The sequence below is a fragment of the Homo sapiens genome, chromosome 1 (genome assembly GCF_000001405.40).
Source record: "Homo sapiens chromosome 1, GRCh38.p14 Primary Assembly".
Lineage (NCBI taxonomy): Eukaryota > Metazoa > Chordata > Mammalia > Primates > Hominidae > Homo > Homo sapiens.
Window position 1 is genome coordinate 146464678 of NC_000001.11, and position 553359 is coordinate 147018036.

At 41.7% G+C, this 553359-nt stretch overlaps 1 protein-coding gene and 4 pseudogenes across 3 annotated transcripts; 2 read left to right on the plus strand and 3 right to left on the minus strand.

Annotated features, from left to right (window-relative positions):
* The first annotated feature begins 21654 nt into the window (after nucleotides 1-21654).
* On the plus strand, nucleotides 21655-357357 carry HYDIN2 (HYDIN axonemal central pair apparatus protein 2 (pseudogene); annotated as a pseudogene). Its single transcript, NR_103556.2, has 56 exons — nucleotides 21655-22097; nucleotides 40654-40735; nucleotides 42085-42212; nucleotides 51576-51769; nucleotides 60051-60172; nucleotides 60742-60771; nucleotides 62072-62103; nucleotides 63013-63081; nucleotides 68608-68707; nucleotides 72421-72743; nucleotides 82692-82891; nucleotides 92667-92791; nucleotides 109156-109357; nucleotides 116372-116555; nucleotides 130395-130494; nucleotides 152352-152470; nucleotides 157766-157989; nucleotides 166332-166399; nucleotides 176784-177019; nucleotides 178897-178997; nucleotides 181448-181583; nucleotides 183955-184119; nucleotides 185622-185774; nucleotides 214332-214570; nucleotides 218389-218662; nucleotides 226282-226425; nucleotides 228153-228466; nucleotides 260454-260594; nucleotides 264161-264280; nucleotides 264540-264749; nucleotides 267356-267493; nucleotides 271118-271295; nucleotides 273658-273785; nucleotides 277428-277561; nucleotides 278027-278163; nucleotides 278397-278524; nucleotides 278677-278868; nucleotides 279205-279354; nucleotides 281933-282172; nucleotides 287857-288025; nucleotides 290613-290792; nucleotides 292931-293104; nucleotides 297205-297378; nucleotides 308854-309037; nucleotides 311918-312059; nucleotides 314565-314727; nucleotides 316954-317105; nucleotides 329406-330017; nucleotides 341754-341962; nucleotides 342181-342363; nucleotides 343124-343243; nucleotides 346526-346685; nucleotides 346793-346965; nucleotides 349681-349879; nucleotides 354813-354912; nucleotides 356345-357357. The product of NR_103556.2 is annotated as an HYDIN axonemal central pair apparatus protein 2 (pseudogene) (transcript).
* On the minus strand, nucleotides 74864-74986 carry RNA5SP536 (RNA, 5S ribosomal pseudogene 536; annotated as a pseudogene).
* A 40694-nt stretch (nucleotides 357358-398051) lies between the features above and the next one.
* On the minus strand, nucleotides 398052-398168 carry LOC124900456 (uncharacterized; annotated as a pseudogene).
* Nucleotides 398169-473646: 75478 nt separating this feature from the next.
* On the plus strand, nucleotides 473647-531521 carry NBPF12 (NBPF member 12). Of its 2 annotated transcripts, NM_001278141.3 has the most exons (37): nucleotides 473647-474335; nucleotides 478614-478885; nucleotides 481878-481930; nucleotides 484647-484745; nucleotides 486671-486812; nucleotides 495182-495329; nucleotides 495432-495641; nucleotides 497484-497586; nucleotides 498418-498632; nucleotides 499680-499752; nucleotides 500216-500427; nucleotides 501787-501996; nucleotides 503771-503873; nucleotides 504705-504919; nucleotides 505970-506042; nucleotides 506506-506717; nucleotides 508074-508283; nucleotides 510062-510164; nucleotides 511000-511214; nucleotides 512252-512324; nucleotides 512789-512994; nucleotides 514282-514333; nucleotides 518251-518414; nucleotides 519457-519508; nucleotides 520136-520308; nucleotides 521028-521079; nucleotides 521675-521847; nucleotides 522557-522608; nucleotides 523277-523449; nucleotides 524164-524272; nucleotides 524897-525069; nucleotides 525789-525840; nucleotides 526436-526608; nucleotides 527318-527369; nucleotides 528035-528207; nucleotides 528922-529030; nucleotides 529655-531521. In NM_001278141.3, exons 7-37 carry the CDS (start codon nucleotides 495467-495469, stop codon nucleotides 529896-529898), a joined length of 4374 nt encoding a protein of 1457 aa, NP_001265070.1. In that variant the 5' UTR covers nucleotides 473647-474335; nucleotides 478614-478885; nucleotides 481878-481930; nucleotides 484647-484745; nucleotides 486671-486812; nucleotides 495182-495329; nucleotides 495432-495466; the 3' UTR covers nucleotides 529899-531521. The 2 variants fall into 2 exon arrangements, with proteins under 2 accessions (NP_001265070.1, XP_047303044.1); XM_047447088.1 differs by lacking the exons at nucleotides 473647-474335; nucleotides 478614-478885; nucleotides 481878-481930; nucleotides 484647-484745; nucleotides 486671-486812 and having other exon boundaries at nucleotides 494826-495329.
* PFN1P8 (profilin 1 pseudogene 8) lies at nucleotides 492584-492991 on the minus strand (annotated as a pseudogene).
* Nucleotides 531522-553359: the final 21838 nt, after the last annotated feature.

Here is a 553359-nt window from a genome sequence, read left to right on the forward strand (position 1 = left end):
CCAACAAAACAAGCAGCAGTGACATCATATTTCTTTGTAAAAGCTCATTCCTATCCTAGCCAAGGTGACCCAGCAACCTCTAGTGACTGTCGAGAACTCCAGATTGGAGAATTGACTCTCCCTTCTCTCTAACTTATTGAAAGAGACTTCGTGCGTGGGTTCTAGTTTCAGGGTTGTCCACTGCAAGTCATGTGGCTTTAGTTAAGTCAGCCCTGTGGCATCACTGCTCCTCTGTTGTAAAAGGCAGAACTGGATGTGGATGCGGTCTGAGGTCCTTCCTGTATCTCACCTCAAGGGTTCTTCCCATGGCCCTGCGTACCCTTCCCTAAGAGACGGGGACATGGAGTTGTAAGGGAGTGGGTTTCTCTGCAAAAGGTCCTTTCCTTCTGCAGCCTTCTGTTTCTGAGCTTTCATGGTTGATGCTGAGAACATCCTCACTGAGGGGTGTGAAAAGCCATTACTCTGCTCCAGACACTGGGGATCAGGAGGAAAGGGGCTGCTGGTTGGGCAGAGCTAGGGTCCCTATATCCTTCACCTCAAGCTGACTGGAAGTTCAGGGGTGTTTATTTTTCACTTGCGGATGGCACTTGCCTCTTCACTCAGCCTGAGGCTCACCCTTCAGCTCATCCTCCTAGCAGGAGCTCAGTTTGCCCCTGGGCTATCACCACTTAACAGTCCCTCTAGACTCAGCCATCAGCAGGACCTGACAAAGATGCCCATTTGATCTTTCCTTCTCTCTCTCCTACAGATACTAAATGCTGCTGGAACAATGAAAAGAAAGAACGGATGTCACAAAAAGCATTTTCATTTGATGAATAGAACTAAAAGAGCAAAGCAATTGAAAGCTCAACACAACACAGGAGGGATCCATGGCTGAGGATTGTATTTCAGAACCACTGACTGCTCTTGACAATTGTTAACCCACTAGGCTCCTTTGGTTAGAGAAGCCACAGTCCTTCAGCCTCCACTTGATACCAATACTTAGGAAGACCAAAGCCAGATGGACAAACAGCATTGAGAGGCTTTAGCCCTACTCCTCTCAGCTTCCATCCTGTAGAGAACAGGAGTCAGGAGCTGCTGGCAGGAGACAGCATGTCACTTGGGATTCTGCCAGTGCAGAATATGAACAATGCCATGTTCTTGCTAAAAATGCTTAGCTTGAGTTTCATAGGAGGTAATCACCAGATAGACAACTGCAGAATGTAGAATACTGAGCAGGACAATAACCTGTCTCCTTCAGACAGTCCATGTCACCACGAATCACACAATAAAAAGGAGAAAAGACATTTTGGGTTCAAAAAAACTAAAAAGATAATGTAGCTATATTTCTTTAGTTATTTTGAACCCAAAGTATCTCCTCATCTTTTTGTTGTTGTCATTGATGGTAGGGACATGGACTTGTTTGTAGAGGACAGGTCAGCTGTCTGGCTCAATGTCCTACAAGAGACAGGGGGGACATGGAAGCGTACAGCTATATTTGTGGATTAGTCTAGCTATCTGTTCAGTATTTAAGGTTGTTGTTGCATAGATATTTATGACTTTTGTCAGGGGAGGGGTTGGTGGATTGGTCCTTTCATCATTTTATAACTTCCCTTTCTCTCTCTGATTAGTTTCTTTGTTCTGAAATATACTATATCTGGCATTAATATAGCCAGTCTTCCTTTCCTTTAGCTAATGTTTGCATGATATATCTTTTTCCATCCTTTTGATTTCAACTTGCCTGTATTGTCATATTTGAAGGTAGTCTCTTTGTAGCCAGGATGTAGTTGGGTCATGTCCATTAACCTACTCTGCCAATCTCTGTCTTGTAATTGGTGTACTTAGCCCATTGATATTTAATGTGATGATTGATATGGTAGGGCTTAAGTCTGCCATTTTATTTTTCCTTTTCTGTTTGTTCTCTCTGGTTTCATTTTCTGGATATGCTTTATTTTTCTTACCTGCTGTGGTGACTTGAACATCTTTGAGAATGGTGTTTTGCCTTATCCATAGTATTTTTTAGTATATGTGTTTGTATAGCCCTCTTGGTTTTTCCAGGTATATATATATATATATATTTATATGTCTGTGCATCTATATCTGACCACACGGTATACTGGTGTCATTGTTTCACCAGTTGAGTGAACGATAGACGAGCAACCTTCTATATAGGTCTCTTTACCCTTCCAGTTTATAATTGTTTCCAACATTTTCTGTATGTAGAGTTAGAACCACATCGAATGGTTCTATGATTTTTTTTCTGAAACCATCAAGCATAGTTTAGAAAACACAAGAGGAGAAAGAAGGCCTATTTTGCTCACTGTTTTTTAAAATTTTCTTTCTGACATCCCAAGTTTCCTTCTTTAATCATTTCCTTTCTGTCTAGAGAACTCCCTTTAGCCTTTCTTTTAAGGCAGAACTGCTGGTCAGAGATTCCCTTAGCTTTTCTTAATCTGAAACTGTTTTGATCTTCCCCTTAATTCCTGAAAGATGTTTCTGTTGGACAGAGGAGTCTGGGCTGACAATTATTTTCTTTCATGGCTTGAAAAGCACTGCACAACTTCTTTCTGCCTCCATGGTTTCTGATGAGAAATCCATCATCACCGGAATTGTTTTTCCTTTCTAGGTAAGGTGTCACCTTTCTCTGTTGTTTTCCGGATATTTTCCTTGTCTTTCTTTTCCAACATTTTATTTTGTCACGTGTCTTGCCATAGACCTCTTTGGGTTTTATCCTATTTAGGGTTCTCACAGCTTATTGAGCCTGTAGGTTTATGTCTTTTGCCAACTCTGGGAAGCTTTCGGCCATTTACTTCTTTGAGTATGTTTTCAGCCTTGTCTTCTTCCTCTTCCCCTTCCAGACACTGATAACAACATGAAAGTGAGAACTTTTGAGGTAGTTTCACAGGTCCCTGAGGTTCTGTTCACTTTCCCCCCCAGTCTGTTTTCTCCCTGTTAGGATTCTGTAATTTCTGTTTTTCTCATCTGCAGTATATGGATTTGTTTGCTTCACACCATCCATTCTGCTGCTGAGCCTATCTGCTGGACTTTTTATTTTAGTTGCATTTTTCACTTCTAATACTTCCATTTGGTTCTTATTTATGTCTTGTATTTATTTGCTGAGTCTTTCTACTTGTCCATTTGTTTCAAGTGTTCTTATAAGTACTCATTAAATCATTTCATCAGGCTTGCCTGCTTTAAACTCTTTGACAATCCCAACACCTCTCTCATCTCATTGCCAGCGTGTATTTGCTGTCTATTTTCATTCAGTATGAGATTTTCCTAGTTCTTGGTATGATGAATGATTTTCAATTGAAACTTGGACTTTTGGGTGTTATGTTATCAGAGTTTCGATTTTATTGAAACCTTCTGTTTTAACTACCTTTTTTTGAGTCTGTTTCTGCAGGGGAAGAAGAGTGGTGCCATCTCATTGTAGCCAGGTGTGTGTAAAAATCCAGGTTTCTCATCTGACTGACCTCTGTTGACACCCTGAGTGGAGGAGCTGCTAAGGTAGGAGAGGGAGTTCCAGCAGCCCACTCCTCCTCCACTGCTACGTCCCTGGCTGGGTGGGTAGGAGTGCTTCATTACTGCTTTCCACGTGGCCTCCAGTGACACCACAGGACAAGGGCAGCCTTATTACTGCTGGGTGGATGAAAGTCCTGACTCTCCACCAGGACTCCTCTGATACCAGCCTAGCAGACAGAGGGAGAGGTGCCTCATGACCATCTAATGAAGTCTAGGCTCCAAATGTAGTTTCTATTGACAGGGAGGTAAACATATTATCACCTGGCAGGGATGATGATGACAGCCCCAGCTTCCTCCTCTAACATCTGTCATTGAAATTGTTTTTCCCCTCTAGGTAAGATGTCGTCTTTCTCTGTTGCTTTTGAGGTATTTTCTCTGTCTTTAGTTTCCAGCATTTTAGTCATTGTGTGTCTCATGATAAATAAAATGCTGGAACCTAAAGAACCCCCGGGGCAAGGTGGGGGTTTAGCATATGTCATTATACCTGCGCAAGCGTGAAACCCGAAGCCCCTCACTGGGATTTTGCTAGCTTTTATGTTGATGCAGCCACAGCTTTTCTTCCACGGTGCTTGACCTGAGGAAACTGATGATCGTATATGTGTCTTGTCTTGCTAGACTGCCCCTTTGCTGATCCTTTGCCTAGAGAGAGCAAGATTGTATTGGGGTTTGCTGGATCTGTAGCCATTGGTATTTCTGGGCTGCCATCTCCTTTGGCTCTACATCTAGGATGTATGCGGGGGCATGGAGGAATCCTGGGAACTCATCTCCTGGCTTTCTGTGGGTCTTGAGGAAGCCAGATGGCCTCCTACCTTCTCTTTGCCCTTCAGTCTTCCTATGTTTGTTGTATGTACAATGCCCAAGGTTTTTAGATGTAATGAGCAGGAAGAATAGGGCAAAGTTCATCTATTCCACCTTCCCAGTGTATGCCTGTGATTTCCTTGTCTTGCCTTATTGATTTGGGTAGGATTGTCATGTGAAATATCAGTGGTGAGCGTGGTCTTCCTTGCTTAGTTCCCAGTCCTAGAGGGAAAGCATGTGGTCTTTCACCATGAGGTAAGAAGTTAACTGTGAATTTTTTTGTAAGTTGTCTTTATCGAGCTGACAAAGTCCTGTGTTCCTATGTTTCTGATAGTTGTAAAACATTCTCTTTCTTCCCTTCTTTCTATTTTTTCTTATTTCTGTTTTTGTTTGTTTTGTTTTTTTGAGATGGAGCCTCGCTTTGTCACCCAGGTTGGAGTGCAGTGGCGTGATTTCGGTTCACTGCAAATTCCACCTCCCAGGTCCAAGCAATTCTCTGCTTCAGCCTCCTCGTAGCTGGGATTAACAGGCACCTGCCACCATGCTCAGCTAATTTTTGTATTTTTAGTAGAGATGGGGTTTTGCCATATTGACTAGGCTGGTCTCGAACTGTTGACCTCAGGTGATCCACCCACCTTGGCCTCCCAAAGTTCTGGGATTACAGGCATGAGCCAAAGAGCCTGGCCTCCCTTCTTTATTTCTATCATGAATAGATGTTGAATTTGTCAAATGATTTTTCTTCATTGACTGATAAAACATTTTTGTGGTCTGGTTTTGGAGTTGGGGTAATCATAGCTTTACAGAAATAGTCGAGAGGTGTTCCTTCATCTTCTATTTTCTGGAATAGATTGTACAGAATTGATGTTCATTTGGCTGGGCGCGGTGGCTCACGCCTGTAATCCCAGCACTTTGGGAGGCCAAGGTGGGCGGATCACGAAGTCAGGGGATCGAGACCATCCTGACTAACACGGTGAAAACCCGTCTCTACCAAAAATACAAAAAATCAGCTGGGCGTGGTGGTGGGCACCTGTAGTCCCAGTTACTCGGGAGGCTGAGGCAGGGGAATGGCGTGAACCCGGAGGGCGGAGCTTGCAGTGAGCCAAGGTTGCACCACTGCACTCCAGCCTGGGAGACAGAGCAAGACTCCGCCTCAAAAAAAAAAAAAAAAAAAGAATTGATGTTAATTTTTCTTCAACCGTTTGGTAGAATTCTCCAGTGAAACCATCTGGACCTGGAGCTTTTCTTTCTGGAAATTTTAAAATTAGGAATCCAATTATTTTCATAGTTACAGAGCTACTCAGATGACCTGTTTTGCTTTAGGTAAGTTGTGGTAGTTGATACTTACGACACATTTGTCCAATTCATCTGGGTTGTCAAATATATGTGTGTACAGAATTTTAAATAGTTTTTCCCTTATTATTATCCCTTTGATACCTGCAGTCTGTAATGAGTGTAGTCCCTGTTTCATCCTGATGTTCATAAGCTGACTTCTTTTTTTCTTTGTCAAGTTTATTGATCTTTTCAAAGAGACAGCTTTATTTTCACTAGTTTCCCCTTTTGTTTTTTTCTGTTTTCAATGCCATTGATTTCTGCTATTATCTGTATTATTTCCTTCCATTTGCTTTAGGTTTTTTTTTTTTTTTTTTTTTGTAGATTCAGTCTCATTCCCATGGTGCAGGCCGGAGTGCAGTGGTGCGATCTCAGCTCACTGCAACCTCCACCTCCCGGGTTCAAGCGATTCTCCTTCCTCAGCCTCCAGAATAGCTGGGATTACAGGCGGGTGCTACCATGCCCAGCTAATTTTTTTGTATTTTTAGTAGAGACGGGGTTTTGCCTTGTTGGCCAGGCTCGTTTCAAACTCCTCACCTCAGGTGATCCACCCACCTTGGCCTCCCAAAGTGCTCGTATTACCGGCGTGAGCCACCGTGCCTGGCCTGCTTTAGGTTTCTTTTACTTGCTTTTTTCTTGTTTCTTGACGGGGGAGCTTAAGTGTATTCATTTGAGACATCCCCTCTTTTCTTTTATCCCTTTTAAAAACTTTTGTATATAATTATTATTGTAGGAAGTTAGGCTTGGGCCCGCAAACTATGGAAGAACAGAATATACTAGGCCGCTGCTTTAATAGCTGGTGCCTGCTTGTCGCCCACCCCCACTCCCCCACCTTAGCTGCCTTGTCCAAACCAAAGAGTTTAGTCTAGAATGGACATTTACTAGCCTGCAAAATAGTTCACTACATCTATTCTTATCAGCTTGCCTGACTGCCCAGGTCATAAGTCAAATACTTGAAAAGCCCCCGAGCTGACCATGATTGCAATGCATTATGGGCTGCAACAAAATACAGGGAGACAACCCTAAAAAAAAAAAACAACAACCTAAAAGTCCCAACCCAAGATCCAATAGGCGACATCCGGGAATACTGTGACCCCATAGTACTCAGCCTATGAGGAACCTGGGGAGGCACTTCCACACTAGGGGATAAATTGCTTGTTGTAAGCCTACTGGGTGTGCCTGCCTACCAGACACCCGATCTTGCAAGACTGTCATTAATAATAAGTCGCACTTCTGCTGTTTTCCGGGTCTTGGAGTCCATTCTTTGGGTTTGGACGGGTGAGTTTATTTCTCACGATTATTTCCAGGCAGGCCTTGCCCAGTGGGTGGCTCATGCTTGTAATCCCAGCACTTTGAGAGGGTAAGCCTGGTGGCTCACCTGAGGTCACGAGTTCGAGACCAGCCTGGCTAACATGGTGAAGCCCCGTCTCTACTAAAAATACAAAAATTAGCCGAGCGTGGTGGCGAGGGCCTGTGGTCCCAGCTACTCGGGAGGCTGAGACAGGAGAATCACTTGAACCCAAGAGGCGGAGGTTGCAGTGAGCCGAGATTGCATCACTGCATGCGACAGTGCAAGACTCCGTTTCAAATAATAATAATAATAATAATAATAATAATAACAATAATAATAATGGCACGACCTAAAGTTATGCAAGCATTTGCCTTAGATAAAATTTCAAGTTTTCAAAGTTGTTAGCTGGGTGGACGGCATGGCTTTACTTCCTATTTCTTGGTATTTCCTAATCTTGTTGAAAAAGTTTTTCTTTTTCTCAAAGGCTTATTTCAGTGGAAGCCCATCTGCAAAATCTGTTATTAATTTAAATTAGAAAATCACTACAAGTCCCACTGACATGTGGGTTATTGTTTTTGCGAGTGACCTAAGGCCACCTCTCGGGGGAGCTGGGGGTTGCCTTCCCACGTCTGTGCGTCTGCACCCCATGCCCGGGCCTGGAAGTCAGACTCGGGGGCGGTGCTGCAGCACCAGGCCTGCAGTCCTAAGCGCGGGGTCGCTCCGGGCCCCCGAGGGGGTGTGTCTTCTGCCCCTTTAACCTGTCAGGGGCGGTTCAAGTGGCCCGGGAAATCAGCGATTTGTAGGGTCAAGGGCTGGTGCTTTAAAAGAGAGGCGGAGGGGAGAGAGGGATTTCCCGGTCTCTGCTGCACTCTGTCTATCCGCTCGGTTACTCCTTTTCCTGGCCCGCGCGAACCCGCTGTGCGGCAGAGGCGGCCATGTACCTTTAGGGCCCCGCTGCGCCTGCGCCTTGGGCTCTCCTGACGCGCCGAGCGGGACCCTGAGGAGCCAGCTGGCGCAGGCTATGGGCTGGGCGGCGGTTGAGACAGCGGCGGTATTGGGAGGGGTAGGTGAGGGTCGCGAGGCTGCGTGAGCATCTGAGTGAACGCGGTGCTAAATCTTTTTATCCAGTTTTTATTGATATGCTTGTTTTTCTGTTGATTTGTAATACTTTATTCTGGATATGCGTCCTTTCTAAGATATATGTGTATTGCATTTCCCTTTTTTCAATCTGTAGCTTGCCTTTTCACTCTTTTAATGGTGCTTATTCATGAGTGGAGATTCTCTAACTTTTTTTTTCTTTTTGAGACAAGATCTCACTCTGTTGCCCAGGCTGGAGTGCAGTGGCACAATCACAGCTGACCGCAACCTTGACCTCCCAAGGCTCAGGTGTTGCTCCTGCCTCAGCCCCCAAGTAGCTGGGACCTACAGCGGAGCACCACCACACTCAGCTCTTTTCTGTATTTTTAGTAGAGATAGGGTTTTGCCACATTGCATAGGCTGGTCTGGAATTCCTAGGATCAGGTGATACACCTGCCTCGGCCTCCCAAAGTGTTGGGATTACAGGCATGAGCCACTGCACCCAGCCTGAGATTCTTAATTTTAATGAAATTATACTTTATCAATCTTTTCCTTTATGGTTACTGCTTTTTGTGTCCTGTTTAAAAATCAATGCCTAACCTAGGAGTATGAACACATTTTTCTGTGTTAACCTTATAGCAATTTTATTTTAGTTTTTGCATTTCTTTTTTTTTTTTTTTTCAGACAGGGCCTCACTCTGTTGTCCAGGCTAGATTGCCGTGGCAGGATCTCAGCTCACTGCAACCTCCACCTCCTGGCTCAAGCGATCCTCCCACCTCAGCCTCCTGAGTAGCTGTGACTATAGGAGTGTGCCACCATGCCTGGCTAATTTTCATATTTTTTGTAGAGATGGGGATTCAACATGTTTCCCAGGTTTGTCTCAAACTCTTGGGCTCAAGTAATCTTCCCACTTAAGCCTCCCAGAGTGCTGGGATTACAGGCATGAGCCACCCCACCCGGCTATGATTCACTTTTTACTACATGGATGTGTCTGCTTGATCCAGCACCATTTGTTGAAAAGACTATCCTTTTCCTTCTGCACCGTTTGGCACTTTTTTTCATAAATCGGATGACTGTATGGTCATCCGATTTATGAAATTAGTGTGGGTCTGTTTCTGTTTCTGGACCAACCTGGGCAACATAGTGAGATCCCTTCTCTACAAAAAATAAAAATAATAAATAAATGAGTAAAATTTAAAAAATAAGTGCGTAGAGCAGATGGAGTCATAGGTGATAATTTATAAATGATTGTCAGTTTCTTGGCTACATACGGTGTTGGTAATTCAGATGTGTTGGGCGTTCAGGCAAAATGTATTAAGTGAATTATGTGGTGTTCACAGTGATTGCTAGATGTTCATTGTGACTTGAATTAGATGTTATTTGAGCCTCACAGAGCTACAGTTTTGACTCTTATTTATTTATTTATCTTTTTACAATTTTTACAATCTTCCTGTCAAGGCAGTAACTCTTTTATACTTAATTGTTCTTCGGTATACTTAATTACCAGGAAAACTTTACGGATTGTACCTAAATAAGCGTTAAGCCATTTAAAGGGCTGACGTGATGTGATGTAAACAATAGTATTCTACATAATAGTTTTAGGACTACATCGAATAATTTTTTTTTTTTCTTGGGACAGTGTCTCGCTCTGTTGCCCAGGCTGGAGTGGAGTGGTATGATCATGGGTCTCTGCAGCCTTGACCTCTCAGGCTCAAGCAGTCCGCCCACCTCAGCTTCCTTAGTAGCTATATATATATAGCGGTGACCAAATATCCTAAAAGACATTGCATTTCATCATTCCATGCCTTCAGACATTTAAGGGCCATGGATGGTGATCTCCTCCAGAGACAAAATAAATGCTGGTGCACAACAGGTAAGTGTAGTATAATTTGGGTACATCAGCTTTCGGCATTTAAACTATGGGTCACACATGTTAGAGCAAGAGGGCAGGTTGGATCCTGATTGCAGGAGGGAGTGTTTTTCTCTTAACTTTCCAATAGCATCATGGTGTTTACTACTGCTATTTCAGAGTGAGGCAACATTTTTTGTTTGGTTGGTTTTGTTTCGGATTTTTGTTCCTTTTCAGCCAGGGTCTCACTGTTGCCCACGCTGGAGTGCTGTGGCAAGATCACAGGCCAGTACAGTCTTGACCTCTTGACCTTCAGGGCTCAATGAATCATCCTACCTCAGCTTCCCGAGTGCTGGAGTTACAGGGACACACCACCACCATGCCCAGCTTATTTATTTACTTTCTGAGACAGGGTCTCACTCTTTTGCCCAGTCCGGAGTGCAGTGGTGTCATCAGAATTCACTGCAGGCTCGAACTCCTGGGCTCCAGTCATCCTCTCACCTCATACTCCTGAGTAGCTGGGACTAAAAGTGGGCACCACCATGCCCAGCTAATTTTTGTATATTTTATAGAGACAGGGTTTCACCACTTTGCCCAGGCTAGTCTCAAACTCCTGGGCTCAAGTGATCCTTCTGCCTTGGCCTCCTAAAGTGCTGGGATTACAGGCAGTTATTTTGACGTACAATTATGATGGGTTAAACTGAAACATGGGGGGCAGGAAGGTAAGGATGAGTCAGACAGATTCGATAAACAGGTTTTGCTTGATGTGACCCTGGTTTGCATTGTCAGTGCAATCAGGAGGAATTTACAACTTAAAGGAGCCCTAACAGTGTACGTATTCCAGTCAATAGAAAAAGAGACCAACTCTTTCAGTTGCAGTAAGCACTGGAATTGTGAATAGCTGCTTATACAGGCCGGTATGTTGGGTGAAATTGTACCATAACAGATGTCAGCTACTTGCCATCTTGGTTAGGAAGATTGCAGGTCACCTTTAAGTGAAAACCTCCACTGACAGATGTCCACTGTGGTAGGGTTGCCTTTTAGATATGAGAAACATGAATCTGTGTGTCAATGCCCTTATGTTTACTGCCACAGAGATTGGGAAATAATACCTGATGTGAGCCAGGTGCAGTGGCCCGCACCTCTGGTCCCAGCTAGTTGGGAGACTGAGGGAGGAAGATGGCTTGATCCCAGGAGGTAAAGGCTACAGTGAGTTATAATCACACCACTGCATTCTGGCCTGGGCAACAGAGTGAGACCCCATCTCAAAAAATAATAATAATAATATTAATAATACCTACGTGGTGCTCTCCAGTGGACTTGGAGGGAATATTTTATTTGATATTGTTTCCAGTATTTGATGTTTTCTCCAGTTTATAGGCATAATTTTTTATATTTTCATCCCTCAGCAGCTCATTATGAAAGGAATATTTTATTAATTTTGGAGCTCTTGGTAAGAAGTTTTGTGAGAACTTAGCAATAATGGAGAATGTTACCTTTAAGAAGTGCAGGTTCATAAGCCCCTTCATCTAACCACTGCATGGGTCTTCCTGTTATTATTTCAAAGGGAGGGAGTGGAAGTTTTCCAGAAACAGTGGGGGATCTTTGGCCAGGGAAGGTTAAAAACTTCTGTTATCTTTGTCAATTGAGTTTTTATTGTATCATTATTGAGTTGCACTAGTCCAGAGGATTAGGGGTGACAGGCACAATGGAAATGTTGGGACATAGGCTAAACATTACAAATGGATCCAGCTACCTGCCTGATAAAGTGTGTTCCTCGGTTGCTATGTAGATCAGATGGCATTCCCCATGAGGAATGATTTTTTTCTAATCACAGTCTACCTGCTACTTGGGCTGTGGCTCATCAGTATGGAAATGCTTCACCCCAGTGAGAGCACATATAAATTAGCACCAGAAAGTATCTGTGACCCTGAGATGGAGACAGCTGGATAAAGTCTAACTGCCATGTCTCAAAGGGTCCTAAAGTTAAAATGTCCCTGTGACCCATGAAGGGGTTTTCCAGGATTATGTTTGGGACAGAACAGATAGTACTACAAGAATAAACCTCTTGTGCAATCATAGGCGATGGTTTTCAATAGCACTGCTTTCCCCATGCTATCATTTAGTCTGAATTCCAATGAGTCAGCTTATGAACTACTTTAAAAAGGGTAATTGAAGCCTAAGGGGTAGATCAGTGTATCATTGGGCCCATACCATACGCCTGTTTCTGAAGAAAAACTTGTTCCCTTTATCTTGCCAGAGATCTATCTTCTGCTTGGGAGATCCCATGTGTGCTTCTTCTAATAACGTTTTCAATGGGTCATAAGTCAGCAAGGTCATTTAGAGAAGTTCTGTGTCTCTTGTCACCTTCAGAGCTGCATTCTTAGCTGCAGCATCAGCAAAATGGTTGTCCTTGCTCTCCAGAGTACCTAATTTTGAATGACAAGGAATTTTGATGATGGCCAAAGATTTGGGTTTTCAAATTGCTCCTAAGAGTTCAGAGACTTATTGGTCATTTTTGGTGGGTTGACCTGGTGAAATAAGAAACCTAGGTTGCTTCTAAAGCATTCCAAAATCACCACCTTCTCCAAATGCATCTCCGTGGTCAGTGTAAATATTAGGCTGACGCGGGAGGATTGACTGAGCCCAGGAGTTCAAGACCAGCCTGGAAACCAAAGTGAGACCTCCTCTCTATAAAAAGTTGAAGAATTAGCCAGGCGTGGTGGCATGCACCTGTGGCCTCATCTACTCGGAGGCTGAGGTGGGAGGATTGCTAGAGCCCAGAAGTTTGAGGCTGTGGTGGGCCATGATGGAGCCACTGCACTCCAGCGTGGGTGACAGAGTGAGAACCTGTTTCAATAAATAAATAAATAAATAATTTTCAACCATTTAAAATATCAATGACAGATTTATTTGGCCTTTTAAGTGCATTGCTAAATTCTCCTCCAATCTACTTCTAAATCTAAAGCAGAGCCTGCTTTAGAAAGAGAAGAGGAAAATGTATTTCAATTTAGAAAAGGGAAGTCTTTTACAATATTCTTAATTCACATTATGGTGAAGCAGTATACACAATAGTAGGCTCCCCTCTTCCTGTGGGTTTTACCTTGAAAGGGGCTGCCAGAACAGAAGTTTCAGGGAAGGGGCCAGAGCCCTGGGGACTTTCCTCAGGTGATGGTGATGGAAGAAGAGGCAAGGCAGGACAGGAGGGCTCAGGTAAGGGAGACTATGCAGGTGCAGGGGCAGGAGGAAAAGGAGCAGTTGGAGGCGAAAGAGACAAAGCCTCCTCAATATTTCTCAATTCAGAAAAAGCATCAGATATCCCCAGTTTAAATCCTCAATGGAGGCAATTTTCTCAGTAGTTCTTTTAGAAATTTCTAGGTATCATTGGAAGTAAGTCTCCCATTTAATTTGCCTGATTCTAAAACCAAATTTTTCCAATTGTGTGCCCTAATAAATTATTTTAGTCATTTCAAAAGATCCCCATTTCCTCCATTCTACTTATGAGTTTTTCTGGTTAGGTGGGTCAGGTTTCTTGGATATTTACAAGAGGATGCTTCATAACTGTTATACAGAAACCCAGCTGGTGGTTCTAAACGCGGTTGTTTCTTCAGAGTATCCTCAGATTTTGAAGCTTGATTTCCCATAATTCAGGAGCTTTGCAAAGATGACCAAAATCTGGGATGTGTTTTGGGTCACAGTGTCCTGCTTATGTAGTCACTCTTACAGATATCACCGGAGTTGTGTATCACTGTCTCAGTGGCTCCCACTGTTTCTAACCACCAGGTGGCCACAGAGTGCATCTGCTCTGGGGGACTCATCGCTCATATACCCTCCCAGAAGAGCAGGAAAGGGGATTCGTAAATATATTCTTCTGATGGGGAATGCTCTATGAGGCCGCCTTCACATGGTGAGTAGTGACCGTGACACCTCTGCAGCGTCCCTGGTCACTTGTAGCCCCTGAAAGGGTCAGCGGGAGCAGATCACTTCTTTTCTTCAGGGCTGGAGAAAGTACCTCTGTGCATTTTCCAGGTAAGAACTAACAGGGGCCGGGCACATTGGCTTACGCCTGTAATCTCAACCCTTTGAGAGGCCGAGGTGGGCAGATCACCTGAGGTCAGGAGTTTGAGACCAGCCTGAACAACATGGAGAAACCCTGTATCTACTAAAAACACAAAATTAGTTGGGCGTGGTGGCACGTTTGTAAAACCAGCTACTTGGGAGGCTGAGGCAGGAGAATCACTTGAACCTCGGAGGCGGAGGTTGTGGTGAGCCGAGATCCCGCCATTGCACTCCACCCTGGGCAACAAGAGCAAAACTCGTCTCAAGGGAAAAAAAAAAAAGAACTAACAAGAATTAGTCACAAGTGAAAACCTAAGTTCAAACTTTCATAAAAGCATGCTACAGAAAACAAAACCACCGGTGCCTACCTGCCAATATCTTGACCCAGACCTTCCTGATGAGGGACAGAGGCAGAAAAGGCAGAAGCTTTCCACACAGTCCTTTGCCTGACTGTGACCCAAACTTTCTGTCCTGAGGCAGAGGTGGAAAGGGCAGTTTTTTCCCCCTGAAACTCAAGTCTCTTAACCGGAGGGTAAAGACAGAAAACCTCCATCGTAGAAAGGGAAGGCTGGAAAGGACAACTCAAGCAAACTCCAGGCCTTCAACCAAAGAGTGGGAAGGTCCAGATTTCAGGAGGATTCACCACTTACTGCCCATCTGTTTCTCTGAGTCAGAACGTGAGGATTTCAAAGCTGGCCAGGCACCTAGTCCAGGAGGAATGTGGTCTGAGAGACAAAAATAGATGTCACCTTGTAGACTAAGACAGACTCTAAGGTTAAGAAAACAAAAGTTACCTACGGGTCAAGGATTCAGGGCTGGACTGCCATAGCAACTTCCTAAATTTCTGTGGCTAGAAGAAAAACCACACTCTTGCTAAACTCCTTAACAATAGGAGCTAGCAGGCAAATTGTCAAAATCTTCCCAGCAATTCTCAACTGGATTTACAACCCAGATCACCAGACCTCTGATGGGACAGAGGAGTGCCCTTCCATTCTTTCCTGATAAGCAACTGCAGACCTCAAGCCAGTTTCAGCCATGTTACAGGGACTGCACACAAACCGACTTCATGTCCTATAGTTCACCTTTTGACATAAAGAGCCAATTTCCATCTAATTTTAATGCTAAAATCTCTTCCCAATATGAAGATGGGGTGCACGTTACATATATGTTTACCCGTTGCACATGAGCTCAACACCCCTCAGAAATGGCGTTTCTCCAAACCTGCTGAATATGTATAACTCCATTGTGTGATACACACCGTGTGAGGCACAAAAACCAACCTGCCCTCTCTCTCTCTCTCTCTGAAGAGAAAGCACCTCTTCAAAGACACACACCGGAGACTGTCTCTTCCTGGACTGCAAACTGATCTCACCAATCAAATTCTTACTACTATGTAGCCACCCTGGAGGCCTTTGAGAGGACAGTCAGATGGTCAGAGATGAGTCGCTCTGCATTCTGCTCCCTGGGCCAAAAACGTCGACCTAGAAGGAAGGGGCTTAAGCACAAACATGATTTAAAAAGTTTGTTTGAGCCAATGTGAGGACACTTGCCTGGAAGACTCAGATCCAAGCAATCTTGGATGTGGGCTCCATTTGCCCTTTGTTACAAGCAGGTTTCTAAAGACCAAAAAGGGAGACGGGGAGTTGGCTGGTACAAAATTGCCTGTCAGGAACTCCCTGAAGTTTACAGAAATAACATTGATTAATGATTAGCTATACATTGTTCAGCTACAGGGAGTGAGAGATGGTGTCCAGTGCAGCATGTTTAGGTTGCTTTATAGCCACTTGTGATGATAGCAAGCTGTTTTAATAGATGAATACACGGCTTCAAAACAGGGACATAAGACATTGTTGCTGTCTCATTTTAATGCCTAACTCTGGGCTTGTTAATTTGAAAGCACTCACTTTCCTCACATAAAATTTCTTTTCTTTCCTCAGACATTTGAATTCTTTATAGTTTAGGAATATTTTGAATAAATATGTATTTGTTTTACATGTCTTTGGTAAACCATATTCACGTTTCTCTAGAAATAGAAATTCCAATAGAAATATAATGCCAGGCATATACGTACTTTTAAATGTATTAGTAGACATGTTTTAAAAAGTAAAAAGAAAGAGGTGAAATTATTTTTTATAATATATATTCAACTAAATATATTTAAGGTATTATCATTACCCCATGTGACACTAGCAAGATTTCAAGTGTTCAATAGCTACCCGTGGTTTGTGGCTATCATATTGGAAAGCACAAGTCTATGGGGTAGAAAAGTTGAATTTCTGGGTCATAGCATATATGTATGTGTGTTTTACCACTAGAATATACAGGCAAACAATTTTCCAAAGTTTTTGAACTTATTTATACTCTTGCCAGAAATGAATAGAAGATTATAATGCTTCCGTTGTGCCAAAATCTGGGAATGTCTTTTTTTTTAAGTCAAGTTTACTGAGGTATAATTAAAACTCACCAGCGTTACATGTTGTACATGGTTCTCAGTGATATACTCTCTTTGCAAAGCTGGCTTTTGGTGGTAGCTTTGATTTAAAAGCTAATGCCACGTAAAAAAATTCAATACGTAGGGCCAGGCGAGGTGGCTCATGCCTGTAATTCTAGCACTTTGGAAGGATGAGGTGGACGGATCACTTGAGGTCAGGGGTTTGAGATCAGCCTGGCCAAAATGGTGAAACCCCATTTCTACTAAAAATACAAAAATTAGCCAGGTGTGGTGGGGGGAACCTATAGTCTCAGCTACTTGGGAGACTGAGGCAGGAGGATCATCTGAGCTCTGGAGGCTGAAGTTTCAGTGAGCTATCATTGCACCACTGCAGTCCAGCCTTGGTGACAGAGTGAGACTCTGTCTCAAAAACAGAAAAAAAATGTATGTATATATATATATATATATATGTGTGTGTGTGTGTGTGTGTGTGTGTATATATATATGTGTATATATATACACACACATATATATACACACACACATATATATATACACACATATATATGTTGTGAACTCAACAAGCAACACTATTCTCCAAGTAAAGTAATATAGAGAGAGAATCTTAAGGCAATCAAAATTATTTATTATTATTTATTAACTAATTTTAAGGCAATCGAAATTAATTATTATTATTTATTAACTCTATTATTATTATCAAAATTATTTATTAACTCCATTATTAACTCCATATAATCATTAATATTGGTCATGGATTTTAAAATTAACTATATATCTTGAAATTATACATTGAGCTGACATTTAATAGAGGATGATGGCATCATGTATTAGATGACATCTAAATATATTTACGAAGAAATTGTAAGTGGAATAATTCAGTCTCCTAGTTTCTAGAATTATCTCCTTTTAAAGATATTACCTACTGAATTAGTAAGTAACTGAGTCCAAATCTCACCCTACTTGCTGCATGACAGCCAAGAAGTCAGGAGACACAAGGTGTTGGGGCAGGGAAGGTGACTTTATTTCAGAGGGCTAGTAAACCAAGAAGATGGTGAACTAATGTCCTAAAGAAACATCTCAAGTTAATAAAAATTTCTGGCTTCTTGTATGTTAGGGAAAGGGGTAAGAAGCAGGGGATTGAGGTCAAGAGGTGGCTGACACTCCCAGACATCTGGGCAGCAGTGAGGGCCCAAGGGGGCTTTGAAACTTCTTTCTCTTTGGTAAGGTCACCTGAATAGAACACAGTTACTTGTGTGCATACATCCCTTAGCTCCTCAGGGGTTAGTTTTGGGAAGGGACTATTACATCCTTGCATTATTGTTATTATTATTATTATTACTATTGAGCCTGAGTTTCGTTTTTGTTGCCCAGTCTAGAGTGCAATGATGCGATTTCGGCTCACTACAACCTCTGCCTCCCAGGTTCAAGCGACTCTCCTGCCTCAGCCTCCCAAGTAGCTGGGATTACAGGCATGTGCCACCAGACCCAGCTAATTTTGTATTTTTAGTAGAGATGGGGTTTCGCTATGTTGGCCAGGCTGGTTTGGAATCCCTGACCTCAGGTGATCCACCCACCTTGGCATCGCAGAGTGCTGGGATTACAGGCATGAGCCACTGCGCCTGGCCTAATTAGCTAATTTTTTAAAATTTGTAGAGACAGGAGTCTCACTATGTTGCTCAGGCTGGTATGGAACCCCTGGCCTCAATCGATCTTCCCTCCTCAGCTGCCTAAAGTGCTAGATTACAGCTGTGAGCTGCCACACCCTGCTTAATTTTCTTATTTTAATTTTATATATGTGATTATTACTGTACTTCAGATAATCAGGCAGTAATTTCTTTAAAGTTTTAGAGACTTAATTTATCTATTCACTCCACTGAAAGAGTATGCCAATTGGTTTCATAAGAAAATATATTTATACATTAGAAAAATTCCTTCCACCAAACCAGGGGGCATTCGAAAGCAAATAATTGGGTTATGTAACATCATTTAAGGTGAAAACAGAGGCAATTGTGTCTATTAACAATGCTTATGAGTGAGGGAAACAAACTGAAAAATTAACATCATTAGATCCTTGGAAAACCCTCACTGCTGAAAATCTGAGTAATTCTTTGATCCCCTTTTGAGTCTGGCAGGACATTCTCCTTCCAGGCATATAAAAGTGAATGAATAATTTCTTTTCATCCATTTTCATTAAGGGCTGAACTTCCTTACTGTTCTAGAGATTGTTAAATTTGATTTGTGTAGTTGTGAGAAGTGCTCAAATTGCTGATTCCATTGCTTACTTGTGATCATATCACTCTTTTTTTCTCCTTTCTGTAGTGTGATTTAAACTTCATCCTTAAAGGGCATATATTTGAATTTTTCAGCTAGTTAGAAACCTGAATATATGAATCAAAGAAAACTGTTCCTTACATGCTGCAGATTCAGTTTTCTTCCTGTGCTAAGATCTCCTTTAGGTCTATTAATTTGTTATGGCCAAGAGCTCCTACGGAATGAAATTTGGTTGGGGGTGAGGGGCATTGAGTAGTAAGATCATCTTTATAATAGAGATGCCACTCTTGCAGATATTGACAGCTACTGGGCCCATAAAATTTTTACCAAACATTGGAAAGATGAGATATGAGCAACTTCCCATTTGCTGCAGTCTCAAATATCAGGAAATACAATTATCCTCAGGACAATGAATAAACAATCAAAAAAGACTCACAGACTAGATTAGCTGTCAGGTATCACCAAACGGATGGATTCTTGCCAAACACCACCCAACAGAGAGTGTCCTGAGAAATTCACTCCATAATATTTACCAGAAATCTACACTGATGCCACTGATGGCAGAAAACAATGATGCAAACATGAGAGAGAGAGAGAGAGAGAGAAGGAAAGGACTTGTCCAATGACCATACTTAGTATTTTAAAGCAAAATTGCTCAGTTTCTGCTCATGAAAACAGAAGAACTGCGGGAACAAGAGCCAATAGCTCTAAGGATCCAGGTCTGCACCAGGGGCCTGTTAGGTGCCGGATTCTGTTGGCTCCAATGATGGGTCTCAGATGGACTAATTTTTATAGACATAGCCTCTGAAAGAAATCTATCAAGGAATCATATAGAGACACTTATTTGCATGCTCATTCTCCATTAATATAGAAGGGAGAACTGGCATTAGATTGTTTTCAGCAAATAAAAGTAAAATCAAGATTTACAAAGAAAAGAGGAAAGGGGAGGAGAAAAAAAATATCTGGGACCATTGTGATTTTGCTTTCTTTGGATAAGCGACTTGGCAGAAAGCTATCAAAGAAGTCACTGTGATCTGTCTTCTCTGGACCCATGTGACTTGGTCACCACAGGAAACAATGACAAGCCAGGCACAGTGACTCACGACTGTAATACCAGCACTTTAGGAGGCTAAGGCAGGTGCATTGCTTGAGCTCAGCTGGAGAGCAGCCTGGTCAATGTGATGAAACTCCATCTCTACAAAAAAATACAAAAATTAGCCAGGCATGATAGTGTATGCTGCTAGTCCCAGCTACTCAGGAGGCTGAGGTGGGAGGATCACCTGAGCCCAGGGAGGTTGAGGCTACAGTGAGCCGTCATCATGCCACTACACTCCAGCCTGGGTGACAGAGTGAGGCCCTGTCCCAAAATAAATAAATTTTAAAAAGAAACAGGGCTGACCATGGTGGCTCATGCCGGTAATCTCAGCACAAAACTTTGGGAGGCTGAGGTAGGAGGATCACTTGAGCTCAGGAGTTGGAGACCAGCCTGGGCAAGATAGTGAAATCACATCTCTACAGAATTATTATCATTTTTTAATAGCCACCTATGATGGTGCATACCCATAGTTGCAGCTACTTGGAAGGCTGAGGCAGGAGGATCACTTGAGCCCAGGATTTTGAGGCTACAGTGAACTATGATCATGCCACTGCACTGCAGCCTGGACAACAGAGGAAGACCTTGTCGCGAAAAATAAAATAAAATAAAATAAAATAAACATAAAATGCCTTAGAAGTTTAGCTGTCCATCCTATGCAACAGAATATCTGTGTGTAATGTCCACCATGTCCTTCTGTTGTATTGTCCCCTTAGTTAAGCCGGGAGGGAACCTGTCCCCTTATTAGAATATCATGGGCACATGGCAAACACGGTGGCTCATGCCTGAAATCCCAGCACTTTGGGAGGCCGAGGCAGATGGATCTCCTGAGCCCAGGGGTTGGAGACCAACCTCGGCGACATAGCAAGACCCTATCTCTTAAAAAAAAAAATGGTGAATGCGGTGGTGCATGCCTATAGATCCAGCTACTTTGGAGGCTGAGGTGGGAGGATCACTAGAGCCCAGGGGGTGGAGGTTGTAGTGAGCTGAGATCAAGCCACTGCACTCCATCCTGGATGACAGAGTGAGACCTAGTCTAAAATAAAGTGGGGGTGGGGGGGTGGGTAGGGTGGCAGACAGTTTGTTGTGCCAGCAAGTAAATGAAGAAAGGGGCAGTATGAGAGTTGAGAAATAAATTGGAATATGATTTGGTATCGCTCGTGCAGAGGATAAATGTGCTAAATGTGCTGAAGTTAGAGGCATTATGTAAGGTCCATTGCAGTGGCTCATGCCTGTAAATCTTGGCACTTTGGGAGGCCTCGGAGCTGCTTGAGCCCAGGAGTTTGGAGACCAGCCTGCGCAACATGTTGAAACCCCTTCTCTACAGAACATACAAAATTTAGCAGGGCACCATGGCCCGCGCCTCTAATCCCAGCTACTGGGAAGGCTGAGAGATGGGAGGATCACTTGAGCCTGGGAAGACGAGGCTGCCATGAGACATGGTTGGGCCACTGTGCTCCAGCCTGAGAGACAGAATGAGACCCTGTCATAAAAACTAAAAATAAAAATTAAAAAGCCTGTAATGTAGCAGTGGCACCTCTAGTTCTCTACACTATAGAAATATCAGTGGTCAAAGATATATGTACAAGAATGATGGTTTCAAGATTCTTTGTAGTACTAAAATCATGAAGCCAATCTCTTCAAACACATTTTGAAAAGGGTTAAGTAAATCATGTACAAACTGAAGGGGGAAATGCTGTTTTCAAAAATGATGGAGAGGATTATTATGATGATCAATGATTCCACTGGTCACATTATTGATTGAGCAATCACTAAATCCAGGCCCATCCTGGGGATAGGACACCTCTCTAGGCCTCCTATTAAAAATGAAAAAAATGGAAGCTGGTCTATAATCCATCCAAGCCTATAAGGGGCAGGCATGAGGATTTTATCGCACCAGAAGTGACTTGTTTGGTCTCTGATTCTTGCACTCAGGCACAAGACAACCTGACATTTCAGGAGATGCTCTGTCAGAATTGGATCTCTGAGTGGGGTGGCTCTTGATAGGGATCCCTGTTAACTGTGACTAGAATCCTGAGAAGAGAAAAACCTTCCTGAAATGGGCATATCCCTGGCTGGCCTGGAACCAACCTTTCGGACTTAGGACTATGGGAAGAATAGGGGGAGATTCTCTAGTGATGATAATACATGAATGCTTTAAAAGCTAGAACAGGCGTCCCTGGGTGGTCTTGAACTACTCACCGTTCGGTTAATAGCCGAACGCTCTGACCGATTGCGCCACAGAGACAGGTACTAGCGATTCCACTGGGCGCTGTAGGCAGGGCGCACTCACCGAACTCCCCCATCCCTTCCAGCCTCAGGGCCCGCCTGGCAGGACTACTGAGCAAGGCCTTGGAAAATCGGAGCGATTAGAGCGGTGAGTCGCGCTGGTCACACTGCACACCTGCGGGTTGGGAGATTCTGGAGCCAGAAGGAGAGCCGAATGGCCTTCGCCCGCCCTGCCCCTCCTCCGCTTCAGAAATCCCCGGAAACGCCCCGGTCCGCGATCCGGGCCCGAGCAGCCAGGGGGCCCAAGGGAAGCTGAACGCCGGGTGAGCTACCCGGATGGCTCTTCCGGTTCTTTGTGCGGCCTTCACCCAGTGAGGGAGCCTGTGCCCCCTGCCCAGTCGCTTTCGGGGCGCTGAGGAGCTTCCGCTGCCATCTTCGGATGCTGTGTCCCGCACGGAGGGTCCACCAGGGCAGGGATAGTGGTGAGGGTCGCTCGTGGATCCCCTCGCGGGGAGCAGGGTCTGGCACACACCAGGGCGCAGGATTAGGACTTGTTGAATGAATCCATCATGGCCTTTATCTTTTAGTCCTCTGAAGAGCGTTGAGAATGGAAATCATAAGATATTTTTTCCATTAGGAAGTTCTTTTTACAAGGCGTTTATTCAGGTTGACTTCTCGGCACCCCGCGGGGCGGGCAACGGGCAGGGCCTCCAGTGCACCTTCTGCGCAGTGGAGCCGCGGGGGCTCAGCTGGGCGGTGGTCGGGTCGTGAGGCGGGAGGGCGGGAGCGGGGGAAGGGAAAAGCAAAAGCGGGGAAAGAAGCCGGGGAGCGGTGGACCAGACATTCAGACCTCCTGAAAGGCTCGTGCGGAGGCAGAGGCGGGATCTTCCGGAGGTGAGAATTGTTTTGTTATTGTAGCAGAATGGGGAGGAATTGAGGGGAAAATGGAGATAGAACCTGAAAGAGCCCCAAACGCGAGAACGTGTAGCTCCCCAAGTGTAAGATCTCACAGAAGAACTAGACTGAAAACTAGGCGTCTGGGAAGCCTGAAATCCTTGGAGGAGTGGCATCATCATGACCCTCTGTGTTCTCACTTATAAGTGGGAGCTGAATGATGAGAATACATGGACAGATAGAGTGGGGGTGGGGACAACACACACTCGAGCCTGCCAGAGGGTAGGGCTGGGAAGAGGGAGAGCATCAGAAAGAGGAGCTAATGGATGCTGGGATTAGTACCTGGGTGGTGGGATGATCTGTGCAGCAAACCACCATGGCACAGGTTTATCTATGGAACAAACCTGCACATCCTGCACGTGTACCCCTGAAATTAAAGTAAAAATTGGAAATAAAACATTTAAAAAGAAAAGAAAACAAACAACAACAACAAAAAAGAGTGGTGCAAATCTGTACCAGGCTTATTGTAAACAAAAGAATGAGAATGAAAACATGGATATCAGACAAAGGGAAATGGCAAAAGAACGCTTTACATTAGCTAGAGGAGTAATATCCTAGCATCTAACTAGAATAGAATGGAATCGAATGGAATTGTTTTTCCCTGAACTGGCCTCCTTGGGTGGCCGACGAGGGCGAGGTGAAGGGAAGACATCTTGGAGTGAAATGTCCGTTTCTTCGCTCTTGTTTTGGTCTCTGTAAGGCATAAGAAGTTAAAAGCAAGATCTGATCCGTGGCATTTTCCAGGAATTTGAAATAGGTACATGAGGAGAGAAGCTCAATTATTACCCAGGTCTCCGGGACTATCCCAGGCACAATCCCAAGAGTCCAGCTTTCCAAACCAGGGTCCCTGGGTTCTGAAGGCCCTTTTGGGGAAAGTACTGATGTTTGTGTCAAGGTTGGGAGGAAAGGGTTTGGAAGGCCCCAGGCGATGGGAAGGCAAAGAGAAGGTATCAAGAAGCAAGGCAAGAACTTTCCACAGGTTCACGTTGGATACAGCACCGGAGACAAGAAACTGAGTGAATTTCTGGTGTTTTCTTACAGAGGTTTGTTATCCAGTTGTACAGAGTCTATTTCAGAATAAGTCTTTTTCAAATCAGCTCTTTTAATGTGAAGCCATAACTTTCTGGTGTTGCCTGATGCAAATCTCTAATGTGAGCCTTTGCCCTGGGTGTCCTTTTTGTTAATTACATGTTCCAAAGAGAACACGGTAAAAATCTTGACTCCTCTTCCCATGTCCCGATCTTACCTTTTTCCATGTAAAGGCCGCAGTTTTTGCTAGCAGGAGGCGTCAGTGGTTTAGTGGTGGAATTCCTGCCTCCCATGCACGAGATCCGTGTTCAACTCCTGGTTGGTGCAGCGTGCAGTTTCCGCACAATGCGGTTTTTACATTTATTTACCATAACTGTGTATACTCAGGCAGGTCACAGCCGCAATAATAAACAGAAGGAAAAGGGAACTACTGTATAGCTTTCCAGTTCCTTCTGGAGTGGAATTTCTCTAAGTAAGGACTTCGCAGAGACTGTCTTTGAAGCAGCTAGTGTGTCTGGTTGGTCTCTGCGTTTGCATATTTGGCCCTAAAACCGACGGGACGTTTATTGTCTCTTCTGGCGGATCCCTGAAATACACAGTCACCTGGACACTGATTTCACTGACTGGACCTTGGACAGACCACGTATCGCGGTGGAGTGAGGCTCAAGAAAGGAGAGAAGCTGTGGGGTCGGACAGACACACGCAGTGGGGAAGGGGCAGTGGGTACGGGGGCCCAGGGACAGGGGAGGCGTGTGGGAAGGAACCCGCACGCAGATGAGGGGAGCTGCAGAGAGGGACCTCGGATCTTCCTGTCGAGGAAGGCCCAGTCTTTGGTGGTATCGGCAAAATGAAGGATGGGCCCCAAGTGGAGAGCAGCACGTCCCCAAAACTCATTTCGATTACCCCTGTTTTATACTCCACCAAGCAAATCTTCTATCTAGGGGATTCTTTGTAATACGTCTCTTTAAGCATCGTGCTGGAGAGGCCATGACAATCATTACCTCTGGAGATTTGCGGAGGAAAGCTGGAAAAGGAAAGCCCCGGGATCATCTGGTTTGTCCTCCCCTGTTTTCATCTACTCTTTTCCTCAGGGAAGCTTATATGTGTCCAGGAGTCGCATCGCAGCTGCCTCACTGGTGGATTAAGATCCGCTGATGGCGGGGCGTGGTGGATCACCCCTGTAATCCCAGCACTTTGGGAGGCCGAGGCGGGCGGATCACAAGGTCAGGAGATCCAGACCATCCTGGTCAACATGGTGAAACCCCATCCCTACCAAAAATACAAAAAATTAGCTGGGCGTGGTGGTGCGCGCCTGTAGTCCCAGCTACTCGGGAGGCTGAGGAAGGAGAATCGCTGGAACCCGGGAGGCGGAGGTTGCAGTGAGCCGAGATCGCACCACTGCACTCCAGCCTGGCCACAGAGCGACACTCCGTCTCAAAAAATAAACAGCCGCTGACAAATCTCTTTCGTGAAGGGGTAAGAGCCGCAGTTGGCCCATAGCAAGGGAGTCAGAAGCAAGAGCAGAACCGAAAATACTTTTCTCTATGTCGTTCTCTCTCTCCTACCTGTGAACATCAACCTTCCACACACACCGGTTCAAAACCGCCTTGGTCTCTAAGGGAGATTTACCATTTTTCACAGGTCCCGTAAGCCATGTTTCCTTCTTGCTTCTACAGTTTTTCGAGGGCTGAGTTTCAGGAGCTGGTCAGCAGTGCAGGCTACTTCAATATCCTGGTTCAAAACCATTTGTCTGGTTTTGCTAGTAAAGTGCCTCCTAGACCAGAGATAAGACGTGTTCCTTCGGCTTCCATTTTCTAGAGATAATTGGTATCATTTCTTCATTAAATGTTTCGTAGTAAAACCATCTAGACCTGGTGCTTTGTTCTGGAAGGTTGTTAATCATTGATTCAATTTCATTAATAAATAGAGATCTGTTTAGGTTATATATTTCTCCTTGTGTGAGTTTTGGTAGACTGTGTCTTTCAAGAACTTGGTCCAATTCATCAAGTTATCAAATATGTGAGCGGAGAATTGTTGATAATCTTCATCTGTTATCCTTTTAATATCCATGAGATCAGTAGTGAGGACCTTCTTTTCTTTTTGTTATTTGTAATTTGTATCTTCTCTCATTGTTTCTTGGTTCACCAGCTGGATGTTTATCAATTTTATTGATTATTTTAAAGAACTACATTTTCTTTTTGTTGATTTTTCTCTATTGATTTCTGGTTTTCAATTTCCTTGATTTCTCCTCTAATTTTTATTGTCTCTTGCTTTCCACTTACTTTGGATTTAATTTTTTCTTGTTTTTTGAGTTTCCTAAAGTGTAAGTTCAGATTATTGATTGTAGATCCTTTTTCTTTGCTACCATATGCATTGAATACTATGAATTTCTTTCTAAGCACCAATTTTCCTGCACCCAGAAATTTTTTATAAGTTGTATGTTTATTTTCATTTAGCTCAAAATATGTAATTTGCCCTGAGACTTTTTCTTGACCCATGTGTTACTGGAAGTGTATTGTCTGATCTCCAGTTTTGGGATTTTGCAGCTATCTGTTGTTGATTTCTACTTCAGTTCCATAATTTGAATGGAGGGCATATTTGGTATGATTTCTATCCCATTAAATATGTTGAAGTGTGTTTTATGGGCCAGAATGTGGTGGATCTTGGTGAACACTCCATGTGACCCTAAAAAGAATATGTATTCTGCTCTTGTTGGATGAAGTAATCTAAAAAGTCGGTTGGATCCAGGTGACTGATGGTGGTGTCCAGTTTCACTACATCTTTATTGATTTCCTGCCTTCTGATCTGTCAGTTACTGATGCTGAAGCCTCCCACTGTAATAGTGAATCTGTCTATTTGTCCTTGAAGTTCTATCAGCTTTTGCCCCTGATATTTAGATGCTTTAGGTGCATATCATTTAAGGATTGTCATATCTTCTTGGAGAAGTGACCTCTTTATATTATATAAAGACTCTCTTTATCCCCATGATTTTCCTCCCTCTGAAGTCAGCTCTGTCTCAAATTAATGTGGCTACTGTAGTTTTTTTGTTTTTTTGTTGGTTTGTTTGCTTTTGTTTTTGTTTTGTTTTTTGTTTTGACTGAGTTTCGCTCTTGTTGCCCAGGCTGGAGTACAATGGCGCAATCTCAGCTCACTGCAACATCCGTCTCCCAGGTTCAAGCGATTCTCCTGCCTCAGCCTCCCAAGTAGCTGGCATTAAAGGCATGCGCCACCATGACCGGCTAATTTTGTATTTTTAGAAGAGATGGAGTTTCACCATGTTGGTCAGGCTGGTCTTGAACTTCTGACCTCAAGTGATCCACCTGCCTTGGCTTCCCAAAGTGCTGGGATTACAAGTGTGAGCCACAGTGCCCAGCTGCTACTCCAATTTTCTTTTGATTACGATGGGTATGATATATCTTTCTCCATCTCTTCACTTCTAATATCTCTGTGTCTTCTTATTTAAAGTAGGTTCGTTGTAGATGACATATAGTTGGACCTCATTTTCCATTCTGCCAGTCTCTGTCTTTTAGTTGGTGTACTTGGACCATTCACATTTAAAGTGACTATTGATATCATTGGATTAATATGTACCATATGTGTAACTGTTTCTATTTTTTGACTTTCTTCATTGTTTCCTTTTGTGTCTTTTACTCTTTTTCTACCTTCTCTGGCTATAATTGAACATGTTATATGATCCCATTTTTTTCTTCTCTCTTACAATACAAATTCCATTTCTTAAAAGAAAAATTGTGTTTTTGTTTTCACCCTATTGCTTGCCATATATACTTACAAATAATCTAAGTCAACTTAAAGTAATGTTATGATGCTTCATGGGTCATGCAGGTACCTTAAAAACAAAATTCCTAATTCCTTTCTTACCACCTTTTAAAACATTACTCTCATTCATTTGATGTATTAATAACATATAATCATCCAATCAATTATTGCTGTTTTTCTTATTTTGACAGACGGTTATATGAATTAAGAATAAACATAATAAAATATTTTATTTTTAACTTCATTTATTCCTCCTCTAACTTGCTTCCTTCATGTAGATATGTCTTTAAACTTTGTGGTTTTTTTCTTCTTTCTGAAGAACTTCTTTTAACCTTTCATGGAAGACAAAATTACTGGTGACAAATTCCCTCAATTTTTGTTTGTCAAGAAAGTCTTTTATTTCTCCTTCACGTTTGAAGGGTAATTCTAAAGAATTCTAGGTTAACAGAGTTCTTTTTCCTCCAATACTAAATATGTCAGCTGCATGCTGTTCTTGCTTGCATGGTTTATGAAGAGAAGTCTAATGTAGTACTCATCCTTGTTCTTCTAAGGTAAGGTGTTTTCTTTCTCCAGCTTCTCTCAAGATGTTCTTTTGTCTTTGATTTTCTACACTTTCAATATTATATGTTGGATGCTTAATTGCATGTGTAAATTTGGCTGGGCCATGGTGCCCAGATATTTGGTCAAATATTATTCTGACGTTTCTGTGAAAGTGTTTTTTGATGAAATGAGACATTGAAATCAGCCGACTTTGAGTAAAGCAGATGACACTCCATAGTGTGAGTTGGCCTCATCTAGTCAGGTGAAGGCCTTAATAGTATAAAACCTGACCTCCCCCTAACAAGGAGGAATTCTGCCAGCAGATTCCCCTTAGACTTGAACTGCAACTCTCTCCCCTGAGTCTCCAGCCTACTCGCCTATCTCATCAGATTTGGTCTCACCAAGCTTCCACAATTATATGAGCCAATTCCTTAAAATCAGTCTCAATCTCTCTCTCTCTCTCTGTCTCTCTTCTCTCTCTCTCTCTCCTCTCCATCTTCATCTCTATCTTCTATTATGAGAAGTGGCAGGTAAAGAAGATAGGAAAAAGAAAACAAATCATGTAATTGTCATATGGAAATATTTGATGTTGAAAATTATAATTTAGGCCAGGGGCGATGGCTCACGCCTGTAATCCAGCACTTTGGGAGGCCGTGGCAGGCAGATCACGAGGTCAGGAGATCCAGACCATGGTGAAACCCCGTCTCTACTAAAAATACAAAAAATTAGCCGTGTGCGGTGGCTGGCACCTGTAGTCACAGCTACTCTGGAGGCTTAGGCAGAATGGCGTGAACCTGGGAGGCGGAGCTTGCAGTGAGCCGAGATCACACCACTGCACTCCAGCCTGGGCCACAGAGCGAGACTCCATCTCAAAAAAAAAGAAAAAGAAAAAAGAAAATTATAATTTAAAACGTATAAACCAAATATTAGAAGTGTGTCTAGTTCAAAGGGGAAAAAACTATCAAGAACATTTTAGTGCAATATTAAACTTGACCTATACAACCCTTCCTAAATGCCAAAGGCATACACAGACAAACACACACACTATCAGAGAATACAAATAACTAGAACAAAGAAATGTAGTAAATACAATCTACAACATATGGTAAACATAGCCTACAATGTGGAAGTGTTTAGAAAATAAACTCGGAAATAAAAATGTTTTTATTAATTCGTATCATTACCTGCCAAAACCAATCAACATAATAAAAGATTATAACACTGAATGTAAAAAAACAATTCACCAGTCCAAAGTGATAGACAAAAAATTTTAGTTGTATGGATTAAAGTTAACTGTGGACAAAAATTAAAACCCAGGCAGGAAATTTTTTTTTCAACAACAGAAACTAGCAAAAACAAGGATATAGTAAAAACTGAAATAGAAAATTTCCAGTGTAGAGATATGAATATAATAATAGACACAGGCAGGGATGATTAATAAATGATAAAATGTTTAGAGGATGATCATTAGAATACAGGACATTTATACTCTTGAAAACCACTTTCCCAAATACTTCATTATAAGTAAGGTGTCTCTAAAAGGGACAGGTCTTCTAGATTCCTCCTTAACCAAGTGACAGTCCTAGTATCACGATAATGGTGATGGACAAACTGGACCTTCTCTGCCTGCAGATGGGCTGAGGTAGGAAACTCTCAGTAGTGACTCTGCAGTGTTCCTGGCAAAACGTTTAGGCTGAATTTAATCATGAGGACATTTTCAGACAACTTCAGAATGTAGAACATTGAGCCAGACAGCTGACCTGTCCTCTACAAACAAGTCCATGTCACCACCATCCATGACAACAACAAAAAGATGAGGAGATACTTTCGGTTCAAAATAACTAAAGAAATGTAGCTACATTATGTTTTTACTTTTTTTGAACCCAAAATGTCTCTTCTCCTTTTTGTTGTGTGATTCGTGGTGACATGGACCGTGTGAAGGAGACAGGTCAGTTGTCCTGCTCAGTGTTCTACATTCTGCAGTTGTCTGGTGATTACCTCCTATGAAACTCAGGCTAAGCATTTTTAGCAAGAACATGGCATTGTTCATATTCTGCACCGGCAAATTCCCTGTTGTCTACAGGATGGAAGTGAGAGGAGCAGGGCTAAAGCCTCTCAATGCTGTTTGTCCATCTGGCTTTGGTCTTCCTAAGTGTTGATATCAAGTGGAGGCTGAAGGACTGTGGCTTCTCTAACCAAAATTGTGGGTTAACAATTGTCAAGAGCAGTCAGTGGTTCTGAAATACAATCCTCAGCCATGGATCCCTCCTGTGTTGTGTTGAGCTTTCAATTGCTTTGCTCTTTTAGTTTTTTTCATCAAACGAAAATGCTTTTTGTGATATCCTTTCTTTCTTTTCATTGTTCCAGCAGCATTTAGTATCTGTAGGAGAGAGAGAAGGAAAGATCAAATGGGCATCTTTGTCAGGTCCTGCTGATGGCTGAGTCTAGAGGGACTGCTAAGTGGTGATAGCCCAGGGGCAAACTGAGCTCCTGCTAGGAGGATGAGCTGAAGGCTGAGCCGAAGGCTGAGTGAAGAGGCAAGTGCCATCCACAAGTGAAAAGTAAATGCCCCTGAACTTCCAGTCAGCTGAGGTGAAGGATATAGGGACCCTAGCTCTGCCCAACCAGCAGCCGGTGACATCAGCCCCTTTCCTCCTGATTCCTTCTGTCTGGAGCAGAGTGATGGCTTTTCACACCCCTCAGTGAGGATTTTCTCAGCATCAACCATGAAAGCTCAGAAACAGAGGGCTGCAGAAGGAAAGGACCTTTTACAGAGAAACCCACTCCCTTACAGCTCCATGTCCCCGTCTCTTAGGGAAGGGTGTGCAGGGCCATGGGAAGAACCCTGGAGGTGAGATACAGGAAGGACCTCAGACCACATCCACATCCAGTTCTGCCTTTTACAACAGAGGAGCAGTGATGCCACAGGGCTGACTTAACTAAAGCCACATGACTTGCTATTGACAACCCTGAAACTAGAACCCACGCACGAAGTCCCTTTCAATAAGTTGGAGAGAAGGGAGAGTCAATTCTCCAATCTGGAGTTCTTGACAGTCACTAGAGGTTGCTGGGTCACCTTGGCTAGGATAGGAATGAGCTTTTACAAAGAAATATGATGTCACTGCTACTTGTTTTGTCGGTAAAATTAAAAATGAGAAAAGACAAAAGAAATATTATGTGTTCTTCCAAAAAGGATCAGAAAAAAAGGAAAAGGAAAGAGTCAAATGGAATTACAAAGGAAGGGTGGTGATTGTAACCATGGCCCAACTTATTATCCCTAATTCCCTGAAGTTGATTCCATACCTGGTTACACCTTAAGGCATTTCTAGAAATATTCTCAATATCTGATCGACAAAACTCTGAAGTAGAAAGTGAAAAGGATTAGTTTGTGTTTTATTACATTCTCCTCTCCCTGTTATATTTTTCCCAAAGTGGTTTGTTGGGAAAGATTTCTTTTTAGTATTTTATGCCAGCGTCAAGGGTAGCATAAAAAAGTATTCATATATCATCTCTTCCTGAGTTTCAGTTTTATTATTATTATTATTATTATTATTATTTCTTTTTTTTTTTTAGATAGAGTCTTGCTCTGTCACCCAGGCTGGAGTGTAGTGGTGCGATCTCAGCTCACTGTAACCTCTGTCTTCCAGGCTCAAGCGATTCTCCTGCCTCAGCTTCCCAAGTAGCTGGGATTACAGGCACGTGCCATCACGCCCGGCTAATTTTTGTATTTTTAGTGGAGACAGGGTTTCGCCATGTTGGTCAGACTGGTCTCGAACTCCTGACCTCAGATGATCCACCCTCCTTGGCCTCCCAAAGTGTTGGAATTAAGAGGCATGAGCCACCATGCCCGGCCGAGTTTCAGTTTTTACTTATTATTATATTCTCTCTAGTTGAGTGAGAACTACGAGTTCTCTTTGAGGATTTGGCTGAATGAAAAGAATTGAGCAAAGCAGAATTTTTACACTGCAGTGCTGAACCCATTCATGGGCTCTGGAATCAGTGTGTGGAAATGTAAACTGCAGGATTTATTTTAAAATTGAAAAGAAAGGTGGGCATGACGGCTCATGCCTAAATCCCAGATCTTTGGGAAGCCAAGGTGGATGGATCACTTGAGGCCAGGAGTTCGAAATCAGCCTTCCCAACATGGTGAAACCATGCCTCTACTAAAAAAATACAAAAATTAACCAAGTGTGGTGGCATGCACCTGTAATCCCAGCTACTCAGGAGGCTGAGGCATGAGAATTGTTGAAGCTGCGAGACGGAGGTTGCAGTGAGCCGAGACTGCGCCACTGCACTCCAGCCTGGGTGACAGAGAGAGACTCTGTCTTAAAAATAAAATAAAATAAAACAAAACATAAAATACAATAAAATAAAATTGAACAGAAAATACTAAATTTGAATATGTGTAATATACGAGGTATTGTTTTCTGTATACTGGGTTTCAATATAATGACTATTTCTTATTTTACTTGTATTTAAAATTAAGCAAGTGTGCTTTAAGTAGAGAGACTATAGGTCTAATCCACCTATTTTCTTGTTTTTCTTTTTTATTTTTTTCTACATTCTACAAATACTACTGTTGAGAGGTGAATACAGATCCCATCAATGTCTGATGGATGCTCAGCCTTTTGTGTGGAGTAGCCACACAAGTGGTCATCTCCATGTTGAAAACCTGAGGTCAGAGTAGACCAGTGGTCCTTGTCATCTTCGGTTGTATATTAGAATATCATGGAAGTTTTTTAAAGGTACTGATGCTCACATCACACCCCAGACCATTTAAGTGAGAATCTCAAGATGTCAGTTCAAGGCATTCATGTTTATTGAAATCTCACCAGGTGCTTATTACATGGTAGCAGGATTTAGAGACAATGAATGAACCAACCTGATTTCCCATCATTTTCTTTCCTATCCTCATTTCTCTCGTGATTGCCTTCATTCTCTGTGGCTGTATGGATTTTAGTCTTTCTTCTGACAATTTCGGTTAAATCTCTCACTTGGGCTTGTCTGAGGCAAAGTCTGTCCTGTAGATAGGTTCTTGTCTATCATCTTATGTAGACATAAAGCTGACCCCTGGACTCACTTTTCTCAAAGTTAATTCATTAAATGCTCTCGTATTTCTCTGTCCTCAAGATTCACCTGAGTTGTGTTTTAGATTCTAACTGAGCTTGTAGAAGTAGATATGTGAATAAAAAGGAGAGAGGTGAGAATGTACCTCGTGGTCTATGCAGGTTCAAAGTCCTGCCCTGCCCTCTGCATCTACCTTCGGCTGAGGTTCCTTTGGAATGTCATAAATGTTCTCCAGTTAATGTCAGCTAAGTGACTCCATGAGGAGCAGGCACAGTCCCTGGAAACTTCATCCACGTTGGCATAAGTTTGCCCATCTGGAGCTGAAGACACACCTGACTCCAGGCTAGTAGGGAACTCTCTTCTGTGACCCAGGTTCTAATTTAGTTTTTGATTTGGGGTTCTTAGTGCTCATTTTTAACACTTCTCATTCCCATGTACAAGGTGAGGGTTAAAGTTTGACTTAGTTGTGTTGCTCAAAAGCTGTCCCAAGAGAAAAATCTGTGTATAAATGACGTATTAAAGCAATGCTCCCAGCAGAAAGGGGCAATGGAGTTTGGGATGCAGGAAGGAAAGGCAAATTACTCAAGCCGTGCAATTCCAGGCAAAGAACCCTGTGTTTAGCAGCTCACACCATGCACTTGGAGGGAGACAAGGAGGCTGGGCTCTCCTGCAGCTGTGAGAAGGACTCTCAGGACAGCAGCAGTGGGAACAGAGCAGAGTTCAGAGAGCAAACAGGTGATGAGGACCAGAAGGGCCTGGCAGGGTGGCAGCCCATGGGACACAGAGGTTAGACCAGGCAGACGTGACAGCAGCTGCTGGAGAGAACAAATACAGAAGAAAAAAGCAGTGGGAGAAGGAGCTGTCATCACAGACAGAGAGAAATAAGGAGTGAGTGCAGCTAAGAGCCATAGATGTGATTACCTTCGTACTCTAAGCTTGCAGGCCAGGGAATCTGCAGGCCAGTCTCCACTTGCTGAATGGGAGCTTTCTTTTGGTCATCTTCGGTTTTAGGACACTTGAGGCATGAATGTGGCCAGTGACTTGATGCCCATGTGTGTTGTCAGCTGAGCCTTCAATAGCATCACCTTCCAGCTGGGGAGGGTTCTTCATTCCAAGGGAAGTCTCTAAACCCAGCTCTGAAAATGAAACCACACCCAACAGCGTTCACTGTCATCCATGATCTTACTGTGACTTTCTCTTCCACCCAAGAGGATCATCAGAGAAGGAAAGCGGCCTTGAACAAGAAAATCCAAGGGGTAAAGGGAAGCCAAGAAAGACATTTGGGTACTTTCTGTATTGTTGATTTTTCATGCATCACCCAGTAATGACAAGATTGCCAGGAGGAAAAGGTGATCCCAACTGACAAACATATTCAAAAAATTTAGGATTAATAAACCCAAATAGCTTCCAAGTAGATAAGACAAAGGCAAGGAAATCACACTGGATACAGGCTGTGTTTTGGGAGGGAGGAGATTCTAAAAATCAAGCAAAATCAACGTTAAATGAACATATGAGAGAAAAGAATTGGGAAGACTAAACATGGGATATTGATGAAATGATCATACAGATAGGTACATTGCATATATCTACATTTTATTAAAAATACATGCAAATATGCATAATGTATATAACAGTGACATAAATGCATATATTTATATATAAAAATCTATTGGAAGAAATTATTACATAGGGATGTGGAAGGTGTTGAATTAACATTATAATCACTAACATTACAATCTAGCCCATTGAAATTGGAAAAAATTTTGGAAAAATAAGACTATTGAGAGAGAGAAGACATGGTGAGAAACAAATGCCCTAGTAGACAGCAGGGAGAAGTCACTAGAGAATGAAACAAAAGGCATTCATTCTTTCCTCCTGCCTGGAGCCTGGTTAGTGCTCTGGACTCCTGGGAAAGCCAGCAGGTGAGAGTGTTGGAGCCAGGTGGGTGAGTCCTGACTGGGGATGTGGGAATCCATGGAGAAGCAAAAGAGACATCAGTGGGAAGAAATCAGTTTAAATACTCGAAGTTATCAGGGCATGTGTCAGGGACTACGCATCCCCCGACACTCACTGAGCGTCTTCCATGTGTCCTCTCCACGGACCCAGAAAGTGCTCGTTACCTCAAGTGACCCTCCTTCCTCCTGAGGACATGGGTCCCTTATTCCTCAGCTGGGGGCATCGCCTGACAGATAAGCACCTGGCAGCCCCAGGGGCTCCAGGAGGAGATATTGAGTGGGACAGAGAGTAAGAATGAACACGACCCAGTAGAGATGGGGTTTCACCATGTTGGCCAGGTTGGTCTTGAACACCTGACCTCAAGTGATCTGCCTGCCTTGGCCTCCCACTGTGCCCAGCCGCAGCTAATTTTTTGTATTTTTAGTAGAGACAGGGTTTCCCTGTGTTGGCCATGATGGTCTTGATTCCTGGCCTCAAGTGATCTGCTCACCTGGGCCTCCCAGAGTGCTGGGATTACAGGCGTGAGCCACCACACCTGGCCAAGAAACAACCATCTTATTTTGTGCTTTTGTTTGGTCCACCAGATCTATGTTTCTTTTTCTCACCTTTCTTGCCTTTCTTTTGAAATGATTATTTTTTCTTACCATCTATTTTTTTCCTTTTCTGTTGATATGAAAATAATGTACTCTTTTTCTATTCTTTGAGCAGTGGCTCTCTGGCTCTAGAAATCACACAATAGTCACCCTTTCCTTAGCAAAGTCTTTTTTTTCTTTTTAATTTAAAGACAGGGTCTCACTTTGTGGCCCAGACTGGGGTGCAGTGATGCAATCACAGCTCACTACATCCTCAACTTCCCCAGCTTAAACGATCCTCCCACCTCAGCCTCCCCAGTAGCTGCGACTACAGGCACATACCACCACACCTGGCTAGTTTTGTTTGTTTATTTTTTGTAGCAACGAGGTCTCGCTATATTGCCCAGGCTGGTCTCAGACTTCTAGGCTCAAGCAATCCTCCCACCCTGGCCTCCCAAAGTGCTGGGTTTACAGGTGTGAGCTACCATGCCTGGCCTAAAGTCTAATGTTAATCAGTACATTTACTGTCCTTCTGGAATGAGTATAAGGACCTTAGAATAATTTTTTTTTTTTTTTTTTTGTGATGGAGATTTGCTCTTATCCCCCAGGCTGGAGTGCAATGGTGCTATCTCGGCTCATGGCAACCTCCACCTACTAGGTTCAAGCGACTCTCCTGCCTCAGCTTCCCGAGTAGCTGGGATTACAGGTGTGCACCACCACACCCAGCTAATTTTTGTATTTTTAGTAGAGATGGGGGTGAGGTGGGTGGATTACCTGAAGTCAAGAGGTCAGGACCTTAGAATAATTTAACAAAACTTCCCTTTCTCCCTAGTTTCTAGCTGGCAACATGGAGTTGCTATACATTTTAATTCTGTATATTTTAACACTCTGTAAGACATGCATATTACAGCTTTTAAGGTCAATATTTATGTTTACCCATATATTTACCATTTTTAAAATTCTTAATCCTTTCTGTGTCTCTGACCCTTTAGCCTAAGTCAGTTGGTTGTGAATTCTCTCAATTCTTGTTTGTCTGAAAATGCCTATATTTTACTTTCATGGTTGAAGAATATTCTGCTGGCTATAAAGTTCTATAATAGTTTTTATTTTCTATAAGAACATGGAGAATATATTCCCATTTTTCCTTTGGTTTTTATTTTTGTGCTTTAGAAACTTAAAATTTTTTTTTCTGGATGCTATAAAGATTTTTTCACTTTTTCTTTTGTTTTCTGCAATATCTCAGGGTGAATCTTGGTGTAGATTTCTTTTTTCTTTATCCTGCATGGAATTCTTAAGTTCTATGAGTCAGTCCTCCAAAATTCTCAGTCATTTAACCATAAAAATTTAAATATTGTCTTTGCTCCATTTCTCTCTCTTGTAAAACTGCAATTAAATATATGTTAGACTTTTTCAAGATGTCCTCCCTCTCATCCTCTCTGCTATATTTTCTATGTTTTTGTCTCTTTGTGCTGTAATATGGAAAGTTTATTCTGACTTATTTTTCTGTTCAATAATTCTTTCTTCAGCTATGTCTAATATGCCCTTAAACTCACTCAATTAATTCATAATTTGTCATTATATTTCCCCTTTTCAAAATTATGTCACTTTTCCCCCTCAGTGTCTTTCTGAAATTTTGAAGCTTTTCTTTTCTTTCTTTCTTTTCCTTTTTTTTTTCTTTTTTAAGGCTTGGTAGGCATAGTTGTTTTATAGTTGGTATCTAATAATCCCAATATATGACAAACAGTCTTTGTTGGTCTGTTTCTACTATCTTCTTGTTTTAACTGGTTCTTGCTCATGGTACCTTGTTTCCTATGCATTTTGTTTTCTTTGTGTGCTATTCAATGTATTTTAGGAATACTTTGAGACATAAGATGATAGTGCCTCTTACAAGAGAGTATTTTAATTTGTTTCTGCCACGATTCTAGAGGTGCTACTGATGCAGGACTATCTTAATCTAAGTTTGAGGCTTCAGGTTCCCTAAAAGAGCCAAATGATGAGAAGCTAGGCTGCAAGTCTTTTGAAGGACTGGTTTAATTCTGGTTTACCCTTACCCTGAAGTGATAACCTTGCTAGGTTCTACCTTACAGTGGCAGGTGGTTTATCTGAGTCTTAAGCTAAGGTGGACCCTGAGCTTTAAGTCTTGTTTCCTCTGCCCTGAAAGACCCCCACCTGCCCTAAGCAAATGCAGTTTCACAGTTATTTCTTCGAGATAAGCAAATCTCATTAGGGCCAAACAGATTTTAATATAGGGGCTTCATTTTTTCTAGATTTTGACTGGGCAGTTTCTTATTTGATTAACTATTTGGTGCTTTTGGAAGGTGTGGGTTTTCAAAAAATATATTTCCCAATTTCATTTTACTTTTTCTCAGCAGAGGGGTTACTCTGAGATAACTAGTCTACCACTATAGGAAATAATATATATCTATTTTTGTATTTCAGTCTTTAGCACAGTTTTGGTCATTCAATCTTTGTTAAAGAATGATGATATGTGTGGCCATGGGCATTGGAATCAAGTTGTAGAAGCTATGGTTTCTTTCTTCAAGGAACTTATCATTTAATAAGTGAAGAAAAAAATCACAAATAAAACTTAAATAATGACTATATTTTCTTTGTAGAAGTGTAAATTAATATACCTTTTTGGAGAAAAATTTGGCATTGCTTATCAAAATTAAATATACTCTTTGGCTAAATTCCACATCTAATAATTTATCTGATGTATACTCCACACATACTTGGACAGGTGCTTAAAGATGTGTATATGAGTACTTTTTATTGATAACAGCATGTTTGTAATACAAAAGACAAAAAGGTCTAAATATCTATTGAGATGGGACTGATGAAATAAATTGTAATATATTATAATGTAATGAAATAATGTGCAGCCATTAAAAAGAATGAGAGAAGATTAACATGTATTGATAAGGAATAATTTGCATGATATATTCAAGTGAAAACAAAGAAATAAACAAGAAGCTTGATAGGACAGTTGACCCTTGAACAATTGGTCGTTAGGGGCACCTACCCCCTCAACACAGTTGCAAATTTGCATATGACTTTTGACTCCCTCAGAACTTAAAAATCAATAGCCTACTGTGGATTGGAAGCCTTACTGATAACATACACGGTCAATTAACACATACATATTTTGTGTGTTATATGTGTTATATACAATATTCTTAAAGTAAGTTAACATGTTATTAAGAAACCATAAGGAAGAGAAAATACATTTACTATTCATTAAGTGGAAGTGGATCATCATAAAGGTTTTCATCCTCATCATCTTTACATTGAATAGGCTGAGGAGGAGGAGGAAGAGGAGGGGTTGGTCTTGTTGTCTTGTGGGTGGCAGAGGTGGAAAAGAATCCATGTATAGGTGGACCCACATAGTTCAAACCCATGTTGTTCAAGGGTCAACTGTATATATAATATGCTGCACACATGCATGCACACATATATACACTTGCTTAGAAGTTCATAGAGCATCTCTGAAAGACTATCAGAGGAACTGCTGACAGTAGTTATAGGCTGGGCACAGTGGCTCACAGGTATAATCCCAGCACTTCGGGAGGCCGAAGTGGGTAGATCACTTGAGCCCAGGAGTTCAAGACCAGCCTGGGCAACATGGTGAAATCCTGTCTCTACAAAAATATACAAAAAATTAGCTGGGCGTAGTGGTGCACACCTGTACTCCCAACTATGCAGGAGGCTGACCTGGGAGGATCGCTTGAGTCCAGGAAGTTGAGGCTGCAGTGAGCCACGATCACACCACTGCACTCCAGCCTAGGCAACAGAGTGAAACTCGTCTCAAAAACCAAAACCAAAACAAAACAAAAAGCACAGTGGTCATATCTGAGGAGCATAGTGGTCATATCTGAGGAGAGGAACTGGGACTTGGAGTACAAGAATAGGAAGTAAACTCTTCTCTGGGAGCTTTTGTGTTCTATATTATAGTTTATATTTATTTTTCCCATGTGCATTTTAAAACCATTACATTAAAATACAAAAAGTGCGAGGACAGTAGTGTATTAGAAGGCATACTATACTGATGGTCAGTTGACCTGAGCTGTAGTTTGTTTTTGTTACGAAGTCCCGTGATCTTTCCAGAACTCAGTGTCCTCTTCTGTGAAATGTGGACACTGACCTAGCTGGTCTCAAAGGCCTCTTTCAATTTTAACATTCCCCCATTCCATTGACTAACACAGAGATACTTTTATTGCAGAAGTGCTTCGGTCAGGCAGTATCTTTGAAAATAATTTGGCCAATGAAAGCCCTGGCATTGGATGAAAGTGCTAGCTGCTGGGAATGCTACCCCTCCTTTTGGTTCTCTTTCAAGTCCTTCAGGTATTACACTGTGCTTTCCCTGAGACAATAAACTGAAACAACTGATTTCTTTAGCTTCACAGTTTGAAACTGTGGCTTTTAATATAACCTCACATTTGAAATATTTTAGGCCTATTTTTCTTTAGGATCGGGTAGGTTTAAATCTCTGACAGATTGACCAAATCTCATTACCCCCTATTATACTATACAATGAAAGCTTATTTCCTAAGTGTTTCCACATTTTATGCTCACATTCACATAGATCTAAGTGGCCGAAACATTTAACTAAATGGACTATTCATACAATCTTATTTCCGGGCTGGTCATCTATGTCAATGATAACAGTAGCATTCATCGCATGGCTATGAATCTGAATCTTTAAAAAAAAAAAGAGAGAGAGAAAGAATAATTATTTAAATCTAAACTATGCTCAGACTAGTGATTTAAAAGCTTTTTTAATTAAAAAGTAATTTATGTTCATTTTCAAAGGTTCAAACAATACAGAAGTGTATAAAGTAAGAATTGGAAGTCTCTTCGCTGCTCTAATCTCACTCCTCAGAGGTGATCACTGGTAAGTATGGTATATATCTTTTCAGGTACACATACACACACACACACACACAAACTTCACTTTTATAATAATGAGATTCTACTGAACATGCTGTTTTACAATTTGTTTTTGTACTCAGCAATACGTTGTTCTTGGGGTACACAGAGCTGTACCTCACTCTTTTTTTTTTTTTTTTTTTTTTTTGAGACGGAGTCTCACTTTGTCACCCAGGCTGGAGTGCAGTGGCACAATCTTGGCTCACTGCAAGCTCTGCCTCCCAGGTTCACGCCATTCTCCTGCCTCACCTCAGCCTCACAAGTAGCTGGGACTACAGACGCCCTCCACCACACCCGGCTAATTTTTTCTATTTTTTAGTAGAGACAGGGTTTCACCGTGTTAGCCAGGATGGTCTCAATCTCCTGACCTCATGATCCACCCGCCTCGGCCTCACAGTGTTGGGATTACAGGCGTGAGCCACCGCGCCCAGCCTACCTTATTCTTTAAAGGGCTATAAACTATTCAATCACGCTGATGAACTAGCATTTATTTGCATATTTTCTCAGTGTTGGACCTCTAGAGTTAGTTTCCATTTATATGTTGTGAGAAACCATGTTGTATTGAACTTAGACATTTGGCTAGAAGTTTTATAGAATGTTTTCCTTGAATTAGGGTTCTAGGCACTTCCTATATGCCAGGCACCAGTGTAAACACTTTACAAATATCAACTTTTAAAATTCCCATGACAACCCCATGAGTTATAGATACTATTATTATCTCAGTTTTGCAGATGATAAACTTAGGCTCAGAGAGGTTAAGCAACTTGTTTGAGATCTCATGGTTCTAATTGGTAGAGCCAGGATTGGAATCCAGGATCTCTGAATCCAGTCTGTCCTTAACTCATATGCATTCTGCTTCCTCATAGGATAGGTATATTTGGAATCTTGATAGATACTGCCAAGTTGTCCCTGAAAAAGGTTCTATCAATTTATATTTCCACAAACTGTATTTGAGTGTTCACCCATTTTCCTATTTCATTACCACTTTTAAATTTTTTTGCCAATTTGTGGTTGGAAAAATAGTATCAAATTATTGTTTTAACTTACAATTAATGCACCATTAACATTTATAATACTTAGCTTTTATTAGACCTGTACTACAATAAAATACATAAAAGAATTCTTCATCATTTCCAGATTATCATCCCAGAGCCCTCCCTGAAGCCCACACACAGCTTCTTCAGGAAATGCTGACAGCATGGTATACACATGGCTTCCATGTTTGTCATGGTTCCAAAGTTTGCTTTTGAAAGAGTTTAATTTCTTTCTTTCTTTCTTTCTTTCTTTCCTTTATTGGCTAAACTCCCCCCACAGGACCTGAGTGAGCAGAAGGCTTTTCAGAATTACAGCCTGAACTATTTCTTGAGCAATTTGGGAACTCATTTCTAAAGCAGTCCTCAGATTCACACAACGTAGTTTGTGACGGAGTATGCCCAGAGCAGGTAGGAAAGGCAAAACAGCATTTTGACACTGAGGGATTTAGCAGAAAGATCTGACCCAACAAGTAAAAACTCTTTTAAAGGTTCAGTCAAATTTATTCTCATCACACTCCTCTGGAATGCCCAACAGGCACATGTTTTGTCAATGAAAATTGTTTTCAATCTCATTGATGTTTTGTTTGGCAAGAACCATTTCTTTCAACGATTTCTTATTAATCATCTATAATTTTTCACTTCTGACAGTGTTATCACCAGTGCTTTCAGTAACTGCATACTTATAAAACAGCCAAACTTCAACCTGTGTTCAGTTTTTATCTGTTTCTTGGGAATGTAATTTGGACAAAAAAGTTACCAATGTATTTACAACCAAATTTCAGATCTTCAACATTACAGAGGGTAAGAAATGTGAACACAATGGAATTCTTCTATCATCCTTATTTTGTGAGATCTAATTACTGTATGCTCACCTTCCCAGTAATGTCATGTTAGCTTTCTCCCTGTCTTTGTGGCTTGTAGATTTCTGTCTCCAGGGGCATGGTTTGCATTGTGGTGATCCAGATATGGATAAGGCAACATCCAGTGTCTTAATAGGGTCCTGCCTTCCAAACAAATAATTCACTGTGGCTCTAAGATTGTGTCTTTCTGCATATGCCAACTGAAGCTGTTTTAGCCAAACTACCTTCTACATAGGCCTAGTGAAAATACCTTCAGGGCTAGATGAAGGTGTTTGGCATGCTTTTTCTTCCATGGTGGGGGCAACATTGGGCAGTGCTGCCTTCCTGGCTGTGAGCAGCTTGTGGGTCCCCAGGGACCATTTCACTGGACTTCAGCTTAAACATTGTTTATACATGGCCATCGATTTCCTTTACCAAGAGCTGCCAATCCAATGGCATTAGCCACACCTGCCATGCACTTCCACCCCTCCTCAACCAGGTGGTAAGCACAGGAGACGAACTGGTGTTAGGAGAAAAAGCCATACCGATGGTCCAGTGCAGTGGGATAGCCAGGAAACTTGTTAGAAATTCAATTCCCTGGCCCCACCCTACATCTCTGGGTGATTTGGATATAGGCCATAACATTTGAGAACTGCTGCTCTGGCTTAATACATCAGAATCTTCCACTTTATTATTTTATTTCCATATTTGTATATTCCTCTCTTCCCCTTTGACATTTTCTGTCATGGTTTTGCTTTCTAAATGTCTTTAAGCTGTCTTGTTGATGGGGGTGCACCCTGACGAATGGTGTGCTGGCAAAGATTTAACAAAAGGCTCCAGAGGAGGGCAGACTTGAAGTGGAGCCTTCAGTGGGCAGTGTGAAGGGTGCTGATTTCAAACAACTCATCTGGTATGACTGAACATGAAGTTGGGAAGAGATGTGCATAATTGAAGTGGGTGAGAGCCAGTCCAGCACCCTGCAGAGAGGTAACAATAATTTTGTAGGTACTTCCTCAAATTTAACTCAATGGAGGTTTAGATTGGGTTTAGATTGAGTCATTAGTTGCAGGTCATTTGTTGAATCATTGAATACTTTTGGTTGTTAAGGTGACTGAAATACTCAGTTGATGTCCTTTAAGATCACTGAAAATATTTAAAATCAGCTTACATATGGTATTTTGGAAATGCCACATACGTAATGGATTAAAACCCACAACTATATTTGCTGCCTTTCCTATGCATGTCCTGTCAAAATTATTTTTTGGTGGACTATAAGCCCTAAAACAACATGGACCTTGTTTTCCTCTCCATTATATTCTCATTACTTATACTCAGCATTGTTTAAAAAAAAGTTTGTTGATGTAATAAATGTGCAGTTGATATAATAATGTAATAAATGTATACTGCCATAACAAACTACGACAGACTAGGTGGCTTAAACAACATTTATTTCCTCACAACTTTGGAGGCTAGAAGTCCAAGATCAAGGTGTCTGCAGGTTTGGTTTCCTCTGGGGCATTTCCCCTTGGCTTGTGGATGGCCATCTTCCACCTGGGTCTTCACAGTCTTCCCTTTGTACATGTTTGTGTCCAAATTTCCTCTTCTTATAAGGACATCAGTTGTATTAGTCTGTTCTCACACTGCTAATAACGACATACCTGAGACTGGGTAATTTATAAAGGAAAGAGGTTCAATGGACTCACAGTTCCACATGGCTGGGGAGGCCTCAAATCATGTCAGAGCGCAAGGAAGAGCAAAGTCATGTCTTACATGGATGGCAGCAGGCAAGAGAAGATAATGAGAGCCAAGCAAAAGGGGTTTCCCCTTATAAAACTATCAAATCCTGTGAGACTTATTCACTACCACAAGAACAGTATGAGGGCCAGGCATGGTGGTTCATGCCTATAATCCCAACATTTTGGGAGGTAGAGACGTGTGGATCACTTGAGGTCAGGAGTTCAAGACCAGCCTGGCCAACATAGTGGAACTCCATCTCTACAAAAACACAAAAATTACCTGGGTGTGGTGGCACGTGCATGTAATCCCTGCTACTTGGGAGGCTGAGGCAGGAGAATTGCTTGAACCCGGGAGGTGGAGGTTGCAGCCAGCTAAGATTGCACCACTGCAGTCCAGCCTGGGAGGCAGAGTGAGACTCCATCTCAAAAAAACAAAACAAAACAAAAAAGAATGGTATGAGGTAAACCACCTCCATAATTCAATTATCTCTCACCAGGTCCCTCCCACAACATGTGGGAATTATGGGAGCTACAATTCAAGATGAGATTTGGGTGGATATACAGCCAAACCATATCACCAGTCATATTGGATTAGGGCCCACCTGAATAACCTCCTCTTAATTTATTACTTCTTTAAAGACTTTATCTCCTCATACAGTTATATTCTCAGGCACTGGGCGTTAGGACTTCAACATATGAATCTAGGGGAGAGGGGAGATATAATTCAGCCCATTACAGTAATGATCAAAACTTCTATATTTTAAGGTTCTAATTGCATAAGGAAAAAACAAAACATCAATTGTGAATTACAAGTATATTACACATATACATTTATGTTTACCTCGATATTATAACTTGTATTGATACAGCCTTATCTAAGAAGTGACAAACTAATATTTTATAAATTGCAAAAGTATCTCTCCCACCTCTCCCCTCATCTCATACTGCCTTATTTTTGTTGCATGAGGTTTTTTTCCTGCCAAATGAGTTAGAAGAGTGGAAGAGATGGAAATGTAGTTTGCATATACAGAAAAATTAGGTATTGAAACGTATGTACACATACTATATATATAACATATACGTATCTTGTGCTGTAAGAATAAAGTGTGGGCAATTTATCCTAGCACATACTTTCACTGTAAGGAAAATATCATTGGGGAGATTCAACTGCAAAAGTCTGATCTCACATTTCTGAGATTATTTTTTGATCTGATGACTATGAGAACAACACAAAAGTTCAAAGTGTGGAAAGTTTATAGAGCCTTTGGGGTGTCATTTTCTTGGGAAGGAGTAGGCTCCAAAGAAGCTAGAACTTTCTGGGTTGAGACATAACTCCTCTGTAGTCTTCACGCTGACCAACTATGAAGAGGGCATCACGACACCTGACTTCTGGCCAGCTTCTTGTTTTTTCCTTATTAACACTCTGTCATCTTAAATCCTGTGGTGACGTAAGTGAATCATTACACAACACTTTGATTTTGATTTTACACTACAGGTTTTTTGTTTGTTTGTTTTTAGGGTAGGTGTAATTTTTTTGTTTCTTGTTGGGATTACTATCAGATTTTTAAAAATTATTTATTTTATAGCTTTTTAAGTTGGGGTTCTCTTTTGATCAGTCAGCTTTCCTTTAGAGATCCCCAGAATAATTTCAACATGCCTTGAGGGCATATGTTCTTATAATATAATAGCATGACTAAGTGGTTATTGGCCACCAACCTAGCACAGTGAGGCATGCTGTTATTACACAATTACACACATCCTGGTGTGTGTCTTATTATGTAATTGTAATTCAAAGATGCTGCTGAAAGCAATTACATAAGTCCTGTTCATTTCACAGAGAATCGAAAGGGCAGAAGTAAAGCAGAGTCAAGCTCCTAGGCATTGAGGGCAGTCATTCTTTCTTTACTTATTTTTGAGACAGGGTCTCACTCTGTCACCCAGGCTAAAGTGCAATGGTGCAATCTCAGGTCACTGCAACCTCCACCCTTGGGGCTCAGGTGATCCTCCCACCTCAGCCTCCCAAGTAGCTGGGGCCACAGGCACGCACCACCATGCCCAGCTTTTTTTTTTTTTTTGTATTGTTGGTAAAGATGGGGTTTTACCATGTTGCCCAGTCTGGTCTTGAACTCCTGAGTTCAAGGAATCTGCCTGCCTCAGCCTTCCAAAGTCCTGGGATTACAGATGTGACCAACTGCGCCTGGCTGGGCAGCCGTTCTTTAGATGGTATGTCACATCTCTTGATAGAAGATTAGGTGACCATTCTCAGGGCATTGAATTGGCACATTTTGACCTTCTTATCCAACATTTCTTTTTTTCCCAGACAGCAAGCAACAATAGCAGCACCGTAATTTGTCGTTTTATATTTACTTTTAAGGTTTTCAATAAAGTAAAATGGAGTGATACAGTGATGATATTCTCTGCCTCTCTAGTCGGACTTTGAATTTTTATTCTGTGTGTCCAGGGGTATGACACATCTTGAATTCCAGGAGGACTTTGAATTTTTATTCTGTGTGTCCAGGGGTGTGACATATCTTGAGCAAATAAAATAAAGCTTACCTACTCCAAGTATAATAGAAACCTAGAAGACAGGGCAAGGAGAGTTGCTTCTATTACTCAGTGTAGCTCTCGGAGTCAGATAGCAAGGACCACTGGTTATACACATTGGGATTCCCTACTGTCAGACTATCCCTTAAGGTTCTCTTCTGATGAAGGTTTTTGCATAGGTGTGCACTTCTGCAGAGGGGCTGGAAACTCCGCCAGGTAGAGTAGGAATTTTTCAACCTGCTCTATGGTTGTCCAGTTGAGGATGTGTTTGTGTGGTTTCTAAAACACATCGAGGAGCCATATAACAGGAGCCAATACTCATTTTTTTTTTGAATGAATGACTTGAGAAAGCAAGCTGCTTCCTCTTTTCTCTTTTTCCAATTTCTCCTCAAATCCCAAAGGATCTTTGAATATCACTGAGTTACTTGACAGGTTAGTGTCCAGTGAATTTACAAGAATTTGGTTTGGAAAGAGCAGGCTGTCTTCCTATGTGATAAGGAGTCCCTAGATAGCAGTGCCTTCTCTTGAGAATGCAGCTAAGCACACTCACAATTGTGCCTCTGTGCAGGGGATATCCCAAGTGGCCAAAAAGAGAAAGCAAAGCATGGAACCAGCTATTGAGTCTGTAATTTTATTGTGAAAACTTGGTACCAGTGTGATGGTAGATCATAAGTTTCTTGAGGACAAGGAGTGTGTCATTAATTTTGTGTCTCCAAGGCCAAGCCCAGGATTTGATGTATAGGAGATCTTTAAAACATGGTCCCTGCAATGGTTAATTTTATGTGCGACTTGGCTAGGCCCTGGTACCCAGATATTTGGTCAAAGATGTCTGGATATTGCTGCAAAGGTATTTTTTAGAAGAGATTAACATTTAAATCATAGACTGAGTAAAGCAGCTTAGCCTCTGTGATGGTTAATTTTATGTGCCATAATGTGAATGGACCTCATCCAATCAGTTGAAGGTCATAAGGAAAAGGCTGATCTCCACTGAGGAAGAGGAAATTCTGCCAGCAGACTGCCTTTGGACTCAAACTGCAACATCAGCTCTTCCCTGAGTCTCCAGCCTGCCCACCTAACCTGCAGATTTTGGACTTACCAGCCTCCATGATTGCATGAGCCAATTCTTTATGAATGAATGAATGAATGAATGTCTTCAACATCTTTGCTTTACTCTGATGCTCTCCCCTACCCCCACAATTCCAGTGAAGTGAGGAAAACTATTTTGCCAAGCCAAAACTTTGGATCTTTGCCCTAAAATCCCAGAGTCTTCCCTTTAAATAGAGAGTGAAAGCCCTGATACTGACAAGGATAAGACAGGGGAAAGATAATTTGGTGGGGGGGTGTTGAGGGAGGAGAAGAATTCACCAACTCCCCTCAAAATCTCTGATTTCATATTTACTGTTAATATCCAATGTAAAAACAGTTGGCTTGATTTAAATGTCTTTGTTGGTTTCCCAAGCCCCATCACCACCACCACCACCGGCTCACCCTGCCAAGGCCTGAGATGCTGAAGACCACTTTTCAGCCTGATGTAATTTCTAACAGCTGAGATACTAAACACTGAAAAATGGGGTTTATAATGGAAATGCTGACAGACTATTAACTATAGCAGCACTGCTCTAATAAGTGGAATGGCCTATCTTAATCTCTAGTTCATAAATATGCAAATACAAGACTGGAGATTTGCTCCAAAAAATGTCTCTATAATTTTAACTGACCTTTACTGATACCAAATGAGCCTGTTGCTTCAGTTTTTGTACGCTGGATATAAAGTACAGGAGATCCAGACGCCTGTCGGCCTAAAGTATATAAAGTTTAAACTGCCAGCTACTAAACTCTGGGCTCAGATTCCATTTCTCTTCACATTCACAGTCTTTATTGACATTTTCATTTTTTTTTCCCCAGGGGGTGTAAGCCGAGTCGGGGCGGGGCGGGGGGAACAAACCTTGTTCATCCCCCTTCCCCCACGACATTACTTCCACATTCACAGCGCCTGCCCAGCCAAAATTCATGGATCGCCTCAAGGACAAACAGGCCATCTACACTGAATTATAAATTTGAGTTTTATCCAGTTTTCTGCCTTTGGACCAAATGGGCAGCAAATCCAGTGACTTCATATTTAATAACCTAGATGTCATTTGTACTGTGTCTTTCAGCACAGAGTAAAGAATTGGATGGCTAGCAGTTTTGCAGATTTTTCCCCCTAATTATTTGAAGCTGTTCAGCCTGGTATTCGAACTATTGATGCAGAGCCAAATTGCCAGCAGGGGAGAGATCTGTCCAACCCAGGAGCTAAATGAGTCACTGAGAGTCAATCTGTTTTTCCCTTGCTGCTGGGGTTTCCTCTGGCCCTGGCCTCTCTGTCTCTCTGCTCCAGTCAGACACAGAGCTGCGGGCTCAGCCCTCATTGGCTCCTATCGCCTCCCATTCCCCTCCTCAGCCCTGCTTGCTGCAGCTGTTGATGGGGTCTGACTGGCTGGCTGCGGAGATTCAGGGCCTCAATGACACCATAGTTGAGGCCTTGCTTTGACAGAAAATGAAGACATCTTTGCCTTGTTGCATTTGCTTCTCCAGTAATACATCAGGTATCTGGAGAGTAAGGCCCACAAGCAGAGTGTGTTGTTGGGGTGCGATGCCAGTTCATCAATTCCCGACGTCCAGTTTTCAGAGTGCTCTTCTACTTTTCCTAAGTCCAAATGGAGTCCTTGGTGCCAGAATCCTGCATGTGGTCATAAAATAACAAAAATAAAGGTCTGTGGATGTGCTGGAGGTAGTGGCAGGGCAGAATGCCACCAACATAAGCCAGGCTTGCTGGAGTGGTCACTCTTCAAGCATTGGAGAAAAATTCACAGTGCTTCTAATAACATATTTTTTTTTCCAGTAGAAACATTTTATTTCTAACAACATTTACTTAAAAACAAAATTCTTGTATTCTTCATGTAGGGTCAGTATTCAATTGCACAAAAATATGCAGCCAACTTAAGAACTATATATAAGATTAAGACACCTGGTATTTCATGGTAAATGATTAAATTAACTAACACAGTTATATCCTGAACTTTGCCATTAGGAATGACAATTTTGTTCGATATGCATTGAGGATTGTGGGTAATCTAAACTGGTATGAGCTTTTTCTCTTTGAAACTCAAACAGAATTAAGGAACAGCATTCTCTGCAAACAGAATATGGAGTTTGAGAACAGCCACAAAAAATTCTCTTGTAGTAAGCTGAACTGCCCTAGGAGTACTCAGGAATTAGACAACTCAGGAATTAGAGAATTAGAGAACTGGAGAAATGAGGGGGCGTGGATAGTAGGGAGAGAAAAATTGATTAATTGATTTACTATATTTTTCAAATAGAAGTATCTGGGAAAATAAGACAAAACAAGCAGAGTTGTTTCTTTTTCACAGTGAAGCCCCAGAGGGGTGAAAGCTTTGTTCTCCCTGGGTAGCAAGCTCTTTTTCCACATTTCCGACTGCATATTCCATATTTATGATGATTTTTGGTCTCTCTGTTCCTGGCTTGCTAGGTGGCAAGGGCAGTTAGAGAAAAAAGGCAGATTTATGAAACACAGAAAAATTTCTGACTGAAATCAGGCTTGGATTTGTGAATCACTGTTTTTTCCCCCTGTGGTCACTCCTGTGATGAGGTCAACTGCTTCAATCCTTTAGGTTTTGTAGACAGGTTTCCGGATTCCAGGAGTCCCAGAAGGTCCAGGGAGCGCTCCCCACATTTTAGCCAGAAGTAATTAACTAAAACATAAAGGCCCCACTTTCTCTTTTCACACTTTGAGCCACAGATCATCTAATTCCTAGCTTGAGACATCAGATTTCAGATCATTAGTGCAAAGCATCTTCCACAGGAGGCAATAAAATGTCACTTTATGTAACTCAGCTACAGTTACACTGCCTTCAGAAAGCAGGAATCTCCCTGAAAACAAATTTACATGAAAACAGTCCCATTGTTTGAGAATTTATGCAAATGTTGCACAAAGGGGTTTGATAGTGATTTTAAAAACTTAAATCTTTATCACTGCCTCAAAGATATCCTGAGAAACTTGGTTACCTCTAAAGAATTCCATTGCACTTATTTTTTAAAATGCCTATAATATAGAGTTGTTTTAAAAATTTTCCCTAAACTCTAAACTTCTTTCTCAGCTTCAAAGCCTTCCGTAATGAATATCCTAAAGAGAGCCTAGTGCATATTGGTTTAACACTTACTAGGATCACTCATTACTAGTTAAGAAAATTGAAGATAACAACCATAGCACCAAGTATTTTGAACAACATAAAATGTTTCTCCCGTGGGTGTAGCTCTTAGGGACCGCATGGGGATACACACCCCTCAGTGCTCAATCAGCAAAAGATGAAGCTGTAAGTGTCTCAATCCATGTTGATTGACTCTGAACTCCCCAGTGTTAGGAATCTGGATGTGTCCATTACTGCATGTTCAAACAATGAACTGCCTGCACCAGAAATCTGATTTCTGTAGAAAGACATTAAGGGGCTGGGTGAGGAATAGGGTGTCAACCAAACGTTGTGATATTTTCCTTTGATTTTCACTTTCTTTAAATTCTTTTCCATTTACTACCTAGTGACTGTCTGGCATTGGTACCCTCAGTTTCTTTTCTTCTGCTTTTCCTCCTAATTCAGTGTGGAAGATGATCAAAGTATGACATTTCTTCTACCCCAGAGGCTGGCATTTCTGCAGGCACAAATGAGCTTGGTTTTCAAGCACTGCTCTTTGAACACAAGGAATTCCTTTAATGATCACGCCGGACTATATAGACTTTGGAATCAGACTCTTTGAATTCCAGCTCTGCCATTTACCAACTTTGACACTTTGGGTAAGTCCTTTTAACCTCTTTAAGCCTCAGTTTCCTTTTCTGCAAACAGGAATAATGATAACTAACAATAATAATAATAATCCTTTCTCATTGATTAAAAATAAACTGAGCTGCAACTGCTATTCGTATGCTCTCAACATATGTGTGTGTGAGTATATATTTATTTTATATAGGTACCAATATACTATATACAGTATGATGTAAATAATAAAATGCAAAAAAGTAAACTAAATAATAAGGTTACAAAATAAACAAAAACAAATAATTTAATATTTTCTTTTTATCCTGCACAAATACTGGGAGCATTACTTCCACTTTCAATAACCTTAATGCATGTAGTGTGTTTAGCAGGCTGCATAGCACAAAGTAGTACTCAGGATATGTTAGGTTATTACTTATGTTCATGCCTAAGGAAAAGTTTAATTGGCGAAACTTCAGTCATTCCTGCAATGGAGAACATTCTGTTTCCTTTGGCTTCTTTTTTGACGTGACTTTGCTCTTATATAAGCAGCAGAGAATGGCTGAGTTGTAAGTCAAACTCTTCCAACATGGAAGAAACTTATTGCACAGTTCTGGTCAGCATTTTTTTTCTGCTCAGGTGTGCTCTACATTCACAATTATTTTCCACAAGGTTTCCTGTTTGAAGGAGGATTGGTGACTTCCCTTCCTTCAGACAAGCAATGATAACACAGTTGTGTTCCCTTGTGTGAGTCTGGGGTGACGTTGGCTCCTTGAGAAATGAAAACTTTATCATAAGAATCTGTGAAAATGGGGAAAATGGGAAAAGGAGGACAGATTCAAAATTGGAGGAAAACAGGAAAATCTCTCTTCATCTTTTCTAATTGTTCTTTTAATGAAATCAGTACTGCCCTTTGGCATTAATGATCGTATGCGAAAGGTAAGACACATTGATTTTGGATTTTATTGTTGTAGCATGGAGTATAAGTCTAGATATTTGTATAAATATTCTTGGTAGTGATGCTTCTAATTTCACACTCATTTATTTGTTATTCCTAAGCATTGGTATATATGCTTAGCATTTACATCTATGTCAGGCCCTGTGCTACTTTGAGTGTGAATTTATCTTCTGAACAAAGAGAAGCAAACCAAGGGAAATCCGGAAGCAAATCTAGCAAATCAGAAGCAAATCTTGCAAATGAGGAACACAAGATTTGCTAGAAAATTTAATGTGAACCAAGTAGTGATTGACCTTACATTTAAAAATTAGTATCAACCTTTCTTCTTGGAAGATCATTTCTTTTTTCTTTTCTTTTCTTTTCTTTTTTTTTTTTTTTTTGGACAGGGTCTTGCCCTATTGCCCAAGCTGGAGTGCAGTGGTGCCATCATAGCTCACAGCAGCCTCAACCACCTGGGCTCAAGTGACCTTCCCACCTCAGCCTCCTGAGTAGCTGGTACTACAGGCACATGCCACTATGCCCTCCTAATTTTTAAATTTTATTATCTTCTGTAGAGATGGGATCTCACTATGTTGCCCAAGCTGGTCTTGAACTCTTGGGCTCAAGTGATCCTCTCATCTTGGCCTCTCAAAGTGTTGGGATTACAGGCATGAGCCACCATACCAGGCCTTGGAAATTCTTTTATAACCTAAAATGTAAAAGCTTGGCAAAAATCTTAAAATATTTTTAAAAATCAAGGAATTAAAGGCAGAATAGAAATTTGCATTAATCTTGAGAAAAGTACTCAGTAAGTGCTCAGTAAGTATTTTAATTATGTTTTGGTTATTCTGGATCCACCGGGTGTCCAGGCTTAGAGATTTCCTTTATGTTCAGCCTTTTCTGTTGGCTTCACTCTTCTTGAAGCATAAAATCTTAATGTAGGCAATGGTGATGTGAGTGTGTTTGCATACTTTTTTTGTTCTTCTCTTGTTTCTGCACACAGAAAAGACCACATTTCCTGGTACTTAGGGGACTTGTGACTTGCACTAGCTAATGGGCTATAAACTGAAGTGGGACAATGTACATTCTGGGCCTAGGCATAGAAGAATGCTATGAGGTCCTCTTTGTCTTCTACAGTAGGGACATGACCAGATGGTGTAATCACCTTCAGCCTGGGTCCCTGAGGAACTACCTGGAGTTGCTCCTGGTGCCTGAGTAGCCCTAGGAGCAGAGCATCTCACTAACTTGTGATGAGCATGTAGTGAAACAAAATAGAAACCTTTGTTTTGATGATCCACTGGGATTTTAGGGTTAATTTGTTACCTCAGCATAATCCGGTCTATCCTGAGAGTTGCGGGGTTTTTAGTTTTTATGTTTTTATTTTTCCTAGAAAAAGCAGAGATGTCTAGATCTTTCTCTAAAAATGTTCTACTCTGAGAAATTGTGAGCAAAGTACCACGATTTAAAGCCATCAGGGGACTGAAGTGAGACCAACTTATGAAAAGATCAAGCAAAAGGACTCAAATATTTGAAATAAACATACACGTCCTGCTGGTCAAGTGTGCACATTGGAGAGTCAGCACTGTGTAGTGATTCTTTAAGGGATTCATCTAGGGAATTTGAATTGTGACAAGACTTTAACTTCATGAAAGATGAGGAAGAGTGCCCATTCAGGCTTTTAAAAGTGAGAAATAAAGGGTGACTTTTTAGAATGAGGTTTTCAGAACTTGAAAATAAAGAATTTGTACCACAAATATCTCTAGGAATGATGATCACTTAGGTCTCTGAGAAAAAGATCCACAAGAGTGAACCACAATTGGAAGCAAACAGAACTTATCAACACAGGAAAGTCCAGAGGGAAAATAACATTTTGGGTAAGAGCTCTCAAGTGTGTATCGAAGAGCTCCTAGTGTAACATTTTTCGTCATTGAGCTAATCTGGCATTATATAGGATGAAATCATTTTCTTAAATTGCTAACTAAGAGATGTCATGGAATAAAGCCCCTATGAGTAGAGTGGATATAATCAATATTCTAAGTTTGAAAGATAGTGACATTTCTGATTCCCCTAGCAGCCTGGAAGTGGTGGTTGCATGGCAGGCTCTAAGGCTGACTTGTTGACCTGTGAGGCTCTTTAAAATGTACTTTTAAGGCTGCTTTCTCCCTAATCTTAAACACTTGACCTTTGAGTCTGATATTCTTCAGTATTATTAGATTAGATGATTAGTTATTAAATATACTGTCTCCAGCAAATAGGTAATTGTGTAATGCAATGGCCCTCAGCCTTTCCAGGCCATGTTCCCAAGACATTTAGAGTTAGAACACTGAGTCCTTTTGTAGTAGGAATCTTTAACCCTTTCTGTGGGTCGAAGAACGTACAGGGGTTTCCCTAGGTCTCAAAATCAGCTGACTGACGAAGGGCAGTAAAAAATGTAGAGTGTCACATGTTTTTGAGAGCCATAAAATTCAAAGATCACAGAACTTTTATCACATTTATGCCCACATAAGACTGAGTAATACATACACCAAGATTTTCCCTGTGACAAGCTGGGTGTGATGAACAAATCTAGGTCCTTCCCAGGCTTTATGTTGGGAGTTTGAGAAAAGCTTAAGCACTGTTTTGCAACCAAAAGCATGCAGGTGTTAAAGTTTTAAATGTCTCTATTGCTTCTTGCCAAATTTTGCCTGGCATGAAGGGTTGGGGATGGAGAGGGGACGAAGAATAGAGGGAGGGACAGGATCTAGCATATTTTGATTCCTTAATATATGCAAAGCACAGTGCTAGGCATTTTACATATACAGATTCATTTAATCGTCCCCTAAATAGAAATAAAGTTTGTGTTATTAGTCCTCATTTTGCATTTAAGGAGCCTGAGGCTCAGAAAAGATAAAGTTGCCTAAGTCCAAACAGCCAGTAATTGAATTAGAATTTGAACTTGAGTTTGAAGTTCTTATTCTTTCCAATGTCTCACAATGTCTTTATTTTATTAAGTGCCTACTACATATAGATAAGGTGTTACTCATGTTGGCAGAAAAGGTAAGATGGTCAGGAAAATCTAGGAATGAATTATCCATGTCCTGTTTTTTAATTCAGTGTTTTTGGTAGCACAGTGTAAGGAACACAAAAGTACTGAGACACAATGATCTCTCCTTAAATTCGAAGCCGTAACCTATTTGAGAAGGCAAAGCATCATGTATCAAAGAATTCCTAAATTGGATGCTATGAATAAGTCCAAAAGTTCCCAGAGGTAGAGTAGAATACTCTGATCTTGTAAAATAGCCAAGATTTGGATAGAAAGGGCATTTCAGGTACACGGCATGGGAAGCCATGAACTGAGGAGTGATGGTTTTGCAGAAAGACCAGCCTGGCTGGGGAGGAGGAGCTGACTGCTCTGATTACCTTCCCCTGCCCTGGTCTAGACTGGTCCTCTGTGCTCCTCTCTCATTGCCTTTATCACACCCAGATAATTAACCACATGTGATGTATGTGCATCCATCTTCCCCTGTGAACTCCTTGGGAATAGGGGCTGCCACCTATTCACCTTCTTATTCTCAGTGCTTAAAGCAGTCCATAAAGCCCATTAGGTGCTCCATAAATAATTGTGAAGTAGATGGATGGAAAGATGGATTTAGATGAAAGGATGAATAGTGGATGATACATTTAGAACAAAAAAGGGAACCAAATTGACACAGAGGCAGGAAAAATGTTGAGCCAGATATGACAGTAAAAAGTTCTTGACTGAGTGTGTAAACAAATACAAATAGTATTTATGAGTGGGTTAGAATGATGAAAGACTAGGAGAACTGAGGTGATTAGAGCATGCATCAGTGAAAGTGAGAATGAGGAAGAATGAGGAATTGAAGTCAGAGAGTAGGGAGCAACCATGGGCTTTGGTTAGAGCTCTGATGGAAGGGAGAGGAGAGAATGGGCATCCTCTAGGAAGAAATGTGGGGTGCAGGGAAAAGGATATTGTTTTAGGAAATAATGAGGACACTTCTAGACACATTGAAAAATTGTAAAATGAGCTTAAATGATGATACTGAGCATTAAGTGCTAAGAGGGGCATTCAGGGTGACTTTAAGTATTTTGGAAAATATATGGAAAGAGGCTGGGAGTAGAGATGTGGATGGCTGGACAGAGTCAAGATTCTACCTGTTGCAGTCAGAGTCCAGATGTGTCTAGGGGTGAAAGATTGCCTCACCAACTCCTGGAGATTATGGATTCTCCCTGGAAGCCACAGGAAGTTTGAGGTATGAAATGATCCATGTGACTTAATTCACCATGAGATTTCCTAAGGCCTTGGTGTGGGATTTCAATCTCCCATTAATCAAATTAAATTAATTTTTGAAGCCTCTTGACTGATGGTGAGTGAATCCCAGACAAAGGCATCCCAGTGGGCTACCAGTGCCTCAGATTTCTACCCTGCTTGACTTGACCGCGTGTGCGTGCACACACACACACACACAATTAAGGTTAGGGTTGGAACAAAGAGAAAGGCACACACAACACATACATTTCTAGCCATTCTGAATTTCTAGCAGTTCTAGATGGTCTTAGGTCAGCAAAGGATTCTTGCACTCAACATTCAGCCAAAACAAGGCTAGTGTTCTTATCATAGCACACCCCACCCGCATAGAGACAAGAAACATTAGCTAAAGGATGTTCAACTCTCCTAAAACCACGAGCCAAGCCCAAATCATGACTCAGAAATCCAGACCTCAGTCATTTCTCCTGCTCATGAAGGCATTCCTTTTTTGAACTGGAAACAAACTCATAAATAAACATCTCCTTCCTCAGTGCCCCCAAACAACTTGATGGACAGAGAACTCTGCATTTTATAGGAAATGTTTGCAGATTTTTATGGTAAGTTTCCAAAAATAAAAGCACAAACATTTCTCCTCACATATATTTGTTAAGATAGTTACTGGTCCAAGTAGGAATACATATCATCCTGAAGGTAGAGAATGCACCAGGATCAGATCTTACCCATTTTCATAAACACCATGGAGCATAGTTAGCTCAGAATCCTACAGAGTCCACTTGGCTCAGACCCACACTGGTGCTTCAGGATAGTTTAACGTTTGGGGAACAGGTTCCCTTACTGACACATAGCATAATTAGGCATAATGTCTTAAGCGAACATATTAGCTCGGGCTTTTAACAGTGTGCAAGCCTCAGCTTCCGCAATAACAACCTAATCTTGTGTGGGAGCCATCTCAGGCTTCACTTGAACACAGGCACTGTTGTCCACCCACAGATAAAGCTTGGAATGGTTTTATTTATATCGTCCTTGTTAGTCATGCAATCTGTGCGCAAACAAAACAACATTATTCTTATCTCTTTGGAAAGTTTAATTCATTAGCAATTAAAAACTGGTGCAGAAGAATGGCCAGGCACCTGGAAAAGGCTCTTCCTAGCACAGCACACCCCGAAAGAGCAGTTTGTGGGAGCAACTTTCACCAATAACAACACAGTGACATTTGCTGAATTGTTGCACAGCCTTGTTTTTGATAAATAGTTTAGCCATGTAAGGATTATGCCACGGTAATTAAATAAGATAATGTAGCCAACAATCTCTTCAAAAGTACCTCGTTGAAACTTGCTGTTCTCAGGCCCTCGCCAGAGCCTGTTCCTGCTGTCTGCTCCCTGCCCACTCTCTTGTCTGGCTTGTTTTTAGGGGAGGTTGCGTCTGGGTCAGGTTCCTGTTGTTGTGACAAAGGCTTCTTAGTAGGAGGAATGCCTTGGCCCTAGAAGCTGGTTAAGGTCTACAGATTGAGTGAGTCCTATTTGGAACAGGGATGGGCCTTACAGTATTCTTTGCCATCTTAAGGTCAGGGAACTTAAGAATAGCAAACCTGGACTACTCTGTCAAAAGGTCATGCTCAGTCGGGCCTGACGGGGTGCTCCTGTAGTCCCAGCTACTCCGTAGGCTGTGGTGGGTGGATCAGTCGAGCCCAGGAGTTCAAGTCCAGGTTGTGCAACATAGCAAGACCTTGTCTCAAAAAAAAAAAAAAAAAAAAAAAAGAGTCATGTTCAATGCAAGATGTTAATAATAGAGGAAACTGTGGGAGTAGGGGTAGGGTAGGAAGAGGGTATATGGGAACTCTTCATACTTTCTGCCTAACTTTCCTGTAAACCTAAAACAACTCTAAAAGGTAGTCTATTATTAAAAACAAAAGCAAGTCAGGCTCGCCCATGGCTCTGAGATGTGAGGGTCCAAGATTTATTTTTAAAAGACTTTTCTTCTTCTCCATAAGAAGTTCAACAAGCAAGCACTGATATTTGGAGGGCTACACCCAGGACAGGGAATTTGAAACAAAACAGTCCCCTGGCTGCCTTCATTGGTGGCAATCCATTCATGTGGAAAGTGAGACTTGACCCAAATGAGGGGACCTCTAGGTTTAGCACCACTTGACCTTCGTCTGACCCTGGAATAAACAATACATCTACTCTTTAGTTTGGCATTGCATGGGTCAACTTGTTACTTAAATATTTTACTTTCAGCTGCTTAACTTTATATAGGTCAGCCTCAGTGTTGTTAAAAAAATGTTGCTAAAAATAATAAACAGTTTTGGAAATAGAGTACATCTAAAACAAATAAAGTTAACGTAGAATAATACATCTTAGGGCTAGTAGGGACTTCAGTTATCATTTGCTGCAAATTTTGCCTGCTCTTAAATAGGCATGAAAGAGTTAAATAATGCAGCCCCAGCAGGGCAGGTAGTAGAAGTTTTTTAATCCCAAATGCTGCCCCCGGGGGTAAGAGGAAGAGATATTTGATAATCCAAAGCAGAAAGTAAATATGGAATAAATTACTTCCACGTAACTGGGGAGATTATTTCAAGTAGATTGCAACTTGGAAATGGATCGCTTCTTTTCAAAACCTAGGGTGACCTGCAAATTTCCCATCCTGGTTTCAAGGTGGCACCAAGGGAAGGAGCAAGTCCTGGCTTTCAAGGGCACCTATAGCTGATATATTTTGTAAAGTCAAAGCTAACATCTTTAATATTTGCATTATTCAGATCCGTGCAGTAGTTAATAGGAACAGAAATAGAAAGAGACAGAGAAATGTGGCCAACAGAAAGACACTACCTTAAATGTTTGAGCTGTAACCTTTGGTAGATGGCAAACAGAAAACTCTTTGCAATTAATATAATTGCCCTTGTTCAAGGAAATAGTCAATTTGATTTGAAATGGGGTTGAAAAGCCTGGGAAGGGATCTGTGTGAGACACCTAAAAGAATTACTGTACATTTTTCCACGTAACGGGCCAATTTTCCCATTCTTTGGTTTTAGTGCTCCCTTTTATAGTCGGTATGACTATGCACCAATCCTATTTCCAAGTGGTAGTCTTTCTAATATTTGTCTTCTCCTCTTTTTTTTCAGACAACGTCTCATTCTGTCACCCAGGCTGGAGTGCAATGGCACAATTATAGCTCACTGCAGCCTCAAACACCTGGGCTCAAGCAATCCTTCCACCTCTGCCTCCTGAGTAATTGGGACTACAGGCATGTGCCACCACACCCAGCTAATTTTTAATTTTTAATTTTTTTGTAGAGATGGCGGTCTTGCTATGTCACCCAGGCTGGTCTTGAACACCTGGCCTCAAGTGATCCTCCGGCCTTGGTCTCTCAAAGCTCTGGGATTACAGACATGAGCCACTGCACCCGGCTCTATCTCCCCTTCCTATGTGTGTTAGCTCTAGAACAAGAGAAGCCTTGTTGAGATTCCTGGCTGCCCACCCCCCATCACCTCTCTGACTTTGGGCAAGTTGCCTGGCCTCTCTCAGCCTTTATTTTCTTTTTGTGAAATGGGGATAATAATAGTACTTGCCTCATAGGCAAAATGTTGTGAGAACTAAACGAGAAAATGCATGTAAAGCACTTGGCACTTAGTTCTTTTTATGATTATAATGATAATCAGACACAATAAATTATGTCTCACATCACATGCTGTTTAGCCTATTCACTGTTCTATTTTTCCTGAAGTCAGTTCAGTGTGTAGCATCCAGAATTGAACAAAACACCCCCGATGTGACCTGATAGTGCAAAGTAAACTATCATCTCCTTCATTCTAGGTATTATGTTTCTATTAATGCAGTCTAAAGGTAGGATATGAGTTGTTTTGTTTATGTATCTTTTTTTTTTTTTTTTCAGGGATGGGGAATGACTATCTCCAATTAAACTTCTCAGTAAAATCTCTCCTCTTGTGTGTTGTGCTTTAGTATTTAGTTTTGGATACTAGTGCAGGATCTTAAATTTATCCCATTACATGTGATTTCTTTAGTGTTAGTTCCTTTTCAAATCTGTATAAGCCATTCATTCATTCATTCATTCATTCATTTTAGAAAGTCAAACATATATTTATCATGAGCCAGCACAGTGCCAGTTATTTGCCATATTCTAAGATTTTAAACATTCATTGGCATTTTAATTGTGCATGATTTCTATACCTTCATCTGAATTGTTGTGTAACATATTTGGATAATACAGAGCTAAGGGCACAGGCAAAGAAATATCTTTAGAAACTTTCCTCTAGGCTCACCAGCACCCTTAGGGCACTGTCATTTAAATATTATGAATTAATCTTGTGTGGTATCATTTGGTACAAATTATTTTCCAGCTTGACCAGCAAGAAATCTTGAGACTTTCTCAGAATTCTTGTTCAAGTCAAGATTCCCTATATCTTTCTAGTCACCTAACTCAATATTCCTATCAAAATAAGATGAATCTGATGAGATTTTTTTTAAAAAGTGAAGTTAGGCTGGCTTGTTTCCTAATGGGCTGAGAGGACATATTCCCATTCCAGAATTTTGAAGAATCTAAGTGCACACAACACAGTGCCTAAAGCATGTCAGCTGTCTGTTTCGGATGCTCGTCCTACCACGTGTAGCATGGCGAAGACAGGAGTCAGAGGTTGGGAAGTTTAGCTAGGTGAAAAAGTCTGCCCTAGGGCATGCCCTTCCCACTACTGGAGAGCAGTTGCTTTACATTTTATTTTACCTAGCTTTTTGTAAATATTTCTCCCTTTCTGGGTTACTTGTGATCAAGGGGCATGGACTTACTCATCTCTTATAATTCCAATCAGTGCATGACACATCATAGCTGATCCTCAATTATGTTTTAAGTTAATGTACTCAAGGTTTATTTGTCAATTGAATGCCTAACCTATTACAATTAAGGAGAGAGAATACTATCCCCTTTCAGTCCAGGTGTATGGCAAATGGAGATGTCTGTAGGTATTAGGACATCCCTAGAAACTTTCAGAAAGGCATTGGAGGAATGCCTCCTTAAACAGTATGAAACTCCAGTGATTAGCAATGGAGTCTAATGAATGAGAAGCAGTATAATGGCTTTCTCAAAATATTGGGAAATTCATGATCTTTTTCTCTCCTTTATCATTCCTAGGGTTTTGGAAATCTGGATTGTAGCAGGGCATTGTAAGTTAAAAAATCATCTTCCCATTCTGTTCTTTGCAAAGATATTTCTGTTCCTTAAATTTGTTGAGGGTAAGAGATTGCAGATTGCTTCTGTGGACTTCTTGAAGGTAAGTATTATTTCTTGATATTTGTATCTCCAGTGTCTGGCACAATGCTTGGGGGTGAGGAAGAACTCAATAAATGTTTGTTGGATGAATAAGTAATATTTGTGAAAGTGTTTTGTAGACTATGAAACTGCACAAACGAAAGATCACAAGGATGATTGCTTATGAAGCCCAGAAATTGAAGTGGAACTCCTTTCTTAATGTAACACACACATACATATTACACACATTTTTTTCCTTGAATAGTGGCTGCATTTTTTTTAATGGAACACTGGGCTACTTTTAAATATTGAAATCAAAATGTACATGCCCACTTTTTATTAGCAGTTGCTCCATTTGCTCCTCCAGCTTTGGCTGGAAAACATCTATTTGTATACTTAGTATCTCTGTCCTTGGTTACCCCCATCCCTGCCTTCTCACCCATCTTTAGTCTGCCTTATGGTCTTGCATAGATTTTCAACTGTTAGACTGTCAGGCTTGCAAGGATGCATTTTAAGAAATCAGTTTCTTTGAAAGCACTTGAACCAAAAGTCAAATGGCATGATGTAAACCAATAGTCTTTCAATGAAGATATGAAAACCCTCAATAATTACAAATAAGGAATCTAACCTATTGACACCAATTTGATTACACTGTATTGATTTCTACAAAAATATTATGAGAGAGCAGGCTACTTATACTCTACTGATCAGATTACAAGTATACTTAGTAAAGACAGAAATAGTATAGCCATAAAAGAGTTTACCTTAAAATGTCACCTGATGTTAGTTGTCCCTCACTGATTCAAGTAATTTCCTTTATTGAGGTGGATCTGCCTGTTGGTGGAGAACCCTAGACTGCATGCAGCCATGCACATGATCTGGAGACACAGCAGGTGAGTCCAGCATGTCAAGAGCAGATGACAATGAATGGAAAAAGCTGGTCTTGCTACTTTCTCAGTAACAGTGACTAGCAGTGTGTATGAAGAGATCAAAATTCTAAAGGTTCCCACAAATTTCTCAGTTTCCTATTTAGGGCTTTAGGTCTTTGGAGATATCTTCCAGATACGGTATTTGTCTGTTTTCCTTATTCTTCTGTGAACTGGTATAAATGAAGGTGGGTAGGGTGGGGTGAGTGGGGCTTTGAGGCCTTCCATTTCATCTGAGCTCGATGTGCCAGGAGGAGGCCCCTGAGAAGCTCAGGCAGTTCCACATAAGCCAGCTCCCACACAGCTCAGCAGGACTTGACAATGATTGCACTGTGAGGCTTTCATCCTTCTGGGCAATTGGCAAATCCAAAATTTCTAGGTAGAGGGGTTTAGGGTGGCACCCTGGAGAGGAGGAAGGATCAAGGGCATTGTCTTGAAGCGGCTTTGTCTAACAAGCACCAATTTTTTACTTAGCTTGAATGCTTATTTTGACATATCTCGGAGTTAAGTAAATGGAAATTTTTGAGAGGAAACTTAAGGAAACTCCAAGTCACCCCTGGATATTGCCAATAGAACCCAAGTATGGTAAACACTTCAAAGCCTCCATAGTGTTGTATGAAGCATGGAATCCCTCTTCTGAGGGTTTGAATTCACTCACCAGGGAAATGTTTTTCAAAGTATTGTCCTACTGAACCATGCAATCAAGAGTAGTGATGGGGAGGGCTTCTAGTGAAGGAGAGCCTTCATCTGTAATAAGCATCTTGGACAGAACTAATGCACAGTGAAGTCTAAAACCACTGTCCACTGAAAGAACCTCAAGAGCTCTTGTCCTTCTGATGTATGGAATTTCTTAATTTTTTATTCCTTTGTATCTCCCAGTGGTATTTTGGAATACGAATACCTCCACTGGATTACTTTCCCCATTGTGACTAGGAAGTCTGTATCTTTTTGAGCGAATCAAATTATCAAAGGGCATCCCTCAGAATCTTTCATGCTGCATCTAATGAGGAGCTCACTTACATTTATAGCACACGGTATTGACCATCACATTGGGCAAAATGAAAACATGACAATAATATTAATACCACATGTTTAAATAATAGTCTACAATTCACAGTTACATAAATTAAATTGCATGGTTAAATTCATAGCACATTTATAGTTAAATCATATCTCATCAATTTTTACAATATGCTGTCAGGGTAAGGCCATATTCTTTCTATTTTACAGATGAGGAGCTTGAGACTCAGAGAAGGCAATGACACACCTTAGGTCAGCTGACTAGTGTACACAGAGAAATTGGCTCTCAAGTCAGATCTCCCAACCCTAGTCCACCAATGCTAACTCATGTCATCAGATGACATCCCAAGGGGCTTTCAGGAAGATTCATTGATGTCAGATCACCTGGGTTCTGACATTTGTAGTCCCTTTGGGAAAATCTCCACTTAGATTGCCATGGACATCCTCTTGATGAGTGACAGTTTTCTCCAGGGAAAGATGCTTCTTAGTTGGTCTTGCTCCACCTGTACCGGTCAGCTTTACCGTAGGCCTCACATTCTTGATACAGAGCACATCCTCTCCTGCCTTGCTGGCCACTGTATTGCTCACGTCAGGGAGGGTGTGACTCTAACATTTCACAAAACTCCTTTTTCTCATATCTGATTATGCCGTGTTTGTAGACACACTGTAGACGTGTGACCATATTTTCTACTTCTTTGTTTTAATCATCTTGATTTAATCCCTGTGAGCTCATATTCCTTCATTAATGTCATCAAATTAAAAGAGGAAAAGGGATTTTGGAGGCTTATGCTGGATTTCCCCAAAGACAGGCACGATAGTGGTCCACTCAGCCTCTGCTGTGCCCTTCCTGTGGCAGGGACACACTATCAGGGAATGCAGCCTGTAATAACTAGACCCCCCTCATTATCACATAGGCCTTCCTTTTGTTCAGCTGAAAATTTCAGCTTTTACCTTCCACACATTGGTCCTTGTCTTGTCCCTTTTTCATGTGAAAGTTTTTCAAATATATGAGCCAGTCATCACGTAGCATTGAAGTTATATAACTGGAAGTTGTTATGTTCTGAACCATGTCTCTCCAGATTCATATGTTGAATTCCCAGCCCCCAGTGCCTCAGAATGTGACTGTATTTGGGAACAGGGTCTGCATTAGTTTGTTTTCACACTGCTATAAAGATATACCTGAGGCTGGATAATTTATGAAGAAAAGAGGTTTAATTGATTCACAGTTCTGCAGGCTGTACAGGAAACATGGCTGGGGAGGCTTTAGAAAACTTACAATCATGGTGGAAGGTGAAGAAGCAGACACATCTTCACATGGCTGGCAGGAAAGAGAGAGAGCAAAGGGGGAGGCGCTACACACTTTCTAACAACCAGACCTTGCGAGAACTCTATCAGGAGAACAGCAAGGGGAAAGTCAACCCCCAGGATTCAGTCACCTCCCACCAGGCCCCTCCCCCAACTCTAGGAATTACAGTTAGACATGAGATTTGGGTGGGAACACACAGCCAAACCATTTTATTCTGCCCCAGCCCCTCCCAAATCTCATGTCCTTCTTACATTTCAAAACACAATTATGCCTTCCCAACAGTTCCCCAAAGTCTTAATTCATTCCAGCATTAACTCAAAAGTCCATGTCCAAATTTTCTTCTGAGACAAGGTTAAGTCCCTTCCAAATATGAGCCTGTAAAATCAAAAACAAGTTAGTTACTTCCCAGATACAATGGGGGGTACAGGCATTGGGTAAATGCTCCCATTCCAAAATATAGAGGATACAGGCCTTATGCAAGTCGGAAACCCAGCAAGGCAGTCATTAAGTCTTAAAGCTCCAAAATAATGGAGCTTAAAGTTGTTGGTGGATTTACCATTCTGAGTCTGGAGGATGGTGGCCCTCTCTTCAAAGCTCCATTAGGCAATTCCCTAGTGGGAACTTTGTGTGGAGGTTCCAAGACCATATTTCCCCTCCATACTGCACCAGTAGAGGTTCTCCCTGAAGGCTCTGCCCCTACAGCAGTCTTCTGCCTGGACATTCAGGCATTTCCATACATCTTCTGAAATCTAGGTGGAGGCTCCCAAGCCTCAACTCTTGCCCTCTGTGTACCCACAGGCTTAACACTACATGGAAGCCATGAGGCTTGCAACTTTCACCCTCTGGAGCAGCAGCCTAAGACATATCTGGGGCCCTTTGAACCATGGCTAGAGCTGGAGCAGCCGGGATGCAGGGAACCATGTCCTGAGGCTGCGCAGAGTAGCAGGGCCCTGGGCCTGACCCATGAAACCATATAACCCTCCTATGCTTCCAGACCTGTGATGGGAGGGGCGGCTGCAAAGGTCTCGGAAATGCCTCCGAGGCATCTCTGAAATGCCTCGGAGGCATTTCCCCATGGTCTTGGCTATTGCTATTAGCATGTGGCTCCTCTTTACTTATGCAAATTTCTGCAGCTGGCTTAAATTTCTCCCCAGAAAATGGGTTTTTCTTTTCTACCACATGGCCAGGGTATAAATTTTCCAAACTTTTATGCTCTGCTTCCCTTTTAAATGTAATTTCCAGTATCAAATTATCTCCTTGTGCATGCATATTAGTTTATGCTGTTAGATGCAGCCAGGCCACATCATGAATGCTTTGCTGCTTAGAAATTTCTTTTGCCAGATACCCTAAATAATCTCTTTCAAGTTCAAAGTTCCACAGATCTCTAGCACAGGGCCACAATGCCACTAGTCTCTTTACTAAAGTATAGCAAGAGTGACCTTTACTTCAGTTCCCAGTAAGTCCCTCATCTCCATCTGAGACCAGCTTGGCTATCTCTGTCCATATTACTGTCAGCATTTTTGTCAAAATCATTCAACAAGTCTCTAGGAAGTTCCAAACCTTCCCTCATCTTCCTATCTTCTTCTGAACCCTCCAAACTGCTCCAACCTTTGTACATTACTCAGTTCCAAAGCTGCTTCCACATTTTCAGGTTTCATTATAGCAATGCCTCACTATTTGGTACAAATTTTCTGTATTAGTCCCTTCTCACACTGCTATAAAGACATACCTGAGACTGGGTAATTTATGAAGAAAAGATGTTTAATTGACTCACCATTCTGCAGGTTGTACCAGAAGCAGGGCTGAGGAGGCCTTAGGAAACTTAAAATCATGGCGGAAGGCAAAGGGGAAACAGGTACATTTTCTCATGGCCAGCAGAACAGAGCGAGGCAAAGTGGGAGGTGCTACACACTTTCAAACAACCAGATCTGGTGAGAACTCTATCACAAGAACGGGAAGGTGGAAGTCCGCCCCCCCGTGATTCAATCACCTCCTACCAGGCCCCTCCTTCAACACTGGGAATTACAATTCAACATGAGATTTGGATGGGGAAACAGAGCCAAACCATATTAGGGTCTTTAAGAGGTAATAAGTTAAAATGGAGTTATTAGGGTGGCCCATAATTCTACAGAACTGATGTCCTTGTAAGAAGGGGAAGAGACACCAGAAGTGCCAGCACAGAGGAAAGGTCCTGTAAGGACACAGGCTAAAGACAGCCATCTACAAGCCAGGGAGAGAGGCCCCAGAAGAAACCAAAGCCACAAATACCTTCTCTTGGACTTTCAGCCTCCAAAGCTGTGAGAAAATACATTTCTGTTGTTTAAGCCACCCAAGTCAGTCTGTGGTACTTTGTTATGGCTGCCCTAGCAGATGAATTCAGAAGTCAAATGTATATGGCTTTGAAGCCACAGAGGAAGGTGAGATTATCTGACCAGAGATCCAAGGTGAAAGGGGTGGAGAGCTATGGGGTAAATCACTTTACAGAGTGGGTATAGGAAGAAGAGCCTGTGAAAAACACAGAGAAGAATCAAGATAGAGCAGAGTTAAAGATGACAAGGGAAGACAGAGTTCTTTGCTTTCTTTTATTTTGGGTTCACATCTCTTAATTTCGTGTTCACTTTTGTTAAGGTCATCCTCAGCATTTATACTCTCTCTCCTTTTGTGCCCCCATGGACCAAGTTAAGAAGGTGTAGGCTTCAAATCTTAAGATCGGTCACCACAAAATTCAAAAGTAAGTGAAAGTGTTTATATTAGTGTCACTGAATCAAGAGCCAATCTCAAAATTTACTTGGGGAATTTTTCAAAGTGCACATTTATTTGACATACACTGCGAAATTTTATTTTAGTATAGATTTGTGGTGGGATACTACCATATATTTTGAAAACAAACAAACAAGCAAACAAAAAAATGTTCCCCAAACCCACAGAATCCCCAGGTACTTTTGATGTACACACTGATGGAGACAAACTAATCCAGATGAAAAGACAAATGAATTTTTTTCTACATGCCTGGAAATAATGCCAGATGATTATAGATTTCAAACTTCATAGAAAATTGAAATTTCCCCCTTTTGTAGGGGGAATGTTTTGTTAATCTAGCATACACAGCCTATGTTTTCTATTCTTATTACTTTTAATAATAATTTTTTTCTTTTCTTTTTTTTCAGAGACAAGGTCTTTGTCTGTTGCTCAGGACGGAGTGTAGTGGTGCCATAGCACACTGTAATCTTGAATTTCTGGACTACTGGCATACACCACCATGCTTAGGTAATTGTTTCTTATTTTTTGTAGTGACAGGGTCTTACTATGTTGCCCAGGCTGGTCTCAAACTCCTGACCTCAGGTGATCCTCCCACCTTAGCCTCCCAAAATGCTAGGATTATAGGCATGAGCCACCATGCCCAGCCTACTTTTTTTTTTTTTTTTTTTTTTTGAGATAGAGTCTTGCTCTGCAGCCCAGGCTGGAGCGCAGTGGCTTCATCTCGGTTTACTGCAGCCTCCCGGGTTCAAGCGATTCTCCTGCGTCAACCCCCAGTTAACTGGGTCTACAGGCACCTACCACCACACTCAGCTAATTATTGTGGGTTTTTTTTTGGTTTTTTTTTGTTGTTGTTTGTTTGTTTTTTGTTTTGAGACGGAGTCTCACTCTGTTGCCCAGGCTGGAGTGCAATGGCACAATCTCGGCTCACTGCTACCTCTGTTTCCTGGGCTCAAACAATTCTCCTGCCTCAGCCTCCTGAGTAGCTGGGACCACAGGCACCAGCCACCACATCTGGCTAACTTTTGTATTTCGAGTAGAGATGGGGTTTCACCATGTTGGCCAGGCTGGTCTCGAACTCCTGACCTTGTAATACGACCGCCTCGGCTTCCCAAAGTGCTGGAATTACTGGCATGAGCCACCGTGCCCGGCCCACCAGCCTACTTTTAATGGTAATTTTGAAAATGACAGTTGACCTGGTAGCCTTTGGGGATGTTTGTGTTCCTCCTCCCAGCAAATCGCCTTCCATGGGCAACAGGCACTGCTCCTCTCTCATGTGTCAGAAAATCAGTCTGAAACTAGCTATCAAAGCATACAATAGTCTATCACGTTGACCATCACATTATTTGTTGTGACTTGGGAGAACTCCCCTGTTTTCTCAAATCCCTGTCTGCTAAGAATTAGGAACCATTTCTATATAATAAAAAACTATTGCTCACCAGAAAATATATTCTACTTTCCTGTGGAAGAAAACTTATGACATTGAACTTGATAAAAAGCCATTTTCACAAGCTCAAATAAAACCAGTCTTCTCCATCTCCCCTCCCACCTCTATTGGCTCAAGTATGAGCAACTGAAGGATACCACGCTGCAAAAGAGATGTTGGGCTTTAGGCTGAAGCAAATCTGGGCCAACCAGAGTTAATCAAATTCTTTATAAAAAAAATGAAGTGTGCCACTCTAACTTAGAAGTTTTGGAGAAACACTAACACATTTTTTTTTTTTTTTTGCTGATTTCTTGAATTAAAAAAAAAAAAAAAAAAACTACTGCTCCTTTCCTTTTGGGTAAGTGAGGAGGCAATAGGGTCTTGAGAATCACCAGGACAGCCAGACTCTGTTAGTTTACTTTCATGTGAATACATTAGGTTCTGAGTAGATAGGCAGAGCTACAATACACTGTGCCTAAAACATCACAGTGGAAAGGTGTGTGTGTGTTTGTTGGGGGTGGAGGTGCCTGGTCCTGAGATTTATCAAGCCTACCTTATGGGTACTGACTTGACTGGTTCATCTACTTTAGGTAAGATGAGAATATACTCCCCTGCCCCAAATTATATTTTATCCAGGTGCCCTGGTGTCTGACATTCCATCTGTAATCTTTCTTTCCTGCTTTTAAAATGAACATTCTCTTGGTTTGTGCAAAACACTAAACTACTTTATGAAGGCAGATACACTAATGTAGGAAACTGCTTTGTTTCCCATTGGTTGAAAAGGACTAGTGGAGCTGTAGGAAGCTTGGAAGTTCATCAGTGGGAATGGAGGGAGGCGGCCAAGAAGGTGAGGGGAAGGGGAAGGGCCACAGACAGATTTTGTCTACTTGGGAATTTTGAATGGGATTGACCCTGTCCACTCAGTAATAGTTAAAAATGAAACAAAACAAAAAACAAGGTTTTTGAGTGTTGTTTGAATCCAAGTGCACTATTTCAGTAGTGGAACTGGGCAAGACTTATAAAGCTGCCGTAGGGAAGGGTGATTAGGATTGCAACCATAAGCATGAGTTGTAAATCATGACATTTATTTGGGCACAGAAACCAGATCATTAATATTTGAGGAGCACCTTTCAAAACTCAAATTTAGAGGGCAGAAAACAGTGTTGGCTTTTTACACTATTTCTCTCTTTTTGAGGTAAGTCAGAGAGTTGAGTTATGAAGCATTAAAAGATCATTTTATTCCCATATTCAATTTTCTTCTTTTCACTTGGAGAAAACCTCTTAGGCTAAAGACCATTGGAAGTGGCCTCCATGTTTAACTCACTGGCCCCTAATTTCTGCTGGACCTTCATTTCAATCGACTGTGTTTCAGGAGGGAAGCGATTCTGGTGACCTCACTGTAGGGAGACAGGAGCCTCTGGCAAGTTACCAAACTGCCAGCCTATTCTACATGAGCAGAGCTCTTTGCTTTGGCAGAGGAAAGCAATGCTGTTGTAGGTCAACAGTCAAATGTGTCCCGGAAGTTGTTAAGTGTGTGGGGCATTCTAGCCACTGCTGCTGGTGGAGAGACCTGGCCATTGCCTGCATCTCACCTTCAGAATATGGCCCTGATTAAGCTCTGCAGGTAGAGTCCTGGTTTCTGAGAAGGGTACAGGGCCTGAGGACATGCTGGTATTTCTTCCTCACACTGCTGCTGAGGACACAGAGAAGGGTATTCTGGCCAAATTAGCCAGTTATTGGTTCCCCAGATAACTTTGGTTTTAGACACCTGACTTGACTCTGAGTGAGTGGGAGGCTGTTTTCTCTGACTGTTTTTGCATCTTGGCTTTCATGTCACTACATGAACATTCAGCCCACAAATTTCTGTTATCTAATCAGGTGCATCAGTCCGTGGTGGAGATGAGAGGGGAGGAACACCCCTCTGACTCAGATTTTGCACAAACAAAATTCAGTCTTGTTAGCAATGGCAGGAAGAGCACCCAGAGCTGCTCAGATCAGATCTTTCCCTGACAATCTGCAGGGCAGTGAAAGTGAGTGAGGAGTTTTTATGGCAAGATAAGCAATGCAAGGGCCCCAATTTGGTTACTAAATAAAATAAAATGTCAATATTTACACATGACCTTCAAGGCTCTTACACTCTTGCTTCCTTAATATTCAGTACAGACTACATTTTCTTTAGTCCGTTACCAACAGCTTGGAAATTCAGTTAGAGGACATAACCCAAGTGTTCTCCAAATGTTGCTTCCAAATGGTCATCTTGAAAAGTGCCATTTTAAGGCATGCAGTGTTTCTACACTGAGAGAGGGCTGTCACTCTGCCTACCCAACTGCAGGGGAATTATCCAAAGATTAAAACCACTGATGATAAAGATAGTGCCATGCAGCATATTTTAATTTGTTGATAATGAAAGCACAAGAGGCCTTTTTACAGGCTTCTTGAAGCCTTACTATTGTGTATTGCACATACAACCCCGGCTTGTGCGCTGACACAAACAAACGTGATCGTAACGGTTGAAATATAGTTAGAAACACAACTAAGAACATCTGTATTGTAAGCAGAAATAAATTAGAAATGCTGAAGTGTTTTGTAGCTGTGAAAATGAAGGAATTAAAAAAACCCACAGTACCTGGATTAAGCGGTTATAAATAACGCATAAAGCAAAAATCTCATTACCCCCAGTGTAAACTCCCCCAAATGAAATACATTTTATGAATGTAGTAACACTGTAATAACCAAAGCATTTGTTTTTCCCCACAAATTTTCCATTTCATAACTGTGAGATTGTTTGGATTTACAGGTTCGGGCCACAACATCCGTGACTTTACCGGTTTTGGTCTCTTCCTTGTAACTTTCGGCTCCAGGATGCTGCGCAGCTCCTCTCTGCACTATCTATCAGAACGTTGCTCTGCGTGCTTGAAAGTTTCGCCAAACAGAAGTACACAAAAACAAACAGAGGCGAAACACAAATCCCCTCAGCCCTGGAGGAAAAGGCCTTGAAGCTCTTCCAGTGCAGAGGCCACGCAGAGGACATGCTCCTACCTGTGCACATCGGCCACGCCTGGGGTGCCTCCTGGAGTCCAGGCTGCTGGCGATGGAATCCATCATGTTGCTGATGTCACTGTAAGTCGCAGCCCGCAGGCTGAGCTATGGGGCAGTTTGAGGGGCCAGAAGTTTTCTCCTGGATGTCATCTTCAGCATACCCAGGAACCAGAGAAAATGTAATTCTTCCCATGCCCATCTCACTCCTGCAGACTGGGGTCCCTCTTCAGTTTCTTTTTTTTTTTTTAATCATAAGCACATAGGCTCTGGGACATCATGGAACCCAGAAGCATGCTGAAAGGTGAAGCACAAGTCTAAAGTCTTGTTAGTTATGAAATCCAGCTTTCCTGGATTAGGCAAGGGGAAAACCACATATTTAAGATATACTAGGGCAAGAAGTAAAGCGGAGAGAGCTGACTCAATGAAATTTTGTGTATAATAGGAGCCATCCTATGTCTAATTGTCTCCTGTCTCAGAGACCTCATGATTATTTCTGAGCTTTAACCAATGAATTAATGTAGGTTCTGTCTGGCTCTTCTAACATCTTTGGAATGGTTCCTCAGTGAACCACAGCTATCCATAGAGATAACAACCTGAATCCAAGCCCAGTGCCCAATCAGGTGCTACTCTTACTTGCATGACTTGGTTCTATTCTTGCCCAGTCCCATTGGGATAACAGCGGTAGCTAAGCAGCTAAGCAGAGTGACCTCATTAGATTATCTTCTAGCATAAAATCACATGTTAACTCATTTTTGGACTCATAGTCAGAAACTTGTAATTTTTCTTCATTTTGCTATGCAGCTATTGCACAGTGGGGGAAATATGACTGGATAATGAGTCAAAAAGACTTGCTCTTACATTCCATCTTCCCCTTCATTGCCTGGGTGTCTTTGGACCAGTCAATCTTTGAGCCTCAGTTATCTAGAAAATGGGGACTCTACTACTTTATATTTTTTCTTTTAGTGGGACCTAGATAAGGTAATGTTAATAAAGGGGCTTTATTTATATATTGAATGGCATGATGTTACGATTACTAAAAGGAAATAGCTATTCTACTTACATTACAATGTGGTTTGAGAATCAAATTCAATGAAATATGTGAAGAGGACTTTGAAAAGTAGAAAGAGCTGAGCAATGCAAAATACATCACTGCACTTGAATGTAATGGCTGGTGTCATGTCAGCTGGATTAACTGTGGTCACCAGTTCTCATATACCCATTTGCTAGAGTAGCTCAGTCCTCTGGACTATGAAAGAGGGCACAGAAGCTACAGACACGAGATCTGGTACTATCTTTACCACTACATTTTTATTGTGAGCACCTCAATCATTTTGAGATATTTGTCTCATTTCTTTTACTTTGAATATGGAAAAACAACAGTCACCTCCTAATATGGCTGTTGGGAAAACATAACTGAAATGGATTCAGAAAATAGCCTTTAAGGACAAAGTTATGTGAAGGACATAAATTGTGCATGAACTCTTTCAGTAATGAATAGGCACATCTCCACATATCCCAGGATCTTAAGCTGATAATGTAACAACAAGAACCTATTGAATCAGGACAAGGTGATGATTCTGCTCCTGTGGCAATCTAGGTCTCAGAATCTGGTATGCAGGCAGGGTGTAAAGAGCAGATTGCATTTTCAAGAGAAAGGTTAAGCTTGAATGTTTTGGACAGGAGGTGATTAGATGCATTTTTAAAAAGTCCTTGAATTTACCTGATGATTTTTATGTCCTTGTGATGGTTGTAGCCCATTCCAGGATACGAATAAATTTAGCAACACAAAGAAGTTCATTTAAAAATCTTTCCCTCAGATGCTCCACTTCCTCTTCCTTCTAGCTTTCTCTTCTTCACTAATTTGCAACCCGCGAGGCTGCCCTTTTGATCACTGGCAGTCTAAGAATAGTGATAAGTGGCTTTTGAAAATGTTTTAAAACTTTTATAGGAGAGTGGTGGAAAGATGGAGGTTTCTAGAAAACCCTTAATAGAAGAGACCCATTTTATTTATTTATTTTTGGTTTTAAAGCATTATTTTATTTTGAATGAATTTTAGACTTTAAGAAATTGCAAAAACACTAGAAAGTGTTCCTTTAATCCCTTACCCTGCTTCCACTTATGTTGAATCTCTCTCATCATTTTAATTATCAAGAATAGGAAATTGACATCGGTACAATATTATTAACTAAGCTACAGACTTCATCTGATCTTTACCAGTTTTCCTGCAAATATCATTTTTCTCCCATCCAAGTACTAACGGGCCTAACCTTGCTTAGCTTCTAAGATCAGACAAGATTGGGTGCATTCAGGGTGGTATGGCCATAGACCCAAATATCATTTTTCTGCCTCAGGAGCCTATCCGGGACCCCGCATTGTATTGAGTTGTATTTCTCCCTAGTTGACTCCAATCTGTGACAGTTCCCTAGTCTTTCCTTATCCTTCATAACTTTGGCACTCTTTGAAGGATACTGATTGTTACCAGTGGAAGGTATCCGAGTTACTGGTGGCAAATCCATACAGGTCTGCAGCAACCTCAGTTCTTGCCCCCTCAGAAGAAAGAATTTGACTGAGGGGCATAAGGCAGAAAAAGAGATCAAGGCAACTTTCAGAGTAGGAGTGGGAGTTTATTTAAAAAGGCTTTAGAACAGGAAAGAAAGGAAAGTATGCTTGGAAGAGACCCAAGTGGGCATGTGAAGGTCAAGAGTAGTGTTTAACCTTGATCCTAAGACTTTATAGGCTGGCCTCTTTCCCATGATTCTTCCCTTAAAGTAGGCTGCCCTCATGCACAGAGCCCTCCTTACCCTTGGGAGATGAGCATGTGCACTGTGTTTAGGAAGTTGTATGCATGCCCATTAGAGGCTTTCTTCCCTTTTCTCATGGCGTGCCCTTGGAAGGTCATACCCTGCCATTTTATCTCCTAATGCGCATGTCTAGGAAGTTGTGTTTCCCTGGCACCTATACTCAGTTCACTCTTTAGTGCAACAGGTGTGGACCATCAGGAAAAGGCCTCTCCCTGGTGCTGGCTGCCAATTTATCACTTTTAGAGAGGCAATGTGATAACTGCCAAACCATCACCTGACATTTTTAGTGGGTGGGGGAAAAGCCCACTCCTGCCCTGCTTATGCCTGTCTACCTATAAATACACTGATTAGTAATTTGGTAGAATGTCCTTCACTTTAGGTTTGTCTAATGTTTTGTCATGATTAGAGTGAAGTCATGCCATTTTGGCAAGAATACCGCAGAAATGATACTGTATCCCTTTTCAGCACATCATGCCAAGGGATTCATGATGCTGATATATGACTTATTAATGGTGTTATTTATTTTGAGCACTCCATTAGGTTAGTGTCTGCTGTTTTCTCCATTATGAAACCACCTTTGCAAAAACTATAACAGTGAGAAAATTATGACAGTGAAAGGGATCTGATCTAACCAACCCCCATCTTGCTTTTAACCTCCAAAATGCCTTACTCATTTCTGGGCTTACGCCAAGTTAACTTTGGGAGAAATTTAGTTTATAGTTTAAAAGATTGTATCTGTTCCTCAAAACTAAACCACCTTTGTGTAAAGCTGATGAAAGATCACCAGGTTAGGAGGATGAGAGGAACCTGAATTCTGTTAACATGTAGATATAAATAATTACCAACCATTATTCCAGAGGTCACAAGATTTGCAACTTCCCAGTTGTTCCTGCAGATAACATGACTGTTGTAGAACTTAAGATTGGCCTTTTGAGATGCCTTTTCAGATTTTTGCGTTTCTGAAAATGGATGGCTCCACCCAGACCCACAAACTGGTCCTGCGGCTCCACCCAGAAGTGGACTTAGCAGCTCATGAAGACCATTTTCCACACCCCTATGATTGCACCCCCAATCAATCAGCAGCACCCATTCCCTAGCCACCCCCCTCTCCTAAACTATCTTTAAAAAACCATAGTCTCCAAATTTTCAGGGCGGTTGATTTGCGTAATAATAAAACTCTAGTCTCCTGTTTAGCCAGTTCTATATGTGTAAAACTTTCTCTATTGCAATTGCCCTGTCTTGATAAATTGGCTCTCTCTGGGGAGCAGGCTGGAAGAACCCATTGGGTGGTTACAACTCTGCCCCACAGGGTGACATCGAGGATGGGAACTGCATGCTAGAATGGTAGAGCAGGAATTTAGGAATTTGAGTCTCTGATGACACTGTTGAGCCACCCTACCGACCTGGCCTACCTACCTCTGGACTTCTTTGTATAAGATAAATAAACTTCTGCCTAGTGTAAACTGCTCTGATTTTGCTCTTTTTCCTTTTATAACGTAGCTGACTGATCCCTGATGCATACAGGGGGCAGAGGCTACTATAGTAGTTCAGGTAAAAGATAAGGAAGTTTGGATGAGGGTGGTGACAGTGAAGGTGATGAGAAGTAGGAGGAGTAAGGATGTATACTTTTTTTTTTTTTTTTTTTTGAAGCAGGGTTTTGCTCTTGTTGCCTAGGCTGGAGTGCAATGGTGTGATCTCTGCTCACTGCAACCTCCGCCTCCTGGGTTCAAGCTATTCTCCTGTCTCAGCCTCCCAAGTAGCTGGCATTATAGGCACCTGCCACCACGCCCAACTAATTTTTTGTATTTTTAGTAGAGATGGGGTTTCACTATGTTGGCCAGGCTGGTCCCGAACTCCTGACCTCAGGCGATCCGCCCACCTCAGCCTCCCAAAGCGCTGAGATTACAGGCATGAGCCACTGTGCCCAGCCGGATGTATACTTTTATTGTACAGCTGCCAGGATTTACTGATGGATCGATGATACGAGAAAGAAATGCACCTAGTTTGAACTGTAGGATTTTGGCTAACAACTGGTCAAATGGTGGTGTCATTTACAGAGATAGGGAACAGAGGAGGAAAAGCAGGTTTGTGAGGCTGGGTGTTCAGTTCATCAACTGAAGTGATTGCTTAAGCCTGCAGGCCATCAGAGCCTCCCTAGTCATAACATCTGAATTAATTGTAAGCCAGCAGAGCAATATATAATGATGTATGATCTAATATAGTCATATTAAGTGCATAACTTCAGAGATTGGAATACATTTTAAGGGACTTGTTTAAAGAACCTTATATTCTTTTATGGGTGTGTGAATTGATTATGAAAAAATTTATAAGGCAAATCAAACTTCAAACCTTCCTTATTTGGGAACTTGAAAAGGTCTGAAAACATCTCTCTCAGTATTTCAATTAGCCTCCTAAACTATTTACAGCTGCCTTTAATTCCTTCTAGAACAAGGCAGCGGATATGTGAGTACAGAATAAAATGAGACAAACACTTCAGGATCTCCTCTTATCCTGGATTCAGCAGCATCTTTTGTTCTAGCTCTCAACGCCTCAGTTAATGCTCAGTCTCCACATGTGCCAGGGGCTTTTCAGTTTATAATTCCCAAAAAAACATATGCTGGCTGGATTTGATCGCCTAAGAAAAAGCGAAAATAGTACTTATCTCTTTAGGATTCTGTAGTAATCAGACTAGGCTGTTGCATTGTTGAATTATGTGGGGTTTTCTAAGATCAAGTGTGCTTAGTGTAATTTGTGCTTCCTCATGTCTAGATAGCATAAGTTTTGAGTCTGGCATTACCATCTGGAAACCAGAATCAATTGCAGAGCTAAGAGTCTAACAACTCAATTTTTAAAATTTTATTTTTATTTTTGTTTTTATTTTATTTATTTATTAATTTTTTTGAGACAGAGTCTCACTCTGTCGCCCAGGCTGGGGTGCAGTGGTGCGATCTCGGCTCACTGCAGCCTCCATCTCCCGGGTTCAAGCAGTTCTCTGCCTCAGCTTACTGAGTAGCTGAGACTACAGGTGTGAGCCACCATGCCCCGCTAATTTTTATAGAGGCTGGGTTTTGCCATGTTGGCCAGGCTGGTCTTGAACTCCTGGCCTGAAGTGATCCACCTGCCTCAGCCTCTCAAAATGCTGGGATTATAGACTTGAGCCACCACGCCCAGCCATTTTAAAAGATATATTTTAAATAAAAAGTATTTTTGTGGGTACACAGTAGATATATATATTTATGGGGTACATGAGATGTTTTGATGTAAGCATGCAATGTGAAATAAGCACCTCATGGAGAATGGGGTTTCATCCCCTCAAGCATTTATCCTTTGAGTTACACACAATCCAGTTACATTCTTTATTTAAAAATATACTAGCAACCCAGTTTTAATCAATTTCTTGAATCCTATTTATTCCTTTTTATGACTCACTCCTGCCTTAGGACTTGTATGTTTGCAGTTCCCCTTGGCAGGAGCACTCTGTTCCTAGATCTCACCCAACTGGCTCCTTTTGCTGTTCAGGTCCCCATCCGAAGGTCACCTCCTCAGGAAGACCTCTTTAGTTATTCTAACCTAAATCAACCCCATCCGATATTATCACTTTCCTGTGCTTTATTTTCTTCAAAGCCCTCATCACTTTCTGAAATTATCTTGTTCTATTATTATTATCCTTATCAGTATATAGATGGCTAGATGGCTCCCTACCAACGAGAGTAAACATATGTTGAATTTTTCCTATATGCCTTACACAAATTGTACTTAATACAAAAGTCTGATAAGGACAGTTAACATTTATTGAGTACTTACTACTTGCTAAATGCTAGGCTAAGTACTTGCCCACACAAGTCCACATCTGTGTCATCTCATGCCTGGACTACAGCAGTGGCTTCCTAACTGGCCTCCCTCTTCCCGCTGCAGTCCGTGGCCCACATAGCAGCCAGCGCTTTTTCTAAAACGTTACTCAGGTTACATCAAGATCAGCTTTCAGCCTTGGGAATGCCTTCAGCCCTCTCACGTCCTAACAATGGCTTACAAGATCTCTGGGATCTGGCCGCCACAACCTGTTGGCCATGTGTCTAACCACACTCCTTCCCTTGCTCCCCTCTGGCCACAGGTTCCAAATCACACTTCCCCCAGACAGCCATCCATCCACATGGCTTCATTTGTCACTCATGTCTCTGCTGAAGTGTCACCTCCTCATAGAGGCCTTTCCTGACCGCCCCCCCCCCCTCACGCCATGTAAAAGAGCTCTCCAGTCTCTCTGTCCCCATATCATGATTTATTTCCCGTCACTCATCACTACCAAATGTTCTGTTACCGACTTTCCTTCCTTCGGGAAGTATTTGTTGAGTAGTTGCTAGATACTAGGCTCTGTTCTAGGTACTGGGTATACAGAAGGCAAGAAGATGGGCAAATCCCTCTTGACATGGAAATACGGGGGAGACATGCACTACACTCACTGGGGAGGTAGAATATACGATATACTAGATGGCTCTGGGCAAGACTAAAGCTGGACAGAAGGTAAGGGAGTGATGGGGCAGGAGAGGGAGAGTTCTATTGAAAATAGGGCAGTCGGGAGGCCTCGGGGAGACAGTGGATCGCCGTGCCAAGTGCTGAAGAGGTGAGGGGGTGAGCACCACGAATAAGTAGAGGGAAGGAGAGAACATCATGTGCAAAGGCTCTGAAGGGGAAACCTGTGGCTGCAGGGGGAACCAGGGGAGAGGAGGAGATGTGGCCAGAGAAGCGATGGGGGCACCAGACCACGGGACCTTCGCAAGTGCGCCAGCCTCAGCCTAGGTACTTTTCAGCGGAGAAGCAGCCTGAGCTGACTTACATTTTTACTGGGTCCCTCTGACCCTTGGGTGGAAAATAGACTTTAGGAGAGCAACGGTTGAAATAGAAAGTCCTGTTAGCCTGGGAAAGATCGGAGTGGCTAGGACCAGGGTGGCGGGGGTGGAGGTGGTGAAGAGTGATTGCAGTTTGGATATATTTTGAAGGTAGATCCTATGGATTGTATCAAGAAATTGAGAAATCGAGCATGAAAGGATGCCTCATTTCAGGGTTCTAAAGCCAGACCGCTGGAGAGATGCTGCAGTTGGAGAGAGGGTCAGACCTTAGCTGTCTTTGTGGAGCCTTTGTGGGTACTAGAAAAAGGTTCCCCCTTTGGGCTGAAGCTGTTTTGCCTCCATTCCTGGCCCTCAGCAGAAATCTTTATGCACAGTAGCAGGCAGTGACATTCATCAGGAGCTTTGGTTTGGGACATAAGTTTATATCCAATGAGATGCTGACTGGGCAGCTGGTTATGAGTTTGGAGCCCAAGGGGACAGATAGAACTACAGGCGTAAAGGCTATTTGTGAGCATTCCTGGCAGTTTTAGCTTTATATTTATTTATATGTGAGTTGCACTGTACATTACATATCCTTTATTCATCTGTTCATTGTCTCCTCCATCCTGATGTGAGCTGGAGGAGGACCGTGACCATGTCTGCATTTCCTAATTGGTTGTATTCCTAGACCTAGCACAGTGCTGTGCTGGCACCTGGGCACTTAATGAACATAGTTGAATGAATAAACTGGGGATGCCACTGCTTTATGCTTGTCCTGTGGCTTCATGAGGTTGAGTATGTGGCCAGCCCTGTATGCCAATTTGTATGCCAGATGGTCCCATTCTTATTCTATGTCCAAAGCCCAAAAAGAGCTTTTTTTAAAACCTCCACCACTTACTACCGTTTATCACATGGTTACCAAAAGGAAATTTCTGTTCAAAATGACTTTTCATTAATCAAGACTCCTTGCAGCTAAAACACACAATAAAAGGATGAGAAAATGAAGGAAAACAAAGCTTTTTTTAGATATCAGATACCTTTTATGGTGACTTCTTTTAACTTTTTCTTTGCTACACTGCAGGCAAATATTCTATTTCTATCTTATGAGATGGCATAAAGAGTGACTTTATTCAGCATTTCTGTTGCATTTAAACTCATGACTGGAGAAGAGAGATGCCTAGGGCCTCAGCATTTTTATTTGGAATGGTCAGAAATGGCTTTGTGCAAGAAGTGAGGTTTCAACTGACTTACGCATCAGTTAGCTAGTTCTGTATGATTGCAAACAATCCCACATTTAGTGGCTTAAAATAATAAGCACTTATTATTGCTCACAAGACTGTGGTTCAGCTGGGTGGTTTTTCTGGTGTTGCCTGGGCCCTCTCATCAGGTAGGGAACTCTGCTTATTGTGGCTGGGCTCACATATCTGGGGATCAGCTGGCTCTAGGCTGGTCTAGCATGGTCTTGGTTGGAGCATCCAGGTGCACATCCTGCAGTAGGCTGGACCAGGCTTGTTCACATGCCATTGGCAGGGTTCCAAGAACAAGACTGGGTAGACCCAAAGCTTCTTGAGGTCTCAGCTTGAAACTGGCATAGCATAACTTTGGCCACCTTGTATTGCTGAAAGCAAGTGGAGTGGAGACTCATTACTTGATGGAGGAGCTGCAAAGTCACATTGCAAAGAGTATAGGCAGAAAGAGGCCATTAGTTAGAAACATCGGCCGGGCGCGGTGGCTCACGCCTGTAATCCCAGCACTTTGGGAGGCCGAGGCAGGTGGATCACGAGGTCAGGATATCGAGACCCATCCTGGCTAACACGGTGAAACCCCGTCTCTACTAAAAATACAAAAAATTAGCCGGGCGTGGTGGCGGGTGCCTCTAGTCCCAGCTACTCGGGAGGCCGAGGCAGGAGAATGGCGGGAACCCGGGAGGCGGAGCTTGTAGTGAGCAGAGATTGCGCCACTGCACTCCAGCCTGGGCGACAGAGCGAGACTCTGTCTCAAAAAAAAAAAAAAAGAAACATCATTCTAATACATGGGCTTGAAGGAGAAGTGGGGTTTGGAAGGAGGACCTGAGGGAACTGTTGTGAATCTTCTTGGATCTACGGGAGAAATGGGCCTGGCCTTCCACTGACCTTCATCCTACCTCCCTATTGCCTGACAGACACATGAAGCATAGCTTCTCTACCAGCTGTAGGTTTTAACACTAGATCTGTTCTCTCTCTCTCTCTCTCTCTCTCAGAAAAGACAATCTCATTTGAAAGTACTTCTGTAATTGTTTTAAGATGTTTTCATAGAACTATACTAAAAGTTGTTTTGCAAAATGCCTCTCATCGACCCTTTTCTTGAACAGTTATCGTGATCATGTTGCTTTTTCCACAAATAATGATCATACCCTTCCCTTGTAGGATTACGCCCATACGTTGACCTGTGTTACTGAAAGAGAAAAGTTTATTGTACCCATCAAAGCTAGAGGGGCACGAGCCATTCTCGATTTTCCTGACAAGCTGAATTTTTCCACTTGTCCTGTCAAATACAGCACCCAGAAGATTCTGCTGGTACGAAACATTGGCAACAAAAATGCTGTATTTCACATCAAAACTTGTAGGTATGCATGCCTTTAGCTCTTGTTTTTGATTGATTATAGCTAAATCTAGTCAGCTCAAGTAATTTGCTACCATAACATTGGGGGGTGGAATTGCTTGTTACAGTCTTCAGTTGCAAAGCTGGGAGACCTCACTGATGTAGGGTAGACTTCCTCTTCATCCTCAGAGGAAACAAAAATTCAAGGTTTAATATCTTATATCCATATTATACTAAATCCTCTTTTTGGTTCTTCAAAATGCTGGATAAAAGTCCTTCTTTTAGTACAGAGAATGGCCCATGAGAATATAGAAATAAATTTGTCTTGACTGAGAATTTTTATAACTGGCTTGATTAGTTTTCTGTTGCCATTGTAACAAATTATCACAAACTCAGTAGCTTAAAACAACACAAATTTATTATCTTACTTTTCAGTGGGTCAGAAGTTGCACTGGGCTAAAATCAAAGTGAGAGCAGGGCTGCATTCCCTTCTGGAGGCTTGAGGGGAGAGTACATTTCTTTGCCTTTTCCAGTTTCTAGGGGCCGCCCACATTCCTTGGCTCATGGCCCTCAGTTTTCTTCTCTGAAAAATGGGGAAAAGTATACCAGCCACTTCATAAGGTTGTTGGGATAATCAACAGAAACTGCTGGTATATATCAAGTGCTATATAATCGGTGTTTGCTCTTTTCTTTTTCCTTCAAATGAGCTATGGCCAGTGTGGTAGACAGAATGATGGCTCTCCAGACATGTCCATATCCTAATCCCCAGAACCTGTGACTGTATCATGTTGTATGGCAAAGGGGAATTAATATTGCAGATATAATTAAATTTGCTGATCAGCTAATGTTAAAATTGGGAGATAATCCTGGATTCACTGGATGAGCCCAGTGTAACCAACAAGGGCTTTTAAAAATAGAAGAAGGAAGCAGAAGAGTTCAGCGTGGTGCGCTGTGAGAGGGACTCAATCTGCTGTTGCTGGCTTTGGAGGATGAGAAAACTGAGGGATAGAGAGGTCACATCATTTCCTGAAGAGCACAGAGCTAGTAAGTGATAGAGCTGGATTTTAATCTGAGTATTTGTGGACTAACCACAGTGTAGACACCATGGGACAGTATAAAGCAGGTGTCCCCAACCCCCAGGCCATGAACTGGTACCGGTCCAGTCCGTGGCCTTTTAGGAATCAGGCTGCACAGCAGGAGGTGAGTGGTGGACAAGAGAGCAAAGCTTTATCTGTATTTACAGCTGCTCCCCATCACTTGCGTTACCGCCTGAGCTCCGCCTCCTGTCAGATCAGCCGCGGCATTAGATTCTCATAGGAGCACACACCCTATTGTGAACTGTGCGTGTAAGAGATCTAGGTTGCATGCTCCTAATGCCCAGTGATCTGTCACTGTCTCCCATCACCCCCAGATGGGAACGTCTAGTTGCAGGAAAACAAGCTCAGGGCTTCCACTGATCTACATTATGGTGAGTTGTGTAATCATTTCATTATATATTACAATGTAATAAGATAGAAATAATGTGTGCAATAAATGTAATGTGCTTGAATCATCCTGAAAATATCCACCCCACCCCCAATCTGTGGAAAAATTGCCTTCCATGAAACTAGTCTCTGGTGCCAAAAAGGTTGGGGACTGCTGGTATAAGAATGATGAAACAACCCCATCTCTCAAGGACCTCTCTTATAAGATGGGAAAGAAGGATTTGTTTTGGGGCATGAGAGCAAGTGGCTGACCAGTGGGGTCTTAAAAAGAACAACCAGCTTGGGAAGACAGGAAGCAGGGGTTCAAGTTCTTTTCTATAAAAAGTGGTATGTATATACTGGATTTAAGTTCTGTTTTTAAAAAGTAGTGTGTATATACTGGATTTAAGTTCTCTTTCAGAAGGGCATTATCTGTGGCATCCTTTGCTGACTTAATGACTCATTTGTCCAAAAGGGATTAGAATTTGCTTCTACTTGATTCCCAAAAGTTAGGCTACCATGGAGTACTCTTTTGGTAATTTCCTGCCTTAGGAGTTCCTGGACTGATAGCTCATATGCAAATCCCACACCTTCATAAGACACAAGTTCAAGTTATGAATGTCCTAGAGAAACTTTGTTCCTTTAATTAAAAACTCAGATACACACTTTTTCTTTTGCTGATGGGAGTGTGTTTGGGGAGTCCTTCACATTTCTCAGGTTTATACGGGGATCTGGTACCAGTCCCCTAACTTGACCATTGTGAGGCCTTGTCTCCGGCTCCAGCAGGGCTATTAAAAACCCAGGCTTCTGGGCTACTGGGAACCCAGGGCAGTCCTATCATTAGCTCAGTGGCTTACTGCTGTGGTTCTTAGGTTCCTCTTTGTTTTGGAATGGTATGAGTTTTTCTTATTTTTGTGCATGCTCAGTTATGCATTTATTTACATTATCTTTTATCCAGTCTTTCTAGGTATTTTCTGGTGGGAGGGTTTTCAAGTGACCCACTTTGCCATACTGTGGGTAGCAGCACTGCCATATTGCCAGTTGAGGGCACATCCTTTGGGAGGGAATTTGTGTTTATTTCTCCAAGTACTCTAGGTGAATCACTCTCTCTGAACTATTTCGTGTAGATCCACATTTCTGTCTGATATCCTATTTCTCCTGGCTTAAAACTACCTTTAATATTTCTTGTAGCACAAGTCTACTGTAAATTCCCTGTTTTTGTTTATCTGGAAAAAAGTGTTTATTTTTCCTTCATTTTTGGAAGATTTTTTTTTTCACCATATAGAATTCTGGGCTAACAATTATATATAGATTTTTTTCCTCAGTACTTTAAATATGTCACTCAATTGTCCTTTGACTTACATTTTTCTAATGAGAAGTCTGCTGTGATTCTTATCTTTGTTCCTCTGTATGTAATTGTCTCTTTTTCTTGGGCTACTTGCTGATTTATTTGGTTTTTGCAGTTTGGAAATGATGTGTCTAGGTGTAAGTTTTGTTTATGTTTTGCTTTTTGTTTTAAAGATTTTGTTTTGCTTTTGCTTGGTTTGGGTTTTAATTTTGCTTGAGGTTCTCTGAGCTTCCTGAATCTTTCATTAATTTTGGAAAATCTCAGCTATTATCTCTCCAAATTTTTTTTTTGTTCTATCCTCTTTCACTTTTTCTTCTGCTTGCAGGAAAGTTCTGCCTGCCACAGGCGAAAGCCACAGTCTAAACCGTATGTGCATATCCCATCCCCCTCGGGGGAAATGGGTTGGTCTGTCTTTAGATTTCAGGCTATTTGATGTGCTACCTCTGCTCTCTGACAGGCACAAGAAAGGTTGTGATTTTGTTATTTATTTCACTTTTTCTTATGGTTAGGGTAAAAGAAACATTCTTTCCAGCTTTCTGCATTCTAGGTAGAAGCAAGATTCTAAACCACCTTAAATAAATCAACCACTAAAGGCAAAGGAAAAGTTCTTTTGGAACTCAGTGTCTCCAGACATTGGTCATAAATTCTCTACAGGCCTTGTTTGTCGTCTCATGGCAAACCTCACATATTTTGATGGAGGAGAAGGAAACAGGTTGTTCAGCTGGCTTCCCATGAATTAGAAATAACCCATCTTGGCCTGGCATGGTGGCTTATGCCTGTAATTTCAGCACTTTGGGAGGCCAAGGCGAGTGGAGCACTTGAGCCCAGGAGTTTGAGACCAGCTTGGGCAACATGGTAAAACCCCGTCTCTACAAAAAATACAAAAAACAAAAAAATAAGCTGGGTGTAGTGGTCCATACCTGCAGTTCCAGCTACTTGGGAGGCCAAGGTAAGAGGACTGGTTGAGCCCAGGAGCTCGAGGTTGCAGTGAGCCATGATCATGCCACTGCACTCCAGCCTGGGTGACAGAGAAAAACCATGTCTCAAAAAAAAAAAAAAAACCATCTTTTTCAATTGAAAAAATGGTCTCCCACAACCACCATTCACAATACCCATTAAAAACTGTTACAATGGTATTTCTTTTTTCTATGAAAAAAAGAATCTACCTAAGGTGGATATGCAAGTGCGGGAACATATCTTCCTGCGCTGTTTGGCTGAATTTGAAAAAAACCACGCCAAAATGGCAATTTCGTATATTTTAGATTCATGTAAATGTGAAGCAAAAATCACTTCACAGATTTAATAGTGTGAAGTTGCAAAAAAAATATAAAATCTTTCTATCCATCTACCTATGAATATGAATTATGTTTTCCTAATATAGAAACAATTCTAAGGTAAAATGGGAGGCAACTCAGGGACTGGCCAGGATTTGTCGGAGGCAACTCAGGGACTGGTCAGGATTTGTCAACAGTAGACATGCTGGCCCAGCATTGCCATTTTACTGTGAAGGGAGTAAAGCCTGAGGAGTTAAATGACTTACCCAAACTCCCCCAGGAAGTTAACATCAAAACCTGGATTCGTGCAAACATGGGCTAGCTCTGGGCTTGTTTGCCCTCAGGTACATGTCTCACCATTCCCCTGCGCTGCTGCTCAGTGTCCCTGTGGGGCTTCCTGAGCCTTCCTAGCCTCCTGGCTCAGCCAGATTCCAGCTAGGTTTGACCAGTCAGGGACACTAGCAGGAGACTGGAGAGTAGGAAGAAGGAAGAAGCCTCTTCCCTCTTTGTCTTCAGCAGAGTCCCCAGCCACCACTGCACCTCCTCCATGGTTCTAGCCACTGTCAGGCTGGCCTGCCACGGTTCTAACTTCTGCCAGGTGACCCTGGTCCCCAGGATCTGATAACACTTCCTCCTCTCCTTTTGCTTCCAGTCCAGGGGTGGAAAAAGCTTACCGCTGTTATGAATCTCGGAGCTGTCTCACCTTCTTCAGTTGGAGTTCTCACCTCTCCCATCTTCTGTGTAACCAAGTCTCTCAAATTCCCTGTTTGCAAATATTTTTGTTTTCCTGTTTAGACTCTTCATGAAATAATGGCTTTATGTTTTCTCCACAAAATGCATGTTTTTCAACTATCATTGATTCTGTGAATTGCCTCAAGTCCTTCCAGTCAGTCCCTTTTCTGTTTAAATTAGCCACAGCTGGCTTCTGTTGTTTGCAACTGAGAACGCTGATGGCTTCAATGAGAAAGAATGTGGTTGAATTTGTGGTCACATCATATTGAGTTAGAATCTCTAAGGAGATCCCCTGACAAGGATCCGTTCTAAAAACCACACAGATGTTTCTGTTCCTAGACAGTGTTCTTCAGTTAATATGGTTGTTAATAGACATGGTAGAGCAGCGGATATAGTTTGAGAATTTGGAGTCAAAAGCCCATGGTCCTCCCACTTTTAGTGTCAATATACAGCTAGAAATAATGTCCCACAGGAAATTGTTTAAAAAAACAGATCATCCTTTTCTCGTTGAAATAATGATTTTATTAGTGGTTAAGTTTATAAAATGCTTAGGTTCTTATAAATCACAAAAACTAAAACTTTCTTTGCATGTCTGTTACCCTTATTCGAATGTGAGCTTCTCAGATGGAAGGATTGTATCTAACTCTTTTCATTTGTATGTCCCCAGCATCTGTCTAGAATAAATAAACACCCAATAAATGTTTATAAGATGCCTAACCAACAATATATCACAAAGGCAAAACTACAACTATAAACCTCTACAATAAAATAAAATAAAACACATTCTCCAACTGCTATAAAATAAGCATAATAATTTTACACTAACAAAAGAGGCTGCAATGGGCTATAAAATGTACAGAGAACATAAGCAATTATTGTTAAATTTGACCTAAAACTCTAGTAGGTATCAGAATAACTTTGATGATTAAAGTAGGATTAACATTGGAAGGTGAAATAGAGAGGATTAAGAAGCAATTTCAAAATCTAAAAACTCAAGTAAGGAATTAAACAAGAAAGATCATCTGAAGAATAAATACTAATATTATATTCAATATTTAATATTGTAGGATCCATATTTAGTCTTCTGCTAAAATATTGAATCATTTGGATGGTTTTAGTTCTTAAGAAGAGCTCATAATTGATGGAACAAAAACTCAAATCTTTCTCATGGCTCATGATTTTTCACAAAACCAAACTCCCTCCATAATTGTTTGATATTAATCAAGATATGATATCAAAACCAAATATTTTGATAGACTGAACCATCCTTATACCCTTGAAGAACAACACCTTTTACTTCTTTGTAAGAGCATTTTCTGATACTTGATATTTTCTAGCCCGTTCAGCCTGTCTGCATTTTAGTAAAATGAAGTACAAAATCAAATTATAGACAATGTGTAACCACCAGAACTTAACACACTCTACCCAATTAACATCTGTTAGGCAGCTGTAAGTAGCAATGGCAATCCCAGGTGATTATAACTACTGAAGAAGTTTGTGTAACCTAAACCCAACGATTAGCACAAAGGCAAAGTAACCCTTACCACTCCGTGGAACTTGGATTCCTGGAGGTCTTACAGATGGGATACTAGTATCACTTTTTCTGTAAAAATTATTAATAGTTTAGGTACTGCAATATAATAATATCCAATTCATTTTAAAACTATTCTTTTGCTACCAAGAAATATTTGAAAATAAAATGAAAGTACAATGCAGGAAGAAAAATATTAGGAAGTAGGGAGGCAAAGGATAGAAGTAAATATGGTGGTGTTGTTCCTAAAGCCGGGAAACTGGGCCCAGTTCTCACTTCTTCCGATTCTCACTGAGGCCGTAAGGAAGGAAGAAACTTTGAGACTGGGAGACTCACCGTCACTTCCCACAAGGCACAGATTCTACTGAAGGTTTGCTCCTTCTCATTCCACCACGATGTCATAAACACTGATAGTTGATTACAAATATTTTTATTTACCTTTAAGAGTTTATTGTAATTCAATTAAGAACCTCTTCTGAGAGGCTCCTGAGTAAAGAACCATGTATGGGGTGATGAGTGACACAAAGATGACTCGTGATTGTGTTTTCCCTTCCCTCTCTTCTCAAGAGTTTCTAGCTATTGAGAGAGGCAGGCATGAAAACCAACTCAAGTACAAAGTAAACCACTGTATAAACTAAAAGGGAAGTTATAGTCTCTGAGAGGAAAGAGATACTATTCACAAAAGGGAGAATCAGGAAAGATTCTATTTAAGAGGTGACTTTGAGTCTGGGCTGTGAGAGGTGGCTTCAGAAGGAGTATGGCATGTGGGAAATGGCAAGTCACCTGATGTGATCCTAGCAGTTCCGATTGTCTATGTGGGGGCCACATTCTGGTGGGAAGAGAAAGCAGGTGCAGTGCTGGGGGAGGTTGTGGGTGAAGAGACTAAAGCCTGCCTCCCATCCCACCCCAGCACTGCCTTGGAACATGACAGGTGTATAGGATATTTGGACAGATGTATGTGTGTAATGAAAATGCAAAAACCTACTGGGAGCAGATTGTGTGGGACCTGAAATGCCTAGGAGTTTGAACTTGATTGCACAGGTGATGAGGACCGCTGAAGGTGTTTGAACAAGAGATTGATGTGTTATGACCTGTGTGTGTTTTTTACACTCTCTCTAGAGCAGTGTGAAGGAGTGAGGGGGGAATGATAAAAGCTTGAACTCATCGAAACACCCAAACACATCCACAGATTCATCACACAGCATCTAGAGGCTGCCAGTGAGGGAGATAAAAATAGCCATAACAAAAAGAATAATAAACACTTGTACAGCATTTCCTTTGTGCCAGGCATTATTCTAAGCACTTGACCTATATCAACCCCTTTAATCCTCACTATAACCATATGAAGTAGGTGCTATCATTACCCTCCTTTTACAGATAAGGAAACTGAAGGTTAGGTGACTTGCCCAAGGTTGTGGCAGAGCTGGGTTTTGAACTCATTCGGTTGGCTCCAGAGGTCAGGCTAGTAACCACTGCCCCAGAGTGCCTCTGCAGCAATGCCTGGGGTTCACTGGTGAATCAGTGCTACAGGTATGGGGACAGGAAAAAGGAAAGGAAGCAGGAAAATCAGGAAGTGAAAGGAGAGGAGATCCACTTATTCATGGGATCTAAAAATCAAAACAATTGAACTCACGGACATAGAGAGTAGAATGGTTACTGGAGGTGGGAAGGGTAGTGGGGGTTGGGTGGGGAGTTGGGGAAGGTTAATGGGTATTAAAAAATAGTTAGAAAAAATGAATAAGACTATTTGATAGCACAACAAGGTTACTATAGTCAATAACTTAATTGTACATTTTAAAATAGCTAAAAGAGTGTAATTGGATTGTTTGTAACACAAAGGACAAATGCTTGAGGGGATGGATATGCATTCTCCATGATGGGATTACTTCACAGTGCATGCCTGTATCAAAACATCTCACGTACCCCATAAATATATATACCTACTGTGTACCCACAAAAAGTAAATTTTTTTTTAAACTTAAAAAAAGAAAAGAGAGGAGATCAAGTAGAAAGTACCAGAGAAAATAACCAATTGCTCACAGTAGGGAGCACCTGAGGTCCTGTAGTAATACTCTCAGATGCCACCCAGTGCTACCCCTGACATAAACTCTGTATCCTTATAGCAGAAAGCTTAGATTTTCTGAAACTGAGTTCATCATCTAAGGGAAGATTTAAGGAATGACAGCTCTAAGAACTGTTGTGATCGAAGTAAATAATCAGAAACAGCTCGGTCTGCCAGATGCATTACACAACACATTACTTTGAAAAACTAGCAATTTAAAGAAGTGAAATGGACCATGAAAATAATTAAATGGGCTGGGTTTCCTATTTAGGAAGAACTCTCTAAGTTATTTAAGGTATTTCACCATCAGATCCAGCTTCCCTCTTACTATTCTCTTCCAAAACAATTAAACTATTTCCTGTTTCCAAATCAACCCTCACTCCCCACAATGTCTGCATCCCAAATTATATTTTCAAGACACAGAATTTGTCCTCAGTTTGCCTTTTCAAATGCACTCTCCACCCTTCTTCAGTTTGCTCTAGCCCCGGAGGCTGGCTTCTACAGCCTGGGTCAACAGCCCTCGACTCGCATTTCTGGCTCTGGTTGTGTTCACCCAGTGAGGGTCTGGTAGACAATGAGATGGGAGGGGATGTGAGGTCAGGATATTTTTTCCCCATTGTCTTCCCCGGGAGACCACCTGGGCTGCTGTCTCCCTTGGCTACGTCTCCTTGCTCCCCATAAGGCAGCCTTCTCTTAGGCCTCTCCTTGCGGTTTTAAAAACCATGCCTTCTCTCCATGGCTCTTTTGTGGCAGCGCTACTGTTACCACCTGGGCTATTGCATCATCTCCTGTAGTTCCTCTACACCCCTCCCACCCTTTTAATATAGACCCTCTGTTCATCTGTCCTGAATTATCCTAAGGCAAGTGAGGGTGCTATCCCTTTCCTTTTGGGGCTCAGATATATTTTTCCACTATGATGCCCTCTCTCCTGTGAACTCTCGCAAAACTCGATTTTTATCCCTTTGAAGGCACTGTTCTTTTGAAAATGACAATATTTGCATACATATTTTAAGTCTGTTCCTTACAGCAATCTCAGTGTTTGAGGACAAAGGCTGGATTTTATTCATTTGCAGTCACCCTAACTTGAGTGCCTGAGCCCAGCGGGGATACTCAATGAATGTTAAAAGCAGGGCTGAATGGCAAGGACACAAACAAGAATATTGTTGCATTGTTTAAGTTGCCCTTACGATTGCTAATCTAATGCTGTCATTTTAACGTTAAAACTAAAGTTCTTTCACATTACGTAGCAAAAGTCTACTTCACTTCTAGATCATGAAATTGCAGTGCTGGGTCTGAGCTGTCTGCAGAACTAGAACTCCTGTCTCCTTTCCTCCCCATCTCACACTAGTCAGAAATATGCTCTGATGATGTGCCTCTCTGTGTGTTGCAGGCCTTTCTCTATAGAACCAGCTATTGGAACTCTTAATGTGGGAGAGTCCATGCAACTGGAAGTGGAGTTTGAGCCACAGAGTGTGGGCGATCACAGTGGAAGACTTATCGTGTGTTATGACACAGGTATGCAGTATTCTTTGTTAAAAGTTCTACATATTAAGAAAGGTCAGATGAGAATGTTCTCACTCATAAGTGGGAACCAAGCTACGAGGATGCAAAGGCATAAGAATGATACAATGCATTTTGTGGACTTGGGGGAGAGGGCAGGAGGAGGGTGAGGGATAAAAGACTACACACTGAGTACAGTGTACACTGCTTAGGAGATGGGTGCACCAAAATCTCAGAAATCACTACGAAAGAACTTATTCATGTAACTAAACACCACCTGTTCCTCCAAAAAACCACTGAAATTAAAAATAAATAAATAATAACAAAATCAATTTTAAAAAATTTAAAAAGGTCAGATGGGAAATATGATAAAGCTGAATAGGAAATGGTTATTTTGGCTGCATTCGAGTAAGCTAAGATCCACAAGATAAAAAAAAAAAAAAATGAATGCCTCCAGTAGAAATGATGTGGAGTCAGAAATCCCCCTAACTGGTGTCCCCAGTGCTTGAAAGCCTGAGGAATACAGGACTCAGGAAGGAGCCCATCCCCAGGAGCCACACTGGTGGATTGAGGTTGTCTGTATATTAAAATTTGCAGGTAATTTAATGCCCCATGGGTTTTCCATTTGACTTATTGTGATATTTGTCTAACATTTTAAAAATGTAAACCCCAATTCAGAATGTTCTTATATGTGCCCACTAGTCTATTAAGATCCGGTTACTTTAATCCTTAGAACATGCAAATATCCTACGTAACATCTTACAGGAATATAGGACTGTATCTGTTGCCACTAGTATTTTCTTGAAGGCCACACCCTCCATAATCACGAAAATTACACATTGTTGCAAATATTTAATTTATGGTCATGTAGATGGCATGTACATTATGCAGTCTCCAAAGTTGGCTTCCAAATTAATATTTTACATTGCCATTTATTATTTTATGCTTTTTCTCATTTCCTTCTCACTTCTGCTTCACCCATTCATGTTGATTGACCCAGATTATCTGCAGAAGGGCGTTGTAGGGAGAAAACAGAGGCGCACAGCCGGGGAAAGAGTAAGCTAAGATCCACAAGATGAAGAACCCACAGAAATGATGTGGAGTCAGATAGAAATCCAACCTAACTGGTGTCATTGATGCTTGAAAACTTGAGGAATGCAGGGCTCAGGAAAGAACCCATCCCTGGAAGTCACACTGGTAGATTGGGGTGATCTGTGTGTAGATAGAAACTTGAAGGTACACCCAGAGAAGGAGCAGCACAAGGCATCTAGAGTGTAGTTCAGAGTTGCTGGCTTTGTGGACGTGTATTTGAGCAGGACGACTCAAGCCCTTGCCTTAGGTCCCATGGTTAAGTGGCCCTAGCTCCACATTGCTCAGCAGAACAATGCCACAGACCAGCCAGTGATGTGGTCTATCTGTTTTGTCTATTAGTTTTAGCCACACTCGTTGGCTGCTAGCAAGAGAAACTAGCTTAAGAAAAGGGGGAACGTTTGACCCATAAAACCAAAGGGTAGAAGGCTGAAAGCACAGCTCATAACACATTGGGGCATCAGTTTTCCAAGATAGTTGTGTCATTTTACATTCCCACCAGCAAGGCATGAGAGTTCTAGTTGCTTCACATCCTCACCAACATGTAGTGCTGTTTTGTCAATTTTAGACATACTAGTGGTATAAAGCGATGTCTATCAGTGGTTTTAATTTTCATGTCCCTAATGATTAATGATGTTGCGTGCCTTCTCAGGTGCTTACTGGCCATTCATTTATCTTTTTAAGTGTCTGTTCAAGACCTTTCTTTGCTTATTCTTTTGTTATTAATTTGTAAGTACCTTTTATTACTCAGTATTCTAAATACTAGTCATTTGTCAGATATATGTATTATTAATATTTTCTCCAAGTCTGTAGCTTGCCTTTTCATTTCCTTGATAATATTTCTTTATAAGCAGCGAGTTTGAATTTTGACAAAATCCATGTTATCAGTTTTCTTTTCTTACAAGATTAACACTTTTTGCCTCCGTGCTAGGAAATCTTTGCCTTCTGCAAGATCATGAATATAATCTCCCATGTTTACTTCTGGAAGGGTTATAGTTTTAGCTCCTGTCTTTAGGTTAATGCCTCATCTTTTATTTAATTTTTGTGTATGTGTGATGTAGAGGCCGTGTGTCATTGTTTCCCCATATGCATTATTTGCTGTTTTCCTTCTTGTTCTGGAATATGGAATACTCTATTATTCCAATACTTAATCTATTATTGCACTGTTATTCATTCATTTTTACCTCTATATTTTCCATTTCTTTTCCTCTGTAGACTGATCTGGATACTTTCTTTTTATTCATTATTCCATTCAATAATCCCCTCTTCAGTGAAGTCTCACCTGCTGAGTTTTAACTTTTTAATTATTATTATTGTTTTTATTTCTGGAAGTTTTATTTAGTTCTTATCAAATCTGACTGCTCTCCCCTCTTTTATTTTTCAAGTTTCCCTTTGATTTCTTAAATATATTAAGTGTGGTTTTTTTATATTTTGTATCTGATAATTCAAATTAAGTCTACTTATTTAGTTTGCTGTTTATTGTTTCTGCTGGTTTTCAACCAGGGTATCTTATGTCTTTTTGTGTTTTGTGATTTTTGGATTTGAAATTCCAACTCTGGGCAGGCCCTGAACTTTATCTGCTGTCCTCGGCACATAATGCAATCTTTAAAGCAGAAATCCGAAGGTTCACAAAAGCCATTAGGGCAAAGGCTAGCCTTGGCACTAGACTATTTCTTGGTATGCTTGTCTTCACATTGATGTCCTTATTGTCCTATCAGGTTAGTGATCAATTTAAAAGTATTTGTAAAAATATTTTCTCAGCCGACTGCGGTGGCTCACACCTGTAATTCCAACATTTTAAGAGGCTACAGCAGGAGCATTGCTTGAGCCCAGGAGTTTGAGACCAGCCTGGGCAACACAGCCAGACTTCGTCTTTACAAAAATAAACACAAATTAGCTGGGTGTGGTGGTGCATGCCTGTGGTCCCAGCTACTTGGGAAGATGAGGTGGGAGGATTGCTTGAGCCTGGGAGTCAAGGCTGTGGTGATCCTGCCACTATACTCCAGCCTGGGCAACAGAGCGAGAGTCTGTCTCTAAAAATAAATTAATAAATAAATAAAACAAATAAAAATATTTTCTCAAGTATTTTGATGAAGTCCCTAGTTTCATTGGCTGCCTGAAAGTGACTCCAGTGTATGCCTTTTTCACATTGTTCATTATTATTTATAGACTAGTTCCTTCTTTCCTACTACTTTATAGTCCTGTCTCTCCATCGTGTTATAAACATAGTTTATCCTTCCATGTATTTGGTTTTCTTTACTTTTTCTCAGCAGTAGTTTTCTATGTAGAAGCCTTGAATATTTTCATTAGATCTATTCCTATTCAAGTCCTTTCTTCACTTGTTCTTTAATCATTAATTTGTAAGCATTCAGTGGTTTTTGATGTTAGTATAAGTGGTTTTTTATTGTATTTTTATTGAGGTATAATTTAAATATAAAATGCACAGAGCATATACAGTTTGATAAGTTTTGACAAGTGTATCTACCTATGTACCCACTGCCCAATTCAAGAGACAGAACAGCCACTGCCTCATGCTGATTCCCAGGCAACCCCTCCATCCTCCACCTAGAAGCTCTGATTTCTATCACCCTATATTAATTTTCCTTCTTCTTGGACTTCAAATAAATGCACTCATACAGTATCTACTCTTCTGTGTCTTGTTTCTTTCCCTCAACATAATGTTTTTGAGATTTATCCATGTCCTTGTGTATGGCAGTAACTCCCTTTTTATTGCTAAGAAGTATTCTACTGTATGGTTACATATAATTTATTCATTCCCCTATTAATGTAAATATGGATTTTTGAAGTTTTGGGCTATTATGAGTAAAGCTTTAGTAACCATTCTTTGGGAGGCCAAGGCAGGCGAATTGCCTGAGCTCAGGAGTTTGAGACCAGCCTGGGCAACATGGTGAAACCATGTCTGTACTAAAATACAAAAAAATTAGGCAGGCATGGCGGCATGTGCCTGTGGTCCCAGCCACTCAGGAGGCTGAGGCAGGAGAATTGCTTGAACCCGGGAGGCGGAGGTTATAGTGAGCAGAGATCGCACTACTGCACTCCAGCCTGGGCAACAGAGCAAGACTCCATCTCCAAAAATAAAAAATAAAAAATAAAATAACCATTCTTGTACACATCGTGTGTGTGTGCGTGTATGTGTGTGTGTGCAGATATACATATGTTTTTATTTCTCTTGGGTAAATATTTAAAAGTAGAATTGCTGAGTGATATAGTCATCATATGCTTAACTTTGTAAGAAACTTCCAAATGGTTTTCTAAAGTGGTTGAACCATTTTATTTATATTCCCACCAGCAATGAAGGTATGAAATTCCACATTCTCATCAACTCTTGGTCATGTCAGTCTTTTAATTTTAGCCATTCTACTCGGTATAAAGTGGTACCTCATTTTGGTTTTAATTTGCATTTTTCTAATAATGAATGATGTTGAGTGTCTTTTCATGTGCTTTTGCCCATTTTGATGTCTTTTTTTCTGAAGTACATGTTTAAGTCTTTTGCCCATTCTTTATGGGGTAGTTTATCATTTTGTTGTTGACTTGTAGTTTTAAAAAATATATTCTTGGCCGGGCATGGTGGCCTGTAATCCCAGCACTTTGGGAGGCCAAGGTGAATGGATCACGAGGTCAGGAGTTCAAGACCAGCCTGGCCAACATAGTGAAATCCCATCTCTACTAAAACTACAAAAATTAGCCGGGTGTGGTGGCATGCACCTGTAGTCCCAGCTAATCAGGAAGCTGAGGCGGGAGAATAGCTTGAACCCGGGAGGCAGAGGTTGCAGTGAGCTGAGACCAAGCCATTGCACTCCAGCCTGGGTGACAGAGTGAGACTCCATCTTAAAAAAGAAAAAGAAATATATATATATATTCTTTATATAAGTCTTCCAGAAATAATTATTGTGAATATTTTCTCACAGTGAGAAATTAATTTTCTTAATGTCTTTTTATTAGCAGAACAATTTAATTTTGATGAAGTACAGTTTATCTATTTTAATTTTATAGCTAGTGTGGTATTTTTTCCCAAGCTTATTTTCTAAATTAATGTGGCTTTATTAAACTACAGTTAAGTTTTGTATATTGAGCTTTTATCTGCAGACTTTGCTAAATTTACTTCTGACTTATCCGTAGATGATTTTGGATTTTGTATATACACAAACAGGTCATCTGCAGATAATAATAGTTTTTATTTTGTTCAATCCTTATGCTCTTCATTTCTTATTCTTTCTTCCACAGGCTAGACATTAGCATGCTGTGCATTGGAAGTAATGACAGCAAATATCTTTCTCTTGTTCTCAGTCTCAGAAGAGAAGTGCTCAGTATTTCATCATTTAGTATGATGTTTGCTATAGGTTTTTATTGGAGACTCTATCAGGTTAAAAAAATTTCCTTCTATCTCTAGGTTTCTAAGACTTTTAATCTTGAATAGATGTTTAATTTTGTCAAATACTCTGCATTTGTTGACATGATTGTACATTATTTCACCTTTATTCTTCTAATGCGATGGTTGATTTTGAAATGCTAGATTCCTGCTGTGTTCTGGGATAAACTCAAGTTTGTATATTATCATTTTAATACATCATTGGATTATATTTGCTAATATTTTGTTCAAGAATTTGGCATCCAAATTAATGAGAAAGATTGGCCTGTAATTTTCTGTTCATGTAATGCCCTTGTCAGAACAAAACAAATTGGTCTCATAAAACAAGTTGGGAATTGTTCTCTCTTCTTAATTCTCTAGAGAAATTGTTTTAGAGAGTCATGTTATTTCTTCCTTAAATAATTGAAAATTTTATTCTTTAAGCCATTTGTTTAACCTCACTTTTTAAAAGGGGGGCAGCTTTTTAATGATTGATTCTGTTAAACTTTTTCAATAAACTTTTCCATTTAATCTAAAATCTTAAAATTTTGGCATAAAGTTGTTCAGAACCCTTCTTAATCATTGTTTGCTATAGGATCCTTGGTGATATCTCCTCTTTTCTTATTGGTAATTTGTATCCTCCTCTTTTTTTTTTCTTGAACTATATTGTTAGGGGTTTATCAGTTTTTTTTAGTTTATTCAAAGAACCAACTCTTAGTTGATTATTTTTATTGTTCACTTCTCAATTTCATTGATTTCACCTCTTCATTTTTTCAGGCCTTCTACTTTCTTTAGGTTTGATTTGTTATGATTTTTCTAGATCTTAACAGGGATGCTCAGAATATTGATGTTCAGCCTTTCTTCTTTTATAATACATGCATTTAAGACAATACATTTTCCTCTAAAATTGACTCAATCTTCAGCCCATATGTTTTTACATATTTTGTTTTTAACACTTGATTGAAAATATTTTAGAATTTACATTTTTATTTCTTTTTTGACACATGGGCTATTTAGCAATGCGTTGATTAATATTCAAACATTAGGGAATTTTCTAGGTCTCTTTTTGTTATTGATTTCTTGTTTAATCCTACCAGTGACAGAAAGCAAGTTCTATACGATTTCAGGCCTTGAAATTAGTTGAGACTTACATTATGACCCAAAATATGTTCCATTTTGGTAAATGTTCCCTGTACGCTTCAAAAGGGTACACCTTCCATAAATGTCAATTAGGTCAAATTTGTTAATAATGATGCCATTCAATCTATATCTTTACTAACGTTTTGTCTCCTTGTTTTATCAGTTATTGGAAGATGTCATTAAAATCCACAACTACAACTTAGGTGTTCCTCTTTTTTGGTGCTAATAATTTTCATTTTATATATTTCGAGGCCATGATACTTGACGTATACACATGTAGGATTATTATAACTTCCTGTTGAATTAACCATTTTATTATAAAATGTCTCAATCTTTAGTAAGATTTATGACACTAAAGTCTACTCGATCTGATATTTATACAACATAGAAGCTTTCTTTTGATTAGTGTGGACATAGTACAATCTGTTTATCCTTTCACTTTCAACCTTCCTCACATTTAAAGTATGACATTTGGAAGCATCACCAATGAGGCTGATTATTAAATCCGGTCTGAAAATCTTTGTCTTTTAATTGTACTATTCAGTCATTTTATGTTAAATGCAATTATAGATATATTTGAACCTCCTGTTTGACTATTAAGTAATTGTTCCCATTATGGTAAAATTATTAGCTGAATTTCAGCCAAAACCATTGTGTTACTGGTACTGATAGTGGATGAAACTGAAGAAACATATGCCTGCTAATAAATATGGTCAGTGATACATTTTTTTTCTGTCTGGATCTCCATATTTTTGTTGATTTTGCATACATCTTATGTCTTATATCCTTGTTGATTTTGCTTATGTTAGTTGCTGAAACGAAGTGTCAGAATAAATGTGGCCTTAGAATTAGATTTGGGTCACTGTATCACGAGATTTTAAATCAGGAGTTTGAAAAAGAATGAAGCATAGTCAACCCTTTTACTCTTATTAAAATAATTGTTGGTAAAAATAGTAAATACATTATCTTTAAAATAATTGTTTATTTCATCTTTATCTCATTCTTTTAAACATTTGGGGGTATTTTTAATACATTTGACACATGAGCAATGTAGCATATGGGTATAATTTATAAATAAACAACTCTACATATGTTGGGGTATAATTTCAAAAAACGCTATTTGTTGAGTTTTGAGTTCAGCTGATTTAGAGTGCTTATAGCTCAATAGAATCAAAACTTGAGTGACGACTTCAGTGATAACCTCATCTAACCCTTAGATTTTACAGACAGAGAAACTAAAGCCCTAAGAAATTAAGTGGCTCACCCAAGGTCACAGAACTAATCAGAAGCCCAAATAGAAGCCCAGTTAGAAGCCAGACTCAGCCTCTTACCTCCTGGGCAGTGTTCTTTCACTATAGCAGATCGTCTCATCTCCCATATAACTCTGTGTGCATTTGTGCTCTCTTGATGTGCTGCCTTTGAAATGCGGCTGCATTTTGCCAGCCTCCCTGGATATCAATTTTACTTTTATGTAAGCATTTGGAATGACACCCATACTTACATATATACTGCTGTGCTAAAGGAAAGATAGGTTGAACCACAATAAATATTTGTGTATTAAAATTTAATCATTCAGCCAGGGGTGGTGACTCACGCCTGTAATCGGGAGGCCAAGGCAGGCAGATCACAAGGTCAGAAGATCGAGACCATCCTGGCCAACATGGTGAAACCCCATCTCTACTAAAAATACAAAAATTAGCTGGGTGTGATGGCGTGTGCCTGTAATCCCAGCTACTTGGGAGGCTGAGGCAAGAGAATTTCTTAAACCAGGGAGTCGGAGGTTACAGTGAGGCAAGATCGTGCCACTACACTCCAGCCTGGCGACAGAGCTAGACTCCATCTCAAAAAAAAAAAAATTAATCATTCATAGAAAAGTTGGTTTCTACCTCCTGAGGTTCTGATGTTACCTTTGGTGAATGAATAAAGTCATATTCTGAAGATTGCAGAGGTAAACTGTCTTATAGCATTTTTCCTTACATGAAATGAACTGCTGCTAAGAATATGCTTTCAATCTTTATTGTGGGTTGTTAATGACCAGAATCCATAACCTTTCATTAGTGAAAAATGCTAATAACTGCCTAAACACAATTAATCATGAAGCTTTTCCAAGCAGCCATGATCATTGGCTTTTCATTTCATTAAATAAGCATCCGATTGAACTTTCTGCCGCTGTTTGAAATATGAATTTATTTGGGGAAGGAAATTTAACATGGGCTGTTGATGAGTCTTTTCTTTATAATTCCTAAAACAATGTTCCAGAAGGAGCAGCATTGACACTCCTCAGCAGGAAGTACTCAATCACGTTCCTAACAGTGGCATTTGTTCCTTCCGTTTCTGGCCCTCCGCTGAATATATTCTTGATTAAATGAAGTTAGGAGATTTCTTTGCTTTTTCTGACAACCAGAGTTTGAACCAGTGCTCTAGCAATTAAGGAGGTTGAGCATAAAAATGTTTCAGCAATATCTAATATTTTACCCATTAATGTTTTTCTGAACCAGAATTCTCCCCTCCTTTCTCTTTTCCTCTTTCTCCCTGTGGGTGCCTGCGTATAGTAAAATCAAGTTTGTTTAAGCAGTTGATTTTACCTGAGAAATGATTTAATTATCTTTTTTATTATAGTCTAAAATTGAGAAAGAACTGATGCAAGGTGATACCTTTTATAAACTCATCCCTCCAGAAGAGATTAAAAATACAATTACTCAAGGCTACATTGATAACAACAAAACCAAACCAAAACCAAATCCAAAACCAAACAAATAACTGGAAGTATCATTTGCCTCTGAAGAGACAAACAAATGGTTAATTGCTGAAGTTTTGCACTTTTCAACTGAGTCTTGAGAAATTAATATAATCACAGGATTCAAGGAGATATTACTATTCAGAACAGCATTTCAAAAAAGACATTTGAACAAAATAAAAAAAGGAAAAAGAAAAAAGATATTTGTATTGAAACTTTGGTTACTAGAATGAGTACCAGAAATAGTAGTGTAGGGGGTTTCTTCTTCAATGCCTGATGAGGTTACTCTTCTCACCTTAGAAGTGACATTAACCATTGGCATACTCAGGAAATAGAGTTGATGCACGTATTCAGCGTTTTTTAAAGTATTATGTCTCTTACTGAAGAGGAGATACTTTAGGAGTCAGCAGTTGGCAAGTAACCTTTTTCCCCAAAGGTGTGATGGTGTGTTATTATTAAATATACACACAGTCATAATATTAGTGCTTCACACGGCAGCTTTATAGTAATTTACATATTTTACTCTAGTAAGCTTTCTAAAACCGTAAAGAATTTTTCTTTTTTTCCTCATAAAGGCCAATAGAGGCATACCAAAATATAATATAGTCAGTAATTGACTGTAATGTTGCTGCTTTGCAGTTGAAAATGCTAAATAATATCTATCTGAATCTATTAATATCTATGCAGACTTACCCACATCAACTTTGTTTCAATGGTGGGATTATTATTAATTATAAATGTGTGCTGTTATAACTAGAAAATCTAGCCAAACAGAGGTATTGTAAAAGAAGCAAATGTTTTAACATGGCTTTAGAAGCAATGGAAACATTACTTGACCTTGTTTTCTTTTCTTTGTTTCTTATTCCATAGCTTAGAATAGGAAGTAGCAGAAGTTAAGACACTCTGATTGTCAGGGCTTTAAATGTTTAGGGAAGTGAGATAAGGTTTCCATAAGTTCATAGCAAGTGAAGACTTGCAAATTAGCAGGTGTTAGTATTTAAAGGGACGTTTCTTTAACTCCCTTCATTTTAGTGATAAGTAAACTGAAGCCCAGAGACGTTAAATGACTTTACAGCTCAGTAAAGCTGGAATTTGAACCCAGGTCTTTGGGACCCCCTGAGGCCAGTACACTTTCTGCATTTCACACTGCCTTCTGTGCAGACTGAGAATACCGGTTTTGGCATTGCCACTGACATGCCAGGTGAGCCATCAAGTTGCTTAAGTTTCCTGAACAAAGAGCACTTCCAAAGAAGTTCGGTTCAGTAATGCACTACCGTAGTGAATTTGACCCTGTTGTCACCAAGTGATGAAAAACTTTCCATCAACTTGTTAGTTCCCTGGAAAATCTATGGCTCCACCCATAAATTTAACTTAGTGTCCTCTGTTGTCTGAGAGTACTGAAACCATAGTATGAAGTGTATTATATATATAGTTACCTTCACATTCATTTTTGTAAAATTAGTTTTGTTCATATTTGTTTTTACTTGATTGATGGTAGCAAACCTGGCAAGAGATAGTGAGACCTTCCACAAAATATGTCTGTATTGGGATGTAGTAAAAGATTGTTCCTAAGCCTATCTACAATGATTGCAGCATGCAACTCCGGAAACCAAAAAGGCACCAGTGCGGGAACAGGTCCTCCAAGGACACAAAGAATGCTAATGTTGAGGAACAGCTTCCCCATCCATTCCTGGAGACATGACACCACTTCCAACCACTTCAAAGTAGCTAAGGGTTGGGGAACCTTTTTCAGGTTGTCTCTATAAAAGTAGGTATTATAAAAACCAAATACTTCAACAGCTTTGGGGATAAGAGAAGAGTTATTGCTTCCTTCACTTTGTGGAGCTGATGAGTTTTGGAAGATAGTGGTGAAAAAAATCAATATTGGATGGTTCTTGAAAAAAAAATAGCTTTTGCTATATTTCTGGGAAGGAAGACTTTTGCAGTGAGCAGCTCAAATTAATGACATTAGTCTCTCTGACCCCTAGGTTGCGTGAAATAAGCCCTTGGATCTCTTATTCCCTTTGATTATTTTTTTAAACAATGACATATTTCAGATAACCACAAAAACACAGAGAATAATATAATCAACACCTGTTATATGTAACACATCTCAACCTTTTGCCGTACACATTTCTTTCTAGAGGTTTTATTTTTTTTGGATAATCAAACTGATTACAGACCTGAAGCCACTTTGTTACCCTTTTCTGATCTAATTCCCATATCTTGCTCCTCAGAGGAGCTTTACTGGGTGCATTTTAATGCTATTCCTACATATTTACTTATCCATAAACAATATATAGTATTGTCTTGAGCAGTTTTAAAGTTCACATAAATGGTATCATACTGTACATAAAATTCTCCAACTTGCTTTTTTCATTCAATGTTGTTTTAAATATTTAAACACGTAGATACACATTACTCTGATTCATTTTAATGAATGTGCCACATTCCAGTATGTGAAAATTGAATATTTACTTCTTTGCTTCTAAAAACAGTGTTGCATTGAGCAGCTTCGTACAGTGTCTTCTTGGGCAGCTGTGTGAGATTTTCCTTCAGGATAAATACCTACAAGTGCAATTGCTGGGGTGTAGGGCAAAATTATCCTGAGCTTTACTGGATACTAAATTGGCTTGTCAAGTTGTGGCAATTTATACTTTCATCAGAAGTATACAAAAATTCTTTTTCCATATTCTTGCCAATATATTGCTAAAACGATATTATAAAACTGTTTGATTTTTGTTTGTTAATTTGATGGTCATGAAATGATATTTTATATTTCTTTTATTACTAGTGCTATCTTGCAGCTGTACATGTTTCTTAGAGGTCCTGTATCCCTTTTACAGTCAAGTTTTTGGATGGGTCATGTATTTATTTCTTTTGAATGAGTTTCTTTTTCATTTTTAGGTAATCAAATTTCTTAGTGTTTTAGAGGGATCTGGATTTTGAGTCATAGTTAGAAAACTTTTCCCTCTCTAAAGTTATGAAGAAATTCTCATTTATATTGTTTTATATATATGGCTTCATATTGAACATTTAAATATTTGACTCACTTGACATTTATTCTGATATAAGATATGAGATATGTTTTTTCATATGGCTATGAAGTTGTCCTAACAATACTTTTTTTTTTTTTTTTACAAATATGTCTTTATACCAATGATTTGAGATACTGCCTTTATAATATACTAAATTCCAGTGTGCATTTGGGTCTGTTTTGACTTCATTCTATTCCACTGATCTGTCTCTTCATGCACTGCTACCATGCTATTAATATTTTAATTACCGAGACTTTACTATATTTTAATTCTATCAATTTCTATTTTATAGATGTTTTTAAAATGCGTTTTGAGTTTTGTCGAATTCTTTTTCAGCATCAGTGAGGATCATACCATTTTTTTTCCTTAGATCTATTGCTACATAAACAGATTTCTAGTAGTGGGACATTATTGCATTTCTGGAATAAATTCCACTTGGTTATGAAGTATCATTCCTTTAATGTGCTGATATATAATGATTAGCTATTTTTATTCAGAAATTTTACATTGTTATTCAGAAGTGCAATTGGCCTATAGATTGGCCTATATCATTGTTATATCTTTATCAGATTTTAATAACAATGTTATACTGAAAAATACAGTGTTGGAAATTAAGAACTAATGGTATGACTTTAGCAGCAAAATGGATACTGCAAAAGATAGGATTAGTGAACCTGAAGACAGGTCAATAGAAAATACCCAAACGGAAGCACAGAGAGAAATAGAAAAGAATGGGGAAAAAATAGAACAGCCAAGTGGGACACAGTCAGAAGGTCAACATACATGTAACTGGAGTCTCAAAAGTGGAGGAGGAAGAATGGAGTAGAAAATATTTTAAGCAATAATGGCTGAGAATTTTCCAGAAATGATACATGACCTTAATCCAGAGGTTTATAAACACTGAGCAAGCCTGTGGTGGTACAAGTACAAAGAAAACCAAACTTAGGCATATTATGGTTAAATGGCTGAAATCTAAAGCAAAGAGCACATTATAAAAGTACCCAGAGAAAAAAGATACATTACCTTAACAGGAACACTAAGAATACTGATGGCAAAATTTTCTGCTGAAATTATGGAAGCTGGAAGACAGTCAAATGGCACTGTTGAAGCACTGAAAGAAAACAATGCAAATTTATACCACTTTTAAAGTATTCTTTAAAAGTGAAGACAAAAGAAAGATATTTGCAGACAAAAAAAAGCTGGAAAATTTGTGTAGAACTCTTGAATGGCATTGTTTTCACCTTTGTCATATTGAAGATATCATTCCATTATTTTTTAGTTTCCATTGTTTCAGTTCAAAAGTTAGGTGTAATTCCAAGTGTGGAAACTTTAAAAATAATGTTTTTTTCCTCAGGCTGCTTTCAGGATTTTTTCTTTGTCTTCGGTTTTCTTCAGTTTCACTGCAATATATTCAGGTCTGATTTTTAAAAAATTTATCCAATTTGACTTTCACTGGCCTTTTGAACTGTGAACTGATGTCTTTAATTCCAAACAAAATTCTTAGCCATCATCTTTTGAAATACTGTCTTTGCTTCATTATCTCTTTCCTCTCCTTCTGAGAGTTTCCAATTCAATCCTTTTAGACCTTCTAACTTTATCTTCCTTGTATCTTATCCACTGTATTTTTCGTATATTTTTATTTCTTCATATTGCCTTTTGTGTTTTCTGAACTACCTCCCATTTCACTAATTTGTCATGAAAAATAATAAAATTATTTTATTAAATATTTATTTTGAGTTTTTTCTAATTTAGACTATTTTATTTCTGTAAGTCCTAGAGTGTGGCTTTTTTCAAAATTTTTAAAGATCTTATTGATTTTCTATTTCCTACATATGGCTTCAGCAATCCATTTGTTTCTTTAAACATAGTATGTATAATTAGTTCATAGTTTCTATCTGATGATTCCTAGTGTCTGATATTTTTGTGGGCCTATTTCCATTTTTCTTGTACCTGCTGGTTCCAACACATGGAGTTTTATTTCCTTGCATTGCATCATTATGTTTTGGTTATGTGCTTTTTAAACAACGTTGAAAATTTTGAAACTTTGGATGCAAGTACCTTTACCCCCCCAAAAAATTGAGTTTCTTTCACCAAGTGTCTAACCAGTCAATAATTATCAAATTCAAGGTTTGAAGTTATTTGCAAGACATAGGCAATTCCAGCATGATATTCAACTCTGCACTAAGGCTAATCTACTTCCAGTTCACCCTCATCTTGAAGGCATAGTTCTTTTTTTTTTTTTTTTTTTTTTCTTTTTTTGAGACAGAGTTTTGCTCTTGTTGCCCAGGGTAGAGTGCAACGGGACGATCTTGGCTCACCACAACCTCCGCCTCCTGGGTTCAAGTGATTCTCCTGCCTCAGCTGCCTGAGTAGCTGGGACTACAGGCATGCGCCACCATGCCCAGCTAATTTTGTATTTTTTAGTAGAGATGGGGTTTCTCCATGTGGATGAGGCTGGTCTTGAACTCCCGACCTCCGGTGATCTGCCTGCCTCGGCCTCCCGAAGTGCTAGGATTACATGCATGAGCCACCACAACCAGCAGAAGGCATAGTTCTTTGAGTATTAACTTATTTGGAGGAGGGGTTTTCTCTTTGGTTTAAGCCAATTAATTTATGAAAAGGTGTTCAACACCATCCATAATTAAGGATATTCCAATTAAAGTAACAATGAGTTTTCACGTATCAGATTGTTACATTTCACTCAAAGAAAGTTTAAAAGTTGACAAGAGTGCATACCTTTTTTTTGGAAAGGATGTGCATGAAAATATTGACAGTTCTTACCTCTAAAAATCAGACTTGGAGTTAGGTGAAGGGGAGAAATATATTTTTTAGTTTCATTGTATTTGCTTTTATAGTACTTGAAATTTTGACTCTCTATATAAGTTTTTGAAATAAAAATTTTAAAGTCAAATGCCTAGATGCTTACTTTTTCTTTCTTTGGGGAAAGTTTTTTCTGCATCCAAAGTTATTGAGCCTAAAGAACATTTAAAATGTATAAAGGGTTGTTGATTTCCTGAATGACTGGTTCATACAACAGTGAATGGAGCAGAAATGTTTGCTAAAAAATAAGATGCAAGTAATGATGCTTTAAAACTTTAGCAACATAAATCAACAAAACATTCATGGTATTTCGATATTTATTTTTTCTATATGATGTCAGAGTAATGCACCTGCTGTGACATTGCAGAGATCAAATCAAATATAGTTTATAGGTTTGTGTCTTCTTGAAAACTCACTTATATACTAAGAATCAAGGTAATTGGTGCATCCTGAATAAAGTCAGGGGCTTAAATTGCTATACTGAATAAAGATATTCCTAATATTTAAAATTTTTAAATTTTTAGTACAATTTTTGTCTTCTTTTTATGTGGCCACTATCCAGACATGTCAGGGGTGTGTGTGTGTGTGTATGTGTGTGTGTGTGTTTCTTTTGTTTTGTTTTGTTTTGTTTTGTTTTGTTTTGTTTTGTTTTAATTGCTGTTTAGGGATGTGGTTTCTTTTAAGTAGTCAGTTTTCTATTTTTGAAGTTACTGAATTTTCCCTCCTGATCACTGTTCTCAAATGGACTTAGATTCTCTCATATTGAGCAGCTCTTCTTAAGTATAGTTGGTACAAGCATTTTTAAGAATGACAAATCAAGCTCATGCATGAGCTAAAGATGAGGCATAGAGTAAAATTCTATAACTCGATTGCCCTCCTGGTCAGGCTGTAGGATTGAAAGCTATTTACAAAAAAGAAAAAGTTTTGGAGTGCCCACAACAACAATACATATTTTATATATTTCTTACAATGACCAGGCAAGATAGCTTGATTTTTCTATAACTGCACCAAGCATAATATTTGTTTTCTGATCATATCTCATCTCTGAACTGATGGGGGTACAGTGGAAAGAATGAAATCCTGATGCTTATGCTATTTTGCCTAACTTCAGCTTGAAAAAAAGATAGCCTAGGTGTGTAATTTTAGAATAAATCTTGAAGTGTGTTTGTACTTTGTTAATTCCTAGGTGAAAAGGTGTTTGTATCTCTCTATGGAGCTGCCATAGACATGAATATAAGGCTGGATAAGAATTCCTTGACCATCGAGAAAACCTACATATCTCTGGCCAATCAGCGAACTATAACCATTCACAATCGCAGTAATATCATTGCCCATTTCCTGTGGAAGGTATTTGCTACCCAGCAAGAAGAGGACAGAGAAAAATATAGGTCTGTAACAAAAATCACCTATATGCAGTAATTTGGAGGGGGGGAATGTAAAACTCAGTTATTATGAAAAATCAGTGAATTTTGTACTACATTTTTAGCCAACTCAACCAATGTCACATTTTTCTAACTTGGTTCTGGTGTAAGATCCTCTTTTGAAGCTGCTCATTTGAACGATCTGAGCTGAGCTATGTGGAACAGAATGTCCATCCTGAGTTGATGTAACCTGGTTATAGTTTAGCAGTAATGGAATGCCTAGATTTTGAAGACAAAACCTATCATTCTTCACTATTCTTTCAAAACAAGTCTACCTGTCTCTATTACTTTTCATAACCCTAACTAGGTTGATCAGGTTTTTTTTTTGTTTTTTTTTTGTTTTTTTTGTTTTTGAGATGGAGTCTCATACTGTCGCCAGGGCTGGTGTGCAGTGGCGCGATCTCAGCTCACTACAACCTCTGCCTCCTGGGTTCAAGCAATTCTCCTGCCTCAGCCTCCTGAGTAGCTAGGATTACAGGCACCCACCACCACGCCCGGCTAATTTTTTGTACTTTTAGTAGAGACATGGGGTTTCAATATGTTGGCCAGGCTGGTCTCAAGCTCCTTGACCTCATGATCTGCCTGCCTCACCCTCCCAAAGTGTTGGGATTACAAGCGTGAGCCACCATGCCCGGCCAGGTTGATCAGCTTTTATAAAGAGTTCCTAAAAATAATCTATTTTGGATTGGCATCAATGTGGAATTTTTTTCAGTGAAAAGATACTTGTAGAAAATATGAAGATTGAGGAAAAAGAAGGGCTTAGATATAATGGCTTTTATATTCTTGGTTTTAGTAGCATTGCTCCAGTCCCTGCAAGCTATATAAGTTAATAATGATTTCTTATTGGTATCTTTAATATTATGGTTTTAAAAATGGCACTTCAGGCAGTGGAGAAAATTAATAAAATGTAAAACCAAACTGTTGTAGCTAATCTCATCACTGTTAAATTTTGAAGATTTCTTTTTACTGAATCCATGCTTGCCTCTTTTAAGCTCCATTTTCATTTTTATCTCCTTCCAACCTCCCTGAATTAACACTTTTGCTGCTTTCATTGGAATTTATTTCAGCCTTTTTTATTTGCCTTTCCATTTTCATTAAAGATTAGCCCTGAGAAGCTTCAAAGCTTTGTTTAAAACCAAGTTCGTATGTGATAAAAATAAAAGTCTTAGGTCCGTGGAAACCAGGAAGAACCCCCCCAGTGTGCAGTCCCTAATTGAATCAGAAGCCACGACAATGACAGGACACAGTGGGCCAGAAGCTTTGTCATTCAGACAATGAGCTTTAATCACTGAATTGCCACTGTGCCATCTTTTAAAAAATGAGGAAAGAAAAACCACTTATGCCTAAAATCTTCCTCTGGCTTTATGGCATAGAAATATCTGTGGTTTTAAAAGGCACAAGGAAAAGGATCCAGTACTGCTTCCTTTGCCCTGGTTCCCCCAATCACATGTGCTCACCAGCGATCAAAATGGCCCAACATGCTTGAAGGGAAAGTTGGAAAGGAGATCCAAGTAAAGAAAGTAAAATAGCAAAGTAGTGTTTCAGTATCATTCTTGTCCTGTGGGCATAACCCTTTGTGGAGAGTGAGTACCCATTGTAAGAGGGAAAGCCAGCTTTAATTTCAGCCATGTCTGTGTGTTTGGCTATATGGATAATATGTGATTGATGCCATGCCAATACCAAAAACTATGTAAGGACGTTAATTTCAGCAGTTAAACTCTAAAAAAATTTAAACCAATGGTTATCAGAGATGCTAAACTATAGAGAATATAATTCAGCCACAGTGGATGGGCATTGATTTTAGTTTTTTCCCCACTTCACCTCCCCTGACACTCACACCCCTATCTCTTTAATATTGTCTTTTATTCTTCCTTTTCTCTTGCATCATTTTCTTTTACTATCTCCCTTGCTCTTTCTATTATTTCTTCTGGCAACTTCTTTGTAACAAGGGGAAAAATATAGGATAGCATTTTTATAACCATGATTGGAAACCTGATTTTATCATCTAGAATCATGACCCTCTTTTAACTAATAGACTTGAAAAGTGGCTTCAGATAAATAAGAATACTACCACTTTCACTCTGTGTGACATACAGGCCCAGAACCCCTGTTTCTCCAAACTATATTGTTTTATCTCGGTAAAGAGTCTACGACGTGCTGTCCCTTCTCTTCCTCCCACCTCTCTCCTGAGTGCCAGGAGCTTGGCCAAGAGGGAAAAAGGATACCAGTCATGCTGATCTCTTGTTGCACCAGGGTGGCACTTCTTGCTCTTCTCTCCATTGTTCCTCGATACAGCCCAAGCATAATAATAAGAAAGCAAACAACTTTCCTATTATAAGCTGTGAATTCTTGTCCTTGAAGTAACTGTCATGAAATGCCCAACCTCTTGGAAAGGAAGGCAAGTACAGACAAGTTTGCCCTTTACTAAACATTTAACTCCTGCTTTCTGGACAGGGCAGTGGTGCTCTTGCTGTGAGTGTAGGCCCCTCCTCCTCCATGTCACAAATTCTCAGATCGTGTCCGAGGCCACACATCAGGGGTCAAGAAAGCAGAATGTTCTTTGGTAGCTTGCTTATGGGCAGAGACCCGCCCATCCCTGAAAAGCAGCAGCGAGATCTTTAGCGAATGGGGTGAATCCTTTTTTGAGCACCCCAGCAAGGCCTGCAGAGCTGAATCAGGCGTTATTCTCTTGATGTCTCACTCTTTTGCTCATAATGGGGTGCACCTTCTTCCTTTGTTCCCCCTCCTTCAGCAACCTCTATAGTTAAAAGATTTAACTTCTGGTAAACTTTCAGGTCAGACTGAAGAGCCTGTCCACTGTTTTTCTAGCATTTTAACATGGCTTAAAGCATGTCCTGTGGCATTCATCTCCAGGGGCTGAAAGTTGCTCTAAGATCGCTTCAATAATGCTAATAGCTTCAACAGATACACTCAAGTCCCATTCTAGCCATCAAGGTTTCTTGTCCTCTTGTATCTTGATGAGCAAAGACTTGGATATCTCTTCTTGCAGTGGAGGAATTTCAGCCCCAGGAATACCAATTCGTTTCCAGCAGTTTACTGTTTGGCCTTCCTCCACACCTACCTCAAAGTATTGCTAAAAACCTTAGGACACATGTCCAGGTTTGGGGACAGAGGGTTGTTCCCATGCTACACACTTGGGCAATGACATTCCTCCCCGTGGGAAGAAGTTCTGTACTTTAAATTTTTTTTTTTTAACTTGATAATCAGATGTATAGGGACCTTTAAAAGGTCACCTTTATTTCTTTCTTTTGATGTTTTCCTGAGACTTGCAGAGAAATTAATCTCTTCAGAAATGGAGGCTGCATTCATCCCTCCTTGCTTCCTCAACCTTGTCCTGAGGGATTTTAAAACATTCTGCAAGATTCTTTCATGCTCATTCTTATCACGTTCACTGTATTCAGAGACTTGGCATGGGCTTTAAGGATTTTTGCTCCCCATTTCTCCAGCAAGGTCACAGCCGTTTTCTCAATAGCAGCCAGCTCTAATTCTAGATTTGCTCTGTACGAGAGCTCCTACAATTCTCAAAGGAGCCCCTCAGAGTGGTCAGCATGGATTTATTCTATAATATGCAGATGGAGGAAATGACATGTTTCCTTAGATAAATCAGTTTTAATTGGGCTTTGAGCCTACCACCTGTGTCATAATAAACTTAATCTGAGTTATGTTTAGAGGCCCCTTTCCTTCCCTAGGGTTTATACAAAAATCCGAAGATTTACGTGGTACTGCCAAACAGGGAGAGGATCTCTAGTTCTTCATTTGTAACATTGATCACAGAGTTGCTAACTCTTTAGAGTCACATGATCCATTTTCCATTTGAAGGTGGATGGCTCCATTTGTTCCAGGCCAAGTGTGGACATGGGAGTATTTCCTCTAGCTCTCAAGACCATGGCTCTTAGTTTTTAATCTCCTCAGCATTCAGTTGGCACCTCTTGTGGGTGCTGAAGGGAGCAGATTACAGGCCTTGAGTACTTGAAGATGAGGGACTATTACTCATTCAACCCTGCTGCACTGGAGACACACATCTTCCCCATTGACTGTTAAAGGTGTTGGTAGCTACTAGACCATTTGTAAAATGGGTTAAGCCCATGGTTTTACTGAAGAGAGGGCTGGCCTGCTGTTATGCTGTCTGATGAAAGGTCTCCTCATCTATAAAAGAGAACCACCTCTGAGTGCAAGAAACCATGACTATCAACAGGACGAGATGGCAAAACACTAGGACTGAGATCTATGGAAGCCCTTGTTGGAGCCAGGCCACATGAAGTTGTGGCTATACACCTCCTCCTTAGACTCTCAGTCCTGGCTCCAATTCTCCATCAGAGGAAGAATCCAGTACCCTCTCTCCTCCCTTTGCCTTCTACTGGCTGTTACCGATTTGGAGTTTCAACAGCATGGGAGAAGACCAGCGTTTTCGAATTTGTTTTGTTCTCTTTGTTTTCTGGTACAGGGATTGCATTTCTCATACTCCTCAGTCCATGGAGCACTATCATCTTCATCCTCAGTCCACACAAAGCATTTTATTTATTCTCTTACATCCCCACACCCCACTCCTGTTAATTCCCCCAAAGATACCATTCTAATATGTTACTGTGTCTATCTTTTTACATGAATCTGTTCTTTCAAAATGTATATTGTCTTGGGGGAGAGACAGAGAGAAGTCATATTTTGTATTCCATTTTCTCCTTTTTCTCACGAGGTTGTGTGCTTAAGATCCATTCATGTTGCTATGTGTATATCTAATCCATTGCCTCCACCTTCTGCAGACCAGACCACATTGTGTCACCCCACATTCCACCTGTGCACTCTTCCAGGGGTGGCATCCACAGGCTCATGCCAATGCAGGCATGTTAGGCAAAGGCAACCAGGTCAAAATCTTAGTGCCTCAGCCTGAGAATTAATTAACATTTAATTTCTTAAATGACTTGTTTTCTGGTTTAAAAAGAAATACATTGTGCACTAATAAAATTTAGAAAATATTAAGCACAAAGATGAGGGCAAAAATCCATTCTAATCCTTCCAACCAGGGAAACCACAGTCAATATTTTGGTATGTCTAAGTCTGTATTTTTTCCCTAATAAGTATGTATTTTTCTTTTGCTTTTTTATTACAAAAGTGGGATTATTGTATATGTTACATTTTACCACTTTGTTTTTCACCTTAAAACATTTCAGGCATTTGAAAATGATGTTAAATATTCCATTTAATACCACTTTACTGGCTGCTTATTATTCCCTAATATTCCCTGGATTCCTGGGAGGCAGTGTGCATATTGGTTAGCACCAGGGGATTCAAACCTCCAAAGACCCTGAAGTCCAGGCTATCTTTCAGCTATGTGATCTGGGGCGAGTTACTTAACCTTTCTAAGCCTCAGTTTCATCATCTATATAGTGGGAATGATGCTTATAATGCTAATGACCCTTCTGGTAGTTATGAGTGTTAAATTATATGATGCATGTGCAAAGTTTGACAGGTACCCAATAAATGTAATGTTCATGATTCCCATTTTTGTTCAACCAGTGCTTCATTATCTTACATCAAATTTACCCACTTGATCTGGTATCATTCCAGCACTTTAATGGACATCTTTGTAGCTGTGTCTTTGTTTATATCCATGATTGTTTTTAAGGATTTATTCCTGCAAGTGGAATTTTTTGGTTTCTAAGGGTATATAATCTGTAAGTTTTCCAGATCAGTATCAGATAACAAAAATATCAAATAAAAAAGAAATGGATTCCTTTCTTTCTGCAAACTGAGCTGTCTTTAATTTGCCCTGCCGTGCCCAGCAGTGTGGAAGGAATGCTGCCAGTCACCTTGGACACTGCCTCCTACCTGGCAATAAAAATCAAGCACAAGATGCTTTCTTCCTTGGAACCAGAACACACCGAGCCCATTTCTTTGACTTCTTTTTGCAGTGTGTGATCAAAGCACCCTGAACACATATGTTATTTAAAAAGAGTTATTTGACAATACTGACAGGAGTTGGAACTGGGACAGGAATTCAGTGATCCTAGGCTCCCACTCAGCACTTATGTTGCTAAATAATTTGTCTCTCACCCCTGGTAATACCAGTACAATGATGGGAATATGGTCGTATGTCCTGGGAGGAGATAAAATTCAGTCTGCAAAGTTCAGGAGAAATGTGAACATAGCTCTGGTGGGGGCAATGAGTGGATTGGGGAAAGCTGCTGTTCTCTCTTATCACGATGGATATTAAAAGCTAGAAAAAGAGAGAAAAGGAGGTGCCTTAAGGCATAGCTTGAGCATTTTGTAAGCTGACAGCTTGGCGATTGCCTATGGTTGACAGAGGGAGAAAACCGGTATATATGGAGTTGCCAGCTTTGTCCCAGGAACTGCACTAGAGCCTTGATTACATTTAACCCTCAACACATCTTTCTGATGGAGCAGCTCCTATGGTCTCTAGAAGGAGAAGGCACTGAGGCTTAGAGGAATCAGGGAACTGCCAAAGTCACAGAGCTAGTAAACAGATCACAGAATTAGTATGCAAACCTAGTCCCTGCCGGCCCCAGGTTCTATGCTCCAGGTAACTAACAGCTAAGAAAGAATTAAAGCTAAGCAAATTTAAAAGGAACAAAATTGTCCTTGCCATGTGAGGGGCAGAATAGATGTTAAATATTTAAAAAGCAGCCTGGAAAAAACAGGATTACCTGAAAGAAAATATTTGTCCAGATATACATAAGGGCTCAGGAGTAAAGCAATGAGTATTGAATAGGAAAGGAATCCAGGGAGGATCTCTTAAAGAAGGTGGTTGAAGATGAGCAAACAGAGGCTCTGAGAGGTTTGAGGACTGAGTGCAAGGGCAGCAGGTTACAGACTCAGGGCAAGGAGAGACCACCCCAGGGTGGTGGCTGAGGGCATTTCCAGGAGGAGGTACTAGAGGGAAGCCCTTTACAAAGTTCTTCATGGGAGTACCCACATGAATCTCACATTGCCTGTTTTCTTTAGGGCCTGTGATGATCTGATCAAAGAGGAGAAGGATGAGACTGATGAGTTTTTTGAAGAGTGCATTACTGATCCTTTACTCCGAGAACATCTTTCTGTTCTGTCCCGAACCTTTGCGAATCAAAGGAGGCTGGTGCAGGGAGACAGCAAACTGTTCTTCAATAACGTTTTCACTGTGGAGCCCCTGGTGAGCATATAAATAAAAGCTGACCATACAGGAAATGTAAGTGGGAGCACAGGCTTGCTTTGATAAGAGCGCTCACTTGGGGATTGAGACAGTGAGTTGCAAGAGAGTGAAGAGTCCACCTGAAGAAACTCACCATCACTGTGAGACATTATATAGAAGGTAATGGTAAGAATGTCATGGGACACATATATAGGTCACAATTTCCATGCATCAGTCACTGTGTTAACCACTTCCTAAGGATTATGCAGTTCTTCTCATTTGAATATGTATTAGCTTACAAGTGTACAATACAAGATCCCATTAGAATCCCATTCAACAGATGAGGATATTAAGACAGAAATTTTGTGATTTGCTCAAGGCCTAACAGCTGGGGTCAGTGTTTAGAAATCCATCCCTGTTTGGCCTGACTGTACAGCAGGACTTCTCAACCCTGGCACTGTTGACATTTGGGGCTGGGTCATTCTTTGTCCTATACATTGTAGGATGTTTCATGCAAAACATCCTTACTTTTACCCACTAGATGCTAGTGGGACAGCCAAAACTATCTCTGTACACCGCCAAATATGCTCTGTTGGGCAAAATCACCTGGGTTGAGACCTGCTTTGTCTTTCATTCATTCATTGAATACTCATTGACTGCATGGCCTGTATCAGGCACTGTGCGTGTACCAGACATTGATGGACAAAACAGACATGATCCTTGACCTCGTAGTCTTTCTAGTGAGAGCTGTGCCAGAATTAGAATGGGGTCTGTCTGATTCCACAGACTAAACTCTTAAGCACTCTTTCTCCCTACTGCCCCCAAATCAAAGAAATAGCAGCTTTGTTATTTACTGTATGCTAGGTGCTGTGCTACAGGCTTCCTGTGTATTAGCTCACTCCCACCAGGCAGAGAGTGATATGAGGATCAAAACAGCGATAGGAAGGCTGAGGCAGGAGAATGGCGTGAACCCAGGAGACGGAGCTTGCAGTGAGCCGAGATTGCACCATTGTACTCCAGCCTGGGCGACAAAGGAGACTCTATCTCAAAAAACAAAAAACAAAAAACAAACAAAAAAAACAGCAATAGGAGGTGAGGAAGCCTGCAGCTTGTTAGCGCTGCCGAATTGTTGCCATTTAAATCAGATACAGAAGAGACATGGACACGAGGACACTTTAGAATACAAGGTCACTTGTGAGAAATGCCATTGACTTATGCAGGCTCATTTTCCTTCCATCTGCACTTCTAAATTGTTGTTAAAGGATATAACACGGAAAAGGAGCTCCATGGCTAAGTACGTTTGAGAAACGTGAGAGTCAATATTGTTTGAAAGGTTTCTTGGTTATAAGACTTTGGAAAGTCTTTAATATGCTAATGTGTGTTGTTAATCTCCAAGAGGGAGCTTTTCCCTTGGAGACATCCTCTGGGACACAGTTTTCTGGGACCGGCTATGTGAGTCACTGGAGAAGACAGTAAGGTATTCTAGTTCAGAGGCTGAGGTGATTTTCATAGGCAAAGAAGTTGGAGAAGGCTTCTTGAGAGAAGAACCTGGGCCTGAGTCTCACAGGACAGGCCTTTTGGAGAATGAAATTGTCGATGTGCATGGCATGGTTCACCCAAGGCTCTATGAGTAGACTAGTTTCTTGAAGTCAAGGGTTCATGTAGGGAAAGAAGGTTGGAGATGTGTGCCAAGGCTGAGACTTCTGTTATGTCAGAGGACTATCTAGGGCTCAAGTGAGCAAAGGGATCTCCAAATATAATGGGTTAGATCAAGATGAGGACCAAAAGTGAAAATAGGTCAAGCCCAGAGATATGGAAAAGGTCAAGAAGGGATTATTGATTGGTGCATGCAAGCAGGTGGCTGAGCTGGGCTGAGGCAGGGAAGAGCCATCAGTTGTGCTAATCTTAAACATACTGGTAAGGTTCATGCGGTCCAAGACTGTTCCCAGCTGCACTGGACATCCAGGCTGATGACTGCTCCCCCTGGGCAGCCCTGGGACCACAACATGGTGGTCAGGAGGAGGCCAGGGATAATCCATAGGTAAGTCCTGCCCATTTCTATTTCAGAAGTAGGAACACTGGAATTACCTCCAATGAGCTTCTCCTTATGTTTCCTTCCATAACCCACAGTTCAATGAAGGAGATGTATGTATGTTAAAATATGGCATCTAATATGATAGTTTTTGAATTCCAAGTGGGAACTGAATTAAGCATTCTTGTCACGAAGCCTTTTTTTATCCTTAGGAAGAAAAACGTTTTAGTAATACACAGAAATGGTACCAAAATGATAATTTTTAAGCAAATGAGACTAATTTTATTTGTATTGTCGGGGGGGAGGTGATGCCAGAAATAGGCAGAAATATTCACTTCCAATATAAATGGTCTTTATGGAATCTATCATGATTTTGTTTTCCTCCTGTGCTATTTAGTCTTTCTTTTCATAATAGTATTCATTAGCTGGTTGACAATTTTTGCAAAGTGAAAATGAAAGCATGAAACTTTCCTAGTTTTCCCAAAGTTATTCTGGTCAAAACAGCAGAACTCAGTATCAGTTATAATGAATTCTTTATTTATGTTAAATCTCCTTACTTAAAAACTATAGTTCCTGAAAGTTTTATATAAATACAGTTCTCGTTTGTGAAAGTACTATAATCTTACCTTATACATTACTTTTAAAGGTATTTAATGGGAAAATTCTACTATTTCACAGACTTCTTGGCACAAATGCAAACCAAGGGTGCTTTTTACTGTTGAAATTTTGGTTTTCTGATTCAGGTAAATAAATGCTACAGTAGTCTCAGATGAGTGAGTTGGGAAAGGATTTTTAGAAGAAATGCGATCTGAACTGAAGATTGGAGGAAGGGTAAGATTTAATTAAGTGGAAAAGGAGACAGAGAATGTTTCCAATTGGGAAAATTACAAAAGCAAAGAAACATATCCGAGGCAATTCCGTTCTTCCTGCTTCTGAAATAGAAATGGGCAGGACTCACTAGTGGCCTACCCCCAGCCCCCTCCTGACTGCCATGTTGTGGTCCCAGGGCCACCCATCCTCAGGAGGAGCAGTCATCAGCCTCGATCTCCACTGCAGCTGGGAAGAGACTTGGACCATGTGGACCTTACCAGTACATCTAAGATTACCACGACTGACAGCTCTTCCCTGCCTCAGCCCAGCTCAGCCACCTGGCTGCGTGCACCAATGATTCCTTCCTGACCTTTCCATGTCTCTGGTCTTGACCTATTTACATTTTTGGTCCTCATCTTGATCTAACCCATTGTATGTGGAGATCCCTTTGCTCACTTGAGCCCTGGATAGTCCTCTGACGTGACAGAAGTTTCAGCCTCGACACGCATCTCCAACCTCCTTTCCCTACATGAACACTTGACTTCAAGCAATGTTGGAGAATGTTTCCAATTGGGAAAATTACAAAAACAGACCATTAGGGAAGGAGCTACCTGACCAACCTACTGTGCTTTAGACTGCAGGCTGCCATCTCCCACCGTGCTTTTGCAGAAACACTGGATCTAGGGGGTGGTCATGTGCGTTCCTTGCAAAGAGGGAGTTCTGTGGTCAAATAAGCTTAAGAAATACTGGTTCAAGAGAAGGTGACTCTCCAAGCAATGGAGTGCAAGCAGCATTTCCCTATGACCACAGACTCCCCCTCCACAGAGCATCCACTGGGGTCCATGTTCTGTGGAACGTGGACACAGACAGAGGGTGAGATGGGTGGTGCAGGTCAGATAGTGGAAATGCCCAGTGCAGGAAGGGTCAGAGAGACTGACCATCTCTGCAGGCAAGGTTGGGTGATGCATGAGGGTGCTGCTGACCTGGAACAGCCCAGGGGTGGTCAGAAAGGAAGGAAATGGCAGAAATCCGAGATGTTCAAAAGAAAGACACTAAAGTGCTTTTTGATCAACTGGCTGTTGATGGTGAGGTGAGACATTGTGAGGAATTTCATTTGTGTTTCTCCAAAGCTGTGCTGAAGATATTGGGAGAATTATGATGTCTTTGATAGAAAGGAGCAAGTCAGGAGTCCTCAGTTTAACTGCTAGCTTTGCCAATAGCAATATAAGCTTAAACAAGCCATTTGATCTTCCTTGGCTTCAGTTGCCTTGTACACAAACAGGGTATTGCAGTTAAGTCACATTGATCCTTTTTGATCTACAAATTCTGACTCTCCAATTTAGGATCAGACTCTGAGCTTCTTGAGGTCAGGGAGGTCCTTATCCTCATTTGTGGCCAGTGCTAATAAACGAATGAATGAATGAACAAATTTAAATCAATAAATGATGATGAGTTTGGCTCTGAACATGTTGAATTTGAGATGACTATAGATATCCAAAAAATTTGGCAAATGCAGGACTAAAATTTGTGGGAGGGGATTCAGGACTGGAAGCAAGATTTGTGAGTGTGCTGTGGAGATCTTCACTGAAGCCATGAAAAGCAGGTGAAAACTCTTAAGAGCAGAGCGAACAGGAAATTGCAGAGGGCTGAAGAGGGCCTCCAGGCCCTCACATTTAAAGGCTCTGCAGAGAGAGGAGAGGCTGTGACTTCACAGAGAAGGCATCAGGAGGCGCGCTGGCCAGCTGACAGCCTGTCATGGCTTACACATTTGTCTACACCTACCATGCATCATTCAGCACCATTTGCTTCTGAAGGTCTCTTCTGAATCTTGCTCACTCTCAGGTCAGTTGTGCCAAGTGGCTACTACTTAATTTCTGAGAGTGGACCTATGCATCGGTGATTGGTTATTTCTTAGGGTGTGATTCATTTTAATTAGCTTGTTGATATGAGTTGAGTTCACAGTAGAAGCAGAGGAGATTGGAACCAAGCAGTGTTTCCTGCTAATCTAATAATCAATCTCTAATTGATACTCTGCTCAAAAAGTAAAAAGAAAAGAAAAGGGTGATGAAGAGGCTTAGAGACCACCTTGCTTTCTGATGGACTCTTCAGCTCCTGACCACTGAGGAAAGACATTGTGTTCAAATGAGTTAAACTTAAAAAGAAAAACTAAAACTATTACCTCAAGGTCTGGAAAGAAATAAGAAACAGGCTTATTTTCTCAGACCTATATCTATCTATCTCACATCTTCAAATGCATCAGAGAAAACAAAAGGTTAGTTTAGTCCTGGTTGTGTTCCCTGCATATCAAGTATTTTATGGAAGCATTGTTCCTGTTTCAGAGGCTCTTTCAATTTAAAGCAAGGAGATTCAAGATCAAGAGATTAGACCCTGTCCCTAAGTTGCCAAGAGGCGATGATTGGTTTGAATTTAAATGAAATCTTGTGAATAGTATCATGTGAAAAGCAGTTTGACTCAATACTATAAGAACGACAGACTCAAAACTCTAGAACTGCAAGTCCTTCCTCTGTCTTACCACCTGCCAACCATGTGGCTGCAGGTTGTGTCCCTTCCGTCACCTTCTCATCATGCTCATCATTTAACAAGGCTGTAGGGTCCATTGCTCAAGCCTTGAGGAGTTAGTCTTGGGCATCCTGGGCATTGATGTCACTGCACAGTACCAGGGCTGCTTGGTTCCCTCTCTTCCTTGTGATCGAACAGACGGAGGCTGGTAGCTGCTCCAGGGCTCAGAGGTGGGAGTTTGTCTTTTGAGAGACCCCAGAGGTGTTCATTGGTGGAGAAAGGGAGTAATGACCCAGAGAATATTAATCTGTTCTCACGCTGGTGATAAAGACACATCTGAGACTGGGTAATTTAGAAAGGAAAGAGGTTGAATGGACTCACAGTTCCATGTGGCTGGGGAGGCCTCATAATCATGGCAGAAGGTGAAAGGCATTTCTTACATGGTGGCAGACAAGAAAGAATGAGAACCAAGTGAAAGGGGTTTCCCATTATAAAACCATCAGATCTCATGAGACTTATTCACTACCATGAGAACAGTATGGGGGAAACCACCCCTGTGATTCAATTATCTCCCACCAGGTCCCTCCCACAACATGTGGTAATTATGGGAGCACAATTCAAGTTGAGATTTGGGTGGGGACACAGCCAAACCATATCACAGAGTGACCACAGGCAGAAGACAGTCCAGTACAGAGGGCTGGGAGGAATTTTTAAAAATCTTTACTTGATAGTTTATTTATATTGTTGAAGCATCCGAAGAATTGTTTTTCTAGTCATTAAAGCATGGGATGTGTTATCATTGTTTCTGTCAAGTTTTTCATTAGCCTAAATTTTTCCATTTGTTCCTTACCTAGGGAAGGTACTGGGTTCTGTAGAATACTGATAATTCTCAAGCCACCTATTTCCATATGGGTTTTTTTCCCCTTTGGAAAAGAACTGCCAAGTTGAAGTTCTGTTATGCATGTTTTGTGCCTTCCAGAAAATCAAGTGTAATTGGCTACTTTCAGAAATATAATATCCTATTTGTATTGGATGGACTCTGGCTTTACAGAATGTTGACAGTCTCATTCTGTTATTTTCTCTGCTTGGGTCTCTTGGGTACCCTGAGAGGGAGAGATTCAAAGATAAAAAACAGTCCTGAGAATTGAAAAGCCGAGAGTATCATAGGGCAGAAAGAGAGAATCAAGCTTTTGCTTTCCATGGGCATCGAGGAGTCATTTGAGGAATGGCAGCACAAATGTGCTGGCCTTGTATCTGAACCCTGATGCTGCTGGCTGAGGTCACGCTTTGAAGATGCAGCAATTTTCTGAATACTGAACCCTTGATATTTTCCCAAAAAGAAAGGTCTGAGAATTTAAAGGTATTTACCTAAACTGCTCCTAGCTGATTGACGGACATCAGCGAGCAGGGGAACATTTCTGCTTCTATTAGCAAGTGTCTCCTCGATCAAAGAAAACTTCATTTGGTATCCCTAGGGAAGCTTAAGCTTAATTTAACTAAGCCTTAAAAAGAGAGAGAAACCTGCTAATTTCTTTATTACCATATAAGTAATAGTAAACCATGCTTTGTCGTCATCTAAGCCTGCAGAAAACGTGCTGTTCCAGCAATTCAGACTTTGAGAGCACAGCTCAAATTTAGTTTACTTTATTTTTCCCAAGCGGGCATAGCATGTGAGCTCAGCAGAACCAGGTTGGGTGGAAGTCCAGATGGCTAGCAGAGAAGAAAGACCCAGCTTTTCACTACACACTCCTTCCACTTCTCCTACCATTATAGCCTTGAGTCACATTGCAAACATGTGGAAGCTGACTCTTTGGAAATGGAAGCCAGAAAGGAGAAAGAAGGACAGGAATCTGCTGAGAGCAAACTGGCCTTGACAAGTCACAGCTTCTCCATCAGTGTGGTTTTCCCACTCCTCAGCCTTTGTTTATCAGGATCATCCTTTCGGATCCTTGTGCTCAGCGACACTTTTTCCAATTGTTTGGTACATTCGCTGTTGTATTGGAGAACCAGTATAGGTGGCAGGAGGCCTGGGGAAGCCTTAGAAACAGCATGGTTCCTCGGGGCTCATTAAATAACTTAACAACCTTCCCTGCTAGACAAGACACAGTTCTGTTCTCTCCAGAGAAAGGCATGAACATCACACACAACTACCTCCGCCCTATAGAACCTCTGTGCACTTTTCACTGTATTTGGGTTGGAGGTGAGATCAAGATAGAATACTCCTTTTGTGAAGCTTCCTCTGACAGAAGGTGAAATCTTAGAGCCCTCTCTTAGAAACTTTTATGGTCATTATTTTGAGAATCATAACTTAACTTGATTCATAGTTTCTTGTCCCAGGAAAATAATGAAGCAGAAAAATCTCTTTGCATGTCATGTGTCAATTTGAACTTTTCTGTCAGTGATAACTAAGATGGTTTGGCTTCAGTTTTTTAGCTTCTATTTTTCTGTTCCTCTTTGAGACAACTGCTGTTTGCCCTGGGTGACGTTATAGAGAGCCATGATTTCTCTTATTGATCTGGAAGGATCTAGACGAGCAGTTGTGGGTAATGAAACGGATTATAGCTTCTATAATCTATGGGTTTTTTTGCTTATTCTTTGATAGAAATGTGGCTTTTAGAGCATGTTTTCATTTCCCAAGAGAAATTCTTTATGTTGATATTTTTCTAATATTTTAAGGAAAACTATAAGATAGCTGAAAATATTTGTTTATGTGGTGAAGAGCATTTCCATTTGGGTGAAACATGGTAGAATTCATCACCTATTATAGTTACTCTTGACATCATTATTCACCCCCGCTGCTGTGAGCTGACTGGACCCTGACCTTCACCACACCAGGATAGCTTGATACAGATCCACCATGCATTTCTCAAGAGCTGCAATGTACTAATGTTGACTTTGTCATCCAAAGGAACCTCCCATGAGTCACCTTCCAGAAGTAACTGGAAGGATACAAGCATGCAGGGGGCCGTGCTATGTTTTCCAGACAGGAACACCAGGTCTCACGAAGCCTGCTTGAGTTGTAGTATTTTTCAACTTCTTCTGGCCTTTTTTATGATATTGTGAAGAAGTTGAGGCCTGACTCTTTTTATAATTGCAGTGGGTTTAGAGAAGTCAGGGAAAAAATTATTACAGAATCTTAGCTCTGCTACTTAAACTATTGGTCTGGCTTTGGGTAAGATACTTCTTTTTGCCTTGATTTTCTCATCTTTAAAGTAATAATACTACTTCACAAGGTGGTAGTGATTGAACTAGTTAATGTGTATAAGCACTTTACACAGTGTGGAACATGAGCTCTCAGTGGGTGGTTACGTATATTATGATTTGTAGTTAAATACATTTGTCTTGTCAGATTAGAGAGTATGATTGGAAAGCATAGCATTTGAGTGGGCAAACGTGGATCATTCTTCTAAATGTAAGTTGGGAACTAGAACATAACCATTTTATTTGATAAATGTAAAAGTTGAGTCGTAAACTACTTTTTAGATAAACCAGGAAAATTACATATGTATATAAATCTCTGTTCTTGCACTTTGGTTTTTTTTTTGGGAGGGGGGCAAGATTTGTAAGAAATAATCTTTCAAGGAAGGAAGGAAGGGAGAAACGAAGGAAAGGAGGTAGAGGGGTAATAGAGGGGAAGGAAGACAATTTTTTAAAAAGATGTTTAAGGATTTTCAAGGGAGTTTTTTTTAAAGATCCCCTGTAAGTATTGCTGATATAATTTTTAAAAGGTGAACACTTTTAAATGACACCTTTCTCATGATCATATTTATCATCTATCACAAACCAGTGGCTGTTTGTTCATAGACAGCTTTCAGAAAGTCTCAGAACTGTGGCCATCGAGTCACTTGGTTGTTTATTCTTGTTCCAGAAGGAAGCATGAAACTCCGTGTCCAGAGATATTTAATAATTTGGGCAAAAATCGCAATATGGGAATTAGCTTTAGGCTTGAAAATTTAAAGTTGATTTTTTTCTAGTAGGTCACTTTATTAATAAGTAAAATGCAATTACTTTACTCATTGCGAATCTGAAAGAAAACATTAAGACCAAGAAGGAAGATAATTACAGTATAACTGAAGGCCATTTTGACAATTCTTTTCAACAAAGAAGGTCATAGTCACTTACAGATTCAATCCTATGTACTCAACCTCTCATTTGGAGCAGGAAAATGGGCAGTCATGGGAGGGGGGTCACATGTAGAAGGCTCGCAGAATGGGGGACGCGGATCCGTGTGATGAGGCAGGTTTTGTAGAACTGGGAAGAAGGGATATTGATGTCAGAGCCAGGAAGGAAATTTCTGGATGTTTTGATTTTCAGAAATGTTAGAACTGAGTAATAAAGAAAGAAAGTTTTTTTTGCAGAGACATAAATGACATGGAATTTAATTTCAGAAGTGTTAAAGAAGTCATATGAAATCTTTCAAAGACGTGAAACTGGAAGTGGGGTCTAAAGTTGAGGCTTGTTACCTATTTCTGAGGTTTGCTCTCCCATTTGATAGAAAATGCTATATTGAGTTTTTGCTATAAGGAAATAGAAGTTCTTTCTCTTTTACTTAAATCCCAACTGAAAAGTAGAAATATCCTGCATGTTCCTAACTCCTTCAAATGAAATCACATTGAAAGCATCCTTCTGTGAGAGGAAACTGAATGAGCACGCTGTTTTCAGGTACACACAACCGTCTTAATACACGGTACCTGCTCCAAGCCCAGGAGAGGAGTTTAGAATAAATAGGGTTTGTCCTTCCTTTATCTCTCGGGCTCAGTGAAGGCTGCAAGTTACAAGTGGATGTCACAGGCAGAGTAAGACAGCTGCAGCCCACAATAAGTAAGCACTGAGCCCACAGCTCCATTTGCTCAGTCTGAACCCTGTCGATTCGGATTTCTTTGTGCTGGTCTTCTCACCAAGCAGAAAGGCTTCTCCATCTCCCAGGAGCCTCCACATCAGATGATCTCTCACTGATGGCTTCCGAATGTCAACGCTTCCTCCTCTGGAGAGATTCCAGTCACCTCTCTGGAGTGTGTCTACCACCACTCACTCCCATCCCTCCAGTTGTGCTAATCAGACCTCTTTGATGATGGCAGTCCAAGAGTGTTCTAAGAGAAACTGAAGTGTGTTACCCTCTTCTGCACATGGACCCTGGATTGCTGGGATCATACTTTTGAAAGCATTCCTGGTCCACTTCAAACCATAAGACCCTGACTTGCCCACATGCACTGAGTTTATGTGATTTCCAGTGGGGGCCACTTCCTACAGTTCTGGTGAGACTTCTCTAGCCTGGGTTCTCTCAGGATCTAAGATAGCCCCTGGCCCTTTGGTCATTCCATTTGTGTAGGAGCAGGTTAGCGGTGTCCATTCTGTTTACCCAAACACAGCAGAGTATTAACCCACCAAAGGAATATGTTTGTGTCATGGGTGAGTAAGAAGCCCAGGATTTCAGTAGTCCTGAGATGAGATAACTACTGATACACCACTGATTGGCTGAGCTGCCTCATCTGCCTGGCCTTGCCAGTTGAGTCTAGCCATGAGTGTTTCTAACACTGCATATCACTAAAACCCCCACCAATCAAAAGGGGCCAGATATTTATCATTTATCAGAAGAAAACAGATACTTATTTCAAGATTGGAAAGGTGCCACAGTGAAATGCCTAAATACATCAAAGTGCTTAGGACTTCTCTGTTCCTCATATGCTCTCATAGGTCTCTTTTGGCTCTACAGTTGTGTGACTTTTGAGGTTCTGGATGAAGAGAAAATAGTAGAAGTAGGTTGCAGAGATGAATAGGTGTCTGCTACTGACTACACAGTGTGCAAACTGAGTAGATATTGCAGATTCAACAAATATTTATTGAGCACCTACTAAGAGCCATGAAGATTGAAGCTTCCCTGAGGGTAGTTGCTGTTCTGCCCCTACCCAAACCAGGGATGGCTTACTCTGGTTTGGGTGGGGGTAGAACGGCAGCTACCCTTATGGAGCCTTCATTCTCACAGGCTGATCTGGGGATGTGAGATCTAAAGGAAACTAGGATGTATACGACATTTTAAAATGTACATTGAGTGACTATTCACTGTCTGCCCAATGCATTCCCAGTACCAGGGCTTCAGAGAAGCAGAAAGGTGTGGGCCGTGACTGCAGAGAACTCATACCTTAGTGGGATGATAAACATATATACAAACATTTTACAGTAAGTGCTGTGTCTATATAAATACAGCCCAGAGGGGTCACAGAGGAAGAAGTACTTGACTTCCTTGGTGGAGGCACCACGTTTCTAACTTTTGAGGTGACAGCATAAGGAAACACTCTTACTCTACAAAAACAGAGCAATGGCCCGAGGTATCATACCTGCATAATATTTACAGCCCTCTCTGCTCCCCCTTAAGCCCTTGTGCCTCCTTCATTCTGAAGTTAGGAAAGACACTGCCTGCAAAGTATACTGATAAGACTGATTGTGTTAATTAATAAACCCAAATTGGCTCTAGATTTTTATTTTCTCCCTCTTGTTTGATATCTGCATTTTTAAACCATTTTGTTCTTTTTGACATTCTTTATTCCAGAAGTATGTTCTTTCTAGCCAGACTGCAAATAGAGAATGCACCAGGGACTGTCTGGAGCTGGAGCCTAATTATTTATCAAGTTGTCTTTCCTTAGTTTTCTATTTAGCTGGCGGGACTGTTTATAGATTTCTGGATGTGTTGATCGTTTATGCTCACTTGGCCCTATTTACAAAAATCATACAAAACACACACACATCTTTTCCCCTTTTCAATACTTTCATCTTAGTCCTTCTAAGTAGCACAAAAATAACATCGATCATGGTAGTCAGTTATTTACTGAGTTCTGACTGAGCATGGGGCAAAGTGTTTGACCTGCATGACTTTGTCAGACCTTAGGAACCCCTTTGAGGCAAGTGCTATCAGCATCTCTTTTTACAGCCTTGAGAAGCTAATGAAGAGGCCGCAGATTACATAGTTAAAAATACTAATCAAAGTATACCTAACAAGGAGATTCTGATACATTGCATTTTGCATTACCATTTTAAAACTTGGTTTCCTGATTATGACTTTTTGGTAGTTCCAATTAAAGGGAGAAATGCCACACTGGAGTAGAAGCAGGGTTTGACCAAGCTATTGTTCTACCTTGGGCCATTGCTATGTTTTTGTAGAGTAAGAGTGTTTCCTTATGCTGTCACCTCAAAAGTTAAAAACGTGGTGCCTCCAGCAAGGAAGTCAAGTACTTCTTCCTCTGTGACCCCTCTGGGCTGTATTTTTATAGACACAGCACTTACCTCATATACTGTTAAATGTTTGTATACATGTTTATCATCCCACTAAGGTATGAGTTCCCTGCAGTCACAGCCCACACCTTTCTGCTTCTCTGAAGCCCCAGTACTGGGAACACATTGGGCAAACAGTGAATAGCCACTGAATATACATTTCATTTTAAAATGTCTTATACACCCTAGTTTCCTTTAGTAACTCATTATATGTTCATAAATTCACTGAAGTTATCTTTGAAGTTTGTTTCCAACTTGTACCACCTCATAAGTTATCAAGAAGTATACATTTACTATCTGCTGGTGAAAGAATGCTTTCTTGTACTTATTAGAAAAATGTTCTCTTTAAGTTTCCTGGAATTGAACCCTTGTACACTGTTGGTGGGACTGTAGATTGGTACGGACATTATGGAAAACAGTATAGAGATTCCTCAAAAAATCATAAATAGAACTGTCATGTGATCCCACAATCCCTCATCTGGGTATATCCCCAAAGGAAATGAAATCAGGATCTCGAAGAGAGCTCTGCACCCCCATGTTCATTGCAGCATTATTCACAATGGCCAAGCTGTGGAAGCAACTGAAGTGTCCAGCGACAGAAGAATGAAAAAAGAAGTGTGTACATACAATGGAATATTATTCACTCTTACTAAGAAAGAGTTCCTGCCACTTGTGACAACATGAATGAATCTGGAGACATTGTGCTAAGTGAAATAAGCCAGACACAGAAAGACAAATACCACATGATCTCACTTATATGTGTGTGAAATCTTAAAAAAAAAAAAAAAAAAAAAAAAGGTCTAACTCATAGAAACAGTTTGGTAAGAGATTGGTGGTTACCAGGCATCAGAGGGTGGGGTTGGGGGCGGAAATGGGGAGATGTTGGTCAAAGGGTACAAACTTGTAGTTATAAGTTCTGGAGACCTAATGTAGTGCATGGTGACTATAGTTAATAATAATGTATGATATGTTGGGTACTTGCTAAGAGAGTAGACAGACCAGGTGCTCTCACCACGCACACACAAGTTAACTATGTGAGGAGATAGATGTGTTGATTTCCTTGACTGCAGTAATCATTTCACTATACAAATATATATCAAAACATGTTGTATACCTTAAACATATACAATTTTATGAAAAAAAAATTTCTTGGAGTTTTAATGTAATAACACTTACAAGCAGTGTCTTTCTTTTGTCATATTGTTTTTTAATGATTCTTTCATGTTTTTCAGGAAGGTGATGTCTGGCCCAACTCATCAGCTGAAATCACCGTGTACTTTAACCCACTAGAAGCCAAGCTCTATCAACAGACCATTTACTGCGACATTTTAGGTAGTGACCTCCTCCAAGTGGTAAACTCAGGTTACCAGGCACCCAGAGCATGAAGTGTGGTGTCTGAGTGTGTGTGTGTGTGCACATGTGCATGTGGGATCATGCCATGGGCGGTACATGATATTGATTATATTGATTAGGGGAATTATGGAGCCAAGCTATGCCCCTCTCACTTCTTCCTATAACAGATCAAACTTTAAAGTGCTTTACAATTGTGGTGGCATGTGGAGGAAATGGAAACTGTATTAGTCCATTTTCATACTGCTAATAATAACTACCCGAGATTGGGTAATTGATAAAGGAAAGAGGTTTAGTTGACTCACAGATCAGCACGACTGGGGAGACCTCAGGAAACTTACAATCATGGTGAAAGGCAAAGAGGAAGCAAGGCACCTTCTTCACAAGGCAGCAGGAGGGAGAAGTGCCGAGTAAAGGAGGAAAGAGCCCCTTATAAAACCATCGGATCTCGTGAGAACTCACTCACTATCACAAAAACAACAAGGGGGAAACTGCCCCCATGATTCAGTTACCTCCACATAGTCTTTCCCTTGACACGTGGGAATTATGGGAATTATAATTCAAGATGAGATTTGAGTGGGGACACAAAACCTAACCATATCAGGGACCATGGCTCTTAGAGCAGTAAAAATATTGCTTATGACCAATTCCCACAATCTCCTTTTTTGTTCCTTTTATAGTATTTGGTTACTAATTTTTTTCTTTTTAAGTTTTACCAAAATAATTCCAAGTGGGATGGGAAGGCAGCCTGGCAGAGGCCAGAGCAACCAGGAGGGTGCACAGGTGGGATGGCAACCTGATGATGACATCAGGAGATTTGATACATACAGGGAATTAAGCAGAAAAGTAAATACATTGAGGATGATGGGAACCAGTATTTCTCACTCTTGGAGGAAGGAGATACAAACATGGAAAATAGGGTGAAGCCAAACCCTTTGAAATTGGAATGGAATTAGAGTTGTCAATGTGAACTCAGAGTTGTTGAGTTCACACTGACATGTATAGATAGATATAAAAATAAATATACATGTAAATGTGTGTATATGCATGTGTACATGCATGTGTGTATTTCCTAGCTAGGTCCATTGAGAAGTCCTGGAAGCTTTGAGACTCTATAGCAGTGAGCACACCGATCACCCAAAGCTTGGTTTCTAAATGCCACTCTTTAGTGAAAGGAACTGCTTAACTCCAGGACCAAGGTAGGGAAAGAATAAGATGAGCCTGGATTATCTCCTTTGCTAGACGGTAAGGAAATGCTCAAAGAATGATAGGCACATGTCGAAATGACACAGAAGACAGCAAAGAAACTCCCACTGACCACATTTGGAATGAGTCAAGAATCAAAATAATGATACTAATAGATTATTATAATCCATTGAATAAATAGGAATCTGTGAATCCATTTAATGTACTACTTGGCAATCATCATTGCAATAACCAATTCAGGTAAAAGCGTCAGTGGATCTTAAGAAAATGGGTGAAAGTAGGGCATGGAATAGTCTGAAAACATCTTTCCTCAAAATACTTTTTATGAAGGGGAGAAAACTAACTTTGCAGTGAAGAAGCCTGGGAGATGCTATCTTGGTTTATCCCAGTAATAATACAGCAAATCAACCTCTCAGATCACATGCCAGGATGCAGTGAGAACACAGCATCCCTTCTATGATATCAGGGCCAAGATACCTAAATTGGATCTAATCAGGAGGAAACATCAGGCAATCCCAAATTGAAGAACAAAATAAAATGACCAGCCTGTAATCTTTAAAAATATCAAGGTCATGACGGCCGGGCACGGTGACTTCCGGCTATAATCCCAGCAATTTGGGAGGCTGACGTGAGAGGATTTCTTGAGTCCAGGAATTCAATATGGTCCTGGGAAACATAGTGAGACCCCATCTCTACAAAAAATTAAAACTTAATCAAGTGTGGTGGCACATGCCTGTAGTCCTAGCTACTCAGTAGGCCAAAGTGGGAGGATCACTTAAGCCCAGAAGTTTGAGGCTGTAGTGAGCTGTGATTGCACCACGGGACACCAGCCTGGGTGACAGAGTGAGACCCTGTCTCAAAAAAAAAAAAAAAAAAAAAAAATCAAGATCATGAAAGTCAAGAAATCCCGAAGAACTGTTCCAGGTTGAAGGAGACTAGAGAGACATGGTAATTGAGTGCAAAATGTGATCCTGGATTGGGCCCTTTGCTATAAAGGACATTATTGGGCATGGGATAGATATTTAATAGAAGTTCTTGTACTACTCTGGAAACCTTTCTGCATTTTAAAAATGTTTCAGAATTGTGTTTAAATGCCAATGCCAATAAATAAGTAAAACATGTAGATAGTAAAATTATGAAGCTAAATGTTAGTCTGTGTCACCACTGCTACTTCCAAAAACTTCTTTTGGCTGTTTCTTGTGATGGTGGTTTCCCTTGCCAGCTCTATGCTTATGTTGCTTTTGGTGGATTTATTAACTTCGTACATTTTCTTTTGACGCCCCAGTATGAAAGATGAGGGTTTAGTTCACTTTTCGGTTCCTAGGTTTTTCCCCTTCCTAAGTTTACTGAGTTAGGATTTACATGCAGTGAAATTCATCATTGTTTGGAGCATGGTTCTGTGAATTTTGACAAACCTAAATAGTCATATAACCACCAAAATCAAGATGTGGAAATGTGTATCTGAGATCACCCCATAAAGTTCCCTATGCTTCTTTGCAGACAATCCTGTCCCCCAACCTCAGCCCCTGACAACCCAATTGTTTTATTTTATCTTATGAGGTTTATTTATAGCCTTAAATAATACACTTAAGCCTGTATTTTTTGTTCCATCAACTTTACATTATCTCTTGATGTGTAAGGATTTTGGTGCCTATAACTAGGTTATCCCCGGCTAGTCCACTAGCCTTCTCCCTCTAACCTCTGTGAGCTATTCCATTTTTACATAATCATTATTGATAACCACTGTTAAGTCTTCTTCTTACATAAATATTATACACTGCAGAGCCAAATAGGTTCTGGGATTACATTTTATCCTGTTTGTTCAGTGCTCTGGTTCCTAGTCACTCAAAGAATGTCCCTAAGGTCCATATCAAGTATATTCTTTCTTTACCAATTTATCAGTTACTCACAACTATGCCTCCTTTTAGTTTACTTCTTAACTGACTCTTTTGTACAGCTTTTGATTTCCCCCCTGTGGTTTCTAATTCCTTATTTCTTCACTCCTATCTAATTTTATAATTCATTCTCTTTTTCTCTTTGAAGATACTGATCAGAGCCTATCAGCTTCTTATTTTAATTCAGATCAGTCACCTCCTGAATGAACAGTTGTTATCCAGGAATTTTAAAAAATATTTCTATGTTCAGTCACACCTTTTCATTCTCAGTCTGCTCAAGTAACTTCCTTAGAAATGATGTATATAATGTGTGTATGTAAATATATGGAAGTGGAAACTTTGATCCTTGAATGCCCGAAAATACCTTATTTTGCCTTCATACTCACTTGGCAGTTTAGCTGACTATAGGATCCCAGGTTCAAAATCATTTCTCCTCAGAACACTGGAGACTTTGTGACTACTTGATTGTAAAAAATTCCAAAGCCTGAGGTCATCTAATGTCCATTCCTTTATAGGCAGCCTCTTCTTTTTCTCTGGATGTTTTGGGGGCCTTCTTTTCATATTTGGGGTCTGAAATGTGATGAAGTCATGTCCAGGAGTGGGTTTTTCTTATTCATCCTCCTCAGCCTTCTGTGGGCCATTTGAATCTGATGACTCACATCACTTCAGCTCTAAGAAATTTTATTGTGTCTTTGATATTCTTTCCTCCATTTTTTTTCATTTTATTTGTCTGGAAAACCTGTGAATCCAATGTTAGACCTGGAAGATTGATCATTTGTTGTCAAAGAACAAGATTTTAATCATCAAACACTACTAAGAAATGACACTAAATTTAATTCAAGTCTATGCCTAGAGAAATACTGATGTTCATGAATCAGGAAAGATGGCAGGAGTGTGCTGCATAGCTGTAGCTCTCCGCAGCCACCAGCAGACCTGTGGCCAGCACCTGTGGCATCATTCCTGATGTGCAGAGCCACCGCCCTGAACTTAAATAGTCCGCTTGGTACATTACTGCTATTCAGTTATTCAAATGGCAATTTTCCCTTTTATACAGATAACAACAACAAACCCAAGTTACTCTGACTCAAATTGTTTCCCTTTGCAGTTGAGACTTTCCTTGCCTGTCTTGAACAGGTTCAAGAAAGCATTTTGCCACAGTGGTTTCCGGGCATCTTCCATTTTGGAACTTTCTTGCAGAGGTACAAGCAGGTGTTTCTCAAAAACTTGGAAAGTTTTCTTCTTTGTGGTCAAGGTGAAGCACTGAACTTTAGCATTTGCCAATTGCTTTGCAAGAGACTCAGCTCAGTTTTTTTCTGAATACTTCCTAGCGATCTTTCATTTCTGCAATAATATTTTTAATTTTCAAGACCTCTTTTGTCCTCTATTCCTGTTTCATAACTAAGTGTTTGTTTATGGATGCAACTTCTTCTCATTGATCTGGGGATAATCATTTGAACTTTCGTTTCTTAAAAAATAAATCTTATGTTCTCTGAATTGCCCATAATGTTCAGCTGTTTGTCTTTCATGCATTCATGGGGTTCCTTCCAATGCCTTCTGGTCCATGGTCATTCATTCGTATGTAAGAATGAGAAAATGGCTTTCACGTTGATGGTAGCTAGTGCTGCTTACCTCTGCTGTTTTATATCTAGGTTTCCCAGGAAAGTATGGCTGCTGTGTTTGTTTTAAACCTGGGGGGAGAGTATAAGAGTGCACTGTCAGCAAGAATGCACATCATTTGCATCCTTCAAGTGCAGCAATTCCCCTATTCTGCCACACCGTGCTGTTTTCGGTCCATATCTATGCAGTCACTTTTTTCTGTGTAAAAGAGGCTCAGGCAGTCTAGGAATGTGCAGAAGTATGGGCTCCCTGACCCAAGCCTGTGCTACCCTGCACCTCCCCCAGGTGTGTGTCTTCTCCCAATGAAGTTTCCCTCACCTTTCCTCGATAAAACCATCACCTTGACTTTTATGATAGTTGTTTCCTTGCTTTCATGTATAATTTTGCCACCTACATATTCATCCCTAAGCAAAATAGTATAGTTTTGCCTGTTTTGGAAATTGATATATTGATATATATATATGAAATATATATATTATATATATATGAAATATATATATAATATATATATGAAATATATATATTATATATATATGAAATATATATATAATATATATATTTATATATGTTTATATATATTTATATATTATATTATTTATATATTTATAATTATATATAAATATATTATATATAAATATATATATAAAATATATTATATGTATTTTATTTTATTTATATATAAATATATATAAAAATCTATAAATATATAACTTTTATTTAGATATAAATTTATATATATTTATTATATTTATTTATTATATATATTATATCTATTATATATTATGTATATCATAATTATATATAATATAATATATATATATCCACACATACATACAGGACTCATCCTGTACATCTTATGCTGCTAGCACCAAGAAAATAAAGCTACTCAATAAATGTTGATTAAATGAATAAGCAAATAACTGGAAAAAAATGACTAAGTGAATCCTGTTTTGATTTGACCTCTCCCTTGCATGTGAATGCAGAATTCTCCAGACGTCCCCAGAATGAATGCAGAATGGACTAGGAGTTTTTGGATTGACATAGGTCTGTCTCCATCCTGCAGACGAGCATCACCTACAATGGACAACCTAATAGGTCTAGAGGAAATGTTAGCACAGCAGTGTCAGACATGGGCTGGAAATGCTCCAGTGGCCCCTGTGCCACAGGTGGTGGGACCTCCCTCCCATCTGCAACTCCCTGTGGACATTGTGCTTGGCCTTATTCCAAGGGGTTGGCTACTCTCCAGGAGGTTCCCAACCATTACACAACAAGTGAGATTTCCCTATTGTTTTGTTTGTAATTCTGAATTCTCCCACAGAATTCACATCCTGGGTAAGCCGAATAGTATAATTTTCCATCTGCATGACATTCTTCTTTATTTTGTTAGTGGATTATTAAAAGATATGCTTGCCAGGGAAGAGCTTTGCTTACATAGTAATTCCATATTATCTTCCCTGTAAATTCTGTGCAATTCTCTGTGTCTTTTCAAGAGCTGCTGATGATTCCTTACTATTATCTTCAATGAGTTGGTAAAACCTCTTGGTCTTAGGTCACTAAGAAATACTTGTTAGACAGATAAAAAATCTCCTTCCCTTGTTTTGTTTTGTTTTCCTTTGCTTTAAGATACACGTGGCATGTAGAAGCAAATACATATAAATAATTCTTTCCTCCTCATGTCGTTTTGCGTAAACGACAGTATACTTTACATAATGGTTTTAACATTGCTTTTAAAATATTTCCCAGGGATTATATACAATACTAAATAAAAGATGTCATTCTTTTCATGATTGCATAGGAACCCTTTGCATTTACATACTGCAATTTAATTTTTAACCTTGTGTCATTATTGAATAGAATGCAGATTCAGAAATTACATAATACATTTAGTGGTAAGCACAGAAGTGGCCTCCCAAAGATGTCCAGGTCCTGACCCCCAGAATCTGGGGACATGTTACATTAAATGGCAAAGACGAATCAAGGCAGCAGATGGAATTAAAGTTACTAATGAGCTGACTTTAAGATAGGGAGACTATCCTGCATCATGTTGGTGGCTCAGTATAATCACAAGGGTCCATAAATGCCCAAGAAGTAGGCAGAAGGATTGGTCTCAGTGTCAGAGGTCTGTGATATGAGAAAGTCTCAACCAGTCATTCCCAGGCAGTAAAGATGGACAAGGTAAGGAATTCAGGGAGCCTCCAGAAACTGGAAAATGCAAGAAAATGAATTCCCCCTACCCCAGGGTCTCCAGGAAGGAATGCAGCCCTGGGAATATGTTGATTTTAGCCCAGTGAGACCCATGTTGGACTTTGTTTCTAGTTGTGTATTTTCATCTTAAAAAATTTTTTTTAATTGACAAATAATAACCATACATATTCATGGGGTACATAGTGATGTTTCAATATGCATAATATACAGCGATCAGATCACTTTGGACTTTTGACGTCCAGAACTTTCAGATAATACATTTGTGCAGTAAGCCACTAAGTTTGTGACAGTTTCTTGTAGCAACAATTGGAAACTTATACACATGCCGGTACATTATAACAAATAATTATAAGGCAAGCACGATGTTATTGCCACCAAGATCAATAATAGAATATTTTCAGCCCCTAGAAGCCTCAGTGTGTTCCTTCCCAATCATACTCCTCTCACTGCAGCCTCCCCTGAAATCACCACCATTCTGTTCTTGATGACCATCATATCCTTGCTTTTTTTGTGGTTGTTTTTTGTTTTTGTTCTTTTGCTTATGATTTAAACAAAAAATTAACTTTTAGGTTCAGGGGTACGTGTGCAGTTTTGTTTTTGTTGTACAGATTTTTGTCACACAGGTTCTAAGCCTAGTACCCAATAGTTATTTTTCCTGATCCTCTTCCTCCTCTCACCCTCCACCCTCCACTAGGCCTCAGTGTCTGTTGTTCCCCTCTTTGTGTCCGTGTGTTCTCATCATTTAGCTCCCACTTATAAGTGAGAATATGCAGTATTTTGTTTTTCTGTTTCTGCATTAGTTTGCTAGGGATGATGGCCTCCAGCTTCATCCACATTCCTGCAGAGGACATGATCTCATTCTTTTTTATGGCTGCGTAGTATTTTGTAGTGTGTATGTATCACATTTTCTTTATCCAGTCTACCATTGATGGGCTTTTAAGTTGATTCCGTCTTTGCTATTGTGACTAGTGCTGCAATGAACATATACATGCATGTTTTCGTGGTAGAACAATTTATATCCTTTTGGGTTTATACCCAGTAATGGTATTGCTGGGTCGAATGGTAGTTCTATTTTTTGTTTTTTGAAGAATCACCACACTGCTTTCCATAATGGTTGAACTAATTTACACTCCCACCAACAGTGTATAAGTGTTCCCTTTTCTTTACAACCTCACCAGCATCTGTTATTTTTTGACTTTTTAGTAATAGCCTTTCTGACTATATGAGATGATATCTCATTGTGGTTTTGACTTCCATTTCTCTAATGATCAGTGATATTGAGCTTTTTTTCATATGCTCGTTGGCCACATATATGTCTTCTTTTGAAAAGTATTTGTTCATTTTTTTGCCCACTTTTTAATAGGATTGTTTGTTTTTTTCTTATAAATTGGTTTAAGTTCCTTATAGATGCTGGATTTTAAATCTTTGTCAGATGCATAGTTTGCAAATATTTTTTCCCATTCTGTGGGTTTTCCCTCTTTAGTCTGCCCATAGTTTCTTTTGCTGTGCAGAAGCTCTTAAGCTTTTTTTTTTTTAATTTAATTTTACTTGTTTTTTATTATGCTTTAAGTGCTAGGGTACATGTGCACAACGTGCAGGTTTGTTACATATGTATACATGTGCCATGTTGGTGGGCTGCACCCATTAACTCGTCATTTAACATTAGGCATATCTCCTAATGCTTTCCCTCCCCCCACCCCACAACAGGCCCCAGTGTGTGATGTTCTCCTTCCTGTGTCCATGTGTTCTCATTGTTTAATTCCCACCTATGAGTGAGAACATGCGGTGTTTGGTTTTTTGTCCTTGTGATAGTTTGCTGAGAATGATGGTTTCCAGCTTCATCCATGTCCCTACAAAGGACATGAACTCATCATTTTTTATGGCTGCATAGTATTCCGTAGTGTATATGTGCCACATTTTCTTAATCCAGTCTATCATTGTTGGACATTTGGGTTGGTTCCAAGTCTTAATTAGATATCATTTGTCAATTTTTGCTTTTGTTGCAATTGCTTTCATGTATAGTTTTTACCCAATGTATGTATCTCTAAACAATACAATTTAGTAATGCCTGTTTTGAAATGTACATATCTGAAATGAGCCTACATGTCTCATCTATGTTGCTACTTTTGCTCTAGTTGTATTTCATTTTCATTGTTGTACAGTGTTCCATTATGTAAATATATGTTCAGAGACAGGAAATAACAGGGAAGGCTACTGGTCATAAGGGAGGCCTCTGAGGATGCATGAGATTTAACCCACGTCTCCAACTGCAACCCTCTTTTCTTTTGAAAGCTTTTGATATCTAGGCACCATGAGTAGAAAGAGGTACAAAAGCATAGTTCCTGCCCTGAGAAAGCATAGAATTCAGTGGAGGAAACTGACACATAGCCAACAGTTATAGTGCACTGCTACTGTAGAAGTTGATTATTATTATAGAAGCGGATACAGGGTACACAGCTCAGGCTTGGGATGTCAAGGAAAGCTTTCCAGAGAAAGTGACCCTTGAAGTATTTGTTAAGCACGTAAAAACATAAACAAAGGCTGGGCATGTAAGTCAGGGAAATACTTTGTGAAAATACATAAAGAAGCATTATGTGAAAATACATAGCAAGAACATGAAGTGGCAAAGAATTGCAAGTTCTTAGTGTGTGACTGCTATGGAGATTGAGAGAGAGAGAGAGAGAGAGGGAGGGAGGGAAGGAAAATGAAGCTGAAAGCTAGAGTAGTAGGTAGGATCCATTCATAAAGGGCTGCCCTTGGATGCCAGCCTAAGGACATTGGACTTTCTGCTGAGTACAGTTGGCAGTCACTGAAGCACCCTAAGCATGTTATGGCAAATATAACATCATGAAAAGCCTTTCCATTAATCTGAAACTGAATAATTTTTCTGCATTTTAAGTCATTCTGTTTTCTTAGAAATAGTTAAATCTGTATGCTAGATATTTATAAAGACTTGCTGATGGTTTGATCTGGCTCTTGAAACTGATCTTTCATCTATTTTGACTTTCTAATGGAATGTGGAAATACCTAACTTTATCAGGAAGATTACCTTTTTAAAAAAATGCAAAGGGAAGCTACATATATTTGGTTTGGATCAGCATATGGGAACTTCAAAAAGAAGTAATACTCTCTAATTTAAACTGTGAAATGCATTGCTAGGTAACATTGTGAAATGCATTGCTAGGTAACGGAGTCAAATGCAGAAAAGCAGCATGGTGGAAATGATTCCAGATGCTCCCACTTCCTTCAGAGACCCAATTAAGATGAAACCTCATTGTCCATTTGCTTTCTGTGAGTCATAAAAGGGAAAATTTTGAATTTTAAAGACAATTCAGGGCTTCTGATTTTTATCTTAATTGAATTAAAGAATGGAGATTGAATTAGATTTATTAAAAAGAAAATCACCCCAATCATTGAAAACACTTTTGAGTTTTCAGAGTAATAAGTAAGTAATATGCTACATATTGGTTACTCAGCATCTCTCCAATGTTGTTTTCCTCTTATCTCAAATTTCTCCTTTTGGAATTTTTTTTTTTTAGATATATGTGTTTCCTGTGGAATTACCATGTCTCTTAAACGTCTCTGCACATTTCTGGTCTCACTATGATGTATTCTGGGTATTTTTCTAAGATCTTTTTTCTAGTTGACTAATTCTTTCTTCAGCTATATCTACTCTTCAGTGTATTCATCTGTTCAGTTTTTAATTCATTGACTTGGCTTTTTATTTTTAGGAGTTATATATAGTTTGAATATTTTCATATTTTATTCCTTCATTATGCTTTCTATTTCTTCATTTATCTCTTCAAAGATTTTAAGAATGCTATATGAGACTTTTTTTTATTACCTCAAACTCTTAGGATACCAGCTCACATGTTTGTAGTAATCACTGATTTTCCTCCTACTAGATTGTTTCTTCAGATGGCTTGAAATGTTTGTATTATGAACTCAATTTTAGCTTGGGTACCGAGTTATGAAACTATTCCCTCAGAGCAGATTTTTATTTCTTCTGCCAAGGGTCCTGTGATTTTTTATTTTCTCAGCTTCTGATTCTCGCACCTATCAGATAGTCTAAATTTCGATCTCATATGTGTACATGGGATTTTGATTTATCATAGGAGGCTCTCCCTCCTATTCAGAATTCTAAGTAGAAGACAGGCTTCATCACTGCTTCCCTAGACCAATGAGTAGAATTATTCTAGTTGCCTTTGTGAAAAGAGGTAGTCTTTCTACGGTCCTGGATTTATGCTAGAATCTTAGTTTAATTCTCCATTCCCAGATGGGAACAAGGCTGTGTCCTCTCTCTGTGAGGGTATAACTGGACCCACTAAACCATAAGTTCTGTATCTACTCTACACATCTCTGGGCCTTCTTTGGGTCATCTCACTAGTTTACTATGCTAGCTGAGTTCCCTTTTTATTTCTAGAACCTGTTATTTTCTTTCCTTTATTTTGAACCTGGAAAAGCATTAAAAATATTTATTTGCCATGTTTTTAATCAATTCTATTTTTTTTTGTATTTTGGGTGGAAGAATGGACTGCATCAGTTAACTTGGACATACCATCAGAAGTTAATGTTATTAATTTTCATATCTTTCTCAAAGTAATGTACTTAGAGAATCTGTATCAGAATCCCCCTGGCTACTCATTAAGAATGTAGATTCTTGGGTTTTATATATGTTTTATTGAATCAAAATCTGTGGAGACGATGCTGGAGAATATTCATTTTAAACAAAGCCTACAAAGTAAGTGTAGTTAACTAGTACAAGGTTGCAGGATATGAGATCTATACAGAGGACTGAAATTTTAAAAGGCAGTATCACTTACAATAACATTGAGAAATATAAAATAATTAGAGATAAATTTGACAAAATGTATACAAGACCCATATACTGAAAACTATGAAAGATTAATGAGAGAAATTAAAGACCTAAACAAATAGAAAAATACAGCTTGTTCATAGATTGGTAAATTCAATATGGCTATTCAATAATATCTTAATGACATCTTAATGCCATTTCTCCCCCAAATTCATCTATAGATTTAATTGAAATCAAAATTAAAATACAAGATGGTTTTTTTGTAGAAATTGACAAGCTGATTCTAAAATTCACATGGAAATGCAAACAACCTAGAATAGCTGAAACAACTTTGGAAAAGAAGAATAAAATGAAAGGACTCCTACTACCAGAGTTCAAGATGATTTTTAAGCTACCATAATCAAGATAATCCAGGATAATCTCCCCATTTCAAAACTCTTAATCACATCTTTTGACTTATAAGGTAATATTTACAGATTCAGGAATGAGGATGTGAATATCTTTGGGGGCCATTATTCAGCCTGCCATAGATCTCATGTGGATTTCCAGCTGTTTTAGCTCTTTACACTAAATGATCCATCTTTTCTCACTGATATTCAACATCAGCTCTCTCATAAATCAAATTTACATAATAATTTTATGTTCACATTATAGTATATGAACGCATTTGTATATAAACACAAAGACACTTGCAGATTAATCTTATTTGTGTCTCAATAATTCAGTAAGGTAGGCTGGAATTATTATCTTTATTTTACAGATGAGAAGGCTAAAGCTTAGAGAATTTAGGTGAGTTGTCTGTGGGGCTTCTTAATCCAAGATTTGAATTCTAGGTTGTGACAGTCCTGGTCCCTGTCCTGTACCACACTACCCCATAAAGACATGGTTCCGCTGAAATAGTGCAACCCATATTCCATTCTTGTAACTCTCAGAAACAGTCAGGTTCCCAGCCCATCCAGAAACTCTATCCAGTTTTTCTAAAACATTTTAAAACACCTATATAACAACTCATCAAAGATTCCTGTATAACACAAGGCATTTAAAATATTCAAATTACCTCTATAATGCTTAAATAAGTAAGTATATAAATGGGTGTATTGGTTTGTAGCACGTAAAGATACTGTACAATTTTAGACATGAATTACATTTTCTTTCTGCACTGCTGTAAACATGAACTGTAATACAAACAATAAAATAAGTATTAAAGATTCTAAAAGTCTAGGATCTAAAGATTTTGTCTAAATTATTCCCTGGTTGGTAGTTGCCCTCAGTACCTGGCAGAAACAAATTCTAGGACCCATGAAAGACTAAACCATCAGGGAAATTGTGGGAAGATGAGCTGATAATGCATAACACATTTTAAACGAGGAAAGCACGAAACAAATCTGTCTTGTCAGAACAGCTGAAGGTCGGGCTGTAACACACAATACATTTTACTGCTGAAACTCAAGCAAACATAAATGTTTTTGCTGGCACATGCATACATTCATATCATACTTATAATATTGTTTTCATTTAGATAATGAATTTAGGTAAAACAACTTACATCATATTATTATTAAATGTGAAAATTCTGATAATGAGCTTTGGGGTTCCAAGAAATAACCATATAATAAACAATTTTGTGCACACAAACACACAACAAAATGTATTAGTTAACATTTCAGCAAGTTTTGTGTTTTTAAAATTTATATTGAAATTACACAAAATAATATTTGTATTATATAGTTAAGATATAAGAAATAATAGTAAGATAAACAACTGTGAACCTGTCACCCACGTTAAGAAATGGGACTCTACCATATTTTAGAATATCTGTGTCCTTCTGTTTCCTGCAGAGAGGTAACTATCCATTTAAAATTTTGTGTAGTCAGTTAATCATTTCCTTGGTTTTCTTCATACTGCTTTTTAGCCATATGTGGGTATAACCCATAACAATATATAACTTATTTTTGCATGTTTTAAACTTTACGTAAATATTATGATACTATATTTGTTTTGCTGAGATTCACTCATGTCATGCATGAGACTCTAGTTTAACAGTTAATATTCTATTATTTGAATATATAAAAATTCCTATCCAGTTGGACATTTGTGTTGTTTCTAACTTAATGCTGTTATGCTATTGAGAATAATGCTCTTATGAACACTCTTGAACATGTTTTCAGGTACATGGTGCCAAATTTTTCTAGGATATATCCCCAGGAGTGGCAACTCCAGGACATACAGGATGTATACACTCAGGTTTACTAGGTAATCAGACTTCTCCAAAGGGGTTGTGCCCGTCTACTTTCCTACCTGCAGGAGATGTGCCTATAACCTTACTCCATAACCTTGACTTCTCTTAGTATTGATCAACTTTTAAAATTTTGCTCCTCCGCTAGTTGTGAAATGGAATCTCACTGTGGCTTTGATTAATATTTCTGCAATTATGAATTTCATTATGTTAATGAAAATAGCATGTTATATTGACTGGCCATTTCTGTTTCATCTCCTGTGAAATTCGTATTTGGCCTTTGCCCATTTTTCTATTGTGTTGTCTTTGTATTGTTGATTCATAGGGGCTTTTGATGTATTTGGGATGTAACTGGCTTGATATGTCCTGCAAATATCTTCTCCTAGTTTGTGTCTTGTCCGTTCACTCTCATTAAGGTGATTTTAGTGAACAAGAGTTTTAATGTAATTGCATTTGATAATCTTTTATTTTATAATTTGCTCACTTTTATTGTTAAAATCCCTTTCTCTACACCAAGTTGGTAAAGAGATCATTCTATATTTCTTTCTAAAAAGTTTCATAGTTTACCATCACATTGATCCAACTTGAGTTGACTTTTGTGTAGAGTAGATGGGAGGGACTCTGTGTCAGTTTGTTATTGCTGCTGAAACAAGTTACGAGTTACTTAGTGACTTAAAACAACACACATTTATTCTCTTACAGTTCTGGAATTCAGAAGTCTGAAATCAGTTTCACTGAGCTAAAATCAGGTGTCAACAGGGCTGGTTCCTTTTGGAGATTCCTGGGAAAAATTTGTTCCTTACTTTTTCCAGCTTTTAAAGTTGCCAGCATTCCATGGCTTGTGGTTGCATCACTCTAATCTGGTTGCATCATTGCATTGTCTTTTCATCTTCTGTGTCAAGCTTCCCTCTGCTTTCCTCTTAAGGACATTTGTGATTATATTAGGGCCCACCAAGATAGTCTAGGATAATCTCCCCATGTCTAAATTATTAATTTAATTACCTCTTTTGACATATAAGGCAACATTCACCCTTTTGCCATATAAGGCAATATTTAGATTCAGGAGTGAGAATGTAAATATCTTTGGAGGCCATTATTCAGCCTACCGCAGATCCCATGTGGATATCAGCTGATTTAGCTCCCTACACTATGTAGCCATCTTTCCTCACTGATATTCAACACCTACTCTGATATAAATCAAATTCACATGTATTTGTGCATCTATTCTGAATTTCTCTTCTGTTTCCTTTGTCATTTTGCACTTTCTGCCCCAGTACCACACTATGTTAATTACAGTAGCTTTCCACTAGATTTGAGTTTATGAAAGGGCAAGTTCTCCCAATTTGTTTTTCCTTCGGCATGTCTTCTTTTTATTGGCCCTTTGATTTTCCATTTAAATTTTAAAATCAACCCACCACACTCCACCAAATTCTACCTGCTGGCGTTTTGTTTAGCAGTACATTGAATTTATAGATATAAACCTGTTGGGAGAAAATGGACACTCTCGATGACATTGAATCTTCCTTTTCAAGAATATAGTCTAGTTCTCTATTTATTCATTTATTTATTTAAATCCTTGTTAATGTCTTCCCATAAAGTTTTACAACTTTTGCTTTGAAGTTTTCAAGTATGTTTTGTTGATTTATTTTTACGTACTTTATATTTTTGTTGCTATTATAAATAGAACCTTGAAAACTAAATTTTTCTGACTGTTGCTGGATATAGAAATACAGTTGACCTTCGTAAATGTTTGCTAATCCTGAATCTTACTCTCTTGTTTATTTTATTTTATTTATTTTTTGAGACCACTTCTTGCTCTGTTGCCCAGGCTGGAGTGCAAGTGATGTGATCGTAGCTCACTGCAGCCTTGAACTCCTGGGCTCAAGTGATCCTCTTGCCTCAGCCTCCCAAATAGCTGGGACTACAGGCTCACTCCATGATCCCTGGCTAACTTTTTTAAAAAGTTGTAGAGACGAGGTCTTGCTATGTTGCCCAGGCTGATCTTGAACTCCTGGCCTCAATTGTTCCTCCTACCTTGTCCTCTCAAAGCACTAGGATTACAGGCATGAGCCATCATACACAGTCCCTCTCTTATTAATTTTAAAAATTTATTTATAAATTCTTTTTTATTTTCCAGGTTGACAGTCTTAATATGAGTGAATAATGTCTGTTTATTCTTCTATTTATACTTTTTTCCTCTGAATTTTTTCTTACTGCACAGGAATGGAACTCAAGTATAATATGGAACATCTAGGATATCTTAGATGGTATTTTAGTCTGTTCAGGCTGCTATAATAAAATGCCATAAACTTGGTGGTTTATGAAAAACAGAAATTTATCCAACACAATTCTGGAGGCTGGAGAATCCAAGATCAAGGCACCAGCAGATGGTGGAAGGTGCAGACGAGCTTGCTGAGGCAGCTTTTATAAGGCACTAATCCCATTCTTAAGGGCTACACCCTCATGATCATAACACCTCCTAAAGGCCTCACGTCTTAATGCCATCATCTTGGGAGTTAAGATTTCAACATATGAATTTGGGGTTCAGGGGACGCTAACATTCAGACCATAGCAGATGGAAAGTTTTTGAAAGCCCATGGTTTGCATTTCCTGGTACATAATGCAATGGGATCTGTTGCATCTGGGGACTTCAGGGTCATTAAAGGGGTTCTGTAGTGCATCTCCCTACTTCTCATGTGTGAAATAAGAACACTGCAGTCATAGATGAGGACTGCTCTATGTTTTAAAATATTTTGGTCTTTTAATAAGGAGTCTGCCCTTAAAGTTTACTAGTTCCTCCATGCTTGTATCTCTTGCTGCCTTTTGCCAAGACAAGAAAAATATCTGCTTAGAAAATCTTGTGGAAAAGTAGCATTTGTAATGTGACCCTAAAATTTATACTAACACTTAGAAACTCAAGGCTGGGCATTACTTGTACTCCTGTTCTGGGTGAGGGGAGTGGCTAGCAACAAATAAGACAAACTCCTTTGAAGTAATTAATAACTACCAAAGAAACATTGGCTCACTGCTTTATTACAACACATCTCCTTTTTTTTTTTTTTTTTAAGAAAGGCAGTCAAGGTAAGAGATGGAGAAAGTTTTAGGCCTGACAGTTATAAATAGTCCTGCAGTTTATTCCATGATATATTTGCAATTCTCTTTCTTTGCCATTCTGAAAGTTGGATCTCAATCAAAATACTTTTCTCTTGACCAAAGAGTGTAAATTATTCCCAATAGTCTAGACCTCAAAAATAATAGAGTAGGGTAATGCAGTTTGGGCCCTTTGAAAGTTTTATTGGCCGGGCGCGGTGGCTCACGCCTGTAATCCCAGCACTTTGGGAGGCTGAGGCGGGCGGATCTTGAGGTCGGGAGATCGAGACCATCCTGGCTAACACGGTGAAGCCCCGTTTCTACTAAAAATACAAAAATATTAGCCGGGCGTGGTGGCGGGCGTCTGTAGTCCCAGCTACTCGGGAGGCTGAGGCGGGAGAATGGCGTGAACCCGGGAGGCGGAGCTTGCAATGAGCCGAGATCGTGCCACTGCACTCCAGCCTGGGTGACAGAGCGAGACTCCATCTCAAAAAAAAAAAAAAAGAAAGAAAGTTTTATCTATAGTTTAGAGTATTGCCACAACTAACACCTGATCTTTAGAGGAACCTCTTTTCCAGGGATCGGATGGAGCAGGGGAACCCTTTGAATAAATCAGTCATCCTAAGTATGGCTTTTGCTTCTTATAATCAAAGTAATGCTTGTCTAATGACCACTGTGTTGCCAAGCACTAGAAGGAACAAAAGGACAAGTATTCTGTCTTTAACGGACATTCATGGGGAAAAAAGCATTAAAGATACAAAAGCTAAACAGCAACAGAAGACAGTGGAACATAAAATGTCACAAGGTGTTAAAATGATGATAATGAATTAGAAATATCACTTGGCTGTTCTAAGCATATTTTCTGTAATACTGAAAACTACATCAACGAAGCATCAAAAGTATTTTGAACATTCAAAATGTCCATACAGAGCAAATATATCCTCTTTCCTTAGAGAACTTGAAATTATATGGTATACATTTAAGGAAAACCATTGAACTATCAAAGATTTTCAAAGTGGTGATATCCCCACTGCTGGGGAGAATGTGGAGAGAAAGAACCCGTAAATACTACAGATGTTTGTGTGGAATTAGCACAACCATTCTTGAGAGCAGTATGGCTATAGCTGTCACAATGTCAAATGTGCATCCCTTTGTTCTGGAAATGTTTCATAAATGATAAGCTGGGTAATTTGAATTAACTCTTTCTCTCTAAGAACACCTAGGAAAGCAAGGCAAAATATTTTTTAGAGTCTGTTTTTTAAGGCAAGAGAGAACTACTGGAACATGGGGCCAAGATCCAAGAGAAGGAAATCAAGACCGTCAGACTTTGGGGGCCACTTTATCCTTAAAGACACTGCCTTTTTGGTAAAAACTGCAGAGAGGCCAAAAAGATAAGTAAGGTTAAAGAAGAAAACAAAAGTCCATGGTATGTCCCAGGAGGAAAGGCCCTAGTAATCTAATCCCCCAGACTTTAGAGTAGGACCCAGTGAATTAGAAATGGGCCAGTCCTCAAAGAGACTGAAGTTCAGCTTTGAATCATTGTTGTTATTGGTTTAATTTCAAACAGTTTTCCACTGGAGATCCAGAAGATAATTAATCCCTAGCGTTCTAAGGTGTCTATTGTTTATGAGGAATTAATTTATCTCTGTTGTACCTAGGATGATGCTAGCTACCTACCCTTCTTGGGAGAGTTGAGAAAATAATCACTCAAATGATTTGCTGCAGGGCTTAATTCTCTCACAAAACCTTAGCTGAGAACAGCTAAATTAGGTTGTCTGGGATTACTAATGCCCCCCAGTCGCCAGCTAGAAGCCGGAGGGAGTTATCTTCTTGTGGCTTTAAATTATGTCTATAACTTTTATATATACTGATCAGCACTCAATCAAAAAATGACCAAGCACATGAGGAGGTAAGACAATCTGATAGAAAACCAGAGTAAACAATAGAAACAAACCCAGGAGAACCAGATCATAGAATTATCAGACACAGATTTTAAAAATGTTTTTATCAAAATTAAGCAGAGATCTGAAAACTAGAAACATTCTAATGAAAAGTCTAGAACTAAGAAGTTATAATAACAAATTAAAAACTCAGTGGATGAATTTAACCGCTTGTTAGGTATAGCCAGAGAGATTTTGTAAAGTGGAAATTAGATAAATCAAATAAAATATCTGAAAATACTGAAGCATGCAGAGACAAAATATAGAAAAAGAACACACACACACACACACAAAAGACAGAGAGGTGAAAAGTGGAGAAGAAACAATATTTGAAAAGATAATGACTCAAAATTTTTCAGAATTGATGAAAGACAATTATTCACATATTCAATAAGTGCTACAAGCCCCTTAAAGGATAAATGCAACCATGCCTAGGAACATTATAGTAAAATCACTGAAAGCTAAAGACAAAAATAAATAAATATGTGTGCATAAAAATTAAATCTATCAGAAGACAAGATAGATTGTTTCAATTGAGCAATAAGAGTATGAGCTGACTTCTCAACAGAAACAGTGGAAAGCTATAATATCTTCAAAGTGCTGGAAGAAAATATGGAAAAATTGTTCACGGATACATGTTCGATGATAGTAATTACACTACAAATTGTAATGAAAGGTTGGAAGCCACTTAAATGTCCAATAAGAGTTTTAAACATATTTGCCTCCCAACAGTGGACCATATAACCATTAAGAAGAATAAGGGAGATCTTTAGGTATGATATGTTAATGATATGTTAAAATGTTCCAAAGGTATTATTAAATGAAAAAAAGCAGGTTGCAAAATAACATAGTATACATTCCCATTTGCATTAGCAGTATTGTGATACAATTAAATATAAAAGGATAGGCACCAAAATGTTAACAGTAGTTATCTTTGGATGATGCAATTATAAGATAATTTTATTCATATTCTCTTTAAATTTTGTAATGATCACGTATTATCGAACAAAGATAGTTTCATTTTAAAAAGGGGGAACAAAACCAGTCAGTACTTCAAAGGTTGTGTGCTCTGTATTGACCGTGAGTTCATTGTAGAATTGTTATAACGGATATTGTTAAGTGCATTTCATTATCTCTACATGGAAGAAATTCAGCAAAAGTAAGCATCGGGTAAGATCCCTAGACTCAGATCCCTAATATTCTGGATCTTCCTAAATCTAAGGAAGATCAATGTGAATAATGTCCCTTGGAGCCCCAGGTTGGCTCTCATTTTATGAGAAGCATCAATCAATGGTCACCCTTCTCTGATTTAGAATTACTTTTCTTTGTAAGAAACTTTGGAATAATGTTAAGAATTGGGTTAAAATTTTTAATTTTTTTCCTGCTAAAATGTAAATTGCAATACAGTCTGCTCCCTAAAGATAAGAAACTAGCAATATTCTTATTTTCTTAAAACATTTGGATCACAATACCAAAAGACACAATTTAAAATGCCATAATCCCGAATCTTGAGTTCCTGAAAGATCAAAACCCCTAAGGATCAAAATCCCTAAAGTCTAACATCCCTGGTGTCTAAAATCCCAAAAATCACAGTCCTGAAAGATTAAAATCCCAAATGTTGAAATCCTGAAAACCAAAGTCTAGGGAAGCGATTAGTGTGTTTTCAGCTGCACACAGGATAGTTGCATTATGCTGATTGTACCATGTTAGGTGGAACTATTACCTTGTCTTTACTGGGAAATTTAGTATGGTTTAACACATGGGTGCCAGGTTGACAAGGGATGGGCTTGTGGACTTCATTTTAGATGTCAACTTGACCAGTAAAAACTGGTGGAAACCTGGTAAAGCATAATTTTGGGTATATCTGTGAGTGTTTCCAGAGGAGATTTGTGTGTAAGTCTGAGTGGACTTGATGGGGAAAATCTGCCCTCAATGCTGACAGGCCCCATCCAACCAGCCAGGGACTTGGGAGAGAACAAATACAGAAGGCACATTGGTTTGTCTCTGAGAGCTGGGACAGACTTTTCCTCTGCTGCCTTGGACATAGAAATTTGACTCCATGCAAGTGCATTATCACGACGTTGCCTTCGTGTGTAAGCATTGTGTGTGTACGTAAAAATGCCGACACTTCCTCAATACATGAAGAGATAGTCTTTTTGTAGATCTGAATTTGTGAGAGATAAAATTTCTGGAGATCTCAGCTCTTTGGGAAACTGCCTAAGTGGGGGTGACCCATCATGGTTTTTGATCTATCTTCTCAAAAGACTTAAGTTGTTCATATGGTATTTCAGGTGATCACAGTTATAAAGCTGGGTGTCTGCAGTTACCAACCATAATGACATGCATTTGTACTTTGCCCTTTTTCACCTATTCCTTTATAAATACAGCTTGTATGCTCATAACTATTATACCCATGTGACTGTTGTTAGTCTACCTGTGTTTATGCTTGCAAAAATATGCATTCTATTATTGCCTATTTTATTGCATAAAGTGGCCTTTGAAGTGTTCTGTTGTGTTTTTATATGTTTCTCAAGTAAATCCCTCTTTAAAATGTAAATAAATATATTGTAAAGAATGTCTTTTGTTTTTCCAGAATTATATCTTTGGGATTTTGGTCTTTCACAATTTCGGCAGTCAGGATTTTGGCATTCAGGATTATGATTGGCTCCCATATAGGATGAATCTTCAGCGTTAGTTAAATTGCAGTTCCCTCGGTGCAATGCAGGGAGCTATTTAATAATTTTGATTATTTATATTGGTAACGTACATGAGGGAACATGATTTGGGGTAAATGAAGCACCATTTGGATGATAAAGTCTGAACTGTTTTTCTAGGCCGAGAAATCCGTCTGCCCCTCCGAATCAAAGGGGAAGGCATGGGACCTAAGATTCACTTCAACTTTGAATTGCTGGATATTGGGAAAGTTTTCACTGGATCTGCACATTGTTATGAGGTAAGCACTAGAGTTGTTCATTGATACTTCAAACAGTACTTGGCTTTTGGGGTTTGTTTTATATGTTTTTATTTGATGGAAAGAGTATGCAATCACATTTATTCGCCGTTACTCATCCTTGTTGAGACCCTGGAGTGCTCAGATTCTTCCTCCTCCTGCCTGGCCATCATGAGGGGAACAACTTTTTTATCTTCATTAGCCCTCCTTCACTTTAGTGAAAGCTAAAAAGCATCAAAGCCATAGTTTCACTGGTTTTATCCTCATTGTTTTGTAGATTGCAAAGGGAAAACTCATAAATACATCTCCCCATCTGTTTAGTGCTTGTTCTCTGACAACATAAATTCCACAGATCAGAGGATAGATAACCTTTTACATTTTCTAGAACGTCCTAATGAGCATAGCTGTTTTCACATTTCAGAATTTTCTCTTAATGCACTAGTCTCCAATCCATGTTTTAAAAACCAATCAGTTTCTGGAAGAGACTTTCCTGCTTCATCTTTCCAATTAATTAGAAAATGAAATTTTACAGGATGTATGCATGAGTTATTCAGGATCAGTGTTACTTCAGTGTCTCCCCATCACTAAATTTGTATCTAGGGCACATTTTTTACATTACGTCAGACTATAACCCTTGAAACTTCATTTTGGGAAAGTTCCTTCATTGTATATGTTTGTATTTTTATAGAGGTATTTTAAACAATTATTTAATGAGTGACAAATAGGTGCCAGATTCAGATTCATACTTTATTGTGTGTGCATGTCTATGTGTGTGTGTGTGTGTGTGTGATTTCTAATCCTTACCAAATTGTGAAAGTTAGGCTTTATTACATCTATTTTGCATATGAGAAATGTGGATCGTGTAGTAGTTAATATCATACACATCTCCCTTAATGTGTGTTGAGCACAGTGCTAGTGCTTTGACCTTCACTCGTTCATTTAGTCCTCACAAAAACCCAATTTGTATCCTAGCACTTTGGGAGGCCAAGGCAGTGGATCACTTGAGGTCAGGAGTTCAAGACCAGCCTGGCCAATATGGTGAAATTCAATCACTACTAAAAATACAAAAATTACCAGGGCATGTTGGCAGGCACCTGTAATCCCAACTACTTGGAAGACTGAAGCAGGAGAATCACTTGAACTCAGGAGGTGGAGGTTACAGTGAGCCAAGATCGCGCCACTGCACTCCAGCCTGGGCAACAGAGTGAGACTCTGTCTCAAAAAAAACAAAAAACAAAAAACAAAAACCACCCCAAAACAATAAAAACCTATTTGTGAGAACTATTTGTGAGGTACGATTAACTATTTCCATTTCATAGCTGGGTAAACTGAGTCTTAGAGAAGTTAAGGTAGTGCTAGATATTGTAACAAACAAACACAAAAATACATAATGTCTCAAATATGCTAGAAGTTTCTTTTACACCTTACATAAAGTCCAAAACAAAGGTTTCTAGTGAGCAGGTGCTCTCTTCCAGCAGAGAAGCTGGAATGTCTCATGCTTGGCCACCCCTACCACGTGGTCTACAAGATTGTGGAAGGGGAAAGGGCATGGGGGAACGTATATGATATTTTTATAGATGGTAGCACATTTCACTTACATTCATATTCCATTAGCTGTATGCACAGTAAAAGAGGAAGTGCATTCAAGGAACGGCAAACCTGAATGCCAGGGTAGTTAAGTAACTTGGCAGGGTCCTGCAGCATGTAATGTTAGTGAGTCCTGGGGGACTAGGGCTCTCTCTCCTGTTCTGGGAAAAGAAGGCCTTTGCTGGCCTCTCAACCCTTCAGGTTCTCAGCATCCCAACCTCTCACCTCGGGTAAACCCAGCCTCCAAACCACTTGGCTCTTAGCCCAGCCTAACCTGGTGTGGGGACAGTACCCTGCATCCCCCACATTCACAAAGTAACTGTGGCCTAAATGGGATGATGCAGAAGGTAAACAGAGATGGTAATGTCACAGTGAGATGGACTATGCATAGGAACCCTGTGTAAATGAAGAAGTCAGTCGCATGGCTGTCGTGAAATGACAAGTGACACAGCTATATCCCACACTGTCCTGGATTGCATTTGAGAGGTCACTTGGGGAGAAGGAAAAAAAGTCCAGTAGTTCTCATTAAACTGATATTCTGTCTGTAATTCATCCAGTGTGAATTTCCTGTATCTTACAGACTGAACTTATGAGTGCCACATCAGAAAAGAAGCTTTAGTTCTGATGCAAAATGGATAGGGTTTCCCTGAATGTAAATTTAGCAGAAGTGTACTTGAGGCCACCACTTCCCACCCTCCCTAATTTTAATAGTAAAGCAAACCACAGCCAGTTAAATAAGTGTTCAATGAGGTGATGCATCAGATTGGACAGTTTGGAGAGCTGTGCAGTGGCAGAGAAGGACACGGTAAGGTGCTTCTTATGGGAATATTTTGCACTGTCTGCGTATTTAATGCTGATGCTTCATTGCATCTCTCTTTCAATTTATTGCATTACCTACTTGAGACAAATTTGAATAACTAGCTATTGCCCTTAGTCATTGCTGAACATAGCAGATACATAAAGAATAAACCATTAACCCCAAGAGTATACCCTATTCCCCAGTGTAATTAAGAAGGAAAACAAATGAGAGGCAAAGTTTGATTATAAATTTTCTTCTCTCCAAGGAGCTAGACCTCAAGGGAAAGAGTATTATCGGTAATCAAAAGGCCTCTGAATTGTGTCCCAAAACTATTGCTGGTTTCTGTATTCGTAAGTAGGTGCTTATTTCTCAGGAGGAGAAGAATGATGTCATATTCTTAAAAATGGAGGAATTCTCACCATACAGAAAATATGGGCAAAACATTTCTGCTAACCAAAAAAACTAAAAGGCAATCCATGCATCTTCTGAAAGAGAAGAACAGGGTCCTCCAAGTTACCACTAATGCCTTCAATTTGCCTTCATGTTACCACTAGTACGTACTAGTCACTTCTTAAGCACAGGTAAAATTTAAACCCATTCTATTAGGCACTGGGGATATAAATAGCAGTCACTGACTACGTGTGGTGGCTCATGTCTGTAATTCCAGTGCTTTGGGAGGCTGAGGTGGAAGGATCACTTGAGCCCAGGAGTTCAAGACCAGCCTGGGCAATACAGAAAGACCCCATCTCTACAAAAAAAAACCCACAAAAATTAGTTGGGTGTGGTGGCACATACCTATAGCCCCAGCTACTCAGAAGGCAGAGGCAGGACGATCACTTGAGCTTAGGAGTTCAAGGGTACAGTGAGCTATGATGGCGCCACTGCACTCCAGCCTGGACAACAGAGCCAGATCCTGTCTCTTAAAAAACAAAAAACAAACAAACAAACGAAAACATAACAACAGTCTCTGTCATTTTTAAGCACTATTTGCCAAGCACTATTCTAAAAATTACATAAATTAATAAATTTAATTTTACAGCAATATGAGAAGTTAGTAGTACTTACATTTTACACATGGGGAAACTGGAGCACAGAGAAACTAAGTAGATTGTCCAAGGTTACAGAGCTAGTAAGTCAATGGCAAAGCTGAGATTTGAACCCAGGCAGTTTGGCTTCAGAGTCGCTGGCCATAATCACTTTTCTACATGGTCTCTTTAAACGCAATGAAGGGTGAAGCCTGGTTCCTGCTACCAGGGACCTTAGAATGAGGGAGATGCGAAAGAAACATAAAAAGATGAATAAAATAGCAAGCAGCAATTATTTATGCTTCTATTTTGGTGCATTGTCCGTCTTCTCTTGGCAGAAGAGGCTGTCTTCCTCTGCTCTGCCTCTGCTGCCGACTCTTTCTCTCCATCATATATTCTGGATGCCCTCTTCCCTGCAACCTGAGCCCCTGAACTCATCCTCCTCTGCCTCCACTCAGACCCCATTCCCTTAGTTACCAAGCTCTCTTCTCTTACAACAACAACAGGCAGCACTTGGGTGAGTGTTTCCTCTAGGCTGAGCACTGAATATGCATTATCTCATTTATTATAAATATGCTGTCTCCTCCACAGTACCTCCCCACAGTCTTGCCACTCCCATTCTCACCTTTCACCACTCATCTTCTCAAAACAGGAATCTAAAATAGCCACTATTTCCTGTACACCCACTCAATTCCCTAAATATTTGTCCTCTGGATTCTGCAGTCATGCCCCACTAGAATTACTCTCTTCCTCAAGGTCAGGGATGACAATAATCTCTAACTAAAAATAATGTCTGTAACCTTTGCTCCAAACTTACTCTCCTGACCTCTGTCTGCATCTGACTTCTTCCGGGAATCCTCCTCCCTCAGCTTCCGCGTTCCTGACACACGTCACATTTGCCTGCTAACCTTCTGAAAGTTTCTTTGAGATCTCTCATGCTCTTTGTCCTCCAAAGCCTTATGTGTAGGTTGAGGGTGGTTCCTATATAAATCAGGAAAACATGCTGTTCACCCTCTAGGTGTAAGGACAGCATTGGCAAGGATCAGAGGTGGTGTCTTTGGAAGCCAGGATAGAACAACATGGCTGTAGTGAAGGTTCATGCACAAGAATTGTAGGGACAGTAGACTGAGGCCTGCCTTATAGGACGCCTAATGTCACGAGTGTGCATGAAGGAGCTCAGGCATGAGCTCTTTACATGCACACACTAAACCCAGTGTGCAACCACATATGGGCAATAACATGCTTCCACAACACTAGAATATAGGAGTACAACTTTTCTATAGTAAAACAGTTGCTTGCATAAGAATCTCAAAACAATCATCCATCCAGTAGAATCTGAGATGAAAATATCTCAATAGGATGAAATCTGATAGCACAACAAAGAGAACCCTTGTCATCTGGGATCCACAGTGATGTCTCATTTACATTCTTCAAGCTACATTATAAACATAGGTTTAGGTAATTCTCACTCTGCTATTCTAACTTGCTTTTTATTTTTAAGTATGCTGCTTAACCTCAGCCTTCTCATGCGTATAAGAGAAATACTTACTTTCCCTTGGTTACTTTATAGAGAGTAGCAAAAAAGGGAGTATTTTAAGGCTCTTCATCAGTATATGTGATTATGATCAGTCTTTATAGCACGAGCATAATATATATGACTAATTTCATGTTAAAGAGGAGACTAAAAATATAAAATTACTTTCTGGCTTGGGAGTTCTATCTTCAAACACTCAAGGCATCAGACTGTTCATTTGTCCCTGAGTGTTCTTCTTTGGTTCTAATTCTGCAACTTTCCCTTTGTTGCTGTTAAACAGTACAGACACATGCTTATATGAAAATAGGTCAGAGGCCCATTGACCTTCACATTCTTGCCTTTTATTGATATAGGCGATACTGTACAACAAAGACAGCATCGATGCTCTCTTCAACATGACCCCTCCAACTTCAGCTTTGGGGGCCTGCTTTGTTTTCAGTCCCAAGGAAGGCATCATTGAACCAAGTGGAGTCCAAGCTATCCAGATCTCCTTCAGCTCTACCATCCTGGGAAACTTTGAAGAAGAGTTCCTGGTCAATGTCAATGGGTCACCTGAGCCTGTGAAACTGACCATTAGGTAAGGTACATTTATAATGAATGTAGAAACTAACAGAAGTTTTAACCTGTTGCCTTTTTAGCTTTTTAAGTAGATCCTGTCTTGGATGCTGATGACTATCTTTGTTGATATGAACACATCAGCATAATAGAGTGTGTTAAATTTCCATCAGTGTTTCCCTAGTGAACATGTATAAGTTATTATAGATACAGATGCTGTTTGGAGATCTAGTTTTTCTACAAGTTATAGTCTTATAAAATAAGGATTTAGACATTAAACTAGCTTCTAGTTACTCTCTATGTCTTAGGATGTTTAGAGAAAATAAGTTATTACAGTAACACCTGAATAAAATCATCTGGGCTAAGCTTTGGCCATTATCACAGTTTCTCTAAACTTTTGTCTTTTGTTCTTATTTTAAGGAAATTACTTACATGATCTCACTATTATGTCTCCAAGCATTGTAAACACATTGCTCTGACTCTGTTTGGATTCCCACAGCAGCAGGTTGTTAATTACCATGGCAGTTTCTCTTATTCTGGTAACTGCTAGCAAGACCTCCCTCCATCTACAAGCTGAGGTCTCCCTTGGGGCAAGCCCTGGGGATAACATAGAAAAGAGATAGAGACATATGACCTGAAGGATCCAAGGAAAATGTACTGATCTCATGATATATACTATACATTCAGAATCTCAAGATTAGCTGAAAGGTGATTACTATTTATTCTCAACTCTTCCACCTCAGTGTCCCTGTTATGCACTGAATTGTTTCCCGCAGAATTTATATGTTGAAGTCCTAACACCCAGTACCTCGGAATGTAACTCTTCTTGGACATAGGGCCTTTAAAGAGGTAATTAAGGCAAAATGAGGTCAGATGGGTGGGCTTTAATCCAATATGATTGGTGTCCTTATAAGGAGAGGACATTAGGACACAGACATACACATAGAAAAGGGCCATGTGAAAAAATAAAGAGAAGCTGAAGCGAGAGACCCTCAGAAAAAAATAACCCTGCAATCACCAACCCGTCTGACAGCAACAGAAATAAACTTATGTTGTTTAAGCCACCCAGTCTAGGGTACTTTGTTATGGCAGCCCTAGCAAAGTCATACAACCCCCAACAACTAAGGAGAGTGAACGTGTGTGCCTCAAGGGTTCTGTGGCATGACCAAAGCAACCTGTCACAATCATAATCTTTTTTATTTTTAAGTCTCAAGACTTATCTGAAACATTCACAAGACATTTACGTTCTCTTCCATAATACATGTGTGTTTGTTATAAGAGAAAAATGAGGGTTGTTTTCCAAATATTTGAATAACATTGACTCTTCACGAATATGTGCCGTGCTTATCCCAGCCCATGGTTAACATCCTTTGGGTATGTATACAACATGAGAAGGGTGGGAATACACTTTCATTTATATGAACTTCAGCCCACTTCCTACCTTCATAACATCTCATCTCTCATGACAAGCAGTGAAGGGTGGTTCTCTGAAGAAGTAGGAAGAACAAACTTGTGAATATAACCTTGTCTCCAATTCACGGATCCTCTAGTCCCATGAGGGCCTTTGATATGATCCAGCAGATCAACTCTTGGAAGCTGACTACTGGGCATCAGGAAGTATTGCTCTGAGTCATAAGCACCCTTGACAACATCCAGTATCATAAGCAAGCCTTCATACATAAGCAGCAAAGATAAAACCTTTAAGCTCTGCTCTAAAAACATTTAAGATAGAAGGAATAATGGCCCTATCTGTAGGAAGGAAAGTATAGGATATTAAAGGAGCAGTTTTACTTTTCAGGTAGATGAAAGAAAGGGAAAGTGCTAGCCAAGGAAGGCTAACTGCCCCTCAAGTTTAATAAGAAAGCCCATCCCAATTTCACCTGGCCATTCCCCATTTTAAGTTCAGGCCTAATAATACTGTGTCTTACCATCAACATACATAGCTACCCCTTTTAGGAATAAATATGTATTTTGGATATTTGTTAAATAAACTCTTATTGAGTACCTCCTTCAAGCAAGGTTGTATATTAGGTGCAAGAACTCATGTATTTGGGTTTGTTAGACATTCCTGATGCATGAATACTACTGCCCTCATTTTTGACTCTGAATTATTTACCCAAATTCAGGATTGCCCATTCTTTAAACTATTCCCTAAAGAAACTTAAAAATACAGTAAAAGAAATAACAAAGGAATTCAAAAGGGTAGAAAATATCCATTTAACACAAAGAAAGGCAGTAATGGAGGAATAGAGGAACAGAAAAGATATGAGACATATAGAAAATAAGTAGCATGAGTCCTGCCCTATCAACAATTACATTAAATGTCAATGTATTAAATACTTCAATTAAAAGTTAGAGAATGGCAGAATGGATTAGAACAAAACAAACAACCCCGCCAAAAATCTATATCTTTTTGCTTTTTACAAGATATCTATCTTGTATCTATATGCTTTTTACAAGATACCACACTTTAGATTTAAAGATATGAATAGGTTGAAACCAAAAGGATGGAAATATATACACCATGCAAGCAGTACCAAAAGAAAGCTGGAGAGTCTATGTTATATCAGACAAAATAGACTTTAAAATAAAAATTGTTACTCAAGACAAAGAAGGGCATTTTACAATGATAAGATAGTGAGTTCATCAAAAAGATATGGCAATTATAAACACACATCTAATAACAGAGCACCAAAATCTGTGAAGTGCAGAAAGATAGAATTGAAGGGAGAAATAGACAATTCAGCAAAATAGTAAGGGATGTCAATACCCCACTTTCAATAATAAAAAACTAAGCAGAAGATCACAAAGGAAATAGAAGAGTTGAACACTATAAACCACCTAGACCTAACAGACATCTACAGCACACTCTACCCAACAGGAATAAAAGAAAGGACATTACTACCAACCTTACAGAAATTAAAAGGATTAGTGGATAATGCTATGAACAATTGTATGCCAAAAATTAGATAATGTAGATGATATGAACAAATTCCTAGAAAGACACGAACTACCAAAACTGACTCAAGAAGAAATAGAAAATCTGAATAGACCTGTAATATATTCCAACCAAAAAACAAACAAACAAAAAACAAGATCAAGTGGCTTCACTGGTAAATTCTACTGAATGTTTAATGAAGAATTGTCATAAATCTTTCACAAACTCTTCCAAAAAATAAGAAGGTGGGAACACTTTTCAACTCATTTTATGAGGCCAGTATTACCCTGATACCAAAACCAAATGAAAACATTACAAGAAAAGAAAGCTAAAAACCCATAACCTTTATGGATTTAGACCCAAAAATCTTTGACAAAATACTAGCAAACCAAATCCAGCAACATGTGGAAAGGATTATACCCCATGACGAAGTGGGATTTATCCTGAATGATGAAAGGTTGGCTTAACATAAGAAAATCAATCAATGTAATACAACATATTAATAGAATAAAGGACAAAAACCACATGATTATTTCAGTAAACACAGAAAAAGCATTTGCCAAAATTTAGCACCCTTTTATGATTAAAAAAAAAAAGTAACAAACTAGGAGTAGAAGGGAACTGCCTCTACATGGATCAAAGACTGAAATGTAAGGGCTGAAACTATAAAACTGTTAGAAGACAACATATGGATAGGCCCGGTGTGGTGGCTCATGCCTGTAATCTCAGCACTTTGGGAGGCTGAGGCAGGCAGATTACCTGAGGCCAGGAGTTCGAGACCAGCCTGGCCAACATGGTGAAACCCTGTCTCTACTAAAAATACAAAAAAATTAACTGGGCATGGTGATGCATGCCTGTAATTCCAGCTACTTGAGAGGCTGAGGCAGGAGAATCACTTGAACCCAGGAGGTGGAGATTGCAGTGAGCGGAGATTGTGCCACTGCACTGCAGCCTGGGTGACAGAGTGAGACTCTGTCTCAAAAACAAACAAACAAAAAAAATAGGGTTAAATATCCATATCCAAAAACCAAATAAGCAATAGTTTTCAGATAATCAGCATCTAAGCACAAGCAACCAAAGAAAAAATAAATAAATTAGACTTCATCAGAATGTAAAAAAGTTTGTGCTTGAAAGGGGATACTGTCAAGAAAGTGAAAAGACAACCTTCACAATGGGAGAAAGTATGTGCAACTCATATATCTGATAAGGGACAATAAATTATTGGACAATTATAACTCAATAAATAATTCAATTTAAAAATGGACAAAGCGTTTAAGCAGACATTTCTCAAAGAAGATATACAAGAGGCCAATAACACATGAAAAGACTGTCAATATCATTAATCCTCAGGGAGATGTAAATCAAAACCCCACAATGAGATACTACTTCACACTCACTTGGATGGCTATAATCTTAAAATGGAAAATACAGTAGTTTCCCTTTATCTGCATTTTTAGGCCCCAAAGCGCAAAAGTAAAATTAGGGTTACTCAGACACAAGCACTGCAATACTGTGGCAGTTGATCTGATAACCAAGACAGCTACTAAGTGACTAAAGAGCGGGTAGCATATGCAGCATCGATACACTGGACAAAAGGGTGACTCATGACCTCGGCTGGACAGAGAGTGGATGACACAAGACTTCATCACACTACGCAAAGTGCACTTAACAATTTCTGACTGATTTGTTTCTGGAAATTTTTTATTTAATATTTTTGGACCGTGTTGACCATAAGTAACTGAAACAACAGAAAATCAAAACTACAGATAAGGAACTACTGTAAGTATTGGTGAAAAGGTGGAGGAATGAGAACTCCCATACACTGGTAATTAGGAATGTAAGACATGGCAGCCACTTTAGAAAATGATTTATCAGCACCTCAAACATGTAAACACTGAGTTACCATATGACCAGCAATTCCACTCCTAGGTATATACCCAAGAGGAATGAAAGCATATATCCACACAAAAACTTGTACATGAATGTTTATAACAGTATCATTCATAGTAGCCAAAGATAAATGAAATGTGTTATATCTATACAATGGAATACTATTTGACCATAAAAAGGAATGAAAAAAAATGAAGCACTGATAGATGCTACAACATGGTAGCATGAATGAACCTTGCTACCACGGTCTTTTGTGACTAGCTTCTTTCACTTGTCATAATGATTTCAAGGTTCAGCCATAATGACACCATTATAAACCTTGAAAATAAGGTTCATCCATTATGAACCTTGAAAACATTATGAAAGAACCCGGTCACGAAAGACCACATTACATGATTCCATTTATATGAAATGGTTAAAGTAGGCAAATCTATATAGATCTGAGGTAGATTAGTGGTTGCTTAGGGCTGGAGGGTGCAGGATAGTGGGTGACAGCTAAAGGGCATGAGGTTTCTTTTTGAGGTGATAAAAACGTTCTCAAATTGACTGTAGTGATGGTTGCATATATTTGTGAATATACAAAAAACATTGATTTGTACACTTTAAATGTGTGAATTGTATGATGTGTGAATTATATCTCAATGAAGCTGTCATTTAAAAAAAAATTCCAGGAGGCTGTAATAGTGAATAATACTTCTGTAATTTCCTGGGTGAATTTTTTAAATCTCTGATCTGTTCTCCTAAAGATCCCAGAGTAGTCATGCATGTCACTTGCAATGTCTAAATAGGTTAAGGTGTACTTGGGTTTTCCATTGGGAATAATAGGATTTAGGGATCTCCCAGGAATCTGCTCACAAGTGAACTTGGACTAGTTAGTACTCCACCTGCTCTGTGCAGGGTAAGCCTCTTGTTCTATCTTCTGGACATTTCCATTTACCAAAATTCACATGCCACTTCTTGATTTTGGATGTTCATTTCTAGTTTCCTTCAACAAACCTGACTATGGAAAGAATCTTTATGGGGATTTATCACCAAACTCATGATCAATTGCTAAGAGAAATAGACTTACATAAATTTCCTCCTCAGTTCACTTCCTTTAAAGCTCAGTGTTTCATTTGTCCAATAGTGTTGAATTGTTAGTGGTTTGTAGCATTTCAAACCACTAACAATAATTTTGAAAACCTGTTAAAAATCTAGTGTCATGAATAAATGTCTACTCATAAAGGGCAAAAATGCATGTATAATACATCATCTGTTCTCAGCTCCACACATTAACACTGACTTGACTTGTTATTTTACTTTGTCAGAAATACTTTCTTGGGCCTCATAGCCCAGGAAATGTCTATAAAGTTAATATCGTAGGTTCTGGAATTTTGTTTCTTACTTTTTTATTGCCAGGTACTCATTTCTCAGTACTGCATAAGCTAGTATTTTAGCTAATGTGCCTTGAAAGATCATAACAAATATTATACTTTCACTCTTTCTGTTTACTCTTCCAGTTATATAACACAATATTTTCAGTGGTTGGATAAACAACACTAAAATTAGTGTGATTTTTTAAATTACCCACAAGCAATTTTCTTCCCTCCTATTTTTATGTATGTGATTTTATAAAGTTTGAACCATAGCACAGATACATTTTGTATTCAACTTGTCTCACTTACGTATTGTAATAATTGAATCATTCTCTCTCTTGTCTTTCAAATTATAGTTTTAACAGACCCCTGCACTGATTTATGACACAGCCTTGGCATAGATTGTCCTAACATTCTGAATCCCTGTGAGAATTAATGTGACCATATCTAAGTCCAGATGGGATGGTTCAGCCACAATTCCCTCAGTTACATGTGCCTTTGAACAAGTGTCATGTATCTCTGGTTGTTTAAACTTCTGCATTGATTAAATGTCTGCTTTGTGTAAATTTTTTAAACTTCTTTCCTACTTTCTTTAGCATCTTGCGCATGTCAGACACTTTTGATCTATTTGTTACTTTGGTCCCTAAAAGCTTTTTTTCAAGTGAAGCATATAGCCTGTCGGCCTGTTTGTTGACTTCATTCTCAACTGGATCCCAATTCCTGGCTGAGTCCCAACCACTCCCTTTAAAATCACTTCAGATCGTTAGCATGAGATATAATAAATGCTCATGAGAAAGTTAGACCTGAAACTTGTTGCAGTGAGTCTTTGCTGTGGCCATTCCTCCCAGGCTTACAACAACCTCTCATCACATTATAGTCAGAGCTGAAGCAACCGGAAGTATCACTAAGGTACCAATCCATGTCTTTACATGGATCATGGAGAAAAATATTATTGCTCTGAAGGTAAACAAGATAACCGAATAGTTTTCTTTTGCTGTTGTAACAAATTATCACAAATTTAGTAGCTTCAAACAACACATACTTAATATTTTACAGTTTTATAGACTTAATGCAGGTCTAGCTAGGCTAAAATCAGTGTTGGCAGGGCTGTGTTTCCTTCTGAAGGCTCTAGAGGGGAACCCATTTCCTAACCTTTTTTGGCTTTCTGAGGCTGCTCACATTCCTGGATTCCTTCTTCTGTGTTCAAAGTTTCCTTCTTCTGTGTTCAAAGCCAGGTTGAGTTCTCAGATTGCAGCACTCTGACCTCCTCTTCTGTCTCTTTCCTCTATTTTTAAAATCACCCTTGTGATTACAGTGGGCCTACTAGGATAAGACAGGATAATCTCCTCATCTTAAATTCAGTTAATTAGCAACCCTAATTCCATCTGCTACCTTAATTCCTCTTTGCCATGTAACCTAATATATTCATAGGTTCTGGGAATTAGGACATAGATATCTCTGGGAGCCATTATTCTACCTACAATACCTTCTAAGCTAGAAGTCATAGAATCTCTCTATTATTTATTTTAAGCTACAGCATCTCTCCAAGATCATAAAGCCTTACACTGAGAGAGAAATAGACCAACATTTAGAGTAAAGAGTCATTCAGTGTCACCTAGTCCAGTCCTCTCTTTTATACACGAGGAAGAGAAACAGAAGCTGATAGAGATAAAGTGGCTGGCCAACATCACAGTGAGTGAATGTCACAGTGGTAGGAATGTCACAGTGGTAAGAGTGGAATTGGAACAGTTTATATGAAAGCATGGACAGGGATTACTAGTATCAATGATAGTCTTTGATGTGTATTACATGATTAGACCTATAATTTTTATTTCTTGACACATTAATAACTTTACATGATATGTGTCTCATTCAAAATAACAACATTTTGTGCCCTTGTTTGGTGATCCATCTGCTCTGCCTCTCACCTATTCATTGGTAGAAATAAGATAATAAGTTAACCACAGCATTGTTTGTCAAAACCCATGGTTTGAATCATGAAAAAGAATTTTAAGAACCACTGTGATAGACCATCATGTCATCATTTCTTTAAATCCTGGATACTATAATTGACATAAAGTCAAGGTATGGTTTTTGTACTTATCCTTGCCCTACTTCCTGATTGTGACTCTGATTCACTGGATTCTCTCCCTCTCCCCCACCTTGTATTCCTCCTTCCAGAGGCTGTGTCATTGGACCTACCTTCCATTTTAATGTTCCAGCTCTGCACTTTGGTGATGTTTCCTTTGGTGAGTAATTTTCCATTTTAAATTAGAAATTGAATAGGATTCCTTTTCTCTACGTGGAAGGAGGAAGGTTTACAAAGAACCCCCGTTCCACAGCACTGGAATAGGAAGTCCAGCACAAGGACATTCAGAACATGTGCCCTATATCTGATTGCCCTGCATAAGAAAACAGAGTCCACATAACCATCCCAAGTCAGTTACTGCCAAGAAATCTTATACTGATTCATTGTTTGGAATCTACTCTATAGTTCAGCTCTGAAATGTTAATGTAAATGCTATATACCAGTGGTAAGCCCATTATTGAGCTCCAAGAATATCTAAAACTCTTTTATCTAGAAGTCTTCTCCACTTGAGCACCCCAAACACTGACAGTCAGGCATAAAACTTATATATTGACAAGTAACTAATGTTGAGAAATTCATCCAGAATGTAGCACTGAAAGCAAAAGAGTTAGACTACATGAAAGCGAAATAAAGGGACATGGAAAGTAAGATTTAAAAGTTCTAACTAACTAACTAACTTGTATCTAATAGATACAAGTTCTAAGTTTAAAGGTTTAAAAGTTCTAACTTGTATCTAACAGAAATGCTAGATGGAGAAAGAATGAAAATGGCCAAAGAGCAATATTTGAAGAGATGGCGGCTGAGAATTTCTAAACTGAAGAAAAACATTTGTCCTTATAGTGTGCAACTGGATGCTCTTTCAATTCTGTAACTCCATCATAGGTAGCATGTAGCTTCTATGTCTTGGTCAAGTTTTCTGCCCTAACCTTAGCCGTCATACTCACATTCCAGCCAGCAGAAAGGAGGAAGAGACAGGAAAAGAGTACACCCCTTCCTTTTAAGGACACTTCCTAGAAGTTGTACACGCCACATATGGTTATATCCCATTGGTGAGTACTTAGTTGTGTGGCCACAACCAAGCTGCACATAAGGCTAGGAAATACAGCCTCATTCTTGCTGGCCACATTCACAACCAAAACTTAGGGATTTCGTTACTTCCTGGAGAAGGAAAAGGATAGTGGGAGATAACCAGCAATTTTGCCGTAACTTAGCAAATCTGGGCAACATCAATTAAGAATCAGCCAGGCATAGTGGCTCACATCTATAATCCCTCCACTTTGGGAGGGCGAGGCGGGAGGATTGCTTGAGCCCAGGAGTTCAAGACCAGCCCAGACAACATAGCAAGACCCCATCTCTACAAAAAACTAAAACGATCAGCTGAGTGTAGTGGTACGTACCTGTCGCCCCAGCTACCTAAGAGGCTGAAGCAGGAGGATCTCTTGAGCCCAGGAGTTGGAGGCTGCAGTGAGCTGTGATTGCACCACTGCAATCTAGCCTAGGCAAAAGAGCAAGACCCTGTCTCTAAAAAAACAAATAAACAACAAAAAAACCCTCATAACTCTTATTAGGAACCAGGAAAGAAATACAATTGCAGATATTTAAGGCAGTAAAAACAGATAAGAGAATGCTATATACAACTTCTTTAAAAAATAGGAGAAATGGATGAGTTGGGGGAAAACATACGTTATTAAAATTACCACAAGGAGTAGAAAACCTGAATAGAAAAATAATCATAGAATATACTGAAAAAGAAGTCAAATATCTACCCCTGAAGAAAAGACACTAGGTCAAACAGCTTTACAAGTGAGTTCTACCAAATGGTGAAGAAATGGATGTATCTCACATCACAGAAAAATGTAGAAAGCTATTAACTCGTTTTAGGAGACAAATATATTCACAGTAAAACAACACAAGAAAAGAAAAATATAGACCCATCTCTCTTATGAACATTGATTTTAAAGCATTAGCAAATCACATGCATAGAGATGCATTTTTAAAATTACATCATGACCAAGTAGAATTTATCCCAGAAATCCAAAAATGGTTTAGTAACAGGAAATCCATTCATGTAATTTACCACAATTTATATCATCTCAGTTCATGCTGAGAAAAATATTCCACAGAATCCAACACTCATTCATAATGAGAAATAAAAGTTCTTAGAAAACTAGGAGTAGGAGGGAAATTCCTTAATATGATGAATGAAAAATAGAAAAAACCTACAGTGGGAAAATGTATTTAATGGGGACCTTTATTCATTTAGTAACGTATATTTAGTAATATTAGTTTAGCTATGTTCTAGACACTATTCTGGGGACTGGGATATTACAATTTAATGTTGAAAGCATTCTGATTCATTTTCAGAGACAAAAAAAACAAAAAACAAAAAACTATTCTCAAGCTATCATATAACATTGTCCTGGAGGTCCAAGCCATTGTGACAAGAAAATAAAAGGAAATAAAAGATAAGTAGTTGAAAAGAAAAAAACAAAACTATCATGGTTTATAGAATGTATTATTCTCTACCTAGAAAAACTGTGGTAATTAACTGACAAGGCATTAGAACTAATAAGCGTTTAGCAAGATATTCAAGCAAAATATTGTTAAAAAGTAGATTTTTAAATATATCAGCAATGATTAACTAGAAAATATAATTGAAAAATATCATTTAAGAATATAAAACTATAAAATAACCTAACAATAAATGTGCAGACACTACAGGAAGAAGATAATTGGTTAATTCCCTGGGGAAAAATTCACAGAAAGAGCCAATAAATTTTTGAAACAAAGACCAGTGACTGTGGACTTTATCAGATATTATAATGTACTTTAAAGCGTAGGCAAATAGACTAATAGAAACAAAGCCATGACTACAGGGGAATTTACACATGCTCAATGTGAAATTTCAGATCAGTGGAGGCATGGGCTGCTTCATAAAAGGCAAAGAAACAATTTGTTATCCATTGGAAATAATAGAAAAGTTAGACTTTTACCTCACATCTTTCACAGAAAAAAATCTCAGATCTATTAAACAGCTAACAATGAAAAACAAACTTTTTAAAATATCAGGAGAAAATATAGGTGGTTATGTTTATATGCTAGCAAGTGTGAAGGTCTTAAACAAGATGCCCAATGCAAAAGCCATAAAGAAAAAGGTTAGTAAGTGTGGCTCCCTAACATTAAGCAAATTTCCAAACAAAAAGATTTCATGAACACAGTAAAAAGACAATGCTTGCAACATAAATAATAGGCAAAGTATTAAAATCAGAATACATGAACCTTCAGAATACATGAAACTAACTCCTGCTAATTCATGAGGAAAAGTGAAATTATCCAATAGAAAAATTGGCAAATAGATGAATAGACATGTATGAATTGGTAAGTGTTTAAACAGAATAGAAGGTCTATGAAAGACATATTAAAAGATGCTTAATCTCAATCATCTTAGATATTTTTTGTGAAGAAAATTTAAGTATTTTTTTATAACCCAACTAGTATTTCTCATGTGTTCCCACACTACCAAGCAAGCATGGCAGGAGTTGGGGGGCACTGAGGCACTGGCCTGGGGGTGCCTCATCTAGCTAACCACTTACCCGTGGCGCCCATTTCCACTGAGGTATTGTGGGAACACTGATGGCTTGTCCTTTCAGCTCCAGCAGAGCCAACACTGACTTGGCTTCCACTGACTCCATTCTCCCTAGAGCTAGACCTGTGCTTCCCCCATGAAGCTACTGAGCACACTGAGATGTGCTGTAAGTGTAAAATACTATTGATTACATGTTGAAATAATATTTCTGACATGTTGGGTTAAATGCACTATGTTGTTAAAATTAATGTCACCTATTTGTGTTTTGCATTGTATTTCCGTTGGACAGTGTGAAGCTAATCTCTCTTCTCCCTTCATAGCCATTGAGGTATGGTTGCCTGGCCTTTTGCTATGGCAGCCCTGTTGCAGACCCATGGCAAGTTCACTGTTCTCAACCCAACTACCTTCCAGAACCATGAGTGGGAGGAAGGGTGCCATGTATCCATGTGTAATGCCTGTGTCCTTCTCCAGCCACACAGGAACTGAGAGATCCTCAAGTACTGATTCCCTTTCAGCGTAAGCATACCATTTTTATCCTGAGTTAGCTGCCCCAGGCAGGTATGAGAATATTCTGTGAAGTGGTCTGCTCTGAGATTCCCAACAAGAAAGCCAGGCAGAAGTCCCTTTGCTTCCAACATCCCCTCAACCTATTTAGCCACCCTATCCCTGAGATTCTGGCCTGTAAGGCAGATGCCATGATGTACACATGTGGCCACTCTGTTATTCTTCCCCTTCCCATACTCAACTGAGACAAAAGGAGTAGCCTTTCCACTTCCTCTTCCTGTTTGCCAGAACTCTCATATCATCGCCTCCTTTTCCTATATGCTGTATGCCAAATAAGAAAATAACCTGTGTGTCCATTTAAAGAATAACCTGTGTGTCAATTTAAAGGCTCTTATTCATCCTCAAAACAATGACACTGATAACATTATTCTCCATCAGATCTAGAATGGGATTTTTGATGTTAGGGAGCTCTGGCTCACACGAAACCAGGTACGCATGCTCCAAGGTTAGATAGGTTTTTCCCTTAACCATCTTCCATTTGGGCCTCCTTTATTAGGACGCAGGAAAGATTATCATTGGGTAATTTATCCATAGTTTCCTTGAGCTATAGAAATAAAAATCAACAGCTGTTCCTCATAGTTGGTTCAGCTGAAAGTTTTGGTAATTAGCTTAGCTGAAAATTAGAAACAATTTACTTTTCTTTTGTTGTCTAATATCTTATTGAACCATTTGATGATACAGCAGCTATGCAAGAGGCCAGAAGACACTGCAGAACCATGACCCCCAAGATTTCCCAAACCTGAGACATGGAAACTTATCTCAAAAACCAACTTAATCCACCTTCAAAACCCAAGTTATCTTTTCTTTTAGTTTAGCTATGAATGCTATAAATTCTTTAATCTTCTCTGTATTGTGGCAGGAAATGTCAGCAATAACATCCCTTTTGGGCTTGCCAACAGGAAATCTAAGGCGATCTGGTTTTCAAAACCACATGGGTCAGTGGGTTTAGGCTACTTTGCTTTGCTTCTGGAGTCTGTACTGCATCAGCCAAAGCGAGGGGCAATTTTGTGTTAATTTCCAATTATATGACCCCCACAATTTAAGCCTCATGACTCCAACAAAGTACCATTATTTCCCCAGGTGGATTGGTCTCTCATCAAATAGACTCTTCACAAAGAAGCATGGTGGCACTGGAGGATGTGGAGAGGCATTTGAAACTTTCTTTTCTTTTCTTTTCTTTTTTTGGTGTTTTTTGTTTTGTTTTGTTTTGTTTTGAGACAGAGTCTCTGTTGCCCAGGCTGGAGTGCAGTGGCACCATGTTGGCTCACTGCAATCTCCGCCTCCGGAGCAAGCAATTCTCCTGCCTCAGCCTCCCGAGTAGCTGGGATTACAGGTGCATACCACCACACCTGGCTAATTTTTTAATATTCTTTGTAGAGACGGGGTTTCACCATGTTGGCCAGGCTGGTCTCGAACTCCTGACCTCAGGTGATCCACCTGCCTCTGCCTCCCATGTGCTGGGATTACAGGTGTGAGCCACCGTGCCTGGCCACATTTGAAACTTTCTAATTATTACCCCACATATGCAAGTAGGGAGGCGTTAATGAGACAGATGAGCATAAGCTTGTTATTAGCTCAGGAATGAAAGACTAATAGGGATGCGTATAGTTCCTGATGCAAAAGTGAAACTGATCATTCCAGGAATAAGCCAAGAATTGGAGGAATATTTTAGTTATTTCAGAATGATGGACATATTATGTGGGGTTTAAAAAGGTTTGCAGAGGCTAATATAGTGGGGAATACATTAAGCTAACTAAAGTTGACAGTATTATCCCTGTATTGACACTTAAGTTCCATTCCTAAAAAGGAGTCTGTTACAGATTAGTGTTGGAGATGTGGCATTTATTTGCTTGGTGGTGAAGATATGGATTTTGCATCAGGGACTGTTGGAATTGATGATGTTGTGATAGATGGGTGGTGGGTAATAGTACTATATGTTGGTTTCCAGAATTTCTATGGCTATAAAGATTTTTGATGGTAGGATTGGATGTTGGATGACCTACCCAGAAATAATTAGTTCTGTTGACTACAGCTGCAGTAGCATGAGAGAGTCAGATAATAGAATTGGGTGGTGATTGTCCTTGAAGGAACATTGAGGCATAGATGAATCCTTGGATGGGTTAAAGAATAAACGGACCAAGTAACAACTGGCATGCTAGCTGATACACTAAAGGCCCAGGTAAATATCTGCAAACCCACTATTTTTCAGGAGATACAAGGATGTGTTGAATGAGAATAAGGAGTTTGAAAACCTCCAAGCATTTATTGAACTCGGCCATTGAATAATGTGGACAGAGAAGTTATTGCAAAATATGATAACCTGTCTGGGATTTGGGGACAGAGTTGTTCAAATAAAGCATCAAAAGATGCATTACCAGTGTCTCTTCTATGGCACTGATATAAACTGGCAGTATGTAGCTGAAGGAGAAATATCTAAGTTGACCTTCGGAGGGTGTAAAGTAGGGAGCCGGGAGCAAAACCGGATTGTAATGATCACAGAATGATCTTAGAAGGGTTGGCAGAAGAGATCATAGTAGGTGTGAGCAAAGCATGCCCAAAACAAGTTGTCAATAACAGTAAGGGAGACATCACAGGGTGTATCAAAATTGTATAACCTTAAGATAAGAAACAAGGAGTAATATGGCAAAATGATGAAAAACAAAAGCAGGCAAGGGAGAGTGTGAGAATCAGTAACGTCAGGCATCTAACAAAATCTCATCCCATCAGTCTTGAGCAGAAGCTGTCTACTGTGGGTAAAGTCTGCTTGTTCTGAGGGACTTGAAATAGCAGTCTATTTCTGAAGGTCATCTGCTTCTAAAGGTTTTTTCTGTTTTTTTAGAAAACCTCTACTTAAGATCCCCAGTGAGAGTATTTTTCAACACGTCTTCAGCCAATAATTTAGCTTCTATGGGCATCTTTTTCCTCAGAGGTCCACCTCATAATTTAACTGCAAGGTCAGTTGTTAGAAGGCTCTGAAGAAGACCTTCATTGGTGTATTTTTCAGGGTACTCATTCTTCAGTTAGAAAGAGGGGAGGGCTTCTGAGGGTGGTATTTTAGGGAAGACTTTTTAAACTTATAGATGAGCTGGTTCTCACAATATTTTGTTATGTCTGCATGAAGCAAGGTTGACCCAAATTGATGAAATACTTGTAATCACATGGATCTTCTAGTTATTATTTCATAAAGTGAATAGCCTATGAGTTACAGAGGGAGCTAATCATATCTGATGGCCATCAGAGCTAAAGGTAAAACTCTTCATCAAGGAACTCAGAACCTCGGAGAACTGGGCCAACTTAAGATCAGTAATACTATTTTTATGCTCTACATTTCCCAAAGATTGTGAAATTTTTTATCAAAGGGCTAACGCACTATAAAATTCTTTTTAACTCTTGTAGTGTAAGGTAACATTCCCCAGGTGGGAAAATTATAGTCTACAGTTTCTTAGTCACAGTCACAGCACTGGTCTTTCTGTACAGAAAGGCTCAAACCCATCCAAAGAATTTACAGTTACAAGCACATATTCTGAACTTTGTGAGCTGGGCCTAATCCACATATATTCCAGAGACTCACATCCCACTTGTACAATGTTTCTGGATATGGTATCAGGATGGGAGGCAGGAGCCAGCCACATCCCCAGCTACAGAGGAGAGATTTTCCCATTGATTCTTATTCAGAGATTATTTCCTCTCTTCTATGGTGGTGATGTTTTACGTATGATAAAACATTTTTGTCAAAGACCACTTAGATTTGGGGGCATAGTTGGTATTCCAGAGACCATTGGAATGAACAGAGGTTCCCAATTTTAGGCAACGTTTGTTTTCTGAATCTGAGGCTAAATTTTCTATGTCCAAAATGAGTTGGATATATGTGCTTATTGATTCCCATATTCTGAATTATTTCTATGGACAATGACAAAAATGCCACCTGATTTGCATAATGATCTGCCAACACAGTTCCCTTTGCTTTGTGGAGATTTTTACTTTACTAGAAAAATAAAGAATCCATTGTCTAAAATATTCCATGAATCCCCCAGTCTCTCAATTATAATTTAGCATTTTGTCCTGCATGTTGATGAATCAATTTAATACTCCCATTAGATAGGGTCCTTTCTCTAGTAGAGACGTCATGTTCCAAATAATATACCATATTTTTAAAGAACTGTAATTTTTCCTTTACAGCCTTGTGATCTTCCGCTGCTAGTTTCTGCTAGTCTTCTTAGGAGCTTTTTAGGTCAGGTGAAAATAAGCATCTTGAAGGAGAATTGAATCTCTTGAGAATGTTGTGTTTTAAAACATTATACAAGTATTGGGAGAAAGATCAGGTGCCTCTGTGAATCCTTGAGACATTCTGTGCAATTATGTTGTTAATTATTTGAAGAGAAGGCAAATAAATATTGACTTTTTATCTACTAGACCCTATAAAAGGGAGCATAGAGGTCTACAACTGTAAAGTACTTGCATTCAGGTGGAACTGTAGATAGAATAGTATTAGGATTGGTTGCAATTAGAAACCTAGGTGTAACATTCTTATTAATGACCTTCAGTCTTTAACAAATCAGCATCCCCTTCCTTTAGGCTTCTTGACAAGCAATATGGGATATTACAGGTACTAGTACAAGAAATTGTTGTAACTAGGAGGTCATAATTGGCTTTATTCTGTGAAAAAGTTCTGGCTTTAAGGAAGCAGTCTGGGCAATGGTTTGGAAGACCACGTGACTCTTTATAATACCCACTTTCCATAATACGCTCCACATTCACAGATCGTCTAACTCATAAATGGTCAGATCAAATAAGGCTAAGCCATCTACAGTTTCCAGAGTCATTATTTGGTAAGTCCAGGAAAGTCACATGTAGCATGATTGTGAAGCTGCCTTCCAAGCAGTTCCTCTGGAATTTCCAAGAATAATCCTTTAAGTGCACTCAATCTCACAGTTCTTTTTCCATGAAAGATATCTTCCAAGTAGGTTGGCAGGTGTGTTATCACAAAGGATACATGAATGTGTTTCCTCCAATGGCCTAATGTGTAGACAAAAGCTGAGACATGAGGCAGAAGTAGATCAACTCAAAATAGCCCCGACAGCAACAGTCATTACTCCAAGAGACCAAGTACATTTTATTACAGCAGAGTTCAAGGTAGAAGAGTAGCATTTCCATCCAGTAGAAATATGCATTTTTGTTCTCCTGTGTCTATAGATTATTCTTCTTGTTCTGAAAGTGGTATCAGATACAATAGCTGCCTAGGGAATCGAAAATCAGAGTTTAGTGGCCGGGCACTGTTGCTCACGCCTGTAATCCCAGCACTTTGGGAGGCCAAGGCAGGTGGATCACCTGAGGTCAAGAGTTCAAGAGCAGCCTGGCCAACATGGTGAAACCCCGTCTCTACTAAAAATACAAAAATTGGATGGGCGCGGTGGTGCATGGTGGCGCACACCTGTAATCCCAGCTACTCAGGAGGCTGAGGCAGGAGAATCACTTGAACCTGGGAGGTGGAGGTTGAGGTGAGTTAAGATTGTACCACTGCACTCCAGCCTGGGTGACAGAGCAAGACTCTGTCTCAAAAAAAAAAAAAAAGAAAGAAAGGAAGGAAGGAAGGAAGGAGGAAGGAAGGAAGGAAGGAAGGAAGGAAGGAAGGAAGGAGAGAGAAAGAAAGAAAGAAAGAAAAGAAAGAAAATCAGAGCTTAGTGTATTGCTTGCCAAGCAAGAAAGGTCCACACCTCTTAAGAGAGGAGTCTCACGGAACGAAGCTGGATACGATGACAAAGCAGCTTTGTCTAAGAGAGGTAAAAGCCAGGTGTTAGTCTCTGGCTGGCTCTAAAGCAGTTTGTAAAGTCTCTCTTGGGAAAGGCTATTTTTTGATACTGTGTCATCAGCCCTAAGAGCGTGATACCCAGACAGGTCTAGGACACACTATCATGTCTTGGCAAGCTCTGGGTCACCCAGCGGGCAAAACCATGCAGGCTTTTTCTTTCACACACTGGCAAATAAAAACAGCAAGCATGATTCAATGTAAAAATGTATATTTTTGTGTAAGAAATAAATGCAAAATATACTTCTGCAAGACTACTCAGCCAACTACTAACAGAGGCTGCCTCCCCGGAAGGGCCTGAGTGGCAATCAAGGGGCTTGTTTTATATGTGGTGTTTAATCTCCCACATAGTAAATGCATAGTAAATATTCATTGAGTGAATGCATAAATGAAAAAATAGATACATTAATGAATGAAAATGTATTTATTGATGGAATAAAACAATAATATTTAGGGCAAGTTGGAGTTAAGTAGTAATGAATAGCACAGACAGTTCATTCAAGAAGCTTAGCAGTTTCTAGGGGAGATTGAGGGTCAAGGGAGGTGTTGGGGGGGCTTTTATTTCTCACATCATGTTTTGTTTTCCAGGGTTTCCTCATACCTTGATATGTTCCCTCAATAATACCTCTTTGATCCCCATGACTTACAAACTGCGTATCCCTGGGGATGGCCTTGGCCATAAAAGCATTTCATATTGTGAGCAGCATGTGGACTACAAAAGACCGTCTTGGACCAAGGAAGAAATATCCTCAATGAAACCAAAAGAATTCACCATCTCTCCTGACTGTGGCACCATTCGCCCCCAGGGATTTGCTGCTATCAGGGTAAAGTGCATGGCCTTCCTGCACACACAGCTAAGCAGCTGAGCCTTCAAAATAGCCATGGGCCCTCATCTAGGGTTTGCTCTAGTATGTCCAGTGTCAGCAGGAGGGGGTGCCTGTCAATTTACAGGGAAACGTGGGCCTATAAGGAAATAAATCAGACACAAATACATTGGGCAAAGCAATGGGCACTGTGCCAGTGGCTTTACCTTAATCTAGATGCATTGCCTTCACCAGAAGAGTGGGTTCTAGGCATTTCTAGTGAAGCCACTGCTATCCAGACAGTACTCCCAGCGGTACTAATATAAACAGATTTCACAACTTATTGATACTTAGGTTTATCTTTCCTTCAGACTCAGATCCTTTAGATACCAATAAATAGCCACACTTATGCCAAAGATGATATCTGGTTTATTCAGCTTTGTAATCCGAATCCAGGCTTCATTCATGGTGGATGTGGATGTGATATCACTAACAGCGCCTTATCTTGAGTTCTGCAGGAAAAGCCATGAGAATTCAGCTTCCTCATCCTGAGGAATACTCATCCTTCCATGTTTTGTTTGCAATCAGGATAGTGCTTTGCCTTGGTTATCGCCTCACAGTGCCACCAGTGGAATTATTTCACCCTTAACTGTCTTCCCTCTTTTCTTTTGCTGTTGTTGTTTGTTGTTGTTGTTGCTTCCCAGATATCTCAGGAAGATTTTAAAAGACACAGCGTCTTGCTAGCAGCCTTCTGCCAAAACCACTTGTTCTTCCTTCTAGCCACAGCCCAGATACATAAACAAGGGGTTACAGTCACACTAGGATTCTCTGTTTCTTTCCAAATCAATGACTTCATCTTCACTTTATTTTTCCTTTATATTTGGAAAAGCTTTCTCCAAGCTCCAGTTTTCCCTCCTGATCTGCACTTCAGCCAGGTCTGTGTGGACTCAAATTTGCATCCAGTGATTCCCTCTGCAACTGAAAACATTTTAATTAGTACCAGATGCATAATTTATAGATAGAAAAGCCTTAACTCATGCCAGAAGCTGTTTTCTAGACTTGAAACTATCTCTTCCAGTACATACAATTTTGAAGCAATTAAAAATCGTAACAAGGCTTCTGAAAGCCTAAATGTACAGCTTCACAGCAGGAAATAAAAACACAGGGTAAAATGTTCTGAGCCCCCCAAGAGCCTCCCTTGACCCTCAATCTCTCCTAGCAACTGCTAAACTTCTTAAATGAATTGTCTGTGCAATTCATTACTGCTTAACTCCAACTTGCTGGAATTGGAATCTAAGTACCAATGAGTTCTGAAATCTGTTTATGGTTTGACCATGTTCTATTGTCCTCAAATAGACCTTTCTTTGGAACTTTCTATTTTCTGCTGTAATAAAGAATGTGGGATGGTGGGGGCAAGATTTTGGTAAAGCAGACTGATTTCTTACACCATTTTCTGGAACTGACATGGTTATTTCCATTTATTTTACTGTAAGAGAACTTGTGCTATAGTGTTTTACTTGTATATTACATTTTCATAATTCATATAGCCCAGAGGTAGGGAACAATTTAAATTGCAGTAATTAAAGTTGGTTCGATGTTGCTCATCGTTCATGCTCATTTTTGCCCTTATGCAGGTATGTGGCTTCTTTGACAAAACCTCCTCAGAAATGAGCAAAGCCATTGTACTAACAGCCATTTGGTTTCTACCCTGGCCTTTGAAAACACTCAGCATGCCCTGACCCCACAATGTAACTTGTTCAGCTAAAAATGTAAAATGCTATATATCCATAAAGCACTTAGAAACCACTCTGATCAGCGTAGTCCTCCGGAGGCTCCCCTCCCCCGTGTAGAGAGAACGTGCTTTTTCGAAGACCAACTTGTCACCTTTTTCTTTCCAGGTGACATTATGCTCCAACACTGTACAGAAATACGAGCTGGCACTCGTGGTGGACGTGGAGGGCATCGGAGAAGAGGTGCTGGCGCTCTTAATTGCAGCAAGGTATTGCTCCCCAGCTTGCTCTTCTCCTGAGTCGCCCCCGAGCCTCCAGTAATGGGCTGCCTCCCAGAAGGCAGCTGGCCTGCCAACCCAAGCACACTGAGTTTGTCCTGCCTTCCTGGGAAGGGAAGTTGAATCTGACATTCAAATGACAAAGCAGCAAATGTTTCTAAAGCACCTTTGGTGGAGATAAGAAGAAGTGTGTGTGTTTTGTAGAGTTTAGGCAGAGAATCCTAAGAATAGTGAAGAAACGGGTCAGACCCTCTCTAACGGGTTTGACTTTCAAAGTATGTAACCAGAAAGGTTTTAGCAGGAAGAGGTGAAGAGCTGCTCATTTTTATTTTCATCTTTCAACATAGTGCTCCGGAGTTATGCAATAGGAAGGTGATGCTGTCAGTCCTGCAGTGGAAGATCCATAGAGCCAAGAGGTCCCTGCCCCGGGACACTGTTGCTGTGACTTGAATTTCAGGCTAGGAGTGGGCCCCCAAGATGAGGCTCATCTTTAACAAGGTATACTCCTCAGAACCATCTCCAACTCCTCTCTCTTTTTGAGAGAGGCAGCTGGGTTAAAATCCTGGCTCAGCCATTTGTTGACTGTGTCTTTTTGACCAAGCTACAGTCATTGCAGTACTGCTGATGAGGGTGGTGGTGTCATCGACTAATGATGATGTGATCCCAAATAAAATCCTGGGGCCACACTCGTCCCAAAGCAATCAGTGTCCAGATCTGGGACTTTAAGTTGTATGTATGCAAATGCTACGTATAGGAAATAGAGAAAATGACTTAGGAAAACTGATAATCATGCTAATATGTCAATCTCTGGAATTCTGATCTCTTGTGAATCTTAGGAAGACATACACTTTAAAGATGGGGCAGATGTGCTGGTTGGTGGGGAGTTAGCAACTGACACTATTTCACGTGTCTTGGGCTTGGATGAAGATAAATAGCAGTGCAGAAATAACTTAAATTAGGGTTCCCACTGTGACCTACTTAGTATTCCTTCAAGACCTATTTTTTCCTTTGTTTACAAACAGTAAAAACCCTAATGTGGTCCTTTCTATGCCCAGATTTGCCTTTCAGTCTAGTCCTGCATTTCTTGTCTATGCAGACTTATTCAGATACTTTCTAGCCCCTTTCCCTACAGCTATCGATAGGAAATTCTAAATTAAAAAAAAAAAAAGGTCTAAAGAGGCTATGAGTTTTCTACTTATATTCTGTGACCCAAGTCAAGTAGTATAAGCCCTCTCAGTCACAGTATTTCAGGTAGTAAAGGATTAGCTTTAAGAAAGTCACTGGGTCAACAGACAACTTCCATTCCAGCTAGAAATGAACACTCATGCAAAATCACAAACTTTGCGGTTAAAGAAAGGCTCTTTCATGTCCTTATTTTTGGTGTAATCTGTAGGAACTACTCACTGACTCTTAACAGAAGAATTGCTTTTAGAACTGCAGCCTCAAGTAACTCTCTCCAGAGAGCCAGCAGTGACAGCCTGCCATGATTCTGCCACAGGCTCACTCCCTCTTACTGGGCACTTACCTGGTGCTGGGCTATGCCCTTCCAGCACCCTAAGAAGAGTTTATAATGCCAATATCAATCCCTAGAATTATCCTCATTTTACCTATGAGAGAAATGGGACTCTGAGACAGAAAGCAGCTTGCCCAAGGTTACACAGGTTGTACTTAGTAAGGTCAGTCTTTGAAGCTGGCTCTGCAAATTCAAAAGCTGGTACTCTTCACCATTGCACTATACTGAAGCAATGGCAAAGGGTAGGATAGACATTGAGAGCCACAGACGGCAAATAAAATCCAAGTCACCTAATAATAGACCAATGGTAAACACAGGGCTTCAACTCCCCTCTTTTCTGCATACAACCCTCCCTCCCTCTCCCCCCACCTCACCCCCGCCATGTCGGCACAGTGACAACCCCGTCACAGTGCCAGTTCTGGACCAAGCAGCCACCTGAACCTCTGCATCCAAGACAGCTGTTCTGCATAGGAATTAGCATTATTATTGTTATTTAGATGATGTGAGCTGTCGCTAGTCCTTGGGGGGCTTTCTGACTGGTCCAAAGTGTCACAGCTAGTTAGGACCACATGCTGGTGGCATTGGCCCTGTTTGGCATGGAAACAGATTCACTACCCTATGGATCTTGCGCCATGGGGACCCCTTGCCCAAAGAAGGGCAAATATATAAAACAATGGAAATGTGAGTCATTACCCACCAGGCAGCTCTTCAAGGAGTTCTGCTTCTAGTCCTTTTTTGATTAAAAAGTGGTGACTGGGGGCCAAGAGACAGGGAAGAGAGGAGGAGAGAAGCTTTGAAAGTGACTAATGTGGTTATTAGAGAAAAACTACTATGTGACACTGACAAATGTATCTTGCTTGGGGCTCTGCGTGTTCTGTATGTAAACAAGCTCTCTGTTTTGAATTGTGTGATGGGCTCCTCCGAGCAGGTGTGTTGTACCTGCCCTCCACCTGGTCAATACAGAGGTGGACTTTGGGCACTGCTTCCTGAAGTACCCGTATGAGAAAACACTCCAGCTTGCCGATCAAGATGACCTCCCAGGATTCTATGAGGTCCAGCCTCAGGTGAGTTCCTTTCTCCTTCTTCAGTATTAATTATTCTTCCATTGAGTTCCCTTGATGAGAAAGAGAAATCCCTCTGAAGTGCCACATTCCTGAACACATGACCTTAAGTAATGCTGATTTTTAACCCTTAGATAGTCTAAGGATCGGGTTATAAAGTCACAGTTGGATTGCTAGCTGCATGCCTGAGCAGCTGCAGGTGTAAACCGTTGTTAATTTCCCAGAGAAATTACCCTTGATAAACAAGGGAAAGTGTCAATTAAGCCAACATGCAGAATTGCATCTGCAAATAATTGCCTGTGAACTAACCATGCATGGGAAATGAGCTAGGAGTTTTCATTATGTCCATGGCTGTGAGTTGAATGGCATCAGTAAGTAATGCAATATTTATAAGTAGATTTGTTGGACCAGAAAGCTAGAGACAATACAGGAATAAGAAAGGAGGAATTATCTCTTCATGTTTTATGAAATGTGTCTGTCCATATGCCACTACACCCAGCTAAGTGGGAGACTAAGGAGTTAAACACAGATGGATAAACAATTTTTTAAAAATCTGTACAGATTAGAGTAATGGAAGGTTACTACTGAGATGCAGTTTACCAAGAATGCATTTGGGTATAAAACTCAGTTATAGAAGTACAATATTCTAACTAAAATGTATGCAAAAATGTCATATGGGGGTTTATTTGGCTACAAGATCAATGGGAGTTAAAACAGCAATATGGAGGCCACAGAACCAAGGCAAGTTTAGGCTGCCGCAGAGAATTACCACCTTTAGGTAAAGGAAGGTGATAGCTGCTGGTCAGAACACAGCCAGAATTTTGTCTTCAGATGTTGTCATTGTATTTTTCTAATGGAAACTTGAAGAAGAAAAAGCACCATGTGCACAGTAACCAAAATGGCAATCCATGGCATCTGCAAATCCAATCATATGTGTGTTTAATCTGAAACAGAATAGAATTAGCTAGGATAACACAGCTACCTTTCACAAGTCACGGGGCTGTTACGTAACAGAGAAATAGAATGGTTCTATGGGTTTCTCTGAGACAGAACTAGAAGCCAAGGGTTAGGGTGACAGGAGACAAGGTCTAACACTCAGATGCTCCACAGCAGGCCGGGCCAGCCCTGCACAGTGCATGATCATTTCAAGAACTCAGAGTGGAGTGTGCATCTGGGGTCAGGGGAAGTTGTTTCTGCACAGCAGGACTGGGCATAGGATGAGGCACTTGCCTTGGGCACAAAATTTAAGGGGAAGCCAAACACTCAAGATGCTTAGTATTTCCATTACATATTGTAAGAAATCAAAATTAATTCCAAAAAATCCATAATAAACAAGATACCAAAACCTAGGTAAAGAGATCAGTCCGACCTCAGGCTGTCATAAGGCTCGGCGGAGCACTGTGGCACAGGGAGGAGTTAGACTGGGCCATGTTAGGCCAGACCAGATGCAGAGAGACTGTGGCGTACCCCAGGCAGGTGACACCTGCATGCTCTGTCGTCCTCCCCAGCAGCAGAGGCTCTGAGAAATGGTTCCCAGAGTTATATAGTAGCATTTTAAAAATTTTATTTGCGTTCTTGATGCATAAAAGCTGGTAATATGGTGCAGAACAGGGTTCTGAGAAACACAAATTGGTCAATACTGGACAGTTGTTCATTCATTCATTCATTCCTCACTTTAAAAACTGAGCATATGCTTTGGGTCAGAAAGTGGTCATGTAGAGAGGAGAGGCCCAGCTGTATGCTAAGAAGTTGTCAGCGGGAGATGCAGGTGGCATGGTGCTGTCCAGTGCATGCTGTGGAAAAGGACTGCACAGGATGCTCCCTGGGGACAGAGGAAAGGTTCCCACCCTAGGGCACTTGAGGAACAGAGGGAGAATTCAGGATGAGTGTGCCAGATGGGTTGATGGGTATGGGCGTTCTAGGAGGAGTCACCACAAGTGCAAAGGACTGGAGGTCAGAAGCAGCATCATGGATTCAGGAAACACCAGCAGCCTCTATTGATGGAGCACAAAGGGCAAGGGAGTGGGGATGATGCGTGAGGGTGCAGAGGGCCAGGTTAAGGAACTTGGAAAGTGGAAAGTGGACCTTTTCCTTTTCCTAAGGAAAGTGGAAAGCTGTTGCCCTGAACTTATTTGTGTTGCGGATAATTCTGCATCTTGCTGTGCTGGGCACTTTGAATTTTGGGCCTCATGCACATCCCACTTAACCAAACTTCCTTTTGGCCGAATTGGGGTGCTCATCCCTATTTACTTGCTTGAATAATAAGACATTTCTAAAACACCTCTATGGACTCAGGAAAACGCTTCAAAATAAGCAAATACGCTATTTGTTCCATGCTGTGCTGTCCTTACCCCTCTGGTTTGCTCTCCCCCAGGTGTGTGAGGAGGTGCCTACTGTGCTGTTTTCCAGCCCCACCCCCAGCGGGGTCATCTCCCCAAGCAGCACCATCCACATACCACTGGTCCTGGAGACCCAGGTCACTGGAGAACACAGATCCACGGTTTACATCTCAATCTTTGGGAGCCAGGACCCCCCTTTGGTGAGAGTCCATTTTCAGAACTGCAATTGAAATTGCTGTGCTTCTTCTCAAACATTTTGAGCTTTCTCATTTGAGGCCCACACCGTATTCACATACACCCCAGTTGCTTGGAGTTCTAGGGTTTTATGTTTTTACTCTGCAATGGTAAAATACCGGTGCTATGTGACTTTACAGAATCTGTTTATGGCTACATCTAACAGAAGCAGTGTTTTATAGCAATCATCCTTAAACCTAACAGGATACCAGGAGTTTCTCTCTCTCTCTCTCTCTCTCTCTGACACACACACACACACACACACACACTGTCACACATGCCTGACCCCTCTCCAGTCCTTTGAAATCAGAAACTCTGAGGGGAGGAAGCCAGCACATCTGTACGGGAGCCAGCACATCTGTATTTTTAATAAGCTCCTTGGTTGTTCCTGGTGCAAAGCTGGGTTTGGGTATCACTGGTTTGTCACCTGTAGGCTGGGAGATCAGTTTCCTTCACTGCTCACCTGAGCTTTTCTTGTATATTAACTTGACTCATGGCTCATATTAGCCTACTCAAGCTAATGTGCCATCAGCCTACTCAAGCTGTTAAGAGAAATAGTCTCTCTCCAAGAGGAAGAGGAAGAGGGATTCATGGAAAGCTCTCCACTGCTTAGGCTGAGTTGAAGGATAAACATCGAATCCTACAGGAGGTTGCCCAACAGGCTCTGTATTCCTAGACATGTGGTTTACTTGGGAACTAGTGATGTCGCCTTACGTTTCTTTGTTGTGACTCTGATTGCTTAGACAGCGTAAAACACTAGGATTTTGCTTTTATCTCTTCCATATAAGATGCCGTAAATAAGCCACTTAACTTATAAAGCAGCATCACCAAGGCAGGCCGACCCCAAAACATGCCACCAGTTCAGGTCCCCCACGAGGCTCACTGTGCTGCTGTCCTACCCCCCTGCACAGATGCAGCCCATGAGAGGGTAGCTTGCTGAGCAGCCAGAACTTTGTGAAAGAAAAGGGCCACCTTCCTCAGGCAGACACAGTGCCTGGCTCCGGGGACAGGAAGAAGAGAGTAGAGCAAAGTGGATTTCAATCTCCAACCCTCACAACTATGTGCAGTGGCCCTGCCCTGCCACACCACTTGTAAAGCAACAGAACTGGAACTCAAACCCAGCCACATCTGACTTTGAAGTGCTGACCCTTAACCCCGTACTAAGTGTCATTGAGGCTGGAGTGCTGTGTGGGATGGAGGGGACCCAGATTCTGGTTTCCCCTCAATGCATGGCTCTGGGCTGACCTGGGGAAGCTGCTCATTCTTTCCGGGGAGGAAATCCAGGCTGGATTCACAGGTCTGACCAGCATGGCCCTCGCTGTGTTCCCGAGACCACAGCACACCAATGGGAAGGGGTGCCAGTTCTCATAAGCATCCTCTTTTGCCCTTGCTTTTTATTGAAGGAATGGCTAAAAGTGGCTAGCCATTTCCAGCTGTTCCTGTGTTCTTTCTCTCTGGCGGAACTCAGGTATGTCACTTAAAGAGCGCTGGAGAAGGCCCAGTTATCTACGTCCATCCCAATCAAGTGGACTTCGGGAATATCTACGTCCTAAAAGACTCTTCCAGGATTCTCAACCTATGCAACCAGTCCTTCATTCCCGCATTTTTCCAGGCACACATGGTAAGTCATGGGACATGATGAAACACAGCTTTGGCTTATAGGCAATGGCCCTATTTTTGCAACATGTCTTTGAAAATGATCACCAGAAGCAGAGATTTGCATGGTTATGTTGTTGTATTAAACCACGTCATTCCCATCCCCAATTCTTCTTTATTATAATAAATTAACATAATAATGTATGCATCAATTAATAATTTTGTTGATTAAGGTATGCCTTAGCTCAAGGGATGCCTATTATAATACTTTTTGTTGATTAAGAAACACAGTGTGCATGTCTTTTGGTAAACAGGCAAGTACAGTCAATAGAATCCCAGTTCAGGAAGATGCTTCGGAGGTCAACAAGCTCCCCTACTGAACTGTACCTAAGCCCAGCCCCAGCCCTCAAAAAAACACTTTTTAGATGTCTCTTTAACTAGAAGTGCTCCCTTTAATTTGAGTCCTTTTGGCTATACATATGTTGGTGTGTTTATTCTATTTTTTTTCCTCTCTTCCTTCTAGCAATATTTTAAGGTAGTTTGTGAGGATGTCTGAAATACAGGAGAGTATTCACCAAAAACAGAAATTAAAGTGAACAGCAAAGACAGATACAAAATAGATGTAAAATGGTTTTAGAAATGGATTTGTCTCATTTCTATGTACAGTTGACCCTTGAACAATGTGAGGATTAGGGACACCAAACCCCCATGCAGTTGAAAATTCACATATAACTTTTTTTTAAACTTTTATTTTAGTTTCATGAGGTACATGTGCAGGTTTGTTACACAGGTAAATTGTATGTCACAGGTTTGGTGTGCAGATTATTTTATCACACAGGTAATAAGCATAGTATCCGATAGGTAGTTTTTATATTCTCTCTTCCTCCCATCCTTCACCCTCAAGTAGGCCCCAGTGTCTCTTGTTCCCTTCTTTGTGTGACATTTGGTTTTCTGTTCCTGTGTTAATTTGCTTAGGATAATGGCCTCCAGCTCCATCCATGTTGCTGCAAAGGACATGATTTCATTCCAGACACATAGACCAATGCAACAGAATAGAGAGCCCAGAAATAATGCCACACAGCTTACAACCGTCTTATCTTTGACAAAGTTGACAAAAGCAATGGGGAAAAGATTCTCTAGTCAATAAATGGCATTTGCATAACTGGCTAGTCATATGCAGGAGATTGAAACTAGACCCCTTCCTCACACCATATGCAAAAATAAGATGGATGAAAGACTTACATGTAAAACCTAAAACTATAAAAATCCTGGAAGATAACCTAGAAAATACCATTCTGCACATGGACCCTAGCAAAGATTTTATGACAAAGATTCTAAAAGAAATTACAACAAAAACAAAAATTGACAAATGGGTCCTAATTAAACTAAAGAGCTTCAGCACAGCAAAAGAAACATACAACTTTTGACCTCTCAAAAACTTATCTGCTAACAGCTTACTGTTGACCAGAAGCCTTTCCAATAACCGTCGATTAACGCATATTTTCTATGTTATATGTATCACATACTGTATCTTACAGTAAAGTAAGCTAGAGAAAAGAAATGTTATTAAGAAAATCATAAGGAAGCAAAAACATACTTAGTTATTAAGTGCAGGTAATCATCATAAAGATCTTCATCCTCATCATCTTCACATTAAGTAGGCTGAGGAGGAGGAGGGAGAGAAGGGGTTGATCTTACTGTCCCATCGGTGGCAGAGGTGGAAGAAAATCCACATAAAAGTGGACTGATGCCGTTCAAACTCATGTTGTTCAAGGGTCAACTGTATTTAATAATGACATTTAGACCTGCTAGTCTTCTATAAGCTAATTTTTATTTTATTTTTGCACAAGAACAGACATGAAATGGTGGGGGTTTTGTAGAGTTTAGGAATTTCTTTTTTTTTTTAATTTAATTTTATTTATTTATTTATTTTTTTATTATACTTTAAGTTTTAGGGTACATGTGCACATTGTGCAGGTTAGTTACATATGTATACATGTGCCATGCTGGTGCACTGCACCCACTAACTCGTCATCTAGCATTAGGTATATCTCCCAATGCTATCCCTCCCCCCTCCCCCCACCCCACCACAGTCCCCAGAGTGTGATGTTCCCCTTCCTGTGTCCATGTGATCTCATTGTTCAATTCCCACCTATGAGTGAGAATATGCGGTGTTTGGTTTTTTGTTCTTGCGATAGTTTACTGAGAATGATGATTTCCAATTTCATCCATGTCCCTACAAAGGACATGAACTCATCATTTTTTATGGCTTCATAGTATTCCATGGTGTCTATGTGCCACATTTTCTTAATCCAGTCTATCATTGTTGGACATTTGGGTTGGTTCCAAGTCTTTGCTATTGTGAATAATGCCGCAATAAACATACATGTGCATGTGTCTTTATAGCAGCATGATTTATAGTCCTTTGGGTATATACCCAGTAATGGGATGGCTGGGTCAAATGGTATTTCTAGTTCTAGATCCCTGAGGAATCGCCACACTGACTTCCACAATGGTTGAACTAGTTTACAGTCCCACCAACAGTGTAAAAGTGTTCCTATTTCTCCACATCCTCTCCAGCACCTGTTGTTTCCTGACTTTTTAATGATTGCCATTCTAACTGGTGTGAGATGGTATCTCATTGTGGTTTTGATTTGCATTTCTCTGATGGCCAGTGATGATGAGCATTTTTTCATGTGTTTTTTGGCTGCATAAATGTCTTCTTTTGAGAAGTGTCTGTTCATGTCCTTCGCCCACTTTTTGATGGGGTTGTTTGTTTTTTTCTTATAAATTTGTTTGAGTTCATTGTAGATTCTGGATATTAGCCCTTTGTCAGATGAGTAGGTTGCGAAAATTTTCTCCCATTTTGTAGGAATTTCTAATTCAATAATTGAAAGTATTCTTAATTTTAGAAATAGTTTTCTAAATTTAAATATAAAATGTTTAATTGTATAGCCCTCTGCCTATCGTCAAATTATTGCATTTGGATGAGAACTAACATTTAGTTTCAGCATTTGTCAGATATTTCTGAATAATCAAGTATTATTAATTTCATAAAATTTAAGGAATGGCATTTTCTGCTGACTTGTGACAGCTCACCAGAGACATTGGTCCCAGTTAGCAGCCATTTATCGTCATTATTTATTTTTATTATCATTTATCTTTACTCATTATGAAGGCAGCCACATTCACATATGGTCACTGGTCTTTTTAATAGAGGTTTTCACACAACTCCAATCGTGCTCTAGCACTGTGTGGATCTCATGTAAAGAATATTGTTTCATAATGTTTAAAGAAAAATCCTATAGAAAAGACATTTTTACTAGTCTTTATCCAATTAGTTAATTGATGTGTTTGGTAGAAAGCACAGGGTACTGCTTAGGAAGTGTTGCTTCCTGGTTCAGTACCGAGTTGATGCTGGGAGAGGAAGAGTCAATCTCTGTCCAGTGAGCCGAGATCATACCACTGCACTCCAGCCTGGGTGACAGAGCGAAACTCCATCTCAAAAAAAAACAAAAGAAGAAAAGAAAAGTGGTTTCAACTTCAGGTAGTTCTCATAGGGGAAAATTAAACGCTTATTTCAGCCGAGATTTTTGTTGGATGTCCTAGTAAATATGATATGTATTAACGTTATAAAAATTGAACTATGCTAATTTGAAATTAACTACAGTGGAAGGAAACTGAAAAATTTCAACTTGATGTACAGTACCAAACCTTCAAATGCATTCTTACAGGAATTACTAAGCATTAGGAGAGAGCTTCAATTAATAGTTTATTCCCCAAGCCTATTACAAATTCAGGTGCTGGAAGTTCTTCTTTCTTGTTGGATGCTGTGACAGGAGGGGCCATTCTCTGTCCTCTTTTGGCCATAGGGTGAATGTCAGCCCTTCCCAGATGTGGCACTCACTGTCAGCCATCTGTCACACTCAGCCTCATGTGCGGCCACACAGCACAGCACCACTGTGATTAGATTTACCCTTCGCAAGAAACAGCTGTTTGTTATCAGCCAGAGGGGTCAGGAGATGGGAAGCCGAAGCCTACCTCCATAGTGATATTGGAAGATAAATGACACTTAGAGCAATTTGGAATTCCTCAGAAACAAATACTATACAAAAAAATGATTTTTAAAAACACCTGGGACCTCTTCATATAGTATGGAATGAAGAAACAGTGAAGATTATATTTTTTATATTCTATTAAAACTTAATTTATTTTCAGTGTAAAAAAAGTTGATTAGTACAAGGAAGAATGTTCTGTGACCTGGAACAGTAGACTCTCCTTTGCTTTGGAATGCCTGCGCCTGGAATATCAGCCTCCACCAACAGTTCCCAGCAGGCTGACTTCTTTGGAACAATCAAATAAGGCACCTCTGGTTTGAAGGAGTAAAAAAAAAAAAAAAAAAAAATCTCAGAATGTGGGAACGGAGAATGGAAAGGCCCTGTTGGCAGGAGAATGCGTGCTCTGCTTGTATGCAGGGAGCTCTATCAGGAAGAGAGACTTTCCCCTCCCTATGAGCAGCGGAAATAAGGGTGAGGATGCAGCAGTGCCCCAGGGCCCTAGGGACCTCAGCACTGGGCTGGAGGACAGATGCCTCCTTTTAATGGGTGCCCCTTGCTAGGCAGAGGAAGTGCCTTGCTCGGCACTTGTTTGGAAGCATCTGGAATCATTTTCTTTTTGCTCTTGGCTCTAATTCAGCCTTGGCTACCTTTAGCTCAAACCTTGGGTCCAGATGTCAGTGACACCTTGGGACTCAGATGGCACCAAGACATCTTTGTAGTGGCCTTCTGCCTCCGTGATCTGCAGAGAAAGGCCATTGTAATGAGATACTTAGAATTCCTGGATCCAGGAAACAGGAATTCAGATGCCTCATCCAAGCATGGTTCTTTTAAAACATTTATTTTTCTTCATCACTTGCCACAGCCATACACAGTGATATGGCAGCAAGGGAGAATTATTGGGCTTTCAAAGCTCCTTCAGACCCTCAGCCACTGGGTTATTTCCTCATTTAAATAGGGACCCCCTTTCTGTATGTATTTGTTGATGTGTCTGTCTCCTTTAAATGACAGTAGTCTCTGCACTGACTTTCCAGCACGTAGCAGCTGGCTTAACAATTATAATGATGGCAATATGGTGACACTAAGTTAATTCTGACTAACATCTATTTCATTCTATTTGCCACTTTTTATACAGTATTTCATTTTCTACAATTCTGTGAGAAAATACTGTTATTATTCCCATTTTAACTAGGTAGAAATAGGTTAAGTTAATTGCCACAACTTGTAAGTGGAAGGCCTGGTTCTGGCCCCAGTGGTCTGACTTTCAGATTCCTTCTCTTTTCCTCTGCGCTAATGAACCGCCTAATTTTACCCCAGCAGTGCTTATGAAAATGGACTTGGAAATGGTGAAAGGAGCACGGTTTCATGTTCATAAATGACCCTTTAAGGTAGACACACCTAGAGGAGTAGGATTTGTTAAAAGGGCAGGAGAAGAAATTAAGGAGTATATCTGAAGTACAGAAAATGACTGTATGTACTTCATTTTATGCAGAGGGGTGTTGAAATGTACATATATAAATTATCTCCACAATGCCATTTTTCCGCCAACCAAAATGCCTTCAATTGTATATCTGAAATAAAGACACATAATTTACTTTTTCACTTTCTTTTTTATCCTTTGTAGTATAACATAGAGCATTTAGTTATGTATGTAAATGTGTGTAAAAATTCTTCACTACTACAGCTAGTAGAAGTTTAAAATTCAAAGTTGTGTCCCCTACTTTAACAAAAGAAATAGACAAACAGAAAGAAATTGGCTGGCAGGCATTTAACATCAAGGGAGATTGTCAGTGCTGGACTCTATCCATTTTCAGAGAGAGTGAAAATTGTGGCTATTACCGGAGAGCTCATTTTAAACTTCTTATAGCAACTGGTCCGTAGAAAACTGCAGCTATGCCTTGTACACTGCATCACCCCTGCATACTGGGGCTCACTGTAGATCTGGAACTCTGTCTTCTCCTTGGGGAATTGACTGTATTAGAAGATTCCATGCTACAGACATTTCTAATAGACAAACAATATGACTCCAGGGCCTTTTGACAGATGACATCATTAAGCTATTCCACCCCACAATGTGTGTGAAGAGGAGATAGAATGGGCTGTTTCTCAGGCTTCAATGAGTAGATTAGCTCTGCCCTCTAAATTGTTACATCTGTGGAGGGAAATGATGAGGAAAAAGGAAAGAAATGTGCATGAATCAGACAGCAACTACAGTTGTTAAGCCTCTTTATATTCTTTTTGTTTCTGATGGGTTTTACAAAATAGTAGCTTTGTTTCCTAAGATGAATTTACAATATACTATTTAGTTTTTAGCTCACAGCTCAACTCTTGTGTTAATGTGATTCATGCCTAGCACGTGCTGTGTTCTCAACACATACCCACTCCCCTTAAGGTTTGCAGTGTCCTCATTCAGCAGATCAGATAACCGAGATTCTCTTGGTTAAGAGAACTGGCCAAGGTTGCATGATAAAAGTCAGCCATCACTCAGCTTCTCTACATTTTAGTCTATTTTCTGTCTGTTCTACCATAGAAGTATTTAATTCTGGAGGTCAGACACTATGTATATGAACATTTTAATACAGAAAAAAATCAAGAGATATACTTGATACAAAAATTAACACATGTTAATCTTTCCCCACATTTATTTACCTCAGATCCTTTACTTAAAGAAATCATATATTAATGTTAATGTCTATGGAGTTCCATAGATTCTCCTTGCCAGTCCTATGTCCTTTCTCTCTGCCCATAGGCAACCGTATCATGAATTTGATGTGTGTCCAAACCATGTTTTTATATTTATTACATAATATATATTATATGCATTCATAAATACTATATTGTGGCATGTTGTTGCTTCTAAAATGTATATAAATCATATCACTGTATGTGACATTCTGCAACTTATTTTTCAGGCTCAAAATTACGTTTCCAACATCTATCCATGTTAATGCCTATAAATCTAGTTATTTCATTTTAATTGCTGTGGATACTCCATTTACCATTTATTATGTTTATTTCTTTGCCTACTTGTTGACAATTGGGTTATTATAACAATGCTGCAGTGAACAGAATACTTGTCTCCTTGTGTACATAGGCAAGAGTTTTTGGGTGTATACAAATAGGGAGTATATCTAGGAGTGGAATTTGTTGACTCTTCAGATAGGTACATTTTCAACCTCATTAGATGTTGCCAAATTACTCTCCAAAGTGATTATATCAATGTGCCCTTCCAGGAGTGTTTGAGGTATCTATTTATGTAGTGGCTAAAACTTAGTATGGTCCAACTCAAGTTCTTGCCAGTCTGAACATGAAATGATATCTTATGTAGTTTTAATTTGTATATCCCTTATTACTATTGAGATTGAGAATTTTCATTCGGGTGTCCTCTTCTGTCAATTATCTATTATCAATTATTTATTTATAGATGTTATATATTGTGGATACTAGCCCTTTCTTTGTAATGAAGTTTTGGATTTTTTAAAGATGTTTTTAGTTTTGATGTCAATTTTATGAATCATTTTCTTCACTGTATCCATTTTCTTTCTTTCTTTCTTTCCTTCTTTCTCTTTCTTTCTTTGTTTTGTTCTTTTCTTACTGTCTTTTTTTTTCAGGTTCTTACTCTGTCACCCAGGCTGGAGTGCAGTGGCACAATCACAGCTCACTGCAGCCTTCCACCTCCCAGGTTCAAACCATCCTCCCACCTCAGCCACCAAGTAGCTGGGACTACAGGCACACGCCACCACACCCTGCTAAGTTTTGTAATTTTTGTAGAGATGGGGTTTCACCATGTTGCCTCGGCTGGTCTCAAACTCTTGGGTTCAAGTAATCCACCCGCCTCAGCCAGTGCTGGGATTACACGTGTGAGCCACTGCGGCCAGCCATAACTGTTTTCTGTGTATGGTTTAGGAAATCAATCCCTGTCCTTCTATTTGAATAGGTTTAGACTCCTATTTTTCATGTCTTTAATCCAGCTAAGTTTATTTTTTTATCTAATGCAAGTAAAGTCTATTTTTTCATGAAGAAAGCCATTCGTCCTATCACCAGTTCTTGCATACTCTTTCCTTTTTTCATGCATTGATATTGCTTCCTCTGTTATACTTCAGACTTAATATGTGCCTAGGTGGGTTTCTGAGCTTTCTGTTATATTCCATTTATCTATCTCAGTGTCACTACCCTTACTGTCTTAAAAGCTACAGCTTAACGATAACAATAACACTTGTTATGTATCAGGCACTGTTCTAAGTCCTTTTGTATGTATTATTTTACAAGATCCTCAACAACTTGATTAGGTAGATTTTATTATTATGTCTATTTTACCAATGTGGAAAATGAGGCACAGGGATGATAAATAAGTAGCTCAAATTTGCATACCTACAAAATAAACACTGGAGCTTTACTATGAATATCTACTGGGATTTCTTTTATATCCTTTAATTAAGGCTTATAATTTTCTTCATAAAGGTCTTACACTTCCTTTGTCATCTCTCCTAAGTTCCTTTTGGTGAATGGTACCTTTTTGCATTGAATTTTCTAACTAGATAATAATTTATAGGAGCACTATTGAATTTTCTTGTATCAGCTTTCAATTTTGCCACACATCTCTTCATTAATTCTGTTCGTAGACTTTTATCTGCAAGCTTCCTTTTCAATCCTTAATTCTTTGCTGCTTTTTCCTGACTCATTGCATTAGATAGGCTTTTCAATGCAATGCTGAATAGTAGAGGTTAGAGTAGACGCTCTTATTCCTCACATTAATGAAAAAGCCTCAAATGTTTCTTTTTTTGTTGTTGTTGTTGTTTTTTTTTTGAGACAGAGTCTCGCTGTGTCGCCCAGGCTGGAGTGCAGTAGCGTGATCTCAGCTCACTGCAAGCTCCGCCTCCTGGGTTCATGCCATTCTCCTGCCTCAGCCTCCGTAGTAGCTGGGACTACAGGCGCCCGCCACCACGTCCGGCTAATATTTTGTATTTTTAGTAGAGACGGGGTCTCACCGTGTGAGCCAGGATGGTCTCGATCTCCTGACCTCGTGGTCCATCTGCCTCGGCCTCCCAAAGTGCTGGGATTACAGGTGTGAGCCACTGCGCCCGGCCAAATGTTTCATTTTAAGCATAACATCTCTTATAGGTTTTTGGTAAACGCCTATGTCACATTAAGAAAGTTCTAATCCTTTCTTATTTGTTATCATTAACACGTGCTGAAATGTAATGCATTTCCTGTATCTATCCAGATGATTATATGATTTTTTTCCTTATCTGTTAATATAACAAATTAAACTAACAGATTCTCTGGTTGTGAATCACTTTTACATTCCTAGGATGAATCCAACCAATTATAATATACTATTATTTGAGTATGCTGTTGATATGATTGCTATCATATTATATTTTTGCATTTGTTGTTTTACTTTTTTTTATGTTGCATTTCTCTGGTTTTGATACCAAAAATACTGCATTCTTAGAATGTGAGTTATCCTTACCTCTTTTTTTAATCCTTGGAAAAGATCTTATATAATCATTATATAAAGTAGGATCTATTGCTTAATGATAAAACCATTTAGTCTCAGGATCGTGGTGTGTCTATGGATGTTAGGAGATGCATGGAAATGTATGGAAATTGTAACTAATGAATCATTTTCTATAATGACTATTCAGATTTAAATTTTTCTAGAATTTTTAATTTTATCAAAGTTTGCAAATGTATTGGTAAAAAATTATTCCAAATATTGTCTTTTGATTTTAAATGCTAAAAAACATGGAGGAAACTTAAATGCATATTACCAACTGAAAGAAGCCAACCTGAAGAGGCTACATATGTATGATTCCAATTGTATGACGTTCTAGAAAAGGCAAAACTATGGAGACAGTAAAAAGATCAGTGGTTGCCAGGGATTAGTGGGAGGGATGGATAAATAGGCAGAGCGCAGAGGAATTTTTGGGCTATGAGTCTATTCTGTATCACTCACTAGTTACCAAAATAGTTGGTTGATTTTTTTCTTGTTTTATTTCTTGTATTTCTGTGCTTTTTTGTGGTTATGTTTCTTTCTACTAAATTATGTCTTTCTAATGCTAGAGATCCGTAGTTTACGATGCTTAGTTTAGCTGAGCATATGATTCTATTTGATGGTTTTTCTCTTTTCTTTCAACTCTTTGAAGATTGACCTCTGGCATTAATTGTTGGTGATAAAAATTTTACTGTTAGTCTGATTATTGTTCCTTTATAAGTAACTTGTCTTTTCTCACTAGTTGCTCTTAAGACTATGTTTTTATCCTTGATTTTCTTAAATTTTCTCTTTAATATATCAGAGGATTTGAGCCTTAAATTCTGGAATGTCTCAGCCATTATCTCTTCAAATGTTTCTTCTCTGACATTCTTTCTGTTACCTTCATTAAGAAAACACACACACACACACCCACACACACACACACACCCCAACCAGTGTATATTATATATATATTATATATATATATTCTTGTACTATCCTACATGTCTGTTTTTATTTTACTTCTCATATATATTTTTCACCTCTTCATCTCTCTCTGTTGCCTCTTCAGTATGTTTCAATTTGCAAATCCTGTCTGATTTTGGCAAGTCTAAAGTTTATTCCATCTATTTACATTGGCAGTTTAATTTTAATGACTATATTTTTCAATTCCAAGATTTGTAATTGGTTATAGCCGCTTATTCTTGAGTCTTACCTCACTGCTATGGTTTCACAATCTTTGTTTTATGTATATTCTCCTATTCTGTATCTCTTTAAGAATCTCGGGTGCATTTTCTAATCAATTTCAGTTTGCACTATTGATTGTTCCAGAATGAATTCATTACCTGATTGTTTGCAGCTGTTGTTCTGAGCATTTGGAATTTTAAATTATAAATCAATCTGATATGGGGGATGTTTCTTTCTCCTTCTCAGTGATCACACCTTCTTTTCTAGCATTTTTACATTTGCCTTCAGCCTAGACAGTGACCACTAATCCAGAATCAAATTTGGGCTTCTCCTCCCATGGGGATGTTGGAGAAATCACAGATTCAGTCACTGCAGTGGCCAGTGGCTTGGCCTCAGGTTTGTCTACATAGCAGTCTCTACTTTAACACCACCACGTCCACCACCACTGGCACAGTCTGTGTATAAGGTATAGCTTCAGGAACATCACAACTTTGTTCAGCCTTCTTTCAAATGCCGGGAGGCTGTCTTAGCAGGGGACATTAGGCCTCATTCCTTGCTTCCTGCAGGATCATTTTCGTTCCTGTTTTTCTTTCTCAAGCTGCCTCTACTGGTTTCAGAACCTAGAGCCCAGTAGGTCTGTAGGTTCAGGCCTCTCTATTGTTTCTGTTCTACTTGTGGCCCATATGATGTTTATCTTGGTTTGAGGAAAGCTATACCTAGTTTTTCATTTTTTCAAAATTGCGCCTCTTTTTCTATGTAAGGGACATGTTTTAAAGCTTCAACTCGTTGATTTATAGTCAGCCCTCTTAACTACTTTTTAGTGTTTTGGGTATTATCACATGAACACTTACAAAAGGATGGTAAAATGTGTTTTCAGTTGGCATAAGAGAGCAGAGTTCTTTTTTTAACTTTTACTTTAGATTCAGGGGTACATGTGCAGGTTTGTTATATAGGAAAATTATGTGTCGTGGGGATTTGGTGTACAGATTATTTTGTCACACAGGTAATAAAATAATACCTAATAGATAGTTTTTTGACCTTCTCTCTCCTTCCACCCTCCACCTCAAGTAGGTTCCAGAATCTTTTGTTCCCTTCTTTGTGTCCATGCGTACTCAATGTTTAGCTCCCACTTACATGTGGTATTTGGTTTTCTGTTCCTACATTTTTTATCTTTGCCTTAATAGTGAAACATCTATAAAAGAAACTCACATGCATATCAAAACAGTGAGATAGCATCTCACCCCAGTTAGGATGTCTATTATTAAAAGGACAAAAAATAGCAAATACTGGCAATAATGCTGAGAAAAGTGAGCTTTTATCCACTGTTAGTAGGAATGTAAATTAGTACAGCTACTATTGAAAATAATATGGAGACTGCTCAAAAAACTAAAAATAGAACTATCCTATGATCCAGCAATCCCACTACTGGGTACTTATCCACAGGGAAGGAGATCAGTGTTGTAGAGATGGCTGCACCCACATTCTTACTGCAGCACTACTCACAAAAGCCAAGATGTGGAACCAACCTAAGTGTCCATCAACAGATGAATGGATAAAGAAAATGTGATATATATATATACAGTATAATACTACTCAGGCGTAAAAAGAAATGAGATCCTGTTAATTCCAGCAGCATAGATGAGCCTGGAGGATATTACATTAAGTGAAATAAGCCAGGCACAGAAAGATAAATACCACATGTTCTCACTCATATGTGGGAGCTAAAAGAAAATTGAGATCATAGAAGTAGAGAGTAAAATTGTGGCCACAGAGGATAAGAAGGGTAGAGGGGAGGTGGAGAAAGGAGAGGTTGGTTAACAGATACAAAATTACAACTAGATAAGAGGAATAAGCTCTAGTGTCCTGTAGCACTGTGGGGTGACTGGTTAACAATATTGTATCGTATATTTTCAAATAGCTAGAACGTGAATGTTGTCAACCCAAAGAATGATAAATGTCTGAGGAGCTGGATATGCTAATTACCCTGATTTGATCATTGCACATTGTATACATGTATCAAAGTATCACTCTGTACTCCATAAATATGCACAATTATTACATGTCAAATAAAAAGGAAAAATATATCATTTAAAAAAGAAACTGACAGGAATAAGGGAATAAGAAGAGAAGAAAATTCTAGTTTATCTTGGTGGGCATCTATTCTTTTGCCACATAAAAGTCATGGTCATTCCAAAATGGATTGGGTTCTTCCTGAGCCATCTGAAGTGACCCGTTTAGTGCCAAAGAGGATAACAGTGATAACAGTAATAATAGTATTAAGAGACTTCCAGAAGCAAAGGTTGGTGCTTAACAGAGAGCTGTGAGCCCCTCACCCCCACCCCCAACCCCACCTGAGACCTTTTTCATTTTGCCAAAGCTTAATGTAAAACCCAAAAGATAGATCCCAGCAGTTTATATTGATTATAAACCACACTGAGAGAAAGAAAGCTATTGATGGAGTGTTACTTAACATGATGGGTCAGCACCTTCCTTGAATTTAGAATGAAAGCTCTACTGATTGAATATGATTCATCTGAGAATAATATGAAGCCAAAATTAAAGGAGGGAGTTTGGTTTCCTTGTCACTAAGGGCTGTTCAGAAGACAAAAGGAAAATACCTTGGTCTCCTGCATTCCTTGCAAGCCTGTCCATCTTCATTTTGTCCATCTCAGCTCTTAATTAGTTTTTTAAAAATATTTTTTCTAACTAAATTATACAGCTAGCACCTATCATTACAAAAGGAAATTAAGGTAAAACTTCCTTTTATGGATCTGTTGTGGGTTTTATTTAAATCCCACCTTCTCTCCCCCATAAAAATTTATGTTTCTTCCCCATTACCAGCATCATCATCAACTCGATTTATGTCCCTTTTAAGAGATGGCTGTCATGGTCATTATCACCTAAAGCATTGACTCTTCCTGTTTTGTGCACTGATAGTATACAGTCATATTCAACATTAAGCCAGTACAAAATCAAATAAATGTTTTTATGTAATGAACAAAAACAAGAAGAAATACATTAAGTAGCATAGTATAGAGATTTATTAATGATATTAAATCCCCTACACACATCCATCTAGATTATATGATGTTTATCAAGGAAAAAAATTTTATTCTACCTCTGTTTCGTTTTCTCTTCCCTGTCACAAACGAAAGGGCAGAGACTGAAGAAGTGTATGTGACATGATAAAACTCTCTGTAGGATGGCACCTGGAGTATGTCTTCTTTTAATGTCAGTTGCAATGAAATTGCATGCAACAATAAGTTTTGTGCTTTGGAAGGAAAAAATCTCCCTCTGGGGTGTTAGGACATTGAATTGGGATGCATCCGGGAGGGAAGGGCAACATTATATGAGGGCAGACATGATCATGTGCCATGCACAGTTGCCTTACATATGTAGTCATTCAACAAGCAGTTATCCAGTGTATGAGTACTGAGATAGTATACTGTACCATCAAAAGTGAGGATGTTGTTTTCAGACAGATCTGAAATTGTCCTGGTTCTGCATTCACTAACTCTAGGCAAGTTATTTAACCTTTCTGAGCCTTTGGTTCCTTCTCTTTAAATGGAACTAATAATGGCATTTAGGAGATTAAATATGCAAATATATGTAAAAAGTACCTGTTGAAAAAAAGCATTCAACAAATGGTAGCTTTGATTATTAATGTTGACAGACAAAAAGAGCCAAGTGAAATGGCTTGTGAAAAGACATAACTTTTTGTGACACTACATTTGAAGGTCTTTTATTTTTCTCAGATAAGGAAAAGGAAAAGAAATAAGGGACACTCAGAGAGGCCTTAAGGTTTAGAACAAACTGATCCACGTAGTACAGATGTCTGTGAAATGGGAGCTCTAATGCTGTCTTTTCCATACTCTTGACTTGTTTCTCTTAATTTTTGACAGTGAAGCCATCTTATAAAATATAAAACATCTGTATTGATGAGTGTACATATGTCCTTCCATAACAAAGAAAATGGGTTTATTAAGAAATAATTTGCTATTTAGAAAATTTAGGTCCATTAACTTTCTGATTTTCTATCTTGAAGCTTACTTGTTTGTAAAGATGCTTCCTAGCACTGTGTAAATCATGCCTGTGTGCTCAGGAGCTGTCCTGTTTCCTTTTATTTAACCATCTTTCCTTTTATTTTAACCATCATGCCTTGCATTTGATCTGACACCTTTCACTGAGTCTTGAGAAGGTGATGACTCTCAAAAGATGATGGTCTTTGTTCAAGGATGCTAAGCTAGTAACCTAAAAGATTATTGGTACATATTACTTGAAAACAATGTGAATTAGATATACTTGCCTCCCTAATAATCAAAGTCCATTAACCTCTTAATTTTTACAGACTACTTTTTCAAGAAATAGAGAAATCAAGCAGTAGAACAATTGCTTGACCGAAAGGGACTCTTAGCACATCAGGGTTCAAGGCCTTTCTATTTAATCTGTCATTCCAAACTATTTCCCTCGAAGAACAAGGAGAAAAGCTGGACAAAATGAGAAAATCATGAGTTTGAGAAACTGGGGAACAACAAAGCTAGTGACAACACAAAAGGAAAAAACCAAGAGATGTATGCCCAGCATTTAGGACTGCTTTTCCTATATGGCTCCAGAAGACATTGAAAAGTTAAAAGTAGCTTTCTAAAGACCTACATGTCCAGGGAGATAAAAATTGGAGTCAAGTCAGGCTAGAGAGATAAAAATTAGAAGAGGATGGGCTCTGGTAAAATGTCTGGACTTTTGGTTGGGACTCTGAAAGGATGCACACTAGGAACAAGGATAAACTAGAACAGACCCTCAATTCAAATCATGCCAATCTCTGCCTGAAAGATGGAAATTCTAGTTCCCCCAACAGCTTTCCCAGAAGCAAACCTGTATCATCACCGGAAGAAGAAAACTTTATTCTAGGCCTCAAAATACCTCTACAATTTGTATATACAATATCCAATAGTTAGTCTTAAAATAACCAGGCATATAAGGAGACAAGACAACTTAGTAGAAAACTAAAATATGCTCAATATGTTCAATGAAATAAAAAGTAAATTTTAGAAATGCGATGGCGTTCTGGAGACTATAAAAAAGAACAAATGAGAATTATAGACCTGAAAAATATGATTGAAATTAAAGACTCAATAGATGGATTAAACTGTATATTAGACCCAGATGAGTAGAGTCTTGTGGAAGTCAAAGATAGGTCTGAAGAAACTACCCAAAATGAAACCTGCAGAGATAAAAGGATGAGAAATACAGAATAGATGATAAAGCAAACAAACATGGGGGGTATGGTTACTGGAGTTACCAGAGAAGAGGCGAGATGAGGAAGAATAGATAAAGGCTGAGACCAAGCTATCAAAATGCATTATGAAAACCAGGCAAGATAAAACCACAAAACCACATCTAGGCACATTCTTGTAAAGATGCTGAAGACCAAAGAGTAAATCTTAAAGCATCAGGGAAAAAAGGTTTTTTCCCTTAAAAGGAATAATATTAAACTGAGAGCTGATTTCACAGACACTGCTGAGGGCAGGATACCATTATGAAAACAAATGAACTACAAAAAAGTCTTCACACTGAAAGGTACAATTCCAGCGCCCTTCTCCCCCAATTCTCAGAATATGGCCAGAAAATTGGAAGGTTCTTCTGTGGGCAATTTGACCAGCCACAAGGAAGGGCAGAAATAAACTGTTAGTTGGGCATCTAAAATGTCTGGTGGCCTTTGGTGGGCTGGCACCCAAGCACACAGAGGCAGGCAGGCTTCCTTGCTTGCTTGCTTGCTTGCTTTCTCTCTGTTTTTCTCTCTCTCTCTCCACCTCTCCCTCTCCCTCTCTCTCTCTCTCTCTTTCTTTCTTTTTTTTTTTAGATGAGGTCTCACTATTTTACCCAGGCTGGTCTTGAGCTCCTGGGCTGAAATAATCCTCCCACCTTGGCCTCCCAAAGTGCTGGGATTACAGGCATGAGCCACTGCACTCAGCCTTAGTGCTTTACTCTTAAACATAAATACTTAACCAGCCTCCACCAAGAAAACCTGTAATGCAGAAGAAAGAAACCAAAAACATAAAAATGAGAACTTGGAGAAAATAAATACAATACAAGAAGAAAGTTTAAAATAAAACAAAATGATAATTAAAAATCTCAGGAAAGTAAAGATGACTTTGTATCCATGAACAAGAGCAGAATGATATTTTTTAAAAGAACAAGAACAAAAGTAAGCTCATAGATACTAAAAATATAATGCCAGAAGTTTAAAATTTGATAGAATATCTGGAAAATAAAATTGAGGAACTATCAGAAAGTAGAAAAAGAAGAAAAAGATTAGGAGAAAGACGAGAAAATTAGGCAGTTTGTTCAGGAGTTCTAAGACGCAATATGTGCTGCAAAAGAGCAGATTCTTAAATGCAGATGAAAAAGTTAGCCAAGAAATAATTGAAGGAATGTTTTCAGAACAGAGGAAAGGAATTTACGGAGAAGGTTCATCAAATATGCTGCACGGTGGATGGAAACAGGCCCATGTCGAGGCACACCATAACTAAGTTCCAGAACACTGGACACAAAGAGAAGGCTGCAGAAACTTCCAGATTAAAAAAAAATCATGGTCAAAACCAAAAAAATTATGAACCAGAGTGGCATCAGACTTCTTCACAGAAACACTAGAGGAAAAAAAAAATTACTTTCTGAAGGAAAATAAATCCTAATCTTAAATTCATCATCTAGCCAAAAGACTAACAAAATCTGGGGATAAAATACATTTCAGATATAAAAAAATCTCAAAAAATTTACACTCCACATACCTTTTGTCAGGAGGCCGCTGAAGAGTGCTGTACCACAGTTAGGAAGGCGCGGATTCAGCAAACAGGGGCTCAAACACAGGAGAGAATGCTGAGGGGTGCACAGGATATTGCTGCCTGCCAGTCCTAGGATGCCAGCCACATTGCAGGCCCAGAGGGCAGCCTGTCCAGATGGGAGTTGGAGAACAGGCAGCTCCCAGGAGAGATTTGTCTCCAAGAAGATGGAACCTGTGTAGAAGATGCTTCTGAAAGTATTGAGAGGCAATTTGCCTCTTTGGTTGAGAGTTTGGGGATGAGTTTGTGATGAATGTGATGTCCATGATAGATACATGAAAACCACATGAAAACAATTCCTGGGAACCTGAACGTTGTATAAGAAGGGAAACGTCGTCATAGACCATTTTTTTATAGCTCAGCTGAGTTTAGTGTTTGCATACTCATGATGGTGCAAATGCAAATATCTATCTCACCAAAAAGTAAATGTTAACTATATTGGGAGGATGAAGAGAAGAAAGTGAAAGAGAGAGAGAAAGAGAGACATGGAGAGTGGGCAAGAAAAAAGCTATTATTATTTACCATGGGGAAAAATAAATGAATAATGTGCAAACTGAAAACTTAAGAAGTAGCAGTAGAGTACTTAGCAATATAGAGGCAAATCCAAAAAGCAAAGGCTAAAAGAACTGACAGTGGTGGACTGTGTTGACGGGCAAGGATTCGTGCAATGGGGAAGATGAGAGAGTGGATTCCAAGGGCTGCTGCTTTTTACAATATAACTTTTCCAGAACCATTTGGCTTTTGAAATTGTGTGTATGTATACCTTTGATACAAACTTTAAAAATTTAAATCACAGTGCAGAACAGTCTGTAGAGTATTGCACCATTTATGTAAGAAACAACGTATGCAAATATTGATCATAAAGTATATCTGGAAGGATCCTTAGAAAACTGTAACAATGGCTACCTCTGGGGATGGTAACTAGTGACCATGCACTGGCAGAAGAAAAACTCTTCACCCTTTGAATCCATTTGAATGTTACACTGTCTACATGTATTATTTATTTTTTTAAAAGCTTCTAAGAAACAAACTGGGAATGAGACTGCAACAAGAGAGCAAACAAAGTTAAAATTAAGTGAGCTCTAAAAAGAGTGACCATATCCTTTTAAGTTGAGTTATTTATTCAATAAATATATATGTGTGTCTCCTTGTTACACAAGTAACATTATCTTTATAGAACAAACAGAAGTTAAAGATAACAAAAAAAATCACTTGTCATCACATCATGCAGATAACCACTATTAAATTTTTGGTGTGTATCTTCTGAATTTTTTATGGTGTGTGTGGTCTGTCTGTATTCCTACCCCCTCCCATGGGACAATACTATTTTGTTACCAGTTATTTTCACTCAACAATGTATTGTAGTCACTTAATATGAATTATTAAGGAATATTCGTCTACAGATCATTTTTACTGGCTAGTTTTATTGCATCATTTGACTCTACCACAGTTGATTTAACTAATCCCCTACTGATAGATTGTTCCCAGTTTTTTACTACTATAAGTAATGCTTGTGTCTTAATTTTGCTGACATCTGTGATTGTTTTCTTTGACTAAATTTCTAGAAATGCAGTTGCTGGGTCAAATGACATGTATGTAACTAAAAGTCTCGATACATCTTGTGAATTCTGTCCCAGAGAACTTGTACAGTTTATGTCCTACCCCCTAGCAGTGTTGAAAAATATCACTCCTAGATTCTTGCTAACATTTTTGTGGATTTTTTCGGCCAAGTCTGACAGATGAAAAAATATTTTGTTGTTATTTAAGTTTGTGTTTATTTGGCTTACTGGTGAGGCTGGACACCTTCCATATATTTACTGACCAACAAATAAATACTACTTTTGAGCCCTTTTCCTATACCTGGTACTAAGGGGAGAGATAAAGGGTAAACAAAATAGTTTCCTTCTTCAAAGAGTTTATAATCTCATAAAAGAAACAAATAAACAAACAATACAGCTGGGTTATAATGTGAAGCGCAGAGGAGGACGTGATTCATTCTTCTGTCAGATTTAAGTTTTTCGTGGGTCGGAACATTTGAGTGGAGACTTGAAGGCCAAGGAGGAAAAAAGCAGAGAAATGGGGATACGCTTTCTGAGAGCAGCATATTTAAATGCAGATGACACTTGGGACACTTGGGAAAGGTAAATGACCTGGTGTCCCGGAAACTAAGCCTAGAAAATGCAGTGGGGCCCTAAGTCTTATGAAGATTTGGGAGTAGATCCTCCAGACCAGAAGCTCATCTGGTACACCAGTCTGGATTGTGGGCCGCCATGTTTGCAGAGAGTCTGGGTGACTTCTCAAATGGCAGTGAGAGCCTGCCTCCTACCGAGATTCACACAAAATCATGGATTCCCCAGATATAAAAAGTGAGTCCACGTATGGATCAAACAGAAAAAACTGGGATCCCTGAGCTCTGGAACTTGTATGTAAAGTTGTGTGTTGGGCGGGGGGAGGGGGCGGGGGGGTGGGTATGTGCATTTTTTGATGAAGGGGTTCCTGGCTTTCTCAAAGAGGATAAAAAGACTCAGTGCCTCTGATCCAGACACTGGAGAGCCATGCAGAATCCCCAGCAGGAGAGCAGCAGGATCAGATCACTGAAAGATAAACCTGTTGAAGCAGGATATTTCCCTGACCCCTTCATGGGACTCACGAAGGGAGTGTGTCCCTTACTCAGCTGCTGCTCTCAACACCTTGCTGGAGGGAGCACGCAAGCGAATGAGGTGGGAACTGGAATGCATGAGTGCTGAAACCAGCCAACCGCATAGGCACCAGCAAGATCAAACTCCACTTACTGGGACCTGCTGCACTCCACCCCTCACAGGTGGGAGTGCACAGGTGAGTGGGTGCAGGAGCCAGAGTGAGCACTCCTGGGTGCCAGCAGGAGCAAACTACATGCAAGCCCTGTGGCAGCATCTTGGGGGCGGTGGGCGGGGGCGGTGCCTGCAATCCCTGAAGCCCCAGAGGGTGTGTTACAGTGCTGTTTTAGCTCTGCCGTCTGTGGACACCTTAGGTGTTAACAGCTCAGTGGGCCCTTTGCCTTGTCTCATGGGGCAGCTGCCCTCTGCCAATGAGGGCAAAGGGCCAGCGTGACAGCCTTTTGTATCTGCACTCAGGGATCCCGAGCTCTGGTCCTGCAGCCAGGAAAAATGAGGTCACATGAACAAATTTAAGGATGGTAAATGTGGGAGATTTAATTGCCGATGAAAGTGGCTTTCAGGGGGAAAGGGAGCTGAAAAGGAGATGAGGCAGGTAGGTGATCTTCCCCTGAAGTCCGGCCATCTGCAGCCAGCTTCTTCTCTGAAGTTATGCCATCAAAGTGTCCCCTCTGTAATCCCCAACATCCAGCTGCCTCTCCTCTCTGCTGGCTGAGTCTGGAGTCTTTATAGGCACAGGCTGGGGCATGGGGTGGGGCCATGGGTGGTTAAGGGAAAGGCAACATTCAAGTGGGAAAACAGAGATATAAGTTCTCACTTTGGGCCACAGGTTCCGGCTTTTCAGCTTAAAGGTAGGGTTTCTCCAGGGACCCACCCTTTTCTAGAATTCCTCTGCCCCCCGTCCCTATCACTGTCAACAGTGTAGACTGGGGAGGGTACCAGCAGGAAGGAGAACTGGATGGGAAGTTTAGAAAATAACATTAGTAATGATCACCACTGACTGAGCGTGTAATCTATGATAGACGAGGTGCTAGATACTTAGCACCCTTTTATTTTATCTTCAAGTTAACATTTAACATAAAAGGAAACCGAAACCTAGATTTTAAAATTAGTGCAAGGTCACTTGGCTATGAATGGCAGAGTCCATAGTTGACTACCAGGTCATGAGACTCTCAAGCCCACACTTCTGATTATGACCTTAAATTGCCTCCCGTGTAAAGCTCTACACCATTTCTTCTGCATCTCATCTCCTAATTTTCAGTTAACTTTCTTAAGCAGCAAAGTGACTTGCTTCGGGGAAAAGAACTATGTGACCAGAGACCCCATTTAGAAGACGAACAGGAGAAAGGGCCTGTAATCCCAGCACTTTGGGAGGCTGAGATGGGCAGTTCACTTGAGGTCAGGAGTTAGAGATCAGCCTGGCCAACAGGATGAAACCCTGTCCCTACAAAAAATATAAAAATAAGCCAGGCATGGTGGCACATGCCTGTAATCAGCTACTCTGGAGGCTGAGGCAGGAGAATTGCTTGGACCCAGGAGGCGGAGGTTGCAGTGGTCCGAGATGGCGCCACTGCACTCTAGCCTGGGTGACAGAGTGAGACTTCTCAAAAGAAATTTTTTTAAAAAAAGAGAAATGCCTTGGTGACCCTTCATTGTTCTTGTTCCACATAGTGCCGGTCATCTGCTGAGATAATAGTGTAACTCCAAAGAAATCCCTCACTCTGCACATTGCTTCCTATTGTTATTTGCTCTCTTTATTTCATGGAAGGAGATTCTTGCAGATTTCAACTGGCAAATGAGTTATTTGGAAGAAAAGTGCACAGTGCTATTTTCTTCAAGCTTCCTAGTTATTAGCCACACTCCCGGTGATTGTTGCGGTGACATGTGCAAACAATGGTGTTCACTTCTGCCTTTTGTGGCAAATATTAAACACACAATAAGGAAACCTATAAAGCTCTGGCTGCTTTACCTTGGGAGCTGAGCACTGCATAAGTGTGCTGCTGCCGTATTGTCAAATAAAAGGCAAATGTTATCCTTAGATATATGAAACCTCAGAGGGGGGGGCTTAACACTCATCACCAGTGGTCACGGAATTCTGAATTACAAAAGATCGCAAATATTCCATCTTTCGCACAGTCATATTCCCTGCAGGCATGCACATACCTCCTGTACATGTTGTTTACGAGCTGCTCAAACGACTCTGGCTTTCTGGCCCCAGACTGCAGAAAAAGCAAAGGCAGCTATGGCTGACATTTTCATGGAAAGCTTAGGAAGGCTCATTTTTTATCATCTTTGGAACAAATAGATGGAACCCTGTATTAGGTTTCTCTTGCTGGGTAACAAATTATCACAAATATAGCGGCTTAAGGCAATGCTAACTTATGATCTCAGTTTCCGTGGGTAAGGGGTCCAGCCATAGTCAGGCTGGATCCTCTCCTTAGGATCTTAAGAGGCTGAGATCAAGGTTAGCCGAGCTGCATTCCTTTCGGGAGTCTTGGTGAGGGAAAGATCCACTACTGGGCCCCCCAGGTCATTGGCAGAATTTTTTTCCTTGCAGTTCAATGACAGAGTCCCTCAGTTTTTTTGGTGGCCCTCGGTCAGGGACTGCTTTCAGCCACTTTGGAGCCGCTGTTCCTTGCCATGTGGCCCCTCCCATAGGCCCTCTATGCTTGGAATCTTTTCACCAGGAAGAGTATAGTCTGGTTAAGTCACGACCGCTGAGGATAATCTCCCTATCTGAAAGTCAGCTGATTTGGGACCTTACCTACATGTGCTAAATCCCTTCACAGCAACACCTGGATTTGTGTTTGACTAAGTAACTGGGGGAGGATAATCGTGCTCTAAGAGGTGGAGATCCTGGGGGCCAACTTAGAATTCTGCCTGTCACAACCCCATAGCCGCTCCTTTTCTGGCAAGAGTCTTGTATGTTAAATGCTTCCTTAGCATCCATCTTTGTTTTCTGTTTTGAGCTGATAATTGTATGTCACGTGGGGCATTTCAGATTTGGGGAAAATGATGACGATAGCTTTCGTTCTTGAGGACTTGCTTTGTGCCCAACATTGTGCTGAGATTTTACCTGCACTCTCTCACTCATCCGTCCCCACAGCTCTATATGGAAGGTACAGTCAATATCCTGAGCTACAGATGAGAAACCTGAGACCAGGCATACATAGTTAGGAGACATCCCCAAAGTTCCACAGCTGGAAAGCAGCAGAGCAGGGACTCAAACCCACATCCCTTTCCTTCAGCGCCCTCCCTCCCACCCTATTTCTGTCAGCTGCTATTTTGCCCTATTGTGGTTTTGAAAGAGTTACGAAATGCCCTCCATAGCTATGATGATTATCATTCGTCCTTTCCTTTTTTAGTCAATTTTCCGTTTAATAACAGGAAATATCACAATGACCAAGCCCTCCCTAAAAGCAAAGGATAGCCCTAAAAGTCAACCACCAAAGAGACACAAGGATGATAGAGTAGTTTCGAGCCTGACTCGTGTAAGGTAAGAGCAGTCCAGTGCCTTAACATCTGGCATTTTAATGTGTCTTTGTCTTGCATTCTATGATATATTTTGCTGTCTGGTTTTATGCCAAGCATTGATTAATAAGCTTCATCAGAAAACTCACCAATTCAGCCCTGAAGAACAACTTCAGGTCTTTCCAGAAGAGCCAACCTGTGTCAGCAGGAAACAGAAGAGAAATGGTACACATCCATTGAAAACTAATGTCCCCTGACTTGAAAGAGCACTTATGCTGATGACACCCTCACTTCATCGTGAACAGAGGATTGGCCTGTGCTACCAGCTAGAGGAGGAAAACAAATGATTGGAATAGGAAAGATGACATTGACAGTACTCTCTCTGCAAGGCATTTTGCTTTTTGATAAAATGACAAAAATGGCATTGATTTATGTTTTCGTTGTAAGCTGAGTCTCATAAATGAGCAAAGCTATGTAGGATGCTAACAGGCCACCAATTTGGGAAGAAGGGTCAACAAAGTGAGATCTTCTTGCCCAGAACTTTCTTAGTTTCTCTCTAGCTGCCCCTCCATTTGTCCTAAAAGCAGATGGATGTGAACTCTAAGCCTGCAGTTCCCAAAGGATCTGAAAGGCAATTCCCATAGGATCTGTGTTCTGATGGAGTAAGCTCTTCACCTTTCAAAATCTGAGATCTGGGAGAGTTGGGGGAAGATACGAGGATGTGGCAGTAAAGTGAACCAACAAGGAAACTTTGGCAGAGAGCAGCTAGCAGCTCGGCACACTCAACTCTCTTTACTGTAGACCCAGGGCTAGACTACATTTCCTAACCTCCATTGGGGTTAGGCTGCATTGACTCAGTTCTGGCCAGTGGAAGTGAACAGAAGTGATGTGCACCACTTCCAGGCATGGTGCATGAAATCCTAGCACACAACCCTCCTTTCTCTTTCTTCTCTTACTGGCCAGCTGGATGTCAATATGGATATCTTAGAAACCAAGAGTTAAATATGTCAGAATCCGTTTAGTAGAGATTCTTGGATGACTAAATGGAGCAGAAGCCCATCCTCACACCTGTCACCAGTTGGAATTCATGTGGGCCCAAAATAAGCTTCTGTTGTATAAAGCCATTGAGCTTCAGGGGTCTTTCTGTTACAACAGCTACCATAAACTTATCTAAAATAATAGCCTAGAATTTCAAAACAGCAAGTAGGGAAAACAGTTCTAAGAAAGGAGAACGTCTGGTTACTCAAGCATGAGAAATCCATTTCCATGTATTGCTTTGATTGTGTATGCCAACTGAAAATGATAAAAGTCAAAGATTCCTATCTACTGTAATATAAATTCAAGATGAAATGAAGCTACCTTGATCCATTTTAAAATGTCTATAGAAAATTGAATTTGCACTTATAGCTCTTTTAGAACATATTTTATGTCATTTTCTATGATTAATGTGTTAGAGGATTTTAGTGTTGTCACTTTAAGGCTGTTAAAATGTTTCTTTTGATAAATTAGGAAGATGCATCAGAAATTATTTCTTTGAACCTAAGTATGGATAGAACATTGTAACATTCAATCCTTATAGTTTCTCTTGGCAATAATAATTGAGCTACAGTCCTGAAAATTAAATTTAATAGGATTATTATCTTTTACTAATATTTTAATACAAAATTATAAACAAATACAGATTAATGCTCTGGAGAGACAGAGACTTTGTTTACTGTTTTCTGATTATTTTAGTACTCTACTAGAACCAAGTTACTACGAATAGGAAAGTTATCGAGAAAATTTTGAAAAATAGATGCCTCTTGCAAGATTCAGCATTTTTTTCATGCGCATCCTTTGAATACAGACAATGATACAAACATCTCCATCCAGGTCCTACTTTATCTAGTGTGGTATTTAATGTTTAATTGTTTTTTTTTCTATTTCTATGTCTTTTTGGGATTTTCCATATTTGAAGATTATGAATAATAATAGGACTCTTGACTTAGAGTTATATCTATAGTTTCCATTAATACCAAAAATTAAAATTTCCTCATTATCATTCATCTGCATCCTCATTTATATACAATTTAAAACCTTGAAAAATGTTCTTCTTTCCTTTATTTAATTCATTTAAATTTTAAAATGCAATTTACTTATTTCCCGTGTAGATTTTCAAACCAGGAAGAAATATAACTAGCTTTCTGCTCTGTCTTACATTTGTCCTCAATTATAAATTGGGAAATTGACATTTTGCTTTAAATATTAGATTTTCCTTATTTAAGTACCTGTGAGCCTATTCCTAAGAGAGTGACCATCGGGCCCACTGACTGAATCTATTTTTTTAATCTGCAGTGGCGCCAGACCAGGATTTTGGTGACATTCCAAGGCACTGCCACCCTGTGAGATTCTGCCTGGCTGAAATCTCTAACTCTTGCTTGCAATCTGCAATGTACGTTTATGTCACTTACAGAGATCATCAGTGCAACTCTGACCTAAGTTTGTCAGGAGGTTTCCAGTCCATTGTACCTGAGCCCCCATAGAGCTACATGTGTTTTTACATTTCTCTTTTTTCTCCTTTTGCTAGAAGAAGTATATCATAGAATTAAATGAAAGGATAATCTTAGACTGGAATGTCCTCTAGAGCCCCGCTCAAATAGTAAAATTTGCATTTGTTTTCAAATCCATTGTTTTCTACTGTATGCGTTACTTTGGAGGGCTTCTTCTGCGGTACCAAACTCAGGGAGCTTCACGAAGCTTCCTGGGAGATTCACAAGGAAGATTCATGAAGGAATAATCAAACTCTTTTCTGATGAACTGGAGAGTGTGGCTTTTCCTCTCAGTTATTATCCTGGAAGCATCTAAATACTCTCCACATCTCTTCTTTTGCAGCTTTTTCTCAGTGCATATTGGTAATAACTAAATATTTTCTATAAAGATTAATCCACATAAGTACTTCTGAGTAATGTCTTTCCCAAAATAAAACAGGACTTTCATAATTGATCTAAATGACAAAGCAATCAAAATGGGGAAATGATTTATTTTCTTTTAAGTTCTAGGGTACTTGTGCAGGATGTGCAGGTTTGTTGCATAGGTAAACATGTGCCATGGTAGTTTGCTGCACCTATCAACCTACCATCTAAGTATTAAACCCAGCATGCATTAGCTATTTTTCCTGATGCTCTCCGCCCCCCTGCCCCCCGACCCCTGACACGCCCTGGTGTGTGATGTTCCCCTCCCTGTGTCCATGTGTTCTCATTGTTCAGCTCCCACTTATGAGTGAGAACATGTAGTGTTTGGTTTTATGTTCCTGTGTTTGTTTGCTGGGGATAATGGCTTCCAGTTCCATCCATGTCCCTGCAAAGGACATGACCTCATTCAAAAGGATGTTTTTTCTTTGATGCTTTTTATTAACTTTGAGATAATTGTTTATATAGGCAATTAAACAAATTAGAATTTTAGTAGTATTAATAATATAGTGCAATATAATTAGGAATCACATCACCTGATAATTAAGCCCAATTTCATATTTGGAAGGAAAAGAAAATGTGTGTGGTGCATTTGTCAGACATTCCAAGGGTTTCAACATCCTTTGCTCTTGTTCTTTAGATTCCCCTGAAGTAGTTTCACTCTGGCCTCCTTCTGAATTCCATTTTTGTTGTTGAAATATTGGTCTCACTAATGTCATTGCTGTCAGCTCCTCGGGGTGTTTATGTATTTCCCACAACACCTGGACCTCAGAGCCGTTGAATATGTATTTGTTATATTTACTTGAAAAGTCCAAAAACAATTTGCTCATTAAATTTGTAGAAGACTTGGAGGGGCTAGGAGGAGTGGTCCCTAATTATTAGTTGTAGTAGCTAGTAAGTTGAATGTCATAGTCAGAATTATAAAAGTTGTCAAAAGATGAAAACCTTATAAAAATCAAAAATACCAACACCTGAATTCAAAAATACAGAAATCAAAATTAAGGAGAGAATAGATGTGTTTAATAGCATATTACACATAGCTGAAGAGAGAGCTAGTGAATTGGAAGAGAGCTCAAAAGAAAGCATCAAAAATGAAGCACAGAAAACAACAAACAGAAAATGCAGATGAGGCTCAGAAACAGAGACAGGTTGAGAAATACAAATACTACTGTGTTATAGTTGCCTACAGTATTCAGTACAGAAACATGCTGCACGGGTTTTCAGCCTAGGAGCAACAGGTTATACCGTATAGCCTAGGTGTGTAGTAGACTCCACTGTCTCGCTCTACAATGTTTGCACAGCAACGAAATCACCTAATGACACATTTCTTAGAATGTTTCCCTGTCATTAAGTAACACATGTCTGTATTTCAAAATAAGTTTGCAATTTTAGCTAATGAAATTCTGATGAGGCTAATTATTAATTGTTATAAATTAGTAGAAATCCAGATGACTTCTTATATTGTATTAATTAAATTGGTTCATCCTCACTATAACACTAGAAATTTTGCATTTGAAAAACGTTTCTTTTAAAAATTTCAAACTCCAAAAAAAAAAAAAAACAAAAAGGAAAAATAAATAAGAATAAAAAATAAAAATTTCAAACTTCATAAAGAATATTGTACCTTCTGTTGGTATCTCAGAATCTGGAGATTATAGTAGATAATAATTATAAGCTTGTTTGAGAATTGGACTGTTATCTTGGGAAAGAGATGTAAAGAATCTTCACAGAGAATTCAAAAGTAAAATCGTAGGTTTGCTCTTCAGAATCAGATTGCTTTTTGAAAAAAAGGAAAACCAACAAACATCCAGCTGCTTTAATTCAAAAAATAATGTTTGTCTCTGATGTTGAATTCCACAATGCCACCCATTTGAAGTGTAGAGGGCTTTGACATCTATAGAACGAAAAGCCAAGAATATCTTCCCTGTTAACTTGTACTCTTGTGTTGCAGGCACACAAAAAATCCCTTTGGACGATTGAACCCAATGAAGGCATGGTTCCTCCAGAAACTGATGTTCAACTGGCACTGACCGCCAACCTGAATGACACACTGACATTCAAGGACTGTGTTATTTTGGACATTGAAAATAGCAGTACCTATCGGATTCCTGTTCAGGCTTCCGGAACTGGTTCCACTATTGTTTCAGATAAGCCCTTTGCTCCAGAACTCAATTTGGGGGCACATTTTAGGTAAGGAAATCTCATGGACCAATTTTTATAGATATCACATATGTTACATATGCTGAGCATCACCTCTACTTTAGAAAATTATTTTAAGTAATTAAAACTAGCCACCTCAGTCCCTCTCCTTTCCCATCCTCACTCTTCCACCTCCTGATGTGTATGTCAGCAACAAGAAGACATTTTCTAGCCATAACTTGGTTGCATTCTCTAATCCGTGTCCCTCTACATGTGAGAAGAATATGGTTTGTAGGAAATGCATTCTTTTCTCAAACTGGCCACTCTGTGATTAATTTAGACTCTCAACCGTAATTTCTCCTCTTTGATTCCAATACACTGTTAATCCCTCTCCACAAATGTAGAAAATACAGATACAGCTTAGTGGTAACCTAAGCAGAACATACCTAGGAAGGTAAAAATTTATTGCAAGTGTATTTTATCAGCTATTGCAGAGCCAGCAGCTTTTTTTTTTTTTTTTTTTTTTTTTTTTTTTTTTTGAGACGGAGTCTTGCTCTGTGGCCTAGGCTGGAGTGCAGTGGCGTGATCTCTGCTCACTGCAAGCTCCGCCTCCCGGGTTCACGCCATTCTCCTGCCTCAGCCTCCCAAGTAGCTGGGACTACAGGTGCCCACCACCACGCCTGGCTAATTTTTTGTATTTTTAGTAGAGACGGGGTTTCACCGTGTTAGCCAGGATGGTCTCGATCTCCTGACCTCATGATCCACCTGCCTCGGCCTCCCAAAGTGCTAGGATTACAGGCATGAGCCACCATGCCCGGTCACTAGCAGCTTTTGCAAAGCTTATGTCCTCTACTTGACTCCCATAGTACCGACAACTGAGATGGTTTCCATTGGCTTTGCCTGATTACCCAGGAAAAGCTAGAGGGTCTAAATATTTAAATAAGCTGTGGTACAGTATAGACACCTCTGAGCAGAACAATCTAAATGTGGACATAAAAATCAGGTTTGGACCAGGCACAGCAGCCCACGCCTATAATCCTAGCAGTTTGGGAGGCCAAGGCAGGAGGATCACTTGAGTTCAGGAATTCAAGACCAGCCTGGACAACATGGTAAAACCCCATCTCTACAAAAGTACAAAAAATTCTGGGCATGGTGGCGGGTGCGTGTAGTCCCAGCTACTCAGGAGGCTGAGGTGGGAGAATCACTTGAGCCCAAGAGGCAGAGGTTGCAGTGAGCCAAGGTCGTACCACTGCACTCCAGCCTGGGTGACAGAGTGAGACCCTGTCTTAAAAAAAAAAAAAAAAAGAAAGAAAGAAAAGAAGAACAACACACACATATACATATACACACACACATATATATGTATACACACACATATATAAGGTTTGGGCTGGGAGCAGTGGTTTATGCCTATGATCCCAGCACTTTACTTTGGGAGGCTGAGGTGGGAGGATTGCTTGAGCCCAGGAATTGGAGACCAGCCTGGGCAACATAGGGAGACCCCCCATCTCTACAAAATAAAAAAATTAGCCTCGCATGATGTCACATGCCTGTTGTCCTACCTACTTGGGAGGCTGAGGTGAGAGGATTGCTTGTACCCAGGAGGTTGAGGCTACAGTGAACCAGGATCACACCACTGCAACTCCAGCATGGGCAACAGAGCAAGACTTCATCTCAAATTAAGTGAATAAATATATATATGAGGTTTGAGTGCTAAGCGCAGAGGGTATGTGTGGGGATTCTTGATTCCTCAGGAGAGTCATGTCGCCATCACTAGTTGGCTCTTGGGGGCCAGTTGAATTTGAACTTATCCGTTGCAGTACTGTGAACAGATCTCAGAAGGTATTCCCCCTGACTTCTGGGCTCACAGGCCCTGAAATCAAGTCATATATGCTGTGCTTGGAGATGTGACTGACATTAATCAGTTAGGAGCCCTCCCCAGAATCCTTCCCTCTGCTCCATCTACAAAATATGGGACTTGATTGAAAATACCATAAACTAGTAGAAAATTAAGTAAAAAGCAAGTCACATGGTTGAATTGCATGCTTTTAGACAAGTATCCAATTATATTTTTCAAGTCGACTAAATATAAGAATTGTCCTCTCTGCCTGTCTATTGGCCGTAAGCGAGGGTAGTTTGTCATTGCATACCAGTGCTTCTAGTTTCAAATTTCTTTTCGTGCACTCAAATATAATTGTAGAAAACAATATGTGGCAAACCAGACCTAATTACATGTTCTTTTAAATCTACAAATAGTGTCAAGTAGCCTTCAAAGGATATTCTGACATATGGAATTGGAGGGTTAGCTAACAGTTTTCTATGAATATAAAAGCAAACTGTAGCTTTAGTTGCTAATTTGCCCTCTGCCTAAACTTTTTGACATAAAATCACTATGCCTGCAGTCTCCAGAAGAATTGTCAAAAGCAGGGCTGGGTAAACTACAACCCTCTGCCTGCTTTTGTAAATAAAGTTTTATTGGAACACAGCCATGCCCATTTCTTAACATATTGTCTATGGCTGCTTTCACACTACAAGGGAAAGTTGAGTAGCTGTTACAGAGACCGTGTGGCCCAAAAAGCCTAAAATATTTGTTATTTAGCCCTTTAAAGAAAAAGTTTGCCAACGTCTGGTCTAAAGAAATAGCCATACGCTGCCGCTTCTAATTGCATATTTTTAGACAACTCCCTTAGGTTTTCAGAGCTTCCATTTCTTGATCTATAAAATGGTAGTAAATATACTTATCATGACTGGATTGCTGTGATGATTGAAAGATATACTGTGAATAAGTAACAGACATCCTGCCTAGTCTTTATAAACAGTATGTGTTTTTTATAAACAGTATATGGTTTTTATAAACAGTATATGTTGTTTATTATTTCCCCCAAAAGCCTACTGTTAGCCATAAACTACCAAGTAAAGAAGCTCCCTTGAGCGTGCCCCGTGGACACAGATTCACAACATATGTAGCTAGAAATGGTTATACCTGACAACTAGCAAATATTCCTTCTGATTGTTTATTTCATGGTTCAACTTACCAGGCATGATGTCATTTCCTAAGGAGGAACAGATGGGATGAAATCTCAAAGCCTAGTAAAATTTAAAAAATAAAAAACAGTCCCGAGATGAGTTTTTCCCTAAGAAAATATTTTAAAGTAAGCCTGTGGGAAAAAAAAAAAAATCCCAAACAAACAAAAACACATTTGAACCATATCCGAGATCTTAGAAATCCCAGTTTTTTTTTAGCAAATAGCCAGGCAGTCGGGACGTTCTTAGTAAATATTTGTGGAATATATGAATGCATGATGAACAAATGAATACATGAAATTGCAACATCTTTAAAGCACATTAGTCTGAGATGGGTGACCAATCCCGGTGGTGTTCTGGCCCATTGCAGTCCCCCTGGCCTCTGTTAAAGCTTAGAGAATATGCATGGTTTTTCTTCAAAGCTTCCTTCAAATTGAGCCCATTATTATGGGACATTCCACTCAGTCACTAGTAATTTTCTCAGCACAGCTTGAAACTCGCTTCTCCTCCAGTAGGTATTTTGCTTTCCTTTCACTCCTCAGAGCTATTTTTCTAAATGGGATTGCTTTTCACATGAACTGTGTGTGTCCTGCAGTGTGTGGGGCCTGCTGGGGAAGACTTACGGGGAGTGGAGATTTTCCACAGCCCCTTACCTGGTGATGCCAACTCTGTGTTAGTTCCTAGTGGCATCGTGACTTAGTCTTCCTACATTTAAAAAAAAAAAAAAAGTCTTATATTGTTGCTCACCATTTTAAATACTTCCAGAAGAGTAAATCCCAAGGGTGTAGAGCTGAACAGAACATCCCTAAATGGAATCCTCTCAACACCTGCCTCGTCTTTTCCAGCCTGGATACCCACTATTACCACTTTAAGTTGATCAACAAGGGACGTCGGATCCAACAGTTGTTCTGGATGAATGATAGCTTCCGACCCCAGGCCAAGCTGAGTAAGAAGGGCCGGGTTAAGAAGGGACATGCTCATGTCCAACCCCAGCCCAGTGGCTCTCAGGAGCCCAGGGATCCACAGAGCCCCGTGTTTCATCTCCACCCCGCCAGCATGGAGCTGTACCCAGGCCAGGCAATTGATGTGATACTCGAAGGCTATTCTGCTACTCCCAGGGTAAGGGGACAGCACATTTGGAAGCTATTGTTTTTTCCTAAATAAATCTCTACTGTATCTATTTCTTAGGAAAGTCCCTTGACATTTATCTGAGGAAGGATATGGTTTCTCAAGGATTGTGTACAATCCTGAGTTACCATGGTAGCATCCGTTGCTTTCGGGGTGCAGCTCTGCTCAGTCTTCGATTTGTTTCTGTAGCTACTGTGAACCCAGTCTTAAAGGAGGTTCTCATGCCCAGGGTCCACAGTGACCAGCCAGCAAGTCTCTGGTAGAAAAACACCCAGTTTTTAGCCAAAGCAAATTCTCCTATTAACACTTAGCAGGATGAATTTAATATTCATTCAAAAAGGGTGTTTATATCGACACTCTGGGCTGCCTCTCCTGTTCAGGTATTGGGACATCCCTGTTCCTTTCTTTCCAGCCTGACTGCAACTCACATTTCAAAACACCTTCTTTTTATGCATTAATAAAAGAGCCACATTTATCTTCAGCAACTCTGATTCCCTGCTTTTATTTACATGATCTCCATACACTCTACGTAAAACGTTTCAGTAGATCCAAATCATGTGTGTTTCTTTATCCCTATTCTCTCACAGAGTGTGGAAACCATTAAAAACCTAAAGGAAAGGCTTTCAAAGTCACTTAAGAGTCTCTCCCTCCCGACAAAATGCAGACCTTGTAGATGAGAAATGATGCTTGCTTAAGATCCTGCTTGTGTTGCCAAATTTGGAGGTGATACTGACTTTTCCCCACATTAAATAGGAAGCAAAAAGAACTTTGTCTCCCAGTAGACACAGCTGGAAAGCTAGTCCCTTGCTTAGCTTCTCTAAGGTCACAGATTCCACTTTATTTCATTAGATTATTTCTTCATAGAGCATTTTCAGGTAAAACGCATCCTCAGTTCAACAAAAGGGGGGGTTATCTCTCATTGTGGAAAAGGTAATGTGTTCCTTCTCTCTGTTATTCAGGTGATCAGCCAACTTTTATTGTGTGTATACCATGTGACAAATACTGTGCTAGGCACTGAGGATGTAAAGATGAATAGAACACAGGCCCTTATCTCAAGACACTGACAGCTGTTGGAAGAGCATATTTATAATGTGGTTATCAAGAGTTGTCCATATTTTTGAAGGCATTAATTCTGAGCTGCTGGGGGACTAAACTCAGCTTAAGCTTTACTAAAAGCATCCCCGAATGTTCTTTTTTTTTTTTTTTTTTTTTTTTTTTTTAGACGGAGTCTCGCTCTGTCGCCCAGGCTGGAGTGCAGTGGCGCGATCTCGGCTCACTGCAAGCTCCGCCTCCCGGGTTCACGCCATTCTCCTGCCTCAGCCTCCCGAGTAGCTGGGACTACAGGCGCCCGCTACCACGCCCGGCTAATTTTTTGTATTTTTAGTAGAGACGGGGTTTCACCGTGTTAGCCAGGATGGTCTCGATCTCCTGACCTCGTGATCCGCCCGCCTCGGCCTCCCAAAGTGCTGGGATTACAGGCGTGAGCCACCGCGCCCGGCCTCCCCGAATGTTCTTCTAAATCATGCTACATAATTGAGAAGAGACTGGAATGCATTAACATCCCTAACCTGAGCACTCTTCTATATAACCTATTCATGCTGTAAATTCACTTTTGATCCTTTCTGCTTTATAAAAATCTAGGCTTTTTGAGTCCAAAGAAATATTAATTCCTAATGCATGATTTTTAAATGTTTAAGTATAAAAGGCAAAAATTTGGCCGGGCACAGTGGCTCACGCCTGTAATCCCAGCACTTTGGGAGGCCGAGGTGGGTGGGTCACCTGTGGTCGGGAGTTCGAGACCAGCCTGACCAACATGGAGAAACCCCGTGTCTACTAAAAATACAAAATTAGCCAGGCGTGGTGGCACATGCCTGTAATCGCAGCTACTTGGGAGGCTGAGGCAGGAGAATCGCTTGAACCGGGGAGGCAGAGGTTGCAGTGAGCTGAGATTGCACCATTGCACTCCAGCCTGGGCGACAAGAGCAAACTCCATCTGAAAAAAAAAAGGAAGAAAAAGACAAAAACTTTCCAACTACAGTTTTCAATAGTTGATTAAGAAATCATGTAACCACCTTTGAACTATAAGCCCCATGAAAGATTTTATCTGTCTTGTTCATCAATGTTTTTACTCCCAGAACTGAATGTAAATCAACTGCCTCAGGGCAGTCAGAAATAAATACAGAATCCATCAAGGCCATGTGTAACTAACAAAAACATAATCATGTGACAAAGAGCAGTCCCTGAAACGTGCTGTTCAGAAAAGTGTGCTCTTCCTTGTGTCCCCAGGCAGGTAGTCGGAAATCCATTTTCTCTCAGTGGGTAAATAAGTATTCTGAGTAAGTATTAAGTTATAGTTGTTCCCCAAATGCTGGCTTATCTCACTGGCAGATAGTGAAAGAGAAGCTGGTGTGCCACGCCATCATCGGGGCACAGAAGGGGAAGAGCTTGGTGATGGCTGTGAACATCACCTGTGAGTTCGTCGCACCTCTCATCCAGCTCTCCACCAAGCAGCTCATCTACCGACTGGAGAAGGTCAGTGAGGTGTGCTGGCGAGGGCTGGGTGCTTCGACTAGGGTCAGCATGTTTACATTTTCATTTTGAAAGCTGAATTAATGGGCATCCTTTTCCACCCATTACTCAGCCCATGTTTTTTAAGCTTCAGAGGCCAGTACACATTCAACTAAAAATTCTGAATCTAAACCTACAATCCTTTGACATGTAAGTTGCTGTGGAAATTCTATTTCCATCATTCCTGATGTCTAAGACCTAAGGAAGTGGCATTCCAGTGCACTGAATATGCATTTTAGTCAATCATCTTACTTTAATCAGGTAAAATAAACCCAAGGCAGAGGAAGGATTGGAGTAGAATTATTGATAATTATAATTATCAGTAAGAGTATCTACCACTGATTGATTAGTACGTGCTAGACATGGAGCCATGTTCATTACGTACATTTACCCAGTAGTCCCTCACAACAACCATATGCAGCAGGTTCTGTTATCACACGAGGAAATGATGTGTGATGTGATGCACACGAGGAAACTGAGATACAGGTTAAGCTGGAGAATAATCAACTTAAAGTATTAGATTCACACTCTTTAACTTAAATGGCTCTACGTAAGGGTAGACAGTAAATGTCAGAGTCAGGGGACAAGGGAGAGAAGGTAGTGGCTGCTGCTCAGGGCGGGGGGTCAGGATAGTGAAGAGATGGGGTGGAGGAGATATCACAATAGGCTTGACCTGCCCCTAGATAGGCTTCCATCCAGAATTAATTACCATTCAAGACATGTAAGGAATGTCTGTTCTGAGTTGGGGATTGAGCTGGTACTGGAAATCTAGTGAACCAGACAAACATAACCAAAGCTAAGCTGGCTGACTTTAAACAAATTATTAAAATTTAATTGTTGAAGTCACCATTATAAACATTGCTATTAAGAAGAGGTGCAAGGTGCTGGGAGGGCATGTATTAGGAGACATGATCTTGTTCGTCCATGTGGTCATGAATGACTTTCTTGAGCAAGTGCCTCAAGTTGAGACTACAAGTAAAAATAGAAGCTAGTCTGGTGACAAGGGAGGGGGAGAGAATTGTAGGCAGAGGGACTAGCTCACACGAAGGGCTCGAGTTAGGAAAGGCCACCTTGGACAGAGAATGTGCCAAGGATGGCAAAAGTCCATCTGGAGACGTGCAGTCTGCCTGGAAGGCATTATCTGAACTTTGGGTTTTGTTCTGGATGGCCATTGGAGGGCTTCCAGGAAGGGAGTGACATGGTCAGATTCACTGAAACCATCATGCTGGCCACTGAATGGAATGTTTATTAAGGCCTATCATGTGCTAGGCACAGTGTTGGGGGCTAGAGATACAACAGTCAGAACAGTCCTCCCTGATAAATTTCACAGCCTGCTGGGAAGACCAAGCATTAAGTAAGTCACTGCCCCACAGTGTGATCTTTGCTGTCACACAAAAACATTGGGTGTGGTAGTGCCTAACCAGTCATGAGGTATCAACTGGGGTTCCTTTCATTACCTGGAGGTTTGCAGAAGAATGTTCAAGACCATTTATTTTGGTAGTGGATTCCATCATATTTTGTTCATTAAAACAAATTAGTATCTGTTGATTATCACCATGGGAAAGATGTTCTGCTAGGAGATGAAAAAAAGAGCTTGTGGTCCAGTAGGAGAGGTGAGAGGTACAAGTTCAATTCAAATCAACAAGTAACTTTTGAGCAGGTGTATCGGTCACCTACAATATATAAGGCAGAAAAGACACAGCAAAGACCATGGTTTATCAGTCTCAGGAAACTTACACAGGAACAGAAAACCAAACACTGCGTGTTCTCACTCATAAGTGAGAGTTGAACAGTGAGAATACGTGGACACAGGGAGGGGAACATCACACACTGGGGCCTGTCGTGGGGTCAGGGGCAAGAGGAGGGAGAGCATTAGGACAAATACCTAATGCATGTGGGGCTTAAAACCTAGATGATGGGTTGATAGGTGCAGCAAACCACCATGGCACATGTATACCCATATAACAAACCTGCACGTTCTGCACATGTATCCCAGGACTTAAAATAAAATAAAATAAAATATCCATGGCTTGGCTTAATAGATGAGTGGGGAAGGTGGACATTGTTAGTTTAGCTTCCCGTCACTGAAACCCAAGCTAAACCCGAAGCCAACAAGCTCCATGAGACATGTAAAAGGAAAATACGACAAGAGTTCCTGCTACAGTTATTAAGCTTTATTGCTCTATTTTAAATTCTTCATTTTTCAGTAATCAGGAAAGATATTTATTGGCAACAGCTGCACTGAAGTTGGTGGCATTGTATTTTCCCTGAATGCCATTATTGGGAGAAAACTCAGTGAATATTTATTGAATAGCTATTCTGGGCAAGACGTAATATATGTTAAATATGCAGCCTAGTTTCTTATTAGATTTCTCTAAGCCCATAAACACTAATAAAAATGTGTGGGTAGTGCTCTTTTTCTTCTCTTTATATCCTTATGCCTTTTGCGGGGGGCATGTTTTTATTTAAATGTCTACTGTTTGAATTTATTACTAGATTAAAATATGTACATATTTGGAATATGGCGGTAACTTCTTATTCAATCAAAAAGTGAATTGAGCTACAGTTCCCTGCTTATTTTTTTCCACCCTTCTCTCCTTCCCCACAAAGATGAGAAGTTTGAAATCTGTCCTATTACTGTATTTTTCATTTTCATTTCCTGCTCACATTTAATCCACATCAGGGACAATGAAGAAATGCAACTTCATTACCCAGCATATGCAAGAGACTTGTTAGGTCTCAGTATTCAGATTTAATTGTATAACATCCAATTATCTGTTCTGTCTCCCTGATTTCAGCTCAAGGGCAGTGGATCTGATTTGGTACATTAGAATATAATGGTACCAACCCTGTCTATGGGAAGAATTTTTCTATAGCTGTTTCCTCAGATTTGGTCTACTTTATATAACTATTGTACCATTCATAAGCCACGGAGATGAAACCACATCTCTGTGGGATTGAAAAGGTCAATTGAAACTAGCAGCCACTTTTCTTCATGAAGTTCCAGCAGCACATTCTGTCTGCTGATATTTGGGGAGACGAACAACTCAAAGAGAAGGGGTCATTTTAAAATAGAATGGCCTCTCTGTACTTGACTCCTTCTCATCAGTAGCCTCTAAATGGCCTCTTGCCAAAACCAACCAAGTGTGGCTTCTGTACTTCAAAGCCATCTGCAGTGACACAGCAGCCTTCAGGGAAGGTCACTGGGTGGACAGTTCTCCATGCAGCCTTAGTAGGGCCCAGAGTACTGCTTCATCCCTCCCTAAACCATAGTATACAACCCGCAGAGGCAAGGTGAGTCCGCTTCCATGCTACCCCATATTAGAGGGAGGGAAACAAAGGCTGGTATCTCATGGTAAACTCCAGACCTAATCCCTAAAGTCACCCTGGGAGTGCACAGGGAGACTCATAGAGTACAACCAAGGCATGAGGCTCGAGCCAAGGGACACTGGCCACCTGAGCTCACCCAGGAACCACAATGGAAGGAAGACTGTGCTAGGCATAGAACTGGAAGACAGAGTCATATCAAAGTATGAAATTAGGAGGGCTTAACTGATATTGGCACAAAGAGAAAAGGCAAATGAAAACAAGGAGGCCTAGGAAAGACAGACTAGAATTGTCAGAAGACCCAGGGGATGATTGGAGGGAGGTTCTTTTTGGAGGCCAAAGATTGAGGCTCCTGGTCACCCCCTGATGATACTAAAGAACCCTCTTTCTAGGGAATACAAGAAATAATGTGGGCCCCAACATCAGAATGAGAAAAATCCAGTCTGGCCAGAAACTCTCAACTCGAGATTCATTTCCGATGCCTTCTCTAGTTGAAAAATTAAATCTGGGCCGGGCGCGGTGGCTCACACCTGTAATCCCAGCACTTTGGGAGGCTGAGGCGGGTGGATCATGTGGTCAAGATATCGAGACCATCGTGGCCAACATAGTGAAACCCCATCTCTACAAAAAATACAAAAATTAGCTGGGCATGGTGGCACGTGCCTGTAATCCCAGCTACTTGGGAGGCTGAGGCAAGAGAATCACTTGTACTCGAGAGGCAGAGGTTGCAGTGAGCTGAGATCACACCACTGCATTCCAGCCTGGGCGACAGAGCAAGACTCTGTCTCAAAAAAAAAAAAAAAGAAAAATTAAATCTAATTTATCTAACAGAGTAAAAAGATACTTCTAAATCAACTATCCTGGTATTATCAGGAAAAGTTTACAGGAAATAGGTCTGATCATTTGTCAGTATAACAAGATATAGGCAAATCAGGTATTTTAAGCCTGGAAAAATATTATACAAGGGAAAAATGTTTTATTCATTATAATGATAGCTATATTTATGCATAAGATATAACTAACTTTTTAGACTTTGTCTTATGACACTGTGGAAGGCCCTATAATAATAGTTCTATCCAGAAACATGGCTTCTGTAGGTTTTCTCAATTAGGCACCAAGGGGGTAAAAAAATCTAATCTGTGTTGTCTGGGTTATGTAGGTCCACTTTTCAGTAGTCCACTACACATCATTCCACATGATTTATCTTTTTTTTTTTCCTTGAGACTGAGTCCTACTCTATCACCCAGGCTGGAGTACAGTGGTGTGATCTCGACTCAGTGCCACCTCTGCCTCCTGGGTTCAAGTGATCTTCATGCCTCAGCCTCCCAAGTAGCTGGGATTACAGGTGCCTGCCACCATGACTGGCTAATTTTTGTATTTTTAGCAGAGACGGGGTTTCACCATGTTGGCCAGGCTGGTCTCAAACTCCTGACCTCAAGTAGTCCACTGGCCTCGGCCTCCCAAAGTGCTGGGATTACAGGCATGAGCCTCTGCGCCCGGCCTCCACATGATTAATCTAAAGTTCTACAAGGGAGAAAAATGTATGTATACATCTACATATATATGCATATATATACACACACACACACACACACACACACAAAGAAAAAGAAAGATTGCTAAATTTGTTCTAAACAATGAACCTGAGACTTGTTGCTAAAAGCTTACTGTATTTACCATAAGTTGATTTGTTTCCTCTTTTTCTGTTTTTGCAGAAACCTAACAGTATCCTGAAACCTGATTACCAGCCCTTGGCCGTAAAGAACATTTCCACCCTGCCCGTGAACTTGTTGCTGTCAACATCTGGACCCTTCTTTATATGTGAGACTGATAAATCCCTGCTGCCGGCAACTCCTGAGGTACCTTAATAGGGGGCTGTTCTGGCAAGCTGTCTGGGGTGGGGTGGGGTGTGATAAAGGAAGAGAAGAGTAATGATACACCACCCAACTTCAGCTCAGAAAGATGTAAAGGATCCAGGAAGCAAACAGGGAAGACTACAGAAAATTTAAAATGAGTGGTAAATCAGATGGAGAAACTGAGGCCCAGTATTTTGCCCAAGGTCTCACAGCTAGTAAGTGGCAGAACCAGGATTTGGACCTAACTACTCTGGCTCCAGAGCCTTTAATCTTAGAAATTAATATCCCTTGTATACGAAACATTTCTTCAAGTCTTTTTTGAGAAAAAATTCAAATATGGTGTTTTTTAGAAAATAATGTAGTCTAATTCCATTTTTGTAAAATCCTATTATTCCTCTCTCACGTCTGGACTAACATCTACCAAATGATAACTCTGAGAAATAATGTATTGTGAAATTTGGGATAAATTTCTCGTTTCTTCTTTGTGCTTTTATATATAATGTAAATTTTTGTATCATTTCTACAAAACAATAATGTCATTTTCCTGGAAAAAAAAAAGTTAAGTCAATCTTCAAAACATTTAATCACCAAGCATGGCGATACCGAGTGCTACAGATGCCGTGATCTACAAGGGTGGGTCCTAACTTATGCCCAGCCCCTTGTGCCAGTGGTAAGATTAAAGGCCCAGTGGCTGGCCTGGCTTTCAGCTGGGATTAGGCCAATGCTGAAGAGTCATTACTCTCTCTGACTGTTGAATCAGGTGAGTGGCTTTATCAACCGAAACCATCTAATCATGTCATTAAATGCACAGTTAAATACCAGAATCGTTTAAGCCCAGTGGAAAGATGAGGTGCACTGAAAACAGATTCATTCCTGTGTCCATTCTTCCCAACTGCCTTAGGGCACTTGCTGCAAAACCACAAGGTGGCTTTCATGCCCATTAAATGTGGGAATTGAGCAATGCCTAAAAAAGCCAACTCATAGCCAGCCTTTCTACGGGAAGGTGTTACTGCAGACACTGGCATCAAGGAACACATAGGGATTGGAATCAAAGACAGAAAAGAACAAATAAAATGTACTGAACAAATGCTGTTCAGCTCTGGACTGTCATTTTAAGTTGAATAGAAAACAGCAGAAAGTGGATGACACTGTGCTTAAAAGTTAGGATTGCTGACATTAGAAAAGAAATTAAATTACCTAATCTGTCCCTTTCTGGGTCACTCTCTACAGAGCCCCCCACCCCCAACCCCACCCCCCAGTGCTTTAGAAAACCCTTTTAAAAATTTCTTAAGCAAAGAATTTTTCCCACTTGCCTAAGGGCATTTCACAACGAAATTTATTTTTAGTTAAGAATATTTTATAATAGTTATTCATTGTAGACTTTTCCTTTACAACTGCTCAATTCTTATAAACCCACACAACACTTATCAAAATCTCTTCCTTTAAATAATTCCAGATTTTCCTTGCTTTCATTTTCAACTAATAAAATGTGTATCCATATACATAAGTGTCTATACTTAGATGTACTAGCTGTTTACATATGAATGTGTATGTGTATGTTTTTCATACTAATATGTGTGTTTATATGTGTATGCACAAATATGCATGTATCTGTGTGTGCATAAATACATGTAATGTGTATGTGTAAATACCTGGCTGTCCTGTTTCATGTACCAGGGTGGAAATGCATAGTACAAAAGTTAGTAATTTCCCCATTATCTTGTTTGTAGCCTATTAAACTGGAAATTGATGAAGAAAAAAACCTGCTGATCAAGTTTGACCCTTCCTACAGAAACGATCTGAACAACTGGGTGGCAGAAGAAATTCTAGCAATTAAGTATGTGGAACACCCTCAGATAGACAGCCTGGACCTGCGCGGAGAAGTGCATTACCCCAACCTCAGCTTTGAGACAAAGGAGCTGGATTTTGGCTGCATCCTGAACGATACTGAGCTCATTCGCTACGTTACCATCACCAACTGCAGTCCGTTGGTTGTGAAGTTTCGCTGGTTCTTCTTGGTGAATGATGAGGAAAATCAGATAAGGTACCCCCAGCACAGAACTCTCACAGAACTCTGCTTTTCATTTGTTTTCTCTTTCAGGCTTTTCATGGGGTTTTCTGTATTCCATGTACTGGCCATTCATGAATATTTTCCATTTTGACCACTAATTATTGACAGAATTAACAAGGAGCTTAAAATCACGATCCATCCTCGATTTCCTAACAGGAAACATAGATAAAACATCTTTGAAAGTCCCAATCACCACCGAATTAACAAAGCAATATCCATAAGCCCACTTTATTTTTGAGTCTAGTGATAAGACCATTAGAAATTCATCACTAAAAAATAAAGTCTTTGTAGAATTGTTTAAATTATTATTTTATTGTGGTAATATATATACAACTTAACAAATTTTTAAGTGTACAATACAGTATTATTGACTATAAGTAAACCAGATTTCTAGAACTTATCTTGCTGCACTGAAACTTTATGCCTGTTGCCCATTCTCCTTTCTCCCCAGCCCCCGCAACCACCATTCTACTCTTTGATTTTATTAATTTAACTATTTTAACTACCTCATATAAGTGGAATCATGCAGTATATTAGTCTTTTTCACACTGTTATAAAGAACTGCCTGAGAATGAGTAATTTATGAAGAAAAAAGTTTTATTTGACTCACAGTTCTACATAGCTGGGGAGGCCTCAGGAAATTTACAATCATGGCAGAAAGTGAAGGGGAAGCAAGGCATATCTTTCATGACAGCAGGAGAGACAGCAAGTGAGAGGGGAACTGCCAAACACTTTTTTTTTTTTTTTTTTGAGACAGAGTTTCGCTCTTGTCGCCCAGGCTGGAGTGCAATGGCGCTATCTGGGCTCACTGCAACCTCTGCCTCCCAGGTTCAAGCGATTCCCCTGCCTCAGCCTCCCAAGTAGCTGGGATTACAGGTGCCTGCCACCACGCCTGGCAATTTTTTTTTTTTTTTGTATTTTTAGTAGAGATGGGGTTTCACCATGTTGGCCAGGCTGGTCTCGAACTCTTGACCTCAGGTAATCCGCCCGCCTCGGCCTGCCAAGGTGCTGGGATTACAGGTGTGGGCCACCATACCCAGCCCTGCCAAACACTTTTAAACCATCAGATCTCATGAGAACTCACTCACAATCACGAGAACAGCATGGGGGAAACCACCTGCGTGATCCAATCACCTCTCATCAGGTCCCTCCCTCAGCATGTGGGGAACACATTTTGAGATGAGATTTGGATGAGGACAGAGAGCCAAACCACGTCATGCAGTATCTTCCCGTGACTGGCTTATTTCATTGAGAATAATGTCCTCAAGGTTCATCCATGTCATTACATATTGCAGAATTTCCTTCTTTTTTAAGTTTGAACAAAATTCTAGCCCCTTGTATGTATATAACAAATTTTCTTTATCCATCCACCTGTTGATGGACATTTAGCTTTTTTCTACATCTTGGCTATTGTGAATATTGCTGCAATGAACATGAGAGTGCTAATATCACTTTGAGATTCTGATTTCAATTCTTGGATAAATACCCAGAAGTGGGATTGCAGAATCACATGGTAGCTTTATTTTTAGTTTTTTAAGGAACTTCCATACTGTTTTTCACAGTGGCTGCACCATTTTGCATTCCCAGTAACAGTGCACCAGGGTTTCAGTTTCTCCGCATCCTCACCAACACTTGTTTATTGTTTCTTTAGTAACAGCCGTCCTAACAGGTATGAGGTGATATCTCATTGGGGTTTTTATTTGAATTTCCCTGATATTTAATGACGTTGAGCATCTTTTCTATACCTGTTGTCATTTGTAGATCTTCTCTGGAGAAATGTCTATTTAAGTCCTTAGCCCATTTTTAAATTAGGTATTAGTGGTTTTTTGCTATTGAGTTGGAGTTCTTATGTATTTTGGAGATTAACCCCTTATCAGATATATGGTTTGCAAATATTTTCTCCCTTTCCATAGGTTGAATTTTCATTCTATTCTTTCCTTTGCTGCGCAGAAGCTTTTTAGTTTGATGTGGTCATACTTGTTTACTTTTGGTTTTGTTGCTGCAGAATTTTCTTGAAAAGCATTTCAAACTCAAAGCACAGACTGAGTAGGACCCTACATTGAGTATGTGTAGCACTGAGCTCCATGTTGCCTGCTTTACATATTTCAATGGGTTTCTGTTCTGGTTCATTTATGTATATGTATAGACATACACATAATTATAAAATAGTGGGAGGCAGCGATTGCTGCATTTTCTTCTTAGTTGGCAACCAGAACTAATGGGCTTTGTATATTTCCTTATTGGATGTTGTGACACTCAGTTGTTGGCATGTGAATATTGGACGGCCATTCTTAACTGAGGAAACCTCATGTTGTTTCCTTAGGGGCTTGTCAGTGCTTCCTGTCCATAATCCTCATCTTATGTATGACAGTCACCCTCTTCTCTCCTGCACTTGTTACCACGGTAACGATGGCTCGCTCTGAATGTTTTCCGTAGACATCTAACGATGACCTAGCGAAGCACTGAAGCCGGCAGCCGGTCCTGGGCCTGAGCACTGGAGTCTGCTCATTAAGTGCCAGGGACTGTTTGGGTTTGGAATGAAATTCTGTAGATGGTGAACATTTAATATAATTATGGAAAAATCAGCCAACCCGACCTAATGCACTTCAAATACCAGATTTTGTGAAGTGATTCTGATGTAACATAGCTAAATGAGTTTATTCCATCTGGGAGCAAGGACATGCTTCATTTATTTTTTTATTTTTGAGAGGCTACTTTCATAATTAAAGTGATGAACTTTTGAAAATGTACTTGGCCACTACTGAAGATGATACACTTAATTTTTCATTGGTTTAAGCATTTATTTAACCGTTTTTCTCTTTCTTCGGCATCTTCCTATCTCTTAATATTGAGCCTCTGCTTATAACTTGTTTATTGATTCATTTACTCAATCAGAGAGTCAGTCAGAAAACATTTGATAAGTGATTATTGTGAGCCACATATTGAGGAATCAGCACTATAAAAGTGAACAAGACGTGACCCTTGTCCTCAGGCTAGTGGAGAAAGCAGACATGTACCAAAGTGGACATGTGGCCATGCTGGGCTCTGTGGGTGGGAGGCCTGTGCCCAGAGAAGTCAGAAAAGGCTACATTGAGGAGCCACAGTTAAATATTCCAGATGGAGAGGCAGGAAGACATTCTGAGTAACAGGAATAGCATGTATCTATTAGTTAGAATTCATGGGTTCACTCTATGGCAAGTCATTGAAAACCTGACCCTAAGCAAAAATTAAAGGAAAGGAAATTCATTGGTTTTCACGACTCAAAATTCCAGATTCGCTTTGGCTTCTGGCCTGGCTTAAAGCAAGGATCATACAATGTCATCATTGGAGCCAGGTTCTCTGTCTCTCAGCTCTGCTCAGTTTCTTGTGTTAACCTCATTCCCAGATTAGCTTTTCTCTCCTAATCACCCAGTGGCTGCCAGCACTGCTGGGGCCATGTCCTTTTACACTCCGATCCACTGGAAAACAATATGAGGTCTTTCTCCCACAACTTCCAGGAGATTCACTCCGATCAAACTAACTGAGTCACATTTCTGTCCCCACTCCTCATCATTCACTGTCAGGGGAGGGTGATGCACTCATCATGGTTGACCTGGTCACATGCCCGCCACCAAAGGCTGTGGATCATGATCTCTGAACCAGATGGACTGGAGGGGGTGGGAATGGGGTCACCAAACAAAAACTGACAGAGGGAGAATCGATGCTGGAGAGCAAATGACACGCTTCTACCATGATGTTGGCGGAGGGTACGTCAGCGTGGCTGGTGGGCAGACCTCACTGGGTGGGAGAAGTTGTGGGAGGTGAGTCTGGAGAGGTATGTTGGCAGAAGTGTGTGAGAGACCTGATATTCCAGAAGGAATTAACGCTCTTTCTTGGAGGCAGTGGTGGGATTTGTAATCAAGAAGGTGACAAAGGTTTTTGCAGAAAGGTAACGCTTAGCAGCATTCAGCACAGCGACCAACCCCACCTTCCTGAAATACATTCCTTTCTCGCCTTGCAGAACACCGTATTCTCCTGATTTTCCTCTTGTCCCCTCAACAACTTCTCAGTTCTCTGCCAGCAACAACTCCACTGGAGTAGAAGGATGGAGGGCTCCATCCTAGGCTTTCTCCTCTTCCTGGAAATTGATGCACCCCCATAGCTCCAGTCAGCTTCTTTTGCTAAGGCTTCCCAGTGCCTGTCTTCACCGAGCCCCCTCTGCTGAGTTCCAAGTCTGTTGCCTTCTTGACGTCTCCTCTTGGACATCCCTTGGATGCCTCCCAGGTGATTTATGCCTAGCGTGTTCCACATAAGCTCTGTTCCCTCCCTGCTCACCCCCAGACTCTCCTCCAGGGCACCCTGTCCCAGTAAATGACATCACTGCTCTCCTGGGAGGCATTAGGATTTCTTCCTCTCTCTAACCCCACCCACCCTATCAAATCCACCACCAACTTCTACCTATTCTGCCTTCTGAAAACCTCATTCCCATTTCCACTGCTGTTACCCTGGCTCAAGCCACCATTGCCTGTTACTGTGGTCACAGCCCTACCTGGGCTTTCTGCTTCCACGCATGCACCACAGCTCCTACTCCCCTCAGTAGCCATGCCACTGCCCTGGCGTTAAGCCTTTAGTAACTACCTGTGCTTCTTGGAATAAAGTACAGAGCACTCACTCTATTCTGCAAGGCTCAGCATGTGCTGGTCCCTGCGTTCCTCTCCAGATTTGCTCTGTGCTTCTGGCACTGACCTTTCTGTTTACCCAACACACCGGCCTCTGTCCTGCCCAGTGCTGTTCCTGTCCAACTGCCCCCTTCTTTGCTGGAAGCTCCTCCCCAGCCCCACCTAGCTGTCCCTGGCCCTTCTTCAGACTTCAGCTTCACCATCCTTCTGCAGGGAAGCCTTCTCCAAGATCCATCCTTAGGCCAGATCCCCTGTCATGGACATTGGTACTCCCATCTCCTTGGTGATTCACATCACGCCTCTGCTTATGGCTTGGTGTCCATCTTCCCAGCATCTCTTAATCCCTGTGAGGCCAGCAAGCACACCTGCCCTATCACCTCTGGAGCCCCAGAGCCCAGCACAGTCCCCAGCACAGAGTACATCCTCAAAGGGTGTTTCTTGGTGAATCAGCTGCTCCCACCTGGGTATTTGTAGAGAGAAGGAGATCATTTCATACCTGGCTTGAGATTCCTCTCTCTCAGCTTCCTGGCACCCGCCAAAGAGAAAGGTTCCAGGCATAAATGTCACCTAGAATAGACAAAAAAAAAAAAAAAAAAAAAAAGCCACCTGGTTTCCAGACAGACTGTCTCTGTGTAGGACGTCTGAAAAACATAAACCACTCTGGCTAAAGGTCACTTTTATCAGATATACACGAACACTAACCTTTCTTATCCAGTTAGGATTCTTCTAAGCCTTACAGTTAGTAAAAGACACAGAAGTGTAAGAGAGGGTTTTCTTTTTCTTTTATTAGATAGGTCTGAGGTCGCCTATACACTCTCATGTTCCTTCACAACACATGTACATCTGCGGTGCGCGTGCATGCACATGTGTGCATGTGACTTTGTAGGCAATTCTCACTCATCTATTTAAAGCATCCCTCTTGTTTGAGCACACATTTTTTCCCCAAGTTGGCCCTCATGTCACATCTAAGAAAAAAGAAAGAAGTAAAATGGACAAGCATGCTAAATAAGTCCTCGGTAAGAGGAAAAGGCAGCCATTGCCTTTGAAGCCTGTGAGTTTGTGCCCGTGACAGGAACCTGGGTCAACCATGGTGGATGGTGGTCTCTCCCCCTCCCACATCTGCATGTAATGAGAAAGCTGGCATGAAGTGCCGGGGCTGGCCATTCATGACCACACAGCTGTCGCTGCAGGAGCCACCCTTTTATTAGGTCCATCTCTTCAGTCTAACTGATCAGCTTGATAACAACACAATGCTTCATGGCACCTGTGTGAAAGAGAAGCACAAGGAAATGGTGCACTTGAACCAGCTTTTACCTTTAAGAGGCCAGACTAGAGAGCCAACCGTCAGGGAGCCGAGCAGCCTCTGGCTTGGCTGGCATCTCTGCCCAGTCTCAGAGCGGGGAAGCTGAGGCCGCACTAGAACTTAGAGCATGTGGGCCAAGTGGTCTCCACGGACAGCTTTGGCTCTTCGTTTGTGAATCAGATTATAAATAAATCGAATACAAGGGCCTAAAGGGAGCCAAGTCCTGCAGCAAAGGAACATGTTATTCTCACACTGATTTTTCTATGATGAGCGCCAGCCAGCCAATATGGAGATTGGAAGAGGAGGGTGGAAGGCCTGGAAGGAGGCTGGAGAAAGAGCCTCATTTTCTGGATGCTTCCATCTATGTCTTCATCATTCCTCAATTTCTGTTGCTTCAAAAGTAGATTTTTTTTTTAAACAAAGTCTCACTCTGTCACCCAGGCTGGAGTGCAGTGGCACAATCTTAGTTCACCACACCCTTAAACTCCTGGGCACAAGCCAAGGACTGCTGTAGCTGGGACTACAGGCGTGCACCATTATACCTGGCTAATTTCTGGTTTTTTTGTTGTTTTTTGTTTGTTTGTTTTTTTTGTAGAGACAGGGTCTTTCTATGTTTCCCAGGCTAGTCTCAATCTCCTAGGCTCAAGTGATCCTCCTACCTCAGTCTCCCGAAGTGCTAGGATTACAAGTGTGAGCCACTGTTCCTGGCCCAAAAGTGGAACTTTTCTAAGATGTGGTGTGTCAGTGGTAGTTGGGGTCCTGGGCTGCCGAATCAGATGTGGCTGGTTAGAATCCAAGCGCTGTGCTCCTCCTAGCCATATGACCTTGTGCTGCAGTTGACTTACCTGTAAAATGGTAGTCTAAAAGAGTTGCTGTGAGGATTAAATGAAGTGTATCTTAACATGCATATGTCCCTGAGACATGCCAAGCACTCCCAAATTGGTGGCTGTTTTTAGGTTCTCTAAGGGTCTCTTCCTTTGTACCAAATGCTGCTAAGTGAAGCAGCCCCGGAATCCTATAAGGGCTCCTACGGGTCCTCCTACAGGAGCTCTAGGGTCCTTAGACAACCACAGATGGACCCAGATTCCTTTGACTTCCAACAAATGATAGAAAATCCTTTTCTTATACCAGGCTGCATTCATCAAGGCCAAAGCCAGGCTTTAGCCAAGCTTCGCCGTGGGCTGTGTGTGGCTTAAGGGGGCCAGGGCCAGGCAGGCCTCCCCTCCCTACCTGTCACTCCTCCCTGCAGCCAGATAAGCCCAGACCTTGGCTTAGAGGCAGTTCCTTGTTCTGCCCAAGGGCCCAATAAGAAAATAAAAATGTTTAGGGGAAATGTGATTATTTTTTCTTTCAGAATAAGCATTACTTTATTGAATCCCACAAGGGCAGGCACTAAGTACCCTTAAACCACAGCTGTCCCTGGGTAGCTCAGGATGCTGGTGTCCGAGTCAGACTTTGGCTCAGCCACCTGCCCCATGTGACCCTGCTGGGTGGCTGAGCCTCCCTGAGCCTCGGCTCTTGTGTGAAATGAAGGAGGTTAATAATGGTGCCTTCCACAGAGGAATGTGGTGAGGATGCTAAGGCCGCTTTGTTATTGAAGAAATTGAGGAGATGGGTGCCTCTCTGATGTTGATACCAGGCCATATTTGAGCACTCCAGAGGCAGCTTTGAGATATTTTCTCCCACAATCAGTCTGAGGCCATTTCAGGATGTGGGGAGGTCTCACAGGGTCCAAGGGCCGCAGGTACCTCTCACTGATCTAAGCTTTTGTCCCTTCCATAAACATCCTGTCTTCCTCACCAGTTTTGTACCTCTCAGAACGCTGTGAGCTCAAGTATTTGCGTTTTTCTTTTTCACCTCCCAGGGAAAAGTTTGGATTGGAGCCAAAAGTAAGCATTTAGCCCTGGGGCCAGAGGGAAGACAGGCCTGAGGAGGGGGCAAAAAGGTCATGAAGGGGAAACAGAATCAGGGGCCACAGCCTATTTTCTGCCCCCTCAGCCCCCTTTCTTCCCCGACTCTCTCCCTACTGTGTCTGAGCTAGGATGACAGACTTACAGCCCCAAGAGTGAACCCAGTGGGAATGGGTCCCTCCCCCTAGCAACTTCCTGTGGCTGCTGTAACAGGTCACCACAAGCTGGGGGTATTGGAACAACACAGATCTCTTCTCTTCCCATTCTGGAGGCCGGAAGTCTGAAATCAGTTTCACTGGGCCAGAACCAAGGTATGGACAGGGCCACTCTCCCTCTGCTCCCTCCGGAAGCTGCAGGGAAAATCCCCTGCCTTTGCTGAATTCCAGAGCTTTGTTCCTTTCACTGTTTGCATTCCTAGTCTCTGGCCCTTCCACCACCTTCAAAGCTGACTGCATACCATCCCCTTCTCCCCTCTCTGGAGGAACATGGCCCTCTGCCTCCCTCATATAAGGGCACCTGTGGTTAGATCACTGGGCTGACTCATATACTCCAGGATAATCACCCCTTCTCCAGATCCTCAACTTAATCACATCTGCAAAGTCCCTTTTGCCATATAAGGTAACATTCACAGGTTCCAGGGATTCAAACATGGACATCTTGAGGCTGTCCCTTATCCAACCTATTCAGAGCCTCCAACATTACTGGCATTGAGTTCTTGTGCTCCCTTTACTCTCTTTAAAAATGGATCCTCTATTAATGACCATATCATTAGAAGCTTTGGTTGTAAGCAACGGTAATCCTGACTCAAACTTACAAAAAAAAAAAAGAAAAGAAAACCAGAATTTGTTGGTTCATGCATCTGGAAAGTCTAGGTTCAGGCTTCAGGCACAGCTTGATCCAGGACTTGAATAACATCACCTGCACCTAGTGTCTCTTCCATCATCCCTCGGCTCTGCCCTCTGCCATATTACCTCCATTCTCAGTCGGGTCCTATACGCACATGGTTGCAAGATGACTCAGCAGCTCCAGCTCTTCATATGCCAGGTTCAAGTCTGGTGGGAGGAAGTAGAGTCCTAGGAAATTTTTTGCTGTAACTCACTGGCACTGGTTGAATCCTGTGTCCCTCAACTATGGTCTGGGGAACTCACTGCTACTCCTGAGCCAGGCTGAATGTCAGAGATAGGCTAGTTCCCAGAGGGAAATGGAAGGTACCTGACCAAAGAAAGGGAGAATGGATGCTGGGCAGCAAAGAACAAAGATTCCACCTTCATGACTGATCAGGCTCATTGCATTTCTCTTGCTAGTCCTAAGCCAAAGAGATGGACATCTAATTGTGAAATTAGGTACCACCTGCATGGAAGGGTATTTGAGGAACAAGACCACCTTACCAATGCCCTGAGACCTGATAAGCTGGTTTACTCCTCAGGCACTGTGGAAAAGCAACTCACAACCAGACTTCATTCCCAGAATAGCCCCGTCACCATGCAGCCCTAAGCACCAGCTGTGCAGGCACCTTCCCGTTTTCTGTATGAAAGGCAACCTGCCTATTTTTGAAGCCTTAGAGTAAGACCATCGGTACAGTGTGAACAGTTCACATCTTTACATTGGGAAAATCTCTTTTAACAGCTTTCCAGACCACAAAGAATATGTCCAAGTAGGAAATATTTCCTGTAGATAGATGTATATGGCCAAATCTTCAACATGGAGCTATTGGGAGCAATGAAAGGAAGCTGCCGTAATCTTGACCAATAGCAGTAACTATGATTGAGTACCCACCATGTGCCAGGCATCATTCTAACTCATTACGTGTCATACAGCAACCCCAGAGAGTGAGGATGAATACCCGCTTTTAGGGATCCAGGCACCTGAGCCCACACAGCAGATCCCAGACCCCATTTGTTTTTGTTACTCATTTCAACTTTGATTTTAAATTCAGGGGATACATGTGCAGATTTGTTACATGGCAATATTGCATGAGGCTAAAGTTTGGGGTATGGATCCCGTCACCCAGGTACTGAGCATACTACTCAACAGGTAGTTTTTCAACCCATGCCTCACTCCCTTATTACCCCCTCTAGTAGTTCATAGTGTCTGTTGTTCCCCTGTTCATGTCCATGTGTGCTCAGTGTTTAGCTCCCACTTATAAGTGAGAACATGTAGTATTCGGTTTTCTGTTCCTGCATTAATTCATGTAGGATTATGGCTTCCAGCTGCATCCATGTTGCTGTATGATTTATGGCTGCATAGTACTCATGGTGTTTATGTACCACATTTTCTTTATCCAATCCTTTGTTGATGGGCACCTGGATTGATTCCATGTCTTTGCTCTTGTGACTAGCACTGCAATGAACATATAAGTGCATGTGTGCATGTGTCTTTTTGGTAGAATAATTTATATTCCTTTGGGTTTGTACCTAGTAATGGAATTGCTGGGTCAAATGGTAGCCCTGTTTTAAGTTATTTGGGAAGTCTCCAAACTGCTTTCACAATGGCTGAAGTAATTTATATTCCCACCAACAATGTATAAGCATTCCCTTTTTTCCTCTGCCTCACCAGCGTGTTATTTTTTTAATAATCGCCATTCTGACTGGTATGAGACATTATCTCATTGTGGTTTTGATTTGCATTTCTCTGATTATTAGTGACAATGAACGTTTTTCCATATTTCTTGGTCACTGCTATATCTTCTTTTGAGAAGTCCAAGACCCCATTTCTGCACTGACTGCAAAGCCCCTGTTTTAACCACTGTCTTCTACTGACATATCAAAGCCCAATTTTTCTGTATATCTTATTACTATGTATCTATTTTATATTTAAACGAACCTTCTCTGAACACTCTACCTGAACATTGTGCTATGTGTGATGGGGACTACAAAGATAAATAAGACTTATTGCTGTGCATGGAATTGATGAGCCCCCAAAGACAAACATGGAAACCGTTCATGGGGCACAAGGTGGGTGGATAAGCACTGACTGTGTGCCAGACATTTCCAAAGATGGCTTCACTTCATATTCTCAGTAAGCTGATTTACATGGCAGCTGTTTAGGAAACACTGTTATTATTGTGATTTTACAAATAAGGGAAGGGCAGCACAGTGAAGTAAATAAGCACTAGATAAAAATGGGAAGGAAGGAAGGAAGGGAGGGAGGGAGGCAGGGAAAAGGGCAAGAAGGAGAGAAGAGAGGGATAGAGGAAGGGAGGGAGGGAGGGAGGGAAGAGACAGGGAGAGAGGGAGAGAAAGGGGTGGGGTGAGGATAAGTAGGAAGCACAGTCTTTTCCCATCAAGAGTTTATAAGCTGAATGAGGAAACAAGAGGTTCATAAAAATCCACAGCTACTGTTTGTTCCACAGTTCAGCACTTTGCCCTCTACTCCTCAGCCTTGCAAATATTACCCAGTGAAGAAATCTGGTGGGAATACTGACGGGGTCTGCTGGGGCAGGCTAGATGATCAGTCCCAGCAGGGTGAAGAGACGCCTGCTGCCCCTAGAGGGCTGAGTGCAGGGTGGAGGGAAGGATCCTCTGGGTGGTGGCTCCCAGCCTTATCCTGAGTCCCTGAATCAACATGTGAGAGCTGCTAGAGGTGGGAGCTCTCATCCTGAGACTGTGCCCTACAGGGGATTTTTAGTGATAATCATACCCCAACTGTCTGTGATAGCCAGTGGTTCCTGATTCAGGCAGGAACTGAGGATTTCCTTGGCCTGGCTGGCTCCATACCAGAGTTATCAGGAACCTCAGGGATCCTCTTAGTTTTTGCCTTAACTGGGTGAGGCCCCACCAGGGAGCATGTTGGCAGCAAAGCCTGCTTCCTGCTACTCTTTCCCATTGACCCTCTCTTTTGAGGCCACGATACCATCACAGGAGGGCAATATTCCCTACTTGTTGCCACAGACTGGGTAGACTGTTCCTGTGGGGCTGTTGCCTTGCCATGGGATTCTGCCCACAGGTTCATCACCAGCTTCTAACTGACCATCCTTTAGGGGAGGAAGTAGGTAGCTCTTGGAGAAGCCATCCTGCATCTGTTCCGAAGGGCTTGAAACCTCTGACTCTGTCCTTCTATTAACAGGTTTGGAAATTCAAGTTCAGCCCCATGTCATAGGGGTGGAATTGTTTTTTCTTCTAGACATCATTCCTACAGTTTGGTTCACTGTCATTGAGGGAGGGGCAATATCAAATATCTAAGATCTATAGGTTTACTTTGCTCCTTGAGAAGGAATATCACTTATTTAAATAGACTTGAAATACATGTATAATTATAATTAAATATAATAGGTGTATTACATATGATATATAAATTAATCAGGTTTGCTATAAAGCAAATTCTCAAATAGACACACAAACATATATATGTATTATTTAACACAGTTGTGTTCAGGCTTTTTACAGCAGAACACTTTTTATGTAAATCACTTCAGAACAGACATGCTGAGTGAAAGAAAGTGTAAAGGAGTCCTTCTTTCTCCTTCTTCCCAGCCCCATTAGTTCCTGGGCTTCCTCCAAGGAACCCTCACATCTGTAGCTAGGGCTGAGTTAGCTGATGCCTAATTACTATTTAAGAATTACATTAAATCACAAAGCAATGTTGAAATTTCTACACCTAAGTGTAATGTATTATACTATATTACTGAGCTCAGGCTGCCGTAACAAAATATCATAGAGTGTGTGACTTAAACAAGAGATATTTATTTCTCAGTTCTGGAGACTGGTAGCCTGAGATCACAGTGCCAGCATAGTCAAGTTCTGATGAAGGCTATCCTCCTGACTTGTAGACAGCCACCTTCTCACCATGTGATCGTATAGCAAAAGGAGAGAGAGAACACTCTGGTGTCTCTTCTTATAAGGGCACTAATTCCGTGAGGCTGGTCTCACCCTCATGACCTCATCTAAACCAAATTACCTCTCAAGTACTAGTTGGCCACATGTGGCTAGTGGCTATGTATTGGACAGCACAGATAGAGAATATTTCTATCATTGCTTAAAGTTCTAGCAAACAACTCTATTATAGACAATTTGAATGCATTTAATAGGCTTACTATAATTGACATATGTAGAACACTGCACTAAAAAAAATCTTCTGGCCCCATGCTACAGTTACGAAAAATTACTGTATACTAGGGCTTAAAGCAGATCTCAACAAAGAATCTGTTCTGTCAGAAATCAATAGCAAATAGATAACAAGAAACAAACAAGTAAACAAAAACACAGGCTTAGACATTTTAAAACATGCTTCTGAATAGCCTTAGATAAAATGGACAAATTCTTAGAAAAATACAACTTGCCAAAACTGACTTTTATAAAAAAAGAAATCTAAATGGTCTTATAACCATTAAAGAAATAGTTTCAAATATCCCCATTTTTAAGAACCCACTAAGTCCTGATAGATACAGAAGAGTTCATCCAATGATTTAAGAAATAAATTATTTCAAACTTAAACTCTTTTCAGAGAAAAATATAAAAGACAATATTACCCAACTTATTTTATAAAACTAACTTAATTTTTATACCAAAACCCATTAAACCAGGTCACAAACATAAAGATTTCAGGCCATTTCACACTCATTAATTCAAAAATATAAATGTAAAACATTCACCAAAATATTAACAAACTGAATCCAGCAAAGCATAAAAAGATAAGATATAATGAGGTTGAGTTTATTCCAGGAATGCAAGGTTGGTTTAACATTACAAAATCCGGTGATTCAATTTACTATACTACCCCATTAAAGAAGAAAAAACATATGATCATCTCAATAAATCCAGGAAAAATTTCAGTAGAACCAAACAACTATTCATGTGAAAATTCCTTAACCTGATCAAGGATAACTTTTTAAAATATGAAGACATGTTAAAGTCATTTCCTTTAAAAATCAAAAATAAGACAAGAGTTCCTTTTTTTTTTTTTTTTTTTGAAATGGAGTTTCGCTCTTGTTGCCCAGGATGGAGTGCAATGGCATGATCTCGGCTCACTACAACCTCCACCTCCCAGGTTCAAGCGATTCTTCTGCCTCAGCCTCCTGAGTAGCTGAGATTACAGGCATGCGCCACCGTACCTGGCTAATTTTGTATTTTCAGTAGAGATGGGATTTCTCCATGTTGGTCAGGCTGGTCCTGAACTCCTGACCTCAGGTGATCTGCCCACCTCAGCCTCCCAAAGTGCTGGGATTACAGGCGTGAGTCACCGCACCTAGCCAAGAGTTCCATTTCTATTCAACAATTTACTAAAGATCCTAGCCAGTGTAGGAAGATAGGAAAGTAAATAAAAGAGACTAGATTTGGAAAGGAAGAAACAAAAGTCATGTAATTATTATCTACATGGAAAACGCAAAATAATCAACAGACAAATTACTAGAATTAATGAAAGAATCGAGTGAGGAGGATGGATTGATATAAAGTTATAAAATTTAATTGCATTTTTTTTTTTTTGAGATGGAGTCTCGCCCTGTCCCCTGGGCTGGAGTGCAATGGTGTGATCTTGGCTCACTGCAGCCTCCACCTCCTGGGTTCTAGCAATTCTCCTGCCTCAACCTCCTGAGTAGCTGGGATTACAGGTGCCTGCCACCACGCCCAGCTAATTTTGTATTTTTAATAGAGACAGGGTTTTACCATGTTGGTCAGGCTGGTCTCAAATTGCTGACCTCAGGTGATCCACCCACCTCAGCCTCCCAAAGCGCTGGGATTGCTTGCAGGCATGAGCCAACACACCCAACCTCAATTGCATTTCTGTATAGCAGCAACAACTAGAAAATAGAATGCAGTAAAAAAAAAAAAGTACTTAGAAATAAATGTAACATAAAAACACAATATTTATGGATAAATGATAATTTTATTTAAAGTCATTAAATAAGACCTAAATAAATGGTGAGACATACTTGTTTCATTGATTTAAAAGGCTCAGTTCAGTAAAGATGTCATTTTTCCCCAGAATGATCTATAGTTTAAATGTACTTCCAATCAGAATCCTGACAGGTTGATCCTAAACTTTATATAGAAGAGGGATAAGACTAGCCAAGCTCCTAGATATCAAGCCTTATTGTAAAAATATAATAAAGTTTACTGTGTGGTATTTGTGCACAGATAGGCAAATAGAATAAAGGAACAGAACAAAGACCCCAGAAACAGGCCCTTACATGTATGGAAACATGACAAAATTGAAATATTTGAATAAAGGAGAAGGGATGGCCTATTCAGTAAATGATCCAGAAACAATATGTCATCTGTATAGAAAAAGGCATAAACAGATCCTTAAACTCACACTATACAAAATCACACCTGTAATCCCAGCACTTTGGGAGGCCAAGGCAGGTTACACAAGGTCAGGAGTTTGAGACCAGCCTGGCCAACATGGTGAAACTCCATCTCTACTAAAAATACAAAAATTAACCGGGCATGGTGGCATGTGCCTGTAATCCCAGCTACTTGGGAGGCTGAGGCAGGAGAATTGCTTGAACCCAGGAGGCAAAGGTTGCAGTGAGCCGAGATTGTGTCACTGCACTCCAGCCTGGGCAACAGAGTGAGACTCTATCTCAAAAAAAAAAAAAAAAATTAATTCCAAATGGGTTAAAGATACAAACGTGAAAAGTGTAAGTCAGTTTTTTTAATTTGAAGAAAATGTAGGGTAATGCTTTGATGATCTCTGACTTGAATAAGGAAGAATTTTTTTTTTTTTTAACAGGCAGGGTCTCACTTTGCTGTCCAGGCTGGAATGTGGTGACATGATCATGGCCCACTGCAACCTCAAACTCCTGGGCTCAAGTGATTCTCCTGCCTCAGCCCTCCAACTAGCTGGGATGACAGACACACACCACCACACCTGGCTAATGCTCTTTTTAAATTTTTTGTAGAGATGGGGGTCTCATTATGTTGCCAAGGCTGGTCTCAAACTCCCAGCCTCAGGCAATCCTCCTACCTTGGGCTCCCAAAGCACTGGGATTACAGGTGTCAGCCACCTTGCCTAGCCTCAGAATTTCTTAAACAAGATACAAAAAGCACAAAATCATAGTGAAACTATCCGTAATCTCTGTGTTGAATTTGAGAACTTTCTGCATCAAGAGATACCATTAAAAGAGTACAAAGACAAGGCACCAACAGAGAGCAGTTTTGGCATACAAACCACCTGCAGATGATCAGTCTACATACTACATAAAGAATGCCCTTGAAGGAAAAGACAGAAATCAACTAAAACCCAGGAGAGAAGAATGAGCAGGTATTTCACAGAAGAACAGATATGAATGGCCAATAAAGAATAAAAAGATGTTCCACCTCATTAGTAATCTTGTAAATGAAAATTAAAACATTTACAACTAGACACCACCAGACTGGACAAAATTAAATATGATCGTACCAAGTGTTTCCACCAGCATTTCCTCCACAGTGTTTCCTGGATCTGCCTTGCCTTTCATCATCTTTCCCAGGAATCCTCCCTCCAGGCTCCCTACCTCACTCTGCTGGTGGCTTTCTTCCCTCTGGTCTCCCCTGGCTGCAGACCAACCTGAGATTACTTTTCTTTGAGCTGTTGCTTTCACCACCCCATTTCCTTCCCTGTGACTCAAGAGGAAAATGAGCCTTTCACTTTTTAGAAATACATGAATGTTTTCAAATCTACAGTTGTCTTTCAGGTATCCACTGAAGGTTGGGGCCCTTGAGAATACCAAAATCCACAGATGCTCTAGTCTCTTATATAAAATGGTGTTCTATTTGCCTATAGCCTTCCAACACCCTCCTGTATACTCTAGATTACCCATAATAGCTCATGTAAATCTATGTAAATAGTTGCAGTATTGTATTCATTTTTTATGTGTTTTTTTTTTTATTGTTGTGTTGTTGGGTTTTGTCATTTTTCTTTTCTCAGAAGTTTTTGATTCCTGGTTGGTTGAATCACTGGATGCGGTACCCACGGATGCAGAGAGTGACTGTACAGAAAAAAAGCATCTATTGCCTTTCCAGGCCAAGCTTTCTGTCTGTTCTCCTCTCTAGCAATAATCTCCTCTCACTCTCAGTATCTTCAAGCTTCCTATTCCTTTGCCTACAGCACAAGTGCTTCACCTCTTAGAAAGCCCTTCTCTTAATCCTCTTGCATTAATTACCAACTCTCTACCAGGCAATGGAAGAAAACAGAGTACCCTAGTTGCCTCCATTCATTCCCCAACCCAATTTAAACTGGCTCCTCACTTGACTGAAACTGCCCCTGCAGAAGGTCAGCAATGATTTTATTATGAAACTACATTGTATGTGCAAAAGTATTTGTAACATAGATACATAGTTTGAGAAGCATAATCAATGTCCGCGCTCATGATCCCCATAACAAATACGATACTGTTAGTAAATTTGAAGTCCCCTGAGAGCAGTAGACCACTTTACACTCCATCTCTGGTGTCCCCAGAACCTTCCCAGGGCCTTCATCATCCAGGCCTCCTATAGCCTGTTCACCTAGAATCTCCTCTTCTGCTGCGGTGGGTCAGCTAATTTATCTGACCGGGGGGTCAAATTACCCACTGAGGCTAATGAGAGGACTGTCTGCCATCTCTGAAATCTGAGCTTCCAGAGACAAGTTTCCTGCCTTTGTAGTCGACCTGCAAGTGACTCAGGGCCAAGCACAGGGAAACTTATGGAGTGGGGTAGGCCTTTAGCTCTCTTTATATTTAACTTAAAAGCTATCTCCATGTTGGGGCCCATACAGTCTACTTCTATTTGAAGCTATCTCCATGTTAGGGCCCATACAGTCTACTTCTATTTGCAATTCAGCTTAGTCTCATTTCCTGAGTTACCATATCCATTACCCCATAGGTAACTGAATTGGACTGTTTTTCATTTCAATTGTGAGTGTTATAAAACTTTTTCTCCTGCTTTTGTGTTGTTATAGAACTCTAGTCACCTTATTATAGCTTCTTTCTTTTTAAGGCATTTTCCCGATGTTTCCAGTATCAGTGGAGGGCATCAGACTTCCAGAGATTCAATGTGAGCTAAGCCAGCTTCTAATGAAATCAGCGGAAACTATCAGTACATATCTGAGCCTAAGTCAGGGTTGTGTCCGCTTGGTTCATGGAGTGATGTTCGTAAAAAGGGCTCATTTGGTTGGTCTACATGTTCATATTAATTAAAATCCTCCCAAAGCTAGCTACAATCTACTGAAAGCCAGACATTAAAAGAAATTGACTTTAAAAACCAACCTGTTTTGAAAGTATTTCTAAAGAGCTATGAAGCTGATAAGGGAGATTTCACAGCCTACCTGTTTGGCAGCCTTTCTAAGATCATGTAGCAGTGGGGACACCTTCTGGAGCTTTATAGAAGTGGCCTTTTTACACAGAAATCCATCTAGACTAGAGAGCTTCGAGGTAGATTCTGGGCACATTCCTCCACTACTCACCTGACAGCAAAACTGTTTCTGCAAAGTTACTTCAAGGGCAAGGTCAATGGTGTCTTGCTTTTGCTCATTCAGATTACAATCAGAATGGGTTCCTCTTCTTCCAAAGGTTCTAGACAACACATTGTATATTCCTTACGTTGTGGGTTCCAGTTACTTTTGGAATGAGAAGACCTGCTTTGGGAGTCGCTGCCCTGGGTATGGCATGACATGAAGGGACCCGGGAGAAACCCTCACCTGTGGATTGGCTAGACTCTCCAGCAAAGTCACTAAGAGCATGAGCTTTGGTGTGGGTCTAACGCAGCCATTGACCTGTCCTCTGAGCCTCAGTTTTGTCATCTGAAGACAGGATAATCATAATGGCTTCCTCCTCAATCTGTTGTGAAGATTAAATTAGGCAGTGCTTATCAAGTGCTTCATAGTTCCTGGTAGGGAATAGTGATGATAAGGTCAGCTGCAGTTACTTAATTGGGGCTCTTACTTGATACAGTTGCTTTACCACTATTCATGACCTTCTCACTACCATCTTCTAGGTCAGTGGTTCTCAGCCATGAATGCACATTAGAATCACCTTGGGAAGTTTCAAATAGATTGAAGCCAAGTAAATCAGAATCTCTATGGTTGGGATTCAGGCTTCGGTCTTTCTTAAGGTCCATGAAGGATCCCAATGGCCAGCCAACACTGAGAACCACTGTTCTAGAGGCTCCAATTGCAACTCCTTTTGAGAACCTTTTAAAAAGATGGTTTTCATCTCCTAAGCTCTGAGTAACTTGAGTTTCAGCCTCTCAGCGATCTCTCGTCAGTTTCTACCTTAGCACACGTGACCAGTTGGAAGTATTCTGTGGTATAATAATGTCAGAGGGCTAGGGGAGGCTGCTTTCCATAATAGAGACATGTCTTTAGTTGGCTTCCCCTTCTCACGTGGCAGAGCTAGACCATGCTGCTAGAGAAGGCACTGGGCCAGCCCATCTGTTTCCATCTGTCATTTGCTTCCCAATGTAGGATGATCAGCAAGTGTAGGACCACAAATCTAGACAATAAATATGGAAACATGGCAGGGACTTTGTGTCTGCACCCAGAGGGGCTTAGAAATATGCCCACTTTTAATATAATTTAAAGCAATATTATAATCTGCTCCCTTTAGAAACAGCAGTCAGGGGCTTGCCTAATCTGGAGCAGATTTGCGATGTGTAGAGTCAGAGGAAGGAAGGAAGGATGGATGAGAGGCAGGGGGTTTACAAAATGAGAAAAGCAAAGTTAGATAGCTGAGAGCAAGAATAGGAATTTGGGAAGCCACCTGATAAGATCTGACAAGTAAAGATGCATGGTTTGCATCAGATTATAAATTAGGAACAATGGAAATATGAGATTGGAACTGCAGGAGAAAATAATCTCAGCAATGAAATTAATTCACAGAGGCCACTAGCGCACACTCAGACCTTTGAAGTGCTGGATGTTCTCATAACTGGACCTCTGACCATGCAAGGCACCAGTGGCTACTGTGGATCATTTTCTCATTTTGATATCAGTGATTTATAAGGGTGATGACCAGCTTGCACCACTAAGAATATTGACATTTTCTTTCCATATACTTGAAATGTTTTCATTCCACTTGTTCATTCTGTAGTTGTTTATTGAGGGTAATTGTGCAGGACACTGTGCTAGGGAGAATAAAACCAATCTGTATATGTTAGCTTTCATCACGCAACAAAGTACCCGAAACATAATTGTCTAAACAGAAAATATGTGTTAGTTCTCATGAATCTGTGAATTGCCTAGGTAGTTTTCAAGTTGCCGTTTGCATCACATTTTTGAACGCCTCATTGGCCAAAGGAGTCAAGCCAAGCCCAGATGCAAGGCCTGAAGAAAATAGACTCCATCTGTTGATGGGAGGAGAAGCAAAGTTGTATTACAAACAGTTGTGCTTACTGGAATTGGACAGATTACTTTTTTACAAATAGTAGACCATCTGATATAACATTTGAGCAAAACAAGATCTTTATAACCCTTTTTACTACGGGGAGTTAACTACAGTACTCTTGACTAGAATTTCATTCAACAAATGTTAGGCTTGACTCTAAGCTTGGTATGGTGCCCAGTGCTGGAGACCGTGGTGAGACAGACAGACATGGCTTCTGCCCCTGCTGATGAGTAAATTACAGTGTGGGATGTAGAAGCATGGAGATGACCCCTGAACCTGGACCTGGGGGTCAGGGAAGATGTTCCGGTGAAAGTAACATCTAAGCTAATGCTTAAAGATTAGGTAGATGTTAACTGCTCACTGCCAGGAGGAAGAGGTGCATGAGAGCAGTCAAAGTGACTGCTGGGGTCAGTGCTAGTCCCCATGGCTACTATCCCCCTTCCTGTCATGCCTGCCCCCAGTGCTGACCATCACTGGCCCCACCTCATTGCTTCTGTATTCTGCATCATCATTGTCATCACCATCACCTGCTTCCGTTTGGCACCTACACATACGCTGCTCCCACAACAGACTTCTTCCCTGTCCCTGGGGAATCCTATTTCCTTTACAGCAGGGGTTCTCAACTCCCCAAGGAACAGTACCAGTTTGTGGCCTGTTAGGAACTGAGCCACACGGCAGAAGGTGAGTGGCGGGTGAGCAAGCGAAGCTTCATCTGTATTTACAGCCACTCCCCACCACTCGCATTACTACCTGAGCTCTTCCTCCTGTCAGGTATCCAGCGGCATTAGATTCTCACAGGAGCACAAACCCTATTGTGAACTGCACATGTAAGGGATCCCGGTTGCATGCTCCTTATGAGGATCTAATGCCTGATATCTGTCACTGTCTCCCATCACCCCCTGATGGGACCATCTAGTTGCAGGAAAACAAGCTCAGGGCTCCCACTGATTCTACATGATGGTGAGTTGTATAATTGTTTCATCATATATTACAATGTAATAATAATAGAAATAAAGTGCACAATAAGTGTAATGTGCTTGAATCATCCTGAAACCATCCCCCCACCACCCCACCCAGTCCATGGAAAAATTGTCTTCCATGAAACCAGTCCCTGGTGCCAAAAAGGTTGGGGACCGCTGCTTTGCAGGCACGTTTCCCCCACTCTTCTTCCATTCTTTCTCCCAGGCATAGTTAGACCATATCCTCCTCCATGAAGACTTCTGTATGCATCCAAGAAGAGTTAGTACCTCCCTCATTTGAATTCCAAAAATGATGGTAATCCTCACCAACCCCACACAAGAGCAGCTCACATTCATTGGACATTTGCTATGACCCTGGCACCATGGGGCTCATTATGTGAACTATGGCTCACAGCAATCAGATGCGGAGGGTTCTCTTACTAACACAGCCCCCAGGCCCCATAGTGCACAAGTGGGGAAGCCGGAATTCAAACCCAAGCCCTCTGACCCCACAGCCATGCTCAGAACCCCTGTGCACTGCCTGGCTCCCTGCTGGAACACTTCTACCCTAAAGCACAGCCACTCCTGTGGCTCTGACTCTGATCCACTGGCCTCTTAGCTCCTTGAAGCAAGGGTTGGGTTTCTCATCTTTAGAATCCTACAACACTGTAGTGGATTCCCTAGGAGAGCCGGAGAGTGTGGTTCTTGAGGTGATTTATTGAGGGAGGGCTCTCAGGAGAACTATAAGAAACTAAGGGAAGCAAGATAGGGCCAGAAGAAAACTAGGGGAAGATGTGATTTCAGAAGTCTCACCTCTGCCTGATCCCGTGGGGAGCTTTGGAGTGTAAATTACATCACAGTTTGTCCCACTCAGAGACAAGGAGGCTGGGCTCTCATAGCTGCCACCCCTATCAGTCACTCCTTCCTATAAGTCATACCCTAATGAGAGGGAAGGCAGCTCAGGGTGAGTGAGACATCTCCCATCAGGCCAGGGCAATGCTCCAGAGGAAGGTACAGCCACACCCACAGCACCTGGGGGCATCACCCTAATGAAGTGCACTGGCAGCATCTGCTGCAGTCATCAGTTTTAAAAAAATATTAAACAGCATATGCAGGCCCTTCTTGTCCAGCTGATTTCATCCTCTGTAGTGGACACTCCCAGAAGCCAAGTCTAATGAATCAATGAATTAGAAATCAATGTGTCTCCTGCAGGGCTGCCCACCCCTGCCACCTTTTCCCACAAGACTACACTGCGCAGACTTCAATGGGTGTCCAGCATCCACCATCCCATCTGCAAAGATCATGGAAGCTGCAACACAGAACATTAACTGAAATACAAGCTTGTTCATCAGGGTTTTATTTTAGCGCCACACTGCTTCCAGTGAAGAAAGGACAGGAAAGAAGTATGGTGGATTGTTTTTTTAACTTTGTAGCACAAAAGATTGTGGCGATCCTTCCCCAAGAGTTGAAAATAAAACATGAGGAGGGAAACCACTGCCCCCAAAGCCAGTGCTGCTGATGAGCAGGTGTCTGACATGCATGTGATTCTCTGGCAGCTACAGGGAACATTTCTTTCCTGGCTTCTCCCATGATTCTGATACGGGGAGCTCTGGGATTGGAACAGTATCGATTGTTCTTGTTTGCTATGCACTCCCTTTTCAAAATAACTGAATCTACTCCTGTTTGGGTCAGCATACCAGGAAAGTAATCACCTGTTCCTGAGGGTAAAAGGAAATCTGATCCAAAAAAACTCTACCAGCGTTCTATTTCCATATTTTGGAGCAGGTTTTCTGGTTTTAATAACGTAAAGTCCTCATTACAGTAAATGTTTCACTGTCTCCTGTGGCTCAAGGGGCAAGCACGGAGGGCGGCTCTGCCTTCCTCTATTGATTTCCAGAAAGACCTCTTACTTCCCAATTGTCCAGGTAGCATTGTCAACTGAGGTGTTGTTTTTCCTCAGGTATGAAGACCCTCTACAGCTTTGTATTTTTCCATTACAGAAATTCCCATTTGTTTTCTCTTTATGCAGCACATCCCACAGGGGTGCAAAGGCTGGATGGGTGAGTGCTATTATGTGGGGCAGCGAGCCGGCAAAGCCTCGCCAGGCGTCTCTGCTGACCTGGAGTGATTTCATAAGTGTTCAGAATTGTCCTCGGCTGATTTTCACTGTCCCTAGCTGTTAAGGCTGCAGTGATAGCCCCATATTAATTATCAGCTCCATCCTCAGCTGTCATGCTGCCATTCCTACCCACGGCAGCTCCTAAATCTGGCTGCCCATTAGAATTGCCTGGGAAGGCTGTTAAAAATCTAACTCCTGAGACCTGCTGAATTGTAATCTGTCAGAGGACAAGGTTCAGGAATCTTTATTTTAAGGAGCTTCCCGGGAGATTTGTTAGCACCCAGCCCAACATGCGTTCTCTGCCCCTAATGGAGTGGTTTCAGCCAGAGGTAAAGTCAGCTAGAGACATCTGGTCTGGAACAAGTCAAATGGAAGCTCAAGCCAAAAATGAAAAGAGCTTTTCCATACTCTGTGAATTCTCCATGCTTTCCCATCGCCACTCTTTATCCCAGGTTGACAGACAAGGTGCAGAATAGTCAGATTACCCTCTATGCTATTCAACTGTTCTCATTCAACATTCCACACACCCATCCATCCATCCATCCATCCATCCATCCATGCATCCATCCATGCATCCATCCATTCATTCAATCAACCAAACATCTGTTGAGCTTGGGCTGCATGTATAAGACCCTGTGCAATAGGGTATGTAAAGAGGGGACACCGTGGATCCTCCTTCCATACAGTAATAAGCCCAGCCAAGATCATGCCAGCCCAGTGTTTTCCCTTCTTTTTTTTTTTTTTTTTTTTTTTTTATGTTTCTGTCTGTGTGAAATGTTTTTTTTTTTTAATGTTTTTTTTTTTATTATACTCTAAGTTTTAGGGTACATGTGCACATTGTGCAGGTTAGTTACATATGTATACATGTGCCATGCTGGTGCGCTGCACCCACTAACTCGTCATCTAGCATTAGGTATATCTCCCAATGCTATCCCTCCCCCCTCCCCCGACCCCACCACAGTCCCCAGAGTGTGATATTCCCCTTCCTGTGTCCATGTGATCTCATTGTTCAATTCCCACCTATGAGTGAGAATATGCGGTGTTTGGTTTTTTGTTCTTGCGATAGTTTACTGAGAATGATGGTTTCCAATTTCATCCATGTCCCTACAAAGGACATGAACTCATCATTTTTTATGGCTGCATAGTATTCCATGGTGTATATGTGCCACATTTTCTTAATCCAGTCTATCATTGTTGGACATTTGGGTTGGTTCCAAGTCTTTGCTATTGTGAATAGTGCCGCAATAAACATACGTGTGCATGTGTCTTTATAGCAGCATGATTTATAGTCCTTTGGGTATATACCCAGTAATGGGATGGCTGGGTCAAATGGTATTTCTAGTTCTAGATCCCTGAGGAATCGCCACACTGACTTCCACAATGGTTGAACTAGTTTACAGTCCCACCAACAGTGTAAAAGTGTTCCTATTTCTCCACATCCTCTCCAGCACCTGTTGTTTCCTGACTTTTTAATGATTGCCATTCTAACTGGTGTGAGATGATATCTCATAGTGGTTTTGATTTGCATTTCTCTGATGGCCAGTGATGATGAGCATTTCTTCATGTGTTTTTTGGCTGCATAAATGTCTTCTTTTGAGAAGTGTCTGTTCATGTCCTTCACCCACTTTTTGATGGGGTTGTTTTTTTCTTGTAAATTTGTTTGAGTTCATTGTAGATTCTGGATATTAGCCCTTTGTCAGATGAGTAGGTTGCGAAAATTTTCTCCCATGTTGTAGGTTGCCTGTTCACTCTGATGGTAGTTTCTTTTGCTGTGCAGAAGCTCTTTAGTTTAATTAGATCCCATTTGTCAATTTTGGCTTTTGTTGCCATTGCTTTTGGTGTTTTGGACATGAAGTCCTTGCCCACGCCTGTGTCCTGAATGGTAATGCCTAGGTTTTCTTCTAGGGTTTTTATGGTTTTAGGTCTAACGTTTAAATCTTTAATCCATCTTGAATTGATTTTTGTATAAGGTGTAAGGAAGGGATCCAGTTTCAGCTTTCTACATATGGCTAGCCAGTTTTCCCAGCACCATTTGTTAAATAGGGAATCCTTTCCCCATTGCTTGTTTTTCTCAGGTTTGTCAAAGATCAGATAGTTGTAGATATGCGGCATTATTTCTGGGGGCTCTGTTCTGTTCCATTGATCTATATCTCTGTTTTGGTACCAGTACCATGCTGTTTTGGTTACTGTAGCCTTGTAGTATAGTTTGAAGTCAGGTAGTGTGATGCCTCCAGCTTTGTTCTTTTGGCTTAGGATTGACTTGGCGATGTGGGCTCTTTTTTGGTTCCATATGAACTTTAAAGTAGTTTTTTCCAATTCTGTGAAGAAAGTCATTGGTAGCTTGATGGGGATGGCATTGAATCTGTAAATTACCTTGGGCAGTATGGCCATTTTCACGATATTGATTCCTCCTACCCATGAGCATGGAATGTTCTTCCATTTGTTTGTGTCCTCTTTTATTTCCTTGAGCAGTGGTTTGTAGTTCTCCTTGAAGAGGTCCTTCACATCCCTTGTAAGTTGGATTCCTAGGTATTTTATTCTCTTTGAAGCAATTGTGAATGGGAGTTCACTCATGATTTGGCTCTCTGTTTGTCTGTTGTTGGTGTATAAGAATGCTTGTGATTTTTGTACATTGATTTTGTATCCTGAGACTTTGCTGAAGTTGCTGATCAGCTTAAGGAGATTTTGGGCTGAGACGATGGGGTTTTCTAGATAAACAATCATGTCGTCTGCAAACAGGGACAATTTGACTTCCTCTTTTCCTAATTGAATACCCTTTATTTCCTTCTCCTGCCTGATTGCCCTGGCCAGAACTTCCAACACTATGTTGAATAGGAGCGGTGAGAGAGGGCATCCCTGTCTTGTGCCAGTTTTCAAAGGGAATGCTTCCAGTTTTTGCCCATTCAGTATGATATTGGCTGTGGGTTTGTCATAGATAGCTCTTATTATTTTGAAATACGTCCCATCAATACCTAATTTATTGAGAGTTTTTAGCATGAAGGGTTGTTGAATTTTGTCAAAGGCTTTTTCTGCATCTATTGAGATAATCATGTGGTTTTTGTCTTTGGCTCTGTTTATATGCTGGATTACATTTATTGATTTGCATATATTGAACCAGCCTTGCATCCCAGGGATGAAGCCCACTTGATCATGGTGGATAAGCTTTTTGATGTGCTGCTGGATTCGATTTGCCAGTATTTTATTGAGGATTTTTGCATCAATGTTCATCAAGGATATTGGTCTAAAATTCTCTTTTTTGGTTGTGTCTCTGCCCGGCTTTGGTATCAGCATGATGCTGGCCTCATAAAATGAGTTAGGGAGGATTCCCTCTTTTTCTATTGATTGGAATAGTTTCAGAAGGAATGGTACCAGTTCCTCCTTGTACCTCTGGTAGAATTCGGCTGTGAATCCATCTGGTCCTGGACTCTTTTTGGTTGGTAAACTATTGATTATTGCCACAATTTCAGAGCCTGTTATTGGTCTATTCAGAGATTCAACTTCTTCCTGGTTTAGTCTTGGGAGAGTGTATGTGTCGAGGAATGTATCCATTTCTTCTAGATTTTCTAGTTTATTTGCGTAGAGGTGTTTGTAGTATTCTCTGATGGTAGTTTGTATTTCTGTGGGATCGGTGGTGATATCCCCTTTATCATTTTTTATTGTGTCTATTTGATTCTTCTCTCTTTTTTTCTTTATTAGTCTTGCTAGCGGTCTATCAATTTTGTTGATCCTTTCAAAAAACCAGCTCCTGGATTCATTGATTTTTTGAAGGGTTTTTTATGTCTCTATTTCCTTCAGTTCTGCTCTGATTTTAGTTATTTCTTGCCTTCTGCTAGCTTTTGAATGTGTTTGCTCTTGCTTTTCTAGTTCTTTTAATTGTGATGTTAGGGTGTCAATTTTGGATCTTTCCTGCTTTCTCTTGTAGGCATTTAGTGCTATAAATTTCCCTCTACACACTGCTTTGAATGCGTCCCAGAGATTCTGGTATGTGGTGTCTTTGTTCTCGTTGGTTTCAAAGAACATCTTTATTTCTGCCTTCATTTCGTTATGTACCCAGTAGTCATTCAGGAGCAGGTTGTTCAGTTTCCATGTAGTTGAGCGGCTTTGAGTGAGATTCTTAATCCTGAGTTCTAGTTTGATTGCACTGTGGTCTGAGAGATAGTTTGTTATAATTTCTGTTCTTTTACATTTGCTGAGGAGAGCTTTACTTCCAACTATGTGGTCAATTTTGGAATAGGTGTGGTGTGGTGCTGAAAAAAATGTATATTCTGTTGATTTGGGGTGGAGAGTTCTGTAGATGTCTATTAGGTCTGCTTGGTGCAGAGCTGAGTTCAATTCCTGGGTATCCTTGTTGACTTTCTGTCTCGTTGATCTGTCTAATGTTGACAGTGGGGTGTTAAAGTCTCCCATTATTAATGTGTGGGAGTCTAAGTCTCTTTGTAGGTCACTCAGGACTTGCTTTATGAATCTGGGTGCTCCTGTATTGGGTGCATAAATATTTAGGATAGTTAGCTCCTCTTGTTGAATTGATCCCTTTACCATTATGTAATGGCCTTCTTTGTCTCTTTTGATCTTTGTTGGTTTAAAGTCTGTTTTATCAGAGACTAGGATTGCAACCCCTGCCTTTTTTTGTTTTCCATTTGCTTGGTAGATCTTCCTCCATCCTTTTATTTTGAGCCTATGTGTGTCTCTGCACGTGAGATGGGTTTCCTGAATACAGCACACTGATGGGTCTTGACTCTTTATCCAACTTGCCAGTCTGTGTCTTTTAATTGCAGAATTTAGTCCATTTATATTTAAAGTTAATATTGTTATGTGTGAATTTGATCCTGTCATTATGATGTTAGCTGGTGATTTTGCTCATTAGTTGATGCAGTTTCTTCCTAGTCTCGATGGTCTTTACATTTTGGCATGATTTTGCAGCGGCTGGTACCGGTTGTTCCTTTCCATGTTTAGCGCTTCCTTCAGGAGCTCTTTTAGGGCCGGCCTGGTGGTGACAGAATCTCTCAGCATTTGCTTGTCTATAAAGTATTTTATTTCTCCTTCACTTATGAAGCTTAGTTTGGCTGGATATGAAATTCTGGGTTGAAAATTCTTTTCTTTAAGAATGTTGAATATTGGCCCCCACTCTCTTCTGGCTTGTAGGGTTTCTGCCGAGAGATCCGCTGTTAGTCTGATGGGCTTTCCTTTGAGGGTAATCCGACCTTTCTCTCTGGCTGCCCTTAACATTTTTTCCTTCATTTCAACTTTGGTGAATCTGACAATTATGTGTCTTGGAGTTGCTCTTCTCTAGGAGTATCTTTGTGGCGTTCTCTGTATTTCCTGAATCTGAATGTTGCCCTGCCTTGCTAGATTGGGGAAGTTCTCCTGGATAATATCCTGCAGAGTGTTTTCCAACTTGGTTCCATTCTCCACATCACTTTCAGGTACACCAATCAGACGTAGATTTGGTCTTTTCACATAGTCCCATATTTCTTGGAGGCTTTGCTCATTTCTTTTTATTCTTTTTTCTCTAAACTTCCCTTCTCGCTTCATTTCATTCATTTCATCTTCCATTGCTGATACCCTTTCTTCCAGTTGATCGCATCGGCTCCTGAGGCTTCTGCATTCTTCACGTAGTTCTCGAGCCTTGGTTTTCAGCTCCATCAGCTCCTTTAAGCACTTCTCTGTATTGGTTATTCTAGTTATACATTCTTCTAAATTTTTTTCAAAGTTTTCAACTTCTTTGCCTTTGGTTTGAATGTCCTCCCGTAGCTCAGAGTAATTTGATCGTCTGAAGCCTTCTTCTCTCAGCTCGTCAAAATCATTCTCCATCCAGCTTTGTTCTGTTGCTGGTGAGGAACTGCGTTCCTTTGGAGGAGGAGAGGCGCTCTGCGTTTTAGAGTTTCCAGTTTTTCTGTTCTGTTTTTTCCCCATCTTTGCGGTTTTATCTACTTTTGGTCTTTGATGATGGTGATGTACAGATGGGTTTTCGGTGTAGATGTCCTTTCTGGTTGTTAGTTTTCCTTCTAACAGACAGGACCCTCAGCTGCAGGTCTGTTGGAATACCCTGCCGTGTGAGGTGTCAGTGTGCCCCTGCTGGGGGGTGCCTCCCAGTTAGGCTGCTCGGGGGTCAGGGGTCAGGGACCCACTTGAGGAGGCAGTCTGCCCGTTCTCAGATCTCCAGCTGCGTGCTGGGAGAACCACTGCTCTCTTCAAAGCTGTCAGACAGGGACACTTAAGTCTGCAGAGGTTACTGCTGTCTTTTTGTTTGTCTGTGCCCTGCCCCCAGAGGTGGAGCCTACAGAGGCAGGCAGGCCTCCTTGAGCTGTGGTGGGCTCCACCCAGTTCGAGCTTCCTGGCTGCTTTGTTTACCTAAGCAAGCCTGGGCAATGGCGGGCGCCCCTCCCCCAGCCTCGTTGCCGCCTTGCAGTTTGATCTCAGACTGCTGTGCTAGCAATCAGCGAGATTCCGTGGGCGTAGGACCCTCCGAGCCAGGTGTGGGATATCGTCTCGTGGTGCGCCGTTTCTTAAGCCGGTCTGAAAAGCGCAATATTCGGGTGGGAGTGACCCGATTTTCCAGGTGCGTCCGTCACCCCTTTCTTTGACTCGGAAAGGGAACTCCCTGACCCCTTGCGCTTCCCAGGTGAGGCAATGCCTCGCCCTGCTTCGGCTCGCGCACGGTGCGCGCACACACTGGCCTGCGCCCACTGTCTGGCACTCCCTAGTGAGATGAACCCGGTACCTCAGATGGAAATGCAGAAATCACCCGTCTTCTGCGTCGCTCACGCTGGGAGCTGTAGACCGGAGCTGTTCCTATTCGGCCATCTTGGCTCCTCCCTCCCGTGTTTTCCCTTCTTAAAAGAGCAACCAGAGCTCATCTCAGAGCCTTCACCAGGCAAGAAAATAATTACATTGATTTTTTTCCATTGTGTTGATTTTTCTAAATATGCTAGATAATCCTGTGTTTTCATTTATAGTAAATGAAATAGACATAGACTATATCATTTACTATATTATATAGTAAATGACATAGAATTTTCCTTTAAACTACGCCTATTAATGAATACCACAATGTGATATCACCGTATGCTCATTTGAATGGCTAAAATGTAAAAGACTAAATACCAAGTGTGGATGAGAATGCAGACCAACGAGAACTCTCATACAATGCAGGTGGTAGTGTAAAGTGGTACAACAATTTTGGAAAACTGGTTGGCAGTTTCTTGTAATGTTAAATATACATATACCATACAACCCAGCAATTCGCTTCCAAGGAATTTACCCAAGAAGAATGAAAACATATGTCTACAAAAAGACTTGTACACAGATGTTCATAGCAACTTGATTCATAGTATCTAAAAGCTAGAAATAGTAAAGGTGTCCATCAACAAAAAGATGGGAAAACATCCACACTATGGAATACTGCTCCAAAGAAAGAACAGAATCATTGCTCCATGCAATAACATGGACAAATCTCAAAAACATCATGCCAAACAGAGGAAGTCAGACACAAATTTGTACATGTTTCCAATTTCATTTCTATGAAAGTGTGGGCAAATTAATCTCTAGTGATATTAAGCAGATGAGTGTTTGCACAAAGCAACTTTTTAGGATGATGGAAACATTCTGTTTATTAATGTGGTGATAGTTCCACAGATGTGTATACAACTCATCAAACTGTGCGCTTACAAATCACGAAGATGGTAGTGGGATCCCTGAAATTTAGGAAATGATACTCTAGGATCCCTGAAATTTAGGAAATGATACTCTAGGACATGGTTAGAGTGGACAGTGTCCTAAAAGAAGTGCAGATGAAGTGCTCTGAAGCTTCCAAGGGAGGGAGAATTTCTTCCGGTGGGAAGATAGGCCAGTGGTGGGAGCTTCACATAATAGATGACATTTGTGCTGAGCCTCTGAGTACAGATGGGGCCAGAATGAGTATATAAGTGAAATAGATTGAAATTAACATCAAGGGCTTGAGATAGGTTGGGGAGGGTCAGAGAGGGGTCCAGAAAAAGCCATGCACCAAGGGGAAACAGGAAGAATGGGGGTGACCCCACAACCTTTGCCTTTGTGACATCCAAAGGCCTTTTTAATCAGTGGAACCTGGACATATGGGCTTCAGCACCAGCTGGTACAGTTGCTTTTCCCCTGGGTTCCTCTGCTCAGAGAACTTGAGTGGCAGCACAGCTCATTGGTGGGACCAGGACTAGGGTGTGGCGAGCAAGGCACTGAGGTCACATTGTAGGAGGCAAGGTCATGTAAGAAACCCGAGCCTGCACTTCCAGGCCCCTAACAGAGAGTGCTTCCCAGGCCTCAGCTGAGTCTTAGCCCTGCTTTCTGGTGAGCTGGGAGCAGGATCCCCAGTGGCTCATTCCTTCATGACCATGCCGACTACTTATTCCAGGCCAGGCACTGGATTAGACACCATATTGGATACCAGTCCTCAGCGAGTCCACATCTAACAGGGATGGTAAAAATAAGTGTGAAAGGGGAAGCCCAGGGGGCTATGGACACTCAGAGGAAAGAAGTTGGGCCTAGACTGGTAGTCAGAAAACTTTTTAAGAGCAAGTGAAACTTTAGCTGAGATTTGAAGAAGGCAAGTTCAAGGGAGGGTGTAGGGTGGTCCCTACTAGATCTGCCTGGTCTAGGATTTGGAGTTTGGCCTTAGAAACTGAGAGCCCACTGAACACTGATTTGCAAAAACTGATGTCTCCTGTCTCCCCCTATTCCCTGTCCCATGCTTTGGTAGGTTTGTGACATTGCCAAAGAAGCCCTACAGTGCCCCACTGTCCCAGATGGAGTCCATCCCAGCAACCTCAGAGGCTGCCAGCCCACCAGCAATCCTAGTTACAGTAGAGTCCCCCGAGATGGATTTAAATGATTTTGTTAAGTAAGTGCAAAGCCAACATAGATTTTTTGTAGTAGCTTTTCTTTTCTTTACACGGACTTACATTCTCAATACTCATCCCTCATTGGTTCATTCATCCAGTCCCCAGTCAACAGTTTAATAAATGTCTTCTATGTGTAGGCCCCAGACTAGACATCTGGGATAGGGAGAGGGTACCATCATGAGTCCTGGGGGACTGGGCCCTTCCTATCATATTGTCCTCTCTGTATGTCCAAGGTCTACAGTCAGGATTGGGTCCAGGGTAGCAAGCAGGAAAGGATATATCAATTCACCAAACATTATGTCCTCACAATAAAATGCTCCAATAAATAGGGAAACAACATTGAGCACATAGAACACCCACATTGTCTGAAGAATTGCTGGAGCTTCCTAGGACTTTTTGTAAGTTGAACATGGGCTTGGTGGGCCAGTAAAAAAGGGTTGAGCCCCGTGAAAAATTGACCAGTTCAGTGGCCTAGACCACATGTTTGGGGGCATAGGGCAACAGGGCCCTGACCAGCTGACCTCTTGAGAAAGGTGTCCCTTGATTGAGAATCCCCCTTACGTTTGGGGGTGTGGTAAAGGGAGAAGAGGAAGACAGGGCTGTTATGCACCTGAGACTGTGTGGCGATGACAGCCCAATGAGTGAATCTCTGCATTTCATTAAACTTCCTAGGACTGTCCTTGTGGATGAAGATGCCAGGCCTGAAGAAAAAGAACTAAGAAAAACAAAAGCTTCCAGTGTGATCTCAGATGTACGGTGTCCTTTCCATGGGGAGGGTAGGCAGGTCAAGGGTCCTTCCCATAAAACAAAGGCAGAATCAGGAGCAGAGTGGCCAGTACAATGCTTGGGTTTAATTGGGACAAAGCCGTACAGCTTTACCCACATTTCTTCCCAGCCAAACACCCCAGAGCCAACACTCAGTGAGAGCCTACACTTGTGATGTTCCTACACCATAGATAGAGGATACTAAAGGAAAAATATTTTCTTAATAATTCTGTAGCAAAAGCAGAGGGGGCTTAAAAATTAATACCTTTAAATTCTCCTTCTAGAATGATGGCCTAAGTAAACTATTGGAGATACAAAGATGTGCATACAAAGATGCTTGTTACAACATTTTAGAAACAGCAAAAAATGAAAAAAAAAAATGGAAGATAAATTGCTGTATGTCCATGATGTGATGCAATCTTTTAAAATAGTGTTGAGTGGGATTTTCCTATGGTGTGGGTAGGAGTATGAATTGGCATAACCTCTATAACATACAACTTTGCAAGTAGATCAAAATTTAAAATGCATTGTCCCCCCTTCTAGAAATTATCCTCCAGATACACCTCTGCACTTGCATAAAGCATGTAACCATCCTTGTACACTGCAGCTTTGTTTGTAAAAGCAAGAAATATTGGAAACAACTTAATCCCACCAATAGGAGACCGTCTGAATAAACTAAATTACATCTGCACAAGGCAATACTATGAAATTCTTTTTTAAAAATGAGAAAGTTCTCTACATACTAATTTGGCACAATCTTTGATATATTAAGAAAAAATACCCAGTGCAAAACAAAGTACACTGTGTGCTACCATTTGTATAAAGAAAAAAAGTCTATGAAAGCAACCAACACTTAACTGAGCACTGACCTAAGCTTTTTTTTTTTTTTTTTTTTTTTTTTTTTTTTTTTTTTTTTGAGGCAGAGTCTCACTCTGTTGCCCAGGCCAGAGTGAAGTGGTACCATCTTGACCCACTGCAACCTCCACCTCCTGGGTTCAAGCAATTCTCGTGCTTCAGCCTCCCAAATAGCTGGGATTACAGGCACTTGCCATCATGCCCGGCTAATTTTTGTATTTCAGTAGAGACAGGGTTTCACCATGTTGCCCGGGGTGGTCTTGAACATCTGAGCTCAGGCAATCCACCTGCCTCAGCCTCCCAAAGTCCTGGGATTACAGCCATGAGCCATCGCCCCCAGCTAAGCAATTTTTTACATTAACTCTTTTACTTTTCCCAACACCCCTGTGAGGTGGATACCACTATCTTTCCCCATTTTACCAATGCAGGGACACGTCCATCAAGCAGTGGAGCTGGAAGACTCGACCATCTTGCTTGCTCTTAGCTACTGTGTTACCTCTCAAACAGTTACATAGATATCTTTGCTTGTGCATGGAATATCTCTGGAATTTAATCTTCATGAGGGCAGGAATTTTTTTTCTGTTTTGTTCATCGTCATATCCTCAGGATATAGAACTGGTTCTTAGTAAGTCCCCAGTAAATATCAGCTGAATGAAGAGGAATAACTAAATTCAACATATAGGAAACTGGACAGTGGGTACCTCAGGAGGGGAGAACCAGAGAACTGTAGGGATAGAAGTCTTTTTTTATCTTTTTACCATATATCCTTTTGAATATTTTAAATTTGTATCGTGTACAATCAACTTTCTAAAATACTTTAAGTGATGTTTGTGAAGAATATTCAGTCATATGGGAAGATGGCACTCATATTAGGTCAACTGAAAAATCAGAATACAAATATATATGCACACATAATACACTATATATACACACATATATATAATAATATTTATCTACAGTATAACCTGAGATGGACTTTTATTTCTTTCCTTGGAGCTTTCTATATTTTAAAAATTTTTTAGAATGAGTATTTGTGAGTATATAAAATATTTGTCTTTTAAATATTAATTCTTCTTTTTCTATTTTCAAAGATGCGTGTCATAGAAAACTCAAGAATAGGCCAGAAACAGTGGTTCACGCCTGTAACCCCAGTACTTTGGGAGCCAAGGCAGGAGGATGGCTTGAGGCCACGAGTTCAAGACCAGCCTGGGCAACATAACGAGACTCCAGGGTGTGTGGTGGTGCACGCCTGCAGTCCTGGCTACTTTAGGGAGGCTGAGGTGGGAAGGTCACTCGAGCCCAGGCATTCAAGGCTGCGGTGAGCTCTGATCATGCCACTGCATTCCAGCCTGGGTGACAGAGACAGACATCTTGTCTCAAAAATAAAATATATATGTACATATATATGTACATATGTGTACATATAAACTCAAGAATACAGAAAAATTAAAGCAAACATCCTCAAAATTCCCATCTTCTTTCTACCCCACTGAGAAAAATGCTACGAAATCCTTAGCAAACAACCTCCCAGATATTTCTATTTGCCAATGCAAATCTCTGAAGGAATTTACACACACACACCTTCAGACACATGAGGCATATGTAATTTTACATGAATAGAACTGCTTTTCACTCAATAATATGTTGTGCACATCATCCCTATCCATAAATATACATGCATTATCCTTCATGGATAGGTGTACCACACACACTTCATTTAAAGTGACCCCCTATTGATGGGCACTGAGTTGGCTTCCAAAGTTTTGCTGTTATAAATAATGCTGCAGTAAACATCCTCGTATGTACATTATAGTCACTTGCTCAATTATCTCCCTGGGAAAAAATGTACTATTTTTATAATCATATACAACATACTTTATTTTTCTGTCAATTGATGATCCATTTTGAATGCTTGCCAGCTTTTCCTCACATCTTTAATTTCTAGGAAATAAAAATTAGCTCTACTGAAATAGAAAGAATATACTCAAGCCAGAGCCAGGTGGAGGATCAGGAATCCCTACAGACCTGTGAACAGAATGAGATGCTTTCCATTGGGATAGAAGAAGTAAGTGACACCGTGTGATTCCTGACCTTATCAGACACTAACTTTACTTTCTAACTGAGCAGCTGCCCCACATTAGAAACTTAAATCTCACCAGAGCACTGTTACCATCATTACCATTATGTGTTTTCAGGGTGCTGGGCTACCTTCTATCAAATGAGTTAAAGACTGGAATTAATGTGTAAATTGACATAACTTTCACTTATCCTTGGCAGGCATTCATCCCAACAGCTGCTCTCTTACAGAATGACTTTCTCTGCAGGTGTTTGATATTTTGCCCCTGTTTGGAGTGTTGCAGCCACACAGTAGCCACCAAATATCGTTCACCTTCTATGGACACGCTAACATCATTGCACAAGCTAAAGCTCTGTGTGAAGTGGAAGAAGGACCCACCTACGAAATAACACTGAAGGGAGAGGCGTCCCTGGTCAACTATTCCTTTGACACCAAGGATATTCACTACGGATTACAGGTATCACAAACCATCGGGTAGAGATTTTCTGGTTTTGTCTTAAGCATCTTAAACAAATCTCTCCTGAACCCCAATCATCATAGTCTCGCCATCACCCCGTCCTTGATCTCCCATCAGCCTCCCTAACCCTGACCATCCTCCTGCTGCCAACTGTTTGCCAGATACTTACACTTGCTTTTCTTATCGTCTCCTGAAACTCAGCATGTTAGATGCTCAAGGTCACTTCTTCCCTTTCAATCCAGGAGCCTGTTCCAACTTCTGCATTTCTTTCAATAGCATTACCATTTTCTCCACCCTTGGGTTCACAATCTCCAAGGCTTTTCCGCTGCACTCTCTCCTTCACCTCTCCACATCCTTCTAAGCCTCCAGGGTTTGCTGACTCATCACCAGCGTCCCTCTCTGAGTCAGTTTTCTCTTCCCATTGCCACTGATATCACATTACAGGGTCTCATCGAGCCATGCCTAAATTATTACAGCAGTTCCTCCCACACTGTAATGTGCCTATGAATCACCTGGGAGTTTTGTTCAAGTGCAGATTCTGATTCAGTAAGTCCAGCGACATTTTCCAAAATGGTGTTGTCATCCTGTCAGTCCCTGACCAATTAATCCCAGCAGCATTTGGCAAAGCAATGTGATATTGACCAAAGAGCGTGGTTTTGTATTCCGGTTTTACTTCCTCTTTGTATTCCGGTTTTACTTCCTCTTCCTATTCCAGTTTTACTTCCTCCCGACTGCATGACCTTGGGCACATCACCTCTCCAAGCCTCAGTGTCCCTCATCTATAAGGTGGGAACGGAGTAGCAAGCCCATCCCACCAGGAGTTGTCATTGCTTAAAGCATCTATCTGGTCAGTGCTGTGCTGGGTCAGAGTTGGCTGTCAATTGTCATGAGTTCCTTTGGGTCAGAGCCCATTCCTCACCTGGGTGAGGCTATCCTAAGCCTCTCTATTAACTGGTGATCTTTACACTGGAAGTTTCACTTCCCATAATTCCCTCTTGTAGTCCATACATTTCACTGTGGCCAAGCTGGTCTACCCACCGGCCCCAGTGCACCCCAGCGCTTCATGCAGCTACACTTTGTCTTACCTTATCCCTCTCATCCTCCACTCTGCCAAACCCAAACCTTTACATCCTATAAGACCCAGCTCAGCTCCTTCTAGGGTTATCTTTTACTTTACATTCCCTTGGCACTTAATGATAGTCTTTGCCATAATATAATATACTTTCCCATTTTTGTTTTGGAATAATTGTCAATTAATTCCATCAGTACACATTCTCTTCCCAATCAGATTTTGTGTTATGCACTCGGAGACCATATCTCCTACCAAATTTCAATGAGGATTGAATCTCCATTACATAGCTCCTGCATGTATCATTACTGAATTGTATGCATGCATGTGTGTTTATAGATCAAAGATTGTGCCTAAAATCTGATTCACCCAACACCTACTGAGACCATCTCCATGATGCTGACCAAATAGAATTCTCTTTCCTTCGTCGTCTCCAGGGTCCTTTGGGCACTTGGTTTCGGCTCATCTCTGAGTATAGTATAGTCTTTGAAGCAGTCAGACCTCACCCTAGCTTTTCCTAAGGACCCCCAAAGTGGCCTGTTTGTGGTTATTGGGCCTGCTAACCCAGCTGGTGAATTATGTTAGCAAAATTCCAGGAAAAAGAACATGACTGGCCTGTTACACCCATGGTTCTCCATTTGAATGGAAAAGTTCATTCTAGAACATTCTAAACTCAAATCTTTTGTTTTTCTTACAGGACAGAATCCAGAAGGCAAATCTTTTTTTTTTTAATTTATTTATTTTAATTCTTTTTATTATACTTTAAGTTCTAGGGTATATGTGCACAACGTGCAGGTTTGTTGCATATGTATACATGTGCCATGTTGGTGTGCTGCACCCATTAACTTGTCATTTACATTAGGTATATCGCCTAATGCTATCCCTCCCCCCTCCCCCCGACCCCACAACAGGCCCTGGTGTGTGATGTTCCCCTTCCTGTGTCCAAGTGTTCTCATTGTTCAATTCCCACCTATGAGTGAGAACATGCGGTGTTTGGTTTTTTTGTCCTTGCGATAGTTTGCTGAGAATGATGGTTTCCAGCTTCATCCATGTCCCTACAAAGACATGAACTCATCATTTTTTATGGCTGCATCTCGCTGGGGCCTTACGAGCTTACTTTCTCACTATTCACAATAGCAAAGACTTGGAACCAACCCAAATGTCCAACAATGATAGACTGGATTAAGAAAATGTGGCACATATACACCATGGAATACTAGGCAAATCTTTTTAATGTAGAAAGCTTACTTTAAGATTCTCTATTACAAGTTCCTGTAGTGAAAAAACTGAGACCCAGGAAGGTGAAATGCTCAGCCCCACAGCCATACCTAAACTAAATCGGTTCTTAGAAGAACTAAGAGCCAGGTTTCCGGAGTCTAGTGCCCCAGTAGGCATTTGTTGTGATGCTGAGATGTAGATTGACCAGTATTTACATCAGGAGCTGTCACACCCTTATCCATGAGGCATGTTTCTGCACCTTTGTCACTATCAAAGCCGCATCCCAAGATGGAGTCACTCTTCTCCTTCTCTTCTCAAGCTGTTTGACCATGTCACAGAGAGGGAAATCACGCTGACGAACATGGGGAAAGTTGGCTTTGAGTTCAAGGTTCTGACTGACCACCAGTCTTCTCCAGACAACCTTCTCCCTGGAGTGCCACTAATCCTGCCTGTGTCTGTAAGTAAATGGTGGGAGGGGCCTGAATTCAAACCTACGAGCCCCACTCCGAAGCAGGTGAGTATTCACGACCAGGATTACAAGTGTGATTTTTTCTTTTTGTTAAAACTAAAGAACTCTCAGAAGCAGAAAAAAAAAAATAAATCCAAGCCACTTCGCTCATTTATTAAACAAATATTTATTTAGTCCCACAGTAACCAGTTTCCAGGCACCAGGGATACAGCAATCAACAAGACAGATGCAACCCATGGATTTTTTTTTCCATGATAATGAGACTAATTTATTTCCACCGATGTCTTCACGCTGCCCTTGTAATTCCCGAGGGCTTCCTCTCCACTGACTTCAGCAGGTGTGAAAACACTAGCAGACTGCGCTGAGCCAAACTGGTTTCAGAAGCAAACAGAGAAAGTGGTTCCTTGTTCATATTATGTTGATCTACCAGTTTTAAGGAACATTTGTTGAATTTTTCTCATTATGAAAATAGCACATAATTGTTATAAAAAAAGGAAAATATTTTTAAAGTGTAATTATTCATAATCTTGTAAATCCAAAGATAATGAGCACCATCATCTTTAATGATAAAGTCTGTTCTTCCCCTAAGTCATCTCACATATTTGGGTTTACTGCTGGTCTCTTTATTCTTCATTGCTCTGTTTGTCCCTACATTAATACTGTACTATTTTAGCTGCTATGGCTTTAGAAATACATCTTAATATCTGTTAGGTCAACTCCCCTTTTGGTTTTTTTTCCCAATTTGTCTTAGCTAATCTTTTGAATTCACTTTTTTTTTTTTTTTTTTTTTTAAGACCAGGTCTGGCTCTGTCACCTAGACTGGAGTGCAGACCTCGACTCACTGCAACCGCTGCCTCCTGGGCTCAAGCAATCCTCCCACCTTAGCCTCCCACATAGCTGGGACCACAGGCATGCACCACCACACCCAGCTAATTTTTGTATTTATTGTTTATTTTATTTATTTATTTTTTGTTTTTTAGAGACAGGGTCTTGCCATGTTGCCCAGGCTGGTCTTGAACTCCTGAACTCAAGGTGTCTGCCTGCCTTGGCATCCCAAAGTGCTGGGATTACAGGCGTGAGCCCCATCTCGCCCAGCCCAAATTCACTCTTGTGTTTTGTTTCTCTAATTTTGTGACTTGAATGCCTGCTTTTATTGTTTTTCTTAGTTAATAATGAAAAAATGTAAGACTATTCATTTGCCTAAGGACACCTTTAGCCTTACCCCTTATATTTTAAGAAAATTACAGATAAAAAAGTAGATGACAATTTTTGTGTGTTTTATACATGTTAATATTTACTATTATGATTTTCATTATTTTCTAAGTCGTCTTAAATTATAGTTTTACTTACAAATGTAATTTAAAATTTATTTTTCTTTTTTTAATTTCCAAATGATTATGATTTTTGCTTTTGTTACTTATATTGTTACCAATATTGAGGTTTTTTTGAATCACGATCAGATAATATGGCCCTCTAAATTCCTACTTAGTGAATTTATTAATATATTTTAGTGACCTAAAGTAATTTTTAATACTAATAAATGTTTGAAAATAATGTTACCTGGGCTATAGAATCCAGATTATCATATCTGGATTCTCTACTAAATTAACCCAAATAATTATAACATTAAAATCTTCTATATCTTTTTCTGTTTAATTTTTCTAAGACTCAAGAGTGGTATATAAAACTTTTGTCCATTTCTCTATTGTTTTCTACAAATACATACACCTTTTTGTTTATACCCTTTCGTTTCTGTGTTGACACAGAAGATCTCATGACTATTAAGTGTTCATCATGGACTGTGTGTTCTGTCTACCTTCAATTGCCTTCTTGTTCCCTTTGAATGCTCTTCTTTGAATTCCCCTTTGTTTGGTCTTAATATTGTGATTGCTGCTTTCTTTTTGCCTTACATAATTTGCCCATAGTCTTATTTCATTTTGTTTTAGGCTTATCATTCATAAAACATACTTATTTGGATTTTATTTTTTAATCTTCTCTGAGAGTCCTTAAGTTTCAATAGGAACATTTAACACATTCTTATGATTAGCAAAACTGAAATGCTTGCTATTATTTCTTTCATCGTATCTTGTCTATTTTTTAAATTTACTCAGTGTTTTCTTTCTATTCGATCTTTTTATCATAATTGCTATGTTTTCCTTGCCCTTTTTCTAAAGATTTTTAAGCATTTGAATTTACATTGCTGCAGTTATTGTAAATTGATAACAACTCTATAGAGAATAATTTGGCCTTATCTATCAAAATTACACTTTGACCTAGAAATTTCATTTCTAAGAATTTATTCTACATACACGTTCCCACATTTGCAAAATGATGTGTTTATAAGATTATTTCCTATATAATCTGTAATGGCAATAGCAAAAGACCAGAAACAAACTAAATGTCTATCAGTAGGAAACTAGTTTTTAAAAATATGTTAAAACTATGTAATGGAATAATATGTAGCAACTAAAAAGGATGGAGCAGCTCTAGAAGTACTAATATTGAATTAATCGTAAAATATATTGTTAGGTAAAATGAAAAGAAAAGGAAGACGAAAAACACTCTGTATGCTACCATCTGCATTTAAATATTATATATATATATATATTGCTGGATTCACTCAGCTAACATTTTACTTACAATTTTTGCACCTTTGTTAAGTGATCGTTGGTTCATAAATTTCCTTCTTCATGCTGCATTTGATCAGTTTGGATATCAGAATAAATAAATGGGCATTTCTCTCTCTTCTATTTCCTGAATGGGTCATAAACTGAAGTGATTATCTGTTTTTGAAGGAATAGCAGACCTTGCTTCCAATGCCATATATTCCTTTGTCAGGGTAATTGTCTTCATTTTTCAGCTTCTGTATAGGATACAGATCACTCTAAGGTTTTTGAGTTTTGTTATTCATATTTTTCTAGGAAATTGTTAATTTCACAAAAATGTTTTAATATATTGACGTAAAGTTTTCTCATAATTGTATATGATTTATGTACTATTTTACTATATATTTATGAACGATTTTTCTTTTTTTTTTCTCTTTTTTTTTTTTTGAGACGGAGTCTTGCTCTGTCGCTCAGGTTGGAGTGCAGTGGCGCGATCTCGGCTCACTGCAAGCTCTGCCTCCCGGGTTCACGCCATTCTCCTGCCTCAGCCTCCCGAGTAGCTGGGACTACAGGTGCCCACCACCATGCCTGGCTAATTTTTTGTATTTTTAGCAGAGACGGGGTTTTACAATGTTAGCCAGGATAGTCTCGATCTCCTGACCTCGTGATCCACCCACCTCAGCCTCCCAAAGTGCTGGGATTACAGGCGTGAGCCACCAGGCCCGGCCGAACCATTTTTCTTTTTACATTTTTAGTGACTTTTCTCCTTATCTTCTTAATCAGTCTTGCCAGTTTTGTGTATTTTATTCGTCTTTTTTCAAAGAACCAGTTTGTGGATTTATGAACCTCTTCTGTTTCTTTGCACTCATTTCATTAAATCTCTTACTCCTTTCCTTCTTTTTTTAGGTTTACTTTGTCATTGGTGTTGTTGTTTTAAGTAATTTAATGAGTTGAACCTGTACTGTAGCACATTCGTTTTCCCTTTTCTGGTCTTTTTACCGCGTAGGGCTTTATCAGTTCACATCAAGAGCAGGTATTAAAAGTTTACTACCTACCTGGAGTACCTGAGGTCTTTAAAAGGAGTTTCCAGATACAGATCGCCCACCTGGACCCAGAAAATATCACTCTGAGCGGAGAGGGAATCTTTCCCCAAATCTGCCTCGATCTCCCCAGGAACCTCACAGGTACTACTTCACACTGGAGTAGTTCCCCACTGGGGACAAAACAAGCATTTTAGCTTTGCTTATTGGAAGATTGCTGGCTACTTACTTTATTTGCTTGGAAATCCCCTGTGGTTCTCTTCCACATTATTCTGCAATTACCAAATTGGTGACCTGAGTTTACTGCGACAAGAAATCGTCTATGGCAGCCCCAAATGAAGAACCCTGGCCAATTTGGCCATTATTGAATTACTGACAGAGGGATCAGGAAATTTACCTCCAAAAGCTTTTCCTCCCCCATGCACTTTCCTTCTGGCCCCAGTCTTTCCCCGAGCTGTCCTTTCCCTGTGACATTCTCCTAGATGCCACTGGGAAGGTAAGAGCCAATGAGCTTCCAGGAGTAGAATTCTCAAAGTATAAACTGCACAGAAAGGCGGACACAGATTCTGAGCCCTTATTTTGGCATTACACAGGGTGAAGGCTAAATTAGACTTGAATAATTGTCTTCCCACTTACATTTCCCAGTTACATCTGGCCCCCAGGACTATCCTTTTGTACCAGAATATTTCTGTCTTGGCAGATTCCGAACCTCAGCTGAGCAGCCCTTTTTAGCCATAGACTGTCTCTGGCTCTTTCTTCCTGACGTCAGGTACAGGACGATGGATCAGGGAAACCTCTCACTCTTTATGAATCTCTATTCAAGCTCCTTGAAATCTACTTTCCCTAAAAAGCTTCAGACTAAGTCCTCCCACCCAGCCTCTCCTGTTACCCCATTCCCTGAAGTTACTAACTCTCCTGTTCATAATCATCCACTGAATTCTAATTGTCTGCTCCCTGAAAACTTGCATATATATATATATAATTTATATTTATATTTATATTTATATTTATATATATATATAGGCAAGACCCTGTCTCTTTTTTAAAAAGGTCTCGCTCTGTTACCCAGGCTGAAATACAGTGGTGCAATCAGAGCTCACTGTAATCTTAACTCTTAGGCTCAAGGGATCCTCCCGCTTCAGCTTCTTGAGTAGCTGGGACTACAGATGTGCACTGCCATGCCTGGCTAATTTTTTAATTTTTTTTTTTTATGATAGGATCTTACTTTGTTACCCAGGCTAGTCTTGCATTCCTGGTCTCAAGTGATCCTCCCATCTCAGCCTGCCAAAGCACTAAGATTACAGGTGTTGAGCCACAATGCCTGGCAATAAATGTCACTAATGCTAAGACCATGTTACACTCTCGTATCTAGAGTTCCAGCCAGATGAGGGTTACTCCAGCTCTACATATAATTTCAGGAAGGAAAACCTTTGCTATACGGTTGAAACTGGGCACCCAGCTGGCCTCATCAGGGCAGTAGACATGGTTTGGCCAGTAAGGGCTTTAAAATAATTTAAATTTGAACACCATTAGTTGGGTCTTCTGTTCTCCAGTTCACTACACTCACAGCATTTCCTATTGTTTTATAATAGGCTTTTTTGTTTGTTTGTTTGTTTGTTTTTTTGATACAGAGTCTTGCTCTGTCACCCAGGCTGGAGTTCAGTGACGGGGTCTCAGCTCACTGCAACCTCCACCTCCAGGGCTCAAGCGATTCTCATGCCTCAGGCTCCCCAGTAGCTGGGATTACAGCCACACACCACCATGCCCAGCTAATTTTTTGTAGAGACGGGGTTTTGTCATGTTGCCCAGGCTGGTCTTGAACTCCTAAGCTCAGGCAATCTGCCCGCCCTCAACCTCCCAAAGTGCTAGGATTACAGGCGTGAGCCACCACACCTGGCCTATAGTAGGCATTTTAAATGACTTTCCTACCTTTGCCTTTCAAAGGATTTGAATTGGCACTGGCGTAGTGGTAAATTCGGGTGGGAATCTCTCCACCGATTACCTACCCTCCCTGATTCAGGATAATGTGGCATATTTAGTGTTAATTAAAACAACTTGACCCAAACATATCTTTTGTTAATTGAGATTTAATAAACATAAAAAGTTACTTAAAGGGTGACCGGCTGTCTGGGTTTGTCCAGCACTGGGAGAGCTCCAGGGTGTAGGGGTTTAAGTGCTAGAACCAAGAAAACCCCAAGCAAGCCAGGATCAAGTGGGTCACCCTATGAGTGTCTTCGAATGTAACTAACTTCAAGTTCTGGAGAACCAGCCAGTCCTTCACTAAAGCACAATCTCATTGAACTCAGTGAGGTCTCTAATACAGATTCAACTCTCAAATCACCTCACCCTCTGAAGCAGGGAAAGCAGGGCAGACAAAGTATCCAAAAGTCCACTTCCCTTCCCACCTTACCAGGAGCTGAGGGTCTGTGTTTGCGACATCATTCATATTTTTCTGACCTTCCTGATTCTGCTCTCCTTCCAACCCCCACTCCCCACCCTGGTACAGCAAATGAAAAGTATGAAATGTTCTTGAATCAAGCCAGGAAAAACACAGACAAAGAGTATAACAAATGTGAAATGCTCGATCACTTTGACGTAATAACTGAGGAAGTGCCAGAAGACGAGCCTGCTGAGGTAAGACAGCTCCAGCCTGCACGGGACGCCTGTGCAGGAGGGTGGTGCGTGCAGAGTGCATAGGAGTTGTGTGCAGAGGGCACTGTGTGCACAGTGTGTGGGGTGTGTGTGCAGAAGGGCACTGTGTGCAGAAGCCCAGGGGCAAGGACATGGTCTCTGAGGTACAGAAAGGAGAAAGACAGAGATAAGGCAAAGAATCAGGAAGCTAGGAGAGGCAAGATGAGCCCAGGAGGTGAGGTATCAGATGGCTAATCTATTAAGGTTTTTGGACTTCGTCCTGAGGGCAACGAGAGGTGTGGCCCAATCAACTTTGCAACTTTAAGAGATCCCTCTGGCTGCCATGTGGAGCTTTGAGGGGACAGGAACTTGGGGATGATGAGAGTAGATTCGAGAGATCAGTTTTTTTAGAAGCTGACGGAGGGCCAGGTGCAGTGGCCCATTCCTATAATCCCAGTACTTTGGGAAGCCAAGGATGGCCTGAGGCCAGGAATTTGAGACCAGCCTGGACAACATGGTGAAACTCCATCTCTACAGTTTTTTTAAGCTGATGGAGTAATTCTAGGTGAGAGATGGTGGTGCTGTAAGCAATGGTGATGACAGTGGGGACAGGGCGAACTGGGTGGGTTCAAGGAATATTCCAGAAGTGGAATGGTCAAGACTTAGGGATTGATTGGATATGGGCATGGGGTGGAGGGGACCTCTAAGTCTTGCTTGGATGACGAGGTAAGGAGGGGGACTGAGACAGGCAACTCAGGAGGAGAAGCGAGGTCTTGGTGGGAGGGGAGGGAAGGGAAAGGAGTTCAGCTGTTTCCCGTGGCTACCGAATGTGAGATTTCTGTGCATCATCTGCGTAGAGCATCCAGTAGGGAACCGGAGCCACTGCTGGGCACCTCGGGGAGAGAGAGAGGTTGGAGAAGGTGACTTGAGAGTCATCAGATGATCATTGCAATCACAGGAAATGGGGAGATTCCCTAGGAAGTATGTCTAGTGAGCAGGAAAAAAGGCAGATTCAGAATGTAGCCCCAAAATACCCCAGCTTCTGAGTGGGGGAGAGGGGTGGCCAAAAGATTCTGGAAAAGTCAGGAGCATGTGGTGCCACAGAGGTGGGAGCCAAGCGAGGGTCTCTGGAGGAGAGAGCTTCTCAGCTTGTAAATAAAGGCTGGGATAGGAAGACAAAATCCCAATATATCCTCCCTCATCACCCCTGAAAGTCCTGTTTTAAAAGTCTATTCCTGACCCTGACAGCTGCCAACCCCCCTGCTGTTCTTTCCAAATGCAAATGTGCATGCGAATATTGTTCTAAGGAAGAATCATATATGTGGCTAGAGAGCCCTTAGGTTGGTTAAGAGGGGGCTCTAATGTGGGGCAGAAAGGTGTCATGGGGGAGACAGGAAGCACCAAAGCCCACCGGGGATTATTTGTTTTGCAGAAGGCTGGTTCAAGTACAAGATGCTAAAAGTGAACCTTAGCACCAAGGATGATCATAATTAATAACATCAGTTACCATTTATTGGACTCTTATACTAAGCCTGTGCCATACTGTTAACCTGTACTGTTATCTTGTTAAATCCTCCCACAATGAGGGTGGGGGGAGAATGGTGCTGCTGTCATCTAAATTTTAGTTTTACAGAAGTGAAGTGCATGTCCCAAGGCAAGCACAGAGCTAGGATTTGAAACCAGGCCTGCCCAGCTGCTAAGATGGTGCCCTTAGCCTCTGCCTTCTCCTGCCAGCCCCGGGCTGCCCACTGGACGCAATGATGTGTCTCCACCTGCTTATTGGGTTCCCAGGCTGCACCTTATCAAAGCCTAGGAGAGCAGTGGGGTGGGGTTTCTGTGAATATGATGGTACATGCAGAGCCAAGCTGGTTCCCTTGAGTAGGGCAGGGTGGACCACTCATGGCTCAGGAGCCAAGCACAGAGTTGGCTTTGCTGCTCTAGAATCCAGACAACTGGGAAGGCTGTCAGCAGACGCTGCTCCTCTCCCAGTTTGTCACACTTCCACTCTCACCTCCTGTGCCTCACTGTGGGCCATGGCACACATTAACCTTCCCTGCTGGGCCTAGACTTAAGGATTAGCCCTTTTCAAATAGTGTTTCTCAACCTTTTCCATTATCACTCCCTAAAAATCCATTTTAGACCTTTTTTCCTAATATTCCCCATGAAATATTTTTATTTATTATATACAAAATGGAATCTCCTTGAATAGTTTGACATACTTTTTAACTTTTTATTTTGAAATAATATATTTACAGGGAATTGAAAAAAAAAGGGTTTTCCCAGCAGTAACGTCTCGTATAACTATAGTACAACATCAAATCCATGAAATTGACATTTGTACAAGCCACAGAGCTTATTCAGATTTCACCACTTTTACATGCATGTGTGTATGTGTGTGGTGTAGTTCTGTGCAATTTTATCACATGTAGATTTGTGAACCCACCACCGCAATTAAGATCCAGAACTATTCCATTACCACCAAGATTCCTCGTGCTTCTTGAGGAAATAAAATTAAAAACAAAATCTCCCTCCAACCCAGAAAATCTATCCACAAAGGTAGAAGAGAAAGAAAACAATTTTATTATTGAATAAGCATTAAACCAGAATGTGATGCCCATCACAGGCAATCTGCTGAGAGATTGCAAAGGCAGAAGGAAGTCTGCCCCTCCTATAGAGCCAACCAGATCCAAGCCTTTTCATTCCTGTTCTCAGAGTAAAAAGTAGCTAGTCTCAAGTAAGAGGACTTGACACCATCATTTGCCACACATAGTTTATCCTAAATCGACATGGTAATTGAGGTGACCAACTGTGTTAGCTAATTGGCTTTATCCAAAGGAAAAACAAACTTGTCTTTCTAGCAGGGCCCCATGGAAGCTAGGCTCCCATCCTCTCACAGAAACTGGGAGTAGGGACTTCACCTTTCTTGTTGATTACGTGTCAAAGAGATGGTTCCCAGGTCCTTGAGAAAGACACTTCTGGCTCCTAAAGCTGGCAAGAGGCTTATTTCACTTTTAAAAAGATTTATCTACATTTCAAAGCGATAACATTTCAAAGAACTTAAAATTACAAATGTTCTAAACTAAATACTCTAAGGGGAGGAAGAGAAGTCTCTTCCCTTATTTTCAACAAGGAGAACTAAGCCTCATTTTCCATTTGTGTTTGGCCTTACATGTGCCCAGGTTATAACCACATCCACCCCTCTCTCCCTGTCCCTTACCTCTGGCAGCCACTCATCTGTTCTCCATCTTGAGCCTTTTGTTATTTCAAGAATGTTATATAAATGGAATCATACAGCACATCGCCTTTTGAGATTGGCTTTTTTCATTCCACATAATGCCCTTGTAATCCATTCAAGTTATGCACCTCAATAATTCATTCCCTTTTACTGCTGAGTATTCCATGGTGTGGATATACCGATTTGCTTACCCTTTCCACGCCCTTCCCAGGAAAAATGTAATGCTTTAAACATACCATGTATCTGTTTATGTTCTGTGGCTCTTTGGGGGCCGCAAACCATTGTAATATTTAAGATATTTTCCACCACCCTCCAAGAACTAATTTTTGCCTCTTTAGGGGTGGTATTGTCCCTGTTGAGAATGCATGTTCCTAAAGAATTTGCTGACTTGCTCTTCCTTCTTGCTTCAGGTAAGTGCTCATCTCCAGATGGAGGTAGAAAGACTTATAGTCCAAAGCTATGTCCTAGAACATCAGAAAACAACCACCCCTGATCCTATGGATGACCCCTGCTTCAGCCATCGGAGTCGCCGCAAACTGGCCAAGTGAGTGGTTTCCAGTGACTGCCTTTCTGTGCTGTGCTTGTTTCAGAGTGTAGCAGAGCAAGCAGTGCTGCCTCGTGCAGCACACTCCCGGAAACACTGGCTGATCACCTCGCAATGAAATCCACTCTCCTCACTTATCCGCCATCCCCTAGCATCAAGCCAACTGGGCAGCTTTCTGCCTCTTAGAGTGAGAACATTACAGCTATGTCTAATGGACAGGCTTCACTTCAGGTCCATAAGGGGCCATGCTGAACATGTTCTGAGATAATGGCCAAAACAGTGGTGTGAATCTCTGGGGGAGTTAACGTTGTTTCTAGTCTCCGTTTGGGTAGCCATTTGTTGTTCTCCACTCTGGAGAATAAAACTGTGCACAGGAGGTAGAAAAAAAAAATCAGACTCACTCACTTTTGGAAAAGTAGCCTTCCAGGTTTGAAAGTGACTAGTAAGGTCTATTAACCATTTCAGAATCCAGCTACCAGAGTACATCCTGGACTTTGGCTACATCATCCTTGGCGAAGTCCGAACCCACATCATCAAGATCATCAACACCAGTCACTTTCCAGTGTCATTCCATGCAGACAAGCGTGTCCTTCATGAGACAGGTACCCAGGCTGGGGAGACGCTTTCCTATTGCACTTGGTCATTTCTCGCAAGGAACCCATCAGTACTGTCCTCCTGGAGCAGCTTTTGTGCCTCTGGGATCAGCTAAAAGGATTCTTGGGCTATTCAGTGATCCTTTGAGCAGTCATTCTGACCCAGTGGGGGCTTTCTCTAGAGCAGCTCTTGTTTGCTGTTTCTCTTTTCCATGAAGAAATTTTTTTTTGTCTTGGTCCAGGATTCAGTACTGAGCTAGATCGTGTAAAGAATCTGCCTCATTGTGAAACGGAAATATTTGAAGTGAGATTTGACCCACAGGGGGCCAATCTTCCTGTTGGAAGCAAAGAAGTCATTCTGCCCATCAAGGTACAAGGCACCGCTGGGCCCACCCGGACCTGCAGGTTTCCAGCTCTGCTTGCTGATGGCCCCTGGGATAATCCAGTTATTATGTCAGAGCCATGATTCTTCCTTTCCCCAACCCCATGACACATGATAACTGCAGTTTATACCCTCTCTAGGTGGTTGGAGGGCCAACAGTTCACATCTGTCTCCAAGCCAAGGTGACCATTCCAACCATGACTCTCTCTCGTGGAAAAGTGGACTTTGCCACAATTCAGTGTGGACAGTGCCTGGTGGAAACTATTCAGCTTTCCAATCATCTCCAAGTCCCTTGTGAATGGTTCGTCCAGAGCCAAAAGCCTGTTGACAAGGTAAATGAGCTGTGGCCCATTGGTCCTCCTTTCTCCATCTCCATTGCAGCCAGATTTGTAACTCTAGGTCTTGGTGCTCATCATTTCAATCTCCTGCTCAAAGACTTTCAGTGGCAACCATTGCCTCCTGAATAAAACCTGGGCCCTTAGCCCAGCGCTTGAGGTCCTATCAGGCCATGCTGTCGGGTGGAATGTCTTATTCATCTTTGCACCTCTGGTATCTACACATTCCCCGACACCTGAGAGGTACTCAGGAAATGTGGGTTGTGTGAGTGGAAGGTGAATGAGCTCATTTTCCATAGAAGATGATCTAATTCTCTAATATTTATAAACCAGCTGGAGAAACACATGCCGAAGTACTTAAGACAGAAACTACGCGCTGAATTAAAGCCAAAGACACGGATCTTCGAAATCCAGCCCATTTCTGGAGTCTTGGATCCTGGTGAGAAGTCCAACGTGCAAGTGAAATTCATGCCAAAAGAAGAGGTGAGCTTTAAAGAAATATGGCTTCATTTAGATTCTCTGGACCTCTTTGAGCTTTACTCAAAGTCCATGCTTGTTTGGGTCTCAAGGGAAGCTTCGAGTGACCTGTGCCTTGCTTTTCTGAATATGGCATCTCAAGCACTTCTGGTTCACATAGGAGCTGTGTGGTCTGGTGGTCTGGAATCATTGGACTAACACATCAATTTTTATCAGAAGGCCTGGGTTAGTAGCCTTCTGCCTCTGCACACTTACATGCTGTGTGTCTTTGAGGAAATTACTTAGCCTCATTCAGTCTCAGTTCACTCATAGATAAAAGAAAAAATAGTAATGTTGCATATCAGAAGTCCTTATTGAAATTCTGAAACCCAGTAAGATCCAAAACTGGGGGTGGGGGGTTTGAGATTTCATAAGCTTCGCACTAAAACTCATTTGGCAGAAAAATCTCATCTGAACTGACATGACACCATTTAACTTTTATTTGTACAACTTAGTTTTCAGAGTCAAACATTGACAACAACTGTTAATGTGTTTGATTACAGGGGACCTGCCCCAGACCCTGCTGAGGGTATTAGGTAACATAGGGTATATGCACTGTGTTTACTATTTGAAAAATCTGAATTTGAAAGTATCTGGCCCCTGGGTTTCAGATAACTTATTGTCAACCTGTAGTGACTACCTCCTAAGGTCATTTTGAAGATTAAATGCACAGTATTGAATAAAGTACACAGTGTGCTGCTCTATGTAAGTAAATCTCTCAATAACTATTAACTATTATCATCAGTAGTCGTGAAAAGTACGTCCCAGTAGATGGCCTCCCGGAGCCTCATAAATGTTTCTTTTGTGAACATAATCAACTCAAAGCTACTTCTGACCAGGAACATAATAAAATTAATAAAATCCTCGAACCAGAGAATCTCAAGAGGTTGCACTGTAAAGACTTTTATTCAAAGCCTAAGGCACTTGGGAAATATATTTTTCTCTATTCTGTTATTTTAAAAGAAAAATTGATTTGTGTTTTATAGAAGAGCTATGGTTAACTCCCATTTTCCTTGTAATCGCTTTGAGGAAATGCTTAAGCACCTTCAGTGAGAAAGAGAAAAAGCAAATGACTTCCTATCTCATTCTAAAATAAAACCCATGTTTTTATCATTATCAAAATCTTCCCAGTCCATTTAAAAGAAAATTAGTAATATGTTTGTCATTCTTAAAGAGTCTTAAAATTTTCAAAGGGTTTACTCAAGATTGTGGATTTTTTTTCCATTACTTAATGAGGGAAATATAGTAAAAAAAAATAGATTTGTTCAAGCAGTTTCATGAATGTTGAGTTGGAATTGGTCAAAGTTAGTAAAATGTTTCCACCAATTAAGAGAGAAATTTATTAGCTGTATACAAGGAATTGGTTAGGCTTGCAACCCATACGATCCATATATCTGCATCATCATCAACATCAGCAGCACCAAGAAATCAGTGACATCCACACCAACAATTCTTAGGCATGATAACATGTTCAAGAAAATGAATGAAATGTTTTAGAAAGATTTCCATAAGGAGCAATTAAAATACAGAAGTTTGAATCATAAGGTACTAAGCCCATAACTATAGAGAAACCCTTCTTAGCCAGTAATTTATCTTTTTGTGTCCAGAAATAGATATTTCTGTGTGTATGTCTGTATACATTCCATCCATTTGCTTTTTCCCCTTCAAGCTAAGATAGGAGGTCTTCAGATTGTGATTTGCGTAATTTCCTCTCAAACCAAGCCACAAGTCCAGCTATACCAGAATAACCTAGGCATCTGGTTAAAAATGCTGAATCCCAGCCTTACTCTGCCCCTACAGAGTCAGGATTTCTAGGGATGGAATCTGAGGATCTGCATGTTTAATAGGTTCCCCAGTGAAATCAGACTAGGAACTATGGGATGCAATGTAGATTTGGGTACCATTTTGAGAAAACATGTGAGTAGTTATGATATAACTATTAACCAGTATCTGGTTGTAATTGTATCTGATGAACTGAATGCCCCAGCTCTGGCATTCTGCCAAACTGGGAAAATACACAAAGTACACACTTCAGAATCATCACTCCTCAGGAGCAAGGGAGCTGGGGTCTTTTTACCGTAAATCCCCAGAGTCATTGCTTAATAACTAATTCCAGATGGTATCATTTCCCTGGCATTTTTGCCCTGCCCTCCCCTGCCCATGGACAGCAGGGTCCATGAAATGAGAACCTTCAGGCCCAGAGATGCAGACAGTGGCAGCTGGAAGTCTGAGCACACTGGAAGATTTGAGGGATGTGAAAGTGATACTCAGAGGGCTTGCTACAAACGATGAAGCACTTGATACAAGTGCTAGAATGCTAGATACCCAGAATTTATTTGATATCTAGCACTTGGTACAATGCTTGGCATGCTAAATACCCAGTACTTATGTTAATTTGGTAATAAAAATTACTCTTATGCAATTTTATAATAAGTTTTCTCCCTTAATCTAAATAGATAAGTTTTTTCCCCTCAGCGGTGTTTTGTTTTACATGACATGTAATGGAAATAAATTCAGATGCTTGTTTTGTTTTTATGTTTTCCAGAAATTCTACAGCCAAACCCTGGTGTTTCAGATTGCCCAGAGTGCTCAAAAGCTTACCCTCCTGGCACGTGGGCAAGGTCTAGAGCCACGCCTGGAATTTAGTCCTTCAGTCCTGGATCTGGGGCCACTGCTACTTTGTGCACCTGGAGACGAGGCCGAGGTGATAGTGAAGAATCCCTGCAACTTCCCCATTGAGTTTTATTCCTTAGAATTTGATCAGCAGTATCTCATAGAAGAAAAGGTGAGCAGAGGTCAAACCAAACTGTTTTTCTACACGTGCTGGACCCTGCTATGTACTCATGCTCTTTTCTCTGCATGCAATAACATCCTCCTGGCCTTTCCCATCTTTTTCCCCTTGAATTCTTCCTTGTCAATTTAGTGATTACTTCCCTATAGCCTTTTCTGACCTACTTCCCTTGACCTGAGTAAAATCCTAGACATTTTAAGCAACTAATTGAAAAGCTAATGCATGTTCATGGTTAAAATTCCAACAGTAAAGAACCGTATATAGCAACTTGTCAATATCATTGTATTTGAAGTTGAGTTACTTGTAGACAGCATGTAATTGGGTCATTTTAAAAAATATGCTATCAGTCTCTAACTTTAGTTGATATATTTAGACTTTAGTTGATATATTTAGTTTACATTTAGTGTAGTTATTGCTATTTCAGGACTTAAGTCTGCCATTGCATGTTTTATTGTTTTTTGGAATTTTTTGCTTTCAGGAATTTTTTGTTTACTTTTTCCTACTTTCCTATCAGTTGCTTCAACATTATTTAAAATTCCATTTTTATTTACCCAGAGTGTTTTTTGGGTGTATCTCTTTGTATAGCTCCTTTAGTTATTGCTGTAGGTATTACATTATCTATACATAACATTATAATCATTGACTGTCAATGATTAAATGTCAATCACTGGTATTGACATTTTAGCAGTTCTAGTGTATTTAGAAAACTTTCCTCCATTTAACTCCCTTCAGCCTTCCGATTTTTAATATAACTGTCTTAAATATTTTTCTTATATTAGCTAGCACTATAATTATTGTTTCAACTGTCAAACATACATTTGAAGACCCCAGAGGAAAGAGAAAATGTATTACATTTGTCTCTCTTTTTACTCTTTCTGTTCTTTCTTCTTTTCTGATACGCCAAGATTTCTTCTTTTATTATTAACTTTCTGTTTAGAGAGGTACCTTTAGCTCTGTTGTTAGGGTATGCCTGCTGATAGAAATTTCTTAGTTTTCCTTCATCTGAGAATGCCTTGACTTCCCCTCTCATCCTTGAAGGATTTGCTCACTGGATATAGAATTCTGAGCTGACAGTTCTTTCATCCCTTGAAATATATGCCACTTTCTTCTGGCCTCCATGGTCTAATGAGAAATCCAATGTCATTTGAATTATTTTTTTTCCTCTGTAGGGGAGATTTCATCTCTCTCTCACTGCTTTCAGGAATTTTTCTGTGTCTTAGTTTACAGAAGTTTGACTATAATGTGTCTTGGCATAAATTTCTTTGGTTTATTGATTTTGGGATTTGCTGAGTTTCTTGAATCTGTTGATCTTTATCTTCTTTCCAACTTGGAAATTTTTCAGGCATTATTCAAGTACCTTTTTCAGCCTCATGCTCTTTCTACTCTCCTTCCAGGGCTCAAATGACACTCATATTTTGTTTTGTTACAGTTTTACAGTTCTTTGAGGCTCTTTTCTTTTTTTTAAGACTATTTTCTCTGTTATCCAGAGTAAGTAATTTCTATTATTTTATCTTCAAGTTCGCTGATTTTCTTCTCCATCCATTTCATTCTGCCCACATATTGAGTTTTTATTTTGGTAACTATATTTTTACGTTCTAAAATTTTCATTTGGTTCTTTTTTATATCTTGTGTTTCTTTGCTAAGACTTTCTTTTTTTTATTTGCTTCAAGTATGTTCATAATTGTTCACTAAAGCATTACAATCATGGCTCCTTTAGAATCTTTGAAAGATAACTAATATCACTATTACCTTGAAGTTGATATCTATTCATTTTCTTTTGTCATTCAAGCTGAAGTTTTCCTGGTTGTTACTATGATGAAGGATTTTTAGTTAAAACCTGGGTGTTTTTGGTATTATGTTATGAGACTCTGGACCTTATTTAAATTTTGTTTTAACTGGCCTTTTCTGAAATGACTTGGGCAAGGAGAAGGGGGCACTGCCTTCTTACTGCCAGATGCAGGTAATAGTCTAGGTTCCCTCCTTGGCCTTCTTTGACAAACAGTAGGAGGAGCTCTTCACTACTGCTGGGCAGGAGTGGTATTTCTGGCTCTCCGCAAGGCCTCCATTGATACCTTCCTGGCTGGGAGGGGCAGGAGTGCCTTGTTACTACTCTCCACACGGACTCCACTGACTCTGCATGGAAAAATAGAGGGGTAGCCGTACTACCCAGGACCACTGGGTAATGACAAAAGTTCTGACTCCCACTAGACCTCAGCTGACACCACCCCAGCAGAGGGGAGGAGGGGCATTTCTTTACCACCAGATGGACGTGGAAGTCCAGGCTCCCTACATGGGCTTTACTGACAGATTTGGGGGGAGGTGAAGTCTTGTTACCCACTGGCAGGGAGGACACTCCTAAGATGTCCCAGACTTGACGGGTTCATTTCCTGCCCAGACCTGGAGTCAATCATTTCTCCAAGGAGCCCTTGTTCCTTTTAGTATGAAATAGCATTTAGAGATCACAGTCTGGACCACTGGATTGTGACTTTCTAGGTCTTTTTAGTAAATAGAATTAGGAAATGTGATTTTTAAGAGGGGAAAAAAATCATAACACATAATGATGTTTCAAATTCCAATTTAAGATTATAGGATTTTATCTAAATTCTTCAATGATACATTTGTTTCTGCTTTCTCTTGAAAATCATGGATATAAACTTACTTATCAATTTATCTTATAAAATATACATTTGGCCAGGCACAGTTGTACACACCTATAATCCTAGCATTTTGGGAGGCCAAGGCAGGAGGATTGCTTGAGGATTGAGTTTGAGCCCAGCCTGGGCAACATAGCAAAACCCTATCTCTACAAAAAAAAATACAAAATTCTTTGGGAGGCCAAGGCGGGTGGATCACAAGGTCAGGAGATTGAGACCATCCTGGCTAACACGGTGAAACCCCGTGTCTACTAAAAAATACAAAAAAAAAATTAGCCAGGTGTGGTGGAAGGCGCCTGTAGTCCCAGCTACTCAGGAGGCTGAGGCGGGGGAATGGCATGAACCCAGGAGGCGGAGGTTGCAGTGAGCTGTGATCGCGCCACTGCACTCCAGCCTGGGCGACAGAGCGAGACTCTGTCTCAAAAAAAAAAAAAAATACAAAATAATTTAGCTGGACATGGTGACACATGCTTATAGTTCCAGCTACTCGAGGGGCTGAGGTGGGAGTTCAGTTGAGCCTGGGAGGTCGAGGCTGCAGTAAACCAAGATCATACCACTGCACTCCAGCCTGGGTGACAGAGTGAGACCCTGTCTCAAAATAAAATAAAATAAGTAAATTAATAAAATAGCTTCAAAATAGTAATATCAATATTCCTACTAACAGTAAGGCTACTGAGTCATATTATCCGTAAGCATGGTGAGGCCTCTGTGCTGTGTTCCAGCAGCTCCCCCAAATCCACATCTCATGCTCCCACCCTGCTGCCCTACCTTGAGCTACACCTTTGTCTAATAACCTTAGTGCCCTGCTCTTTGAAACGGCCTCTTAATTCCCTCTTGTGAGCAATATTAAAATTAGCTAGTAATCTCTTTTTCCTTCTCCCCTTTCCATCCTCTAATTTAAAATGATTTTATTTCCAGTTAATACCAGCTGAGTAGTCATCTCATGTACCCTTCCCCCATATTTCCTACTTGTATTTTATCTATATTGTCAGAGCTTATAGTATTAAGGTATCAGGACTTAATTTCCATCATGGAGTCTTAGTTTTACACTAAGACATATTGAATGCCCAACACCAATCCTTACAGTGGAGCTTCTCCAATCACTTCTGGGTTGTCTACAGCTCATTCTCTGGTGGATTTCTCAGGCAGGGATCATGGGGATGATATTCTCTGAGTATTCAAACATTCGTAACCATTTATCTGTGACTTTTGAAGATCAGATACAATATTCTTGGCTTACATTTTCTTCACTTGACTATTTTAAATATATTGCTCCATTGTTTCCTCATAAGGTATTCTTGTCCATGAAGCCCAACGCTATATTTGTTATCTTTTGCTGCATAACAAATTAGCCCCAAACTTACCAACTTAAAACAATAAACATTTGTCATCTCGTGCTTTCTGTGGGTCAGAAATTTGAAGGTGGCTTAGCTGAGTGGGGGTTCTGCTTCCTCTGGACCCTCCCCCACTCAGCCTTTGAATCTTCTGTCTTCTTTACTTCCAGTGTTGATAGCCTGCTTAGTTTGCAGTCTGCTCCCAGAAGTTTTTCTCAGAATGGGAATCTGCCCCTTTGGGGAGAGTCTTTTCATTAGGAATTTATGAGATCCTTAGTGGCTTCTGTTGGCACAGCACCTTCTATCAAGAGTCAGGCTCTGTGGAAAGCACAATCTAAGACTTGAGATTTGCATGTGGGAGGTTTCTTGGGGGCACTCTCAGGAACATCTGTGAAGAATAGGACAGCAGAGTTGGGCAGAGGGAGATGAACTGTGATGAGATGGCAATGGAGACTTCAGCTAATCGCACAGGAAGCTCTGGGGCTGGGTTGGCCCTTTGGAGTTGCCCCAGTTGCTGCTTGTTTGCCAGGCCTTTGTGCCCTGTATCAGCCAGTCTTTGGCATATTGCCTCCTTTGCCCACAGATTCTCTATGCCATCTCTATGCTTTATCACAGTTCCATAAATAAATGGGTCAATTCTGAGCTTTCTCTTCTATTTCAGTGGTCAATGTGTCTTTCCCAGCATCATTGCCACTCTGTCTATTACTACAGCTTCCTGATAAGGCTTGTCATCTGGTAGGGCAATAGCCTTCTTTTATTCCTTTTCATTAATGCTTTAATTTTGCCCTTCCATGTAAATTCTAAAATTTACATGGATCTTATTTTACATGGAGCTTATGAGCAGTGGTGTTCAAATATTTACATGGAGCTTATTAGCAGTGGTGTTCAAATAACTAAAAATGGGGATCCTGAAGAAGGGTTACCTAACAAAACAGATTTTTGATATCAATAAATCAGGTTGTAGAAGAAGTAAATGCTTTTTAAAACTTAATTTTGCTGTGTCTTGTAAATACACATACACACTAGGATTGCCAGATTTAGGAGAAAAAAATACAGGCTGTCTAGTTAAATTTGAATTTCAGATAAATAACAAATATTTTTTAGTATGTCTCAAATATTACACTGGACATATTTATACTAAAAAGTTATTCATTGTTTATCTGAAACTCAAATTTAACTAGGCATCTTGTATTTTATCTGGCAGCCCTAATACACATTCACACACATGTGCACACATACACGTACTTAATACTATTTTACCTCTTTTTTTCCCCTGGATCCTCTGTTTATGAGACCACACCCTTGCTTAATGTAAAATTGCTAACCACAATATTGTTTAAGAATGAATTGTCACTCAAGGTAGATAATGGAGTTCTGAAATTTTGTCATGGGGAAAAAAGGAAAAGAGTGTATATTAGTTTTAAAACAAGAAGAAAACATATTTCCACAGGTGAAATGCCCAGGCTGAAATGGAGCAAAATAAAGATCATGTATCCCCACAGGCTCAGAGCTCAGCCCTACTTCTGACACCTCTCCAAAGGGCCCCACTCTTTGAAATCCAGAAAGTATTTGTACAAGTCTCAGCCTCAGGCAGGAGCAGGAGTTTTATAAAATCAGTGAGCAGACCCACTTAGAGCTGCAGGGAGATTTCTAGTGAGACCAACAGGATTCTCTTTCTCCCTTCGAGCAGATCTTGCGGAAGCTGAAGGGCTATGATTCCTACAACACCCTGCTGCTGCCTCCCCGCAACCCTGGGGAGAAGCTGCCCCCAGAACTGTACGAGTACTTCAAAGAGATAAAGAAGTCAAAAGAGGAGCAGATGAGGGCGAAATATCTGGAGAATCTGGCACAGGAGAATGGTGAGAACTCAATGTGGAGAACACCTCGTGCTAACCATTGCCTTTGCCCCTCTGAATTACCCCTGCTCTGGGACCAACCTGTTTCTGAGTACCTGCCAGGTGCCAGGCAGGTGCTGCCTGCCTTGTGTATTTTATTTCTAACCCTTACAAAATGGGTCGCGTTATCCCCATTTTATGGATGCAGAGGCTGGAACACATTCTGCTGTCACTAGGGCCCAATTGGGGTAGTATGACCTAAAAACAGCTAATACAGATGGAAGAACACTTGCTGGATACCACGTTGAGGGCTTTGGACGTACAGATGAGAAACTGAAGCGCAGAGAGGCCAGGTCCACAGTTTTAAGTGGCAGAATCAGGATTCCAGCCCAGGGCTCTCTGACTCCAGAGTCCATGATGGTAACCACTGCTTCCTATGGGTAGACCTAGGTAAGGCAAAGTAATGTGTCACACAAGGTAGAAACTGGTGCCCTAAAAGCAGGGGGTGGTCATTCACACAAGCAGAAGACGAGCCCCTCCATAGTCCTCAGGCCAAACTCCAATCGCAGAGCTGTCCTGTGCTCTCAGAATTGTGCCCTTTCTGGCCCACCACCCCTGAGTTATCCCATCATCTGCCCAGGGGCTCTTGTGTGCTTGGCCATAAAGGTTCCTCGCTGACTTGTGGGACTGTGTCACTTATGAGGATGCATCTTCTCTTTCCTGCTTCTCTGTAACCTCATCCTAGAAATGTACCCACCTTGTTTTTACTTGCTTTCATCTGTGTAACAGTCATACACGTAATTATTTTCTTCACAATGCCTCCACCACTAGCCAAGAAGTCCCCGTAAAGGCATTGATCAAATATTCCCCATGTGTAAAACTAGTGCATGGAACAGCAGTAGACCCAATAGTGCCCAATAAATGGGTGCTATGTGAGTGAATGCATTAATGGATTGAATGAAGTTATTTTTCCTGCCCTTGGACCTGTCTCATTGTCCAGGAAATAGAAGCTAATCAGAGACCACTAGTTTGGCTTAAAAGGAGAAGATGAGAGAAGACAGCTGCCACCCACCCCGTCTCCTAGTCACGTTCCTTGAGTTTGCTAGGGCTGCCATTGCAAGTACCACACACTGGGTGGCCTAACCAACAGAAGTTTCTTTTCTCCCAAATCTGAAGGCTAGAAGTCCAAGGCTGAGTGGCAGCAGGGTTGCTTTCTTCTGAATCCCATCTTGCAGTTGGCTGTCTTCTCCCTGTGTCTTCACCTGGTCTTCCTTCTGTGTGTGTCTGTGTCCTAATCTCCTCTCCTCATAAGGACACCAGTCCTACTGGATTGGGACCCACCCATGTGACCTCATCTTACCTTAATTACCTTTTCAAAGGTCCTATCTCCAAATGCAGTCACATTCTGAGATACTCGGGTGTTAGGACTTCCACATATGAATTGGGAAAGGACACCATTAAGCCCATCACAAGGACCCACTGTGTTGCAAGCACTGAGCTAAAGTGGTGGGAAAACAAAATTAGTGAAAAAAGTGCCGGGGAAAAAAAAATCAGAAAATGCAATGAATCCTTACCTTTGAGAGCTCACAGTCATGGAGAGAGTGTGAGGAGAGACACACCATCAGAGAGACTGCCCAGCAGCCCAAGGCAGGGCAGCAAGGGCTGCAATGTACAAAGGACCTCCCAAAGGCAGAGAAGGCCTTGGTGCTCCCCTTGTCCTCACACACCATGATTGTGGGCTCCCTTACCCATCTGGCCCAATGGAAGGTGATCTAAGCCAGGATCAGTGGGTGCAGAGGGAACCCAGAAAGGCACACGCCCTGCTTCTCACCAGTGCCTCTCTGATGAGCTTTGTCTACTCGCTCTGCTCTCACGCTATAGATCATCCTTCTCTGCTTCCCTTCCTTCCAGGGAAGGCCCACAGCCCCAAGTCACAGGACCACCATTCATGAGAGAGCTGCAACCCCTCAGGCTCAATTTCTACCTTGTGTGACAAAGGGAATGTCTTGCCCTGTAGTAGAGGGGGATCACCTCATACAGTCACAGCCCACTGCACCCCTGAAATGCTATAGAACAATGGGCAATCAATGAGGAAGGTGTTGGGCCAACGAAAGGATAGCTGTCCCTAACAATGACACAGGAAATGGTCATGATAAATTAAAAGGGAAAGCAGGCTACACATCAGTATGTACAATATAACCCAAGCTTAGTTTCAAACAATTAAAAATTAAAAATCTGAGAGGTTGCAGCTCTCCTGTGCTGGTATGATAAAATTTGGTACAATTTCTCTGTCACCATTTCTTTGTCTATCTCCAACTCTTTTTGTAGCTGAATTCCATCATTTTTGGCTCTTCTGAGTTTTCCACATTTTCTAAGCAAATGTATAATTTTAGTTGCTAAACAAATGTTAAAATGTAGAAACACTGTGCACAGAGAGACTGAGGAATAGCCAACTGACTGCAGTTCTTGTTTATTTGGGTTGAATGGTCCAGGGTGATGGGAGCCCGTATGGTGAATCTCTTCTTCATCTTTTTTTTCCTTTTCTGCCTCCATCTCCCTTGTCCCCCTCCCAACTCTTCCCCTGGTGTTTTCATCCTTTGCTACCTGGCAGAAGAGGAAGATATAACCTCATCAGATCAGGGAACCTCCAATAGCACAAAGAGGACATCGCTGAGCCGAGGGATCTCTGTCACATCCAACCTGGAAGAATGGCACGCCCTGTTGGTCGAGTCCAAAACCTACCTAGAGGAAGAGGAGGATGAGGAAAGCCTGGAAAAAATCATTTTCCAAAGTAACCGAGCATTTTAATGTTTTGATACTAGTTCTCTCCAAGCAGAAATAGGAAGACAATATTCAGTACCTTGTCACTTTCTCTAAGCCTCCTAGTATGGCTCCTAGCCCATCCTGCCCTGCCCACCACAGCTGCCCTCCGGAGAAGCTCTGATCTGCCACTCACAGTAGGATACAAGCTTGAGAGTTGGCTGATGAGCTTAGCATATAATACATTCTTGGCACAGTAATTTGTGTTTCAACTAGACTAAATGAAGGCCTGAATCTTTCCTGCTAAGATTCTGGCAGACTGGGAGGTGTTTAGAGAAACATTATGGGGATGGGGGACATTCTCCCCAGTGTCCCCCCAGTTGGGCCATTAGAGAGCTCTTCTCTTGACCTCCCAGCATTATGGCCCCATTTTCTGGCATTTATTTTCCCCAAGTTTTGCAAGATGTTGGAACCATATTCAGAAAATTAGATTCAGTGAAACTGGGTTCATGGGGGCCATTTGCTGGTCATCATAAACCATGATAAGGCATAAGCAACCTTGTCCTGTGCCCACCCCCAGAATAGGAATCATGGGTGAGGCTCAGGAGATCTTTAGGGAGCTAAGTCATCATTCATAGCCCTCATCAACCAGGTGAGTAAATGAAGTCAGGAACATGTAATGGCAAAACTGAGATTAAAGACAGAAATTTCTGGCTCCATGCCTCACATTTAATCCACCCTGGCTATGCTGATGGGCCCCCAAGTGGTTCCTGGTCTCTCCGAGCAGCCCTCCCCACCCCATACACCCTGACTCTGCTCCCCATGCCTGGGCTCCTCCAGGGCTGACCCTGGACATCCCACGTAGAAGAAAGCATACCACAATGCTTAGGATGAAAAAACATGAAAACCATCTAAATGCCCATTAGTAGGGAACTAGTGAAATTGTGACAAAGCCATACAGTGGGAGTTATTTAGCAGCTATTTAAAAAGAATGAGCTAGGCCGGGCAAGGTGGCTCAAGCCTGTAATTCCAGCACTTTGGGAGGCCAAGGCAGGCGGATCATGAGGTCAGGAGTTCGAGACCATCCTGGCTAACACGATGAAACCCTGTCTGTACTAAAAATACAAAAAATTAGCCGGGCATGGTGGCACATGCCTGTAGTCCCAGCTACTTGGGAGGCTGAGGCAGGAGAATCACTTGAACCCGGGAGGCGGAGGTTGCAGTGAGCCAAGATTGTGCCATTGCACTCTAGCCTGGCAACAGAGCGAGATGCCATCTCAAGAAAAAAAAGAAAAGCAGAATGAGCTAGACCTGTATTTAAGTAAATGGAAAGATGTCCAAGATATATTATGTGAAAAGCAAGTTACAGAGCAAAATTCAGAGTGTCATCCTAGTTTTGTTATTAAAACACTGAATGTATTTGGGATGACTATATGTATCTGGCTGCACACTACTCTACAATTAATACACATATGATCCTGCAGCTTGCTTTTTTCTAGACGTTCCTCTAGGCCAATGCATTTGATAAATCAAGGTTTGGCAAACTTTTCCCATAAAAGGCCAGATAGTAAATATTTGGGGCTTTGAAGGCTATACAGTCTCTGCCAAAACTACTCAACCCTGCCTTTGGAGGGTGGCTGTGATGACAAAGACAATATGTAATCAAAGGACGTGGCTATGTTCCAATACAACTTGATTTACGAAAACAAGCAGCAGGACAGATTTGGCCTGTGGGCTATAGTTGACTAGTCTGTGATACCGAAGTCATCATTTTAATAGCTGCTGTGTATTGGTTCTATAATATGAATTTACCATCATTTATTCAGCCATTTCCCTTAATGCTGCAGATTTCACTAGTTTCTAATATTTTGCACTGTAAGCCATCCTCCTCTCCACACAAATGTCCTTTCTACTTTTCAGCAAGAGAGATTCCCCAAAATGAAAGTGGAGTCAAAAAATCTGTTTTTTTATTTTAGTAGCTATAAACAAATTATTAGCCCAAAAGGGCCTTCTCGTACACTACAAGTGGGGACTGCTGCAATATTTGCCATTTAAAAAAAACAGCATTTAAAAAGAAATATCCATTCCCATTTCCATCAGTACCCATGTAAATTCCGGCTGTGTAGCATGCATGCCATGTGTGCACACACATATATTTTAAATTTGCAGCTGACAAGCTTCAGAGCATTGACAGCCACTCCATGGAGGAAGTTGGAGAGGTGGAAAACAACCCAGTGAGCAAAGCAATCGCTCGCCACCTGGGCATTGACATTTCTGCAGAAGGCCGCCTGGCCAAGAACCGGAAAGGCATCGCCATTATCATTCACGGGACACCCTTGTCAGGTAGGCAACAGTTCTGAGGGGAGGTTAAGACCAGCAGTGCCATGTCTTCTCTGTAAACTCTGCGGCTTCCAGAGTGGCAACATCAGCTGTGTGGTCATGGCAAATACTAATGACTTTATTTGAGGAACTGCATAGGGTAGTGAATATACATTAATAGCTGTGTGCCTTTGGGAAAATTAACTAAATTGTCTGTGCTCAGTTTCCCTGTCCGTAAAGTGGTATTAACGCTGTCTATTTTATAGGGTAGTCATGAGAATTTAATGAGAACATTTATATAAAATGCTTATCTCAATACTTGGCACATAGTAAATACTCAAACGAAAAGCTGTTGATGTTATCATTGTTATTACTATGATGACTGTTGGCATTCACAATTATAACCATACCTGCAGTGTGAATCCTCTTTGAAAAGAAACTTCCATCACATGCTAAATATTCTCAAGGAATATTTTCCTAACCATAAACCAGTCAAGGGATGAGCCCTTGATAAAGAAAGGATTTTTTAACGAGAATCCTTTATTACCTCCAAAATTACATGTGCTAACTTTACCATAAACCCAAAGGAGCAGAATCACCTACATTGGGAAAAAAAAAATCTTGTTTGTATAGTAATTTGCAGTTCACAGAGCTCCTTCCCATCCATTTGTCTATCTAAACTTCGTAACCACTCAGAAAAGAGAATTTGATTTCCCCTACCTTATGGGAAGCTAAGGTTCAGAGAAATTCAAGGACATCTGCCCAAGGTCACCCAGTTAGAAAGCGGCAGAGCAGAGGGATATTGGGAGGATGCCCTGCCACCTCTCTTAGCTTCAGCTTACTTGACGAAGGGCCATGAAATCTTGTTCTGACCCAATTACTATCATTCATACAGACAACATTTATGGAGCATTTTTGATATTCTAATCACTGAGAGGTCCAGGAATCTAAAAATGTCACAATTCATTACCCCTTCCTTTGAAGAACCTTTCCTTGAGAAGTTGTAAATCAGGACCTAAAAAGTAGAAGGCCAGATGTGTGGGCAAGAGGCAGAAATCAAACGAGGCAAGTAAGAACATAACTGGAAATGTTTTGAAGACCCCCTACACAAACACACCTGCAGAGGCTCAGGCCATTTTAGTGTTGCACTAAAAGGAATGTCAGAAGGATGGTTGATGGATCCATAGAAACTGCAGACAGCTGGAGAGTTAACACCAAAAAGGCACTGACCTGGAAAGAGCCACCAGCCCTGTTCTAGTGGAGGCTCAGTCACTTCTCATCTGCAGGTGAAAAGCCTATTAGAGTGTGAGCTACAGTAATAACAAGCCTGACATTTTTATGGAACCTTACAGCTTTCACAGAATCTTCATGAAGAACAGCTTAACAGCCTATGTCAAAATCAGACTGATCAATATAAGTTATTTTTCCCCTTTTGTTTATGGTGAAGTTAGAACATACAACTTTTGAAGGCAATAAGAGACTCTTTTGTTTATAATCCATATCATTAAGGATTATCCCCAAACTATTAAATTGCTGACCTCAGAGAGGGGATTAAGAAGGAGAGGGAAGACACCTCATTTGGAACGTATACATCTCTGAATTGTTTGAATTGTATTCTTTCCGTAATTTAAAAATATTAAAATATTAGAGAAAAAAATCCCAGACATTAAATTATTTAAAAAGAGAAAGAAATATATGTGCAGACTCTGACCTGACAATGTTACTTCTAAAATTTTCTTAGGAAAAATAATTAATGATGTGGACAAGATGAACTGCTTGAATGTTCACTGCAGCACTGTATGCTGTAATAGAAACTCGGGAGCAATTACAACATTCAATATGGGGAACTGGTTAATCAGGCCACAGTACATTTATATGGTGAATTTTATTGCCATTAAAAACAGTGTCTTGTACACCCATGTTCATAGCAGCATTAATCACAATAGCCAAAAGGTGGAAACAATCCAAATGGCCATCAGTGGCTGAATGGAAAAAACAAAATATGGTATGATGCAATGCTATTCAGCCTTGACAAGGAAGGAAATGGACAGGGTGTGGTGGCTCACGCCTGTAATCCCAGCACTTTGGGAGGCTGAGGTGGGTAGATCATGAAGTCAGGAGTTCAAGACCAGCCTGGCCAACATGGTGAAACCCTGTCTCTACTAAAAATACAAAAATTAGCCGGGCGTGGTAGCAGGCGCCTGTAATCCCAGCTACTTAGGAGGCTGAGGCAGGAGAATCATTTGAACCCGGGAGGCGGAGGTTGCAGTGAGCCAAGATCGTGCCATTGCACTCCAGCCTGGGCTACAGGGCGAGACTCCATCTCAAAAAAAAAAAATATATAGGAAGGAAATTCTGACACATGCTACAACACGGAAGAACCTTGAGGACCTTATGCAAGGTGAAATAGGACAGTCACAAAAGGACAAACACTGTATGACTCCGCTTAGATGAGGTACCCAGACTGGTCAAATTCATAGAGCTAGAAAGAGAAACAGAATGATGGTTTCCAAGGGGCTGGGAGGGTGGTGGGTACTGGGGAGTTATAGTTTACTGGGTACAGAGTTTCAGTTCGGGAAGATGACAACGTTCTGGAGGTGGATGGTGGTGATGGGGGCACAGCAGTGTGAATGTACTTAGAACCACTAAACCATATACTTATAAATGATTTAAGTGACAACTGTTATGTATATTTTACCAAAATAAAAACAGTGTCATACAAGTGTATTGAATTAATGGAAAGTTGTTCATGATATATCATTTTACATGAGAAAGGGTGCCATACTCACGGTGTGTAGTTAGTATTAGTGCCCCGTTGCTACTATAACAAGTGACCACAGACTTCATGGCTTCACATAATGCAAATTTATACTCCCATAGGTCTGGAGGACAGAAGTCTAAAATGGGTGAGCATGACTGTGTTCCTTCTTGGAGGATCTGGGGGACAATCCGTTTCCTTATCTCTTCTAGCTTCTAGAAATGTTGCCTGCAACCCTTGGTTCCTGGCCCCTTCTTCCTCCTTCCCAGCCATCAGCATAGCATCTCCCAGTCTCTCCTGCTACTTCCATGGTTGATTGACCTGCTCTGACTCCAACCCTCCTGCTCTCCTCTCATGGGGACCCATTGCGCCCGGTTGGATAATCCAGGCTAACCCCCCATATCAAGATCTGTAAATTAATCACATCTGCAAAGTCTCTTTTACCCTAAAAGGTAACATATTTGCAGGTGGAAATCTTTGGAGGAGCCATTATTCAGCCTACCACATAACCTATTTCTTTTTTTATAAGAAATACAGTTACATGTGTACTTAGCGACCATAGGCTAACTAACTGTACTATCCCTGAATGAGTGGATGATGGATTTTTTTTCTTTTCTCTTGTCTGTTATATCTGAATTGTCTGCTTTTTTTTTTTGTAATGAAAGTACCTTGAAATGAGAAAAGAAATCAACACAAGTTATTCTTTAAAATAAAAAGTTTTCCTATTAGAATCAGAGACAGGAGGAACTACAAAGTATTTTAAAGATCATCTGATAGAACCTGTTTCTTAAACAGACCCTGTGCAGTGGCTGACACCTGTAATCCCAGCACTTTGGGAGGCCAAGGCAGGTGGATCATTTGAGGTTAGGAGTTCGAGACCAGCCTGGCCAACATGGTGAAACCCCATCTCTACTAAAAATACAAAAAATTAACCAGATATGGTGGTGGGTGCCTGTAATCCCAGCTACTTGGGAGGCTGAGGCAGGAGAATCACTTGAAACCAGGAGGCGGAGGTTACAGTGAGCTGAGATCTCGCCACTGCACTCCAGCCTGGGTGACAGAGTGAGACTCCATCTCAAAAAAAAAAGAAAAAAAGAATCTGTTTTTTAAACTGAGGGAAAACCCAGCGAGGATGCAGATTGCCACAGCACGCACGCATCAGTGGCAGGGTTAGAATCAGACCCACAGCCCTGACTCCAGGCTGAGGTCTTCCTTCTCTTTGCTGCTAACACCTCCAGCCACATGGGAAGGAGGCAGAGCACTCAGAGAGATCACTTTGCAGGGACCTCTGCTCTTGAGACCTTTTCTCTCTGGGACACTGAGCAAATGAGCACCGTGAAATTCAACCCCCTGGTCTTTTTAATAGGAAAGTCAGCCAATGCCGTTAGCGTGGCCAAGTACTACAACGCAGCCTGCCTGAGCATCGACTCCATTGTGCTGGAAGCTGTGGCCAACAGCAACAACATCCCAGGGATCCGGGCCTGTGAGCTCTGCATCAGGGCTGCCATAGAGCAGTCCATGAAGGAAGGAGAGGAGGCTGGTAAGAGCCCATTCTCTTGGGTTTTTGTGGTCAAGTCACCAACACCCCCACTGACAACACCCATCTTCTCTGTGCCCCACTGAGCTCTCCTCCCACAGCCTGGTTGAAGTCTGCCCTACAGCATGCTGCCAACTTCATAGCCCAGAGGAGAATTCTCTTCACGAAGCATTCCTGGGTCTCCTGCCCTGCCCAATGCCAGCGTGCTCTTGCCACTGTGGGGACCAGGACAATGAATAAGACACAGCCCACACCTTTGGTAGTCTGACATCTGGTGAGGGAAGCAGACATGCGGTCACTCAGAGCAGAGGAAAATAATTTTGCAACAGAAATACCAGCTTCTTTGAAAGAGCGACTTTGGGATGAATGGGTTCCAACAAGGGTGATGTGGGAAGTTTTCAAGGAAATGGGTTTGAAGAAGCAAGAGAATATTAGTAGGCAAAGATGGGGACAAGGATATTCCAGACCAAAAAAGCAGGGAAACTGGTCATAAATTAGGGGTGGGAAGGCAGGTTGAGGCCAATCATTGTTCACCTTGAATGCCAAGATGAGGAATTTGAGTTTTATGTTCAAGGAAAAGAGCTATTGGGACAGTTTCACACTATGGAGAAATGATCAGAAAATCACAATAGGAAGGTAGCCCTTGACTATCATGTAAAGGAAGCGATAGTGAAGCTGCAGACAAATGGGCCTGGGCCGGCCAACCCGACAGCCACCTGCATGGTGGAGAATTGAAGGAGTAAGAGGGATTCAAGATGGCCACGCCCAGCTTCCTAGCCACAGAAACCAGGAGAGAGTGATGTCATGTACCTAGATAGGGAACACAGGAGGAAGAAAAAGTTTGCTGGAGAAGAAAATAAATTGGGTTGGGTTTGGGGGAGGGGGGTTGTTTTCTTTCTTTCTTTCTTTCTTTCTTTCTTTCTTTCTTTCTTTCTTTCTTTTCTTTTTTTTTTTTTTTTGAGACAAGGTATCTCTCTGTCACCCAAGCTGGAGTACAGTGGCACCATCATAGCTCACTGCAGCCTCCTGGGCTCAAGCGATCCTCCCACATTCGCCTCCAGAGTAGCTGGGATTACAGACATGCACCACCATGCCTGGCTAATTTTTAGGGTCTCGCTATGTTGTCCAGGCTGGTCTCAAACTCCTGGCCTCAAGCAATCCTCCCAAAGTGCTGGGATTACAAGATTGAGCCACTGTGCCTAGCCTGAATTGAGTTTTGGAATCGCATAGTGGGGAGGTCTGGTGTGGCCTTCCTACAAAAAGTTGAGAATTCTGGCTCCATCAGGTTATTTGAGGACCTTCAGGGCAGGCGAGCAGCTGCTTGATGGGAAAATATACTAAACACCAAGCAGAGCGCCTGCTCAGAGGGGAAGCATTCCTATGTCAGTGCCCATGGCATGACGTCATCCCAAGAATGCTTCCAGCCTGCTAGTTGATAAAACTGGCTGGGACTTTCAGGGTTGTCCCCTCCCCTCAATACCTCTGCGTGGGACACTTAGGGAAATGGAAGATTCTTTGCTGGGAAGATAAGAGAAATAGCTCTTTAGTGAGAACCTCTGGCTATGCCCTAATGCTGGTTCTCTTAAATTTTTTATTTCCTTTTCTGTGAAATAGTCTACATTTCATAGTGATCTGTGGAGCCATGTTTATGTCCTGTGCCTAAGGGTGAATTTGAGTTCCTGGTCTGAGAAAATAACATCAAGCTAGAGACACAGCTGGGAGAGTCTTTCTCCATGAAACCACTAGGGTAGATGAAGCAGCCAGAAAAGCCCAGAATGAGCCAGGAGGAATGTTTGCTGGACGAGGCAGGTTAGGACCATGGGGAACACCTACATTTCAGGAGGGGTCATGGGGAAGCCGGGAAGTAGAGACAGCAGAGCCAGGGCCACAGGGACTGTCAGAGAAGTCAAGGAAAGGGCCCCAGAGCCTTAGGAAAGGGAGAAGCGAGGAGGAGTTTCACGTCCCTCAGAGCCCTGCTGGACAGGGAGCCTTCCTGCTGGCCTAATCTCACAGCCCACTTGTCTAGCTAACCTAATACTGATCTACCTCCTTTATTGTCTGCCCCAACCCCATGTAAGCTCTGGAGGCAGGGGCTTGTGTTAATTTTCCCCACTGTAGTCCCAGCACCTGGAAGAATGCCTGGCATAGTTGACACATAATAAAGATTCATAAAGGATTCATTGAATCAAGAAATGAACAGAATTAGAGACTGCCAGAAGCCCAAATAGAATGAGCCCTGAGTAGAAGGTGGCTGAATTTCCCAGTTGGGAGGTCCCTGGGGTCTTTGGATAGAGCCTTTGCAATGGAGGGGTTAGGCCCTCACATCTCTCCTGCATCTGTTGTCACTGTGGAGTTGGTAGGCTGGAATGAAGTGGTGGCAGTGAACCCGAACCTGCCTGTGCCATACAGTAGCCACTGGCCCTAGGGGCTGCTGAGCACATGAACCCAGCTGGTCCAAACAGAGGTGTGCGGTGAATGTACAGCACCCATGGGAACCCTGAAGATGTGATATAAAGAAAAGACTTGGAAATAACACAGTAGCAATTTTTATACATTACATGTTAAAATGATCACATTTTGTGTATATTGGGTTAAAATATGTCCCTAAAATTAATTTTTACCTTTTTAATGTGGCAACTAGAAATGTTTAAATTACATACATATGTGGTTCACATTATATGTCTATTGGACAGAACGGACTTCAGAGTGCCATCCCCACTGTCATTTTTTGTGATTCTAAGGTGACTTTTAATAAAAATTCACCCTCTCCTTATAGCCCAGGAGGCAGCTGTGGGTCAAAACGTCATAGGGCAAGGACGACTGAGCACTGACACTTTGGGCAAGTTAGCCTCCGAGATGACTCTGGTGGCCCCAGAAATTAAACCTGGAAAGAGTGTTCGTGGGAGCGTGGTGATCACCAAAAGCAAGGCAGACAGCCATGGCTCCGGGTCACAGAAGCAGCATCACTCACACCAGTCTGAAACACCACAGGTACAAATCAGGGCTCTACCGCAGAAGGGCTGGGATCTTCCTCCTCCCCAGCATCCTGCAGCCAGATCAGTGCTCTTCATCCCTGCAGTGTTCTCGCCAGGCCAGCCTGAGCACTGTCCCTGCGCCCCTCCTTCTGAAAGGGGCATTCACCCAGCTGGTGCTCAGCAAGCATCTTTTATGCTGTAGGCACTGGCAAAGTGCAAATAAAGAAAGCAGAATCCCTGCACTAAGAGTCTGATGAAGGAGATAACCACATTTGCAAACATTTGCAATAAAGTGAAATTAGTTACAAAAGAAGTGTGAAAAGGGAATTAGGCTGAGCCACAGAAAATTGCCAAAATTCAATCCTTTTAGAACTCCATAACAGCAATTTCCTATGGCTCAACCTAAATTCTAAAGGAAGTTAAGGATGAAACCATTAATCTAAGTTGTGGGAGGGCTGCAGGGGGAGTCCTGGAACGTCAGAAAGAAGTTGCAGCATTTGAGCAATGCGCCAAGGAACTTAGCAGTCTCAGCCAACTGGCCGGTGCTGCTGAAGCCAGAGACAGTGGGTGCAGTGAGTAGTGAGTTGTAGGTGGAGAAGTGAAATCAAGTGAGTGTAGGCTTTTATGATGTTTGAAAGTGAAGGGAAAAAAATGAGAGAGTAGTAGAGGGGCAAAGCCAGGGTCAGGAGAGTCCATTCTCAGAAAAGAAGTAGAAGCAGGTCTATAAAGAATGGAACCCCTGGAGAAGTGTCATGTGGCGATCCACTCAAGAGGGAATGAGATCTTGGGAGGTAGTAGGAAGGGCAGAATTCAGCACAATTAAAGGAGAAGAGAACCGGCTTCCTTTGGGGTCAGTAAAGGTAAAAAACAGACACAGCTAAGGGTGGGAGAAGCCAAGTGGAGAATGGAGGTTGGAGAAGGCCTTGTTGAATGGTGCTGTAATGCATGTAGGAGGCATGGTCTTTTGAGGGAAGCAACGAGGAGGCTGGGGCTGCAGAGCATGCTCGAGGGGAGTGGCAGAGCACTGCTTCCACTATGGTGTATAGAAGCAGAAATTGGTGATGGACAAGGAATAAATAGTTGGGAATGATCATGGCCCAACCAAGACTGGAAACTACAACTTCATAGTTGTGAAGTTTCTCTCTCTCTCCCTCTCTCTCTCTCTCTCTCTGTCTCTTTTCCCTAGAGTCAGGGTCTCACTGTGTCACCCAGGCTGGAGTGCAGTGGCACAGTCTTTGTTCACTACGGCCTTGAGCTCCTGGGCTCAAGCAATCCTTCCACCCCAGCCTCCCAAGTAGCTGGGACTACAGGTATGTCCCACCATGCCTGGCTAATTTTTTTAATTTTTGTAGGGATGGGATCTCGCTGTGTTGCCCAGGCTGGTCTTGAACTCTTGGCCTCAAGCGATCCTCCTGGCTCTGCCTCTGCCTCCCAAAGCACTAGGATTACAGGCATGAACCACCACACCTGGCAAGATTTCTCTAAGTGGAACTGGCGGCTCCCATTCAGGAGTGGAGAGAGAAGAATGTCATCATTGAGGAGAGGGGGTGTGCTCTTATAACGAGGGGCAAGAGAGCTGAGGGTGCCATCAGTATGGGAAGCCCAGCCTCAGTAGAGAAGGAATTAAGAAGAGAACGTAGAATGGGAGAAGCAGGAAGGGTTAAGGGTGGATCTCGTTATAGCCTGAGAGTGCTATAGGGACAGTGGGGGAGGTGGATGGAGCAGAAGTGAAAGTACTGGTAGGAGAGGAGGCCCATCCACTGGGAAGAGCAGATGGATGGAGAAGAGTTGTAGGTCTTCATGGGAAATGAGACCTGTGTATTGGATAGAGCAGGTGGGTGGAATAAAGATGTAGGTCCTTAGGCCGGGTGCAGTGGCTTACACCTGTAATCCCAGCACTTCGGGAGGCTGAGGTGGGTGGATCACTTTAGGCCAGGAGTTCAAGGCCAGCCTGGCCAACGTGATGAAACCCCATCTCTACTAAAAATAAAAAATAAAAAAATTAGCTGGGCTTAGTGGTGCACACCTGTAATCCCAGCTTCTCAAGAGGATGAAGCACGAGAATCACTTGAACCCAGAAGGTGGAGGTTGCAGTGAGCCAAGATGGCACCACTGCACTCCAGCCTAGGCAACAGAGTAAGACTCCATCTCAAAAAAAGTACATAAAAAATAAAATTAATGATGTAGGTTCTTGTAGGAGAGGAGGCCCACATGTTAGATCAGGTAAGAGGATGGAGCAGAGGCAAAGGTCTTCAAGGGAGAGGAGACCTGCAGGTTGGATGGAACAGCCCACAGGGCTGAACTTGTGCCAGGTGATATCTGATTGTCACTTCAGTCTTACGTTCTTCTGACACCGTGAAAACAGAAACCATTGATTCATTTTCTTCTGGAGCACTATCCTTTTCACCCTCTTTTCCAGGATCCAGTATGGTGTTCTTTACCCAAACGTTTATGGATGAACTAAAACTTATTTCTCTGTTACCATATAGGGTGTTATCAAAACTCATTTCCTTGGGTTTTGTTCTGTCCATCTGGACAGGGAAATAAAGCTTTTTAGAATTCTTCAAAGGCAGAACATCCCAATTCTGACTCCAAACTCCTTTCAGTAAGGTAACCTAAAGATCACAGTAGAAATCAGAGCTCATAGACCCCATATGTGGCTGCCTGCACTGCCCCAGTGTGACAAGACTCAAATGATCTGGACAACAGTGTCCCCCTGTGAAAGCACTTACCCAGGGAGATGGCGATTGGTCTTCTTGAAGCTCTCATAAAGCATGAGTTTTCCAATGACTGATATTTCAGTCATGTTGCAAATGGGAAAAAATGTGTAAGTATATTACATAATGAAGATGTGGCCCATAAGCTCATTTATTTATGAATCACCTCTATCCAGGAAAGCACCAGTTAGAAATCCTGATCTTTTGGGTTTTTTTGTTTTTGTTTTTGTTTTTTTTATTATTATACTTTAAGTTTTAGGGTACATGTGCACAATGTGCAGGTTAGTTACATATGTATACATGTGACATGCTGGTGTGCTGCACCCACTAACTCGTCATCTAACATTAGGTATATCTCCCAGTGCTATCCCTCCCCCCTCCCCCCACCCCACAACAGTCCCCAGAGTGTGATGTTCCCCTTCCTGTGTCCATGTGTTTTCATTGTTCAATTCCCACCTATGAGTGAGAATATGCGGTGTTTGTTTTTTTGTTCTTGCGATAGTTTACTGAGAATGATGATTTCCAATTTCATCCATGTCCCTACAAAGGACATGAACTCATCATTTTTTTGGCTGCATAGTATTCCATGGTGTATATGTGCCACATTTTCTTAATCCAGTCTATCATTGTTGGACATTTGGGTTGGTTCCAAGTCTTTGCTATTGTGAGTAGTGCCGCAATAAACATACATGTGCATGTGTCGTTATAGCAGCATGATTTATAGTCCTTTGGGTATATACCCAGTAATGGGATGGCTGGGTCAAATGGTATTTCTAGTTCTAGATCCCTGAGGAATCGCCACACTGACTTCCACAATGGTTGAACTAGTTTACAGTCCCACCAACAGTGTAAAAGTGTTCCTATTTCTCCACATCCTCTCCAGCACCTGTTGTTTCCTGACTTTTTAATGATTGCCATTCTAACTGGTGTGAGATGATATCTCACTGTGGTTTTGATTTGCATTTCTCTGATGGCCAGTGATGGTGAGCATTTTTTCATGTGTTTTTTGGCTGCATAAATGTCTTCTTTTGAGAAGTGTCTGTTCATGTCCTTCACCCACTTTTTGATGGGGTTGTTTGTTTTTTTCTTGTAAATTTGTTTGAGTTCATTGTAGATTCTGAATATTAGCCCTTTGTCAGATGAGTAGGTTGCAAAAATTTTCTCCCATTTTGTAGGTTGCCTGTTCACTCTGATGGTAGTTTCTTTTGCTGTGCAGAAGCTCTTTAGTTTAATTAGATCCCATTTGTCAATTTTGGCTTTTGTTGCCATTGCTTTTGGTGTTTTAGATATGAAGTCCTTGCCCATGCCTATGTCCTGAATGGTAATGCCTAGGTTTTTTTCTAGGGTTGTTATGGTTTTAGGTCTAACATTGAAGTCTTTAATCCATCTTGAATTGATTTTTGTATAAGGTGTAAGGAAGGGATCCAGTTTCAGCTTTCTACATATGGCTAGCCAGTTTTCCCAGCACCATTTATTAAATAGGGAATCCTTTCCCCATTGCTTGTTTTTCTCAGGTTTGTCAAAGATCAGATAGTTGTAGATACGCGGTGTTATTTCTGAGGGCTCTGTTCTGTTCCATTGATCTATATCTCTGTTTTGGTACCAGTACCATGCTGTTTTGGTTACTGTAGCCTTGTAGTATAGTTTGAAGTCGGGTAGCATGATGCCTCCAGCTTTGTTCTTTTGGCTTAGGATTGACTTGGCGATGCGGGCTCTTTTTTGGTTCCATATGAACTTTAAAGTAGTTTTTTCCAATTCTGTGAAGAAAGTCATTGGTAGCTTGATGGGGATGGCATTGAATCTATAAATTACCTTGGGCAGTATGGCCATTTTCACGATATTGATTCTTCCTACCCATGAGCATGGAATGTTCTTCCATTTGTTTGTATCCTCTTTAATTTCCTTGAGCAGTGGTTTGTAGTTCTCCTTGAAGAGGTCCTTCACATCCCTTGTAAGGTGGATTCCTAGGTATTTTATTCTCTTTGAAGCAATTGTGAATGGGAGTTCCCTCATGGTTTGGCTCTCTGTTTGTCTGTTATTGGTGTATAAGAATGCTACCAGAGGTACAAAGAGGAACTGGTACCATTCCTTCTGAAACTATTCCAATCAATAGAAAAAGAGGGAATCCTCCCTAACTCATTTTATGAGGCCAGCATCATCCTGATACCAAAGCCGGGCAGAGACACAACCAAAAAAGAGAATTTTAGACCAATATCCTTGATGAACATTGATGCAAAAATCCTCAGTAAAATACTGGCAAACCGAATCCAGCAGCACATCAAAAAGCTTATCCACCATGATCAAGTGGGCTTCATCCCTGGGATGCAAGGCTGGTTCAATATACGCAAATCAGTAAATGTAATACAGCATATAAACAGAACCAAAGACAAAAACCACATGATTATCTCAATAGATGCAGAAAAGGCCTTTGACAAAATTCAACAACGCTTCATGCTAAAAACTCTCAATAAATTAGGTATTGATGGGACGTATCTCAAAATAATAAGAGCTATCTACGACAAACCCACAGCCAATATCATACTGAATGGGCAAAAACTGGAAGCATTCCCTTTGAAAACTGGCACAAGACAGGGATGCCCTCTCTCACCACTCCTATTCAACATAGTGTTGGAAGTTCTGGCCAGGGCAATTAGGCAGGAGAAGGAAATAAAGGGTATTCAATTGGGAAAAGAGGAAGTCAAATTGTCCCTGTTTGTAGACGACATGATTGTATATCTAGAAAACCCCACTGTCTCAGCCCAAAATCTCCTTAAGCTGATAAGCAACTTCAGCAAAGTCTCAGGATACAAAATCAATGTACAAAAATCACAATCCTGATCTTTTGAGTGATATTTAATCCAACACTCTTGCTTCTCAATTTCATGGCCTCCTCAGCTACTTACCTCCCTGACCACATCCTAGACATTGTTCACCACTACCCATAAACTCCAAGATCTCTCTATCACAATCCTGCTTTCCCACAGCCATCTTCTCACTTTACAGATGACTAACTCTGGTAAGCACCTGGCCCCATCGAAACCTCCAGTCCTCATCCTCACTACCTAGCACCCACCTCGTGCCCTCCCTATCCAGTCTGGATGCCATGGTCTGCCACCATAGCACCCCCTTGCAACTTGCCCTTCACCACACTCTCAAGCAAAGCTTCAACCCTGGCAAACCTAATCCTCCACCTACTCCATGCAGACCAGCTGAGCATAGCTGGGGAAGACTCTCACCTCTCCTGAAGGATCTTAATTTAAATTTAAGACCACAGGTCTCCAATGGGCCCTTTGGTCTGGCTCAGCTCTGCATCTATTCAAGATGACTGCTTTATTGCTCTCATCACTCTCCTAGCCTCCAAAATATTTTCCTCTTCCTCATTCTCAGCCGATGATCTCTATTCTGATTTCACCAAGAAAGCTGCAGCAATCAGAAGACAATGACCTCATCTTCCGGCCACCAAGTCTTCCAGCAGCCTCCATCCACACACAGGGCTGTGCCTTCTCGACAGCTGAGTGTCTGCCCTGCCTTCACCCAGGGCTGATCCCTGCACATGGGCACCCAGCCCCACCCCTTCTCTTATCCAATGGCTAAATTCCTGCAGTTGTCCCCTCTCTCCCACTTTCCCCCTACTCTACTTCTGTCAGCATCTATGCATGCTGTATTATTATTCGCATCATTAAAAATGCTTTCCCGTGACCCCACATCCCAGTGTCGGAGGCGAGACCGGGCTGATGAGCTGTGTGCTCCCGGATGAACTTCTCGTGCAGATCCTGGCAGAGCGGATACAGGTGGGTCCATGCCACCTGCGCAGAGCTGCAGGGCTTGGCATTCACGCACCATCCCCACACCCTGGACGGAGGTTCTGGGCCATCAGCCACCCACGGCAGCTCGGCAGCCCGGAGGGCAGTCATTTGCTTGTCTTTTTGACAGCTCTTGTCAACCCCCGACGCTGGCCCAGTCTACAGCCTGAAGCCATTCACCTTCTTAAAGGACCAGAGAGCAGAAGACTACACAAAAGTTTTTTTAATGACCAGAAAGAGAGTGATGTGTTAAAAATTACAATGTGGAGCCATTCTAAAAGTTAGAATTTGGAGCTATGTTAATTGCTTCAAAAACACATTTTCAATGTTATTAAGTGAAAAAGAAGTAACTAGGAAATACTGGTTAAAACATAATAACATTCTATATAAATATTTAGAAATGTATACTACACACGTAGTAAAAACTTTTAAAATACATGTTAACCATTGTTATCTTTGGGTAGCAGGATTATAGAATTTTAGTCTTCTTTATACATTTCTGAATTATTTTACAATGACATATTGCTTTTAAAGTCAGAAAAACAGTAACGCTCTTTCTAATTTTTAATTTTTTTTCCATAAGAATTCTACAGTTAAAGACAAGAAAATAAGATCAGCAGGATTGAGGAGGGTATCACTTAAGCCTGTTTCTGCTCATGGTTTGCAGACACAGCTACATTGCTTACCAGGTCCTGGAGCTGGGTGTTTGCTTTGTGTTTTCAACTAGGGCCACAATATTAATTGCAGATTTAAATACAACAAAATTAACTTGACGTTCCCAGAAGAGGAGGAATATCATCACAAGAAAGTTTTTATGTTAAGATTTGCACTGCTACTACATTAAAGGTACATCACTTTCAACTGATTTGAACAAGGTGTTCCCATAAGTGTGCCAATGTTTTAGATACCCAGAGTAAAGGCTGAGAAACACTGGTAAGGCCCCGAAGTAAGCCAGTGGAGCTGTGCTACTCAAAATGCTGGTCTCTGATGACACGTGGAGCTTACAGGGCTTCTTTCATCAACAAAGTCTTGCTACAAAGTTTAGCTGCAGAGAAGGAATGATGTGGCCACGGTACCTGTTCAGTTGCCAGCTGAACCAAATAGTGTGTTTAGTGATACAGGTCATTTACATTCTGACACAAGCTTCTTGTCTCATCAAAAACCTAACGCTCATTCACTGGTGGCCAGTCTATGGGCTATACTTTGAGTAACACTGAGTAAGGCAGAGGCTGTTCTTCAATGGTTACTGTTACCAAAATCATTACGCTCCAAGGCAGTAAGACTAATAAGAAAAATACGAAAGGCCCAGCTGCTCCCCCTGCTGCTTGTGACTCTGTGCTTGGGAGCATCTTTCCCTTTCCATCTCATTTTTGTGTACCTCATGGATCTTCCCAGATCGGCCCTTTAACATTTTTGTTTGTTCATTTATTTCTACAGACAGAATAAACCCTTATTATTGTAATAAAGACCATCTGGCTGGGCGCAGTGTCTCATGCCTGTAATTCCAGCACTTTGGGAGGCCGAGGCAGGTGGATCACCTGAGGTCAGGAGTTCGAGACTAATCTGGTCAACATGGTGAAACCCTGTCTCTACTAAAAATACAAAAATTAGCCGGGCCTGGTGGTGGGCACCTGTAATCCCAGCTACTTGGGAGGCTGAGGCAGGAGAATCACCTGAACCTGGGAGACAGAGGTTGCAGTGAGCCGAGATTGCACCACTGCACTCCAGCCTGGGCGCTGGAGTGACCGAGGGAGACTCTGTCTCAAAAAAAAAAAAAAAAAAAAAAAAAAAGACGGGCTGATTAAACATTTTTATTCTTTTCTTTTATTTTATGACAGCACCTTGGATTTAGCAAGCAGAAAGGCATGGTGTTTGCATTGGGGCCCAGTAGGTCTGCAGAACCCTTTGCAGCCCCAGTAAAAGCATAAACAGAACAAATGAGGTTGTGGCCATAGTAACTGTCTTTGCTCTCTCTGGTTTCAGCTGAGTGACTGCTACCGAGGAGTGGTGTTTGATGGCCTCGACACTCTCTTTGCTCGGAATGCTGCAGCCGCCCTCCTCTGCCTGCTGAAGGCCATTGGCAGCCGGGAGCATATATACATTCTCAACATGGCCCAGGATTACGCAGCCATGAAGGCCCGGGAGAAAGCCAAAAAGGAGCAAGAAGGCAAGGCCTCCTACCTTTCCATTGGGCTTAAGTGAAACTTTGACATTTGCTATTCCGTTGGCGCCTCACCTCTGCCCTGTAAGGTGGCCAGGAGTTGTATTTCTGCTTTGCTAGGAGGGAACTGGGACGCGAGTGGCTGGCTGGGAAGTTCTATGATGAACGCTTTGCTGACAGCAGGTGCATTCCTGCTTCCCTCCCATCACACTGTACCCCTCCATCCTTTCTGCAATTACAGCCATTTTGGGTCCCATCCTGACTCAGGCAACTGATTTCCTTGTTGGTTTTGTTTAAGCCAACTGTGCATTTCTCATAAAACTCACGGTGCTAATACATTTTCCAAAACATTTACACCTTAGCCTGCTGCACACCAGGCACCGTAGCAGATATTTTGTATACTTTGGGACATTTAATCCTCACAATTACCCTGTGAATCTTGTCCCCATTTTACACTAAAGGAGAATGTAGCTCAGAGATAGCAAAAGTCTTGTGCCAAATCACATTGCCAATTAGTAGGAGAACCGGGTGCATGTAATTCTAAACCCTTTGCTTTTCCTATCCTTATGCCAATGGCCTGAGAAAAATTTTAATAACTGAAAGGTTTGATTGAAAGATAGGTACACACACACACAAGTAATGTTAGCTTAAGTTCCCAATGTAGTCAGAAGCAGCCCCAGCAAATCTTGGCCCCCCAGGGCAGGGGTTGAAGGACAGAGGCTGGTGGCGCTGTCCACGGGAGTCAGAGCCCCACCTCCCAGGAGCTTCGGCTCCAGCCACACGACTGCCCTTCCTCACTCCGGCTTACCGCTCCCTTCTAACACTATCTACTCAAATCATAATGCTTTTCCAATTAAGGAAATACTTACAAACACTGGGCTGTCGAAGTCCTTGAACAGAACTCAAAGTCAGCTTCTTTATAGTCTCATCCTGAGAAAAATCTGGAGCAGTGACCAGGCATCCCTCAGCAGTCATCCAGCCTCCAGCTGCCTGGTTTTCCAGAAAGCTCATTTCTCCATACTGATCCACTTGAAAATAATTACCACTTCTCCTTTTCCCACTTATCTTCAGAATGAAATTTCTCCCAGTTAAACTGTGGGCTCCTCTCCCCTAAATCATCTAAATTGAAATGTCCTAAGATGGTATACGGTCAAACTATTATTACACTAAAATCTCATGTTTGTCGAACATCTATGAACATGCCAGGCACTGGGGAAAGCACTTTACATGATCGCTTATTTAATCTCTACAACGGCCGTATGTTTTTATTCTTATCTGTGATTATCTCTTGATAAGTGGCCGGGAAGGAGCTCAAATGCAGGTGTCTGAGTCCACAGCTCAAACTTGCGAGGATGACGGTGAGAATGCTGTGCTAGGGAGGTGTGAGGAAGGAGCTGGTGCCTTTGTCCTAAGTGTGAATCACATGCCTAGACCTGGAATCCGTAGGGCAGGGCAGGGAATTTCCCTTGGTGTGCAAATGGCCCTGTCACCATGAACCCGTTAGTGGCATATGCTCATAATGAGTCAAGTCAGTGGGTGGTATATGAGTCTTCTATCATTGCTGTGACAAATGACCACTGTCTTAGTCTTTTCAGACTGCCATAACAAAATTCCATAGATTGGGTCGCTTATCAGCAACAGACATTTATTTCTCACAGTTCTGGAGGCTGGCAAGTCCAAGATCAAGGTGCCAACAGAAACAGTGTCACCTTCTGGTCACAGAAAGCATCTTCTCACTAAGTCCTGAAACAAGCTCCCTCAGGCCTCTTATAAGGACACTAATCCCAGCCATGAGGACTCTATCCTTGTGACCTAGTCACCTCCCTAAGGCCCTTCTTAATACCATCCCCTTGGGGAATTCAGTTTCAACATAGGAATTTCGAGGGGGCACAAACATTTACACCATAGCAACCACAAACTTGGTTACTTAACACAACATAGAAATGTATTGTCTTACACTTCCGGGGTCAGAAGTCCTAACATCTTTCCCTGCCACTTATTAAGGGATAATCACAGATAAGAATGATAACTCCTCCCTCCTAGGGCTGTTGTGGAGATTAAATAAGCAATCATGTAAAGTGCCTTCCCCAGTGCCTGGCATGTTCATACATGTTAACAAACATGAGATTTTAATGTAATAGTAGTATGACAGTATGCTACCTTAGGACATTTCAAATGCAGATGATTTAGGGGAGAAGAGCCCACAATTTAACCAGGAGAAATTTCATTCCAAAGATAACGGGGAAAATGAGAAGTGGTAATTATTTTCAAGTGGATCATTATGGAGAAATGAACTTTCTGGAAAACGAGGCAGCTGGAGGCTTGATGACTGCTGAGGGATGCCTGGTCATTGCTCCAGACTTTTCTCAGCAGGGCCACGTTCCTTTTTTGGCTGTTAGGTAGCCCCTTTTTCTTGTCTTTTCTGGCTTCTAGAGGCCTTCTGCACTCCTTGGCTCCTGGCCCCTTCCTTGCAGCCCTCTGACCCCTGCTCCTACTATCACATCATCACTATCTCTGACTGACTCTCCTGCATCCCTCGAAAGGACCCTTATAATTAGACTGGGCCCCCCAAAATAATCTGCCCACCTCAAGATCCTTAAATTTAATCACATCTGCAGAGTCCCTCTGCTATGGAAGACAACACGGTCACAGGTTCTGAGTAATCTGATATGGGCATCTTTGGGGGCCACTGTTCAGCCACCTGCAGACAGAGCCCAAATGTGGAAGTGCATGGATGAAGGGACCCCCCCACCCCTGCAACCAGGGATGAGGCAGACCAGGCGCCGCACCAGCTGCCCCACACTAAGACCCTACTCCGCCTGCTTAGGCTGCTAGCGAGACTGGGAAGGACTTTTCCTCACCTTCCCGTCTCTGTTCCCCTCACAGAACGCAAGCACAAGGGAGCTCTTGAGAAAGAGAAGGAGGGTCTCCAAAACATGGATGAGGAAGAATATGATGCCCTGACTGAGGAGGAGAAACTCACATTCGATCGGGGGATTCAGCAGGCGCTCCGCGAGCGGAAGAAGAGGTCAGGGCCAAGGGCTGGCCAGAGCAGAAGCCATTCCCCCGGGACCGTCCCCACAGAGTGACCAGGACCGGGGTGTGAGCCCAAGCCATCTTCCAGGCAGGCAGCAGGAGCTGCAGAAGGCCCTGGAAGGTGACCTGCAAGGAGCAGAAAGATGCATCCCGCCCATCGAGGGTGCTGGCTGCTGCACCATTCAGGGTTTCTCCCACTCTCCTTATTTCTCACTGGCGGGCATTTGGGACCAGGCTGTAATGTCATGGGTGGCCCTGGGAGAGGGGCCACTGGCCTCTGTGCTGCCCTGGGGCCCCTGCTGGCCCCCCCGACCAGCACCCCCGCGTGTGGCTTATCAGCCTCTGTGCTCACTGCCTCGGTGCTTCAATGTCCACAGCTGGTGATACAGGGTCCACTCTATTGACCTGGGCATAGTGACTGCTCCCCAAATCTCAGCCCTTCCTCCCCCTGCCTGGGTCCCCTTCTTGGCCTTGGGTGGTGCTGCCCATCCCCTGAGGTCTAGCTGCCATGGGATCCTCAGCCTGGGCAGATCCTCAATCCTGGGACTGTGGGCAGACTCACAAGCCAGCACCCTCAGCCACTTTCTCTGCCCCTCACTGGGAACCACACAGAAACTACTCGATCCCCCAATGCCTCCTAGTGCCCAGGATACTTAGGACTGCCACCTCGGGCTATCTCAGAGGGATGGGAACAGTGGGACATGTGTCCTTTCTGCCCTCAGATCTTCAAAGATTGCAGGGATGGGGTGGGGGGCAGTGGTTCTATTTCCTACCTCCTCCCTGGGATTTCAGGCGCTGGAGGTACAGAGCCTAGATACTCACCTACTATTTACCCTGTTCTCTCCTCCAGCTCCACACTTCTCCCACTGACCTGAAACAGCTTTTGCCCTCCCTGCTGCTACAGTATGTCCTAATCTTTTTTTTTTTTTTTTTTTTTTTTTTTTTGAGACAGACTCTTGCTCTGTCATCCAGGCTGGAGTTCCTCCATCACGCCTTGAGTGGCACAATCTCAGTTCACTGCAACCTCCACCTCCTGGGTTCAAGCAATTCTCCTGCCTCACTCTCCCAAGTAGCTAGGATTACAGGCATGTACCACCATGCCCGGCCAATTTTTTTGTATTTTTAGTAGAGACGGGTTTTCATCATGTTGGCCAGGCTGATCTCGAACTGAACTCCTGGGATCAAGTGATCTGCCTGCCTCAGCCTCCCAGTGTGCTGAGATTACAGGCGTGAGCCACAGCGCCCAGCTGGGTGTGCCCTGATCTTTCTGTGGCATGGTCCACTATAGAAATGCCCAGTCCTCCAGAGTTACAGAAAGCCTTGCTTTGAGATTTTAGAGGAAACTCGTTTTTCACCAGGGCTGTTGCTTTCAGGCATTCATCTCATGGTGGACTTGGAAAATGCAAATTTGATTCTCAAAGTGCAGCAACAACTTGTTTGTGTCACACCACACACGCACACACACACACACACGCACACACACACACCATGAAGTAAATGAGTTTGCTTCAGTGGGCAGAGAGCCATGGCAACCGGAAACAATTAGGAATTCCTGGATGAAAATAGCTGGGTTAACTATTTTCAGAAGTACCATTCCCTCACTTGTTTGTGCTTGGTGCTTGGCTTTGGTCCACTCTCTGCTGTCAGCAGCAGGGGCAGGAGCAGTTGAATGACAGCGGAAAGGGAAAGAGAGGGTGGAGGAGGGGAACACGGCTTTCAGACTGAGCACCATGGCTCTGAGCTAGCCACCATAGAAACTGCTTTGAAAATACCGTTTCTGGCTGGGCGCAGTGGCTCATGCCTGTAATACTAGCACTTTGGGAGGTCAAGGTAGGAGGATCACCTGAGGTCATGAGTTCGAGACCAGCCTGGCCAACATGGCGAAACCCCGTCTCTACTAAAAATACAAGTTAGCCGGGCATGTTGGTGCACACCTGTAATCCTAGCTACTCAGGAGGCTTAGGCAGGAGAACTGCTTGAACCCGGGAGGTGGAGGTTGCAGTGAGCTGATCACACCACTGCACTCCAGCCTGGGTGACAGAGCGAGACTCTGTCAAAAAAAAAAAAAAAATTCTTATTTTCTGAACAGCAAACATGCTCAGCTATGGGAGGCGGGCCTCATCTGCACTAATACCAGAACAATCTTTGAAAGTTGCTTTTTTTAAGTGCTAATATCAAGCTTATTTTCAGCCTTTTTCTCACTCTCCCATGAGAGGAGATTGGACTCAAAATACAGATTAATGGAGAATTCCTCCTAGTTGAGTTTCAATAAATCAGAGTCTTGATGAATGACCATTCAAACATAGATGGTAGTCATTTTTTCTTTCTTTCCTTCTCTTCCTTTCTCCTTTCCTTCCACATATCCAGCTTACTTTGTTCTTTCTTTTTATGCCCAAGAAAGCTCTGCCCAATGTCCCTCCACCTGGAAATCCCAGGCAGCAGAGGGGTGAGGCATGGGGGCCCCTGAACTGTTTTTTCTCTGCCTGGTTTGATGAAGGGAGCAGGAGAGGCTGGCAAAGGAAATGCAAGAAAAGAAGCTACAGCAGGAGCTGGAGCGACAAAAGGAAGAGGATGAGCTGAAACGGAGGGTCAAAAAAGGAAAGCAGGGACCCATTAAGGAGGAGCCCCCCATGAAGAAATCTCAAGCAGCAAACAAGCAGGTAACAGCCTCACTTACTCCTTGCCAGGAGACAGAAGCAGAGGGCAGCCTGGTGCATTCCCCTTCCAGGAAATTAGCCTGATCATGTTGGGATTTTGTGGTGGGGCAGAAGGCAGGAGGAAAGGGACCAACGTTTGTTGAATGTTGATTGTATGTGAAGTGTTGTGCCTGTGTCATACATAATCCTCTCACCCTGTGAGGTTCAGAGATATGAAGATGCAGATCCAGGTCCTCACCCAGTTGGGTCTGGCCACAGCCCTTGCTCCTTCCACTGCCCCCTGCAGGGCCCAGGATGGTGCCAAATAGGCTACTATTAAAGATGTGTTCCCAGGAAGCCACAAAGCCAGTGAGCCCATGTGTCCAATCAGGAGCATACCCTTGGCAACCGTCAAGGAGATGCTTCGGCATGAGCCTATCCTCGCAGGCAAGTGCCAGTAGTTTATCAGCCTGCCAAGCACAGCAGTCACCTCCCTGCTCCCTGTGGCACTGGAAGGGCAGAGTGGCTAGAGGAGCCCCCAGAGTGATGATCCTGGCTGAAGGTTGTGACCAGCTGGTGTGGGCAGCCACGAGTCCTGAGGGTGAAGCTATAACCAGTCTCCAGACAGGGTACAGACTGGTCCAAGTAGGTGAGTGAAAGACAGTGACAGTGGGTGGGCAGAGAAATTAGTGTGCAGCGGTCTCAACCAGGGAGTGCTCAGGAAGGAGCAGGATCTAAGCATACAGAACTAGGCACAGATTTGGGATGCCTGATACTGACCTGAAGGAAATCTATGACATCTCAGGCTGAGAACAAAAGGGGGTCCCTAAGAAAAAATTACCAGGACTGATCCCTGCCTCTCCCCGGTGATTTTGTACATGAAGCCAGCAGGGAGAATTTGTGTACCTGTGTGTTTCAGCCATTATTTTTGCCATTAAACAAAGTCAATTTCTTATGTGGCATAAGTTCAGGATAATCTATGCAGAAGTTATCTACCAAGCTTGCTTTTAAAAGACAACATTTCATTCATCATTAAAAGAAAGACTATTTGCAGCACAATTAACCTCAAATTATACCCACTGACTCCATCATTGGTGTCTCCATCTGGAATCTGTTTTAAGTAGGAGCATGTGGATTTTCCTATTTTAGTGTCAGTTCAAGTTGCTGTCACCTGACCACCCACCCCCAGCCCCCGACCCCAGACCCCACTACCAGATTCAGGGCAGGTACTTTTGTATGTGCTCTGTTGACCTTGGATGGAGGTGATAAGGACCTTATGACAGTCATCCATTTGGAGACAGGCTTGTGTATCACTTGAGCTTAGTACAAAACACAATCAATCATGTTCCCTAGGGGGACTTCTTGAGACTCTTGGACTAATGCGGTTGCCTGGTCTGAAAACACTTAAGCTGAAGAAAAACTTCTGAGACTAGATGCATTCTCAGGAAGTGAAAGAAAATTCCAGGGGGAGTGCCAAGGTGAAAGGGAATGACTAAAGACCTTCCTGCTTCCTCATCAAAAGGACTGCTCTATTTCTTGGACCGTCAGCACACCTGTTTTCCTCTCTGCTCTGGCTTCAGCTCTTCTCACAGGCTTTGAAGATGTTCTCAAGAATCACCCACCTTTAAAATGAAAAAAAAAAAAAGTTTTCTTCAACCCTGGTGCCCCCGACGAGCACCCCATTTCTCTCCTTCCCTTCATGCTTGTCTCCACTTGCTGGCTTTGCCTCGTCACCCCTCATTTCTGCCTCCCCGTTTCCTACCCTGATTCCTGTCTCCACCACTCCCTCGAATCCAAGGCTCCAGCCTCTCCATTTCCAGATCTAATGGGCATGGGTTAGGCCTTGACTTGCTTGACGTCCTCCTCCATGAGCTTCACACTGTGGATCGTACCCTCCTTGGATCGCTCTTGTTTCCTAGCATCCTGGTCCGCCCTTTCTGGCTTTCCTCCTTCTCCCTGGTTTCTTTCTGGACCCGCCTCCATCCATCCTTAGTCACTCTGCAGGTTTCCAGCGTCAGCCTTTGTCTCTTCCTGCTTGGTCTAAGGCTGACCCCCATCCCATGCATGACTTCAGTGCTACCTGATCATACATAATGGGTTGGAGGAAGAGAGGAGGGGAGTCAGGAAAAGCTTGCAAATTCCAAAACGAAGTGAAGGGCATTCCAGGCAGAGGGACAGCCCAAAAGAGGGAGGAGAGAAAGGCAGGAGCCACATGAAAAAGAGCTAAACCAATGTTTTAACAACTTATAGCTACTGTGTGCTGAATTCCTGCTATGTGACACTCCCTGCTGGGAACTGTGAATAGATCCCATCACCATCTATCTCCAGTCTCCACAACACCCGCTGAGGGAGATATGATCATCACCATCATTTTGGAGATGAGGAAGCTGGAATGCAGCACAGTTAAGTGATGCACCCAAGGTCACATGGCCAGAAGGCGGTGGGGGCAGGCCCAATTTGTCCAACTCCAAAGCAGGCACTCCTTTTCCTGGTTCTTGCACTGCCTCCCAAGCCCTTAGTCCATCCATGGCTCCTGACACTTCTTCAGGTTGTCCCTCGGACACTGGTAACTCAACACGGCCCACACCAAGCTCATCATCTATGCTGCCTTTCTTCCAGACCTCTTCCTGGCCCTATATTCCTCCCCAACCCTTCTTTCAGCTCCCAGGCCCAAATCCCAGAGTCACCCTGACCCTGTCACTTCTGCACCTTCACCCCAAGACCCACCAGGAGCCCTGTGAGGGAGTCCCCCTCCTAAATTGTTCTCAAGCCCGTCCCAGACTAGGGCTCTCCTTTCTTCCCCGTCCCCAGCTGTCTCACCCGTCTTTGCTGTGGTACTGTGTAGCTACATGGTAATTCCATCATCACACCCCCTGGTTTTCTGGTTCTGGAAACAGGATGGGGAAGAGGACACAGTTTGCAGAAACATAAAGTGTATTTTTCTGTTTTTCTTGCTTGTTGCCAAATTAGTTTAATATCCATGGAAGGAAATCATAGTGGAGAGACCAAAAGTGTCTCACTTAGAGCGGAATCTTTGTACATATCCATGCTTACTTCCTTAGGATACATTTCTAAACATGTCATTCCAGGGTTGAAAGGTGTGTATTTTACCCCTGACCTCACAGGCTATAGGTTTTAGCATTCCTTTTAATCCTTGCTGATTAGATTCGATGGGTGAACAACTGAATATTTTTATTGCTTGGATTTGCATTTCTTGAATTGTTAATTAGGTGAACCTTTAAAAAAAAACATGCTGGTTGGCCACTGAACTCCTCTTCAGGATTTTATTTAAACATCCCAGCAAGGCCTTCCCTGGCCACTCTATTTAAAATTGAATAAGACAAAAGCAAAAACAAAACAAACAAATGAAAACCAACAAAAAAAAACCCCACTTCTTAGCCCCTTCCCTGTCTTCTTAGCACTCATCACCATCTCACATACCATAGATTTTTATGTGATTTTGTCTGCCTACCTGCCCCTGCAAAATATAAGCCTCATGAAGGCTGAGGCTTTTGTCTGTTTTGATCACTTAATGAGTCTCCCACCTGGCAGAAAGGTGCTCAAAAATATTTGTTTTATGTGTGGGTATGTTTTTGTTTATTTTTTATTTCTTTATTTTTTGAGACAGAATCTTGCTCTGTCGTCTAAGCTGGAATGCAGTGGCTTGATCTCGGCTCACTGCAACCTCCGCTTCCCATGTTCAAGTGATTCTCCTGCCTCAGCGTCCCGGGTAGCTGGGATTACAGGCGCCCGCCACCACACTCGGCTAATTTTTATATTTTTAGTAGAGACAGGCTTTCACCATGTTGGCTAGGCTGGTCTCGAACTCCTGACCTCAGGTGATCCACCCACCTCAGCCTCCCAAAGTGCTGGGATTACAGGTGTGAGCCACTGCGCCTGGCCAATCACTTTTTTTTTTTATTTTGTGGATTGTTTTTACCTTTTTTTTTTTTTTTTTTTTTTTTGATACAAGTCTCGCTCTGTCGCCCAGGCTACAGTGCAGTGGTGGGATCTCGGCCGCAACCTCCACCTCCTGGGTTCAAGCGCTTCTCCTGTCTCAGCTTCCCAAGTAGCTGGGATTATAGGCACCCACCACCATGCCTGGCTAATTTTAGTATTTTTTGTAGAGACAGGATTTCACCATATTGGCCAGGCTGGTTTTGAACTCCTGACCTCAAGTGATCCATCCACCTTGGCCTCCCAAAGTGCTGGGATTACAGGCATGAGCCACCACACCCAGCCTGTTTTTACCTTTCTAATCGGAAGATTTCCTTCCATCTAATAGCCTACTGCTCTTTAAATGTTTATCCTATAAAATGAAATCTGCTGGTGATTCTGATTTTCTCTATATCAGCTTTTCAAATCTGAATATGCACGCAAATCACCTAGGGATCCTGTTAATATGCAGAGAGGTTCCGATTCCGTAGGTCTGGGCTGGGGCATGAGACTATATTTCTAACAAGTCCCAGGTCACATTCATGCTGCTGGCTCTTGGGTCACACTCTGAGTAGCAAGGCTCTAAGCAGTTGCCTAGCAGCCAACACTAACGTTAGCAAAAGCACAGTCTCAAGTGGATATATTGTCAGGAATCTTTAAACTGCAAGAAATAGAAGACTCAATTCAGGCCATCTGTGGTGGTGTGCACCTGTAGTCCCAGCCACTCAGGAGGCTGAAACAGGAGGATTGCATGAGCTCAGGAATTTGAATCCAGCCTGGACAACACAGCAAGACCCTGTATTAAAAAAAAAAAAAAAAAAAAAAAAAAAAAAAAAAAAAAAAACAGAAGAAAGAGAGACAGAAAACCCAATTCAAAAAACGTTAAAAAAAATGTATTTGCTCACATGTATGAAAATTCATGGCTTGTTCCTTCCTGAATTCTTATTTCAGATACTGTATTTTTCACTTCTAAAATTTCCACTTGGTTCTTTTTAAATTTTTCAATTTATCTGCTTGAATTTCCTTCTGCCTTACTGATCATAGTTATAATAGCTGCATATAGTTCTTGTCTGACAGTTCCTCCATCTGAGTCATCTCAGGGTTGGCATAGTTGACTGTCTTTTCCTTTGAGAATTTGTCACAGTTTCCTGACTCTTCATATGACAAGTAATTTTGTATCACATCCTGGAATTTTTTAATGTTATGTTGCAGACTCTGTATTGTATTATAATTCTCCAAAGAATGTTGATATTTTAGGTTTAACAGACAATTAAGCTTGGTTGGATCAAGTTTTGGTCTTTTGCATCTGCAGTGGTCAGTGACTAAGATGTCAGTTCCATTCTTTAGACCTTAATTACAAATTGCTTCCAGTTTGCCCCCCACACACATAGTTCAAGAGTCAGCCAGCCAGAGATTTAGGCTGCTTATACAGAAAATGCGGGGTTCCTCTTCTTTGGCTCTCTCTCCTTTCTGGGGTTTCCCCTTCACTCTCTGGAGGCTCTGAATGCTCCAGGACTTCTTTCTGTGGCTCCTCTAGAATGAAGATTGGTGGGTCTTTCTTTTTTTTTTCTTTTGAGACAGAGTCTCACTCAGTCGCCTAGGCTGGAGTGCAGTGGCGCAATCTTGGCTCACTGCAACCTCCGCCTCCCAGGTTCAAGCCATTCTCCTGCCTCAGCCTCCCAAGTAGCTGGGACTGCAGATGTGTGCCACCATGCCCGGCTAATTTTTGTATTTTTAGTAGAGACGGGGTTTCGCCATGTTGGCCAAGATGGTGTGGAACTCCTGACCTCAGGTGACCCTCCCACCTCGGCCTCTGAAAGTGCTGGGATTACAGGCATGAGCCACTGTGCCCAGCCCGGTTGGTGGTTTTTTCTATTGTGGTGTGGCCACCAGCCACTACACTGCCATGACTATCTTCAGTGTAAAGCCATGAAAAAGGAGGAAGAGGACTTACTTTATGCAACTCTCTTATTCCGAGTTTCAACAGCCCCTTTAAAAACTGCCTAATTTGTTTTTAGTCTCTAGAGCTCTCAGGGAGTTATGTTTCTATTTCATTCAGTCTGTAGCTGTTATGTATGGGACAATCAGTTTGCTGGTTGTTCATTTCCACGCATGAGAACCATAAACCCCCATGCAGAGTTCTTTGCCTGCATCTCTTGGCTCACCTGTGCTGGTTCCAGTCTCTGACTGATGCCCTCCACGTGAGAGCCCCCGAAAGTTCTGGCTTAGATTCGCCTAAATCCAAACCCAGCTGGAAAGGAGTGCTTCGTTAAACACCATTTTGGCCACAGTGCTGGCTTTCACTCTCACTGGAGAGTGCCATGTGCCTGCTCTGAACCAGTCCCCTTGGCCAGGGGGATGCCATTCTGTGACTGGTCAGTTCTGAATCTGCTTGCTCCTGGAGGAAGAGGTATTGCACAGAGCAAGAATCAAGGATGGGAAAATAAAGGGATGTTGGAAAAGAAAAAAACATCACAGAACCAGCTATAATGGGAGACAGGAAAGGAAGTGAGAAATACACCTGTCAGTCTGGAAACTCAAAGACTAATCTGTGAAGCTATGAATTTGTCATATACCCTCTGGGCCAAAGTTTCCTTATCTCATCCCTAGATGATCTCTAAGTTCCCTTCCTGCTCCAGTCTTCTCTGTCCTCTTGAAAAGCCTGTTATCTCTTAAAATTTTTGTTTCAGAAATCTAACCAAAAAAGTGCACTTCAACTAAATCTGATCCTCGTTGTTGTTGTTGTTGTTTTGTTTTGTTTCTTCAGATGGAGTTTCACTCTTGTCGCCCAGGCTGGGGTGCAATGGCACAATCTCTGCTCACTGCAACCTCTACCTCCCAGGTTCAAGCTATTCTCCTGCCTCAGCCTCCCGAGTAGCTGGGATTACAGGCATGCACCACCACGCCCAGCTAATTTTTGTATTTTTAGTAGAGACAAGGTTTCACCATGTTGATCAGCCTGGTCTCAAACTCCTGACCTCAGGTGATCCACCTGCCTTGGCCTCCCAAAGGGCTGGGATTACAGGCGTGAGCCACCGCGCCCAACAAAAATAATCCTGTTTTAAACAAATGGATGATGATTTCTCACTGAAGAAGAAGAAAGCCTTGCATCTGGCCATCGTCCTTGTTTCTACTTTGAACTTTCCTTTGCTTCCTTCTTCTTTCTCTTTTCTGTCAAAAATCTTCCTCTCTATCCTCCAGCTCAATCTTAAACCCAATTCCATCCCTCTCAATTTGCCTTCCTCCCTCAAATAAGCCCTTGCCAGCCATCATTTCTTACTCCAAATCTATAAAAGCAAATTTCTCCCAAATGTTATTCCTTAAAAAGAAAGTTTACCTTTATGTTTATATTTTGGATCAATGGTTTCTTTTGTATTGGCTGTTATTTACTAAAGTACAATTGAACAAAGCCTAGTGGAAATTTGATCCATGTAATCACTTGACTAAATAGTGTGTTAATAGACTAGAAAGAGTCTTATTTTCCTCAGCCATCACCTTCAAGTGTTTCTGTTGAAGATGCAAGAGTCTTAGAATAATTTAACCTCATTTAACCACATGGACCCATTGACCCTGTTTTTTGTTTTTTGTTTTTTTTTTAGGCTGGAGTGCTTGGCGTGATCACCACTCACTGCAGCCTTGATCTCCCCCAGGCTCAGGTGATCTTCCCACCTCAGCCTCCCGAGTAGCTGGGACTGCAGGCGTGCACCACCACGTCTGGCTAATTTTTTTGTAGAAATGTGGTTTTGCCATGTCGCCCAAGCTGTTCTCAAACTCCCGGGCTCAAGCAGTCCACCCGCCTCGGCCTCCCAAAGTGCTACCCTCTTCTAAATTATATGCTAATGTAGTTATGTATTTGAATTCTCACTATATATTTTTTAATGCACAAACATTATTGATTAAAACAATCAATTTGCATTTATTTTTACCTAAATGCCCATTTATCAATATTTATCAATATGCATTTCTCAGCACCCTCCTAAACACTCTTTAACTGCTTTCTACATCTCTTGTGTCTGTTTTCTTTTACCTAAAGAACATTCCTGGGTGTCTGTTTTTTTTTTTAGGTACAGGTTCTTTGGCAACAAATTACTCAAGTTTTGCTTGTCCGAAATGTCTTTACTTCACCTTGATGTTTCGAGGGTGTTTTTTTCTAGGCAGGCCTCTAGGTTGCCAGCCATTTTTCTTCAGCACTTTGATGATATTATTTTTCTATCTTTGTCTTCCATGTGGCTGTTGAGATGTCGGCTGTCAGCATGATTGTGCTCCTTCTGTGTTAGCCTTGATGCAGGGCAGGTGAGCCCCACAGTGGGGCTTAGCCCGGAGGGTTCTTGGCTTTGCCCAGGAAAGTATTCAAGGGCAAGCTGGAGGTAGAAGAAAACAGCTTTATTGAAGAGGCAGTGTGACCGTTCTGTGACTGCTCCTGCCCAGCACTTTGACTGCTCCTGCCCAGCAGGGCTACCCTGTAGGCAGAGAGTAGCAGCCCAGGACAGTTTACAGTAGTATTTATACGACTGTAGTTGCATGCAGATGAAGGGGCAGTATAGCAGAAATTTCTAGGGAAGAGGTCTTTTGGGTCATTGAGTCATTGCCCTGAAAGGGGTGGTAACTCCTGGGTGTTGCCATGGCAGTGATATATTGACATGGCACACTGGTGGGCATGTCTGATTGGAAAGCTGTTTCCACCCCCACCCTGTTTTAGCGAGTCCTCAATCTGGTCCAGTGTCTGAGCCCCGCCTCCTACCTCATTCTGACTCTAACTGCCTTTAAGATGTTTCTCTTTGTTTTTAAGGTCTCAACACCTTTAAGATGTCGAGTCTTCATTCAGTAATTTACTATGATTTGCCTAGGTGTGGTTTTCTTTGTATTTTATCCTACTTGGGGTTTATAGTGATTCTTGAATATGTGGGCTGGGAACCATTAGCCACTAACTCTTCCAGATTTCTTCTCCATTCTTTCTCTCCTCTCCATCTAGGATTCCAATCATAAATGTGCTAGGCCTTTTTGCAAACCTTTCACAGTAATATATGTCCGTTGTGCTTTTTCTATGTTCTACATACTTTTGTCCTCTCTTTATACTGAATATTTTCTTCTGACATACGGTCTAGTTCACTGTCTTTTTTTCAGTGAGGTCTAACCTGCTATTCAAACTTCCTTTCAGTTTTTCATTTTGTTATTGCATTAAAAAGCCATTAATTCTTTTCTTACTATTTCTAGTTCTCTTTAAAATTCTCACTTCTCAATAGTGTCTTAATTCCCTCAGCATATTAAATATGTTTTAAAGTCCTTGTCTTATAGTGCCATACGTAGATCCCCAGCAGTCTGGTCTCCCGTCTGTCTTTTGCTCTTGCTTTATGGTCACATGGTTTTGTCTCTTTAGATGCCAAGTATTTTTTTTTTATTATTATACTTTAAGTTTTAGGGTACATGTGTACAATGTGCAGGTTAGTTACATATGTATACCTGTGCCGTGCTGGTGTGCTGCACCCATTAACTCGTCATTTAGCATTAGGTATATCTCCTAATGCTATCCCTCCCCTCTCCCCCCACCCCACAACAGTCCCCAGAGTGTGAGGTTCCCCTTCCTGTGTCCATGTGTTCTCATTGTTCAATTCCCACCTATGAGTGAGAACATGCGGTGTTTGGTTTTTTGTCCTTGCAATAGTTTACTGAGAATGATGATTTCCAATTTCATCCATGTCCCTACAAAGGACATGAGCTCATCATTTTTTATGGCTGCATAGTATTCCATGGTGTATATGTGCCACATTTTCTTAATCCAGTCTATCATTGTTGGACATTTGGGTTGGTTCCAAGTCTTTGCTATTGTGAATAGTGCCGCAATAAACATACGTGTGCATGTGTCTTTATAGCAGTATGATTTATAGTCCTTTGGGTATATACCCAGTAATGGGATGGCTGGGTCAAATGGTATTTCTAGTTCTAGATCCCTGAGGAATCGCCACACTGACTTCCACAATGGTTGAACTAGTTTACAGTCCCACCAACAGTGTAAAAGTGTTCCTATTTCTCCACATCCTCTCCAGCACCTGTTGTTTCCTGACTTTTTAATGATTGCCATTCTAACTGGTGTGAGATGATATCTCACTGTGGTTTTGATTTGCATTTCTCTGATGGCCAGTGATGATGAGCATTTTTTCATGTGTTTTTTGACTGCATAAATGTCTTCTTTTGAGAAGTGTCTGTTCATGTCCTTCGCCCACTTTTTATGGGGTTGTTTGTTTTTTTCTTGTAAATTTGTTTGAGTTCATTGTAGATTCTGGATATTAGCCCTTTGTCAGATGAGTAGGTTGCGAAAATTTTCTCCCATTTTGTGGGTTGCCTGTTCACTCTGATGGTAGTTTCTTTTGCTGTGCAGAAGCTCTTTAGTTTAATTAGATCCCATTTGTCAATTTTGGCTTTTGTTGCCATTGCTTTTGGTGTTTTAGACATGAAGCCCTTGCCCATGCCTATGTCCTGAATGGTAATGCCTAGGTTTTCTCCTAGGGTTTTTATGGTTTTGGGTCTAATGTTTAAGTCTTTAATCCATCTTGAATTGATTTTTGTATAAGGTGTAAGGAAGGGATCCAGTTGACAAACCTGAGAAAAACAAGCAATGGGGAAAGGATTCCCTATTTAATAAATGGTGCTGGGAAAACTGGCTAACCATATGTAGAAAGATGCCAAGTGTTTTTTTTAAAGATAGGGGTCTTGCTTGCCCAGGCTGGTCTAGGACTGCTGGCCTCAAGCAATCCTCCCATCTCAGCCTCCCAAACTGCTGAGATTACAGGCATGAGCCACCATGCCCACCCCAGGTTTTTATCAAGGGCCAGATATTGAACAGAAAAAACGTTTTGAGGCTCTGGAAGATGTTGTCTCCCTCCAGAGAGAATCACTGTTTGATGCTGGCAGTCAGCTAGGCTAGGAGCACTAGAAACCTTGACTCAATCAGGACTGAGATCATTTTAAACTGAGCTTCAGTCCCTGGGAGGGCGGGGCTATTTCAGGTGGACCTTTTTTTTCTTTTTCTTTTTCTTTTTTCCACTGTTATTTTAAGTACGGGGGTACACGTGCAGGATGTGCAGGTTTGTTACATAGGTAAACGTGTGCCGCCATGGTTTGCTGCACAGATCATCCCATCACCTAGATGTTAGGCCCAGCGTTTATTAACTATTCTTCCTGATGCTCTCCCTCGTCCTGCCCCCCAACCCCTGACAGACCACAGTGTGTATTGTCCCCTGACCCATGTGTCCATGTGTCCTCATCATTCAGCTCCCACTTATAAGGCAGAACACGTAATATTTGGTTTTCTGTTCCTGCATTAGTTTGCTGAGGATAATAGCCTTCCAGCTTCATCCATGTCCCTGCAAAGGACAGGTTGACCCTTATTCCTAATATGGAGCCTTTCGGAGACCTAACCCAAAGGCCAGGGGATTTACCAGGACCTCTTTTCCTTGGCAGGCCTGGAGTCTTAATTTTTGAACCCCAGCCCCATGAGTCTGTCAGAAGTTTTGCTCAGCTTCTCAACCACACTGTCAGCTACAAATACCCTCGAGGGAAGAGCAGCCCCAAATGCTGGGCCCACTTCTCTGTATTTGTCTCCTCTCCCAGATCTTAGCCTGCAACTCATGACTGCCTTTGTGGCTCTCCAGTGCTTTCAGACACATAGGTTTTCAAAACGTTTTGTAAAGATTTTCTACTTGTGGGTGTGGAATTTTATCAAGTGATTTTTCTGCATCCATTGACATGATTGTATTTCTTTTTCTTCTTTGGTAGGACCACACAGTGGGTTACATATTACATTATTGAATCAGTTTGTTTGGGGCTTAAATGTTTATTCAGCTTTTACCTTTTGCTTTCCGAGTTAATTTGGTCATTCATGATTTTCTGAAAAAGTATTAATTTTTTATCAGATTTTCACATTTATTGGCATGAGGAAATTAATGGTTTTGTCTTACTATCTTTTTAACCTCTTCCATTATTTCTGTTATACTTGTATTATTTCTATTATGTCCTCTCGGACATTTCACACGTTGTTTATTTGTACCTTTCTCTTTGTTTTTCCTCAATCAACCTTACTAGAAGTTTGTCATTTTTATTATCTTTCCAAAGAAACAACTTTTGCCTTTGTGGATTATCTTCATTTTATGTTTTCTGTTTCATTAGTTTCTGTTCTTTTTTTTTTTTTTTTTGAGACAGAGTCTTGCTCTGTCGCCCAGGCCGGAGTGCAGTGGCATGATCTCGGCTCACTGCAAGCTCTGCCTCCCTGGTTCATGCCATTCTCCTGCTTCAGCCTCCCGAGTAGCTGGGACTACAGGCACCTGCCACCACACCCAGCTAATTTTTTTTTTTTTTTTTGTATTTTTTAGTAGAGACGGGGTTTCACCGTGTTAGCCAGGATGGTCTAGATCTCCTGACCTCGTGATCCGCCCACCTCGGCCTCCCAAAGTGCTGGGATTACAGGCTTGAGCCACCACACCTGGCCTGTTCTTATTTTTTAATAATATCCTTCTTTCTTTTTTTTTTTTTTTTTTTGGAGATGGAGTTTCACTCTTGTTGCCGAGGCTGGAGTGCAGTGGTGCAATCTCAGCTTACTGCAACCTCCACCTCCCGGGTTCAAGCAATTCTCCTGCCTCACCCTCCCAAGTAGCTGAGATTACAGGTGCCCACCACCATGCCTGGCTAATTTTTGTGTTTTTAGTAGAAATGGGCTTTCGTCATGTTGGCCAGGCTGGTCTAGAACTCCTGACCTCAGGTGATCTGCCCACCTCGGCCTCCCAAAGTGCTGGGATTACAGTTGTAAGCCACCGTGCCTGGCCCCTTCTTTCTACTTTATTTGTGTTATTATTCCGTTCTTTTTCTAACTTCTTGAAGTGATGCTTATCTTATTAATTTTCAATCGTTTTTCTTTTGCAATTTATGAAAAGTTATAAAAGGGGCCAGGCATAGTGGCTTATGCCTGTAATCCCAACACTTTGGGAGGTTGAGACAGGCAGATCAATTGAACTCAGGGGTTCAAGACCAGCCTGGGCAACATGGCAAAACTGTGTCTCTACAAAAAAATTAAAAATTAGCCAGGCATGGTGGCACATGCCTGTAGTCCCAAGCTACTTGGGAGGCTGAGGTGGGAGAATTACCGAGCCCAGAAAATTGAGGCCACAGTAAGCTGTGATCATACCACTACACTCCAGCTTGTCTAAAAAAAAAAAAAAATAGGTTATAAAAGCATTTAAAGACATATAAACTTCCAAACTGTTTTAGATATAGTCCTCATTTGTTGATATTCAGTGTTTTCATTGTTCAATTCTAAATATTTTCTACTCTCCTTTATGGCTGCTTCTTTAATCCATGAATTATTTCCAAGTATATTTTCTAATTTCCAAATGAACAGCTTCATTTTGCCTTCTCTTTTTAGTCCTGATTTTGATAACTATCCGCAGAGTACATGCTCTATGTCATATTGATCTTTTGCATCTGTGGAGCCTTGCTGTGTGGCCTCATCGGTGACTGGTTTCTGTTAATGTTCCACGTGTGTTTGAATAGTGTGTGTATTTTCTTTCTGCATCTATTTGCCCAAGTCCATTAATCATATTGTTAAAATTGTCCATATTCTTCATAGTTTACTGTTAGCCTCCAGCTGCTCTACGCTGGGCTCCCACAGTCTTGCAAGTACAAGTCCTTCCCTCACTGGGCCCCATCTTCCATGCAAACCCAGGTGTCTTGGCAGAGCATGAAGGAATAGGAGCCAAGTCCCTGCCTCCCCCACATGAGGCACCGTGCCAGCCTGCAGTGTTGCTGCCTCCCCAGGCTGTGTTGGAGATGGAGAAGCAAAGAAGGAGGAAGGGCAGCAAGATGAGGGGAAAAGCCAGCCCCTGGTCGTTCATGTCTCCAAGCCTGATGCTGGCCTGAACTTAGAGAGGAGGAGAGCTAGACCTGGGAAAGGAGACACTGGCTGCACTGCAGATAGCAGTCACTAGACTGGAATGGACTTTGCATAATATCATCAAAGAATGACCCAAAAAACGATGGAGCCTACCCGAGGATTTTATCCAGGGGAGGAGAAAATCAGAGTCCACAAAACAAGTTTAAAAGTGCAGTAAGAAAAAGAATAAAATTGGTTTCTCTATGCTCAGAGCATTAAATAAATACATATTTTAAAAGCCTGAGGTGCAGCCAAATTCTAAACCCCCATTTGTTCCCAACAATATCCATTGTATACAATACATGTGTGGTTTTAATAACTGAAAAGGCACTGTTGTAAGCTTTTTACATGCATTCACACATTTAATCTTCAGGAGTCCTCTGGAGTAGGTATTAATGTTGCTATCTCCGTTATACAGATGAGGCAGAGAGAGGCTGAGTCCTCTCCCAGGGTCACAGCTACCAAGCAGTGCAGCTGGGATTGGACCACTACACGCTGTGGCCTATACCAGGGCACCTGAGGCAGGTGCATATGGCTTGCATCTGCTAGTCTTTTCCCCTTGATCCTGCAGAACAGCAGCTCTCAACCAGGAGTACACATCAAAGTCACTCTGCACCTTTTCCAAAATGCACAATCCAGCCAGATCTCAAACAGAGAGGGACCATGGAATAGATATTTAGATTAAAACCCCCAAGATGATTCCCAGGCACAACCTTAGCGTGCAGGGGAGGTGCCCAGATCCTCGGAGACCTTCTCATGAGACAAAATGTCCTTTCGCTCCTCCTTATGCAATTTACTACCCCGTAAAAAACTGTTTGACGCATCTTTTCTGTGTCATGCCTTCTAGGTTCCTCCGCTCACCAAAGTGGATGTCAAGATGGAGACAATCGAAAGGAAAATATCTGTTAGGGAACAAACAATGTCTGAGAAGGAAGAGCTAAATAAGAAGAAAAGGAACATGGGCGATGTCAGCATGCATGGGCTTCCTCTTGTCCAGGACCAAGAGGACAGTGAAGGGGACATCTCAAAGGACCCCGACAAGCAACTGGCCCAGAAGTTTAAGACCTATGAATTGACACTGAAGGATGTCCAGAACATCCTCATGTACTGGGACCGGAAGCAAGGAGTCCAGCTGCCTCCTGCAGGGATGGAGGAAGCTCCCCATGAGCCCGACGACCAGCGCCAGGTCCCCTCGGGTGGGCGCAGGGGCCGCAAGGACCGGGAGAGAGAGCGCCTGGAGAAGGAGCGCCTGGAGAGGGAGAAGGCGGAGCGGGAGCGCCTGGAGAAGCTGCGAGCCCTGGAGGAGCGGAGCGACTGGGAGGGGGAAGGGGAGGAGGACCACGAAGAGAAGAAGGAGAAGGACCTGGGCGTACCCTTCCTTAACATCCAGACACCAGACTTTGAAGGCTTGAGCTGGAAGCAGGCCCTAGAGAGCGACAGGCTTCCCAAAGGAGAGCAGGTATGGACTCTCCTCCAGGGTGGGGAAGTCTCAAGTCAGGCGGCAGGCGCTGTGCTAAGATCATCAGGGGTGCTTCTCCCTACCTGAAACCCATATCCCCTCAACTGCATGCATCTCTGATGCCCCCTTGGAATTAAGACAATAATGACTAAAGGACCTTTTCTACTTGGCAAGAGAAAATTCATAGGAAATGTCACACATCTAGATTAGTCCATCCAACCTTATGGGAAGCCACCTGTAATGGTTGGTTTTTAATATTGATAATATGGGTGCTACAGAATGGCAAGGCAGGTGAGGCTTTGGGGTGAAGCAGGAGACCCATCCACTCCAAAATCTTCCCACAGACCTCCCACAGTGACAGAAATTATCCTATAAGACAGCTCTTCTTTCCTATAAACAAAAGTATTGTGTATCCAAAAGCCACCTTTGCTAGCAGTTTGGAGGAGAGGCTTATTATAGCCTTTTCTCCAGGGACAGGTTTTTTCTGTAAAGGACCAGAAAGTAAGCATTTTAGGCTGCGGGTGATACCACTTCTATCAAAACTACTCCACTTGGCCTTCAGAGGGTAAAAGTGACCACCAGCAACATGTAAATGAATGGGCATGGCCGTGTTCCAATTCAAGTTTATTTAGAAAAAGTAGCAGGCCAGATTCAGCCAGGGCACCACAGTTTGCTGCCCTCTGGTTTCGTTCATGACAAACTAGATGCAACTTTTTTTCTTTTTTTCTTTTTTTTTTTTTTGAGATGGAGTCTCACTCTGTTGCCCAGGCTGGAGTGCAGTGGCACAATATCAGCTCACTGCAACCTCTGCCTCTGGTGTTCAAGCGATTCTCCTGCCTCAGCCTCCTAAGTAGCTGGGACTATAGGCATGCACCAGCACGACCAGCTAATTTTTTTGGATCTTTAGTAGAGACAGGGTTTCACCATGTTGGTCAGGCTGGTCTTAAACTCCTGACCTTAAATGATCAGCCTCAGCCTCCCAAAGTGCTGGGATTACAGGCATGAGTCAACTTTTAAAAGTAGAGACTAGAGCCTGGGAGGGATATGTGGCAGGTCAGGGATGATGGGAGGATCAGAGTCATCCCTGCAATCCATGTGACTTCCATGTGCCGCGGCCCACAGTAGAAGCCTTGCCACAGTGGTCCCGGGTGGCACCACAGGCGGGAAGGACTGCTGGGGGACACACAACATCAGCTCTACGCCCTTCCCAGTTTCACCTCAGGCCAGCCTTAGCTAAGGAATTGTGATTTTTTCCCTGGAAATGTTTTTTTTTTTTTAAAAAAAGGACTATAACAAGAACATCTTCTTGCCTTGTTTTGTACTCTCCACCTTCCAAATCATAGGTTAGACTGCTGCTTGAAGAACTCCCTGGCTCTGGTAATTCAACAATTGCTACAAATCATTCTTGCCTTTCCTCATAGACATTCTAAATCCTGGGAGTTAACTCAGCTGCGTATTTGTCAGGAAATGCCTTTAGCTCCTTGACACACAGGATGAGAAGCACAGGATTACATGAAGATATTTAGTTACTTGCTGGGCCTCACAGGCCCAGTGGTCCACAGGCTGGGCCCTCAGGTGGGCTGTAACCTTTACTGTTGTGATAATGGCTATTAGTCTAGAGGCAACATGCTTATTCTGAGGCAGGAAGTAGCTGTTAAATTTTCAAACCATTTGCTCTGGAAATTGCTCATTCATTATATATGAGAGCAGGATGGGAAAATGCTGGAGGAATAAATGTTTTCTCTCTCAGGTTATTTTTCACTTCTCTCTTCATTCCCATTCTCATCCCCAGTCCCAGAACCTTTGCTTTATTATTTTCTTTGCTGCATTTGACTTGCTCCTATCCCAACTTTCTTTCACCTTGGAAGGAAGGAACATTTAACGCAAAAAGAAAAATTAACATGGAATCTGAAAATAGATGGAAAAACTCTGTACTCTAGATATTAGAACGTTAAGAGCTGGCCTCTTCATATTAAACAGAGATTTATTGATTGCCTGCTATGTGCTAGGCTGTGTGCCATATCCACCTGCTAACCATCCTAATGGAGTTTACAGCCCAGTTGCAAAGGCAGACAATTAAACAATTGCCATAAAGTGTAACAAAGGCTATGGTAAGAGAGGCATAGGGTTTTGCACAGGAAATTCACAATGGGCCTTTCCTTTAGATCCTAGACATCTTGGGTCTGGGTGCCTCCGGACCACCCATCCCGCCTCCCGCCTTATTCTCAATCGTCTCCTACCCGGTGAAGCGGCCACCTTTGACCATGACAGACGACCTGGAGCATTTTGTATTTGTGATCCCACCATCCGAAGATATATCTCTGGATGAAAAAAAAGAAATGGAAATAGAATCAGACTTTTTGGCCACCACAAACACTACAAAGGTAACACATGAGCAGTTTATTCTCCTAACCTTGGCAGGACTTCAGCAGGCAGGGAGAGAAGGTCACCCTCCACCAGACCAAAAATGGAGCCTGGCATGAGGTGTTCTGCTCACTGGGTTATTTTCCCTTGACTCGTTGGGGATCCTACCTGAAAACCTCATGTGAGCATCCCTGGACTGCACCTTCCCTGGCTCTGACTTGTCCTACCTCCTAAGAGGAAACGGATAATGATTGATTCTCACCTAACAACCTTTGCAGTCCCCATTGGAGGGTTTAGGGAACTTGTCAAGTTACTCTGCAGCACATCCACAGTAAGAAAATAAGCAAAACTAGCACTCTTAAAAAGATATCTAATCTTTTTTAAAACATAAAAATGTGTTTTGAAGCTAAGGTGATTCGCATAGTGTGTAAGAATATAAGAATCAACACACACAAGTTAAGGGGACATGCGCCACTGCAGAAAGGATAAATTATTAAAGAAATTAGGATGGGAAGATTGGATGTTTGGGGTAAAGTCACTGTTTGTGACACAATACAGTAAAATACATTCCAGCTGGGTTAAAATATAAATAATCAAAATAAAATTGTGCAGAAATAGAAGAAAATATATGCAATTAATAGAATAAATCACAAGAAAAATAAATTTGACCAATAATATGCAGCAAGTGTGTATATTTAAAATTATAGAAGGTTTTTTTATTCCCAGAGGAGAAGGGTGGTCCACAATTTGAATCTCTGCACACAGCCTTCTATAAACCATGCACATCAGCAAAGAGAGCTCGTAACTTCACCTATAAGTCCTGCTTACATGTAAATTGGGGATAGAGACTACTCCAAACCTCAGTTTACAAGGAAGAAGGAAATCAACATCTGAGATCAGTAGCGTCGGTGGGCATGCCTCACCCAAGCAGAGAGTCCCTGGTGACATTTCAAATTGAAAAGATAAAGAAGAAAAACTTGCCATCAACCCCTTATTGTGAAAATCAGCCGGCTGGGCACTGTGGCTCACGCCTGTAATCCCCACACTTTGGGAGGTTGAGGTGGGCAGATTGCTTGAGCCCAGATGTTTGAGACCACCCTGGGAATATGGTGAAACCCCATCTCTACAAAAAATACAAAAATTAGCCGGGCATGGTGGCATGCACCTGTAGTCCCAGCTACTCAGGAGGCTGAGGTGGGAGGATCGCTTGAGCCCTGGAGTCAGAGTTATAGTGAGTTGAGATGGCACCACTGCACTCCAGCCTGGGCAATAGAGTGAGATCCTGTCTCAAAAGAAAAAGAAAAGAAAGACGGAAGGAATAGAAGAGAGAGAGGGGAAAGAAAGAAAGAAAAACAGAGGAAGGAAGCAAGGAAGGAAGGAAGGAAAAAGAGAGAAAGAGAAAAAGAAAAGAAAAAGAAATGGCACGTAAGAATGCTCAGAAGAATTCAGACTATGGAGTATTTTGTAAGAACACAAATCTGGTCTCTCTAAAAAGGCAGTGTGATTGGGAGAGGGGGCAGGAGGGTCTAGATTGAAAGATACTAAAGAAACATAAGAGATCATGGCAGACAGGAGGCAGGACTGGATGCAACTCCAACTCGGGTGGACAGAGCAGCAAGTCTCGCATTGTGAATTTTAGCTCCAGAACAACTGCAGGAATAAATCAAGAAACCTGAAGGGAACCACAGACCCTCTGAAGCAAGCAGCAGACTGCTCCTGCAGGACCCAGGAGACACCCCAAATACTGTGAGTGCCCAAACTGCAGAAGTGGGAAAGGAAGATCCTCCGCCCCTGGATACACACCCCAACTGGGGAAACTGAAGGTCTAGTTTAAAGGAGAAGATTCCAACCTTACCTGGAGCTGAGTCAATTTAGAGAGTTGAGCAAAATACAGGGTTAGAGGAAGCAGCAGGAAAGGCCCTGGGAGCTCCCTAGGTCCCCAAGCAGGCCATTCCTGTCTGGCATCACAGGGATCTTTCAGGAGGACAGCCAGAGGCCCAGGGAAAATGCCACAGGGAGAAGGAAGTCTCCAGCTGAACTTTGTAACAATTTGAACTGGACGAGAAGCCTCCTGGCCAGGACTCTGGGAAGGGCACAAATCCAGCATGCAGACTCCACAGGCAGGGGAAGAACTAAAGCCATACTTGCTTTCACAGCTGGGTGGTGGGTAGCCTGGGGCAAGTTCTCAGCCCTGCTTGCCCACTGCCTGGAAACAGACTCAATGCTGTTGGTGGGGGCATGGTGGGAGTAAGACCAGCCCTTTGGATTGCATGGGAGCTGCGTGAGGCCTGTAACTGCTGGCTTTTGCCCACTTCCCTGACAACCTGCACGACTCAGCAGAGGGAGGCATAATCCTCCTAGGTACATAACTCCATTGACCTAGGAACCTCACCCCCATCCTCCACAGCAGCCACAGCAAGACCAGCCCAAAGAGAGTCTGAGCTCAGACATGCCTAGCCCTGTCCCCAACTGATGGTCCTTCCCTACCCACCCTGGTACCTGAACACAAAGGGCATATATTCTTGGGAGTTCTAGGGCACTACCCACCACTGGTTCCTTCCTCTCCATATTACCACAGCTGATGGTCTCTGGAAAGTGCCCCCTCCCATCAGGAAGCCAACCAGCACAGAAATAGAGCATTAAACCACCAAAGCTAAGAATCCTCACAGAGTTCATTTCACCCCCCTGCCACCTCCGCCAGAAGAGGTGCTGGTGTCCATGACTGAGAGACCCATAGATGTTTCACATCACAGGACTCTGTGCAGACAACCCCCGTACAAGCCCAGAGCCTGGTAGACTTGCTGGGTGGCTAGACCCAGAAGAGAGATAACCATCAGCACAGCTCGGCTCTCAGGAAGCCACATCCATAGGAAAAGGGGGAGCATACTACATCAAGGGAACACCCTGTGGGACAAAAGAATCTGAACAACAGCCTTCAGCCATAGACTTTCCCTCTGACAGAGCCTACCCAAATAAGAAGGAACCAGAAAACCAACTCTGATAATATGACAAAACAAGACCCTTTAGTAGCCCCCCAAAATCACAGTAGCTCACTAGCAATGGATTCAAACCAAGAAGAAATCCCTGATTTACCTGAAAAAGAATTCAGGAGGTTAGTTATTAAGCCAATCAGAGAGTAACCAGAGAAAGGTGAAGCCCAGTTCCAGAAAATCCAAAAAATGATAGAAGAAGTGAAGGGAGAAATATTCAATGAAATACACAGCATAAATAAAAAACAATCAAAACTTCAGGAAATATTGAACACACTTAGAGAAATGCAAAATGCTCTGGAAAGTCTCAACAATAGAATTGAACAAGTAGAAGAAAGAAATTCAGAGCTCAAAGACAAGATCTTCTAATTAACCCAATCCAACAAAGACAAAGAAGAAAGAATAAGAAAATATGAACAAAGCCTCCAAGAAGTCTGGGATTATGTTAAATGACCAAACCTAAGAATAATCAGTGTTCCTGAGGAAGAAGAGAAATCTAAAAGTTTGGAAAACATATCTGGGGGAATAATCGAGGAAAACTTCCCCAGCCTTGCTAGAGACCTAGACATCCAAATACAAGAAGCACAAAGAACACCTGGAAAATTCATCACAGAAAGATCATCACCTAGGCACATTGTCATCAGCTTATTTAAAGTTAAGACGAAGGAAAGAATCTTAAGAGCTGTGAGACAAAAACAACATAATCAACAAAGGAAAACCTATCAGATTAACAGCAGATTTCTCAGCAGAAACCCTACAAGATAGAAGGGATTGGGGCCCTATCTTCAGACTCCTCAAACAAAAGAAGTATCAGCCAAGAATTTTGTATCCAGCAAAACTAAGCATCGTATATGAAGGAAAGATACAGTCTTTTTTGGACAAACAAATGCTGAGAGAATTTGCCACTACCAAGCCAGTATTATAAGAACTGCTAAAAGGAGCTCTAAATCTTGAAACAAATCCTGGAAACACATCAAAACAGAGCTTCTTTAAAGCATAAACCTCACAGGACCTATAAAACAAAAATACAATTAAAAAAAAACAAAAAAGCAAAAAACCAAGGTACACAGGCAACAAATAGCACAATTAATGGAATGGTACCTCACATCTCAATACTAACATTGAATGTAAATGCCTGAATGCTTTACTTAAAAGATACAGAACTGCAGAATGGATAAGAATTCACCAACCAACTATCTGCTGCCTTCAAGAGACTCACCTAACATATAAGGACTCACATAAAGTAAAAGGGTGGAAAAAGGCTTTCATGCAAATGGACACCAAAAGAGAGCAGGGACAGCTATTCTTATATCAGACAAAATGAGCTTTAAAGCAACAGCAGTTTAAAAAGACAAAGAGGGACATTATATAATGGTAAAAGCCCTGTCCAACCAGAAAATACCACAGTCCTAAACACAGATGCACCTAACACTGGAGCTCCCAAATTTGTAAAACAATTACTAATAGACCTAAGAAATGAGATAGACAGCAACACAATAATAGTGGGGGACTTCAGTACTCCACTGACAGCACAAGACAGGCCATCAAGACAGAAAGTCAACAAAGAAACATGAATTTAAACTATAACTTGGAACAAATGGACTTAACAGATACATACAGAACATTCCATCCAACAGCCACAGAATACACATGCTACTCAACAGTTCATGGAACTTTCTCCAAGATAGACCATATGATAGGCCGCAAAATGAGCCTCAATAAATTTAAGAAAATTGAAATTATATCAAGCACTCTCTCAGACCACAGTGGAATAAAACTGGAAATCAACTCCAGAAGGAACCTTCAAAGCCATGCAAATACATGAAAATTAAATAACCTGCTCCCGAATGATCAGTGGGTCAAAAACAAAATCAAGATGGAAATTTAAAACTTCATGGAACTGAATGACACAAGCTATCAAAATCTCTGGGATACAGCAAAGGTGATGCTAAGCAGAAAGCTCATAGCCCCAAATGCCCGCATCAAAAAGACTGAAAGAGCACTAACTGCCAATCTAAGGTCACACCTCAAGGAACTAGAGAAACAAGAACAAATCAAACCCAAACCCAGCAGAAGAAAGGAAATAACCAAGGTCAGAGCAGAACTAAATGAAATTGAAACAAAAAAAAAAGCAATACGAAAGATAAATGAAACAAAAAGCTGGTTCTTTGAAAAGATAAATAAAATTGATAGACCGTTAGCAAGATTAACCAAGAAAAGAAGAGAGAAAAATCCAAATAACCTCAATAAGAAACAAACAGGAGATATTACAACTGACACCACAGAAATACAAAAGATCATTCAAGGCTACTATGAACACCTTTACACTCACAAACTAGGAAACCTGGAAGAGATGGATAAACTCCTGGAAAAATACAACCCTCCTAGCTTAAATCAGGAAGAACTAGATACCCTGAACTGACCAGTAACAAGCAGTGAGATTGAAATGGTAATTTAAAAATTACCACCAAAAAAAAGTCCAGGACCAGATGGATTCACAGCAGAATTCTACCAGACATTCAAAGAAGAATGGATACCCATCCTATTGACACTATTCCACAAGATAGAGAAAGAGGGAACCCTCCCTAATTCATTCTACGAAGCCAGCATCACCCTAATTCCAAAACCAGGAAGGGACACAACCAAAAAAAGAAAACTGCAGGCCGATATGCCTGATGAACATAGATGCTAAAATCCTTAACATTTAGCTAACCAAAATCCTTAACATTTAGCTAATCAAATCCAACAGCATATCAAAAAGTTAATCCACAATGATCAAGTGGGTTTCATACCAGGGATTCAGGGATGGTTTAACATATGCAAGTCAATAAATGTGATATACCACATTAACAGAATTAAAAACAAAAATCACATGATCATTTCAATAGATGCAGAAAAAGCCTTTGACAAAATCCAACATCCCTTTATGATTAAAACTCTCAGCAAAATCAGCATACAAGGAACACACCTCAATGTAAAAAAAGCCATCTGTGACAAACCCAAAGCCAACATAATACTGAATGAGGAAAAGTTGAAAGTGTTCCCTCCAAGGACTGGAACAAGACAAGGATGCCCACTCTCATCACTCCTCTTCAACATTGTACTGGAAATCCTCGCCATAACAATCAGACAAGAGAGAGCAATAAAGGGTATCCAAATCAGCAAAGAGGAAGTCAGACTCTCACTGTTTGCTGATGACATGGTCATTTACTTTGAAAACCCTGAAGACTCCCTAGAAAGATCCTAGAACTGACAAAAGAATTCAGCAGTTTCTGGATACAAAATTAATGTACACAAATCAGTAGCTCTTCTATACACCAACAATGACCAAGCAGAGAATCAAATCAATAACTCAACCTCTTTTACAATAGCTGCAAAAAAACAAATAAAATACTTAGGAATATACCTAACCAAGGAGGTGAAAGACCTCTGCAAGGAAAACTACAAAACACTGCTGAAAGAAATCATAGATGACACAAACAAATGGAAACATCTCATGCTCATGGATGGGTAGAATCAATATTGTGAAAATGACCTTACTGCCAAAAGCAATCTACAAATTCAACGCAATTTCCATCAAAATACCACCATCATTCTTCACAGAATTAGGAAAAAATTATAAAATTCATATGGAACCAAAAAAGAGCCCACATAGCCAAAGCAAGACTAAGCAAAAAGAACAAATCTGGAGGCATCACACTACCTGATTTCAAACTATACTATAAGGCCATAGTCACCAAAACAGCATGTTACTGATATAAAAATAGGCATATAGACCAATGGAACAGAATAGAGAACCCAGAAAGAAACCCAAATACTTACAGCCAACTGGTCTTCGACAAAGCAAACAAAAACATAAAGTGGGGAAAGGACATCCTTTTCAACAAATGGTGCTGGGATAATTGGCTAGCCACATGTAGGAGAATGAAACTGGATCCTCATCTCTCACCTTATACAAAAATCAACTCAAGATGGATTAAGGACTTAAATCTAAGACCTGAAACTATAAAAATTCTAGAAGATAACATTGGAAAAACCCTTCTAGACATTGGCTTAGGCAAGGATTTTATCACCAAGAACCCAAAAGCAAATGCAATTAAAACAAAGATAATTAGCTGGAACTTAATTAAACTAAAGAGCTTTTGCATGGCAAAGGTAGCAGTCAGCAGAGTAAACAGACAACCTACAGAGTGGGAGAAAATCTTCACAATCTGTACATCTGACAAAGGACTAATATCCAGAATCTACAATGAACTGAAACAAATCAGCAAGAAAAAAACAAATAATCCCATCAAAAAGTGGGCTAAAGACATGAATAGACAATTCACAAAAGAAGATATACAAATGGCCAACAAGCATATGAAAAAATGCTCAACATCACTAATGATCAGGGAAATGCAAATCAAAACCACAATGTGATACCACCTTACTCCTGCAAGAATGACCATAATCAAAAAATAAAAAATAAATAAATAAATAAAAACAGTAGCTGTTGGCATGGATGCGGTGCATCAAGAAACACCCTTCTACACTGCTGATGGGAATGTAAACTAGTACAACCACTATGGAAAACAATGTGGACATTCCTTAAAGAACTAAAAGTAGAACTGCAATTTGATCCAGCAGATCTGGATCTAGATACTGCATATCTACCCAGAGGAAAAGAAGTCATTATACGAAAAAGATACTTGCACACACATGTTTATAGCAGCACAATTCACAATTGCAAAATGGTGGTACCATCCCAAATGCCCATCAGTCAACAAGTGGATAAAGAAACTGTGGTATATGTATACACAAAGGAATACTACTCAGCCATAAGAAGGAATGAATTAACGGCATTCACAGCTACCTGAATGATATCGGAGACTATTATTCTAAGTGAAGTAACTCAGGAATGGGAAACATCGTATGTTCTCACTGATATGTGGTAGCCAAGCTATGGGGACACAAAGGCATAAGAATGATACAATGGACTTTGGGACTTGGGGGGAAGGGTGGGAGAGGGCAAGAGATAAAAGACTACAAATAGGGTGCAGTGTATACTGCTCGGGTGATGGGTGCACCAAAATCTCACAAATCGCCACCAGAAAACTTACTCATGTAACCAAATACCACCTGTACCCCAATAACCTATAAAAAATAGAAAAATAATAAAAAATTAAAAAAGAAACATAACAAAACACAATATAGGAACTTTGATTAATACTTATTTGGGAAACAATGTCTATAAATAAAGACATGCCTGAGGCCAGGCGCGGTGGCTCACGCCTGTAATCCCAGCACTTTGGGAGGCTGAGGCAGGTGGATCGCGAGGTCAGATCGAGACCATCCTGGCTAACATGGTGAAACCCCGTCTCTACTAAAAATACACAAAATTAGTCAGGCGTGGTGGCAGGCGCCTGTAGTCCCAGCTACTTCGGAGGCTGAGGCAGGAAAATGGCGTGAACCCAGGAGGCGGAGCTTGCAGTGAGCTGAGATGGCACCACTGCACTGCAGCCTGGGCGACAAAGCGAGACGCTATCTCAAAAAAAAAAAAAAAAAAAAAAAAAAAAGACATGCCTGAGACAAATAGGAAAATTTTAATATAGACTGTGTGCCAGAACGATAGTGTGGAATTATTGTTCATTTTCTTAGGTGTGATGACAGTATTGTGCAGGATTGCAGGAGAAAGTCCTTTCTTGAGGAGGTGTATTTAGAGGCAAGGAGTCATCATGTCTGCAAGGTATCTTCAAATGGCTCAGGAGAAAAAGTGGCAACTGTTAAAACTAGTTATTACTGTACCAGGCCTTCAACTCTTAAAGTTTTCTTTTTTAAAAGATGGTGGAAATGATAAATAAATTAAAGGCAAAAAATTTTTTTTGATCAGGAAACATGAAAATACCACTAGAAAAATGGGAACTTCTTATTAAACACAGCAGATTAAACACATGTTTATCTCTACCTCTCCCAAAACAGTAAGATTTTCTTTTCGCGTATAATTCTAAGAATAAAGAGAAGGAGAGAGAGCTGGTGGTGAGGGGTATATGCCAACAAAATATTAGGAAGTAGACAGCAAGCAGATGGGGATAACTGGCTTAGTGGTACCAAGAAGGCTACAATCCCCGCTGTCCATTGTGGGTTCTGCCAGGAGCTAAGACTTGAGTTCCACGCACACCCTCCAGCTTCCAGCTTTCTCTAGGGTTTCATCCTCCTTCTGAGGGACTAGGGTGCCAAGGAATGCACTGGTCTTGTCACTACCCAAGACTAGACCCTGCCCTGCTCTAGCCTTCCTGACCCTGCAGCACCATCTCCCCAGATGACAGACATGTGGCCATCTCTGTCTTCTGTGTGTGTGTACAAAAAGTGAATATTTAAGACCTCATGCTCGTTTTTAATTAAGGCTCAAGAGGAGCAGACCAGCTCATCTAAGGGGGGCAAACAGAAAATGAAAGAAAAGATAGACCAAGTCTTCGAGAGTCAGAAAGACAAGCGTCACATGGCCTTAAACAGGAAGGTCCTTTCTGGGGAACCTGCTGGAACCATTTCCCAGCTGTCAGATACAGACCTGGACAACTTCAACGGGCAGCACTCCCAGGAGAAATTCACCAGGTGGGCCTTCCAGCAACCCAGGGAGGGGAATCTGGGCCAAAGCCCACACTGAGGGTGTGACTGTCACAGCACTGGAGGGGAACAGAGCTGTCCTGCCTGTGGGGCTCCAGGGGCCACCATGCCTACCCCAACAGGACAGGACTTCCAGGCAGCTCTCCTGTCTTCTCTTGGCCAGAGGGGAGCACTCTCACTTTATAAACCTGTGTGGTCATTTGCAGACTGAATCACTTCCGGTGGATCGTGCCAGCCAATGGCGAGGTAACGTTGCAGGTGCACTTCTCTTCTGATGAGTTCGGGAACTTTGACCAAACCTTTAACTTTGAGATCCTAGGAACTTGCTGCCAGTACCAGCTCTACTGCCGAGGCATCTGCACTTACCCATACATTTGCCAAGACCCAAAGTAAGTGTGTTTCATTTTAAAAGAAAAGGTTGACAGATGTGTTTTCATTTTACTCCATGGCACTTTGAACAAGGTGGCTCTTACCATAACGTGGAGCTGGGGCAGCACCCCAGCCCCTCTTGTCGTATCAGCTTCCATGTCTTGAATATTGACCAAGAGCCACAGGGAGGACATGATACTACCAGGATTCCCAGACTGCAATAAAGAGAATGATCATAGGTGCAAAGGGGGAGGAAAAAAGTCTTCCTTTGGCAAATTAGTTTGCTTATTTAACTATTAAGCAAATTTAAAGCAGTTCTATCCTGTAGTATAGAAACCATGTGTGACTCTGCATGGGTGAAATTTTTCCAAGCTACTGAACACCACTGTAGAGCTCCTACACTACAGAAAAGCACCTGGCTGAGCAACTGGCCATATTAGACCAAGGGACTCAGAAGCTAATTCATATCTCCCAGAACCAATTTTCCATAGGGATTCTCAGGAATGTTTTCAGCTGGGTGCACTGGGACAGAATATCTGACTCAGCTCTGTCACCGCTCCTCATTATAGAAGACACCACTGGGAGTCTTTTTTTTTCAAGTTCATTTCATACTGTCTTCTCTGGTGGTGGGAAGGAGCTGGGACAAAGAAGAGTCACTCTGTCTCCAGATGCCCGGATCCCGTGTTGAGCAGGGAATATTGGGTTTATGTAAACATCACGTGGCAGCATCAAACTTCTGTTCAGGCAGCCTCTCCTCACCTTTTCCCCTCCTGTGTTCAGAGTGGTATTTCCTCAGCGGAAGATGGACATGAAGACAAATGAGGTCATCTTTAAGAAGTATGTTATGAGCACGGAGACGTACTACTTTGGGCCACTACTTTGTGGAAAATCAAGAGATAAGTAAGTGTTCCATTATTTTAAAGCAGATTTCAGACTGCTGGGTTGGGCTCATGAACAGTGCAAGTAGGATTCCTGTGTACATAGATGTAGCTTTTACTAATGCTGCCTCTCTTAGCCCCAACCACAAATCAGGAGAACTGGGTTCTTGTGTCCCAACTCCCTGCTGGACACCCAGAGGAATAAGGGTGCCATGTTCCCATATGGGAAGGCCTAGGAGAGGTTTCAGGCTTGATCAGGGTAGGATCAAGAGTTTGCTTTAGCTTATGTTCAGTTTAAGAGGCTGGGAAGATATTTCTGTAGTTACATGAAGCAGAGAATAGGTTATACAGCTTTGGTTCTCAAAGGAGAGATCACTCTTCAAGGCAACAAAAGCCACAGACGTAGATGAGATTGCCTGAGAGAGGGCTGTACAGGTAAGAAGAAAAGAAGCCCTGAATAACTCCAATATGCACAAAAGGAGGAGCAAGGAGATGAGAAAGAGAGCTAGCGCTATTGGGGAAACCAAAAAGACCAGTGTTATGGAGCCATGAAGAGAGGACATGGTTGCTACATTGAATACTGAGGAGAGGGCAGAAGGATGAGGGCATAGATGTCCACAGGGTTCAACAACATGGAGGTCACTAGGGGCCTTAGCAAGAGTTCTGTGCCCAAGCAAAGTGAAGTGAGAAGTCAGATGTGAAGAAGATAACTCTTTGGAGAAGCTTGGCTCTGAAGGGAGATGGGAGGAAAGCCTGGAGCGCAGGGCAGGCTGTTCGTGCGCTGTTATTCTTATGAGGCTTGCATGCCGAGAGGAAATGGAAGGAAGAGGTTGGAATTTCAGGAGATGGGAAGGGCCATCAATGGCATAGCTCCTTGAGACAACACAGTGGGATGTGGGGAGGCTGGCTTGTGCCAGGAAGAGGGACTGTCACTGCATGCCAACGGGGAGAAAGGCGAGATGGCATTGCAGAAGGTAGGTTTACAATTTGATTGGAAGGGTGAGGAGACTCCTACGCAATCATGTCTTTTTCTCCTTGACAAATGATGTGTGGTCATCCCTTGCAAGTGAGGGGAGTGGCGAAAGTTTAAAATCTTGAGGAAATAGAGGGGGTATGAAAAACAGTTTTTGTGGAAAGTAGGAGAGGGAGCATGTTAGAGAAACAGACTGAGATTTTTAGGCAGAATTGGGGACCCACAGGTGAGACTGATGATCAGCCATTCTTAGCGATACTAGTTTTTTTCAGTTATATACAAATTTCTTATCATATAGGCAGGGAGTGAAACCAAAACTGGAACCAAGGTCTCCACCATGTCTTCATTCAATACAATGTTTCTTGTGCTAAGTAGAGGGTGTTAATTTCTGGGCTTTCTCGGTGCAGCTTATGGGCCATCTTTGTCCTCCATTCCCTTATCACCTCCACTTTATTCCCTGAGATGCTGGATTAAAAATTGAAGATGAAGGGAATTTGCTGATGATGGAGAAGATCTTCAAAGCCGGACAGGAGGGCTTAGGAGGGAAAAGTATGGTCAGGTTGATGGACATGAGGTACAGAACAGTCTGGGAGTGGGAGTCAGGGAAATGATGGTTGTTCAAAGAGGCACATGTTTGGGGCAGCATTGGAATTAACCAGGATGTTGGGCGAGATGACACTGATGTGGGAAGGACAGTGACTACGGTAATCCAAAATAAGTTCCAGTACAACTGGGTATTATTCACTCATTCTTTTCTTTTCTTGTCTTTTTTTTTTTTTTTTTTTTAAGATAGGGTCTTACTCCGTCACCCAGGCTGGAATGCAGTGGTGCAATCTCAGCTCACTGCAGCCTTGAGCTCCCAGGCTCAAGCAATCCTCCCACCTCTGCCTCCCCAGTAGCTGGGACTACAGGTGTGTGCAACCACACCTGGCTAATTTTTGTAGAGATGGGGTTTCACCATGTTGCCCAGGCTGGTCTCGAACTCCGAGCTCAAGCAATCTGCCCACCTCAGCCTCTCAAAGTGTTGGATTACAGGCGTGAGCCACTGTGCCAAGCCTGTTCACTTATTATTTTAAACCGTGCTGAGCCTCAGTGTCCTCATCTGCAAAATGGGAAAGCAACAAATTCGTGAGGACTGAACTGGGTAACGCACCTGGAGCCTTTAGCACAGTGCCGGATGGAAGTGATTAGCGGTTAAGTGAGAAGGCGGCACCCCTTTGGCAGATATTCATACGGAGTGTTCTCTGTTTCTCTGACTCTCATTTGGTCTCTGTCATTCTCTCTCCTTTCATCCTCCATCATGGCCTATCTAAAACCTTTTTCAGAGTGTTTCTGCTTTCCTAGCCTGTGCCATGACCTCTGATGATGTGCCTCTTTTTCCCTTGGGCCTTCTGGTTTGCTTCGCTCTGTTACTATTAACTGAGTCTCCCTCAGTGCCCACAGTGCTCAACTCTGCAGATCTCTCCTTAAGGTACTAAGGAACAGAAACTGCCTCCTAACAGTGAACAAGGCCAAATGAATTCATGTCAGAACAGTAACATTCTCTGAGGGTTTGGGAGAAGGAGGTGAATGAGGTCATCTCTAAAACAGATGTGAAATAAAAAATTACTCAAGTGAGGCCGGGCACGGTGGCTCATGCCTGTAATCCCAGCACTTTGGGAGGCCCAGGCAGGCGGATCATCTGAGGTCAGCAGTTCGAGACCAGCCTGGCTAACATGGTGAAACCCCGTTTCTACTAAAAATACAAAAAATTAGCCAGGTGTGGTGGCATGCACCTGTAATCCCAGCTACTTGGGAGGCTGAAGCAGGAGAATTGCTTGAACCCAGGAGGTGGAGGTTGCAGTGAGCTGAGATTGCGCCACTGCACTCCAACTTGGGCAACAAGAACGAAACTCCCTCACAAAAAAAAAAAAAAAAGTTACTCAAGTGATAATCTCTCTCAGGGATATAAGCAGGTGTAAGGATAGATCTACATATTTCTCAGGATTCTTTGCAATAATCATAGCTAACATTCACTGGGCATTTGCTATCCACAGCTGTCCTGAGAGCTTTAGATGTGTGATCTCACTTCCTACTCAGCAGTCCTAAGTGGTATTATCACCTCATTTTAGAGATAAGGAGACCAAGGCTTGAGGGAGTCAAGTCACAGTGTAGCATTTATTCTCCAAGGCAAGTCTGCACAACTACAGATCTCATGTTCTTAGCCACCATGCCACTGCCTCCATGCAGCCACACTGTCCCTCTGAATTGCCTTTCTCATCACAGCCTTCTTTTCCACCTGCATTCTCATTCAGTCTTCATACCCTTAACCCCATTCTTGTTCATCCCCAGGTACAAGTCATCCTTATTCCCAGGCAACATGGAGACGCTAACAATCCTGAACACTTCCTTAATGGTGGTGGAGGCATCCTTCTATTTTCAGAATGATGTCAAAGCAAACACGTACTTCCTGGAACCCAACACCATGGTCCTGAAACCCAATGAGAAGCAGGTACGGTCATGTGGACACAAGTCACCAGGGCAAGGCTTTCTTGGGAAATTTGAGGCCTTGGCATCCTTGGTGTAAATGTACTTTCTTTTGACTTTTCCTTCCATCAGATATTAAACGTATGGGCCTACCCTACTTCAGTTGGTGTCTTTGAAGACAGCATTGTCTGCTGCATCAATGACAACCCAGAGCCAGCCATCTTCCAATTAAGCTGCCAGGGGATCCGCCCGGAACTAGAGCTGGAACCCAGGCAATTACATTTTGACCGGCTCTTGCTGCACAGGTCAGAGTTCTAGATCATGTCAGGACTGGAAGGGAATTTAAAGAGCGTTTAGTTCTAGGGTAACCAACTCATCCTGATTTACTCCAGACTCTCCTGGTTTTAGCACTGAAAGTTCTGCACCCTGGGAAACTCCTTGGTCCTATGCAAACCAGGATGGTTAGTAAACCTATTTAATTAACAGATTGTTAACTTGGGTTCAGTGGATGAACTTCAGCAGGGCCAAGGACCCCCCTAAGATCAACTACCAAAATATGCGTATGTCTGTGTTTCTGCAGAAGGACCAGCTTTCTTCAGATTCTCAAAGCAGTCTATTGCCCAAGAGGTTAAGAATCTTTGCTCTAGAAGTTAGAGTAGAAGCAGAACATTAGACCGAAACTAGAACTTACATATTCATTAATTGGAATTATTATTGGAATTGGTATTATTATTCTAAATAGAAAAATGTTTATTTCTGGGGCTTCTGGGAGAGAATATTGTTATGATACGTGTCCTGCATTCTTTAATCACCACCACCAGCCCCATTTCCTGATAAATACTAATTAAAGAACTAAGTAATAACTGAAGTAACCAAAAGTGCTTTTTCTTACCTCCAGTGAGTCATGATCATGCCACTACACTCTAGCCTGGGTGATAGAGTGAAACCTTGTCTCGAAAAAAAAAAAAGCATAGAGAGAAAAATATTGGTAAAAATGAGCAGAACCCCAGTAAATAGTGGGACAACATCAAGCAGTATAACTAACATATTTGTGATTGGAATCCCAGAAGGAAAAGAGAGAGAGTGGGACAAAAATATATATATATATATATATATATATTTAAAGAGTAGATGGAACTTTCCCAAATTTGGTGAAAAAGCAAAAACGTATAGTTCCAAGAAGCTTAGCAAACCTTAAGCTGGATAAATATAGTTATAGCCCAAGTCTTGCCACTAAATCTGTGACTTCGGGGCCATCAATTAACCTCTCTAAGCTTCAGGGATTTTTTTTGTTTCGAGACAGAGTCTCACTCTGTCGCCCAGGCTGGAGTACAGTGGTGCGATCTCGGCTTGCTGCAACCTCTGCCTCCCGGATTCAAGCGATTCTCCTGCCTCAGCCTCCTGAGTAGCTGGGATTATGGGTGGGCATGTGCCACCACACCCAGCTAACTTTTTGTATTTTTTTTTTTAGTAGAGACAGGGTTTTGCCATGTTGCCCAGGCTGGTCTCAACTCCTGAGCTCCGGTAATTCACCCATCCCAACCTCCTGAAGTGCTGGGATTACAGGCTGAGCCACTGTGCCTGGATGTTTCAGGTTTTTTATAGGTCATCTGGGGTTAATAATATCAACTCCACCTATTTTATATAATAGATTAATAACCAAGAAATAACACATTAAGTCAACACATTAAGTCAAAGTTTAGTCCAACTACTTAAAAGCAGAAATTAAGAGAAAATCTTGAAAGCAGCCAGGATAAAATGAAATACAATATGACTGACGCTTCATCAGTAACAAAGGAAGCTGGAAGACAATAGAATGGCATTTTTAATGTGCTAAAGGAAAATACGGTTGACCTTTGAACAATGCAGGTTTGAACTGGGTGGGTCTGCTTATATGTGAATTTTTTTTTCAATGAAACACAAAGTAAAAATATGGGCCGGGCGTGGTGGCTCACGCCTGTAATCCCAGCACTTTGGGAGGCCGAGGCGGGTGGATCATGAGGTCAGGAGATCGAGACCATCCTGGCTAACACAGTGAAACCCCGTCTCTACTAAAAATACAAAAAATTAGCCGGGAGCGGTGGCGGGCTCCTGTAGTCCCAGCTACTTGAGAGGCTGAGGCAGGAGAATGGCGTGAACCCAGGAGGCGGAGCTTGCAGTGAGCCGAGATCGCGCCACTGCACTCCAGCCTGGGCGACAGAGCCAGACGCTGTCTCAAAAAAAAAAAAAAAAATATGGTAGACCTAAATAAAACAATTCGAAAAAGGGTTAAGAAATGTTGTTCAGCACCCACACATGAAAGAGAAACTGCAATTTTTAAAAATCATATGCTTGGCCTGGTGCAGTGGCTCACGCCTATAATCCCAGCACTTTGGGAGGCCGAGACGGGCAGATCACGAGGTCAGGAGTTCCAGACCAGCCTGGCTAACACAGTGAAACCCCGTCTGTACTAAAAATACAAAAATTAGCCAGGCATGGTGGCGGGTGCCTATAATCCCAGCTACTCAGGAGGCTGAGGCAGGAGAATTGCTTGAGCCTGGGAGGCAGAGGTTGCAGTGAGCCGAGATCACACCACTGCACTCCAGACTGGATGACAGAGCAAGACTCCGTCTCCAAAAAAAAAAAAAAAAAAGAAAGAAAAAAAAACTATATGCTAAGGATTATGGCCATTATCCTTAGCAAACTAATGCAGGAACGGAAAACCAAATACCCCATGTTCTCACTTGGAAGTGGGAGCTAAGTGATGAGAACCAGTGGGCACAAAATGGGGAGCAACAGACACTTGAGGATGCTTGCGGGTGGAGGGTGGGAGGAGGGAGAAGAGGAGAAAAAATAACTATTGGGTACTAGGCTTAGGACCTGGGTGATGGAATAATCTGTACAGCAAACCCCCATGACATGAGTTTACCTCTACAACAAACCTGCACATGAACCCCTGAACCTAAAACAAAAGTTAAAAAAAAAACATATGAAACTACAAAATTTGAAATGAAATTGCAACTTTCCTTTTGTCTCTGCAGACAGGAATCCAGGGTAGTTCTTCTCCGCAATGTCACGCTCCTGCCTGTGGCCTGGCGGATCACCAGCCTGGAGCACTTGGGTGATGATTTCACTGTATCCCTGATGCAGGGGACCATCCCCCCTGAGGCTGAGTACGGCCTGCACCTGTACTTTCAGCCCACCAAGCCTGTCAACATCAAGAAGGCTATTCGGTTGGAGGTGAGGCTTCACACATCCACAGACTTGGTTATCAAAGCATGTACACACACACACACACACACACACACACACACACACACACACACACACAGAGGTCTCCCTGTTACATGCTCCTATCTGATCCCCTTTCGATATCCCCAGTCCACAATCTCTTGCTGTGCACACAACTGCAAGCTCCATAGAGGCAATATTGCTTATGGCTGATTCCCCAGTGCCAGGAACAGAGCAATCAATGTGGAAGGAAGGAACAAATAAATGAATGAATGAATGAATGAATGAACAAATGAACAAATGGTGTTGCTATACCTAGGTAAGCATCAGAGTCCTGATTTCACACTCCTAAACCCAGTCACCTATCGGATTCCTATCTGGGGAAATGTCACCCTCCACCCTGTTGCTCCCAACAGACACCTGGGGATCAGCCTTAATTCCCCCTTTTCTTAATGGCCTCCCTTCCGACGCAGGCCTCCAACAAAGGTTGCTAATTTTACCTCCCAATGTATCTTTTTTTTTTTTTTTTTGAGATGGAGTCTCGCTCTGTCACCCTGGCTGGAGTGCAGTGGTGTGATCTCGGCTCACTGCAACCTCCACCTCCAGGGTTCAAGCAATTCTTCTGCCTCAGCCTCCAGAGTAGCTGGGACTACAGGCACGCGCCACTACACCCAGCTAACTTTTTGTATTTTTAGTAGAGACGGGGTTTCACCATGTTGGCCAGGCTGGCCTCAAACTCCTGACCTCAAGTGATCCTCCTGCCTCGGCCTCCCAAAGTGCTGGGATTACAGGCATGGTGCCTCACGATGTATCTTTCCCATCCACTTCTTTCTCCTCGCTGTTGCCACCACCTTGTCCAGGCCACCTGCAGCTTCTCTCACCTGGACTTCTACAGAGGTTTCCTAACTGGCTTCCCTGTTGGCATTCGCCACAGTGTCCAGAGGGATCTTTACAATGTCATTCAGACAGGTTATGCCCCACCTAACGCACTCTCCTGGCTTCCCACTGCAGTAGGAATAAAGCCCGGGGTCCTCACCTGCCTCTGAGACAATGCCTGCCTCCACATCGCAACTTGCTCCACCCTCGCCCTCAATCATTGGCTCCCACGCACTGTCTTGGCTCTTTCTTGGTTCAAGCCACTGACCTTGTTGCAACCCTGCTGGGAATCTGCCCTTAGGCTCCAGCTTTAGGGTCCCCCAACATTGCTGTTTCAACTGGGCTTCTCTAATCATCCCTTTGAGAGAATCCCTCTTATGTGCAATAACCCACCCCGTCTTCCATCCTTCAGAGCACCACCTCTTCCTAACATTATCCTGCTTCTTTCTTTACTTTCTTATATGAACTGCATCAGGGCAGGATCTCACCTGACTTAACATCTGTCTTAGTTCCCCAAGGCTGCTACAACAAATTAGCATATACTGGGTGACTAAAAAACAGACATTCCTCTCTCACCGTTCTGGAGGCGAGATGTCCAAAATCAAGGTGCCGGCAGGGCCATGCTCTCTCTGAAGGCTCCAGGGAAGAACCCTTCCTCTCTCTCCCCTTCAGCTTCTGGGGTCTCCTGCGAGTGTTCTCAGCTTGTGGCTGCATCACTCCAGTCTCTGCCTCTGTCATCATCACAACACCTCTTCTGTCTGTGTCTTCTCTTCCGTCTCTTATAAGAATATTTATCATTGGATTTAAGGCACACTCAGATAATCTAAGACGATCTCATCTCTAGATCTTTGACTTAATTAAATCCACAAATACCCTTTTTTCCAAATAAGGTCATATTCACAGGCTCCAGGAGTTAAGAAGTAGACATACTTTTTGGGGGACCACAGTTCAACCCCCCATACCATCATATTCCCAGTGTCTAGCATGGGATTGGATGAAGTAGGCACTCAGCAGAATCTAATGAATGAATGAATGCCATTGAGTTTTAGTACTTGAACTAGGCCGGGCATGGTGGCTAACGCCTGTAATCCCATCATTTTGGGAGGCCTAGGTGGGTAGATCACTTGAGGTCAGGAGTTCAAGACCACCCTGGCCAACATGGTGAAATTGCGCCTCTAAATACAAAAATACAAAAATACAAAATTACAAAAATTACAAATTACAAAAATTAGCCGGATGTGGTGGCGCACGCCTGTAACCCCAGCTACTCGGGAGGCTGAGGCAGGAGAATCACTTGAACCCTGGAGGCGGAGGTTGCAATGAGCCAAGTTCGCACCACTGCACTCCAGCCTGGGCAAGAGAGCAAGACTCTGTCTCAAAAAAAAAAAAAAAAAAATACTTGAACTGATTCTTTGACATTCACGGGATCATCCCAGCTTCTCTTTGAATGCTTCCAGGAACAGAAAATTTACCACTACCGCTTAAAGCAGCCTGTTCTGCCTTTAAACAGGTCTGTCAATTCTTCTTTGGGTTGAGCTCAGAATTCTTCCTGTCAATTACATGCATGAATCATGTTTCTACCTTTTGGGGCCACTCAGTGGATCTAATCTCTCTTATCCCTTATCAATGACAGCCCTTCACTGAAAGGGCTGAAAACAGATATTGATAGATTCATTCACTCCATGAATGTGTAGAAGCCCAGAGGTTCTGGTCAACGCTTTTAGCACCAGCCTCTGCACAGGCACAGAGCTCTGCACCAGGTACCCAGACCCCTGGCTGGTGTAGGGCCTGGAGTCCCACAGCTGTGCCAGCTTCGTCCTTTAGTTGCTGGATCATGGGGAGTCCAGGGGTTCCTGTGGTGGGGATGCACAGGAGGCAGGCAGCAAGGGGATATTGGAGAGGTCATCATGACAGCTGCTTACCAACTGGTACAGAAAGGCTTTTGTTTTTATTATTATTTTGTTTTATTTTTCTTGACACAGGGTCTTACTCTGTTGCTCAGGCTGGAGTGCAGTGGTGCAATCTCAGCTCACTGCAACTTCCACCTCCTGGGCTCAAGCAATCCTCCCACCTCAGCCTCCTGAGTAGCTAGGACCACAGGCGTGCACCACCACACCCAGCTAATTTTTGTATTTTTTGTAGAGATGAGGTCTTGCCATGTTGCCCAGGCAGGTCCCAAACTCCTGAGCTCAAGCGATCTGCCCCCCTTGTCCTCCCAAAGTGCTGGGATTATAGGCGTGAGCCACTGCAACCGGCCACATTTTTGTATTTTCACAACTGTTGTGACCATCTCCATGTGTCCCAGCCAAACAGCAGCCTGATTAGGGCTCTGAACAAAGCAGCGTGGACCTCCGTAGAGCCCCGCGAAGTGAACTTATATTCACTTCCACATCCACAGAAGGAAATGCCTTCATCTCCAGTCCCTTTTGAAAGCCTTTGGTGAACTTGTTTTATTTCATCTGTATAACTCTTCAATTGTCCTTCCTATTTTCCTCAATTCAAAATTCAGCCTCCCCACTGCCTCCGACCCACCCTGGGGAAGCCAAGAAATAGAAGGCTCCAGGCACTTGGCATCCCTCAAGAGGGAGGCACTACACACATCCTGTCAGCCCATCTTGTCATCTGTCAGAGGGCAAGCAGTCAGAGAAAGAAGGCGAAACTCAAGTCGGTCCAGTTTGCTCTGTGAAACATTGGCAAGCATCTAATGAAAGAGAAGATGGAAATTCTGAATTAAAACTTGAGTTTGGTGACAGCTGCAAATTTCCTCCTGGCACCCAAAGCACATGCAATAGGGAGTGGGTGGCTTGGGCTTTCAACTGGAGCAAAGACAGAGGTGGACTCCCCAGAGCAGACCCAGGAGAGCTTCCCCCACTGCCCCCCAGTTCTTTTCCTGGACAGATGGACCCTTTACCGCCTCCTAGTTAGCCTCAAGAGGCAACAGTTGGTTCATGTCATTTACCCACTTTTTGATGGGATTATCTGGGGATTTTTTTGTTGATTTGATTGAGTTCCTTGTATATTCTGGATATTAGTCCTTTGTCAGATGCATAGTTTGCAAATATTTTCTGCCATTCTGTGGGTTGTCAGTCTAACCATTTGTACCCCCAAAAGCTATCAAAATAAAATATATGTATATATAAAGAAGAGGGAAAAAAAGAGTCAGCAATCAGGTCAGGCTGACAGCTGCAGCAGTTTAGAGGTGCCAGAGAACAATGAGGGAGGGACCATCCCCAGGCATGACAACAGAGGGGTCCACGATATTCACAGAAATAAAACATTGGGTATTTCCAAACATTAAACACTTGCTTTCTACGAAAAGTCTAGCACTTTCCCCACAGGCTGAGCCACAAACAAAGAACAGAACGATTCAAATTTATAAAATGAGTAGAGCAAGGATGACCTGGAGCATAAAGGTTTTCCATTTCAACTGTCAGGGCAGTGCTCACTAGGTTCATTTGATTTAGAAGTTAAAAAAAAAACAAAAAAAAAACAGTTGGGCATGATGGCTCACATCTATAACCCCAACACTTTTGGAGGCTGAGACGGGAGGATTGTTTGAGTTCAAGAGTTCAAGACCAGCCTAGGCAACATGGTGAAATCCCATCTCTATAAAAAACAATACAAAAATTAGCCGAGCATGATGATGCACTCCTGTAGTCCCAGCTACTCGGGAGGCTGAGATGGGAGGATGGCTTGAGCCCAGGAGGTCGAGGCTGCAGTGAGCCGAGATTGCGCCACTGCACTCCAGCCTGGGTGACAGAGTGAGAGCCTGCCTCAAAAAAGAAAACCACTTTCCTGTAATGTCTACCCCAAGCCCAAACTTCAGTAATGTAGCAACAATAAAAAAGTCAGTCCCTTTTCCCCATTCTTGTATTCTTTGTACCAGCATTCCCCAGAGTATTAAGAGGAGCACAAATCCTACCAAATGCTTGGCGAAGATAAAATACCTACAGGGGAATACACTTCAAAACGTTCCCTGCCGTATCCCCTTTAGGATATTACATGTTTCAGGCTCCAAGCACCTATAGGTCTTGCTTTTACTGAAGAATTTCCCTTTCCCTGCCAGGTTTTAGATGCAGAAAATCTTCTTGGTGTTGTTCAGATTGAAAATATCATGGTCTTTGCAGAGGCATACGACATCGCCTTGGACATCACCTTCCCCAAAGGTCTGTTGGGCCCTTCAAGGACAGGATGTTTGGAAGTTGGGTCTTTTGTATAGTGTATTTCTGTGTAGAGAAAGGCTAGTGTGTTGTTAGTATTGCAGGGATTGGGGGTGGGGCAATTTTAATAAATAATAATGTGAGCCCCAGAGTGATATTAGCAACATGACTACAAATCGTAATTTCTCCAACCAGAGGTAGAAAGCGGGTGGTCATAGATGTAAAATTTGCAGAGCTCTTTTCAGAGCAGTCATTTACAGTAAACACCTCTCCTCTTTCCTGTATTAGTTTTCTATCACTGCCATAAAATGTCCCCATAAGCTTTCTGGCTTAAAACAACACAAACATATTGCCCTACAGTTCTGGAAGTCACAAGTGCAAAATGGGTCTCACTGGGCTAAAATCAAGGTGTCAGCAGGGCTGCCTTCCCTTCTGGAAGCTCTGGGGGAGAATCCATTTCCATACCGTTTCCAACTCCTAGAGGCCGCCCACATGGTCCCCTTCCTCCACATTCAAAGACAGCAAGGTTGGGCCAACTCCATCTCACGTTGCCTTTTCTCTGGTTCTCCCACCCTGCCTTCCTCTTTTGCTCTTAAGCCCCCTTGTGATTATATTGAGCTGACCAAGATATTCCAAATTAATCTCTGTATTTGTAGGTCAGTGAATTAATTCCATCTGCTTCTTTAATTCCCCTGTGCCATGTAAGGTAGCATACTCACAGATTCCAGGAATTGGGAGGTGGGGCTGAGGCTGTTATCTGTCCCTGCACTGCCCTAACACCCGAGTTTCAGCTCTCCCTTTAGCCTACAGCTCTGCATTTCCCTCCTTTCCCCAAGAGGTCTCCTCAGCAAAACTCATAGAATGTTAGAGCCACGTGTTTAGATGTCATGAGTCTCATGTACAAAGATCTTTTATTGCAGCATTTTTTATAACAATGAAAAGTTGGAAAAACCTAAATGCCCATCAATAATGAAATAATAGTATTGTAGGAATAATATCATGAATTATGGAACCACCATATCGTGGGATATTATGCAGCCCCAAAGAACACACTTATGAGGAGTTTTTAATTATTTGGGGGAAATGCTTATGAAGTAATACTAAGTAAAACAACATAAATATATGTGTAATATCCCAACTTTATGCAAGACTTTTTTAAATACTGAAAGTTTTAGCTGATGGTAGACATGAAAGGCAATGATCCTAGGATGGAGGGAATCCAGAGGGACCAGCCCTGTAGAGTGCATCAAGAGCAGCATCTGTTGTTTGTTTGCCCAGATTCAATTATAAGAGGCTTTTCTAGCCACAGTACTTTCAGAAAACAAATTCTCTTAAACTGTCACCATGCGTTTTCCATGTGAATTTCAACAGGCACTTCCCCTGCTTCCCACTCTCATGCCCATTCACCCCTCTCTGCCCTGGCCCCTGGTCTCTGCAGGAGCTGAAGGGGGACTGGATTTTGGGATTGTCAGGGTCACAGAGGAGGCGAAGCAGCCCCTGCAATTGAAGAACCGTGGGAAATATGAGATCGCGTTCAGGTAACTGGAATCCCATCAGATGTAAGGCCATCAAGTCCGCCGTGTGGAGGAATGTGGGGAAATATGAGATCGTGTTCAGGTAACCTGAATCCCATAGGGTTTGCGGCCGTCAAGTCCACCGTGGGGAATAGCGTGTCTGGGAAACTTATCAGTCAGTCAAGGAAATCATAAGAACCGTCTCTGCTTTTTTGCCTCCCTTGGCTTCAAAAGAATGGAATTCCACCTGCTAAGGAAGCAGAGATTCTCACACTGCTCTCAACTCTGCAGCTTAACAGGGCCCTTTAAGTGGCCCGGATGTACCTGGCCAGTTGGAACCATAGGTGTCTGGGAATGGAGGAAGAGACTTAGGGGAAGAGGCCGGGAGGGGGAGATTCTAGGGGTGAGAAGAGGTCCCAGGGTGGAGGGAGAGACTGGAGATGGGCGACCTGGCCTCAAGCTGTCCTGCCTTCTGCCAGCTCTTATCTGCTTTACAAGGAGACCTTCTTCAGCAGATTTCATGTGAAGAAAGGGCTTTCCTTTTTCATTACATTCTAAGAATCACGATATTGTACAATCCAAATAGTAGCTTGGTAGAATAGAGCTCTGGCTTGTGCTCATCCCCAGAGATAAAAAATGAAACACAGAGGCTGGGTGTGATGGCTCATGCCTGTAATCCCAGCACTGTAGGAGGTGAAGGCAGGCAGATTGCTTGAGCCCAGGAGTTGGAGACCAGCCTGAGCAAAGTGGCAAGACCCCCCTGCCTCTACAAAATACAAAAAAAGTTAGCTAGGCGTGGTGGTCATATCACTTGTAGTCCCATCTACTTGGGAGACTGGAATGGGAGGATCGCTTGAGCCCAGAGAGGTCAAGGCTGCAGTGAGCCGTGATCGTGCCACTGCACTCCAGCCTCAGCAACAGAGCGAGACCCTGTCTCAAAAAAAAAAAAAAAGAAAAGAAAAGAAAAGAAAAGAAAAAGTAACACAAAATCAGGGAGGCTCCTCAGCAAGGAAAGGGTGGCACACGGGAGGAGGCAGGGAAACACCCCTCAGACAGGGCCACACAGCCCTTCATGGCAGTGCCCACACTTTTCATTCCATGGAAAGTTCTCCTTCCCCAAGAATTCACAGATGACAAAGAGACTTTTCCCCTGTCAGTTTGGAATTAGTGCTAAGTGGAATCTTGCCTGTTGGTGAGTTTTCTTTTAGATTAAGACAGGGGCATTAGCTGTGCTCTTTGAGGTTGCATGGAATGGAGTCACTCTCAGGTTGGAACAGGTGATAGAGGGTTTGTTGAAAGAATGTGCAGGGAAGCAAGGAAGCACAGGGGTGCAGGTAATTGGGCAGCCAGGGTCTCCTGGAGCATGGCGGTGACATTCAGAGCCCCACAGCAACTCCGGGCATCCCACCTCTGCCTAGGTGGGATACATCTTGAGCCTACGGCAGTCCCTCTGTCGGTCTCATGAGCCAGCTTCTTCCTGTGGTTCTTGCCTCACCTCCAGTAGGCCATGGGCTTCCCTCCCCAGTACCTCTGTTACAGGACCCCTGCCCCCTCCCTGCTGTCTCTCTCCCCAGGTTCTCTGGTTTCTGTGTCACTGTTCGCTCTGCATGTGCTAAAAGCCAGACAGACACAAACAGAGAAAGAGAGAATTAATTTAGTTGGTCCTTTTTCAGTATCCAATGTCCCTGTTGGACAGAGATCTCCTGCAATGGCCTCTCTTGACCATGGGATAGAGTATGGCTGTCTTTGCCGTAAGCATCAATTCCTAGCCTGGTCAATCCTGGCTAAGGAGAGGCGATCACGATGTACAAAGCACAGTGGACTCCGCCGGACGTAGTGGCTAAACAGGGCTGGAAACACAGCAGGCACTCAACCATCTAGAGTCTCCTCTCTGGGATCTTGAGTTCCCGCGATAATGACCTAGGCTGACTTCTTATACTTGTCTTTCAGCTTTTCCGTGGACTCTGTAGGGATTTCAACACCTAATATAAATTCCATGATCTCAGTCCAACCCAAAAAGGGTTCACTGACCCCAACAGAAAAACCCACAAATGTCCAAGTTTTCTTCCATGCAAAAAAGGAAGTGAAGATTGAGCACCAGCCTGTTCTGCGCTGTCAGGTAAGAGAGCTCCAAAGGGAGGGGCTGCCTCAATGGCAGGATCGTACGATTCCTGTTGCAAAGAAGGATACATGACCTAATCCATGCTCCAGGGAGAAAAGGGGAGGGCTGGCCTGGGTGGCAACCAGATAGGATACACCGGGGTTCTGTCCTAACTATCAGGCAAAGTCATCAGAATTAGATCCAGTGAGGAAATGTGCCCCCAGGTCTTTGGGGAGCATCAGAGGCAGGGAAGCTGAGTCCCATCATCAAGTGCAAAGGATGAGCAGGGAACTGAAAACATGAGGAAAAGTTGGCTATGTTGACCCTTGGCTGGTACACAGTAAGCTCTGTTTTAGTGTTCGCAATAATACGAAGACAGTGAAATAAAGAACATGGCTTCATGTCAATGATGAAAATAGGGAATGGGGTAGATAATCATGGGAATTCTGTAGCTACAGCAGTGGCTGACTTGCTCATTCTTCTTCCCGTTTTAGATTATTGAGCCCAATATTTCAGAAGGAGGTGAGATCATTGCCAGCATCCCAATTAAGTTTTCCGCGAATGCAGTATATTCCAAATACAACATCACCCCCTCCTCTGTCATCAACTTTGGAGCTTTGATCTGTGGCACTCGTAAAAGCACCACCTTCACCATAGAAAATCAAGGTGTTACTGACTTCAAGTTCGCCCTTTATAAGCTGACAGGGGAGAGCCCCATTCATCAAAAGAAAGCGTAAGACAAATATTTACTTAACTCATTCCATTCCCTCTTTAATTTATGCTTTATATTTTATAAAGAGCTTTCGTATATCTTACTTAAATTCACCCAATCCCGTTTTGTGGGTGAGATCAGTAAGATTTAGAAATGGCTCATTTAGATTATGCACAAAAGCTGGGTGCAGTGGCTCACACCTGTAATCGCAGCGCTTTGGGAGGCCAAGGCGGGCAGATCACCTGAGATCAGGAGGTCGAGACCAGCCTGGCCAATGTGGTGAAACCCCATCTCTACTAACAATACAAAAATTAGCCGAGTGTGGTGGCACATGCCTGTAATCCCAGCTACTCGGGAGGCTGAGGCAGGAGAATCGCTTGAACCTGAGAGGCGGAGGTTGCAGTGAGCCGAGATCGCGCCACTGCACTCCAGTCTGGGCGACAGAACGAGACTCCGTCTCAAAAAAATAAAAAATAAAAAATATTTTTTTAAATATTATACACGAAATCACCAGTAGAACTTGGTGTGAGCCCACATCTTCTGACTCCAGGTTTCATAGATTTCCTGTAGAATATATCATAAATTTTAGTTGAACAAACACAGTCTTCTGCCTGGAATTTTGTCTGTTGTCCTGGTGCTCCTGGCGTGCTGAAGGACTTGTTAGATCATTGTCCTATGTGTCATTCTGTACAACGCCAAGAAATTATTATCATAGGAAGCTAAATCAAAAGAAATCGTAGCAGTGCTTCATGGTGGGGCTGCTCTGGAAGCGTGGAAGAGAGGAAGTGCGGTGATGCCTTCAGCCTACCAGGGACTATTATTGTTATTGCCTGTTACTATTATTGCCTTCTCCCCATGAAAACACCTTCACAAAGCTACCTTAATAGTTGTTCCAACAGCAAAACTCCATGTTCTTCAAAAGGAGGCTGTCAATCAATTCACCCAAAACAATTTGTCTTTTGAGTGCTTTTGGCTTCTACTGGGCTGCCATACTCTTTTTCGGGCAAATTAAGGATGGTTTTTACCGATTCCTGAGGCACTTCTGATTTAATTTTGACTTTCTAGTTAATTCTTTTAAATAAGATGTATGGCTTTACATTGTAGTTGTTTTATATTTCTGTAGCTATTCTTTTCTGATTTGACAAAATTTGAACATTTTTTAAAATGTAGAGTTGAATTGTGTAAAGTCTCTTTCTTCCTAGTTTAATTTCAACTGAATTTTTTTACAATTTATAACAATGTAATGTCTATAATGATTATGACTTAATTCTGTTTTGCTTTACATTGGTTTTTATTTATTTTTTATTTTAGCATGCACAAGTTCATACAAAACACACGAAAGGGGGTTGAACTTCAGGTGTTCTGGTCATTAAGCAAGTGAATGCTTGAATATATAAAATTCTCAAAAGCTTAAGATGCATTTCAGATACATTTGAATATTTTAGGTGAACTGGTCTCTAGGCAAACTAATTATTGGATAAACTAGTTTCAAGGCAAGTGAACAACTACCAAGACCTACATTTGAACTACTGCTTATACTAAACCTTAAAAACATCACAACTATAAATGTGAAGATACAGAAAAGAGCTTAATTTATTTGCCATTTCATTTTTTAAAATCAGATTAAGTAAAACATTTGACATCCACAAGTAATTTTCTGCCCACTGCTTTCCAGCGAACTCAAGTAGGCATTTAAAACTTACTATCTTCTTGCAGTAATTTTTGGTGTCCCTATAAATCATATTTAATAAGTATAATTACCGCCTAGTTTCCTTACAGTTGCTAAATGAGTCTGGTCAGTGATTAACTAGCTAACTATGCCACTCCAGTGTCCTCTTGGGCAAAGAAGGGCCCGTTCCCCCATTCCTGGGAGAAGGGCCCTTGCAAGAAAACAGACAGGTGGTGTCTAATGTTACCCCCGACCCCACAATCTAAGGGTATACTCTTGCTTCTTTAATCAGAGCCAGCCACGTCAGACATGCAAGATCCCGAGAAAGTGAGAGCTTCTACAAAACTGGCTCTTCCAGAGCAGCCAAGTTCTCTGACACGATTCAGAAAGAAGTAACCACCACAGGCCAGGTGCGTGTCCTTTTCCCTGTTCTTACAGATACCCAGTAAGGCCAACTCCCAATTAGCTCTTGACACCAAATACCTCCCTAGGATAACAGGATTTGAATCCATCATGGCAGGAATATGAAATAATTATACTGAAATGTCACTTTCATTTTAAGCTAAGATGTTATGACCTTTAATTTGGATATCCTCTTTTGCTTTAAAACCTTCATTGGCTTGCCACTGCCTTAAAATTGTTTCTACTCTTCATATGTATTTTAATCAAGAATAATTTGCTTATAAGAAAGAGAAGCCCATTCAAACAGGCTTAAATAAAAGGAGATTCAAGGATTTCTGCTTCTGGTAAGATCAACTAGATGTACTTTTCCCTATTCTTCCCAACTAAGTACAACTAAAAACCCTGGGCATCATGTATAAAACAGACTTCAGACTCTGAAAGGTAGAGAGAAGAAACCAGACCAGCCCCAGGGACTTTGGGACCCAAGGAAGATCAAGGTGGTGAGTTCCCAAGTTTTCTTTTTGCCTCATATCTCCCAGACTGGGTGCTGAAGCAGCCAGCAACCCTAAAACATCAACAGACACAGACAAAAAGAAAGCCCCAACAGAAGCCTACTCCTACTTTCTTTCTGCCTTTCTAGGTTGCCCCTAGAAAGACAGAAAACTTCTAGACAGTAACCAAAAGACAATAGTTAACCTAGAAAGACAGAAAACTTCTATATAATAACTGTTCTACCACAGCCAAACACCAAAGAAAAATATTTGGTCCCACGCCACCTCTGCTAGCAAAGGCCAAATAGAGAGTCTAGACTCCACCCTCTCCAAGCTGTCATGAGGTGCCCCACCCCCTTGCCAGGGTGGCGTCAGAGAAGGTCGAATACCAAGCCGAGACTTTCATTCCCATGGGTGGTAACAAGTGTCCCCCACCACCTCCTGTGCTGTTTGTGGAGATACCACATGGGGAACCATGACGTCCACCCCAACCTAGTGGTAATGAGACATTCCCCCATCCCCTGCTGGAATGGTGTCAGAGGACCCCTCCATCTCCCATGGCATCAACAGAACAGTAACAGGCACTCACCAATCCCCACCAGGCACGTATCAGTTGAGGACTAGTGGAGAGCTGGGACACCCACCCCTGCCCAGCAGGAATGATGGGTCTGAGTGGGGAATCTGGACTACTGCCCCCATCTGGCAGTAGCAAGGCAGTATACTACCTTCCCCTGCCAGGGCAGTGCCAAAAGAAAGCCAGCCCAAACAGAAGATTTAAATCAGATCCCAAGTCTCATAGCATAACACCCAAAATGTCCAGGTTTCAGTTGAAAATCACTCATCACACCAAGAACCAGGAAGAACTGAAACTGAAGGAAAATAGATAAATGCTAGATGACAACACTGAGATGAGAGAGGTGTTAGAATTATCTGAAAATGTTTCAACGAGCAATTATAAGCATGCTTGGAAAATTTTTAAAATAATATGTCTCAGCAAAGACAGAAGATGTAGAGAAGAAGCAAATGGAGATTCTGGAATTGAAGATAAATAAACAAATTTAGAACTCAATGGATGGGCTCAACAACACAGAGGGAACAGAGGAAAAGAATCAGTGAACTTGGGCCAGGCGCCGTAGCTCGTGCCTGTAATCCCAGCACTTTGGGAGGCCGAGGCAGGCGGATCACGAGGTCAGGGGGTCGAGACCATCCTGGATAACACAGTGAAACCCTGTCTCTACTAAAAATACAAAAAAATAGCCAGGCATGGTGGCAGGTGCCTGTAGTCCCAGCTACTCGAGAGGCTGAGGCAGGAGAATGGCATGAACCCGGGAGGCAGAGTTTGCAGTGAGCTGAGATCGCACCACTGCACTCCAGCTGGGGCAACAGAGTGAGACTCCACCTCAAAAAAAAAAAGAAAAGAAAAGAATCAGTGAACTTGAAGACAGACAATAGGGATTCCTGTGTTTGTTTCTTATTGTTCTCACAACAAATTACCTCAAATTTAGAAGCTTAAAGTATTACACATTTTTTATCTTACAGTTCTGTAGGTCAGAAGTGCTAAAATCAAGGTGTTGGAAGGGCTGTATTCTTTTCTGGAGACACCAGGAAAGAATCCTTTTCATTGTTTTTTTAGCTTCTGGAGGCAGCCCACATTCCTTGGCTTGTAGTCCCCTTCTATCATCCTCAAAGCCAGCAACAGAGGATCGAATCCTTCTCACATCACATTACTCCAACCTCCTCCATAGTCATATCTCCTTCTAACTCTCTTCCATTTCTAAGGACCCTTGTGATTACATTGGGCCCATTATAATCCAGAATAATCTCCTCATCACAAGGTTCTTAATGTAATCATGTCAACCAAGTCCTTTTGCTGTATAAGGTAACATATTCACAGGTTCCAGAGATTAGGATGTGGACATCTTTCGGAGGCCATTATTCTGCCCAGTCTAAACAAAAGAGAGAAAGTAGACTCTGTTTTGAGTCCCTTGAAAGTCTATTTAAGTCTAATGAGAAAAAATGAATTGATGCTCAGGGATCTGTGGAACCATAACAAAAGATCTAATGCGCTTGTCATTGGAGTTCCAGAAAGAGTTACAAAAGAGGGTGGGACTGAAAATATACTCAAAGGAATAATGACAGAAAACTTTTCAAATTTGGCAAAAGATGTAAACCTACAGACTCAAGAATCTGAGCAAACCCAAATAGGAGAAACCAAAAGAAATCCTTACCAACACACATCATAGTCAAACTTCTGAAAATTAAAGAAAAGAAAAAAAATGTCTTGAACACATCAAGAGAGAAATGAACCTTGAATGACAGCAGATTTCTTACAAAAACCGTAGAGACCCAAAAGAAAGTGGCACAATATTTTCAAGTGTAGAGAACCAATAACTGTGAACCCAGAATCTTATATCCAGCAAAAATATTTCTCAGGGATAAATGGAAAATCGACTTTCTCAAATGAAACAAAGCTAAAAGAATTTGTCACCAGTAGACTTACCCTATAAGAATGGCTAAAGGAAGTTCTCAAAACAGAAAGTAAATAACAGAAGATAAAATCATGGGACATCAACAAGGAAGAAAAAAACATGGTAAGCAATAATGTAGGTAAATTCAGTAGACCTTACTTCTCTTCCTGGGTTTTCTAAATTATGTTTGTCAATGGAAGCAAAACTATATAATACTGTCTGATATGGTTTTAAATGGATGTAGAGGAAATATTTTAGACAGAGCGGGGAAAGAATCAGTGAACTTGAAGACAGACAATAGGAATTCTTTATAAAAAGCAGGTGAATGAGCAGTTGTTAAGCAAGATGGTAAATACTATAATTGAGGTGCGTGTACTATAACTGAGGTGCATGTACATGGATAGACTCTAGAAAAATTGAAGAATGAAGTCTTGCTGTTCCGGGTAGCTGTGAAGAGTCATTGAAGGCTTCACAGAGGAGGAGGTGCTTGATTTGTGTATCAGAATCACGTTTGGCTGCAGATAGCAGAAAATCCAACATTAGTGGTTTAAACAAATATGGCATATTTAAATGGGGTAGGCAATTGCTGATGTTGGTTTAATAGTTTATTGTTGCTTGTGATTCTCTTGGCCTTTCCCTCATGGTTGCAAGGTGGCCTCTGCAACTCCAGCCACCACCTCTGCATTGAAGGCAATGAGAGAAGCAGGTATTCTGCACTCTATGAACAGCAATAATTATTGATTGAAGTGAACTGGGTTTTCTACATGTTGGTTTTTATGTCTTTTCAAATGGTTTCCACTTGTCAAGCAAAGGCTTCTATTTCATTAACAAACATAATTTTCTACATATGTTTCTATAACTCTCATCTCTTCTACAGATTTTTTTTTCCTTCTTTGCCTACCATATCTTCTCAGACTTCAGTGAAACAGCCTCTCCAGCACTCTGCCTTTCAGTTGCAATGAACTTATCCTCTCCTCTACATTGGCAACTTATTTTAATGGTCAGAGCCTGGATCTTACATCACAAGAAACTGAGGTGCTTCTGAATCCTTGATTTCCAAGACCTCTTTCTCTGACTGCTTCCATCTCTTCTAGCTTTCTGCTGCCTCAGTTCCACTCATTTCAGCTGTTCTTTGCCCTCACTATGACCTTGCTCCTTTGAGACAACATCATGCCATTTTCTACTATTCTCCAACCTTCTCTTCTGTCAGGATGGTTTATCTGGGAATCACCAGTGCCCAGGACATCTCCTAGCACATAGTAGGTATTCTGTAAATAGTGACCAAGTCAGTTAATAGCAGCTTCCGTGTATGTCTGTGCAGTCACACTGCACAATGCTAGGGGCTGCATCCACACAGATGCCTGTGTGAAGAGTGCCACTAGACTCAGCACTGATTTCTGCTGTGGTTCCTAGATCTGGCAGGATGTCCTTCACAAACCCCAGCTGCCAGAGGTTTTGCACAAATCCAACTGCCAGGGTATGAGTCCAGTGCAGCAGAACACTCACACAAGTCACGCAAAGCAAGTTATCACTCACGGATAGGTAGCAAGAACCAACAGAAGACTCATATTCATGGACAGCTGGTCCCCCAAGGCTCAAGAAAGCTGCCTTGGATAGATGAAGTCCTGTCAATGCATGCCCCACTTCACACTGCAGCTGAAGCACACCAAAAGCATTCTGCCCTGGATTTTGTGCTCCAGAGGAAATGTGGATCTCTGAGCTGAAGCACTGCAGGACATTCTGTTCAAGGAAGGATGAGAACAGATCCTGGGCTGTTCCAGACCCTTCCCTTATCTCAGGCCACTGCATTGTCAGCACATTCTACGGTCATCCGGAAAACTACAAGCAGGAGAGAGAAGAGCCGGGACATCTAAGGATTGCACCAACATCCTGTTTTGTTTTGTTTTGTTTTGTTTTGTTTTGTTTTGTTTTAGCACTAATTCCATACCAGATGCTATGCTACATGCTTCACACCTGTTCTTTCATTTAAACCTCCAGCAATCTCTGGGGTCGGGGCTTTAGCCCCATTTTATAGATAAATAAACTGAGACTCAGAGAAGTCATTTGTTTAAGGTCAAACAGTCAATATTTAGCAGGGCTGGGATTCAAACCCAGGTGTGTGTCACTCAAAGGCCCATAACCTCACCCACTACGCCATTCTGCACCCCTCTGCTTCAAGATGCCCAGCTGAATAAGTGCTATATGATGTGGAGTCTATCTGTTCCTTTAAACCCTTAGTTCAAACATGATTGGTCTAAATGAATTTGCATAGAAGGAAGCACTGAGAGAGCAACCTATCACTGAAGACCCCCTTCCCATCCCTGGCCCTCTGTCCCTCCAGGAGGAGAGGAAAGAGGGCCCAGAGAGTGCCTGTGAGAAGAAGCCCCACGTGTCCCTCCCCCTCTCCACACCATCTAACAGCCCCCATAGTCTGGCTGTCACTCACTCTGCCTCCAAGCCTCCTATCCCTCCCACCCTTGTCCTGCAGGCCCGCTTCGCCCATGGCATGTTCACCGTGTACCCTGGGTTTGGCTCCATTCCTTCCGGAGGACAGCAGGTCATCAACGTTGACTGTGTGGCTGACCCCATGGGAAAGTGTGAGGAGTTTATAGCCATCGATATCTCCGGCCGAGACCCTGCAGTCCACCCTGCCGGCATTCCTTACACTTTGCTAGCTGAAGCCTGTCTACCAGGTACTGACCACTCACATTGGACAGCACCACTTAAAAGATGTTCATCTGAGACCTGGTGCAGTGGCTCACGCTTGTGATCCCAGCACTTTGGGAGGCCAAGGCGGGCAGATCACCTAAAGTCAGGAGTTTGAGACCAGCCTGGCCAACATGGCAAAACCCCGTCTCTACTAAAAATACAAAAAATTAGCTGGGTGTGGTGGCACATGCCTGTAATCCCAGCTACTCAGGAGGCATTTGAACCCAGGAGGTGGAGTTTGCAGTGAGCCGAGATCACGCCACTGTACTCCACAACAGAGTGAGAGTCTGTCTCAAAAAAACAAATACATAAATAAAAGACCTTCATCTGTAACACTTCTACCTTCTTTCTTGCAAGTTTTTCCAAAGATTTCTGGCAGACATGGCTGGGATGCTTCCTTCAGGGTCCTAGAACTTCCTCTAGTGTCTTCAGTTGTATTTTTCCAGGGCATATACCTAAGGGAGGAGGTGCAGCTTCACACTCCCAGGAGGCTGGTCCTGGATTCCCAGATGAATAGTGTTATCTGAGAATCATGATGGGATGGGCTGTGGCACAGGACCCAGGAGCACTGAGTCCCGCTCATGGCCAGGCCACTCCCGGTGGGCAACATGTCCACAGAGAACAATGTTCAGTTACTGAGCATGCAAAATCTGTAACCCAGCAGGAGGGCAGATGAGGTGCAAAGAGAATGCCTCATGCTTTGACGATAGGATCCCTGGAGCCTTGAAGCATAGTGGGCCAGTTGCCTCCTTCCCTCCATAGCACACCCCAGATCTTGGATCTTACCATTGGGAGAAAAACGCTCACTGGAGTGTGGCAACCAGCAAGGACTGTACAAAAGAGGAAGACAAGACAGAATGTTTCCCATCCCTCACACCCCCTTGCATGACTTCCCCTATGTGTCCTCCACGATTCTCCTTTGTGAGAATCCAGAGTTCCAAATTAGGAATCACAGAGCGGGAATCCAGCAATCAGGCAGCATCTCATAGTTTCCCCTTCACTCCCCAGCCTTCGTGACCGAAAACAATGCCTTGATATTTGAAGAGCACCAGATATGTACCAGTGCCAACCTGCACCACATCCTGCAGACCATAGAGAGCGGGGGGCTGTTCGTCGAGGATGAGAACAAGTTCATCTTCTGCAATGTCCTGGTGGGCCGCCAAGCCAAGGCTCGTTTCAAGATCAGCAACGTGGGAAAGATCACCTGTGATGTCAACATTGTAGTCAGGCCTATCTCCAATAAGGTAAGACGCTCCCAATGGCCCCTGGCCCAGCATGGTTCACATAAAGCTGGAAAAAGGGCTCTCAGCATCCTCTGCTCTGGAGCCTGTATGCGTGAGTGGAAATTATCTGGCCCTGCTGGAAGTTATGTGAAGTAACCGGGGGCTTTCCCCTAGGCCAGTGGTGATACATTTGTCCCAGTGGGTGTCTCCTCCGGGTACCTTTGTGATAAGTACGCATGGACCAGCAAACCGCATTCCTCCATTGAATGCTCACTATGTGCCTAAAATAGACAAAGCATGGTGGGGAGAGGCTAAGGTGAGTGCCAGCTCCAGACAGGCCTACCTCCAGCTGCATATTCTGCTGGTAAGGGAGATTTGGGGGCATCAGATTCTGAGGATAAGGTGAAATGATGAGCATGTTTTAGCCCTTCCCATGTGACAAGCACTGTGCTAAGTGATTTATATTTACTGCCTCCTTTTGCCCTCACAACAACTCTTCCGACTTTGTATTATTATCCCGATTCTACAGTTAGGGAAACTGAGGCTTAAAAAGCTAAATCCTTCCCCTAGGTCCCAGAGCTTGAGAATATAGGGCTGGGCTTAAAGCCAAGCTTCATCCACATACAAGATGAAATAATTGCCCATCTCAGGGGGCTGCCAGGCTCGAAACTGCCTTTTCTCTCTGAGTCAGATCATACATTTTTTCACAGCAGAACAGAAAATTCAGGATACCAAGAGAGGTCTTAATCAGTGGGTTTCCGTCACCCTTAATTTCCAATCCAATGTGCGGCAAATACTCTAGTTTTATGAAGGCTGCTTCAGTTCTCTGCCTGAAAGTAGAATCTGGGCCCAGGAGGTCCTCAGGCCCCAGAGCTGGCATTGTTCACAGTTGAGGGTGGTGGGGAGGTCACCAAGGGTTTTGGTATCAGCCTAGAGCTACATATGGAGTGTGCATTCCTGGGGAATGTCAATGCAGAGAGGTATGGTTGGGGAGACTACATAATCCGTTTTATGACTTCCTTCAGGCCCTGGTGACTCCCAGTCATTATTCTCTGATTTTTTTTTTTTTTTTTTTTTTTTGAGACGGAGTCTTGCTCTGTCGCCCAGGCTGGAGTGCAGTGGTGCAATCTCAGCTCACTGCAAGCTCTGCCTCCCAGGTTCACGCCATTCTCCTGCCTCAGCCTCCCAAGTAGCTGGGACTACAGGCACCCACCACCATGCCCGGCTAATTTTTTGTATTTTTAGTAGAGACGGGGTTTCACCGTGTTAGCCAGGATGGTCACGATCTCCTGACCTCGTGATCCACCCGCCTCGGCCTCCCAAAGTGCTGGGATTACGGGCATGAGCCACCGCACCCGGCCTATTCTCTAATCTTATTTGGGATACTAAGGGGCAGCTTTCTTCCTCTTCTGTACTAAAAACATAAAAAGTGAGGAAGACTGATTTTTTTTTTTTTTTTTTGAGACAGTCTCACTCTCGTTGCCCAGGCTGGAGTGCAATGGCGCCATCATGGCTCACTGCAGCCTCGACTTCCTGGGCTCAAGTGATCCTCCCACCTCAGCCTCCTGAGTAGCTGGGACTACAGGCACGCACCACCATGCTTGGCTAGTTTTTGTATTTTTTGTAGAGACAGGGTTTCACCATGTTGACCAGGTTGGTCTCGAACTCCTGGGCTCAAGCGATCCTCCCGCCTCAGCCTCCCAAAGTGCTAGGATTACAAGAGTGAGCCACCACACCCAGCCACAAGTCTTATTTCTAAAGAGAGACTTTATAAGAGGATTTGCAGATATCACATGTTCTCCTCCACCCTAGTTTGCAGACTTGAAGGCTTTCCTTTGGAAAAAGCAAAAAGAAACCTGAGTGCCCTCAGTTTAAGAACAAGAGGGAATAGTCAGTCTTGAATCCCACCTACTTCCCATGAGAATGAAAAATCCTTTTAAGGCCATGCCAGGGCTCCTTACAGTCCCAAAACACTGCCACAAGTTGGGAACAGATAAAGTGCTGTGGGAGGTTGTTCTAGCCAAGGCTCTTGGAGTTACAAGGAGCAGAAACCCTCTCAGATTAGCCCAGACAAAGCAAGGCTTACTGCAGTGAATCAGACACCTCAGGCACAGGTCAGAACACATCACGTGGCCGGGACTTCTTGGGACTGGCACCATCACCTGAAGTCCGCCCTTTAGAAGACCAGCGGATGCTCTGTCCATCTCTCAAGAGCCACATGTCTCTCTCACAGGGTTTCCACTGCTCCATTCTCTCATCCAGCTTTCTCATCTTGCATGTGATTCAGCCAGCTCCCAGCTCAGCTCCACATTTTAACAACCAGCACCGGCCCGGCACGGCGGCTTACACCTGTAATCCCAGCACTATGGGAGGCCGAGGCAGGCAGATTACTTGAGCCCAGGAGTTTGAGACCAGCCTGGGAAACATGATGAAACCCCATATGTACAAAAAAAAAAAAAAAAATTAGCTGGGCATAGTGGCACACTCCTGTAGTCCCAGCTACTCGGGAGGCTGAGGTGGGAGGATTGCCTGGGTCCAGGAGGTCGAGGCTGCAGTGAACCATGATCATGCCACTGCACTCCAACATGAGTGACAGAGCAAGATCCTGTCACAGAAAGAATTTAAAAACCAACCAACACCAATCTTTGGGCATCCCAATTTAGTTGACAGGGGTGGGGTAGCAGGGAGAATATCTGGATTCCTGGCTTAGTTCATCAATTTGAGTCAAAAATCATAGGTCTAGCCAAATCTAGCCAGGCATCATTCAGGGGTGGGTCCCAGGCTGTTCCCTCCAGAGCCCCTCACCCTGCAGGCAGTGGAGCATGTCCACCACAGCACTTAGATGAGAGGTGGGGGACTCCTGAAAATAAGGAGTAAGCCTGGTGAGAATACAAAGGCACTGACACACTCTGGTCTCTGCCCCCATCACCAGCCCTTTGCCCGCATCGTCGACATTTTTGAAGTGGAACCCAGCAAGATGTGCATTGCCAGTCATTCCCATGCCTTTGCCACGGTGTCCTTCACCCCGCAGATCATGCAGAACTACCAGTGCATCTTTGAGGCTACCTTGGATGGCTTGCCCAGGTACCAGCTCCCAGCTCCCAGCTCCCTCTCCTGCAGCAGGGCTGCAGGCCACACTCTGTAGGGAGTGTCATTCCCACCATGCCAGGCTGACAGGCTACAATCTTCCTGTCCCCTACAGCACTCTGGCCAAGAGCCGAGGCCTCGTGTTTGACATCGCTGGTGAGGGGAACCTCCCTCGAGTGACGGTTGTGCGGCCAGTTCTTCATAACCAATATGGAAACCCCTTGCTCCTCTTTAAGAGGCTTCTCCTTGGTCATTCAGAGAAGCTGCCTCTCATCCTCAAGAACAATGGTGTCCTCCCTGCCCAGGTAATACTCGAGGGTGAAGCATGAGGCTGAAAGGGAGAAGAATCCAGAAGTTACACTTCTGCCACTGGGTCCTCTGCCATGCCTAATGTATGAGGACTTCTCTGTTGATCCACATACATTAACCTATGTGTCAGGGACATGCAGAGGGGAATCTGGCATGACATTTGTCCTCAAGGAAAGTAAGAAACCAGATTCCACAATATATCATTAACTACTGTCCAAGGTAGTGTGCAGTGATGTGCACCAAGCTGAGTGGGTAGGATTATGGGTGTTCTTAATATCTTCTTTATTTTTTTAATTGTTTTCTGTAATGAACATTGCATTTGCAATGAGGATAAGACGATAAAAGAAACTTCAGGAGGGGTGAAAAATACAGCATTCAAATGTATTTTGATTCAATGATTAAATTATGGTTTTATTTTACAAAATGTGATGTATTGTGCTCTACAAGGGACTGTAGGACTTTTGAAAAAGATCTATTCCCATCTAGACAATGAAGGGAAAATTCACTGTAAATGACGTTTGAACAGGGCTCATTGTAGGAGTTGGGTTTCAGCAATGCCTTCAGTGGGCATTTGGCAGTCCATGCAAACCAGAAATAGAGAGAAAGCTTCAAAGGTGCAGAAGCCAAAAAACAAAACAAAACAAAACAAAACGTGCACACTACTACAGGAGCTAGTAAGCACCCAGCTTCATGAGAGCATAGGTATAGGTAGAAGAGCAAGGAAGATAAAAATGAAAGGATACAGTAATGGAGCAACTTGTGGAAGGCTTGGGATTCTCTAAATATTTTAAACCCTACAAGACATTGCCACTATTGTTCTTGCTGCTGTTGTTGTTATTGTTTATACATTTATGGCCCATTTAGGTTTACTCATTTATTAATCATTTTTATTGCTCTTTATTCCTGGGTCTCCAATTTTCCATCTGTATTTGTCAGTTCTCATGCTACCAATAAAGACATACCTGAGACTGGGTAATTTATAAAGAAAAAATAGGACTCACAGTTCCACATGGCTGGGGAGGCCTCACTATCACAGTGGAAGGCAAAGGAGGAGAAAGACATGTCTTACGTGGTGGCAGGCAAGAGAGCTTGTGCAGGGGAACTCCCATTTATAAAACCATCAGATCTTGTGAGACTTATTCACTATCACGAGAACAGCCTGGGAAAGACCCGCCCCCATGATTCATTTACCTCCCACCAGGTCCCTCCCGCAACACATGGGAGTTATGGGAGCTACAATTCAAGATGAGACTTGGATGGGGACACAGCCAAACCATATCTCCATCTTGGACCCTTTTCCTACCAACTGAAGAATACTCTTCAGTATTTCCTTAATGGGGGTCTGCTGGTGGTGAAGTCTCTATTTCTCCTTCATTTTAAACATCGTTTTTACTGGCTATAGAGTTCTGGTTTGGCAGTTGTTTTCTTTCAGCAAATGGGAGATATTATTCCACTGTATTCCGGTTTCCGTTGTTAACTGCTGACTTGTCAGCTATAAGCCTAAAATGTTTTAAGAGAGGGGTCCCCAACCCCCAGGCCACAGACTCATGAGCAAAAGCTCATCTGTATTTACAGCCACACCCCATCACTCACATTACCACCTGAGCTCCCTTCCTCTCAGATCAGCAGCGGCATTAGATTCTCATAGGAGTGCAAACCCTATTTTGAACTGCACGTGTGAGGGATCCAGGCTGCGTGCTCCTTATAAGAATCTAATGCCTGATTATCTGAAGTGGAACAGTTTCAACCCAAAACCATTCCCCATTGCCTGGTCCATGGAAAAATTGTCTTCCATGAAACCAGTTCCTGGTGCCAAAAAGGTTGGGGACTGCTACTTTAAGGCATTCTTTTTTTCTGACTGCCTTTTACATTTTCACTTTGTTTTCTACAGTTTTACTATGATATGTCCAGGTGTGGAGTTCTTTTAATTTATCCTTGTTAGAATTCACTAGACTTCTTGATTCTGTGGATTAAAATTAAGTCAATTTTGGAAAATTTCTAGACATGTCTTTAAATATTGTTTCTATTTCATTCTCTCTAATCTCTACTTCTGGGATGATAATTAAATATATAGAAGACCTTCTCACTATATCTTCTGTGTCTCTAGTCTCACTATATTTTCCACTCACTTTTCCTCTGGGCTTCATTCTGCATAATTTCTTTTGACCTGTCTTCAGTTTATTAACTCTCCCTTTAGCTGTATTGAATCTACTGTTAAAGTTTCCATTAAGTCCTTAAGTTATTATATTTTTCAGTCTTAGAATTTCTATTAGGCTGTTTTAAAAATCTGAATAATTCATGTTTACTGTTTCTAGTTTCTAGCTGAAATTGTCAGACATGACTTTTATTTCTTGAACACAGTAATCATAGGCATTTTACAGTCTATACCAGATAATTCCAAAATCCACAGTCATTGTGGCTCTTTCTGGTATTTCTACTCATCTTTTTCTACTATTTCTACTCATCTTTGCCCATGTGGCCCTGCCTCCTCATGTGCCTGGTTATCTTCTGTTCATGTGTTGGGTATTATATTGTAAAAGTTATTTAGAAATCATTAAACTAAGGATCATATTTTTCTTCAGAGGCAATTTTCATTTGCTTCTGCCCAACACTTGGGGGCACTAGAAATTCAGGATCACTTTAAGCCAGTGTTAGGGTTTGAGATTTTCTGGATTACCCAGATGACTCAGAGCAGGATTGCCACCCTTGGGAAAGCTGGTTTATATCCAGCTCACCTTTCATCTTTTGAGGTCCCAGCCCAGAAGAAAGCATTGTCACCTTCCACAGGCCTTGAACTTTTGCCCTCTTAGCACCAAAAGACCATAAAAAGTACAGACAACGCCTGTAATCCCAGCAACTTGAGAGGCTGAGGTGGGCAGATCAGGATTTTGAGACCAGCCTGGACAACCTGGTAAAATCCCATCTTTACTAAAAACATACAAAAATTAGCTGGGCATGGTGACTCGCGCCTGTAATCCTAGCTACTCTGGAGGCTGAGGCAGGAGAATCGCCAGAACCCGGGAGACAAAGGTTGCAGTGAGCCAAGATTTCACCACTGCGCTCCGGCCTGGGTGACAGAGTGAGATTCCGTATCAAAATTTAAAAAAAAAAAAATGTGCAGACAAGCCTCCTGTCTACCTTTTCCTGACTGGCAAATGCTCTGGGCGGACAAAAACTGCCCAGAAAGTGAGACTGACCTTGCTGGATTTCTATACTCTCACAGATCCTGGTCTATTTACTCCTCATTCTCTTCGTAGCTCTGTTATGCTTAAAAAAAATTTTTTTTTATATATTTAGTCTAGCAATTGTTGTTGCCTTGAGCTCAGGTTACCTAGTTTACCATTACCCTGCATCGTTTCCATTATTGTGGCTTTATAATATGTTTTAGCATCTGGTTCAGTGAATTCCTATCCACCCATTCCCTGTTTTTGCCATTTTTCTTAACAATTTTCACCTATTAATCTCTCAAATAAGCTTTATAATTATTTTATAACGTTCCTTTAAAAATCCCATCGGGAAGCCTCTGAATCTGGTAGAATTTCTGCTTGCGGAGTATTTAGACTCTCCACCAGGAACATTTAGGATTTCCACCCATTTATTTAGATCTTTTATGTCAATATTCTTACATATAATTCTTCCATATAGCTTCTTATTAAAGTTGTTTCTAAATACATAATTTTTTATCTCAGAAGCTTCCCGTGTGATATCACTATTTCTGCCTTCTCCATGCCTCATATTTTGTATTATTCAATCTTTTTCATGATGGTGCCAACATTACTGTCTTCTAACAATGCCTGCTGATGTCTCATATCCGAAATCAGATGCATGGCTTTAGTCTTATCTTCCTTATAATGGGCCAGAAACCACCACTTTCTCCAAGTAGGTCAAATGCCCACCTTGTTTTTTCTCTTATTGTGGTAGGATGCTCAACATGACACTATCAGGCAACTAAACTAATGCATAGCACCTAGGAGATACTGGTTTTTAGGAATTGACATCAATGCAGGCCCTTATAGAATTACAAGTATTCATTTGCATTTTATTGGCCTAGCGTATATTTTATAACTGCCTCTGTTAATGACAGAGGTGTTGGCAACCACATTTTGACACTACCTACGTGATCTGGAAAGTTCTGCATACTCCTTGGACCTCCAGTTCCTCACTCAGATAACAAGGGCTGATCTGACTGAATGTTCTTCTGTCCTCTCCAGGTCTAATATTTATTATTTATCTCTCTTAATAAGAAATTCAAAAAAGTGAATACTAGGCATAATACCTTTTTGGGGTCCTGCCCCAAACACAGCACAGTATCTCACCCCAGACTCAAAGCCCATGAGCAGCCTGTAAGCCTAGCACTCATCCCTGCTTTCCTTCTGCCAGCTGCATGTTGACCTGCAGGATGAGCTAGGAGTCTTCTCCCTGAAAGGGAGGCCCACCACCGCGTATATCTACATCACAGAGGAAAACAAACCACATGTAAAAGGTAAGTGTGGGGAGGGTGCTTCTAGAGGGCAATGGGTCTCAGTAGCTGCTTCATTAGGGGACCACTCAAGGCCCAGCCAGAGGGGAATGCCCAGTCTCGTCACCACTGGCCTCTAGCTAAGGCTCGTTCCCATTCTAGGGTTACTTTCCCTTCAACAGGGGTCTTTATAGATACACATTTCTTGAAACTAGTTCTAAATCATATCTTCTCTCTTCTCTTTGCAGCAAAGAAAGCTCACACAGCCTCCTTGGTTGTTTCTCCTGGAGATACAGCTGAATTTGATGTCGTTTTCCACTCCCAGAAGGTTGGGAGGATGAGAGGTATCATCCACTTGTCAGTGATCAACAACCAATATGAGGAGACCTCCATCCACATGGTGGGAGAGGGCTATGAGGATGACATCACCTTGGACAACATCCATGGACTGGTGGCCCCCACCAGCCAGGAAGACATAAGTATCTCTGAGTTCACAGAGATCATCGAGGACAATGATATGGAAGACTTGGTGGCAGGTGGGAGAAACAGCAGTGAAGTGTTGGCAAGTGTTGGCTACTGGGTCATTTGTTTTAAATGAGAGTAAATTTAAATAACAGGTTGGTTAGCTCCCTGAGAATTTAGGACTGACTCTCCTCTTCATTACTCTATGCTCTGGCATGCCTGGCTCAGTCATGGCATCCATCCTTCCATTTATTCATGTGTTCACTCGATGAATATGTATTGATCACCAAGTACATGTTCCAGGCATGCTGATCCCTGGAGTTTCAAAATTAACAAGGAAGTCTCTACTCTTAAGGAGCTTATAGTTTGATATTCAAATTCTGGTTCAACTAATAAGCAAATAAATGCCTTGCAGTTTTTCCTGTCTGCATTTATTAGCTGGCTTGTGTTGGCATTGTCTGTTTATTAGAGAGAGTATAGGTTTGGGCACTTCTAGAACATCACTCTGCACAGCCCCACTACTCAATGAGCAGTTTGAGATCCTATGGCATCAGCATCACCTGGGAGCTTGTTAGAAATGGGGGTTTCAGACCCCCCTGCCCTACTGAATCAGAAACCACATTTTAACAAGGCCCCAGGTGACGTGTTTTTATACTAAAGCTTAAGACATGTTGTGCTGCAATCTATCAAGCACTAAAGCTTCATTTAGTTGACATTTTTGGGGATTGGAAAAATTTATCATCAAATTGTTATCATCAGAAGGCATTGGTTAAGCGCCCTAATTATGTGGTTGGTTGCTAAAAAGTGAGTTATAAACAGAGTCCCATAGTTTACCTAGAAGCTTAATTAAAGTCCTGGAATGTACCGTTAGGTGGTCTACACAACATGGGTTGAAATCAACACTCCTCATATACCTGGTGTTTCAGCCCTGTTTGAGGCTACAGGGTGACATCTCTCTTACCAAGGCTCAAGCAGGAGCCAGCAGTGAATCTAAGTTCAGAACTCAGATTTCATGCCCATAATAGGATTGCCAGAGTTAGCAAATCAGAATACAAGACTCCTCAATAAATTGGAATTTTGGTTAAACTATGAATAATTTTTAGTATATGTATATCCCAAACATGGCATGGGACATACTTATCCTAAAAATTATTCATTTCTTATCTGTAATTCAAATTTAACCAGGACTCCTATATTTTATCTGGCAATCCCAATCCTTTATAATATTTTCTCACCAAACAAATGGAGTTGGGGACCTATGTTTTCTCTTGTACAAATGGAGGTGAGGGCTAAGGTGGGTGAATGGATGATGGATGGATGGATGAAGGGATAGAGGGATGGATGGGTAGATGATAGATGAATGGGTGGATGGATACATGCATGCATGCATGGATGAGTAGATGATGGATGGATGGGTGGATGATGATGGGTAGATAGGTGAGTGGGTAGGTGGATGATGGGTGAGTGGGTAGGTAGATGATAGATGAATTAATGGATGGATGGGTGGATGATGGATGGATGGATGGGTGGGTGGGTGGATGATGGATGGATATATGGATGGATGGATGCATGGATGGATGGATGATGGATGGGTGGATGATGGATGGATGAGTGGGTGAGCAGGTGGATGATGGATGGATGGGAGGGTGGATAATGGATGGATGGATGGATGGATGGGTGGGTAGGGAGATGATGGATGGGTGGATAGGTGGATGGTGGATGGGTGGATGATGGATGGATGCGAGGGTGGATGGATGATGGGTGGGTGGGTGGATGATGGCTGGATGGGTGGGTGGATGGATGATGGCAGGATGGGGGAGGGTGGATGGTGGATGGATGAATGGATGATGGATGGATGGATGGATAGGTGAGTGATGGATAGGTGGATGATGGATGGGTGGATAATGGATGGATGAGAGGGATGGATGGATAGATAGATGATGGATGGGTAGATGATGGGTGGGTGGATGATGGATGGATGGATGGATGGATGGATGGATAGATGGATGGATGGGTGGATAGATAGATTCCTTGAGGATAGAAATCTTGTTACTCAGAGATTCTAGGTTTCTCAAATATAGCCATCCAAGGATGGAAGGACTGCATGTGAGTGAAGCACTATGCCTCCTTAAGGCAGCAGGCCCTCAGGGGAGGCCAGGGAGGACTCACAGCCTTCTGCTTCTAATCCCTAGCTGCTCTGGTGGACCACATCCAATTTGGGGACTGCCACATTGGACACAGCTATAATGCGAGCTTCACAGTCACAAATCACAGCCAAGTGAACTTGATACGGTTTGAATGGCCTGTTTCAGCTACAATTGCTTTCTCCCCACAGGTAAATAAAAGTCATTCATCATTTTTGGAATCCCTTAGTCCTAAGCCAACCCCAGACTGATTGTCAGCCCTTTCCCGTGGATGCATGGAATGGAATTAATGCATCTCAAGCTGAGAGACAGCCCAGGAATCATCCCTCACTCATACCTAGTAGCAAAGAACACTGTTCATGTCTCTCCTGGTTAAGAGGGGAAGACGGAGAATGAAGTTGACCAAAACTGTTGCTAGGCTGCTGTCAACGGGCCCTGTGGAGGCCTGTATAGATGAATACAGGTCCTAGTCTTCCTATCCCAGATTGTGGAGCTGTGTCCTCCTAGGTGTGTGTCCTTTAGAGTATCAGTCCTTCAAAATGCTTCACCAAAAGCTAGAATGGGGGTGATGGGTTCTGTGGACAACTGAGATTTAGAAAATGTTCCAAGCTCCATCCTTCCTTAAATATTCCTGGTTCTCTTTGGCATGTTAAAACCTTGTTAACTTTGTTTTACCTGGAATTTTCTAACCTCTTCTTTTAGCATCTCCACAGCACACATTTTTTTTTGAATTGCTGACTAAAGCTTGACATTGAACAAGGCCTAGGATAACGTTCTAGAAGATCGTTGCCTCTGGCCAGTGGTTGCTTTTTGTAGATAGTTCATTTCTGAGTTCCCAGAGCATGCACACCCCAGTGTCTTCACTGCCTCCTGCTCTGTTGATACACAGCCAGTGAGTCTGCTCAAGCACAGTACTCAAGGGGGATGGAGCAAAGGCGTTGGGGACTTTGTCATCTTTAAATCTTTGAGCGCTATTAGGGATAAATTTTGCTTTTTGGAGTGATGTAAAGTTCATTAGGACCCTGACCATTCCGTTTCGTCATGGTCCAAATCCAACCCTGAATAGAGCTGGTATACCACTTTATTTGTAAATTGAGTGCTTACTATATGCCAAAAATAGTTCTAAGACCATGGTTAATCCTCTGAACAATGCTATAAGGCAGATACTACTTTTTTTTGTTTTTGTTTGTTTGTTGAAATAGTCTCACTCGGTCACCCAGGCTGGAGTGCAGTGTCACAATCTTGGCTCATTGCAACCTCCACTTCCCAAGATCAAGTGATTCTCCCACCTCAGCCCCCCAAGTAGCTGGGACAACAGATGCACACCACCACACCTGGCTAATTTTTTTGTATTTTTGGCAGAGACAGGTTTCACCGTGTTGTCCAGTCTGGTCTCAAACTCCTGAGCTCAAGCAATCCACCTGCCTCGGCCTCCCAAAATGCTGGGATTATAGGCATGAGCCACTGTGCCCAGCCATAGATACTACTATTATCTGCATTTTGCCTGTGAAGAAACAAACACAGTATAATATAATAGGGTAATCTGCTTTTGTGCATTATTTTTATTACCAAAGCCTTAATCAAAGAAGGCAGAGAGGCTGGGCACAGTGGAGGTTCCCAACCTCAATTCTTGACTTCTGTGCACCCACAGGCTCAACACCACATGGAAGCTGCCAAGTCTTGGGGCTTGCACCCTCTGCAGCCATGTCCTGAGCCACACCTTGGCCCCTTTTAGCCATGACCAGAGTGGCTGGGATGCAGAGCTCTACATCCTTAGGCTGCACACAGCAGGGGGGGTCCCTGGGCCACCCACAAAACCATTTTTTCCTCCCAGGCCTCTGGGTCTGTGATGGGAGGGGCTGCCACAAAGGTCTCTGACATGCCCTAGAGACATTTTCCCCATTGTTTTGGCCATTAACATTTGGCTCCTCACTACTTTTGCAAACTTCTGAAGCCCTCTTGAATTTCTCCTCAGAAAATGGGTTTTTCTTTTCTATCATCAGGCTGAAAGTTTTCTGAACTTTTATGCTCTGTTTCCCTTTTAAAACTGAATGCTTTTAAGAGCACCCAAGTAACCTCTTGAACGTCTTGCTGCTTAGAAATTTTTTATGCCAGATAACCTAAATCATCTCCCTCAAGTTCAAAGTTCCACAAATATCTAGGGCAAGGCCAAATGCCACCAGTCTCTTTGCTAAAACATAGCAAGAGTCACCTTTGCTCCAGTTCCCAACAAGTTTCTCATCTCCAGGAATCATCTCAGCCTGGATTTCATTGTCCATATCATCAGCATTTTGGTCAAAGCCATTCAACAAGTCTCTAAGAAGTTCCAAACTTTCCCACATTTTCCTGTCTTCTCCTGAGCCCTCCAAACAGTTCCAACTGCTGCCTGTTACCCAGTTCCAAAGTCACTTCCACATTTTCAGGTATCTTTACAGCAGTGCCCACTCACTATACCAGTACCAATTTACTATATTTGTTCATTTTCACGTTGCTGATAAAGACATACCCGAGACTGGGTAATTTATAAAGAGGCTAATGGACTCACAGTTCCACATAGCTGGGGATGCCTCACAATCATGGCAGAAGGCAAAAGGCACATTTTACATGGTAGCAGACAAGAGAGAAAAATGAGAGTCAAGCAAAAGGGGAAACCCCTTATAAAACCATCAGATTTTGTGAGACTTATTCACTACCACAAGAACAGTGTGGGGAAAACTGCCCCCATGATTCAATTATCTCCCACCAGGTCCCTCCCACAACATGTGGGGATTATAGGGTCTACAATTCAAGATGAGATTTGGGTGGAGACACAGCCAGACCATATCACCATATATCACATAACCTCTAGAAAACTCCATTGTACACTTATGAGAAAATGAGAGTGAAAAAGTCAAATAACATCTTCATATTACTATGAAAATAGTCTTGACCTCATTTATCCCCTGAAAAGGTCTTGGGGATCCCAAGGTCACCAGAACACCTTTGGAGAACTGCTAGTGTACTGTATTCCTCTGTCCATAATTTGTATAGATCATATTGATTAAGAGTATGGCATTTGGAGCCAGATTGCCTGGGTCTGAATCCAACTCCTCAAAAATTAATGACCTCAACCAAGTTACAAGTTTCATTGTCTGTAAAATAAGAATAATAGCTGTACCCCTCATAGGGTTGTTGTAGGGATTCGTAGAATTGTGTAAAGGTTTAGAATAGTGCCTGAAGCAAGTACATTTGATAAATATTAGTTGTTCTTGTTATTATTATTATGTTTCTACCTAAGATCCTCATGTACATATTTAATTCTGTCTACATACACAGGCTTAACATGCATTTTTTGCCAAGACCTTTGGCTCCTTCCCTTCTCTAGAATATCACCAGCAGGTATCAAGAGTCCTCAAGATCGGATTCTCAAAAATACTAATACCAGGCTCTTTCCTAGATGGGCCATCTCCACCCTGGGTGTGCCAAGGACATAGTGGTGACCATGAAGTCAGATGTACCCATCAACCTAAAGAATATGCGGATCAGGTGCAAGCTCTCCAGGATTATGTTTCAGCTCCCTACAGACCAGATCCCCGACTGGGATGACCGCATGCACACAGTCAAGTGGGTGGACGTACCCAGAAACATGCCTGGGACTTTCACTACAAAACGAAAAGTAAGTGGGGACATCAAGCACCAATCTGACCAGGCCTCCATGCTTGGATTCCTACTGGTCTCAAGTCCCTCATCATTTCCTTTTTTCACAGTAAAAAGAAAAGGTTCCCATTCTACTTGACCTTGATTCCAAAAGTGACAAACTAAACTTCTACACATGCTGCCTGCCATCAATGCTACACATACCACACATCTTCACTGGTAGACCTTTAGCTTAAGTCTTGATAAGCAGTTGAGCAAGTCCTCCCACCTTTTCCTTCTTCAAAAATGTCAATGCTAATCTTTTAGTTGTTTCCCTTTTCCCTCAGGTGTCCAGAATCACATTTGTAATAATCTTTGGTTCATGACAGGATCTCATCTTTGGTCCATGTGTGCCCTTCTTTTATTCATTCCTTGGTTAGTTTTTTTAAAAACAATATAATACACAGAGACAAACCCACACCCAACACGGGAAGTAGAATATTGACTACCTGTGTAATTCTCAGCCATTCCACTCTCTGCCTCCATCCTAGAAGTAATCACTATCTTGACTTGACTTGTTTACTCCCTTGGTTTTTGTTTTTTGTTCTTTTTTTAACCTATGCACACTAAAAGGTATATCAGGCCAGGCACAGTGGCTCATGTCTGTAATCCCAAAACTTTGGGAGGCTGAGGCAGGCAGATTGCTTGAGCCCAGGAGTTTGAGACCAACCTGGGCAACATGGTGAAATCCCATCTCTACCAAAAATTAGCTGGGCGTGATGGTGCATGCCTATAGTCCCAGCTACTCAGGAGGCTGAGGTGAGAGGATCATCTGAGCTCTGGGAGGTCGAGGCTGCAGTGGGCCGTGATCGCACCACTGTACTCCAACCTGGAATACACAGTGTGAGACTCTTTCTCAAAAAATAAAAATAAAACATATATTGTTAGTTGTAGTTTTAACTTTTAAAAAATGTTATTGTATGTGATCATCCATATTGTTGCATGTGGCTGTAGTGTATCCATTTCACTTCTACATAAAATTCCATTATGATTTCTCCCTTCTCCTTTTGAAAATTATTTGGGGTTTTGCTATCACAGATGTATTATTCACATGGTGTTCATTTGTAAGAGTTTATATTCCTAGAAGTGGAATTGCTGACTCATTGGATATATGAATGTTCAACTTGCCAAGATAATCCCCCAGTATTTTCCAGAGTAGCTGTACCAATTTATACTCCTACAGCAGAGAGCTTATTGATCCATGTCCTCTCCGACACTTGGCATTGTCAGACTTCTTGATTTTTATCATTTGAATGAATGGGAAATGGTCTCATTATGAGCCTATTTTGCATTGTCCTGATCTCTGATCACAAATAAGGCTGAGTATTTCTTCATATGATTACTAGTCATACAAGTTATCCCTTGCAGGAATGCCTTTTCATGCCTTTTGCTCATTTTTCAATTATGATACTTATATTTTGTGTGAGTTGTTTTATTTTTTATAAACTCTTCTGTTCATATTATTTGTCTGCAAATATCCTTACCAAATTTATAGTTTATCTTTTTTTTTTTTTTTTTGAGGAGGACAGAGTTTTGCTCTTTCGCCCAGGCCAGAATACAGTGACACAATCTCGGCTCACTGCAACCTCCGCCTCCTAGGTTCAAGAGAGTCTCATGCCCCAGCCTCCCAAGTAGCTGGGATTACAAACATGCACCACCACACCCGGCTAATTTTTGTACTTTTAGCAGAGACAGGGTTTCACCATGTTGGCCAGGCTGGTCTCAAACTCCTAGCCTCAAGTGATCCACCCACCTCGGCCTCCCAAAGTGCTGGGATTACGGGCGTGAGCCACCATGCCTGGCCTAGTTTATCTTTTCTGTTATTAATTTTAATATCATCAAGTTTATTAATCCCTTCTTTTATATGTATTACTTTTTGTGTCTTATTTTTAACTCTTTCCTCCCGGAAAGATGTTCACTTATATATTTTTAAGACTTGTTTTTTTGATATTTCAGCTCTTGGCCCGCCTGGATTTTATGTATGTTGTGAAGCAAGGATCCAATTTCATATTTTTCATCTAGATGACTAATCTTACTAGATCCCTTTTTCATTTAGCCTGTCTGTTCCCTAGTGATCTGCCAGGACTTTATTGTCACATAGTGTACCTAAATTTTACATATGCCTAGAATGTTTCTGGTCTCTCTATTCTATTCCATTGTCAGTTTTTCTGTCCCTGTGCTCTGCATCTCTGAGGACACAGCTGCCTTTGTTACAGGTGATAGAGACGGATCCGGAACCTGCTCACTCAGTACTAGAAGAAAACTACCAAGAACTGCAGCTTCAAATCAGTGCCAATGTGGATTTCGCTTCATACCATTGCCAAGCAAGAGATGTGCGCTTTAAGGAAACCTTGGTTTACCAGACCCGAGTGTTTGAGTGAGTCATCAAAAGTCTCGTGACACTAGATGGAAAAGCTCTTTCATTCCATCATTCACTCACTCACTCATCAAACGTCTATTATCTACAGCAGCATCTACTAGGCATCGTATCTGTGTGGCATGCACCAGAGTGTTGTCTTAGGTCCAATGAAACATTCAGGCCCACAGAGCTATTGAAATTCACACTTGAAATCAAGATATAGGCCAGGAAATGTAGTACACCAGGAGGGCGGCATCAGGAAATCCACTTTAGTGGGAGCAGTCCTTGCAGCAATCTACACAGCCACCCAGGATCTGTTCTTTTTGCCCATGCACCAAGTGGTAACCCAGACAATATCCACACTGGTGGGTATAGGATCCATCTAAGCTTAGAAGCCCAGACCCAAAAGACCACCATTTCTCCTAACCACTCTGCAGATATATCTTCTGGGGTCCCTGCAGAGAATATGCCCAGTTACAAGAGTCACTACACTCAGAGAACCCCACAGCTATGGCTTCCCTCTAGGTGGTCATAGTTCCTCCCAGTGCACATATCATTTACTCATCGGGGCCATTTTTAGTATAAACAATGTCACCTAATAATACAACTGACATTCCTCCCTTATCAAGTCTCCAGGGGAACAGACCTAGAAAGCTATTTCAGAGTCAAATTCATCTTTGAGAAGGAGAAAAGTTTATGTTAACCCTTCACCCACATTCAGACACAGGGACTCAAGGATGCCATGGGCCCTGCCTTCAAAGAGCTCATAATCTGAGGGTGGCAGCCGGGGGACAGATAGAAACAGGAGAATTTTTCATTACAGCATAATGTCATGTGCATGAAGCAAAGGGGTATTTAAAGCAGATCAAGAGAGTCAAGGAAGGCTTCCTGGACAAGGTAGTTCCCCAGCTGAACTTTAGAGGACAGATAGGAGGTAACCAAGTAAAGAAGTGAGAACAAAGTGAGAGTGAAAGAAGTGAGAATGGGGATAGCCAAGTGAAGAAGCGAGAATGAAGGGCTCTCTCTAGGCAGAGAGAGCAACATGTGCAACACGTACAAGGACAAAAATGTAAGCCACTGACATTTCTACTGCATACAAATTAGTAATTAGCTCATTCAACTCATCGTGCATTTGTTGAATTCTAAACATCTTTGCAAATTACTATAGAACCAAAAGATAAATGTCAGGAAATGTGATCTTCTGCTGATGATCATTTCACCTAAAGCAGGGGTCAGCAAACTGTGGCCTGTAGCCTGTTTTTGTAGATAAAGTTTTGCCGGCATGCAGCTATGCCCATTCATTTATGACCTAACTGTGGCTGCGTTCCCACTACAAAGGCAGAGCTGAGTCATTGCAGAGACCGTATGGGACACAAAGACAAAAAACTTACTATCTGGCCCTTTACAAAAGTTTGCCAACCCCTAAACTGAGAACTCTTTTTATAAAAAGTACTCTGTGCCACTGAGATTTCTTCACTTTATAAAAATTATCTTTAGAATAAATACAAGTGCTCATAAATTTACAAAATAAACACAAGCCACTGTGGTCAAAGCACTTGATTTCAGGTGAAACTAGATGGTCTGTCTACCTGGACTAGAGAGTGGAAATCTAATCTCTACGTCCCACTGTAGACCTACTCCTCACCCAAACTCCTAACTCTTACTATTCCCCTAAAACCAGGAAGGGCGTGTGGATTTATTTCATCATCATTTTCTTTTTCTTGTACCAAGGTTTCATCTTTCTGCTGTTAACTGTGATCAAGTTTAATAGTGATTCCAGAAAAAAACTCTGCCTCCCTGTTTTTTTTTTTTTTTTTTTTTTTTTTTTTTTTTTTTTTTTTTTGAGCCGGAGTCTTGCTCTGTCACCCAGGCTGGAGTGCAATGGTGCGATCTCAGCTCACTGCAACCTCCACCTTCTGGGTTCAAGTGATTCTCCTGCCTTAGCCTCCCGAGTAGCTGGGACTATAGGTGCACGCCACCACGCCAAGCTAATTTTTGTATTTTTAGAAGAGACAGGGTTTCACTATGTTGGCCAAGCTGGTCTCGAACTCCTGACCTCAGGTGATCCACCTGACCTGGCCTCTCAAAGTGCTGGGATTTCAGGCATGAGCCACCGCACCCAGCCCTGTTCTTGTCTTAAAGCAGGAAAATTTGAGGCAGGAAAAGCCTCTGCTGATTTAGAATTTGAGTTTGAAGTAACTAAAATTCAAATCTGTGCCTCAGTCAGGAAAGGGGTCACAGGCAGGGGTCAAATGGCTTCTGATCACAGGGACTTCCTTCCTTTCTTTTCTTTTCTTTTCTTTCGACAGAGTCTCGCTCTGTGGCCCAGTGGCATGATCTCAGCTCACTGCAACCTCCATCTCCTGGGTTCAAACGATTCTCGTGCCTCAGCCTCCTGAGTAGCTGAGTAGTTGGGACTGCAGGCATGTGCCACCACACCTGGCTAATTTTTATATTTTTAGTAGAGATGGGGTTTCACCATGTTGGCCAGGCTGGTCTCAAATTCTTGGCCTCAAGTGAGCTGCCTGCCTTGGCCTCCCAAAGTACTGGGATTACAGGTGTGAGCCACCCTGCCCAGCCAGGGACATTGTTTCTGATGGGAGGTGATTCAGAAAGGGAGGGCCTGTAGAATTTGTTCCTGAGGGAGGTGCTGTCTTGTGAAATAGATTTTGTTTCCTCTCTCATGGGGGAGGTTTAGGATTACTGCAATGCCTGCTGAGAGCTCGCTGCACAGGGTGTTGGAAGAATGCAAAAGACTTTTAAGTGCTAAATATTTTTTATATTTTTACTTTTAATCACTATATATTTTCTTGTTCGAGTATATCATATGCATGATTTCTAATAAAATTACTTAAAATGTGCCTTTTTAAAAATATTTAAGAAACAAAGTGACATGACTTCAAAAGGTTAAGTACAGTATAGATGACATGCAGCCAGGACCAAAACCACCTGCAGCACATTTCTCAAATCTGCTCCCTGATCGATTTGCAGGTTCGATGTGATTAATTCAGGACGTGTCCAGCTGGAATTCAGCTGGCTCTCAGAAGATACCTCAAAGGCAGTCAGCTTTGCAAAACCAGATCACCAAGGTAAATTCAGTGACAAGTAAAACCCAGGGCCTGGCCTGAGTCACCAATTAGAAGAGCCTTGTTCATGGAGAGGCCAGCACTGCTCAGAGGGTCTCCTAAGTAGCTAAAGAAAAGCAAAGCAGAGACCTTGTGGTGTCTGCAGAGCCAAATGGGCCTGAGGGACTCCAAAACTTACCTCCACCCTCCTGGAGTCTGAACTCTGTCCCTGCACCAGGCCAATGCCCCATCTCAAGATAACTAGGAATCTTGTCTCTTAGGTCTTAACCTTGTGGGAGATTATAGATCCCTTGGAGAAACTTTTGAAAGTTATGAATCATTTTCCCAGGAAGATACACACCCATGCCCAAGTTCTCAGTTGGTACATATGAAGCACTAGAAAAGGAACCAACACTTGGTAGGCAAGTTGCTATCATTATTATTATTATTATTGTTGTTACTTCAACTTTGGAGATGCACAGACCTTTTGAATGGGCCCTTATCCATGGGTCCCCAGATTGTAAACCCCTACTTTAGAACAATGATTCTCAAAAAAATATGTTCACAGCCCATTATTCTAGGGCACAAACATCTTCTTGACCCACCCGCTTGAACCAAAAGGAAACAAATTTGAAAACCCTATGGAATAAATAGAAACATTTTTCATGAGTCTCCTGTAAGCTATATGAGCAATTCCCTACCTCTAATACCCAAGGTTAAGTACAGCTGCTACAAAAGGTGAGTCCATATCCACCATATCCGCAGAGGGCCCCTAAGGACCTGTAAGTGGGCTCCCTTCCACCTGCCTCTCACTGCAAATGCAGAATATCACCCACTCCCTGTCTGTCCCCAGGTTCAGCTCAAAAAGATCAGCTTAGTCAGGGCACGAGGCACACAGGCAGCACCCTGGACAGCACCATGGACCACTGGGCCGAGGGTTCCCCACAGCCCTTCTCTGTGGAGCCCTCTTCGGGAATCGTGCCGGTGGGGAAGATCAGAAGTTCAAAGTAAAATTCTCCCCGTTGGACATTGGAGACTTCGAGAGCAACCTTTTCTGCCAGTAAGAAAATGTGCTCGCCACAACACCCTTCTTGGCAGGCACAAAGCTCTGTGGCTCTTATCCCCTTTTCTGTCCAACCACTGCCACCATCCTTTCTGGCCCTAGATCCCTGCACATCCCCAAATTATCCCTTTTCCCTTTGGAAGGATCTAAAGGGTCCACCCTTTAGAGAACAAGGAGAATATGGTCTTTGTCCTGCTCATCAACCTCTCCAGATGCTTCCCCCTGCTTACTTTCCCCTTCCCAGCTGCATGTAGGATTCCACTGAGCAACAGACTGGTGATAGCCAGGTGGGTTTCAGTCCTTGTGCAAGCATGAACTTAGGAAAGCTTTCTTGTACCTTCTCTGAGACACAGTTTCCTCATACATAAAATGTAAATATAATACCCAGCTGGTGGAATTGTTGGGAAAGTTAAATGAGTTAATTCAAATAAAGTGCTTACAACAGTGCCTGGCACACAATAAGCACGATAAACATTAGGTGGTAGTGGTGGTGGTGGTGGTGGAGTTGGTGGACCTGGTACACAGCAGTGAGAGAAAAGCTAACCCAATGACATCTGACAATGAAAGTCCCTGATGAGGTACTTGCTCCCAGGAAAACTTGAAGAAGTACAATCACCTTACAGAAAAATCCTGTGAGCTGTGACCTAGGGTGGCAGAGACCTAAGTGAGCTGCTGGGGCCTCCTTGACCTCCTGCAGTCATACCACTGAGACCCCTCCCACACCTAGGCCACCTCAGCTTGGTCCTGGAGCTGAGCATCTGCTCATATCCAGTTCACCTTTTCCGAGGAGCTCAGGATACTTTTTTAGGATTTCCAGGTCACTTTCCATATTCCACTAAATGCCTATGAGAGAGACCAGAGGGTAAGACTGTGCTCATTTTGCAGCAGGAATATTTTCTCAACATTGATGGGGGAAGTAACCTGCGGCCATACTTAGGTACACAGAAGGAGCCAAATTCAGGCTGCTTATGCTCAGCCCAGTCATGCATTCAAGGCACTGAGTGATGCTATTGACCAAGACAGACCCAGCCTCTACTCCCATAGAGCTCACATTCTGGCGGATATAATATTCATTTCCAACCAACTAAGAAAGCAACAACTGATGACAAAATAAAACAAATAAAAATAACCTTATCCTCTCAGGATTCCCAACCTGCCACCTGGAGAGCAAGGTCCGGTCCTGGTAGCAAAAGGGCGGAGCACCTTGCCCATCTGCCATTTTGATCTGAAAGACTCGGACTACATAAGTGGCCATCAGCGCAACCCAGAGCTCCGAGGGTCCAGTGGGGGAGCTCTGGATCCAAACACCCGGGTGATTGAGTTCACCACTGTGGGCATAGGAGGGAAGAATCTCCGGTGAGTTGCTTAGGTTTACATTGATTGAATTCACATCGGTCCTAAAGAACTCTAAAAGAATTCAGATAGATGAGCTAGACCTATTCCTATAAGCAGGCTCGATATCCTGGGGTTTGACCTGAGTTTTAGAGGTTTGACTTTAGAGAACTGTTACGTTAAGAAAGCTGAATTCTGTCTCCTTAGTTTTGCCACTGAGGAAAATATGGAAGACACAAAAGTATAATCCCTGACCACCTCCTTAACCACAGAGGATCATTGGCACAGTTGTGCCCTTGGCAGCATTGTTATTCCAAAGTCCAGAACCCTACCCTGACTGTGGATCGCTAGAGGAGATGGAGTTTTCATTTCCACAGTAACAAAGTGCTCTGAACAGTTCTGCTTCCCAGATGGGGGACTGCGTTGGGGCCAGGTTCTAAGAAATTTCTCTTAATCCTCAATCCCCTGTCCCACTCTCTTCTGTCAATTCTCCCCACCCTGGCCAGGACCTTTACCATCCTAAACCCAGCCAATAGCACCTACTCCTTCTGCTGGATCTCTGAAGAAATTGAAAGTCTCCAGAACCCTGCAGCATTCACATGCCTTACAGAAAAGGGCTTCATCCACCCTGAAAAGAAAGCCGAGGTATGTGCAGATGAGAACCACTCAACCCAAGGCTTAGATCACTCTAGCCATTGCTGTGTAGAAAGTGTGCCATAGACAGTAAGTGGAATTAGGAAGAACTGCCTGAGGGTGTAGTGCATCAATCAACAAGTATTTAGTGAATGGCTGCCATATGCATTGGGCAATGCTGATGACAAGACAGACCTGAGCTCTCTTGGCTAGCCATGGAGAAGCAGAGAGCTCTAATACTTGCAATTTTTTAAAACTGAGAACATTTAAGCAGCAAAAGGTAACTGGACACCAATGCCTGGGGACCCTAGGACTCATAGAGTAGCATAAAAAGTTATCTTTGTCAAAAGGACCAAAAATGGTGAAAGGACACGATGTGTTTTCACTTGGTTAGGCAAAGGGCAAAGTAGAGTGGAGCCATGTCCCATGGCTTCATCCTAAATGTTTACACAAATGATATGGAGCAGAATTAAAGAAATACAGACTTGCTGGCCAAAACGGATCTGTGAGCCCCATGTCCAGCCAGTTGCAGAGAATCTTGAAGACAGAAATAAATCCGTGAAACAAAAATTATGAATTCCTGTGCCCTCAGGAGGGTCACACAAGTGAATAGAGTGGGCCAAGGAGACATTTGTGGATAATACGGGGTACCAGGGCCACTGGCCACAGGGCTTCTCTGGTAGATGACCACTTTGCAGACAACGGGGGCCAAGGGGGCCAACTCACCCAAACTGTGGAAAAGACAAAATTCCAAATTTCTTTTTTTTGTTTTTGTTTTTGAGACAGAGTCTTGCTCTGTCCCCCAGGCTGGAGTGCAGTGGCGCGATCTCGGCTCACTACATGCTCCGCCTCCTGGGTTCACGCTATTCTCCTGACTCAGCCTTCCGAGTAGCTGGGACTACAAGCGCCCGCCACCACGCCCAGCTAATTTTTTGTATTTTTAGTAGAGACAGTGTTTCACCGTGTTAGCCAGGATGGTCTCAATCTCCTGACCTCGTGATCTGCCCGTCTCGGCCTCCCAAAGTGCTGGGATTACAGGTGTGAGCCACTGCGCCTGACCAAAATTCCAAAGTTCTATGTGAAGCCCTATTTTACATGCTGGTAGCTAGTTCAATTTTTTTTTTTTTTAACAATTCCCAAACCAAACAAAACATATTTGTAGACTCTCCACCTGGTTTTGACCTCTGCATAATGTCAGTACCCAGGCCATCTAGTTAAATGTGACAAGGTCCAGGAGCTGGGTCCACCATAGAGACAATCCTACCTGGATCATGGCCCCCGCTTCAGCCCAGAAATGTTTCAAATGTGAGCTCAGTTCCAAGAGGCAAGTTCCAAAATCCATCATCCAAAGTCATGCTGGTCTTTAAGTGACAGTCATATCATTGAGGTGACACACCTCCAGAGCACCTGCCCACATTGTCCTGGCAGTGGTATAGACCATGCATGTTAACCTGTGTGGTTCTTTTTTGGCCAAATGCCGTTATTCTTTCATTCAGTCCTGGTTGATTGATTGCAAAGAGACTCACTCAGGTTAGCTCAAAAAAGAGACAGAGAGAACCAGGAGCAGCTTTTGAGGTTGGACTTTCCTCCTGGGACTGCCTGTTTCTCTCTTCCCATCTACTCCATTCTCTCTCCACTGACCAGTTTCTTCACTCTTGATTGATTGATTTATTCTTCAGTTACTTTGTAATATCACTTAGCTAGTTGGTTATGGCATGCCGTGGCCCAGCTCACCTGCATGGTACCTTTCACCATCAGCTCCACTGCCAGCTGGCCTGGCCACTCATTTTCTAATTTCAAACTTCTGAGGGAGAAATCTGGCTGGCCCGGCTAATCATATTGTCTTTGGCTGTGTGCCCAGCTATTGACAAGTATGGGGATTGTCTTTCCTTGGAATGGGTACCAACTCTTTGGTCCAGTCAGCTATGGCACAGCCATGCCATCCAAAGACATGGCACAAAACACGACAGCTTAGCCAGCAGAAGCTGTGGATGGGGGAGACTCCCTTAGGAGGACATGTGGGCAGGTCAGATAGACATTGACGTTTCTGGTACAGCCACACCTACATGCCCTTACATGGACTATAGAAAGGTAGCAATAGCCTGGTAACATCAACTCTCATGACCCTCGTGCTGACAAGTCTCCAGGGACATGTGGAGTAAGCATACAGAAGTGTCTTTTACCACTCTGTTCCAAATTGTCTTCTTAGATCGTGTTCCAGTTCACACCTTTCCATCTGGGCATCACTGAGTCATCATGGACCTTCCTAATTCCCGAGCACAACATCACAGTCCCTTTCCTGCTGGTAGGCAAAACTACCGAACCTCTCATCTCTCTGAACAAGTCACACCTCAACTTCAGCTCTCTCCTCATTGGTAAGGCTGTCCTGATGGTATGTATTTAGAGTTGGCATGATCTGGGCAAGGTCATCAAGAGCTCTGGGAGCAGCCTTGCATAAGAAACCTCTCCTGGTCCCTTCCAGAAGCATATCAGAGGGTCTTAATCAGTTTTTAAAAAGCCACAAAATATTTACTGCTCAATCTAATTTCCACCAAGTATCTTTTAAACCTACAATTAATAGCTTAAGGAAATTTAGGAGCCTTGTTAAAGATCCTACTTGGCAGATTCCTTTAAGGCATGGGCTGACTGTTTATTTCTAGAGCCTCAAGTTGGCCCATCCTTCCTGCATTTGCCCCCAGATTATGGGGGGTATCTGTATGCTTCTTGGTCTGTGCCACAGTGGTCAGATTTCTCTCTCATCCTTTCGTGCATTTATTTGGTTCAACAAATATCACTGAGTCTGTAGAATGCCCTCGGTACTTTTCTATGGGCTGGGATTACGCTAATGGATAAAGCCCAAAGTCCGTACCTTCCTGATGCTTACATTCTAGAAATAAGAAACAGGCTACCAAAAGAAACATAAGGAAACTATACACCATGTCAGATGGTAATAAGTGCTTTAGAGAAGAGGACAGCAGGGTAGGGAGAATAAGGAAGGCCAGGAGGCAGTGGGAAGGTGAAACGAAGTAATTGTCATGTCCCTTATAACCCCATGTATCTTTCCCATGGTTGTGACATCTCTGCTGTGTGTATAAAATACAACTAAAGCCAGAGTATGTTTTAATAATATGTTAGATTTGTATTTGTAAAATAATATTCTTATAGTAAATCCACCAATGTGGTGTTGCATAAGAAAAAGTTTAATCTCTCCACATTCATCCTGTCTCATCTTTCTCTTTCCACTCCAAAGGAAAGCAGTGTTAACTGCTGGATGTGTATTTTTACCGATACATATAATTAGGTGGGAGGGGGAATTATGGCATTTATTAAGATTTTGAACAAATAAGCAATGTAGCATAAGAATAACAACAGTGAGACAGAGTTTAATCCAGGAATTCAACAGTGGTACGTTTGAATATAATCATTACATCAATAGATTAAAGAAGAACAACCATGTGATCATGTTAATATACACTGAAAAGGCATTGCCAAAATTTAGCAGACATTCCCAACAAAAACTCTAATAGCAAAATGGACATTGATGGAAAAAAAGGTTAACCAAAATCAAGAGGCAGATATGATCCTGCAATAAATGACTAAAACTGCTTCAATTAAAATGAGGAATTAGGTAAGGGTGTTCATTATCACCCTTATTATTGAACACTTGCTTAGAGACTTTAGCAAATATGACAAAACAAGAAAATTAAATAATTTGCATAAACATTGGGGAAAAAGGGATAAAGTCATCTTGTTTTGCTTTTACTGATGATTTTGTACACATAAAACCACAAGAGACTCTAGAGAAAAAGCAAAACAAACTACTAGACTCAACAGAATAATGTGGTAAGGTGGGCAGATGCAAGACAAATGTGCAAAAATAGTGTCTTCTTTTTTAGCACTAGCACCTAGAAACAGAAAACCAAAGAAAACATCCACTTGGTACTGGCAAAACCTATAAAATAGCTAAGGATAAATGTAATAAGACATGCACAAAAAAGACCTACATGAAGAAAACTATCAAATCTGATTAAAATCCCCCAAACAAGATCTGATCATTTGTTAGTTCTCCTAAAATTAAATGCAAATTTAATCAAGTTCCAATTAGAATCCCAACTAGGGTTGCCAGATAAAATACAGGATGCATAAATTTTAATTTCAAATAGCAATTAATAATTCTGAGTAAGTCCAAATATTGCTCGGGACATATTTATACCAAAAAATTATTTGCTAAATCTGTCAACCAAATCCCAAAAGAATTGGAAGGGGAGAGAACTGGATAAAATGATTCTAAAGTTTATGTGGAAAAATGAATGGTCTAATAGCCAAGAGGAAAGCGTAAGATGATAGTGAGAGAAAATGTATTAGTCAGAGCCCTGGGCAGGAAACTCATGCCAATACCAAAGGTCTATTTTCAAAGAATTCGATGCAAGAATTATTTACAGATACATGGGCAGTTAAGGGGGTCAACCAAGGAGAGTGAAGCCCCCATTAACAAATTCAGGAAGGCATTACAATTCTTGGGTCTAAAGGAGCAAGGGAAGAAAACGGTGTCACCAGAATCCCAGGAGAGCTGTGGCCAGGGCAGAGGAGCCACTCAGCAGAAGCAGGCAACTGATGAAGAAAGACATGGAATTCCCGAAAGAAGGAAGGTGACTTGTAGAGGAAAAGGAAAGAAGAGAGGTAGACAAAGGCGGAAGAGGTTGGGGAATGTCTTCTAAATGTCTTGCCTGTGAAGCGGTGTCTGCTGAGAGACTCCAGCAGGCAGTCAGGAGGCCCCCACTAAGGGCTGGTGTTTCCTCCTCAGGCAGAGAAGCCAGGGAGACTGTGCAGATCATCAACAAGGAGGAGCAGGGGTTCGATTTTTCCTTCCAGGACAACTCCCGCTATTCTGAAGGTTTCAGCAACAGCCTGCTTGTATGTCCCATGGAAGGCTGGATCCCACCACTGTCCAGGTAAACAAAAATGAAGGTCTCATTTTGTTTGCATCCTCCTGACATGCCCAGGACCCCAAGCCTGCCAGTGCTTACAGTGCCCCATTTATATAATTGCTTTCAACTCTAAGATTAGATCATAACAATTCCATCTCCATCCTACTTACTCCCTGATATCTGTTTTCCTGATGAATATGGAGCATTGAGAATTCTAAGCCCTTTATCTCAATATTTTCTCTTTGTATTCTTTTCCTTGCTATATTCACTGTATATGTGAATCCACAGTGCAATGTTCAGGCTTGCCTGGCAAGTCTCTTTTTCAATTAAACATTTAATTTTCAGGCCAGGCATGGTGGCTCATGCCTATAATCCCAGCACTTTGGGAGGCTGAGGCAGGCGAATCACTTGAGGTCAGGAGTTTGAGACCAGCCTGGCCAACATGGCAAAACCCAATCTCTATTAAAAGTACAATAATTAAGGCTGCGGCAGGCAGATCATTTGAGGTCAGGAGTTCCAGACCAGCCTGGCCAACATGGTGAAACCCCGTCTCTACTAAAAATACCAAAATTAGCCAGGCGTGTTGGCGGGCGCCTGTAATCCCAGCTACTCGAGAGACTGAGGCAGCAGAATCGCTTGAACCTGGGAGACATAGGTTGCAATGAGCTGAGATCGCACCACTGCACTCTGGCCAGGGTGACAAGAGCGAAACTCCCTCTCAAAAAAAAAATTAATAAATAAATACAATAATTAGCCGGGTGTGGTGGCACACACCTGTAATCCCAGCTACTTGGGAGGCTGAGGCATGAGAATCACTTGAACCCAGGAGGCAGAGGTTGCAGTGAGCTGAGATTGCACCACTGCACTCCAGCTTGGACAATGGAGTGAGACTCTCTCAAAAACTAATAATAAAATTTAAAAATTTGAAGTAATTGTAAATTTACATGTAGTTGTAAGAAATAATAGAAAGACTGCCGGGCATGGTGGCTTACACCTGTAATCCCAGCACTTTGGGAGGTCAAGGCGGGTGGATCACCTGAGGTCAGGAGTTCGAGACTAGCCTGGCCAACATGGTGAAACTCCGTCTCTACTAAAACTACAAACGTTAGCCAGGCGTAGTGGCACATTCCTGTAATCCCAGCTACTTGGGAGGCTGAGGCAGGAGAATCGCTTGAACCCGGGAGGCAGAGGTTGCAGTGAGCCAAGATTACCTCACTGAACTCCAGAGCAAGACTTTGTCTCAAAAAAAAAAAAAAAAGAAAGAAAGAAAGAAGAAGAAATAAGACAAAGATAACTCTGTACTGTTTACCAAATTTCTCCCAAGGGTGACATCTTGCAAAGCTTCAGTAAAATGTCACAACCTGGTATTGACATTGACGAGTCAAGACACAGAACAGATCCCTTGCCGCAGGATTCCTCATGTGACCCTTTTGTTGCCACACCCTTTCCCTTCCCCCAAGCAACACCTCCTCACCCTCTGGAATCCAATACTTTCCTCTGTGTCTATCATTTTGTCATTTCAGGAATGTTGTATTCACAGACACATACATTCCTTTTGTGATTGGCTTTTTTCACTCATAATTCTCCAACATACATCCAGGTAGTTTTGAGAGTTTCTTCCTTTTTATGACTGGCTACCATTCCATAGTAGGGATGCACCACAGTTAGTTGAACTATTCACCCACTGGAGGACATCTGGATTGTTCCTGGTTTGGGCTGTTATGAATAAAGCTACTATAAACTTTCATGTACAGATTTTTTGTGTCTTCATGTCACTGGGGAAAATGAGCAAGAGTGCAATTAATGGACATACGATAATGGCATGTTTCCAGAAAAAAAAAGAAAAAAAACTGTGAAAATGCTTTCCAGACTGGCTGAACCATTTTACATTCCACTAGTTATCTCTGAATGTTCCAGAATCTCCACAACATCACCAAAATTTAGTGGTGTCACAATTTTTTTATTACTATTTTTAGACAGAGTCTCGCTCTGTTGCCCAGGCTGGAGTGCAGTGGTGTGATCTTGGCTCACTGCAACCCCCGCCTCCCAGGTTCAAGCAATTCTCTTGCCTCAGCCTCCCGAGTGGCTAGGGCTACAGGCACGCACCACTATGCCCGGCTAATTTTTTTTTTTTTTTTTTTTTAGTAGAGATGGGGTTTCACCATGTTGGCCAGGCTGGTCTCGAGCTCCTGACCTCAAGTGATCCACCCGCCTTGGCTTCCCAAAGTGCTGGGATTACAGGAATGAGCCACTGCAACCGGCAACAATTTTTTATTTTAGCTTTTCTGATAGATGTGTAAGGATATCTCATTGTAGTTTTAATTAGCATTTTCCTAATGACTAATAATGTCGGACATCTTTACATGTGCTTATTTTCTGTATGTGTGTTGTCAGGCCTGAGGGCCTCTTCCGTCATTGTCAAGGGAAATGCTAACCTTCTCTCCTTTCATACAACACATATGTGCTTGTTTTCCTTCTATGGATCCTCCTCAGTGAAATGTCTCTTCATGTCTCTTTCCAGTTTCCTGCTCAGCCTGTTTGTTTTTTATTGTTGATTTTTGAGAGTTCTTTACATGTTTAGGTAGTGCTCCTTTGGTGGATACATGATCTGCAAATATCTTCTCCCAGTCTGTGGCTTGTCTTTTGCTCTTCTTAACAAGGTCATTCACAGAGCAAAACCTTTTATTCTTGATGAAGTCCAAATTATCTATTTGTCCTTTTATGGACTGTCCTTTTAGTGTCTGTTCTATATCTCTGAATAGCCCTAGATTCAGAAAATGTCCTTCCATTATTTTTTCCGTAAGTTGTGTAGCTTTACATTTCAGTCTGTAACCCCTTTTTTATTAACTTATAAGGTATGAGATTTACGTCAAAGTTTTGTGGGGTTTTTTCAACTTTTATTTTAGTTTCAAGGGATATGCATGCAGGTTTGCTACTGGATTTACTGTATAGGTTTGGGGTACACATGGTCCCATCACCCAGGTACTGAGCTTAGTACCCAATCGTTAGTTTTTCAACTCTTGCCTCCCTTCCTCCCCTCCCCCTAGTAATCCCCAGCTTCTTTTGTTGCCATCTTTACGTCCATGTGTACCTGATGTTTAGCTGCAACTTATAAATAAGAACATGAGGTATTTCACTTTCTGTTCCTGCATTAATTTGCTTAGGATAATGGCCTCCAGCTGCATCCATGTTGCAGCAAAGAATTACCTCATTCTTTTTGTGGCTGTGTAGTATTCTACGGTGTATATGTACCACACTTTCTTTATCCAGTCTACAGTTGATAGGCACCTAGATTGATTCCATGTCTTTGCTATTGTGAATAGTGCTGCAATGAACATGAGAGTGCATGTTGTCTTTTTGGTAGAATGACTTTGGGTTTTTTGGCTTTTTTGTTTTGTTTTGTTTTGTTTTTTATGAGATTGCTTTGTTTTTTGTAAAGAGATTGCTGTGTTGAATGATAGTTCTGTTTTAAGTTCTTAGAGAAATCTCCAAACTGCTTTCCACAGTGGCAGAACGAGTTTACATTCCCACCAATAGTGTATAAGTGTTCCCTTTTCTCTGCAGCCTCGCCAGGATCTGTTGTTTTTTATTTCTTAATCATAGCCATTCTGACTGGTGTGAGATGTTATCTCATTGTGGTTTTGACTTGCATTTCTCTGATGATTAGTAATGTGAAGCATTTCTTTATATGTTTGTTGGCCACTTTTCTGTTTCCTTTTGAGAAGTGTCTATTCATGTCTTTTGCCCATTTTTTAATGGCGTTACTTGTTTTTTGCTTCTTCAATTGTTTAAGTTCTTTAGAGATTCTGGATATTAGACCTGTGTCAGATGCATAGTTTCTGAATAATTCCTCCCATTCTGTAGGTTGCATTTTTTCTCTGTTTGTAGTTTCTTTTGCTATGCAGCAGCTTTTTTCCTTTCTTACTCTTTTTTTTTTTTTTTTTTTTTTTGCAGGATTGATTGGGTCCCACTTGTCGATTTTTGTTTTTATTGCAAGTGCTTTTGAAGACTCATTCATAAATTCTTTCCCAAGGCTGATGTCTACAATGGTGTTTTCTACGTTTTCTTCTAGTTTTCGTATAGTTTGAGGTCTTACATTTAAATCTTTGATCCATCTTGAGTTAATATTTGTATATGGTGAAAAGTAAGGGTCTTATTTTATTCTTCTGGCTTATGGCTAGCCAGCTATCCCAGCATCATTTATTGAATAGGGAATCCTTTCCTCATTGCTTATTTTTGTTGACTTTTTCAAAGATCAGATGATTGTAGGTGTGTGACTTTATTTCTGGGATCTCTATCTTTTTCCATTAGTCTGTGTGTCTGTTTTTATGCCAGTACCACGCTGTTTTGGTTACTATAGCCACAAATCTTAAAATGTCATCATAATTTGGAGTTTCCTTTTCCTCGTAATGAATCTGCTAATTCAGTAGGCTCATATTTTTTAAGGTTTTGACAAGTTGGCCTAGTCAGGTAATCTGCTGTTTTGTTCCCCAACCAGGTTCCCAATTGATATTTTCTTCACTCCAAAGCAGCAAGGAGATGTGAACTTTAATTTGATCTGCAATGTGGAAAAGAAAGTCCACCCTGTGACATTAAATGTCAAGGCCGAGGGCTACACTATGAATGTGGAGATCAAGTGCAAGGACAGGACAGGCTCCATCACTCTGTTGACTCCCAACCAGACTAACATCATCAACTTCTATGAGGTAAAGGTGTAAGAAGACCTTGCTATCTATCTCAGCTTCCATTCTGACTGGGGAAAGTAGTAAAAATGAATATGAGCTGAGTCTTTCTGCTTCAAATGCCAGAGAGACCAGGAAAACAGAAACACTCCAAGAGCAGCTCTATCCCCAGAATGTATGTAGATATGATGTGAATGCTTTTCTTATTTTATTTTCAGGGGGGGTGGAGAGATGGTGGGGAGAAGAAAGAGTGCTTGTGTTAAACATACAGGAAGGATATTTGACTACCAACAAAGGACTAAGAACTAAATTGCCACTTTGCTCCATGAGATATTGAAAGAACCCCAATACTTAGTAGCTCCTGCTGGAATATCTGACTCCATTAAGCTAAAGATAGTCAAATCACCAACATCATCTGCCATCCTTATTTCCCAAAGGATATTTTTCATCAACATGTTACAAATGCTGACCCCAGACAAGGGAACTATGGTTTGCATTCACTGCTCTGTTCTCTGTCTCCTAGGTGGAGTTAAATGAATGTGTCCAGTGTGAATTCAACTTTATCAACACTGGAAAGTTCACCTTCAGCTTCCAGGCACAGCTGTGTGGCTCCAAAACCTTGCTGCAGTACTTGGAATTTTCACCCATCGACAGCACTGTGGATGTAGGACAGAGTGTACATGCCACCCTGTCTTTTCAACCATTAAAGAAGTGTGTCTTGACAGACCTGGAACTCATAATCAAGGTGAGTCCATTTAACATTGTCCAAACTCCAAAAGTACTCTCAGCATGCTGCCTTGGCAAGTTAATTCTCCTGTGTGTTCTTTGTCTTCTCCATGTGTCCAGAAGCTCCTAGAGGGTAGCTGTGTTGGACACAGCCTCACAATGTCTAGTACAAAGGCTTCAACAATGGTTAGGTGCCTGGGGAGTAAGTGTGGATTGAAAAGCAATTATATTGCAATACATTCACCCACTAAAATAAATAAAAGTGATAGATGGGGCAGGGAAAGAATATGTACAATGTTTTCTAAGATGAATTATTGAATGAAAAAAAAAAAAAGAATGGTGATGTCAGCAGGAATGGCAGAGAAGGACATCCAAAATGCTGCTTTTCAATAGCAATGAGACCACTGGAAAAAATTTTCGAAATCAACTTTTTCAGAACTCTGAAAATTAATAATAGGCTTGCAACAATTCTCGGAGTATTTATTCAAGAAAAATGGCTGAATACCCATAAAGGCAGTGAGCTTTGTGGTATTTTGACTTGCCCTATTCTCTCCCTCCTCCCTCATCCCAGCTCTGCAGTAGCCTTGAAAACCAACAATTTGGCAATCAAAGTGAAAGTCAGCAATCAATCAGACCCTGGAGGAGGTAGAACAGATTGCAACTCCCCAAAAGCCCCCATTCTAAAAGAGTTGTCACTATTTGACCTGTCTAGAAGTTCAGTGAAACCCCCCCTCATAGGGATAGCTTTTATTTGACCTGACTCCAGGCTTGCTCAAAAACAATCAGTTGTAATTGTTTAACACTGCAGCTGACTGAGGGAGCATTGACCTTAGGAGCAAACAAGAAGTTCATTTAAAAATTTAAAAGGAGAGACTGGGAAGAAGATATTCATGGGGGGCTCTGAAAAGCTTCAGCATATTCCCTGGAATCTAGACAGCCATGCATGTGTAAGATGTGTATACCTCCAGGCTGTTACTGCTCAGGAAAGACCTGAGAAGGCCCTAAGCTCTTACCTCTGACTAACCTTTGGGTCCCAGGAAAGATAAAGCAGAATTGGCAACTGCCTGCCTGAGTGTCAAAGGCATGTCCTGCCACACACACACAGCCCCTCAGCAAAAGCTGGGAGACTTATTGGTTCCAGGCATTTAAGGGAATCTCTGTTCAATCATAAGCTGACCATTAAACTAACTGAGCAGAAACTTTATTGGCCATGCATAAATAAGAATATAGACTTTACTGAAAAAGTTACTAAACAAACTAAGAGTAACAACAGTAACCAACCCTGGGGGAGGGAGGATCTGATTTTCACAGTTGCCACATTTATTATTTTAAATCTCCAGTTTCTGACTAAAAAAATATGAGCCATGAAAAGATACAAGAACATATAACTCATATACGGGGAAAAAAGCAATGAATAGAAATTGTCTCTGAGGGAGCCCAGATGTTGGACTTAATAGACAAATACTTGAAACCATCTATTTAAAATATGTTCAAAGAACTATAGGACACCATGTCTAGATAACTAAAGCAAAGTATGAGAACAATGTCTCACCAAATAGAGAATATCAATAAAGATATAGAAATTATAAAAATATACATTTTGGAGTTGAAAAACATAATAGCTGAAATGAAAAATTTCACAACAGGGGCTCAATAGCAGATTTGTTATGGTAAAAGAAAATCAGCTGTGGCAGATGGGATAAAATTGTTGAAAAGAAAAAGAAAAAATCAGCAAACTTGAAGATGGAGCAATTGAGATTATCCAATATGAAGAACAAAAAGGAAAAAGAATGAAGAAAAATGAACAGAAGTTCAGATTCCCATAAGAGATTATCAAGCATAGCAAAATACATGTAATGGGAATCTCAGAAGGAGAGAAGAGAGAAAATAAGAGAAAGAATATTTCAAGAAAGAACACCCTAAAACTTCCCAAATTTAATGAAAACAATTAAATATCCAGAAAGCTGAATTCTGAGTAGGATAAACTCAAAAAAATCCACACCTAGACACATCATTACCAAACTGTTGAAATACAAAGACAGATCATCTGGAAGGCAGAAGGATTAATGGCTGGTTTCTCATTAGAAACTTCGGAGGCCTGAAGACAGTGTGATGACATATTCAACGTGCTGAAAAAAAAAATTATCAACAAGGAATTTTATATCTAGTAAAACTATTTCTAAATAGTTCCCATTATTCTGCCGATTTTGGGGAACAATTTAAAAATGAAGGATAGACCAGGACACTCTCAGATAAATAAAACCTGAAAGAATTCATCACTAACAGACTGGCCTACAAGAAGTAATAAAGGGAATCCTTCAGACTGAAATGAAAGGACACTAAAGGATAACTCAAATCCACATGAAGAAATATAGATCACCAGTAAAGGTAACTGCATAGGTTATATAAAATCAGTATAAATGTATTTTTATTTACAACTTTTTCTATCTGATTTAAAAGACAACTGCATATAGCAATAACTATAAATCTGTATTAGTGGGCCTTATATAAAGATGCAATTTGTGTGGTAATAGCACAAAGAAAGAGGAAGTAACAGAGCTATATAAGAGCAAAAGTTTTGCCTATTATTGAAATTAAGTTGTTATTAAATGTAAAGACCATCGAGACTAGGAGGAAACTGCATCAACTAACGAGCAAAATCACCAGCTAACGTCATAATGACAGGATCAAATTCACACATAACAATATTAACTTTAAATGTAAATGGACTAAATGCTCCAATTAAAAGACACAGACTGGCAAACTGGATAAAGAGTCAAGACCCATCAGTGTGCTGTATTCAGGAAACCCATCTCACGTGCAGAGACACACATAGGCTCAAAATAAAAGGATGGAGGAAGATCTACCAAGCAAATGGAAAACAAAAAAAGGCAGGGGTTGCAATCCTAGTCTCTGATAAAACAGACTTTAAACCAGCAAAGATCAAAAGAGACCAAGAAGGCCATTACATAATGGTAAAGGGATCAATTCAACAAGAAGAGCTAACTATCCTAAATATATATGCACCCAATACAGGAGCACCCAGATTCATAAAGCAAGTCCTGAGTGACCTACAAAGAGACTTAGACTCCCACACATTAATAATGGGAGACTTTAACACCCCACTGTCAACATTAGACAGATCAACGAGACAGAAAGTCAACAAGGATACCCAGGAATTGAACTCAGCTCTGCACCAAGCGGACCTAATAGACATCTACAGAACTCTCCACCCCAAATCAACAGAATATACATTTTTTTCAGCACCACACCACACCTATTCCAAAATTGACCACATACTTGGAAGTAAAGCTCTCCTCAGCAAATGTAAAAGAACAGAGATTATAACAAACTATTTCTCAGACCACAGTGCAATCAAACTAGAACTCAGGATTAAGAATCTCACTCAAAGCCGCTCAACTACATGGAAACTGAACAACCTGCTCCTGAATGACTACTGGATACATAACGAAATGAAGGCAGAAATAAAGATGTTCTTTGAAACCAACGAGAACAAAGACACAACATACCAGAATCTCTGGGACGCATTCAAAGCAGTGTGTAGAGGGAAATTTATAGCACTAAATGCCCACAAGAGAAAGCAAGAAAGATCCAAAATTGACACCCTAACATCACAATTAAAAGAACTAGAAAAGCAAGAGCAAACACATTCAAAAGCTAGCAGAAGGCAAGAAATAACTAAAATCAGAGCAGAACTGAAGGAAATAGAGACACAAAAAACCCTTCAAAAAATTAATGAATCCAGGAGCTGGTTTTTTGAAAGGATCAACAAAATTGATAGACCGCTAGCAAGACTAATAAAGAAAAAAAGAGAGAAGAATCAAATAGACACAATAAAAAATGATAAAGGGGATATCACCACCGATCCCACAGAAATACAAACTACCATCAGAGAATACTACAAACACCTCTACGCAAATAAACTAGAAAATCTAGAAGAAATGGATAAATTCCTCGACACATACACTCTCCCAAGACTAAACCAGGAAGAAGTTGAATCTCTGAATAGACCAATAACAGGAGCTGAAATTGTGGCAATAAACAATAGTTTACCAACCAAAAAGAGTCCAGGACCAGATGGATTCACAGCCGAATTCTACCAGAGGTACAAGGAGGAACTGGTACCATTCCTTCTGAAACTGTTCCAATCAATAGAAAAAGAGGGAATCCTCCCTAACTCATTTTATGAGGCCAGCATCATTCTGATACCAAAGCCGGGCAGAGACACAACCAAAAAAGAGAATTTTAGACCAATATCCTTGATGAACATTGATGCAAAAATCCTCGATAAAATACTGGCAAAACGAATCCAGCAGCACATCAGAAAGCTTATCCACCATAATCAAGTGGGCTTCATCCCTGGGATGCAAGGCTGGTTCAATATACGCAAATCAATAAATGTAATCCAGCATATAAACAGAGCCAAAGACAAAAACCACATGATTATCTCAATAGATGCAGAAAAAGCCTTTGACAAAATTCAACAACCCTTCATGCTAAAAACTCTCAATAAATTAGGTATTGATGGGACGTATTTCAAAATAATAAGAGCTATCTATGACAAACCCACAGCCAATATCATACTGAATGGGCAAAAACTGGAAGCATTCCCTTTGAAAACTGGCACAAGACAGGGATGCCCTCTCTCACCACTCCTATTCAACATAGTGTTGGAAGTTCTGGCCAGGGCAATTAGGCAGGAGAAGGAAATAAAGGGTATTCAATTAGGAAAAGAGGAAGTCAAATTGTCCCTGTTTGCAGACGACATGATTGTATATCTAGAAAACCCCATTGTCTCAGCCCAAAATCTCCTTAAGCTGATAAGCAACTTCAGCAAAGTCTCAGGATACAAAATCAATGTACAAAAATCACAAGCATTCTTATACACCAACAACAGACAGAGAGCCAAATCATGAGTGAACTCCCATTCACAATTGCTTCAAAGAGAATAAAATACCTAGGAATCCAACTTACAAGGGATGTGAAGGACCTCTTCAAGGAGAACTACAAACCACTGCTCAAGGAAATAAAAGAGGATACAAACAAATGGAAGAACATTCCATGCTCATGGGTAGGAAGAATCAATATCGTGAAAATGGCCATACTGCCCAAGGTAATTTACAGATTCAATGCCATCCCCATCAAGCTACCAATGACTTTCTTCACAGAATTGGAAAAAACTACTTTAAAGTTCATATGGAACCAAAAAAGAGCCCGCATCGCCAAGGCAATCCTAAGCCAAAAGAACAAAGCTGGAGGCATCACACTACCTGACTTCAAACTATACTACAAGGCTACAGTAACCAAAACAGCATGGTACTGGTACCAAAACAGAGATATAGATCAATGGAACAGAACAGAGCCCTCAGAAATAACGCCACATATCTACAACTATCTGATCTTTGACAAACCTGAGAAAAACAAGCAATGGGGAAAGGATTCCCTATTTAATAAATGGTGCTGGGAAAACTGGCTAGCCATATGTAGAAAGCTGAAACTGGATCCTTTCCTTACACCTTATACAAAAATCAATTCAAGATGGATTAAAGACTTAAACGTTAGACCTCAAACCGTAAAAACCCTAGAAGAAAACCTAGGCATTACCATTCAGGACATAGGCATGGGCAAGGACTTCATGTCCAAAACACCAAAAGCAATGGCAACAAAAGCCAAAATTGACAAATGGGATCTAATTAGACTAAAGAGCTTCTGCACAGCAAAAGAAACTACCATCAGAGTGAACAGGCAACCTACAAAATGGGAGAAAATTTTCGCAACCTACTCATCTGACAAAGGGCTAATATCCAGAATCTACAATGAACTCAAACAAATTTACAAGAAAAAAACAAACAACCCCATCAAAAAGTGGGCGAAGGACATGAACAGACACTTCTCAAAAGAAGACATTTATGCAGCCAAAAAACACATGAAAAAATGCTCATCATCACTGGCCATCAGAGAAATGCAAATCAAAACCACAATGAGATACCATCTCACACCAGTTAGAATGGCAATCATTAAAAAGTCAGGAAACAACAGGTGCTGGAGAGGATGTGGAGAAATAGGAACACTTTTACACTGTTGGTGGGACTGTAAACTAGTTCAACCATTGTGGAAGTCAGTGTGGCGATTCCTCAGGGACCTAGAATTAGTAATACCATTTGACCCAGCCATCCCATTACTGGGTATATACCCAAAGGACTATAAATCATGCTGCTATAAAGACACATGCACACGTATGTTTATTGCGGCATTATTCACAATAGCAAAGACTTGGAACCAACCCAAATGTCCAACAATGATAGACTGGATTAAGAAAATGTGGCACATATACACCATGGAATACTATGCAGCCATAAAAAATGATGAGCTCATGTCCTTTGTAGGGACATGGATGAAATTGGAAATCATCATTCTCAGTAAACTATCGCAAGAACAAAAAACCAAACACCACATATTCTCACTCATAGGTGGGAACTGAACAATGAGATCACATGGACACAGGAAGGGGAACATCACACTCTGGGGACTGTGGTGGGGTGGGGGGAGGTGGGGAGGGATAGCATTGGGAGATATACCTAATGCTAGATGACGAGTTAGTGGGTGCAGCGCACCAGCATGGCACATGTATACATATGTAACTAACCTGCACAATGTGCACATGTACCCTAAAACATAAAGTATAATAAAAAAAAGAAAAAAATAAATAAATAAATAAACTTATGTAAAAAAAAAAGAAATTAAGTTGTTATTAACTCAAACTAGATTGTTTTAAATGTAGATGTTAATTGTAATCTTCCTTGCAACCACTAATACAACAACTCAAAAGAATATAGTAAAACAAATGGCAAGGGAATTTAAATGGTACACTAGAAAATATCTACTTAACACAAAAGAAGGCAGTGATGGAGGAATAGAAGAATAAAAAAGACATAATTGACTAGTAATTTGTTTAAAAAGACATGATATATAGAAAGCAAATAGAAAAAAGACATAAATTTTACCTTATCAGTAATTACATTAAATTTAAATGAGTTAAACCCTTCAATAGAAAGATAAAAATTGGCAGAATAATGGGAAAAATCATGATCCAACTATGTGCTGTCTACAAGAGACTCACTTTGGATTCAAAGACACAAATAGATTTAAAGTAAAAGGATAGAAAAAGATATAGCATTTAAATAGTAACCAACAAGAGCTAGGGTACCTATGCTAATGTCAAGCAAAATAGACTTACAGACAAAAACTATTCCTAGCGATAGATAAAGACATTTTTCAATGATTGAAAATTATTCCTAGAGATAAAGATATTTTATAATGATAAAAGAATCACTCCATCAAGAAGACATAGCAATTATAAACATGCATGTAACGACAGAGTCCCAAAATACATGAAACAAAACTGACAGAATTGAAGGAAGAAATAAACCAACAATCATAGTTGGAGATTTCAGTACCTAGTTTTAAACAATAGATATAACTAGACAGAAGGTCAGCAAGGAAATAAGAAGACTTGAATAGCACTATGAAAGCTCTAGGCCTAACAGACATATACAGAACATTTCATCTAACAGCAGGAGAATAGACATTCTTTTCAAGTGAACATGGAACATTGTCCAGGATTGACCAGATATTAGGCCATAAAACATACCTCAATAAATTAAAAGGATTGAAATCATGCAAAGTATGTTCTTCAACCACAATGGAAAGAAATTTGGGATGCCCAGCCTAACACATCATCTTTATCAAATCCTCAGGAAGAAGGTGATTGATAGAAAGATGGGTGTAAAACCACTGGAACCTGTCTTCATCTGTTTTGTGCTTCTATAACAGAATACCTGAGACTGGGTAATTTATAATGAATAGAAATGTTTAGGCTCATGGTTCTGGACCCTGGGAAGTTCAATATCAAGTTGCCAGCATCTGGTCAGGGCCTTATGGCTGCATCGTAACATGGCAGATGGCATCACATGATGAAAGGGCAATGGTTACGGGAAGAAAGGTCGGGGGTGGGGCAGGAGGAAGAGAGACAGAGAGAGAGAGCAAGAAGGAGTGAACTTATTCCTGCCATAGCAAACGCACTCCTACGGTGATGGCATTAGTCCATTCATGAGGGCGAGCCCTCATGACCAATCACTTCTTAAAAGTCCCACTTCCCAATACCATCACAATGGCAATTAAATTTCAGCATGAGTTTTGGAGGAGACAAACATTCAAGCCATGAAAAAATCCAAGGTGCATCACTGGTCATTGAGAGTTCGGGAAGCTCCACTGTTTTCTTGGCCTGAAACTCAGCAGCAAAGTTGCAGCCATCTTCTCTGAGAAAAGCCCGGTTTGTGGCTTCAGAAGGGACCTATTCCTTTTGAGAACTTTTTCAGAACTTGCATTTCTTAGAGCAAACAGAAACGTAACATGTTACAAGATCTTTCTACTCTGGTTGGCAGAAGAGTTGAAGATGATAAATTTACATCCTTTTCATTGAATCAGCCACAAAATGTAAACACTTTAAAAGCCTTGGACATTTATCTATGTAACAAATCTGCATATCCTGCACATGTACCCCTGAACTTAAAAGTTGAAAGAAAAGAAAAATAAAAGCTTTGAATAAGAAAATGTTTTTAAATGTATAAAGTTGTTTATGATAGCTTGTACCAATGACTGCTGACTTATTCTAATAATGTTTAAAATGAATGTTTATTCTACTGTTTATTCTAATAATGTTTATTCTAATGATGCTTAGAATGAATAATAGATAATTTATTTGAAATCAATTACCAATTTGTGAAAATTCACATTATGAGGAGTTTGTGAAGAGCAAATTAACTTCATGTACCAATGAGTCACATATTACCTTGTGATTGAGAGTCCAGATGATGACCTGTGCTCTTTCCATCTTTCCACTCTTTCATCCTTGGCATATTAGCCTTGTTCTCCTTCTTGTCATCTCCTGGTCACAAGATGACCATTCTACCTGACATCCTATGTCTGCATTCCAGAGTGAAAAGAAAGGGGAAGAGTGTGAAGGCAAAGAACTTCCCCAGAAAGGCTTAGCCTCTTTATTCAAGATAGAACACCCTCTTGTCCTCTTCTGTTTACATCTCAATGACTGGAACTATGTCTGATGGCCATCCTGAGCTTCAAAGGAAGGTGTAAAATGAAGCATTTGCGCCTAGGCACATGGGCATCCAATCAGAGTCCTGCTAGGAAGGAAGCCATAGGGAGCGGATATTGGGTAGTAACTAGCAGTGCCTGGTATACCCCTGAGCCTTCAAGCTGAATCATTGCTGCAAGAGCAAAGTGGGAGGCAATGTAGGGCCTGATTACAGAGGAACTTTTCTTCAATACACAAACTTCTAACCTACTGAATTGGAATCTCTGGAAATGGCACCCTGAGACCTGTACTTGTTAAAGCACCAACTGCTTTCCTACTTCACCTGAGGACTTAAGAGCCCTCTCCTCCTACTTCTCCTAATCATGGTCCCCCTGCCATTTCCTCCTCACAGATCAGCCATGGTCCAACATTTATGTGCAACATCTCAGGCTGTGCTGTGAGCCCGGCTATCCATTTCTCCTTCACCAGCTACAACTTTGGGACCTGCTTTATCTATCAAGCTGGGATGCCCCCATACAAACAAACCCTGGTAATTACCAACAAGGAAGAAACACCTATGAGGTAAGCAGGCTTCCAGAGCCTCCAAATGATTCTCTAGCTGCTTGTGGGTCCTACAGATTCCACACAGGTGAAGCCCTGCCAAGACAAAAAAAAAAAATGATTATGGGAAAGAGTCAAACAAAAGTGGGTATGAATCCTAGGTCCCTGTCCCCATAACTAACACTAATACTTGGATAGCCACGAGCTACCCTGCTAAAAATCCTCTTTGTGAAGTATGTAGAGCAATGCCAAAGGACCTAATGAGAGGTTTTATGACTTCCATTTATCTTGTCGTGCAATAGACTTGGAAACTGAGGTTTGAAGAGTTAAAAGGTAAATTTCTCAGGCCAGTGGCTTTGCAGTAAATAGCAGACCTGTACTGAGCCTAAGCTTTCTGATTCAAATCCAGCCTCTTGGCACCATCCCTCTGTGGGATGTTCTAGTCCAAGGTTCTGAGCCCCATTCAAGACCTAATGAGATAGAATCTCCAAGGGCTGGCCCAAAGACCTGTGTTTACTCAAAGCTATCTATCAGTACTTTAGAGAACTTTCCATCATGATGAAAATGTTGTATTTTTGCATTGTCCAATATGGTGGCCTATAGCTGAATGTGGCTTCAGAGCACTTAAAATGTGGCTAGCGAAACTAAAGAACTGATTTTTTATTTTATTTTAATTAATGTTAATTTTAATTTTAATAACCACATGTGTCTAGTGGCCACCATATTAGCTAGCACAGATCTAAGTTCAAATTTCAACTCTTCCCTAGTTGTGTGACCTTGGGCAAATTTTTAAAACTCTCTATGCCTCTGTCTCCTTGCCTGAAATGGTAGTCATAATAATACCATCTATATAAGACTATTAGGATGATTACATTAGTTCACCTAGGAACAGTGCTTAGAACACTGCCTGGAACATAAGAAATGCCCAGTTATTGTTAGCTGCTGCTGCTGCTGTTATGATTATTATTAGTACCCTGAATATTAAATTATAAGTGTGTCATGTAATTTTAAATACTAATTTTAAATCTTATCTATCTATACTTCTTGCATGATTTAATGTAATCTCAGTCTTACTTTGCTTAAGGCATTGAGCTCTATATGTTGGCCTAGCTAGACTCCTTCTCTACAGACTGTAAGGCAGAGAAGGAGAGGTTGTAATGAAAAGGCCTAGGTGCCTTCCTACCCACATGTGGAGTAGGGTGGACATGATCTTTTAAGATCCCTTCTGGTTGAACAATTAGTCATAATAATAATAGCTCACTTTATGGAATATTTCCTCTGTGCCCTATTTAATGACTGTTTCAGTCACTTAATCTCATTTAATCCTCACAACAGCCCTAAGAAATAGTTATCATTACCCCCATTTTACAGATAAGAAAACAGAGACCCAAGTGGGCCACATAACTCTTCAGAGATCATTTGGGTAATTAGTGATGGAGCCTAGATCCAGACTCCTCTCTGCCTGACTCTAGAACATATACTCCTCCCTACTGTGCTTTGTTACCTAATTACTTCTGGAAGCATTTCCTTCTTATGAGAGGGTACAAAACCCTCGTGTAGAAAACCATGAGTTGCATTATCAAGAAATCGAAAATCAGGCTGGGCGCGGTGGCCTGTAATCCCAGCACTTTGGGAGGTCGAGGTGGGTGGATCACCTGAGATCAGAAGTTCAAGATCAGCCTGGCCAACATGGTGAAACCCTGCATCTACTAAAAATACAAAAATTAGTTGGGCACAGTGGTATGCACCTATAATCCCAGCTACTCAGGAGGCTGAGGCAAGAGAATCGCTTGAACCTGGGAGGTGGAGGTTGCAGTGAGTTGAGATCATGCCACTGCATTCCAGCCTGGGTGACAGAGTGAGACTCTGTCTCCAAAAAAAAACAAAGAAAGAAAGAAAGAAATACAGAATCAGTAGAGTGAAGAATATTGGGCAAAGGGTGATGAGCCTTGAGTTTGAAACCCAGTTCAGCCAGGATCTCAGGATGTGACTTGGAGCAACTTGGTTGTGCCTAAGAGAGCATGGGCTGGGTCATTGCTGAGCTCCCTTCTAGCTCTTAAATGACTTCTGTGACTCTAGGACAGCAGGGCAGGAAACCCATCAGTGTCCAGCCCAAAGAGACAAGGAGACAGCATCTGCCCCTCTGGGTCAGACTTCTTGGAGCTTACGCCTCTTCCTCTTGATTTTCTGCAGCATAGATTGTCTGTACACCAACACCACTCACCTCGAGGTGAACTGCCGTGTTGATGTGGTAAAGCCAGGAAACACATTGGAGATTCCAATAACTTTTTATCCTCGAGAAAGTATCAACTATCAAGAACTCATTCCCTTTGAAATCAATGGGCTCTCACAACAAACAGTCGAAATCAAAGGGAAGGGTACCGAAATGAAGGTAACAGACAGTCGGGAGGCCTTCAGGCATGGCACCCTCCTTTCTACCCTTCTCATCCTTCTTTGCCCCCCAGAACCCCTTCACCCTTCCAGCCCCTCTGCTTCTCTGCCCCAGGCTGCTCTGTTGTAGGTCAGCGAGTCCCACTGAGATGATGTTCCTAATAACAGAAAGGGGCAAATCACCAGATCAGACTCACTGAATCATAGATCTTATTCAATACCAAACTTTACTGTATCAAAGGATACAGGTAATCACAGACACTAGAGAAATATTCTTTTTCTTGGAGAAATTTGAGACTTTCAGACTCAGCACCCCAAGTATATCCTTTTCCTCCTGCATCAGGGCATGTTTGTTTTCAGGTTTAATAGATAACATTTTTTTTTAACATTTTTAAGCAATGTACACAGACACGTGTTTCAGTGATGGAACATCTTTCCTTAACACCCCATTGATTAGCATTCTCCAGCCAGCCACAGATCCCTGGATGATATTTGGTTCAAGGCATTTCTTTTACCGAGGCACTCTGGATAGAAAGGGAATGGTCATATTCTGCTGCTCATTCATTTCCTTCTTGTGTCTAGTAAATGTGTAAGGTGCTTGTCTGGTGGGATTATCTGTATTTTAATAGAAGGTTTTGGAAGATTAAAATCCTTCCAAGACTTTCAGGAATGCATAGCATATTTCAGCAACCAGGGGAGGGGTGTATTCCTGGCAGCCTTCCCATCAAGCCATAGGAGCAACAGGACATTACCAGCTAATGTGTCTGGACCCAAGCTAGAGACAAGGTCGCTTCTGATGCCATTGATTCATTCATTTTCCTATTGGTCTTTCACTTGTTCATTTAGCACCCATTATGTATTGGATATTTTGGGAAGATGCAGAAGTGACTTACACATGTTCTCAGACATCCAAGAGCTCATGACTGGTGGGACAGACTCTCTTGCCTTTTTAGACAAAATGGAAACATGTGGGCTGGGTTTAAAGATAGTTGGGTGGAGGGGTGCAATTTAGTGACTGACCATGACAGTGACCAGTGGGTGCTGCTCATTGTGGGTCAGTGCCATTTTGGAGAGCAGGCTCAGCCTGGCCTTGGCCTGACCCAGGCACCATTTTAATCAGTGTCTTACCTGAGGACTTGGAAGCATAACTACTTTTCTCTGCCTCTACTGCCACTGTTCTAATCCAACCACCATCATCTCTCCCTCCTGCCTTCTTTCTTGCCCTCTTCAAGCCCATTCTCCGTAAAGAAGCCAGAGCTCTCTCACAAACACTCCATACTTCACTGACTTCCCATTGCTCCCAGAATGAAGCCCAGTTCTCCCACTTCTCACTCAGCAATGGCCTAAAAGGCCTTGCAAGACCTGGCCACCTCTCTGAAGTCATCTTCTCAAGTCCTAGCTCCCAGCCTCAGGCCTTCACTGGGCCACTCCCTCTGGCTCAGGGCCTGGCCACAGGTTGTCTCCCTGCCTTAGGTTGTTCCCCAATTCCACACTCACTCTGGCTGAAACTGACTAGCCCATACCTTTCTTTAGCTCTTGATGTATACATGCCATCTTTGGAAAGGCCCCCTGAGCCCCCTAGCCTAGTTTCAGCCCCATGTAATATGCTCTCAAGGTGCCCTGAGATTTTCCTACATATATTTTGACCCAGTTGTACTTGTATAATTGTGTGATGAGGAGTTCAGTGGGCACTTGAGGCACTTAAATGCTTATTGAGTAGGCAGATGTCCACCCAATATGAAGAAGTGAGGGCACAGAAAGAGAAGGAACCACCCTTGCCTCACCAGAGTAGACATATAATGTTTATTTTTCCCTTTAACTAATGAACTCTTCTTCCTACTCTTTCTTGTCCCACAGATTTTAGTCCTAGATCCAGCCAACAGGATTGTGAAGTTGGGAGCTGTCCTACCAGGGCAGGTTGTGAAAAGAACAGTTTCCATCATGAACAACAGCCTGGCCCAGCTCACATTTAATCAGTCCATTCTGTTCACAATTCCAGAACTCCAGGAACCCAAGGTTGGTGCTCAGAGGGGCTCCTAGCGGCCCCTTCATGCTCCCTGATGATGAGGATGGCCATGCTGGCAACACTAGCAGCTCACATTTCTTGTGCATCTGTAATGTGCCAGACCATTCTAAGAGCCTTCCCTGTGCTCCCTCTGTTCATTTTCACAAAAACAGTATAGGGCTTTACAGGGTGCACTAGTCCCATACTGTTTTTGTGAAAACGAACAATATTTTCATTTTGCATTTTCATTTCATTTTCCATGTCATTCATTGTCATTTGTTTATTTACATCTCCGTTGTGTAGACAGCCCAGTTCTCTATTTTCGTTCATTTCAGGTGTTTCTCCTTAAGCCTTTGTGCATGCATGACTCTGTGCTTAAGATACATTCCTAGGCTGGGTGTAGTGGCTCACGCCTGTAATTCCAACACTTTGGGAGGCTGAGGCAGGTGGATCACAAGGCCAGGAGTTCAAGACTAGCCTGGCCAAGATGGTGAAACCCCGTCTCTACTAAAAATTAGCCAGGCATGGTGGCGGGTGCCTGTAATCCCAGCTATTCAGGAGGCTGAGGCAGAGAATTGTTTGAACCCAGGAGGCGGAGGTTGCAGTGAGTCGAGATTGCACCACGGCACTCCAGCCTGGGCAACACAGCGAGACTCCATCTCAAAAAAAAAAAAACATATATATATGTGTGTGTATATATACATATATATGTGTGTATATATATGTGTATATATGTTTGTTTGGTTTTTTTTGAGTCGGAGTCTCACTCTGTCGACCAGGCTGGAGTGCACTGGTGTGATCTCAGCTCACTGCAATCTCCACCTCCTGGGTTCAAGTGATTCTCCTGCCTCAGCCTCCTGAGTAGCTGGGACTACAGGCATAAACCACGAAGCCCGTCCAATTTTTGTATTTTTAGTAGAGACGGGGTTTCGCCATGTTGGCCAGGCTGTTGTCAAACTCCTGACCTCAAGTGATCCACCTGCCTCGGCCTCCCAAAGTGCTGGGATTACAGGCGTGAGCCACGGCACCCAACTGGAATCTGCATTTTAAAAACCACACAGGGAAACTGAGGCAGGGAACACTCCTTGAGAAATGCCAGAGCTCTAAGTGTTTGTTATTTCCCGTTACTATTTCCTGTATCAGGGAGGAGGAAGAAAGAAGGAAGTACACAAAATAAGTTAGGAAAGGGTCAGGAAAGGGAAATGATACTTATTAAATATCTATTATGTGCTACAAATTTTATAGAGATGATCTTAATCTTCAACATAGAGTAAGTCACAGAAAGTTGAAGTAATTTACCAAAGCATACACAGCTGATGGGAGAGCAGGAGTGAGATCTGACCCCTGTTCCAATCGCAGCAGCAAGAACTCCGGGAACCGAGGCCTTAGGGGCCTCCCACCCTCAGCTGCTGACTCTGGGTGCTATTTCATTCAGGTCCTCACCCTGGCGCCCTTCCACAACATCACACTGAAGCCCAAAGAAGTCTGTAAACTGGAAGTCATCTTTGCCCCGAAGAAGCGTGTCCCTCCCTTCTCTGAGGAAGTGTTCATGGAATGCATGGGGCTCCTGCGCCCCCTCTTCCTCCTTAGCGGCTGCTGCCAGGCCCTGGAGATCTCACTGGACCAGGAACATATTCCCTTTGGACCCGTGGTGTATCAGACGCAAGCCACGCGTCGCATCCTCATGTTGAACACAGGCGATGTGGGTGCAAGGTAAGGGAGCAGTGTCTCCCACCCTGAGGCTGCCCCAGAGGCTGCTGTCCCTGTATCTGCCCTGGACTTGTTCTGCAAGTGCAATCACTTTTTACTTCTGTCCTCTCCCTTCTACATCCCCCTGCTTCCCTCAAGATGTGACAGCAGTGGCCTCACTGGGGTGATTGCTGCTACTATGATTACTACAGTTGAGATAACAGAAGATATTTAGTCCATGCCTGTTTCCTGCCTTGACATGGCACACATCATTTAATCCAACTACAGTTCTATGAGACCAAGACTGCTACCAACCCATTTCACAGATAAGCGAGTGCCCAACCACAGAGGGAGGACCACACAGGGCCATGGGATACCAGTGCCACCCAGAACAGAGGCAACTCTCACAGGAAGGGATTGTCGCCATCCCCCAGGATCTGAACCAAGAAGCAGTGCAGGGAACAGTTAAGACCACAGTCCCAGAAGGATTTCTGTCCTAGCCCAGCCACTTCCTAGCTGTGTGACCTTAAGTACACGACACATGTGTATGTGTGTTCATACATATGTTCCCTGATGTGTCACTCGTGGATAATAAGATGCAGCCACTTCCTGCCCTTGGCTCAGCTCTGCAAAGGAGCCAAGTCCACCTACCCAGGAAGTGACCTTGGCCCACATTCCCCAGTGCTTCTGCTCTGTCTGGCAGAGATCTTTCTCCTCCTAGGTGCTAGGATAGACTCAAGGGAGGTGAACCTCAGCCCAGGCAGTCTCTTGTTCTCAGTAGCATTGAGGACACCCTTACAACATCCATAAACTCTCTTTCTTGTCTTCTTTTGTCTTGGAAAAGGTTTAAATGGGACATCAAAAAATTTGAGCCTCATTTCTCCATTAGCCCAGAAGAAGGCTATATTACCTCAGGCATGGAGGTTTCTTTTGAAGTGACCTACCATCCCACCGAGGTGGGAAAGGAGAGCCTTTGTAAAAAAATTCTCTGCTACATCCAGGGAGGCAGTCCTCTGAGTCTAACCCTGTCTGGAGTCTGCGTGGGACCACCTGCAGTAAAAGAGGTTAGTAGCTGCTGCCCGGGGTGGCCCAGTGGCAGGAGTGACCCCAGCAAGTGAACTCAGCCAGGCCTCCTTCAAACATGCAGGCCTGCCCCCTCCCTCCACGAGGCCTGTGAATACACCGTTTCCACTGCTGGAATATTCATTCTCCCCTCTTCATTTGGTTTATTCCTTTCCATTCTTCAGCTCTCATCTGAAACATTACATTCTCAAGGAAGCCTGCTTTGACATCCCTGGCTAGATCACATTCTAAGATCTATGATTAAAGCATTAACACCTTTCTCCTTTTCTATGGTTTAAAAAAAAATGGCCTTGGTATATCCCTCTGCTAGCCTTGTTCCTGGGAACCTAACTGAACCATCAGCTGTGTTACCTAGCAACACTGCTTGTGGTAGAAATGACACCCAATCTCCCTGTCTATAATTTTGTTAAAGAATGTTATATGAATGGAATCATACAGTATGCTATGAACTTGTATTTATAAGTCTCAGCAGGAACATATGCTTTCATTTCTCTTGGATAAATACCTAGTTGTGGAATGGCTGGGTCATGTGGTAGGCGTATGTTTACCTTTGTAAGAAACTGCCAAACTATTTTCCAAAGTGGTTGTGTCCTTTTACAATGCCACCAGCAATGTCTGACATCTCCACTTACTTCACATCCTCATCAACAGTTGATAGTCAGTTGTTTTAAATTTCAGCCATTCTAATCAGTATGTAGAGGTATCTCATGGAGGCTTTATTTTCCTAATGACTAATGATGTTAAGCAACTTTTCGAGTACTTATTTGCCAGCCCTGTATTGTCTTAGTTAAAGTGTCTGTTCAAGTCTTCTGTTTATTTTTAATTAGGTCGTTGGTCTTCTTATTAAAGTTTCTAGAGCTCTTTATATACTCCGAACATAAGTTTTGTGTTTAGGTCTTCAGTCTATTCGGAGTTAATTTCTGTATATAGTGTGAGATATGGATCAAAAATTTTTTGTACATGGATATCCAATTGTTCTAGTACCACTTGTTGAAAAGACTCTTTTCTCTACTGAATTGCCTTGGCACCTTTGTCATTGATTGTAAATGACAATCAATTGATCATATATATGTGGGTTCTGTTCTCATCTATTGATCTATTCGACCATCTTTATGCCAATACCAATCCAATAGCCAGTTCTTTCTTTAACTATAGGGAGCATTTGACACCATAAACCCGTTCCTCCTCCTGCAAACACTTCCTTCACTTGGCTCCAGCACACCACTCTCTCCTGGGTTTCTTCCTACTCACCGGCTTCTCCTTCTCATCTTCTGTTTGTTTCTTGTTTTTTTTTTTTTTTTGTTTTTTTGTTTTTTTTCTGAGACAGAGTCTCACTGTGTTCCCCAGGCTGGAGTGCAGTGGCATGATCTCGGCTCACTGCAACCTCTGCCTCCCAGATTCAAGCAATTCTCCTAACTCAGCTCTTAAGTAGCTGGAATTACAGGCCCCCACCATCATGCCTAGCTAATTTTTATATTTTTAGTAGAGACAGGGTTTTGCCATGTTGGCCGGGTTGGTCTCAAACTCCTGACCTCAGGTAATCCACTCAACTTGGCCTCCCAAAGTGCTGGGATTTCAGGCATGAGCCACCAAGCCTGGCCTTCTGATTCTTCTTAACATTGGAGTTTGTCAGTCAAGAACTAGTCCTTAGATTCCTTCTTTCTTCTACATACCATCATTTCTTGTTGATTTCAGCCAGTTTCTTGGCCTAAAAAAAAAAAACACTGTTAGGCTGGACACAGTAGCTCGTGCCTGTAATCCCAGCACTTTGGGAGGCTGAAGCAGGAGGATCGCTTGAGCTCAGGAGTTCAAGACCAGCGTGGGCAACATAGTGAGACCCTATCTCTACAAAACAACAACAGTAATAACAACAATGAAATTGCTATACTGACAACTCCCAAATCTTTATCTGCAGCCTGGACTCTTCCCTTGAACCCCAGATTTGTAAATTCTACTTCCTGCTTGACGAATAGGCATCTCAAATTTAACATGTATGAAACCTGAGCTCCCGATCTCTCACTGAAACCTGCTCCTCCCACAGTCAATCCCACATCAGTAAAGGGCATCTCCATTCTGCTCATTGCTCAGACTAAAAACTTGGGTGTCATTCTTGAGCCTTCTTCCACCTATACCCAACATACCATACAGAAGTAAATGCTATTGGCTCTTCCAAGTACAACTGGAATATACCCACTTTCCACCATCCCCAGTGCTACCAGTGCCACCTAAGCCACCGTCATCCCCCACCTGGCCTATTGCAAGTGTCTTCTAGTTAATCTCTCTTCCTCTGTCACCTCTAAGCATCTAGAGCAGTTCTGTTAGAGCATAGATCCGATCAGGTCACTCTACTCAAAATACTCGTAAGTCCTCCTTTTTCAACTAAAAAAAAAAAAAAAAAAGTGTCTACCATGACTCCAAGACCCTGCGTGCTGTCCCCTGTCACTTTATCTCCCCCTCACTCACTTCACATTTGCCACACTGGCCTGCCTGCCTTTTGTCAAAACCAGGAGCTTTGTAACTGGCATTTCCTCTGCCAGTTACACTCAGGCTCACTCAGGCTCTTCCCCAGGTCTCCCCTACTTCATCCTTCTTGGTCTTTAATCAAATACATATGCTCAGTTAGGCCCTTCCTGATCACACTGTGTAAAAACTCAAACCCACTCCCAATCTGGCACCCCTTCTACTTTGTCTTTCCCCTTGGCACTTATTTCTATCCTGCACGCTCTACATTCCACTTGTGTGTCTGTCTCCCTCTACTAGAATCTCAGCTCAAGGGCAGAGATTTTTGTTATTTCGTTCATTGCTACATCTCTACCACCAAGAACAGTGCCTAGCACATAGAAGGTACCCGTAAGTATGTGTTGAGTGAATGAAAGAAAAAGAAATGGACCCACTGAAACTCATGATGGGAAGCACTGACAAAGTCAGTCTTCCCCAGCGCACGTTCTGTACTTCTGGCCCTGGAGACGGACCAGGGGGAAGTGCCATGGAAGATGAGGTGCCTGCTTTCTTCCAGGTAGTGAATTTCATGTGCCAGGTGCGCTCCAAGCACACGCAGACCATCCTGCTGTCAAACTGCACCAACCAGACCTGGAATCTGCACCCCATCTTTGAGGGCGAGCACTGGGAGGGGCCTGAGTTCATCACCCTGGAGGCCCACCAGCAAAACAAGCCCTATGAGATCACCTACAGGCCCCGCACCATGAACTTGGAGAACCGCAAGCACCAGGTAGGCTGAGGTCCCCCCACCCCCATTGGTTTCCTGGCATAGTTGAAGGTGGCACTATGTGAATGAGGTTAAAAGACACTTTGGGGCTGGGCGTGGTGGCTCATGCCTGTAATCCCAGCACTTTGGGAGGCTGAGGAGGGTGGATCGCCTGAGGTCAGGAGTTCAAGACCAGCCTGGCCAACAAGGTGAAACCTCGTCTCTACTAAAAATACAAAAATTAGCCAGGCATGGTGGTGCACACCTGTAATCCCAGCTACTTGGGAGGCTGAGGCAGGAGAATTGCTTGAACCCAGGAGGCAGAGGTTTCAGTGAGCCAAGATCATGCCATTGCACTCCAGCCTGGGCAACAGAGTGAGACTCCATCTCAAAAAAATAAAAATTAAATTAAAAAACACTTTGGAAGCTGAGAGCTCAGAGAATGTTAGATGGGGAACACCCAGATCATGTTGGAATAGTGAGGATTTGGGAATTGTGCAGATTATCAAGCTTTGGCTTCCTTTTTTCATTTTTTATTTTAATGTACAGGGATTCTCGTAGAGCCAGGGGCTCAGTTCTGAAATGGAGTCCAGACCAAGCATCAAGTAATTAATGTTTCACTTAATTGCATAAATAACATAATGGTGACTGTAACAAAACAAAAAAAAAGTGGCCACAATATTCCACCCTATTAAAAAATGAACTTTTCTTTTCTATCTTCACTACCAATCCTTATTCAGATACAGCCATAACTATCATCATAACATACCCAATTTTACATTCAGTTTGTTTTCACTTTACGGTATAGCAGTAGCATTTTTCTATTTAACTATGCGGTCTTTATGATAATTATTTTTTAATAACTGCCCAATATTTCACTGAATGAGAATTCCACAATTTGTTTTACAGTCCCATTTGTTGAATGTTTATCTACAAATTTTCATCAACATTATAACTGGTTCTTATATATATGCATAACTTTTTTCTTTGGAGGGATTTTTCTTCAATAGGCTCTCTGGGATAGGATTCCTGGCTCGGATACATATGAACATTTTTCTATCTCCTGAACTATATCACCAAGATGTCTTCAAAAGTATTATGTTTCTTTCCAGAGCCTCCATTATCCTCCATTAATCCTGGGTCTCTACATGTCCAATAAGTACCTAGTAAAGAATGCTGTGTGTCATTCTGATCACATCCTTCTTCTCCTTAGGGCACCCTCTTCTTCCCCCTCCCAGATGGGACCGGCTGGCTGTATGCTCTGCATGGGACTTCTGAGCTCCCCAAAGCTGTAGCCAATATCTATCGTGAAGTGCCATGTAAGACCCCCTACACTGAGCTTCTGCCAATCACCAACTGGCTGAACAAGCCCCAGAGGTAAGGGGGTGGGGCTAGGGGGCTGGGTGGGGAGATGAAAGGAGGACTTTCACCATCTAGCCTGGTCCTTCCCCTACTTAGGACCTCTAGAGGATGTTGAGGGGCTCGAGGAGTTAGAGACAAAGTTCCCTGATGTGACCAGGCATTTCCTGAACACTAAGCCTCTAGCGAGATTCTCTTTTCTGTGCTTAGTTACTTGTAAGTTTCCTGGCACAAAATAACCATTCGATAAATGTTAGCCGTTATTATCATAATGATAATTACCACTGTTATTGCTGAGTGTTCTGTCTTATCACCTAAGCCACTGGCCAGAGAAGCAAGTCCTTGGATCTTGTCCTTGCAGTAGGAGCAGAGTGGAAATCGGGCACCAGGAAAGCTCAAGGCCAACAAGCATGGTCCCCTTCTTTTACAGAGAAGGAACTCTAGACTGGGAGACCAGGCACAATGTACTGAAGGCTTCCTGCTTAGCATAGTGGGTAAAGGCCTGACCTAAATTTGAATCCTGGTTCTGCCAGTAACCAGTCATCTTACCTTCCTTCTCTTGGAGCATCTTATCTTCCTTCTCTTGGCCTGTATTTAGTGATGTGGACATGATAGTGATATGTATTAATACCTCCTACAGATACTGCAAGGATTAATGCCTGTAACACACAGGCCACTCACTCAGTCCCTGGCACATAATAGGTGGCCAGTAAATGGCAGTTCCCATTATTGTTAGTGACAGGGTGAAGACTAGAACCCTGGAGCCATGCACTTCCCATAAAATCAAGAGTACAGCTGGCACTTCTCCTTTTTTCCTATGGGTTAACGGTCTCATTTCCTCTCCCCTCTTGTGTTCTCCTATGCTGCCCCAGATTCCGGGTCATCGTGGAAATACTGAAACCAGAGAAGCCGGACCTAAGCATCACTATGAAGGGCCTTGATTACATTGATGTACTGTCTGGCTCTAAGAAAGACTACAAGCTGAACTTCTTTTCCCACAAGGAGGGAACGTACGCTGCAAAGGTATCTACATAGCAAAGGCACCACCCTGGAACTCAGGACATTTGACCCTGAGTTTGATCCTGGTGTTAGCAAGTAAAGATGGCCCCCATAGTCACTGCTCCAAGACATCACAGGGTCTCTCACACATGAGTTGTTTCACCTCATTCATTCAGTGGTTTAACAAGTATCTATTGAGCACATATGCCATGTACTATACTGATTGCTGGTAACACATCAGCGACCTGAATAGGCACAATCTCTGTTCTCACAGAACACACAGTCTAGTGGAGAGAGATGGGCATTGCTCAAATAATTGCACTATGGATGTATAATTACAAAATGAGATAAGTGCTTTGAAGAAAAGGAGCATGTGTGGATCTGTAGCTCATGGGAGAGGTCGGGACTAAAGATAACATTTGGGAATTTTTCATTTATAGATAGCATTTGGAGCTAAGATGTGGGATAGAATCACTTGGGGAAACATTTTAAAGTAAAAAGAAAAAGAAAAAAAGAAAGTATCTAGGAACACACACACACACAGAGAGAGAGAGAGAGAGAGAGAGAGATGCTGGCAAGACGCATCCAGCAGTGTGAGATCTCCTTTTCTACAATAACTGAGTAGGATGCTCCAATCACATCTCATCAGATCAGCATTCACAGACAGACAAGATTTTAAGAGAACCTCAAAACAAGACATCATGAAACATCTAAAAAAAGTTACCATAAAATAGAAATACCTACTCAATAAATGAGTAAATCACCTCTGAAAAGAAAGAGTTATTAAAGCAAACAGAAAACTTTAAGTGAATATTATTTATATCCCCAAAGGGAGAAAATCATACTCATGAAATAAGGATAAGCTATTGTGAAAAAGAACCAATTAGAGACTCTAGAAATGAAAAATAAAATATTTAGAAAACCATGCAGGAGGGATGGACTTTATAATGGAGATTACTAATAAGTTACAAGATGGAGCTGAGTAATATCACCAGACCTTAGCCCTTGAGGACAAAGAAATGGAATGAAATGAAATAATAACAAGCATCAGCAAGGATGTGGAGAAATTGGGACCCTCATACACTGCAGGTGGGAGTATAACATGGTGCAGCTGCCCTGGAAAACAGTCTGGCAGTTCCTCAAATGGTTAAACGTAGAGTTACCATATGATTCACCAATTTAACTCCTAGGTAATACCCTAGAGAAATGAAAACATATGTGCACACAAAAATCTATACACAAATATTCATAGCAGCATTATTTATAAGAGCCAAAACGTAGAGACAACCCAAATTTCGATGAACTGGTAAGTGTATAAATAGAATGGAATTTGACAATAAAAAGAAATGGAAATAAAATATTGATACCTGCTATAAAACATTATGCTAAGTGAATGAAGCCAGTAACAAATGTATGATTTGAAATGAAAGTGAATGTATGCTTTGAAATATAGGTGAAAGAAGCCATTCACATATTGTATGACTCCGGGTGTATGAAATTTGAAGAATAAGCCAATCTACAGAAACAGAAAGTTGATTCATGGTACCAAGGGCTGGAGAGGATGGGTTGGGGAAAAGGGGAGTGACTTAATGGTTATAGGGTTTTAGGGATTATGAAAATGTTCTAAAGTTTATTGTGGTGATGGCTACGCTGCCTTGTGAATATACTACAAACCACTAAATAGAACACTTTAAATGAGGGATTGTATGGTATGTGAGTTATATCTCAATAAAGCTGTTTCAAAAACAGAATGAAAGGAAATATGAGACAATGTATAAATCAAGAAGTTCTAATATATATGTAATAGGAGCTCCTGAAAGAGAAACAAGATACTGGAAGGAAGAAAGTATTCAACAAAATAACTGAAGAAATATTTCCAGGGCTTTTTAAGAAGATCAAGTCTTCTAATCGAATGGGTCCATCAAGTTGCCAAACAGGGTGAATGAAAAAAATACTCACATCTAAATACATTAGAGCAACGTTTCAGAAAACCGGGATGAAAGAGAAAGTCCTAAATGATTCTAGAGGAAATAAAAGGAACTAATAATCATGGTAACATAAGACTTCTTGTGGCAACACCAAATACCAGAAGATAATGGAATAAGCTATCCAAATTTCAGAGTGAGAATGATTGTCAGTCTAGAACTCTTTTTCCAGACAAAACTCTTATGACAGCAAAACTTGGACATGCAAGGACTCAAAGTAACTGACCCAGGGCCAGGCACAGTGGCTCACGTCTGTAATCCCAACACTTTGGGAGGCCAAGGTGGGCTGGCACGTGCCTATAGTCTCAGCTACTCAGGAGGCTGAGGTAGGAGGACTGATTGAGCCCAGGAGATTGAGGTTGCAGTGAGCTGAGGTGACACCACTGCACTCCACCTGGGCAACAGAACAAAACTGTGTCTCCAAAAAAAGAAAAAAAAAAGTAACCCACCCATACGCACAAATTCTATCTGAAAATAAATACAAAATTAAAACTTTCTGAATTAGCAAAGCTTAAAAAATAAGTAAGTGAGCCATGTGCAGTGGCTCATGCCTGTAATTCCAGCACTTTGGGAGGCTGAGGTGGGTGGATCACTTGAGGTTAGGAGTTCAAGACCAGCCTAGCCAACATGGTGAAACCCCATATTGAGGCAAGAGAATTGCTTGAACCCAGGAGGCAGAGGTTGCAGTGAGCCGAGATCACACCACTGCACTCCAGCCTGGGCAACAGAGCAAGATCCTGTCTCAAAAAAAAAAAAAAGTGAATCAAAGAGGAAAGTACAAGGATATAATAAGCAAATAATCAAAATTAAATTGATAGGTAATTTTAAACAACTGTTGAAAGACAATCTAAGATAAATATTTCATATGACCTGAACATAGAAAATAGCAAGGGGAAGAATAAAATAAGGCAATGAGAAGCATTTCCTCGTTCTGGAGGAATTGAATGGGGGAAATAAGAGAAGGTTTCTCATTCAGAGAGAAGAGTAGGAAGAGAATAGAGATATTCATAAACTGTACATGTAAACAAAATAAAGATATGTAAAAATATAAGTGAAAAGACTTTGGAGTAAAAATGACAGAGTGAACCCAAATCACCAGTCTCCTTACAGTAATACATATTGAAATTAAAAATAATAACAAACATTTTTCAAAGAATAAAAAGCATTTCTGCTTCTGGTTATAATGATTATAATACTCCATTTTATACTCCTCCCACTAAAAAAAAAAACATATAAAACTCAACAAAATCTCTGAGGCAACTTTTCTCAGGCATTGGACAACAGGCAGCACAATACTGCAATCCTCGAAAAGGAAGGAAAACTCATGACGAATCCCCATGATTATCCTGGTTCTCTGCCTAAGGACAATTTCCTGACTACAATTCAGTGAGCTAGAGTCCAAGCAAAGCACAGCAGCCGCCAAGGAGCTGAGGAGGCAGAAATCAGAGTTTGGGACAGTCAAAAAGGCTAGTCTCTACAGGGTAGGACACCAGAGAGAAGGGACCAGTGCATGAGTAAAGAGGACAGGTCAGAAGACAGCATGAGCGTTCCCTTCACTATCCTTGGCTAAGAGTTGCACATGTGCAGGGTGAGACAACATGAGATTTACCAGGGAGCAGCTGCTATGTGGTTGATAAAGGAATAGCAATACTATGTGTTAATCAGTGCTGGGGAACATTAGAGGTCTGGCCCAGCCAAAGGAAAGAGATTGCATTAATACCTCATTAAAATCCTGAGAACCCAGCTAAAATACTAGAAAAGCCAGAAGAAAGACTTAGGAGAAAGGGCCATTCCCTTAGTATAAGGCCTTCTCTTTATCAGCCCTTTAAAAAAGCCTACAACTAAGCACCTGCAAGTTCTACAGGGAGGACAAAATCTGGAGATTGAATCCCAGCAAGTCAGAAGGTCCTGATAAATACCTTGAGCTTTACACGGATGTGCTCTAACAAAGCATAAAACCAAACCCACACAAATTTAAGTCAGTGATTCAACTACCTCCTACAACAAAATCAACACTGTTAAAAGGAAGACAACAGAATCCAGAATCTCTACAATGATCATCAGCATTGTCCAGTAGACAAATAAAAATTACTAGACCTGTGGAGAAGCAGAAAAATGGGATCCATAGTCAAGAAAAAAAAGCAGTCAATGGAAACTGACTCCAAGACGGGCCAGATGTTGGATTTAGCAGGCAGACTTCACAGCAACTGTTCTAAACATAACATAACATTCTCTGGGAAGAAGAGAATGAGAGAGAATGTGAATGAGGCAGAAAATTAAATTACAGACATACCTCAGAAGTACTGTGGGTTTGGTTCCAGGCCACCATGACAAAGCTAATAATGCAATAAAGTGAGTCACAATATTTTTTGTTTCCTGGTACATATAAAGGTTATGTTTACATTGTACTGTAGTCTATTAAGTGTACAATAACATTAGGTCTTTAAAAGTAACGTGCATACCTGAATTATAAATTACTTATTTGCTTAAAAATCCTAATGATCATCTGAGCCTTCAGCGAGTCATAATCTTTATGCTGGTGGAGGGTCTTGCCTCGATGTTGATGGCTGCTGACTGATCAGGGTGGTGGTTACTGAAGGTGGGGGTGACTGTGGCAATTTCCTAAAATTAGACAACAATGAAATTTGCCATATAAATTAACTCTTCCTTTCAAGAAAAATTACTCTGTAACATGTGATGCTGTTTGAAAGCATTTTACCCACAATATAACTTCTTTCAAAATCGGAGTCAGTCCTCTCAAATCCTGCTGCTGCTTTATCAATTAAGTTTGTGAATATTCTAAATCCTTTGTTGTCATTTCAACAATGTTCATGGCATCTTCACCATGAATAAATCCCATCTTGAGAAACCACTTCCTTTGCTCATCCATAAGAAGCAACTCAACATTCATTCAAGTTTTATAATGAGATTGTAGCAATTCAGTCATATCTTCAAGCTCCACCTCTAATTCTAGTTCTCTTGCTATTTCTGCTACATCTACAGTTACTTCCTCTACTTTTCAAGTTACTGAAGTCTTGAACTCCTCAAAGGCATACATGAGGGTTTGACCTTCTCCAGTGAATCACAGATGTTCTTAATGGCATCTAGAATGGCAAATCCTTTCCAGAAGGTTTTCAGTTTACCTTGCCCAGACCCATCAGAAGAATCATTATCTATGGCAACTATTGCCCTATGAAATGTATTTCTTAAATAACAAGACTTGAAAGTCAAAATGACTCCTTCATCTGTGGGCTGCAGAATAGATGTTGTGTTAGCAGGCATGAAAACAACATTCATCTCCTGTACAGTTCCATCAGAGCTCCTGGGTGTCCAGGTGCATTATTAAAGAGAAGTAATATTTTGAAAGGAATCTATTTTCTGAGCAGTAGGTCTCAACAGTGGGCTTAAAATATTCAGTAAGCCACCCTGTAATTAGAAATCAGATGGGCTGTCATCCAGGATTTGTTGTTCCATTTCTAGAGCATAGGCAGAGTAGATTTAACATAATTCTTAAAGGCCTTAAGATTTTCAGAATAGTCAGTGAGCATTGGCTTCAACTGAAAGTCACCAGGTGCATTTGCCCTGAACAAGAGTCAGCCTGTCCTTTGAAACTTTGAAGCCAGGCATTGATTTCTCTTCTCTAGCTATGAAAGTCCTAAATGACATCTTCCAATAGAAAGCTGGCTTATCTGCATTGAAAATCTGTCGTTCAGTGTAGCTACCTTTAACAATTATCTTAGCTAGATCTTTTGGATAACTTGCTGCAGCATCTACGTCAGCACCTGCTGCTTCACCTTATATTTTTATGTTATGGCAACAGCTTCTTTACGTAAACCTTATGAACCAACATCTGCTGGCTTCAAACTTTTTTCTTCAGTTTCCTTACTTCTTCAGCCTTCATAGAATTCAAGAGAGTTAGATCCTTGTTCTGGATTAGGCTTTGGCTTAAGGGAATGCTATAACTCGTTTGATTTTCTATCCAGACCACTAATGCTTTATCCATATCAGCAATAATTCTTATTATATAATTATTATTGGTGAGTTCACTGGAGTAGCTCTTTTAATTTCCTTTAAGAACTTTTCCTTTGCATTCTTCATTTGGCTAAGTGTTTGGTGCACGAGGCCTAGATTTCTGCCTACCTCGGGTTTTGACATGTCTTCCTCACTAAGCTTAATCATTTCTAGCTTTTGACTTAATGTGAGAGCCACGTGACACTTCCTTTCACTTTAACTTAGATGCCATTATAGGGTTATTAATTTGCCTAATTTCAATGTTGTTATGTCTCAAGGAATAGGGAGGCCCGAGGAAGGGATAGAGATGAGGGAATAGGCAGGCAGTGGAGCAGTCCAAACACACACAACATTTACTGATTAAGTTCACCATCTTGTATGGCACAGTTTATAGCACCCCAAAACAATTACAATAGTAACATTTGTATTAGTCCATTTTCACAGTGCTATAAAGCATACCAAAGACTGGGTAATTTCTAAAGAAAAGAGGTTTAATTAACTCACAGTTCCACAGGGCTGGGGAGGCCTCAGGAGACTTACAATCATGACAAAAGGGGAAGAGGCACATCTCACATGGTGGCAGGCAAGAGAGAGTGGTGAGCAAACAGAAAGAGCCCCTTATAAAACCATCAGATGTCCTGAGAACTCACTCACTGTCATGAGAACAGCATGGGGGAAATCACCCCCATGATCCAATCACCTCCCACCAGGTCTCTCCCTTGACATGTGGGGATTACAATTCAAGATGAGATTTGGGTGGGGACACAAAGCCAAGCTATATCAATATCCAAAATCACTGATCACATATCATCATAACAGATACCAAAAAAATGAAACAACAAGGCATGGTGGCTCATGCCCATAATCCCAACACTTTGAGAGACCAAGGCAGGAGAATTGCTTGAAGTCAGGAGTTCAAGACCAGCCTGGGAAACACAGTCAGACCCCATATTTATGAAAAATAAAAATAATGGAAAATGTTCAAATATGAATTACCTAAATGTGACATGGAGATACAAAGTGAGCACATGCTGTTGGAAAAATGGTACTAATAGACTTGTTCAACAGAGGGTTGTCACAAACCTTCAATTTATTTTTAAAAATGCAATATCCGCAATGTACAATAAAGTGAAGTGCAATCAATGGAGGTGTAGCTGTATTTGAAAAAATAATTACTGAAATTTTCCTAATTGGATATTTTTTAAAAAATTAGTTTTTTAAAAAAAACTATAGATCCAAGAAACTTGGCAAACTTCAAGCAGGAGAAATACAAAGAAAACTATGCCTGTACACATCAGGCATCGTTTCATTTTCAAACTGCCAAAAAACAAAGATAAAGAGAAAAGCTTAAAGCAGCCAGGGGGAAAAAATACATATTACAGCAAGAGGGACAGCGATAACAATGGCTATCCTAGAGTTCTGGCTTCACCTAGGAAATAATGGAAGCTATCTGTAAAGCGATGAAAGGAAAGGAAACAGTCCATCTAAAAATTCTTTATCCACTAAAAATGTCCTTTAAAACTGAGAGTGAAATAGACATTTTCATATAAAAGAATCTGAGAACATTCATTGTCAGCAGATTTACATTACTGCAAAACATGTTAATAGATCTTCTTCAGTCTGAAGGGAAATGATACCAGATGGGAACTCCAGTCTGCAAGAAGAAAAGAGGGGCTCTAGAAATGGTCAATACCTAGGGAAATGCAAAATATATATTTGGAGGGTTTTTTTTTGGATTTCTTAAAAGATTACTGACAGTTTATAACAAATATAATAACATTCTAAGGTGGATGTTCTTATGTATATAGAAATAAAAGATATGATAACAAAAGCACAAAAGATGGGGTGGACAGGCAAATGAAGTGATGCTAAGGCAAGGTTATTATTAAGTGTGAGGTAGGGACCAGGAAGCATCCATTGTCAAGTGGGAAGTGATAAAATATTAACATTTAATAAATGTTGATAAGGATTCATTTTTAGCTCTGGAGCAACCACTAAACATTGTTTTAAAGGCCAGGTGCAGTGGCTCACACCTGTAATCCCAGCACTTTGGGAGGCTGAGGCAGACGGATCACCTGAGGTCAGGAGTTCAAGACCCGCCTGGCCAACGTGGTGAAACCCCGTCTCTACTAAAAATACAAAAATTAGACGGGCGTGGTGGCACATGCATGTAATCTCAGCTACTCGGGAGGCTGAGGCTGGAGAGTCACTTGAACCCAGGAGGTGGAGGTTGCAGTGAGCTGAGATCGCACCACTGCACTCCAACCTGGGTGACAGAGTAAGACTCCATCTCAAAAAAAAATATGTTTTAAAATATGACTAAGAAGCCAGTAGAGGAAGTAAAATATATGCCAAAAGATTGTGTATCAATCCAAACGAAAGCAGGAAAGTAACAACAGAAAAATGAAAAATAAAAGGGACAAGTGGAAAATAACTAGCAAGGAAGCAGACTTCGGGCCAAACATATAAACAGTCACTTTAGGCCCGGCACGGTGGCTCACACCTGTAATCCTAGTACTTTGGGAGGCCGAGGAGAGCAGATCACAAGGTCAGGAGATCGAGACCATGGTGAAACCCCATCTCTACTAAAAACACAAAAAAATTAGCCAGGCGTGGTGGTGGGTGCCTGTAGTCCCAGCTACTTGGGAGGCTGAAGCAGGAGAATGACATGAAACCAGGAGGGGGAGCTTGCCGGGAGCCGAGATTGCGCCACTGCACTCCAGCCTGGGCGACAGAGCGAGACTCCATCTCAAAAAAAAAAAAAAAAAAAAGAAAAAAGAAAAAAAAAATCACTTTAAATGTAAAACACTAAACACTCCAATTAAAAGACAGGGAGTGAAGGCCAGGCGCGGTGGCTCAAGCCTGTAAACTCAGCACTTTGGGAGGCCGAGGCGGGCGGATCACGAGGTCAGGAGATTGAGACCATCCTGACTAACACGGTGAAACCCCGTCTCTACTAAAAATACAAAAAAAAAAAAAAAAAAAAAATTAGCCAGGCGTGATGGCGGACGCCTGTAGTCCCAGCTGCTTGGGAGGCTGAGGCAGGAGAATGGCGTGAACCCGGGAGGCAGAGCTTGCAGTGAGCTGAGATGGCGCCACTGCACTCCAGTCTGGGTGACAGAGCAAGACTCCATCTCAAAAAAAAAAGGGAATGTTAGAAGCTCTTCAAGACACAAAGAAGTTGAAAGTAAAAAGCCAGACTATATAAAGAACTATTAACACCTAATAATAATAAGATAAAACAACCCAATGTGTTACAAAGGACAAACCACTTGAATAGACCCTATTGCATAAAAGCAGCTATGTGAATGACCAATAAAAACACGAGAAGATGCTGAACATTATCAGTCACCAGGGAAAAGAACTTAAAGAGGTGAGCAGCACAAGAAGTCCGTTGCAGGGGTGAAGGGACAGTATAGTGTCGTTACAAGTGTGAGCTCTGGAGTCAGTCTAACCTGGGTTCAAATCTTGGTCCTGACTCTTCTTTATGTGTGACCTTGGGCAAGATACTTGAGTTTGCGAAGCCTCAGTTCCCTCATCTTTACAAAATAAAAATTAAATTAAATTAAATTAAATTAAATTGAATTTTAAAAGGTTAAGTGGCATAATAACAGTGCCTACGAATTGTGTGAATTAACTAATTAAGCATTTCTATTTATTGCCTGGCATACAGTAATCATTAATTAAGTGTCAGATGCTATTGTTGTTTTTAAACTATCCCAGCAGCAACAGGAATAGGAAGAAAGCCCATTGTGGCCAGGCACTGTGGCTCACACCTATAATCCTAGCACTTTGGGAGGCCAACACGGACAGATCACTCGAGGTCAGGAGTTCAGGACCAGCCTGGCCAACATGATGAAACCCCGTCTCTACTAAAACTGCAAAAATTAGCCAGGCATGGTGGCAGGCGCCTGTAATCCCAGCTACTTGTGAGGCTGATGCAGGAGAATCACTTGAACCCGGAAGGTGGGAGTTGCAGTGAGCCGAGTCATGCCATTGCACTCCAGCCTGGGTAACAGAGTGAGACTCCTTCTCAAGAAAGAAAGAAAGAAAGAAAGAAAAAGAAAGAAAGAAAGAAAAAGAAAGAAAGAAAGAAAGAAAGAAAGAAAGAAAGAAAGAAAGAAAGAAAGAAAGAAAGAAGAGGAGGAGGGAGGGAGGGAGGGAGGGAAGGAAGGAAGGAAGGAAGGAAGGAAGGAAGGAAAAGAAAGACCGTTGAAAGTTACCTCAGAGGTCTCGCTTGTTTTCCAGAGCCGGCCAGCTGTCCCCACCAGGGAAGTGCTGGCGTTGGACAGTCCTGCTCTATCTAGCCTCTTCTAAAGCAAGCCCAGGCTATTTAATAATCTCTCATCTGGGAGGAGCCGGAATCCCTAACTAGAAAGTCTGGCTGGCAGGGATCCGGATAGGCTGCGAGCGTCCTGTCAGCCTGGTACCTGTGCTTCATGTGCCAAACAATGCTAAAAAAGAGAAGGAGGCTCTGAAAATGTGCAGAGGACCCTCGGCTCACCCCTACTCTTCCCTCCTTCCTCCCTCTCTCCCCGTGAATGCAGGTGATCTTCCGAAACGAGGTGACAAATGAGTTCTTGTACTACAATGTGAGTTTCAGGGTCATCCCTTCAGGCATCATCAAAACCATCGAGATGGTGACCCCAGTCCGGCAAGTTGCGTCAGCCTCCATCAAGTTGGAGAACCCTCTGCCCTACTCGGTGACCTTCTCCACAGAATGCCAGATGCCCGACATCGCCCTGCCCTCCCAGTTTGTGGTGCCTGCCAACTCCGAGGTACGTCCCCTTGGCTGTCGGGGGCTCCCTGAGAGCTGTGAGAGTGGCTTCCACCCATGAGATCTCTGGATCCACACTCTGCATCCCCAGAGGGTGGGCCAGCCCTGACAGTGGTCAGGAAGGCAGAGGACGGGACAATCACCCTCATGTTCCTTTTCTTGTTGCTAAAGTCCTCATAGGAGCTTGGGCACATCGTTTGGAATTCTCTCTTATGAACCTTGTCTCTGTGATTTGTTTGTTTTCTTTGTTCCAGCTAAAACTATTTTTCTTGTTTTTTCTTAATTATAAAAGTAGTATAGAGTCCAGGCGCAGTGGCTCACACCTATAATCCCACCACTTTGGGAGGCCAGGGACGGCAGATCACTTGAGGTCAGGAGTTTGAGACTAGCCTGGCTAACATGGTGAAACCCCCATCTCTACTAAAAATACAAAAATTAGCCCAGCATGGTGGTGGGTGCCTGTAATCCCAGCTACTTGGGAGGCTGAGGCAGAAGAATTGCTTGAACCCAGGAGGTGGAGGCTGCAGTGAGCCGAGATTGTGCCACTGCACTGCAGCCTGGGCAACAGAGTAAGACTCTATCTCAAAATAATATAAAATAAAATAATAAAATAAAATAGTATAGAATAGGTGTGGTGAAAAGGAAAACAAGGTATGTAATAGTGTGCGCACACACATACTACTTCAGGAAGGAGCACAAGAAAACTTTGACAGTGGTTAGGAGTGCATGGCTGGAATTATAGAATTGTGAACTGGCAGGGAGAGGAACTTTCTTTGGAGTCTTTTTATCTGGTTATCACTCCAAACTCTCACTGTCCAGATTCTATCAAATCTCTTCTGTTTTTCCACCTTCAGCCCACCTGACGAGTTCCCCTCACTCCAGCTCCAGCTGACTTCCTTCTTCAGGCTGGTCATTTGTGTTGGTTTCAATGTCTAGTTATCCTGAAAAATGTGGCCATGGATCTCCTGGTACATGTATCCTCCCAATGCGCATAGGCATACGTTGTTCCACAGCATATGCCTAGGAGTAGAACCACAGGTCATAGAGTGTGCATAGCTTTCACTTTAGTAGGTAATTGCCAATTAGTGATGAGAGTTCCTAATGTTCAACGTCTTCACCAACCCTTGGTATTGTCGGTTTTTTTAAGGTTACTAATCTGATAAACTGCTAACTCCTCGTGGACTTAATTTCCCTTTTTACAAACAGATTGATTTCAGTTGGGTAATATTATATATAGGAGATCTGCATCTGTGTTCATGAGTGAGCTTAGACCACCGTTTTCCTCTCTCGTACTGTCTCTGTCCAGTTTGCATATCAAAGTTTTGCAAGCCATATAGAGTCAGGCATTTTCTCACTTTCTGGATTCTGTGAGTTTACAAAAGATTGAAATTACGTCTTTCTTGAACTCACAGATGAAGCCACCTAGGCCTGGTGGGTTTTTGTATGTGTGGAGGTGGGAGAGATTGTCTGCTACTTATTTGTCTACTACTATTCAATTCCTTTAATGGGTTATTGGACTACTTAGATTTTCTGTTTCTTCTTGCATCAGTAATAAGACCATGTTCATTGCATCCATATATTAAAATGTTGGTATAAAGTTGTTAATGTCATATTACCTTTGTAATGTGACGTCGCTTTTTCATTTCTAATATTGGTTATTGTGCCTTCTCTCTGTTTCTTAGTCTTACCAGAGGTTTCTTTCCAAAATGCATCTTTTGTCTCCATTGTGACTCTATTGTATGCTTGCTTTCTGGTTACTTGATTTCTGCTCTTGTCTTTATTATTTCCTTCCTTCTGCTTCCTTTGGGATACTGGGGGCTTATTTAATTTCTAAGATGAAGGCTTAGTGCTTTGACTTCTAGTCTTCTTGATTTTCCAAGCTAGACATTTAAAATTATAAATATCTAAGTACTGCTTTAGCAGTTATACAAATTGTGATTGTAGTGTTTTTTATTCAGTTCAAAAAGGTTCTAATTTTTGTGATTAATACTTCTTTTTTAACTAATGGTTATTAGAAGAGTTTCTTAATTTCTGAAGATGTGGATTTTTCTAGTTATTTTTTAAATTACTTTGTGATCTGAGAACATATTCTATATTATTTCAGTTCTCTAGAATGTGTTTAGACTTGTTTTTATGGCCCAGTGTGTGGTTTTGTGGGGTGGTTTTTTGTTGTTGTTGTTGTTTATCCTCCATCTATTTTTTAAAAGGATGCGTTTGCCATTTTGAGGTTTATTTTTGAGACAGAGTCTCACTCAGTCAGCTGGAGTGCAGTGGCGCAATCTCAGCTCACTGCAGCCTCTGCCTCCCAGGTTCAAGCAATGCTCTTGCCTCAGCCTCCCGAGTAGCTGGGATTACAGGCGCACACCACTACGCCCTGCTAATTTTTATATTTTTAGTAGAGATGGGGTTTTGCCATGTTGGCCAGGCTCGCCTGAAACTCCTTACCTCACATGATCTGCCCACCTCAGCCTCCGAAAGTGCTACTGGGATTACAGGCGTGAGCCACTGTGCGCAGCCGGGTTCAATTTCCTGTATTCTTACTGACATTTTTGTCTGCTTTTTTTTTTTATCAGTTAAGAGAATACATTAAAGTATATCACTATGATTGTGGATCTGTTTGTTTCTTCTTGTAGTTTGTCATGTTTTGCTTCATATACTTTGAACTATATTTTGGTTAAGTAAAAATGATAGTATTTTTCTGGTAACTTGAAACTGTTTTCATTACGAAGTGATCCTCTTTGTCTCTACTAATGATTTTGCCTTGAAGATCATTTTGTTGGCTATTAATACAACTTTCTTCTGGTTAGTATTTGCATAGTGTATGTTTTAATTGTCATACTTTCAACCTTTCTGTGACCTTATAATTTAAATGTGTCTTTTATAAACAGCATATAGATGAGATAGATTTTAAGAGAAGGGGGTGGAGAGGGGATTGAGACAGGGTCTCACTCTGACACCCAGGCTGGAGTGCAGTGGGTGATCACAGCTCACTGTAGCTTCAACCTCCCCAGGCTCAGGTGATCCTCCCAACTCAGCCTCCCGAGTAGCTGGCACTACAGGTGCGTGTCACCATACCCGGCTAATTTTTATATTTTTTTGTAGGCTCATCTCAAACTCCCCGGCTCAAGCAATCCACCCGCCTCAGCTTCCCAAAGTGCCGAGGCGGGTGGATTGCTTGAGCCCAAGAGTTACAGGTGTGAGCCACCACGTCCAGCCAGATTTGTTTTTTTAATCCATCCTAGCAATCTTTACTTTTCACTGGAGTCTTTATATTATTTGTATTTAATATACTGACATAGTCAAGTTTATATTCCCCCCTGTGCTTTCTCGTTATCTGGGCTGTTCTGTTTTCTTTTTCTCTTTTGTTTTGTAGATATCTCTTCCCATCTTGTCTTCACTGTTACTCACTCACATTCACTTTTTTAAGATGATAACTTTGTGTATAATTGTACCATCCTCCTTTTCCATTGCTCATGTTAGGTTTTTCCATACTCTTGGAAGGAGAAGGTAACCTGTGTATCTAAGGCTCTCTCCTCTGTTGTAACTGCAAAATGTTGATTTTTTTTTCAAATACAGCCTTATGCTTTTAAGATTTATTTTCTCTGCTCTCATCCCCACCTTTTTCTGAGCTCTATCTTTCCTTTACCCCTAGTGTCTCTGTTGTGGTCAAATAGATTCTACTTTCATAAATTTCTCTCAGTGCAGGAGTTTTATCTTAGAAAGGAGCTTCAGTCACTTGGTTTTGTGCATTCAAATGGCCTATACTGCCCCATATTGTCCAATCTTATCGCAACAGTTTTTGCAATTAACTATAAACTGGAGCCCGAAATATTCCTCCAGCTTAGGCTGCTATTGTCAAATTGTCCTATCGGGTTTTCCAGGTTTTGCCTGTTCATGCAATGTCAAGGGAAGAAAAGTTTTCCAGGTTGCATGAGAGCCCCCAATTCAGAGGCGATTCTGGGTTCTTGGGCTCTCGAGACTGATGCTGTTTTGCCTTCCTCCTGCTTTTCCTCTATAGTGGCTGATACCGCATCCATCTGCTAGCTGTTAGTAATTTGGTCCTACCCACTAGTATTTTGGGATTTGAGGGGTTACCTTTTCACTGAGTTTTGTTATAAATCGTGGCCATGTGTTCTTGCTGCTGTTAACCTAGTAGATCTGTGCATTTCCTGGGGAGATTTGGGGAGATACCAAACTACGCTGCTGCAATCATCTTGCCTAAAGCCTGAAATTGCTTTCATATGTGAGCAGAAGTCAAGTTTTCTTTTTTTCCAAATGGGTATAAATTGTCTCATACTGTTTTTACTTAAAAGGCCATCTTTTCCCCCACTGCTCTGCAGGGCCGTTTATGAAATAAATCAAGTTCATCTATGCATGGGTCTGTTCTAGCTTTTCTATGATATCATAATGTTCTAATTACTGAATTTGTGCCAATATCAGAGCATCCTAATTACTACCTACTTAGAGTAAGGTTTGATGTCTGGTAAAGCAAGCAATTATTCCAGCTTTATGTTGAGACTTAGTAACCTCTTATATTGTTGTTCTGCTGGAGTATCTTAGCTATTCTTGGCCCTTTACATTTACATATCAATTTTGAAATCAGCTTGTCAAGTTCCTCAATAAAAAATAAAAAGAAAAGAAAAATAACCTGTTGGGATTTTGATTTGGATTACATTGAATCTATAGATTATTTTCAGACTATATTAGCTATTTGTTGATCTGTAACAAATGAACCAAAACTTAGCAACTTAAAACAACAGACATTTACTGTCTGCGCAGTTTCTGAGGATCAGGATTTAAGAGCAGCACCTTGGCCAGGTGGTTTGGGCTCAGGGTCTCTCAGGAGACTGGAATCAAGTTGTCAGCCAGGACGCTAGTCATCTCGAAGCATGACTGGGGCTAGATTTTCTGTCTCCAAACTCACTCATGTGGTTGCTGGAAAGGCCTTAGCTCCCTGCTGGCTGTTGGCTGGAGGCTTCAGTTCCTCACTATGCGGGCCTCTCCCTAGAGCTGCTTTCAACATGGCAGCTCGCTCACTTCCCCTAGGATGAGAGATCTAAGAGAAAGAGTGCACAAGAATAGAAGCCACAGGCCGGGCGCGGTGGCTCACACCTGTAATCCCAGCACTGTGGGAGGCTGAGGCAGGCGGATCACAAGGTCAGGAGTTCGAGACCAGTCCGGCCAACATAGTGAAACCCCATTTCTACTAAAAATACAAAAATTAGCCGGCCATGATGGCATGTGCCTGTATTCCTAGCTACTCAGGAGGGTGAGGCAAGTGAATTGCTTGAACCTGGGAAGCAGAGATTGCAGTGAGCCGAGATGGCAACACTGCACCCCAGCCTGGGTGACAGAGCGAGACTCTGTCTCAAAAAAATAAAAAAAGAATAGAAGCCACAGTCTTTCATCATTTAATCTCAGAAGTGACATGCCATCTTTTCTGCCATATGCCAGTGGTCACACAGGTCAGCCCCTGGTATCATATGGGAGAAGACTACACGAGGCTGGGAATCCCCAGAGGTGGGGATTATTGAGGACCATCTTGGGCCTGTCTATCAGAAGGAGAATTAATATCTTTACAATATTGAGATTTCCAATCCATGAGCAAATCTCCACTTATTTAAGTCCTTTTAAATTTCTCTCAATAGCATTTATTTGGTTTTCTATGTAGAGACTTTATTCATCTTTTATTAGGCTTATTTCTAGGTTTTATATATTTTGATGCTATTACAAATAGTATCTTTTTAAAATTTCACTATTTGTTGTAAGAATATAGAAATATAATTGATTTTTGTGTATTGATTTTGTACCCCATCATCTTTTACAATTCACTTATTTCGGGTTTGTTTGTTTGTGACAGAGTCTCGCTTTGTCACCCAGGCTGAAATGCAGTGGTGTGATCAGGCTCACTGCAACCTCCAGCTCCCAGGTTCAAGCGATTCTCATGCCTCAACCTCCTGAGTAGGTGGGATTACAGATATGCGCCACCATGCATGGCTATTTTTGTATTTTTAGTAGAGACAGGGTTTCACCATGTTGGCCAGGCTGGTCTTGAACTCCTGGCCTCAAGTGATCCTCCTGCCTTAGCCTCCCAAAGTGCTGGGATTACAGGCGTGAGCCACCACGCCTGGCTACAATTCATTTATTTTGTATAATGACTTTGTACCCAACCATCTTCTAAAATTCACTATGTTCAGGAGAAAGACTGGCATCCAATTTTTCTTTCTCCTATTATTGTTGGATTTTGGTATCAACTTTATGCTGGTTGGAACGGGTTCCCTCTTAGTCTTTTCTCTGAAAGAATTTGTGGAATACTAGTATTCTTTCATCCTTGATTGTCTGGTATAACTTACGAGTAAACATTTATGAACCTGAATTTCTTTAAGGATTTTTTTTACTATTGATTACATTTCTCTAGTGGTTATATTAATAGAACTAAGTGGATTTTCTATATGTTCTTGGGTCTGATTTTTTTTTTTTCCCAAGATGGAGTTTTGCTCTTGTGGCCCAGGCTGGAGTGCAATGGCGTGATCTCGGCTCACCACAACCTCTGCCTCCCGAGTTCAAGCAATTCTTCTGCCTCAGCCTCCCAAGTAGCTAAGATCACAGGCATGCGCCACCACGCCCAGCTAATTTTGTATTTTTAGTAGAGACGGGGTTTCTCCATGTTGGTCAGGCTGGTCTCAAACTCCCAATCTCAGGTGATCCGCCTGCCTTGGCCTCCCAAAGTGAGGTCTGTTTTTATAGGTTATATTTGTTTATACACATGTCTATTTTATCTAGTTTTTAAATTGTGGTAAAATTATCTAAATTCTTATACTATATTCTTTTTTGTTAAACAACTATAACTTCAGCGATATCCTCTTTTTATTCTGATATTTTTCTTTTTTAAAAAACTTTTTTAGAGATGGGGTCTCACTGCGTCTTCCAGGCTGGAGTGCAGTGGTATGATCATAGTTCTTTGATTTTGTTTATGGTGGTTTTCATCACACAAAAAAATGCAGTCAAATTTATTAATCTTTTAAAAAATTGCCGCTGGATTTTAAATCATAGTTAGAAAGGCTTTTTCTTACCAAGGCTAAATAATAATGTAGCCATTTATTTTCTATACTATGTGGTTTTAGTTTTTATATTTACATCACTAATCCACTTGGAGTTTATACTGCTATATGGTATGTTTTACCCTAGTGATTTGAGATGCCACTTTCGTCATATACTAAATTTCCATATGTATTTTGGTCTAATTCTGGACTATTCTCTTCCACTGGCTTCTTTATTTCTCTGTGCTCCAGTACCACTCTGTTTTAATTATCCAGGCTTTATCAAATGTTTTAATTTCTGGTAAGCCTAATCACTACAGCTTTTCTTTTTCAGTGTTTTCCACCTCATTCCTACCCATCTTTTTTTTTATATGAACTTTAGTATCAAAATCTCTAACTCCAGAAAATAGCCTGTTCATATTTTGATGGAATTGTATTACATTTATAAATTAACTTAGGGGGAAGTGGTATTTTCATAAAGCTATAATTCTATCCAAGAACCTGGGAATGTCTTTCCTTTTATTCAAGTTTTTATTACTGTCTGTTAGGAGTGTTTTGACATTTTCCATGCATAGGTTTTCATACCTCATTAAATTTATTCATAAATACTTATATTTATTCATAAATACATATATTTTGATGCTATTTAAATGGTGTTTTCTCTACCATTATGTCCCCTGTTTGTTTGTATGAAGGCTATTGATTTTTATGTTAATTTTATATCCGTGTTCTTCAGTAAATTATTTTATTGTTTGAGTTAGTTTTATTATTGATTCTCTGGGATTTTCCACATACATTATTATATCATCTGCAAATATAGTTTTACCACTCATTTAGTCACTCTTATGCCTTTCACTGATTTCTCTTATCTAATTGCACTGGCTAATATCTCTAACAGCAGCAGAGATAATAGATATTTATGTCTTGCTTCTGATGTTAGTAGAAACATCCCTAATGCTTTTCCATTAAATAAGATAATGACTTTAGGACTATGAACCCCCCAAATTTGAGACAAGTCTCAGTTAATTTAGAAAGTTTATTTTGCCAAGATTGAGGATGTGCACCTGTGACACAGCCTCAGGAAGTCCTGATGACATGTACGCGAGGTGGTTGGGGCACAGCTTGGTTTTCTGCATTTTAGGGAGACATGTGACATCAATCAATCAATATATGTAAGAAGTACATTGGTTCTGTCCAGTGAAGGGATGGCCTGCCCCTCCACACCTGTGGGTGTTTCTCATCAGGTAGGATGAGAGACTGAGAAGAGAAAGAGACACAGAGACAAAGAATAGAGAAAGAAAAGTGGGCCTAGGGGACTGGCGCTCAGCTTATGGAGGCACTCAGCTTACAGTTTACGGAGGACCGGCAGGCACTGGTCTCTGAGTTCCCTCAGTATTTATTGATCATTATCTCTACCATCTCGGAGAGGAGGATGTGGCAGGACAATAGGGCAATAGTGGGGAGAGGGTCAGCAGGAAACATGTGAACAAAGATCTCTGTGTCATAAATAAGTTTAAGGAAAGGTGCTGTGCCTTGATGTGCATGTATAGAAACACCTTGGTGCATTAAAGAGCAATATTGCTGCTAGCACGGCTCACCTCCAGCCCTAAGGCAGTTTTCTCCTATCTCAGTAAATAGAACATACAGTCGGTTTTACACCGAGACATCATTGCCCAGGGACGAGCAGGAGACAGATGCCTTCCTCTTATCTCAACTGCAAAGAGGCCTTCCTCTTTCACTAATCCTCCTCAGCACAGACCCTTTACGGGTGTCAGGCTGGGTGACGGTCAGGTCTTTCCCTTCCCAGGTCTTTCCCTTCCCACGAGGCCATATCTCAGGCTATCACATGGGGAGAAACCTTGGACAATACCTGGCTTTCCTAGGCAGAGATCCCTGCAGCCTTCTGCAGTGTATTGTGTCCCTGGGTACTTGAGATTAGAGAATAGTGATGACTTTTAACAAGCATACTGCCTTCAACACTTTTTTAACAAAGCACATCCTGCATAGCCCTAAATCCATTAAACCTTGAGTCAACACAGCACATGTCTCTGCGAGCACAGGGTTGGGGCCAGGGTTACAGATTAACAGCATCTCAAGGCAGAAGAATTTTTCTTAGTACAGAACAAAATGGAGTCTCTTATGTCTACTTCTTTCTACATAGACACAGTAACAGTCTGATCTCTCTTTCTTTTCCCCACACAGTGTTCATTGTAGGCCTGAGAGAGGGAGAGAGAGAGAGAAAAGGATAATTAAAGACAGTCTCATGAGATCTGCTGGAGGTTCAGGGAGGTCCCAGACCACCCTGGGCTTTCCCTGTAGGCCAATCCTTCATGTTCCAGTTATTGAATGCCCATTCTACTGTAGGAACAGATCATAGTTATTAGAGTTCAGAAAATAAATTTTCCCTGTTATTTATTCTGGAATTTGTCTTATCCTTTTAATATTCTACAAGTCTCCCACCAGTCTACTAAAGAATATCACTTCCCTAAGGAACAGAATGGTCTGCTTCTGATACTAAAAGTAAGATGTTTGTTTTTGAAGCAACATAAATTCAAATAGGGATAACAACTCTTTCTTTGTGGAAAATCAAAGCATCTTTATATTTACTTGAGTAAACAGAAAAAATATCTCAATTGAAATGATTTCCCACCTGCCAAACAAAACAGTTTTCTTTTGTAAGTCCTATTCCATATATGCGAGTGGTCAAAGCACAAGGCTGCACAAAGGGAATAGTAATGAATTCAGCTAGTGCAAGCCACTGTACCCGCCGAGAGCTCACTCGCTCCATCCTGCAACCTGGACTGACAGGCTCAGCTGCTTACTAAGTGTCAGTTCTTTTCTCAAAGAGCCATGTTTTTCCTGGGAGTTAATTTGTGGGTGTTTCATGTTGGTTGAATTGGGCCTAAAGTCAAAGCAAAACTTTGGAGAAGCTGTGATGCATCCCAGGTTAAACCAGAACTATTTATTGCAGCTTCCCTTTTTGGCCACGTAGTTCTTGTCCTACAGAGTGGCAGGGATTTTCCACTTCAAGTGTCTGCTTGTATCTTGGGAGGTGGGTCATGAGGACCTCTAGCCTTCTTTTTTTCCTGTGGCTCTCTTTGGAGGTCTGGCCAAACTGACCCACCAGTGCTCCTCAGGACCAGCCACAGGCAGAACACTGCAGGACATGAAGTTTGCCTTTTACAGCCCCATACCTGTACTATTTTCACCTTTCCCAATTCCTAGGACTTCCCAGACCTACCCAGGGGCTTCTGGCTATGGTGCCTGGCTCCTTCGCTATGACACTAAACCTAGGCCTGCCTTGATTTTAAAAAAGATAGCAACATTCACCACCACAATTACCATTTATTGGCCCTTCATTGTGTGCCTAACATTATGTTGCACATTGTATTCATATTTTTCTCCATCACTGTGTGAGCTCAACAGCTATAAGAAGTGGCTATACATGCAGCAAATACCTTTGGTGCCCTCTCTGTCTCCTTGCCTACTCCAGGAGGTCTCATGCAGGCCAGATGGCATGACAGCTGTGTCCCTTTGCCTGAGAGGGTGCCCTCGCCTCCTGAGAAGATGGTAAATTGAGGGCTAAGCTAGAGGTGCTCAGTCCAGGAGTGATCCTCAATCTTTGAGGGGTAGGAATTTCTGGGAAAATTTCTTGACTTCCTATTCCCCATGGTGGGACAATTCTGGGGTAGGTTCCCAGGTCTCCCAGAGGGTCTTCAAAAAGATTGACAGCAGTGGCCTAGTGGTAACCTCATGGCAGCCACTTTATTGGTTTGTCTCCTCTCCCTCCTGTCTCACTTACCATTCCCTCTCATTGCTCTCTGGGATTTCTGCCCAAGCGTGTTCTCAATCCTTGTGTCATGATTTGTCCTTGAAGGAATCTCCACCAACATACTGCACGATTGTCCTCCCAGAACAGGAGAGAAAGAGAGCTTTGGGAGGCTGACATGCATGAGGACGTGTAGCTGGTGAGTGGCCAGCAGGACATGAATCAGCACCATCACTTATGTTTCCATCAGAATCAGTGTGGGCATATTTTTCTAGTTAGTTAATCAAATTAATTAATGTGTAGCTTTTTTGAAAATGATTTAAGCCTTTAGAACATATCCTAATACTTCCTTCTTCTATCAAATCTATTTGTCCTGTGTCACATTCCATTGAGACTCAGGATTTAACCAGCAATATAATTAGATACAAAATATAAAAAATTAATCAATATTGCAATGCTATAGCTGAAAGTGATGAAAGGTAGTATGCCTCTAGCGCTATTCATACTTTACACTAGACTTTTCCAATTGCAGTGCCTTAATTTAAAGGAAGAACTCTGTTAGTAGAATTTCAGGCATCTAAGTAGTCAAGGAAACCCCCTCTCCATGCTGTTCAATGGACTTTTCCTGAGCCCCTTACACATCTTTCCATTTGCTAACTCTACCTGCTGATACTGATGCTTTATCTAATCATCAATGGGATTCCTCTTGAAATGGAAGGCAAAGTTCAACCCTGAATGTGTGCTGGCCTGGCTCCTTCGCAGTGACAAAAACATGCAACTGTCTCTTCTTTACCTCTCTGGCTCATCAGGGAACATGGAGGAACTGTTTACGTGCCTTTGTTTCCCAGCCTGTGAAAGGAAGATAACACTTGCTCCAACATGCTTTTCAGCGGGTGATGTGAAGATAAATGTGATAACGTCTACAAAGTCCTCCAAATTCTCGGGATGAAATGTGCTATGTAAATGGAACACAGCCCCGTTATGATTGAAGTTTAATGCAGCAGCTCTCAGGCCTATACAGGGAATGCAGTCTGGCTGGAAGGTAGGATTGCTGAGTTGTCCCCTCTAATCATTGTCCCTGTGGATTCACCATCCAGCAGCCTCATCTTAGAAATGCCCATCCTTTCCATTCATTCAATTTGGTTTTTATTTTCAAGAGACCAGTTACACAGTTACGTTTTTCCCTTTATATTCTTCAGCTATGGGGGTCAGGTTTTAGAAAACACGTATGTACAAACATACATTGCCACCTAATTGATGACCTAACTCCTGGAGGGCCTAAGGACTAGATCAGCAACTAGACATTTAGATATAAATTCTGTGCTGAAAACAATATTCTTGATCCTCTGCATGTTTGTGTGTGGCCTGACACAATCATGCATTGGCCGTTTTCTTTTCTTTTTTCTTTGTTTTTTTGAGACAGAGTCTCGCACTATTGCCCGGGTTGGAGTGCAGTGTCACAGTCTTGGCTCACTGCAACCTCTGCCTCCCAGGTTCAGGCGATTCTCCTGCCTCAGCCTCCCGAGTAGCTGGGATTACAGGCACCCGCCACCACGCCTGGCTAATTTATTGTATTTTTAGTGGAGACGGGGTTTCACTATGTTGGCCAGGCTGGTCTCGAGCTCCTGACCTCGTGATCTGCCTGCCTTGGCCTCCCAAAGTGTTGGGATTACAGGCGTGAGCCACCGCATCTGGCCCAAGCATCACCCATTTTCTTTTCTTTTCTTTTTTTTTTTCTGAGACGGAGTCTCGCTCTGTCGCCCAGGCTGGAGTGCAGTGGCGCAATCTCGGCCCATTGCAAGCTCCGCCTCCCGGGTTCACGCCATTCTCCTGCCTCAGCCTCCTGAGTAGCTGGGACTACGGGCGCCCGCCACCACGCCCGGCTAATTTTTTGTATTTTTAGTGGAGACGGGGTTTCACCATGTTAGCCAGGATGGTCTCCATCTCCTGACCTCGTGATCTGCCCGCCTCGGCCTCCCAAAGTGCTGGGATTACAAGGCGTGAGCCACCGCACCCGGCCACATCACCCATTTTCAAAACAACAAGCTATACAATTTTCCTTTTTGTGACAGAATTGGAACTACTGGATTTCTCAGTAAAAGCAAAACAAAACAACCATAGAAAAATACCACCGTCTCCTTCTCAAATTAATTCTTTCAGTTTGTGCTTCTAACTCCATAAAAATGTGGTTTAGCTTTCGAGGTTTTTATTAATATTTATAATGCCCTTTTGGTGCCTTTGAGTCACACAGAAATAGAGCCCTGGTATAAATACCTATCTTCTAGGTGGATTGTGGTATATCTAAACTCAGCCATAAATTTTGAAGTTTTTATGTATATGTATATTTGACTTTGCTTTGTTTCTCTTATTTCTTGATATAAAAGTTTATATTTTAAATACTTTTTAAAATGCAAATTTTAAAAGCTTATATTTTATTTTCAAAAGTAATGCATGCTTATAAAAATATACTGATATGGATATAGAAACAAAGAGGAGAAAAAACCTCTTCTTCCAGACACATTTCTAAAAACCTGTTGCCAAGAAGTAAATCATGCACTTTAAGTCCTTTTAAATTAATGCCTTGTTAGTTTGAGGGATCGAAAGTGTCTTAAGAAGCTACTAGCTCGTCATATTTCTTTAATTCTAAATATCAAAGTAACAAAAACTGTGAAAGATTTCAAAAATACAGAAAACTATACAAAATTATAATCACCCATAAGTCTACTGCCAAAAGGTAATCAAGTTTTAACATTTTAGTGTACTTCTTTCAAAATTTTTCTCTGCCAATATGGTAGAGATGGTACAATAGTCCCTTCAATTGCTCCATATTATATTGTAACAATTGTCTAATGTTAAGAGACATTTTTCATTGGACACAATGGTTCATGCCTATAATCCCAGCACTTTGGGAGGCCAAGGCAGGAGGATCACTTCAGGTGAGGTGTTTGAGACCAACCTGGCAAACATGGAGAAACTTCGTATCTATTAAAAATGCAAAAATTAGTTGTGAATGGTGGCACGCACCTGTAATCCCAGCTTCTTGGGAGCCTGAGGCAAAAAAAAACATTCTTTCAAAAAAACATAATTTTGAATGGCTGTAAAATATTCCTTTATAAATGCTTCATATTAAACTTTTTCCAGATAATGAGAGGGAATATTCAGCCCTCTCACCTCATGTTTTCCTTGTGAGGGAGGGGCTCTTCTTCAATGACCAAGAAGGAGACATGTAAATGGAACCCTCGTTTGTCACCTCTCTCAATCCCCTCCCTCCTTCTTTCCAAAGGCAGAGTGACTCCTCTGGCTGCTGAGATGGAAGAGGTGTCAGTTCAGTCACTCTCCACAGCAATTCTGCGACGCCCTGAGGCTTTGTGTTTCATCTCCTTGGAATGGCTGGTTGGGCCCCACTATGTGGTCAGCTTCTCTGTCTGACAAGACTCACTTATTCTGGCATGTTCTTGCTCCTGCAGAGGGCAGACATGCAGTTGGGGATGGAAGTGTTTAATTCTGAAGGAAAAGTGGTAGGCTTGTAGCCACAGGTTGAGCTGCTTCTCTAATGCAGTTTAGTCAACCTTTAGGATTTTATTTTTTTTCTTTTTTTTTTTTTGTAGACGGAGTCTTACTCTTGTTGCCCAGGGTGGAGTGCAATGGCGCTATCTCGGCTCACCGCAACCTCTAACTCCCAGGCTCAAGCCATTCTCCTGCCTCAGCCTCCGGAGCAGCTGGGATTACAGGCATGCGCCACCACGCCCAGCTAATTTTGTATTTTTAGTAGAGGCGGGGTTTCTCCATGTTGGCCAGGCTGGTCTCGAACTCTGGACCTCAGGTGATCCACCCGCCTAGGCCTCCCAAAGTGCTAGGATCACAGGCGTGAGCCACCACGCCCGGCCAACCTTTAGGATTATAGATAGATGTTCATCAGCTGGATTCCTGCAGTTGTTTCTCAACTTGCTCCTAATTTAGATGAGGGGAGAAGGTGAGTCAAGAGAAAAAAAATGTAACGATTAATAGTTATAGCCCTATACCTCAACTAATGTTACTATTGCTAACATTTATTTAGTATTTATTCTGGGTCAAGCTGCATTTTCTCATATAATTCCCCCAACAACCCTGTGAGGTCATAGTATTATTGTTATCATTTTACAGATGATGGAACTGAGGCATGATGAAAGCCCCTCGCAAGTAAGGGAGCTGGGATTTGCTCCCATGTTCCTAGCCACTTCAGTCTATCGCCCTTCATCTATTCTACATCATAAATAACACACAAACTTTTTTGCACCAATTGTAGCTTGACTTGTAAACTCTACCTGATGTTGTTTTCTATAGTTGAATATGTCTGTTATTTTTTAAATAATATTTTATTGTAGTTATTGAATATCATTATAATGACTTTTGGGATATACAGATTTTTATTTTTATGCAGTTAAATCTATTCTTATTTTCCTTCGTGACTTATTCCATCTTGATTTTGTGTTTAGGAAGTCTTTCCAACCCAATAAATAGATTTTCACCTATATTTTCCTTTAGATTCTATGGTTTTATTTTAAAAGTATAACTTTTGACATCCAGAAATTATTTGATATAAGAGAACCGTTCTAAGATTTTTGTTTTGTTTTGAAGAAAAAACAAACAAACAGTTGACTCAACACCATCCTTTCTCCACTGGTTTCCAAACCTGTTTCTGGTTTCTGTTTTTCTCCTTTGCACTACCTACTAATTTTTCTGTAATTTCACTCTGTTTTTATTTGTTTGTTGAAGTTTTTACTGTAGCTTTATGGAATATTTTAATATTTAGAAGGATGAGTCCCACCTTAGTACTCTTTATTTTTAGAAACTTGTTATCATCATGTGATATTCTTCCACATACATTTAAAAATTATTTTATCAAATCTCTGTCCTAAAATCTTAGTGGGAATGTAGTTAGAATCTAGTTTCATCTGCAACTCAGTTTGGAAGTATTTAATATCTTTACAGAATTCCTTTTTTCCATCTAGGAACCTGTAATTTATTTCTTCTTAAATATTTTCTCTTGCATGTCTCAGGTACTGAATTTGTCCTCATGAATGTGGCATTCTTTCTTGTTCAGGTTATTTCTATTATTTTATATGTTTGGAGGCTACTGGGAATAGATTCTTATATAAATAGTTATTATGGTTTCACATTGTTTAAAACAACTGGTTATTGTTGGCATATGGACAATGTGGACAATTTTTAAAAAGTATTTTTATTTAGTTTGTAGTTTCTTTATTGACCTCATTAATTTTAAAGTTTTTCCTTTAATCCTCCTGAGTTGTCTGTGCATAAATATATCATTTAGAATAATGGCTTTCATTGCTTACAATTTTTACATATGTTTCATTTTTATTTTATTGACTGGAACTCCCAGAATAGTGTTAAATAACAATTATAATGGACATCCTTATTTTGTTTAAATTTTAATGGAAATGCCTACAGGGTTTCACTGTAAAACATGACAGTTCTTGTTGCTTTAGAATAGATATTTAAGTAAATAATATGTCTATTTGTAAAAAATATTTTCTCTTTAACAACCAGCACTAGATGTTGAATTTTATTATATTATTTTTCTTTGTCTTATTATATTTTCAAACATTAAACCATCCTTGCATTTTAAGAATAATATTTAATGATGTGTCGGGAGACAATTCTCCATGGGTCTCTCACATTTCTGTACTCCTTGTGAGCACAGGCACTGACTGCTCTTTGGGAGTATGTTTTCAAGGATAGAGGCTTTTCCTCCATAATGAAGGGTAGGTTTGCTTACAGACTTAAAAATATAGTGTCTCTCCCTGGTGCAACAAACAAACATTCTTACTGATCCAGTGTCATAAAGTCTCCCTCTGGAGCAACGGGCAGCGGGCACATGTTTATTGCCCATTTTAAAAGATCTGAGTTTCCTGAACTCAGGCTTCCTCTCCTGTAATGCAATCCACTGAATGTGCAGGTGTCCACCTGGGCCCATATCACATGGCCCACCTGAGAACGGGTGGGCGAGGGGTCAGGAGCAGTGATGAGCATACTGATGCTTATGCTGTTTCCTGTGTATGCCAAGAGCAACAAAATCCTTTGTGTCTGACCATAAAGTCTCATTTCTTCTGCCACATGAAACTGGCAGGCTAACTTGTTAGCTTGCAAGTAGGGTAAGATGTCAGACCCTTTACAGTTGTTTGTTTTTTGGAGACAGGGTCTCATTCTGCTGCCCAGACTGGAGTGCAGTGGCATGGTCATGGCTCACTGCAGTCTCAAACTTCTGGGCTTAAGTGATCCAGCTACCTCAGCCTCCAGAGCAGCTGGGACTACAGGCATGCACCACCATGCCTGGCTAATTTTAAAAAAATTATTTTTGTAGAGATAGGGTCTTGCTATGTTGACGAGGTTGGTTTTGAACTCCTGGCCTCAAGTGATCCTCCTACTTCTGCCTGCCAAAATGCTGGGATTATGGGCATGAGCCACCATATCCAGCCAGTTCTTATTGTTTAAGTAACACATTCAGTTTTCTAGAAATTTACTTATGAATTTACATCAACCTTCATAAGTAGTATTGGTTTGTAATTTTTTTCTTCCACACTATCTTCATTAGATTATTATGGTTATGCTAATGCTACAAGGAATTTGTAAGTTTTCCATCTCTTCCTGTACTGAAACAGTATATACGATGTGCAAACTATTCCTTTAAAATTTGCAAAGACTTAGACTGAGCGTGGTGGCTCACACTTGTAATCCCAGCACTTTGGGAGGTGGAGGTGGGAGGATCACTTGAGGGCTGATGGCTTGAGTCCAGGAGTTCAAGACCAGCCTGGGCTACACGGTGAAACCCTGTGTCTACTAAAACTACAAAAATTAGCTGAGCATGCTGGTGTGTGCCTGTAATCCCAGCTACCCGGGAGACTGACGAAGGAGATCACTTGAACCCGGGAGGCAGAGTTTGCAGTGAGCCGAGATAATGCCACTGCACTCCAGCCTGCATAACAAAGTGAGACCCTGTTTAAAAAAAAAAAAAAATTGCAAAGACTAGTAAAATGGTTTTCACTTAGAAACTTTATTGGAATTAATTATTTTTTCAACTTTTTTTCTATTGACAAAAGCCTATCCAGATTTACTACTTATCAAGTTAATCTTAGCTATTTATATTTTCTCAGAACATAAGTGAATTAAAAAAACTTAACTGCATATAAAATTGTCTTATCATTTAAGAGTCTCTCATATCTATAGTTATAACTCATTTCTCATTTATTTGTTTTTGTGAACTCTCTCTCTCTCTTTCTGTGGCTCTCTCTCTCTTTTTTCTGGACTTTCCAGAATTTGCCAGAACACTATAATTTTTAGTGTTTGCTTTCATTAATCTTTGCTTTTATTTTTGCTGGTTTTTTTTTGGCTTCAAAAGCTAACTTCATCTTTTAACTTCTTAAATTTAATTCAGCTTAATTATTTTATGTTACTCATGCTCTAATAAAGCAAGCACATAAATCTGCTTTTCCTACTGATAGTTTTAGTTCTATCTTGTAAGATTTGATATGTAATCTTCTAATCATTATTATTTTTTGAATAATCTGTAATCATAATTGTTCTTTTCTTTAGTCCAATAGTTATTTATGTATATGTTTTCTAATTTACAAATAAACACTTTCCTATTTTAAATTCTTGGTACTATTTTCTAGTTTATTTTAGAATAAACATTTAGAATGTGGGCTGTGTACTTTTCCTTTATGGGATTTTATAAAAATTATAATTTTGTTCTATTACACCATTAACTTCCAAAAATACTCCAGAGATGTTTGAAAAGTATATGTACTCATGTAAGTGTAAAAATTAAATTACTACAATTAGACTAAAAATCATTAACTAAATCTGTTTTATTTTAGTCCTACTTGATTTATCAAGGAATGAAAACACTGTTTGAAGACTCCAATTGTGTATATACCTATTTCTGCCAGTACATTGAAGAGCTATGTAGTTTAATACTAGTTTCTAAGTACATAATGGTTTCTACCTCTTATACTTTTATTGTGAAGTCTAACTTTTTTGGCATTCTAAATTTACATTCCTTGTTTTATCTAGTGAATTTTGCCTACACTTTGCCTTTTTATTTACCTAAGCCTTTTTACCATATTTTTATTTACATAAACCTGGTAGATCTTTGCTAATCTTTTCACTTTTAATTTATACATATATTTTTTAATCCAGTATATAGCTGGAGTTTTTTCTAACCTAGTTTAAGAACCTTGATCTTTTAATAAATAACTTTAATATATTTATATTCATTTTCATAACTAATATTTTTGCTTTTATTTTTTAATCTTAAAAGAGTTTTTTAAATTATTAAAACAAATTTTTGTGGGTACATAGTAGGTATATATATTTATGGGGTACATGAGGTGTTTTGATACAGCATGCAATGTGAAATATGCACATCAAGGGGAATGGGGTATCCATCGCCTCAGGCACTGATCCTTTGGGTTTCAAGCAATCCAATTACATTCTTTAAGTTATTAAAAAATATACAACTAAATTATTATTGACTACAGTTACCCTATTGTACTATCAAATAATAGGTCATATTTATTCTTTCTATATTTTTTTGTACCCATTACACATCTCCACCAGCCTCCCAACCCCCAACTATATTTCCCAACCTCTAGTAAGCATTCTTCTACTTTCTATGTCCATGACCTCAACTGATTTGATTTTTAGATCCCACAAAAAAGTGAGAACATGCACTGTTTGTCTTTCTGTGCCTGGCTTATTTCACTTAGCATAATGACTTCAAGTTCCACCCATGTTGTTGGAAATGACTGGATCTCATTCTTTTTTATGGCTGAATAGTACTCCATTTTGTATAAGTACCACATTTTCTTCACCCGTTCATCTGCTGATGGACACTTAGGTGGCTTCCAAATTCTAGCTATTGTAAACAGTGCTATAACAAACAGGAATGCAGATATCTCTTCAATGTACTGATTTCCTTTCTTTTGGTTATGTAACCAACAGTGGAATTGCTGGATTGTATGATAGCTCAATTTTTAGTTTTTTGAGGAACCTCCAAACTGTTCTACATAGTGGTTGTATTAATTTACGTTCCCACCAACAGTGTATGATGATTCCCTTTTCTCCACATCATTGCCAGCGTTTGTTATTGCCTGTCTTTTGGATATAAGCCATTTTAACTGAGGTGGGTTGATATCTCATTGCAGTTTTGATTTGCATCTCTGATCACCAATGACGTTGAGCACCTTTCATATGCCTGTTTGCCATTTATTTGTATGTCTTCTTTTGAGAAATGTCTATTAAAATCTTTTGCCCATTTTTGATTGGATTATCGGATTTTTTCCTATGGAGTTGTTTGAGATCCTTATATATTCTGGTGATTAATCCCTTGTTAGAGGAGGTAGTTTGCAAATATTTACTCCCATTCTATGAGTTGTCTCTTCACTGTGTTGATTGTATCCTTTGCTGTGCAGAAGCTTTTTAACTCATATCATCCTTTTTAATCTTTTTTTATGCTTTCTCTGTCTCTCTGTCTCTGCTTCTTTGTGGCTGCCTTTTTTCTTTCTTTTGATATATGAACTAGGCTTTCTTTGTTCTTTTTCCTCTTATGATGATTGGAGTGTTTGTATTTACATAAAATTTTAATTAACATACATAATCCCACATTTCTCGAATCGTGCCAAGAATGAAACAATCTCTTGACTTCTTACTTTGTTAAATAATAAAATTAGCATATATCAGCTTTTTTAAAAATTATCTGTGCTCATAAAAAATAATTTCATTTTCAGGTATTTGCCATAGGACAACCCTGAGATCTTTGCTTAATTTCAGGAGCTAGCCAATAGTGCTACAATTATAGAAAATGTAGCTAGAAAATTTTAGATCCTCAATAGCAACCCTTCCAAATGCATTATTACAGTAATAAAGCCACTGAAGCCTTGAATAGTTTAAGACTTGTTGTAGGTCCCAAAACTAGCAAGTGGCAGGATTAGACCTAGAACTCAGATCTCCTGCCCAAACAGTACTCTTTCTACTGTATTATATATTTTATGAGCGACAGTTGAGACAGTGAACAAGCTTAAGTTTATCTGGGCTTAGGGAAGATGGGGATAGACGAAGAGCCCTCTGAACATTAGAGAAAGGAATGATGGAGGAAGTCAGGAGTATTTGATTTTGAAAAGGAGATGATATGTGGCTTATGACTTCAAAGGAAATAAATATAACACAAAACACAAACTTTTCTTGCCTCCCTCTGTCACCTCAGAAGGGGTTTGGTGTTGGTGAAGAGATACTGTAATGTGATAATGAGTCTAAGAAGAGGACTTAGGTTGAGTCTATTTGGGTTATTTGGCTGGTCCTGTGCTCTGGATTTTCCTTCTGTTCACTTTTATTGAGTTTTACTAAGAAGCCATCTGGTAAAATATTTTAGACTTAGGTTGATATTTAACATATAGGGCAGGCTGGTTTAAGTGAATACCCAGCCAACAAATAATAAGATAAGAAAATAACCCAAACAGCATCATATTTTATTGTTTCCTGATTGAAATCAAGATGCTGGTTAGTTATCTTTTAGTCTAAAAATGTAATTTTGGAGGAACATCAGCTCAGAAAAGCTCCAGCATAAGGAAATAGGTCAGCTTTTCTTCCAACATCAAGGATTTCCAAATTCAGCCCAGAAGACTTAATAAAATGTACCTAAGGGAAGCAGAAGACAGTGAAACTGGAGTTCAGCTTCCATGAACATGGATACACCCTTTGATCCCTATGTTTCCTATGACCCTCTGGGCAGAGCAATCAGGCAGCTAGTCATCTATGTAGGATTCAGTTTGTCATTAAGCTTTTTTCTTAACAGTACATAATAAACACCTGATGAAGTTTTGAGATTAGATCTCGAAGAATGCCTGATCCTTGTGATTTCTGAAGCTTATATGGGAGGGTGTCCAGGTGTTTTTAAGGACTATATTGCTCTCATCCATTTCACCCCTTTCCTCACATGTCTTTTTCTGCCAAGGAGTTGAGTGTGGTTGTAGATTATAATTTAATAATTGTCAAACATTCTGTAGACAGAGTTGTTAGCTCCATTTTGAAAATAGCACCTGAAAAATAATTACTGAGGTTCACACACAGAATTTCTCTTTAAATTGGCAAATGATTTTTGTGCATTTACTTGCTGGCTTGCATAATCCTTAAGTTTTAGAAATGTTGACACTGGACTGTGCCTACATAACCTTCAGCCCTTTACACATGGTATCATTGGTCCTTTGATACATACATGTTTACTATGATGGTCTGGGTGATATTCATGCTTTAATGCTTTAAAATATGACCCATTCCTTTCTGACTGGTGGCATCCCTTCTACACTGACTTCAGGTGGGTTTGACAGTGGTAAATAGCTATAACTCATTTCTTCATATAGATATATTACTGTTTTTGTCTTTGGACTCTCTTCAATACATTTTGCCCCTCATGTTCAATTTTATTACCTGTTTAGGTATCATGTCATGATCCCAGCTCACTAAATCTATCTACTAGAATACAAGTTTGGTGTTCATGTACTGATCATGTATTTGGGTCTTATTGATCATGCTTTTTCTCGACTTTGGGTGATTCTCAAGTTGAATGTAATTATCCATACTAGGAATGCCACTAATAAGTAGGTTAATTCTACTGCTTTCTAGAGTTTTACTCCAGTTTTAAAATTGATGCCATCAGGACAGCATTCCCTTTTCTTTTCTTTCCTTCTTTTTTTTTTTTTTTTTTTTTTTTTTTTTTTTTTTTGAGACGGAGTCTTGCTCTGTCGCCCAGGCTGGAGTGCAGTGGCGCGATCTCCGCTCACTGCAAGATCCGCCTCCCGGGTTCACGCCATTCTCCTGCCTCAGCCTCCCGAGTAGCTGGGACTACAGGTGCCCGCCACCACGCCCGGCTAATTTTTTGTATTTTTAGTAGAGAAGGGGTTTCACCGTGTTAGCCAAGATGGTCTCGATCTCCTGACCTCGTGATCCTCCCGCCTCGGCCTCCCAAAGTGCTGGGATTACAGGCCTGAGCCACCGCCCCTGGCAGCATTCCCTTTTCTACAGGAAAATAATCTGTAAATTTTTTTTTCCACCTACACACCGTGTAATAATATATGGCCAAGAAATGCAAACTTGGTGCGTTACAGCTCTGCCTTATCAATGAACTTCCTCCATGGAACAGAGGTCGTGAGGCAGGCTTCGGTCATCCTCGTGGTTTCAGGGCATGGTTATTTTGCCAAACCCGCAAAGTGGTCTGAAGCAGTGATTACCAGGCCTAACTTCTCTCCTGAAGAAGCTGGGAAGTGTTCACAAAATATAGATCCTCCAGCTTCAACCTGATTAACCAAGTCAGATTCTGAAGGTTCCCAAAATCTGAGCTTTGAAACAGCTCTTTAAGCAACAACGATGTTGTTGGATAGTGAGAAAAACTACTGCTCTAGAGGCTCTTGAATTCTGCGTGTGCATATGTGCATATGTGTCGCAGGCACTAAATAGTAACAACTTAGAATCAGAAGATACCCTTCAAGCTCATGTCTCTCTTCATGGAAACGAAGTAGAGGTATTTGTAGGTTAAGGGACATGTCTAAGTGCACATAGCTAGTCAGTGGAGAATTGTGAAAAGCAAAGGAAAACAAAAGCCAAGTGTCCTGATTCTTAGTCCAGACTCATTTTCTCGAAATTAAGCTATCTTTGATATTTTCTTAAAGTGCTACCATTTATAAATTCAATAATTTTCCCAAGAGAGATAAGTTACATATAAGTTAAATGTCTTTTTCTCCTGAGCATTAGAGCATAAAATAGAATTTGAAAAGCAATAGGTTAACTCAACAATACAGCCTCACCACATTAGTAGCTGACACATGTTAACTGATTATTGAAAAAGTCATTTGTGGCACAGGTTGACATAAGCTAGTGTATTGAGAGAGGCCAAATAACGGTGTGTAACTAACACAGGTTTTGGAATCTTAGGCCTGGGATCAAATCCTGACTTAACTATGTGATTCTAGGCAATCCTAGGCCTCAGTTTATGTATCTGTAAAATGGGTATAATATTTTCCTTTTATGTTTATAGTTAGGTTAAATGAAACATGAATACATGAATGGTGCCTGGCACATAGTAACTACTAATAATTAATCTCTTGTGCTTATTAAATGCCAGCCACTTGACAGATTATTAAAACTCACACCAACCCCACAAGTGAGTGTTGTAATTATTCCCATCTTAAAATGAAAACTTGACACTCAGCTATGTTCAGTAACCTGCCTGGGGTCATGGAGGTATTTGGAAATTGAGACTGGAGCTCTGCCTATCTTAAATTTCTCAGATTCTCCTCTCTTATGCTGTCTTTCAATAAATGACAGCTGTCATTATTGCCCTCATCCTCACCCAGAACCCAGTATAATTCAGTGGCCAGGCACATGGCTCAGGTTTGAAGTCCAAGGAGCTGGATGTTTCTTTCCTTTCAATAAATGACAGACATGTGACCTTGAGTGGGCTCCTCAATTTCCCTATTCCTTGGTTTCCTCATTTGTAGGATGAGGAGGATAATCTAGTTTTAGGGTTGTTTTGAGGATACCTGGTAAGCTCTCAATACTTCTGCTGCTTTTTATGTACTTAGTCAGTCCAACATGCTAAATAAGAATGAATTCTGGGTCTTGTCTTGCCCATGTTTTCGAAGCTTCTACTAAAAGTTTTTGTTTTTTAGCACTTTCCCTGAATCTCAGGTGTGAGTGCAGTAAAGGTGTTGGCTGAAGGGGGATGGAAACAAACGTTAATTACACCTTCAAGATTTCTCCAGTCAGAGTTTGGTCCTTCTTCTGGTAGGTGGTAAACTCTCTTCAGTTATATGGCCCTGAAAATCCTTGAAGCTCCATATATTGAAGGGATAATGGGCCAATATGTGAACAGCATCTCACCACTCATCTTGTGATGTGCTTGGCAAACAAGCTCACAGCGACAGGGGCTCAGGATTTTCGGAATTCTATCTGCTCTGCAGATTGGAGCCCGACTCCAAAGAGGCATTGATAGGGGGAGCTGATGCAGAGATGACTGCGTGACATGATAGCCGAGATACTGGACAATTCACTGTGTACTGTCCGTTTAAATGAAAGGTTAGAGTTAAGAGCAGACACTGCCAGTGCTACCAAGGGATAATTTTTTGTATGCACGTGTGCTCATGTGTTTATATGCTTTTAGCTTTCTTTTTGATAGTAAATATAGGAAAAGACCTTTCAAAGACTATACATGCTAAGTTTCTGAGAGGGAAGAACTATCATTAAAAGCATAAAACATCACATTATATTTGAGTTCAGTAACCTGAAGTTCAGCAAGTTTTCCACAGTCTCAGGTTTCCTAACAAGAAACAATGCACGTGTCTACTTCTGTACTTACATAACACTTTATTCTGTGCTACAGAATAAAGTATTTTAACACCCCTTTATCTCTCTCCTTTATGCACAGTGTGCATAAAGATGAGAACATCATGAACCAAGATGAGGCAGAATGACAGCACAGGGGTGGTTTCCATTTCAAGCTAGCTGTTTTCTGCATCCTCCCACCTCCTTCAAGAGTTGCATGCTTGATTGAATTAACTAATACCAGTTGTGCTTTACATATTTGAGTTAAAATATACGTGTTACATGTCAACATTGTGCTAAAATGTATTATTGATTTTTTTATTAACAAGCACTGCTTTAATTTAGTACTGAAGAAAGTCTATGTTTATTGGACAGCAATTTTATACCTGTGTATGAATACCTGAGTATGTAGAAGAATCAGATATGTGATTAGCTAAACTTCCAAAGTTGATAAAAACTAGGTGATTATTTAAATTGCACAAAACCCTGTATTTTACTTAAATTTCTATAAAAGTAATAATGTCTTACATTTGCTTAGTGAGAAATGCTTTGCAGATGCCTTTGACATATATTATCTCCTTTGTTCCTCTCAAAATTCTTATGAACTAAGGAGAGAGTGACTATTGTCTGCATGTTTTATGGATAAGAAAAAGAGAAAGCATCCTTAGCACATTTGAAATGTATTACCTTTACAAAAAGGTAACTCATCATCACCTCTTTAGAAAGCACAATTCAATGTGGAAAGTAGGCCTACCTCTGTTTACTCTATGCATGTATAGTTAGTGTCCTGGTTATCTCTTGCTATGTAACAGATTATCCTAAAACTTACTGGCTTAAAACATCATTTTATTATGTCTCACTATTTTTTTGGTCAATAGTTTGAATAGGGCTCAGCTGGGTGATTCCTTTGTTCCATGTGGAGTCAGCAGAGATAACTTGATGATACCCAGCTGCCAAATGAGCTGGTCTGGAGATTCCAAGATGGCTTCATTTACAAATTTAGTGATGGGGATGGCTGAAAAGCTGGTCTTGGCTGGGACTGGCAACTAGAGTGCCTACATGTAGCCTTTCCAACATGATATTAGGGTAGTCAGGGACTCAGTGTTCCAAGAGAACTTAAGTGGAAGTTGTTGGTTCTTAAGGCCTGGATCCAACAACTGGCCCAGCATCACTGCTGCCGTTTTCTGTTGATCAAAGCAAGTCATGGAGCCCACCCAGATTTGAGGGGAGGGAATATCTGCCCTACCTCTTAATGGAAGGGTATCAGAGAATTTGTAGCAACCTTTAATCTGTCACAGTGCACATTTTGGCCATTGATTATGTTCCTTGCCTATGGGAAAATACATTCACCCTTTCTAAAACCCCTAGACTCTCAACTCCTGATGGCATCAGAACACAGGCAGCATCAAGATCAGGCTCAAGATGCAGGATTTTATCATCCAAATCAGGCCCACATATGGATGAAACCCTTCAGGTATGTTTCTTCAAGTATGGTTCCTCTCGACCTGTGGACTAAAGAAACACATTATTTGCTCCTCCATCCCCAATACACAATGTCGAGATGAAGGTAAGAAAAATGCAGTTGGCATTCTCATTCAAAAATAGAATGAAAAGCAAAGAGCAGTCCCTAGTCTGTAGTATTTCTGAAATCTTACTGGTCACATGTCCACATTCTTTTATTACATCTCAGTCCTGCTTCCTAGGAATTACATAGTAATATGACAAAATAATATAACTAATTATTTAACTACAATAAACATTTCATTTCTAAGCTCACCTTTTTCTATACAGTATTATACATGCATAAAACAAATCATTTGGCACTTCTGGCATTCCTATCAGAGATCCAAACCCAGCCAAATCCATCAGTTCATTAGGTATATATTCTATTGTCTAGATCACAACAGGCAACAGTATTGTCAAAATTTCTGCCACTTCATAACCAGGGTCACTTTTTCTCCAGCCTCCAATAGTAATTCCTGTACTATCTTCCTCTAAGTATTCACTAGAAGTCTCCTTCAGGTTTTTCTATTCTCATTAACAGTGTCCTCAAGATCTTTGCAGCGTTTGCTCATTGTCTGGTTCCAAAACCATGGCCACATGTTTTAGATAGTTATGGCAGCACTCCACTTCCAGGTATCAAATTCTGTTCTTATTATCTACTGCAGCATAGCAAATTGCTCCAAAACTTAGTGGCTAAAAATAACAATCATTTTATTATATCAGGACCTTGTTGCTTGGGCATTTGGGCATGCCTCTGCTGGGTGATTCTTCCGCTCCATTTCAAATTGACTGAGGACACTCAGTGGTTTTCAGCTGGTGGGTCGGCTTGTCAGGAGGGTCAGGATGGCTTTCCTCACATGACTGCCACTGGCTAGAAAGTGGGGCTCAGCTGGGCTTGTTGTCTGGAGTGTCTACACATGGCCTCTCTAGTAGGGTGGCTTTAGGGTAGTAGAACTTCTTACATAGTGACTAAGTGTTTCCAGAGAGAGTGTTCCAAGAGACAGAAAGTGAAAGCTACCAGTTTCATAAGGTGTAGACTTGGAATCTGGGCTGGCTTCACTTTTGCTATGGCTTTACTGGCCAAACAGTCACAGAGACCACCCAGATTCAAGGCCATGGGATGTAGACCCTATTTCTCTGTGGGAACAGAGTGAAAAATTTTTAGTATGAAAGAAAAATAATGTTTAGTTTTTCATCTTGAATTGCTTACTAGTGCTTACAAGGCTGACTGACTCAATGAACTAATTCAGGTTTAGGAATTACACATTCGAGCTTCTGGTTCCATATCTCCCATTGCTTGGCTGTTCTTGAACTGAGGTAAATAACCTTTAGGCTTTAATTTATATCATAGGCAAAACGGAGATGATGATAACTGTTGGCACCTACTGGTTCAGGGAGATGTTGTGCCTCTTTTTATTTTTTTTTAAATCAGTATTTAAAAAGTATTCTCTAAAGTGCTCTAGGAAGTAGAATAATAAATTGCCGTGACAAATTGGACCATTACAAATTCACCACATATGTTTTTATTAAGATAGAAAATTGGGTCTCAATATTGTGTAACATCAACAGGGATACGTAGGAACTCTAGTACTCACAGAAGTCTCACACCCCACACACACCAACCTGTGCTATAGCATACGCTTCCTCTGTCTTTCATGTATGGCAGGCAATGTATGTTTTCTCACTGAATCTTTGCCACACTTTTTGGAGAGTTAGGTGCCATTATTAACATGTTAATCATGTTTTCTGAAACATTTTTTTTTCCTGGAGTTTAAATTCTAACACATCTTTTGCATATTTATACGTAATACATCTTTAAAGAATCTAATGAAACCTTTAGTAGAGTCTGTAGGGGTTTTGTTTAAATTCTGTGGAAATCATCCCTTTTTATTTTTATACAAATATTCTTGCAAAATGAGATAAAAGCAGATTTATGAAGATATCAAGATGATATAACAAAGATGAGATACAAAATAAAAGCAGAGGCATTAGCAGGAGCTAGTTTTACTCATGGAAGCCAGAAGGAGGATGGGGTGGTTGGTACTGTGGGAGGAGAGACAGGCTGGGAGCCAGGGCATCTGGCCCTGCTGTGCCATTAGCTAGGAGCTAGGTGTGCAACCTCAGAAAGCTTATTTCCTCCTCTAGGCCAAAGTTTTCTTCTGTGTCATATGACAGTATTAAACTAGATTAACTCTAAAGCCATTGCAACCTTAATATTCTTTTATTATTCCAAGTAAAGGGGATGAAACACTAAAATCAACATTTCCAGGCATTAAGAAGGTGATTTGCAAAAACATTTCATTTATTCTTTCAACAAGTCTTTGTTGAGACTCCTATGTGCCAGGCCTTATTCTAGGTATTTAGGGGTACAGCAGTTAATAAAAACTCCCTTCCCTCATGGAGCTTACATTCCAGGTTGGGGGATACAGACAATAAATAATCTAAGTAAGTCAAACATATGATATGTTAGACAATCATAAGTGCTTAGCGGAAGATAAAGTAAGGAAGGTGGGTAGAGCATGCTGGGTGGGGTTTGCAACATCAAGTAGGCTAGTCTTGGAAGACTTCACTAGTAAAGATCTGAAGGAAGATGTGAGCCATAATGACTTTGCTTCCAGTTCATGGAGAGAATGAAAGCATTTTCAGGGAGAGGAAACAGCAAATGTAAAGGTGCTGACATCGAAGCATGTCTTATATTCTCAAAAAGTAACAAGGAAACCAGTATAGCTGGAGTGGATGGAATAAATGAGGAGCAGGGTACCAGGAGGCATGAGAGAAGACTCTGGGGAGATGTTGAGGAGAGAGTGCCATTTGGCATGTTTTAATGAAATAACTTTATTGCTTCATTAAAACAGTGTAGAGAATAGACTAGAAAAGGTCAAAGACGGAAAGAGGAGAACAGTTAGGAGGCTACTGCACTAATCCAGGCAAAAGATGATGGTGGCTCAGACTATAACGGCAGCAGTAGAAGCAATGAGAAGTGATGGGATTCTTGGTGTGTTGTGAATGTAAAACCAATAGGATTTTTTGTATGTTTAGAATGGGGGTATGAAAAAAGAGGACTCAAGGAAACTGCAAGGAGTTTTGACTTGAACTAAGAGTTGCTACTTGCTGAGATGGGGAAGACTGTGGGAGATGCAGTTTTTGTGATGCTGCTGTAGGCTATTAGGAGTTTAGTTTAGACATGTCAACTATTAGATGCCTGTTAGGTATCCATTCCATGCATGTATCATGTCTTATAAAGACATGAGTGTGAGTTTCAGGGGAGAGAGCCAGGCTGGAAGTACCAATTTATTACAGCTCTGAGATTGGATGAGCTTCCCAATGGAGTAAACATAGATTAAAAAAAAAAAAAGGTTCAAGGACTGAGCCTGGGGAGTAAAACTGCAGAGATGAGAAGAAGCATCGCGGGAAACAAAAAGAAGTGACTAGACAAGTAGTAATAACACTGAACAAGCAGAGAGTCTGGAAGCTCAGTGGAGGAAAAAAAGTGTTTCAAAGAGGAGAGAGTGATTGTGTCCAATGCTACTGATTGTTTGCATAAAATGAGGACTGAGAAATGACCACTGGCTTAGCAAAGTAGGAGTTTTGGTACCTTGATCAGAGCAGTGTCTGTAGAGAGGTGCAGGTGAAAGTCTGATTAGAGTGAGGTCTAGAGAGAACAAAAGGAAATAAATTGGAGACAGGGGATATGGACACTCTTTCAAAGAGTGTTGCTATTAAGGAAGTGTGAGAAAGGGGAATCGCTAGTAGGAATTGGAGTAAAGAGAGTCTTTTAAAAAATATGAGAAAACAAGATGTTTGAATGTTGGTGAGAGTGATCAAATAGAGAAAAAACAGGCAAAGTAGAAGAAATAAAAGAAAATCACTGGAACAGCGTCCTTCAATAGATGAGTAAAATAAGATCTAGCAGCAAGCTAAGGGGTTGATTTTGACTAGAAGCATGGCTAGGAGGAAAAGTTGAGCAGATGGGCACACATGCAGGAGAAAAGGAGGTGGTGCTGGAGGCTGAGTGCAGTTTCTTTTGATTGCTGTTATTTTCTCAGTGAACTAGGAAGCAAAATAATCAGCTTGGAGTGAGGATGACAGAGGCATTTAGAGGTTTGAGAAGGGAGGAGTAGGCATGAAACAGTTTTCAGGGGAGTAGGAGAGTTAATGGACTACGGAAATATTGTATGTTTGCTGGAGAGTATTAAGGACGTAACTGAGGTCAATACAGAACTCTTTGGTCTTCCAAAGTCATCTATGGCCAGTCCTTTTCAAACTGGTGTTCTTAGAGCAGGATATTCCTTGCAGCACTGAGAGGAGATGAAAGCCTGGAAGTGAATAAATGTCCTAAGATGCAACTGTTGTAACATAGCCACTTCTTCTAGAACACCACCAATATTTCCTTGGGAAATATTGAGATTTCTTTCCCTAACTCCTTTCTTCCTTTCTTTTCTGGTCCTCTTCCTTATTTGTGCTAAGATACAGCTAGAGTGGTCGTTTATGGGTTTCAGGGAGCAGATCCACTTCCTGTACCTGATGGGTTTGTTTTACTGTTGTATTGGATAGCTTTTTCTATGTTATACTCTGGTAACAAACAATCACCATTTCTCAGTGGCTTACAACCATCTGGATTTATTTCTCTCTCTTGTTACAGGTTGGCTGTAGGTCAGTTGCAGCTCTACATATCTTCATTCTGAAATTGAGTCCCTATTTAGGTCATGCCATTCTTTGGGCAGCGGGAGAAGAGCAATTGTGGAGCCACAAGATGGCTCTCAGTTTCCACTGGGAAGTGGTAATTGTCACTTTTGCTCACATTTCAATGGCCAAAGCAAGTCACATGACCAAGCTTGATGTCAATGGGATGGGAAATTATAAGCTTCTTTTAGGGAGGAGAACTCATAATTTGGAACAATCATATAATTAGCTGCAACTTTTTCCATGTGTGGCAGTAAAAAATCATCCTCAAGCAAGACAGTGGGGCAAATTACCTCTTCCTAACCATGATCAGCATTGAGCCCTCAGGAGTAACCCCAAAGTGACTTGACATTTGGTATGAATTTCTGGGTGCAATTTTATGTCTGGCCCTGTGGGCTAGATTATTTAGCTTTAGAATTTAGAAGCTGTCTTACCTTCAGGGAGGCAGTTCATGTATTTAATCACATACATTTTAGGTATTATAATAATAAAAGCAGCTATGCTAAATTTTACAAAATCCATCTTATAAGCTGGAAGACAGAGGCCCATCCAGATCTGTCTTTGGAGACTTTCTTAAGTTCTACATACTCAAGATCAATTTTATGATAATATAAATACAATAGGAGAAAGAGCTCTGCTTGCAACTCAGTAAAATAAAAATTCAGAGATGATAGGAAATTCCATATCTATTCTTGGCCTAGCAGGAGGAATTTTGTAGCTTGAGAAGGAGCTGGGATATTTCTCTAAGACACTGTGTAACCAAGTCTCAGGCCCATGATTCACCACTTCTTCTTCTTTGGTGCTCTGCAAAATGCCATGGGTTGTTCTGAGTGATTGCCTCACCGTGGCATGATAGACATGAGAACTCAAGACGAGCAATGAAAGTATCATGATTGACACAAATTCCAAGTATGTTGGCTTAACTATTTTCATGTTTGTTCTGTTAACACAGAAGAGACCAGGTTCTGCTGCTGTGTGTTCTTTAGTTGCATTTTAGTGAGACTTTTCCTCTCCCTTTATGAATATAGGATTCTGACAGCTGACAAATGACATTCCAAGAACTTAGCCAGAGCCCAAATTGTGCCCTGCTGTGGGAATTTCTCCTCATAGATTTGTCCAACAACTCTGCTCTGGAGAAAATGCTCAGGTGATGCATTCCCAGTGGTAGCTCAGTTCCCATCAACTCACCACTGGTGCCTGCATTAGGATGTTTTTCTTTCTTCAGGTATTTGTTTTCAGTCCATCTTCACCTCCCACCACAGTGAATTTACTGTCCGTGAAAGGGACTGGGTAGCTCTCCCCTGAGACTACCCTGGGTTTATTTTTAGCACAGGCAGTTTGGAAAAATTACTTTCCCTTGCTGACTGCACCAGGACTCTCTTAACTCTGACACAGAATTCTGGACCTTTCACATTGGATTGAGAATGAGTGGGTAATCCATGCCTTCACTTTAGAGATGGAGGAATCACATTACAACGGGGATAAAAAATTTGCCACAAGTTACCCAGACACTCAATTGAAAGAGCTTTTCTTTGATCTGTTGGTCTCAGATTTATAAGATGTTTAACAGTGTAAAAATTGCAAGTTAGTCTGACTAAATTGGACAGATTGCAGGTAAAAGCCCCGCTCCCTAAATCCCAATTGATCCCCTGAGCCATTTGTACTACCTAAAAGTGGTATTATTACTTTCAAGCTACATGCTCAAAAATTATTTCCCTTGGGAACACACACCTAACCCAAACAAAAAGATTACTACTTTTTTTTCTACTCATTCAATACCCTTTGTCCCAGCTATCTTGTTTCTTTCTTCCTATGTCTCATTCAACATTATATTCACATGCTATGATCTCCCCAGACCCCTGCAGACTATTAGGTTGAACCACATGAAATTGCCAATATTCAGCTGGTTTTGACCAATAAAGGTGGTGATTTCATATAATTCAAGCAAACCCTATTAGAATGAGGAAGCAAATTGTGGAAGTTCTCATGCAGAACAATGCAAGTTATTGACCAAATCAACTACGGCTCCATACATGGAATCGAGTTGGATGTGTATCCAGGCTCTAATACAATCTGTTGTAAAATGCAGGCTAATTAGCATATTAAATGAGGTAGAGGTTTTTGTCTCCTTTGGAAGGAGAATCCAAGAGGTATAAAGCAAAACCAGAAAAAAAACAAAACTCGCAAATTCTGTAGTTCGTTTTCTCTCATTAAAAATATAACTATCAGGCTAACACCTGTTGACACACAATACCAGGGACACAGAATCTCTCCCGGAAGACCGATGGGCCCACGGAAGGCGCGGATGCCAAGGTGGTTGAGGAGGTTAAGTAACTCGGTGTTTGGGCATACCTCTGCGTGGGACTGTCTCCGCCGCGCCCCTCATCTCTACGCGGATAGATTCCCACACGCTTCCCTTTTCCTTGGGCCGCTGAAACCTCTCCGACCAACCGCCGAAGAGTCTCCCTGGACCCCGCAGCTTCTCTCCTTCCCGGACCTTCTTGATCCTCGCTCCATAGTGAGACGTGGCCTAACGTAGCGGAAAGCCCAGCACGCGAATCCCTCTGATGGGCTTTGGGTTACCCAGGGGTTTGCCGGGAGACTAGATGAAAGTAGCAAAGGTTTTAATTCCCAGTATTTAAAACTGCAGCAACCCACCGGAAACACTCCCCACTTTCAAGGACAGGCTTCGAGCACAGGAACGTAAATTCCGGGATTATTAGTTCGAGCACAGAGAATGCTCCAGAGGTGGCACGCCCCTCAGGTTAGCTTCTAGCTGCCACGACCAAGGTCCATAAATGCAGTACAGCCTGTATAATATAATAACTTTGTTGGGTAGAAACGTAGTAGCCCTTCCTGCCGGAAGAGTAAGAAGTCCTGCATGGCCGGGAGTCGTACCGGAGTCGCCGGCGTGGGAGACAAAAACCTCTACCGCTGAACTACCAATCCCCTACCGGGAGCAGTTTCACCAGATCTAATTTGAAGTCTCTGGACGGCCTTTGAAGCGGTGGTTCTAAAAGAGGTTTGCATAGGAAATTCATCCAGCATTTGTCTCTGGTCCCAGATCTGGCGAAAACTTCTGGAAATTTCATTTCCTCACTGATGAGGTAATCTTTTTGCCAACGCTTGCCTTGGTACTTTCCAAACCCTTTCCTCCCAACCCTGAGGCAAACAGGCTTTCGAAGACCCAGGAGCTAGAGATTTAGGGATGTGTCCAGGTTACTCCGGAAGATCTGTGGGATGACCGAACTTCTCTTCATCTACATCTCTTTTGAGTCATTTGAAAACGCCAAGTATCTTGCTTCTAAACCCATATATTTTAAGAAACCTACAGAAGTGGGAGTGAGTGAAAGTTCACTCCAATATTTCTTTTCTTATCCACACTCTCTTTGGCCACTCCAGGAGGCTATGTCGAGTGGCACAGTCATCCCAGGGACCCAGAGCTTTTCTCCTCAGATGCGTCTTTGGAGTCTCTAGTAAAGTCCAAGAATCAAAACGACTGTCATCCAACTTTTGTGTCTTACAGAGATCTACACAAGAGAGAAAGTGAAAATTTCACTACAGAATTTCTTCTCTTGGCAAACTGTGGAAGGTTTACGGCAAGCCTTTGCTTCAAGTGCCTGTTGCTTTGTTAGCTCTGTTTTCCAAAAATATCTGTGTCAGCCTATTATAGAACTTTCCCACCTCCATCCTCCCTGCCCCCTCATGCCTGCCCATAGCACTAGAGATTATCTTTAAGGAAAAAAAAAAAAAAACTATGAGAGGTTATACCACACGGAGCATTGATGGTTCAGTAATAGAATTGTCAACTCCCACGCTGGAGACCAGGGTTCAACTCATAGGGTGAACGCATCTCATGTCTGAATCTCCTCTTTCTCCCTTCTTTCTTTCCTCCCTCCCAAGCTTACATACCTTTGTTACCGGCTGGTGTTGTGAAGTCCCAGGTTCTTGGTGTCTTTAACAAAGAATTGGAAGTGACACACACACATGTAGCAAAGCAGCAAGAGACTTATTAAGCACAGTAACACTCTCAGAGAGGGGAGAACGGGCTGACTTCTGCAAAATGGGATCAGCGTCAGTTTGGTGAACTTTGGGCTTTGGGTCTTTTTACATGTTTTTTTTTTTTCTTTTTTCTCCTCTTCCTGGGGCTGCCTAATCTCTACCCACCATGTGCCTTCTGATTGATAGGTGGGTTGCTTAGTTACTTGGCCCCTGTGTGCTTCCGCATCACCTCCATCCCATAATTTTAAGTACACCCATGATATGCACTCCATATGCATTAGCTTTAATGAGCTGATTATCATACGGGGTCATTTTAAGGCTACTTTTTCTCTGTCATATGCATGCCTTTTACTGGTTTGCTCTGGATCCTGCCAGCCATAAACTTTTACTCACTACTCCATCTCACTTTTGTTTTCGCTGCTCAACTTCTGCTTATCTTGCTTCTTGCTCACCCACCTCTTTATCCTGCTTCCGCTCCTACTCAGTTCACCCTTTATCCAACTTCCACTTCCCTCTGCTGTTCTTCTGCCTCACCTTGACTCCTCGTTGCTTGGCCTGTTGCACACCGAATTTACTGCAAATAAAACTCTCTCTGATGATCTTCTACTCCACCTGTGGAGTTCCACGGTATGAGCAGCAGAGTAGCAGGAGCTGGAGCAGAGGTGGTGTTGGGTGAAACTCACACAGTGAAATTTCACTTATGCAAATGCTCAAGCACTTGTGAGAGGTTAGAACTAGCTCTTTCTTTGGAATGAGCTATTTCAGTGAGATGTTAAAGTGTAAGCTCTTTCACCAAATAAATTGATGTGCTCAGGGTGAGTGAAATAAAGGGGTAAACCAGGATTAGTGCTGCAGGGTCAGAGCTAATGACACAAGCTTCTCTCCTCAGGTCTATTCATTTGAGATACATCTCAGGCACTTAAGCACAGCAATGCTACGTTGGTGCCAATTATATACATACACACATATAAATATATAAAAAGCATATAATATAAACATTACATATGTAAATATAAATTGTACCAATAAAATCAACACCAAGCTTGTTTTTAATCATTCACTCAAAATATATTGAACAGCTACTGTGCAGTGTTGGGACTCCTTAGAAACTTAAGACAAAAATATTGGGCGTGATAGTGTGTGCCTGTAGTCCCAGCTACTCAAGACGCCTAGGCAGGAGGATGGCTTGAATTCAACAGTCCAAGTGCAGCCTGGGCAACATAGTGAGACTCAGTATTTTTTTTTTTTTTTTTTTTCTGAAATGGAGTCTTACTCTGTGGCCCAGGCTGGAGTTCAGTGGCACAAGCTTGCCTCACTGCAACCTCCACCTCCCGGGTTCAAGTGATTCTCCTGCCTCAGCCTCCCGAGTAACTGGGATTACAGGCATGCGCCACCACACTCAGCTAATTTTGCATTTTTAGTAGAGATGGTGTTTCACCATGTTGGCCAGGCTGGTCTCGAACTCCTAACCTCAAGTGATCCACCCACCTTGGCCTCCCAAAGTGCTGGGATTACAGGCGTGAGCCACCATGCCCAGCCAAGACCCAGTCTTTAAAATAATGACATAAAATAAACCCATAAACCTCAAACAAAAAGCAAACTATGATTTCAATCATTGTGAAGCTCTTGATCTAGTAGATGAGTTATATATATATATATATATATATATACCAAAAATATTACAATTTCAGAGAAGTGCTATAGGGTCTAATATTTAATAACTTATGGCATTTGACTGACGGTATTCAAAGCTCTTCCCCCATTTTCCAGGGGGTATAAATTAAGGAAAGTTATTTAGTATTTACTAAATTTGGGCTTCTTCATATGCAAGGGGGTTATGATAATAATACCTACCTCGTGAGGACAGTATGAGGACTAAACAAAATTGTGTATGTATAGCTTTGGCCAATACCCATAGACACTGAGCGCTCAACTAGGTGTTAGCTACTAGATTTTAAATTTTAAATTATTTTTATAGTTTTTAAGATAAAATTTACATTCATTGAAATGTTAACTGAATTTTTTGTAATTCCTACCCCTATCAAGGCAGACCATTTTTAGCACCCAGAAATTTCTCTTGTGTGCCTTCCCAGTCAATATCCTGTTAGAAGGAACTGCTGTTATGATTTTTTCACCACAGATTAATTTTGCCTTTTCTGGAATTTCAAATAAATGGGATGGTATGCACTCTTTTGTGTCATTTATTTATCTTCACATACTTTAAAATAAAAAGGTCCAATTGGGGATGTAGTAAAAACCTCTTTCCCACCAGTAGCCACCAGTCAAGAGTCTTTCTTTCTCTCTCTCTCTTTTTTTTTTTTTTTTGACAGGATCTTGCTCTGTCATCCAGGTTGAAGTGCAGTGGCATGATCATGGCTCACTGCAGCCTCTCAATCTTCTGGGCTCAAGCAATCCTCCCACCTCAGCCTCCCACACAGCTGGGACTACAGGTGTTTGGGACTACCAGCTAATTTTGCTTGTATTTTGTGTAGAGACAGGGTCTCACCAAGTTGCCCAGGCTAGTCTCAAACTCCTGAGCTCAAATGATCTGTCAGCCTTGGCCTCCCAAAGTGCTTGGATTACAGGCATGAGCCACTGTGCCTGGCTCGGTCTTCCTCTCTTGAAGCAACCAATGTTATTCGTTTTATGTGGACCATCCCAGGGCTATCATTATTAATTCAGGTGTTTATACAAGGCTCTCTGAGAACTCAGTTTTAAAGATTACCCAAAGAGTCCCTGCAACAATCCAGCCTAAAACGATATAAAATCAGTTTTGATATAACTGAAGTTTTTAGATTCTGCCTCCAAATATCAGATTGTGACATTTTACCTTTCTCTGACTTTATGCCAAATTTACTTCAACTTCTAGCATCTATCGTTCTCATTTAGGAACAAATATGTATTTCACAAATGTGGAAATACAACCATGAGCCAAACAAAACCAAATCCTGGACTTACGGAGCTGATGGTAGATTCCCCAACATAACCACTTGATTACAGTTTTATGCAATGTGATGGGAGTAAGGGACCACCGTAGGGAGGTCAGAAGTTGCCTCTCAGAGGTGGAGACTACAGCTGTCGTCAGAAGGATGAGGGTTGGAAGAATCTTCAGGCACAGAGCAAAGCATGAGCAAAAGCTCTGTGGAGTCCAGGAAGCTGAGTAAATAGGGAATAAAAGAGGCCAGTTTGGCTGAAGCAGAGAGAGCAGGATGGAATTGGTCTGACCTGTAAGAAGACATGGAGAGGTGGGCAAAGCGCCTGGCCATTCAGGGCTTGGTTAGTTAGGAGGTTTTGTCTAAGAGAACGGGAAGTGGTTTGGGCTGGGAAGTGACAGGGTCACATTACATTTTGAAAAAGCCACTCTGCCTGTTGTGTTGAGATTAGAGAGGCGATAAAGGGGATATGGGTAAACCACAAGGAGACTAGGTCAGTAGTCCCTCCACCCCCACTCCCCAGGTGAAGGTAGCCTAGACTAGGGTGGTGATGGAGGAGGTAGAAGAGGACAGATTCAAGGAAAATTTGGAAGGTAAAAACCAGTAGGATTTGCTGATGGACGGAATATAGGAGGGGAAAGGTAGATTATCAGGGATGTATCTTAGTTTTCTTATAGAAGATGTATTTAGTTGCAATGAAATTGTTAATTGAAATTGACTTTAAATAATGGCACGACTTAAAATTATGCAAACATTTGCCTTAGATAAAATTTCAAGTTTTCAAAGTTTTTAGCTGGGTAGATGGCATGGCTTTACTTCATATTTCTTGGTATTTCCTAATCTTGTTAAAAAAAAGTTTTTCTTTTTCTCAAAGGCTTATTTCAGTGGAAGCCCATCTGCGAAATCTGTTATAAATTTAAATTAGAAAATAAATACAAGTGCCATTGACACGTTGGTTATTGTTTTTGCGAGTGACCTAAGGCCACCTCTCGCGGGAGCTGGGGGCTGCCTTCCGACTCCTGTGCGTCTGCGCCGCGGGCGGAGCCCGGAAGTCAGACTATGGGGCGGTGCGGCAGCGCGAAGCCTGCAGTCCTAAAGGCGGGGTCGCTCCAGGCTTCCGAGGGGGTGTGTCTCCCGCCTCTTTAACCTGGCAGGGGCGGTTCAAGTGGCCGGGGAAATCGGCGAATTGCAGGGTCAAGGGCTGGTGCTTTGAAAGAGAGGCGGAGGGGAGAGAGGGATTTTCCCGTCCCCGCTGCGCTCCGTCCTCCATTACTCGTTTTCTCCGCCCGCGGCCCGAACCCGTTGTGCGGTAGAGGCAGCCGGGTCCCTTTAAGGCCCAGCTGCGCTCCGTCCTCCATTACTCCTTTTCTCCGCCCGCGGCCCGAACCCGTTGTGCGGTAGAGGCAGCCGGGTCCCTTTAAGGCCCAGCTGCGCCTGTGCCTTGGGCTCTCCTGACACGGCCCATCCGGACCCTGAGGAGCCAGCGGGCCGCAAGCAAGTTGCTGGGCGGCGGTTGAGATAGCGGCGGTGCTGGGAGGGGTAGGTGAGGGTCGCGAGGCTGCCTGAGCTTCTGAGTGAGCCTGGTGATTTTGGGAACGCGGGACGGGCGACCTGCGGCGCCAGGAGCGGGGCCGAGGTACGGCGGCACGGCTGCAGCCTGGATGGGAAGTTCAAGTTTACTGCGAAGTCCACCCAGCGTTCCGGAGGTGAGGGCGCCGCGCCAGGCCGGGCGGCAGGTGAGTCTGGGACCTGCGGGCGCACAGCTGGGCTGAGGCGCGGCGCGCTGGGCCGCCGCAAGTTTTGTTACGCGAGCGGGGCGGTTGCGCCGGGCACTGCCGGGCTCCGCAGGGCTCCGCCGGGGCCTAAGTTCCCTGCGCTTGATTCCTCGCCTGCCGCTGCAGCCCACAGCCCTCCTCTCGTGGGCGCTGGGGAAGAAACTCCCTGGCGGGTGTTCTGTGGCATCCCAGGGGGTGGAGGGACGGAGCAGCTTCGGGGGCACGTCTTCGGAAGTCCTGTGGAGCACACTGACTTCGCACCCCACCCTCGAGGCCGTTCCTTCTGGGAACTTGGGCAAGAGCGCTCGCGCCCCTGACTTGCAAAGTTGGGGTCTTTATTGGCCTCCGGGATTCTGCTCCTGGCGGTGTCTCCAGGCTGGTGATGGGCAAGCCAGGTGTGCCAGGTCCAGGATGCATGTGAGGAGCGTTTGTAGCGATCACTGAATCACCTCATGACTAGCGGGGCAAGCCTCCAATTAACCACAGGATTTCTGGTAGGTTGGACTGTGGTGTTGGTGTTTGCAGTCCAAAGAGTTGCTGTGATTTTTCTGTGCCTGTCTGTCTTTCTTTGAGACTTCTTAGATTATCTCATTTGGCGTCCTTTCACCCAAGAGTTAACCAAGCGAGGAATGGTTTCCTCGCTTTCTTCCTACCTTTTGCTGGTGGAGCTGCTTTCGAAAGAAGCACTTTAAGAGGCCGACGCGGGCGGATCATGAGGTCAGGAGATTGAGACCATCCTGGCTAACACTGTGAAACCCCATCTCTACTGAAAATACAAAAAATTAGCCGGGAGTGGTGGCAGGTGCCTGTAGTCCCAGCTACTCGGGAGGCTGAGGCAGGAGACTCGCTTGAACCTGGGAGGCGGAGGTTGCAGTGAGCGGAGATATCTTGTCACTGCACTCCAGCCTGGGTGACAGAGCGAGACTCCCTCTAAAAAAAAAAAAAAGCCTTTTCTTGCAGTGGTATCTTTTCTTTGAGTTACAGTGTTGTTCATCCTTTCTTTGCCGAAAGAATGAATCCCACTGCTTCACGAAGTTAAGGAAAACTGATGTGCTGGTGGTTTTTAATCTTTGTTCTGAGCTGTTATGCATTAATAGCTTTCTTTTTGTTTTTGAATTTAATTAGTAAAATTTCACCAGTGAACCAAAAGCTCTTTTTTTTTCTATTCTAAAATGCTAGCTTTAAGATTTCTGAGAACTTTGTGTCAAAGAAATCTTCGAAAAGTTACTGAAGTATACAGAAGAAGTTCACAATTTTAAACGTGCAGGTGATCTGGGCGTGGTAGATCACACCTGTAATTCCAGCATTTCGGGAGGCCAAGGTGGGCGGATCACTTGAGCCCAGGAGTTCCAGACCAGCCTGGGCAACGTGGCAAAATGCCATCTCTACTAAAAATACAAAAATTAGCTGTGTGTGGTCAACAGAGCCCGGGAGGTTGAGATTGCAGTGAGCAGTGATCGTGCCAGTGCACTCTGGCCTGGATGGCAGAGTGCAACCCTGCCTCAAAAAAAAAAAAAAAAGTACAGGTCATGAGTTTTTACTAAATGAACCACCACAGATTAAGAAATAGAACATTACTATATTGGGGTATATATGTAGAAGTGGCATTGTTGGTTTTAGAGCTATATGAATGATAAAACTTTAGTATTACATATGGCTGAACATTTTCCCAAAGTGTTTTATCAGGTAGCAGGGAATATTCCAGTTACCCCACATCCTTGCTGATGCTTGTCAGTTAAAAATTATTTTGTTATTCTCGTAGAGGTGCAGTAATATATCAATGCGGTTTCAACTTCCATTTTCCTGGTATTGAGATTGAGTATCTTTTATTGCCATTTATATGTCCTCTTTCATGAAGTGCCTGTTAAATCTTTTTATCCAGTTTTCATTGATATGCTTTTCTGTTGATTTGTAATACTTTATTCTGGATATGCATCCTTTCTAGGATATATATGGATTGCATTTCTCTTTTTTCAATCTGCAGCTTGCGTTTTCACTCTTTTAATGATGTTTTTTCATGAATGGAGATTCTCTAATTTTTTTTCTTTTTGAGACAAGATCTCACTCTGTTGCCCAGGCTGGAGTGCAGTGGTACAATCACAGCTTAGTGCAACCTCGACCTCCCAAGGCTCAGGTGATGCTCCTGCCTCAGTCCCCAAGTAGCTGGGACCTACAGGAGACCACTACCATGCTCAGCTGTTTTTTGTATTTTTACTAGACATGGGGTTTTGCCATGTTGCATAGCCCGATACGGAATTCCTGGGCTCAAGTGATACACCTGCCTCGGCCTCCCAAAGTGTTGGGATTATAGGCATGAGCTACTGCACCCGGCCAGAGTATCTTAATTTTAATGAAATATACTTTATCAATCTTTTCCTTTATGGTTACTGCTTATTGTGTCCTGTTTAAGAAATCAATGCCTGGCCAGGTGCGGTGGCTCATGCCTGTAATCCCAGCACTGTGGGAGGCCTAGGCAGGTGGATCACGAGGTCAGGAGTATGAAACCAGCCTGGCCAACATGGTGAAACCCCGTCTCTACTAAAAATACAAAAATTAGCTGGATGTGGTGGCGGGCACCTGTAATCCCAGCTACTCAGGAGGCTGAGGCAGGAGAATTGCTTGAACCCAGGAGGCGGAGGTTGCATTGAGCCGAGATTACACTACTGTACTCCAGCCTGGTTGACAGAGCAAGACTCTGTCTTGTACCAAAAAAAAAAAAAAAAAAAAGAAAGAAAAAAGAAATCAATGCCTAGCCTAAGAATATGAACACACTTTTCTATATTAACCTTATAGCAATTTTATTTTAGTTTTTGCATTTTTTTTTTCAGACAGGGTCTTACTCTGTTGCCCAGGCTGAAGTGTGTTGGCATAATCTCAGCTCACTGCCACCTCCACCTCCTGGCTCAAGCAATCCTCCTGCCTCAGCCTCCTGAGTAGCTGCGACTATAGGCGTGTGCCACCATGCCTGGCTAATTTTTGTATTTTCTGTAGAGATGGGGATTCAACATGTTTCCCAGGTTGGTCTCAAACCCTTGGGCTCAAGTAGTCTGCTTGCTTCAGCCTCCCAAAGTGCTGGGATTACGGCATGCACCACCATGCCCAGCTAATTTTTTATTTTTTGTAGACAGGGTCTTCCTATGGTGCCCAGACTAGTTTCAAACACTTGGGCTCAGTTGATTGTCACACCTTGGCATCCCAAAGTGTTGGGATTACAGGTGTGAGCCATCACATCTGGCCATTTTAGTTTTAATAATTTTTATATTTTTCTAATTTAAAACAGGTACTAAAATTTCTTACAGCTATTATTTGTAAATATAGTATTCATTATTGTTATTATTTTTTTTGTATGTGTTCAATCTCATTTTCAATATAAGCTCCTGGAAATTAGAGATTTTGTTTCTTTTATTCACCACTGTATTCTCAGTACTTGACCTCACCTGGCATGAAACAGATATTGAATAAATATTTGTTAAATGAATGAATGAATGAACATACTAATACCATATTCAGCAATCTCCAAGTGTCACGGTTTTCACCATCTAACAAATAAAATAGCTTGTATAGAGCAGAATCATAGTCAAGCTGCCATAAAAGGAAATGCCAATGAAAAATAAACCTTTGTATGTGTAGCTGCTAAGATTTTGGGGCTTTTGTTACTGCAGCATAACCTAGTGAAAGCTCAGTGAGACAGCCTGTAGAATATACGGGTACAGATAGACCAGATAGACCAGTAGATGAGATTCCAAAGAAGCATTAACTACGCCCACACACTCTTAATTCCCTAACAGAAAGAATCGAATTCTTGTTCACTAAGATCTACCTCAAATATTCCTTACTTTATGAAAACTTCCCTGGCTACTCAAATATTTAGTCAGGACTCTATTTTTTCCCCCCAGGCTGGAGTGCAGTGGTGCCATCATAGCTCACTAACCTCTAACTCAAGGCTCAAGGAATCCTCCTGCCTCAGCCTCCCGAGTAGCTGAGAGTGCAAGTGTGCGCCACCATGCTCGGCTAATTTCTCATTTTTTATTTTCAGAGATGGGGTCTTACTATGTTGCACAGGCTGGTGAGGACTGTTGATTACATATGACAGAAACCCAACCAACTCTAGTTCCCCACCACCTTTCAACCTGCTCCTGCCTGGGTCTTCCCAGTCTCGGTAAATGGCAGCTTCACCCTTCAAGTTGCCCAAGCCCCAAATCTCAATGTTAACCTTGATTTCTCTCTTTTATCTCATAGGCATTCTGAAGGCAAATCCTGTTTAGACCCAGGCAAAGGTTCCTGGTGACCCAGGCTCTCATGAGCAGATTGTCCCTTATCATTCTCCTGAGGATGTCTGGAGCTTCAGTGCTGTGTGCTCTTGGCCTCCACACTGGGGGTGCCACCAACTCCCACTGTCCAGGGCTTCTGGTGGACTCTCCGAGGCACCGATGTAGAAACTTACCCATTCAGTGCACCAAGAGCAGCCTCACATGGTGTGGGCCGACATGAAGAGCTGCCAGATCCAACAGGTAAAAATCCTGAGGCATTGCCAGCTCGATGGGGTCAGAGAGTCCTCTTTCTATTATGACTCAGATGTGAAGGGAAGATGCCAAGGGCCCTAAACATCACAGGGCCTTGCGTGGCATCAAACAGATATTAAATAAATATTTGTTAAATGAATGAACAAATATTCACAGCATGTGCCACCCTGGACTTGTAGTGCCATGGTCGGGTGAAAGTGATTTTACTTCAGGAGAGGACATGTTCTCTTCAGGACTTTTCCTTGGTAGCTAGATCTGCATCCCTCTCCTCTCTCTTCCCCTCTCACCCCCCATTCTCTGCCCCCATTTCTGTCTCTGTTTCCACCCTGCTGTCCTCTTTCACCTGCTTTCTCCTCTTCAGCTTTCATGGCTCACCCCCTCCCTGTCCACCCGCATCCCCCAGGCTAAGGCTCTGCACTGTCCTGGGTGGGGAGATGTGTGTGGTTTTAGGCAGTGCCCTCTAGGTGTGTCCAGGATGGGGAAACATGGCTCAGTTGCCAGTATAATGGGTTAAAAGAGAGACCACTTTTGAAGGCCGATCCCATCTCCCATTCCAGAATCCTGTAGGACTTAGAATTTATGGGCCACAGTGGAATTCTTGGTTCCCCAGGACCTTGTGGTGGACGCCTTCTTTCACTGACCATTCATGGGGTGACTATTAGGTACCATGCCCTGCTCTGGGCTAGAGGCCCCATAATGAGTAAATCTCAGGTCACTACCCCACGGAACCCACCACTGCAGGCATTGAGAGGGGGAGAAAGAAAGGGGCATGGCCTGTTTGTATCCTTCTCACGTGGCCATCCACCAGGTCCTGGGGGAGTGGGAGCCAGTGCAAGGAGGGAAGTCCAGTGAGAATGACAAATGGACGATGTCAGACCCAGGGGCTGAGGCCCCCACCTGCAGCCGGGCAGCTTCTGGAGTGGACAAGGAGCAGCAGGGAAGGTTGCGGCCTGGTGTTCTGGGATCCACTGTCTCATCTCATTCTTTGGGGCACCAGAACTTATCCAAAGACAAGACTCAGTGTCTCTGGCAACAGCGGGCCAGAGGAATAATGTGTTTCAGGAGGAAGAAGGGGTTGTACCCCATGGAAACAGTATATAGTTTTACAGTAGTGCGTCTCTCTCTAATAACTAGTTAGCATGTTCCTGTTAATGGAAATACTGGTGGTGTAAGTTCCCCTGGATGTTCTCATCTTCATGTAAATTTGTTCATTTCCTTCCTTCTTTTCTTCCCTACTTCTCTCCCTTCCCTACTTCCCTCCCACTCTCTTTCTCTCTCTCATTCTTTCCCTCCCTCCTTCCCTTCCACCCTCCCTCCCTTCCTTTCTTCCTCCCTTCCTCCCTCCCTCCCTGCCTCCCTCCCTCCCTCCCTTCTTTTCTTCCTCCCTCCCTTCCTCCCTCCCTCCCTGCCTTCCTTCCTCCCTCCCTCCCTTCCTTCCTCCCTCCCTCCCTTCCTTCCTCCCTCCCTCCCTGCCTTCCTCCCTCCCTCCCTTCTTTTCTTCCTCCCTCCCTTCCTCCCTCCTTCCCTCCCTCCCTCCATTCTTTCCTTTCTTCTTTTCTTTTTCTTTCTCTCTCTCTCATGCTCTCTCTTTTTCTTTCCTTTTTGTTCTACTATTTTAAATAGACCACACTGCACTGAAATCTACATTACTTATCAAAATCTCTGGAGCTGCTTCTGTCTTGTAGGCAGGGAGCTCATCCTGTAGCCCTTAGGTCCTCCCAGCCTCCTCCTCCTCTGATTTGTGGGTGCCACTGGGGCAGCTGCTGAGTCTCAGTGGTTCCTAGTCATCACCAAGTTCTGCCCACCTAGATGGTTTGCACCTGTCCTTACCAGAACCCTGCACTGTCTAGATGACTGAGGCTGCTTCTGCCTAACTGATCTGCTAGCTGTGTTCCGGGGGCACCCCAGGGTTAGAGGTAAATGGCATAGGCGTTGAAATCTCCAACTGCTCTGACTCCAGGTTGGTGCACTTCAATGCCAAGTACTAACCAAACAATAACAGGATGCCACCAAAACCTTGGTAAGGGGCTGCTGCATCCTAATTAAAAAAAAGTAATAGATGTTATTTTTTAGAACAGTTCTAGGTTTACAGAAAAATGGAGTAGATAGTACAGAGAGTTCTCCTAGGCTCCCCTGTCCTCCAGCACACAATTTCCCCTATTAGTATATTGTATTAGTGTGGTCCATTCGTTACAATTGATGAACCACTGTTGATACATCATTATCAACTAAAGTCCATAGTTTACGTTAGAGTTCATTCTTTGAGTTTCACAGATTGTGGGTTTTGGCAATTACGTAATGTCCTAAATCCTCAATACAGCATCATGCAAAATAGTTTCACTGCTGAAAATTCCCTGTGCTTCACCATTTCATGCCTCCTCCTCTCCTCCACCCCTGACAACCACTCATCGTTTTACTACTTCTATCTTTTTGACTTTCCAAGAATGTCCTAGAGTTGGAATTACAGTATGTAGGTTTCCAGACTGGCTTCTTTCTAGCATTATGTACTTTAAGTTCCTCCACGCCTTTTCATGACTTGATAGCTTGTTTTGTAAAATCACTGAATCAGATTTCATTGTATGGCTACAACACAGTTTGTTTATTCATTCACTTGGTGAAAGACGTCTTGGGTACTTCCAAGTTTTGACAATTATGATAAAATTGCTGTAAGTACTTACGTGCAGGATTTTGAATGAACTTAAGTTTTCCAAAGTGACTACACTTTTGATTTCCACTAGCTATGGAGAGTTCTGGTTGTTCCTGATCTTTGACAGCATTTGGTGTGTTCACCGTTTTGTGTTTTAGCCATTCTGATAGGTTTACGGTGATATCTCGTTGTTTTAATGTGCAATTCCCTCACAAATGATTTTGAGCATCTTTCTCATATGCTTATTTGCCATCTGTATATCTTATTAATGAGGTGTTCAGATCTTTCACCTTTTTTTTTTTTTTTTTTTTTTTTTTGCTTTGTGTTGTTTAGTTCTCAGAATTCTTCATATATTTTGGACAGCAGTTTTTCCATCAGATTATTTTGTAAGTATTTTCTCCCAGTCTGTGACTTGCTTTTTCCATTCTCTTAACAGTGTCTTTCACAGAACAGAAGTTTTTAATTTTAATGAGGCTCAACTTAATTTTTTTTCATTAGTAGATTGTGCTTTTGGTTTTGTATTTAAGAAGCCATCATTGAACCCAGGATCCCCGAGATTTTCTCCTATGTTATCTCCTAGGATTCTTATGGTTTTGCACTTACATTTACGTGTAAGATTTATTTTATAAAGGATATAACATGCATACCTGGATTTATTTAGTTTTTTGCATGTGGTTGTCCAGCTGTTCTAGCACCACTAGTTGGAAAGGCTATCTTTGCTGTTTTAAATTGTCTCTAAAGCTCCATGGAAGATCAGTGGACTGTATGTAGGCCTGCTTCTGGGCTCCGTATTCTTTTCCATGCATCTATTTGTGTGTGTTTTCTCTTTTCACCAACTTCACACTATTTGGGTTACTGTAGCTTAATGTAAGTCCTGAAGTTGGTAGTGCCAAACCTCAGGGAGTTTTTCTGAACTTCATCATGAGAACCTGGTTGAGATCATTGTAGTAAAACTTGGAAATGTGTAAGATTCCCCCTTAGTCTGGTCTTCAAGGAGTTTTTAATGTTCTAGCCAGGCTACCCTCAGCTTCTAGTAATCTGTCAATATCATTTAAGTGCTCCTCCCACTTGCTGTCCCCAGTAGCTTCTCTTCCCTGTGACCTGTGACTCCTTATGTGTTAGCCTGTGTTTCTCATTTTTAAGGTGGCAGTTTTCCCTGTGACCTCAATTCTCTGATCCACCCTAGAAGGGTTGACTTTCAGTTTGTTCAGCTTTTTTCTAGCTGTGAGGACAAGTGATGACTGCCTAGCTCTTTCCATGTTGAAATAGAAACCCAAAAGTTTGTTTAAAGAATTACTTGTTATAAAAGTCCCCCATTGTTAATGTACAACTCAATGATGTAAGTTGATTTATCGAATTGTGCAGCCATCAGCAGAGTTCTACTTCAGCACATTTTGTCACTTCCCAAATTCCCTTGAACCTGTTTGTAGTCATTTCCTAATCCCTGGTCCCCATGACTGGGTCTGAATAGAATAAACATTTGGAAAGCAGACTTCATTATATTTACATTTTCCTGTGTTTGGGACTTTATGTAGTGGACTATTGTGTTCGTTTTGTGACAAGTAGAGAAGAGATTGCATTCTAGGGATGGTTTTTGGGGGAACATAATAGTAGTCCTGTTTATGGCTCTCCTTGAATTGGTTCTTCTGTGCTGGTGACTGGTATTTGTTACCAAACCTTGTCTGGTGAGCACAAGAAAAGGAATTTTTTAAAATCTGCTATTAAAATTGAGATGATACATTTTCACATAATAATATTTGGAGTTAAGTAGTGAACCGTCTTTATTTTATTTTATCTCTTTTTTTGGAGATGGAGTTATTTCTCTTTTCCTTGGGCTCGAATGCAACGGCGCCATCTCAGCTCACTGCAACCTCCACCTCCTGAGTTCAAGTGATTCTCCTGCCTCGGCCTCCTGAATAGCTGGGATTACAGGCGCCTGCTACCACACCTGGCTAATGTTTGTATTTTTGGTAGAGACAGGGTTTCTTCATGTTGGCCAGGTTGGTCTCTAACTCTTGACCTCAAGTGATCCACCTGCTTGGCCTCTCAAAGTGCTAGGATTACAGATATGAGCCACGGCCTGACCTGAACTGTGGGGAAAAGAAAGAGAGATCAGATTGTTACTGTGTCTGTGTAGGAAGAAGTAGACATAAGAGACTCCATTTTGTTCTGTACTAAGAAAAATTCTTTTGCCTTGAGACGCTGTTAATCTGTAACCCTACCCCCAACCCTGTGCTCCCTAAGACATGGGCTGTGTCAACTCAGGGTTAAATGGATTAAGGGCTGTTCAGGGTGTGCTTTGTTAAACAAATGCTTGAAGGCAGCATGCTTGTTAAGAGTCATCACCACTCCCTAATCTCAAGTACCCAGAGACACTACACTGCGGAAGACTGCAGGGACCTCTGCCTAGGAAAGCCAGGTATTGTCCAAGGTTTCTCCCCATGTGATAGTCTGAAATACAGCCTCATGGGAAGGGAAAGACCTGACTGTCCCCCAGCCCGACACCCGTAAAGGGTCTGTGCTGAGGAGGATTAGTAAAAGAGGAAGGAAGGCCTCTTTGCAGTTGAGATAAGAGGAAGGCGTCTGTCTCCTGCTCATCCCTGGGCAATGGAATGTCTCGGTGTAAAGCCCGATTGTATATTCCATCTACTGAGATAGGAGAAAACCGCCTTAGGACTGGAGGTGGGACATGCTGGCAGCAATACTGCTCTTTAAGGCATTGAGATGTTTATGTATATGCACATCAAAAGCACAGCACTTTTTTCTTTACCTTGTTTATGATGCAGAGACATTTGTTCACGTGTTTACCTGCTGATCTTCTCTCCACTATTATCCTATTGTCCTGCCACATCCCCCTCTCCGGAAACGCCCGATAATGATCAATAAATACTAAGGGAACTCAGAGGCCAGTGCCGGCATGGGTCCTCCGGCATGGGTCCTCCGTATGCGTTCAGCATACGGTCCCCTGGGCCCATTTTTCTTTCTCTGTACTTTGTCTCTGTGTCTCTTTCTTTTCCAAGTCTCTCCTTCCACCTAACGAGAAACGCCCACAGGTGTGGAGGGGCAACCCATCCCTTCACTGAACCATTTTTATTCTTTCAGAAATGTGATTGATAACAGTAAAGCCACACTCCTCAAGTGCCTGAAATACCCCTCATTGTCTTCTTCAGGTGGCAAGGGCTCTGGAACAGCCACATAAAGGTGAGGGCAATATTTTTACTGTAGTTCTTTCATTGATTGGTCGATTGATTGATTTTTTTCTCTTAGAGGGTTAGCATACATTTATCTGAAATTGAAATTCAAGAGGAGAGACAGGCACCTGTACTAGTTTTCTCTCGCTGCCTATTATCACATTACCACAAACCAGTGGTTTGAAACCACAGAAGTCTGGAATGAAGCGGCCGGGTTCTCTGATCAGAGTCATGTGAGACTAAAATCCGGGAATGGGCTGGCTATGTTTTTTTCCTAGAGCTCAAGCTATTTTTCCAGGTTCACTACAGATAATGAAAGAGTTCCTATTCTTGTTTGTGGGGGACTGAGGGCCCTTTTTCTGTGCTGGCTGTCAGCAGGGAGACACTCTACTCTGACTCCAGAGGCCACGTGCTTTCCTCCTTACCTGTCTGTTTCATCTTTCAACCAATAACAACTTATGGAGTCCTTCTCAAGCTCCCACCTTCTCTGACTTCATCTTCTCCAACCAGCCACACAAAGCTCTGTCATGTGTGGAGTGATGTGATTAGATCCAGTTCATGCGGTAACCTCACCATCTTAAAGTCATATAACTGGCATATAACAACATAGTCACAGGAATGGTGTCTCATCACGTTAAGAGGCTTTAGAGACAAGGGTGTGGCATGTTTGGGGACCATTTCAGAAATTCCATCTACCACAGTAGGACACGCACATTCCCCCATCTGCAAAGTGCATTTACCCTCTCCCCTGAGGTTTCCAGATTTCATGTCATTAAAGCATTAGTTCAACATGAAAAATGTCATGTAGACCACATCAGATCAAAAGTTTAAAATCCCATCTAAAACATCCACACCAGGTGTGAATGAGGCTTCCGAGAGTGTCCATTAAGTGCAGATCCTTGACATAATTCCCTTACCTCTGTCGACCTGTGAAACTGAACAAACAGCTTATCTGTCCCTAATGTGAAATGATGGGACAGACATAGAATAACAACTACAGTGATTCTAGTTCAAAATGAGGGAACATGGAGGGGATAAAGAAGTCACTAACCCAAAATAGTTTGGAAATGGAGCTGGGCAAAATCCAGCAGGAGTTTCTTAGTTAGGATCCACAGCCTGGGACTGACCCTCTGTCCTGTGGGTCTTTGCCTCTGGGCTCTCTGCTCTGCATTTCTTGAAACCATTATTATTTATCATTTTTCTCACACTCTTTTGCGTATGGCTCCTATTGCACTCAAAATGTTTTTGAGATTCATCCATGTTGTTTTGTGTGTCAAAAGTTTGTTCCTTTAGCCATTCCATGGAATGAATGTATCACATTCTTGTATTGATAGATATTTGAATGTATATTTGAATGTATATTGATAGATATTTGAATACAAGAATGTATCCATTCTTGTATTGATAGATATTTGAATGTTTCCAGTTTTTCCTATTACGAATAAAACTGCTATGGACATTCTTGTATATATCATTTTCTGCACATATGTTTTAATTTCTCTTGGATAAATGCTTAGGAATTACTGAGTCATAGAATAGGTAGTTGTTTAGTTCTGTAAGAATATGCCAGACATTTTTTCCCAAAGTGTTTATACTATTGTACATTCCAACCATTAATGTATGAAGGTGAGAAAGCTTTTGCTACTTCCAAAGAGGCCTCTCTATATACATGTAATTTTTTCTAACTGGAGACAGGCTGATGACTTCAGGGACATGAGCATGGGATACCTGTCATCACCACCACCATGAAGTTGGGATTCAGGAAGGAGTTTAATCATATAAAGAATCCTGTGACCAGTATGAGCTTCTCTCAGGCCACACAGGGCACTCAAGTGAACAGGGCATGGGGGCCCTGGGGTCATGGTAAGAAAGTGTCTCATTGGTAAAACCTTTTCCTCTGGGGAGGTAAATAAATTATTTGTTTCTTCTTGGTAGCCCTTGAAGATAAGGATGGTCAAACAAAATAATATCATACCTGGAGAAACTCAGATCTTGCTAAGATTTACTGGTTGGGAATCCAAAGTTAATGCCAAGAAGCAGCTGCCAGTTGGGATCAAATGTGAGCCTATGGATCAAGGTGCGTACTCAAACACAGAGAGCTTTCTGAAAGATGCTACCAGTAGTTTTTCCAGGGCAGAGATGTGTCCTTTATTTTTCTCTCTAATCTAGCCCATATGCTTAGCTGAGTTTTCTTCATATCACTTTAAATGATGATGTCCCTTGTTCAACAATTTTCTAAACATTCTTTAGATAATAATTTTATGGGCATTCTTTATTGCATTAGGCTTAAATTTAATGTATCTTAAGGTTTTATTGCAAAATATTGCCTTGTTTCCTTTTTAAGATGATACAATTTATAATATGCAAATTTGCTGTCTGTCCCCTCCCTTTATGTACATAGAAAATGAGCAAACAGGTGGCCATGAAACAGATGGTCATAGAATTGTTTCAGTGCTTGTGAGTGCAGCAACCCAAGAGTGTCTTATCTGAAATACCACCAGGAATGTCTGGACACAGTAGACAAAGGTTTTTCAACTGGATGCCTTAGGATACATGCTTCCAAAAACAAAGTAGCCAAAAAGAAACCAGAGTCACAGAATATCAGAGCCAGAGGAACATTTGGAGGTAATTCAGTACCTCCTCCTTTTCAGCCTACAGGGGAGATAGTGGAAGAGAAGCAGGGATGGGTCTGCCTTCTGTGCCCACAATTCATTGGAGATTGTTGTGGTGAAGAATTTCTTTTATGATGAAGGAGAAATAAACTCCCATCAGCTTTAATTCAGGCAGGTTTATTGAAAAGGTGAAGAAGCATCTTGCAGAAGCAAAGCATGGCTGAGGCTTGTGGGCTCTGTCTGGACAAATGAGCAGCTGACAGTGGCTGGTGCTGCCCCTGACTCTAGGGCCGTGTGGTCTGTGGTTCTCTGTGAGCATCTCTTCTATTCTCTTGCATCGTCCCTCAGCCTGGCAGTCTCTGTGTACTCTTCAAAACATAATTGAGCGAGGCTGTACCAGCCCCAATGCCGTGTAGCACTTTATGTCAAATTAGAAAGGCATGAAATAAACTGGCCCTTTATAATACAACTGTTGGAACAACAGTTGAAAATAACAATATCTTGACTCCTGGTTGAGTGCTTTATGCTGAGCTTTCTTTTCTGAATATGAGCACAGACTTGGGGATATTAGTGTCACCTAGCGTTATTAGCTAGTATTCTCCTTTTGTTTCCCCATAACATCCCCTCCTCCTTCCCACAGATCCACTTTCCACTCATTTCCATCCTGTCTTACGCCACTTGGGGCTTGTCCCTTCTAGAATGCATCCCTGGCTCCCCTGTGTGCACACTTCTAGTTAGGTTTAGCAATGTGGGCACCCGATGGAGCCTGGAAGTGAGAGGAAGGTGAGGTCCGTATTTCTTCCCTCTCCCTCCCTGCTCTGGCACTGAGTATCTGGCAATAGCTGCATCTGTCTATTACTTCAGTGGCCACTCTTCCACAGCCCCAATTCTCAGTGGGTCCCATAGCATTATTTACCTTTGTTCCTTTAGCTCCCACCAAGGAAGACCCAGAGGCATTCTCCTCACCAAGGCATTAAGAAATGCATGGGTGAGGGGAACAGCGGCGTGCCTGTAAAGGTCCTGTGGCGCCTCTCCTCTACAGGCTGGAGGTCATGGCGGGAGATGCTGCATGGATTTGCCCTCCCTGCTGTCAGAACAACAGGATTCTGGAAGAGTCTCAGAGGACAGGCCGTGGGACTTGGCTGTCTAGAGACAAGGCGGGAGGGATTTCCTTGAGAGGCAGGGACATGTGGTGGTTACTAATCATTGTGAGGTGTCTGGGATGTAATGGATGGGAAATCTACTAAGAAGTCAACTTATGTAATAATTAGAAAAGCTCTAGTTCTGAGGACAGAGACCTGTTGGAGTCACCATAGTGGAAATTTATGACCTGGTATCCAGTTCAGATACCTGGAGCTTCTTGACTGGGGGGAGATTGGATCCCTTGGGGAAGAGTGAAGCCTTCAATGCTGCCACAAGTGTGATCCGCCCGCCTCAGCCTCCCAAAGTGCTGGGATTACAGGCGTGAGCCACCATGCCCGGCCTCTTTTTTATATTTAAAAAATATCATTTTATATATTATCAGGGCAAAAGAGAAAAACCGTATGATTACCTTGTCATACACAGTAAAAGCATTTGGCAAAATTGAAAACTTTTTTCATGATTTATAAAAACAAACCCCAGAAAATGCTCAGCATGATGAGAACAGAAGGCAACACTTCCAACCCCATTAAGGGCAGATTTGAAGAACCCACAAGTAACATTATATTAAATGGCATAAGATTGAATGCTTTTCTATTAAATCAGAGAAAAAAGTAGAATACCTGTTGTTACTCTTTTAATTCAGCATTATACTAGAGCTCTAAGTCAATGCAATAAAGTAAGAAAAATTAATAAAGTATTGAAAGAATTGAAGCTGTCTTTATTCACAGATAATGACTGTGTTTGTTAACAATGCTAGAAATCTACAAAAATCTACCAGAACTAATCAGTGAGTTTGGTAGTGTTGCAGAATGTAAGCTCTCAATGTAAGTGGTCTTTTGTATTTCTGTATATTAGCAATGAGCATTTGGAAAATGAAATAAGAATACAATTTCATTTAAAGTAACATCTAAATACATGTTGTGCTTATAAATAAATTCAACAGACTGGGCACCATGGCTCACACTTGTAATCTCAGCACTTTGGGAAGCCGAGGTGGGCAGATCATGAGGTCAGGAGATGGAGACCATCACGCCTAACACAGTGAAACCCCATCTCTACTAAAAATACAAAAAATTAGCTAGGCGTGGTGGCATGTGCCTGTAGTCCAGCTACTTGGGAGGCTGAGGCAGGAGGATCACTTGAACCTGGGAGGCAGAGGTTACAGTGAGCCGAGATCGCATCACTGCACTCCAGCCTGGGTAACAGAGCAAGACTCTGTCTCAAAAAAAAAAAAAAAAAAAAAAAAGGAAAGTCAACAAAATTTATGTAAGGCCAGTACACCAAAAACTACAAAAAATTGCTTTGAGAAATTATGAAAGAACTAAATTAGTGGGGAGATAAACCTTGTCATGGATCAGAAGAGTTGTTATGTTTAAAGAGTCAGTTCTTCGTAAATTGATCTCCAGATCCAATGCAATTCTAATAAAAATTCCAAGCGGCATTTTGGTAGAAATTTTCAAGCTGATTCTACCATTTATATGGTAATGTCAATGATCAAGAATAATAAAATAGCAATATTATAAAAGAATAATGGTGAATGAATTCACTACCTATTTCCAGAATTACTCTACATACAGCTATGAAAATCAAGATTATGTGTTTTGTTGAAAAAAAAATAGAATATATATCAGTGGAAGAGAAGAGAGAATCCAGAAATAGATACTCACATGTATGTCTAATTGATTCTTAGGACATATATATATGTATACACACCCACACACACACACACAAACGTGTGTGTGTGTGTGTGTGTGTATATATATATATTCACCGTTTTGAAGATTATCATCTCCAAATAGGGAATATATATATATATATATATATATATATATATATATATATATATACACACACACACACATATATATATTGCAGTCTGATAAGATAAACAGCACAATGAAACAATTTCTCAAAAGACTTGAATAGATACTTCAGAAAAGAAGATACATGAATGGTCAATTAGCATAGGAAAAGATGCTCCACTGTTTAGTCATCAGGGAGATCAATCAGTGCAACAATGAGATACCAGTACATATCCATAAGAATGGCTAAAATTAAAAAGGCTGAAAATAGCACATGTTGGTGAGGATATAAAGCACTTGGAAGTCTTATACTTGTAGGAATGAAAAATGGTATTGCTCCTTTGAAAATCTAACAGTTTCTTAAAGGTTAAACATAACACAAATCAGATAGACAGTCATTCCATTCCTAGGAATTTACACACTGTGTCTGCACAATGATCTGTATGTGTGTTTCCAGACCAACCTGAGGGGCGGGCTGCTATTTCTCGTGGCTCAGTAACGAGACACAGATGAACTGGGGAGGAAGAGAGTTTTGACTTCTGCAACTGGTTACAGGGAAACGGCCTGGAAATTATCACCAGACCAACTCAAAATTGGAAAGTTTTCCTGAGCTAATGTACCTTCTAAGCTATATGTGTATGTGGAAGTGTGCATTCATCTAAATACATAAGTGATTAACTTCTTTTAATCTATAACTAAGTCTGAGTCCTAAAGACCTTCCTCTGGAACCTCAGTTAAATTCACTTAATCTAAGTGGGTCTAGGTGCTGGGGGCCCTTATCTTGTCTCCTGCTAAATCACAGAGGTTTGGAGAGTCCCTTCAGATCTCCAATAAACTTGTTTGTGGAGGCCTGGGGAGTTTCTTCAGACCCCCAGTAAAACTCGTTTAATACTAAATGGCTCCTGTTAAGAATGCCTTCGTTATTTCGTCATGCTTTAAGGCCCAGGAAAAACCTAGGCAAAACTCTTGGTGGGCTTTTGTTACATTCCAGCCTTTGTATAAGGGCACTGGCTTCTTTTTTTTTTTCCTCTTAATATTTAATTGAACCACTCAGTCGCTACTGAAACAGTTGTTAGGGAGGCCTGTGTTAGTGAGACCTGGCCTGCTACGTATGGATGCTCATGATAGTTTCTTCATAATAGCCCAAACGCGGAATGATAGAAATGTCCAATAATAAGTGAAAGTACAAACATACATGGTATAGCCACATGAAGGAATACTACTCAGTCTTTACAAGACATTACAGATGGATTTTAAAATTACATTGATGCATGAAAGAAGGCAGACACAAAAGAACACAGGTATCATTTCATTTGTAGAAAATGGTTAAAAATGCAAACGGACCTGAAGTGACAGTGGCTCCTTGGGGCTGAGGGTTGAAAGGCTGATGAACTGCAAAGGGGTACAAGAAACTTTGGGGCATAGGGAATTTCCTCTATCTTGGTTGTGGCAGTAGTTCCGTTAGTGCATCCATTTGTAAACGTGCATTGAATTACACATTTTAAAGTGGTGCAGTCTGTTGTACCGAAATTATGCCTTTATAAAGTTGATTTCATCATCTTAATTTCTCCATACTAGCAATTAGCAGCTAGAAAATGAAATTCAATAAAACATAATAGAGATTAATAGCCAGAATCATTACATGCTTAACAACACATGCAATGAAGCAGGTACGAGGCCCCTAAAAGCAATTGGTGAGAAAAATTAAAGAAGGCTAAATAAATATATATCATGTTCATTGATTGGAAGACTCAATTTTGTTAGCATATTACATCAACACAATTCTGATTAATATTTCTAGTAGGAGATTTTAGAGAAATTTGAAAGCTAGTTTCAAAATGTATTTGAAAATCAAAGAACCTAGAATAAGCAAGTCGGTCTTGAAGAAGCAATAAGTTGGAGGACTTGCTCTGCTAGATTTCAAACCTGATTTTAAAGCTACAGTAATTTAAAAACAGTAGTAATGGTGTAAGTATTCATAAATATATCAAAGTAAAAGAATACAGATTCAAACAATATGCCCACATATGTACAGTTATTGATTTTTTTTAGTAGAATCTTTTTTATTCATAAAAAATCCATCAAAACAAAAAAGTTTTCCAGCCACACACAGGAGGGGTATGGGTGGGGGAAGGTGTCTGTCCATCTATCCCTGGCCCCCAGCCCATGTGGTTTTGGCAGCAATAAGGTGTGTGGGGTAATGACTCCTGAAATTAAAATGGTGTGTGTATGTGAAGGAAAGGCGGGCAAAGCTGTGGGGAGCGGTGGAGTGGAAGGAACAAAGGAGGTCAGTACTGGGAACGCTGAAGGTGGGAGGCCATTTCATAACATTACTTGTTGATGAAATTGCCATGGATACCTTCTTTGCCCATCAGCAGGCCTAGCGTCTTGGCAGTCATGGTGACAATGACGTTGAAGGTGGGGGCTCCACTGATGCTCTTCATACAAAGATCCGTGGTCAATTCCCCATCCTGCAGCAGTGAGTCCAGGACCACAGTATATTTCTGGCCCCCCAGTGTCAGCCCATTCATGACAAAGCTTGACCAGTCTTTGCCAACCAGGGCACCAACCTCAGCTGGCGTGATGTTGAGGAAGGTTTTCCCTGGGACGGTGGCACAGATGGAAGGTGGGTCCTTGTTGCCCACAATGGCCGTGTCCTAACAGGTCCCGTCCGCCACGAGGCTGTAGATGGAGGTGTCCACCTGGCCTTTGCGTTGCTGCAGGGGCTCCTCTGGTCGCTGCTGCTGGGGCCGCCTGGGCTGGCAGGTGGGGGAGGCGGAGAGCTCGATGCAGGTGCTGTCCTCCTCGCCACGACTCTGCTAGCTGTGCAGTAGCCCTCGCTCCGCCACTTAAAAAAGAAAAAAAAAATATAATATATATATATATACACGTGTTATATATATTGTATATTATGTATATACACATATATATACACGTATGTATATACACGTATATAATATATATTCGTGTGTGTATATATATTTTATATATACGTGTATACATGTATATATGTGTGTGTATATATATATATACATGTGTATATATAAATAATACATATACACGTGTATATATATTATATACATATACACACGTGTGCCATGTTGGTTTGCTGCACCCATTAACTCGTCATTTACACTAGGTATATATCCTAATGCTATCCCTCCCCCAGCCCTCACCCCATGACAGGCCCTGGTGTGTGATGTTCCCCGCCCTGTGTCCAAGTGTTCTCATTGTTCAATTCCCACCCATGAGTGAGAACATGCTCGCACCGCCGCTTCTAAATGTTTTAAAAACAAAGACACCAATGCCCTTCATTGGGGAAATGAAAGACTTTTAAGTAAAACGATTTTGAGTGAAATAATATTTGTTGTTTTAAACAGTTAATATTAACCACTCTCCATCATATATTGAAATTAACTTAAGATGTGAAAGTTAAAATTAGAAACCTTGTAAAGGAAAAATAGGAAATAGTTTCATGAACTTGACACAGGAAAATATTTCTTAGACTAGATACTGTAGCACTCACCACAATAAGAAATCAAGCGAATTGCACTTCATTTTTAAAAAGCTTCTCCTTATTATGTTGTTGTTTAACAACTTAAACGCTATCTCTAGACCAGGAATAATTATTTGCTATATAATACAGCAAAAAATATGTATGTATAAATGGACTCATTCAAAATATATAAAGAACTCCTATTACAAAGAAATTGACAAACAGCCCAGTATATCAATGAATATAAAAATTTGAGAAGATATTTTCCATAAGAAGATATCTAAATGAACATTAGGCATGAGAAAACCAAATTTTAGGATATCACTACACACCTGGCATAGTTTAAAAGACTGAAAATATTAAGTGTGTGGGAATGTAGAGCAACTGGAAATGGCCTACATCTTTCATAGAAATGTAAAACAATACAAATACTTTGCAAAACTCTGTCCAACATTTTCTACCCATTCACCAAGCAACTCCATCCCTAGCTATAGATACCCAGGAAAATAAGTATGTATCTTCACAGAAATAATTGTATGAGAATATTCATAGTTACTTATGCACAGTAGTTATCAAGTAAACCTGTCTCCCATCAGAAAAATGGATATCAAATTGTGTGATAATCATACAATCAATAGGATATTACTTGGCCAAAACAAAATGAAACAAGGGAAAAACACAATCAAACAAATTAGTGGCATATATTCCCACCTGAGTAAAGAGAAGTCGGCCGTGTGCGGTGGCTCACGCCTGTAATCCCAGCACTTTTGGAGGCCGAGGCGGCAGATCACGAGGTCAGGAGATCGAGACCATCCTGGCTAACACAGTGAAACCCCGTCTCTACTAAAAATACAAAAAAAAAAAAATGAAAAATTAGCCGGGCGTGGTGGCGGGCGCCTGTATTCCCAGCTACTTGGGAGTCTGAGGCAGGAGAATAGCGTGAACCTGGGAGGCAGAGCTTGCAGTGAGCCTAGATCGCGTCACTGCACTCCAGCCTGGGCGACAGAGTGAGACTCTGTCTCAAAAAAAAAAAAAAAAAAAGTCAAAACAAGAGAACATACTAAATGATTCCATTTTTTTATTTATGACTTCATGACTACCATTAAGAAAATATAACCTGTTGGGAAACTGTTTCTGCCTTGATGATGTTGTACAGACAAGAGATAAACAGTGAGGAATATGCTTAGATGTATTGGGAAAGACACGGGTCTGTGGCATTGTCACAAGGGTACACGAATACTGAGAGTGAATGCTGAAGGAATGATCCCCATTGGTGGTGACCCTCAGGTGAGACTAGGGTGCCTGTGTTTCAGCAAAGCCTGGGCAATTGGAATGCAGGGCTCCTAAGATTCCATGACACCCCTACCTTCTAATTCTGTTATTGCAACTGCAGACGGTTACCTGGCACGCTGGCCACAATCTACCTCACTCTTATCAGAGTCTGAGCAGTGCTTTCAGCTCTGAGTTGAGGCACCTCGAACCTTGTTTTTGTGGTGAAGGATCCTAAAGTGCTGTGGGGAGTGATCACATTTTTCACAACAGTAAGTTAAGAATTTCAGTTACTGACATCCCTCAGTCCTGATTAAACCTATTTGATTTCACCAGTTTTTAACCCATCATATGTTTGGGTTTCTTCTCCCCAGTCCCTGACTCCACCTCTTCTGCCACAAACGTCAGCATGGTGGTATCAGCCGGCCCTTGGTCCAGCGAGAAGGCAGAGATGAACATTCTAGAAATCAACGAGAAATTGCGCCCCCAGTTGGCAGAGAACAAACAGCAGTTCAGAAACCTCAAAGAGAGATGTTTTCTAACTCAACTGGCCGGCTTCCTGGCCAACCGACAGAAGAAATACAGTAAGATCTATAGGCTCACCATCATGAAAGTGATGAATGATGTCCTGTCTTCTCTCTGAGACACTAAATGCTCTCTCCATCAAAAATAATTTCATCCTTCCTGTACTTCTAGGAAAACAGAAATGGGTATTTTAACATTTTGTTAAAGTTGGAAGACAGAGGTACCAAAGTATTTAGCAACTTTCCATGTTTGCAGTCAGATGGGGGTGGGACTAGAGTTAAACTCACAGTTACTGATTTCTGACACAGGCACAGAATGACCTGTTTTCTCCAAGAGGCTCAATCGTGTTTTCAAGAATCCTCTCTGTACCATATAAGATCCTGCAGACAAATAACATCTAGTCTGTTGTTCTAAATGTCTAGGACTAGTGAACTTTTATTCAGTTCAAGTTTCTGTTGAGGCCCAACAGGCAAAGCTCTGTTCTAGTGACTCTGAGGGGAACTTGGTGATAGTACCCAGTACCTGCTCTGAGGGGCTTCAAGAGGAGTCTGCTCCTAATAGAACCTGTGCTATCTATAAGTGACAGCATCAAGAGCAGGGAGTAGGGGCCGTGCAGCATGGCTCACTCCTGTAATCTCAGCACTTTGGGAGGCTGAGGCGGGCAGAGCACGAGGTCAGCAGTTTGAGACTAGCCTGGGCAACATGGAGAAACCCCATCTCCACTAAAAATACAAAAAGTAGATGGGCGTCGTGGCGGGCAACTGTAATCACCACTAATCGGGTGGCTGAGGCAGAAGAAGCCTTTGAACCCAGCAGGCAGGTGTTGCAGTGAGCCAAGATTGCACTATTGCACTCCAGCATGGGTGACAGGGCAAGACTCGTCAAAAAACAAACAAACAAAAGGATAAATAAATCAAAAATAAAAATAAAAAGCAGAGAGTACCTTGGTGAGAGTGAAGTCCTGCTTCCTGGTGCACAGGCTCTTGTTCCTAAAGAGGAAGAAAGATCACACCCGAGAATGTGTGGAAGCAGCAGTGCAGTGTGCAAAGCAGGGACCCTCAGCCTGTCTCCTGGGCTCCATCCAAGTTGCTTGTCTTGTCTGTCCCTCAGTTTCCTCATCTGTTCAGAGGGTACTACAATAATACCTACCTCTGTAAATTGCTGCAATGAATTACATGAGGTATTTCCTGTCAATCTCCTTGAACATTAATTGGCACAGTGTAAACACTATTAGTTCTTCATTCTGATGTTTCTAAATTAACACAAACTAATCTTATACTGTTTCTAAATTAACACAACTAATCTAAATCTTAATGCTGCCTCTCATACTAATAAAGTATTTGGGCATATTTCCTTCATGGCCTTATTTTCTTATGTCTCACACTTTATGCTTCAGATATGATTCTTAAAACCATATCTGAATATTGATTTAAAAATGAAATATTTTTAAAGTCCTTGACATATTTGTCCTTGAAATACCCAGTAAAAGGGAAACCATCAGTCCCATAGTCCTAGGGGCCTTCCCGACTGTACAAGAAATCACTACTTCATGCCCCAGTGCAGTGTTTTAGAGGAGAGGCTGCAAGGCTTGGGAAAGTGGCCCCGCATTCAGAGTCAGACCTCAGGGGCTGTGAGTTCTGACTCCACTTCGTGGTGGTTGAATCATCTTGTCAACTTCCTTGATGTGCTCTTGAGTTTCTCTTTCTTCGTCTTTAAATTTTGGAGGATCAGATGCCAGAAAGTCAGGAGACTGAAGAGTAAAGATGTGGAAATCCCTGTCTAGACCCTGGTACTGGGGAGAGTTTTGTCCTTGGGATGGACCTGGCTCCTGCCCTGTAGGCAGTGACCACAGCAGCATGTCCAGCCTTCCACTGAGGCAGGCGTGTCTGTCTTTTTCTCAGAGTATGAAGAGTGTAAAGACCTCATAAAATTTATGCTGAGGAATGAGCGACAGTTCAAGGAGGAGAAGCTTGCAGAGCAGCTGAAACAAGCTGAGGAGCTCAGGTGAGGGGACCCCATGGGGGGAGGCAGGCGGGTAGGTGTGTAGATCTCTGAAGTACAGCAGCTCGGCGGGGAGAAGTAAGAACGAAGCTGGGCCAGGGAAAGGGCAGAAATTGCCATGGCAGGCTCATGACACACAAATATTTATCAGAGAACAAGGATAATAATAAGTTCTGTGTTGCAGTTGTTTCTTAGAGCCTTGTTTTCTCTTTTTCAAACAAGTAATTGTTGAGGTGAAATTTACATAACACAAAATTCACCAAAGGAGTGGGAACCACCTAGCAGCATTCAGTATACTCAAAATGGTGTGCTATTGCCACCCCACTTACCCTTAGTGAGAATCACCTTCTGACTGACTGCGTCTTCTCATTCTTTCACTCAATCAATGTTGCCTTCTTGACCCTGTCATTCTTTTCTTCTTTCATCTTTTCAATTCGCCCCATCTGCACCTGGCCTCATTTCTGTACATGGCTTTGTATCTAGTGGCCGCAAGATGCACTATGTGTATTTTCACATGGAAATGTCCATGGCCAGAGTGAGGAACTGAAAGGATGTCTTTTTGAAACGGAATTAGGAAGACACCTACCTTTGTTTACAGAAGAGAAAGATGAATGGAACATCATCGAGGATCTTGCAGGAGCCCTCTCTGATAGAGGGAAAGCCTGTAGACCATTTTCTGTTCTTTCTCTTGGCCACAGACATTCCTTTCAACATGTGCTGACCTTCTGCTTGAAGGTCTCCTTGAGAACATTGTCTCAGAAATCTCTGTTGCAATATTTGAACGGATCACTCAACGCTTTTCACTGTTAAATTTTCTCTACCGTCTCACCTTAGGCAATATAAAGTCCTGGTTCACTCTCAGGAACGAGAGCTGACCCAGTTAAGGGAGAAGTTACGGGAAGGGAGAGATGCCTCCCGCTCATTGAATGAGCATCTCCAGGCCCTCCTCACTCCGGATGAGCCGGACAAGTCCCAGGGGCAGGACCTCCAAGAACAGCTGGCTGAGGGGTGTAGACTGGCACAGCAACTTGTCCAAAAGCTCAGCCCAGGTAAGGTGGCCATAGGCCCTGATGACCCAAAACCCCAGGCTTATGAGAGGCTCCAGACCTCCATACTTTCATGATGACAGTTGTATCAGTGGGGTTTTTTTCTACTACACATATGTGGCCATGACATGATCAGGACTTCCTGGGTAAGAACAGAAATGGGAAACCCATGGGTTTGGAGGTCCCAGTATTGCAAGTGTCCCTCCTTCCTTGATGGAAGGTGGTCTTTGGAGCAAAAGGCAGCATCTATCTAGTTTTAAAGGACAGGAAGGAGGCTGTGATGGGAGGGCGCTTGTTGGAGTGAAAAGAGCTCTGGGCTAAGAATGAAGGTTCCCAGGCTGTCTTTTTGGCAATGTTCTTAGTGTCGGTGAGTGAGTGATTTATCTTTCCAGAGTTTCTCTCTCTCCATCTGCAAAGGCAGACAAATTGTTTCTTGCAAGGGTCTGAAGCATCCAAATATGGGAACACTTACGAATGCTTTTCAAAATGAGATGAAGCCCCTCTCCATGTGGTGTTGGAGAAGGCACTTGATGTGGGGGCATTTGGTGGTAGGAAGTGCTTCACACTGGAGCACTCCCCATGGATAGAATGTCCCTGAATAACACAGCAGAAGCCACATGGAGGGCCTGTGCAGTCTCATGACGAATAGAGGACTGTGGGACAAGTTTGTCCTCTCCTAAGAGAAAGAATGAGGTTTGAAATGCGAACTGTGACAGGACACCAAGCCTGTTCCTGGGAATCAGATCTGTGGCAGGATGGGGGAGACAGCTGCCAAAGTCCAGAGAGAGGCTGCACAAGCCTTCAGTGATATGGGAAGCAAAAGGTCTTTTCAGTATTTGGCCACATCTTGATGGTGGCCCTCCACATCAGAAATGCATTGCCTGATGGACCAGGAAACCATGCCAGAGCATTTTGTGAAGGATAAAACATGAGAGTTTTCAGTACAATGCTGAACCATACATAGATGTTCATGTCTCTGTGCACGTTGGGCTGACTGTGCTTGCAGAATGTGAAGTGGGACATATCTGAATGAACATTTTGTATTTATAGAAAATGATGAAGATGAGGATGAAGATGTTCAAGTTGAGGAGGATGAGAAAGTACTGGAATCATCTGCCCCCAGGTAACACTGAATACTCAGGAGCAAGTAATGGGTGGTAACATATGAAAATGTCTAGAAGGCACACCCTCTCTGGCATCTATGGTGGGCCAAAAGCCCGCATTCCCTTGGCCACAGTATGTGAAATTCAACCCAGCTTAGACACAGGGTGCGACAGCTGTCATGTTTCTCTATGTGTGCCAAGTGTCATGTCTGTACCATACAGGGATAGCTGAGTCTTCATCCTCCTCAGCTCCTATCTGTCCAGTGCACTGAACACCAGCTGCTCTCTTCCTCTCTGGCTCCCATGGCAGCCATGCTCTGTTGCAGAGAGAAGAGGATTGCCTGTTCCCTCTTTAAGGGAACCTCCATTTTGCTTTCTGGGACCACTCTCTTAATGCCGCCTGTCAAAACCAGCTAGGACTCCCTGGGGTCCAATCCCTCTGTGTTTAATCTTCTGTCATCTCTGTCCCACCTGGCTCATCAGGGAGGTGCAGAAGGCTGAAGAGAGCAAAGTCCCTGAGGACTCACTGGAGGAATGTGCCATCACTTGTTCAAATAGCCACGGCCCTTGTGACTCCATCCAGCCTCACAAGAACATCAAAATCACATTTGAGGAAGACAAAGTCAACTCAACTGTGGTTGTAGACAGAAAATCCTCTCATGATGAATGTCAGGATGCTCTAAACATTCTCCCAGGTAGCCTCTATTTTCCTTGTGTCTCATACCTCTGTCTAGGCTATGGAAGATCAATTCTGAGGACAGGCTGTATATACACATATTGTTATTGTTTTAGTCAGAAACTAGGATGGAGCTAGGTGCTGTGACTCACACATATAATCACAGCACTTTGGAAGGCCCAAGTGGGAGGATGACTTGAGTTCAGGAGTTGAAGACCAGCCTGGAGTATATGGTGAAACCCATCTTTACGAAGAATACAAAAAATTAGGCAGTCATGGTGCTGCGTGCCTATAGTCCCAACTGCTCAGGAGACTTAGGTGGGAGGATGGGCTGAGATGATCCTCCCACCCTCATTCACTTCTGTCAGGCTAGACTCTCTTTTTCATTGGCTTGTCTTAGCTATTAATAAGTCTTGGCTGGGCACAGTGGGTTCCACCTGTAATCCCAGCACTTTGGGAGGCCGAGGCGGGTGGATCACGAGGTCAGGAGATTGAGACCATCCTGGCTAACACGGTGAAACCCCGTCTTTACTAAAAATACAAAAAAAAAAAAAAAATTAGCTGGGCGCGGTGGTGGGCACCTGTAGTCCCAGCTACTCAGGAGGCTGAGGCAGGAGAATGGCATGAACCCAGGAACCGGATCTTGCAGTGAGCCGAGATTGTGGCACTGCACTCCAGCCTGGGAGACAGAGCGAGACTGCATCTCAAAAAAAAAAAAAAAAAAAAAAAAAAAAAGTCTCTGACCAGGGGCGCTGGCTCACATCTTAATCCCAGCACTTTGAGAGGCCGAGGTGGGCGGAACACCTGAGCTCAGGAGATCGAAACCAGCCTGTCCAAGATGGCGAAACCCCATCTCTACTAAAAATACAAAAATTAGCTGTCATGTTACTTGGCGCTTGTAATCCCAGATGCTTGGCAGGCTGAGTGATGAGAATCGCTTGAACCCGGGAGGCAGAGGTGGCAGTGAGCTGAGATTGTGCCTCTGCACTGCAGCCTGCGCGACAGAGTGAGACTCCGTCTCAAACAGAAAACAAAAAACCAAAAAAGAAAAAAATTAAAAAAGCAAAATGAAATCTTTTGTGCTACACAGAAACATTGGCCACTCATGGGATAAAAATCTCAGGGCCAAGCCTTGCTTTATAGAAACGTATAAGCAAGAAAAGTGTAGAAGTGTTTATGTCCTGCTTTAAAGGTGACTGCATAGCTAAGACAAGTTGACTTAAAGGAGATCAAGACTGGAGATGACAAGAGTGAAACCAGGGAAACATCATCTTCGAATAAGTACACAAGGCTGCCAGTGACATCCCTCAGTCCTGATTAAGCCTACTTGATTTCACCAGTTTTTAACCCATCATGTGTTTGCCTTTCTTCTCCCCAGTCCCTGGCCCCACCTCTTCTGCCACAAACGTCAGCATGGTGGTATCAGCCGGCCCTTTGTCCAGCGAGAAGGCAGAGATGAACATTCTAGAAATCAATGAGAAGTTGCGCCCCCAGCTGGCAGAGAAGAAACAGCAGTTCAGAAGCCTCAAAGAGAAATGTTTTGTAACTCAACTGGCCGGCTTCCTGGCCAAGCAGCAGAACAAATACAGTAAGATCTACAGGCTCACCATCACGAAAGTGATGAACAACGTCCTGTCTTCTCTCTGAGAAACTAAGTGCTCTCTCCATCAAAAATAATGTCATCCTCCCCATACTTCTAGGAAAACAGAAATGGGTATTTTAACATTTTGTTAAAGTTGGAAGACAGAGGTACCAAAGTATTTAGCAACTTTCCATGTTTGCAATCAGGTGGGGGTGGGACTAGAGTTAAACTGCCATTTATTGATTTCTGACACCGGCACAGAATGACCTGTTTTCTCCAAGAGGCTCAATCGTGTTTTCAAGAATCCTCTCTGTGCCACATAAGATCCTGCAGACAAATAACATCTAGTCTGTTGTTCTAAATATCTGAGACTAGTGAACTTTTATTCAGTCCAAGTTTCTGTTGAGGCCCAATACGCAAAGCTCTGTTCTAGTGACTCTGAGGGAAACTTGGTGATAGTAGCCAGTACCCGCTCTGAGGGGCTTCAAGAGGAGTCTGCTCCTAATAGAACCTGTGCTATCTATAAGTGACAGCATCAAGAGCAGGGAGTAGGGGCCGTGCATGGTGGCTCACTCCTGTAATCCCAGCCCTTTGGGAGGCTGAGGCGAGTAGAGCACGAGGTCAGGAGTTTGAGACCAGCCTGGGCAACATGGAGAAACCCCATCTCCACTAAAAATACAAAAAGTAGATGGGCGTGGTGGCAGGTGACTGTAATCACTCCTGCTCAGGAGGCTGAGGCAGTAGAATCCTTTGAACCCAGGAGGCTGAGGTTGCAGTGAGCCAAGATTTTGCCATTGCACTCCAGCCTGGGTGACAGGGCAAGACTGTTAAAAAAAAATAATAATGATAAATAAAAATAAGAATAAAAAGCAGAGAGTAGCTTGGTGAGAGTGAAGTCCTGCTTCCTGGGGCACAGAGTCTTGTTCCTAAAGAGGAAGAAAGATCGCACCCGAGAATGTGTGGAGGTAGCAGTGCAGTGTACAGAGCAGGGACCGTGGGCCTGTCTCCTGGGCTCCATCCAAGGTGCTTGTCTTGTCTGTCCCTCAGTTTCCTCACCTGTTCAGAGGGTACTACAATAATACCTACCTCTGTAAATTGCTACAGTGAATTACATGAGCTATTTCTTGTCAATCTCATAGAACGTTTATTGGCACAGAGTAAACACTATTAGTTCTTCATTCTGTTGTTTCTAAATTAACAGAAACTTCATTAGCATTTGGGCATAGGATTTCCTTCATGGCCTTATGGTGTTATGTGTCACACTTTATGCTTCAGATATGATTCTTAAAATCATAACTGAAGATATGATTAAAAAATCAAAGATTTTTAAAATCTTTCACATACTTGTCCTTGAAATTCCCAGTAAAAGGGAAACCATCAGTCCCATAGTCCTAGGGGCCTTCCCGACTGTACAAGAAATCACTACTTCATGCCCCAGTGCAGTGTTTTAGAGGAGAGGCTGCAAGTCTTGGGAAAGTGGCCCCGAATTCAGAGTCAGACCTCAGGGACTGTGAATTCTGACTCCACTTCGTTGTGGTTGAATCATCTTGTCAACTTCCTTGATGTGCCCTTGAGGTTCTCTTTCTTCATCTCTAAATTTTGGAGGATCAGATGCCAGAAAGTCAGGAGACTGAAGAGTAAAGACGTGGAAATCCCTGTCTAGACCCTGGTACTGTGGAGAGTTTTGTCCTTGGGATGGACCTGGCTCCTGCCCTGTAGGCAATGACCACAGCAGCATGTCCAGCCTTCCACTGATGCAGGCGTGTCTGTCTTTTCTCAGAATATGAAGAGTGCAAAGACCTCATAAAATCTATGCTGAGGAATGAGCTACAGTTCAAGGAGGAGAAGCTTGCAGAGCAGCTGAAGCAAGCTGAGGAGCTCAGGTGAGGGGACCCCATGGGGGCAGGCAGGGGGGCAGGTGTGTAAATCTCTGAAGTACAACAGCTCGGTGGGGAGACTTAAGAGCTAAGCTGGGCCAGGGGAAGGGCAGGAATTGCCATGGCAGGCTCGCTACACACAAATATTTATCAAACAGAGAAGAAGGATAATAAAAATTTATGGGTTGCAGTTGTTTCTCAGAGCCTTGTTTTCTCTTTTTCAAACAAGTAATTGTTGATGTGAAATTTACATAACACAAAATTAACCAAAGGAGTGTGAACCACACAGCAGCATTCAGTATACTCAAAATGGTGTGCCATCACGACCCCACTTACCCTTAGTGAGAATCACCTCCTGACTGACTGCGGCTTCTCATTCTTTCACTCAATGTTGCCTTCTCGACCCTGTCATTCTTTTCTTCTTTCATCTTTTCAATTCACCCCATCTGCATCTGGCCTCATTTCTGTACATGGCTTTGTGTCTAGTGGCCGCAAGATGCACTATGTGTATTTTCACATGGAAATGTCCATGGCCAGAGTGAGGAACTGAAAGGATGTCTTTTTGAAACGGAATTAGGAAGACACCTACTTTTGTTTACAGAAGGGAAAGATGAATGGAACATCATCGAGGATCTTGCAGGAGCCCTCTCTGATACAGAGGAAGCCTGTAAACCATTTTCTCTTCTTTCTCTTGGCCACAGTCATTCCTTTCAACATGTGCTGACCTTCTGCTTGGAGGTCTCCTTGAGGACATTGTCTCAGAAATCTCTGTTGCAATATTTGAACGGATCACTCAACCCTTTCCACTCTTAAATTTTCTCTACCGTCTCACCTTAGGCAATATAAAGTCCTGGTTCACTCTCAGGAACGAGAGCTGACCCAGTTAAGGGAGAAGTTACGGGAAGGGAGAGATGCCTCCCGCTCATTGAATGAGCATCTCCAGGCCCTCCTCACTCCGGATGAGCCGGACAAGTCCCAGGGGCAGGACCTCCAAGAACAGCTGGCTGAGGGGTGTAGACTGGCACAGCACCTTGTCCAAAAGCTCAGCCCAGGTAAGGTGGCCACAGGCCCTGATGACCCAAAACCCCAGGCTTATGAGAGGCTCCAGACCTCCATACTTTCACAATGACAGTTGTATCAGTGGGGTTTTTTTCTACTACACATGTGTGGCCATGACATGACCAGGACTTCCTGGGTAAGAACGGAGATGGGAAACCCATGGGTTTGGAGGTCCCAGTATTGCAAGTGTCCCTCCTTCCTTGATGGAAGGTGGTCTTTGGAGCAAGAGGCAGCATCTATCTAGTTTTAAAGGACAGGAAGGAGGCTGTGATGGGAGGGCGCTTGTTGGAGTGAAAAGAGCTCTGGGCTAAGAATGAAGGTTCCCAGGCTTCTTTTTGGCAATGTTCTTAGTAAGTGTCGGTGAGTGAGTGATTTATCTTTCCAGAGTTTCTCTCTCTCCATCTGCAAAGGCAGACAAATTGTCTCTTTCAAGGGTCTGAAGCATCCAAATATGGGAACACTTACGAATGCTTTTCAAAATGAGATGAAGCCCCTCTCGGTGTGGTGTTGGGGAAGGCACTTGATGTGGGGGCATTTGGTGGTAGGAAGTGCTTCAGACTGGAGCACTCCCCATGGATAGAATGTCCCTGAATAACACAGCAGAAGCCACATGGAGGGCCTGTGCAGTCTCATGACGAATAGAGGACTGTGGGACAAGTTTGTCCTCTCCTAAGAGAAAGAATGAGGTTTGAAATGCGAACTGTGACAGGACACCAAGCCTGTTCCTGGGAATCAGATCTGTGGCAGGATGGGGGAGACAGCTGCCAAAGTCCAGAGAGAGGCTGCACAAGCCTCCAGTGATATGGGAAGCAAAAGGTCTTTTCAGTATTTGGCCACATCTTGATGGTGGCCCTCCACATCAGAAATGCATTGCCTGATGGACCAGGAAACCATGCCAGGGCATTTTGTGAAAGATAAAACATGAGAGTTTTCAGTACAATGCTGAACCATACATAGATGTTCATGTCTCTGTGCACGTTGGGCTGACTGTGCTTGCAGAATGTGAAGTGGAAAATATCTGAACGAACATTTTGTATTTATAGAAAATGATGAAGATGAGGATGAAGATGTTCAAGTTGAGGAGGATGAGAAAGTGCTGGAATCATCTTCCCCCAGGTGACACTGAATACTCAGGAGCAAGTAATGGGTGTTAACATATGAAAATGTCTAGGAGGCATGCCCTCTCTGGCATCTATGATGGGCCAAAAGCCCGCATTCCCTTGGCCACAGTATGTGAAATTCAACCCAGCTTAGACACAGGGTGTGGCAGCTGTCGTGTTTCTGTATGTGTGCCAAGTGTCATGTCTGTACCATACAGGGATAGCTGAGTCTTCATCCTCCTCAGCTCCTATTTGTCCAGTGCACTGAACACCAGCTGCTCTCTTCCTCTCTGGCTCCCATGGCAGCCATGCTCTGTTGCAGAGAGAAGAGGATTGCCTGTTCCCTCTTAAAGGGAACCTCCATTTTGCTTTCTGGGACCACTCTCTTAATGCCGCTTGTCAAAACCAGCTAGGACTCCTTGGGGTCCAATCCCTCTGTGTTTAATCTTCTGTCATCTCTGTCCCACCTGGCTCATCAGGGAGATGCAGAAGGCTGAAGAAAGCAAAGTCCCTGAGGACTCACTGGAGGAATGTGCCATCACTTGTTCAAATAGCCACGGCCCTTGTGACTCCAACCAGCCTCACAAGAACATCAAAATCACATTTGAGGAAGACAAAGTCAACTCATCTCTGGTTGTAGACAGAGAATCCTCTCATGATGAATGTCAGGATGCTCTAAACATTCTCCCAGGTAGCCTCTATTTTCCTTGTGTCTCATACCTCTGTCTAGGCTATGGAAGATCAATTCTGAGGACAGGCTGTATATACACATATTGTTATTGTTTTAGTCAGAAACTAGGATGGAACTAGGTGCTGTGACTCACACATATAATCACAGCACTTTGGAAGGCCCAAGTGGGAGGATGACTTGAGTTCAGGAGTTGAAGACCAGCCTGGAGTATATGGTGAAACCCATCTTTACGAAGAATACAAAAAATTAGGCAGTCATGGTGCTGCGTGCCTATAGTCCCAACTGCTCAGGAGACTTAGGTGGGAGGATCGGCTAACACGATCCTCCCACTCTCGTTCACTCCTCTCAGGCTAGACTCTCTCTCCTTTTCATTGGCTTGTCTTAGCTATTAATAAGAAGTCTTGGCCAGGCGCGGTGGCTCACACATGTAATCCCAGCACTTTGGGAGGCCGAGGCGGGTGGATCACGAGGTCAGGAGATTGAGACCATCCTGGCTAACACGGTGAAACCCCATCTTTACTAAAAATACAAAAAAAAAAAAAAATTAGCTGGGCGCGGTGTTGGGTGCCTGTAGTCTCAGCTACTTGGGAGGCTGAGGCAGGAGAATGGCATGAACCCAGGAACCGGATCTTGCAGTGAGCCGAGATTGTGCCACTGCACTCCAGCCTGGGAGACAGAGCGAGACTCCATCTAAAAAAAAAAAAAAAAAGTAAGTCTCTGACCAGGGGCGCTGGCTCACATCTTAATCCCAGCACTTTGGGAGGCGGAGGTAGGTGGAACACCTGAGGTCAGGAGTTCGAAACCAGCCTGTCCAAGTTGGCGAAACCCCATCTCTACTAAAAATACAAAAATTAGCTGTCATGTTACTTGGCGCTTGTAATCCCAGATGCTTGGCAGGCTGAGTGATGAGAATCGCTTGAACCCGGGAGGCAGAGGTGGCAGTGAGCTGAGATTGTGCCTCTGCACTGCAGCCTGCGTGACAGAGTGAGACGCCGTCTCAAACAGAAAACAAAAAACCAAAAAAGAAAAAAATTAAAAAAGCAAAATGAAATCTTTTGTGCTACACAGAAACATTGGCCACTCATGGGGTAAAAATCTCAGGGCCAAGCCTTGCTTTATAGAAACTTATAAGCAAGAAAAGTGTAGAAGTGTTTATGTCCTGGTTTCAAGGTGACTGCATAGCTAAGACAAGTTGACTTAAAGGAGATCAAGACTGGAGATGACAAGGGTGAAACCAGGGAAACAACATCTTCAAATAAGTAGACAAGGCTACCAGTGACATCCCTCAGTCCTGATTAAGCCTATTTCATTTCATCAGTTTTTAACCCATCATGTGTTTGCCTTTCTTCTCCCCAGTCCCTGGCCCCACCTCTTCTGCCACAAACGTCAGCATGGTGGTATCAGCCGGCCCTTTGTCCAGCGAGAAGGCAGAGATGAACATTCTAGAAATCAATGAGAAGTTGCGCCCCCAGCTGGCAGAGAAGAAACAGCAGTTCAGAAGCCTCAAAGAGAAATGTTTTGTAACTCAAGTGGCCTGCTTCCTGGCCAAGCAGCAGAACAAATACAGTAAGATCTATATGCTCACCATCATGAAAGTGATGAACGAAGTCCTGTCTTCTCTCTGAGAAACTAAGTGCTCTCTCCATCAAAAATAATGTCATCCTCCCCATACTTCTAGGAAAACAGAAATGGGTATTTTAACATTTTGTTAAAGTTGGAAGACAGAGGTACCAAAGTATTTAGCAACTTTCCATGTTTGCAATCAGGTGGGGGTGGGACTAGAATTAAACTGCCATTTATTGATTTCTGACACCGGCACAGAATGACCTGTTTTCTCCAAGAGGCTCAATCGTGTTTTCAAGAATCCTCTCTGTACCATATAAGATCCTGCAGACAAATAACATCTAGTCTGTTGTTCTAAATGTCTGAGACTAGTGAACTTTTATTCAGTTCAAGTTTCTGTTGAGGCCCAATACGCAAAGCTCTGTTCTAGTGACTCTGAGGGAAACTTGGTGATAGTAGCCAGTACCCGCTCTGAGGGGCTTCAAGAGGAGTCTGCTCCTAATAGAACCTGTGCTATCTATAAGTGACAGCATCAAGAGCAGGGAGTAGGGGCCGTGCATGGTGGCTCACTCCTGTAATCCCAGCCCTTTGGGAGGCTGAGGCGAGTAGAGCACGAGGTCAGGAGTTTGAGACCAGCCTGGGCAACATGGAGAAACCCCATCTCCACTAAAAATACAAAAAGTAGATGGGCATGGTGGCAGGTGACTGTAATCACCCCTGCTCAGGAGGCTGAGGCAGTAGAATCCTTTGAACCCAGGAGGCTGAGGTTGCAGTGAGCCAAGATTTTGCCGTTGCACTCCAGCCTGGGTGACAGGGCAAGACTGTTAAAAAAAAATAATAATGAGAAATAAAAATAAGAATAAAAAGCAGAGAGTAGCTTGGTGAGAGTGAAGTCCTGCTTCCTGGGGCACAGAGTCTTGTTCCTAAAGAGGAAGAAAGATCGCACCCGAGAATGTGTGGAGGTAGCAGTGCAGTGTACAGAGCAGGGACCATGGGCCTGTCTCCTGGGCTCCATCCAAGTTGCTTGTCTTGTCTGTCCCTCAGTTTCCTCACCTGTTCAGAGGGTACTACAATAATACCTACCTCTGTAAATTGCTGCAATGAATTACATCAGCTATTTCTTGTCAATCTCCTAGAACATTTATTGGCACAGAGTAAACACTATCTATTAGTTCTTCATTCTGCTGTTTCTAAATTAACAGAAACTTCATTAGCATTTGGGCATAGGATTTCCTTCATGGCCTTATGGTGTTATGTGTCACACTTTATGCTTCAGATATGATTCTTAAAATCATAACTGAAGATATGATTAAAAAATCAAAGATTTTTAAAATCTTTCACATACTTGTCCTTGAAATTCCCAGTAAAAGGGAAACCATCAGTCCCATAGTTCTAGGAGCCTTCCTGACTGTACAAGAAATCACTACTTCATGCCCCAGTGCAGTGTTTTAGAGGAGAGGCTGCAAGTCTTGGGAAAGTGGCCCCGAATTCAGAGTCAGACCTCAGGGACTGTGAATTCTGACTCCACTTCGTTGTGGTTGAATCATCTTGTCAACTTCCTTGATGTGCCCTTGAGGTTCTCTTTCTTCATCTCTAAATTTTGGAGGATCAGATGCCAGAAAGTCAGGAGACTGAAGAGTAAAGACGTGGAAATCCCTGTCTAGACCCTGGTACTGTGGAGAGTTTTGTCCTTGGGATGGACCTGGCTCCTGCCCTGTAGGCAATGACCACAGCAGCATGTCCAGCCTTCCACTGATGCAGGCGTGTCTGTCTTTTCTCAGAATATGAAGAGTGCAAAGACCTCCTAAAATCTATGCTGAGGAATGAGCTACAGTTCAAGGAGGAGAAGCTTGCAGAGCAGCTGAAGCAAGCTGAGGAGCTCAGGTGAGGGGACCCCATGGGGGCAGACAGGGGGGCAGGTGTGTAAATCTCTGAAGTACAGTAGCTCAGTGGGGAGACGTAAGAGCTAAGCTGGGCCAGGGGAAGGGCAGGAATTGCCATGGCAGGTTTGCTACACACAAATATTTATCAAACAGAGAAGAAGGATAATAAAAATTTATGGGTTGCAGTTGTTTCTCAGAGCCTTGTTTTCTCTTTTTCAAACAAGTAATTGTTGATGTGAAATTTACATAACACAAAATTAACCAAAGGAGTGTGAACCACACAGCAGCATTCAGTATACTCAAAATGGTGTGCCATCACCATCCCACTTACCCTTAGTGAGAATCACCTCCTGACTGACTGCGGCTTCTCATTCTTTCACTCAATCAATGTTGCCTTCTCGACCCTGTCATTCTTTTCTTCTTTCGTCTTTTCAATTCGCCCTATCTGCATCTGGCCTCATTTCTGTACATGGCTTTGTATCTAATGGCCGCAAGATGCACTATGTGTATTTTCACATGGAAATGTCCATGGCCAGAGTGAGGAACTGAAAGGATGTCTTTTTGAAACGGAATTAGGAAGACACCTACTTTTGTTTACAGAGGGGAAAGATGAATGGAACATCATCGAGGATCTTGCAGGAGCCCTCTCTGATACAGAGGAAGCCTGTAAACCATTTTCTATTCTTTCTCTTGGCCACAGACATTCCTTTCAACATGTGCTGACCTTCTGCTTGGAGGTCTCCTTGAGGACATTGTCTCAGAAATCTCTGTTGCAATATTTGAACGGATCACTCAACCCTTTCCACTCTTAAATTTTCTCTACCGTCTCACCTTAGGCAATATAAAGTCCTGGTTCACTCTCAGGAACGAGAGCTGACCCAGTTAAGGGAGAAGTTACGGGAAGGGAGAGATGCCTCCCGCTCATTGAATGAGCATCTCCAGGCCCTCCTCACTCCGGATGAGCCGGACAAGTCCCAGGGGCAGGACCTCCAAGAACAGCTGGCTGAGGGGTGTAGACTGGCACAACACCTTGTCCAAAAGCTCAGCCCAGGTAAGGTGGCCATAGGCCCTGATGACCCAAAACCCCAGGCTTATGAGAGGCTCCAGACCTCCATACTTTCACAATGACAGTTGTATCAATGGTGTTTTTTTCCACTAAGCTTATGTGGCCATGACATGACCAGGACTTCCTGGGTAAGAACGGAGATGGGAAACCCATGGGGTTGGAGGTCACAGTATTGCAAGTGTCCCTCCTTCCTTGATGGAAGGTGGTCTTTGGAGTAAGAGGCAGCATCTGTCTAGTTTTAAAGGACAGGAAGGAGGCTGCGATGGGAGCAGGCTTGTTAGAGTGAAAAGAGCTCTGGACTAAGAATGAAGGTTCCCAGGCTGTCTTTTCGGCAATGTTCTTAGTAACTGTCGGTGAGTGAATGACTTGTCCTTCCTGAGTTTCTCTCTCTCCATGGCAGACAAATTGTCTCTTGCAAGGGTCTGAAGCTTTCAAATGTGGGAACACTTACAACTGCTTTCCAAAATGAGATGAAGCCCCTCTCCGTGTGGTGTTGGAGAAGGCACTTGATGTGGGGGCATTTTGTGGTAGGAAGTGCTTCAGACTGGAGCACTCCCCATGGATAGAATGTCCCTGAATAACACAGCAGAAGCCACTTGGAGGCTTGAAATCTTCTAATGCATAGAGGACTGTGGGACAAGTTTGCTTCTAAGAGAAAGAATTAGGTTTGAAATGCAAACTGTGACAGGACACCAAGCCTGTTCCTGGGAATCAGATCTGGCAGGATGGGGGAGACAGCTGCCAAAGTCCAGAGAGAGGCTGCACAAGCCTCCAGTGATATGGGAAGCAAAAGATCTTTTCAGTATTTGGCCACATCTTGATGGTGGCCCTCCAGATCAGAAATGCATTGCCTGATGGACCAGGAAACCATGCCAGGGCATTCTGTTAAAGATAAAACATGAGAGTTTTCAGTTGAACGGTGACCCATGCCTAGATGTTCATGTCCCTGTTGCACATTGGGCTGACTGTGCTTGCAGACTGTGAAGTGGGAAATATCTGAATGAACACTTCTGTATTTACAGAAAATGATAACGATGACGATGAAGATGTTCAAGTTGAGGTGGCTGAGAAAGTGCAGAAATCGTCTTCCCCCAGGTAACACTGAATACTCAGGAACAATTAATGGATGGTAACATATGAAGAATATCTAGGAGGCACACCCTCTCTGGCATGTATGATGGGCCAAAAACCCGCATTCGCTTGGCCACAGTATGTGAAATATAACCCAGCTTAGACACAGGGTGCGGCAGGTGTCATGTTTCTCTATGTGTGCCGAGTGTCATGTCTGCACCGTACAGGGATAGCTGAGTCTTCATCCTTCTCAGCTCCTATCTGTCCAGTGCAATGAACAGCAGCTGCTCTCTTCCTCTCTGGTTCCCATGGCAGCCGTGCTCTGTTGCAGACAGAACAGGATTGCATGTTCCCTCTTAATGGGAACGTCCATTTTGCTTTCTGGGACCACTCTCTTAATGCCGCCTGTCAAAACCAGCTAGGACTCCCTGGGGTCCAATCCCTCTGTGTTTAATCTTCTGTCATCTCTGTCCCACCTGGCTCATCAGGGAGATGCAGAAGGCTGAAGAAAAGGAAGTCCCTGAGGACTCACTGGAGGAGTGTGCCATCACTTGTTCAAATAGCCATGGCCCTTATGACTCCAACCAGCCACATAGGAAAACCAAAATCACATTTGAGGAAGACAAAGTCGACTCAACTCTCATTGGCTCATCCTCTCATGTTGAATGGGAGGATGCTGTACACATTATCCCAGGTAGCCTCTGTTTTCCTTGTGTCTCATACCTCTCTCTAGGCTGAGGAAGATAAACTCTGAAGACAGGCTCTATAAACACAAATTCATTTGAATAAAAAACTGTGATGGGTTTCTAAACAGATATCAGGGAGTTTTTTTGTCCTTCTCAGCTAATGTCATGCCTTTGTCTGCCAGTCCCCAGTATCAAGTTACTCGACCCCAGGCAAGTGTGACAATCTCATAGTCACCTCAGTGCAGGAGGTGCACAGGCAGTATCTGTCAGGCCTCCTAACTTCCATTCAGTATCTCTTGTCATCTGTGATTTAGTCATCTGTCCATGAACAATGTCCATGGAGTTTCTATGCCTGTTTAAGGAAGCTGGCAGCCTTGCCTTTGTATTTGGAAACATTGTTCCCCAGGCTTCACTGCTCTCAGCTTTCATCTGGATCTCCTTTAAGTCAGCTTGCTTAGCTGCACAGTCACCCTGAAATCAGGATGGAAACTTTTCTTCTTTACTTTGCTGATATATTTCCATAAAGCAAGGCTGGACCCTGGTTCTCCACCCTGTCAATGCAATGGCTGATCCAATGTTTGTTTGTAGCGTCGTAGATTTTTTTTTTTTTTTTTTTTTTGCGATGGAGTCCTGCTCTGTCACCTAGGCTGGAGTGCAGTGGCACCATCTTGACTTGGTGCAACCTCTGCCTCCCAGATTCAAGTGATTCTCCTGCCTCAGCCTCCTGAGTTGCTGGGACCACAGGTGCACAACATCACATCTGGCTAATTTTTGTATTTTTAGTAGAGACAGGGTTTCCCCATATTGGCCAGGGTAGTCCTGAACTCATGACCTCAAATGATTCACCTGTCTTGGCCTCCCAAATCACAGATTCTTTTTAAAGCAAGAGTTGTTCAAATTTATCTATCAGTCGTGTTTCATGTATAGATGCCTCTAAACATTTTATGTCCACGTTACCTGGTGATATAAGTCCGTATTGCAGCAACATTCTTAGAAAATTGTTTGACCAATTTTTGGAGATTTTTTTGGGGAAAAAATTTTGTTTAACTTTGACTCAGGCAGGGAATATGGCATTATGGTCTACACGTAGAGGGAGATTTTGGCCTGTGGGTCTGGAAAGCAGGGTCATCTAATTCTCACCAAAGTTAATCTAGGGCACCCTAGAATATTCCTGTCAGAATCCTTATTCTTGCACTGAGAATAGTTATGTCCTTGTGCTATGACTGGACAGTGATTTGGTCATATGTGAAGTATGAATTGCTTAATGTGACCTGCTTCTCTGAATTTATTTACAGAAAATGAAAGTGATGATGAGGAAGAGGAAGAAAAAGGGCCAGTGTCTCCCAGGTAATGTTGTGGAATTGTTGGCTGTTAATTCAGTAGTGACATCTGGAGATTGTAGATTTAGGGAAAATGAGGAAGTGATGAATAGAACTATTTCTTCCATTCACCCAGCTACAAATTGTGCTGATTTACAATGTTGTATGTTATTTGTGGCACTTGTGTTGGTTTTAATTTCATAGTCCTCTCAAGATAGGAACTTGCCATCAGATGAGCCAGGTGAACTAGCCAAACAGGGTTTTCTTGTTGATCTTTTCAAAAAACCAGCCCTGGATTCATTGATATTTTGAAGGGTTTTTTGTGTCTCTATCTCCTTGAGTTCTGCTCTGATCTTAGTTACTTCTTGTCTTCTGCTAGCTTTTGAATTTGTTTGCTTTGCTTCTCTAGTTATTTTAATTGTGATGTTAGGGTGTCAATTTTAGATCTTTTCTGCTTTCTCTTGTGGGCATTTAGTGCTATAATTTTCCCTCTACACATTGCTTTAAATGTGTCCCAGAGATTCTGGTATGTTGTGTCTTTGTTCTCATTGGTTTCAAAGAACATCTTTATTTCTGCCTTCATTTTGTTATTTTCCCAGTAGTCATTCAGGAGCAGGTTGTTGAGTTTCCATGTAGTTGTGCAGTTTTCAGTGAGTTTCTTAATCCTGAGTTCTAATTTGATTGCACTGTGGTCTGACAGTTTGTTGTGATTTCCATTCTTTTACATTTGCTGACGAGTGCTTTACCTCCAACTATGTGGTCAATTTTGGAATAAGTGTGATGTGATGCTGAGAAGAATGTATATTCTGTTGATTTGGGGTGGAGAGTTCTGTAGATGTCTTTTAGGTCTGCTTGGTGCAGAGCTGAGTTCAAGTCCTGGATATCCTTGTTAAGCTTCTGTCTCATTGATCTGTCTAATATTGACAGTGGGGTGTTAAAGTCTCCCATGATGATTGTGTGGAGTCTAAATCTCTTTGTAGGTCTCTCAGGACTTGCTTTATGAATCTGGGTGCTCCTGTATAGGGTGCATATATATTTAGGATAGTTAACTCTTCTTGTTGAATTGATCCCTTTACCATTATGTAGTGGCCTTCTTCGTCTCTTTTGATATTTGTTGGTTTAAAGTCTGTTTTATCAGAGACTAGGATTGCAACCCCTGCATTTTTTTGCTTTCCATTTGCTTGGTAGAACTTCCTCCATCCCTTTATTTTGAGCCTATGTGTGTCTCTGCATGTGAGATGGGTTTTCTGAGTACAGCGCACCGATGGGTCTTGACTCTTTATCCAATTTGCCATTCTGTGTTTTTTAACTGGGGCATTTAGCCCCTTTACATTTAAGGTTAATATTGTTATGTGTGAATTTGATCCTGTCGTTATGATGTTTGCTGGTTATTTCACCCGTTAGTTGATGCAGTTTCTTCCTAGCTTCAATGGTCTTTAGAGTTTGGCATGTTTTTGCAGTGGCTGGTACCGGTTGTTCCTTTCCATGTTTAGTGCTTCCTTTAGGAGCTCTTTTTGGGCAGGCCTGGTGGTGACAAAATCTCTCAGCATTTGCTTCTCTGTAAAGGATTTATTTCTCCTTCACTTATGAAGCTTTGTTTGGCTGGATATGAAATTCTTGGTTGAAAATTCTTTTCTTTAAGAATGTTGAAGGTGCTGGAGAGGATGTGGAGAAATCGAACACTTTTACACTGTTGGTGGGACTGTAAACTAGTTCAACGATTGTGGAAGGCAGTGTGGCAATTCCTCAGGGATCTAGAACTAGAAATACCATTTGACCCAGCCATCCCATTACTGGGTGTATACCCAAAGGATTATAAATCATGCTGCTGTAAAGACACATGCACACATATGTTTATTGTGGCACTATTCACAATAGCAAAGACTTGGAACCAAGCCAAATATCCAGCAATGATAGACTGGATTAAGAAAATGTGGCACATATACACCATGGAATACTATGCAGCTATAAAAAATGATGAGTTCATGTCCTTTGTAGGGGCATGGATGAAGCTGGAAACCATCATTCTCAGCAAACTATTGCAAGGACAAAAAACCAAATACCGCATGTTCTTACTCACAGGTGGGAATTGAACAATGAGAACACAAGGACACAGGAAGGGGAACATCACACACTGGGGCCTGTTGTAGGGTGGGGGGAGGGAGGAGGGGTAGCATTAGGAGATATACCTAATGTTAAATGATGAGTTAATGGGTGAAGCACACCAATGTGGACATGTATACATATGTAACTAAGCTGCACGTTGTGCACATGTACCCTAAGACTTAAAGTATTAAAAAAAAAAAAAAAAAATATATATATATATATATATACATACACACAAAAAATAATAAAGGAAAACTATACATATGGAAAAAAAAAGAATGTTGAATATTGCTCCCACTCTCTTCTGGCTTGTAGGGTTTGTGCCAAGAGATCTGCTGCTAGTCTGATGGGCTTCCCTTTGTGGGTAATCCGACCTTTCTCTCTGGCTGCCCTTAGCATTTTTTCCTTCATTTCAACCTTGGTGAATCTGACAATTATGTGTCCCGGGGTTGCTCTTCTCGAGGAGTATCTTTATGGTGTTCTCTGTGTTTCCTGAATTTGAATGTTGGCCTTCCTTGTTAGGTTGGGGAAGTCCTCCTGGATAATATCCTGAAGAATGTTTCCCAGCTTGGTTCCATTCTCCCCATCACTTTCAGTACACCAATCAAACGTAGATTTGGTCTTTTCACATAGTCCCATATTTATTGGAGGCTTGTTCATTTCTTTTTACTCTTTTTTCTCTAAACTTCTCTTCTCGCTTCATTTCACTAATTTGATCTTGAATCACTGATACCGTTTCTTGCACTTGATCGAATTGGCTACTGAAGCTTGTGCATGCATCACGTAGTTCTCGTGCCATGGTTTTCAGCTCCATCAGGTCATTTAAGGTCTTCTCTACACTGTTCATTCTGGTTAGCCATTCGTCTAATCTTTTTTCAAGGTTTTTAGCTTCCTTGCGATGAGTTCGCACATCCTCCTTTAGCTCAGAGAAGTTTGTTATTACCGACTTTCTGAAGCCTACTTCTGTCAGCTCGTCAAAGTCATTCTCCATCCTGCTTTGTTCCATTGCTGGCGAGGAGCTGCGATCCTTTGGAGGAGAAGGGATGTCAGGTTTTTGGAATTTTCAGCTTTTGTGCTCTGGTTTCTCCCCACCTTTGTGGTTTTATCTACCCTTGGTCTTTGATGATGGTGACCTACAGATGGGGTTTTGGCGTGGATGTCTTTTTTGTTGATGTTGATGCTATCCCTTTCTGTGTGTTAGTTTTCCTTCTAACAGTCAGGTCCCTCAGCTTCAGGTCTGTTGGAGTTTGCTGGAAGTCCACTCCAGACCCTCAAACAGGGATTTCTTGGTGTTGCCTATTCTCTCCCATGTGTTTAAATCCAGGGAGAGATGTATATATGCTTTCTTCCCATTTGTTGGTAGTATGTTGGCTAGTATTTTTGCAAGAAAAGAAATTGAAAAAGTAAATATATTATATCAAAATATTGGGAAAATGGGGCCCTTAATACACAAGATCTGTGTCTGCATTGGGTCAAGAACTCTCTTGACTTGAATGCTGCGTGTAAAATTCAACCCAATTTATGCAAAGTAGTTGAAGCCCTGTGTCAGTTCTCTGTGCTGCAAGTCATGATGGTAGTTTACAGGGAGAGTCTGGGTGCCCTGAGTTGGCTCATCTGTGGCAAATGTACTGAGCACATGCTGCCCATTTTTGCTCTGTCCCCAGAGCAGTCACCCTCCACCCTGTATTTAGAAGGATAGTTTTATTTCTCTTAAAGGAAAAATGCCTTTGGTTTCTGTGACCACTCCATTCTGTCTCCCATCAGATCATCTGGGAGGTTTTGTTGTCTAATGTCTGTTGGTTAAATCTTCTATCATCCCTGTCCTGCCTGGCTCATCAGGAATCTGCAGGAGTCTGAAGAGGAGGAAGTCCCCCAGGAGTCCTGGGATGAAGGTTATTCGACTCTCTCAATTCCTCCTGAAAGGTTGGCCTCATACCAGTCTTACAGCAGCACATTTCACTCATTAGAGGAACAGCAAGTCTGCATGGCTGTTGACATAGGCAGTGAGTACTCCATTGTGAAGGTGATAAAGCTCCAGTTCATTGCCCAGGTAGACCCCATAATCTTTGGGCCTTGTGCCCCTTGTTGGGCTGAGAGTTGCCATCACTGTGGGCTGAACCTATATATCAATGTAGATTTCAATCACTCTGGAGTCGAGTCTGAAGCACAGGCATGGGGTGGGTCAGTGAGCTCTGCTCTCTTCCTAGTCTCAGGCCATGCCCGTGCCAACCTGGACTGACTGTCACGACATTGAACTCAAGGCAGGTGTGGCAAACTCACACCAAACTATGTAGCACATGCCCAGGAGTTGTCTGTCAGATCAGCTCATCTGAATTAAATGTCTCTTGCCAGCTACAAAATTCCTTATGAGTTTTGTTCCCAAAGCATGTCTGTGTGGTTCTTTACCTGCCCAAGGCCAGTGTCACCCTTGTCTACCTCTCAGTGAAAGATGTGACCCAGGTTTCACTGAATTTATCCCCATTTTCTGTGTCTTCTAAGTTCGCTTGTTTTAGCTCATCTGTCCGTCATGTTCCTGGTATGTTTTCTAGATAAATGGCTTACTTTTCACCCACAAAAGCCATAATAGCTGATGCTTCTGTGTAGAACCAAGTTTCATTTTGACTCAAGAGCTGGTACATTGCACCCCTTCATCAAATCTCTGTGTCCACAATCTCATAAACTATCAAATTCTGGGTATTTGATGAGAGAAAGCTTAATATTGAAGTATCTCTCCTATGAGGTGTTAGAACTATTTGCCTACAATTTATTGGGGAAAAAATTGCTCATTTGTGTACATAAACCTAGGACAGAGCACATAGGGAAGATAACATTCCAACACAGGGGAATTTTGCCCAAGGCTCATGAAAGAACCCAAGCCAGTTTTCTCAAGACTTGACCTCAGGCCTACTGGAATATTTCTCTCAAAGTCTCCTGTTCTCACACTGACAAGACTGATGTCCCTGTGTTAGGATTGGACAGAGGAATGTTTCTGTGTGCAAGGAAGAACTGCCTAATGTAAGAGGCCCCATCTGAATTTATTTGCAGGACATCGGTGGGATCAAGTGAAAAAGGAGGACCAAGAGGCAACAGGTCCCAGGTGAGTCTGAGAAATTGTGGACAGTTAATTTGATGTTGACACCTGGAGATGCCAAGTCCAGGGAAAACAGTACACGCTGAAAATAATGATTTTGTCTTGTCAGACAAGTCTGAATTATGCCTACTGCATTGTTTTTTGGTTCTCATTAGAGTAAATGTTTAGGTTTCCATTTCTTCCTACCCTTATCATTTACTAACCTAGTGAAGGTTGACCATACCTCAAAAGCTGTATTCTCATGGTGACTGCAGGGAAACTTGAGCACATTTTATGCAAAATTATTGAGGCCATGCTTTTCATGATCACTGTTCACTGTGTGTCCTGAGAGCACAAATACAGAGTGTCCTTTGACTCCCTCATCAGTGTGTCACCCGGCCAATTGACTGAGCTCACACTGTGTGTGTGTGTGTGTGTGTGTGTGTGTGTGTGTGTGTGTGTGTGTCTTTCTCTTTCATCCTTTTCTACCTGGCCCTAGTCTATCACAACATAAAGGCAATAATTTGTTACCTCATTAATGGATCTGTCCTTTTTCTTTTCAAACTCTTCCTTATGTTAGCCATGAAATCTAGCTGGGGCTGTGTGGTTTCTGATTCCCCCTGGCTTATTCTTTACTTTTTCCCACTTTTCCAGGCTCAGCAGGGAGCTGCTGGCTGAGAAAGAGCCTGAAGTCTTGCAGGACTCACTGGATAGATGTTATTCAACTCCTTCAGTTTATCTTGGACTGACTGACTCATGCCAGCCCTACAGAAGTGCCTTTTACGTATTGGAGCAACAGCGTGTTGGCTTGGCTGTTGACATGGATGGTGAGTACCTTTCTATGAAGGTGATAAGGATCCACTGAGTCTTCTGGTTAGGGTCATATTCCTACTGCAAGTGGCCCTTACTGAGCTGAGAGATGTCATTGCCACAGGGAGGACCTATAGGCACATGTAGGTTGAGTGAAACTCTAGTTCCACTTGGAAGCCCAGACAAGGGATGGGTCAGTGAGCAAGGCTCTCTTCCTAGTCTCAGGCCCTGCCTGTGGCACCCTAATCCTACTCTCAAGATGTTGGATCTGGGCAGATGTGACAAATTCACACAACTCTGATTTTGTCTGAATTCTGTAGATCTTGTAGATTTCATCCTTCACTCTAATTTCAGCGTCTAAAATCCTCGCTACCATGAACAATCTGAGTATTTGATGAGACAGGGCTGAATAGTGCAGTTTTTCTCCTAGCAACCATTTGGGGGCACTTGCTTTAAATCGATTGGAAAAATATGGCATAACCATTTGCACAAACTTGGGAGAAATGATATTGGGATAACGATCTACCAGAATAGGGAAGTTTACCCAGAGTTTCTGGGACAAAAACCAAGGAATCTCTATCATGATCAGCCTTCAGGCCTCCTGAAGAATATCTCTCACAGTGTCCTATTCTCATGCTGAGGAGCCTGAAGTCCCTGTGTGAGGATTAGACAGTGGATTGTTATGTGTGTAGGAGAACCAGCTTCATATGTCTGTCCATGTCTGAACTTATTGCAGAAATTGAAAAGTACCAAGAAGTGGAAGAAGACCAAGACCCATCATGCCCCAGGTAACTTTGAGCAATTATGGATGCTTAATTCTGTGTTGACACCTGGAGATGCCAGGTCCAGGGAAAAGAAGAGTGTGTTCAATTTCATGTTTTCAACGAAGGTTGAATTACTCCTACTGCCATTGCTGTTGGTTTTCATTGCAGTAGATGTTTAGGTTTCCATTTCTTCCTCCCCTTGTCATTTACTAACTTACTATAGGTTGACCATACCTCAAAGGCCGTATGGCAACTGCATGGAATCTTGAGCAAGTTTATGGAAAATTATTGAGCCCACTGTTTTCATGATCACTGTTCACTGTGTGTCCCGAGGGCACTAAATCAGAGTGTCCTTTGACCCCTTCATCAGTGTGTCACCCGGCCAATTCGCTGAGCTCACTTTCTCCTCTCTCTCTCTCTCCCTCTCCCTGTCTTCTCTTTCATTCTTTTCTACCTGGCCCTGGTCTATCCCAACATAAAGGCAATAATTCATTACCTCATTAATGGATCTGTCCTTTTTCTTTTTAAACAGTTCCTTATGTTAGCCACGAAATCTAGCTGGGGCTGTGTGGTTTCTGATTCCCCCTGGCTTATTCTTTACTTTTTCCTACTTTTCCAGGCTCAGCAGGGAGCTGCTGGCTGAGAAAGAGCCTGAAGTCTTGCAGGACTCACTGGATAGATGTTATTCGACTCCTTCAGGTTATCTTGAACTGCCTGACTTAGGCCAGCCCTACAGAAGTGCTGTTTACTCATTGGAGGAACAGTACCTTGGCTTGGCTCTTGACGTGGACAGTGAGTACCTTACTATGAAGGTGATAAGCCTCCACCTGGCCTTCCAGATAGGGGTGATATTCCTGTTCCAAGTGGCCCTTACTGACCCGAGAGACGTCATTGCCACAGGCAGGACCTATGGGTGCATATAGGTTGTAATGAAACTGTAGTCTCAGCTGGAAGCCTAGACATGAAATGGGTCAGTGAGCAAGGCTCTATTCCTAGTCTCCAGCCATGCCTGTGGCAACCTGAGCCCACTCTCAGCACGTTGGACCCAGGCAGATGTAAAAAATTCACAGAACTATGATTTGGACTCAAGGGTTTGTAGATTTCCTCCTTCATTCTAATTTCAGTGTCTAAAATTCTTGCATCCGTGAACGAGCTGGGCATTTGATGAGACAGGGCCGAATACTGCAGTTTTCCTCCTAGAAATCCTCTGGGGCATTTTCTTTGAACTGATGGGAACAATAAGGCATAACTGTTTGCACAAACTTGGGATAAATGATTTTGGGATAACGATCTACCAGAATAGGGATATTTCACCCTTGGTTCTGAGATGCAAACCAAAGAATATCATGACCAGCTTTCAGGCCTCCTGAAGTATATCCCTCAAATTGTCCTGTTCTCATGCTGAGGAGCCTGAGATCCCTGTGTGGGGATTAGACAGTGGACTGTTATGGGTGTAGGTGAATTGGCTTATTTTGTCTGTCCCTGCCTGAATGTATTGCAGGAATTAAAAAGGACCAAGAAGAGGAAGAAGACCAAGGCCCACCATGCCCCAGGTAACTGAGCAATTGTGAACAGCTACTTCTGTGTTGACATCTGGAGACTCCTGGTTCAGGGAAAATAGAGCGGGCTGACATTATCGATTACATCTTTTCAACCAAGCCTGAATTATTCCTACTAACATTGCTGTTGGTTTTCATTGCAGTAGATATTTAGGTTTCCATTTCTTCCTCCCCTTATCATTTACTAACCTACTGCAGGTGGACCAGACTTCAAAAACTGTATTCTCATGGTGACTGCATGGAAACTTGAGCACATTTTATGGAAAATTATTGAGCACAGTCTTTTCATGATCACTGTATGCTGTGTGTCCTGAGGGCACTAACTCAGAGTGTCCTGTTACTCCCTCATCAGTGTGTCACCTGGACAATTCACTGAGCTCGTTTTCTCTCTCTCTCTCTCTCTTTCTCTCTCAGTGTGTGCGTGTGTCTTTGTGTGTGTGTTTGTGTGTGTGTGTGTGTGTGTGTGTGTCTGTCTTTCTCTTTCATTCTTTTCCATTTGGCCCTGTTCTGTCCCAACATGAAGGCAATAATTTGTTACCTCATTAATGGATCTATCCTTTTACTTTTTTAACCACTTCCTTATGCTACCCATGAAACCTAGTTGGGGCTCTGTTGTGTGTGATTTCCCCTGGCTTATTCTTTACTTTTTCCTCCTTTTCCAGGCTCAGCAGGGAGCTGCTGGAGGTAGTAGAGCCTGAAGTCTTGCAGGACTCACTGGATAGATGTTATTCAACTCCTTCCAGTTGTCTTGAACAGCCTGACTCCTGCCAGCCCTACAGAAGTTCCTTTTATGCATTGGAGGAAAAACATGTTGGCTTTTCTCTTGACGTGGGAGGTGAGTACGTTTCTATGAAGGTGATAAGGATCCACTGAGTCTTCCATATAAAGATCATATTCCTGCTCCAAGTGGCCATTACTGAGCTGAGAGATGTCATTGCCGCAGTGAGGACCTATAGGCACATGTAGGTTGAATGAAACTCTAGTTCTACCTGGAAGCCCAGACATGGGATGGGTCAGTGAGCATGGCTCTCTTCCTAGTCTCAGGCCATGCCTGTGGCACTCTGATTCTACTCTCATGACATTGGACCTGGGCAGATGTGACAAATTCAGAGAACTATGATTTTGACTCGAGGGTTTGTAGATTTCCTTTTTCACTCTAATTTCAGTGTCTGGAGTCCTCACAACCATGAACAATCTGAGTATTTGATGAGACAGGGCTAAATATTGCAGTTTTTCTCCTAGAAATCATTTGAGGGTATTTGCTTTAAATTGATTGGAAAAATAAGGCATAACTGTTTGCACAAACTTGGGACAAATGATATTGGGATAACGATCTACTAGAATAGGGACATTTTACCCAGAGTTTCTGGGAGAAAAACCGAGGAATTTCTATCACGACCAGCCTTCAGGCCTCCTGAAATATATCTCTCACAGTGTCCTATTCTTATGCTGAGGAGCCTGAGGTCCCTGTGTGAGGATTAGACAGTGGATTGTTATGTGTGTAGGGGAATCAGCTTAATGTGTCTGTCCATGTCTGAATTTATTGCAGAAATTGAAAAGAAGGGGAAGGGGAAGAAAAGAAGGGGAAGAAGATCAAAGAAGAAAAGAAGAAGGGGAAGAAAAGAAGGGGAAGAAGATCAAAACCCACCATGCCCCAGGTAACTTTCAGCAATTGTGGATGCTTAATTCTGTGTTAACACCTGGAGGCAACAGATTCAGGGAAACCAGAGTGTGTTTGATGTCATGTTTTCAACGAAGGCTGAATTACTCCTACTGTCATTGCTGTTGGTTTTCATTGCAGTAGATGTTTAGGTTTCCATTTCTTCCTCCCCTTATCATTTAGTAACGTACCATAGGTTGACCATACTTCAAAAGCTGTACTCTCATGGCCACTGCATCGAATTTTGAGCATATTTTATGGAAAACTATTGAGCTCACTCTTTTCATGATCACAGTTTGCTGTGTGTCATGAGGGCACTAACTCAGAGTGTCCTTTGACTCCCTTACCAGTATGTCACCTGGCCAATTCACTAGCTCACTTTCTCTCTGTCTCTGTCTCTGTCTCTGTCTCTGTCTCTGTCTCTCTCTCTCTGTCTTTCTCTTTCATTGTTTTCTACCTGGCCCTGTTCTATCCCAACATAAAGGCAATAATTTGTTACCTCATTAATGGATCTGTCCTTTTTCTTTTCTAACCACTTCCTTATGTTAGCCATGAAATCTAGCTGGGGCTGTGTGATTTCTGATTCCCCCTGGCTTATTCTTTACTTTTTCCCACTTTCCAGGCTCAGCAGGGAGCTGCTGGCTGAGAAAGAGCCTGAAGTCTTGCAGGACTCACTGGATAGATGGTATTCGACTCCTTCAGTTTATCTTGGACTGACTGACCCATGCCAGCCCTACAGAAGTGCCTTTTACGTATTGGAGCAACAGCGTGTTGGCTTGGCTGTTGACATGGATGGTGAGTACCTTTCTATGAAGGTGATAAGGATCCACTGAGTCTTCTGGTTAGGGTCATATTCCTACTGCAAGTGGCCCTTACTGAGCTGAGAGATGTCATTGCCACAGGGAGGACCTATAGGCACATGTAGGTTGAGTGAAACTCTAGTTCCACTTGGAAGCCCAGACAAGGGATGGGTCAGTGAGCAAGGCTCTCTTCCTAGTCTCAGGCCCTGCCTGTGGCACCCTAATCCTACTCTCAAGATGTTGGATCTGGGCAGATGTGACAAATTCACACAACTCTGATTTTGTCTGAATTCTGTAGATCTTGTAGATTTCATCCTTCACTCTAATTTCAGCGTCTAAAATCCTCGCTACCATGAACAATCTGAGTATTTGATGAGACAGGGCTGAATAGTGCAGTTTTTCTCCTAGCAACCATTTGGGGGCACTTGCTTTAAATCGATTGGAAAAATATGGCATAACCATTTGCACAAACTTGGGAGAAATGATATTGGGATAACGATCTACCAGAATAGGGAAGTTTACCCAGAGTTTCTGGGACAAAAACCAAGGAATCTCTATCATGCTCAGCCTTCAGGCCTCCTGAAGAATATCTCTCACAGTGTCCTATTCTCATGCTGAGGAGCCTGAAGTCCCTGTGTGAGGATTAGACAGTGGATTGTTATGTGTGTAGGAGAACCAGCTTCATATGTCTGTCCATGTCTGAACTTATTGCAGAAATTGAAAAGTACCAAGAAGTGGAAGAAGACCAAGACCCATCATGCCCCAGGTAACTTTGAGCAATTATGGATGCTTAATTCTGTGTTGACACCTGGAGATGCCAGGTCCAGGGAAAAGAAGAGTGTGTTCAATTTCATGTTTTCCACGAAGGTTGAATTACTCCTACTGCCATTGCTGTTGGTTTTCATTGCAGTAGATGTTTAGGTTTCCATTTCTTCCTCCCCTTGTCATTTACTAACTTACTATAGGTTGACCATACCTCAAAGGCCGTATGGCAACTGCATGGAATCTTGAGCAAGTTTATGGAAAATTATTGAGCCCACTGTTTTCATGATCACTGTTCGCTGTGTGTCCCGAGGGCACTAAATCAGAGTGTCCTTTGAACCCTTCATCAGTGTGTCACCCGGCCAATTCGCTGAGCTCACTTTCTCCTCTCTCTCTCTCTCCCTCTCCCTGTCTTCTCTTTCATTCTTTTCTACCTGGCCCTGGTCTATCCCAACATAAAGGCAATAATTCATTACCTCATTAATGGATCTGTCCTTTTTCTTTTTAAACAGTTCCTTATGTTAGCCATGAAATCTAGCTGGGGCTGTGTGGTTTCTGATTCCCCCTGGCTTATTCTTTACTTTTTCCTACTTTTCCAGGCTCAGCAGGGAGCTGCTGGCTGAGAAAGAGCCTGAAGTCTTGCAGGACTCACTGGATAGATGTTATTCGACTCCTTCAGGTTATCTTGAACTGCCTGACTTAGGCCAGCCCTACAGAAGTGCTGTTTACTCATTGGAGGAACAGTACCTTGGCTTGGCTCTTGACGTGGACAGTGAGTACCTTACTATGAAGGTGATAAGCCTCCACCTGGCCTTCCAGATAGGGGTGACATTCCTGTTCCAAGTGGCCCTTACTGACCCGAGAGACGTCATTGCCACAGGCAGGACCTATGGGTGCATATAGGTTGTAATGAAACTGTAGTCTCAGCTGGAAGCCTAGACATGAAATGGGTCAGTGAGCAAGGCTCTATTCCTAGTCTCCAGCCATGCCTGTGGCAACCTGAGCCCACTCTCAGCACATTGGACCCAGGCAGATGTAAAAAATTCACAGAACTATGATTTGGACTCAAGGGTTTGTAGATTTCCTCCTTCATTCTAATTTCAGTGTCTAAAATTCTTGCATCCGTGAACGAGCTGGGCATTTGATGAGACAGGGCCGAATACTGCAGTTTTCCTCCTAGAAATCCTCTGGGGCATTTTCTTTGAACTGATGGGAACAATAAGGCATAACTGTTTGCACAAACTTGGGATAAATGATTTTGGGATAACGATCTACCAGAATAGGGATATTTCACCCTTGGTTCTGAGATGCAAACCAAAGAATATCATGACCAGCTTTCAGGCCTCCTGAAGTATATCCCTCAAATTGTCCTGTTCTCATGCTGAGGAGCCTGAGATCCCTGTGTGGGGATTAGACAGTGGACTGTTATGGGTGTAGGTGAATTGGCTTATTTTGTCTGTCCCTGCCTGAATGTATTGCAGGAATTAAAAAGGACCAAGAAGAGGAAGAAGACCAAGGCCCACCATGCCCCAGGTAACTGAGCAATTGTGAACAGCTACTTCTGTGTTGACATCTGGAGACTCCTGGTTCAGGGAAAACAGAGCGGGCTGACATTATCGATTACATCTTTTCAACCAAGCCTGAATTATTCCTACTAACATTGCTGTTGGTTTTCATTGCAGTAGATACTTAGGTTTCCATTTCTTCCTCCCCTTATCATTTACTAACCTACTGCAGGTGGACCAGACTTCAAAAACTGTATTCTCATGGTGACTGCATGGAAACTTGAGCACATTTTATGGAAAATTATTGAGCACAGTCTTTTCATGATCACTGTATGCTGTGTGTCCTGAGGGCACTAACTCAGAGTGTCCTGTTACTCCCTCATCAGTGTGTCACCTGGACAATTCACTGAGCTCGTTCTCTCTCTCTCTCTCTCTCTCTCTCTCTGTGTGTGTGTGTGTGTGTGTGTGTGTGTGTGTGTGTGTGTGTGTGTGTGTCTATCTGTCTTTCTCTTTCATTCTTTTCCATTTGGCCCTGTTCTGTCCCAACATGAAGGCAATAATTTGTTACCTCATTAATGGATCTATCCTTTTACTTTTTTTAACCACTTCCTTATGCTACCCATGAAACCTAGTTGGGGCTCTGTTGTGTCTGATTTCCCCTGGCTTATTCTTTACTTTTTCCTCCTTTTCCAGGCTCAGCAGGGAGCTGCTGGAGGTAGTAGAGCCTGAAGTCTTGCAGGACTCACTGGATAGATGTTATTCAACTCCTTCCAGTTGTCTTGAACAGCCTGACTCCTGCCAGCCCTACAGAAGTTCCTTTTATGCATTGGAGGAAAAACATGTTGGCTTTTCTCTTGACGTGGGAGGTGAGTACGTTTCTATGAAGGTGATAAGGATCCACTGAGTCTTCCATATAAAGATCATATTCCTGCTCCAAGTGGCCATTACTGAGCTGAGAGATGTCATTGCCGCAGTGAGGACCTATAGGCACATGTAGGTTGAATGAAACTCTAGTTCTACCTGGAAGCCCAGACATGGGATGGGTCAGTGAGCATGGCTCTCTTCCTAGTCTCAGGCCATGCCTGTGGCACTCTGATTCTACTCTCATGACATTGGACCTGGGCAGATGTGACAAATTCAGAGAACTATGATTTTGACTCGAGGGTTTGTAGATTTCCTTTTTCACTCTAATTTCAGTGTCTGGAGTCCTCACAACCATGAACAATCTGAGTATTTGATGAGACAGGGCTAAATATTGCAGTTTTTCTCCTAGAAATCATTTGAGGGTATTTGCTTTAAATTGATTGGAAAAATAAGGCATAACTGTTTGCACAAACTTGGGACAAATGATATTGGGATAACGATCTACTAGAATAGGGACATTTTACCCAGAGTTTCTGGGAGAAAAACCGAGGAATTTCTATCATGACCAGCCTTCAGGCCTCCTGAAATATATCTCTCACAGTGTCCTATTCTTATGCTGAGGAGCCTGAGGTCCCTGTGTGAGGATTAGACAGTGGATTGTTATGTGTGTAGGGGAATCAGCTTAATGTGTCTGTCCATGTCTGAATTTATTGCAGAAATTGAAAAGAAGGGGAAGGGGAAGAAAAGAAGGGGAAGAAGATCAAAGAAGAAAAGAAGAAGGGGAAGAAAAGAAGGGGAAGAAGATCAAAACCCACCATGCCCCAGGTAACTTTCAGCAATTGTGGATGCTTAATTCTGTGTTAACACCTGGAGGCAACAGATTCAGGGAAACCAGAGTGTGTTTGATGTCATGTTTTCAACGAAGGCTGAATTACTCCTACTGTCATTGCTGTTGGTTTTCATTGCAGTAGATGTTTAGGTTTCCATTTCTTCCTCCCCTTATCATTTAGTAACGTACCATAGGTTGACCATACTTCAAAAGCTGTACTCTCATGGCCACTGCATCGAATTTTGAGCATATTTTATGGAAAACTATTGAGCTCACTCTTTTCATGATCACAGTTTGCTGTGTGTCATGAGGGCACTAACTCAGAGTGTCCTTTGACTCCCTTACCAGTATGTCACCTGGCCAATTCACTAGCTCACTTTCTCTCTGTCTCTGTCTCTGTCTCTGTCTCTGTCTCTGTCTCTCTCTCTCTGTCTTTCTCTTTCATTGTTTTCTACCTGGCCCTGTTCTATCCCAACATAAAGGCAATAATTTGTTACCTCATTAATGGATCTGTCCTTTTTCTTTTCTAACCACTTCCTTATGTTACTTCTGAAATCTAGTGAGGCTCTGTGGTGTCTGACTTTCCCTGGCTGCTTCTTTAGTTTTGTCTCCTTTTCCAGGCTCAACAGCGTGCTGATGGAAGTGGAAGAGCCTGAAGTCTTGCAGGACTCACTGGATAGATGTTATTCGACTCCATCAATGTACTTTGAACTACCTGACTCATTCCAGCACTACAGAAGTGTGTTTTACTCATTTGAGGAACAGCACATCACCTTTGCCCTTGACATGGACAATAGCTTTTTTACTTTGACGGTGACAAGTCTCCACCTGGTCTTCCAGATGGGAGTCATATTCCCACAATAAGCAGCCCTTACTAAGCCGAGAGGTTTCATTCCTGCAGGCAGGACCTATAGGCACCTGAAGATTTGAATGAAACTATAGTTCCATTTGGAAGCCCAGACATAGGATGGGTCAGTGGGCATGGCTCTATTCCTATTCTCAGAGCATGCCAGTGGCAACCTGTGCTCAGTCTGAAGACAATGGACCCACGTTAGGTGTGACACGTTCACATAACTGTGCAGCACATGCCGGGAGTGATCAGCCGGACATTTTAATTTGAACCATGTATCTCTGGGTAGCTACAAAATTCCTCAGGGATTTCATTTTGCAGGCATGTCTCTGAGCTTCTATACCTACTCAAGGTCAGTGTCATCTTTGTGTTTAGTTCATCCAAAGGTGTTACCCTGGTTTCAATGAACCTAACCTCATTATTTGTGTCTTCAGTGTTGGCTTGTTTTAGCTGATCCATCTGTAACACAGGAGGGATCCTTGGCTGAGGATTGTATTTCAGAACCACCAACTGCTCTTGACAATTGTTAACCCACTAGGCTCCTTTGGTTAGAGAAGCCACAGTCCTTCAGCCTCCAATTGGTGTCAGTACTTAGGAAGACCACAGCTAGATGGACAAACAGCATTGGGAGGCCTTAGCCCTGCTCCTCTCAATTCCATCCTGTAGAGAACAGGAGTCAGGAGCCGCTGGCAGGAGACAGCATGTCACCCAGGACTCTGCCGGTGCAGAATATGAGCAATGCCATGTTCTTGCAGAAAACGCTTAGCCTGAGTTTCATAGGAGGTAATCACCAGACAACTGCAGAATGTAGAACACTGAGCAGGACAACTGACCTGTCTCCTTCACATAGTCCATATCACCACAAATCACACAACAAAAAGGAGAAGAGATATTTTGGGTTGAAAAAAAGTAAAAAGATAATGTAGCTGCATTTCTTTAGTTATTTTGAACCCCAAATATTTCCTCATCTTTTTGTTGTTGTCATTGATGGTGGTGACATGGACTTGTTTATAGAGGACAGGTCAGCTCTCTGGCTCAATGATCTACATTCTGAAGTTGTCTGAAAATGTCTTCATGATTAAATTCAGCCTAAACTTTTTGCTGGGAACACTGCAGAGACAATGCTGTGAGTTTCCAACCTCAGCCCATCTGCGGGCAGAGAAGGTCTAGTTTGTCCATCACCATTATGATATCAGGACTGGTTACTTGGTTAAGGAGGGGTCTAGGAGATCTGTCCCTTTTAGAGACACCTTACTTATAATGAAGTACTTGGGAAAGCGGTTTTCAAGAGTATAAATATCCTGTATTCTAATGATCATCCTCTAAACATTTTATCATTTATTAATCCTCCCTGCCTGTGTCTATTATTATATACATATCTCTACGCTGCAAATTTTGGGTCTCAATTTTTACTGTGCCTTTGTTTTTACTAGTGTCTGCTGTTGCAAAAAGAAGAAAACATTCTCTGCCTGAGTTTTAATTTTTGTCCAAAGTTAATTTTAATCTATACAATTAAAACCTTTTGCCTATCACTCTGGACTTTTGGATTGTTTTTTACATTCAGTGTTATAATATTTGATTATGCTGATTGGTTTTGGTGGGTACTGATGTGAATTAATAAAAACATTTCATTTCCATGTTTATTTTCTAATCTCTTCCACATTGTAGGCTATGTTTACCATACGTAGCAGAATGTATTTACATTTCTTGGTTCTAGTCATTTGTATTCTTCGTGAGTGTGTGTGTGTGTGTGTCTGTGTGTGCCTTTGGCATTTAGGAAGGGTTGTATAGCTCATGTTAAATATTGCACTAAAAATGTTTTTGATGGTTTTCCTCCCTTTGAACTAGACACACTTCTAATATTTGGTTTATAGTTTTAAATTATAACTTTCAGCATCAAATATTTCCATACAACAGTCAATTACATGATGTGTTTTCTTTTTCCTACCTCCTTTACCTGCCACTTCTCATAATAGTATTTGAACCTAAACATATACCGGTGACATTCTGTGATTATCATCCTGCCCCTACCTTGGTTTTTATCCATTGTGGTTTAGATCCATAATGAAATATATTAACGCTCATGAGCTATTCAAAAGTGAATGTCACAGTCATCACTTGCTGAGTGGTACTCATCCTTAACAGAGTCCTCATGAGGGAATCAGGTCTCGCTGAGTTTAGCATGTTTAATAATCTTTTCTCACGGTCTCGATACATGGATCACATTACTAGATATAAGGTGCTTGTCCAAAATGATTTTTCTGGAGCTTTTAGGAGATATTGTCATCCTTGGGGGACATACATGGTGTATGTTCTCATTGTGGGATTCTATTTTGTTCTACCAGGACCTCTAATTTCTGCCAGTTACTTCATTCATTTGTTCTCTTCACCATGAGTCTCCAGAGGATACTTCCATGGTCCGTGCCTCCCCATCTCCCAGCAATTCTGCATTTCCAAGATGGGCACCTCTGGTCCTCTGCACGGTGAAGCCCCTTCCTTTCAATTCCCCAGTAGCCAGTGCTCTAATCCACCAGGTCTCAGGCATGATCTATGTTTCTCCACACTCGCTTTCTGAGGAGAGTTTTGCCTGGGTTCTATCATGAACAGGCCCTCCCTGCTGTCCTGGCCTCTATTTGCATAGTGTTTCCTGCTCCCTCTGCCGTCGTGTGGCTCCCAGACCTGGCTAAAGAAAATCACCTGAGGGCCACAGTGTTCCCTAGCCCTGGTGTTTAGGGCAGGATTATGGGTGAGATTTTTGAGTCTCTAAGTTGACCCCTACGGCTCTGAAGTGTAAGTTGAGAAATTCAGCTGTTATCATCCTAGGTGGACTTGCTCCCTCCTATCCTCCTACTTCAAATGCAGAACTTCAATCGTTTACAAAAGAAGACTGAATCGTATAATAGAACACACCCTTATTCATTGGCTGGCTTCACCAATCATCTCATGGCTGAACTTGTAAAAATACAATCTTAGCCACATACCTATGAAATGTATGTGTGTGTATATATATGCATGAATTTGCTTCTGAGATTATGGAGGCTGAAATTCCCAAGATGGAAGGAAAGCTGGATATCCAGGAAAGCATTTGTTTCCCATTAGGCCTCTTAATTCTCTCCTGGCCCTTGATTGATTGCATGAGGCCCACCCCTATTAAGGAGGGCAATCTGCTTCACTTAGTCTGCCCATCCCAATGTTAATCGTATCTGAAAGACTCTCTGGAACACAACCAGAATCATGTTTGGCCAAATGTCCTGGCACCCTGGTGCTCGGTCACAGTGACAACTACAAGTAACTATCACACATGCCCTTTGTCATATTGGTGATTTCCACTGTTTTTCTCCCAAACTGCAGCTTATATTTGTTCTCTTAATACTGTTGAGCAAAAACTTTTAATTTTTATAAAGTCGAATTTATCAATGTTTTCTTTAATGGTTTGTGTTTATTGATAATAAAGAACACTTTGCCTAACTCTGTGTCATGAAGATTTTGTCTTATATTTTCTGCTATACTTTTTCTAGTTTTATAGTTTATATTTAGTTGCATAATCCATTTTGAGTTAGTTTTTGAGTTAGTATTGAGGTTCAGGTGAATTTTTTTCCTTTGGGTATAAAAAAAACAAATTGTGTAAAAAAAGTTGTTTCTACACAATTTGTTGACAAGAGAATGCCTTCTCCACTGAATCATATTTGCACCTTTGTCAATCCATTGGGTGGTTGAGACTGGTGAGAGGACTGTCCTGGTGTTTGGACAGAGAGACAGGGCATGAAGTAGGGTGGTTCTTATGGGAAAAATTAAGGAAGACACATTTTTGCATGAGGAATAGGAAATCCCCAAGCACAATTGGGGGTACCCTCTACCAGCATGTTGTAGCACACTCATCTGTGCTCTACCTGTCCTGCTGCAAAAGCTTGGGTGTGCATAGACACTGAGGTTGAGTGGTGTCTTTGGGCATTTTGAGCATTGACACCAAAGTTCCAGCATCAAATCTTAGAATATCAAGCAGCCAGATGGATCACCTGAGGTCAGGAGTTCACGACCAGCCTGACTAACATGGTGAAACCCCATCTCTACTAAATACAAAAAAATTAGCCAGGCATGATGGTGCATGCCTGTAATCTGAGCTACTTGGGAGGCTGAGACAGGAGAATCGCTTGTGTACCTGGGAGGTGGAGGTTGCAGTGAGCTGAGATCACACCATTGCACTCCAGCCTGGGCAACGAGAGCAAAACTCTATCCCCCCGCAAAAAAAATAAATAAAAATAAAAGAATATCAAGCAGCCAAAGAAGCAGGAAAACATGACACATAATGAAGAATCTAATAATCTAGTTGAAATTGACAGACATGTTGGAAATAGAAGAAAAGGACATTAGAGCAGTTAGTATAATTGTATTTTAATTAAATAGGGAGGTTGAAGATTTTTTAAATATCAAATTCTGTAAATAAAAAGTATGATTTACAGTCTGAAATGGAAGAAGGCAGTGGATTAAACATTGCAGAAGAGAAGATTATTGAACTAGAAGGAATAGAATTTGAAACTAACATAAATGAAACACACAGTAACAAATGACTTGAAAACATAAAAAGACCATCGGCATCAAAACTTTAAACCCCCCAGTATAGGGCTAAATGGAATCCCTGAAGGGCGTGTAGTGGAGAAGAGAGACAAAGATATTTAAAACATACTGGATGAAAGATTTAGAAGCTCCATGGAAACCATAAACTTCAAATATTACAGAAATATGATTATTCTAAGAACAAGAAACATGAAGAAAACTTCACCAAGGAACGCCTTAATCAAATCCATCAAAACCAGTGATAAAAAGGAAATCCTAAAAGGAATAAAAAGGGAAAGAACATGTTACATACAGAGCACTAAATATAATGATGGCATAAGATTTCTCATACAAACAAGAAGTTTGCAATAAAGAACTTAAAAAAAAGAAAAACTGTCACCTACAATTCTACACCTGGCCAAATTATCTTTTAAAAATAAACATGAGAAAAAGTGTTTTTGAACAGAAAACAAAATGATCTCAATTTGCAGATGGTGTGATCCTATGCATAGAAAATCCCAAATAATACCTACAGATGCAAACACACATACATGCACACAGAGGCCAGTCACACACACACACACACACACACACTCACATACACACACTACTAGAGTTAATAAGCGAATTCAGCAAACTTTCAGCAAACAATCAGTTGTGTTAGCAATGAACAATCTGAGAAGAAAATTGACACAATGATTTCATTTATAATAGCACTGGTAAGAATAATATGCCTGGGAATAAATTTGTTCAAGAAGGTGCAGTACTTGTACACAGACAACTACAGAACATTGCTCGAGGAGATTCAGGAAGACCTAAATCAATGGACAGACATCTTGTGTCCATGGGTTGGAAGTTGTAACATGGTTAAGATAAAAATACAACTCAAAGCAACCCACAGATTCAATACAATCCTATCAAAAAGTGGCCTTTTTTACAGGAATGCCTAACAAGAACTTCATATTCCTAAAAAATAGTGTGTCCCCCCAAAACAAAAGCAATCTTGAAATGCAAGAAGAAACATTTTCTATTCCAAAGGTCTTTAACTGCTCTAAGCAGTACTTGGTAGTCTTCAATATATAGGCTTTCACATCTCTTTTTTTCTTCTTTTGTTTCTGCACAGGATCTCACTCTTTCACCCAGGCTGGAGTACAGTGGCACAATCACAGCTCACTGCAGCATGGAATTCTCAGGCCTATGACATCCTAGGGCCTCATCCACTGATTCCTGGGACTACAGGCTCACACCACCAAACCCGGATAATTTTTCTGATTTTCAGTAGAGATGAGGGCTCACTATGTTGCCTAGGCTAGTTTCAAGCTTATGAGATCAAGCAACCCTCCTGCCACAGCCTTCCAAAGTGCTGGGATTTGAGGCCAAGCCTGGCTGGCTTTCATGTCTTTTCTATGTAGTTTATATTTCTGGATGCCATTGAGAGTCTGGCTGGCTTTCACATATTTGCTATGTCGTTTATATTTCTTGATGCTATTGTAAATGTTTATTAAAGGAATCTTTTAAAAACTTTGTTTTGGCCAGGCGCGGTGGTCCATGCCTGTAATCCTACCACTTTGGGAGGCCGAGGTGGGTGGATCATGAGGTTAGAAGATCGAGACCATCCTGGCTAACATGGTGAAACCCCATCTCTACTAAAAATACAAAAAAAAAAAATTAGCCTGGCGTGGTGGCGGGCGCCTGTAGTCCCAGATACTTGGGAGGCTGAGGCAGGAGAATGGCGTGAACCTGGGAGGTGGAGCTTGCAGTGAGCCAAGATGGTGCCACTGCACTCCAGCCTGGGAGACAGAGTGAGACTCCGTCTCAAAAAAAAAATTGTATTAAAATTATATATTTAAGGAATTACATATATATTTATATATATATATAATACATATCCTTAAATTATATATATTTAAGGAATACAACCTGAGGACTACATATACATATACATAATGAACTAATGCCTACTAGGTGAGGGGCTGCCTTGTGAGCAAACCCAAGGTCCTTGGCTTATGAAGCCTTTGTCTAGAAGGATGGAGGGATCAGCAAGGTGGGCACACAGCAGGTTCTGTCTTTGGTGTGGGCATCTGCCCACTCGGGTCTCTGGCAATACTAATCAGGCTTCACGATGGGTGAGGTGAGCTAGGAATGGGAAAGTGGATGACTTCAGATCCAGAGACTGCAGTTGTCACCTGGGGACCTGGCGTAGGGGTGGAGGAGTCTCCCACTGACTTGGCCATGGATCAATGCCCAAACATGCACAAGGATGGGACTCTCGGCCTCAATGCTTTAGGAGCCCCCAGTCTTCTAAAGAGGGTTTGTGGTGGGGAAGAATGTTCAACAAAACAGAAGAGTTATGGGTGCTCTAGCTTGGCAACGGAGAATACTTCCTTGTGCTACTAAATGGCAATATTTGACAATTACGGATGACACAATTGAGCAACAGCTTTCACTGTTTAACAAGCAGTGTCTCTGGAACACTAGGTTAGTGCTGTCGGATGTTGACTGAAAAGTCAGTGGTTTGAGCCCATCCAGTCATATTAATGTTTCTAGCTGACGTGACCTTCCATCTGAAGAGTCTCTTCCTTGGACCAAATATCTCTTAAAGCTTCTCTTCTTCTTGTCTCTTGTCTATTTTCTAAGGTGCCTCTTTGTTGCTTGGGGCAAAAAAAGTCCATTTTTAATCCACACCCAACAAACATCTACCCTTACGTATCCTGGTTTTTAGGGTTTTGAGTTTGTTGTTTGTTTTCTCAGCTTCTCATATTTGGAATACTGGAAATTCCTAAAGAGGAGAATGACAGAACGTGAATCACAGCTATGGTGAAGCCACAGGCTCTGGATGAAAAACCTAATCTGCCAGGGTTTGAAGTTAAACACATTAATCTTCTGTGCCTCCATTTCTATCTGTCCAATGGGCTAAATCAGAACACTTAGGTTGTCCAGTGTTTAAATGAGCAGTGCAGGAAAAGCATGGAGCCAATGCCTGTCACGTAGTAATTGGACAACACGCATGAGCTCCTATCAGCGCCATGGTCTCCAGCATTTCCATCAGGTTTTGATCTTTGAAATGTCCTTCTTGATATGAAAGGATCATTCCTCAAACATTCTCTAACCGATGGCCATGAAATTGCTCCAATGTGTATTATTACAAATACAACTGCAGGGACCAGACTGACACATGTATCTGTCGTGCATCGCTTGTCTATTTCTCCGTAGACACCTGGAGATGGAATTGTCAGACCAAAGTATTTATACATGTTTGATTTTGCTAATTTCTGTCTAAATTACTGTGAAAAGAAAATATAATATGTCATACTTTTAATATTTTTTGAGAATTCTTTTTTCTCCATCTTCTGGTCAAAACTGGGAAGTACTTGCCTACCATTTCCTCTGAACTTACTTTTGCCAACATTTGTGTAGTCATACAGTGGGATCACATTGTATGCAAGACATCAAACTCAAATCCTTAAATGAAAGCGATTAACATGACTGTGTAAAAACTTATCTTCAAAATACAATGAATACATATATACACATACTTATATGGGAAAGGAATTATTTGGATACTTTATCAAAGTTATATATACTTGAAAATTTGTTTAGTAAAATAGCAGTGCCCTTGTGTACTCCCAGAGTTTCATCACATAGAAGCAATTATTTCATTATTTATCTCCTTATGCCTAAATAGATATTATTACTTTTTGATTTTCAAGTTTAGGCACTACCTCTCCTTCACATACTTGCTCATCACCACCACCCCCAAACACGCCTCTCACCACCTTACCCTTCAACACGTTTGTGTCCTCGTTTGCTGGGTCAATTGCTACATTGTTATAACTTGTATATTTTATTCAGAGTTCAGTCACATTGGATATACATAGCAGGAATGAGAGGCCAGTATCTTCAGGGACTCTCTCTCAAGTAGATAAGCTTCAGAGATTTTTGTAGTCTTTGGTCACTCTCCCCATCTTTTTCCTATTCCAGGTAAGTACTGGATCTGATGGGCCCAGCTCAGGTCAGGCACTCTCTCCTTGAGCAGGGGAGAGCGGGACATCTTCATGTGCAGTACCAGGAAGACACTGTCCAAAGAGGGACAGGTAGTTCTAAGACAGAAAAGTCTGTCTGGGGTACAGGTAGGCAAAACAAGGACACACACACAAAAATTAGTCTGTTCTGTGAGGGGAGCATGCAGTAGAGGGTGGATTCAGAGTGGGAGGGGAGAGTTTTGAGAGATATGGGCCATGGATATCACTCTGTGGGCCGGAGCCACACAAGATGGTTGGGGTCTCTCAGGGGCAGGGAGCTGAGGAGGATCTGCCCTCCCCAACCTGGGAGACTGGTGAGGGGACTGTCCTGGTCACCAGACAGAAATGGGGTCTGGGCCAGGGCAGTTCTGGTGGGAAAGAAAGAACAGGACATCTCCTTAAGGAAAGGTCCTGAGTCAGGTCTTGGCAGGGAGGGAGGTTACCTTGTCCATTGGCAGCTGAAGATGGTTGGCCAGATGAGGGCACTGAAATCCATGTCCTCTAAACTTGTAGTTCAGTAAAGGAACGACAGCAGTAAAGGGTCTTTAGGAAGAGGAGGTGGAAGACCTGATTTGGGTTGGGGGCTCCAAGAAGAATGTCTGCCTTGCTGTGCAGAAGCCTGCTACACAACCTCCCTGGTCCCCTTGCTCAGTCTCCTGGCCAGACCCCTGTGAGCCCTGGAAGTGCACAGTCAGCTCGGCCAAGGCATCTCCAGCCAGGACTCATCCCTGGGCATTTCTGTGGCCTTGGGTGCCCTGGCCTCCAGGCCCTGTCTTGCAGGCAATCATCCTGCAAGGGAAGGGGGAAAGGAGGCTACTTGACAGTTAACTCTGAGTGGCTCCACAAGGTCCTGACTTAGCTCCTAGTCACTTGCAAACCTATATACCCCCATCTCATCCCCCAAATGATGAAAAGAAACTTTGCAGGACTCATGCCAGACAAATAGGGTGGGACCATTCTGTAGAGCCAAGTTCTCAGGACATCAATAAGAGATGGAAACCACCTGCTGGAAGGTGCCACAGTGGGAACCTTGGGGTCAGGGAGCAGTCACTGAACTGTCAGGGTGAATCCTGGCTCCTGGCCCTCACACACCCTTTCTCCCCCTCCCTCCTTCTCTCCTCCCTCCTGTCTGCTCTTTCCCCTCTCTCTCCTGAATCCCTCAGGTACCTTCCATGGGCCCTGACCCCTCCTTTTCAGAGGCTCCAAAGTGAGCCCTCAAAACACTTGGTAACCTTGGACATTTCCAAAACTGGAGAGACTTAACCACAGTATTTTTATGAGCTAGGAAGGTCCTCCAGAGCTCTTGCCTAAATTTTTCTGCTGATGAGAAGAGAACAAGAGTTTCCATCTGATCTGGTCCTAAGGCAACTTCTCCTTGGAGCAGAGTCTGGGCAGGAAGAAGGGGGTTGCCCAGGGCCCTGGACTTGCCCCTCCCAGCTGCTCTGCTCCTCTCCCCTTCACTGCGGGAGGCTGGCCAGGGATCAGGAACCTCCGTTCTCCACAGATGCTGGGATTCCAGGCTCAAATCTAAATATTGGCTGATTTAGGAGGCGAAGGGAGGCAATTCCCTGGAGGGAGGTGTCAGGATTTGGGACAAGAGCAGCATCTAGTTACCATCCACAGAGACCCCAAGGGCAGGAATCCACTGGTAGCCGGTTGGAGGGGATCCCATGAAAACAAGATGAAACGCGTGCATTAGTACTGGAACCAAGATCAGGAGATGAAAAACTACACTGTCCTAGGGGATGAAGGAATTAGGGAATCCTGGAAGTAAAATTTTTCATATAGGTCATTTCTTCCAAAGAGACATAGGGCAATGGCCCAATGACGTGAAGAAAAGAAAACTCAGGGTCTAGGATTGAGGGGAGGCAGCCTTTTTAGTGGAGACCTGTGACCTGGAGGCCCAGGGTCATCCTGACAGGGGAGCGGTCTTGCTGGTCGCTGGGTCCGGGACTCCAATTGCACACAGCCAGTGGCATGGAGGGTCTGTGACCACGATTGGGCAATTTCCCCCATTCTGCTTATGGAGCAATAGAGAGGAACCTCACTGGAATTATACAGAAAGGTTCCAGTGAGACTTGAACTCTGATCACTGTATTCAGAGTCCAAAGTGGTCACCATTACACCATGGAACCTCACACTAGCTTATAACTGGAGGTAACTGAGTTCATACTTAGCAGCCATAGTTCCCACACACCTATGTTAAGGCATTTCTTCTGATCCCTCAAGCAACACCAAAGAAGGTGGACCTGCGAGAGAGGATTCATCCTCTTTCTTTCTCTCTGCCCTCTCCTTTGATCAACTTTTATCATTTCATTTGCACCTCAGAAAATGAGGCAAAATCCAGTTTGGGCTTAGGGCCAGAGAAGAGCCCTTGAGGCCTCCCTCTGGAAAACATACTCTCTCAGTTTACCAGAGTTTCCTGTACCAAGGGGAAATTTCCGCAAACAGTAGTGTTATATTCTTTTTGCCTTCCCTCTTTTCCCTTTGCCCAGGGAGGCCAGATGATTGTGAGAACAGGACTTGGGACTTCCTGGGTGTCTTGCCCCCATCCTCCATGTGATAAATAATGGCTGACACCAAGCAAGTGGGATTCGGAGGCAGGGAATCTTTCATTTTCTTCTTCATATACTTCTATGCATTTGTTTGGTTGGTTTTGGCAAGATTTTCTCACCAGAAATGGAGAATTTGTTGGATTTAAAATAAAAAGTAATCAGCCATGTTTTACATTTCTATAAAACACTCAAACCAGGCCATACTCCCCTGCTGTGCCTCAAAATCAACCATAAACTGTCGAGGTCAGGAGGCAGGGCCCTGACACTTAAGCACAGTGTGTTTCCTCAGAATTGGCCAAGTTGACGCCACTCCAATTTCTCAATATACCACAACCCATTAATTGGGGTTTTTAAAAGTGTACATGTATTTTTACCAAAACCCCAGGGCTTCAGTGTTCTCAGCACACAGAAAGACAATCATTGAGACATTGAGTATTGCTGAGGAAGAAGGCTTTAATCAGGTGCTGCAGCTGAGTAGACAGGAGATGAGTCTTAAATCTGTCTCCCTGATTGACTAAAGTTAGGGGTTTATATAGCGCAGAAGAAAAGTTAACTGTGTGTAGGAAAAGAGGAACTAGGGAGGGGTGAGGAAGCACTCGTGATGAGTGAGGGGACTGGCATCTCATTGTCTGGATGCTGTGATTGGCTGAGTTTCAGGTCTCTGATGCTTTTTGAGAGGCCTGAGAGTCCTTTCCTGAGGAAGGAACTCAGATAAAACAAATATAAGTTTGTTTTATAGAATGGCTTGACCTCAGGAGTTTGAAACCAGCCTGGGCAATATGGTGAAACCCTGTCTCTACCAAAATACAAAAAGAAAAAGAGGGTTGCTTCCAAGATGGCTGAATAGGAACAGCTCCGGTCTACAGCTTCAAGTGAGATAGACGCAGAAGACAGGTGATTTCTGCATTTCCAACTGAGGTACCTCGTTCATCTCACTGGGACTCGTTGGACAGTGTATGCAGCCCATGGAGGATGAGCCAAAGCAGGGTGGGGTGTTGCCTCACCCGAGAAGTGCAAGGGGTTGGGGGATTTCTTTTTCCTAGCCAAGGGAAGATGTGAGTGACTGTACCTCGAGGAGCAGTACACCCCTGCCCAAATACTGTGCTTTTTTCCACTGTCTTTGCAACCGACAGACCAGGAGATTCCCTCTTGTGCCTGGCTCGGCAGGTCCCATGCCCATGGAGCCTTGCCTGCTGCTAGCACAGCAGTCTGAGATCAACCTGTGGCACTGGAACATGGCAGGGGGAGGGGGTTCTGCCACTGCTGAGGCTTGAGTATGTGGTTCTATGGTCACAGTGTAAATAAAGTGGTAGGGAAGCTCAAACTGGGTAGAGCCCACTGCAGCTCAGCAAGGCCTACTGCCTCTAGATTCCACCTCTGGGGGCAGGGCATATCTGAATAAAAGGCAGCAGACACCTTCTGCAGACTTAAACGTCTTTGCCTGACAGCCCTAAAGACAGCAGTAGTTCTCCCAGCATGGCATTTGAGCTCTGATAATGGACAGGCAGCCTCCTCAAGTGGGTCTCTGACCACCATGTAGCCTAACTGGGAGACACCTCCCAGTAGGGGCCGACAGACACCTTATACAGGTGGGTGCCCCTCTGGGACAAAGCTTCCAGAGGAAGGATCAGGCAGCAATATTTGCTATTCTGCAGCCTCTGCTGGTGATAGCTGGGCAAACAGGGTCTGGAGTGGACCTCCAGCAAATTCCAACAGACCTGCAGCTGAGGGACCTGCCTGGTTAGAAGGATTAACAAACAGAAAGGAATAGCATCAACATCAACAAAAAGGACATCCACACTAAAACCCCATCTGTAGGTCACCAACATCAAAGACCAAAGTAGTACATAAAACCACAAAGATGGGGAGAAACCAGAGCAGAAAGGCTGAAAATTCCAAAAACCAGAACACCTCTTCTCCTCCAAAGGAACACAAGTCCTCACCAGCAAGGGAACAAAACTGGATGGAGAATTAGTTTGATGAGGTGACAGAAGCAGGCTTCAGAAGGTCGGTAATAACAAACTTCTCCGGGCTAAAGGAGCATGTTCTAACCCATCACAAGGAAGCTGAAAACCTTGAAAAAAGGTTAGATGAATGGCTAACTAGAATAAACAGTGTAGAGAAGAGCTTAAGTGACCTGAAGGAGCTGAAAACCACAGTATGAGAACCTCGTGAAGCATAAACAAGATTCAATAGCCAATTCAATCAAGCAGAATAAAGAATATCAGTGATTGAAGATCAAATTAATGAAATAAAGCGAGAAGACAAGATTAGAGAAAAAAGAGTAAAAAGAAATGAACAAAGACTCCAATAAATATGGGACTATGTAAAAAGACCAAATCTACATTTGATAGCTGTACTGAAAGTGACAGAGAGAATGGAATCAAGTTGGAAAACGCTCTGCAGGATATTATCCAGGAGAACTTCCCCAATCTAGCAAGGCAGGCCAACATTCAAATTCAGGAAATACAGAGAACGCCACAAAGATACTCCCCGAAAAGAGCAACTCCAAGACACATAATTGTCAGATTCACCAAAGTTGAAATGAAGGAAAAAATGTTAAGGGCAGCCAGAGAGAAAGGTCGGGATACCCACAAAGGGAAGCCCATCAGACTAACAGCTGATCTCTTGGCAGAAACTCTACAAGCCAGGAGGGAGTGGGGGCTAATATTCGACAATCTTAAAGAAAAGAATTTTCAACACAGAATTTCATATCCAGCCAAATGAAGCTTCATAAGTGAAGGAGAAATAAAATACTTTACAGACAAGAAAATGCTGAGAAATTTTGTCACCACCAGGCCTGCCCTAAAAGAGCTCCTGAAGGAAGCACTAAATATGGAAAGGAACAACTAGTACCAGCCACTGCAAAAACATGCCAAATTGTAAAGACCATCGATGCTAGGAAGAAACTGCATCAACTAATGAACAAAATAACCAGCTAACATCATAATGACAGGATCAAATTCACACATAACAATATTAACATTAAATGTAAATGGACTAAATGCTCCAATTAAAAGACACAGACTGGCATATTGGATAAAGAGTCAAGACCCTTCAGTGTGCTGTATTCAGGAAACCCATCTCACATGCAGAGAAACATACAGGCTCAAAATAAAGGGATGGAGGAAGATCTACCAAGCAAATGGAAAACAAAAAAAGGCAGGGGTTGCAATCCTAGTCTGTGAAAAAACAGACTTTAAACCAACAAAGATCAAAAGAGACAAAGAAGGCCACTACATAATGGTAAAGGGATCAATTCAACAAGAAGAGCTAACTATCCTAAATATATATGCACCCAATACAGGAGCACCCAGATTCGTAATGCAAATCCTTAGAGACCTACAAAGAGGCTTAGACTCCCACACAATAATAATGGGAGACTTTAACACCCCACTGTCAACATTAGACAGATCAACAAGACAGAAAGTTAACAAGGATATCCAGGAATTGAATTCAGCTCTGTACCAAGTGGACCTAATAGACATCTACAGAACTCTCCACCACAAATCAACAGAATATACATTATTCTCAGCACCACACTGCACCTATTCCAAAATTGACCACATACTTGGAAGAAAAGCACTCCTCAGAAAATGTAAAAGAACAGAAATTATAACAAACTGTCTCTCAGACCACAGTGCAATCAAACTAGAACTCAGGATTAAGAAACTCAATCAAAACCACTCAACTACATGGAAACTGAACAACCTGCTCCTGAATGACTACTGGGTAAATAATGAAATGAAGGCAGAAATAAAGAGGTTCTTTGGAACCCACGGGAACAAAGACACAACAAACCAGAATCTCTGGGACACATTTAAAGTAGTGTGTAGAGGGAAATTTATAGCAATAAATGCCCACAAGAGAAAGCACGAAAGATCTAAAATTGACACCCTAACATCACCATTAAAAGAAGTAGAGAAGCAAGAGAAAACACATTCAAAAGCTAGCAGAAAGCAAGAAATAACTAAGATCAGAGCAGAGCTGAAGGATATAGAGACACAAAAATCCCTTCAAAAAATCAATGAATCCAGGAGCTGGTTTTTTGAAAAGATCAACAAAATTTATAGACCGCTAGCAAGACTAATAAAGAAGAAAAGAGAGCAGAATCACATAGATGCAATAAAAAATGATAAAGGGGATATCACCACTGATCCCACAGAAATACAAACTACCTTCAGAGAATACTATAAACATCTCTATGCAAATAAACAAGAAAATCTAGAAGAAATGGATAAATTCCTTGACACATAAACCCTCGCAAGACTAAACCAGGAAGAAGTTGAATCTCTGAATAGACCAATAACAGGATCTGAAATTCAGGCAATAATTAATAGCTTACCAACCAAAAAAAGTCCAGGACCAGATGGATTCACAGCCGAATTCAATCAGAGGTACAAGGAGGAGCTGATATCATTCCTTCTGAAACTATTCCCATCAATAGAAAAAGAGAGAATCCTCCCTAACTCATTTTATGAGGCCAGCATCATCCTGATACCAAAGCCTGGCAGAGACAAAACAAAAAAGGAGAATTTTAGACCAATATCCCTGATGAACATCGATGCAAAAATCCTCAATAAAATACTGGCAAACCGAATCCAGCAACACATCAAAAAGCTTATCCACCATGATCAAGTGGGCTTCATCCCTGGGATGCAAGGCTGGTTCAACATACACAAATCAATAAACGTAATCCAGCATATAAACAGAACCAACGACAAAAACCATGAGTATTTCAATGGAGGCCGAAAAGGCCTTCGACAAAATTCAACAGCCCTTCATGCTAAAAACTCTCAATAAATTAGGTATTGATGGGACGTATCTAAAAATATTGAGAGCTATTTATGACAAACCCACAGCGAATATCATACTGAATAGGCAAAAACTGGAAGCATTCCCTTTGAAAACTGGCACAAGACAGGGATGCCCTCTCCCACCACTCCTATTCAACATAGTGTTGGAAGTCCTGGCCAGGGCAATCAGGCAGGAGAAAGAAATAGAGCCTTTTCCTCAATTAGGAAAAGAGGAAGTCAAATTGTCCCTGTTTGCAGATGACATGACTGTATAACTAGAACCCCCCATCACCTCAGCCCAAAATCTCCTTAAGCTGATAAGCAACTTCACCAAAGTCTCAGGATACAAAATCAATGTGCAAAAATCACAAGCATTCTTATACACCAATAACAGACAAACAGAGAGCCAAATCATGAGTGAACTCCCATTCACAATTGCTTCAAAGAGAATAAAATACCTGGGAATACAACTTACAAGGGATGTGAAGGAACTCTTCAAGGAGAACTACAAACCACTGTTCAAGGAAATAAAAGAGGACACAAACAAATGGAAGAACATTCCATGCTCATGGAGAGGAATAAACAATATCGTGAAAATGGCCATACTGCCCAAGGTAATTTATAGATTCAATGCCATCCCCATCAAGCTACCAATGACTTTCTTCAAAGAATTAGAAAAAACTACTTTAAAGTTCATATGTAACCAAAAAAGAGCCCACATTGCCAAGTCAATCCTAAGCCAAAAGAACAAAGCTGGAGGCATCACACTACCTGACTTTAAACTATACTACAAGGCTACAGTAAACAAAACAGCATGGTACTGGTACCAAAACGGAGATACAGACCAATGGAACAGAACAGAGCCCTTAGAAATAACACCACACATCTACAACTATCTGATCTTTGACAAACCTGACAAAAACAAGAAATGCGGAAAGGATTCCCTATTTAACAAATGGTGCTGGGAAAACTGGCTAGCCATATGCTGAAAGCTGAAACTGGATCCCTTCCTTACATCTTATACAAAAATTAATTCAAGGTGGATTAAAGACTTAAATGTTAGATGTAAAACCATAAAAACCCTAGAAGAAAACCTAGGCAATACCATTCAGGACATAGGCATGGGCAAGGACTTCATGTCTAAAACACCAAAAACAATGGCAACAAAAGCCAAAATTAACAAATGGGATCTCATTAAACTAAAAAGCTTCTGCACAGCAAAAGAAACTACCATCAGAGTGAACAGGCAACCTACAGAATGGGAGAAAATTTTTGCAATCTACTCATCTGACAAAGGGCTAATATCCAGAATCTACAAAGAACTCAAACAAATTTACAAGAAAAAAACAACCCCAGCAAAAAGTGGGCAAAGAGTATGAGCAGACACTTCTCAAAAGAAGACATTTATGCAGCCAACAGACACATGACAAAATGCTCATCATCACTGGCCATCAGAGAAATGCAAATCAAAACCACAATGAGATATCATCTCACACCAGTTAGAATGGCGATCATTAAAAAGTCAGGAAACAACAGGTTCTGGAGAGGATGTGGAGAAATAGGAACACTTTTACACTGTTGGTGGGACGTAAACTAGTTCAAGCATTGTGGAAGACAGTGTGGCGATTCCTCAGGGATCTAGAACTAGACATACCATTTGACCCAGCCATCCCATTACTGGGTATATACCCAAAGGAATATAAATCATGCTGCTATAAAGACACATGCACATGTATGTTTATTGTGGCACTACTCACAATAGCAAAGACTTGGAACTAACCCAAATGTTCATCAATGATAGACTGGATTAAGAAAATGTGGCACATATACACCATGGAATACTATGCAGCCATAAAAAAGGATGAGTTGATGTCATTTGTAGGGACATGGGTGAAGCTGGAAAACATCATTCTCAGCGAACTATCACAAGGACAAAAAACCAAACACCGCATGTTCTCAATCACAGGTGGGAATTGAACGATGAGAACACTTGGACACAGGAAAGGGAACATCACACACTGGGGCCTGTTGGGTGGGGGGTGTGGGGAGGGATAGCATTAGGAGATATACCTAATATAAATGACAAGTTAATGGGTGCAGCTCACCAACATGGCACATGTATACATATGTAACAAAGCTGCATGTTGTGCACATGTACCCTAGAACTTAAAGTATAATAAAAAATATATATATATTGAAAAACAAAAAAAAAAAGAGTCAAGACCCATCGGTGTGCTGTATTCAGGAGACCCATCACACGTGCAGAGACACACATAGGCTCAAAATAAAGGGATGGAGGAAGATCTACCAAGCAAATGGAAAGCAAAAAAAAGCAGGGGTTGCAATCCTGGTCTCTGATAAAATAGACTTTAAGCCAATGAAGATCAAAAGAGACAAAGAAGGCCATTACATAATGGTAAAAGGATCAATTCAACAAGAAGAGCTAACTATCCTAAATATATATGCACCCAATACAGGAGTGCCCAGATTCATAAAGCAAGTTCTTAGAGACCTAAAAAGAGACTTAGACTCCCACACAATAATAATGGGAGACTTTAATACCCCACTGTCAATATTAGACAGATCAACGAGACAGAAAATTAACAAGGATATTCAGGACTTGAACTCAGCTCTACACCAAGCAGACCTAATAGACATCTATAGAACTCTCCACCCCAAATCAACAGAATATACATTCTTCTCAGCACCACATCACACTTATTCTAAAATTGACCACAGATTTGGAAGTAAAACACTCCTCAGCAAATGTAAAAGAATAGAAATCACAACAAACTGTCTCTCAGACCACAGTGCAATCAAATTAGAACTCAGCATTAAGAAACTCACTCAAAACTGCACAACTACATGGAATTAACCTGCTCCTGAATGACTACTGGGTAAATAATGTAATGAAGGCAGAAACAAAGAGGTTCTTTGGAACCAATGAGAACAAAGACACAATGTACCAGAATCTCTGGTACACATTTAAAGCAGTGTGTAGAGGGAAATTTATAGCAGTAAATGCCCACAAGAGAAAGCATGAAAGATCTAAAATCGACACCCTAACATCACAATTAAAAGAACTAGAGAAGCAAGAGCAAATACATTCAAAAACTAGCAGAAAGCAAGAAATAACTAAGATCAGAGCAGAACTGAAGGAGATCGAGACACAAAAATCCCTTCAAAAAAAAATCAATGAATCAAGGAGCTGGTTTTTTGAAAAAAATCAACAAAATGGATAGACCCGCTAGCAAGACTCATAAAGAAGAAAAGAGAGAAGAATCAAATAGATGCAGTAAAAAACGAAAAAAGGGATATCACTATGGATCCCACAGAAATACAAACTACTCTCAGAGAATACTATGACACCTCTATGCAAATAACCTAGAAAATCTAGAAGAAATGGATAAATTCCTGGATACATACAGCCTCCCAAGACTAAACCAGGAAGAACTCAAATCCTGGAATAGACCATCAACGGGTTCTGAAATTGAGGTGATAATTAATAGCCTACCAAGCAAAAAAATTCCGGGACCAGACAGATTCACAGCCAAATTCTACCAGAGGTAAAAAGAGGAGCTGATACCATTCCTTCTGAAACTATTCGAATCAATAGAAAAAGAGGGAAACCTCCCTAACTCATTTTATGAGGCCAGCATCATCCTGATACCAAAGCCTGGCAGAGACAAAACAAAAAAAGATAATTTTAGGCCAATATCCCTAATGAACATCGATGTGAAAATCCTCAATAAAGTCCTGGCAAACCGAATCCAGCAGCACGTCAAACAGCTTATCCACCATGATCAAGTTGGCTTCATCCCTGGGATGCAAGGCTGGTTCGACATACACAAATCAACAAATGTAATCCATCACTTAAACAGAACCAATGACAAAACCACATAATTATCTCAATAGATGCAGAAAAGGCCTTCAACAAAACTCAACAGCCTTTCATGCTAAAAACTCTCAATAAACTAGATATTGATTGAACATATCTCAAAATAATAAGAGCTATTTATGACAAGCCCACAGCCAATATCATACTGAATGGGCAAAAACTGGAAGCATTCCCTTTGAAAACTGGCACAAGACAGCAATGCTCTCTCTCACCACTCCTATTCAACATAGTATTGGAAGTTCTGGCCAGGGCAATCAGGCAAGAGAAAGAAATAAAGGGTATTCCATTAGGAAAAGAGGAAGTCAAATTGTCCCTGTTTGCAGATGACAGATTGTATATTTAGAAAACCCCATCGTCTCAGCCCCAAATCTCCTTAAGCTGATAAGCAACTTCAGCAAAATCTCAGGATACAAAATCAATGTGCAAAAATTAGAAGCATTCCTGTACACCAAGAACAGACAAACAGAGATCCAAATCATGAGTGAACTCTCATTCACAATTGCTTCAAAGAGAATAAAATATCTAGGAATCCAACTTACAAAGGATGTGAAAGACCTCTGCAAGGAGAACTACAAACCACTGCTCAGTGAAATAAAAGAGGACGCAAACAAATGGAAGAACATTCCATGCTCATGGATAGGAAGAATCAATATCATGAAAATGGCCATACTGCCCAAGGTAATTTATAGATTCAATGCCATCCCCATCGAGCTACCACTGACTTTCTTCACAGAACTGGAAAAAAAACTACTTTAAACTTCATATGGAACCAAAAAAGGGCCCTCATAGCCAACATAATCCTAAGCAAAAAGAACAAAGCTGGAGGCATCATGCTACCTGACTTCAAACTATACTACAAGGCTACAGTAAACAAAACAGCATGGTACTGGTACCAAAACAGAGATATAGACCAATGGAACAGAACAGAGGCCTCAGAAATAACACCACACGTCTACAACCATCTGATCTTTGACAAAATGACAAAAACAAGCAATAGGGAAAGGATTCCCTATTTAATAAATAGTGCTGGAAAAACTGGCTAGCCATACGTAGAAAGCTGAAACTGGATCCATTCCTTACACCTTACACAAAAATTAACTCAAGATGGATTAAAGACTTAAATGTAAGTCATAACACCATGAAAACCCTAGAAGAAAACCTAGGTAATACCATTCAGGACATAGGCATGGGCAAAGACTTCATGATCAAAACACCAAAAGCAATGGCAACAAAAGCCAAAATTGACAAATGGGATCTAATTAAACTAAAGAGCTTCTGCACAGCAAAAGAAACTATCATCAGAGAGAACAGGCAACCGACAGAATGGGAGAAAATTTTTGCAATCTATCCATCTGACAAAGGGCTAATATCCAGAATCTACAAAGAACTTCAACAAATCTACAAGAAAAAAAAAAAAACCCCATCAAAAAGAGGGCAAAGGATATGAACAGACACTTCTCAAAAGAAGACATTTATGCAGCCAACAGACATATGAAAAAATGCTCATCATCACTGGTCATCAGAGAAATGCAAATCAAAACCACAATGAGATACCACTCATGCCAGTTAGAATGATGATCATTAAAAAGTCAGGAAACAACAGATGCTGTAGAGGATGTGGAGAAATAGGAACGCTTTTACACTGTTGGTGGGAGTATAAATTAGTTCAACCATTGTGGAAGACAGTGTGGCAATTCCTCAAGGATCTAGAACTAGAAATACCATTTGACCCAGCAATCTCATTACTGGGTGAATACCCAAAGGATTATAAATCATGCTACTATAAAGACATGTGCACACCTATGTTTATTGAGGCACTATTCACAATAGCAAAGACTTGGAACTAACCCAAATGTCCATCAATAATAGACTAGATAAAGAAAATGTGGCACATATACACCAAAGAATACTATGCAGCCATTAAAAAGGATGAGTTCATGTCTTTTGCAGGGACATGCATGAAGCTAGAAATCGTGATTCTCAGCAAAATATCACAAGGACAGAAAACCAAACTCCGCATGTTCTCACTCTTAAGTGGGAGTTGACCAATGAGAACACATGGACACAGGGAGGGGAACATCACACACCGGGGCCTGTTGTGGGGTAGGAGGCTGGGGGAGGGATAGCGTTAGGAGAAATACCTAATGTAAATGATGAGTTGATGGGTGCAGCAAACCAACATGGCACACGTACACCTATATAACAAATCTGCACGTTGTGCACATATACCCTAGAACTTAAAGTATTTTTTTTAAAAAAAGATTATTTCTTTGAATAAGCGTTCTACTCTTTGCTCCTTCTCAACTCCCTCTTTAAGGCCAATGAATCTTTGATTTTCTCTTTTCAGGCCCTCTTCTAGATCTCTTAAGCATTCTGTGTTCCTGCTCATTCTTCTTTTCTTTTTTCTCCTCTGACTGTATTTTCAAATAGCTTGTTTGCATGCTCACTAATTCTTTCTTCTGCTTGATCAATTCTACTGAGACCCACTAATGCATTTTCCAGCTCCAGCATTTGATTTTTTTCTCTTACTTCAGTAATCTTGTTAAATTTCTGATATGTTTCTGAATTGTTTCTCTGTGTTTTCTTGAAGTTCATTGAGCTTTCTCAAAATAGCTATTCTGAATTCCCTGAGAGGTTACACGTCTCCATCTCTCCAGGGTTGGTCACTGAGTGCCTTACTTGGTCCATTTGTTGAGGTCATATTGGCTTCAATGTTATTGATACTGTTGATGTTTGTCAATATCTGGGCATTGAAGGATAAGGTATTTATTCCAGCCTTTGCAGTCAGGTCTTGTTTGTACCTGTCCTTCAGAGGACCTTCCAGGAATTCAAAGTGGGCTGACGAGTTCCTTAAGCCAGTGATCACTGCAGCCATTTTTGTACTACAGGGCACCCTAGGCCCAGGTACACTGCAATTCTTACAGATTGTTAGGTCTCCAGCCCTGTGGACTTGGGAAAGATCAGGGATTATTCTCTGCATTCCCAGGTAAAGCCCCTAGCTTACTTTCCTTTCTTTCCCCCAAGCAAAAGGAATCTCTTCAGGCTGCACTGCCTGGAGTGTGGGGAGGTGTGATACAGGCATTTCCATAGCTGCTGCAGCTGCTGCCGTCATACTGGCTCACACCACAAGTCCAGGGTCTTCCAGACCTATGCAGCATCAGGGCTTGCCCAAGGACTGCGGCCACTACAGCCTGCCTGCCACTGAAATTTATTTGTAGCCCAATAAATTTCCAGTGATAAAGCTGGCCAGAATTTTGGTGGGTTCTTCCTCCTGAGGCAGCTGATTCCCCTGTGGCCCAGGGTGGGTCTAAATGCTTCTTTTGTGGGCACCAGCCTGGAATCAAGTGTTGTGGGGTTCTGTCCAGTGTCATGTGTCACTATGGCAAGACTAAGTTTCAATATAAAGTCCCACATTTTCCTCTTTGTCCCCAAGCCATTAGATTCTCTCTCAGAGAATTTCCTGTGGTTGGGGGAGAGGTGTCATAGGCAATGCAAGACTGTCCTTCCTCCCTTCTTCAATGCATCTTTTCTTGTTATCATGTTAAAACCAGGTGCTATGATCTCTCACCTGGTTAGCCCTCGTGAGAGTGTTTTCTTGCATAGATAGTTGTTCAATTTGATGTTCCTTCAGGGAGACCATTGCTGGAGAA

Bases quoted from the DNA above. Each gene is read 5' to 3' on its own strand.
- NBPF12 (NM_001278141.3), top strand. From the start codon at position 495,467: ATGGTGGTATCAGCCGGCCCTTGGTCCAGCGAGAAGGCAGAGATGAAC. The intron at 526,609-527,317 runs GTGAGTACCTTA...AATGTATTGCAG, and splicing joins CTTGGCTCTTGACGTGGACA to GAATTAAAAAGGACCAAGAA. The intron at 529,031-529,654 runs GTAACTTTCAGC...CTCCTTTTCCAG, and splicing joins CAAAACCCACCATGCCCCAG to GCTCAACAGCGTGCTGATGG.